General features: G+C 41.6%; 6 protein-coding genes and 1 long non-coding RNA gene across 18 annotated transcripts in view; 4 read left to right on the top strand and 3 right to left on the bottom strand.

Moving 5' to 3' along the window:
* lrig2 (leucine-rich repeats and immunoglobulin-like domains 2) overlaps window positions 1-12,917 on the bottom strand; it is a 59,340-nt gene extending 46,423 nt beyond the window's left edge. For both annotated transcript variants that reach the window (XM_034165833.1, XM_034165834.1), the window contains exons 1-2: window positions 12,315-12,917; window positions 688-762 (exon numbers count right to left, since the gene is read on the bottom strand). In XM_034165833.1, the coding sequence (XP_034021724.1) occupies window positions 688-762; window positions 12,315-12,502 (263 nt within the window). In that variant the 5' untranslated portion in view covers window positions 12,503-12,917. The remainder of the gene's footprint in view (window positions 1-687; window positions 763-12,314) is intronic.
* Window positions 12,918-30,805: 17,888 nt separating this feature from the next.
* On the top strand, window positions 30,806-99,403 carry padi2 (peptidyl arginine deiminase, type II). 2 transcript variants are annotated; one of them, XM_034165827.1, is made up of 16 exons: window positions 30,806-31,010; window positions 55,766-55,937; window positions 62,499-62,568; window positions 62,943-63,004; window positions 63,350-63,467; window positions 69,750-69,896; window positions 70,047-70,240; window positions 77,877-77,980; window positions 78,683-78,794; window positions 88,495-88,602; window positions 88,747-88,898; window positions 95,498-95,645; window positions 95,730-95,823; window positions 95,904-95,983; window positions 98,902-99,027; window positions 99,169-99,403. In XM_034165827.1, the coding sequence occupies exons 1-16, from the start codon at window positions 30,862-30,864 to the stop codon at window positions 99,400-99,402; spliced, it is 2,070 nt and encodes a 689-aa protein (XP_034021718.1). In that variant the 5' UTR covers window positions 30,806-30,861; the 3' UTR covers window position 99,403. The 2 variants fall into 2 exon arrangements, with proteins under 2 accessions (XP_034021718.1, XP_034021719.1); XM_034165828.1 differs by lacking the exon at window positions 30,806-31,010 and adding an exon at window positions 52,542-52,755.
* Window positions 99,404-113,363: 13,960 nt separating this feature from the next.
* On the top strand, window positions 113,364-141,971 carry LOC117507707 (protein-arginine deiminase type-2-like). The gene is given in 16 exon segments (XM_034167525.1): window positions 113,364-113,548; window positions 115,926-116,094; window positions 118,708-118,777; window positions 119,016-119,077; window positions 119,308-119,425; window positions 129,177-129,329; window positions 132,150-132,343; window positions 134,269-134,335; window positions 134,338-134,371; window positions 134,727-134,838; window positions 135,142-135,246; window positions 135,382-135,533; window positions 139,650-139,797; window positions 139,997-140,090; window positions 140,321-140,415; window positions 141,717-141,971. Coding segments are annotated over 16 exon segments (1,920 nt in total). The 5' UTR covers window positions 113,364-113,456.
* A 7,682-nt stretch (window positions 141,972-149,653) lies between these two features.
* Window positions 149,654-170,313, top strand: LOC117507706 (protein-arginine deiminase type-2-like). The gene is given in 16 exon segments (XM_034167524.1): window positions 149,654-149,669; window positions 151,145-151,185; window positions 151,187-151,299; window positions 154,105-154,297; window positions 156,222-156,325; window positions 156,679-156,712; window positions 156,714-156,791; window positions 157,089-157,193; window positions 157,327-157,359; window positions 157,361-157,442; window positions 157,445-157,478; window positions 161,594-161,741; window positions 161,942-162,035; window positions 162,267-162,361; window positions 163,665-163,796; window positions 170,000-170,313. Coding segments are annotated over 16 exon segments (1,536 nt in total). The 3' UTR covers window positions 170,234-170,313.
* Window positions 170,314-188,694: 18,381 nt separating this feature from the next.
* LOC117506334 (protein-arginine deiminase type-2-like) lies at window positions 188,695-244,326 on the top strand. The gene is made up of 16 exons (XM_034165826.1): window positions 188,695-188,864; window positions 191,469-191,637; window positions 196,220-196,289; window positions 198,005-198,066; window positions 200,389-200,506; window positions 206,342-206,494; window positions 228,324-228,517; window positions 236,424-236,527; window positions 236,891-237,002; window positions 239,302-239,406; window positions 239,520-239,671; window positions 240,447-240,594; window positions 241,131-241,224; window positions 241,308-241,387; window positions 243,727-243,855; window positions 244,013-244,326. The coding sequence occupies exons 1-16, from the start codon at window positions 188,773-188,775 to the stop codon at window positions 244,244-244,246; spliced, it is 2,016 nt and encodes a 671-aa protein (XP_034021717.1). The 5' UTR covers window positions 188,695-188,772; the 3' UTR covers window positions 244,247-244,326.
* Window positions 242,909-244,709, bottom strand: LOC117506335. Its single transcript, XR_004559431.1, has 3 exons — window positions 244,632-244,709; window positions 243,844-243,847; window positions 242,909-242,923 (listed from the first exon to the last, which is right to left on the bottom strand). It is a non-coding gene; the product is annotated as an uncharacterized LOC117506335 (long non-coding RNA).
* A 4,700-nt stretch (window positions 244,710-249,409) lies between these two features.
* Window positions 249,410-566,670, bottom strand: si:dkey-166d12.2 (rap1 GTPase-activating protein 1). Of its 10 annotated transcripts, none has more exons than XM_034165796.1 (25): window positions 566,508-566,670; window positions 525,549-525,584; window positions 392,315-392,408; window positions 342,104-342,139; window positions 337,895-337,942; window positions 332,911-332,949; window positions 332,584-332,769; window positions 329,229-329,332; window positions 325,659-325,737; window positions 325,512-325,565; window positions 325,349-325,432; window positions 325,163-325,263; window positions 324,625-324,754; window positions 311,754-311,909; window positions 302,594-302,665; window positions 302,425-302,511; window positions 299,769-299,912; window positions 283,147-283,278; window positions 277,567-277,644; window positions 275,501-275,610; window positions 272,768-272,878; window positions 272,313-272,424; window positions 271,155-271,246; window positions 256,735-256,849; window positions 249,410-251,263 (listed from the first exon to the last, which is right to left on the bottom strand). In XM_034165796.1, the coding sequence occupies exons 1-25, from the start codon at window positions 566,549-566,551 to the stop codon at window positions 251,237-251,239; spliced, it is 2,271 nt and encodes a 756-aa protein (XP_034021687.1). In that variant the 5' UTR covers window positions 566,552-566,670; the 3' UTR covers window positions 249,410-251,236. The 10 variants fall into 10 exon arrangements, with proteins under 10 accessions (XP_034021687.1, XP_034021680.1, XP_034021674.1 ...); XM_034165789.1 differs by having other exon boundaries at window positions 256,735-256,841; window positions 271,147-271,246; window positions 272,313-272,442; window positions 566,508-566,669; XM_034165783.1 differs by having other exon boundaries at window positions 272,313-272,442; window positions 566,508-566,668.
* Window positions 566,671-575,000: the final 8,330 nt, after the last annotated feature.

The raw sequence follows: 575,000 nt of genomic DNA, 5'->3' as shown, positions 1-575,000 counted from the left end.
ACTAAAGTCGCTGACTGGCCATCTCTTTTTTAAAAAAATGTATGCATGAAGGTGGAACTTAGTGACCACTGAGCCGCTATATCCAGTGCTATAAAAATAAACCGTCATATCAGCTGCTATAAATGGCCGATACAGATATGCGGAAAATGCTGAATATTAGCCAGGACGTTAATCAGTTGACCCCTACTCTGTACTATGTGAAACATGTTCTGTTAATGCAGTTAAGTGTATATAGCAAATTCCAGTGGTTCACCTTTTTACATGCATTTAAATTGAAATTTTCAGAAACCTAAATACAATGTGATATATACGGTTATTGTTTCTTCTACAGTGCTAACATTGTTAGGTCATACACCAAGCCGCGGTGGAAAACATACATATTTTACTATTAATAAGGGACTAAACACAAACAATGTTCCACATCTGTCAAGACGATTTCTCTATTTAAAGCTGGTATGATCGGCGAGTGGGCTCAGCATACTGCAAGTTGCACTTGGGAAATTTCATAACCATTATTTCTCAAAAAAAAAAAAAAAAAAAAAAAAAAAAAAAAAAAAAAAAAAAAAAAAAAAAAAAAAAAAAAAAAAAAGAGAGAGAGAGATCAATCATTGGATAAAGTAAAACCTGAAGTGAAATCTTGACTTACAATGACAGCAAAGTAAAACCTGAAGTGAAATCTTGACTTACAATGACAGCGAAGTGATGTTGGCGGAAACATCTCCAAGAAAGGGAAGACTAGTCAGCTCATTGTGATTCATGGTCCTGAAATCAAATTCAACAGTGTGATCACATTAGATTACGCACATATTTTTTATATATATGTATATGTACACACATACATACAATACCATACCACGTTATTTATATAGCACATTTCACAAACATAGCTTCCAAAGCACTGTACAAAAAAAAACAAAAAAAAAAACAAACACACACACACACACACACACACAGGACCACACACTTGTGCGGTCATCCCTCAATATTGTCAAACAATTAAAAATAGAAAAACAAAAAAATCCCGCTTTCCTCCCCGAGTCAATGGGTGCATTTCTGGAAAACGTCTTATTACTCTGCATTTGTCGGCATTTCTCAGAGTGTGATATAGACTTAAGGAAAAGCAGAAACATCTGATGACTGAGACAGTGAAACGAACACTGCTTCATCTGATAACAAAGCTTCCGAGTCTTCATTCGAAAGTGAATTTTCGGTTTTACAGAGAAGCTGTACAGACAGAAGACGACACACTTCACCCCAAAACTACTTATTTTTCAGAGTCTGTCGGATTTTGGATTCTACGTGTGGTGACGCCGTTTGTCGCTCGACACTATTTTAGTTCCACCATGAGCTTGCACGCGGAATGTCTCCATGACGCTGTTTTTTGGTGGAGCGTACTTTAGAAATCACAAATGGATGACTACTCAGGTTTTTTTTTCCCTCTTCTTCTCAGTGGAGCTGGTAGAGTTTATTTTTATTTTACTTTGAGAATCTGTCTCGACGTGACAGTTCTGTAACGGAGCAGCACGCACTGCACTCGCACAGTGTGCACACGCACTAAGTTTTTGCACAGTGGAAAGCGGCTGGTGTTTTTTCCGTGATTGCATCAAAATTAGCAGTTATCACTTAAAAAAAAAAAAAGAGTCATCATAACACGAGATCACACTGATGTAAACTGTAATTAATCTGTGGTTCCGTTTTTAACGTTAGCAGCGTTTTCCTCTAAGAAACGCTGTTGGAAAAACTCGGAAATGTTATGATTTCAGTGCGACATGTCCTTTAAAACATAGAAAAATGGAAATAATGCACATTGCTATCCAGCCCCAAAATCTCAAAGTGTATCTCGGTACCTGCGTAATTTCGAATTCCGTTCTGTTCTCTTCATAAAAGCCTCCCTGTTCACTGTCACAGAGGCAGCATTGCTCTTAGAGCTGGGGTGTGATCACTGTGCCCTGTACAGGCTGTGATCCCGCCAAGACAAAACAAAAAAAATGCAAAGATCGTCCTATGATCATCTGGCTTCGTGCAACGCTTGTATTTTGTCATGATTTGTGTCATCTGGATGTAAACAGGATAAAATAAAGAGCTGTTCTGTTTTTATGTGAAATTTCCCACAAAAGTGAGTTTGCGTGCTGTTAGAGTCCCACCAAATCTCCCGCTAAAACATCATGAGATGATTACACTATAGCGGCGCTAGATGGCAGTATAATGGTGTGGCACCATTGTTCCATTGTGTGGTGAAAACCCTGCATACGTGTCAGAGAAAAAAAGAGGGGAGAAAAAAAAAAAAAAAACTCATGCAGCAGAACGATTATAAATAACAGTAAGTAATCAAACCTATCACTGATTATAACAGTCTGACTGTTGACTGGATTCAAAATGGTGGTTTAACCAGTAGGACTTATGATTGTTTAACACAAAGCTATGTCGAATTGTGATTCGTCTTCACACTTCACTTTTTTTTTTTGTCGCTTTTATTTGAACAGTTTCACAATAGAGGAGGTACAGTGTTTTATAGGGGGCAAAATATGACAGAAATGCCTGAAAGATACACTTCTATGGTTGGGAGCTCCAACTTTTAACCACTAAATTCAGCCTATTCATAAACAGCAACCATGTGTCTCCTAAATGCAAAACTATGTGGAAGTCATGAGAACCATACTTTATGATGCATCACTCACGCACACTACATAATGAGTGTGCACATGATATATGATACGCTGCGTAACAAGATACATGGGCTACAATGAGATATGATGAAGGAACAATACTTTTTATTGTAGGACAATTCGATGTGATATGATGCAATCCGACATAATTTTGTGTTTAACGTAGACATTTATTTTTCTTGATAAATGAGAACAAAATTGACATTGCTTACCTTCAAATACATATTTCATCAAAAACAGGGAACTTTGAGGTTTTTCCGAGTGTGTTCAGCATACTGTTGCTGCCTCTGCTCACCTTTTGTTCGTTACTGAGAGCAGCAGCACATACAGTAGCAGAAAGCAAAGTAGTTTCAGTCTTTTGTTCATGGTAATGAGTCATTCACGTCATCAGGTGACTCGTCAGGAGAGGCATCAGTCACATCGTTAGGAGGGGCAGCTGCCCTGTCATTAGGAAGATGCTAACTAGAACACAATAGGTGCCAATTAAAGCAATTGTTTAGTCACTAGCCAATAGCAGTCTGCCTCTCGGCAGGAGGGGTCTGGTTAGGTTTAAAACTCCAGCTGTTGTGGCTTCTGTTATTCTTCTCTACAAGAGTCAAGACAGAAGTCAGACTACCACAGCAAGAATTTTAGCTGAGGAACCTTCTGTGATTTGACGCGAAACGTCCTCACGTCAAGCAATCCAGTCCAGTTGAAGATTCAAGCTTCTCTACAGTAGCAGAAAGTGCAGCATAAGACAAGCCCATAAGAAGCAGTCAGCCGTTGTTAGCATAGCATAAAAAGCATGGCATAACCTTCTTATTCTGGGTTGGAATGGCAGTATTAAACTATTAAGTGAATAAGTGAATGTAAACTTGAAATGGGTACATTTACCTGTCATACTGTCCATCACTATCAGAAGTTATGATTTTATTTCTCCTCACAAAGCTAAACATTTCAATGGCTAGTGTTCTGCCCTCCCTGAATGTAAGTGTTTAAACAGTTCTCCAAATGAGAGACGAAGTCTTCCAGGTTCAGCCTGTTTAATTCTTGCCTCACACTTGAAGGTACTGTAAAACTAAAATACACAAAAAGAAATGTATTAAAATAAAATATTTTTAGTTGCACAGCTGTGTTCAGTCATGTATACAGATATAACAGTGCTTAAAATGCTCCTAAATGTGGCTAGCATTATTGCTGCAAACACTTAAATATTAATAGCACATCTTCTTAGCTTGATGCTAACACATAGTGGGAAATGCCATAGACGGGTTAACAGAAATTAGAATTGCGACCAAAATAATTTTATCTTTACAAAATGACCTTTAACTAAACATATTTGGCATAATACAACACATGTAGTCATACTCACAGACATATTTCCAAAACTCAGTGGAAACAAGGTAAAGCTGCTGTGCTACTTTAGTCTGCTGCTTTTATACTACTCACCATCCTTATGAAAGAGTAAAATGACCTCTGAAACAGGTCGCGAATACACTTTAGAAGTGCCCTGCTTGATTACCTTAACTTCCACTTTACGCACCCTGGTATCTTGACCAGGTATCGTCTAGACTACAAGCCCAGTAGGCCACTCAGTCCGTTTAACCTGTGAGTCCTTTAGAAGTACGACATCTCCCACCTGCAGGTTACGTCTCTCTGAATGCCACTTTTTCCTCGGTTGAAGTGTCATCAAGTATTCCTGCCTCCACTTCTTCCTAAATTCGTCGGCAAGGCCTTGAACCCTTTTCCAGTGCTTGTTGGAGAGGTCATTAACATCAAAATCCCCTACAGGTGCAGACAGTGTATCAGTTTTTTGTATCAACAACATTGACAGAGTGAGAACTGCAGGAGCTTCCAGGTCGGAAGATACTGGAACCAATGGTCTGGAGTTCATGATGGCGGTGACCTCTGCCATCAGAGTGGTAAGTATCTCGTGTGTCAGATGAGATCTGTTAGGTCTTGAGAAGAAGGGCATCCAGAATGTGTTGTGCAATGCCAATCATCCTCTCCCACACTCCACCCAAGTGGGAAGAGTGGGGAGGGTTGAAAATCCAGGAGCATTTGTTGTCCTGAAGGTATGCCCCTAGCTCAGTATCCTCTGAGTTGAGGTTGAGCTCTTTACAGGCTCCAATAAAAATTTGTACCTTGATCTGATCGGAGCGTTTTTATAGGTCCTCTAATGGCCATGAAACGTCTGAGGCCATTAATAAAGCTTGCAGTGGTCAATGTCTCAATAACCTCAATGTGGACCGCTCTGGTGCTCAAGTAAGTGAATATGGCTGCCCACCGTTTGTTTTCTGCATATCCTCCTCTTGTTCTCCGGGAGGTCACCATCCATGGGCCAAAGATGTCTACCCCAACATGTGAGAAAGGTGGTTCCAATGACAATCTGTCTGTTGCTAAGTCTGCCATCCTTTGTTCTTCCAGCTTCCCTCTCAATTTTTTACAAATGACACACTTATGTATCACACTACAAACACGTTTCTTTCCCCCAATTAGCCATAGTCCAGCTGATCTTATAGCGCCCTCTGTAAAGTGGCGCCTCTGATGTGCAACTTGTTCGTGATAATGTTTCACTAACAGTATAGCAATGTGGGACTTGGGAATGATGAGTGGGTGCTTATCATCGAAAGACATGTCTGTCGAGGTTATGCGACCACCAACTCTTAACAATCCATCATTATCTAGAAATGGGGCCAACTTCAAAAGAGGGCTGTGTCTTGGGATCTGTTGTCGTTTGGAAAGACACTGGACTTCCTTAGTGAAAACGTCTTGCTGTATAGCCCTGATAATCACAATCATTGCCTGGGCTCTTTCATTTCCTCTAGTGCTATCACTGTTGGGATGCTTTTCACTTCTGGCTTTCAAGACTAGTGTGGAGAGTGATCGCATTAATGACTTCCATGTGGAGAATCTCTCAAACCTATGGGATCCAAGCAGGCCTTTGGTCACCTTAGTACTGGTGACTGTTACCTCAGGATGGATTTCTTGATCCATGTCAGGATGTACTAGCTCAAAGTTGTCAGTCTGTGTAGTGTGCTCTTGCTGAGGTTTTGACAGGAATGATGGCCCAGAAAACCAGTTAATGCTTTTGAGCGCTGCTGCAGCTACTGGTCGTGTTCCATAGTCTGCAGGATTTTCTTCAGTGTTGATATAATGCCACTGGCATGGATGTCTTCCTGATCTGTGTGATTCGGTTAGACACACAGACGTAAAATCTGCATGAGGCGTTATTAATGTAGCCCAACACGATTTTGCTGTCTGTGTAGAATTTCACAGAGTGTATGTCGATGTCTATTTCACCTTTAATGAAGCCTGCCAACTCAACTGCCAAGACGGCGGCACAAAGTTCAAGGCGAGGAACTGTGTGAGTGGGACGTGAAGCTAGCTTGGACTTTGCCATGACAAATCCTACATGGCATTCCCCTGTTGTGGAGATGGTTTTCAAATAGGCTACAGCAGCTATAGCAATGGTGGATGCATCTGAAAATACACAAAGTTCCCTGTACTGTGTCTGTGTGGCCAGTGAAACAGCAACATAAGATCTCGGGATCTCAAGTTGTTCCAGTTCTTTCATGGCATCTCTCCAGAGTTTCCATTGTTCCTGTTTTATTGTTGAGAGTGGAGCGTCCCAGTCATACTGTTCGACCGAAAGCTCCCTCCTCCCACAGTGACTGGTGCCACAAATCCTAAAGGGTCAAAAAGACTGTTCACCATAGAGAGAATACCTCTCTTGGTTTGAGGTTTCTCCTGGCGGGACACACGGAAAGTAAAGCAGTCTGTCTCAAGGTTCCAGCTGAGGCCTAGACTCCTCATACTCACAGACATATATTTCCAAAACTCTGTCAAAACAAGGTAAAGCTGCTACTTTAGTCTGCTGCTCTGCTGCTTCAGCTCTCAAGTCTAACCAACTACGGAAGCCCAATGGTGGCAAACTTCAAAACTCAAACAGAATAACTTTAACAATACTGCCACCTTTTGTCAAAAACATGCATGACAGCCATAAGAAAGGCTGCACAGCTAGTCTTGCGAGAAACTCTTGCGACTTTCAAACTTTTATGAGTTTGAAGCTGTAGAAGCAGGAGCAGAATAGGGATGGGTATTGATAAGATTTTATCGATACCATTATCAAGTCCGCTTATCGATTCCCTTATCAATACCTCCTGTGAGTTTTATTTGTACTACAAGTAGGATTTACAGGTTTTCTGTCAACAATAGAGCCCGACCGATATGGATTTTTTGAGGCCGATGCCGATAACGATATTTGGATGAAAAAAAAATGCTGATAATTGATAAATCGGATGATTTGCAGATAGCTGATAAATCAGCCGATTTTTTTTTTTTTTTATGAATAAAATGTTCTTTTTTGGACCCTTAACAAAAAAGGTATGAGCTAAAAGCTGAAGCTTTGTCCTCATATTGATTAACTTTTTCAAGTTCAAAAAATGCAATCAAGAATTAAACCTTTGTGAAATATGCAAATACATATCCTTAAAAAGAGTTGTGAAATACATCTGATCTTGTACTTCTTGTTGCTGCAACTTAGATATAGGTTATACGTGGTCTGTCCAAAAAGTAACAGACCTTTTTATTTTTTCAAAAACTATATGGATTTAAATCACGTGTGATTGCATCAGCCAAGCTTGAACCTTTGTGCGCATGCGTGAGTTTTTTCACGCCTGTCGGTTGCGTCATTCGCCTGTGGGCAGGCTTTGAGTGAGCACTGGTTCGCGCGTCGGCACGGAACTGCTCATGCCGCGCAAAAAAAAAAAACAAAAAAAAAAAACACCTCCGTGTTGGAAACCATTCAGAAGATTCAGACGGCTTTCGATGGCTTTTCAGTCAAGTGAGTATCCGAGAAATTGTGTAACAGCTGGACATGCCACAACATGTCCTGTGAGACTTCCAACACGGAGGTGTTTTTTTTGTTGCGTGCAATGAGCGGCTCCATGCCGACGCGCGAAATCTTCTCGCAACAAGACAAGACAGGAGTCCCAGTTAGTCACTTTAATCCATGCAAAAGTGACTCACGATTGACATATTTTAATGGCTTTGAGAGGGGATAAAAAGCAGAGTTGCCGCTTCTGAAGAGGAGCGAAGCAATAAGAACCAACAAAGCAGCCGATCGGACCACTGCATCATTGGTTCAAGGTTCAAAGCAGGGCCACGCTACATAAACAGTTGATTGCAGACCCACTGCAAGGGCTGTAATCAACAGAGAAATGATCATTTTCCCAACAAACGCCCTCAAAAACAACGGCCGCTCTGAAGGGAATCGTTAAGCAAAAAGACTATTGATGTTGTTGGATCAATCATTTCTTAACTATACCTGAAAAGAACCAGTTCTCGATACCCAACTCTAGAGGAGAACAATATCAATTCAACCCATTTACAATGTTAAAATAAATAAATCGATCTGTGACTGCTTCCATGTATTCATATCTATTACTTGTTACACTCCTAATATAGTCAGGGCCATAAGTATTTAGGCAGTTAATTTTTATTTTGCAACACCACACTGTCGTGGTAAACAACATCAAACAGGCCTTCAAATGATGCTCGTGATATTACGCACAAAAGATGTAATGGAAGGTGGACCAGCTCTGAAGTTTTGTGCTTCCAAGATGTTGCGTGGATCTGGAATAGACATTTTACACATTTTAGTGTATGTCACTAGCGCTTCCTAAGACTTCTATGTCATGGGACAAAGCTGTAGACTGTATATATCCTGGGCAAAACCTGTGTGACATCACACGCAAGTTTTCTACAGAGACTCACGACAGCCGATATGAAGCTGTGGCTGGGCTATGTTCTGGGCATCGCCATGTTTGCAGCAGCTGAATGATGAACTCATTAATGCATAAAGGGATGAAGCATGGTTCAAGTGTTTATTAAATCATATGTTTGGAGATTGCGCAGTGGCTCTCCTAATGCTTTCTTTTGTTGATATGAGCTGTGTATTTTCTCAGAAATCATGCATTAAGTGAATCTAACAGGTGAAGCTACCGACAACTGTTCAAAATGCTAACAGCATTAACATACAACTTTAAATCAGACGAAATTGTCACTCGGTGCATCTACTGCAACAGAGATGTCTTAAATGAGCCATTAGGACGTTTTACCATACAACAAGCCATATTATTCTGTGTGTTTGTAATACCCCACTCCCAGCTGCGTCAAGAGGACAATGAGCTAAAGATGAGAGGTGGAGTCACTGGACTCAGCCGCCTTCACTCAAAGCGAACACAACCCCCAAATAGACAGAGGTTTATGACTTAAAATGTCTTAAAGTTAGAAAACATTTATGCTCCCCCCCGTACAGCTGTCATGGAAGAGAAAACTACCTATAGAAACCAATATCGTTTTCTTGGGGGGGGGGGGGGTATTAGGCTGTAAACCTGTTTATTTCTGCTCTAAAGTTGGACATTTTACCACAGAGTCCGATGGGAAAGTGCTCTGTTTTGCAGCCAGCCTCAAGCTACCAGTTTAAAGAGGAACTAAGTAATATTCTTACCTTAATGTTACAGTTTCAGGGTTCTCACCAGCATTATAACAGTGTAACGGTCCATTACGCTGTTATAGTTAAAAAAAAAAAAATTTACACTGCAGTTGGGCCATTATGTTGTTTTTGGGGGGGGTGTAACAGGAAAATAATCATTTCTGTATGTTGACTGTGGAGACACTGGTTCTGATGTAGAAATGGCACGTCCACAATTTATTCATCAACCTCTAACAAAACCATTTCTGTTTTGCTGATTAAAGTCTCTAAACATGACTCTCTTTCTGCGAGAATTGTCCACCGCTTCACATGGACAGTTTTTATTTGTTCGTCATTAACGTGCCTTTTTGTGAGGCAGCCAACGACACGGATCTCTGGCATGGACTGGAACCTTAATATCTCCCTCTTCTCTGGTTCCTAAACTAAAGTTAGTGTCCCTCATGAAAATAATAATAATATCCTCCTCTCTGTGTCTGTGTGTGTTGTGGGATTTGCTGCAGCTCTGGTGGAAAGACGGATCATTCCGCAATCACTAACTGCAAAGCGAATCGCCGCCATTTTAAATCAAATGACACCTCTTTCCAAACATTGTAAAACAGAAACTACAACTGACCAAAACCGTTTTTCCCCAAAATGAGACATCCTCAGTTCCATTGGGGAGAACTTATCCCAGTGTCACAGTCTCAGCACTCCAGGCTGACCACAGCCATGCAGCAGCGCTCCAGGTGTGAGTATTGTAGGGGAGACCAGGGCCAAAGTAACATTTTACATTTATGTCCCTCTGAAGCACTATTGGTTGCATGTTGAGGCACAATTTTTGTTAAGTAAAGTCATAGTTTTTTTTTTTTTTATCTTTGTTACATGCAGGGATCGAACCTCTGATGTGGTCAGACGCTTCCTCTCTGGGGAGAGTTTGAGGGGAGAGCAGCAGCAGCGGCAGATGTTTTTTTTTTTGCACGTGTGCAAATGAATCATCTGTGAAGATTAATTTATTTATTAACTACACAGATGTATAATAAAACAAATGGTGACTGGTTTATAACAAAATTATGACAGAGTTTGAGGGGAGAGAGAGTGAGGAACCGCAGCGGCAGCCAGTTTTTGTTTTTGTTTTTTTTTACGTGCGCGCGAACTAATCGTCCGTGAAGATAATTTTATTAACTCTACAGACATATAATAAAACAGATGGTGAATGGTTTATAACACAATGATGACAGAGTTTGAGGGGAGAGAGCGCGAGGAACTGCAGCGATAGCCAGTTTTTATTTTTTATTTTCTTTGATCACATGGAGCTGCTGCAGCTCCTGCAGCAAATAATGAAACTCCCCGAATTGGGAATGTCTCATGAGGATGTTGTGAACCCAGGGACGGCGCCGCTGGCGACGTTTGTTAGCTTTCCACAAAAAATAGAGCACAGCAACTTGCTCCGTGTGTGAGAGTCATAAAACGCAGGGAAGACGAAGACAACACACTGGAAATTGTTTTTTTCCTTATTTATTCCTTTACTGGTTCATTCTACTGGTGCTTATAGTTGATAAAACTTGGATAAAGTTACTTGCACCAGTGCTAGTGCAATATAAAATTACGTGCAGTGCTCGAATAATACGTGCACAAACTAGCACATACATGTACTAATTCGACCCCTGTTACAGCCTTACTTTAAAGCCAAAAGAAACGAGGCATCAGACCAAAACATGGAAGAGTGTAGAAATGTGTGTCACTGCACAGGAGCTCATTTATACACAGCACTTTACTACAGAAAATCCTTACAAATGTTTTTTTAACTTCTAGATTAATTTCTGATTACATTTTTAAATAAAAAAAACAAACAAACAAACAAACAAACAAACACCAAAGGCGGCCCTTTATAAGCCCATAAAGCAAACCCTTCAGCAGGGTCGAAGCCTAAGCAGTCCCCGAGCCCCCGGCTTCTTGAGGTGATTTTTCCATTCCATTAGCGGCTGTAAGAACAAGCCAAAAACTTCATTTTGTATATGTTCAATTATGACAGAGTACGCAAAACAAAAAATAAAACCCGATGAAACAGCAGAAAACCGACCAAACTTGCATAGTTCTCCTTTACTAAGGAAGTGCACCGCATAGGCCTCATATTACACCATTTCAGGCTGCGCTTGGTCAAAGCACATAAACCAGTTTTAATGCTGTGAAGGGCTCCAAGTTTTAATTTTTACACATGATAAACTACTCTCCAAGTATTCATTTCAACTGCCAATATGTTAGGAAACACCTCTAGTTACTTCATGACAGCTTAAGAAGGATTTCACAAATTTCATATAGACAAAAACAGTAAACCAGCACTCTTGAGGTGCTAGTTCTGTATGAATGCGGTACCCAAATAACAATATTTCTATAATCATCTATACAAATAGTCAGCCCAAATCTCCCAGTAAATCACAACAAACATTACCATATCAAAATCCATTGTTAGACATGCACTTGGCTGTTAAAAGACAGGGTTCATGATCACGGCATACCCTTTCAATGCTTTGTAATCAATGTCAGAGAAATAAGTTGTAATGCATTTCCGTCAGCAAGTTTTGGCATTGTGATCTAGCCTGGGCCTCCTCCTTAGCAGTTATTTCTAGTGGTAAATTGAAAACCTGTGCTCCATAACACAGGCTCTCAGTTGAAACAGGTAAACCCTGAAACAGATGAACTACTGAGGTCTCTCTCATTTCCACTTACGAACTGTTTTGCATGTTGCTGCCATGCTTCTTTCCAAGTCTGTTTACGGTCCTTCTTCCTTGACCAGACATTACTCTGCAGCCACCACAATCCCACACACAAAAGGTGTTCTCTCGGAATGAGATGCCTAGTGACCTTGAAAATCCGTTTTTCCTTTTAAGTTGTAGAAGGCTACAGACTAATTTCTCTGAAACGCAGCAACATCTTGAAATTCACATCTGGAACTCTTACAAAGTGTAGGAATTTGGATTTGGTCCAGGTGTGGAAGTAGATCAAATCGGACAGTGCACCTATAATTCCACATCTTAAACTTTGCTATGGAATAAAACACGATACCTTCTGATATTATGATCACACCTACAGTAAAAAGAAATCCTACTAAATCCTAAAGTGAGACAGGCGAGTTGAGGGATGTTATGGTCCAGCAGTGGCTTAAACAACAAATCAACGGGTTCTGCACTTACACTTGCGTTATCCCATCTGGTGGATCCGATGGAGCTGCGGACAGCCTTTTCCTGTTACAGTCCAGAATGTGGACCTCGTCTGGTCTTCCTGAACATGAACACGGAGTCGGACAAGACTCAAGGGCCCAGGCACTGAAAGTTAAAAGCACGAAGACGAGGGCCGCAGGAACGGACCAGTCTTCCGCCATTTTAAATGATGTATCCCTACTGGAGGGAAAGAAGCTCGATGGAACGTTAAGTTAAAAAAAAAAAAAACACCACCAAACTGTTCCTGCTATTTTAACATCAGTCAGACATCCTTAACTGCAGCAACACGATTCCAGGAAGAACCTGTAGATACAGCTTTTTTTTTTTCCAGTTTTCGTCAGGCATTCCTGCGACTCCAATCTGGACAGCGGCTAACGCTAGCTTAGCGAGGAGCTGATGTGCCTCCACAAACAAGACACTTTTCAGACACACGACGCTCATTAAAGTCCACGACACACTATATTCTGTGCCTCACCACACAAAGTTTAATATCCCCTCAGTCGTTGTAGTTCAGCAAAAATTAAAAAAAATATTTTCAGCATCTCCTATACCCAAAAAATTAACAAAAGCCCCTGGAGTTGATGACATGAAACATGTTAGGTCCCTCCCCTTTACAGCATGCTTACAGTGTCTCGATTGGTCAAAATTCAAGTCTGTCAAACATTTCCACAAATCTGATTGGGTTTCTATCCAGCGTGATTTCCATCAAAAAAGTTTTCAGAACTGATCTTTTCAAAATTAAGTAATTAATTAATTAAAAATAAATCAAAGCCTGGTATGAGATAGCAACATCTTTGTCGGTATGTATGATATTTTCCTTTTATCTCATTCATACAGAGTCCAGCCGTAGATCTAAATTGGTCTTATAGTGTTCAGTCAAGTTTTATATATATATATATATATATATATATATATATATATATATATATATATATATATATATATATATATATATATATAGTGTCTCAAAAGATTTACCCAAAATATGGCCAAAGCATGTAATTTTTCTCCCCCATGCACAGTTTTTAGTTCAGTCTTTCCTTTTTGATGTTTTAACCCTTTATCTTTTACATCATGTGATGTGTGTGTATATATATATATATATATATATATATATATATATATATATATATATATATATGTGTGTGTGTGTGCGTGTGTGTGTGTGTGTGTGTATGCTTGTTACTTGGTAATAACATTAATATAATAATAAAATAGCAACACCAATAATAAGGTCAGGGAGTATGCACAGATGTGGTCTGGGCGGCTTTGCTTGAGCTGCTGCCCCCGCGACCCGACTCCGGATAAAGAGGAAGAAAATGGATGGATGGATGGATGGAGTATGCACAGATGTGCACTTTGCTGCATCCAGGCAGTCTTTGATCCTGGGTGGCAGCCACCTAGGCAGACGACCAGGCCATCCCCACTTCTATCTGCTGCAGACAGGTGAAGCATAATAGTAGCAGTAATAATAATAATATCAATTCATTAAATAAGAGACACGGGTAGTAATAGAGGGACAGGTTTAAAAAAATTAATATGAATGAATGAATTTATTTATCCGGCACACAGATGAGCAACAACAAAGACAATTATATATATATATATATATATATATATATATATATATATATATATATATATCGACGTGCATGTTTTGAACAAGATTGTTAACCCTACTGATTCAACTGGTGCTGTTCCCTCTGTTTCTTTGTGTGAAAAATTTTGTCAATTTTTCAGTGACAAAATTTCACTCATTCGATCTTCTTTGCCAACTGTCATCGCTGACCCCTGCATCATTCCTGAGTGCACAGCTGTTTTTGTCAATTCGAGCCTATTTCTCTGTGTGACCTATCTAAATCTGTTCAAAGTTTAAGGCTTTCAGACTGTGCACTGGATTTCCTTCCTGCTAAGCTTTTGAAAGAAGTCCTTGATTCAGTTGGCCCTTGTATTTTACAGCTGATTAATGCTTCTTTGTCTTCAGGTGTCATTCCTTGTTCTTTTAAACAGGCCATGATACGGCCCCTTTTAAAAAAACATAATTTGGACCCTGCTATTTTTTCTAATTATAGACCCATTTCTAAGATGTCATTTTTATCTAAAATACTTGAAAAGGTGGTCTATACTCAACTACAGTCGCACCTTACTGCATTTGACATAACTGAAAAGTTCCATTCTGGTTTTAAACCTTTGCACAGCAGTGAAACTGCTCTTTTAAATGTTTTTAATGATCTTCTTTCAATCATGGACTCTGGCAGCTCAGCTGTGCTTGTGCTTTTGGATTGAACTGCAGCCTTTGACACTGTTGACCACCAGGTCTTATTATCTCGCCTTGAATCGTGTGTTGGATTAAATGGCACAGTGCTCAAATGGTTTAAGTCCTATTTGACTGGTCGGTGCTTTTCTGTAAACCTTGGTCCCTTTGTGTCACAGAAAGCCCCTTTGACTTGTGGAGTACCTCAGGGTTCAGTTTTAGGGCCAATTCTATTTTTGTTCTATTTGCTTCCTTTAGGATCAATTTTTAAGAAATATAACATTTAGTTTCACTGCTTTGCTGATGATGTGCAGATTTATCTACCTCTGAACCTTAAAACAAACTCATCTGCCATCCTACAGACTTGCTTTCAAGAAGTCAAAGACTGGATGTCTTTAAACTTTTTGAATCTAAATGAAAGCAAAACAGAGATTGTGGTCTTTGGTGACCTTGACCTTTCTGCCCTTGGTTCACTCACCTCCTACTGTCGTTCATCTGCTAAGACCCTTGGTGTTTTTATAGACAGCTCTTTTAAATTCAAGAAGCAGATCAACACAGTGGTCAAAACAAGCTTCTTCCAGCTTAGACTTTTAAGTAAAATCAAGCGTTACCTGCCCCCAAAACAGCTGGAACAGGTTGTGCACGCCTTGATCACGTCTCGTTTAGACTACTGCAATTCTTCGTATGTTGGTCTTAATCAGTCGTCTCTGCATCGTCTCCAGATGGTGCAAAATGCAGCTGCACGTCTGCTCACTGGAGCCAAATGGCACCAACACATTTCTCCTGTTTTAGCTTCACTGCACTGGTTGCCTGTTGCTTTTAGAATTGATTTTAAGATTTTGTTGCTTGTTTTTAAATCAATTCACGGTCAAGACCCCATTTTATTTATCTGATATGCTGTCATTGCACACTCCAGGAAGATCTCTGCACTCTGCAGACCAGAGTTTACTGGTCTGTCCCAGATCTAAGCTAAGGACCAGGGGAAACAGAGCCTTTGCTGTTGCGGGGCCTAAGCTCTGGACCTCTCTGCCATTGAATGTCCGACTGGCTCCTTCAGTTGACTCTTTTAAGACTCTTTTAAAGACATATCTTTTTGCACTGGCTTTTATTACAAGATGAGCTGAACACTGCCACATTTTTTTTTTTACTGTTTTGTTGATTTATTTTGTTCTTGTATTTAACTTGATATAATTTAAATTCCTTTTATTGTACAGCACTTTGGGGCAGTGTTGACTGTTTGCAAATGTGCTTTATAAATAAACCTGACCTTGACCTTGACCTTGACACACACACACACACACACACACACACACACACACACACACACACACACATATATATATATATATATATATATATATATATATATATATATATATATATATATATATATATACGAGGGCTGTCCGTAAAGTATAGGTCCTTTTTATTTTTTTCAAAAACTATATGGATTTCATTCATATGTTTTTACGTCAGACATGCTTGAACCCTCGTGCGCATGCGTGAGTTTTTCCATGCCTGTTGGCGACGTCATTCGCCTGTGAGCACTCCTTGTGGGAGGAGTCGTCCAGCCCCTCGTCGGAATTCCTTTGTCTGAGAAGTTGCTGAGAGACTGGCGCTTTGTTTGATCAAAATTTTTTCTAAACCTGTGAGACACATCGAAGTGGACACGGTTCGAAAAATTAAGCTGGTTTTCAGTGAAAATTTTAACAGCTGATGAGAGATTTTGAGGTGATTCTGTCGCTTTAAGGACTTTTCACGGTGCGAGACGTCGTGCAGCGCTCTCAGGCAGCGTCATCAGCCTGTTTCAAGCTTAAAACCTCCACATTTCAGGCTCTATTGATCCAGGACGTCGTGAGAGAACAGAGAAGTTTCAGAAGAAGTCGGTTTCAGCATTTTATCCAGATATTCCACTGTTAAAGGAGATTTTTTTAATGAAAGACGTGCGGGTGGATTGCAGCGTCGGCTCGCAGCCGCCGCGACGCTCCGTCACAGGAAAACACCTCTGCTGGAAGCCTTAAGGACAAGTTGGAACATCTCCAGCTGATAAACAATTTCTCATATACTCACTCCACTGAAAGCCATCAAAAGCCAACTGGATTTTAACAAATGGTTATCAACACGGAGGTGTTTTTCCTGTGCCGCGCGGACCCGTCCGCACGTCTTTCATTAAAAAAATCTCCTTTAACAGTGGAATATCCGGATAAAATGCTGAAACCGACTTCTTCTGAAACGTCTCTGTTCTCTCACGACGTCCTGGATCAATAGAGCCTGAAATGTGGAGGTTTTAAGCTTGAAACAGGCTGACGACGGCGCCTGGGAGCGCTGCACGACGTCTCGCACCGTGAAAAGTCCTTAAAGCGACAGAATCACCTCAAAATCTCTCATCAGCTGTTAAAATTTTCACTGAAAACCAGCTTAATTTTTCGAACCGTGTCCACTTCGATGTGTCTCACAGGTTTAGAAAAAATTTTGATCAGACAAAGCGCCAGTCTCTCAGCAACTTCTCAGACAAAGGAATTCCGACAAGGGGCTGGACGACTCCTCCCACAAGGAGTGCTCACAGGCGAATGACGTCACCGACAGGCGTGGAAAAACTCACGCATGCGCACGAGGGTTCATGCATGTCTGACGTAAAAACATATGAATGAAATCCATATAGTTTTTGAAAAAAATAAAAAGGACCTATACTTTACGGACAGCCCTCGTATATATATATATATATATATATATATATATATACACACACACACACACACACACACACACACATATATATATATATATACATACACACGTATGTGTGTCCGTGTGTATATATATGTACATATATATTCTCTTTCTACCTAATTTCTTATGTCTTGTACTGTTACAAGTATTATTATTATTGCTTATCTGGCATACACTGTTTGATGAACATTTTCCTCTACTTGCACCCACCCTGTGTGTTTTTTTAAGAGCTGACGTAACATGTACATTTCTCCTCTGTGAGATCAATAAAGTTTATCTTATCTTGTCTTATCTTATCTTATTTTATCTTAATTTTAAAATTTGCAGACAAGCAAATAATGGATTTGTTGGCTCTCAATATGGTTTATTACTGATAATTCTTATAGCTTTCTTTTGCAACAGGAAAACTTATGTATTTTAATATCAAATATTCTACATCTTGCACTGCCAAATGGAACCCCAGTGGCAGGAAAAGGCCTCACTTTAATGCCTCCAGCCCTTTTCTTTTGTTACTACTATCCATCAGCAGAGGGCGCTCGTTACTACTGCTGAATTTTAAGACAACTTCTGTCATGTAACTTGGTTAGATGAAAAAGTTGTGTTGTTCAGTAGAAATATTGTAGTTTCTTTGTGGTTTTATCAGCCTCTAGTTATTGCATTCATAGAACTTTAAAAAAAATCTATTTGGTTCAGGCAGGAGGCATTTAACAGTGAGCAGTGAGATGTAATTTTGCAGAATGCATCATAATCAAAGTTATAATATTTCACCTGAATTATTTTCTTTTTTCGTTTAAAACTTCAGTGTTCAATTGTGATATTCACATTTGCAGAAAACAACATTGCTGAGGTTGAGCAATCAAAGAAGAAACAGAAATGCTCAAATGTAAATGGGTGCTTCCAGGAGAACAAGGCTGTGAACTCAGTGGATACCAAACTTGACCTACTTCTTCTGGTTCGAATTGGGGTCAACATGTAAAAATGGGCCATCCATATGTGTGTGCATGAGTGTACGAGGTCTGTTAGAAAAGTATCCGACCTTTTTATTTTTTTCAAAAACCATATGGATTTGAATCACGTGTGATTGCATCAGCCATGCTTGAACCTTCGTGTGCATGCGTGAGTTTTTTCACGCCTGTCGGTTGCATCATTCGCCTGTGAGCAGGCTTTGTGTGAGCACTGGTCCACCCCTCTCGTCGTTTTTTTTATTGCGAATAAATGTCTGAACGATTTGGAGCTTTGCTGCATCAATTTTTTTCCAGAAACTGTGAGAGACCTCCAGGTGGACACCATTCAGAAAATTAATATGGCTTTCAGGGACGATTTTATGAGGATTACACAGATTAAGGAGTGATCCAGATGGTTTAAAGACCGCCCACAACTGCTGAGAGCGCGCTGCGCTCCCAGCACTGATCGACAGGCTCAAACCCCGCTGAAACAACCAGATCATTTCCAGCGTGAAGGCTTTGTTGATCCGGGACGTCATCTGACTTTCACAAAAAGGCAGAAGGCGTGGACATCAGCACTTTTTCGGCACATTCCACTGTTACAGGAGTTTTTTTCATGGAAAGAAAAGTGGAGGGACGCGCCACGGAGCCGTTCATTATGCGGCACAAAACCACCTCCGTGTTTGTCTCACAGAACAGCTTTCAGGTGGATTTCAGACGGCTGTCGGTTGCTTTTCAGTCATGTGATTATCCGAGAAATTGAGCATGAGCTGGACATGCCCCAACATGTCCTGTGAGGCTTCGTCATGGCGTTGCTTTGTGCCATGCGGCTCCACCGCGACGCGCGGAATTTCGCTCCTCTTTCCATGACAAAAATTCCTGTAACAGTGGAATGTGCCATTCATTTCTAAACTGGACGCTGTCTTGATCCGGTATGTCGTCTGACTAGCACAGGAATTGTGAAAAGACGTGGACATCAACACTTTTTCGGCACATTGAGACAGACGTGCGGAGGAGTTCCGCGCGTCGCGGTGGAGCCGCATGGCGCAAAGCAACACCGTGATGAAGCCTCACAGGACATGTTGGGGCATGTCCAGCTCATGCTCAATTTCTCGGATAATCACACGACTAAAAAGCAACCGACAGCCGTCTGAAATCCACCTGAAAGCTGTCCTGTGAGACCAACATGGAGGTGGTTTTGTGCCGCGTAATGAACGGCTCCGTGGCGTGTCCCTCCACTTTTTTTTCCATGAAAAAAACTCCTGTAACAGTGGAATGTGCCGAAAAAGTACTGATATCCACGCCTTCTGCCTTTTTGTGAAAGTCAGACGACGTCCCGGATTAACAAAGCCTTCACGTTGGAAATGATCTGGTTGTTTCAGCGGGGTTTGAGCCTGTCGATCGGCGCTCGGAGCGCAGCGCGCTCTCAGCAGTTGTGGGCGGTCTTTAAACCGTCTGGAGCACTCCTTAATCTGTGTAATCCCCATAAAATCATCCCTGAAAGCCATATTAATTTTCTGAACGGTGTCCACCTGGAGGTTTCTCACAGTTTCTGGAAAAAAATTGATGCAGTAAAGCTCCAAATCGTTCAGACATTTATTCGCAATAAAAAAACGACGAGAAGGGTGGACCAGTGCTCACACAAAGCCTGCTCACAGGCGAATGACCCAACCGACAGGCGTGAAAAAACTCACGCATGCGCACGAAGGTTCAATCTTGGCTGATGCAATCACACGTGATTCAAATCCATATGGTTTTTGAAAAAATAAAAAGGTCGGATACTTTTCTAACAGACCTCGTATGTCTGTGGGTCTGACACCAATCGTCTACACAATATACGAGGTCTATTAGATAATAAACCGACCCGTTTTTAAAAATTTTTTTAACTATATGGATTTGAATGACGTGCGATTACACCAATCATGCTTGAACCCTCATGCGCATGCGTGAGTTTTTTCACGCGTGTCGGTGACTTCATTTCCCTGTGGGCAGGTCTTGAGTGAGATGTGGTCCCGCCCTCTCGGCTGAATTCCTTTGTTTCACACGCTGCTCGAGATGGCGCGCGTTGCTTTATCAAAATTTTTTCTGGACCTGTGAGGAATATCCGAGTGGACACTATTTGAGAAATTAAGCTGGTTTTTGGTGAAACGTTTAACGGCTGATGAGAAATTATGGGGTGTTTCTGTCGCTGTAAGGACTTCCCACGGAGCGGGACGTCGTGCAACGCTTCCAGGCGCCGTCGTCGGCCTGTTTCGACCTGAAAACATCCTAATTTAATGCTTAATTCACCCAGAATGTCATGAGAGAACAGACAAGATTCAGAAGAAGCCGGCATGAGGACTTTATCTGGACATTCCACTGTTTAAGGACATTTTGTAATGAAAGACGTGCGCGCAAATTCGCCGAGTCGTTTCCGTGATGACTCGGCAAATCTGTGTGCGCCGCGACAGGAACAACACCTCCGTGTTGAAAACCATTTGTAAAATTCAGGCGGCTTTTGATGGCTTTCAACAAGTGAGTAACTGAGAAATCGTTTAAAAGCTTGGGCATGTTCCATCTTGCCCGTTAAGGTTTCCAACGGAGGTGTTTTTCCTGTTGCGACCCCCCGCGGTCCGGCCCGACATGCGACTCTGCCCGCACGTTCTTTCATTACAAAATGTCCGTTAACAATGGAATGTCCGAATAAACTCCTCATGCCGACTTCTTCTGAAAGTTCTCTGTTCTCTGACAACTTACTGGGTCAACAGAGCCTGAAATGTGGAAGTTTTCAACTTGAAACGGCGAGACGCTGCCGCCTCAAAGCGCAGATCGCCGTCAGGCGCCGTGGGCCGTCCTTACGGCGACACTACCAGACCAAAATCTCTCATCAGCCGTTAAAATTTTTACCGAAAACCAGCTGAATTTATCAAATGTGTCCACTCAGTTGTGCCTTACAGTTTTGAAAAAATTTTGATCAAACAAAGCAGCAGTCTCTGAGCCATTCCTAAACAATGAAAAAATCGACGAGAGGGTGGGCGACTCCTCACTCAAAGACTGCCCACAGGCGAATGACGTAACCAACAGGCGTGAAAAAACTCTCGCATGCCCACGAGGGTTCAAGCATGTCTGATGTAATCACACGTGATTTAAATCCATATGGTTTTTGAAAAAAATAATAAGGTCGGATATTTTTCTAATAGACCTTGTATTGGTGACATGTTGATATCAGAATGCTCTCCTGTGAGTTGAGAGGGTGCTGGTTGACCTTGAGCTTCTGGGACCAAGGCTGTGATCTTTGAGGAATCATTGTTTGAGAAATCAGAGTTTCTGGGTTTGCAATTGTACTGGATCTGGATTAAGAATAAGATCCTGGCTTTGAATGGCTTCCTGAATGCAAGCCATCAGAAGAGATGGGGATGGGGATTCAGTATTCCAGGCATATACTGATAATTGTACAGAATAATCAAAGTATACTTGGCCTATACTGACAAAAATATTTGGAGCTATGCCCAAACACTTGATGCTGACCATGAAGACAAGGAAACCTACCCCAAGATGGACACATTTCTATCCATGATCCCAGCATCTGAAAAGATCATCCTCCTCAGTGACTTCAGTGCCTGGATTGGAAAGGACCACCAGCTCTAGAACAGAACCATCAGAAGAAACACAGTGGGAAAGTGCAATGTCAGCTGTACCCCGATTCTCAAGAAGTGCACCAAATGCAATCTTGTCATCATCAACACCATCTTTATGTTGTGAAAGTGTAGTCACACGGACCCACAACAGGGGGCGCAAATGAACAGTCAATAGATGAGCCAAAAAGTAACAATTTAATGTTGTGAAGGTGCACAACGAATATACAGACAATCTCAGAATATGATTACAGTCAATCCACAAAGGTGACGTGTGGGCAGGCTCGAGGATAGAAGACGTCTGTCCTGAGAAGAGCCGGAACCACACGATTTCCGCCGCCACCGAACCTGGTGAATACTGGAGCCGCCAAGTCCCGAATTCCCAGGTGATCACCGTCCCCGACTGTCGGATCTGGTACTGCCGGCAAAGAACAAAGACAGTCAAGTGTGGGTGTGTGTACACCCAGTAACAACAACGGTGGGAATGCCACCTCCACCTCTCACTCAATATGCTGCAGAGTATGCAGTGATTCCTCAGGGGAAAAGAGTGCCGTCCTGCACTCACTCAGCTTCCACCAACAGAGGGACCGGTACTCCTGCAAACACTCACAATATACAGATTATACACAAACGGCTGAGGATATTACCTCCAGTGAAGTACTATATCTCGGCGATGAGGTGGAGATGACGTCTGGGTTTTATGGAGTGGGATGATGAAGAATGAGTGACAGCTGTCAGGACATAATGAGTAACAGCTGTCACTCCCGGCTGTGTCCGTGGCAGCAGCGCCCTCTCGTGCCTGAAGCCCGCACTTCAGGCAGGGCGCCCTCTGGTGGTGGGCCAGCAGTACCTCCTCTTCTGGCGGCCCACACAACACTTTACACAAAAGAAACAGTTCAGTGTCTCCTGGGAACACCATTGGTCGAAGCATTAGCACCTGCTGGACTGCATCATCGTCCAAAAGGGAGACCAGAAAGATGTCCTGTCCACCAAGGCAATAACTGGCACAGATGACTGTTGGATGAATCATTGTCTGATCTGCTCCAGGATACAACATTCACCCCAAGAGAAGGCCTGCACACTGCAAAATTGACAAAAGGTTCAACATTGCAAAGTCGAAGACCCAGAAACAAAAGCAGAGTTTTAAAAGCAACTGAAGAAAGGACTCCCCACAAAATACTCTGTCCCAGCTCCTAAACACTGGGAGAAGCCCAAGACAGCCATAACAATGAACTGCCAGAAACACTCAGACAGCAGAAGAGGAAGAATCAGGACTGGTTTGAAGAGAACAACGAGGTTCTCCAATGACTCATTGGCCAAAAGCTTTCCTTGATATCCAGAAAGATCCGGCCTTGCGAGAGAAAAAAATCTGGACTCCAGCAATGCAAAACAACTCTTCAAAGTGAAACTCTCAAACTGAAAAATCAGTGGTGGATCAACAAGACTGCTGAAATCCAAGGGCTCACTGACAGAAGTGACAGCAGAGGTTCTTTCAATCCCACCAAAGTATCAAATGCCAAGGGGGTGGTAACAAAGTGGTTAAGTGTGGAACCTTCCACACTGGAACACTTGGTTCCAGTGTGGAAGGTTCCACACTGGAACACTTGGTTCCAGTGTGGAAGGTTCCTGGTTCAAACCCACCCCTGCCCATTCTTGATATGGAGTTGAATCAGGAAGGGTATCCTGTGTAAAACTTGTGCCAAATCAACATGCAGATCCACATTGGCTCTGCTATGGTGACCCCAAGGGACAAGTTGAAGGGACTTACTTTTATACCGAAGCAATCAACAGTCCTTCCACCCAAGGACAGGCACCTCTTCAAAGCAAGGATAGCCTGAGCCTGTTGAAAACCAAACATGGCATCAGTGTCTAATGGAAAGAACACTTCGAAGACCTCTTTAACACCAAACCAATCACTAAAAAGGAGGAAGTGTTCAGCCATCTACCAAGACAAGACATATTTGAAAAACTCAGCCGAACTACAACCAGCTCATCATCAAAATCTGGACTCAAAAAGAAATACCCACAAACCTGGGAGATTCAATGTTTGTCAGTCTACAAGCAGAAAGAAGACATGTCTGATTGTGGAAACATCATGGAATATCCTTGCTGTCTAGCACAGTAAAGGTTCTTGCATGGATTGCCAACAGCCACCACTAGCAGAAAACATCCTTCCTGAAACCCAGAGTGGCTTCTGACCATCAAGAGGGATAACTGACATGACCTTCACTGTCCGCCAATTGCAAGAAAGTGTTGTGAGAAACATCAACCATTGTAGCTCGCCTTTATTGACTTGGCAAAGTCATTCAACAGCATGTCACACCCACTTCTGTGAAAGATCCAGAGCAAGCTGTCCGGAGAGCTCTTAATGTATAATTATCAGTAGTATTTGTTCTAAATGTCCATATGCATCATCATATCTTGAAAACTGAGTGAAACAATAACTTGGAGGTTATTTTTGAAGCAATGTCAAATTTTCACTAGTACTTGGGACCCTCTCAGCCAGTGGACTAGAAGAACATGAAACTGAGACCATGGCACTTTCTTGTCTTTTCTTCTTTTGTTTTATGCAACAATACTGTATTGCTTCAGTGTTTCCAGTATTTCATAATCATGTCACCTATACAATGTGAATTTTCTTTGTGCCGTCAGGTGCTGCAGCTACTGATTTATCAGTGTGGTGTTTTACAATAATTATGTAAAACCCCAACAGGGTTTTACATAATTATTGTATGGCCTTGCCTTACAATATAAAGCGCCTTGGGGCAACTGTTTGTTGTGATTTGGCGCTATATAAAAAAATTGATTGATTGATTGATTGATTGATGGTGAATTTAATGGATTTATTACAATGACTAACTGGAGATTTGCTTGATGTTAACCAGGTAACATCATTTGAAAAATATTGTTTGCTCACAAACAAGCATAAGAGCCTCATTTCCAAACCCGCTATATGCTAACTGGCTAATTGTGGTTATTCAACAGTAGCACTTGGCCCTATTGAGATATCCCATAATCCCTTGCACGCCAGCGAGTCACTTGCAGTCAAAACAGCATAGAGAAACCACATGACGACAATTGCAAATGAACATTATACTATCAAAATTTAATTTTTTATGCTTTTTCATCACATTAATAAGCATGAGACCTTGAAAACTTAAACAAATATTCCAAATAATCCATGTCTGCTACGTTTAAACTGCATGGAATTTAATAAACGCAAACCGAATTTCAGACATTTTATATATATTACTCTGGAACAAATCGTGTTGTAAAGGACAATAATCAGGATGTTAAAGAGCAAAGTTCACTTTCCTCCAGAACGACATGAACAAGAAGTGATCACAGCTCAAAGCAACTCCCATTGAAAATAACGGAGAAACAACCTGAGCTGTCGCATGTTTACATAAAACAAACACAATAACAATGTCTAAAAACCTAGAATGAATCAATTTATTTGGCACACAGACTCAACAATAACAAAAAACTGATACACAAGACAATTCCACAGTGACATGTGTGACCAAAAGGGGGTGAGCTGTAGAGGTGGGCGGATCGATCCTAATATCGATAATATCGATACCAACGCTGGTGTTGATATTGAACGATTGTCATGTAAAAAGATCAATACTAAAGCTTTTTTTCTCTCCCGCACGCACTGACTGCTGCGCATGCAGATTCATCAAAGTCTACTCTCTGTAAGAGCAGCGTACCCTTGTATTGTGGTTTGTCAGCCCTCTACCTCAGGAGATTTTGTTTTAAGTTGTGTTGAGTGATATTTTTTAAACAAAAATGTTGATTATGATAATAAAGTATTTTGTTGTCATGTACAATGTTTGGCGAAATTCTGTGCTCGGCCTTTTGGAGCTTTGAAGCTTAAATATGATAAAGTATCGGTATCGGTATCGGCGATACTGGGCTTGTATTTACTTGGTATCGGATCAATACCAAAATTCCCAGTATCGCCCACCTCTAGTGAGCAGAAGCAAAGCTTATAAACGCCCACCCCTTATACATATATACTCATTACCAATGAGTATATATAATATTCACAAGAGTTTTGGGCACAAAATATATCTTCCCAGAGCTACAAGCTGGATGGACAGGCCATTTTGTAATATTAACAATCAAAGTTCACTGCAAGCAGTCAACAAGCTAATTCATAAGCAGGAATTACCAATAAGCAAAAGAGAAAAGCCACTGAAAATGTAGACATACCAAAATGGCAGTATTCAAGTGCACCACATCGTGCACCACAAGTGCAATATTTACTTCAACAACAACAACAACAATAACAACATTTACTTCAAAATATCAACATAAATACTGTAAAACTGGGGTGTAAAAACATGAAATTGAAAACCCATAATATTTTACATGCACCAAACCATGGGCTGTGTATTGTAAAGCTCTGGCATCTGTAACATTGACTACGAGTTTGACTTTTCAGGTCAGATATTTGTTTTTAATGTGATTATGCAAAATGCGATGTTAAAACTTCAAGTAGAATGTTAAGGATGTGGAAACTAGTTCCTCAAGCCAACTGTTCAGTCTATTTCATTTTGTGAAAGACTTTTGTGCTGCAACCTCACAGGAAAGTTCTGTGATTTGTACCATACTGTGACGGTGAAATCCTGATTTGTACTAAACCATCTCTCTCTCTCTCTCTCTCTCTCTCTCTCTCTCTCTCTCTCTCTCTCTCTCATCTCTCTCTCCTCTCCTCATCCTCTCTCTCTCTCTCTCTCTCTATATATATATATACAGTGAGGAAAATAAGTATTTGAACACCCTGCGATTTCTGCGAAGTTCTCCCACTTAGAAATCATGGAGGGGTCTGAAATTTTCATCTTAGGTGCATGTCCACTGTGAGAGACATAATCTAAAACAAACAAACAAAAAAAGAAATCCAGAAATCACAATGTATGATTTCTTTTTTTAATAATTTATTTGTATGTTGCTGCTGCAAATAAGTATTTGAACACCTGTGAAAATCAATCAATCAATCAATCAATTTTTTTATATAGCGCCAAATCACAACAAACAGTTGCCCCAAGGCGCTTTATATTGTAAGGCAAGGCCATACAATAATTATGTAAAACCCCAACGGTCAAAACGACCCCCTGTGAGCAAGCACTTGGCTACAGTGGGAAGGAAAAACTCCCTTTTAACAGGAAGAAACCTCCAGCAGAACCAGGCTCAGGGAGGGGCAGTCTTCTGCTGGGACTGGTTGGGGCTGAGGGAGAGAACCAGGAAAAAGACATGCTGTGGAGGGGAGCAGAGATCGATCACTAATGATTAAATGCAGAGTGGTGCATACAGAGCAAAAAGAGAAAGAAACAGTGCATCATGGGAACCCCCCAGCAGTCTACGTCTATAGCAGCATAACTAAGGGATGGTTCAGGGTCACCTGATCCAGCCCTAACTATAAGCTTTAGCAAAAAGGAAAGTTTTAAGCCTAATCTTAAAAGTAGAGAGGGTGTCTGTCTCCCTGATCTGAATTGGGAGCTGGTTCCACAGGAGAGGAGCGTGAAAGCTGAAGGCTCTGCCTCCCATTCTACTCTTACAAACCCCAGGAACTACAAATAAGCCTGCAGTCTGAGAGCGAAGCGAGATATGCTCTCTCCTTCGAGTCCCCGTCAGTACTCTAGCTGCAGCATTTTGAATTAACTGAAGGCTTTTTAGGGAACTTTTAGGACAACCTGATAATAATGAATTACAATAGTCCAGCCTAGAGGAAATAAATGCATGAATTAGTTTTTCAGCATCACTCTGAGACAAGACCTTTCTGATTTTAGAGATATTGCATAAATGCAAAAAAGCAGTCCTACATATTTGTTTAATATGCGCTTTGAATGACATATCCTGATCAAAAATGACTCCAAGATTTCTCACAGTATTACTAGAGGTCAGGGTAATGCCATCCAGAGTAAGGATCTGGTTAGACACCATGTTTCTAAGATTTGTGGGGCCAAGTACAATAACTTCAGTAACTACAATAATATTAATCAATGTTAATATTTGGTACAGTAGCCTTTGTTTGCAGTTACAGAGGTCAAACGTTTCCTGTAGTTTTTCACCAGGTTTGCACACACTGCAGCAGCGATTTTGGTCCACTCCTCCATACAGATCTTCTCCAAATCTTTCAGGTTTGGAGTCTTAGCTCCCTTCAAAGATTTTCTATTAAGTTCAGGTCTGGGGACTGGCCAGGCCACTCCAGGACCTTGAAATGCTTCTTATGGAGCCCCTCCTTAGTTGCCCTGGCTGTGTGTTTGGGGTCACTGTCATGCTGGAAGACCCAGACATGACCCATCTTCAATGCTCTTACTGAGGGAAGGATGTTGTTTGCCAAAATCTTGCAATACATGACCCCATCCATCCTCCCTTCAATACGGTGCAGTCGTCCTGTCCCCTTTGCAGAAGAGCACCCCCAGAGTATGATGTTTCCACCCCCATGCTTCATGGTTGGGATGGTTTTTGGGTTGTTCTCATCCCCTAAACATGGTAAGTGGAGTTGATTCCAAAAAGCTCTATTCTGGTCTCATCTGACCACATGACTTTCTCCAATGCCTCCTCTGGATCATCCAGATGGTCACTGGTGAACTTCAAACGGGTGTGGACATGTGCTGGCTTGAGCAGGGGGACCTTGCTGCCCTGCGGGATTTTAAACCATGACAGCATCATGTGTTACTAATATAATCTTTGTGACTGTGGTCCCAGCTCTCTTCAGGTCATTGACCAGGTCCTCCTGTGTAGTTCTGAGCTTTCTCAGAATCATCCTTACCCCACAAAGTGAGCTCTTGCATGGAATCCCAGACCGAGGGAGACTGACATTCATCTAGTGTTTCTTCCATTTTCTAATAATTACACCAACAGGTGTTATCTTCTCACCAAGCTGCTTGCCTGTTGTCCTGTAGTCCATCCCAGCCTTGTGCAGGTCTACAGTTTGCATATATATTTGCATTCTGGACTTACACGCCATTCCAGCAGGGGGCAGTAAATTATCTATATATTAAAAGCGTGGGTGAGTGTGTGAATTTATTTAGTAAGTTCAATGTAAGTACATAATGTAATTGTAAATACATTAAAAATACATGGATGATACAAGAAAATGAAAACACTTATTTCCATTGTGGTCCATTCAAAAATCAAACGACAAAATAGAAGTAAAAATACAATAATAAATAATACTGATAATAAAAATTCTAATAATAATAATAATAATAGTGTGTATATTGTTATTTTCTGTTTTGTAAAACTTTGCAAAATTTTGTAATTTTTAGAATGGCCGAAGCAGTGGGTCACCCTTTTGAGTCTGGTCTGCTTGAGGTTTCTTCCTTAATATCACCAGAGGATGTTTTTCCTTACCACTGTCGCCTGTGTGCTTGCTGTAGGGGTTGGTAAAGTTTGACCTTACTTGTGTGAAGTGCCTTGAGGCAGCTTTTGTTGTGATTTGGTGCTATATAAACTAAATAAATTGAACTGAACTCACACACCTTTCCAACTCTTTAAAGAAACTTTGGACAATTTATTACCATCCTTGAAAAATGTCAGCTACCTATTTTACAAACACTACCAAATCTAGACACGCTAGTATACATGCTAGTATATATGCAGTTGTGCTCAAAAGTTTACAAACCCTAGCAGAATGTTTGTTTTTTGTTTTTGTTTTTTTTGGGGTGGGGGGAGGCATTTTTTAGAGAATATGAATGATAACACAAAACCTTTTTGTCACTCATGGCAAGTGGATGGTTGAAGCCATTTGTTGTCAAACAAGTGAATTTACTCTTTTTAAAGCATAATGACAACAGAAACTACAGAAATGACACTGATCAAAACTTTAAATACCCCTGTTCTTAATATCATGTATTGCCCGCTTTAACATCAATGACAGCTTGGAGGTAGTTGTAGACGAGGCTCTCTGATGGTGAAGCTGCCACTGAATATGTCTTGGACTTAATTTACATCAATTATGAAGAAATACAAACAGTATTTAAAAATCATTCAATGTGATTTTCTGGACATTTTTTTAATTCTACCTCTCACTGCTGAAGTGTACCAATGATAAAAGTTGCAGACCTCTCCATTCTTTGTAGATGGGAAAACTTGCAAAATCGCCAGTGTATCAAATACTTATTTTCCTCACTGTACATGACTTAAAATTGCATTATGAAGCATTAAACAACCACAAGACAAATGATTCCACCATGTGACTGAACACACAGAAGTGAAAAGTTCCAACTTTGTCCAAATACAATGGGATTGTGTGAACATCTGGATTTTCTTAGACACAATGTCGTCTCATAGTCTTTGTGGATAGTCATGGCAATGCTGAACTAATGATAGATTTGGATCAGATGGGGTTTTCAGTGAGAGAAACAGACAACACAACCGTGCACAAAGTATTTTGTATGAATTTAGCTGCGTAAGAACAAGAGAGCAAGGGAGGTGGTCAACCAAGGTACATATTGAAGGTGGTCTATCAGAGAGAGCATTTCTGAAGAGAAGTTCATTCAATCAGACAAATAAAACATTATTTTCTGATTGTTTAACTCAAATAGCACAGTTGCAAGTCCACACAGCCCTGTGGACAGGATTTATCTTCTCTCTCTGCATATGTGCTTTTGAAGTTACATGCAGCTTGAAATTAATTTGTCAGCTTCTTTATTTTCCAAAGTGTAGGTTTGATGTAAACCAAATGCAATACTGCTTGTGTTATCATGCAAAGCTAGATCAGCCTCGGGCAGGTGTGCCTGTTTTCCCTTGTCATGTGCAGGTAAGGCTGTTTTCATGAATCTTCCCTGCAAACCTAAACTCACAAACTCGTAAACCCACACAAGCCAAACAAGGCAAACAAACTGTAACCTTACACCTCAAAGGCAGGCGTTGTCCCTGGTCTCTAATTACACAGTACAGGCATTACCACCTGGGAACAACAGACTACATCTCCAGTTCAGATACTACTCAAGGAAATTGCAATCATGAGCCTGATGTCAGATATTTCTGATGGAGCTGCTGTCCTAAATACGAAGAAAAATGTTGAATATCAACGAACGTTACGTCTGGACACTGAAAAGGTTGTGAGTGCTGTTCATGTTGTTGGCACCGTTTTGAAGGCAGATCTGAACAGGTAACATAACGGCATCCAAAAGATTTACCCACTCCATTTTTCCTTAATGAAGATAAGGCTTTAAAAAAATTCACATATTTTGGTGTATAGTTAAGAAATTGTATGAAATACAGTTAAAGTATATGTCACTATGACAGCAATGACGAGGCTTAGCCACCATTGTTATAGAATGTCTACAACCCACGCAGCTTCAAATTTACAGTTAAATGACAACTTTAGTTTAAAATTTTTGCCCATGCATGAAATGCAACTCGATTAGTGCAGGAGATAACAGAATATTGACAGAGGAATCCTGCAAATGGTGATAAAGCAAAAGTTAAAGTAACTCCAATTTTGGTAAAAAGTGGTGCAAATTATTGGTTGATAGGATTAATAAATAGAATAGTTCTGACTGTGCTAATTGTTTGGTCTTGAAAGTAAAGGTCAAACAATGTCAGCGTCCACTGGATTCTATGACATGTGACAAGTTACCCTGTAATGTGATAACTAACGTAATAACATGGTGCAAAGTATTCCTTTTTAAAATCCTATTAACTCAACCAATAATTTACACCACTTTTTATCAAATTGAAGCAGTATTAACTTTTGACCTCTGTACAAACTGAAACTGATCTTTGTTACCATTCTTGCTGTTTTTACCCCACAACTCCATAACGTCCAATCATGGATAGTCCAAATTATACCTTTTTGGAATCTTTATGATCAGACACATAATGTGGTATAGTTTTCAATATGATTGGAGCAATTAAAAATTTTGACCCCTGTGTAATTCTTTAATTAACCTCTACCTGGCTGCGTAATGAAAATTCAAGTGGCCTGTTGTTTTTTTTTTTTTTTCAAAAGAGTTATGTCTAAGGAGTATTTGGTATTTGCTTCTATCACCAGTTGAAGGTGTCAGGTTCGGCCCCGGCTCAGGGTTTATGTCTTAGTTCATTGCTTAATTTCCTCTGTGGACTTTGTCTTTTAAGTCTCAGTTTGGTTCTGTTTATTGCTTTGCTTTGTGTATGTTTTAGTCACAGGTTTCATTCTTTGGTTATCACTTAGTTTTGCAGTCATTCATTTATTCATGGTCTTCTGCAGTGATTATGTATTCTCTGGTTTTGCTTTTATTTATCTTCAGTTTCTTTTTGTTAGGTTGTGTTTTGTTAGTTTTGGGTTTTATTTTCTGTTATTGTTATTGTGTGTCAGCCATTCATTGCATTATTCTGTAGTCTCCGGTTTTGTTTTCTGTTTATCATTTATTCTCTGTTTAACCTATAGTTCATTTTGCCATTTTTATTGTATTCATTTTTCTGTATCAGTTCCATTGTAGTTGTAGTTATAATCATTAGTTTTCTTGTTTTCCACTTATTGACTCATCACATTATTTCTTAGTTTTGCCCCTTTTGTTTTGCTCATGTTAATTATTATGTGTCTTGTACACATCACGTTTTTCACTGTTAGTTTTTCCTCTCACTTAGTTCTCTTGGTCCTGTCTGCTTTGCTTTCATTTCCCTTCACTATCTTGAACCTGCTTTAGTGTTTGTCAGCCACACCCCTTCCAGAACCTTCTGCACAGGGTCGGCCCAAGCCTTTATGGGGCCTTAAGCAGAATTTCATTTGGGGGCCCCCCTACCATCACCTCAGCACCAGATGCCTCATTATTCCATAGGCTACACTGTTATGTGTGTAACGTACCCACAATCATTAGCATTATTTGTAATTATCTTACATCATACAGGTGTCATTCTTGTTTTTAACCTTAAAGGGGTAGCAAACTCATAAATATGTTTTAATTAACTTCTACATACAGAGTGATGTATAAGTATGGCTCATTAATTTAACTATTTGAAAGTAACATCAGCAGGCAGGAGACTGCATTTATAGTAAACACGTTAAATAGTTTAATTTCTTTCAGATGTGCAATGGTGTGCAAAATGTTCAATATCCAAATACAAAATAGAATCAAGTGACATTCACATTATCTTACAGAAAAATAAAGTTGTAATCAAAATTAAATACAATACTTAAATAATCTCCAAAATGAACATAGAAATCCACAACATAACAGCAATGTTTGTGCATAGCAATGCACAAACATTGTACTGGGGGCTATTGCTTTAACTTTGGCCTGCAAACCATTGAGAGCTGAGCTACTTTTCCCCACCTTTTTCACCAAATTAATCTGAGGAGTTGATCTGCCCTGCTGTTTAAGTTTTTCTTCATAAGGAAGACTATCAAATGGCTTCACCAAAATCCGGTCCACAACATTCAAATTGTCTGTAATTATGTGCAGCTTGCTACCTAGCTAGCTCGCTAGCTGGGACTGGCGTGAGGCTAGTGTGACGTGTGTCCGCCTGTGAGTGCTTTGTGACGGTGGAGGAGCTCAGCAGCACCCGCTGCTCGGTAGGGACAGAAACTGCGATAGAAGTCAGAAAGAGTGATAGAAGTCAGTCTCCAAACACAAGCAGCTACAAAAAAAAAAAACAAAACACCAGAAATACGAGGTCTATTAGAAAAGTATCCTACCTTTTTATTTTTTAAAAAAACTATATGGATTTGATTCATATGTTTTTACGTCAACCAAGCTTGAACCTTCGTGTGCATGCGTGAGTTTTTCCACGCCTGTCGGTGACATCATTCGCCTGTGAGCACACCTTGTGGGAGGAGTGGTCCAGCCCCCTCATTGGATTTTCATTGTCTGAGAAGTTGCTGAGAGACTGGCGCTGTGCTTCATCAAAATTTTTTCCAAAACTGTGAGGCACATCCGAGTGGACACCATTGGACAAATTAAGCTGGTTTTCGGTAAAAAAATGTTAACAGCGGATGAGAGATTCTGGATTGTTTCTATTGCTGTAAGGACTTCCCACGGAGCGGGACGTCGCGCAGCGCTCCAAGGCGACGTCGTCATCCTGTTTCAAGCTGAAAACCTCCAAATTTAAGCCTCTGTTGACCCAGGACGTCGTGAGAGAACAGAGAACTTTCAGAAGAGGTCGGAATCAGCAGTTTATCTGGACATTCCTTGGTGTACTGCGCGACGTACCGCTCCGTGGGAAGTCCTTACAGCGATATAAACAATCCAAAATCTCTCATCAGCTGTTAAAATTTTCACCGAAAACCAGCTTAATTTGTCGAATGGTGTCCACTCGGATGTGCCTCACAGATTTGGAAAAAATTTTGATGAAGCACAGCGCCAGTCTCTCAGCAACTTCTCAGACAATGAAAATCCGATGAGGGGGCTGGACCACTCCTCCCACAAGGCCTGCTCACAGGCGAATGACGTCACCGACAGGCGTGAAAAAACTTTCGCGTGCCCACGAGGGTTCAAGCTTGGCTGATGTAATCACACGTGATTCAAATCCATATGGTTTTTTAAAAAAATAATAAGGTCGGATACTTTTCTAATAGACCTCGTAGAAGCTCGATTCGTCGCTAGTCATTTTTAACAAAAAAAAATGCCGCTACCAGGATTAGGAAAGTCTCCGGTTCAACTCAGAACAGAATGAAAATGCTCCCACGGATGTTTACACCAAAAGATCGCTGATTCGCTCATTTCACTGTCAATCAAAAAGGGATTCAGCCTCAGACAGATCATCCAATCATGATGCAGAAGCTGAGTGTCTGGGCCAGCCGAGGCCAGCCCACTGCCCCATAGACCCCCAGACACGCTGAGCGTCCGATGGGCGGGACAAAGCCCAGCATTTATCCAATGACTCGTCTCGTTTCGCTGCATGCTTTGTGTCGCTATTGAAGTCTGTGGACGCTCAGCGTCCACACTGTTTAAAGCACTGTGAAGCTGCGGGTTTGAGTGAGAGGAAAGCCGTGTTGTTACCAGTGATAAGAAGCTGATTCTGAACAAAAGCTGAGCGCGTTGTAGCGCATATTTAGTCAATGACATGTACACACGACAGTATATATTTGATCACTTATTTTTTGACATTTTAGGGGAACCTGAGCTTCTCTTGCAGTCTTAAAGCAATTGCCTCTGACTAAGACACCTAAAGCACTTTACACTAAACGAACGGAGCATTTCGCAAATAATGACAACAAAAATTGTAATATTAGACATGCAAACCTACCTTTGTCTTGTTGTTTTTTCTCATCTTCCAACTTCTTCTTCTTTTTTCTTTTCTCCGCTCCAGAGGGATAATTTCTTTTCTGAGACATGACTTGCACTCACTTCATTCCTTTTTGTTTGTTCATGTGTGTGCCTCTGGTGGTTGGCTCTCACTGCGGTATTGTATCACTTTCTGTTCCGGAGCACAGTGGTGTTTTGCTGTATCTGGTAGCTGTTTAATCTGCGCAGTTAGATTGATCTAGTTAACTAGATAACGATTTGTTTCACAGTGTAATCTTCATGTGCCTTAACTAAAGCACTCCCTCTGCTGAATCTCGTCAATAGTTTTATATCCTCATTGAGGACAACTTTGGATGCTGTAGCTCCTCTGAAAAAGAGAGCCTTAAATCAGAAGTGCCTGACTCCGTGGTATAACTCACAAACTCGCAGCAGATAACCCGTAAGTTGGAGAGGAAATGGCGTCTCACTAATTTAGAAGATCTTCACTTAGCCTGGAAAAAGAGTCTGTTGCTCTATAAAAAAGCCCTCCGTAAAGCTAGGACATCTTGCTACTCATCACTAATTGAAGAAAATAAGAACAACCCCAGGTTTCTTTTCAGCACTGTAGCCAGGCTGACAAAGAGTCAGAGCTCTATTGAGCCGAGTATTCCTTTAACTTTAACTAGTAATGACTTCATGACTTTCTTTGCTAATAAAATTTTAACTATTAGAGAAAAAATTACTCATAACCATCCCAAAGACATATCGTTCTCTTTGGCTGCTTTCAGTGATGCCGGTATTTGGTTAGACTCTTTCTCTCCGATTGTTCCGTCTGAGTTATTTTCATTAGTTACTTCCTCCAAACCATCAACATGTCTATTAGACCCCATTCCTACCAGGCTGCTCAAGGAAGCCCTACCATTAATTAATGCTTCGATCTTAAATATGATCAATCTGTCTTTATTAGTTGGCTATGTACCACAGGCTTTTAAGGTGGTAGTAATTAAACCATTACTTAAAAAGCCATCACTTGACCCAGCTATTTTAGCTAATTATAGGCCAATCTCCAACCTTCCTTATCTCTCAAAAATTCTTGAAAGGGTAGCTGTAAAACAGCTAACTGATCATCTGCAGAGGAATGGTCTAGTTGAAGAGTTTCAGTCAGGGTTTAGAATTCATCATAGTACAGAAACAGCATTAGTGAAGGTTACAAATGATCTTCTTATGGCCTCAGACAGTGGACTCATCTCTGTGCTTGTTCTGTTAGACCTCAGTGCTGCTTTTGATACTGTTGACCATAAAATTTTATTACAGAGATTAGAGCATGCCATAGGTATTAAAGGCACTGCGCTGCGGTGGTTTGAATCATATTTATCTAATAGATTACAATTTGTTCATGTAAATGGGGAATCTTCTTCACAGACTAAGGTTAATTATGGAGTTCCACAAGGTTCTGTGCTAGGACCAATTTTATTCACTTTATACATGCTTCCCTTAGGCAGTATTATTAGACAGCATTGCTTAAATTTTCATTGTTACGCAGATGATACTCAGCTTTATCTATCCATGAAGCCAGAGGACACACACCAATTAGCTAAACTGCAGGATTGTCTTACAGACATAAAGACATGGATGACCTCTAATTTCCTGCTTTTAAACTCAGATAAAACTGAAGTTATTGTACTTGGCCCCACAAATCTTAGAAACATGGTGTCTAACCAGATCCTTACTCTGGATGGCATTACCCTGATCTCTAGTAATACTGTGAGAAATCTTGGAGTCATTTTTGATCAGGATATGTCATTCAATGCGCATATTAAACAAATATATAGGACTGCTTTTTTGCATTTGCGCAATATCTCTAAAATTAGAAAGGCCTTGTCTCAGAGTGATGCTGAAAAACTAATTCATGCATTTATTTCCTCTACGCTGGACTATTGTAATTCATTATTATCAGGTTGTCCTAAAAGTTCCCTGAAAAGCCTTGAGTTAATTCATAATGCTGCAGCTAGAGTACTGACGGGGACTAGAAGGAGAGAACATATCTCACCCATATTGGCCTCTCTTCATTGGCTTCCTGTTAATTCTAGAATAGAATTTAAAATTATTCTTCTTACTTATAAGGTTTTGAATAATCAGGTCCCATCTTATCTTAGGGACCTCATAGTACCATATCACTCCAATAGAGCCCTTCGCTCTCAGACTGCAGGCTTACTTGTAGTTCCTAGGGTTTGTAAGAGTAGAATGGGAGGCAGAGCCTTCAGCTTTCAGGCTCCTCTCCTCTGGAACCAGCTCCCAATTCGGATCAGGGAGACAGACACCATCTCTACTTTTAAGATTAGGCTTAAAACTTTCCTTTTTGCTAAAGCTTATAGTTAGGGCTGGATCAGGTGACTTTGAACCATCCCTTAGTTATGCTGCTATAGACTTAGACTGCTGGGGGGTTCCCATGATGCACTGAGTGTTTCTTTCTCTTTTTGCTCTGTATGCACCACTCTGCATTTAGTCATTAGTGATTGATCTCTGCTCCCCTCCACAGCATGTCTTTTTCCTGGTTCTCTCCCTCAGCCCCAACCAGTCCCAGCAGAAGACTGCCCCTCCCTGAGCCTGGTTCTGCTGGAGGTTTCTTCCTGTTAAAAGGGAGTTTTTCCTTCCCACTGTCGCCAAGTGCTTGCTCACAGGGGGTCGTTTTGACATTTGGGGTTTTTCTGTAATTATTGTATGGCTTTGCCTTGCAATATGAAGCGGGCAACTGTTTGTTGTGATTTGGCGCTATATAAATGAAATTGATTTGATTTGATTTGATTAGTCATTGACCACTTGACCCAAGCGGTGCATCTAAATTTGCCCAACGGTGGCAGCAGGAGGCATCAATTAACCTAGTATTGGTATTTTGTCAAAATGAATTGATTTTTTTCGGGTGTAATACAATTTTGTTTAAATTATTCAATATTATTTTAATTTCATGTATATATTTACTTTTTTATCACAATGTCTCGGTGCTCTCGGTGCTCTCGGGGCCCCCTGGTGGCGTGGAGGCCCTAAGCGACCGCACACCTGTTCTTCATTTCACGTCCACCAGTATTTAAGCCTTCACAGTCTCTCACCAGATTGTTTGGTTGGCGTAAATGGCGTAGTCTGGAGGACTGAGGTATAATCCGGGAGGACTTGAGACGGAAGGAGGAAGTGAGTTTGAGGTAGACGAGGTGGAAGCCGATAGTGAGGAAAGTGCACTATGGACGATAGTAAAGCGGAGAAGCAATAAAAGATCTAGAGAGGAGAGAGGAACATCCGATGGTGAAGAGAGAGGGGAAAAAAACCACTGTCTAAGATTAAAGGGATTTTGTTATTTCAATCTCCTTGCACAGTTAATCCATTGAAGGTTAGCGATGCTATCTACAAGCTTGTAGGTGATGTACAGTATGTTAAAACTTTTCGAGATGGGAATTTACTGGTTATATGTAGAGATAGGAATCAGCAGTAGGGATTGATGAAATGTAAATCATTGCTTGGGAAGGAGGTTAAGCCACAGACGTGGGAAGACAGAGGGAAGGTTATGCGTGTAATATCTGGAGTGGCAACTGATATAACTGAAGAGCAAATTAGGGTCAATGTCAGAAGAGTGCGAGTAACTAAAGTCAAACGTTTACCCTTCACAAGGGATAGCGTTAAGGGGCCTAGTGTGTCTGTTCTGGTGACTCTAGAGGAAGATACATTACCTGACTAAATCAGAATTGGATATGTCAGCTATGTGGTGAGGCCATATATCCCCCCACCAGTGAGATGCTTTAGATGCCAGCGGTTTGGGCATATAACAACGGCCTGCAGGGGCAAACTCCATTGTGCTAAGTGTGGAGGAGAACATGACTATGGGAAATGTGAGAGAGGAGCAAAAATTAAATGTTGTAACTGTGGAGGAGAGCATAGTGCTGCCTACAGAGGCTATGAGGTTCATAAAAGAGCGGTTCAAGTCCAGAATGTAAAGGTGAAAGAAAAGTTGACATATACTGAAGCACTTAGAAAGGTGAAATCTGATAATAGCAGTGGGACTGCACTTGTGACTCAACCCCCAGTTCAGAGCGCACGTGATTGCAGCAGTATTACCAAAGATACACTTGTAGTGGAAAAGAGGAAGTTTGTAGCTGTAGCGCCATGGCCTCAATTTGCCCTAATTAAATAAATACCTTAATGTTGTCTCAACAAAAAACAGAGTTTTCAACTGGAGACAGACTGTGCTTCCACTCTCAGTTGAGAAATTCCTGAGTCACCTGGAGATCTTCAGATAAACAGTGGAGACATCTCTTTGGGCCTCAACACTGCTTCACAGAGGAAAAATAAAACTGTAATTCAAAGTTCTTCAAAGGGGAGCCCTTGCCTTTCTATCAGTGAATTTTCGATCATTATGAATTACATGCCATTATAATGGCTTCACGTCAGAATCTTTTTCCAGGCCAGGAGAACCCAAATTTTATGACCTCATGCTAAGGCCAGACCCTCTCAAGACTGCAAGACGATATCCCTTCCACAACACAGGGCCATAAAACTTTGTCTTGACAATCAGATTTTATCTTGAGGTCTAAAGCAAAGGAAAGACCTTTTGTTTAAAATAAAAATAATTATTCATATATATATCTAAAGACTTCTAATGTTGGTTTGTGTTGATTATTCAAACCAAATGCTTTGCATATAATCATTCCATTTTATTGATATGTGCTCCTTGCAATCGATGTAAGTGAATCTTTTACATTACCAAAATGTTGATGTTGAAATATTCTGTTTTAACCAAATGGAGTGTTTAAGTGTCTATTAATGCTGTGTGTCCGTTTGAGTGTCTGAGAACAAATAACATACCACAATAGTTAATGTGTTTAAATAGTATGTGTTTAAATAGTCGAATCAGTGGGTCTGCCCTGTGAACATTTGAAGTTTCTGTAAAGTTACACACTCTAAATGGGTAGAGTTTGGTGACATCAGTCCCCTTTAAAAGTTAGAACAGAGTCCTTTCTCTTCTCCCCCTTCCACCGGCAGCTCCTCTCTTGGAGCGCTCTGCAACTCTCTTTGCTTCTCTTAAAATTTAATTTTTATTTTTGGGCAAAGGCCCCATTGCTAAGCTAAGCTAAGCTACCACGTGGCAGTCATTCATCCTTTACTTTTGACAAACTTAAAGTTTAACCTGACGCTTTAAGATGCATCAAGTCTTTTGAAATTGGAGAACTTCCGAGCTTATGGAGCTAAATCCAGACCAAAAGTTTTGTAATCTGAAAATAAAAAAAGATTGAAAAAATACATTTTGAAACTGAAAATTCAATGTTTGTTCTTGAATTTTATAATCATTTAAAAAGTATTATCAAAATAAAAATAAGTGTAACATATTTTTCAGTTTAAATATATTTTTGATTCAGCTCTGTAATTATTTTGATCAAATAATTTATTTTCATTCATATTTCTTTTTTCACCTTCAGATCTTTTTTCACTTTCAGATCTTATTTTTTCAGTTTCAACCTTTTGGCCCCGTTCTGGCATGGGAGGGCGTGGCTTCGATTGAGAGGGGCATGGAATTGTGACAGCAGAGCAATCAGTCCTCACATGGTGTTTCAGGAAACGTGGGTACTTTGATAGATAATGACTCTGCTTCCGTCTCCATCGTGGATTACTACACGGCTGGCGCGTGAAAGAAAATAAAGAGAATGAAAGCTTATTACGAGGCTTTAAACCCTTTTATTGTGATCGATGTGTAGCAGTTGGTTCAATGGATTCGTATGTTGCACCGGATAGTGAATTTAATGATGATGTAACAAAGTGGCCGGCAGTTTCACAGCATAAACTTAAGATGACCAAAACCAAGCAGACCACCCGTAAAGCCAAAGCTGGAAGAGCGCTCTGGCTACCGGTGGTGTGAAGAAGCCTCACCGTTACAGGCCCGGCACTGAAGCGCTGAGAGAGATCCACCGCTACCGCTACGAGCTGCTGATCCACAAGTTGCCGACCAGGTCAGCCTCGCCGGCCTCCTGCAGAGCATCACGGCGGAGCTGTGAAAGCAGAGGTCGATCTTGAAATCCTGAGCGATTTCTCTCACCAGGTGCTGGAAGGGCAGCTTGTGGATCAGCAGCTCGGTGGATTTCTGGTAGCGGCGGAGTGCCACAATGCCGGGCCTATAACAGTGAGGCTTCTTCACACCGCTGGTAGCCGGAGCGCTCTTTCGGGTGGCTTTGGATTTGGAATTACCGGTAGTCTGCTTGGTTCTGTCCATATTAAAGCTTCCTTCAGATCTGCTGAGGCAGGTCTCTCTGTGTGTCACTTAGAAAGCTTGTAACACTTCACTGCAGCCTGTAAAATCAGCGACCTGCCTCATTTCCATGTGGCGATGCTGCATTCATGGTCTTGTGTGGATTTGCGACACATCGGTTTTTAGGTATAGGTGTTACACTTTACAATCTTGCATATTTTCCAGTTTTTAAACATCAAAAATGACCAAGAGTGGTCTAGAATTATTTGTAATAGACATCTTTGTCCTGAGCATCACTTTATTTACAGGTATCAAGACAATACAGTGGAGAGAAAGTGTTAAGTCATTATCTATCAAAGTACCCACGTTTCCTGAAAGCAACATCATGTGAGGACTGATTGCTCTCCTGTCACTCACAATTCCACGCCCCTCTCAATCGAAACCACGCCCTCCCACACCAGAACGGGGCCAAAAGTTTGAAACTGAAAAAATAAGAAAAAAAGGTGAAAGTGAAAAAAAGATCTGAAGGTGAAAAAAAGAAATATGAATGAAAATAAATTATTTGATCAAAATAAAGAAAACAATGAGTTAACCACTGACCCAAGTGAGCATGCTGCAGAACCTACATTAACAACGGACGGATGGGCCATCGAACGACGTTTTCAACAGACCAGCTAAGTGACCCAGTTCAAGGTTCCAGGAAAAAGGTTTGTTGTCAATGGAAACAGGTGGCTCCTTTTTAAACCTATTCATGTTTGTTTAATATTTTTCTTAATAATTGGCTTCAAAATACATCACTAAATTCTAATCAGATTTATTTACTTAAAGTTTTAAGCTTTATCTCTCTTTCTTCCATGTCTCATGAGTGAGTAAGAAAATTGTTTCCATGAATGAACTTATTTTATTCACTGTCCACAAAAATGCCAGTAAACTGTTCATTTCTATATAATTGCAAATAAATTATAAATATTTCTGCTGTGGTTCATTTCGTGTTCAGAAGGAAACCCTTGGTCAACTGCATTGTGTGAATTCAGACTTCAGATCAGAGCCTGATTTAATTAAATTGAGACTGATTAATTCATTTGAGACTGATAAATTAATGAATGTTTAAATTAAAGTACCTATGCTATAAATAGGTGGTGCCCCAAGTAATAATTAAATAATAAGTATTAAACCTTGAATTGTTAATTATTTTGGTGACTCATCAGATGGGCCTAACCCAATCTAATCCTATTTGGGAGTTTAACTACTTATTCACTATAAATGGCTACCTTCCTCTGGTTTCCTGTGTGTGGGTGATTCAGTAATAAATGATTATTATCATTAAAAATATACTACATTCTTTTGGTGCTTTCGTGTGAGGCAATAAATAAATAAATTATGATACATAGCGTTTATGGTGGAAGTCATCAACTGTTCTGCCCAAACAAGTAGAGAGAGAACTAAGATCATAGCAAAAGCAACAGAAAAATACTTGGATGTGGAAGAGCTGTCAGTAGAGCTCATCAATGCAATGCTTTTAACAGGGATATCAGACTCACATGTCAACATGTGCTGGAGATACAGGATGTTAAAAATTTTTACAGTGTAATGCCAGGAGCCTACCTGCCAATGGGCAAGAACTTAAACAACACATTCAGGAGCAACAGGATAAACCTAATATTTTCTGCATTCAGGAGTCTTGGTTAAAACCCTCTCTAGATTATAACATATATGGATTCACAGCAGTGCGTAAAGACAGAAACCGGTGTGGGTAAATAAAACAAAAGTCAGAATAATTCATTTTTACAATCCTTGTCAAAGACTAACTAGAGAAATGTTGGATAATGTATGTGGTGTGGAGAATTTTCAAGTTATACTATGTGGAGATTTTAATGCACATAGTACCCTGTGGGGAAGTGCTAGAATGGACGGAAATGGGTATATCATTGAGGAGTTTTTGGAGGATAATGTGTTAGTGTGTCTGAATGATGGAAGAGGCACTAGGTACGGTGCAGCTCATGGTGCAGAGTCAGTATTGGAGCTTACTTTTGTTTCACAACAACTAGCAGGTACTTCCACATGGGATGTGAGTAGCGTTGATGCGATGGGTAGTGATCACTACCCTGTCTGGATAAAGGTGAGGAACCAAAGTGTCAATGTAGAAGACAATTGGGTTCCAAGATGGAAGATGAGGGAGGCCAACTGTGGCTGTATAATTTTAAAGCTAGTAGCAAGCTCATTGAAGTCATGTCTAACCCGAGTGAGGATATTGAGGAACTGAATAATTTCATTGTCAGAATAATACATGAAACATCAGAAGAGACAATAGGTAAGACATCTGGGCCCAGGAAGAGGAAAATGGTGCCATGGTGGTCTGATGAGTGCAGAGAGGCTGTAAGACACAGGAATAAAGCCCTTAAATGTGTTAAAGCTAACCATTCATTTGATAATTTAATGGGATATAAAAGAGCACAAGCTAAAGCCGAAAGAATTATAAGAGAGGCTAAAAGGAAATACTGGAGAGATTTCTGGAGTAACACTGGGTCAGGAATAAAACTTAAGGACATATGGGGAACGATCAGGAAGATGGGCGGTATAAGACGGGAATTTTTGTTGCCAATTCTATTAGATAATGGTACAGAGGCAGTAACCAATAGGGAAAGAGCTGAGTTGCTTGCAAGATCTTTTGTTAAGATACATAGCTCCCAAAATCTCTCCAATGAGTAGTTAGCCAACAGAGTTAAGACCACTGATGAAAATAAGGAATTTCTGGGTTTGAAGGTTATGGGTGAGAGCTCACTTGATGCAGATTTTACATTGTTTGAATTAAAAAGGGTGCTAATAGGTGTTAAGAATACTTATCCAAGGGGATGGGATTTGTTATAAAATGACTGAAGAATTATCTGATGAGGCAAAAAATGTGATTCTGATTTTCTATAACAAAATTTGGGAGCAAGGAAAGCTGCCCTCTGGGTGGAAACATTCTGTAATAGTTCCTGTAGGGAAACCAGGCCAAGATAAGACAAATGTCAAACGCTACAGACCCATAGCCTTGACGTCTAACCTATGTAAACTGATGGAGAGGATGTTTACAAAGAGATTAGTGTATGAGCTGGAAATCAGAAGGTTGCTCACGCCTTACCAGAGTGGGTTCTGTAAAGGACAAACTGCTATGGATCCTGTAGTTTGCCTACAGAACGAGGTACGTAAAGCACAAGTCAACAAAGAATCTGTTTTGGCAACCTTTTCTGATATAGACAAAGCTTATGACATGGTATGGAAAGAAGGACTTTTAATGAAGTTGAATAAAATGGAAATAGGTGGCAAAATGTTTAATTGGATTAAAGATTTTTTAATGGGTAGAACCATAGAGGTCAGGGTGGGGTCAGAGACTTCAAACACTTATGCAACAGAGAATAGCACCCCACAGGGAAGTGTATGTAGTGCAATTTTGTTCAATATTATGATTAATGATGTTTTTGAAGGAGTGAATCTGAGGATTAACAGAGCTGATGATGGGGCACTGTGGGCTAAGGGCCGTAATATTGATAACCAGCAGAAAAGGATGCAAATGGCAATAAACCAGGTTGAAAAATGGTCTTTTGACTGGGGATTTCACCTCTGTGGTGAAAACTCAGCTTATCTGTTTTACTAAGAAAAGGGTGAACCCTGCAATAGACCTCAAGCTGTATGGACAGTCTCTTAAACAGGTTAAGGAACTAAGATATCTTGGTGTGTGGTTGGATAGCAAGCTCACTTTTAAAACTCATGTCTAGAAAATGTCAGACAAGTGCAAAAAAGCAATCAATCTGTTGAGGTATCTGTCAGGGTACAGCTGGGGGGCGTCTGGTTCTTCATTAAAACAAATTTACACTGCTATAATCTGGTCGATTCTTGATTATGGATGTATACTTTATAAGTCAGCAGCAAAAAACATGTTAGCTGGACTGGACATCGTGCAGGCCAAAGCTCTCCAGCTGTGTTGTGGAGCCTTCAGAACGTCGTCAGTTCCAGCACTGCAAGTAGAGGTAGGGGAGATGTCTTTAAGTCTTTGAAGGTTGAAACTCTCACTAGCGTACTTGGGTCAATTTACAAGGGCACGAGGCTACACATCCTACAAAGCAGGTGTTAGAGGATTGCTGGGAATATGGGCGCACTGTAACTTATAGCTTTGGATGGAACAGCAATAAAGAGGCGGATGATATGGGAATCAGTACGATACCTTGCAACAAGACTGTCAACTTCAGCGCAATTCCACCTTGGTTCTTCTGCTCACCTTTAATCAACCTCAAGACTAAAAACATAGGCACGACAACCTTTTCTGTTCAACAGTATTTTTTCTATTCAACAGTATTTAGATATCTTGTATGATGATACGGTACAGTTGTACACATATGCATCCAAAGACCCATCAGGTAAATTAGGGGTGGCTGTTTACATTCCAAATTATGATATTTTGACTCAGAAAAGGACCTCAGATCACCTCTCAATATTCTCTGCAGAAATTATGGCCATTATTATGGCGCTACAGTGGGTGGGGGAAGTTAAGCCATATAAAACTGTGATTTGTACTATGTCCTTTGATGAGCATCCAGACTGGGAATTCTGCATGTAGACAGGATCTTCTAGATGAAGTTCTTCAGTTGATTTATAGATTGACTCATTTTATATTTCACTTGGGTTCCGGCACATACCGGTATTGAGGGCAATGAGAAGGCAGACAAGTTGGCAAAACGGGCACTTAAGGCAGAGAGAGTAGAGGTACCGGTCCCACTTAGTAAGTCAGAATTCAAAGCAATAATCACAGACGGTACTCAGAAACTTTGGCAAGACAAATGGGATAAGGGGGAGAAGGGCAGACGTCTATACAATATTCAACAACAAACGGTAGCAGTTAAAAGAGTCAGTTCATTCACACGCCAGGAGGACACCTGGTTCACCAGGTTAAGAACAGGCCACACAATAGGGAAGCGCGAGACGTGTACTCCTGACATGTAGTCGGTACTCTGAAGAGAGAGAGGAACTTAAGAGGGTAACGAAGAATTCTATTTCATTCCACCACTTACTTAGTTTACCTGGTGCTCATTTCACAGCCAAAGCAGTTATAGATTTTCTGAAACGAACTCAACTTGCAAGCTTGTTTGTTTTGTTTTGTTTGCTTGTTTTGTTGTTGTTGTTGTTGTTGTTTTTTTTTAGTTTAGTTCTTCATTGCCATCCCAAAGTGATCACAGCTCAGTCCAGTAGTTGGCGGTAGTTGACTGAGATTGTAAGCCGTCAATAAAAGTCACAGAAGAAGAAGAAGAAGAAGCCAGATTGTTGACTTAGTTTACTCTCTTTTTGCCTCTTGTTCTGTTTGCACTGTAGTGTTTGACCTTGCTTGTTTTTTGACTTTGCCTCTGTTTTTTGCCTGCTGTACTCCTCGACACCATGTGTATGACCTCAGCTCCTTTTTTGGACCACGTCCCTGCTTGTACCCTGCCTGATACCTCTGCCTCTTTATCTGAATTCCTGTGTACTGAATCCACTGCCTGATTAGCAGATAAAGCCTTTTATTCATCACAACCAAACATGTCTGAGTCTGCATGTGCCTCCTACTGCTTTCTGTGCCAAGCTACCACGAGCCCTGACCGAAGGACTGTTTCAGTTATCTGCTGGAGTACATATGTCAAGCATATGTTTAAAATGATTTGTGTGTGTGTGGCTTTTCTTGTCTCTCTCTTGGCTCTTGGTGGTGAGCGTTTCTCTCTGTCTGGCCACACCATGGTTCTGGGAGCTTCTCCACACACCTGTTCTTGATTTGCATTTAATCACCTGGCTGATTTATAAGCCTCACAGTTTGCCTTTGACTTACCTTACCTTGACCATGCCTAAGCCTGATGATTTTGTTACTGGTGCTTCTTTTGGACTGCCTATCTGTGTACTGACCCCAGCTAATGAACTAAGTAAACACTTTAACTCAACTGGACTGTGTACCTGCATCATGTATTTGTGTCCTGCATTACCGGCCAACCCTGATAATAATGAGTTGGAATGGTATGTGAGTCGAGAATGTTTTTAGAACCTTAGACCTCAACAGTTTTTAGAATGAGAACTCATCCCTTTTATTTCCTGTTAATTATAGAATTTTAAATGTTAATTTACTGTCTTAATGTATTTCTAAATTGTTTAGGTTGTTGTTATCATATATCAATCAATCAATCAATTTTTTTATATAGCGCCAAATCACAACAAACAGTTGCCCCAAGGCGCTTTATATTGTAAGGCAAGGCCATACAATAATTATGTAAAACCCCAACGGTCAAAACGACCCCCTGTGAGCAAGCACTTGGTGACAGTGGGAAGGAAAAACTCCCTTTTGACAGGAAGAAACCTACTTCTATTTTTTAATTTGATTTTTAAATGGATCACAGCGAAAATAAGTGTTTTCACTTTCTTGTGTCATACATGTGTTTTTAATGTATTTAAAATTATATGCACTTACATTCACCCTTTTAATATAAAGATGATTTACTGCCCCCTGCTGGAAAGGCGTGTGAATCTAAAATGTAATTAGCAATGTTAGCTAATATTCGTAGCTTCTACAAAACTATTAGTCCTATCAGAGTTCTGTTTTGGTGCCGTTCATCTTTGACCCAAAATACATAAGCACGCCAAACAGCAAATGGCAGCTGTGCTCTGTTTGTCTCCAATCGAAGCTAATATCAAATACATGTAAAATTATCAGCATGGAGAGTAAACCTAACAATAAGCCAATCAATATAATAATCGGTATGTGAATGAGGTACATTCAAACATTTTGAAACTGTAACAGTTAAATTAATTTTGCTGATTTTCATCATAATGACATGAAATTATTTTCACAATTACACATTTCTTAATATAGTTCAGGTTATATGATTGTTTGAGTTTACGGTCCATAACGAGGAATGAGGAGTGCATTTTTTTCCTCTTTCCTTTTTTGTGATAACCAATCACAGCTGGTAGAGGACTGTGTCATAACTAGCAATGGGCTCAACCCCGCCTCATCACAAAGATAGGAATTTCTGTCCACTCCTTGCTCGGAGTTGCGCTCAGACATGTCCTGGATCACAATTCCTTGCCAGGAATTTTTAGGCTGAGTTAGGATCTCTCTGAGAGGACTCTGAGATGCTTCGTGGATACAGACCCAGGTTTTTCTAATTATGGCATTAGTGAAGTGCATGTAAACACGAGAGATCAGATTATTTCAGTTATGTGATTACTAACAGTTATCTGATATGGTTATGTAAATGTGGTCAACCTTTATTATTTGTCCCAGTGTCTGTGTCACACCGACACCAGTCTGTGATCTGGCTGTGAAAAAAAAATCAAGAGATCTTTGGTCCTACACTGTCCTTTAACGTACATGTAAGAGAAATTTCGAAGAATACTTTCATTCATCTTTGTAATATCATGAAGGTTAAAGCTGTCAATGGCAGAAGCAGAAACAGTGATTCATGCATTTGTTTAAAGTGTACCTGTAGTGCATTTTTATAAATAACTATATAAATATTTACGTATGATATTAGTGATCCTGTCAGGTTAAGCTGATAATGAGTCCTCGTCAAGTACGCTTGAGTTCTAAGTTGCTGTTCTGTCTGCCAGGCATGGTCAAGTTGCCTCCTACATGGGCTGTTCCAGCCCTGCTAGTGACACACGGTCGTCGATTTTTTTCAGTTGGCTGGGCTGCAGTGGACTGGTCGGCCCTGTGGGTCGACCAGCATTGGAACAATGGCGGAGAGCAAAGTTTACAGCTGCGCAGAAAAACCCAGGCAAACATTTCTTTTGCATGCCGAAATCAATGAACCACACGAAGTCAGAGTTAATCAAACGCTGGCTACACAATCTTACAGATCATACATGGAAAACCTTCCCGTTTGGACGGAATTCAGTGGTATGTGAAGACCACTTCATGGCAAGCTGCTACCTGCGGGATTTGCAGGCAGAACTGTTGGGCATGAAGCCCAAGCAGTTACACTTAAAACCTGACGAAATTCGTGCACAGAAGTGTCAGGAATGGCGACAGACGGGAAAAGCGTCTGATCAAACGGAATACATCAAAGGTAAGATACTAAACTTGTGGTTTTATATAATAAGTACACCAGTTGTTTTAATATTTTAATATATACGTAGGTTTTAATATAAACACAGTCAATTAACCCTCTGGAGTTGTTTGATGCAGATCCGCTTCAAAATTCACATGATTGATTTTTGCTGCATTATTATTATTATTAATTTCTCTCTCTTTTCTCTGCTTACAGCAGTTTCAAGGGGAAAGAAATGCATGCTCAAACAGTTTGTGTATCAAACTAATTTTATATGATTGTTGTTTGGGAATAATATAATTGTATGTACTATGTCAGTTATTACAACTTTCAAAGGCCCATCATGAAATTAATGTCCTTTTTTGGGGGGGTGGGGGGTTATATACTGAAGATATAAGCTAATGTTGGTAAAAAGGGAACACTTGTCTCATTGTAATGGCAACATTATATATGTTTTGTTTTTTGTTGCACCATTGCCTCTGTTTATTCAAGCATGAAACACTGATCTTATCGTCAACAGAATATTGAAGTATATATTCTCAGAGGGAATTACCATTTGTTCATTATTGCTGAAAAATGTTTATTTCCAGTTTATCGTTTTTGACTTCAGTTCTACATGATAATATATGGACATATTTGTTACACTGGTTGACTTTGAAAGACAGCATTAAAATATTTTTTGCAAGGCGGGGAGTTACACTGTCTCAAAATAAATATTTATTGCATTTCCATTCAAGTTCAGTTTCTGGTGGTTCTGTTTGCATGTAATAGCAGCCAACATTTTAACAGAATTTTTATCTTGATGTACTTTCTTTCAACCATGTACACTATTTAATTTAAAAAAAATCTAGTATATCAAGATTTATTCAAAGTGTTCTGACGTTAACTGACTCGGAACACATCTGCTCTCCTTCAGGTGCTGGTACCTACGGATCATGCTGTCAATAAAGGCCATTTCCAGGGACGGTTTGTGCAGTATATATTCGTGAGGATTAGGAGCTGTTATGCAGTTATGCAGCCGTCTAATAAGCGGTCTGCAATGAGTTCACGCTCTTTGCAACACTATGACTCCATGTCTGTTCACATGACACAGCAATGCCTGCATTGGCACCATGGAGGGCTAGCCATTTTGGACCTGTCATCACGCACATCTCTGGCTGCATTTTCCTCCTCGGAATCACTGGAATGCGAGGACTCGTCCCCCAAAGCCTCCTCCTCCCTCTCCGGTTCGTACAGGTTGCCATTTACATCGACTTCACCAAAGTGATAAACCATGATTTAAAGTGGATATGACACCTCAAAAATTAGGGAAAACTGAAATAAATAGCAAAATATACATACAGTATAGTAAGTTGAAAGTGATTTTACTCATTATCACTGAAAAATAAAGTTTGTACAACTTCTCAAAAGTGTGTTTCTTGGAAAGCGCGCTTGCAGCGCTCCTTCAGCGGTCATGTGATGCCCTGACGTCACAGCGTGTAGAGTCCTGTCTTTGTCTGTTCGATCGACAACAGGAACACCGTGGATCTTGACTAAATGAGACGCGGACACGCTGACCTTTAATCGACGACTGTACATCACTTCCGGCCTGCGCGGGTTATTCCCGTGATAAAATTATTCAGCATGCTACTTTTATGGTGTAATTTTTACTGAATATGCACATATTTTGTTTATGGGTAATAGTTAGCACAACTAACGTTATATTTATGACTAATACTGGTACCCGTTTAATTTAGAATTGGTTACTGTAAAGTCTAATTCACTGGTTTACAACAAGCATCAAAGGTCTTCAAATGGTTCAAAAAGTTCAAACCAGAGGACGTAAATGTGACCATATTTCCTCGGTTTTGGCTTCCCTGCATTGGCTTTATGTTCATGTGAGATCAGATTTCATGGTTTTGTTGTAAAATCAGCTAGTGCTTCACTATCTCAAACCGAATCAACCAGCTCCTGCTCTGCATTCCTGGGATGCAGGATTCCTCTGTGTTACAAAAGTAAAGTCAAAGCAGGGCTGGTGGCCAAGTGGTTAGTGCACTTGGTTTGACATCCCAAATAAACAGATATACTATATATGCATATAAAGTATATTACATGTACAAATACAAGATATTGCATGTACATGTTACCATCACGCTGATGAACAATTTAACCTGCCAAAAAACTCACTAAATCATCAACCTCAATTTGTTGACTGTTTCACACGTTTTTTTTCTCTTATTTTATTTTACTTGCACATTTCATTTGCACATTTCATTTGCACATTTCATTACTGTGAATTATTCAGTGTTTAATGTATATTTATACATGCCATACAGAGAGAGTGCAGCTCAAACCAAAGTCAAATTCCTTATATTCTGTGGATACCTGGCGAACAAAAGCTATTCTAAAGAAAATAAATCTATTCTATTCTTTGGAGTTATTTAAATTCAAATTAAAGACTAATCCGTTTTCTCTACCTTATAATTAATATAGACTTGGTTACATTGATTCTTTCTTTCACCTTAAGGGGAGGTGATGGTCTAGTGGTTAAGTGTTGGGGTTGAGACCAGAGGATCCTCGGCTCAAATCCCAGCCTGATTGTAAAATCGCTAAGGGCCCTTGGGCAAGGTCCTTAATCCCCTAGTTGCTCCCATTGTGTAGTGAGCACCTTGTATGGCAGCACCCTCACACTGGGGTGAATGTGAGGCATTATTGTAAAGCGCTTTGAGCGTCTGATGCAGAAGGAAAAGTGCTATATAAATGCAGTCCCATTTCCCATTTCCCTCCAATCTCAATTAGTGCCTGAAGTATTGCCATTATTGGTGGAGAAAAACTCATATCTCCTCATATCCAAATTGTGGGGAAGTGTGGGACTATGCTGCCGATGAACACATTGGAACATGACACAGATCTAGCTTTGCTCATCCAATTTCTCATAATCAGATAAGGGTTGTTACTGGATAAAGCTTATCGCATTTTGCTGTTTACATGACCACTTGAACAGATAACTCCAGTCATGAGATAATGTTGAGGTTTTTAGTGTGCAAGTAAACAGGCCCAGTGTCTATTTTTATGGTATCATCAGGTGTCATTTGAAGGAGTTCTGACAGAGTGAAATAGTCAGCGGTGTGTGTTCATGTCACACCTGTTGGACTGAGGCACCCGTCAGAAAAATCTGCATGCGCCAGTGGACATGTAATTATAGCAAACACCTACACAGGGATAGAGGGGGTCAGTTGTTCTGCCAATCACAGCTCTGAACCATGTGCAGTCTTTGTGCTACTCTCAGTCCAGACTGAGTGCATTTCTATGACGCCTTAATCCTGTTTAGAAAAGGAGCAGCTGCGGGATATTTACTTTCAGCATAATGATTCATCGTCGGACACTTAGAGTGGATTCTGGCACAAGGAGCAAAGTCCTTTGTGTGGTCGGCACAGAACTTAATGTGAATTTGAACAGGTAGGTTCATTCTTTGATATTCAGAATACTGCTTGGCCTTCATCCACAAACTGCCTTTTAGTCACTTCAGGGGGCATTGTGTTGATCTACATTTCTTCCACGGAGGGTTCACCAAAGCTAAACATATAGAAACACTTATACCAACCAAAAAAACAAGCATTAAGGCAGAGTCTTAATGGATTGTGTATGTTGATGACCAAAACAGAGTTCTTTTTCCAAAACATGGGCATTTTATGACGTGTAAGAACAGTTGAAACTGGTGAATATGTATTGCCAAATGTTGGGATTTTATTATTGGGATAGTATTGTTGTGGTTGAACCTGGAAACATATGCAAGCTTAGAACCGTCTGAACATCTCATTTATAATTATTCTTAACTCACTCGAAATGTGATCTGTGGAAAAATGACCCACGTGAGCACCAGCAGCTTCTTTTAAAGTTTGCCATTGTTATGAACGATATGAGACACCATCAACCCACATGAGGAGAGCTGCGGGAGGCTGATATCTGCAGTCAGATCCTGGTGGTGGAAGCAGACAGTGCACTCCTTTTGTACAATGGAATGAATCAGCAGATTTCTGTTGTTACTGTACAACAAGAGAGACTTTGTTGGTTCAAACAACCGAGCACTATGGCTTAACAGAGACCGTCCAGACTGGCATGCGGATAAAGGCCTTTGTGCGAGAGGCGAGGGTACACCCTGGACAGGCAACCAGTCGATCGTAGGCGCGACACACATATCGACAGACCGTGGCCTAAAACCAATGCACGTGCAAAATGCAAAGAATGCAAATTAACATTCACACCTACAGTCAGTTCACCGAACCTGCACGTCTTTGGAAGTGGGAGGAAACTGGTGTCAGATAGTAACCCCCCATGGAAAAGTGTTCCTCCTCCATTAGGTCATTAAAAATGCATTCAAACTTTATGCAAACACATACAAATGAAAAACAATGCAAATAAATGTATTTACACTGCCACTGGACAAAATTATTCTGGTCATACCAACAGGCTTTGCCATGCCAAATCCATCTCGAGTTTCCCTTGTATGCGCTCAAATAATTTCGGATCCTGTTTTGCTGCCATTGAAATATGTAAATTGTGGTCAGATGGTCCTCAGATTGCACATGGACCACCGTCAGATAGGTGTCCAGTCTCGTTGGCACCAGGAGGGTTTTGAACATGAGCAGTACACTCAGGGCCGGCAGCCAATTTTGACCAACTGTATGGACTTCCGCAGATGGCTGTCAGACCATTTTGGAACTGAAATCCGACACTTTTTCGGATTCTTCATCCTTTTCATAGCTGCCCTCACTTTATCCTTATTAATCTCTTGCACTTTCTGATTTACTCTCTCCACATCATCCAGCCTTTCCTCTCTCTTATTTTTTTCATTCGTCAGCTCCTCAGAATATTCCCTCCACCTTCTCAACACACTAACCTCACTTGTCAGCACTTTGCCATCTGTATCATTTGTTACCCTAACCTCTGGGGTCATCCCTGTAGTATGCGATGGTGGAATACACGTTTTATTTAATGACACAGAACTTTTTAATGATATTAGATAGAAACTTACTTTTTTGCAGAAAAGTACACTCCACGGACTTTCGAACAAGCCCTTCACCATGCTTGTAGTCCTCATAGAAGCTGTGTGATGATGTGCGCAATGTGAGTGTCCAATCAGGAATTAGTTCACTGTTACATGGTTTTCCAATATCTACTTGTAGGGCAGAGCAATCTCATGTGGTGCAACAAAGAGTGTCAATAGAAGAGATACTTTACTACTTGGTCCGTGAATGTTGTTTGAATAAGGCTCTCTCGCTCCAATATGTAAAGCGCCATTTCGCATATTAATGTATGTGATCAGAGTAAGAGGGCCTCATAAAAGCTCACGTGGTGCACCAAAGAGTGTCAGTAGAAGCGATGCTTTACTACTTGGTCCGTGAATGTTGTTGAATCCTCTCTCGCTCCAACAATTGACATGTAAAGTACCGTTTACGCATATGAATGGAAGGAGGGGGAGGGGCCTCAAAGTGTGAAGATAGGTTGTTTTCAGTGCAGGAACACATTCCAACAAGAACAGTCAACTCCATGGACGTGCAAAGTTTGTGATGTGGCTCTTTGTGTAATAGCAGACAGAAACTGCTTTGAGATGTGGCATGAAGACCAAGAAATGCATAGACCATTTTGTATATTTTGTTCAAAATATGTATTTGTGTTTATTGTTAGAACCTTTATTTTGTACATTCTTTTGTACAAGATCCCAAACTACTTTTATAAAGCATCAAAATAGTTGTTTATTATAGTTTGCTGTGTGTTTTGAATAAATGTGTGAACATTATTTTCCGCTTTATTTTTTCCTTTCTTATTTCTGATTGTAAACCTTTATTACACTTATTAAACACCACTATAGCATATACATATATTCTGAAAGTACAGGTTGTCCTAAAAAAAGGAGACATACTACTTGATTCTGGGATGCAGGGTGAGCTTTTAACAGCAATAATAAAACATTTATGCCAGGCGAGTGAATGCCCAAAAAATACCCTCAGACCCCAGGGGCTGCACATCCTTTCCAGCTCGGTCCCTTTGTTTGGACAATGGGTACAAGTCCTTTTCTCCTTTCTGCATACTTCATATGATGCAATACATCATGCATATACATAGTTGAATATTCAGGTGATATATATATATATATATATATATATATATATATATATATATATATATGTTATTAGTTAAGATATATACATAAATTGACAGACATATTGGGAATGTATACTTCTCGGCTTCTCTGAATGATGTGGCAGTTCATATTTCTGCTTCATTACTTTTTCTGGATATATTGTAGTTTCATCACAACTGGGTCTTCTCTTTTGGTTTACATCCTTTTAAAACATGAGCTTGTGTCTTGTCTGCATTTGTCACTTCTTGTGTTAATTTGTTAACAAACATCTGTTTGAAACAGTCTTTAATGAAGTCTCACAGCATGCTGTTGTCTGGTTCCCAGAACAGCCCCACCCGGATCCAGATGGTTCTCTGTGAAATGCAGTCCCAGTGTTCAGTTCACCATCTGCCCTCACCATCCGGAAGTGGCTCCGCTCTCTCATGTTCCTCTGAATGGAAACTCTGTGCTACTTCTCCGCATGGAACAAGCCAGCCAATCTGAAAATGATAGCAAGGTAAAGTAGGCCGATTACACACAACCTGAGGCCATGAAGTTCCAGTGAAAATCAGGAAGCCAGTTAGAATGCTTTGAGTAAGGATGTTCACCCTTTAAGGGACAAATCTTGAGAAATTCTGCACCATGTTTAGGTTCACATCGTGAAGTTAGACTTTACTTAACGGCATTTTTGGATTGTGGATTACATTTCTTAGGGATGGCAACTGAATTTTCAAAATTTACTGTTGCACAGGAGCTCAATTTTAAATTTTTTGACAACGCCGAAGACAGATTTCATAACACTGAAGATAATATTGATCCGAACTGTTTCTTCCTTAAAATAGAAATCATCACTGTAATTGTTCTACTGAGGAACAATTTAATTTTGAATTGAATTGAATTGAATGCCTTTTATTGTCACTTATACAAATGTACAGTGAGATTGAAGCTCAGTCAGTGCCAACATAATATAAAAAGTATTTAAAAACACATAAAATTTGGCAATAATAAATAAAATCAGATAATGCATAAAATTAAATAATGCACATCACTGTGATATTACACTAAGTCCAATAAGGCAGAAAAGATCAGTCAGTGGCTGTCAGAGTTCAAAGTGATTACTGCACTAGGGCAAAAGCTGTTTTTAAATCTATTTGTCCTTGTCTTCAGGAACCTGTAGCACCTCCCTGAGGGTAACAACTCAAAAAGTTTATGGCAGGGGTGAGAACTGTCCTTTATGATGTTTTTGGCTCTGCTGAGGCAGCCAGAGGTGTAGATGTCCCTCAGAGAGGGGAGAGGTCAGCCAATGATCTTCTGTGCTGCCCTTACAACTCTCTGGAGCCGCTCCTTATCTGCCACGGTGCAGCTGCCACACCACACCGTGATGCAATATGTCAACAGGCTCTCGATGGATAAGTGTTAGAAAGTCAGCAGCAGGGTGGAATTTAGACTGTGCTTCCTGAGGACTCTCAGGAAGTGTAGCTGCTGCTGAGCCTTTTTGGCTATGTTTTCTGACCAAGAAAGGTCAGCAGATAAGAGGACGCCAAGAAACCATAAGGTGTGGGTCCTTTCCAGTAGAGAGGGGCTGGGTCGCATCTGTGCTTCCTGAAGTCCACGATGATCTCCTTGGTTTTCTTGATGTTCAGAGCCAGGTTATTGTCTGAACACCAGGTTGCCAACTTTGGTGCCTCCTCTCTGTAAGCTGCCTCATCATCCTTGGAAATCAGTCCGACCACGGTGGTATCATCTGCAAACTTAACAATAAGGTTGCTGCTGTGGGCCGGACTGCAGTCATGAGTGTAGAAACAGTACAAGAGATTGCTCAGCACACAGCCCTGTGGGGAGCCGGTACTCAGCGTACGAGTAGAGGAGAAGTGGGGACCAAGTCTCACGGTCTGGGGCCGGTTGGTAAGGAAATCCTTAATCCATGCACATGTGAGAGATGGAAGGCCAAGGGTGACCAGCTTTGAAATGAGTACATCTGGAATAATGGTGTTGAAAGCTGAGCTATAGTCTACAAAGAGCATCCGGACATAGCTCTGCTGCTGCTCCAGATGGCTCAGTACAGAGTGGAGAGCTACAGCGATGGCGTCCTCAGTGGATCTGTTCTCCCGGTAAGCGAACTGGTGGGAGTCACATTCTGGAGGGATGTAATCCTTGATGTGTTGGAGGACCAGTCTCTCAAAACCCTTGGTGATTACCGGGGTAAGAGCCACTGGACGGTAGTCGTTCAAACTTACGATGGGAGCTTTCTTTGCGCCCTGGAATTATTATGGCAGATTTGAGGCAGGGTGGGATAACTGCCTGGGCCAGGGAGAGGTTGAAAATCCTGGTGAAGGTGTATGTGAGCTGATTGGCGCACGCTCTAAGCGCCTTCCCTGGTACTCCATCTGGACCAGCAGCTTTCCTGGGATTCACTCACAACAGCACCCTTCTGACATCAGGCTCCTGAACAGTGAATGGTGAGGTGCAGGAGCCTGGTGGGGGTGTGTGTAGAGATGGAGAAGATGAGTGCTGCTGGGGTCTTTCAAAGCGAGCAAAAAAGCAGTTTAGCTCTTCTGCTAGCAGCGCACTCAGGTCTCCTGATGACGCACCACAGCTCCTGAAGTTTGTAATGTCTTTTATGCCCCGCCACACCTCCCAAGTATTATTGCTGGACAAGTAGGACTCAATGTGCATCTTATGGTCTGCCTTGGCTCTTTTTATTCCTCTTTTTAGGTCAGCTCGAGCAGCACTGTAGAGGTTTACGTTTGCATTGTGTTTACATTGCGTTTACATTAATCAATATTCCCTCACAAATGGTACATTCTTTATTCAGCATTTTAACAGCAGAAGCCTTCCTATGAATTTTTCTAAAATCCAGGACTGTTTAAAATTTGCTAATAAACATTTTTCAGTTATTGCAATTACTGAGATGTGGTTAAAAGAAGAATATGTTGATTCTGTCCAGTTTGAGTGCTATGATTTTTTTTTTTTTTTTTTTTTTTTGCCAGAAATAGGGCAAACAAATGAGGTGGTGATGTGGCTCTTTATGTCAGATCTAATCATTACTGTGAAATTGTTCAGAATATGTCATTTTCTTTGGATGGTGTTATGGAATGTGTTACTGTGGAGATTATTTGTGAAAAATAAAAAAACATAATTATAAGTTGTATTTACAGAGTTCCCGGCTTGAATATAAACATTTTTGTGGAAAAAATTGACTAAGATGTACAATTCAGTTAAAAACAATAAGCTTTTATTTGTTTGTGGAGACTTTAACATAGATTTTCTAAATCCTCATGGCCATATACATATAGCGGAATTCCTATAGTGTGTTCTGTATGGGATTATATCCAGCAATAACACACCCAACCATGATTACTACGAACACATCTACTCTCATTGAGAATACATTGACAAATGTTATTGTTGGGAATTTAACGGGTGGATTACTTATTAGTGACATCAGTGATCTGCTGATTTTTTTATTGTTTAGAATTCTTTAGTTGATAAAGTTGACACTCCAAATTTCAAAAGAAAAATAACTAAGGAATCTATGGGTAATCTTAGAGCAGATTTAGTGCACCAAGATTGGTGTGGCATCTATATTGAAGACATTGAAAGATATGATATGAATCATTTATCTCATTATCTCCAAGTCGTATGATAAACTTGTTCACTGCTATCAAATGTTGCACACAAGCGAAATACTGAGATTCAATGATAAGGGTCTATTGGTGGCCATGTTGGATGCCATTTTGAATCTTAAACCCATGAATGAATTTAGTTTAGGCACAAATGAGTTTGCTGTGACTTGCAATGGTCTTCCCATTGAATCTCTGTGATATTTAAATTGTTTATATGTTGTTTCAATTTCAATTTATTTTTCAATGTATTTTCATTTATATAGCGCCAAATCACAACAGAGTTGCCTCAAAGCGCTTCACACAGAGCAAGAGTGGTAAGGAAAAACTCCCTAGATAGGGAGGTGCCAGTCCATGAGTAATTTTATAGGTTAGTAGCAGAACCTTAAAATTTGATCTGATGTTTAAAGCTGTTTTAGTGAAAAACCCTATTTTGGCGGCCATATTGGACGCCATCTTGGATAACTGGCTTGAGGCCAGTTTTATTTTTGGGAACATCCTGTTTTGGGGTTATCTAAGGAACCTAAAATAGTTGGTTTGGGGGGGGGGGGGGGGGTGTGCAAAGGTAGTGGTCGTAGCTCCCCTAGTAGTTCAGGTGAGGATTTACAACAATTGGTGATTGAGATTACAAATGAAATGAGTAAACTTAAAGAATGGTTTGCTGAGAGCAAACTGTCCCTAAATACTATGAAAACTAAAGTAATGTTCTTTGGAAAATGCAAGATATACCCGAATATACAAATTAAAATTGATAATGTAATTATAGAAAGAGTTTGCTAACACATGTTTCTTGGTGTAACACTCAACCACAAAATTTGTTGGAACCTCATATTTCAAAAATTAGAGCTAAAGTAGCAAAGAATGTATCTTTAATGAACAAATCAAAATATAATAATAAGAGAGTGCGGTATATTGTATATTCTTCACTCATATTACCATATTTAACGTATTGTGTGGAGGTATGGGGGAACTCATAACAAAAGCAATCTTGATCAACTATGTAAAGTTCAGAAAAGGGCAATCAGAATAATCCATTTAGTAGGATACAGGGAGCACACAAATGCCCTGTTCCTCCAATACAAAATATTGAAATTTAGTGACCTGGTTCAATTCAAAATTACTCAAATCCTATTCAAAGTTGCAGAAAAGTCACTTCCTCAAAGGATTCTAAACATGTTTTCAAAAAGAAGTGACCAGTATGACTTGAGAGACCAGACAAATTATAAAAAAACAATTCTTCTGAACTGCCTTGAAAAGTACGTGTATTTCTAGACAGGGAGTGGAAACATGGAATAGTTTAGAAGCAAATGCCAAACTTTGAAAGAATCTGCCACACTTTAAAAAGGTTTATAAAGAATCCTTATTACTGAAATATGAAAAAGAAATAACTAGCACTTAACAGGAGCTGTCAGAGAAATGTTTGTCTTTTCTAAATCTGTACAATCCTAAATGATTGTAGATATGGAGTTATTATCTACTCACTAAGGATCTCGGTAATGACTTAAAAGTTTTTTGTCATTTTCCTCTTGTCTATTATTTGTACGACTATAAAAAATTTCCACACACCCAGAGATAGCCCTGCCACCCGAGTCTGGTCCGCCGAGGCCCTCGACTTTCCCTGCCAGCCATGGGACAGCACATCCAACACCAGCGGTTCCCCCTGCGGGTGGTGAGCCCACAGGGTGGACATAGAAGTTCCATGTTGCCTTTTCAGGCTATGCCCGACTGGGCTTTGTGTGAAGCCCAGCCACCAGGCGCTTGCTGATGGGCCCTACATCCAGGCCTGGCTCCAGATGGGGGCACCGGGCTTCCTCCTTGCCGGGTCACATTTCCTCTGCCTCGTTCTGTCATGGTGTCTTGTGAATCATTCTTAGTCTGGCCTCTCACCTCAGACTAATTTTCCATGGGAGACCCTATCAGGAGCACAAAGGCTCCAGACAACACAACTCTCAGGGTCATTGCGGCACACAAACCTCTCCACCACGATACGGTGATGGTTCCTCTCCGGGAACCATCACCATTTGCTCCATACTGTACTGTTGTGACGAAAAGGGAGCTGAGCCAAAAGGTGAAGCTCTCGATCTCCTGGTCAGTCTTCATTCCTACTCTCACCTTTGGTCATGAGGGTTGGGTCATGGCTGAAAGAACTAGATCACGGGTACAAGCGGCCAAAATGGGCTTCCTTAGGAAGGTGGCTGGTGTCTCCCTTAGAGATAAGGTGAGAAGTTCGGTCATCCGTGGGGAGCTCGGAGTAGAGCCACTGCTCCTTTGCATTGAAAGGAGCCAGCTGAGGTGGTTCAGGCATCTGGTAAGGATGCCTCCTGGGCGCTTCCCAAGTGAGGTGTTCCAGCCACATCCATCTGGGAGGAGACCCCAGGGAAGACCCAGGACTAGGTGGAGAGATTATATCTCCACACTGGCCTGGGAACACCTCGGGATCCCCCAGTCAGAGGTGGTCAATGTGGTACGGGAAGGGAAGTCTGGGGTACCCTGTTGGAGCTGTTGCCCCGCGACCCGAACCCGGAAAAGCGGTTGAAAATGAGTGATGAGTGATGAGTAAAAAATGAATTGGCAAATTTTTCACCCAATTGTAAAGATAAATTTATTAACTACACAGATATATAATAAAACAAATGGTGACTGGTTTAGCGGGCAGCATAATGGTGTCACCCCTTGGGATCCCGAGGGGTAACAGTCCATAATGCTGCCTTCCAAACCAGTCACTATTTGTATATTGATGGCCTTGAAATGGTGTTTACTGAAAGGTTATGGATTGTAATGTAGAAGGTACAACATCATGTCATGCACTTATCCATTGCCTAATTTGTCTTTACGGAGGGGTGTAGGTGTTTATAAGCTTTGCTTCAGCCTACTCCTTTTGGGCATCATGTATATGTTTAACCTTACAGCCATGTAAATCTGTTGCTCAAATAAAAAATGATGAACTCCAACTGAACTTGTTTGACTCAACGATTGAGAAACAACATGATGTCCCAGCCCCACTGCCCAAAGTCATGACACCATAAGCTACTTTGTAATTGGACAGGACAGGTCTTAACGTAGCAAAATCAGCAAGTGGGCCACAATGAGTAATTTCCAAGAAGCCTTCTGAGAAACATGACACATCATCATCTGAGATACAAAATGTTAGTTCCCAAAAAAGAAAATGACTGATATCAAAACTTCTGACTTTTCCATATTTCTGAACTCATCTTTTTCCAGCAATGGGAGGAGCTTTTAATCATTTTATTTCTTGAAAAACTGGTAAATTCTACTCATCAATTCTGTAGAACTGATACAGTATATTTTACAACAACATTACACCGTGCATTGTGTAATGTGGGCGTAATGTTGCTTTCCTTTTTAATCCATGCATGTGTTGGACAGTTCAGTAACTGTGCTAAGAGTCACTGCAGTATTGAACATGAACCTGATGTATGCCTCTGCTTTGGTAGCTGTCTGTCCAGTACTATGGGGAGAAGAAAGAGGTGCTGGGGAAAGCAGTGCTGCACCTGACAGCTGTGGGTACGTTACACCAAAATAAAAATCTCGGACGTAACAGCAGCTTCGAAAGTGGGATCTTGTGACTGGTGACACAACAGACAAAGGTTTCACTGTATCCAGTCTCTCCAATCACAGCTACAGATGCACATAACTCCTTGATGGCTTCCCTCACTACCTCACTTCATGCATGGTGTTCATATACAGTCTATGATGGTGTGTTATATGGTATTTTTGTTCCTTGACTTAAAGCTGAAAGTGTAAGCACATTCTCAAGATCTAAACATGACTCAGATATTAAATTGATTAAGGTATAGTACAAAGTTCACATAAAGACATGAAACATCCATTTTGAAATTAGATATGAGCTTCATGATGACATTGTGTTGGTCACACAGAGATCTCTCTAGATGTGGATGCTGACCGAGACGGTGTTGTAGAGAACAACAACCCCAATAAGGTGAGTTCTAAAGTTGGAATCGAACACTGATCAATACCAATATTTTCTCTCTGTCAGCCTGAACTGGTTTTAGGGGGAGACGATACAAATGTTCCCACCTTTTTGTCTCATTTCCACTTCACCTCAATTTATGATTGAAAATTTTCAACTTTAAATGTGTTGGCTCAATGCAAAAACCCATTTTTTTTTTTTCATTTAATTTCTGTGTCCCTTTAATTTTTAATCTGACATGTGCAAGTACCAACTGAAAATGTTTTGAAAACTTTTTTTTATTACTATAATTTTTATTCACCTGTCAGTAAACTATGTCATTTTGAGGAAATCTGGTTTGTTGATCACTCACAGGGGTCCTGGAAATGGGGTCCAGATGGACATGGAGCCATCCTGTTAGTCAACTGTGACTCTGAAAGTTCCTATTATAAGAAAGTGGACAGCATGCAGAACTATGTGTCCAGAGTCTCAGGTAAACAAGTTTTAGTTTAGGTTGTCTGAGTCAACAATCACTTCAATAACTTCAATGACAGGCAACATTTTATTTGGAACACACTATATTGTTTCAGCTTGTGAATTAAATATCAGATTGCAACATCTTGATCAGTCGGACCATTCTGGATCAGTATGCAGTTACTAGATTGTGTTGTGGAATCCAGATCCGGGTCCCGATGTGAATCACATATCTGTTATTTTGAGTCCTCGTCAACTCTTGGAGGACGTCAAAACTCTCAGATTGCTTTTGTTCATGTAATTGTGGACTGAATAGATTCAGCCTGTCACAAAACAAAGAAAATGACAGTGTCCATTCCCACCACAATTATGTTAACATAAAAGCCTTACTTGACGTACTGTGCTGAGGTCTGGGACAATAACTATAAAACTACAATGCAACCATTATTCATCCTTCAAAAAAGAGCATTAAGAATGATTCACAATGCAGGGTATTGGAATCATACCAATCCGTTGTTCATTAAATCGAAGATATTAAAACTTGATATGATTTCATTCAAGACTGTTCAATTGATGTATAAAGCCAAAACTAAGCAACTACCATTTAGAATTCAAGAATATTTTACGTAAAGAGAAGGAATGTATAATTTAAGGGGTTTGTATCATTTTAAAATTGCTGGCGCCAGGACGACTAGGAAATGCTTCTGTGTCTCCATTTGTGGTCCTAAAAAATGGAATAATGTACCTGAGAAACTCAAGTGATATCCAGATATCAACCGGTTCAAATATTTATACTACAAAGAAATGGTGTTCTCCAGATATGTATTAGATGAAAGTGGTTGAGTTGTGTTTTATGAAGGTGTTATACTTGAATCCTTTTCTACTGAAATATGTAGATGGGAACCAGCTTGTATTGGGAGCTGTTTGTGAAATATTTGTTTTCTTTTAATTGTACAACCCCAATTCCAGTGAAGTTGGGACGTTGTGTAAAATGTAAATAAAAACACAATACAATGATTTGCAAATCCTCTTCAACCTATATTCAATTGAATACACCACAAAGACAAGATATTTAATGTTCAAAGTGATAAACTTTATTGTTTTTGTGCAAATATTTGCTAATTTTTGACTGCTGTTGGTTGGCTCTCACTGCGGTATTGTATCACTTCCTGTTCCGGAGCACAGTGGTGTTTTGCTGTATCTGTTAGCTGTTTAATCTGAGCAGTTAGATTGATCTAGTTAACTAGATAACGATTTGTTTCACAGTGTAATCTTCACGTGCCTTAACTAAAGCACTCCCTCTGCTGAATCACCTCTAAATTATTTAAACATTATTCACTTTGCGTGTTTTTAGGAATCCGCTAGCTTAGCGCAGCTACTACCTCTTAGCCGGTTTAGCATGGCGGCTTCGCACTTTTCTGCTCTGGGTGTGAAATGTTTAGTTATTCCTCGGTCTCCTTTAGCAGTAACAGTACTTGTAATAAGTGTAGTTTATTCGTAGCTTTGGAGGCCAGGCTGGGCGAATTGGAGACTCGGCTCCGCACCTTGGAAAATCCTACAGCTAGCCAGGCTCCTGTAGTCGGTGTGGACCAAGGTAGCTTAGTTGCCGTTAGTTCTCTCCCGGCAGATCCCGAGCAGCCGGGAAAGCAGGCCGACTGGGTGACTGTGAGGAGGAAGCATAGTCCTAAACAGAAGCCCCGTGTACACTGCCAACCCGTTCACATCTCTAACCGTTTTTCCCCACTCGGCGACACACCCGCTGAGGATCAAACTCTGTTTATTAGCGACTCTGTTTTGAGAAATGTGAAGTTAGCGACACCAGCAACCATAGTCAGTTGTCTTCCGGGGGCCAGAGCAGGTGACATTGAAGGAAATTTGAAACTGCTGGCTAAGGCTAAGCGTAAATTTGGTAAGATTGTAATTCATGTCGGCAGTAATGACACCCGGTTACGCCAATCGGAGGTCACTAAAATTAATATTGAATCGGTGTGTAAATTTGCAAAAACAATGTCGGACTCTGTAGTTTTCTCTGGGCCCCTCCCCAATCGGACCGGGAGTGACATGTTTAGCCGCATGTTCTCCTTGAATTGCTGGCTGTCTGAGTGTTGTCCAAAAAATGAGGTGGGCTTCATAGTTAATTGGCAAAGCTTCTGGGGAAAACCTGGTCTTGTTAGGAGAGACGGCATCCATCCCACTTTGGATGGAGCAGCTCTCATTTCTAGAAATCTGGCCAATTTTCTTAAATCCTCCAAACCGTGACTATCCAGGGTTGGGACCAGGAAGCAGAGTTGTAGTCTTACACACCTCTCTGCAGCTTCTCTCCCCCTGCCATCTCATTACCCCATCCCCGTAGAGACGGTGCCTGCTCCCAGACCACCAACAACCAGTAAAAATCTATTTAAGCATAAAATTCAAAAAGAAAAAATAATATAGCACCTTCAACTGCACCACAGACTAAAACAGTTAAATGTGGTCTATTAAACATTAGATCTCTCTCTTCTAAGTCCCTGTTAGTAAATGATATAATAATGGATCAACATATTGATTTATTCTGCCTTACAGAAACCTGGTTACAGCAGGATGAATATGTTAGTTTAAATGAGTCAACACCCCCGAGTAACACTAACTGCCAGAATGCTCATAGCACGGAACTGCCAGAATGCTCGTAGCACTCCAGCTTATTAATTAATCAAAAACCCAGACAGAGCTTTAATTCATTTGAAAGCTTGTCTCTTAGTCTTGTCCATCCAAATTGGAAGTCCCAAAAACCAGTTTTATTTGTTGTTATCTATCGTCCTCCTGGTCGTTACTGTGAGTTTCTCTGTGAATTTTCGGACCTTTTGTCTGACTTAGTGCTTAGCTCAGATAAGATAATTATAGTGGGCGATTTTAACATCCACACAGATGCTGAGAATGACAGCCTCAACACTGCATTTAATCTATTGTTAGACTCTATTGGCTTTGCTCAAAATGTAAATGAGTCCACCCACCACTTTAATCATACCTTAGATCTTGTTCTGACGTATGGTATGGAAATTGAAGACTTAACAGTATTCCCTGAAAACCCCCTTCTGTCTGATCATTTCTTAATAACATTTACATTTACTCTGATGGACTACCCAGCAGTGGGGAATAAGTTTCATTACAGTAGAAGTCTTTCAGAAAGCGCTGTAACTAGGTTTAAGGATATGATTCCTTCTTTATGTTCTCCAGTGCCATATACCAACACAGGGCAGAGTAGCTACCTAAACTCTGTGAGTGAGATAGATTATCAATCAATCAATCAATCAATTTTTTTTTATATAGCGCCAAATCACAACAAACAGTTGCCCCAAGGCGCTTTATATTGTAAGGCAAGGCCATACAATAATTATGTAAAACCCCAACGGTCAAAACGACCCCCTGTGAGCAAGCACTTGGCTACAGTGGGAAGGAAAAACTCCCTTTTAACAGGAAGAAACCTCCAAACTGATTATCTCGTCAGTAGTTTTATATCCTCATTGAGGACAACTTTGGATGCTGTAGCTCCTCTGAAAAAGAGAGCCTTAAATCAGAAGTGCCTGACTCCGTGGCATAACTCACAAACTCGCAGCTTAAAGCAGATAACCCGTAAGTTGGAGAGGAAATGGCATCTCACTAATTTAGAAGATCTTCACTTAGCCTGGAAAAAGAGTCTGTTGCTCTATAAAAAAAAGCCCTCCGTAAAGCTAGGACATCTTACTACTCATCACTAATTGAAGAAAATAAGAACAACCCCAGGTTTCTTTTCAGCACTGTAGCCAGGCTGACAAAGAGTCAGAGCTCTATTGAGCCGAGTATTCCTTTAACTTTAACTAGTAATGACTTCATGACTTTCTTTGCTAATAAAATTTTAACTATTAGAGAAAAAATTACTCATAACCATCCCAAAGACATATCGTTCTCTTTGGCTGATTTCAGTGATGCTGGTATTTGGTTAGACTCTTTCTCTCCGATTGTTCTGTCTGAGTTATTTTCATTAGTTACTTCCTCCAAACCATCAACATGTCTATTAAACCCCATTCCTACCAGGCTGCTCAAGGAAGCCCTACCATTAATTAATGCTTCGATTTTAAATATGATCAATCTGTCTTTATTAGTTGGCTATGTACCACAGGCTTTTAAGGTGGCAGTAATTAAACCATTACTTAAAAAGCCATCACTTGACCCAGCTATCTTAGCTAATTATAGGCCAATCTCCAACCTTCCTTTTCTCTCAAAAATTATTGAAAGGGTAGTTGTAAAACAGCTAACTGATCATCTGCAGAGGAATGGTCTATTTGAAGAGTTTCAGTCAGGTTTTAAAATTCATCATAGTACAGAAACAGCATTAGTGAAGGTTACAAATGATTTTCTTATGGCCTCAGACAGTGGACTCATCTCTGTGCTTGTTCTGTTAGACCTCAGTGCTGCTTTTGATACTGTTGACCATAAAATTTTATTACAGAGATTAGAGCATGCCATAGGTATTAAAGGCACTGCGCTGCAGTGGTTTGAATCATATTTATCTAATAGATTACAATTTGTTCATGTAAATGGGGAATCTTCTTCACAGACTAAAGTTAATTATGGAGTTCCACAAGGTTCTGTGCTAGGACCAATTTTATTCACTTTATACATGCTTCCCTTAGGCAGTATTATTAGACAGCATTGCTTAAATTTTCATTGTTACGCAGATGATACTCAGCTTTATCTATCCATGAAGCCAGAGCACACACACCAATTAGCTAAACTGCAGGATTGTCTTACAGACATAAAGACATGGATGACCTCTAATTTCCTGCTTTTAAACTCAGATAAAAGTTGAAGTTATTGTACTTGGCCCCACAAATCTTAGAAACATGGTGTCTAACCAGATCCTTACTCTGGATGGCATTACCCTGACCTCTAGTAATACTGTGAGAAATCTTGGAGTCATTTTTGATCAGGATATGTCATTCAATGCGCATATTAAACAAATATGTAGGACTGCTTTTTTGCATTTGCGCAATATCTCTAAAATTAGAAAGGTCTTGTCTCAGAGTGATGCTGAAAAACTAATTCATGCATTTATTTCCTCTAGGCTGGACTATTGTAATTCATTATTATCAGGTTGTCCTAAAAGTTCCCTGAAAAGCCTTCAGTTAATTCAAAATGCTGCAGCTAGAGTACTGACAGGGACTAGAAGGAGAGAGCATATCTCACCCATATTGGCCTCTCTTCATTGGCTTCCTGTTAATTCTAGAATAGAATTTAAAATTCTTCTTCTTACTTCTAAGGTTTTGAATAATCAGGTCCCATCTTATCTTAGGGACCTCGTAGTACCATATCACCCCAATAGAGCGCTTCGCTCTCAGACTGCAGGCTTACTTGTAGTTCCTAGGGTTTGTAAGCGTAGAATGGGAGGCAGAGCCTTCAGCTTTCAAAATTCTAAATTGTTTCCAGACAAACAGAATTTTCATCATCTTGGCAACATGAGATTGTGAGTCTAATTTGAATAAAAAGGGGAAAATGAAGAAAACCTTTTTCTCTAACTTAAATAAAAAAAATCAAAAGGGACTATACCTTTATGACCTCACATGCAGCAAGGACAAATACTTACATTTGACCTTTGAGGTTGTATCACTGTGAATACACACTAAAAACACCCATTGCATGTTTATAATCTGATACAGGAAGACAGCTAGATGTCATTTGACTTCAATTCCAGAGCTGGCATATACTCACAGGCCATTTTATTCGGTACGCCTCGCTAATATCAGGTTGGACTCCCTTTTGCCTTCACAACTACCTTAGTTTTTGTGGAATAGATTCCACAAGGTGTCAGAAACAGTCCTCAGAGATGTTGGTCCATACTGACATGGTAGAACCACACAGTCACCCATTCAACCAGTCTGTCCATTCTCCTCTGACCTCTGACACCAACAAGGCATTTTCATCCACACAGCTGCTGCTCACTGGATATCCTCTCTTTTTCGGACTGTTCTCTATAAACACTAGAAATGGTTGTGTGTGAAAATCCCAGTAGATCAGCGGTTTTTGAAATTCTCAGACCAGCCCGTCTGGCACCAACAACCAAGTCACTTAAATCCTCTTTCTTCTCCATTCTGATGCCCAGTTTCAGCAAGTCGTCTTCACCATATCTAGATGCTTAAATGCATTGAGTTGCTGCCATGTGGTTGGCTGTTTAAATATTTGCAGTTGAACAAGTGTACCTAATAAAGTGGCCGGTCAGTGTCTGTGCACATACAACGTATGAGGTGAGATGGTTTTCTGAACGACAGGCCTCTGTGTTGATTTGTAGATCTGAAGGACATGTCTCTGATGGTGCTGCGGACCAAAGGGCCTGCCTCGCTCCCTCCAGGCTACAAGCTCACAATGCACATATCTCAGAGTGATGCAGAAACCATCAGAGTCTTCTCATCTCAATCCTCAAAGCCTGGGCCCATGTGTGAGTAATGCGGCTGGGCTCTGCAGAGCAAAACAAACTGCAGAGCAGATGATGTAACATGTATGCAAGTTAGCTGGTTAGAGAAGGCTTTACACAGTTCTCATCTGTTCATCAGTTTTTCCAAATGTGTATGCTGTCTAACCTCTGCAGCTGCAAGCCACTTCTACAGTTACTTTGTGAAGGACTACCCCCTGGTGATCAGCAGTGAAGTTCTGGCCCAGGAGGTGCCGTACCTCGGAGGAACTGCAGAGATGAAATTCTACGTGGAGGGATGCAGGTTTCCAGACAAAGACTTTGATGGGCTTGTCCGGATCCATCTCAGTGTCTTAGAGCCCATCGCTCGGGTAAACCCTGCAGCACGCAATGCATCAGTTCCTTGTCAACTTTATTTTTGGGCCTTGTTAACCCCCAAAACATGAATCAGCTGCAAATTGTGAATTAACTGCAAACCCTTAATTGCAAAATATGAATACTGAAAAAAAAAATCTCCTAAAACGTGAACTTGTCTTGCAAAACGTGAATATCATTCATAATATACACACACACACACACACTATATATTAAGTTTAAGTTGTTTATGGATTTCAGTTTACAGATGAATTACTGCAGGAAATCTTGATTGCAAACCCTTTTTTGGAGGGGGTAACTCCAGCCAGTGAGGTGGGGAGGTGAACCGAGCAGCTCTCGCTTCTGGTGTCAAACGCCTGACCCCACTGAGTGTGTCCCTCTCTGGGGGCAGTGTCAGGTGAGGAGTTTGACTGGGGCGGTCCACCTGTCAAACTCAGAGGACAGAAACCTCCCCCTCCGGTAAACGGCTCAATCTTAAGAGAAACATTGTAGAAAAACAAGTTTCTAACCTCAGGAAGGTGTTGTGAAAGTGTAGTGACACGGACCCACAACAGGGGGCGCAAATGAACAGTCAATAGATGAGCCAAAAAGTAACAATTTCATGTTGTGAAGGTGCACAACGAATATACAGACAATCTCAGTATCTGATAACAGGCAATCCACAAAGGTGACGTGTGGGCAGGCTCGAGGATAGAAGACGTCTGTCCTGAGAAGAGCCGGAACCACACGATTTCCGCCGCCACCGAACCTGGTGAATACTGGAGCTGCCAAGTCCCGAATTCCCAGGTGATCACCATCCCCGACTGTCGGATCTGGTACTGCTGGCGAAGAGCAAAGACAGTCAAGTGTGGGTGTGTGTACACCCCGTAACAACAACGGTGGGAATGCCACCTCCACCTCTAACACACACTTGTGCAGCGTCTGTGTAACCACTTATCTGACGGGAAGTAGGACGAAACAGTCGCGACCCACGCCGGTCCTCTGGTTAGACAGCTGCAACAAAATAGCTCTTGGAATCAATCAATATAGGCAGAGAAAGTTACCTCCATAGAAGTACGATATCTCGGCGATGAGGTGGAGATGATGTCTGGGTTTTATGGAGTGAGATGATGAAGAATGAGTGACAGCTGTCAGGAAATAATGAGTGACAGCTGTCACTCCCGGCTGTGTCCGTGGCGGCAGCACCCTCTCGTGCCTGAAGCCCGCACTTCAGGCAGGGTGCCCTCTGGTGGTGGGCCAGCAGTACCTCCTCTTCTGGCGGCCCACACAACAGGACCCCCCCCCCTCAACGGGCGCCTCCTGGCGCCCGACCAGGCTTATCGGGGTGTCGACGGTAGAAATCGGCCAGGAGGGCCGGATCCAGGATGAAGCCCCTCTTCACCCAGGAGCGTTCTTCGGGTCCATACCCCTCCCAGTCCACCAGATATTGGAACCCCCGGCCCATTCGACGGACGTCCAGGAGCCGGCGCACTGTCCAAGCCGGCTCCCCGTCAATGATCCGGGCAGGAGGCGGCGCCGGACCGGGAGCACAGAGGGGTGAGGTGTGGTACGGCTTGATCCTTGACACATGAAAGACTGGGTGGATCCGCAGTGAAGCCGGGAGTTGGAGCTTCACTGCGGCAGGACTGAGGATTTTGAGGATTCTGTATGGTCCAATATACCTGTCCTTGAGTTTCGGGGAGTCCACCTGGAGGGGGATGTCCTTCGTGGATAGCCACACCTCCTGCCCGGGCCGGTAAGCAGGGGCCGGGGATCGCCGGCGGTCCGCATGGGTCTTCGCCCTCGTCCGGGCCTTCAACAAGGCAGAACGGGCGGAGCGCCACACCCGACGGCACTTCCGCAGGTGGGCCTGGACGGAGGGCACACCGACCTCTCCCTCCACCACGGGAAACAATGGGGGCTGATACCCCAAACACACCTCAAACGGGGAGAGGCCGGTGGCAGAGGACACCTGGCTGTTATGCGCATACTCGATCCAGGCCAGATGTTCACTCCAGGCCGTCGGGTGTGCGGACGTCACACAGCGCAGGGCTTGCTCCAATTCCTGATTGGCCCGTTCTGCCTCTCCATTGGTCTGCGGGTGATACCCGGATGAGAGGCTCACAGTGGCCCCCAGTTCCCGGCAGAAGCTCCTCCAGACGTGTGAGGAGAACTGGGGACCACGATCAGAGACGATATCGGTAGGTATCCCATGCAGACGGACAACGTGGTGGACCAGCAGGTCTGCTGTCTCCTGGGCTGTTGGGAGCTTCGGGAGGGCCATGAAGTGGGCCGCCTTGGAGAATCGGTCCACTATCGTGAAGATGGTGGTGTTGCCCTGGGACGGCGGGAGGCCCGTGACGAAATCCAGGCCGATATGGGACCAGGGGCGATGAGGCACAGGAAGCGGCTGGAGAGGTCCTTGGGACCTCTTGTGGTCTGCCTTGCCCCTGGCACAGGTGGTGCAGGCCTGGATGTACTCCCGGACGTCGGCCTCCATAGACGCCCACCAGAAGCGCTGTCGGACAACTGCCACGGTCCTTCGCACCCCTGGATGACAGGAGAGCTTGGAACCGTGACAGAAGTCCAAGACTGCAGCTCTGGCCTCTGGTGAGACGTACAGACGGTTCTTCGGACCAGTTCCGGGGTCCGGGCTCCGTGCCAGGGCCTCCTGGACGATCTTCTCCACGTCCCAGGTGAGGGTGGCCACGATAGTGGACTCAGGCAGGATGGGCTCCGGTGGATCCGACAGTGCAGTTTTGACCTCCTCTTCATGTACCTGGGACAAGGCATCCGACCTCTGGTTCTTGGTCCCGGGGCGATAGGTGATCCGGAAGTCAAAATGCCCGAAGAACAGTGACCAGCGGGCTTGCCTGGGGTTCAGCCGCTTGGCGGTCCTGATATACTCCAGGTTCCGATGGTCAGTGAAAACCGTGAACGGCACAGACGCTCCCTCCAACAGGTGTCTCCACTCCTCAAGAGCCTCTTTCACCGCAAGGAGTTCTCGATTGCCGACGTCATAGTTCCGTTCAGCCGGGGTCAACCTGCGAGAAAAGTAGGCACACGGGTGAAGAACCTTATCGGTCTCTCCGCTCTGGGATAGCACGGCTCCTATCCCTGAGTCAGAGGCATCCACTTCAACCACGAACTGGCGGCTAGGGTCGGGCTGCACCAAAACTGGCGCAGTAGAGAACCGTCGTTTCAACTCCTTGAACGCGGCTTCGCACCGATCCGACCAGGTGAAGGGGACTTTTGGAGAGGTCAGGGCTGTCAGGGGGCTAACTACCTGACTGTAGCCCTTAATGAACCTCCTATAGAAATTAGCAAAGCCGAGGAACTGTTGCAGCTTCCTACGGCTTGTTGGTTGGGGCCAATCTCTCACCGCCGCAACCTTGGCTGGATCAGGGGCGACGGAGTTAGAGGAGATGATAAACCCCAGGAAGGACAAAGACGTGCGGTGAAACTCGCACTTCTCGCCCTTCACAAACAGTCGGTTCTCTAACAACCACTGCAGGACCTGACGTACATGCTGGACATGGGTCTCAGGATCCGGAGAAAAGATGAGAATATCGTCCAGATATACGAAGACGAATCGGTGCAGGAAGTCCCGCAAGACATCGTTAACCAAGGCTTGGAACGTCACGGGGTGTTGGTGAGGCCGAACGGCATGACCAGGTACTCAAAGTGACCTAACGGGGTGTTAAATGCCGTCTTCCATTCGTCTCCCTTCCGGATCCGAACCAGGTGATACGCATTTCTAAGATCCAGCTTAGTAAAGATTTTGGCTCTATGCAGGGGGGTGAACACGGAATCCAACAATGGCAACGGGTATCGGTTGCGAACCGTAATCTCATTCAGCCCCCTGTAATCAATGCATGGACGGAGTCCGCCATCTTTCTTGCCCACAAAAAAGAAACCTGCACCCATCGGGGAGGTGGATTTCCGGATCAGCCCGGCAGCTAATGAGTCCCGGATGTAGGTCTCCATTGATTCGCGCTCAGGTCGTGAGAGGTTGTACAGCCTGCTGGACGGGAACTCAGCGCCTGGAACCAAATCAATGGCACAATCGTACGGACGGTGCGGGGGAAGGGTGAGTGCCAGATCCTTGCTGAAGACATCAGCAAGATCGTGGTACTCAACCGGCACTGCCGTCAGATTGGGAGGGACTTTGACCTCCTCCTTAGCATGTAAACCGGGAGGAACCGAGGATCCTAAACACACTCGATGGCAGGTTTCGCTCCACTGAACCACCACCCCAGACGGCCAATCAATCCGGGGATTGTGCTTCAACATCCATGGGAAGCCCAAAATCATGCGGGAGGTAGAAGGAGTTACAAAAAACTCAATCTCCTCCCGATGGTTTCCAGACACCACCAGAGTTACTGGTTGTGTCTTGTGTGTGATTAAAGGGAGGAGGGTGCCATCTAGTGCCCGCACCTGCAATGGCGAAGGAAGCGCCACCAGAGGGAGCCCTACCTCCCTTGCCCATCTGCTGTCTAGCAAATTCCCTTCTGACCCCGTGTCCACCAGTGCTGGGGCTTGAAGGGTTAAATCCCCGCTCAGGATTGTAACTGGGAGTCGTGTGGCAATCTGTGTGTGTCCCATGTGAATGTTATGACCCCCCCTTAGCCCAGTCTCTAAGGGCGGTTGTTGTCGTTGTGGCCGTTTGGGGCAGTTTTTCTGTATGTGCTCCTTTGAGCTGCAGAGAAAACACTCCCCGCGGACCAGCCTCCTCATTTTGGCCCTGTGCGTTTCCCTAACAACGTCAGCAGGGGGAGCTGTTGCCCTACGGAGCGCTGCGGCTGTGGAGCGTGGGGAGGGCGGCCCCTTTTCGAACCCGGAAGGGAGAGGGGCGGCGCGTATCCAGCCACGTCCTTCGCCTCGCTCCCGACGGCGTTCCTCCAACCGATTGTCTAACCGTATAACGAGATCGATAAGCCCATCTAAATCCCGCGGTTCTTCCTTAGCTACCAGATGCTCCTTCAGCACCGATGACAGTCCGTTATTCCAGCCGAACCTTCTCAGCCGCGATGCAGAAGTCGACTGCATATTCGGCTGCGCACCGGCGCCCCTGTCGCATTGACAGCAGCACTGTTGAAGCGGTCTCTCCTCTGTTAGGGTGATCAAAAACTGTTCTGAACTCCCCCATGAACCCAGTGTATGCTGATAACAACCGTGAGTTCTGTTCCCAGAGTGCCGTAGCCCAGGCGCGTGCCTTACCCCGAAGCAAGTTAATAACATAAGCCACCTTGCTGGCGTCAGACTCGTACATCACGGGTTGTTGTGCAAAGACGAGCGAACACTGCATCAGAAAGTCCGCGCACGTCTCCACACAACCCCCGTACGGCTCTGGGGGACTTATGTATGCTTCAGGGGATGGTGGGGGGGTTCGTTGAACGACCAGTGGAATGTTAATATCCAGCACCGGGTCGGCAGGAGGAGGAGCCGCAGCAGCGCTCTGATCGCGCGCTTCCACCTGTGCAGTGAGAGCCTCCATCCTGCGATTAAGGATGACGTTTTGCTCGGACATCAAATCCAGCCGAGCGGTAAAGGCGGTGAGGATTTGCTGCAACTCACCGAGCACACCTCCTGCAGACGCCTGTGCACCCTGCTCTTCCATTGGCTGTCCAACAGATGGGTGACGCCCCTCGGGATCCATGACGCTGGCCGAGATATCCTGTTGTGAAAGTGTAGTGACACGGACCCACAACAGGGGGCGCAAATGAACGGTCAATAGATGAGCCAAAAAGTAACAATTTAATGTTGTGAAGGTGCACAACGAATATACAGACAATCTCAGTATCTGATAACAGTCAATCCACAAAGGTGACGTGTGGGCAGTCGTCTGTCCTGAGAAGAGCCGGAACCACACGATTTCTGCCGCCACCGAACCTGGTGAATACTGGAGCCACCAAGTCCCGAATTCCCAGGTGATCACCGTCCCCGACTCTCGGATCTGGTACTGCTGGCGAAGAGCAAAGACAGTCAAGTGTGGGTGTGTGTACACCCCGTAACAACAACGGTGGGAATGCCACCTCCACCTCTAACACACACTCGTACAGCATCTGTGTAACCACTTATCTGACGGGAAGTAGGACGAAACGGTTGCGACCCACGCCGGTCCTCTGGTTAGACAGCTGCAACAAAATAGCTCTTGGAATCAATCAATATAGGCAGAGAAAGTTACCTCCATAGAAGTACGATATCTCGGCGATGAGGTGGAGATGACGTCTGGGTTTTATGGAGTGAGATGATGAAGAATGAGTGACAGCTGTCAGGAAATAATGAGTGACAGCTGTCACTCCCGGCTGTGTCCGTGGCGGCAGCGCCCTCTCGTGCCTGAAGCCCGCACTTCAGGCAGGGCGCCCTCTGGTGGTGGGCCAGCAGTACCTCCTCTTCTGGCGGCCCACACAACAGAAGGTAGACAATGAGCTGCAACCTTACTTTTACCCATATGAGCCATCCTCTGAGCTGGAAAAATAACATTGATATGAACAGCAGAGAAACGGAAGCATAGGGACCGTCTACAAAGTGCAAAAACAAGACACCAGAAAAATATTAAATAAATTCAGGTGTGGTGTCACCAAATTCACTGCTGGTTATACTATGGCACTTGTTTAGAAAAAAATGTGCAAAAATGGAATTTTAATGATTTTTTTTAATCATTAAAATAAGTCATAAAATGAGCAATAAAATTCACTAATTCACTAAACTTGAACTGTTGCACATTTTCTCAGAGGGAAAAACTCCCTCTGAGGAAGAAACCTCAAGCAGACCAGACTCAAAGGGATGACCCTCTGCTTGGGCCATGATAGGGTTTGCAATCAAGATTTTACAGAGTTTAAAAGTAGGCAGTTGCTAGACATCCAGCTTCTCACTTATTCAAGGCAATCTTCTAAGGATTTTATGTGGTTGAGATTACCAGCAGTTATCGACATGCATTACTGAGTATCATCAGCATAGCAGTGAAAGGTAATCCCTAAACACCACAATAAGTGCCCAAGGGGTGCTATATAAAGGGAGAAAAGCAGGGGGCCTAAGACGGACCCCTGTGGAACCCCAAATTTCATGTCACTAAGGTTAGACAAAGTGAGAACAGCTGGTCAGGTATATATATCACTTTGAGCAGATGGGATCAGTTAATCAGGGAAATCACCTGGTAGAGTCAGTGGCTGCAAAGAAAATCTGCACCCTCTTGGCAGTTTCTGGAACAAGTTGCCCACCCCTGGTTTAGGTCATGCAATTTTCCACCAATTATAACGGGGAAGTTGCGTCCCCCCCCCCCCACACACACACAACTGCTGCAGAGAGAGAAGACAAAGATGAAAAATAACCAAAGTACTCAGGAAAAGCATGGTGTAAATTATTAATCATAATTCAGATTATACTAGGCCTATCAACACAATTTAAAAATTGGTATATAGTTCGAAGTCTGCACTTTCAACATGCATTCAAACAGAAACTCAGAATGTGGTGTATTGGATGGTACATCCTCTTAATTCAGTCATGTGACTTTGATGCCTCTTCATGTCAGACGACTTCAGAGGGTTAAAAATCTGGTGATGTATGCATAAGAATAGTCAGTATGACCAGAAAAAAACAGTCAGTGGTGTTTCCAATCCTCTTTTTGGTATCTCTTTGATGTTCTGACAGGGTTTTCCTGAGACGCCCATTTTCACAGACACGGTTATGTTCAGAGTAGCACCCTGGATCATGACGCCAAACACTCTGCAGCCTTTAGAGGTGTTTGTCTGCAGGTAAGCAAACACTATTAAATATTTACCATCAGGCAATAAGATACGACACTGTCAACAAGCTCCTACACTACTGCTGGTAATGGCAAAAAACTGACAGAGGTTTTATTTTATATATCTCAATTTGTACAGCACACAGTGTAGTTCACTGTGATGAGATTGAGAATTTTAACTTTTCAAGGTGGTTCATGGTTTTTGTTTCCTCTGTGTGATGTAAAACACCTTATGTGGAGGTGATGGTCAAGCGGTGGGGTTAAGTGTAGACAATCCTTGGTTCAAATCCTTTTCAGAGTGGAAAATCAAGTTGTTCCTGGTGTGCAGTTGAGCACCATGTATTGCAACATGCTGACATGGGTGAATGTGAGGCATCACTGTAGAATGCTTTGACCATGAAAGTGCTGTATAAATTCAGTCCATATTTATTGACCTGAAACCAGTGATGGCAACCGTTGTTTATAAATACAGTTTGCTAATACCTCCTTTTTCAGATGCTCTGAAGGGTCCAAAAACAGTTTTTCGATATTAACAAGAAAAATGTGTCTTCAATATGAAAAATCCAAAATGGCAGCCAACATATGCATCAAAAATATGTTGAAATACTGGTTAAACTGTGTACTGAAATTAGTATTTTAACCCCTTTTTGTTGGAAGGGAATTTTCAATATTGCTCAACGGACTTTACTTCTCTCTGTCTTTGCTTTCACAGCACATCTGACAACTACAGTTTCCTAAAAGGCATGAAGAACCTAGTTGACAAGACTGGGCAGAAGTTGAGGGTGTGTCATGAGTACATGAACAGACAAGACCGTTGGATGCAGGTATTAAAAAAAATCACATTGTGAACCTTGGATGCAAATTTTCAAAATAACACGTCATAAGTAACACCTGCTATGTGTCTGTTGCTCATCCTCATACTTCTATAATCTGTTCACTAATCTTCCTCAGCATTCCTTTCACTTTTTAAAAATTCTTTTCCATCCATCCATCCCCACCTCTTGAAAGTCATCTATTTGTTGCAGTCAGGTGGGCGTCTGCTTGTCCTTCTCCAGCTGCAGCACCTGCATGCTGGATCTTGCCCAGAATATTTTTACAACTGATGCTCCCTCACAGTGCAAGTTATACTCCTCCTCATAGTCTCCCTAATGCTATGGTCACTTGGGCTTTCATGTTATATACTGAAAATATAAAAGTTGTGAGATACTTTTTTATAGGGTTTTATAGGTGCAGACCGAATTTGAACTCAATCAGATAAGATTTAGAGGTCCGCCAGAGTGAGACATTTTCCTCTCCCTCTGCTGGCAAGGCAACGTCACCCTAAGGGGAGAAGACTCTCATGCCACTATTTGTCTTTTACAGGTACATGTGATGGCTTTTTGTTAGGAAAATTACCGAAAAACTCTGACAGAGACAACAAATGAGACACCAGACGAAACAGGTTTCAGTTTCTAAGGGCCCTGTCCCACTGGCATTTAGGAAGATTTGCGCATGAAATGAGGAGACAAAAGCTGAGCGTCCGCAACAAAGGTGGGCGGAAATGACAAATGTCCCGGGGTGGATCAGCGAATACATGAGGAAGAAAAGCGGATATAACAGGGAACAGAAGCGAAGGCACCCCCATGAGGGGCACAGCGGCCGTGATGCACTCGCACCATCCGTGCCCACTCTGTCTGCATGCACGACATACCATTTGCGACCGTGATGTGGCCATGCTGGGCACATGTCATATCTGTTTTGCACGCTGTCCCGGTCCGCCGCCAAGCCGCGCCAACCCGTCGGTTGCGGATATCAGCGGATGACAGGGGATATGCGGCGCGTTGGTTGTGTATGTGTTGGGTATTTTCTCCTCCAAACATTTTTAAAACCTTTAACAAGACAAACAGAGTCAAGAAACACCAGTGAGACAGAAAGTCAAAGTTTACGCGCGGAGTGCAGTCAGGCTGTACACCAAGGCTACACTAAAGTCTGGCCTGCTTTTCCACTCTCTTTATTAAGAGACGCCCTCATCACATAAACAAAAAACTTGTCCTAAGGGTGGGGGTGATGACGCAAGACAAGTTTCTTCCCGTAACATAAACGCATACGTCAATAAGTGCAGCTGTAAGGAAGAACACTTTCTTTTACACAGGTCAGCACATCTCGTTCGTCTGTTGCAGTTATCAGCTGTTCTGCATCTGCCTGAAGTGTCCTGTCCTTCACACTCCTTCACACTAAGCACCACATCACAACAGTCAAAACGTTCTCTTACTCCCAGTCGTTAGAGGCTGCGAAAACAAAGTTATATTATAATAATAAGTACATCCAGCCCTTCATTCCCAGCTCAGATTGACCCCAGAGTGCTAAAACAAAATTGAATTCTCAGGCTTGGTTAAGACAGGTGCAAAACAGCACAACACCGTTCTCATGAGAAAGAAGACAAAGCTAAAACAAGGTTGAATAACACGTACATTCTCAGGGTGAAGTGCAAAACAGCACAACACCGTTCTCATGAGAAAGAAGACAAAGCTAAAACAAGGTTGAATAACACGTACATTCTCAGGGTGAAGTGCAAAACAGCACAACACCGTTCTCATGAGAAAGAAGACAAATGTACAAATGTTTAACAGTGATAACATATATACAAAATCTTTAACATTCCCCTCCTGTTTATCGCCTGTTAAACATACAGTAGGCATCACTCAGCTTAGCACTTCTTTTTGAGATTTTCACTAAGAGGTTCATCATGGTATGTTTTCTCTATAGGCTTACACCCCAGAGGTGATGTCATCATTGTCACCATCATCGGTGTCTGGGTCATCATACTTCCATTGGTCTGGGTACAGGTCAGGAGAGCCATCGTCCTCCTCGTCGTCGTCTGTCCCCAGAAGTGGATATGATGCCGGACCCCCTCCTGGTCCTGGACTTATTGCTGTGGTTATCATTCTATTTACAAGGCCTCAGAGACATGGAATACAACAACATCCACACAATGTTAGAATTGCAGCAAATACTGCTATAGACACTAATAGTGAAGAAATCAAAGACCTCCATTTTCCCATCCCTTCCAGCCACCAATCCCAGCCTTCGGTGTTTACTCCACTGTGCTCTTTCATCTTCCTGTTCAACGTCCTCAGCCCGTCAATGGCTTGAGTGAGACTGCCGTCTGCAGCCGTGTTGTTGGGAATGAATGTGCAGCATTGTTCTCCGAACATGGCACAAACACCTCCTTTCTCTGCCAACAACATATCCAGAGCAATACGATTCTGGAAGGCCATAAGGGACGTGGCTTCTAACTGTGAATGGACAGCCTTAAATCCTTCCTCAGTCCAATTTCCTAATTTCTGTACATTGTAGTGGATGTAGTTTATTCTGTCCACGTTTTTATTAATTGAACACCACCAACAGATGGAAGATTCGAATCCAGCTGCTATTTGATCAACCAGTTTATACTCGTCAGGCACTCCCCTGGGGACTCCTATTGCGTCAATATATGTTGGATTTCCCACTCCTTTCCAATCTCTTTTCACTCTATGTCTGGCTATGCCTTTCTGCCAATCTTCAGGAATAAGAGAGGCTGCATATGTCGTAACGTCTTCAGGGGTCATGGGTATGGCTTCAACTGGTAACAATAATGATATTAATGCACAATAACCTGACACATTCCGTGGCAGTCTGTCAAAGATTCTGTTATCCCCAACCACCACCATACGTCACTCCTCCCAACAGGTTTGAATGTGGGAGTACTATGGACCACATTCTTACACCAGGCGGTGTGGTTTAAGCTACCCAAAGTCTTACTTGTCCCTGTCAAGTGTACACATGTATGGTTAGCATGCCCAACTTTGCTTGAGAATAAAGGTTTAATCCTTCTGTTGTCTGTGTCATAGCAGTCAGTAGACAGTCTTTGGGTAATGCTGCCGGTATTACCTGTAATATAGGTCTGGGTCCCATACACACAACACAGTCCTTCTTTGCTGCTAGTCCTGCTTGTTCTGCCATTAAAAGCCAATTGTTATTTTGTCCACTAATTCCTGTAGTTACTAGGAACCAGTCATCTGCCTTCATGTCTTTTGTGCCTTGTACAGACACCCCCTTTGCTTGTATGGGCACCCCCTTTGCTTGTATGGACACCCCCTTTGACGTACTTAATTCGGTCAATATTGGTTGCTGTACTCTATCTGTTTCACAGAGGAAGAAATGGAAATACGGATCTTTTCCTTGTTTGTATACCCAAAGGAGGAACAACCAACAGTCTCCCTCTATATCAGGTGGGAATATGGTTCCTTTTTCTGTGGTATTCACCACTATAGACAGCTTATCATCTGTTTGATACATTTTGAGAATTTGACTCTGGTACTTAGCCCACTCGGTTTGTGCCCATCTTGGTGTCCATCTACTCCATTCATCGGCTACCAACGTTTCCCATCTCCTATCTTGTTGATCGTTGGTCATATACCAGGAGAAACTATTTCCGTAATTAGTCCCTCTGTCACCATCCGGCATTCCATGGGTAAGACCACTATATGGTACAGAGATGATCACAGAAGTATTTCTAGGAATGCAGGCTTGTACACCAAATCGGTACGCATTATTCCCATTACAGCTATGTACTGTGGCATTTATTATCGGACTGGGGTCTTCGTTACTTCTTTTTGGTCTCTGCAATCTGCGGATGTGATCCTTATTATCATGTCCCGTGCTCATGGCTTTTAATAATAATCCCAATTCAAAAAAGAAAAGTAGCATAACAAGGACTGTCCGTGGGGTCCAGAAACCCTCGTTCTTTTTATTTTTTCCTTTTGCCATTTCTGCACACTACAGCACACCTATGTTCAGAACAGTGGCTTCTTAATGTCTTCTGCTAGCTTTCGTGTCTAACCTGGATCTTAACACCAAGCTCACACACTATTACTAGTCTTGTCCTACTGTTCTTACTGTTTGTCTGTGTCTGCAGAAATGACTTTCTTACAGTGAGTTAAATGAATCCATGTACTTCTTTCCCCAATTTTCAAAGCTGTGGGTGTTGTGAGTAGTACTTGATAGGGCCCTTCCCATTTAGGTGAATGCCAGTGTTTTCTCTTGATGCTTCTTATCAACACCCAGTCTCCAGGTACCACTTTAGGGTCCTCCTGTGGAGAAATGGGATCATCAGTGTTTGGAACTCTCCCTCGTTGTCCTTCTAACATTTTTCTCATGTAATCCGCCAAATTGGCTTCCTCAGGTACATCCCAAATTTGTCCATAATATGGCAATCGATATTTTCTGCCAAACAATGTTTCATACGGTGTCAACCCCATGGTACTAGTTATGTTTATATACATTTTTACCAAATCTACACAATGCGTCCATGGTCTGCCTGTTTCCTCCATTGTCTTTCTAAGTCTGTTTTTTACTGTTCCATTCATCCTTTCCACTAATCCGGCGCTTTGTGGATGATAAGCACAATGATTTTTGAGATTAACCTGTAGTGCTTCTCCTACGTATTGCACTATTGTATTAACAAAATGCGCTCCATTATCTGAATAGACTGTTTCTGGTATTCCAAATCGTGGGATGATGTCTTTGCATAATGCTTTAGCCACTGTAAGTGAATCTGCATGTTTTGTAGGGAACAGTTCTACCCATTTTGAGAAGGCATCAATTATGACTAAACAAAATTCCTTCCCTTCATGTTTACTCAGCTGTATATAATCCATATGAATCACTTGAAAGGGATATTGTGGTGTTGGAAATTTACCTCTTTGGGGTCTCAAATTGCCTTGTGAGTTGTGTTTTGCACATATCATGCACGCTCTACAATGCTGTTTTGCATATGCATCGAACCCATAAAGACAAAAAATAGATTGCAATTGCGATATCATACCCCCTGATGAGACATGCATCACGCCATGGCTCATAATAGCTGCCCATTTAAACATATTTTTTGGCAATATGGGTTTCTTTTGTGGTCATACGTACAAGTCATTTGCATACGTAGCTCCTTTAGCTATCCACATTTGTTTTTCTCTGTCTGTTGCCTGCTGTTGCATGTCAGCAAGCAGTGTATGACCTAAATGCAAATCTGGAGTAGTTTCCTGTACAACAAAAATAGAAGAAGCTGCTGCTGCCTCTTTTGCTGCTCTGTCAGCAAAATCATTTCCTTTTGAAACACTGTCAGAGCCATTGGTGTGAGCCGCACATTTGCATATAGCAATTTGTTGAGGCAACTTCACAGCTTGCAGTAGGGCAGTTAGGAGAGTGGCATGAGTCACTGGCTTTCCAGATGATGTCACCATTCCACGCTCCTCCCACAGTTTTGCAAACACATGCACTGTGCTGAAAGCGTACTGGCTGTCTGTATAAATTGATATGGCCGTACCTTGAAACAGATAGCAAGCTGCAGTTAAAGCAACTAATTCAGCTGCTTGTGCTGAAAATGACGATGGCAATGAAGCAGAATCTAATACTTCTGAATTTGTGACGACAGCATATCCAGATTGCGTTTGTCCATAAGCGTTTTTAGTGGAAGAACCATCCACATACACGATTGTACTGTTTGGGATGGGTGTGTCCCGGAGGTCTGGGCGTGCTTTCGTACAGACTGTTGCTACATCAAGACAATTGTGCGGCTCACCATCCTCAGGTAAAGGTATCAATGTGGAGGGATTCAATGTTGTACATCGCTCTATCGTAAGGTGTGGCTGTGATAATAGCAAGGACATGCACGAAAGATGTCTTGCTGGGGACAAAAGGCTCATGTTTGTCTGCAACAGAAGTGCAGAGACTGCATGTGGAACTTTCAATGTCAGCTGATGGAATAGAACATTACTGCTACTTTGAACAGCCATAGAGGCTGCAACAACAGCCTGTACGCATGGTGGTAAAGCACTTGCTACTGCATCCAATTTAGATGAGTAGTAGGCAACTGGCCTCAATTTTGAGCCATACACTTGAACCAAAACACTAGTCATGAACTTATTCTTACAATCAACTGTTTGAATGAATGGTTTACTATAATCTGGTAGTGCCAAAACTGTGGATGACACTAATGTTTGTTTTACTTTTACAAAGGCTTCCTCAGCATCTTTGTTCCATTAAAACACGGTTGACATTGAAATCTTTAACAGTATGTCCTGCGTATGTCTTCAGTATGTGTTCAGGCAGTGATGCGGATCTCATCCGCAGCAGGATTTTTGAGCCGCTCAAAAATCCTGGCTGCGGACATGCGTGCCTCTGCGGATGATCACGGACGTGTTCGGATGGCGGCCAACTCATACAGGAATGTTACATGGTTATTGCGGTTGTTTGGCGGATGTGAGCCACTTTTGTGCGCATTCCATCCGCAAATCCTCCTAAACGCCAGTGGGACAGGGCCCTAAGATCTTTTGTTATTTGAAGCTTTAAAGGTAGATGTCATACAGAATGTAGGTCTGGAGACAAATACAAGTACATTCAGTTTTCATGCCACTTATATACAGTCCCAAGGTGTTCCAAAGTCCATTCAATTAACTCATTTGATAGTATATAAGACAGTCAGTCTCAAAGTCTATTGCTGGTCGTTCATTATACACTGATGAAATAATGTCTCCTCTCATCACATAGTATAAGACAATCAGTCTCATATTTCTCACCTCTTCAATCTTATCTGTGCTCTTTCCTCTTCCATGGCATTGTTCAATCAATTACTAAGACAATTATAATGATAAATATATATTCACAAAGCTTTAACAACTTTAACTTTTATAACACTTCTAACCGCAAAAAGTGGTGGTTGATTGGTCACCCAGAGGAGAACATTACTGGAAGTCATCTCCCCTTTTTGCTTGTTTGGGGAAAATTTTTTTTTTTGCTGGGGACCGCTAAACAAGGTCCGATTACAATAAAATTTGGCACAGATCTTTTATTTTATTAATGGAACAAGAACAACATGTGGCCCAAAAGATTTTGTAGCATTTGACATTCTGAACAGGTCTAATGATCACGTTAGCTACAAATGACGGCAACAAGCAGTTGGCTTTGTAACTTGATGGGAGTTCCCCCTGGCGTGCCCACTACATCGCCGAAAGATGTCTTGTAAATCAATTCAGAGGTTTTATCTGGTTACAAAAACAGTATTTTTAGATTCAGAAATGTTTATTTTTTGGCATCATTTACAAAGTATCTGAGAAACATAGTAGATTTATTCAGAAGCACAGCTGTTTCTGTGTGCATTCCACCATCTTAGATTATGTTTTCACGCGAACAATCAGCTGACGTCACATTTTCTTTTCGCTCCGATTGGCAGTCGCTGTGTTGCGTTTCTCAGTATTTGCATAAAACAGACTTCAGGTATATTTGGCCCCGCCAAACTGCAAAACACCCACTCTCATTGAAAATGAATGGCATGCCATTGCTTTGCCTCTCCCACATGCTGTCACTTGTAGCTAATGTGACTGTACCTTAAGCCATATGATTATTTAATCTAACGGAAAGTCATTTCAGCAGTACCAGAGGGAAACACCCAGTACCAAAGACATCAGTCGTCGCCTTTGGTTACTGGTTGGCATCTAAGTGTTATATCCATAGAGGAAGACAGGAAGCACCGTAAGGAATTGGACCATTATTCTCCTGCAGATGCATTATCACTGATTCACGAAAGTACGAGGTCTGTTAGAAAAGTATCTGACCTTATTATTTTTTTCAAAAACCATATGGATTTGAATCACGTGTGATTGCGTCAGCCAAGCTGGAACCCTCATGCGCATGCGTGAGTTTTTTCATGCCTGTCGGTTGCTTCATTCACCTGTGAGCAGGCTTTGAATGAGGTGTGGTCCACCCCTCTCGTCTATTTTTTATTGCGAATAAATGTCTGAACGATTTGGATCTTTGCTGCATCAATTTTTTTCCAGAAACTGTAAGAGACCTCCAGGTGGACACCGTTCGAAAAATTAATATGGCTTTCAGGGACGATTTTATGTGGATTAAACAGATTACGGGGTGTTACTGCCGCAGTGCGCTCCCAGCGCCGATGGGCAGGCTGACACCCCGCACAAACAACCAGATCATTTCCAATGTGAAGGCTTTGTTGATCCGGGACCTCGTCTGACTTTCACAAAAAGGCAGAAGATGTGGACATCAGCACTTTTTTGGGCACATTCCACCATTACAGGAGTTTTATTTTCATGGAAAAAGAAGCGGAGGGACGCGGGACAAAACCACCTCGGTGTTGGTCTCACAGGACGGCTTAAAGGTGGATTTCAGACGGATTCCGGTTGCTTTCCAGTCGTGTGAATATCCGATTGTGATTGTGCATGAGCTGAACATGCCAGAACATGTCCCGTGAGGCTTCATCACGGCGTTTCTTTTCGCCATGCAGCTCCGCCGCGACGCGCGGAATTCCTCTGCCTTTGTTAATCTTTCCATGACAAAAACTCCTGTAACAGTGAAATGTGCAGGTCATTTCTAAACTGGATGCTGTCTTGATCCGGTATGTCCTCTGACTAGCACAGGAATTGTGAAAAGACGTGGACATCAGCACTTTTTCCGGCACATTCCACCGTTACAGGAGTTTTTTTTTTCATGGAAAAAGAAGCCGAGGTACGCGCCACCGTGCCGCTCTTGACGCGGCACAAAACCACCTCGGTGTTGGTCTCTCAGGACGGCTTTCAGACGGATTCCGGTTGCTTTTCTGTTGTGTGAATATCCGAGAAATTGAGCTTGAGCTGGACAAGCCCCAACATGTCCTGAGGCTTCATCACGGCATTTCTTTGCGCGGAGCGGCTGCACCACGACACGCTGAACTCCTTCGCACGTCTGTCTTAATGTGACTGTAATGGTGGAATGTGCCGGAAAAAGTGCTGATGTCCACATCTTCTGCCTTTTTGTGAAAGTCAGACGAGGTCCCGGATCAACAAAGCTTTCACGTTGGAAATGATCTGGTTGTTTATGCGGGGTGTCAGCCTGTCCATCGGCACTGGGAGCGCGCTGCGCTCTCAGCAGTTGTGGGCCGTCCTTAAAGGGGCAGTAATACCCCGTAATCTGTTTAATCCCCATAAAATCGTCCCTGAAAGCCATATTAATTTTTCGAACGGCATCCACCTGGAGGTCTCTTACAGTTTCTGGAAAAAAATTGATGCAGCAAAGATCCAAATCATTCCGACATTTATTCGCAGTAAAAAATAGACGAGAGTGGTGGACCACACCTCACTCAAAGCCTGCTCACAGGCAAATGAAGCAACCGACAGGCATGAAAAAACTCACGCATGCGCACGAGGGTTCAAGCTTGTCTGACGCAATCACACGTGATTCAAATCCATATGTTTTTTTTTTTAAATAATAAGGTCGGATACTTTTCTAACAGACCTCGTACATACTAATACAAAGTTTTAGTGAAAAGCTTTAAAAGGTAAAATACACTAAATATAGAAATGTCTACCAAAGTAATCAAAGATGCAACATCATTTTATGGATTCCTTGTGGCTGCTTTTCTGCCCTTTGTGCTTTCACAAGCAGTGTAGTGTAGACATGAATGTGAAACTGTAAGACACCATAAATAAACTTATGTCTGACTGCGATTCCTATCAGGATGAGCTGGAGTTTGGCTATATTGAGTCACCTCACCATTGGTTTCCTGTCGTTCTGGATTCCCCTCGAGATAGAGGACTGAAGGAGTTTCCCTATGATGAGCTCCTGGTGAGACACCTTCTTAACGTTTTCTGCAAGTCAATGTTTCTGCAAGTCATATAAAATGTTTGGAAATGTCTGAGAGGAGCATACTACAGTGAGGTGTCATTAGGTTATGTCTTAGAGTGTTAACCAGACAAATAACATCCTCAGGGCCCTGACTTTGGCTACGTGACAAGGATCCCTAAAGATGAGAAAGTGACTGGCCTGGACTCATTTGGTAATCTGGAGGTCAGCCCTCCCGTCACTGTGAATGGAAAACACTATCCACTAGGCAGAATCATCATTGGAGTGGCCTTCCCTACGTGAGTTTATAATTGGAAATGGAGATTCAGTGGTCATTCATGGCTGTGTTTACACATAATTTTAATATGCAACTTGGCCAAGGGTGGACAGATAAGTGTAAGTACATCGTGGGTATAAAAATAACGACTGTGCCAGTTGGAGACTCGCACTGACACTTTGTTCTGCATGCTGCTTTAAAAATAGAGCCTCAGTCAGAACACAGGAGAATTTACCAAACCAATCTCACAGTAAGGTCGTGATGGTGTCACGAAAACTGATTTAATGTATTCGTTTGTGACGCCATCATGAAATTGAGTACATCTTGGTGATGGTGCGATGAAAATATTTGGAGTGGTGCCAGGGTTATAATTATGGTGACAGTTAGGATTAAAATTACTGATCAGCAGTTGAACACATCACAGCAATGTAATACAGTTTATGACAGTATCACAAAAAACAAGAAACTTTATGGTCCAGTCACACGGCACTTAACAAAGGGCAACGAAGCTTAAACGAAACAAGAAATCTGGACTTTTGTTGACTTTCACTGGCATCGTTTAACCTTCGCGCAGCTTCGTTCCTGCAGTTGGCACTTCTACAGGATTTTTAAACTGTTGAAAAATTTGAACGAAGGACAACGAAAACCTCAATTCATCCGTGTTTCTTTTTGCTGTCATTCTTGATGTTTTTTAATCGTTTGTTTAGTTTTTGTAATGTTATTGTTTTGTTTGACTTCGTTTGACCAGCTGAATGTTTTCACACAGTGGAGAAGCCAGTTTGTGAGCACTGCTGCCGCCGTTGCTGCTGCCGCCGTTGCTGCTGCCGCTGCGTTCATGTAATGTCAGAAATTACAGGGCAAACTCATTCTGTTTGCTTGGATTTTTTTTTTTTTTTTCTGGGTGAGGCATCAGCTTCACTGGGCTCAGGCACCTTATATAGGGAAGAATTAATCTTTTGTGTGGATACAATTAATTATTTTGCCACAAGCAACTGCTGAATTTGAAACAACAAAAAAGTTGTGTAATTTTCAACGGTACTTGAATGCAGTGGCAGCGAGAGCAGCAGCTGCTGCGTGTGCTTATTATTTTTTATTAAATATAATAATATGAGTGTAGGAATGACAATCCAGCCCTTCTGTACATCTGGCAACAGGTAGATGATTCAAATGATTATATAAAGAGCTGTTCTGGAAGACAGAATTCACATTGTGGATCAGCTGCAGCTGGTGGAAATAACCGCACATGTGAGTCAATGCACGTTCACGTGGACTGATCAATTTACTGCTCTGATATATTCAGTCATTGTTATACTTATATTTCTTCCATGTTTTGACAGTTTTCTGTTATAAAAAAAAATATATATATATATATATATATATATATATATATATATATATATATATATATATATATATATATATATATATATATATATATATATATATGTGTGTGTGTGTGTGTGTGTTCTCCAGGGCAGCACGGTGGCTTAGTGGTTAGCACTGTTGCCTCACAGCGAGGAGGTCGTGGGTTCAATTCCCGTGGCCTTTCTGTGTGGAGTTTGCATGTTCTCCCCGTGTTTGCGTGAGTTTCCTCCGGGTGCTCCGGTTTCTTCCCACATCCAAAGACATGCGGGTTAGGTGGATTGGAATCTTTAAATTGTCCATAGGTGTGTGTGTGTGTGTCTGTGTTTGTTTGTCTGTTTGTGGCCCTGCGACAGACTGGCGTCCTGTCCTAGGTGTACCCCGCCTTGCGCTCTATGACTGCTGGGATAGGCTCCAGCCCCCTGCGACCCATAACTGGACTAAGCGGTAGAAGATGAATGAATGAATGAATGTTCTCCACTCAGATTGCAATAGCCAATCACAGATTAGCCTTTCTGTCCATCATTTACCTGTATTTTGGCATGCTTGGTGCCAGAAAGTTATGTTGGATCCAAAAGGATCCAAAAAGGCTAGCACCAAAAGTTATATTGGATCGGTTCCCACTGACCAATAGCATTAGAGCTTACTGCCAACAGCTAGCCAATCAGAGCGCGGCATACAAAGGTCAGGAACTAGCTGACAGACGCTGGTTGAAAAAATGTCAACAAACATGGCAACAACAGCAGAAAATCGTCTGCCAGCGAGGTTTGCTGAGTTCACAGAGAAGGAACTGGTGGAAATATTGAACTCCAAGGATGCCAAAAACACTAAGAAGGTAGACAAGCACGCTACTGACGTTTTAGAAGCATTCATCGCATCAAAATTGTCGATCATAGCAATTGGAGCTGAATCAACAAACTGTCACTGGACAGAACCTGACAGGCAAGTGCTTGCAAAGTTGTTACGAAAATTTTACGCTGAGGTGCTGTTGAGAAAGTGAATGCACAGACCCACGCCAGGGGGTGTAAATGAACGATCAATAGGAATTCCAAATAAGTCACAATTTATTCTGCAAATGTGCACAACACTCAAATATGCTTTTAGACAGTCAATTCAAAAGGGTGACGCGTGGGCAGGCCCGAGGGTAGGAGACGCCTATCCAGAGAAGAGCCAGGACCCACGAAGTTCCACCGCCAATGGAGACCTGCAACACACCAGAGCCGCCAAGTCCTGAATCCCCAGGTGGCCACCGCTCCAGCTGTCAGACCCGGTACTGCTGGCAGGAACAAAACAGGTTAAGGTGGGTGTGTGTACACCCAGCAAACAGTAAGTCACAGAAATCCTCCTGAAAGAATAAATCCAGATACTCCCAGAGTGCAAAGGAAAACTGGAGAACGTGCAGTGTCAATGGTTATACTTAGTAAGTAAGAAGTTAGGAGTGGAGACACCAATTCCTCCATCTTCCACAAACTTGGCTACAAGCTGCAAGTATAAGTAAAAACTGCAAAGACTTCAGTAACAATGAATGTGCGTACGGCACAAAACGGCTGAGTTGGTTTACCTGTAGGGTAAGCAGATAACTTGGCAGAGTTATGGTGTCTCTCCCAGGCTTTTATGGATGATGTGATGAGTAGATGTGAGACAGGTGATGACAGCTGCATAGTGCACCTGGTGGATTCCTTATGGCCACTGCGCCCTCTGGTGCCTGCAACATGCCAGCAGGCAGGGCGCCCTCTGGTGGTGGGCCAGCAGTACCTCCTCTTCGGCGGCCCACACAGGTGCGGCTTAATTTGGGAGGGGGTGGAGAACATAACAATTGATTATATTATATAACTTTTCTTCATCCAATATTTCTCTATGTTGGACTCCTTACCATTCATTATTTGTATTATATATATATATATATATATATATATATATATATATATATATATATATATATATATATATATATATATATATATATATATATATATATATAGATAGATAGATAGATAGATAGATAGATAGATAGATAGCTTAGTAACATAATACAGTGATACAGCAGTGACCATGGCACACCAGAGGGTTTTTTTTTTATATTGGAGCCAGACGGAGCGCGCAGCATGTCATCAGACAGTGAGGATTCTGATGATGAAAGAGATGATCCCTCTTTTGTTCTGGATGAGGAATCAGAGCAGGTGGGTCCACAGACGTGCACACAAATCTCCACAGCTTCTGTTTGCACTTTCTCCAGGACTCAGGCGCTATGAGCTCCGTCCCAGCACCGAGTCCTGGAACTCAAAGATGTAGACACACACTGCTCCAGCTGTGGCTGCAGGCGCTTTTCATTTAAAGCGTCGAGAGAATTAGCTTCAGTTTCGTTTACTTCCTCTTTCGTCCCTTTTGCACTCTTGCTTCGCAGGCTGTTCGGTGATAAAAGCTCTTTCGTCCACCTTTTCTCAACGAATTGTGACTTTTTTTTTAACGTTTTCCCTTCGTTCAGGAATCGTCATGTGCCATGTGACTGGGACATAAGACTGGGCTGGAATTTACACTACAAGAGTTATATTGTGAAATGGCTTCCAGACCATCAGCAAGTGATCAGATTACAATGTGTCTTATTTCACGATGTCCATTTGTGAGCTGATCACCTAAGAAGCATTTTACACCAAAGTGTAAACAAAGCCTCTGTGTGTCAAACCTCACAAGAGGAGAATTAGCTACAGTTTCATTCTTCTCCATGTTTTCTAGGATTATTTCTGGCACGGTTTCTCTCAGCATTCAGAGCAGGGGTAGGCAACCTGTTCCAGAAAGAGCCATGAGGGTGCAGGTTTTCTTTGCAGCCACTGACTCCACCAGGTGATTTCACTGATTAACTGATTCCATCTGCTCAAAGTGATATTAATCAGTAAAATCACCTGGTGGAGTCAGTGGCTGCAAAGAAAACCTGCACCCTCATGACTCTTTCTGGAACAGGTTGCCTACCCCTGATTTAGAGTGTCCGATTTAAAACAGGAACCACTTTTTTTTTATCTGTTTTCTTTTGGGGTGGGGGTGCTGGCCCCAGGAACAGTAGCATAGCCAAGGAAACCTTTAAGTATAAATCAATGACTAAAACACAGTGGATTAATATTAACACACAAGTGGGTTAATGTTTGAAAAGAAGTTAAGTGAAGTATGTGCAGAAAGCACATTGTTCAGACATTTATTCAAAGTTGTGCCAAAGTGAGTGCAAGAGAGAAAGAGTAACACACCACATGAATGATTGGCCACTCTTAATTTGTTGCACAAATTCCAGTTCCAGGCTCAGATTGCATCAGGAAATAATGTAAATCAAAGCCTTTAAAAGGAAACCTGATAACTCATACAACAACCGTGACTTTTTCTTTGTTTTTGTCATTGTGCCTGACAGGCCACTTCAATTTACATCAAATCAGAAAAATCTGGGACAGTATTGAAAAAAAAGTACACTCCACCACCTCCCACGGTGATTCTTACATTTACTTTGACTTGTGTTTCATTGGAGACAGTATAAGATAAGATAAGTATAAGATTTTTTGTGTGGTCAATTTCATGTAATTTGTTAATATACATTCAATTCCACATTTCAGGCCTGCAACACATTCCAAAAAGTTTTTCGTTGAGTAATGATGTTATTTCAAACAGGTGATGTCAACAGGTGACTGTAATCTCGATTTGGCACAAAAACAATATCCATGAAAACTTGAGTCTTTGAAGAGCAAAGTTAGGCAGAGGATGTCCAGTTTGTCAGTACATATGTGAGGAACTAATTGAAATGTTTAACAATCAGAGCAGCTCAGTCAGGTGTATTCAGCTAATTAACAGCTGACTGACCAATGGAACACACCTGACTGAGGTAATGTGCTCTGATTAGTTCAGGGACAATGGAAAATGTTAACTGCTTTGGGTCTAGAGGGCAAGGAATTAGAATCATTGCTTTACAGTACATAATATCATTAAACAATTCAAGGAATCAGGAAGAAATTCAGTGAATAAAGGACAAGAGTACTAACCTAAGCTGAAAACCCGTGATCTCTGATCCCTATGATGGCACTGCATCAAGAACCCACATTCATCAATAGCCGATATAACCACATAGGCAAGGGATTACTTTGGGAAAACTTTATCAAGAACTACAATATGGAATTACATTTACAAATGTGGCTTAAAATTTTACTGTGCAAAAAAGAAGCATTATGTTAGCTTTTACCAGATGTGGCATGGACCTCTTCAAAGTCGGAAGCATCTGGGAGGGATTATATTTCCTCAGAGGGAGTTTTTCCTTGCCACTGTTGCTCTGGGGGTTGGTAAGGTTAGACCTTACCTGTGCGAAGCACTTTGAGGCAAGTCTGTTGTGATTTGGCTCTATATAAATGGAAATAAATTGAAAATTGAAAAAATCTGGGTTAAGCCATCGCACAGTGGAAACATGTACTTTGGTCAGATGAATTAGTATTCCAGATCTTTTTTAAAAGGAATGGATGCTGTGTGCTCTGAACTAAGTACAAATAGGTCCATCCAGACTGTTGTCAGTAACATGTCCAGAGGCCAGGGTCTCTTATGGTATGGGGTTGTGTCAGTACCCTTGGCATACAGCCATGCAGTTTTCAACATAACAATGTAAACCCACATTATGCACACATTACAAAGGCATGGCTGCAGAAGAGGAGGGTACGGATACTGGACTGGCCTGCCTGCATTTCTGATCTGTCTCCAGTAGAGAATGTGTGGGGAATTTAAAATTGAAAATGGAAGAATGACAAACCCGTGCTGTTGCACACCAGAAGACGTGTTAGCAGGAAGAATGGGACAAAATAACACCTGGAACGTTGTATTGCTTGGTATCTTTAATGCCAAAACATATTTTATGTGTTGTGAGATGGAATGGCAGCAATACAAAATGGTAAATGTATGTGTCTCAACTTTTTTGGGATGTGTTGTAAGCCATGAATGTAGGAATGGATGTATAATAACAAATGAAATCAAGTTCATCACACAAAAAATGAAATATAGTCTGAAACTCAGCAAAAGTCAATGTGAGAATCCCTGTGGGGTTTGTTTTGTTTTTTGCATTTTCCATACTGTCCAAGCCTTTTCTGACTTGGGGTTGTACTTTTGGGTTACCCTTCTTACACACAGAGATCAGTCACAGACCGGTGAATATAAATTACTGAGTTAAAAGCTTTTCATGTCATGGATAAATCCACTCAGTTGTAAAGCAAGGCTGTGAATCAAATGTATACTTTTTTCTTCAAGGGCATCTAAAGGACGGAACATGACCAAAGTAATTCAAGACTTCTTATGGGCACAGAAGGTTCAGGAGCCCATTGCTTTGTTTTCTGACTGGCTTGCTGTTGGCCATGTGGACGAGTTCATGACTTTTGTTCCTGCACCTGACAGAAAGGTAACTATTCCTTGTCATTTGAATGCAAATGCTAAATGACACTAAATGGCTTTTTCCTTATAAATATTTTACATATCTTCAAAGGGTTTCCGGCTGTTGCTGGCCAGCCCAGATGCGGGCTACAAAATATTCAAAAACTTACAGAACAACGGCCATGGAAAAGCTAAACTCTTTGAGGGTAGGCCTGCCTGAGAGAGAGATTATATGTAAATGTTAGTAGTTCACATAATTATTTGTCTTTGTTCCTCTGCCTCACAGGTCTGAAGGGAGAAGAACAGATTACAGTGGATGAGATACTTAGTGATGAATATCTCCAAGCCGAAAATAACTATGCACAGGTGGGTGGGTTACTATGAGTGCTGGTCTCATGGCCTGATCAGTGAGGATGGTTGTGTCAGTTAGGGCATTCACTTTCCAGGAAACTGGGGTAAACTTTGCCAAAACATCATGCTGATAATAAGTTGAATTTTTGGGATGCATCAAAGATCAGATGGATTGGACCACATCTGATTTCCTGCATACACTGTACCAGACTGTCATGGTAAAGAAAGAGCTGAGATTTGCCACTCAATTTACAGTCCTATCCTCAGCTGTGGTTATGAGCTTTAGGTAATAACCAAAAAAAGAAGGCTGCAGGTACAAGTGTCGGAAATGAGGTTCCTCCATAGAATATCTGGGCTTAAATATCTGGGAGGGGCTCAGAGTAGAACCATTGCTTTTTCGCATCAAAAGGAGCCAGCTGAGGTGGTTCAGGGATCTGGTGAAGATGCTCCCTGGTCATCTCTCTAGGGAGGTCTCCAGGCATGTCCAGCTAGGAGGAGGCCAGAGGAAGACCCAGGTCACAGTGGAGGGATTATATTTCCCAGCTGACCTGGGGATGCCATAGCATCTCCCTGAAAGACGAGACTGGGGAAAGGGAAGTGTGGGATGAGCTGGTTGATCTACTGCCACTGTGACCCCGGACCTGGATAAGTGGCTAACAGTGAAAGCAAGGATCAGCTCTAAGATTTCTTTCTTGGAAAAAAAAGCCTTAATATTTCTAAAACCTATCCTTTCACCTTGATCTACCTCAAGAATTCAAAGTATTTGAACCCACCTGCCTAATACATATGTGTTTAGGAGTTAGGAACATATCAGCTCTATATGAGCAGTTTTATGGATACAAACGCATGTGTCAAATCTGACAGCTGATTTTAAAAAATCCAGGTGGTCTGTTCTTTAACATCTTCTCAATATAATTATTTTGACCCTCTTGAGTCCAGGGTATAATTTGCCATTTTGGACTACTTTTGGTTTTACCTTCATAATTTACCTTAAAAAAGTATTTGCTTTGTTTGGTGTCTTTTTTTCAGCACAACCTCAGCTGTGTGACTTTACAGTTTTTCTTTCAGTCTGACATACTGCATTAACACAGTGAACCTCAATTCACACAAAAATATAAAATCCAAATAGAAAAAAAGTTTTTTTTTTACAGTGAAAACCACAAACATCTTTAACAAACCATTTTTATAATTTAGAATGCAAATATGAATTGTAAATATCAAAAACATATGTACAAATGTAGTAAACAGCAAAGTTATATACAACTATTTACATTAAAATGCAGGAAACGCTTTGGGGCATTTTTTTTCCCTTTTTTTTTGTATAACTATTTATAAACAATAACATGCCACAAAAATGATTTGTGCAACTCAGAAAAAACAATTCCAGTCAATACTAGACTTCTGTCCTGTGTTGGACATCACAGGGCAGACATTTTGTCATTCCTCCTGTTAACCACCTGGAGGCAGCGTATTCGGAGGCTTTTTTTTTCCTTCTCAATCTGATTGACATCCCCACCACCATGTGGGTGGGAATGACACCGAAGTGTGTGGGAATGTTGATCAGTCCATGTCGGGTCTCTGGATTTCATTGGTTGACATCATGCATTTTCCACCAATGATAAACGGGAAGACATCCCCCCAGCCAGAGGTGCTAAAAGAGGAAGATGTTCACACGTCCGTTGAAGGCAGTGCCTCCACCATCAAATACATGGGTCTGTCTTCATTTTTTATGTTGGCTTAAATCATGCATTTTCCTGCACATGATAAAGGGAAAGTCCTGTTTTTTCCCCCTTGTAATTGCTTTAACCAAAAAGGAGGAAATAAGGGGAAAAGTCCCATTCACGTGCATGCTGGACGAAGCATTTGCACGAAGTGTTGCTCCACACAATAACAAAATATTCACGAAAGCCTGGTGAAAATTATTAATCATTATCCAGGTTTTACTGGGTCTAGCAACAAAATTTAAAAACTGGTATATAGGTTGAAGTCCACACTTTCAAACATTCAAAACAAAAACTGAGTGTGGGGGAATTTGATGGGAGGATCGCTTAATTTGGTCATGTGACTATGATGTATATCCGTGTCAAACAACTCCAGAGCGTTAAATAGAAAGTGTGAGCATCACGAGGGAGACTCACAAATCCGTCAGCTTGGAGTACAACAGTAAACATTGGGGGGATTATTTCTCTATTTATTACTACTACTACTATTACTACTATTTATTTCTCTTTCCTATTTAGTCTGAGAATAACTAAATAAAGAAGAAAATACTGTTGCTCATCTGTAGAAAAGGTGATTGTGTGCATTCCAGTAGCTGCAGGACTCCTCCAGGGGTATTACACTGCTCTTCATGCTGGTTAATGTATTTGCAAAGGGCATTCTCAGCCAAATGGAATTCCAGCTGCTTCCTCCTCAGGGACCATTACAGTCTCATGAGGAAGAAGTCAACCATTGATGATTTAACTATCTATGGTGTCACTGGACAGAGGTGTGTGGTGGTGCCCAGATCCTTGCATGAGAATGAAGGTCCAAATCTTTACAGAGGCCTAGTGCTGAAATGGTACTGTGACTGTGAGACATGTGAGGAAAGTTCAGTTGTCAACCTACATTCAGGTGCCTTTTTGGTGAGGATCCCAGTAAGGCAAGAAGGCCAAGGGATTCCCAGGTGTCATATGGCTGTGGCAAATAGATGGCTACTCTCAGGAAATAGGAACTGATGACCATTTTCCTTGGTTGGTTGTCAAGACACAGGGTGGTCCTGTGGCGTGGCAGTAGCTGTGGAAGCATGGAGTATTAGTGTATGTTCCAAGACCTGGTCTTGAAAACTATAAACCAGGAAGAGCTCAAGGGCATTGTAAATTATATCTCCACCAAATGCAAAACATTTTAACTCACAAACTTAAGTTATTCTAAAGTTGTCTTCTCTTCTCCAGAGCTGCATTGATTGGAACAGGGATGTACTGAAAAGGGAGTTGGATCTGGAGGATGAGGACATCATTGATTTGCCGATCCTCTTCAAGCTGGAGAATACCAGAGCACTGGCCTACTACCCTGACATGGTAGCCCTAACAGACCACACAGAACAGTCTGCCATATCTAGCTCATAGATTTGCAAGTGTCAGCCTCAGTTATTTACTGATAAGGAGGAGTCATTTTTCTTATATAAAACATGTAAAATTTGATGTTTTTGTTATGTTCAGGTGAACATGATAGTACTGGGAAAACACCTCGGCATCCCGAAGCCTTTTGGACCCAGGGTGAACGGACGCTGTGCCCTGGAGTCTGAGGTGTCCTTTCTGATGGGGAAACTGGGCCTCAGCTGCACTTTCATTGATGACTTTGCGTCTTACCATAAAAATCTAGGAGAGGTGCACTGTGGCTCCAACGTCCACAGGAAGCACTTTGACTTCAAGTGGTGGGAGATGGAGTTGTGAAGAAAAAACTTGGGGGAAAATATTGAGATTATAGGTACAACGTAGACAAGTAGTTTCATCAAATAATACTGCATAGGTAAACTTTTTTGAACAATGAGTGGTGAAAAGTTTGGCTTGAACAGAACAGTTCCTACATTTTCCAGTGACTCTCTGTGCTCTTATGGTGCTCCCGTGGCGACACTCACACCCGGTGGTGATTACTGGCACTGCTGCTGACTGTAGCCGTAAAATATGACAACAATTTGATAGGAGTGCATCCATCCATCTATTCATCCAGTGTCACATTTTTGTTTCGTCCTCCCGCCACGAAATTATTCACATTTTCGTGATTTTTTTTTTTTTAACTCACTATTACTAACCCTACTGCTTCCCCTAACCCTAATCAGGACCACCCCAACACCCCCCGCTGCACTTTTAAGTTCGTGCAGCCATCACGGAATGAATTAGAATAAATTTGTGCTCCCATGATGAAAATTTTGCACTTTTCATGATAATATGACGAATCAATAGATTAATGTATATTTTGTGCTGCTGAATCACAACATGCCGTGAGACCAGGTTGGAATTTTACAGGGTGCATAAGCTTTTCCCAGTGATTAACACCAGCCCTTAAAGCCTCAGGGACTTTTTCCTTCCCACTGTTGCCAGTGTGCTTGCTCATGGAATGGGTAAGGTTAGACCTTTCTTGTGTGAAGGGGTGATTGATATGTTTGCGGCCGAAGGTACAAAGATTTATTTTCAGAAAATTGATACAATTAATTTTCAACACAGACCCATAGCATACAGATTCCTTCTTTATAGAAAATACAGCCTTCGAAATCGAGATCATCATCGTCATCAGTGGCAAAATGGTGACCGCTGAGGTCCTTTATCATCTTAGGAAAAGTTCACCAAATCGGGTGAACTGGACAGATGCTTTACAAGTTGGCAGCCACCTTCTTGAAGAGCAGTAAGGCCCACCGTTGATTTGTTAGTCATAGCATCATCTTGGTGGAAGAGCTGCCCTGATGCCAGCTTCCCATGTCATTTTTTCTTAACTTTCTCCTGTAGCTGCCTCAAGAGATCAGGATGGAAGGTCCTGGTGATGGTGACAGAGACGATGCCAGGAATTCAATCACCAGCAGCACCTCCTCTGCATCACCCCACCCCACCCATGGTGTTTTGACTATGTATCAGTATTTTTTGAACATCTGGCCAAATGAGTCCAAGATCTACTCACCTATTTATATTGAACATAACATTCCCACCAGTTTTGAAGGAAACCTTTATAGCCGTTTTTCAGTTGTGTTATCCACAAGCACACACATACACAGCGGTGAAAACAACAGCCTACTCCACTGATGCACCTGGTAACAAACCATTAGGGACTTCAAATTTAAAATGTAAGGATTCAAAAAGCTGAATTGTATTTGAAATAAGATGGAAGAGTTGAACTCATGTCTTTCACATGTTCTGATTTGATGGTGTAAAAATAAACTGAAGAGTTTATGAGGTGACCAAATGTCCATATATTTAATTAGTGCTTAAAAAATGCTGTCTTTTGCCTTTGAATTCAACTTCATATTTTGCATTTGTTACAAACAGCTCTAGGCAACAGTAAACACTGATGTAGGTTGTGTTTTGTCTTTGGTCGTATTTTTAACATAGTCCTTTCAGGATAGCCACACTGCAGTTTCACTTCAGAAAATGGATGTCATTTGTCATCATATGTGTTTGCTGTCTTTATTTACCGAACACTGGGGGAAAATAAATCTTTCTCCACATATTTGAAATTCATACAAAGAAGATTAGATGAGGTTAAAAAAAACTTTATTAATCCTCATGAGGAAAGTTTAACCGCCACCATCCGGCAATGAAATAAATAAATACATTAAAAAACACGTCCTTCAGCAATGGATCAGAGCAACAACTAAAAGTGTGATAATCCAATCTGAAAATGTCAGTCATAAAAACTTTTGCTATTTTATGCATTGTTTGATTAAAGTGTTTGCAGGCACGTTTTCAGCATTTTGAAGCCTCATTGATTGTGAGATATGTACGTTTCGCACCTAGCTCGGCTATCTATAAGTCAAAAATGAATAATTTTACATGACACAGCTTTACCACAATCCTGCTCTGCAGCATTACTGTGGTCGTGTAGGTTGTTGTGAGGGAGGATTACATCCTGCAGTAAAACCCCTTTTTCACAGGATGGCGTCCTTTGAGCATCCCTTGTGCATCCTAAAAATGGCCCAGATACAGAAGGGGTAAAAAACATGTTTTTGTGTAAATGCTGCAGCATCCGTTGAGGGTTATTTCTGCGTTCTAAGATGCAATTTTTGGTGTTCAATCTCTAAGTCCACTGAGCTTCCTCTGTGCTTGCATCCATCGGCATTCATAGGCAACCAAACTATGCATGAAATTGCAGCAAACAGCCCAGATCGTTGTGCATCTGCTGAGCATCCATGAACGATCCCTGAAGGACCTAATTTCAAATTCAAATTTATTAATTTATATAGCGCCAATTCACGATGAGATCGTCTCAAGGCGCCTCACACAACATAATAAAAACAACAACAAAAATTTTAAAACACAATAAAAAGACAAAACCATAAAAGAATACAAGAATAAAAACACATAACACTAACGATAAAACAAGGAAAACAAATGAGTCTTTAAACGTGATTTAAAAGTCTCCACAGTATTCGACTGCGGTATGCGTGCCAGGACATCGTTCCACAGAGGTGGGGAACGATGCTCTGTGACCGGCAGACTTTTTATTCACCTTGAGAACACATAAAAGTCCTGCACCCTGAGAACGCAGGGCCTGAGCTGGTACATAGGGGCTTACCAGGTCAGCCAGATAGGGAGGTGCAAGTCCATGAACAATCTTATAAACTAATAACAGTACCTTAAAATCCGATGTTGCAGTGACTGGGAGCCAGTGCAGGGACGCTAAAATGGGCGTAATGTGGTCGAATTCTCTGCTTTGTTTCAAAAGTCTGCCAACAGAGTTTTGAACCAGTTGAAGACCCCTAATCCTGGACTGTGGTAAACCAGGAAATAGAGCATTACAATAGTCCAATCTAGAAGAGACAAATGCATGAATCAAAGTCTCAGCATCAGCCATAGACAGGATGGGACAAATCTTCACTATATTTCGCAAATGGAAGAAAGCAGTCCTCGTAATGTCTCTAATGTGGAGGTCAAAAGACAACAAATTACCCCAAGATTCCTCACTTTATCCGTATGATGTATAACACATGAACCTAAGCTAAGCGCTAGCTGACCAAATTGATGCCGATACCTCGCTGGACCAAGAACCATCACCTCAGTCTTATCAGAATTTAAAAGTAGGAAGTTACTAGACATCCAACTTGTCACCGATGCAAGGCAATCTTCCAAAGATTTTATGTGAGTGAGATTACCAGCAGTTATCTGCATGTACAATTGGGTGTCATCAGCATAGCAATGAAAGGCAATCCCAAAATCAAATCAGTTTTATTTATATAGCACCAAATCACAACAAACAGTTGCCCCAAGGCGCCTTATATTGTAAGGCAAGGTCATACAATAATTACGGAAAAACCCCAACGGTCAAAACGACCCCCTGTGAGCAAGCACTTGGCGACAGTGGGAAGGAAAAACTCCCTTTTAACAGGAAGAAACCTCCAGCAGAACCAGGCTCAGGGAGGGGCAGTCTTCTGCTGGGACTGGTTGGGGCTGAGGGAGAGAACCAGGAAAAAGACATGCTGTGGAAGAGAGCAGAGATCAATCACTAATGATTAAATGCAGAGTGGTGCATACAGAGCAAAAAGAGAAAGAAACACTCAGTGCATCATGGGAACCCCCCAGCAGTCTAAGTCTATAGCAGCATAACTAAGGGATGGTTCAGGGTCACCTGATCCAGCCCTAACTATAAGCTTTAGCAAAAAGGAAAGTTTTAAGCCTAATCTTAAAAGTAGAGAGGGTGTCTGTCTCCCTGATCTGAATTGGGAGCTGGTTCCACAGGAGAGGAGCCTAAAAGCTGAAGGCTCTGCCTCCCATTCTACTCTTACAAACCCTAGGAACTACAAGTAAGCCTGCAGTCTGAGAGCGAAGCGCTCTATTGGGGTGATATGGTACTACGAGGTCCCTAAGATAAGATGGGACCTGAATTATTCAAAACCTTATAAGTAAGAAGAAGAATTTTAAATTCTATTCTAGAATTAACAGGAAGCCAATGAAGAGAGGCCAGTATGGGTGAGATATGCTCTCTCCTTCTAGTCCCTGTTAGCGCTCTAGCTGCAGCATTTTGAATTAACTGAAGGCTTTTTAGGGAACTTTTAGGACAACCTGATAATAATGAATTACAATAGTCCAGCCTAGAGGAAATAAATGCATGAATTAGTTTTTCAGCATTACTCTGAGACAAGACCTTTCTAATTTTAGAGATATTGCGCAAATGCAAAAAAGCAGTCCTACATATTTGTTTAATATGCGCATTGAATGACATATCCTGATCAAAAATGACTCCAAGATTTCTCACAGTATTACTAGAGGTCAGGGTAATGCCATCCAGAGTAAGGATCTGGTTAGACACCATGTTTCTAAGATTTGTGGGGCCAAGTGCAATAACTTCAGTTTTATCTGAGTTTAAAAGCAGGAAATTAGAAGTCATCCATGTCTTTATGTCTGTAAGACAATCCTGCAGTTTAGCTAATTGGTGTGTGTCCTCTGGCTTCATGGATAGATAAAGCTGGGTATCATCTGCGTAACAATGAAAATTTAAGCAATGCCATCTAATAATACTGCCTAAGGGAAACATGTATAAAGTGAATAAAATTGGTCCTAGCACAGAACCTTGTGGAACTCCATAATTAACCTTAGTCTGTGAAGTAGATTCCCCATTTACATGAACAAATTATAATCTATTAGATAAATATGATTCAAACCACCGCAGCGCAGTGCCTTTAATACCTATGGCATGCTCTAATCTCTGTAATAAAATTTTATGGTCAACAGTATCAAAAGCAGCACTGAGGTCTAACAGAACAAGCACAGAGATGAGTCCACTGTCTGAGGCCATAAGAAGATCATTTGTAACCTTCACTAATGCTGTTTCTGTACTATGATGAATTCTAAAACCTGACTGAAACTCTTCAAATAGACCATTCCTCTGCAGATGATCAGTTAGCTGTTTTACAACTACCCTTTCAAGAATTTTTGAGAGAAAAGGAAGGTTGGAGATTGGCCTATAAGCTAAGATAGCTGGGTCAAGTGATGGCTTTTTAAGTAATGGTTTAATTACTGCCACCTTAAAAGCCTGTGGTACATAGCCAACTAACAAAGATAGATTGATCATATTTAAGATCGAAGCATTAATTAATGGTGGGGCTTCCTTGAGCAGCCTGGTAAGAATGGGGTCTAATAGACATGTTGATGGTTTGGAGGAAGTAACTAATGAAAATAACTCAGACAGAACAATCAGAGAGAAAGAGTCTAACCAAATACTGGCATCACTGAAAGTAGCCAAAGAGAACGATATGTCTTTGGGATGGTTATGAGTAATTTTTTCTCTAATAGTTAAAATTTTATTAGCAAAGAAAGTCATGAAGTCATTACTAGTTAAAGTTAAAGGAATACTCGGCTCAATAGAGCTCTGACTCTTTGTCAGCCTGGCTACAGTGCTCAAAAGAAACCTGGGGTTGTTCTTATTTTCTTCAATTAGTGATGAGTAGTAAGATGTCCTAGCTTTACGGAGGGCTTTTTTATAGAGCAACAGACTCTTTTTCCAGGCTAAGTGAAGATCTTCTAAATTAGTGAGACGCCATTTCCTCTCCAACTTACGGGTTATCTGCTTTAAGCTGCGAGTTTGTGAGTTATACGCCTTTTCTCTCAAAAATTCTTGAAAGGGTAGTTGTAAAACAGCTAACTGATCATCTGCAGAGGAATGGCCTATTTGAAGAGTTTCAGTCAGGTTTCAGAATTCATCATAGTACAGAAACAGCATTAGTGAAGGTTACAAATGATCTTCCAACCAGTCCACATGTGCTTTGTGGATCTGGAGAAGGCGTTCGACCATGTCCCTCAGGGCACCCTGTGGGGGCTTCTCCGGGAGTACGGGGTCCGGGGTCCTTTGCTAAGGGCTATCCAGTCCCTGTACGACCGCAGCAGGAGCTTGGTTTGCATTGCAGGTAGTAAGTCACACCTGTTTCCAGTGCACGTTGGCCTCCGCCAGGGCTGCCCTTTGTCACCAGTTCTGTTCATTATCTTTATGGACAGAATTTCTAGGCACAGCCAGGGTGTAGAGGGGGTCTGGTTTGGGAACCACAGAATCTCATCCCTGCTGTTTGCAGATGATGTGGTTCTGTTGGCTTCATCAAATCAGGAACTTCAGTTTGCACTGGGGTGGTTTGCAGCCGAGTGTGAAGCATCCAGAATGAAAATCAGCACCTCCAAATCTGAGGCCATGGTTCTGGACCGGAAAAAGGTGCCTTGCCCTCTTCAGGTCGGTGGAGTGTCCTTGCCTCAAGTGGAGAAGTTTAAATATCTCGGGTCTTGTTCACAAGTGAGGGATGGATGGAGCGTGAGATCGACAGACGGATCGGTGCAGCGTCTGCAGTGATGTGGTCGCTGTATCAGACCGTCATGGTGAAGAGAGAGCTGAGTAGGAGGCAAAGCTCTCGATTTACCGATCGATCTACGTTCCAACTCTTACCTATGGTCATGAGATTTGGCTCATGACTGAAAGAACAAGATCGCGAGTACAAGCGGCCGAGATGAGTTTCCTCCGCAGGGTGGCTGGGCAATCCCTTAGAGATAGGGTGAGGAGCTCAGTCACTTGGGAGGAGCTCGGAGTCGAGCTGCTGCTACTCCACGTTGAAAGGAGCCAGCTGAGGTGGCTCAGGCATCTTTTCCAGATGCCCCCTGGATGCCTCGCTGGAGAGGTGTTCCAGGCACGTCCCATTGGGAGAAGGCCCCGGGGAAGACCCAGGACATGCTGGAGGGACAACGTCTCTCAGCTGGCTTGGGAATGCCTCTGGGTTCCCCCGGAGGAGCTGGGGGAAGCGTGTGTGGATCGGGAGGTCTGGGCGGCTTTGCTTGACCTGCTGCCCCCGCGACCCAACTCTGGATAAAGCGGAAGAAAATGGATGGATGGATGGATGGATGGATAGTTTGCACCATGTGTCATGCTTAGTTATCATGTTATGGGGTAACATATGTCACATGTCATAGAATCCAATAGACATCGACATTGTTTGACCTTTACTTTGGAGACCAAACATTCAACACAGTCAGAACTTTTCCATTTGTTAATCCCAAACTGGAGCAACTTTAACTTTTGACCCCTGTACAAACTGAAACTTACATTTGTCACCATTCTTGCTGTTTTTACCCCATAACTCCAGAACATTCAGCTATAGATAGTCCAAACTATACCTTTTTGGAATCTTTGTGATCAGATACATAATGTGGTATCACTTTCATTATGATTGGAACATTTTTTTAATTCTGACCCAGTGCAATTCTTCAATTGACCTCTACTTGGCCCCCTATTGAAAATTCAAATGGCTAAAGTTATTTTTCAGCAATATGTACCAAAAGGTATACACAGTGAAATTTTGGTGCTTGTAACCGGATCTGAACAATTCTTACAGTTATCTGCTGTACTAGTAGTTCAACGTGTCATTGTAAGCTGCAATGGTCAGAGGTGGTGTTACGGGGCAAAAAAAGGACCTCGCTCGGCGTCGGTCTCTCACCCCACCTCAGTGTTTGAGAGCTCAAGGATGATACAGCGTGTCCCACGTCTCCCCAGCCTGGAAGTCGTCCTCTGCCGGCAGCTCCCCTCCTGGCAGCTTCCCTCACAGCTAATAGTGTCCCCCCATGCACGCATCAAGGAAACAGAGCAGTAGAGTGGTTTAACTCACAAAGGTCAGATGATGAAACTGAGCAATATTAAAGATAACGGGTCACAAGCCAGTGTCAGCCCAAGAGCAAGAGATTATTCTGCTAAAAACAAATCTAAGAGGATAGATACTATTCTGATTGGGGATTTTATAACAAGGCAGGTGAAAATGGCCAGGACTGAAAATCTAACTGTGAATAACACATCAGTCAGAGAGATGGCAGCTTTGCTACCAGACATTATGTCTGCACACCCACATATTAAAAAGATTGTTATTCATGTGGGCTCATTTGGTATCCTCACAAATAAATCTGGGTCAGACACCCCAAAGAAATACTTTTTGTTTTTATGGGAAACACTTAGAAAAATTCACCCAGGACTGCCTTTTATCTCTGGATCTATCTCATTCCCAACACATCAACACACAACTCCTCAACTGCAACTGAGCTTGAAGCAAGACTGCCTGATATCTTAGCTTCATGTTTGGAAAATGCCCAGTCAGTAGACAGTCGTGTGGATAGTTTAAACTCAGCGCTCAAAACTACACTCAACATGATTGTGCCACATTTATTAAGCCCCCCCCCCCCCCCCCCTCCCCAAGACACAGTCACCGTGGTTCAGTGATTACTTGTATCACCTCAACCACAAGACTAGAGGTCTAGAGCGGAAATGACATTGTTCAAAATTAGAAGTATTCCTTGCGTGGCGTGATGCTATCTTACAACCCCAATTCCAATGAAGCTGGGACATTAAAAACAGAATACAATGATTTGCAAATCCTCTTCAACCTACAGTATATTCAAATGAATACACCACAAGACAAGATATTTAATGTTCAAACTGATAAACTTTATTGTTTTGTGCAAATATTTTCTCATTTTGAAATGGATGCCTGCAACACATTTCAAAAAAGCTGGGACAGTGGTATGTTTACCACTGTGTTACATCACATTTCCTTCTAACAACACTCAATAAGCGTTTGGGAACTGAGGACACTAATTGTTGAAGCTTTGTAGGTGGAATTCTTTCCCATTCTTGCTTGATGTACGACTTCAGTTGTTCAACAGTCCGGGGTCTCCGTTGCCATATTTTGCGCTTTATAATGTGCCACACATTTTTAATAGGTGACAGGTCTGGACTGCAGGCAGGCCAGTCTAGTACCTGCACTCTTTTACTACGAAGCCACACTGTTGTAACACGAGCAGAATGTGGCTTGGCATTGTCTTGCTGAAATAAGCAGGGACGTCCCTGAAAAAGACGTTGCTTGGATGGCAGCATGTGTTGCTCCAAAGCCTGGATGTACCTTTCAGCATTGATGGTGCCATCACAGATGTGTAAGTTGCCCATGTCATGGGCACTAACACACCCCCATACCATCACAGATGCTGGCTTTTGAACTTTGCACTGGTAACAATCTGGATGGTCTTTTTCCTCTTTTGTCCAGAGGACACAATGTCCATGATTTCCAAAAACAATTTGAAATGTGGACTTATCAGACCACAGCACACTTTTCCACTTTGTGTCTGTCCATTTCAAATGAGCTCAGGCCCAGAGAAGGTAGCGGCATTTCTGGATGTTGTTGATGTGTGGCTTTCTTTCTTTATTTGGAACCCCATTAGCTTCCAACAAGTGGTTGTTCGTCTTCCTGGGGTCCAATAACTTAAAATCAACTACATTTCAGCAATAAATAATCCAACACTTAACTTCAATTCATGATCCTTCACATTAAACTCAGTCCAAAGTCTATGCTTTTTTTAATTCATTCATGCAATTTTGTTTTAAAATCTTTTAAAAATAATATCTACAGTTTATTTGCTGTATGACCCAAGACAAATGGTTCCATGCTGTACAAACATGTATAGCTTTCGCTTTGCATGGTAGAGTTTTTAACTTGCACTTGTAGATGTAGTGACAAACTGTTATCTGACTGTGTTCCTGAGTCCACGCGGTAAGATCCTTTACACAGTGATGTCGGTTTTTAATGCAGTGCCGCCTGAGGGATCGAAGGTCACTGGCATTCAATGTTGGTTTTCTGCCTTGTTTCTTATATGTAGAAAGTTCTCCAGATTCTCTGAATCTTCTGATTATATTATGGACTGTATATGATGGAATCTCTACATTCCTTGTAACTGAACATTGAGAAACATTGTTCTTAAGCTGTTGGACTATTTTTTCACCCAGCTGTTCACAAAGTGATGATCCTCGCCCCATGAGCCTTTTGGGGATGCTCCTTTTATACCCAATCATGTCACCTGTTTCCAATTAATCTGTTCACCTGTGGAATGTTCCAAACAGTGTTCTTTGAGCATTCATCAACTTTCCCAGTCTTTTGTTGCCCCTGTCCCAGCTTTTTTGAAATGTGTTGCAGGCATCCATTTCAAAATGAGCAAATATTTGCACAAAAACAATAAAGTTTATCAGTTTGAACATTAAATATCTTGTCTTTGTGGTGTATTCAATTGACTATAAATTGAAGAGGATTTGCAAATCGTATTCTGTTTTTTATTTACATTTCACACAACGTCCCAACGTCATTGGAATTGGGGTTGTACTCATACATCACACTGACAAAGTGAGGAACCTTGGGGTAATTTTTGATCCTACATTATCCTTTGACCTCCACATTAGAAATATTAGGACTGCTTTCTTCCACCTGCAAAATATTGCGAAGATCCCATCCTGTCTATGGCTGATGCTGAGACCTTGATTCATGCGTTTATCTCTGCTAGATTGGACTACTGCAATGTTCTATTTTCTGGTTTATTGCAGTCCAGTATTTGGGCTCTCAAATTGCTTCAAAATGCTGCTGCCAGACGTTTGACATGAAGCAGAAGGTTTGACCACATTACACCCATTTTAGCATCTCTTCACTGGCTTCCTGTCCCTGTGAGATCAGATTTTAAGGTTCTGCTACTAGTCTATAAAATTGTTCATTGACTGGCACCTCCCTACTTAGCTGATCTAATTAAACCCTACGTACCGGCCCTGGCTTTGCATTCTCAGGGTGCAGGACTACTTTGTGTCTCTAGGGTGAATAAAAAGTCTGTGGGTCACAGAGCTTTCTCTTATTGTGCACCTGTTCTGTGGAATGATCTCCATGCATCAATAAAACAGTCAGATTCTGTAGAGACTTTCGAGTCCAGATTTAAGATGCATTTATTTTCCCTTTTGGTATGGCAAGCATACTGGCATAGTGTGTTACTATGCTTTTACTCTTTTAATACTTTTTAATCTTTTAATTAATTTTATTCTGAAATGCCCGTGTGCCGTGGCCTCAACTTTATCTAGATTCTGGGTTTTTTGTTGAAGTTTGGGGCTGGTGTCCGGCGATTACCTTGGTAGTTCTTTTGTTTTTCTTGCTGCTTAATGCTGACAAATTGTAGTGTATATTATATTGTAATTGTACTGTATTTGTTGTCTTTCTGATGCCTGATTTTTTTGTTTGTGTGAAGTTCCTTGAGGCGACTTTGTTGTGATTTCGTGCCAATAAAAAAGTGGAGGGGAAAAAAAAAGAAGATTTTTGCTTATGTGCCATGTGATGTATGTGTGGAGTTACAAATATCAACAGAATAAGAAATAAAAGATTCAGATAAAGTACATGAAAATAGGCTGAGGTTTGCACATAACAGAGGACCATCTGTTTGATTCACTTATTACTATTTAGGCACATCTCTAAAAGCAATACGATTTAATCAATTTTAAATTGACATGAGATTATAAAAACGTGTAACAAAACATTTTTGTTGTAAATTTCATTCATGGTCTGCTGTTTCAAACGAGTAATTTTTCAAGACTCCTATGTCTCTTGGTAAGAGCACATGAGGACACAGCATTGACTAGGTCTACATGGTATTGTAGTAATCACAAGATTCTGTCTTACCTCACAACCACAATTTCTTCATTTCATTACAGTTGTTTCCCAGTCAACTGTATCAGCAGGTTTTGTTAATTTCAACATCATGTCTGTGTTGCATGTTTTTGCTCTGGCTCATTATACAGTCTACATAAATCATGCATAAGCACTTTTGATGATTTATAAACAGAAGACATTGTGCTAAATAAAAGTATTCAAACTTTTGGAACTGAAATCTTCTAAAATAGTTAATAACTGTTTGGTGCATTTGGTCCAATTCATTTTGACAATGAGATTCCTTGACCTTTGACAAAATTAATGTTTAAGGGCACTTTTGGAATTTACCTTCATTGATACATTACGTTTGTAAAAAAAAAAATAGCAAAAGAACATGGGAGAAGTAGGCCACCTAACAAACGTTCAAAGATGACCTTGACCTCAATGATTGACCTTTGGAAAACTTGATTTTGTTGTACAATTCCAGAACCCACATCCCTATGGGCAGCCAAATTTGGTCTAACTTGTACTGAAAAACTTAAATTTTGCCATTTCACCAAATGACTTTCATGCCAGTGATGGTCTTTTGGTAAGTTTGATCTCTTCTGTGCAATTCCAAAACCCACATCCCTATGGGCACCACATCTGGTCTAAAACACAGTAAACAACAGAAATTTTGCCATTTTATCCAATGACCTTGATGCCCTTTGGTAGGTTTGATCACATTTGGGTAATTCCAGAAAATATGTATGCCTGGTTTGCTGGACATATTAATGGAAATAAAAATTCTGACCTCAATAACCTTGGTCAAAACAAACCCTTTCAGGGCAGGTCTGGGATTGATCATCAGCCACATCTCAAGTTTGCTGCAAATCATCCAAAGGACCAGAAATTATAGTTCAAGGTTTTTCACAAACATGGTCTCAGTCACATACTTTAACTTGCTCTCAAAGAGCAAAATGACTTGAACATTTAATTGACATTTTCACTTTGCAACACATGCAAAGATTTTTTTTTTCATCCTCATGAAAGTCCAACTGCATTTTATAATATTGCTAGTTCATACAAAAATGAGAGTTGTGCTTAACATCTGCCTTACAGGAAAGCATGTTTTGACAGCGTTTCATCATGCACTTGCACAAGTCAAATTAACGGGAAAGAGGAAGTTAAACAACAACAACAACAAAACCTACAAAAAAATCCTCTGTCTTAGACAAGCAGTTGGTCAACAATGGGGTCATGGACCTGTCAAAATGAGTTAGTTTTACTGAGAACCCGCAAGTGGTGAGAAAAGAAGAGGAAAACAAAACCTGACCACTGTACATTTGAATACAAAACAGCACCTGTGAAATTTACCAAATGACATCTTTTATTATAGCTGACACCCCCCCCCCCCAACCCACAAACAAAGGTAAATCAGGTGAGCAAAATATTAAATAAAATCCAAATATATAATCCTGCACCTACACAAAGTGCAAGATCAAATAAAATAAATTTAAAAAGTTTTTTTTTTTTTTTTGTTTCCTAACTGTTACGGCATAATATTTCAAAGCAGAAGAGAATTTCTCCTGGACCACAGCGAAATGTTTAGACTGGCATGAAAATACAGAAATACTATAAAATATTATCAATAAATATAAAAACAAGAGCAATTGGAGATTTTTGCTGTCCCCCAATCCTGATCCAGATCATCTCCAAAATTCAATGGAGTCCTCCATGGCCTAATACGTATCTATCTGTGGTGCAACTTTGGTGAGAATCCGTGAAGTAGTTTTGATGTAATCTTTCAAAGCCTATATAAAGCAGAATCTGGATCCAGTTCACCTCCAAAATTCAGTGGAGTCTTCTATGGCCTAATATCTATCTGTGGTGAAAATTTCATTATTATTAGTTTTATTAGTTTCACATTATTAGTTTTTAATTTGTATAAAAAAGTTTACACCATAACCAATATTGTGTGAATTCTGTCATCAAGATCAGAAATAAATGGCACAAATATTGTACATCACTGTATTGTATAGGCATGTGAATATTTCTGACAGTCGTCACCTTTTCAGAGGACAAATTATAGTAAAATGATCATCATGTAAAGACATGAAAACCACAATGAAGCACATATACTGGAGTTAAGTGTTAAAGCATCAGTGCATGTCATTATGCTTTATATGGGCGGGTACGAGGGTGGATGAGGTGGTGCTGGATGGAATGAGGGAGGTCTGGCCGGCTGCAGACTTTATAAACACTCACTACTTCCAGCTCAGATTGTGTGTTTGCTTGTGTCTTGTCCTCCAGCTTGTTAACAGAACAATTGCAGAATAAACAGATCTCTGCTTCACCATGGCTCATCCTCGAACAATCAGAGTAGATGTTGGCATACCTGCAAAAGTCGTGTATGTGGTCGGCACCGAACTTAACGTGAACGTATACAGGTGAGCATGCACTCAACCTAAACTTTACTTTCTTAGAAACATTCTATTAATGATGTCAGTCTAAAAAAAGTTTATATTCTAGTTTGATATTGAGAGCACTGAGAGTGTCTCCACATTTGTCTTTTTGGAAAATAGACACCAGACTGTGTCACGATCAGAGTGCTGCCCACAGATCAGTGGGACTGTATTCTGTAACTGGATTTCTTACTATTTATAGATGTAAAAGTCCAGAGCAGGGGGTCTCAAAGGGACTACCAAAAAACGAGAAACTATATGAGCTACTCATTCAAAATAGTTTTTTTTAATTAAATAAAAGTCTTAACATCTGTTTAAAATAAGACTAGGATTATTTGCTTTTCATTAACAAAGAATGGAGTCTGATATGTAAACACAGAAATTTTAGTCATGAATACTCAATGTCATTAATCTCAACATATCATATAGGCAGGGTTGGGTAGGATTACTTTGAAATGTAATCCAAAAGTAATCAGATTACAAGTAATCCAAATGTATGTACATACATACATACATGTAATCCACATGTATTCTTTCAAAGTAATCCTACCCAACCTTGCATATAGGTATGTTAAGCATTACCCATTTATGTTTTTGTTTTTTTTTTGTTTTTTTTGCTAACCAATTTATTATTGTTTTTGCTAATTCCAATGTTTAAATTTAATTTATGGTAACCTAAGGTTTTTTGTTTTTTTTTAAGTACAGGGTGGGCAAATAAAATGTTACCACTTTTGTAATCCAAAGAAGAGGAGCATGGATTGAACATCAATCAATTCAATCAATTTTTTTTTTTATATAGCGCCAAATCACAACAAACAGTTGCCCCAAGGCGCTTTATATTGTAAGGCAGGGCCATACAATAATTATGTAAAACCCCAACGGTCAACATGTCATCAATTATTGAACTGTACAGAAAACAAGAGACAAAGTGGGAAACCTTTGGTATCAAATGTTAATTTGATGCTTCTGTTACAAGTCTGTAAATAAAATTTTCAAATAAGTTCTCATTTCAAAAACTTGTGTACGATCAAAAAGTGGTAACATTTGCTGGCCCACCCTGTATTGTTCCATGTTCCATGAAAGACGTGCGGACGGGTCCGCGCGTCGGGAGGCAGCCGGCGCGGTGCGGCGGCACAGGAAAAACACCTCCGTGTTGATAACCATTTGTAAAATCCAGGCGGCTTTTTATGGCTTTCAGTGGAGTGAGTATATGAGAAATTGTTTAACAGCTGGACATGTTCCAACTTGTCCTTAAGGCTTCCAACGGAGGTGTTTTTCCTGTGGCGGAGCCTCGCGGCGGCTGCAATCCGACGCTGCAATCCGTCCGCACGTCTTTCATTAAAAAAATCTCCTTTAACAGTGGAATATCCAGATAAAATGCTGAAACCGACTTCTTCTGAAACTTCTCTGTTCTCTCACGACGTCCTGGATCAATAGAGCCTGAAATGTGGAGGTTTTCAGCTTGAAACAGGCTGACGATGGCGCCTGAGAGCGCTGTGCGATGTCTCGCACCGTGGGAAGTCCTTAAAGCAACAGAATCACCTCAAAATCTCTCATCAGCCGTTAAAATTTTCACTGAAAACAAGCTTAATTTTTTCGAACCGTGTCCACTTCGATGTGTCTCACAGGTTTAGAAAACATTTTGATCAAACAAAGCGCCAGTCTCTCAGCAACTTCTCAGACAAAGGAATTCCGACGAGGGGCTGGACGACTCCTCCCACAAGGAGTGCTCACAGGCGAATGACGTCACAGACAGGTGTGGAAAAACTCACGCATGCGCACGAGGGTTCAAGCATGTCTGACGTAAAAACATATGAATGAAATCCATATAATTTTTGAAAAAAATAAAAAGGACCTATACTTTATTGACACCTCCTAAAACATCAAATTCATAATAAGTAATGTAATGTAATAAGCTGGTGCCGTTGTCTACTTAAACTTGCATGCAGCGCTCAATGATGTCATATGAGGACAGTGATTCAACACAAATGTTGATCGGTACGCTTTGGTCGTTTAGGTTCCTAGTTTGGAAGAAAAAAGTAAGTTAACCAATTCCATTTATTCTTCCAAACTTTCTGGAACCCTGAAATTCTACACTTTTCTTATTACGAACTATATTTTCCCTTTGGAATCATCTCAGGTAAATCTGAGCAGGTAAGCTGGGAGACGGTTGATGAACTGACATGAAATGACCCCCCCCCCCCCGCCCCCCAACACACACAACATGTTGCTTTTTCAACCTTCTGCCACCATTTATTTTTAATGCATTATTTATTAGCCCATTTCTGTGCTCTTCGCTGTTGAAATATGATTGTTATATGCAGGTGTACTCTCACAGTGTGCCGTTTGCTCTTATTCTCAGGAGTGCACCTCCCAGCTCCAAGTACTACTCTGTGAGATGTTCTCCTGGTGTTCAGCACATCACCTTCCCTGCCCTTGAGAAGGGTGATGATGGTCTCATCCCTATAGTGGAAGACTCATATGTGGTTTTGACCATGGACAAAGCCAGTGAATTTGAAAATGACAGCAAGGTACAGTAGGTCAGAAGTGCATAACTTGGTGGCTGAGGGGTTATGGAGCTGAACATGAACTAGAACTGCTGGTTTGCAGCCTCACCGAATTTGATTGCCCAATTGGGTGAACTTTGCTGTATACAACGGCCGGCTGTCAAACAGGGAAATGACAAAAAAGAAGAAGTGTAAAGTTTAGATAGTGAAACTGTCACAGGCAAGACGTGTATGGACCATATCACCAAAAAAACATAATTTCCTGTGCAGCCTTAAGTGCACAGTGCAGGAAGTAATGTGGTCAGATGTTTAGTGGGACACACACACACACAGAAAACATTTTATGAACACCACATGTGAGTCACAGCTATTGCACATTTACTCCAAGTTTTCCATTGAAAGGTGTTAAGACTTCAATATTTTTTATTGTAAAATTCTTATTAACAATATTTGCAACCATTTCTGAGCTCAACCCACTTGCAGGCACACAAAGGGGCAGTCATACAGGGATGTAAGATTAATCAAATGACTTATTTACCAGATAATGTGAGTCCAGATGAGTTCAAAAGTACACAAAATTGAGTTCAGGGAAACACAGCAGATCACATACACAGGAAAGTCTCCAGTAAACATATACTGATATGAGCTGAGAAACTGCACAGCATAAACAGAGGAACAAATCCAGGATAAATTAGCAACCAAACAGAGCACAGGCAGGCACTAAATACCATGAGAGTGTCTACAAATTCCAAACAGCTGCAGCACAAATAACAAAACAGAACACATACCAGTCCAACAAGAGAACACCAGAGGGAGCCAGAGACAAAGGAGAGAGAGAGAGAACACAGAGCCAGACAGAGAATGACAAGAGATACCTGAAACAAAACAGAGAATGGTCAACACATTAGAAATAATCTGAAACTAAGAGGACATTTAGAAATACATCCAGAACCAAACAGACAAACCACAAGATCTTTAAAAACAGAACCAATACAGTAATACACCACAGGCCACTAGACAGAGGCAAAGGACACAGACAGCATGCCTCTGAATGAAGGTGAGAGAGACAGGATGTAAAGCACCAGGAATAAACACTCAGGGATGAAAATACATAATGACACACAATAAAACACAGAAACAGGCCAGAATATCAAAATAACAAGAATATCCCAGAATCTAAAATGTGAACCATGACAGTTATTAGGAGCATTAGTAATAATAATAGTAATAATAGCTTTTATTACTATTATTCAGTAATGATTCTTTAGGTTATTGTATGAACTGTAATATGGATCATAGTCGTGTTTTAAACATAAATGATAACATTAAATACACATTATTTCCACAGTGATTCATTCCACAATTGTGGCAGTAACTTCAGTCAAGTCAGGGAACATACAATGATGTCAGATTTTATTGCCTCCATGACACGACTTAGGTTCTGGATGGCAACCACCCAGACAGACAACCAGTTCATCCCCACCTCTCACAAGTAACCATGGCCTTTTCCATCCAATGGGGTCCTCAAAATGCAGGCACCTATGTGCTGATAATATATAGAGAAATGTACATGCAATATGCCTCATCTTAATCTTGATAAGTAAACACTTTCAAAAAGACCGGTACCAAAGACATCAAGTCATTGCATTTGGTCAATGGTTAGCATTCAAGTCTCACAACCATACAACAAGATAGGAAGCACGAGCATCCTAAAGGCTTGGTCCTTTGTTCTCCTGCAAAGATATCAGCATTGCCAAACACCTCTGTCACATGATCTCATGACTCCATAAAAAAATCATTAAAAACCTTAGTCAGGACAACCGCAGATCCAGACATTCTGATTTCTTGCTCAGCTTCTCAAATCCTGCAATCAAGGCATTCACTGATTCCACAAACATCACATCATAGTCACTGAATTCACAGTCAGTTAACCTTTCCTCACCAACAAAAGCAGTTAATTCACTGGATTCCACAAACCTACCCAACATTCAGTCCATGGAAGCATTGAACAGTGTATGAGCCAGAACACATCCCTGATGTACACCCATTTTCACTGGGAAATCTTTATGCCCCTGCCTCCAAGCCATACAGTACTCACTGTGTATCGGCTGACTATGATGTCCAATAACTTCTTGGGCATCTCAAATTCTCAGGATGTCCCAGAGACCAACCCAGTCAACTGAATTTAACACTTTGCAAAGATCAGCATAGGCAGTAAAGAAGCACTGCCGACAGTAGTGTTTGTATTCTATGACTACTTACAGGGTTAGAATGCTGTTGATGGATGACTTCTTGGTACTGACTAGTATGAAGAGTAATCCATCCAGGCACCTTCCCCAGCACAGATAGCAGTGTGATACCCAGATAGTTTGGTACGTATAGGAACAGCAAGTCCTTTCTTGCAGTCTGTAGAGATGATACCATCTCTCAATAAATATTCCTGCAGTGCCAGGAGAACAGGATCTCCAGAAGATTAGAGGAACTTGGCACCAATGCTGCAGACCTCTGCTACAAGAGCTTTTTTGCCCTCAGTTTGTCACTTTAAGGAATTAAAATTAATAATAATAAAATAAATGTAATTCATTTAATTTTATTTAATTAAAAAACTTGTTCATATTATTACTTATTTCTTTTTAGGCGTCCATCCAGTACTATGAGGACAAGGAAAAGGAGTTGGGGCTAGCACTGCTGCATCTGACTGCTATTGGTTTGTTACAGAATAACAAAAAGACACTTGTTTGCCTTTTAAAAATGCAATTATTTTACCTTTTTCCTCACTGGTTTCCACCATTATTTCAGTTCTACTTTATGATGAAGAGGTTACCAGGAACAACATTGTAGAATCTATGTATATACAAATGTACACAGTTAATTACTAAAATTCTAAACGAAGATACCCGGAATACAAAGTGTCCTCTGATAAACACATTTTTTACTTTGCACAGAGGTCTCTCTGGATGTGGATGCTGATCGAGATGGGAAAGTGGAGAAGAACAACCCCAACAAGGTGACTTCAAACATCTGTTACACATGACAGTGGGATCTGACATTTACTAACGGACATATTTACTGTCGTTAAACTAGCGGCAGCACAAAGGATCTTTTTTCTTAGTGGGGCAAAGTTGAACCATGATCATTTTGTGGTGTGTGACAGAACATGTTGCAAATGCAAATATGTATTTTAAGATACACTTCAAGTATAGAATTTTTGTGTGTGTTTATGTTGAACATTTGTAGGGCTCCTGGAAATGGGGTCTCAATGGGCACGGTGCAGTCCTTCTGGTTAACTGTGACTACGACAACTCCCACAAAAGCAAACCCGACAGCGAGCAAGACTTTATCTCCACTGTCGCCGGTAAACAAGTAACAATTTTCAGTGACTGAAGACTACTTTGGGTCCTGCTTTTTTGGTTTGGTAATGACTGATTGGTGCTCGATTTTTTTCAGCAGGAGTATTTAGCCGTTTCATTCCTCAGAAACTCACCATGGTTATTAAAATGAGCATTAATGTCATTACTTTCCACAATCACATTAATTACCCAAATATCACACAATTAGAAGGAATGCAAGAGAAAACATGAAATTATTAATTTATTTATTCACAATGATGCCCCAGTGGGCTTCACAATGACAACAATGAAATGAAAGAAAAGGAACACAGAAACTTTTAAAAAAGTTACTACATAATTTTTTTTGAACATGACAAAACGTTTGGTGTAAAAGTACATATTGCAATGTTTTACAGATACTAATATCAGAAAGTTTCATAAATATCATCATCATTTTTTTCAGTTTAACATTGGCCAAAGACAATTTACAATCTCCAGTCTTACTGTCATTATTATTGCATTATCATCATTATTAATATTATAATACTAGCGTGTTGGCCGTGGGGATCCACAGGCTCTATTGGGTAGTGTTTATAAAATAGGTAGCTGACATTTTTCAAAGGTGTTTTAAATTATACAACGTTTCTATAATGAGTTGGAATGGTGTGAGTCTAGAATATTTTTAGAACCTTAGACCTCAACAAATTTCTTAGAGTAAGAACTCAATCCTTTTATTTCCTGTTACTTATGTAATTTTTTTAAATGTTAATTTCCTGTCATGTATTTATAAATTGTTTAGGGTCTTGTTATCATATACACAGTATTATTATCGTCATCCTTATCAGCAGTATTATTATTACTTCTATTTTGTCATTAGATCTTTCAATGGACCACAGTAGAAACAGGTGTTTCACTTTCCTGTGTCATCTGTATATTTTGAATGTATTTACAATTATATTAACAGAACAGAATAAAGCCATTATTGTCATTATTGTCACACACACACACACACACACACACACACATATATATATATATATATATATATATATATATATATATATATATATATATATACACACACACATATATATATATATATATATATATATATATATATATATATATATATACACACACACATATATATATATATATATATATATATATATATATATATATATATATATATATATATATATATATATATATATATATATATATATATACACTATATCTGCATTCAACCCATCCTAATTACAATTAGACACAATCCAACCACTATGAACAGTTGGCTGCCATAGTCTGGCACCTGGGGACCTGCTTCCTTGGTCAGGGGCAGAGAAAGGAGCAGACCCTAAATAAGCAACTTTTTGATTGTGGGAGAAAACCGGAGGAACCTCACACAGACATGGGGTGAACATGCAAACTACAGGTGAGGAAGTGATCCCACGATCTTCTTCTGTGATTCTAACCACTAAGCCACTGTGCCACCCATTATGCACTTACATTGAACTTCCTAAAACAAAAACACACACACACATGCACACTTTTTATAGATAATTTACTGCCCCCTGCTGGATTGGTGTGCGAGTCCAGAATGTTAGTTATCAACATCCATTGCTCGGTGTTGTTAGCTAATATCCATAGTTTCTCCAAAAATATTACATCTATCAATGTTCTCTTTTCGCGGTGTTCATTCTTGACCCAAAATACATAAGCACACCACATAACAAATATCAGCTCTCCACAGTTTGTCTGTGGTTGAAACTGCACGAGCGCTTTTATTTTTACACACCCAGAAACAGAGACTGTGGCAGAAGACATCAAACGCAGTACAGTTTTCACTCATGGTCATGTTAATGTGACACCTCACTCATGGTAACGGTAACATAACGTAGCTTTGGAGGCCAGGCTGGGCGAATTGGATACTCAACTCCGCACCGTGGAAAATTCTACAGCTAGCCAGGCCCCTGTAGTCGGTGCGAACCAAGGTAGCTTAGCCGCCGTTAGTTCCCTTCCAGCAGATCCCGAGCAGCCGGGAAAGCAGGCCGACTGGGTGACTGTGAGGAGGAAGCGTAGCCCTAAACAGAAGCCCCCGTGTACACCGCCAACCCGTTCACATTTCCCCACTTGGCGACACACCCACTGAGGATCAAACTCTGGTTATTGGCGACTCTGTTTTGAGAAATGTGAAGTTAGCGACACCAGCAACCATAGTCAATTGTTTTCCGGGGGCCAGAGCAGGCGACATTGAAGGAAATTTGAAACTGCTAGCTAAGGCTAAGCGTAAATTTGGTAAGATTGTAATTCACGTCGGCAGTAATGACACCCGGTTACGCCAATCGGAGGTCACTAAAATTAACATTGAATCAGTGTGTAACTTTGCAAAAACAATGTCGGACTCTGTAGTTTTCTCTGGGCCCCTCCCCAATCGGACCGGGAGTGACATGTTTAGCCGCATGTTCTCCTTGAATTGCTGGCTGTCTGAGTGGTGTCCAAAAAATGAGGTGGGCTTCATAGATAATTGGCAAAGCTTCTGGGGAAAACCTGGTCTTGTTAGGAGAGACGGCATCCATCCCACTTTGGATGGAGCAGCTCTCATTTCTAGATATCTGGCTAATTTTCTTAAATCCTCCAAACTGTGACTATCCAGGGTTGGGACCAGGAAGCAGAGTTGTAGTCTTACACACCTCTCTGCAGCTTCTCTCCCCCTGCCATCCCCTCATTACCCCATCCCCGTAGAGATGGTGCCTGCTCCCAGACCACCAATAACCAGCAAAAATCTATTTAAGCATAAAAATTCAAAAAGAAAAAATAATATAGCACCTTCAACTGCACCACAGACTAAAACAGTTAAATGTGGTCTATTAAACATTAGGTCTCTCTCTTCTAAGTCCCTGTTAGTAAATGATATAATAATTGATCAACATATTGATTTATTCTGCCTTACAGAAACCTGGTTACAGCAGGATGAATATGTTAGTTTAAATGAGTCAACACCCCCGAGTCACACTAACTGCCAGAATGCTCGTAGCACAGGCCAAGTGGGAGGATTAGCCAATCTTCCATTCCAGCTTATTAATTAATCAAAAACCCAGACAGAGCTTTAATTCATTTGAAAGCTTGACTCTTAGTCTTGTCCATCCAAATTGGAAGTCCCAAAAACCAGTTTTATTTGTTATTATCTATCGTCCACCTGGTCGTTACTGTGAGTTTCTCTGTGAATTTTCAGACCTTTTGTCTGACTTAGTGCTTAGCTCAGATAAGATAATTATAGTGGGCGATTTTAACATCCACACAGATGCTGAGAATGACAGCCTCAACACTGCATTTAATCTATTATTAGACTCAGTTGGCTTTGCTCAAAATGTAAATGAGTCCACCCACCACTTTAATCATATGTTAGATCTTGTTCTGACTTATGGTATGGAAATTGAAGACTTAACAGTATTCCCTGAAAACTCCCTTCTGTCTGATCATTTCTTAATAACATTTACATTTACTCTGATGGACTACCCAGCAGTGGGGAATAAGTTTCATTACACTAGAAGTCTTTCAGAAAGCGCTGTAACTAGGTTTAAGGATATGATTCCTTCTTTATGTTCTCTAATGCCATATACCAACACAGTGCAGAGTAGCTACCTAAACTCTGTAAGTGAGATAGAGTATCTCGTCAATAGTTTTACATCCTCATTGAAGACAACTTTGGATGCTGTAGCTCCTCTGAAAAAGAGAGCTTTAAATTAGAAGTGCCTGACTCCGTGGTATAACTCACAAACTCGCAGCTTAAAGCAGATAACCCGTAAGTTGGAGAGGAAATGGCGTCTCACTAATTTAGAAGATCTTCACTTAGCCTGGAAAAAGAGTCTGTTGCTCTATAAAAAAAACCTCCGTAAAGCTAGGACATCTTACTACTCATCACTAATTGAAGAAAATAAGAACAACCCCAGGTTTGTTTTCAGCACTGTAGCCAGGCTGACAAAGAGTCAGAGCTCTATTGAGCCGAGTATTCCTTTAACTTTAACTAGTAATGACTTCATGACTTTCTTTGCTAATAAAATTTTAACTATTAGAGAAAAAATTACTCATAACCATCCCAAAGACGTATCGTTATCTTTGGCTGCTTTCAGTGATGCCGGTATTTGGTTAGACTCTTTCTCTCCGATTGTTCTGTCTGAGTTATTTTCCTTAGTTCACTAGAAGGAGAGAGCATATCTCACCCATATTGGCCTCTCTTCACTGGCTTCCTGTTAATTCTAGAATAGAATTTAAAATTCTTATTCTTACTTATAAGGTTTTGAATAATCAGGTCCCATCTTATCTTAGGGACCTCGTAGTACCATATCACCCCAATAGAGCGCTTCGCTCTCAGACTGCAGGCTTACTTGTAGTTCCTAGGGTTTGTAAGAGTAGAATGGGAGGCAGAGCCTTTAGCTTTCAGGCTCCTCTCCTCTGGAACCAGCTCCCAATTTGCAGAGGTGTCAAGTAACGAAGTACAAATACTTCGTTACTGTACTTAAGTACACTTTTTAGGTATCTATACTTTACTCCATTACTTATTTTTCTGCCTACTTCTGACTTCTACTCATTACATTTTCACACAAGTATCTGTACTTTCTATTCCTTACATTTTTAAAACAAACAGCCTCGTTACTCTTGGCTTTAGTTTAATGTTTATATATATATATATATATATATATATATATATATATATTTCACGTCATGTGCGCCTGTAATCAACTTTTCTGCAGCGCGGCTTTGCTTTGAACCGTGAACCAAGCAGTGGTTCGCAGATTGAAGCAATGCTTCGACCATTGCTTCGTTTATTCTTTCTTTCTTTCGCTTAATTTCTCCCCGCTAAAACCGTAAAGAGCATACTTCTTTGAGTATTATTTACCTTTTCTATGTTAAATCGACCTGTTATGGTCTTCTGAAACAGTTGATAGATGTATTTTATAACTTAAAAACGGGAGCGACGCTAACGCGTTAGCATGTCTATGGCATTTTCAATGTTAAAAGTTAGCATTTAGCAATTGCAGCTCTCATCACGTTCGGGTGCATTTGTTTTCAAATTGTAATATTTCTTAAATTTATTTTTGTTTATATATTAATAATCTAATTATTATTATATACAATTCTAGAGAAAGACTCAAAAAGAGCCTGAATAGAAACACAACAGAAAATATAAAAGCAACTAACAATGAACATACATAAATTGTTGTGAAAGTGTAGTAACACGGACCCACAACAGGGGGCGCAAATGAACGGTCAATAGATGAGCCAAAAAGTAACAATTTAATGTTGTGAAGGTGCACAACGAATACACAGACAATCTCAGAATATGATTACAGTCAATCCACAAAGGTGACGTGTGGGCAGGCTCGAGGATAGAAGACGTCTGTCCTGAGAAGAGCCGGAACCACACAATTTCCCTCGCCACGGAACCTGGTGAATACTGGAGCCGCCAAGTCCCGAATTCCCAGGTGATCACCATCCCCGACTCTCGGATCTGGTACTGCTGGCGAAGAGCAAAGACAGTCAAGTGTGGGTGTGTGTACACCCCGTAACAACAACGGTGGGAATGCCACCTCCACCTCTAACACACACTCGTGCAGCGTCTGTTTAACCACTTATCTGACAGACGTAGGACGAAACAGTCGCGACCCACGCCGGTCCTCTGGTTGACAGCTGCAAAACAATACCTCCTGAAATCACAGAATACTGGCAGAGAAGATTACCTCCAAAGAAGTACGATATCTCGGCGATGAGGTGGAGATGACGTCTGGGTTTTATGGAGTGAGATGATGAAGAATGAGTGACAGCTGTCAGGAATTAATGAGTGACAGCTGTCACTCCCGGCTGTGTCCGTGGCGGCAGCGCCCTCTCGTGCCTGAAGCCCGCACTTCAGGCAGGGCGCCCTCTGGTGGTGGGCCAGCAGTACCTACTCTTCTGGCGGCCCACCCAACATAAATAAATACATATGTACATAAATGTTTCCTGTGAACACCTAGTGACTCTTACTCCTCCATTTCATCCCTGTCTTATTTAAGTTTAATGACCGTTTGTTTCACTCAAACCATATTTTCAGTTTAATTTCTTCAGTGATTTCCTCCAGAACTATCTGCCAAACTAGAAAACCGCTGCATCCTAGTAAGAGCAGAATACTACTGGAATTAATTTGAATAAGGAAAGTTGTGTTTTTTTGTTTTTTTTTTCCTTCACTAAATGGATGCTGCACTCACTGCAGTTTATTGTCTGGAATAGTCCCAGATTGCATTTCAGAGCTTCTAGAATTGAAACATTTTCGTGCAGGTGGTGTTGGGGGGTAATTTGGGGTTTTGGGTCTTGGGCCACATGTAGAAGAATCAGTTTTTAAATTAAGCTTTCAATTCATATAGTGGCATCTACCTTTTTTTTTTTTTTTTAAAGGTTACTTTATACTTTTATACTTTAAGTAGGTTTTGGAGCACATACTTTTTCACTTTTACTTGAGTAAAGAGATCAAGTTGATACTTCAACTTTTACCAGAGTGTTTTTAAACTGCAGTATCTATACTTCTACTTAAGTAACAAATGTGTGTACTTTTGACACCACTGCCAATTTGGATCAGGGAGACAGACACCCTCTCTACTTTTAAGATTAGGCTTAAAACTTTCCTTTTTGCTAAAGCTTATAGTTAGGGCTGGATCAGGTGACCCTGAACCATCCCTTAGTTATGCTGCTATAGACTTAGACTGCTGCGGGGTTCCCATGATGCACTGAGTGTTTCTTTCTCTTTTTGCTCTGTATGCACCACTCTGCATTTAATCATTAGTGATTGATCTCTGCTCCCCTCCACAGCATGTCTTTTTCCTGGTTCTCTCCCTCAGCCCCAACCAGTCCCAGCAGAAGACTGCCTCTCCCTGAGCCTGGTTCTGCTGGAGGTTTCTTCCTGTTAAAAGGGAGTTTTTCCTTCCCACTGTCGCCAAGTGCTTGCTCACAGGGGTCGCTTTGACAGTTGGGGTTTTTCTGTAATTATTGTATGGCTTTGCCTTGCAATATGAAGCGCCTTGGGGCAACTGTTTGTTGTGATTTGGCGCTATATAAATGAAATTGATTTGATTTGATTTGATTAGTTACTTCCTCCAAACCATCAACATGTCTATTAGACCCCATTCCTACCAGGCTGCTCAAGGAAGCCCTACCATTAATTAATGCTTCGATCTTAAATGTGATCAATCTATCTTTATTAGTTGGCTATGTACCGCAGGCATTTAAGGTGGCAGTAATTAAACCATTACATAAAAAGCCGTCACTTGACCCAGCTATCTTAGCTAATTATAGGCCAATCTCCAACCTTCCTTTTCTCTCAAAATTCTTGAAAGGGTAGTTGTAAAACAGCTAACATGATCATCTGCAGAGAAATGGTCTATTTGAAGAGTTTCAGTCAGGTTTTAGAATTCATCATAGTACAGAAACAGCATTAGTGAAGGTTACAAATGATCTTCTTATGGCCTCAGACAGTGGACTCATCTCTGTGCTTGTTCTGTTAGACCTCAGTGCTGCTTTTGATACTGTTGACCATAAAATTTTATTACAGAGATTAGAGCATGCCATAGGTATTAAAGGCACTGCGCTGCAGTGGTTTGAATCATATTTATCTAATAGATTACAATTTGTTCATGTAAATGGGGAATCTTCTTCACAGACTAAGGTTAATTATGGAGTTCCACAAGGTTCTGTGCTAGGACCAATTTTATTCACTTTATACACGTTTCCCTTAGGCAGTATTATTAGACAGCATTGCTTAAATTTTCATTGTTACGCAGATGATACTCAGCTTTATCTATCCATGATGCTAAACTGCAGTATTGTCTTACAGACATAAAGACATGGATGACCTCTAATTTCCTGCTTTTAAACTCAGATAAAACTGAAGTTATTGTACTTGGCCCCACAAATCTTAGAAACATGGTGTCTAACCAGATCCTTACTCTGGATGGCATTACCCTGACCTCTAGTAATACTCAGACAGCCAGCAGTTCAATGAGAACATGCGGCTAAACATGTCACTCCCGGTCCGATTGGGGAGGGGCCCAGAGAAAACTACAGAGTCCGACATTGTTTTTGCAAAGTTACACACCGATTCAATGTTAATTTTAGTGACATCCGATTGGCGTAACCGGGTGTCATTACTGCCAACGTGAATACAATCTTACCAAATTTATGCTTAGCCTTAGCCAGCAGTTTCAAATTTCCTTCAATGTCGCCTGCTCTGGCCCCCGGAAGACAACTGACTATGGTTGCTGGTGTCGGTAACTTCAGATTTCTCAAAACAGAGTCGCCAATAACCAGAGTTTGATCCTCTGTGGGTGTGTCGCCGAGTGGGGAAAAACGGTTAGAAATGTGAACGGGTTGGCGGTGTACACGGGGCTTCTGTTTAGGGCTACGCTTCCTCCTCACAGTCACCCAGTCGGCCTGCTTTCCTGGCTGCTCGGATCTGCTGGAAGGGAACTAACGGCGGCTAAGCTACCTTGGTCCGCACCGACTACAGGAGCCTGGCTAGCTGTAGAATTTTCCACGGTGCGGAGCCGAGTCTCCAATTCGCCCAGCCTGGCCTCCAAAGCTATGAATAAGCTACACTTATTACAAGTACCATTATTGCTAAAGGAGGCCGAGGAATAACTAAACATTTCACACCCAGAGCAGAAACGTGCAGGAGAGACAGGAGAAGCCGCCATGCTAAATCGGCTAAGCTAGCGGATTCCTAAAAACACACAAAGTGAATAATGTTTAAATAATTTAGAGGTGATTCAGCAGAGGGAGTGCTTTAGTTAAGGCACGTGAAGATTACACTGTGAAACAAATCGTTATCTAGTTAACTAGATCAGTCTAACTGCGCAGATTAAACAGCTAACAGATACAGCAAAACACCGCTGTGCTCCGGAACAGGAAGTGATACAATACCGCAGTGAGAGCCAACCACCAATATTGGCAAAACAAGACAACAACAACGTCCAACCAACCAGAAGACTGCCCCTCCATGAGCCTGGTTCTGCTGGAGGTTTCTTCCTGTTAAAAGGGAGTTTTTCCTTCCCACTGTTGCCAAGTGCTTGCTCACAGGGGGTCGTTTTGACCATTGGGGTTTTTCCGTAATTATTGTATGGCCTTGCCTTACAATATAAAGCGCCTTGGGGCAACTGTTTGTTGTGATTTGGCGCTATATAAATAACATTGATTTGATTTGATAACACTTAACTAAACTGAACTACAAAAACATTAAAACAATAACAATAATACTGTTAAACTAACATGAACCACAGTAACATTTAAAACCCAAAACCTGAACTCCCACAGTGCATTGCAGCACATTGTCCATTGTTCACTGTTGTTAGCTAATATTGCTAATGTCTCCAAAAATATTAGTCCTTTCAACTTTCCATTTTTACAGCGTTCATCCTTGACCCAAAATACATAAGCATACCAAACAGCAAATGTCAGCTCTCCCCAGTTTCTCCATCATTGAAGACATACACATGCACGTATACATGCACACTGATGCCACTTGGCTATTATAATATAGATTATTATTATTATTAGTAGTAGTATTTGTTCTTGATTACTTGTTCATATTAATCTTTTTTTTTCAGTTCAATATTCACCATATCTTGTCTCATGTTTGCATTTTGTGTCTGGGCTTTTTTGGAATTGAAATTCTTGTAATAATGTATGGATAAGATGTACTGCTGACATTGAATAACAGACTGTAGTGTCAATGACTGTGCTGATCCTCAGATCTGAAGGACATGTCTGAGATGGTGCTGCGGACGAAGGGCCCTGACAACCTTCCAGCGGGTTATAAGCTCAACATGCATATCAGTCAAAGCGATGGAGAGAACATCAGAGTCTACGCAAACCATTCCTCTAAACTGCAACAACTCACTCCAGGTGAGTAATGTTATCTTTACAAGAGAAAAGGAAAGGAGGCCCAACAGAAGTTATTTGATGCAGCTGTAGGCCAACTGGTTAAAGAAACATTTTACTGGAACATCATTTAAAATATATGGGCCCTGACCCCTGTTCTGAGACAGTTACATAGTTAAACAATTAAGGAATCAATTCAGTTAATTAGTTCAAAAAACTTTGGCAGTGCACTAAATTTAATCCTATCAATATTAGATGCAAGATACATACATTGACTGATTGATACATTAGTGTTAATTTTGTCACTTGTTTTTAATTAAGCTAGGGTAGGTAACTCTGTTCAGCAACACTTTTTGTTATATTGGGTGAAATGGTCCATTTGTCCTAACAGTCATCAATACATTATGTATTCAGAAAAAGGAAAGAAAAAAAATCAGACGTCTGTAGCAGCTGTAGGATCGATAAAATGCCGACCAATATAAGCCCCACGGCCCGCCCTCAAAAAACCAATCAGATGCCTTCGTGTCTAGTTCTTCCTGATTGCGTCACTAGGTTCAACGCCCCCCTCTGTCCCTCCCTCCTTCGCGTGTGCACACTCATCTCGTTTCACCGAAGAAGCTCACTTTGGTACAATGGCAGAGGGAATACAGCCAAAACTACCACTTCCACCGGATTGTGCCATGTCAGATTAATCATTTTCTCTGCAAATTGGCCGTTGAAAACGGCTGTAAACACTTCCTGAATCAGAGGAACGCTCCAGCTTCAGCCATTTGTGCTCGTGCACGCCTAACAAGCTGCAGAAAGCATTTTGAACTGTCTAAAAGGTAATTATTTGTCATGTTTACATTGCCATGGCTTGATAAAACAGTTGTGTGTTCTTTCCTTCTTGTGTTCAGCTGTTAAATATGTTTAGAACAGATTTAACTTCTTGTTATAATGTTCAGACGAGCTGCGCTCTGATGCGATCCGCTGACGTCACCACTCGCTCTGTTCACTTCTTTACTCCACTTGACGAGCTGAAATGTTCAAAAAAATCTTTCACACATAAATGTCATGCTATGTGGCGCGATCTAATCGCCAACACGATGTGCATGCAAAACATTTTAGTCTCGTCTTTTTCGCCAACAATGAATGCTAATATCGTCTTTGTCAGTGTTTTAGAATATTGACACCATCACGTTATTGTCTTTTCTTCGTCATGAAATAATGGTCATTGATGAATACGAGGGCTGTCAATAAAGTTACGGTCCTTTTTATTTTTTTCAAAAACTATATGAATTTCATTCATATGTTTTTACGTCAGACATGCTTGAACCCTCGTGCGCATGCGTGAGTTTTTCCACGCCTGTCGGTGACGTCATTCACCTGTGAGCACTCCTTGTGGGAGGAGTCGTCCAGCCCCTCGTCGGAATTCCTTTGTCTGAGAAGTTGCTGAGAGACTGGCGCGTTGTTTGATCAAAATTTTAACAGCTGATGAGAGATTTTGAAGTGATTCTGTCGCTTTAAGGACTTCCCACGGTGCGAGACGTCGCTCAGCGCTCTCAGGCGGCGTCATCAGCCTGTTCAAGGTGAAAACCTCCACATTTCAGGCTCTATTGATCCAGGACGTCGTGAAAGAACAGAGAAGTTTCAGAAGAAGTCGGTTTCAGCATTTTATCCGGATATTCCACTGTTAAAGGAGATTTTTTTAATGAAAGACGTGCGGACGGGTCCGCGCGTCGGCTCGCAGCCGCCGCGACGCTCCGCCACAGGAAAAACACCTCTGCTGGAAGCCTTAAGGACAAGTTGGGACATGTCCTGCTGTTAAACAATTTCTCATATACTCACTCCACTGAAAGCCATCAAAAGCCTCCTGGATTTTACAAATGGTTATCAACACGGAGGTGTTTTTCCTGTGCCGCCGCACCGCGTCGGCTGCGTCCCGACGCGCGGACCCGTCCGCACGTCTTTCATTAAAACAATCTCCTTTAACAGTGGAATATCCGGATAAAATGCTGAAACCGACTTCTTCTGAAACTTCTCTGTTCTCTCACGACGTCCTGGATCAATAGAGCCTGAAATGTGGAGGTTTTCAGCTTGAAACAGGCTGACGACGGCGGCTGAGAACGCTGAGCGACGTCTCGCACCGTGGGAAGTCCTTAAAGCGACAGAATCACCTCAAAATCTCTCATCAGCCGTTAAAATTTTCACTGAAAACCAGCTTAATTTTTCGAACCGTGTCCACTTCGATGTGTCTCACAGGTTTAGAAAAAATTTTGATCAAACAACGCGCCAGTCTCTCAGCAACTTCTCAGACAAAGGAATTCCGACGAGGGGCTGGACGACTCCTCCCACAAGGAGTGCTCACAGGCGAATGACGTCACCGACAGGCGTGGAAAAACTCACGCATGCGCACGAGGGTTCAAGCATGTCTGACGTAAAAACAAATGAATGAAATCCATATAGTTTTTGAAAAAAATAAAAAGGACCGTTACTTTATTGACAGCCCTCGTATATTTCGTCTTGTTTCGTCTGATAAAATTAACACTATGATACATACATACACATGAGGGGAGGATGACGGCAAAATTACTGATGTTGTAACACTTAATACTCAGGAACCATATTACATATAGCCTTTTGCAACTCCACATCTGAAATTTGTACTGTGTGTAGTGGGTTGGAAACTTTGCAGGGCACTATATATTGCCTGATTAATGTTAGATGCAAGATACATACACTGATTTCATTCCCAAAACATTGTGTAAAACCAAAACCAAAAGCGGGTCTGCTGTACATCCCTTGAGGTTTTGTAAATGCTTTTTAAATAAACTCCTTGCACTTTGTATGTCATTCTTACTTCAGCGCAGAAACTCTACTTCAAATACTTTGTGAAGGAATACCCGCTGGTGCTGAGCAGTGACATTCTGTCCCATGAGGTGCCGTACCCTGGAGGAGATTCAGAGATTAAATTCTTCGTGGAGGGGATCAAGTTTTCCGACAAAGACTTCGATGGACTCATCAGCATCAATTTCAGTCTTCTGGAGCCCATCTGTGTGGTAAACCATCTGTGGAGATTTTTAAATCTAAATCGAAGACATCTTTTTTCCCTGTTTTATCACTAGTGTTTTATGTTATTGCGTGTCTTCTTTTATTCTTTTTAAATCATTTTTTTTTAATATTTTAATTTATTTTGTGTTGCTTTTTTAAGTTGTGTTGTGTGAAGCGCCTTGAGGCGACCCCGTCATAAATTGGCACTATATAATTATTAAATTTGAATTTAAACCATGCAATATGACATCTGCAAATTTATATTTTGTGTACATCTTTGAATCAGTCTGTTTAGCTTTGTGTTTTTAAGCACATTTATATGTACAGGAAGTTTACAACAAAATGGTGATTAGGTAGAAATTTTAAGGGATCATGTAGCATAAAATCATGTTTTTAATGTAAAGTAAGTCTCTTCGGCTGCTCCCTTGTTTGCACTCGGGGTCGCCACAGCAAATCCAAGGTGGATCTGCACGTTGAATTGGCACAGGTTTTACGCCGGATGCCCTTCCTGACGCAACTCCACATTACATGGAGAAATGTGGCAGGGGTGGGATTTGAACCCGGAACCTTCTGCACTGAAACCAAGTGCATTAACCATACTGTGTCTTTAACACATATAGCAGGTAAAATAAGTATTTGACACATCACCATTTTTCTCAGTGAATATATTTCTAAAGGTGCTATTGACATGAAACTTTCACCAGATGTTAGTAACAACCCAATTAATACACATATACAAAGAAATCAAACCATAGATGTTCATAAATTAAGTTATGTGTAATAATGTGAAATGACACAGGAAAAAGTATTGTACTGAATTCAGTGCCATTTGACCTCCAAACATCGTGTTCAGTTTTTGTTTCATCTGACCAAACTATATTCTTCCAGTATTTTCACAGGCTTGTATAAATGTTGTGCAGCAAACTTTACACAAGCTTCAATATGCTCTTTCCTCAGCAATGGAGTGTTGCGTTGTGAGCGTGCATACAGGTCATGGTGGCTGAGTGCATCACATATTGTTTTCTCTGAAACAATTGTTCAGTTACTCTCCAGTACTTGGCTCTTGGACAACTCTTCTGATAATTCTTTTCACTCTTATGTCAATAATTTTGCACAGAGCACCTGGTTGTGGCTGGTTAATGGTGAAATTATATTCTTTCCATTTCTGGATTATTACCCCAGCAGTGCTCACTGGAGCATTCAAAAGTTTAGAAATCCTTCTATTACCAATGCCATCAGCATGTTTTGCAACAAGAAGACTGTGAAGATCTTGAGAGACCGCTTTGCTTTTACCCATCATGTGATGTTTCTTGAGTGACACTGTGGTAATGAGACACATTTTATAGGCCATCAGTTAGGACTGAGCTAGCTGATATTAATTTGCCCTGACAAGGGGCAGGACTGATGTATAATTACTCAGATTACAGCTGGTGTCATGGCTTCCAAGCCTTTTTTCACTTCCCTTTCTTCAGATGTTTAATACTTTTTTCCTGTGTCACTCCATATATTAAGTAATAATGTGGAGTGACACAAGAGTGACACATTAAGTTAGGAGTTCCTAACTTAATTTATGGACATCTAATGTTTTGATTTCTTTGTGTAGATTACATGGGTTGTTACTGACATCTGGTGAAAATGTTATGTCAATAGTGCCTGTGGAAATATGTATCTTTACTGATAAAAATGGTAATGTGTTCAATACTTATTTTACCTGCTATATATACACATCACACTTTGTGCTAGAATTCTACATTTTCTCACATTGACAGAGCAGTTTCATAGTGTAGTAGTGATGACAAGGGACTCTGGGCCAGACAGTCAGGCTTGGGTGTTTGTGACCACTTTTTTTTAAATGTAGTTTTCCATTAAAACATCTGGCTAGTAACCGGCAGTTACACCCATTCATTGAGCAATATTTGTAATATTTTCACAGGGTTTCCCGGACACACCCATTTTCACGGACAAAGTTGCTTTTAAAGTGGCACCCTGGATCATGACCCCCACACCCTTAACCCCGAAGAAGTGTTTGTCTGCAGGTAAGACAAAAATTTAGTGGTGCTAAATTGCAACTTAAACAACACTAATTTCATTCAGCTGTAACACTGAAGCACAGATTTCTTAGATGCTCCATTAGGATAATTAATGGCACACAAAGACATTTTATCTCAGGTATTTGTAATACAATGCTCAGACATACACGGTTGTGTCCACAAAAGCTAATGGTCACTGCTAGCAGGACCTAGTGTGCCTTTATTGAAAGAATGGTGCAAACTCAGAACATGACACCATGTTACAAGTTATACCGATGCACAAGTCCAACGTGTGCAGTTTGTACTCGGTCAAAGGTTTAATGAATTTCAAATATTTTTCTGCCTTTGGCTAATTTTGCAGTGTAAGTGATAACCCAGGCTTTGTGGAAGCACTGACTGCCCTCGCGGAGCGCAGTAAGTGCAAGCTGAAGGTCTGTCCAGAGATCATCAACAGAGGAGATCGCTGGATACAGGTAAGATCCTGTCTACTTAGTGTTTTTTATCAAAGCATGAAACCTAGTTTGTAAAGAATGGAGTCATTGTCTGTAAAGCTTAACAACATCCCCTATTTCCATTATTAATATGTTCCCTGTGGTTAGTGTGGCAAGCATAAGATTAATTCAGTTTACAAATTAGCAAATCAGTTAATTATGCCACAAAAATTCTGGAAGTATCTCTAAAAAGCCAATACATATACTCTGAAAGCAAGAAGAAAAATTTAAGCATCAGGGATAATATAAATATTGAGCATATGATTGACTGTTATTCAAATTTAGGATGAGATGGAGCTCGGATACATTGATTCACCTCATCAACAATTTCCTGTTGTACTGGATTCGCCTCGAGACCGAGGACTTAAGGACTTCCCATTTTTGCTACTGGTGAGAGAGACTCGTTTATTTTTACTTTAAACATTTGGAGATTTAAAAGGCTTGTAACATTTTTAAAGTAACACATCTTTATTACGCATATCATGATTTTGTGTCCTAAAGTCTGAACCTATTTAATGTCTTCAGGGCCCTGACTTTGGCTATGTGACAAGAGTTCCAAAAAAAGAGGGAGTAAACAGTCTGGACTCATTTGGTAATCTGGAGGTCAGTCCTCCTGTCACTGTGGGAGGAAAACACTACCCACTGGGCAGAATCATCATTGGAGTGGCCTTTCCAACGTGAGTATATCCAGAGAATTGTCACTAAATGATCAGTTGTGCAAATGTCCCTAAATGGACCATCCGTTGTTCTGCTGCAATAATTTCCAAAAATGTCAGCTCCAAAAATGGGATACTTCAGTATAATACTTGTATGTGAGTTATCATTCATCAGTATTGCTTCTAACGTCAATCATGAACCAGGTGTAGTTGAATGCAGATTCTGTCAAATAGTGCCAACAGCATTATCAAAGGGACAGAAAGAATACCTACCTCATGGTTGCAATCTATGTCATAATAATGACTGGCAGAAGTACTCGGTAACCTGGAAGTACTAAACTCTATATAGAAGCTTCATTTGTGCCCATCTGAGCCCAGCTGTCTTCACTTTCTATAGTGGAACAATAGACAGTGTACTAACAAGTAGTATCTCTCTGTGGCATGAAAGTAGCAGCCTTGGAAACAGGAAGGCACTGGGGAGGGTCATGAGGGCAGCAGAGAAGATAATTAGGGCCAGACTGCCAACCATTGGTGAACTGGCTGAACAGCGCTGCTTGTCCAGGGCAAGAAGGATAATCAGGGACACTTCACATCCCTTTAACAATCTGTTTTCCCTCCTGCCCTCAGGTAGATGGTAGCGTAGCCTGAGCTGTAAAACACGCAGATTCAGGGACACCTTTTTACCCAACCGCCAAAAGACAGTTAAATACAAATCAAGAGAAAGTACTGTGCAATATACAATGTAGGGATATAGATACACCGTAGCACCTGGTAGCAACTTACCCTTGTAGCATCTTTGTATGTGCAATATCCCGTGTCCTTTATTGATTTTTTTTTTAAGTTGTGTATACACAGATACAGCGACAGCTGTCGATAGTTTGTTTTAAACCTACAGTAGTGTTCAGAATAATAGTAGTGCTATGTGACTAAAAAGATTAATCCAGGTTTTGAGTATATTTCTTATTGTTACATGCGAAACAGGGTACCAGTAGATTCAGTAGATTCTCACAAATCCAACAAGACCAAGCATTCATGATATGCACACTCTTAAGGCTATGAAATTGTGCTATTAGTAAAAAAAAAAAGTAGAAAAGGGGGTGTTCACAAAATTAGTAGTGTGGCATTCAGTCAGTGAGTTCGTAAATTTTGTGGAACAAACAGGTGTGAATCAGGTGTCCTCTATTTAAGGATGAAGCCAGCACCTATTGAACATGCTTTTCTCTTTGAAAGCCTGAGGAAAATGGGACGTTCAAGACATTGTTCAGAAGAACAGCGTAGTTTGATTAAAAAGTTGATTGGCGAGGGGAAAACTTATAAAAATTGCAAAAAATTATAGGCTGTTCATCTACAATGATCTCCAAAATGGACCAAAAAAAAACCTGAGATGCGTGGAAGAAAACGGAAAACAACCATCAAAATGGATAGAAGAATAACCAGAATGGCAAAGGCTCACCCATTGATCAGCTCCAGGATGATCAAAGACAGTCTGGAGTTACCTGTAAGTCCTGTGACAGTTAGAAGACGCCTGTGTGAAGCTAATTTATTTGCAAGAATCCCCCCAAAGTCCCTCTGTTAAATAAAAGACGTGTGCAGAAGAGGTTACAATTTGCCAAAGAACATATCAACTGGCCTAAAGAGAAATGGAGGAATATTTTGTGGACTGATGATAGTAAAATTGTTCTTTTTGGATCCAAGGACTGCAGACAGTTTGTGAGACGACCCCCAAACTCTGAATTCAAGCCACAGTTCACAGTGAAGACAGTGAAGCATGGTGTTGCAAGCATCATGATATGGGCATGTTTCTCCTACTATGGTGTTGGGCCTATATATCCCACACCAGGTATCATGGATCAGTTTGGATATGTCAAAATGTTGCCTTATGCTGAAGAGGACATGCCCTTGAAATTGGGGGTTTCAACAAGACAATGACCCCAAGCACACCAGTAAACGAGCAAAATCTTGGTCCAAACCAACAAAATTAATGTTTTGGAGTGGCCTGCCCAATCCCCGGACATAAATCCAATTGAGAACTTGTGGGGTGACATCAAAAAGCTGTTTCTGAAGCAAAACCAAGAAATGTGAATGAATTGTGGAATGTTGTTAAAGAATCTTGGAGTGGAATAACAGCTGAAAGGTGCCACAAGTTGATTGACTCCATGCCTCGCAGATGTGAAGAAATCATGAAAAACTGTGGTTATACAACTAAATACTAGTTTAGTGATTCACAGGATTGCTAAAAAAGCAGTTTGAACATAATAGTTTTGAGTTTGTAGCATCAACAGCAGATGCTACTATTATTGTGAACACGCCCTTTTCTACTTTTTTTTTCTAATAGCCCAATTTCATAGCCTTAAGAGTGTGCATATCATGAATGCTTGGTCTTGTTGGATTTGTGAGACTCTATTGAATCTACTGGTACCTTGTTTCCCATGTAACAATAAGAAATACGAGGTCTGTGAGAAAGAATCCGCCCTTTTTATTTTATTGCAAAAAATATATGGATTTGATTCATATGTTTTTACGTCAGCCAAGCTTGAACCTTCGTGCGCATGCGTGAGTTTTTTCCAAGCCTGTCGGTTGCATCATTCGCCTGTGGGCAGGCTTTGAGTGAGCACTGGTCCACCCCTCTCGTCGTTGTTTCATTGCGAGGAAATGGCGGAATGATTGGGCTTTTTTCCATCAGAATTTTTTCAGAAACTCCGTTTCGGAGTGTTAAAGGACAAGTTGGGACATGTCCAGCTCTCCATAATTTCGCTTATACTCACTCGACTGGTAAGCACTGAAAGCCAAGATAGACATGTCCCAACTTGTCATCTGGCACTCCGAAACGGAGGCATTCCTTTATCTCGCTTCATCAGCGAATCGGGTCGTGACGCGCGAAGCCTCGCGCGGCTTTCCTGACAAAATCTCTTGTTAAAAGTGAAATCTTCCGGAAAATGGCTGATGTCCAGCTCTCTTGATAACCAGAGAAATTGCACACAACGGTCCCGGCTCCACACAGCCATCCGTTTGAAATGATGTGGTGGTTTCTGTCTCTCGATGGCGGCTCGGAGCGCGGCGCGCCGTGCGCCATTGTGGGCAGTCCTTAAAGCTGTTAGCAACACTCCTTATTCTCTGTGAAGCCTGTAAAATTTTCACCGAAAGCCAGATACATTTTTCGAATGGTTTCCAGCTGCCTGTCTCTAACAGTTTCTGAAAAATTTCTGATGGAAAAAAAAGCCCAAATCATTCCGCCATTTCCTCGAAATGAAACAACGACGAGAGGGGTGGAGCAGTGCTCACTCAAAGCCTGCCCACAGGCAAATGACGCAACCGACAGGCGTGGAAAAACTCACGCATGCGCACGAAGGTTCAGCTTGACTGACGTAAAAACATATGAATCAAATCCATATATTTTTTGCATAAATAAAAAGGTCAGATTCTTTTCTGACAGACCTCGTATACTCAAAACCTGGATTAATCTTTTTAGTCACATAGCACTACTATTATTCTGAACACTACTGTATTTATTACCATCACAAACCCTGGACTGTTATTCTGTGCTTTAGTATGTATTTTATCTATTCAAGAAGTGCATCGATATTTCAGCATCTGTGATGTTTTTTACTAAATGACAATAAAAACGAGTCTATTTCTAAACCGAGCAGAAATACCACAGTACTGTGGAATTATGTCCCCCAAACTTTCATAGACTCTTGTCATTCCCTGCATTTAGCCTCATTATCTCATGTCAGTGATGGTACAATTGCATTTAATGACACCAGCTAGTATCTCATGTCATTTCTGTTTGACAACTGATGGTATTATTTGTACATGGAACATCTGCTCTAACATATAAACAATGAATAGTGAAACCCTGTGCAACTAGTAATAAACTGTGTTTTTTTGGGGGGGGGGGGGGTCTGCACCCAGAAAACAGCACATTTGTCTGGGACATATTCCCAGTATTTTAGTAGGTGGTGGTGGTTTATATCTAACAATAAATAACATTTATAAAATAATAAATCAAAAAAATATTATCGAGCAAGAAAACAATTTATGCATTTTCCATTTTATTTCCATGTGGTGAAAAACAGTCACCATTATTTATTTCTTGTTGCAATACAAAATTTAATGGTACTTGTGTTTTTTTTCAAGGGCCAGTAAAGGACGGCACATGGCCCAAGTGGTTCAAGACTTCCTGTGGGCACAGAAAGTTCAGGCTCCAATTGCCTTATTTTCCGACTGGCTCACTGTTGGCCATGTGGACGAGTTCATGACCTTCGTTCCTGCGCCTGACAGAAAGGTCAATATCTTCTCAAAAACCAAAACCAGTCAATGCACTAATCTGAATTGGAAACTGTGATAATACAGAAAACCTTGGCTGTTGCTAAATGCTATTGAAATACTGTATTTAATGAAATTTTTTTTAATGGTATATGGTGGGATTAAACAAACTCTCAAGATCTGAGAGTGTTGTGTTGATTTCATCTCTTGTATTTCAGGGATTCCGGCTGCTGCTGGCAAGCCCGGATGAAGGGTACAAACTATTTAGAAAACTACAAAAAGAAGGTCACGGAAAAGCCAAACTGTTTGAGGGTAAGTCTGGCTTTAATTTGTAAAAACTTCAAATGATGCAAATTTGACATCAACAAGACTTAACAGTTGAAGCTGCAACAGTTGCTAAAAGTGCTAATTTAACCTTTATTTAACCCGGTTAGTCCCATTGAGATAGAGATCTCTTTAACAAGGGAGACCTGGACAATTGTAAAGTTTCCAATTCACCTAACCTGCATGTCTTTAAACATAAAACAATGTTTCCCCAAAAGGTCTGGGAAAAGATGAAGACGGAAATCCACGAGAGATTTCAGTGGATGAGTTATTGGGTGATGTAAATCTCCAAGCTGAAAATATGTATGCACAGGTAAGTGGGACTAAATTAAAGGCACTAGTTTCTCAATAAAACCATTTTATTGCTTGGTCTTGTTATTGGTGTTAGGAGAGGTTCAATATGAAGGTACTGTAAATGGATAAAATCTCTCACATTTTGACATATTTGCATTGGCGTTGAACTGAACTGATTTTAAAAGAATTGCTTGATTACTCCTCCAAGAGACAGAACAGTGAACAGAACCTTGAAAATTGAACCAGTTCTTGCCTATCAGGATACGAATCCTCTGTAAAAATTAAATAACTACATATGAAAAATTGTGGGCTCCAGGCTGTTCACAAACAAGCCAAACAGGGGCGATAACACAACCTCCTCCAACTTCACTGGTGGAGGTAAATATAATACAAAATATCGATCAAAAGGGCTTTTCAATGTTAAAAAGAATCAAATATCTCTTAAATCCTCAATACGGTCAGATGTGGATCTAACTTTGTCAGTCGATAAAGGATAGCATCCTGCTTAACACTCTCAAATATGAAAGAAATTTGATCTTTGTTGATAGAGTTATGAATTTTTGAAAATTCATAAAATGTTAAAGATATGGATTCTTCCAATTTTCCAAGATTTTCCTACCTTTGCCCTACTGAAAAAAAAAAAAAAACAGTTCTTGGATATCAGGATATGAATCCTCAAGTAAAAAAAATCATAATGATATGAAAAACTGTGGGCTCCAGGATGTTCATAAACAAACAGACAGGGGTGAAAACATAACCTCCTCAAACTTCGTAATAAGTGCTCTTTGGATTTGTGTTAGCTGAAGATGGAGGACTGGGTGTAAAAATAACCCAGATTACAGTTTGCATGGAACAAATGGAAGAAGGAGTGTTGCGTGACTAACAAATAAAGATGAGGATAAAATTTAAGGATTATAAGAGTGGTAAGACAAATGTGATACATGCAGTGAAGGGAGTGCAGGTGAAGAAGTAGGTGTCTAATTTTCCCCCAAACACCCCAGAGTTGAGTGCAAGTTCACCAGAATGTACACCGAGTTCAGTCAGAGTGTACGCAAAGTTAGGCCGAGTTACCCTGAACTATCCAAAAGTGAGTGTGTGTTATATCGTTAATTGGGAGTTTGACCAAGGTCTTGAAAGTTCTGAACAAGTTCAAAACTGACCTTTCCCGACTGACATGTACTTTGCAGTATGCAGCGTTCTCGACAAGATACGAGAAGTTACGAGAGTTACGTTAAATGTGGCTCCAGACTCAGCCATATGTGAGGGGCGATTAAAGAAGTAGATATCATGATGCTGACATCACTGTTTGCTCATCACCAGAGCTGCATCGACTGGAACAGGGATGTTCTGAAGTGTGAGCTGGGCCTGGATGAATATGACATCATCGACTTGCCAATTCTCTTCAAACTGTATGAGAAGAGCAGCAAAGCAGTGGCCTACTACCCAGACATGGTGAGTTTACGATACGATAGACTTTACTGTCCTCAAGGGGAAATTTATCTTGGACTTCAAGTGCTCTGCAGACATTTATGTCTCAATAGATTCACAATGCCTACGGAAAATTCAACATCATAGTACACGTTACCCATAATCTAATATACAATTAAGTCAGCATATAGAAAATTTTTTTTAAATAAAATTAAAATACACACCTTACTTGTACATATCTACACATACACACAAATGTATATATGTATATATATCCATGCACATACCAAACATACACCCAGATACATTTTGCCAATACACACCTACATATACTTATTCAGTCACATGTCCATGCTAACCCATACATCATACACATAATGTACACTCACAAAAATATAAATGCAACACTTTTGGTTTTGCTCCCATTTTGTATGAGATGAACTCAAAGATCTAAAACTTTTTCCACATACACAATATCACCATTTCCCTCAAATATTTTCACAAACCAGTCTAAATCTGTGATAGTGAGCACTTCTCCTTTGCTGAGATAATCCATCCCACCTCACAGGTGTGCCATATCAAGATGCTGATTAGACACCATGATTAGTGCACAGGTGTGCCTTAGACTGCCCACAATAAAAGGCCACTCTGAAAGGTGCAGTTTTATCACACAGCACAATGCCACAGATGTCGCAAGATTTGAGGGAGCGTGCAATTGGCATGCTGACAGCAGGAATGTCAACCAGAGCTGTTGCTCGTGTATTGAATGTTCATTTCTCTACCATAAGCCGTCTCCAAAGGCGTTTCAGAGAATTTGGCAGTACATCCAACCAGCCTCACAACCGCAGACCACGTGTAACCACACCAGCCCAGGACCTCCACATCCAGCATGTTCACCTCCAAGATCGTCTGAGACCAGCCACTCGGACAGCTGCTGAAACAATCGGTTTGCATAACCAAAGAATTTCTGCACAAACTGGGCAAATGCTCACATTCGCTGGCGTTTGGCACGTTGGAGAGGTGTTCTCTTCACGATGAATCCGGTTCACACTGTTCAGGGCAGATGGCAGACAGCGTGTGTGGCGTCGTGTGGGTGAGCGGTTTTCTGATGTCAATGTTGTGGATCGAGTGGCCCATGGTGGCGGTGGGGTTATGGTATGGGCAGGCGTCTGTTATGGACGAAGAACACAGGTGCATTTTATTGATGGCATTTTGAATGCACAGAGATACCGTGACGAGATCCTGAGGCCCATTGTTGTGCCATACATCCAAGAACATCACCTCATGTTGCAGCAGGATAATGCACGCCCCATGTTGCAAGGATCTGTACACAATTCTTGGAAGCTGAAAATGTCCCAGTTCTTGCATGGCCGGCATACTCACCGGACATGTCACCCATTGAGCATGTTTGGGATGCTCTGGACCGGCGTATACGACAGCGTGTACCAGTTCCTGCCAATATCCAGCAGCACTTCGCACAGCCATTGAAGAGGAGTGGACCAACATTCCACAGGCCACAATTGACAACCTGATCAACTCTATGCGAAGGAGATGTGTTGCACTGCATGAGGCAAATGGTGGTCACACCAGATACTGACTGGTATCCCCCCCAATAAAACAAAACTGCACCTTTCAGAGTGGCCTTTTATTGTGGGCAGTCTAAGGCACACCTCTGCACTAATCATGGTGTCTAATCAGCATCTTGATATGGCACACCTGTGAGGTGGGATGGATTATCTAAAACTCTGGTTATTGGCGACTCTGTTTTGAGAAATGTGAAGTTAGCGACACCAGCAACCATAGTCAATTGTTTTCCGGGGGCCAGAGCAGGCGACATTGAAGGAAATTTGAAACTGCTAGCTAAGGCTAAGCGTAAATTTGGTAAGATTGTAATTCACGTCGGCAGTAATGACACCCGGTTACGCCAATCGGAGGTCACTAAAATTAACATTGAATCAGTGTGTAACTTTGCAAAACAATGTCGGACTCTGTAGTTTTCTCTGGGCCCCTCCCCAATCGGACCGGGAGTGACATGTTTAGCCGCATGTTCTCCTTGAATTGCTGGCTGTCTGAGTGGTGTCCAAAAAATGAGGTGGGCTTCATAGATAATTGGCAAAGCTTCTGGGGAAAACCTGGTCTTGTTAGGAGAGACGGCATCCATCCCACTTTGGATGGAGCAGCTCTCATTTCTAGATATCTGGCTAATTTTCTTAAATCCTCCAAACCGTGACTATCCAGGGTTGGGACCAGGAAGCAGAGTTGTAGTCTTACACACCTCTCGCAGCTTCTCTCCCCCTGCCATCCCCTCATTACCCCATCCCCGTAGAGACGGTGCCTGCTCCCAGACCACCAATAACCAGCAAAATCTATTTAAGCATAAAATTCAAAAGAAAAAATAATATAGCACCTTCAACTGCACCACAGACTAAAACAGTTAAATGTGGTCTATTAACATTAGGTCTCTCTCTTCTAAGTCCCTGTTAGTAATATAATATTGATCAACATATTGATTTATTCTGCCTTACAGAAACCTGGTTACAGCAGGATGAATATGTTAGTTTAAATGAGTCAACACCCCCGAGTCACACTAACTGCCAGAATGCTCGTAGCACAGGCCAAGTGGGAGGATTAGCCAATCTTCCATTCCAGCTTATTAATTAATCAAAAACCCAGACAGAGCTTTAATTCATTTGAAAGCTTGACTCTTAGTCTTGTCCATCCAAATTGGAAGTCCCAAAAACCAGTTTTATTTGTTATTATCTATCGTCCACCTGGTCGTTACTGTGAGTTTCTCTGTGAATTTTCAGACCTTTTGTCTGACTTAGTGCTTAGCTCAGATAAGATAATTATAGTGGGCGATTTTAACATCCACACAGATGCTGAGAATGAAGCCTCAACACTGCATTTAATCTATTATTAGACTCAGTTGGCTTTGCTCAAAATGTAATGAGTCCACCCACCACTTTAATCATATGTTAGATCTTGTTCTGACTTATGGTATGGAAATTGAAGACTTAACAGTATTCCCTGAAAACTCCCTTCTGTCTGATCATTTCTTAATAACATTTACATTTACTCTGATGGACTACCCCAGTGGGGAATAAGTTTCATTACACTAGAAGTCTTTCAGAAAGCGCTGTAACTAGGTTTAGGATATGATTCCTTCTTTAGTTCTCTAATGCCATATACCAACACAGTGCAGAGTAGCTACCTAAACTCTGTAAGTGAGATAGAGTATCTCGTCAATAGTTTTACATCCTCATTGAAGACAACTTTGGATGCTGTAGCTCCTCTGAAAAAGAGAGCTTTAAATTAGAAGTGCCTGACTCCGTGGTATAACTCACAAACTCGCAGCTTAAAGCAGATAACCCGTAAGTTGGAGAGGAAATGGCGTCTCACTAATTTAGAAGATCTTCACTTAGCCTGGAAAAAGAGTCTGTTGCTCTATAAAAAAAACCTCCGTAAAGCTAGGACATCTTACTACTCATCACTAATTGAAGAAATAAGAACAACCCCAGGTTTGTTTTCAGCACTGTAGCCAGGCTGACAAAGAGTCAGAGCTCTATTGAGCCGAGTATTCCTTTAACTTTAACTAGTAATGACTTCATGACTTTCTTTGCTAATAAAATTTTAACTATTAGAGAAAAAATTACTCATAACCATCCCAAAGACGTATCGTTATCTTTGGCTGCTTTCAGTGATGCCGGTATTTGGTTAGACTCTTTCTCTCCGATTGTTCTGTCTGAGTTATTTTCCTTAGTTCACTAGAAGGAGAGAGCATATCTCACCCATATTGGCCTCTCTTCACTGGCTTCCTGTTAATTCTAGAATAGAATTTAAAATTCTTATTCTTACTTATAAGGTTTTGAATAATCAGGTCCCATCTTATCTTAGGGACCTCGTAGTACCATATCACCCCAATAGAGCGCTTCGCTCTCAGACTGCAGGCTTACTTGTAGTTCCTAGGGTTTGTAAGAGTAGAATGGGAGGCAGAGCCTTTAGCTTTCAGGCTCCTCTCCTCTGGAACCAGCTCCCAATTTGCAGAGGTGTCAAGTAACGAAGTACAAATACTTCGTTACTGTACTTAAGTACACTTTTTAGGTATCTATACTTTACTCCATTACTTATTTTTCTGCCTACTTCTGACTTCTACTCATTACATTTTCACACAAGTATCTGTACTTTCTATTCCTTACATTTTTAAAACAAACAGCCTCGTTACTCTTGGCTTCAGTTTAATGTTTATATATATATATATATATATATATATATATATATATATATATATATATATATATATATATATATATATACACGTCATGTGCGCCTGTAATCAACTTTTCTGCAGCGCGGCTTTGCTTTGAACCGTGAACCAAGCAGTGGTTCGCAGATTGAAGCAATGCTTCGACCATTGCTTCGTTTATTCTTTCTTTCTTTCGCTTAATTTCCCCCGCTAAAACCCTAAAGAGCATACTTCTGTGAGTATTATTTACCTTTTCTATGTTAAATCGACCTGTTATGGTCTTCTGAAACAGTTGATAGATGTATTTTATAACTTAAAAACGGGAGCGACGCTAACGCGTTAGCATGTCTATGGCATTTTCAATGTTAAAAGTTAGCATTTAGCAATTGCAGCTCTCATCACGTTCGGGTGCATTTGTTTTCAAATTGTAATATTTCTTAAATTTATTTTTGTTTATATATTAATACTAATTATTATTATATACAATTCTAGAGAAAGAGGCAAAAAGAACCTGAATAGAAACACAACAGAAAATATAAAAGCAACTAACAATGAACATACATAAATTGTTGTGAAAGTGTAGTGACACGGACCCACAACAGGGGGCGCAAATGAACGGTCAATAGATGAGCCAAAAAGTAACAATTTAATGTTGTGAAGGTGCACAACGAATACACAGACAATCTCAGAATATGATTACAGTCAATCCACAAAGGTGACGTGTGGGCAGGCTCGAGGATAGAAGACGTCTGTCCTGAGAAGAGCCGGAACCACACGATTTCCGCCGCCACCGAACCTGGTGAATACTGGAGCCGCCAAGTCCCGAATTCCCAGGTGATCACCGTCCCCGACTGTCGGATCTGGTACTGCTGGCGAAGAGCAAAGACAGTCAAGTGTGGGTGTGTGTACACCCCGTAACAACAACGGTGGGAATGCCACCTCCACACACACACTCGTGCAGCGTCTGTTTAACCACTTATCTGACAGACGTAGGACGAAACAGTCGCGACCCACGCCGGTCCTCTGGTTGACAGCTGCAAAACAATACCTCCTGAAATCACAGAATACTGGCAGAGAAGATTACCTCCAAAGAAGTACGATATCTCGGCGATGAGGTGGAGATGACGTCTGGGTTTTATGGAGTGAGATGATGAAGAATGAGTGACAGCTGTCAGGAATTAATGAGTGACAGCTGTCACTCCCGGCTGTGTCCGTGGCGGCAGCGCCCTCTCGTGCCTGAAGCCCGCACTTCAGGCAGGGCGCCCTCTGGTGGTGGGCCAGCAGTACCTCCTCTTCTGGCGGCCCACCCAACATAAATAAATACATATACATAAATGTTTCCTGTGAACACCTAGTGACTCTTACTCCTCCATTTCATCCCTGTCTTATTTAAGTTTAATGACCGTTTGTTTCAGTCAAACCATATTTTCAGTTTAATTTCTTCAGTGATTTCCTCCAGAACTATCTGCCAAACTAGAAAACTGCTGCATCCTAGTAAGAGCAGAATACTACTGGAATTAATTTGAATAAGGAAAGTTGTGTTTTTTTTTTTTTTTTTTCCTTCACTAAATGGATGCTGCACTCACTGCAGTTTATTGTCTGGAATAGTCCCAGATTGCATTTCAGAGCTTCTAGAATTGAAACATTTTCGTGCAGGTGGTGTTGGGGGGTAATTTGGGGTTTTGGGTCTTGGGCCACATGTAGAACGAATCAGTTTTTAAATTAAGCTTTCAATTCATATAGTGGCATCTACCTTTTTTTTTTTTTTTTAAAGGTTACTTTATACTTTTATACTTTAAGTAGGTTTTGGAGCACATACTTTTTCACTTTTACTTGAGTAAAGAGGTCAAGTTGATACTTCAACTTTTACCAGAGTGTTTTTAAACTGCAGTATCTATACTTCTACTTAAGTAACAAATGTGTACTTTTGACACCACTGCCAATTTGGATCAGGGAGACCGACACCCTCTACTTTTAAGATTAGGCTTAAAACTTTCCTTTTTGCTAAAGCTTATAGTTAGGGCTGGATCAGGTGACCCTGAACCATCCCTTAGTTATACTGCTATAGACTTAGACTGCTGGGGGTTACCATGATGCACTGAGTGTTTCTTTCTCTTTTGCTCTGTATGCACCACTCTGCATTTAATCATTAGTGATTGATCTCTGCTCCCCTCCACAGCATGTCTTTTTCCTGGTTCTCTCCCTCAGCCCCAACCAGTCCCAGCAGAAGACTGCCTCTCCCTGAGCCTGGTTCTGCTGGAGGTTTCTTCCTGTTAAAAGGGAGTTTTTCCTTCCCACTGTCGCCAAGTGCTTGCTCACAGGGGTCGCTTGACAGTTGGGGTTTTTCTGTAATTATTGTATGGCTTTGCCTTGCAATATGTTGTGATTTGGCGCTATATAAATGAAATTGATTTGATTTGATTTGATTAGTTACTTCCTCCAAACCATCAACATGTCTATTAGACCCCATTCCTACCAGGCTGCTCAAGGAAGCCCTACCATTAATTAATGCTTCGATCTTAAATGTGATCAATCTATCTTTATTAGTTGGCTATGTACCGCAGGCATTTAAGGTGGCAGTAATTAAACCATTACATAAAAAGCCGTCACTTGACCCAGCTATCTTAGCTAATTATAGGCCAATCTCCAACCTTCCTTTTCTCTCAAAAATTCTTGAAAGGGTAGTTGTAAAACAGCTAACAGATCATCTGCAGAGAAATGGTCTATTTGAAGAGTTTCAGTCAGGTTTTAGAATTCATCATAGTACAGAAACAGCATTAGTGAAGGTTACAAATGATCTTCTTATGGCCTCAGACAGTGGACTCATCTCTGTGCTTGTTCTGTTAGACCTCAGTGCTGCTTTTGATACTGTTGACCATAAAATTTTATTACAGAGATTAGAGCATGCCATAGGTATTAAAGGCACTGCGCTGCAGTGGTTTGAATCATATTTATCTAATAGATTACAATTTGTTCATGTAAATGGGGAATCTTCTTCACAGACTAAGGTTAATTATGGAGTTCCACAAGGTTCTGTGCTAGGACCAATTTTATTCACTTTATACACGTTTCCCTTAGGCAGTATTATTAGACAGCATTGCTTAAATTTTCATTGTTACGCAGATGATACTCAGCTTTATCTATGCTAAACTGCAGTATTGTCTTACAGACATAAAGACATGGATGACCTCTAATTTCCTGCTTTTAAACTCAGATAAAACTGAAGTTATTGTACTTGGCCCCACAAATCTTAGAAACATGGTGTCTAACCAGATCCTTACTCTGGATGGCATTACCCTGACCTCTAGTAATACTCAGACAGCCAGCAGTTCAATGAGAACATGCGGCTAAACATGTCACTCCCGGTCCGATTGGGGAGGGGCCCAGAGAAAACTACAGAGTCCGACATTGTTTTTGCAAAGTTACACACCGATTCAATGTTAATTTTAGTGACATCCGATTGGCGTAACCGGGTGTCATTACTGCCAACGTGAATACAATCTTACCAAATTTATGCTTAGCCTTAGCCAGCAGTTTCAAATTTCCTTCAATGTCGCCTGCTCTGGCCCCCGGAAGACAACTGACTATGGTTGCTGGTGTCGGTAACTTCAGATTTCTCAAAACAGAGTCGCCAATAACCAGAGTTTGATCCTCTGTGGGTGTGTCGCCGAGTGGGGAAAAACGGTTAGAAATGTGAACGGGTTGGCGGTGTACACGGGGCTTCTGTTTAGGGCTACGCTTCCTCCTCACAGTCACCCAGTCGGCCTGCTTTCCTGGCTGCTCGGATCTGCTGGAAGGGAACTAACGGCGGCTAAGCTACCTTGGTCCGCACCGACTACAGGAGCCTGGCTAGCTGTAGAATTTTCCACGGTGCGGAGCCGAGTCTCCAATTCGCCCAGCCTGGCCTCCAAAGCTATGAATAAGCTACACTTATTACAAGTACCATTATTGCTAAAGGAGGCCGAGGAATAACTAAACATTTCACACCCAGAGCAGAAACGTGCAGGAGAGACAGGAGAAGCCGCCATGCTAAATCGGCTAAGCTAGCGGATTCCTAAAAACACACAAAGTGAATAATGTTTAAATAATTTAGAGGTGATTCAGCAGAGGGAGTGCTTTAGTTAAGGCACGTGAAGATTACCCTGTGAAAACAAATCGTTATCTAGTTAACTAGATCATCTAACTGCGCAGATTAAACAGCTAACAGATACAGCAAAACACCGCTGTGCTCCGGAACAGGAAGTGATACAATACCGCAGTGAGAGCCAACCACCAATATTGGCAAAACAAGACAACAACAACGTCCAACCAACCAGAAGACTGCCCCTCCATGAGCCTGGTTCTGCTGGAGGTTTTCTTCCTGTTAAAAGGGAGTTTTCCTTCCCACTGTTGCCAAGTGCTTGCTCACAGGGGGTCGTTTTGACCATTGGGGTTTTTCCGTAATTATTGTATGGCCTTGCCTTACAATATAAGCGCCTTGGGGCAACTGTTTGTTGTGATTTGGCGCTATATAAATAACATTGATTTGATTTGATAACACTTAACTAAACTGAACTACAAAAACATTAAAACAATAACAATAATACTGTTAAACTAACATGAACCACAGTAACATTAAAACCCAAACCTGAACTCCCACAGTGCATTGCAGCACATTGTCCATTGTTCACTGTTGTTAGCTAATATTGCTAATGTCTCCAAAAATAATATTCGTCTTTCAACTTTCCATTTTACAGCGTCATCCTTGACCCCAAAATACATAGCATACCAAACAGCAAATGTCAGCTCTCCCCAGTTTCTCCATCATTGAAGACATACACATGCACGTATACATGCCACTGATGCCACTTGGCTATTATAATATAGATTATTATATTATTAGTAGTAGTATTTGTTTCTTGATTACTGTTCATATTAATCTTTTTTTTCAGTTCAATATTCCACCATATCTTGTCTCATGTTTGCATTTGTGTCTGGGCTTTTTTGGAATTGAAAATTCTTGTAATAATGTATGGATAAGATGTACTGCTGACATTGAATAACAGACTGTAGTGTCAATGACTGTGCTGATCCTCAGATCTGAAGGACATGTCTGAGATGGTGCTGCGGACGAAGGGCCCCTGACAACCTTCCAGCGGGTTATAAGCTCAACATGCATATCAGTCAAAGCGATGGAGAGAACATCAGAGTCCTACGCAAACCATTCCTCTAAACTGCAACAACTCACTCCAGGTGAGTAATGTTATCTTTACCAAGAGAAAGGAAAGGAGGCCCAACAGAAGTTATTTGATGCAGCTGTAGGCCAACTGGTTAAAGAAACATTTTACTGGAACATCATTAAAATATGGGCCCTGACCCCTGTTCTGAGACAGTTACATAGTTAAACAATTAAGGAATCAATTCAGTTAATTAGTTCAAAAACTTTGGCAGTGCACTAAATTTAATCCTATCAATATTAGATGCAAGATACATACATTGACTGATTGATACATTAGTGTTAATTTTGTCACTTGTTTTTAATTAAGCTAGGGTAGGTAACTCTGTTCAGCAACACTTTTTGTTATATTGGGTGAAATGGTCCATTTGTCCTAACAGTCATCAATACATTATGTATTCAGAAAAAGGAAAGAAAAAAAATCAGACGTCTGTAGCAGCTGTAGGATCGATAAAATGCCGACCAATATAAGCCCCACGGCCCGCCCTCAAAAAACCAATCAGATGCCTTCGTGTCTAGTTCTTCTGATTGCGTCACTAGGTTCAACGCCCCCCTCTGTCCCTCCCTCCTTCGCGTGTGCACACTCATCTCGTTTCACCGAAGAAGCTCACTTTGGTACAATGGCAGAGGGAATACAGCCAAAACTAACCACTTCCACCGGATTGTGCCATGTCAGATTAATCATTTTCTCTGCAAATTGGCCGTTGAAAACGGCTGTAAACACTTCCTGAATCAGAGGAACGCTCCAGCTTCAGCCATTTGTGCTCGTGCACAGCCTAACAAGCTGCAGAAAGCATTTTGAACTGTCTAAAAGGTAATTATTGTCATGTTACATTGCCATGGCTTGATAAACAGTTGTGTGTTCTTTCCTTCTTGTGTTCAGCTGTTAAATATGTTTAGAACAGATTTAACTTCTTGTTATAATGTTCAGACGAGCTGCGCTCTGATGCGATCCGCTGACGTCACCACTAGCTCTGTTCACTTCTTTACTCCACTTGACGAGCTGAATGTTCAAAAAAATCTTTCACACATAAATGTCATGCTATGTGGCGCGATCTAATCGCCAACACGATGTGCATGCAAAACATTTTAGGTCTCGTCTTTTCGCCAACAATGAATGCTAATATCGTCTTTGTCAGTGTTTAGAATATTGACACCATCACGTTATTGTCTTTTCTTCGTCATGAATAATGGTCATTGATGAATACGAGGGCTGTCAATAAAGTTACGGTCCTTTTTATTTTTTTCAAAAACTATATGAATTTCATTCATATGTTTTTACGTCAGACATGCTTGAACCCTCGTGCGCATGCGTGAGTTTTTCCACGCCTGTCGGTGACGTCATTCACCTGTGAGCACTCCTTGTGGGAGGAGTCGTCCAGCCCCTCGTCGGAATTCCTTTGTCTGAGAAGTTGCTGAGAGACTGGCGCGTTGTTTGATCAAAATTTTAACGGCTGATGAGAGATTTTGAGGTGATTCTGTCGCTTTAAGGACTTCCCACGGTGCGAGACGTCGCTCAGCGCTCTCAGGCGGCGTCATCAGCCTGTTCAGGTGAAAACCTCCACATTTCAGGCTCTATTGATCCAGGACGTCGTGAAAGAACAGAGAAGTTTCAGAAGAAGTCGGTTTCAGCATTTTATCCGGATATTCCACTGTTAAAGGAGGATTTTTTAATGAAAGACGTGCGGACGGGTCCGCGCGTCGGCTCGCAGCCGCCGCGACGCTCCGCCACAGGAAAAACACCTCTGCTGGAAGCCTTAAGGACAAGTTGGGACATGTCCTGCTGTTAAACAATTTCTCATATACTCACTCCACTGAAAGCCATCAAAGCCTCCTGGATTTTACAAATGGTTATCAACACGGAGGTGTTTTTCCTGTGCCGCCGCACCGCGTCGGCTGCGTCCCGACGCGCGGACCCGTCCGCACGTCTTTCATTAAAACATCTCCTTTAACAGTGGAATATCCGGATAAAATGCTGAAACCGACTTCTTCTGAAACTTCTCTGTTCTCTCACGACGTCCTGGATCAATAGAGCCTGAAATGTGGAGGTTTTCAGCTTGAACAGGCTGACGACGGCGGCTGAGAACGCTGAGCGACGTCTCGCACCGTGGGAAGTCCTTAAAGCGACAGAATCACCTCAAAATCTCTCATCAGCCGTTAAAATTTCACTGAAAACCAGCTTAATTTTCGAACCGTGTCCACTTCGATGTGTCTCACAGGTTTAGAAAAAATTTTGATCAAACAACGCGCCAGTCTCTCAGCAACTTCTCAGACAAAGGAATTCCGACGAGGGGCTGGACGACTCCTCCCACAAGGAGTGCTCACAGGCGAATGACGTCACCGACAGGCGTGGAAAAACTCACGCATGCGCACGAGGGTTCAAGCATGTCTGACGTAAAAACAAATGAATGAAATCCATATAGTTTTTGAAAAAAATAAAAAGGACCGTTACTTATTGACAGCCCTCGTATATTTCGTCTTGTTTCGTCTGATAAAATTAACACTATGATACATACATACACATGAGGGGAGGATGACGGCAAAATTACTGATGTTGTAACACTTAATACTCAGGAACCATATTACATATAGCCTTTTGCAACTCCACATCTGAAATTTGTACTGTGTGTAGTGGGTTGGAAACTTTGCAGGGCACTATATATTGCCTGATTAATGTTAGATGCAAGATACATACACTGATTTCATTCCCAAAACATTGTGTAAAACCAAAACCAAAAGCGGGTCTGCTGTACATCCCTTGAGGTTTTGTAAATGCTTTTTTAAATAAACTCCTTGCACTTTGTATGTCATTCTTACTTCAGCGCAGAAACTCTACTTCAAATACTTGTGAAGGAATACCCGCTGGTGCTGAGCAGTGACATTCTGTCCCATGAGGTGCCGTACCCTGGAGGAGATTCAGAGATTAAATTCTTCGTGGAGGGGATCAAGTTTTCCGACAAAGACTTCGATGGACTCATCAGCATCAATTTCAGTCTTCTGGAGCCCATCTGTGTGGTAAACCATCTGTGGAGATTTTTAAATCTAAATCGAAGACATCTTTTTTCCCTGTTTTATCACTAGTGTTTTATGTTATTGCGTGTCTTCTTTTATTCTTTTTAAATCATTTTTTAAAATATTTTAATTTATTTTGTGTTGCTTTTTTAAGTTGTGTTGTGTGAAGCGCCTTGAGGCGATCCCGTCATAAATTGGCACTATATAATTATTAAATTTGAATTTAAACCATGCAATATGACATCTGCAAATTTATATTTTGTGTACATCTTTGAATCAGTCTGTTTAGCTTTGTGTTTTTAAGCACATTTATATGTACAGGAAGTTTACAACAAAATGGTGATTAGGTAGAAATTTTAAGGGATCATGTAGCATAAAATCATGTTTTTAATGTAAAGTAAGTCTCTTCGGCTGCTCCCTTGTTTGCACTCGGGGTCGCCACAGCAAATCCAAGGTGGATCTGCACGTTGAATTGGCACAGGTTTTACGCCGGATGCCCTTCCTGACGCAACTCCACATTACATGGAGAAATGTTGGCAGGGGTGGGATTTGAACCCGGAACCTTCTGCACTGAAACCAAGTGCATTAACCATACTGTGTCTTTAACACATATAGCAGGTAAAATAAGTATTTGACACATCACCATTTTTCTCAGTGAATATATTTCTAAAGGTGCTATTGACATGAAACTTTCACCAGATGTTAGTAACAACCCAATTAATACACATATACAAAGAAATCAAACCATAGATGTTCATAAATTAAGTTATGTGTAATAATGTGAAATGACACAGGAAAAAGTATTGTACTGAATTCAGTGCCATTTGACCTCCAAACATCGTGTTCAGTTTTTGTTCATCTGACCAAACTATATTCTTCCAGTATTTTCACAGGCTTGTATAAATGTTGTGCAGCAAACTTTACACAAGCTTCAATATGCTCTTTCCTCAGCAATGGAGTGTTGCGTTGTGAGCGTGCATACAGGCCATGGTGGCTGAGTGCATCACATATTGTTTTCTCTGAAACAATTGTTCAGTTACTCTCCAGTACTTGGCTCTTGGACAACTCTTCTGATAATTCTTTTCACTCTTATGTCAATAATTTTGCACAGAGCACCTGGTTGTGGCTGGTTAATGGTGAAATTATATTCTTTCCATTTCTGGATTATTACCCCAGCAGTGCTCACTGGAGCATTCAAAAGTTTAGAAATCCTTCTATTACCAATGCCATCAGCATGTTTTGCAACAAGAAGACTGTGAAGATCTTGAGAGACCGCTTTGCTTTTACCCATCATGTGATGTTTCTTGAGTGACACTGTGGTAATGAGACACATTTTATAGGCCATCAGTTAGGACTGAGCTAGCTGATATTAATTTGCCCTGACAAGGGGCAGGACTGATGTATAATTACTCAGATTACAGCTGGTGTCATGGCTTCCAAGCCTTTTTTCACTTCCCTTTCTTCAGATGTTTAATACTTTTTTCCTGTGTCACTCCATATATTAAGTAATAATGTGGAGTGACACAAGAGTGACACATTAAGTTAGGAGTTCCTAACTTAATTTATGGACATCTAATGTTTTGATTTCTTTGTGTAGATTACATGGGTTGTTACTGACATCTGGTGAAAATGTTATGTCAATAGTGCCTGTGGAAATATGTATCTTTACTGATAAAAATGGTAATGTGTTCAATACTTATTTTACCTGCTATATATACACATCACACTTTGTGCTAGAATTCTACATTTTCTCACATTGACAGAGCAGTTTCATAGTGTAGTAGTGATGACAAGGGACTCTGGGCCAGACAGTCAGGCTTGGGTGTTTGTGACCACTTTTTTTTAAATGTAGTTTTCCATTAAAACATCTGGCTAGTAACCGGCAGTTACACCCATTCATTGAGCAATATTTGTAATATTTTCACAGGGTTTCCCGGACACACCCATTTTCACGGACAAAGTTGCTTTTAAAGTGGCACCCTGGATCATGACCCCCAACACCCTTAACCCCGAAGAAGTGTTTGTCTGCAGGTAAGACAAAAATTTAGTGGTGCTAAATTGCAACTTAAACAACACTAATTTCATTCAGCTGTAACACTGAAGCACAGATTTCTTAGATGCTCCATTAGGATAATTAATGGCACACAAAGACATTTATCTCAGGTATTTGTAATACAATGCTCAGACATACACGGTTGTGTCCACAAAAGCTAATGGTCACTGCTAGCAGGACCTAGTGTGCCTTTATTGAAAGAATGGTGCAAACTCAGAACATGACACCATGTTACAAGTTATACCGATGCACAAGTCCAACGTGTGCAGTTTGTACTCGGTCAAAGGTTTAATGAATTTCAAATATTTTTCTGCCTTTGGCTAATTTGCAGTGTAAGTGATAACCCAGGCTTTGTGGAAGCACTGGACTGCCCTCGCGGAGCGCAGTAAGTGCAAGCTGAAGGTCTGTCCAGAGATCATCAACAGAGGAGATCGCTGGATACAGGTAAGATCCTGTCTACTTAGTGTTTTTATCAAAGCATGAAACCTAGTTGTAAAGAATGGAGTCATTGTCTGTAAAGCTTAACAACATCCCTATTTCCATTATTAATATGTTCCCTGTGTTAGTGTGGCAAGCATAAGATTAATTCAGTTTACAATTAGCAAATCAGTTAATATGCCACAAAAATTCTGGAAGTATCTCTAAAAAGCCAATACATATACTCTGAAAGCAAGAAGAAAAATTTAAGCATCAGGGATAATATAAATATTGAGCATATGATTGACTGTTATTCAAATTTAGGATGAGATGGAGCTCGGATACATTGATTCACCTCATCAACAATTTCCTGTTGTACTGGATTCGCCTCGAGACCGAGGACTTAAGGACTTCCCATTTTTGCTACTGGTGAGAGAGACTCGTTTATTTTACTTTAACATTTGGAGATTTAAAAGGCTTGTAACATTTTTAAAGTAACACATCTTTATTACGCATATCATGATTTTGTGTCCTAAAGTCTGAACCTATTTAATGTCTTCAGGGCCCTGACTTTGGCTATGTGACAAGAGTTTCCAAAAAAAGAGGGAGTAAACAGTCTGGACTCATTTGGTAATCTGGAGGTCAGTCCTCCTGTCACTGTGGGAGGAAAACACTACCCACTGGCAGAATCATACTTGGAGTGGCCTTTCCAACGTGAGTATATCCAGAGAATTGTCACTAATGATCAGTTGTGCAAATGTCCCTAAATGGACCATCCGTTGTTCTGCTGCAATAATTTCCAAAAATGTCAGCTCCAAAAATGGGTACTTCAGTATAATACTTGTATGTGAGTTATCATTCATCAGTATTGCTTCTAACGTCAATCATGAACCAGGTGTAGTGAATGCAGATTCTGTCAAATAGTGCCAACAGCATTATCAAAGGGACAGAAAGAATACCTACCTCATGGTTGCAATCTATGTCATAATAATGACTGGCAGAAGTACTCGGTAACCTGGAAGTACTAAACTCTATATAGAAGCTTCATTTGTGCCCATCTGAGCCCAGCTGTCTTCACTTTCTATAGTGGAACAATAGACAGTGTACTAACAGTAGTATCTCTCTGTGCATGAAAGTAGCAGCCTTGGAAACAGGAAGGCACTGGGGAGGGTCATGAGGGCAGCAGAGAAGATAATTAGGGCCAGACTGCCAACCATTGGTGAACTGGCTGAACAGCGCTGCTTGTCCAGGGCAAGAAGGATAATCAGGGACACTTCACATCCCTTTAACAATCTGTTTTCCCTCCTGCCCTCAGGTAGATGGTAGCGTAGCCTGAGCTGTAAAACACGCAGATTCAGGGACACCTTTTACCCAACCGCCAAAAGACAGTTAAATACAAATCAAGAGAAAGTACTGTGCAATATACAATGTAGGGATATAGAATACACCGTAGCACCTGGTAGCAACTTTACCCTTGTAGCATCTTTGTATGTGCAATATCCCGTGTCCTTTATTGATTTTTTTTTTTAAGTTGTGTATACACAGATACAGCGACAGCTGTCGATAGTTTTTTTTTAAACCTACAGTAGTGTTCAGAATAATAGTAGTGCTATGTGACTAAAAAGATTAATCCAGGTTTTGAGTATATTTCTTATTGTTACATGCGAAACAGGGTACCAGTAGATTCAGTAGATTCTCACAAATCCAACAAGACCAAGCATTCATGATATGCACACTCTTAAGGCTATAAAATTGTGCTATTAGTAAAAAAAAAAAGTAGAAAAGGGGGTGTTCACAAAATTAGTAGTGTGGCATTCAGTCAGTGAGTTCGTAAATTTTGTGGAACAAACAGGTGTGAATCAGGTGTCCTCTATTTAAGGATGAAGCCAGCACCTATTGAACATGCTTTTCTCTTTGAAAGCCTGAGGAAAATGGGACGTTCAAGACATTGTTCAGAAGAACAGCGTTAGTTTGATTAAAAAAGTTGATTGGCGAGGGGAAAACTTATAAAAATTGCAAAAAATTATAGGCTGTTCATCTACAATGATCTCCAAAATGGACCAAAAAAAAACCTGAGATGCGTGGAAGAAAACGGAAAACAACCATCAAAATGGATAGAAGAATAACCAGAATGGCAAAGGCTCACCCATTGATCAGCTCCAGGATGATCAAAGACAGTCTGGAGTTACCTGTAAGTCCTGTGACAGTTAGAAGACGCCTGTGTGAAGCTAATTTATTTGCAAGAATCCCCCCAAAGTCCCTCTGTTAAATAAAAGACGTGTGCAGAAGAGGTTACAATTTGCCAAAGAACATATCAACTGGCCTAAAGAGAAATGGAGGAATATTTTGTGGACTGATGATAGTAAAATTGTTCTTTTGGATCCAAGGACTGCAGACAGTTTGTGAGACGACCCCCAAACTCTGAATTCAAGCCACAGTTCACAGTGAAGACAGTGAAGCATGGTGTTGCAAGCATCATGATATGGGCATGTTTCTCCTACTATGGTGTTGGGCCTATATATCCCACACCAGGTATCATGGATCAGTTTGGATATGTCAAAATGTTGCCTTATGCTGAAGAGGACATGCCCTTGAAATTGGGGGTTTCAACAAGACAATGACCCCAAGCACACCAGTAAACGAGCAAAATCTTGGTTCCAAACCAACAAAATTAATGTTTTGGAGTGGCCTGCCCAATCCCCGGACATAAATCCAATTGAGAACTTGTGGGGTGACATCAAAAAAGCTGTTTCTGAAGCAAAACCAAGAAATGTGAATGAATTGTGGAATGTTGTTAAAGAATCTTGGAGTGGAATAACAGCTGAAAGGTGCCACAAGTTGGTTGACTCCATGCCTCGCAGATGTGAAGAAATCATGAAAAACTGTGGTTATACAACTAAATACTAGTTTAGTGATTCACAGGATTGCTAAAAAAGCAGTTTGAACATAATAGTTTTGAGTTTGTAGCATCAACAGCAGATGCTACTATTATTGTGAACACGCCCTTTTCTACTTTTTTTTTCTAATAGCCCAATTTCATAGCCTTAAGAGTGTGCATATCATGAATGCTTGGTCTTGTTGGATTTGTGAGAATCTATTGAATCTACTGGTACCTTGTTTCCCATGTAACAATAAGAAATACGAGGTCTGTGAGAAAGAATCCGACCTTTTTATTTTATGCAAAAATATATGGATTTGATTCATATGTTTTTACGTCAGCCAAGCTTGAACCTTCGTGCGCATGCGTGAGTTTTTCCAAGCCTGTCGGTTGCATCATTCGCCTGTGGGCAGGCTTTGAGTGAGCACTGGTCCACCCCTCTCGTCGTTGTTTCATTGCGAGGAAATGGCGGAATGATTTGGGCTTTTTTCCATCAGAATTTTTTCAGAAACTCCGTTTCGGAGTGTTAAAGGACAAGTTGGGACATGTCCAGCTCTCCATAATTTCGCTTATACTCACTCGACTGGTAAGCACTGAAAGCCAAGATAGACATGTCCCAACTTGTCATCTGGCACTCCGAAACGGAGGCATTCCTTTATCTCGCTTCATCAGCGAATCGGTCGTGACGCGCGAAGCCTCCGCGCGGCTTTCCATGACAAAATCTCTTGTTAAAAGTGAAATCTTCCGGAAAATGGCTGATGTCCAGCTCTCTTGATAACCAGAGAAATTGCACACAACGGTCCCGGCTCCACACAGCCATCCGTTTTGAAATGATGTGGTGGTTTCTGTCTCTCGATGGCGGCTCGGAGCGCGGCGCGCCGTGCGCCATTGTGGGCAGTCCTTAAAGCTGTAGCAACACTCCTTATTCTCTGTGAAGCCTGTAAAATTTTCACCGAAAGCCAGATACATTTTTCGAATGGTTTCCAGCTGCCTGTCTCTAACAGTTTCTGAAAAATTTCTGATGGAAAAAAAGCCCAAATCATTCCGCCATTTCCTCGAAATGAAACAACGACGAGAGGGGTGGAGCAGTGCTCACTCAAAGCCTGCCCACAGGCAAATGACGCAACCGACAGGCGTGGAAAAACTCACGCATGCGCACGAAGGTTCAAGCTTGACTGACGTAAAAACATATGAATCAAATCCATATATTTTTTGCATAAATAAAAAGGTCAGATTCTTTTCTGACAGACCTCGTATACTCAAAACCTGGATTAATCTTTTAGTCACATAGCACTACTATTATTCTGAACACTACTGTATTTATTACCATCACAAACCCTGGACTGTTATTCTGTGCTTTAGTATGTATTTTATCTATTCAAGAAGTGCATCGATATTTCAGCATCTGTGATGTTTTTTACTAAATGACAATAAAAACGAGTCTATTTCTAAACCGAGCAGAAATACCACAGTACTGTGGAATTATGTCCCCCAAACTTTCATAGACTCTTGTCATTCCCTGCATTTAGCCTCATTATCTCATGTCAGTGATGGTACAATTGCATTTAATGACACCAGCTAGTATCTCATGTCATTTCTGTTTGACAAACTGATGGTATTATTTTGTACATGGAACATCTGCTCTAACATATAAACAATGAATAGTGAAACCCTGTGCAACTAGTAATAAACTGTGTTTTTTGGGGGGTGGGGGGGTCTGCACCCAGAAAACAGCACATTTGTCTGGGACATATTCCCAGTATTTTAGTAGGTGGTGGTGGTTTTATCTAACAATAAAATAACATTTATAAAATAATAAATCAAAAAATATTATCGAGCACAGAAAACAATTTATGCATTTTCCATTTTAGTTCCATGTGGTGAAAACAGTCACCATTATTTATTTCTTGTTGCAATACAAAATTTAATGGTACTTGTGTTTTTTTTCAAGGGCCAGTAAAGGACGGCACATGGCCCAAGTGGTTCAAGACTTCCTGTGGGCACAGAAAGTTCAGGCTCCAATTGCCTTATTTTCCGACTGGCTCACTGTTGGCCATGTGGACGAGTTCATGACCTTCGTTCCTGCGCCTGACAGAAAGGTCAATATCTTCTCAAAAACCAAAACCAGTCAATGCACTAATCTGAATTTGGAAACTGTGATAATACAGAAAACCTTGGCTGTTGCTAAATGCTATTGAAATACTGTATTTAATGAAATTTTTTTTAATGGTATATGGTGGGATTAAACAAACTCTCAAGATCTGAGAGTGTTGTGTTGATTTCATCTCTTGTATTTCAGGGATTCCGGCTGCTGCTGGCAAGCCCGGATGAAGGGTACAAACTATTTAGAAAACTACAAAAAGAAGGTCACGGAAAAGCCAAACTGTTTGAGGGTAAGTCTGGCTTTAATTTGTAAAAACTTCAAATGATGCAAATTTGACATCAACAAGACTTAACAGATGAAGCTGCCAACAGTTGCTAAAAGTGCTAATTTAACCTTTATTTAACCCGGTTAGTCCCATTGAGATAGAGATCTCTTTAACAAGGGAGACCTGGACAATTGTAAAGTTTCCAATTCACCTAACCTGCATGTCTTTAAACATAAAACAATGTTTCCCCAAAAGGTCTGGGAAAAGATGAAGACGGAAATCCACGAGAGATTTCAGTGGATGAGTTATTGGGTGATGTAAATCTCCAAGCTGAAAATATGTATGCACAGGTAAGTGGGACTAAATTAAAGGCACTAGTTTCTCAATAAAACCATTTTATTGCTTGGTCTTGTTATTGGTGTTATGAGAGGTTCAATATGAAGGTACTGTAAATGGATAAAATCTCTCACATTTTGACATATTTGCATTGCGTTGAACTGAACTGATTTTAAAAGAATTGCTTGATTATCCTCCAAGAGACAGAACAGTGAACAGAACCTTGAAAATTGAACCAGTTCTTGCCTATCAGGATACGAATCCTCTGTAAAAATTAAATAACTACATATGAAAAATTGTGGGCTCCAGGCTGTTCACAAACAAGCAAACAGGGGCGATAACAAAACCTCCTCCAACTTCACTGGTGGAGGTAAATATAATACAAAATATCGATCAAAAGGGCTTTTCAATGTTAAAAAGAATCAAATATCTCTTAAATCCTCAATACGGTCAGATGTGGATCTAACTTTGTCAGTCGATAAAGGATAGCATCCTGCTTAACACTCTCAAATATGAAAGAAATTTGATCTTTGTTGATAGAGTTATGAATTTTTGAAAATTCATAAAATGTTAAAGATATGGATTCTTCCAATTTTCCAAGATTTTTCCTACCTTTGCCCTACTGAAAAAAAAAAAAAAAAATCAGTTCTTGGATATCAGGATATGAATCCTCAAGTAAAAAAAATCATAATGATATATGAAAAACTGTGGGCTCCAGGATGTTCATAAACAAACAGACAGGGGTGAAAACATAACCTCCTCAAACTTCGTAATAAGTGCTCTTTGGATTTGTGTTAGCTGAAGATGGAGGACTGGGTGTAAAAATAACCCAGATTACAGTTTGCATGGAACAAATGGAAGAAGGAGTGTTGCGTGACTAACAAATAAAGATGAGGATAAAATTTAAGGATTATAAGAGTGGTAAGACAATGTGATACATGCAGTGAAGGGAGTGCAGGTGAAGAAGTAGGTGTCTAATTTTCCCCCAAACACCCCAGAGTTGAGTGCAAGTTCACCAGAATGTACACCGAGTTCAGTCAGAGTGTACGCAAAGTTAGGCCGAGTTACCCTGAACTATCCAAAAGTGAGTGTGTGTTATATCGTTAATTGGGAGTTTGACCAAGGTCTTGAAAGTTCTGAACAAGTTCAAAACTGACCTTTCCCGACTGACATGTACTTTGCAGTATGCAGCGTTCTCGACAAGATACGAGAAGTTACGAGAGTTACGTTAAATGTGGCTCCAGACTCAGCCATATGTGAGGGGCGATTAAAGAAGTAGATATCATGATGCTGACATCACTGTTTGCTCATCACCAGAGCTGCATCGACTGGAACAGGGATGTTCTGAAGTGTGAGCTGGGCCTGGATGAATATGACATCATCGACTTGCCAATTCTCTTCAAACTGTATGAGAAGAGCAGCAAAGCAGTGGCCTACTACCCAGACATGGTGAGTTTACGATACGATAGACTTTACTGTCCTCAAGGGGAAATTTATCTTGGACTTCAAGTGCTCTGCAGACATTTATGTCTCAATAGATTCACAATGCCTACGGAAAATTCAACATCATAGTACACGTTACCCATAATCTAATATACAATTAAGTCAGCATATAGAAAATTTTTTTTTAAATAAAATTAAAATACACACCTTACTTGTACATATCTACACATACACACAAATGTATATATATGTATATATATATCCATGCACATACCAAACATACACCCAGATACATTTTGCCAATACACACCTACATATACTTATTCAGTCACATGTCCATGCTAACCCATACATCATACACATAATGTACACTCAACAAAAATATAAATGCAACAGTTTTGGTTTTGCTCCCATTTTGTATGAGATGAACTCAAAGATCTAAAACTTTTTCCACATACACAATATCACCATTTCCCTCAAATATTTTTCACAAACCAGTCTAAATCTGTGATAGTGAGCACTTCTCCTTTGCTGAGATAATCCATCCCACCTCACAGGTGTGCCATATCAAGATGCTGATTAGACACCATGATTAGTGCACAGGTGTGCCTTAGACTGCCCACAATAAAAGGCCACTCTGAAAGGTGCAGTTTTATCACAGAGCACAATGCCACAGATGTCGCAAGATTTGAGGGAGCGTGCAATTGGCATGCTGACAGCAGGAATGTCAACCAGAGCTGTTGCTCGTGTATTGAATGTTCATTTCTCTACCATAAGCCGTCTCCAAAGGCATTTCAGAGAATTTGGCAGTACATCCAACCAGCCTCACAACCGCAGACCACGTGTAACCACACCAGCCCAGGACCTCCACATCCAGCATGTTCACCTCCAAGATCGTCTGAGACCAGCCACTCGGACAGCTGCTGAAACAATCGGTTTGCATAACCAAAGAATTTCTGCACAAACTGGGCAAATGCTCACATTCGCTGGCGTTTGGCACGTTGGAGAGGTGTTCTCTTCACAGATGAATCCTGGTTCACACTGTTCAGGGCAGATGGCAGACAGCGTGTGTGGCGTCGTGTGGGTGAGCGGTTTTCTGATGTCAATGTTGTGGATCGAGTGGCCCATGGTGGCGGTGGGGTTATGGTATGGCCAGGCGTCTGTTATGGACGAAGAACACAGGTGCATTTTATTGATGGCATTTTGAATGCACAGAGATACCGTGACGAGATCCTGAGGCCCATTGTTGTGCCATACATCCAAGAACATCACCTCATGTTGCAGCAGGATAATGCACAGCCCCATGTTGCAAGGATCTGTACACAATTCTTGGAAGCTGAAAATGTCCCAGTTCTTGCATGGCCGGCATACTCACCGGACATGTCACCCATTGAGCATGTTTGGGATGCTCTGGACCGGCGTATACGACAGCGTGTACCAGTTCCTGCCAATATCCAGCACCTTCGCACAGCTATTGAAGAGGAGTGGACCAACATTCCACAGGCCAGAATTGACAACCTGATCAACTCTATGCGAAGGAGATGTGTTGCACTGCATGAGGCAAATGGTGGTCACACCAGATACTCACTGGTATCCCCCCCCAATAAAACAAAACTGCACCTTTCAGAGTGGCCTTTATTGTGGGCAGTCTAAGGCACACCTCTGCACTAATCATGGTGTCTAATCAGCATCTTGATATGGCACACCTGTGAGGTGGGATGGATTATCTCAGCAAAGGAGAAGTGCTCACTATCACAGATTTAGACTGGTTTGTGAACAATATTTGAGAGAAATGGTGATATTGTGTATGTGGAAAAAGTTTTAGATCTTTGAGTTCATCTCATACAAAATGGGAGCAAAACCAAAAGTGTTGCGTTTATATTTTTGTTGAGTGTATGTACATACATGTGTAAAGCCCCTGACGCTGCTCCTGGACAACCTCTGCAGCTTCAGAACCATTCAGGAGTCTAACTGAGGTAGGAACAAAAGAGGTCTTGTGTCTGTTCAGTTTGAACTTGGGGACTTTGTATTGTCTACCAGATGGTAAATGTTCAGACTCCTGATGGCCAATGTGGGATGGATCACAGAGTACTTTCTGTGCTTGGCTATAGACAGAATGCTTATAGATGGACTGAAGGGTTCTCGTCCTCCCCATAACCTTCACGGCAGTCTGTACCAGACGAGAAAGCTTTGATTTTAGCTGAACCTGTTACGATTATGACCTGAAAACCAGGCTTGGACCCCAAAGCAGGGAGACTGAATGAAAAAACAATAGGATTTAATGAACCAGGAAGGTGTCACAGAACTAATCCTGCATAAATAGTGAATCCAGTTTTGGAGGTAGGCAGAGTGGAAACCTGGCCCGCGTTGTGGTGGACTCAGGTGGTTGTAGCCCTCGTAGCACTGGAGTACAGGTGGCAGTCCAAGATGGGGAGCTGAGTGGTCCGTGGTCCAGGTGGCCCCCTGGGGAGCTGATGGAGGATGAGGTCACTGTGAAGGAAGAGAAGGCAATGAGAGGGCTGCTACAATCACTCAGACCAAAACTACAGATGGTTAAAGATGTGTGGAATGCAGAAAACAGCGAGTCAAAGAACACTGCGGTGGAACGCAGACTGACAGGCTCAAAACGGAAATTGAGAGGCCAGGTACCAGGTTGTGAACACTGAGTCTCTGGCACCAATGAGCTGAAGAACCAGGGCTTATATGGAGGCATGTAGATTGCAAGCAGGTGTGCTCATCAACTCTACAAGGGATGCCACCTGGGAGACAGAGAGAGAGAGAGAGAGAGAGAGAAAACCAGGACGACACACAACAGAACCGACAAGTTCCCACCATGTTGCCATCCCGTACCTAATGATACTCTCCAACACCGCCCAATAAAATAAAAACATGACTTTCTGGTCAACACCAAACACCCTGAGTCAGCATAAAAAATACAGTCTTTGCTGTATATGTGCACACAAATTATCACTATGGGTTTCCCATCTGAACAGATTATCTAAGTGAACACCTGGATATCTGTAAGAGCTTACCTCACAGATTTTTTATTTTTTTTTTATCATGAATTAGAGCTGGTGTCTGGTCCCCAATAGACCGAGGATCTAGCACCATCTCCTGCATTACATTTACAGCCAGGTGGTTGGCATCACACCACTGAACAAAAGTCTCAACCTCAGAGAAATAAGATGAGGGATCTGTGTCCTTGTGCAAAAGGCTGAGGATGGCGGTGTCATCAGAAAACTTAAAAATGAGGTTACCCAGGAGGTGACTCCTGCATTCATTTCTATATAAATTAAACAGGACAGGGAACTCACACAACCCTGAGGTACTTCTGTACTGATAAATCTGGAGTCTGGGACTGTATTGTTTGCTTTGACGTTCTCAGTTCTATTAGTTAAAAAAGAATAAAACCATTTCACAATGAGCAGGTCTACAGACAGTTTGCTTAGGGCAGATAGTGCGAAGTTTGGGCGATGTCTGGTCGATTATGGCAAAACAGTTCAAAATTAGCGCACCACGACACATTGCACCGACGGGCAGGCGTGCACAAATCTTTCGAGCAGGAACAGTGCGAGGTGCAGCACATGGCGACACTTATCAAATCAAATCAACTTTATTTATATAGCGCCAAATCACAGCAAACAGTTGCCCCAAGGCGCTTTATATTGTAGGGCAAGGCCATACAATAATTACGTAAAAACCCCAACGGTCAAAACGACCCCCTGTGAGCAAGCACTTGGCGACAGTGGGAAGGAAAAACTCTCTTTTAATAGGAAGAAACCTCCAGCAGAACCAGGCTCAGGGAGGGGCAGTCTTCTGCTGGGACTGGTTGGGGCTGAGGGAGAGAACCAGGAAAAAGACATGCTGTGGAGGGGAGCAGAGATCAATCACTAATGATTAAATGCAGAGTGGTGCATACAGAGCAAAAGAGAAAGAAACACTCAGTGCATCATGGGAACCCCCCAGCAGTCTAAGTCTATAGCAGTATAACTAAGGGATGGTTCAGGGTCACCTGATCCAGCCCTAACTATAAGCTTTAGCAAAAAGGAAAGTTTTAAGCCTAATCTTAAAAGTAGAGAGGGTGTCTGTCTTCCTGATCTGAATTGGGAGCTGGTTCCACAGGAGAGGAGCCTGAAAGCTGAAGGCTCTGCCTCCCATTCTACTCTTACAAACCCTAGGAACTACAAGTAAGCCTGCAGTCTGAGAGCGAAGCGCTCTATTGGGGTGATATGGTACTATGAGGTCCCTAAGATAAGATGGGACCTGATTATTCAAAACCTTATAAGTAAGAAGAAGAATTTTAAATTCTATTCTAGAATTAATAGGAAGCCAATGAAGAGAGGCCAATATGGGTGAGATATGCTCTCCTTCTAGTCCCTGTCAGTACTCTAGCTGCAGCATTTTGAATTAACTGAAGGCTTTTCAGGGAACTTTTAGGACAACCTGATAATAATGAATTACAATAGTCCAGCCTAGAGGAAATAAATGCATGAATTAGTTTTTCAGCATCACTCTGAGACAAGACCTTTCTAATTTTAGAGATACTGCGCAAATGCAAAAAAGCAGTCCTACATATTTGCTTAATATGCACATTGAATGACATATCCTGATCAAAAATGACTCCAAGATTTCTCACAGTATTACTAGAGGTCAGGGAGATTGATAGATTTATTGAATAATCAATGTAATATATGACAACAGTAAGTAATGTCGCTGACATTAATGAGCAAAGCTCCTCACCATCTCACTTCAGATTCTAACAGGACTTAGACCTTCATACACGCAAGTAATTTTGAATTATGATGTGTATCATTACTCTCGGTTGGACAGGATTTCTTTGGAACAGGAATACTATACTTTTTCCAGAGGTTAGGAACTGTGTGTGTGTGTGTCCACGGCCTGCTGAAAAACAGACCACCAAGCTGGAGTGAGCTCTTCTGCACGGGTCTTTAAAAGAAGAGCAGAAATGTCATCAGGGTCTGTGGATTTACCCTTACAAACCCAACTAAACAGTAATTTAATTTGGTGGGGGTCAACTACCAACCTGAACTCAGTGACAAGAAGTGACTCTAACACAATATTACATTCCAAAGAAAAGTCCTGTGTTTCAAACCTGAGGAAAAAAAAATCATTGAATTGATTTGCTTTCTCCAGTTCATCATAAGTTAAAAAGTCTTTCCAATCTGTAGTCATATTAGCTGCAGTTTACATAAAATCCCAAAGCCTTCTTGAGTCCATAGACATAAAATTTTGTTCTATAGTTTTCCTGTGTTTCCTCCTCATCTCCCGCAGCAATTGGTTGAGTTCTTTTTATATTGTTTTTAAACCAGCTCTCTCATGTTTTTTTAAAGACAATCTTTTTACAATTAATACCGTCTTTTACTTCTCTAGTGATGTACGGCTTATTATAAGGGTTTCGTTATAACTGACCATTTATCTGTGTGAACATTGATATTAACAACGGTATTACATCTGACCATTATCTGGTTATATTCTCCACTCAGATTGCAATAGCCAATCACAGATTAGCCTTTCTGTCCATCATTTACCTGTATTTTGGCATGCTTGGTGCCAGAAAGTTATGTTGGATCCAAAAGGATCCAAAAAGGCTAGGACCAAAAGTTATATTGGATCGGTTGCCACTGACCAATAGTGTTAGAGCTTACTGCCAACAGCTAGCCAATCAGAGCGCAGCATACGAAGGTCAGGAGCTAGCTGACAGCGCTGGTTGAAAAAAATGGCAACAAACATGTCAACAACAGCAGAAAGTCGTCTGCCAGCGAGGTTTGCTGAGTTCACAGAGGAGGAACTGGTGGAAATATTGAACTCCAAGGATGCCAAAAACACTAAGAAGGTAGAGAAGCACGCTACTGATGTTTTAGAAGCATTCATATGCTGTTCACAACAAAATAAATTGATCTAATTTACTTGACTCTTTGTTGTTTGCTTAATTTGGGAGGGGGGTGGAGAACATAACAATTGATGGATGGTAAGGAGTCCAACATAGAGGATATTTATAATCCAATATTCCTCTATATATTTATAATAGAGGAATATTGGATGAAGAAAAGTTATATGGACGAGGGCGTCGTCCAATATAACTTTTTAACTCTATGTTGGACTCCTTACCATCCATTATTTATATAGTATACAGGGCTGGTCTGTAGTGGAAGTGTTGGAAGTCTTACTGTGTCCCCACTGATGTACAGGTGAACATGATTGTACTGGGGAAAAACCTCGGCATCCCGAAGCCGTTTGGCCCCAAGGTGAACGGAGAGTGTGCGCTGGAAACTGAGATGTCATCTCTGATGGGGAAACTGGGTCTCAGCTGCACTTTCATCGATGACTTTACCACCTACCACGAAAGGCTGGGAGATGTTCACTGTGGCTCCAATGTCCGCAGGACACCCTTTGAATTCAAGTGGTGGAACCTGGAAATGTAAAGTGAATAATAGATGAAATGATTGAGAAAATTCAAGGTTTTTGTTTTAAAAATTCTACATCTGCCAAGTATATAACCAAGCATCTATTGGTCTGTTAGCAGAACTATAGTATTTTCTGAAGTATAAGTTGTGTTTTTTTTTTTTTTTTTTACTAGTTTGGGCTGACCTGGAACAGATACTCCAGTGCAACTTGACTGAAAAATCATGTTTTTTGTCGTCTTTCAAATGCAGTGGACAAGCAACAAGTGGTCCATGTCCATCTGGCAATCTCTTTTGTTCAAACTGTGTCAAACATACAATATGTTGTCCATTGCATTTCTTTGACCATCTTATTTTTGGAATTTAACAATCCTAATGTTACACACCACAACATGCATAAATTCTTTCTGCATAAATCCACTGCTACGTTCTCCATGTTCATCTGATAATTTATTATTTGTTTTGTACATAGTCCATCAGTAACATCCAATATGTTTTCAAACATTTATTTGTCCTCCTCGCTAATTTTTGGAATTTAAAAGTCCTTGTGTTAATACCCCCGTTACGCTAGAGGCCGAATGGCATTCACATTATCAAAGTGTCAAGGTGCATTCGTGGATGTGAGACAGCATCCTGAGCAACCTGGTCTCACGGCAAGTCCTGATTCAGCAGCACGAAATATACATTAATCTATTGGTTCATGATATTGTGACGAAAAGCGCCTCATTTTCGTCACGGCAGCACAAATTCGTTCTAATACATTCCGTGATGGCTGCACAAAATTAAAAGTCAAGCGGGGAGTCGGGTGGTTATGGTTAGGGTTGGAGGCCATTCTACCAAAAAGGTTTACAAGACAGAAGAACAACTGACGAGAGTCCATGCAGGACTGGACAGGTCTGTCGCAGGGCCACATATTGACAGCCAAACTCAGTCACACTTACACTCACGGCCAATTTAAATTTACCAATTTAGCTAACCTGCATGTGTTTGGAAGTGGGATGAAGCTGGAGCACCCAGAGGGAACCTATGCAAACTGTTACGCCCTGGACTAGGGGTGAACTATGGCATAACACAAAGGTGACTCCCCCTCTAACCTTACTCCCAAGGATGATCAAATGCTGGTCTGCAGTCCAAAATATAACAAATTTATTGTTCTTAACCCTATAACGCCAAGTGTATCATATTTGATACAGGATTTTCTGAGATGTCTGCTTCATCAGTGTGATATTTTCTCCCCAAAAAACCCATCGTATACAATGAGATACTTGTAGTGCACAGACAAACCACCAGATGTCAGTATCTTATGCATCAGAGGGCCTTCAGATGAGACATTCATAATGGCTGCCTGAAACAAGTGATCCACAGTAATTTCCCTAAGAAAATGCAGCATTTTATAGGTTTGAAATGTTATGTTTGCTCTGGATTTAAAATGGATGTTTTTATGCTAGAACGCCCAATGTAGCAAATATGATACAAATAAAAACTCATATACGTAAAAAAGTTTTTGTTTGTTTTGGGGTTTTTTTTGTTTGTTTTGTTTTTGGTGGGTTTGTTGAAAGGTCCAATAAAGACTCTTGTTTCAAAAAATTTGAATTTTCTGACAATTATTTCACAGGGTGGGCTTTATAGGGTTAAAGACTTCAGGGTGAGAAAAAGGCCAAAATAACAAACAAAATCTTTCAAACACCTGCTCTAGTTACAATAAAAGAACCAAAAGAAAAACAGGTGTCTTACCTAAAGTCCGAGGGATGAAACAGGAGAAAACATTATCAAAATAAAATGGCTTCTCACGCCTACTAAACATGGACTGCTGTCCAAAGCAAGTAGCAATATTTACAAAAGTAAAAAAAAAAAAGAAAAAGACAAGTATCTTCAGACACACACACACACCACCTGTTTGGAGTACAAAGAAAGTGAAACTTTGGATGTTGTTTTCAGCCTTCCTTATAAAGCTGGAACCTCAGTTTTTGGACCAATTAGCCGGTGGCACCTGTACAAACTCACCTGAAAGAAGAAACTCACCTGCGCACCACAAAAATACTAAATATGATCCGGTCATAACGCCGCCCAGCTATGAAATATACACTTTGACATGTTTTATTAATCCCCAAATGACAAATTGTGGTCATGTGAAGGAGTCTCTTCAGCCACAGACTGCTCCTTCCCAAGTGAAGGACCAACAAACCGAAAAACTCCTCACTCAGGGGAGGAGGAGTAACAGGAAGACAGAGGTCGAGAAGGAGAAGAATAGTAGTAGCCAGTAAACCAGTATGTCTGGTATTTATATTACAAACTGTTTTCTTTTTTACTTTCACTTTTGATGCTCTGTGTGCTTCTTACCCTGTGTGCTGCTACACAATGCTGCTGGAACCTGAATTTTCCTGAGGGAGTCTTCTCAAGGGATCAATGAAGTTCTACCTAATCTAATGTAAGCTAAGGTTTTGCACCTGGAATCCGAACTCTTTTGGGACTAGAACCTGGTTTACCACATCACATTCTCTGCCTGTTGGCAGGTACTATTTGTGCACTAAAACACCGTCATCAAACATGTAAGTCACAGGTTGTAGAGCACTTTTGTTTTGCTGGACTACAGACAGTTAAACAATGTGCTATACTCTTGCAGGGCTTTAATGAGCTGATCTTTATTTATTTAAAAACATAATTCATTTTCAGGTGGCAACACTTCTGCAGCAAGGGACGCACATTTTACCTGAGCAGGAAGCCTGTCCAGATCACCAGATGTGGTCAAAAAGGAATCGAAAGATCCACACAATTGCCAAGCTGGCGGGCTTGGGTTACACGTGGCACACCGAGCGCAGCCGGGACAACACCACACACATCAGCTGTGGACTTATCAGTTACCTCAGGAACTGTGGGGTACAGTTTTTTCCTACCACATTGTTCCTACATGAACATTATTTAAATACGAAGCTGTCACCATGATGGACAAAACGAGCTAAATATTGCATGAATCCTTTTCCATGCTCACTATACAGTGCAGATTGAGGTTGGATTTATCTTGTGTGCGCATGCTTGCACATGTACGTTTTCTGACATTGTGCTGTCGGTACAGGCAGCGCGCAGTTAAATCAGCAGAGAAACATCATCACTGGATAAGTGACACTTTTCACTGGACATTCTAAGAAGGCATGCAGGTTTGTTGGAGTGGACACTTTAAATTGTCCGTAGGTGTGTGTTTGGGTGTGTATATGTTTGTTTGTCTATATGTGGCCCTCAGACAGACTGGTGCCCTGTCCAGGGTGTAACACGCCTCACGCCCTATGACTGCTGGGATAGGCTCCAGGCCCCCATGACCTGATCTTGGATAAGCTGTTAAAGAAATGTGTGTGTTCTAAGGCTGGAAAACAATGGATACCAATGAAAAATAACACAGATGTTTTTTTAAACTATTGCAGAGCTCCACAACATGGCGCACTGTGAGTCAATTATGCAAATGATGAAAAACGACAAAGCCGATGGTGATTACCTTAATGCAGCTATTTATATATTAAACCGTTTCAGGCGAGGTGCTTTCAGGTAGGCGATCTTGGGAAATCATAAAATAGAACCAGATGCGTAATTTGACACTATATAATCTAGATAAGCAGAGCTGAGTCAGGTCTTACTGGGAAACCTGCTCTGAGTCTAGAATTAACTGGCCTGTCCACATAACGCCCAACACACAGTGTACACAGAGGTAATATATTAACATCAAACCAAATTTTCAGGTCATTTATCAACTTTCAAAGCAACCACAAGGTTCTATAATGACACATTCACAACCAGTTACCAGATAAACAGACATGCCTGTTTTTAGTATCATTCATCACAGTATTCCTGTAAGAAATTCTATCCTTATTGAATGAATAAATACCTGCACGCAAGGCCACAGAGGGGACGTGATAACCGTTCAAGGTTTGCATGTTGAAACCAAGACCATAATGTAGCTTAGATTCATTTTACTTTCAAGATGACTGAAAATCAGAAACTTGACACTTGTTTTGGACGTCTTCCTTTTTAGGCATGGCTTTTTTTTTTTTATAATGGCCTAACCAAACTCTACAATAGTTAATTTTGTTTGTTCATCTTCTCCCATGATGTCCTCCAAATACAGTGAGGAAAATAAGTATTTGAACACCCTCCGATTGTACAAGTTCTCCCACTTAGAAATCATGGAGGGGTCTGAAATTTTCATCTTAGGTGCATGTCCACTGTGAGAGACATAATCTAAAAAAAAAAAAAATCCGGAAATCACAATGTATGATTTTTTAAAATAATTTATTTGTATGTTACTGCTGCAAATAAGTATTTGAACACCTACCAACCAGCAAGAATTCTGGCTCACACAGAACGGTTAATTTTTCTTTAAGAAGCCCTCTTATTCTGCACTCTTTACCTGTATTAATTGCACCTGTTTGAACTTGTTACCTGTATAATATAATATGCATATAATATGCATTGCTTGCCTCTACTGGTGGTTGGCTCTCACTGCGGTATTGTATCACTTCCTGTTCCGGAGCACAGCGGTGTTTTTCTGTATCTGTTAGCTGTTTAATCTGCGCAGTTAGATTGATCTAGTTATCTAGATTACGATTTGTTTCACAGTGTAATCTTTACGTGCCTTAACTAAAGCACTCCCTCTGCTGAATCACCTCTAAATTATTTACACATTATTCACTTTGCGTGTTTTTAGGAATCCGCTAGCTTAGCGTAGCTACTAGCTCTTAGCCGGTTTAGCATGGCGGCTTCTCCTGTCTCTCCCGCACTTTTCTGCTCTGGGTGTGAAATGTTTAGTTATTCCTCGGCCTCCTTTAGCAGTAACGGTACTTGTAATAAGTGTAGCTTATTCGTAGCTTTGGAGGCCAGGCTGGGCGAATTGGAGACTCGGCTCCGCACCGTGGAAAATTCTACAGCTAGCCAGGCCCCTGTAGTCGGTGCGGACCAAGGTAGCTTAGCCGCCGTTAGTTACCCCCCTGGCAGATCCCGAGCAGCCAGGAAAGCAGGCTGACTGGGTGACTGTGAGGAGGAAGCGTAGCCCTAAACAGAAGCCCCGCGTACACCGCCAACCCGTTCACATCTCTAACCGTTTTTCCCCACTCGACGACACACCCGCCGAGGATCAAACTCTGGTTATTGGCGACTCTGTTTTGCGAAATGTGAAGTTAGCGACACCAGCAACCATAGTCAATTGTCTTCCGGGGGCCAGAGCAGGCGACATTGAAGGAAATTTGAAACTGCTGGCTAAGGCTAAGCGTAAATTTGGTAAGATTGTAATTCACGTCGGCAGTAATGACACCCGGTTACGCCAATCGGAGGTCACTAAAATTAACATTAAATCGGTGTGTAACTTTGCAAAAACATGTCGGACTCTGTAGTTTTCTCTGGGCCCCTCCCCAATCAGACTGGGAGTGACATGTTTAGCCGCATGTTCTCCTTGAATTGCTGGCTGTCTGAGTGGTGTCCAAAAAATGAGGTGGGCTTCATAGATAATTGGCAAAGCTTCTGGGGAAAACCTGGTCTTGTTAGGAGAGACGGCATCCATCCCACTTTGGATGGAGCAGCTCTCATTTCTAGAAATCTGGCCAATTTTCTTAAATCCTCCAAACCGTGACTATCCAGGGTTGGGACCAGGAAGCAGAGTTGTAGTCTTACACACCTCTCTGCAGCTTCTCTCCCCCTGCCATCCCCTCATTACCCCATCCCCGTAGAGACGGTGCCTGCTCCCAGACCACCAATAACCAGCAAAAATCTATTTAAGCATAAAAATTCAAAAAGAAAAAATAATATAGCAACTTCAACTGCACCACAGACTAAAACAGTTAAATTAAATGTGGTCTATTAAACATTAGGTCTCTCTCTTCTAAGTCCCTGTTGGTAAATGATATAATAATTGATCAACATATTGATTTATTCTGCCTTACAGAAACCTGGTTACAGCAGGATGAATATGTTAGTTTAAATGAGTCAACACCCCTGAGTCACACTAACTGTCAGAATGCTCGTAGCACGGGCCGGGGCGGAGGATTAGCAGCAATCTTCCATTCCAGCTTATTAATTAATCAAAAACCCAGACAGAGCTTTAATTCATTTGAAAGCTTGACTCTTAGTCTTGTCCATCCAAATTGGAAGTCCCAAAAAACAGTTTTATTTGTTATTATCTATCGTCCACCTGGTCGTTACTGTGAGTTTCTCTGTGAATTTTCAGAGCTTTTGTCTGACTTAGTGCTTAGCTCAGATAAGATAATTATAGTGGGCGATTTTAACATCCACACAGATGCTGAGAATGACAGCCTTAACACTGCATTTAATCTATTATTAGACTCTATTGGCTTTGCTCAAAAAGTAAATGAGTCCACCCACCACTTTAATCATATCTTAGATCTTGTTCTGACTTATGGTATGGAAATAGAAGACTTAACAGTATTCCCTGAAAACTCCCTTCTGTCTGATCATTTCTTAATAACATTTACATTTACTCTGATGGACTACCCAGCAGTGGGGAATAAGTTTCATTACACTAGAAGTCTTTCAGAAAGCACTGTAACTAGGTTTAAGGATATGATTCCTTCTTTATGTTCTCTAATGCCATATACCACACAGTGCAGAGTAGCTACCAAAACTCTGTAAGTGAGATAGAGTATCTCGTCAATAGTTTACATCCTCATTGAAGACAACTTTGGATGCTGTAGCTCCTCTAAAAAGAGAGCTTTAAATCAGAAGTGCCTGACTCCGTGGTATAACTCACAAACTCGTAGCTTAAAGCAGATAACCCGTAAGTTGGAGAGGAAATGGCATCTCACTAATTTAGAAGATCTTCACTTAGCCTGGAAAAAGAGTCTGTTGCTCTATAAAAAAAACCTCCGTAAAGCTAGGACATCTTTCTACTCATCACTAATTGAAGAAAATAAGAACAACCCCAGGTTTCTTTTCAGCACTGTAGCCAGGCTGACAAAGAGTCAGAGCTCTATTGAGCTGAGTATTCCATTAACTTTAACTAGTAATGACTTCATGACTTTCTTTGCTAACAAAATTTTAACTATTAGAGAAAAAATTACTCATAACCATCCCAAAGACGTATCGTTATCTTTGGCTGCTTTCAGTGATGCCGGTATTTGGTTAGACTCTTTCTCTCCGATTGTTCTGTCTGAGTTATTTTCATTAGTTACTTCATCCAAACCATCAACATGTTTATTAGACCCCATTCCTACCAGGCTGCTCAAGGAAGCCCTACCATTATTTAATGCTTCGATCTTAAATATGATCAATCTATCTTTGTTAGTTGGCTATGTACCACAGGCTTTTAAGGTGGCAGTAATTAAACCATTACTTAAAAAGCCATCACTTGACCCAGCTATCTTAGCTAATTATAGGCCAATCTCCAACCTTCCTTTTCTCTCAAAAATTCTTGAAAGGGTAGTTGTAAAACAGCTAACTGATCATCTGCAGAGGAATGGTCTATTTGAAGAGTTTCAGTCAGGTTTTAGAATTCATCATAGGACAGAAACAGCATTAGTGAAGGTTACAAATGATCTTCTTATGGCCTCGGACAGTGGACTCGTCTCTGTGCTTGTTCTGTTGGACCTCAGTGCTGCTTTTGATACTGTTGACCATAAAATTTTATTACAGAGATTAGAGCATGCCATAGGTATTAAAGGCACTGCGCTGCGGTGGTTTGAATCATATTTGTCTAATAGATTACAATTTGTTCATGTAAATGGGGAATCTTCTTCACAGACTAAAGTTAATTATGGAGTTCCACAAGGTTCTGTGCTAGGACCAATTTTATTCACTTTATACATGCTTCCCTTAGGCAGTATTATTAGACGGTATTGCTTAAATTTTCATTGTTACGCAGATGATACCCAGCTTTATCTATCCATGAAGCCAGAGGACACACACCAATTAGCTAAACTGCAGGATTGTCTTACAGACATAAAGACATGGATGACCTCTAATTTCCTGCTTTTAAACTCAGATAAAACTGAAGTTATTGTACTTGGCCCCACAAATCTTAGAAACATGGTGTCTAACCAGATCCTTACTCTGGATGGCATTACCCTGACCTCTAGTAATACTGTGAGAAATCTTGGAGTCATTTTTGATCAGGATATGTCCATTCAAAGCGCATATTAAACAAATATGTAGGACTGCTTTTTTGCATTTACGCAATATCTCTAAAATCAGAAAGGTCTTGTCTCAGAGTGATGCTGAAAAACTAATTCATGCATTTATTTCCTCTAGGCTGGACTATTGTAATTCATTATTATCAGGTTGTCCTAAAAGTTCCCTAAAAAGCCTTCAGTTAATTCAAAATGCTGCAGCTAGAGTACTGACGGGGACTAGAAGGAGAGAGCATATCTCACCCATATTGGCCTCTCTTCATTGGCTTCCTGTTAATTCTAGAATAGAATTTAAAATTCTTCTTCGTACTTATAAGGTTTTGAATAATCAGGTCCCATCTTATCTTAGGGACCTCGTAGTACCATATCACCCCAATAGAGCGCTTCGCTCTCAGACTGCAGGCTTACTTGTAGTTCCTAGGATTTGTAAGAGTAGAATGGGAGGCAGAGCCTTCAGCTTTCAGGCTCCTCTCCTGTGGAACCAGCTCCCAATTCAGATCAGGGAGACAGACACCCTCTCTACTTTTAAGATTAGTCTTAAAACTTTCCTTTTTGCTAAAGCTTATAGTTAGGGCTGGATCAGGTGACCCTGAACCATCCCTTAGTTATGCTGCTATAGACGTAGACTGCTGGGGGGTTCCCATGATGCACTGAGTGTTTCTTTCTCTTTTTGCTCTGTATGCACCACTCTGCATTTAATCATTAGTGATCGATCTCTGCTCCCCTCCACAGCATGTCTTTTTCCTGGTTCTCTCCCTCAGCCCCAACCAGTCCCAGCAGAAGACTGCCCCTCCCTGAGCCTGGTTCTGCTGGAGGTTTCTTCCTGTTAAAAGGGAGTTTTTCCTTCCCACTGTAGCCAAGTGCTTGCTCACAGGGGGTCGTTTTGACCGTTGGGGTTTTACATAATTATTGTATGGCCTTGCCTTACAATATAAAGCGCCTTGGGGCAACTGTTTGTTGTGATTTGGCGCTATATAAAAAAAAAATTGATTGAATTGATTGATAATAGACACCTGTTCACACACTCAGTCAATCACACTCCAACCTGTCCACCATAGCCAAGACCAAAGAGCTGTCTAAGGACACCAGGGACAAAACTGTAGACCTGCACAAGGCTGGGATGGACTACAGGACAACAGGCAAGCAGCTTGGTGGAAGACAACAACTGCTATGATTATTTATTAGAAAGTAAAAGAAACACAAGATGACTGTCAATCTCCCTCGGTCTGGGATTCCATGCAAGATCTCACTTTGTGAGTTTTGCCATTATTTCTTTAAGTGAGTAATTATTAAAAGGCCTTTATCACGCAACATCAACGTTTGACCTTGTAACAAAGTTATGATGTTATATTCTCGTCAAAAACGTACCTGGAGTAGTGTTTTGTTTTATTTTGCACATACATACATCACCGACACACCACAAAGAGATTTCCATCAGGTTTCACCCGATTATGAGCATTTTTAGATGCCTACAGAAACTATCTCAACCACTGACAATATATTATAGCAAAAGTCCACAAAAGTATTTTAAAGGCCTGACGAAAGTGTAATATGTGACCTTTAATAAGATATCTTCATGAAAAAAGACACAAATGTGCAATTTACTGCATTTTATTTTTTCTTGTGTAAAAACACAGCTTAGATGTGGTTTGACTGAAACAAAATGTCATTAAACTTAAATAAAACAGGGATGAAGTGGAGGTTTAAGAGTCACTAGGTGTTCACAGGAAACAGTTATTTCTATATTTATTTATTCATGTTCATTGTTAGTTGGTTTAATCTTTTCTGTTTTGTTTTATCAGATTCTTTTCGTCTGTTTCTCTAAAACTGTATTGTGGCATTATTAGTTATTATTACTATTACTGTTGTTGTTGCTATTATTATTGATATATAAATAAAAATAAATGACTAAAATATTACAATTTGTAATACATTTGATGTTGTGTGGGCCGCTGAAGAGGAGGTACTGCTGGCCCACCAGCACCAGATGGCGCCCTGCTTGGAGTGCGGGCTCCAAGCAGGGGATGGCGTCAGAGCCGCTGGGAGTGACAGCTGTCACTTATCAGCACCAGCTGTCACTCATCACCATCACTATAAAAGCCGGACTGCAACGCCACCTCCTCGCCGAGAAATCAGCTACCACTCAAGGTAACCTTCTCTGCGATTGATATTGAGACTAAAAACATTGTTCTGTGTGCAGCCGTGTTCCTGCGGGCTCTGTCGGAGGCTGGATTGGCGGACAGTGAGAGGGCGACGTTCTTTGCCTCTCACTCCATCCAGGAAAGAGACCAACAGGAGCTACATGGGTGAAATTGTTTCTGGAGGTGGAGGTTCTCCCTCCCGGAGGAACTGAGCAAGGAAGGATTACTGGGTGTGTCTTCACACACCCACCATTAACTGTTTCTGTTTCTGCCAGCAGTACCAGGTCCGACAGCTGGAGACGGTGGCCACCTGGGACTCAGGACTTGGTGACTCCGGTGTTCTTCAGATCCGCTGGCGGTGGAAGCCGTGTGGGATCCGGCTCTTCTCTGGACAGACGTCTTCTATCCTCGAGCCTGCCCACACGTCACCTTGTGTATGATTGACTGTACTCCTCAATTGTTATTGTCTGTATTCCGTTGTGCAATTCACAACATTAAATTGTTACTTTTTGGCTTATCCATTGTCCGTTCATTAACGCCCCCTGTTGTGGGTCCGTGTCACTACACTTTCACAACATTTGACTCTTTTACGACAACAAACGCTGAGCCATGAATTATTATACAGAAAACAAAAGTGCTGACAGCTGCAACAGCTTAATGCTAACTTTAACATTGAAAAATCCATAGACATGCTAACGCGTTAGCATCGGTCCGTTTTTAAGTTATAAAATACATCAACTGTTTCAGAAGACCATAACAGGTCAGATTAACATAAAAAGGTAAATGTTACTCACAGACATATGCTCTTTGGGGTTTTAGTGGAGAAGAATTAAGATTAAGCGAAATAAAACACTGAATCAACAAAGCACCAGATTGAAGCACTGCTTCGATCTGCGAATCACGGCTTGAGCTACTAGCTCTTAGCCGATTTAGCATGGCGGCTTCTCCTGTCTCTCCCGCACTTTTCTGCTCTGGGTGTGAAATGTTTAGTTATTCCTCGGCCTCCTTTAGCAGTAACGGTACTTGTAATAAGTGTAGCTTATTCGTAGCTTTGGAGGCCAGGCTGGGCGAATTGGAGACTCGGCTCCGCACCGTGGAAAATTCTACAGCTAGCCAGGCCCCTGTAGTCGGTGCGGACCAAGGTAGCTTAGCCGCCGTTAGTTACCCCCTGGCAGATCCCGAGCAGCCGGGAAAGCAGGCTGACTGGGTGACTGTGAGGAGGAGGCGTAGCCCTAAACAGAAGCCCCGTGTACACCGCCAACCCGTTCACATCTCTAACAGTTTTTCCCCACTCGACGACACACCCGCCGAGGATCAAACTCTGGTTATTGGCGACTCTGTTTTGAGAAATGTGAAGTTAGCGACACCATCAACCATAGTCAATTGTCTTCCGGGGGCCAGAGCAGGCGACATTGAAGGAAATTTGAAACTGCTGGCTAAGGCTAAGCGTAAATTTGGTAAGATTGTAATTCACGTCGGCAGTAATGACACCCGGTTACGCCAATCGGAGGTCACTAAAATTAACATTAAATCGGTGTGTAACTTTGCAAAAACAATGTCGGACTCTGTAGTTTCTCTGGGCCCTCCCCAATCAGACCGGGAGTGACATGTTTAGCGCAGTTCTCCTTGAATTGCTGGCTGTCTGAGTGGTGTCCAAAAATGAGGTGGCTCATAGATAATTGGCAAAGCTTCTGGGGAAAACCTGGTGTTGTTAGGAGAGACGGCATCCATCCCACTTTGGATGGAGCAGCTCTCATTCTAGAAATCTGGCCAATTTTCTTAAATCCTCCAAACTGTGACTATCCAGGGTTGGGACCAGGAGCAGAGTTGTAGTCTTACACACCTCTCTGCAGCTTCTCTCCCCCCTGCCATCCCCTCATTACCCCCATCCCCCGTAGAGACGGTGTCTGCTCCCAGACCACCAATAACCAGCAAAAATCTATTTAAGCATAAAATTCAAAAAGAAAAAAATAATATAGCACCTTCAACTGCACCACAGACTAAAACAGTTAAATGTGGTCTATTAAACATTAGGTCTCTCTCTTCTAAGTCCCTGTGGTAAATGATATAATAAGTGATCAACATATGATTTATTCTGCCTTACAGAAACCTGGTTACAGCAGGATGAATATGTTAGTTTAAATGAGTCAACACCCCCGAGTCACACTAACTGTCAGAATGCTCGTAGCACGGGCCGGGGCGGAGAATTAGCAGCAATCTTCCATTCCAGCTTATTAATTAATCAAAAACCCAGACAGAGCTTTAATTCATTTGAAAGCTTGACTCTTAGTCTTGTTCATCCAAATTGGAAGTCCCAAAAACCAGTTTTATTTGTTATTATCTATCGTCCACCTGGTCGTTACTGTCAGTTTCTCTGTGAATTTTCAGACCTTTTGTCTGACTTAGTGCTTAGCTCAGATAAGATAATTATAGTGGGCGATTTTAACATCCACACAGATGCTGAGAATGACAGCCTCAACACTACACTGCATTTAATCTATTATTAGACTCTATTGGCTTTGCTCAAAAAGTAAATGAGTCCACCCACCACTTTAATCATATCTTAGATCTTGTTCTGACTTATGGTATGGAAATAGAAGACTTAACAGTATTCCCTGAAAACTCCCTTCTGTCTGATCATTTCTTAATAACATTTACATTTACTCTGATGGACTACCCAGCAGTGGGGAATAAGTTTCATTACACTAGAAGTCTTTCAGAAAGCGCTGTAACTAGGTTTAAGGATATGATTCCTTCTTTATGTTCTCTAATGCCATATACCAACACAGTGCAGAGTAGCTACCTAAACTCTGTAAGTGAGATAGAGTATCTCGTCAATAGTTTTACATCCTCATTGAACACAACTTTGGATGCTGTAGCTCCTCTCAAAAGCTTTCTCTCAAAATTCTTGAAAGGGTAGTTGTAAAACAGCTAACTGATCATCTGCAGAGGAATGGTCTATTTGAAGAGTTTCAGTCAGGTTTTAGAATTCATCATAGTACAGAAACAGCATTAGTGAAGGTTACAAATGATCTTCTTATGGCCTCGGACAGTGGACTCATCTCTGTGCTTGTTCTGTTAGACCTCAGTGCTGCTTTTGATACTGTTGACCATAAAATTTTATTACAGAGATTAGAGCATGCCATAGGTATTAAAGGCACTGCGCTGCGGTGGTTTGAATCATATTTGTCTAATAGATTACAATTTGTTCATGTAAATGGGGAATCTTCTTCACAGACTAAAGTTAATTATGGAGTTCCACAAGGTTCTGTGCTAGGACCAATTTTAATCACTTTATATATGCTTCCTTTAGGCAGTATTATTAGACGGTATTGCTTAAATTTTCATTGTTACGCAGATGATACCCAGCTTTATCTATCCATGAAGCCAGAGGACACACACCAATTAGCTAAACTGCAGGATTGTCTTACAGACATAAAGACATGGATGACCTCTAATTTCCTGCTTTTAAACTCAGATAAAACAAAGTTATTGTACTTGGCCCCACAAATCTTAGAAACATGGTGTCTAACCAGATCCTTACTCTGGATGGCATTACCCTGACCTCTAGTAATACTGTGAGAAATCTTGGAGTCATTCAAAGCGCATATTAAACAAATATGTAGGACTGCTTTTTTGCATTTACGCAATATCTCTAAAATCAGAAAGGTCTTGTCTCAGAGTGATGCTGAAAAACTAATTCATGCATTATTTCCTCTAGGCTGGACTATTGTAATTCATTATTATCAGGTTGTCCTAAAAGTTCCCTAAAAAGCCTTCAGTTAATTCAAAATGCTGCAGCTAGAGTACTGACGGGGACTAGAAGGAGAGAGCATATCTCACCCATATTGGCCTCTCTTCATTAGCTTCCTGTTAATTCTAGAATAGAATTTAAAATTCTTCTTCTTACTTATAAGGTTTTGAATCATCAGGTCCCATCTTATCTTAGGGGCCTCGTAGTACCATATCACCCCAATAGAGCACTTCGCTCTCAGACTGCAGTAGTTCCTAGGGTTTGTAAGAGTAGAATGGGAGGCAGAGCCTTCAGCTTTCAGGCTCCTCTCCTGTGGAACCAGCTCCCAATTCAGATCAGAGAGACAGACACCCTCTCTACTTTTAAGATTAGGCTTAAAACTTTCCTTTTTGCTAAAGCTTATAGTTAGGGCTGGATCAGGTGACCCTGAACCATCCCTTAGTTATGCTGCTATAGATGTAGACTGCTGGGGGGTTCCCATGATGCACTGTTTCTTTCTCTTTTTGCTCTGTATGCACCACTCTGCATTAATCATTAGTGATCGATCTCTGCTCCCCTCCACAGCATGTCTTTTTCCTGGTTCTCTCCCTCAGCCGCAACCAGTCCCAGCAGAAGACTGCCCCTCCCTTAGCCTGGTTCTGCTGGAGGTTTCTTCCTGTTAAAAGGGAGTTTTTCCTTCCCACTGTAGCCAAGTGCTTGCTCACAGGGGGTCGTTTTGACCGTTGGGGTTTTACATAATTATTGTATGGCCTTGCCTTACAATATAAAGCGCCTTGGGGCAACTGTTTGTTGTGATTTGGCGCTATATAAAAAAATTGATTGATTGATTGATTGATTGAATGGTTCAAGGTTCAAGGCAAAGCCGCGCTGCAGCCACGATTGATTTATATGGAAGAAACGAAACATTTGCAGTAAAACAAATTTATTTAACAACTACTTGATGACTAAATTAGTTAACAACTATTTTAATAATCGATTAAATTAGACAAATTAGTTGTTTCAGCTCTACTAAACACCTCCTGTTTCTGTCAGATCCCGTTTGGGATGTGTGTGTGTGTGGGGGGGGGGCTGTGCACCTGGACTAAATCATTGTACAACTGTGCAGGGGTGGAAGGGCCCTCAGAGATCTTTCAATATTATTGTTAGAGCAGAATTATGTTTTGCAACATTTATACATTCATTCTAATTATATTCTTTTACAACATGAATTGTATGGACATTAATAACATGCAACACAAAAATGTATTTAATGCCAGTTTTTTGTGCCCCCCCCCATGCTCTGGGCCGTGGCTACATAGTACCCTTTACCCCCCCAGTCCGACGCCCCTGCACACAGCCTGTAGCCTGAAGCCTGTAACCTCTTCAGAGGTGTTTGGGTCTCTTGGTGGCAGCCAGGTGAAACGTGTAGATCACTTTGGCTGCTGGAGTCCTCAACACTGAGGCACCGGAAAGTGGCCACCAAAATGCACAGTTGACGTTCCCTCAGAATGCAAGTGATGCAACTCACTGTGCCCTGCACCTGAATACTTTGTATGAATTAGCAATGGTTAGGAACCTACTACCCAACCATTACTGCAGTCTGTACTAGAAATAAGTGGTACTCCAGGTACTCCAGTTTCCTCCCACAATCAAAAACATGCTTATTTGGGGTCTGCTCCTTTCTCTGTCCTGTCAAGGCAGCGTCTCTGCAGCTGGAGCCCACTGCTCCTAGTGGTTGGATTGTGTCTAACTGTAATTACGATGCATTAAATACAAAGTACAAATTTCATTGTATGTCTGTGCAATGACAATAAAGGCTCTTGTCCTTCATTATTGTTAAAGTATTTTTACGCAACACCACTTGCCATCAAAAGTTCAGTATTTCCAACTTTTCCATTTTAATGTAATTTAACCAGGTTAGTCCCATTGAGATCTCTTTTACAAGAGAGACCTGGACAATTATAAACTTTCCAATTCACCTAACCTGCATGGCTTTAAATGTCTGAGGAAGCCGGAGCGCCCAGAGGAAACCCATGCAAACACGGGGAAAACATGCAAACTCCACACAGAAAAGCCAAAGGCTGGAATCAACCACTAAGCCTCCATGCTGCCACAGCGACACACAAAATGGTTTTTATCTTTAACGAAGAGAAAAGACAGACAGCAGTGTTGTCACTTGGGTTTAATCAGGTAAATTCATTTAATTATTGTTAGGTCTTTTCTTCTTCTATTGTTTAGTGGAAGACAACCTTCCTCAACTTTGTGTAAATTATCCGAAAGTCCGAACTATCCAATACACATTTTTACACTGACAACAAACCACCATCTGCTTCGTGCACATTTGTGGCTGGTCCAGCTCCACTTTGCTGTTCACACAGCACATAATCTGAGGGCAAATTAAGGAGCAGCTTGCAAAAGGGGCTGCAGAGGCGTAATTACGTCCACCAACAAAGTCAGAGGAGGTTATGTTTTTGCCCCTGGTTGTCTGTTTGTTCATGAACAGCCAGGAGCCCACAATTTTTCATATATCATTATGAAATTGTTACTGAAGATTCATATTCTGATAGGCAAGAACTGATTCAATTTCCAAGCACAAATGTTCAAAAATTCATAATTCTGTCAAAAAAGATTATTACCTCCGTCAAGGAGGTTATGTTTTCGGTCGCGTCCATTTGTTTGTTGGTTGGTTTGTTAGCAGGATTACTCAAAAAAATCCTCAATGGATTTCAATGAAATTTTTACCAGGGGTGTATCTTGACCTAACTTAGAAGTCATTAAATTTTAGTAATGATCCGGAACACGATCCGGATCCAGTAATTTTTTTTAAGGATTCTTTATCATTGCAGGATAGGGCCAATTTCATCTAACTTCATGAAGACGAGTCACAAAGGCTGAACAAGAATTAAGTTACGACACAACAATAATTTAGCATTTGTTTCTCCTCATTGAATAAACTTGTTATTAGAAAATAAAAAATAAAAAACTTGTGTAGTTCATGCAGTTTCTCTTTATAAATACATTTGCTGAAGATCTAAGGGTTTAACCCTCTGGTGCCGACGTCGTTGTATACAACAGCTGAGACCAAGCTTTACTAAATTATAAATAACTTTTTAATGATATGAGATACAAACTTACTTTTTTTTTTTTTGCTGAAAAGTTAACTCCGCAGACTTTCAAGCCACCGTCCACCATCTTTGTACTCCTCATAGAAGCTGTGTGATGATGTGAGCAATGTGAGTGTCCAATCGGTTCACCATCACATGGTTTTCCAAAATCCATTCGCAGGGCAGATTCACCTCACGTGACACACCAAAGATTGTTTTTAGGAGTGATGTATTACTAGTTTCTTATAGTTTGCTGTGTGTTTTGAATAAATGTGTGTGGAAAGTTATTGGCTGCTTTACTTTTTCCTTTCTTATTTCTGATTGTAAACCTTTATTACACTTATAAAACACAACTATAGCATATATATTTTGAAAGTACAGGTTGTCCTGAAAAAAAGAGACATAAAACTTGATTGTGAGATGCAGGGAGAGCTGTTAACAGCAATAATAACACATTCATGCCAGGTGAGTGAACTGTACAAAAAATGCCCTCGGACCCCAGAGGGTTAACCACTGAATCTGAAACATGACGGTAGATGCGTGAAATGATGTGGAATAAGTCTCTTTGCCAAAGGGTATTCCATGCAACGTTAGTGACCCTATGGCCTTGGCGGAGGTTTGCGCTCTCTGAGTGCTTCTAGTTTCACTCTTGTTTTCAATTTAGTTTTGTTGTGTCTGCAAGTGTAGTGGCTGCACTTTGTGTTGTGTTGGTATGACTCCGCCCATTCGCTCCCCTCTGGATGCGAACTCACGATCTCCGGCATGGGAGTCGGACTCACTAACCAGAAGGCTAAAACACAGGGTTCTGGCCTTGTGACCAGAGAATCCTTTTGAGTTGTTGGGAGTGAGGTTTACTAACTACATCTGCACAGCGACACCTGCTGGACTCCGTTACACAAGCACAGACCAACCTTTGTAAGGCCTATCTGAATACTGCACTGCATGAATACCAGAAAACGTCTGCATTCGTCTTGACCAGGATTTTGGTGGTCTATGGCGAGATCACTTTCTGCCTCCTTGTGACAGCAGCCCACCAGTGCTGTGCCTGACGACACCTCATTTTTTAAACTAATGTGCCCAGACTGGGCACTTGGTATTTAAGGAACATCGGTAAAAAGGACAACTGCATCCGTCGTATACTAGCAGTGACACAGTGGATATTGACACATTGTACAGCCCTACCCAGTTTTCTGGTTACTGATTGAATACGTCTTGTGATATTATGTGGGAACAATAAATTATTTCACAGCCTACTGATAAGACTAAAGTTTGTGCTGATCTCATGATGCTCAGTGGGAGGATGTGAGGGATGTAGACCAATCGCTGCGGTGATCCCTCACCCCCTGGAGCCTTTATACCAAGCCTCCTTCACGGCTTAGACCGCACGTGTGGTCGGCGTCTTCAGGTCCAGCTTGTCAACAAGTGCAAAATACTTTGTACAGCTACGACTCTGCTTCATGAGATGGACCACTCTCGCACACTCAGACTGGATGTCGACAAACCCACCAACGTTGTATATGTGGTCGGAACCCAAGTCACTGTGGACTTGGACCGGTGAGTTCATATTAACTGAATATTCAATAAAAGCCAATCATCGATATGTTGAATTCGCTTTCTTCTCTTGGTCTTTCCATTTGTACTTGCCTGTGTATTTGTTAAAGTCTCATCCACATAAAGAAAAGGAAAAGGAAAAGAATGAAAAAAGTAGAAAATGCAGATTAGAGCAAGTAAAGCGTCATCTAATCTATATTTACAAAATAAGGTTTCACTTCTAGTTATTGCCAATTATGAACTTAAACGGCCTATTTTAATTTACAAAAGAGTTTTAGCCTGCAGATTTCCAAGTTCCAACTGCAATCTCCAATTTGTAATTTATAAGAGGTGAAACAGAGGAACAGATGGAGATTAAAGAAAGACATTTTAGTTATTCTTTTCTTCTTTTTCTTCTTTGGTTTGGCCACAACAGTGATACATGACAATAAGCTCATTTTCCAACTGGGACAAGGCCCAAGTTTACGTCTAGACCTGCATCTGTGGGACTGTTAAATCAAACACAACATCTATACTTAGACCAGCAAATTACCCAAGTTTCATTAAACTTAGTGAAATGGTTTGGCTTGGAAGAGAAACTAATCAACCCTGGGATTGATCTGTCAGCTTCATTAAATTCTGGAACACCTGTTAAAGCGATATATTTTTTTTCTTTTTTCACATAGTCTATTTACTGTATTTTTAAAAAAGTGTGCATACAGTAATTAAGAAAATTCTACCAACAGGTGCGCTTTAACTACAAATATAAAATAGAGTTACATCAAAATTAAGTCATGGTATGCACTCTAGTGCCTGCTCTTCTACTTGAATTATAATTATGTCAGAATCAGAATCGAATTTATTACCAAGTAAGTTCTGACATACATGGAATTTGATCTGGTGTCACTGGTGCATAAACAACAATAAAAAGAAAAGGGAAAAATACTTCTGAAAGAAGTAAAAGAGTCAAGTTTTGCCCTTTTCACCCAATCTGACCCTAATTTTGCAGAACGGCTAATAACGGTCTATAAAAGATAAAGTCTTGTAAACTGCAGGATTGTCTTACAGACATAAAGACATGGATGACCTCTAATTTCCTGCTTTTAAACTCAGATAAAACTGAAGTTATTGTACTTGGCCCCACAAATCTTAGAAACATGGTGTCTAACCAGATCCTTACTCTGGATGGCATTACCCTGACCTCTAGTAATACTGTGAGAAATCTTGGAGTCATTTTTGATCAGGATATGTCACTGTCTGCATATGTCACAGCAGAAATCAAGTCAAATCAAATCAGTTTTATTTATATAGCGCCAAATCACAACAAACAGTTGCCCCAAGGCGCCTTATATTGTAAGGCAAGGCATACTGTGAGAAATCTTGGAGTCATTTTTGATCAGGATATGTCATTCAAAGCGCATATTAAAGAAATATGTAGGACTGCTTTTTTGCATTTACGCAATATCTCTAAAATTAGAAAGGTCTTGTCTCAGAGTGATGCTGAAAAACTAATTCATGCATTTATTTCCTCTAGGCTGGACTATTGTAATTCATTATTATCAGGTTGTCCTAAAAGTTCCCTGAAAAGCCTTCAGTTAATTCAAAATGCTGCAGCTAGAGTACTAACGGGGACTAGAAGGAGAGAGCATATCTCACCCATATTGGCCTCTCTTCATTGGCTTCCTGTTAATTCTAGAATAGAATTTAAAATTCTTCTTCTTACTTATAAGGTTTTGAATAATCAGGTCCCATCTTATCTTAGGGACCTCATAGTACCATATCACCCCAATAGAGCGCTTCGCTCTCAGACTGCAGGCTTACTTGTAGTTCCTAGGGTTTGTAAGAGTAGAATGGGAGGCAGAGCCTTCAGCTTTCAGGCTCCTCTCCTGTGGAACCAGCTCCCAATTCAGATCAGGGAGACAGACACCCTCTCTACTTTTAAGATTAGGCTTAAAACTTTCCTTTTTGCTAAAGCTTATAGTTAGGGCTGGATCAGGTGACCCTGAACCATCCCTTAGTTATGCTGCTATAGACGTAGACTGCTGGGGGGTTCCCATGATGCACTGAGTGTTTCTTTCTCTTTTTGCTCTGTATGCACCACTCTGCATTTAATCATTAGTGATTGATCTCTGCTCCCCTCCACAGCATGTCTTTTTCCTGGTTCTCTCCCTCAGCCCCAACCAGTCACAGCAGAAGACTGCCCCTCGCTGAGCCTGGTTTTTGGTTTTTCCTTCCCACTGTCGCCAAGTGCTTGCTCACAGGGGGTCGTTTTGACCGTTGGGGTTTTTACGTAATTATTGTATGGCTTTGCCTTACAATATAAAGCGCCTTGGGGCAACTGTTTGTTGTGATTTGGCGCTATATAAATAAAATTGATTGAATTGATTGATTGATTAATTGTCTCCAGCAGTATGTGCACATCTGATTTCAGCTCTGGATTCTTTGAAATACTGAATTTTATAAATTTATTAATGTTTTCTGTTCATGTTTTCCACAAATTGATCTAAGGCCTATAAGGATAAGGCACTCCAGTGAACGTCTACGTTAACATGTTTTGAATGCTGTGTGCTGTTGTATTAATGGAGAGTCGGTGTAGAAATTGTAACGTGTTGCTTGGCTTGTTTTCAGTACTGCTCCAAATGGCTCTAAATGCTTCACTGTGACGTGCACGCCCAACATTAATTTCAGCATCCACCCTGCTTTTAACATGGACACCAGCGCTCACATCCCTCTCCAGGAACATTCATTTCTGCTTGTTAGCATGACCCAAGCCAGCGAAACTGAAAACGACAGCAAGGTACAGTAAGTCAAAAGTTCACAGACAGCCTGAGACTGTGATGTCATACTGCAATAAATCACAGGCATTGATAAAGAAGTATACATACAGTTTACCCACAAGTCACACCGCCAGATAATTTCTTTTGGATTCTCACTTTTTGCTTGTGGTTTGCCACAGGAGATCTGATGTGGATTTGCATGTTGATTTGGCATAATGTGGAGGTGCCCTTTCTGATGCACCTCCACATTACATGGAGAATGGGCATGTGTGGGCTTGAAGCATGCACATTCTCTGAGTCACATCATTAGATGATTTTATGATTCCTCTGAATTTAGTTTTAAGTGGAGATTAAACAAAGCGAATGGGGCACCAAACAGTTCTTGATGAATAGTGAATCCTGGCTTGAAGTCAAGTTAGGATTTTTTGTAATTAAAATTTAATTAAGTAGTTGGAAAACTCAGCCTTTCTACTCATTGGGCTTAATCTTTAAATTACAACCCCAATTCCAATGAAGTTGGGACGCTGAGTAAAATGTAAACCCCCATACCATCACAGATGCTGGCTTTTGAACTTTGCGCTGTTAACAATCTGGATGGTCTTTTTCCTCTTTTGTCCAGAGGACACAACGTCCATGATTTCCAAAAACAATTTGAAATGTGGACTCATCAGACCACAGCACACTTTTGCACATTGCGTCTTTCATTCATTTCAAATGAGCTCAGGCCCAGAGAAGGTGGTGGCATTTCTGGATGTTATTGATGTATGACTTTCTCTTTCCATGGTAGAGTTTTAACTTGCACTTGTAGCTGTAGCGACAAACTGTGTTAACTGACAATGGTTTTCTGAAGTGTTCCTGAGCCCACGTGGTAAGATCCTTTACACAATGATGTCGGTTTTTAATGCAGTGCCGCCTGAGGGATTGAAGGTCACGGGCATTCAATGTTGGTTTTCGGCCTTGCTGCTTTCATATAGAAAAGTTCTACAGTTTCTCTGAATCTTCTGATTATAATATGGACTGTAGATGATGGAATCCCTAAATTCCTTGCAATTGAATGTTGAGAAACATTGTTCTTAAACTGTTGGACTATTTTTTCATGCAGTTGTTCACAAAGTGGTGATCCTGCTTGTGAACGGCTGAGGCGTAAACATACCACTGTCCCAGCTTTTTTGAAAAATGTTGCAGGCATCCATTTAAAAATGAGCAAATATTTGCACAAAAGCAATGAAGTTTATCAGTTTGAACATTAAATATCTTGTCTTTGTGGTGTATTCAATTGAATATAGGTTGAAGAGGATTTGCAAATCATTGTATTCTGTTTTTATTTACATTTTACACAACATCCCAACTTCATTGGAATTGTGGTTGTATCTTAAATTTCTGCCATCTTCTTTGAAAGTCAGAATGTGCCTGCTATTTTGAAAGCAGACAGTTATTCTGGCAAGTTAAAGGATCTGCAGTAACGTGTTGGAGCATATTAGCAGACAACAGCCACCAAAGCTCCCTGGGGTGAAGCAGTAAAATGAAATTTTGCATTTTTTCCATAAGTATTTATTTATATTTCATTTAATGTTTGATTTCATTTCATTTTTGTCGTATGTATAAGCAACCCAATTTCATGCTAGTTTGTGATGGCGTTGTGATAAATAGTTTAATCTATTAGTTCGTGATACGAAATGTGTTTTCGTGACGGCATCATGAAATGCTGCTTTTGATACTGTTGACCATAAAATTTTATTACAGAGATTAGAGCATGCCATAGGTATTAAAGGCACTGCGCTGCGGTGGTTTGAATCATATTTGTCTAATAGATTACAATTTGTTCATGTAAATGGGGAATCTTCTTCACAGACTAAAGTTAATTATGGAGTTCCACAAGGTTCTGTGCTAGGACCAATTTTATTCACTTTATACATGCTTCCCTTAGGCAGTATTATTAGACGGTATTGCTTAAATTTTCATTGTTACGCAGATGATACCCAGCTTTATCTATCCATGAAGCCAGAGGACACACACCAATTAGCTAAACTGCAGGATTGTCTTACAGACATAAAGACATGGATGACCTCTAATTTCCTGCTTTTAAACTCAGATAAAACTGAAGTTATTGTACTTGGCCCCACAAATCTTAGAAACATGGTGTCTAACCAGATCCTTACTCTGGATGGCATTACCCTGACCTCTAGTAATACTGTGAGAAATCTTGGAGTCATTTTTGATCAGGATATGTAATTCAAAGCGCATATTAAACAAATATGTAGGACTGCTTTTTTGCATTGCATTTATTTCCTCTAGGCTGGACTATTGTAATTCATTATTATCAGGTTGTCCTAAAAGTTCCCTAAAAAGCCTTCAGTTAATTCAAAATGCTGCAGCTAGAGTACTGACGGGGACTAGAAGGAGAGAGCATATCTCACCCATATTGGCCTCTCTTCATTGGCTTCCTGTTAATTCTAGAATAGAATTTAAAATTCTTCTTCTTACTTATAAGGTTTTGAATAATCAGGTCCCATCTTATCTTAGGGACCTCGTAGTACCATATCACCCCAATAGAGCGCTTCGCTCTCAGACTGCAGGCTTACTTGTAGTTCCTAGGGTTTGTAAGAGTAGAATGGGAGGCAGAGCCTTCAGCTTTCAGGCTCCTCTCCTGTGGAACCAGCTCCCAATTCAGATCAGGGAGACAGACACCCTCTCTACTTTTAAGATTAGGCTTAAAACTTTCCTTTTTGCTAAAGCTTATAGTTAGGGCTGGATCAGGTGACCCTGAACCATCCCTTAGTTATGCTGCTATAGACGTAGACTGCTGGGGGGTTCCCATGATGCACTGTTTCTTTCTCTTTTTGCTCTGTATGCACCACTCTGCATTTAATCATTAGTGATTGATCTCTGCTCCCCTCCACAGCATGTCTTTTTCCTGGTTCTCTCCCTCAGCCCCAACCAGTCCCAGCAGAAGACTGCCCCTCCCTGAGCCTGGTTCTGCTGGAGGTTTCTTCCTGTTAAAAGGGAGTTTTTCCTTCCCACTGTAGCCAAGTGCTTGCTCACAGGGGGTCGTTTTGACCGTTGGGGTTTTACATAATTATTGTATGGCCTTGCCTTACAATATAAGGCGCCTTGGGGCAACTGTTTGTTGTGATTTGGCGCTATATAAAAAAAAAAAAAATGAGTTCATGATGGTATTGTCGCAGAGACTCAGGACAGAGTCCTCGATCACCAGATGAGTGTCAAAGTGTTTTCCTGTGCTCAATTGTTTAAAAATATCTTCTTAAAGGTGTCCAGAAAAGTCAGAGAAAAATCAAAGACCGAAAAGCAACACATTTATTTTGGCTGCAAAAGGACGCCAAAATTCACAGTCATCAAAAACACTGGAATAGCTTCAATTTACACTGGTTTGCAGTCGTTTTAAATACTAAGACATGGACCATTTCTCCACCCCAAGTGGGCATTCTAACTATATATAGTGAATCTTACACCAATAAAAACAGCTGTTCATGATTAATTTGTTGAAGAAATACTCAGTTGTAATAAGATTACTTCAAGAAAAACCCAGATGTGATGAGATCACTTCTTGGAAAATCCCCAGGGCTGGAGAGTTCATCTCTGGGTCATGGAAGTTTACCCTTTCTTTAAAAACCTAAATTATCATTATTTTTCACCAGTATGTATGATTTTAATTCAATTTTCCGTTTCTTTAAAACGTAAGTGCTTTACTGAAATTACACACTTAATTCCAAATCCTGACCTCATAGTTTCTTTTAAAGAAAACATACATTTTGCACACAACATATGTTTTGGCATACAACGTTTGAATATACTCGGTGTGTTTTTCTAAATGCTATTACCCAATCGGTGCAAAAGGAATACATACTTTGTCCTTCAAACATCTGTTAAATGTTTGCAGTAATACACAACATAACCATCTTCTGGCATTTGCATATCATCATAACAAGTTTCTTTGGTAAAAATTACACTACAGTATCATGAAATTTGGAGTGATGTTGGGGGGGGGGGCATGGGGGTTATGATTAGGGTTGGGTAAGGTTAAAATTAGTGAACTAAACTTGTGAAACCATCATGAAAATGTAGTGATGGTTTCACAAATGTAGTTCACTAATTTTAATCTTACCCAACCCTAACCCTGATGGTTTCACAAAAAAAAAAAACACCTCAGACAGGGGTGGTATAAGCAGAGAACACACTCATAAAGCTTATTTGAATATCGTGGCACGTAAATAACAGGGAAACTGTGCACTGCAGTTTACACCAGGTTTTTGGTAGTCCTCCTCACAATGACATTCCACGGGCACTGATTGTGACTAGAACTCATTTTAAGAGCACATTTCTAATCTGTATTTATCCAACGTCGGAGGTGGAAGGCTCTGTGGCCTGCAGGCTTTTTATTCACCCTAGGGACAAAAAGTAGTCCTGCACCCTTAGAATGTAGAGCCCGGGCCGGTACGTAGGGTTTGATTAGATCAGCTAAGTCGGGAGGTGGAAGTCCATGATTAATTTTAGAAGTTAACAGCAGAACCTTAAATCATTCATCCTGGTACTGAGCACTGTGTGTTGTGCACACTAATGATTTCTGCCTTTTTTTTTTATTAGCTGTCTGTAACTTTCTACAGGGAGAACAAAAAGGAGCTGGGGAAAGCACTGATGCATTTGACAGCTTTTGGTATGATACAGCAGAATACAATGACACACTTTGACCTGCTGTCACGATTGCACACTATTTTCCCTCCATTTTGATTCAATACAAGTTTGATGCAAATTCCATAATGAAAAGAACTGCACTTTACACTGCTGCTACTATTGCCAATGTTTAATGTTCAATTTGTACATATTGTTTATATATATATATATATATATATATAGTATTTTAAGAATTTGAGCCTTTGAGACCTTCCAAAATCATTTTCTGTATGTGTATGCATAATGACAATAAAGAACTCTATCTATCTATCTATCTATCTATCTATCTATATCTATCTATCTATCTATCTATCTATCTATCTATCTATCTATCTATCTATCTATCTATCTATCTATCTATCTATCTATCTATCTATCTATCTATCTATCTATCTATCTATCTATCTATCTATCTATCTATCTATCTATCTATCTATCTATCTATCTATCTATCTATCTATCTATCTATCTTGAGGTTCTTGGGATATTCCAGGGGTCTCCAGTGACCTCGCCTTACCCCTGTCACTCTTATCCCGCACGTCCATTGATTTGAAAGAAGGATTTGACCAGTTATTTAAATTTTAACACAATTACCCCGGTTGGCTAGGCCACCACACGGAGATTTATTAAACAGAATTTAAATGTAACAGAATTTAACAGAATTTGAGTATAACATAATGAGTAGGATGAATCTTATCATACCCAGAAGTTCTGAGGGTCCCAGGAGCTGAAAGCTTCCAAACAGCAGTCTGGTGTTCCAGCAAGCTGACAGCAAAGAGGAACCCGAACAGTGGGCTGGACTCTGTTTTTGTACTAATACAATGTTTTATGCTAAACGTGGGCATCGTCCTTCATCTGAATGATCTTCATCCCTCTCCTTTGTGGCATGGTCCTGTCCACGTGCAGTCTTCTTGCTTCCTCTTTCTCCTGAAGTGGCACTTGCACCTAAACTGATAAGAAATTCTTTTGGGCAAAAACTGCTAACTGAAGGAGTGTCAGCAAGTCTCATCACCGCGGTTATACCACAGAAATATTTGCAAATCTCAAGGTTGCACAACATTCTGGCAAACAAGTCTAATCATACCCATGTATCAAGTTCAGTCTCCTTATCTTGCTGACTGTGGTCAGTACTGGCATGCTGTTCCATATGCAGTTTTCAGCATATGGAATCATACATACATGATATAGTCAAAGCAAAATATAATCATAAACATGATTATAAATAAAAATATCATAAAAATATAATCATAAACTTTAATTTGGCGTACACAATACACAGTTCAAAAGCATACAAACATATGTTTCAAAAGTATTTGAACATATAGATATCACGGCATTAACCTTAGCTATTGATTACATGTTTAATAAGCATTGATAAATATTAATCACTATGCGTATATGAGTAATATATCCTTCAACGACAACAGGCTCTATTAATATATAAATGATCACTTCCAAACATTAGAACACACTCATAAATGTAACAATATATTCTTGGCTCAATAAAAGATAAAGCATAATAGGATGATTCTGAATGGGGGAAAAAGGTTAATGCATATGCTGCGAGACCATTGTGGCATATGCATTACAATAATAATAATAATAATAATAATAACGTGTAAAGCATCTTTTTGTTTTAATACTTGTGACACTTTGGTTCTAAACTTTGTCATAACCCAAAATGTGTGTGTCACTCAGAGATCTCTCTAGATGTGGATGCTGACAGAGATGGTGTTATAGAGAAGAACAACCCGAACAAGGTGAGTTCCACCACATTTCACCCAAGAAACACTGATAAATGCTATATAAACTATTTCAGCAGCACTTTTCCATCTGATGCAGATGTTCAAATCACACTCTGGAGTGTGCTTGTCACTTTTGGACTCTCCCAGCCCTCACCTACAATCTTTTTTCTCTCTGAGCTTGCCTGCACCTGCGTGACCCACAGGTGGACCCGAGGATGCCTGTGGGTCACGGGTAGACCCGAACATCACTAATGCAGATATAATGTATTTTGATATTTCTTTTAATGTGTACTTTGATGACCATCATTTTAACATTTAGGAGTAAACACTGAAAAGACAAGTTTCGCATTTATGCGAAATCCGAGCAACTAGCTTGACAGTAATTTTTTCAGGATAAACAGGCATTTTTACTCAATGAGAATCTACCGTGGAGAGCTGTTTCTAGTGTGATTTATATATATATATATATATATATATATATATATATATACACACACGAGGTCTGTTAGAAAAGTATCCGACCTTTTTATTTTTTTCAAAAACCTGATGGATTTGACTCACGTGTGCTTGCATGAGCAAACCTTGAACCTTCGTGCGCATGCGTGAGTTTTTTCACGCCTGTCGATTGCGTCATTTGCTTGTAAGCAGCCTTTGTGTGAGGATGGGTGGAGTCTCTCGTCGTTTTTTTCTTTGCAAGGAAATTGCGGAACGACTGGAGCAGCACGACTGCATCAAATTTTGCCAGAAACTGGGCGACAGCCAGGTGGAAACCATTCAGATTATTCAGGCAGATTTCGGTGACGATCCTATGGGCATCACACAGATTAAGGAGCGGTACAACCAGTTTAAAGACGGCCGCACAACAGTGGAGAGCGAGCCGCGCTCCGGGCAGGCATCAACATGCTGAAATGACCAGATCATTTCCAAAGTGAACGCTGTGATGATGTGGGACCGTTGTGTGACTATCCAAGAAATTTTGGAAGAGGTGGACATCAGCACTTTTTCAGCACATTCCACTGTGACAGAAGATTTTGCCATGAAAAGAGTTGCAGCGAAATTCATCGGCACGAAGCTGATGGCGCAGCAAAAGCGCCTTCGTGTTGAAGCCTCACAGGACATGTTGTAACATGCTCACCTCTTCCACCATTTGGAAGATTCAGATTCGGCTTTCGGTGGCTTTTCAGTCGTGTGACTATCCGAGAAATTGTTGAACAGTGGAATGTACCAAAAAACTGCTGATGTCCACCTCTTCCACAATTTCTCGGATAATCACATGACGGTCCCGCATGCGCACGAAGGTTCAAGGTTGGCTCATGCAAGCACACGTGATTCAAATCCATCAGGTTTTTGAAAAAATAAAAAGTCGGATACTTTTCTAACAGACCTTGTGTATGTATATATATATATATATATATATATATATATATATATATATATATATATATATATATATATATATACACACACACCTGTATATATCAGACATATTTCATCATTGTACTTGTTTTACTTTAGGCAGTATAATAATTATAATAATAATAATACTAAAACTGGTGTGAGATTGGCCAGAGAATCGGCACAGCAGGGGGCGGTGTTGCATTCGCTCTACTGCTGAGAAAAAAGGGAGCTGAAGGGAGCTGAGCCAAAAGGCGAAGCTCTCTGATCTACTGGTCAATCTTTGTTCCTACTCTCACCTATGGTCATGAGGGTTGGGTCATGACCGAAAGAACAAGATCGCAGGTACAAGCGGCCGAAATGGTCTTCCTCAGGAAGGTGGCTGGTGTCCCCCTTAGAAATGAGAAGTTCAGTCATCTGTGAGGAGCTTGGAGTAGAGCCGCTGCTCCTTCACATTGAAAGGAGCCAGCTGAGGTGGTTCAGGCATCTGGTAAGGTGTTCCAGACACGTCCAGCTGGGAGGAGACCCTGGGGAAGACCCAGGACTAGGTAGAGAGATTATATCTCCATACTGGCAGGAAGATGTTGCCCTGTGACCTGATGCCAGATAAGCAGTTGAAGATGAGATGAGTTGAGTGTAATACTAATAGTAATCTTAAAGTCAACAGCCAGTCACTATTCATGTTTGTGTGGGTTTGGCGTGTTTCTGTACCACAACATGAGTAATTTCTCTCCACTGTCAGAAATGTCACTTATTTAAAACAAACAAACAAACAATAAAATTGCCTGTTGCACAAACAGTGAGTCAGGAAACACAGTTACTCGTTATTTTAAACATGATATTGTCATGTGCACCATAAGGTTTGGTAAGTAGAAACGAAGTCAAGCAATCCACTAAACAGCTATTTTCTATATGACTAAATGCATTGTGGGAAACTCCCAGGGGTCTTGGAAATGGGGTCCCAGAGGACACGGCGCCGTCCTGCTGGTCAACTGTGACAGCGACAGTTCCCATAAGAAGAAGCCCGACAGTGAGCAGGACTTTATCTCCACAGTCAAAGGTAAACACATCTCTCAGGGACACGTGAGGATGTTTTTCTCCTTCTCTCCTGCACTAATTCATTCCTCATAACTTTTCAAAGAATGAAGGGGGAAAAAGAAATTATGGGCTTGTGATAAGTTATTACAATAAATTAAGATAAATCACTTTGATAATATGGTAAAACTGGAATCTTTCTTGCCCATCCATGTAATAGCTGCAGTGATTAATCAATTAATTGATAAATCTATTATTAATTGACTATTAAAGTAATCTGCAACTCGTTCACCAATCAGTTAATCATTTGAGTCTTTTTCACCTCCTTAAATCTGAACACTTTCTGGTTTGTTTTAATAGTTTCTGTGGTAGTAAACTGAATATTTCTGGGTTGTGAGGAAAAACAAACCTTTTGAAGTCATCATCTTGGACACTGGAAAACATTGCTCAACGGTTTTAAATATTTTATGACAATTAAAAAAGAAAATTCAGAAAATGATTATTAGTTTCAGTCCAAATCTGCAGACATTCTGATCAAACTGGCCTCAGCCATTTCTGGATCATTGATCTGTTTATTAATCAGTGACCTGCTTATCTGGACTCAGGAACACCTGGACAAACCACTGTCAGTAACGGTTCGTCATACCAACTTCCCAGAGAAGATAAAGACATTTCTGTAAAGACATAAAGATAAAGACATTTCAAATATCACTCGCTAAGCAACTGACACTCGTGAGAGTGTCAGTCACTGGCTCCACTCCGGTTGGGTTATTTATTTATTTTAACCGTTTGCTTGCTCTTCGATTGGCTGGTGATATAAAGTCAGTTGGAAAACTTTGCTCATACTGAACGCAGTGCTTTTGAGAAGAATACAGTGAACAAGGCTGAGATATTATATCTGGATGTTTGCATGAATCACCAAGTTCACACAGATCATTAAAAAATAAACAGTCTGACAGACCACTTACACACATACACACATGTAGCTGAACACACAAAGTAACCTCTATTAATATTTTTATTATATATGGCTGCCTGCAGTATCTGACACTTTCTCACTGCAGTTCATAAAAATAAATTGGTCAGTAGAAAAACCTCTGTCTCTCTCTCTCTCTCTCTCACACACACACACACACACACATTGCTCAAACAATTTTTATTATTGATTTTGCAGTAACAAATGGAGGGCTGTCAGTGAAACCAGCCCAGACAGTTTCAGTTCTGACTGAAGGACGTTCCAGGAAGAGGGCGAAGCAAAACTGAAGGCATTCTTTCCACTTTCAATTCAGACACGAGGAACAGAAAAATTCAAAAAGTCATTTGAACATAAAGACATCGCAGCTTACACTCATTCATCTTCAACCACTTACTCTGTCTGTCACAGGGCCACATATGCTGCTGACCAGGGGCGTCGACTGGGGGAGTAGGGCCCAGAGCATGTGGGGGGGGGGGGGGGGGGGGGGGCACAAAAAACTACATTTTTGTGTTGCATGTTTTAATGTCCATACAATTCATGTTGTAAAAGAATATAATTAGAATGAATGTATAAATGTTGCAAAACATAATTCTGCTCTAACAATAATATTGAAAGATCTCTGAGGGCCCTTCCACCCCTGCACAGTTGTACAATGATTTAGTCCAGGCGCACAGACGACCCCCCCCCCCCCCCCCCCCACACACACACACATCCTAAACGGGATCTGACAGAAATAGGAGGTGTTTAGTAGAGCTGAAACAACTAATCGATTTAATCGATTATTAAAATAGTTGTCAGCTAATTTAGTCATCAATTAATTGTTAAATAACTTTGTTTTACTGCAAATGTTTTGTTTCTTCCATATAAATCAACCATTTCTGCAGCACGGCTTTGGTTTGAACCTTGAACCAATCGAAGGAGTGATTCACAGATCGAAGCAGTGCTTCGATCTGGTGTTTTGTTGACTCAGTGTTTTATTTCGCTTAATCTTAATTTTTCCCCACTAAAACCCCAAAGAGCATATGTCTGTGAGTAACATTTACCTTTTTATGTTAATCTAACCTGTTATGGTCTTCTGAAATAGTTGATAGATGTACACTCAACAAAAATATAAACGCAACACTTTTGGTTTTGCTCCCATTTTGTATGAGATGAACTCAAAGATCTAAAACTTTTTCCACATATACAATATTACCATTTCTCTCAAATATTGTTCACAAACCAGTCTAAATCTGTGACAGTGAGCACTTCTCCTTTGCTGAGATAATGCATCCCACCTCACAGGTGTGCCATATCAAGATGCTGATTAGACACCATGATTAGTGCACAGGTGTGCCTTAGACTGCCCACAATAAAAGGCCACTCTGAAAGGTGCAGTTTTATCACACAGCACAATGCCACAGATGTCACAAGATTTGAGGGAGCGTGCAATTGGCATGCTGACAGCAACCAGCCTCACAATCGCAGACCACGTGTAACCACACCAGCCCAGGACCTCCACATCCAGCATGTTCACCTCCAAGATCGTCTGAGACCAGCCACTCAGCTGCTGGAACAATCGGTTTGCATAACCAAAGAATTTCTGCACAAACTGTCAGAAACTGTCTCAGGGAAGCTCATCTGCATGCTCATCGTCCTCATCGGGGTCTCGACCTGACTCCAGTTCATCGTCGTAACCGACTTGAGTGGGCAAATGCTCACATTCGCTGGCGTTTGGCACGTTGGAGAGGTGTTCTCTTCACGGATGATGCGAAGGAGATGTGTTGCACTGCATGAGGCAAATGGTGGTCACACCAGATACTGACTGGTATCCCCCCCAATAAAACAAAACTGCACCTTTCAGAGTGGCCTTTTATTGTGGGCAGTCTAAGGCACACCTGTGCACTAATCATGGTGTCTAATCAGCATCTTGATATGGCACACCTGTGAGGTGGGATGGATTATCTCAGCAAAGGAGAAGTGCTCACTATCACAGATTTAGACTGGTTTGTGAACAATATTTGAGGGAAATGGAGATATTGTGTATGTGGAAAAAGTTTTAGATCTTTGAGTTCATCTCATACAAAATGGGAGCAAAACCAAAAGTGTTGCGTTTATATTTTTGTTGAGTATATTTTATAACTTAAAAACGGGACCAGTGCTAACACATTAGCATGTCTATGGCGTTTTCAATGTTGAAGTTAGCATTAAGCTGTTGCAGCTGTCAGCACATTTGTTTTCTGTATAATAATTCATGGCTCAGCGTTTGTTGTAAAAGTGTCAAATGTATTACAAATTGTAATATTTTATTCATTTATTTTTATTTATATATCAATAATAATAATAATAGAAACAACCAGGCTTGGGGAGTAACAGAATACATGTAACGGCGTTACATAATTAGAATACCCCCAAAAAAGTAACTGTATTCAGCTACAGTTACAGAAAAAAGACGTATTCAGATTACAGGTATATTTAGTAAAATGGAGATTAGTTCGCAGGATTACAATTTTAATGCATTTTATGATATTATCTGCATATAATATTTTTTTTTCTTTGAAATGAAAACGTCCCTTCATGGACAGCGACATGACGTCTCCTAACCGGGCAAAATATTGATGAAGTACCCAGATGTTAATGTATTTTCAATGTAGATCCGCGACTGGACACACTCAGAAAAATGCTCGCAAAATACATGTTAAAATGCCATTTTGACCTGGATATTGAGCCAGTAAAATTAAATGACATTAAATTATGTCAGGAAAGTATTAAACTTACTCTGACACACACACATTCCCAAATATTAGTGTTGAAAGTTACACGGATCTGCGCTGTTCCAGCTGCTGAGCTGAGGCGTCCTGCTGCAGCTGCTGTTCAACACGGCTCGTAAAACCATTACAATACATTTATATATATATATTATATTTTTACACAAGTATCCTTTATTGACCGAGTTTCATTCATGAAGTCAGTGGTGTGGGTACACATCTCTATGTGTGAGTGTGACCGTGAGCGGCACAGCGCGGGTCATTATAATCTCATTATTTTAAGGTGCAAATTAAAAAAAATCCCCAGTCTTATCAAACAATTTTAATCACTAACGACAAGTATTTTAACTAGACATTGGTCTAGCAGGAAAATATCAACTAGACATAAGTGAACAGTTAATGATCCGTGTCATCGGGCGACACGGGTACGGCAGGAGACATACAGCTGTTTATCATCCAGTTATCACGGACAAAGTAACAAGAAGAACCAAAACCACTTACTTATGGAAGGAAATATTGTCTCCCTTGTTTCTCCGTTTGTGGCTTTGCCAACATGCGCAGCTTTCCGGCATATTCCACCTGTTTCTTGAACTTCTATGCACACAAATCACTAACTTGCCCAGAATTAAAATGCCGATCACGCCTCCTTACTGACAGGATTTACTTAATGGTTTTCATTATGCTTTTGTTCTTATTTTGAAAGTTCAATAAGTGGACTGATATGTTAAACATGGTGCGAATTTACTGAACAAGTAGTAGACTTATTTTTTGTTTTGTATATTGTTCTGCCACTTTTAATTACAAATTCATCCGCACACCGCCTGAGTTTTCATTATCCTTCATTTGTTTGGCATTTTTTTTGTTGAAAATTTAGCAGGTGAACACTGGGTGTGTTTAAAACAATAAAATAAGAGTATGCCATGTAAAAGAAACAGTTTTATTTTTGCTTAATAAACTGTACTATGTGGTCAAGACTATTTATATTTAGTTTCTTTTGTCTGTATTAGCATATTTGATATTGGAGTAATCCAGAAGTAATTGAAAGTAATCAAATTACATTACTTTAATATTATGGTACTTGGATTACGTTACTGGCTACATTTTTCAACAGGTAACTAGTAACTGTATCAGAATACATTTTTAAAGTAACACTCCCAACCCTGGAAACAACAACTATAATAGTAATAATAACTAATAATCAGTGATGCCGGTAACGCATTACTTAGTAACGCATTACTCTAATCTAACCACTTTTTTTTAGTAACGAGTAATCTAACGCATTAATCTTTCCAAATCAGTAATCAGATTAAAGTTACTTCTCCATGTCACTGTGCATTACTATTATTTTTGCATTGTGGGTCGATAGCAGCATTAAACTTGGTCCGTGGGCAGGAGGTCAGGGTTCAACTGAACTGCCCACTTTAAGCGAGCTGTGAGCTTTTCATCCGCGGTTTTCTGCAGCAGCTATGACTTGTCCTCACCTCTTAAAGCGCGGTGACAACAGCACACTTGCACTAAGCTTTACAAAGACATTTTTATGCTTTTTTCTCCTTTATTTAGAATCCTGAGCTGAGCCGCTCCGTATCTGCTCGCTAAAAACAGCTGATCCTCCGGTACGCGTCAACAACTAACACTATTTTCCACTCAAATGCACCTAAACACTCTTTCTGAGGACCACATGACGTGAAAACCCAATAAAACTTTCTTACCTGTAAATCTGGTCATGTTTTTTGCATAAATAAATGTTATCCATTCTTTGTGCTCAAACGCCAAAGCAGGGGCGAATCCAGATGGATTCTCTGTTCTTCACCTCCATGTAACAGCTGATTCAACAAAGTTATACTTTCTATAGTCTGAAGGAATTTATAGTCTTCTGTGGCTGTGAATGCACACTTGTCATGGGTGACTTGGTGGCTTCCCTCACTTATCTATTCCTTACATAGCCACAAGTCAATGCACAACATGTATGTCTTAAAGGGTACTTATTACTTATACAGAACATTATTTTGGATTTTCTGTGTGTGTGTGTGTGTGTGTGTGTGTGTGTGTGTGTGTGTGTGTGTGTGTGTGTGTGTGTGTGTATACACTGAACTGCACGTTTCTCCATCAGTGACTGTCTTTGCATTTTGATCTCCAGACCTGAAGGACATGTCTCCGATGATCCTGCGGACAAAAGGTCCTGCCAAGCTGCCAGCGGGCTACAAACTCAACATGCACATCACTCAGAGTGAAGCAGAGCATGTCAGAGTCTTCAGATCCAGATCTGCTCAACTTGAGAACTACCCTTTGCGTGAGTATGGCTGCTGTCAACCGTCCCAATACAGCTGGTGCAACATGTGTGTACATTATCTGGTCTGAAAACATTTTACCGTCTGGTGTCCTGATTTGCAATCTTAAATGTTACCACACAAATAATTTCATTATTATTATTATTATTATTATTATTATTATTATTATTATTATTATTATTAATATGTATATGTCCTTCAGATTTTTTTTGAGTAAATGCTTCAGGGGAGCATTAGCATGGCTAAAACCCTTCAGCTTCTGGGGGGGGGGGGGGGCTCCCCCTCCCCAGACCCCTCACCTTTTTAAGCATTTTTCTTTGTTTCCCCCTCATATGCCTGGAAGCTCCTCACCATCTAACCATGTCCTTTAGGTCCTTCAGACTTTTTTCAGTAAAATGGTTCTTGGGAGCATGAGCATGACTACAGCCTTTTAGCTTCTGGGGGGTGGTGATGCCTTAATTTATTTGGCTTCATGCTGTCCGCTGCCAACATTTTAAGACACAGCGGTCTTTCCTCGTCTCCCACCGTAGTGTGAAAAAAGCTCTACATAGAGCTGTGTTCCATTATGCAAGAGTCCTCAATACTCCCTGAGCACACTCTTGACACTGAGAGCGCCACTGCCACCTACTGCAGTGGATGCACAATTACACTTTTTTCTTGTACGGAAAAAAAAGCATGTTCCCTGCGGGGAGCGCGCCCCACTATTTGAGAAGGACTGACCTTGTTTGACCTTTACTTTGGAGACCAAGCATTCAGTACTGTCAAAACTATTCCATTTAGTAATCCTGTTAACTCACCAATAATTTGCATCACTATTTACCAAAATTAGAGCAACTCTTTACCTTTTGACCCCTGTACAAACTGAAATTGATCTTTGTCACCATTCTTGCCGTTTTTACCCCAAAGCTTCATAACATTCAGTCATAGATAGTCCAAACTATACCTTTTTGTAATCTTTATAATCAGACAAGTAACATGATATAGTTTTCAATTTGATTAGAGCATTTTAAAAATTTGACCCCTGTGTAATTCTTCAATTGACCCCTACCTGGCCATCTATTGAAAATTCAAGTGGCCAGTCGTTTTTTTTAAAAAAGTCTAGTGTCTAAGCTGTGCTGAATTTGATGCTTGTATCACCATTTGAAGGATTGTTTCAATTATCTGCTGCACTAACAAGTCAACAGAGCATGAACCAGCTGCTGTCTGTTAGCTTAAACATGTATATATATATATATATATATATATATATATATATATATATATATATATATATATATATATATATATATATATATAAGGTAACCCAAATTAAAGGAGAAATGCTGCTTTTAACAACCTAATTTCTGGCATAAAATACGGTTGTTTACTCATCAGTATAAGTTTGGTGTCATTAGAAGTCCATAGTTCAAACTACGTGTTCAGTTCAAATCTGAAGCAAACATTTTTCTTCTTCTTCTTCTTCTGCGGCTTTTACTGGCAGCTTGCAATGTCAGTGCACTACCGCCACCTACTGGACTGAGGTGTGATCACTTTGGGATGTCAATGGACAACTAAACTTACAAAGAAAAAAAAGCACAAAACAAACAAAGCAAAGCAAAACAAACAAACAAAACTAAAGTCTCCTTGCAAGTTGAGTTATTTTCAGAAAATCTATAACTGCTTTGGCTGTGAAATGAGCACCAGGTAAACTAAGTAAGTGGTGGAATGAAACAGAGTTCTTCGTTACCCTCTTAAGTTCCTCTCTCTCTTCAGAGTACCGGCTACATGTCAGGAGTACGTGCTGTAGTGTTTCTGCCTCTCTGCAGTACGGACTCATCCCCGTCTCGTGCTTCCCTATTGTGTGGCCAGTTCTTAACCTGGTGAACCAGGTGTCCTCCTGGCGTGTGAATGAACTGACTCTTTTAAGTGCTACCGTTTGTTGGATACTGTATAGATGTCTGCCCTTCTCCCCCTTATCCCATTTGCCTTGCCAGAGTTTCTGAGTACCGTCTTTGATTATTGCTTTGAATTCTGACTTACTAAGTGGGACCGGTACCTCTACTCTCTCTGCCTTAAGTGCCCGTTTTGCCAACTTGTCTGCCTTCTCATTGCCCTCAATACCGGTATGTGCTGGAACCCAAGTGAAATGTAAAATGAGCTTTAATGGAGTCAATCTAAAAATCAACTGAAGAACTTCATCTAGAAGATCCTGTCTACATGCAGAATTCCCAGTCTGGATGCTCATCAAAGGACATAGTACAAATCACAGTTTTATATCAATCAATCAATCAACTTTTTTCTTGTATAGCGCCAAATCACAACAAACAGTTGCCCCAAGGCGCTCCACATTGCAAGGCAAGGCCATACAATAATTATGAAACACAGTCTACGTCTAAAGCAACATAACCAAGGGATGGTCCAGGGTCACCCGATCCAGCCCTAACTATAAGCCTTAGCGAAAAGGAAAGTTTTAAGCCTAATCTTAAAAGTAGAGAGGGTATCTGTCTCCCTGATCTGAATTGGGAGCTGGTTCCACAGGAGAGGAGCCTGAAAGCTGAAGGCTCTGCCTCCCATTCTACTCTTACAAACCCTAGGAACTACAAGTAAGCCCGCAGTCTGAGAGCGAAGCGCTCTAATGGGGTAATATGGTACTACGAGGTCCCTAAGATAAGATGGGACCTGATTATTCAAAACCTTATAAGTAAGAAGAAGAATTTTAAATTCTATTCTAGCATTAACAGGAAGCCAATGAAGGGAGGCCAACACGGGTGAGATATGCTCTCTCCTGCTAGTCCCCGTCAGTACTCTAGCTGCAGCATTCTGAACCAACTGAAGGCTTTTTAGGGAACTTTTAGGACAACCTGATAATAATGAATTACAATAGTCCAGCCTAGAGGAAATAAATGCATGAATTAGTTTTTCAGCATCACTCTGAGACAAGACCTTTCTGATTTTAGAGATATTGCGTAAATGCAAAAAGGCAGTCCTACATATTTGTTTAATATGCGCTTTGAATGACATATCCTGATCAAAAATAACTCCAAGATTTCTCACAGTATTACCAGAGATCAGGGAAATGCCATCCAGAGTAACGATCTGGTTAGACACCATGCTTCTAAGATTTGTGGGGCCAAGTACAATAACTTCAGTTTTATCTGAGTTTAAAAGCAGGAAATTAGAGGTCATCCATGTCTTTATGTCTGTAAGACAATCCTGCAGTTTAGCTAATTGGTGCGTATCCTCTGGCTTCATGGATAGATAAAGCTGGGTATCATCTGCGTAACAATGAAAATTTAAGCAATACCGTCTAATAATACTGCCCAAGGGAAGCATGTATAAAGTGAATAAAATTGGTCCTAGCACAGAACCTTGTGGAACTCCATAATTAACTTTAGTCTGTGAAGAAGATTCCCCATTTACATGAACAAACTGTAATCTATTAGATAAATATGATTCAAACCACCGCAGCGCAATGCCTTTAATACCTATGACATGCTCTAATCTCTGTAATAAAATTTTATGGTCAACAGTATCAAAAGCAGCACTGAGGTCCAACAGAACAAGCACAGAGATAAGTCCACTGTCCGAAGCCATAAGAAGATCATTTGTAACCTTCACTAATGCTGTTTCTGTACTATGATGAATTCTAAAACCTGACTGAAACTCTTCAAATAGACCATTCCTCTGCAGGTGATCAGTTAGCTGTTTTACAACTACCCTCTCAAGAATCTTTGAGAGAAAAGGAAGGTTGGAGATTGGCCTATAATTAGCTAAGATAGCTGGGTCAAGTGATGGCTTTTTAAGTAATGGTTTAATTACTGCCACCTTAAAGGCCTGTGGTACATAACCAACTAACAAAGATAGATTGATCATATTTAAGATTGAAGCATTAAATAATGGTAGGACTTCCTTGAGCAGCCTGGCAGGAATGGGGTCTAATAAGCATGTTGATGGTTTGGATGAAGTAACTAATGAAAATAACTCAGACAGAACAATCGGAGAGAAAGAGTCTAACCAAATACCGGCATCACTGAAAGCAGCCAAAGATAACGATACATCTTTGGGATGGTTATGAGTAATTTTTTCTCTAATAGTCAAAATTTTGTTAGCAAAGAAAGTCATGAAGTCATTACTAGTTAAAGTTAATGGAATACTCAGCTCAATAGAGCTCTGACTCTTTGTCAGCCTGGCTACAGTGCTGAAAAGAAACCTGGGGTTGTTCTTATTTTCTTCAATTAGTGATGAGTAGAAAGATGTCCTAGCTTCACGAAGGGCTTTCTTATAGAGCAACAAACTCTTTTTCCAGGCTAAGTGAAGATCTTCTAAATTAGTGAGACGCCATTTCCTCTCCAACTTACGGGTTATCTGCTTTAAGCTACGAGTTTGTGAGTTATACCACGGAGTCAGACACTTCTGATTTAAAGCTCTCTTTTTCAGAGGAGCTACAGCATCCAAAGTTGTCTTCAATGAGGATGTAAAACTATTGACAAGATACTCTAACTCCCTTACAGAGTTTAGGTAGCTACTCTGCTCTGTGTTGGTATATGACATTAGAGAACATAAAGAAGGAATCATATCCTTAAACCTAGTTACAGCGCTTTCTGAAAGACTTCTAGTGTAATGAAACTTATTCCCCACTGCAGGGTAGTCCATCAGAGTAAATGTAAATGTTATTAAAAAATGATCAGACAAAAGGGAGTTTTCAGGGAATACTGTTAAGTCTTCTATTTCCATACCATAAGTCAGAACAAGATCTAAAATATGATTAAAGTGGTGGGTGGACTCATTTACTTTTTGAGCAAAGCCGATAGAGTCTAATAATAGATTAAATGCAGTGTTGAGGCTGTCATTCTCAGCATCTGTGTGGATGTTAAAATCGCCCACTATAATTATCTTATCTGAGCTAAGCACTAAGTCAGACAAAAGGTCTGAAAATTCACAGAGAAACTCACAGTAACGACCAGGTGGACGATAGATAATAACAAATAAAACTGGTTTTTGGGACTTCCAATTTGGATGGACAAGACTAAGAGACAAGCTTTCAAATGAATTAAAGCTCTGTCTAGGTTTTTGATTAATTAATAAGCTGGAATGGAAGATTGCTGCTAATCCTCCGCCCCGGCCCGTGCTACGAGCATTCTGACAGTTAGTGTGACTCGGGGGTGTTGACTCATTTAAACTAACATATTCATCCTGCTGTAACCAAGTTTCTGTTAGGCAGAATAAATCAATACGTTGATCAATTATTATATCATTTACCAACAGGGACTTAGAAGAAAGAGACCTAATGTTTAATAGACCACATTTAACTGTTTTAGTCTGTGGTGCAATTGAAGGTGCTATATTATTTTTTCTTTTTGAATTTTTATGCTTAAATAGATTTATGCTAGTTATTGGTGGTCTGGGAGCAGGCACCGTCTCTACGGGGATGGGGTAATAGGGGGATGGCAGGGGGAGAGAAGCTGCAGAGAGGTGTATAAGACCACAGCTCTGCCTCCTGGTCCCAACGCTAGACAGTCACAGTTTGGAGGATCCCAAAAAATTGGCCAGATTTCTAGAAATGAGAGCTGCTCCCTCTAAAGTGGGATGGATGCCGTCTCTCATAACAAGACCAGGTTTTCCCCAGAAGCTTTGCCAATTATCAATGAAGCCCACCTCATTTTTTGGACACCACTCAGACAGCCAGCAATTCAAGGAGAACATGCGGCTAAACATGTCACTCCCGGTCTGATTGGGGAGGGGCCCAGAGAAAACAACAGAGTCCGACATTGTTTTTGCAAAGTTACACACCGATTCAATGTTAATTTTAGTGACCTCCGATTGACGTAACCGAGTGTCATTACTGCCGACGTGAATTACAATCTTACCAAATTTACGCTTAGCCTTAGCCAGCAATTTCAAATGTCCTTCGATGTCGCCTGCTCTGGCCCCCGGAAGACAATTGACAATGGTTGCTGGTGTCGCTAACTTCACATTTCTCAAAACAGAGTCGCCAATAACCAGAGTTTGATCCTCGGCGAGTGTATCGTCGAGTGGGGAAAAACGGTTAGAGATGTGAACGGGTTGACGGTGTACACGGGGCTTCTGTTTAGGGCTACGCTTCCTCCTCACAGTCACCCAGTCAGCCTGCCTTCCCGACTGCACGGGGTCTGCCAGGGGGGAACTAACGGCGGCTAAGCTACCTTGGTCCGCACCGACTACAGGGGCCTGGCTAGCTGTAGAATTTTCCACGGTGCGGAGCCGAGCCTCCAATTCGCCCAGCCTGGCCTCCAAAGTTACGAATAAGCTGCACTTATTACAAGTACCGTTACTGCTAAAAGAGGCCGAGGAATAACTAAACATTTCACACCCAGAGCAGAAAAGTACGGGAGAGACAGGAGAAGCCGCCATGCTAAAACGGCTAAGAGCTAGTAGCTACGCTAAGCTAGCGGATTCCCAAACAGGGAATCCGACACTAGACAGGCTGTGGAGCAGCACAGGTAACGCACGACAACAGTGCTAAAATAAAATAAAAATCCACTAGACAGGCTGTGGAGCAGCACAGGTAACGCACAACAACAGTGCTAAAAAATAAAATAAACTAAAAATAAAAATCCACTGGACAGGCTGTGGAGCAGCACAGGCAACGCACGACAACAGTGCTAAAACAAAATAAAAATCCACTAGACAGGCTGTGGAGCAGCACAGGTAACGCACGACAACAGTGCTAAAACAAAATAAAAATCCACTGGACAGGCTGTGGAGCAGCACAGGCAACGCACGACAACAGTGCTAAAAAATAAAATAAAAATAAAAATCCACTGGACAGGCTGTGGAGCAGCACAGGCAACGCACGACAACAGTGCTAAAACAAAATAAAAATCCACTGGACAGGCTGTGGAGCAGCACAGGTAACGCACGACAACAGTGCTAAAACAAAATCCACTGGACAGGCTGTGGAGCAGCACAGGTAACGCACGACAACAGTGCTAAAACAAAATAAAAATCCACTAGACAGGCTGTGGAGCAGCACAGGTAACGCACGACAACAGTGCTAAAAAATAAAATAAAAATAAAAATCCACTGGACAGGCTGTGGAGCAGCACAGGTAACGCACAACAACAGTGCTAAAAAATAAAATAAAATAAAAATAAAAATCCACAGGACAGGCTGTGGAGCAGCACAGGCAACGCACGACAACAGTGCTAAAACAAAATAAAAATCCACTAGACAGGCTGTGGAGCAGCACAGGCAACGCACGACAACAGCGCCAAAAAAAATAAAAATCAAAATCCACTGGACAGGCTGTGGAGCAGCACAGGTAACGCACGACAACAGTGCTAAAAAATAAAATCAAAATCCACTGGACAGGCTGTGGAGCAGCACAGGTAACGCACGACAACAGTGCTAAAAAATAAAATAAAAATAAAAATCCACTGGACAGGCTGTGGAGCAGCACAGGTAACGCACAACAACAGTGCTAAAAAATAAAATAAAATAAAAATAAAAATCCACAGGACAGGCTGTGGAGCAGCACAGGCAACGCACGACAACAGTGCTAAAACAAAATAAAAATCCACTAGACAGGCTGTGGAGCAGCACAGGCAACGCACGACAACAGCGCCAAAAAAAATAAAAATCAAAATCCACTGGACAGGCTGTGGAGCAGCACAGGTAACGCACGACAACAGTGCTAAAAAAAAAAAAAAAAAAAAAAAAAAAAATGGCTATATGGTTATATGGTTATATGGCTTAACTTCCCCCACCCACTGTAGCACCATAATAATGGCCATAATTTCAATCAATCAATCAATCAATTTTATTTATATAGCGCCAAATCACAACAAACAGTTGCCCCAAGGCGCTTTATATTGTAAGGCAAGGCCATACAATAATTACGTAAAAACCCCAACGGTCAAAACGACCCCCTGTGAGCAAGCACTTGGTGACAGTGGGAAGGAAAAACTCCCTTTTAACAGGAAGAAACCTCCAGCAGAACCAGGCTCAGGGAGGGGCAGTCTTCTGCTGGGACTGGTTGGGGCTGAGGGAGAGAACCAAGAAAAAGACATGTTGTGGAGGGGAGCAGAGATCAATCACTAATGATTAAATGCAGAGTGGTGCATACGGAGCAAAAAGAGAAAGAAACACTCAGTGCATCATGGGAACCCCCCAGCAGTCTACATCTATAGCAGCATAACTAAGGGATGGTTCAGGGTCACCTGATCCAGCCCTAACTATAAGCTTTAGCAAAAAGGAAAGTTTTAAGCCTAATCTTAAAAGTAGAGAGGGTGTCTGTCTCCCTGATCTGAATTGGGAGCTGGTTCCACAGGAGAGGAGCCTGAAAGCTGAAGGCTCTGCCTCCCATTCTACTCTTACAAACCGTAGGAACTACAAGTAAGCCTGCAGTCTGAGAGCGAAGCGCTCTATTGGGGTGATATGGTACTATGAGGTCCCTAAGATAAGATGGGACCTGATTATTCAGAACCTTATAAGTACGAAGAAGAATTTTAAATTCTATTCTAGAATTAACAGGAAGCCAATGAAGAGAGGCCAATATGGGTGAGATATGCTCTCTCCTTCTAGTCCGTGTTAACACTCTAGCTGCAGCATTTTGAATTAACTGAAGGCTTTTCAGGGAACTTTTAGGACAACCTGATAATAATGAATTACAATAGTCCAGCCTAGAGGAAATAAATGCATGAATTAGTTTTTCAGCATCACTCTGAGACAAGACCTTTCTAATTTTAGAGATATTGCGTAAATGCAAAAAAGCAGTCCTACATATTTGTTTAATATGCGCTTTGAATGACATATCCTGATCAAAAATGACTCCAAGATTTCTCACAGTATTACTAGAGGTCAGGGTAATGCCATCCAGAGTAAGGATCTGGTTAGACACCATGTTTCTAAGATTTGTGGGGCCAAGTACAATAACTTCAGTTTTATCTGAGTTTAAAAGCAGGAAATTAGAGGTCATCCATGTCTTTATCCATGTCTTTATCCATGTCTTTATCCTGCAGTTTAGCTAATTGGTGTGTGTCCTCTGGCTTCATGGATAGATAAAGCTGGGTATCATCTGCGTAACAATGAAAATTTAAGCAATACTGTCTAATAATACTGCCTAAGGGAAGCATGTATAAAGTGAATAAAATTGGTCCTAGCACAGAACCTTGTTGGAACTCCATAATTAACCTTAGTCTGTGAAGAAGATTCCCCATTTACATGAACAAATTGTAATCTATTAGATAAATATGATTCAAACCACCGCAGCGCAGTGCCTTTAATACCTATGGCATGCTCTAATCTCTGTAATAAAATTTTATGGTCAACAGTATCAAAAGCAGCACTGAGGTCTAACAGAACAAGCACAGAGATGAGTCCACTGTCTGAGGCCATAAGAAGATCATTTGTAACCTTCACTAATGCTGTTTCTGTACTATGATGAATTCTAAAACCTGACTGAAACTCTTCAAATAGACCATTCCTCTGCAGATGATCTGTTAGCTGTTTTACAACTACCCTTTCAAGAATTTTTGAGAGAAAAGGAAGGTTGGAGATTGGCCTATAATTAGCTAAGATAGCTGGGTCAAGTGATGGCTTTTTAAGTAATAGTTTAATTACTGCCACCTTAAAAGCCTGTGGTACATAGCCAACTAATAAAGATAGATTGATCATATTTAAGATCGAAGCATTAAATAATGGTAGGGCTTCCTTGAGCAGCCTGGTAGGAATGGGGTCTAATAGACATGTTGATGGTTTGGATGAAGTAACTAATGAAAATAACTCAGACAGAACAATCTGAGAGAAAGAGTCTAACCAAATACCGGCATCACTGAAAGCAGCCAAAGATAACGATACGTCTTTGGGATGGTTATGAGTAATTTTTTCTCTAATAGTTAAAATTTTATTAGCAAAGAAAGTCATGAAGTCATTACTAGTTAAAGTTAAAGGAATACTCGGCTCAATAGAGCTCTGACTCTTTGTCAGCCTGGCTACAGTGCTGAAAAGAAACCTGGGGTTGTTCTTATTTTCTTCAATTAGTGATGAGTAGTAAGATGTCCTAGCTTTACGGAGGGCTTTTTTTATAGAGCAACAGACTCTTTTTCCAGGCTAAGTGAAGATCTTCTAAATTAGTGAGACGCCATTTCCTCTCCAACTTACGGGTTATCTGCTTTAAGCTGCGAGTTTGTGAGTTATACCACGGAGTCAGGCACTTCTGATTTAAAGCTCTCTTTTTCAGAGGAGCTACAGCATCCAAAGTTGTCTTCAATGAGGATGTAAAACTATTGACGAGATACTCTATCTCACTTACAGAGTTTAGGTAGCTACTCTGCACTGTGTTGGTATATGGCATTAGAGAACATAAAGAAGGAATCATATCCTTAAACCTAGTTACAGCGCTTTCTGAAAGACTTCTAGTGTAATGAAATTTATTCCCCACTGCTGGGTAGTCCATCAGAGTAAATGTAAATGTTATTAAGAAATGATCAGACAGAAGGGAGTTTTCAGGGAATACTGTTAAGTCTTCAATTTCCATACCATAAGTCAGAACAAGATCTAAGATATGATTAAAGTGGTGGGTGGACTCATTTACATTTTGAGCAAAGCCAATTGAATCTAATAATAGATTAAATGCAGTGTTGAGGCTGTCATTCTCAGCATCTGTGTGGATGTTAAAATCGCCCACTATAATTATCTTATCTGAGCTAAGCACTAAGTCAGACAAAAGGTCTGAAAATTCACAGAGAAACTCACAGTAACGACCAGGTGGACGATAGATAATAACAAATAAAACTGTTTTTTGGGACTTCCAATTTGGATGGACAAGACTAAGAGTCAAGCTTTCAAATGAATTAAAGCTCTGTCTGGGTTTTTGATTAATTAATAAGCTGGAATGGAAGATTGCTGCTAATCCTCCGCCTCGGCCCGTGCTACGAGCATTCTGGCAGTTAGCGTGACTCGGGGGTGTTGACTCATTTATACTAACATATTCATCCTGCTGTAACCAGGTTTCTGTAAGGCAGAATAAATCAATATGTTGATCAATTATTATATCATTTACTAACAGGGACTTAGAAGAGAGAGACCTAATGTTTAATAGACCACATTTAACTGTTTTAGTCTGTGGTGCAGTTGAAGGTGCTATATTATTTTTTCTTTTTGAATTTTTATGCTTAAATAGATTTTTGCTGGTTATTGGTGGTCTGGGTCCAGGGACCGTCTCTACGGGGATGGGGTAATGAGGGGATGGCAGGGGGAGAGAAGCTGCAGAGAGGTGTGTAAGACTACAACTCTGCTTCCTGGTCCCAACCCTGGATAGTCACGGTTTGGAGGATTTAAGAAAATTGGCCAGATTTCTAGAAATGAGAGCTGCTCCATCCAAAGTGGGATGGATGCCGTCTCTCCTAACAAGACCAGGTTTTCCCCCAGAAGCTTTGCCAATTATCTATGAAGCCCACCTCATTTTTTGGACACCACTCAGACAGCCAGCAATTCAAGGAGAACATGCGGCTGAACATGTCACTCCCGGTCCGATTGGGGAGGGGCCCAGAGAAAACTACAGAGTCCGACATTGTTTTTGCAAAGTTACACACCGATTCAATGTTAATTTTAGTGACCTCCAGTTGGCGTAACCGGGTGTCATTACTGCCGACGTGAATTACAATCTTACCAAATTTACGCTTAGCCTTAGCCAGCAGTTTCAAATTTCCTTCAATGTCCCCTGCTCTGGCCCCCGGAAGACAATTGACTATGGTTGCTGGTGTCGCTAACTTCACATTTCTCAAAACAGAGTCGCCAATAACCAGAGTTTGATCCTCGGCGGGTGTGTCGCCGAGTGGGGAAAAACGGTTAGAAATGTGAACGGGTTGGCGGTGTACACGGGGCTTCTGACCAGACTTGGGACTCCATCGTTTCTTTTTGTTGATACTCCCATCGGTAGAGAAGCTTGAATCTTCGACTGGACTGGGTTGCTTGAGGATGTTTCGCTTCAAATCGCAGAAGCTTCCTCAGCTAATATTCTTGCTCTGGTAGTCTGACTTCTGTCTGACCCTTGTAGAGAAGAACAAACAGAAAAGCTGGAGTTTTAAACCTAACCAGAACCCTCCTACCGAGAGGCAGACTGCTATTGGCTAGTGACTAAACAATTGCTTTAATTAGCACCTATTGTGCTCTTGTTAGCACCCTCTTAATGACAGGGTAGCTGTCCCTCCTAACGATGGGACTGACGCCTCTCCTGATGATGTGAATGACTCATTACCATGAACAAAAGACTGAAACTGCTTTGACCTGAGTACCCCATTGTAAACAGGGGACAAAGCGTGTCTCAGACCCCCTCCCCAGTTAAAGCTGGGTTTCAACTGTTTCACATAGAATGCTTCCTTCACCCCCTCTCAAACCATTTCTATTCTCTGGCTAAGATTTTAACTTCCTTGTCCTCAAACATGTGGTTAGTGTCTTTAAGGTGGAGATGAACTGCAGACTGAGGTTGACCGGTGCCCTCTCTGCGGTGCTGGTATAGCCTTTTGTGTAACGGCTGCTTAGTCTCACCTATATATTGTTCATTACAGTTTTCCTGACATCTGATAGAATACACTACATTGCTCTGTTTGTAACTAGGGATCCTGTCCTTAGGGTGAACTAATTTCTGTCTCAAGGTGTTAACAGGTTTAAAGTAAACTGGGATTTTGTGCTGTCTGAAGATCCTCTGTAGTTTTTTTCCCCTACTCCTGCAAAATAAGGGAGAGACACTCCTCTTCTTCTTGTCTCCGTCTCCTGTCTGTCTGGTCTCTTTGTTCTCTGGGACTTCTGCACTTTATCCAGAGACCATCAGTGTTTACAGTGGCCCTGTTGATTGCAGTCCATACTGTCTGAAAAATGGTTCAAACCAGTTTTTCATTTTAATCTTTCTCCTCGGATGCACGTCGACAAGAGACCAGAAACAGGTAGTGTCATAGGACATCTTCCTCGCCATTTTAATTTGTTGAACAATTGTGTGAACTGCTGCCATCTGTTGGCGATATAGTATCATTTGCACTTGGTGTTGCAGCCATTATTTCGGCAAGGTAAATAAAATCACATCTTATTTGGTTTGAAAAACAATAGGTTTCTATTTGTTGTAGCTGGGGTGCCTGGCGTGCCTGGCTGGCTTTTGTTTGTCTTCTGTTTTCTGTCTTCTGTTTTTCCTTCCAGGTGGCATGCGTTCAGAACTGAGTGGCTGTGTGGCTGAGTTATTAGGACCTCACCCTGATCACCTGAGGATGGTCATGTGCATCTCGTCAGGACTCACAGCTGTGGTGCATCTATATGGATTGGGGCATGGTTGCATTTAAGTCTGGAGTACACAGTGTGTATTTGCAGTCAGTAAATGTGGTGTCCCTCACACCTTATTATATTGAGCTGTTATGTCAGTCGTTTAATCAGCTTCCACTGCAGTGGAGAATTGAACTGGGTGTTCCATGCCTGCAGGGTGGGAAGCTGATTGGTGATTAAGCCAGGAAGTGTTTGCTGTTTATGTACACCTTTGAGTGGTCTCTCTGTGTGTGGAGTGGTGGACTCACATGATGGTTTCTTCCTTCAAAGACTCGGTTGGTCGCGGCCACCTGGGGGGTGTCGGCGGGGTCCTTGGGTCTGAACTGTTCTGGCTCCGGACCGTTTGTGCTGCTGGGAGCGCACCGTTCTTCCACCTCGCCAGACCGCGCACTTATTTGTTATTTAGCACTCACTGTTATGTCGTTAAATTCTGTTATCCTTTGAACCGTGCTCTGCTTATTCTATACTGGGTCAATCAATCAATCAATCAATTTTTTTATATAGCGCCAAATCACAACAAACAGTTGCCCCAAGGCTGGTCGGTTCTCCACCCGCGTCCGACACATAACAATATTCCTAGAAACAATTGGGTGCTTTGAAATTAAGAAATTTAATTAACAAAACATAAAATAAATAAACGATTGGGTGCTAAAAACTAAAAATAAGCAATTGAATAAAATAAAATATAAATAAGGACTAATTGTTGTGTGTGGGCCACCAGAAGAGGAGGTACTGCTGGCCCACCACCAGTGGGCGCTCTGCCTGAAGTGCGGGCTTCAGGCACGAGAGGGCGCTGCCGCCATGGACACAGCCGGGGGTGACAGCTGTCGCTCATTACCTCTTGACAGCTGTCACCCATCTACTCAACATCATCTCACTCCATAAAGACCAGACGTCATCTCCACCTCGTTGCCGAGATATCATACTTCATTGGAGGTAATATCCTCAGCCTTTTGTAAGTCTGTTTATTGTGAGTGTTTGCAGGAGAACCGGTCGTTTTTGAGGAGGCTGTGCAAGACGGCGCTCCTTTTCAGCTGAGACCGCTGCAACGCGCTGAGTGTGAGGTGGAGGTGGCATTCCCACCGTTATTGTTACTGGATGTACACACACCCACACTTGACTGTCTTTGTTCTTCGCCAGCAGTACCAGATCCGACAGTCGGGGACGGTGATCACCTGGGAATTCGGGACTTGGCGGCTCCAGTATTCACCAGGTTCTGGGGCGGCGGAAATCGTGTGGTTCCGGCTCTCCTCAGGACAGACGTCTTCTATCCTCGAGCCTGCCCACACGTCACCTTTGTGTATTGACTGTTGTGATATTCTGAGATTGTCTGCATGTTCGTTGTGCACATTCACAACATTAAATTGTTATATTTTGACTCATCTATTGACCGTTCATTTGCGCCCCCTGTTGTGGGTCCGTGTCACTACACTTTCCCAACAGGATATCTCGGCCAGCGTCATGGACTCCGAGGGGCGTCACCCGGCTGTTGAACGACCAATGGGAGAGCAGGGAGCGCAGGCGTCTGCAGGAGACGTGATTGGTGAGCTGCAGCACATTCTCACCGCCTTTACGGCTCGGTTGGATCAAATGACTGAGCAAAACATCCTCCTGAACCGCAGGGTGGAGGCTCTCTCCGCACAGATGGCGGCGAGCGCTCAGGGCGCTGCTGCAGCTCGTCCTCCTGCCGACCCTGTGCAGGATATAAATGTTCCAGTGGTGGTTCAACAACCCCTCCCACCATCCCCTGAAGCATACATAAGCCCTCCTGAGCCGTACGGAGGTTGTGTGGAGACGTGCGCGGACTTTCTTATGCAGTGTTCGCTCGTCTTCGCACAACGTCCCGTCATGTACGCGTCAGATGCTAGTAAAATAGCTTATGTGATTGCTCTGCTTCGGGGTAAAGCACGCGCCTGGGCTACGGCGCTCTGGGAACAGAACTCACGGTTGTTATCAGCATACACTGGGTTTGTGGGGGAGTTCAGAACAGTGTTTGATCACCCTAACAGAGGAGAGACCGCTTCAACAGTGCTGCTGTCAATGAGACAGGGACGCGAGAGTGCAGCCGCTTATGCAGTCAACTTCCGCATCGCGGCTGCGAGGTCCGGCTGGAATAACGTTGCGCTCCGCGCCGCCTTCATAAACGGACTGTCGTTGGTTCTGAAGGAGCAGCTGGTAGCTAAGGAGGAACCGCGGGATTTAGATGGGCTTATCGATCTCGTTATACGGTTAGACAATCGGTTGGAGGAACGCCGTCGGGAGCGAGGCGAAGGACGTGACCGGATACGCGCCGCCCCTCTCCCTTCCAGGTTCGAAAAGGGGCCGCCCTCCCCACGCTCCACAGCCGCAGCGCTTTGTGGGGCAACAGCTCCCCCTGCTGACGTTGTTAGGGAAATGCACAGGGCCAAAATGGGGAGGCTGATCCGTGGAGAGTGTTTTCTCTGCAGCTCAACTGAGCACACACAGAGAAACTGCCCCAAACGGCCAAAACGACAAAACTCGCCCTTAGAGACTGGGCTAAGGGGGGGTCAAAACATTCAAGTAAGACACACACAAATTGCCACACGACTCCCAGTCACAATCCTGAGCGGGGATTTAACCCTTCAAGCCCGAGCACTGGTGGACACGGGGTCAGAAGGGAATCTGCTAGACAGCAGATGGGCAAGGGAGGTAGGGCTCCCTCTGGTGGCGCTTCCTTCGCCATCACACACAAGACACAACCAGTAACTCTGGTGGTGTCTGGAAACCATCGGGAGGAGATTGAGTTTTTTGTAACTCCTTCTACCTCCCGCGTGATTTTGGGCATCCCATGGATGTTGAAGCACAATCCCCGGATTGATTGGCCGTCTGGGGTGGTGGTTCAGTGGAGCGAAACCTGCCATCGGGGGTGTTTAGGATCCTCGGTTCCTCCCGGTTCACAGGCTAAGGAGGAGGTCAAAGTCCCTCCCAATCTGACGGCAGTGCCGGTTGAGTACCACGATCTTGCTGACGTCTTCAGCAAGGATCTGGCACTCACCCTTCCCCCGCACCGTCCGTACGATTGTGCCATTGATTTGGTTCCAGGTGCTGAGTTCCCGTCCAGCAGGCTGTACAACCTCTCACGACCTGAGCGCGAATCAATGGAGACCTACATCCGGGACTCATTAGCTGCCGGGCTGATCCGGAACTCCACCTCCCCGATGGGGGCAGGTTTCTTTTTTGTGGGCAAGAAAGATGGCGGACTCCGTCCATGCATTGATTACAGGGGGCTGAATGAGATTACGGTTTGCAACCGATACCCGTTGCCATTGTTAGATGCCGTGTTCACCACCCTGCATGGAGCCAAAATCTTTACTAAGCTGGATCTTAGAAATGCATATCACCTGGTTCGGATCCGGAAGGGAGACGAATGGAAGACGGCATTTAACACCCCGTTAGGTCACTTTCAGTACCTGGTCATGCCGTTCGGCCTCACCAACGCCCCCGCGGCGTTCCAAGCCTTGGTTAACGACGTCTTGCGGGACTTCCTGCACCGATTCGTCTTCGTATATCTGGACGATATTCTCATCTTTTCTCCGGATCCTGAGACCCATGTCCAGCATGTACGTCAGGTCCTGAAGCGGTTGTTAGAGAACCGACTGTTTGTGAAGGGCGAGAAGTGCGAGTTTCACCGCACGTCTTTGTCCTTCCTGGGGTTTATAATCTCCTCCAACTCTGTCGCCCCTGATCCGGCCAAGGTTGCGGCGGTGAGAGATTGGCCCCAACCAACAAGCCGTAGGAAGCTGCAACAGTTCCTCGGTTTCGCTAATTTCTATAGGAGGTTCATTAAGGGCTACAGTCAGGTAGTTAGCCCCCTGACAGCCCTGACCTCTCCAAAAGTCCCCTTCACCTGGTCGGATCGGTGCGAAGCCACGTTCAAGGAGTTGAAACGACGGTTCTCTACTGCGCCAGTTTTAGTGCAGCCCGACCCTAGCCGCCAGTTCATGGTTGAAGTGGACGCCTCTGACTCAGGGATAGGAGCCGTGCTGTCCCAGAGCGGAGAGACCGATAAGGTTCTTCACCCGTGTGCCTACTTTTCACGCAGGTTGACCCCGGCTGAACGGAACTATGACGTCGGCAATCGAGAACTCCTTGCGGTGAAAGAGGCTCTTGAGGAGTGGAGACACCTGTTGGAGGGAGCGTCTGTGCCGTTCACGGTTTTCACTGACCATCGGAACCTGGAGTATATCAGGACCGCCAAGCGGCTGAACCCCAGGCAAGCCCGCTGGTCACTGTTCTTCGGGCGTTTTGACTTCCGGATCACCTATCGCCCCGGGACCAAGAACCAGAGGTCGGATGCCTTGTCCTGGGTACACAAAGAGGAGGTCAAAATGGAACCGTCGGATCCACCGGAGCCCATCCTGCCTGAGTCCACTATCGTGGCCACCCTCACCTGGGACGTGGAGAAGACCGTCCGGGAGGCCCTGGCACGGAGCCCGGACCCAAGAACAGGTCCGAAGAACCATCTGTACGTCCCACCAGAGGCCAGAGCTGCAGTCTTGGACTTCTCTCACGGTTCCAAGCTCTCCTGTCATCCAGGGGTGCGAAGGACCGTGGCAGTTGTCCGGCAGCGCTTCTGGTGGGCGTCTATGGAGGCAGACGTCCGGGAATATATCCAGGCCTGCACCACCTGTGCCAGGGGCAAGGCAGTACACACGAAGGCCCAAGGACTCCTCCAGCCGCTGCCGGTACCTCATCGCCCCTGGTCCCACATCGGCCTGGATTTCGTCACGGGCCTCCCGCCGTCCCAGGGCAACACCACCATCTTCACGATAGTGGACCGTTTCTCCATGGCGGCCCACTTCGTGGCCCTCCCGAAGCTCCCAACAGCCCAGGAGACAGCAGACCTCCTGGTCCACCACGTTGTCCGTCTGCATGGGATACCCTCCGACATCGTCTCAGATCGTGGTCCCCAGTTCTCCTCACATGTCTGGAGGAGCTTCTGCAGGGAACTGGGGGCCACCGTGAGCCTCTCATCCGGGTACCATCCACAGACGAACAGACAGGCAGAGCGGGTCAACCAGGAACTGGAACAGACCCTCCGCTGCGTCACATCCGCGCACCCGACGGCCTGGAGTAACCATCTGGCCTGGATTGAGTATGCGCATAACAGCCAGGTGTCTTCGGCCACCGGCCTCTCCCCATTTGAGGTGTGTTTGGGGTATCAGCCCCCGTTGTTTCCCGTGGTGGAGGGAGAGGTCGGTGTGCCCTCGGTCCAGGCCCACCTGCGGAAGTGCCGTCGGGTGTGGCGCTCCGCCCGCTCTGCCTTGTTGAAGGCCCGGATGAGGGCGAAGACCCATGCAGACCGCCGGCGATCCCCGGCCCCTGCTTACCAGCCCGGGCAGGAGGTGTGGCTTTCCACGAAGGACATCCCCCTCCAGGTGGACTCCCCGAAACTTCAGGACAGGTACATTGGCCCCTTCAAGATCCTCAAAGTCCTCAGTCCTGCCGCAGTGAAGCTCCAACTCCCGGCTTCACTGCGGATCAATCCGGTTTTCCACGTGTCACGTATCAAACCTCATCACACCTCACCCCTCTGTGCTCCCGGACCGGCGCCCCCTCCTGCTCGGATCATCAACGGGGAGCCGGCTTGGACGGTGCACCGGCTCCTGGACGTCCGTCGGATGGGTCGGGGGTTCCAGTACTTGGTGGACTGGGAGGGGTATGGACCCGAAGAATGCTCCTGGGTGAAGAGGAGCTTCATCCTGGATCCGGCCCTCCTGGCCGACTTCTACCGTTGACACCCCAACAAGCCGGGTCGGGCGCCAGGAGGCACCCGTTGAGGGGGGGGTCCTGTTGTGTGTGGGCCGCCAGAAGAGGAGGTACTGCTGGCCCACCACCAGTGGGCGCTCTGCCTGAAGTGCGGGCTTCAGGCACGAGAGGGCGCTGCCGCCATGGACACAGCCGGGGGTGACAGCTGTCGCTCATTACCTCTTGACAGCTGTCACCCATCTACTCAACATCATCTCACTCCATAAAGACCAGACGTCATCTCCACCTCGTTGCCGAGATATCATACTTCATTGGAGGGAATATCCTCAGTCTTTTGTAAATCTGTTTATTGTGAGTGTTTGCAGGAGAACCGGTCGTTTTTGAGGAGGCTGTGCAAGACGGCGCTCCTTTTCAGCTGAGACCGCTGCAACGCGCTGAGTGTGAGGTGGAGGTGGCATTCTCATCGTTATTGTTACTGGGTGTACACACACCCACACTTGACTGTCTTTGTTCTTCACCAGCAGTACCAGATCCGACAGTCGGGGACGGTGATCACCTGGGAATTCGGGACTTGGCGGCTCCAGTATTCACCAGGTTCTGGGGCGGTGGAAATCGTGTGGTTCCGGCTCTCCTCAGGACAGACGTCTTCTATCCTCGAGCCTGCCCACACGTCACCTTTGTGTATTGACTGTTGTGATATTCTGAGATTGTCTGTATGTTCGTTGCGCACATTCACAACATTAAATTGTTATATTTTGGCTCATCTATTGACCATTCATTTGTGCCCCCTGTTGTGGGTCCGTGTCACTACACTTTCCCAACACTAATAATAAATAAATAAATAATAAAAATTAAAAAAGATGGTGCTAGGATAAAGCTCAATATGAGGACCTCCTTAACCGCAGGTTCAGTATTTGAGAGAGCTAAAAAGGAAAAGAGGAAACACAGAGAGCAGGTAGCAGCTAAAAGAACAGAAGAACGAGATGAACAAATAACAGAGATAAGTCGTTATTGTGGGATTCTTAAATGGTTTATAGAGAATTAAAAAAATCATTTATAAATGTTTTATAGACATTACATATTTTGTTATTAATAATTATTAAGCCATCTATTTATGTTCTTACCAATGAGGAGCTAATAAAAAAAGAATGCTTAATAATTTGTGAGGAAAAAATGGAAAGACAATAAAACTATGATTTGTAAAGTATTTTTTTCACTAAGGTATAGTGTCTGATTTTAGGTTTGTAAATGGTAAACTATTAATGATCAACTTTTCTTGAATGGTTTATAGAGAATTTAAAAAATTATAAATGTTTTATAAAGACATTACATATTTTTTATTCATAATTATTAAGCCATCTATTTATGTTTTTACTAATGAGTAGCTAATAAAAAAGAAAGCTTTGTAAATGTTTTACAAGTAGTTACTTAAGCATTTACTTATACTCTATAAATGCTTTACTAATGCTTTATAGCATGCAGTTAATATAAAGTGTTACATTATTATTATGTTGGTAGGTATTAAAGGCACTGCGCTGCAGTGGTTTGAATCATATTTTTCTAATAGATTACAATTCGTTCATGTAAATGGGGAGTCTTCTTCACGGACTAAGGTTAATTATGGAGTTTCACAAGGTTCTGTGCTAGGACCGATTTTATTCACTTTATACATGCTTCCCTTAGGCAGCATTATTAGAAAGCATTGCTTAAATTTTCATTGTTATGCAGATGATACCCAGCTTTATCTATCCATGAAGCCAGAGGACACACACCAATGAGTTAAACTGCAGGAATGTCTTTCAGACATAAAGACATGGATGACCTCTAATTTCCTGCTTTTAAATTCAGATAAAACTGAAGTTATTGTACTTGGCCCCACAAATCTTAGAAACATGGTGTCTAACCAGATCCTTACTCTGGATGGCATTACCCTGACCTCTAGTAATACTGTGAGAAATCTTGGAGTCATTTTTGATCAGGATATGTCCTTCAATGTGCATATTAAGTCCCAAGGTACCACCTTGGGGTACCTGAATGTTATGGACTTATGAGTTAAAAGCAGCAATAATGGTGACAAAAGTCAGTTTCAGTTTGTACAGGGCTCAAAAGTTAAAGTTGTGCCAGTTTTGGTAAAAAATGATGAAATTATTGGTTGAGTTAATCGGGTTTTAAAAAGTAAGAGTTTAATTAGTTCATGTTAACCAGACGTGTGGTGCTGTGACTTGTCAATCATTTGTGTCCAATCAGGTTTCAGGGGAGTCCAGCGCAATCCCAGCCTCCGCTCTAGCTCCACCCATGCCAGGAACATTTGACATTTTCTGTTTCACTGTTGACTTAAAATTTGGCACTTCCTGTTTCAGTGTGAGCATGACACTGAGTCCCCGCGAGATTCCATGAGATCTCGTCTGTCAATCCAGGAAGTGTTTGACATTTCCTGTTTCACTGTGGAGTCAAAATTTAGCACTTCCTGTTTGGGGCACAGTGTACCATGAGTGAGCTTTGCTGCTTGTATTATTATTATTATTATTATTATTATTATTATTATTATTATTATTGTTATTATTATTATTATTAATTAATTAATTTTTAATTCTCTGCTCTAAATGTTACAACCTTTGGGATTTTAAAATTTGCTGGAAGTACAACTTTAATTTTTGGAATGGATTGAGAACATTTCAAAATGACATGAAATGCTTTATTTTTCAGTTTAATGTGCAGAATAAAAATAAATAAATAATAAATTTCTGGGTGTTGTAAGATGTGGGGTTGTGACTGCACCTAACCCTTTTCCTTAATCATTTCTGTAAACCTTATACATTGGTGTCATTTTAGCTCCAAAACTGCTCTACAAATACTTTGTGATGGAGTACCCGCTGGTGCTGAGCAGTGAGGTTCTGTGCCAGGAGGTGCCGTACCTCGGCGGAGAGGCAGAGATGAAATACTACGTGGAGGGACTCAGCTTCCTCGACAAAGACTTTGACGGCTTCGTCAGCATCCAGCTCAGCCTGTTAGAACCCATGTACTCGGTAAACACTGCAACATGGGACACATGATTTTTAAAATCTTTGTTTTCATCCAGGGCAGCACAGTGGATTAGTGGTTAACACTGCTGCCTCACAGTGAAAAGTTCGTGGGATAGATTCCCACCTGTGGCTTTTCTGTATGGAGTTTCTATGTTCTCCCCGTGTGTCCCACATCTAAAGACATGATGCAGGTTAGGTGGCGTCCCGTACAGTGTGTACCCTACCTCACACCCTATGACTGCTGGGACAGCCCCCGCCCCATCACCCTTAATTGGAATAAGTTGAGGATGAATGAGTGAGTGAGTGAGTGATGTACTGGGGAGCTTGGCCCTGTCAGACCCAAAACAGTTGAAACTAAAATTTTTAAATGAATTCCAAATTTGCCTGGCAGCCAATGAAGATAGGCCAAAACTATTAGTTTTGTGAGCTGATTTGTTGAGACAAGTAAAAAAATAAAATAAAATAAACATGACAAGTAAATAGACAATAATCCAAATAAGAAGGAAAAGCATGAATAATCATCTCCAGTGTTTGACACCAGCAGTCTGAGTTATTTTAATTTTCAATTTAATTTCAAATCACAACAAAGTTGCCTCAAGGTGTTTCACACAAGTAAGGTCTAACCGTACCAACCCCCAGAGCAAGAACACAGGCGACAGTGGTAGAGAAAAACTCCCTCTGATGTTTTGAGGAAGAAACCTCAAGCAGACCAGACTACAGACACAAGAGACAAAACAAGAAATTATACAGGAAATTTTGGGAGATTTTGGGAGTCCATGCTGGTGTCCATATACAAGGTCTGTCAATAAAGTAACGGTCCTTTTTATTTTTTTCAAAAACTATATGGATTTCATTCATATGTTTTTACATCAGACATGCTTTAACCCTCGTGTGCATGCGTGAGTTTTTCCATGCCTGTTGGTGATGGCATTCGCCTGTGAACACGCCTTGGGAAGGAGTGGTCCCGCCCCCTCGTCGGATTTTCATTGTCTGGAAATGGCGGAATGAAAAGGACTTTTTTTCCATCAGAATTTTTTCAGAAGCTGTTAGAGACTGGCACCTGGAAACCACCTGGACATCAGCCATTTTCCGGCAGATTTCACTTTTAACAAGAGATTTTGTCATGGAAAGCCGCGCCGAGGCTTCATGCGTCACGACGGATTCGCTTTGGAAGTGAGACAAAGGAACACCTCCGTTTCGGCGTGTCAGAGGACAAGTTTGGACATGTCCAGCTCTCCACAATTTCACTGATACTTACTGGACTGGTAAGCATTGAAAGCCGAGATAGACATGTCCAAACTTGTCCTCTGACACACCGAAGCGGAGGTGTTCCTTTGTCTCGCTTCCAAAGCGAAATGGCTGATGTCCAGCTCTTGTGATAACCAGAGAAAGAGCACACGGCGGTCTCGTATCCACAGAGCCATCCGTTTAGAAATGGTCCGGTGGCTTGCAGCTCGGAGCGCGGCTCGCCGAGCGTCCTTAAAGGGGTCCTTAAAGCTGTACTAACAGACCTTATTCTCTGTGAAGCCCGTAAAATTTTCACCGAAAGCCAGATAAATTTTTCGAATGGTTTCCAGGTGCCAGTCTCTAACAGCTTCTGAAAAAATTCTGATGGGAAAAAAGTCCTTTTCATTCCGCCATTTCCAGACAATGAAAATCCGACGAGGGGGCGGGACCACTCCTTCCCAAGGCGTGCTCACAGGCGAATGATGTCACCAACAGGCGTGGAAAAACTCATGCATGCGCACGAGGGTTCAAGCATGTCTGACGTAAAAACATATGACTCAAATCCATATAGTTTTTGAAAAAAATAAAAAGGACCGTTACTTTATTGACAGACCTCGTATCTACTGTATATACGCATACATACATGCATACACATATACACATACAACAGCAAACGGCAAGCACAAACAGTATTAATTAATCAATAAACAAAAAAATTCCAAACACAACCAGACAAATAATAGTGCACAATCCCCCAAAACAATAACAAGATCAGTAAACCTAGTTCATCAGATCACAACAAGTAATTATATTGTTCTTACAGAGCCTTTTAAAGCCGAATAAGGTACCAGATAATTTGATATTATCAGGACAATTATTCCAAACACCTTTAACAGAAATGCAATGGCTTTTTACAGGACTTTGAATCTTTGATTTCTCAAATACTAATATTCCTCTCAAATTCTAACTGGACTCCCTCATGTTAAACAGATCCTGGACATGTCGAGGAAAAAAGTTTGTTTTTAATGTTATAGATGATTTGAACTGGGACATAATCAACCAAGTCTTGGTATAGTCTTGGTAGTCAGATATTGGAACCCCCGGCCCTTACGACGGACGTCCAGGAGCCTGCGTATTGTCCAAGCAGGCTCCCCGTCGATGAGCCGCGCAGGAGGCGGCGCGGGTCCAGGTGTACAGAGGGGCGAGGTGTGGCGAGGCTTGATACGGGACACGTGGAAGACAGGGTGGATCCGCAGTGAAGCCGGGAGTCGGAGCTTCACTGCGGCCGGGTTGATGATCTTGAGGATGGGGAATGGTCCGATGTATCTGTCCTTTAACTTGGGTGAGTCCACATAGTGGGGGATGTCCTTTGTTGACAGCCACACCTCCTGCCCGGGCTGGTACGTGGGGGCCGGGGAACGTCGGCGGTCCGCATGGGACTTGGCCCTCGTCCGGGCCTTCAACAGGGCAGAGCGGGCGGTCCGCCACACCCGGCGGCATCTCCTGAGGTGGGCCTGGACCGAGGGCACACTGACCTCTCCCTCCACCAGCGGGAACAATGGGGGCTGGTACCCCAAACACACCTCAAAAGGGGAGAGGCCGGTAGCAGACGAAACTTGGCTGTTGTGGGCATACTCGATCCAGGCCAGATGGTGACTCCAGGCTGCCGGATGTGCGGAGGTGACACACCGCAGGGCCTGCTCCAACTCCTGGTTGGCCCGCTCTGCCTGGCCGTTGGTCTGGGGGTGGTACCCGGACGAGAGACTCACGGTGGCCCCCAGCTCCTTGCAGAAACTCTTCCACACCTGTGAAGAGAACTGGGGACCACGATCTGATACAATGTCCGATGGTATCCCATGCAGCCGCATGACGTGGTGGACCAGGAGGTCTGCCGTCTCCTGGGCCGTCGGGAGCTTCGGGAGGGCCACGAAGTGGGCCGCCTTGGAGAACCGGTCCACTATCGTGAGAACGATGGTGTTGCCCTGGGACGGCGGGAGGCCCGTGATGAAATCTAGGCCGATGTGAGACCAGGGGCGATGAGGCACTGGCAGGGGTTGGAGGAGGCCCGTCGTCCTCCGATGGTCTGCCTTGCCCCTGGCGCAGATGGTACAAGTCTGGATGTAGTCCCGGACGTCGGTTTCCAGGGACGCCCACCAGAAGCGCTGCTGGACTACTGCCACGGTCCTACGCACTCCGGGATGACAGGAGAGCTTGGACCCGTGACAGAAGTCCAATACGGCAGCTCTAGCTTCTGGTGGGACGTACAGTCTGTTCTTGGGGCCAGTCCCCGGGTCCAGGCTCCTGGTCAGGGCCTCCCGGACGGTCTTTTCCACGTCCCAGGTAAGGGTGGCCACGACAGTGGACTCGGGGATGATGGTCTCGGTGGGGTTCGACAGCCCCGCTTTGGCTTCTTCTTCATGCACCCGGGACAATGCATCTGATTTTTGGTTCCTGGTCCCGGGGCGATACGTGATCCGGAAGTCAAAGCGCCCGAAGAACAGAGACCAGCGGGCTTGCCTGGGGTTCAGCCACTTGGCAGTCCGGATGTACTCCAGGTTCCGATGGTCTGTGAAAACCGTGAAGGGCAATGACGCCCCCTCCAGCAGGTGTCTCCACTCTTCAAGAGCCTCCTTCACCGCAAGAAGTTCCCGATTGCCGACGTCATAGTTCCGTTCAGCTGGGGTCAACCTGCGGGAATAAAAGGCACAAGGATGGAGAACTTTATCAGCCTCCACGCTCTGGGACAGCACGGCTCCTATCCCTGAGTCAGAGGCGTCCACTTCTACTATGTACTGGCGATCAGGATCAGGCTGCACCAGAACTGGTGCAGTCGAGAACCGGCGTTTCAACTCCTGGAACGCAGCTTCGCACCGATCCAACCAGGCGAAGGGGACCTTGGTGGAGGTCAGGGCAGTCAGGGGGCTAACTACCTGACTGTAACCTTTTATGAACCTCCTGTAAAAATTTACAAAGCCGAGGAACTGCTGTAGTTTCCTGCGGCTTGTTGGTTGGGGCCAGTCTCTCACCGCCGCAACCTTAGCTGGATCAGGGGCGACGGAGTTGGAGGAGATGATGAACCCCAGGAAGGACAAAGAAGTGCGGTGGAACTCACACTTCTCGCCCTTCACAAACAGCCGGTTCTCCAATAACCGCTGTAGGACCTGACGTACATGTTGGACATGGGTCTCAGGGTCCGGGGAAAAGATGAGTATATCGTCCAGATATACGAAGACGAACCGATGCAGGAAGTCCCGCAAGACGTAATTTACCAAGGCTTGGAACGTCGCGGGGGCATTGGTGAGGCCGAACGGCATGACCAGGTACTCAAAATGACCTAACGGGGTGTTGAATGCCGTCTTCCATTCGTCTCCCTTCCGGATCCGAACCAGGTGGTACGCATTTCTAAGATCCAATTTCGTAAAGATTTGGGCTCCATGCAGGGGCGTGAACACTGAATCCAACAGAGGTAACGGGTATCGGTTGCGAACCGTGATCTCGTTCAGCCCTCTGTAATCAATGCATGGACGGAGTCCGCCGTCTTTTTTACCCACAAAAAAGAAACCAGCACCCATCGGGGAGGTGGAGTTCCGGATCAGCCCGGCAGCTAAGGAGTCCCGGATGTAGGTCTCCATTGATTCGCGGTCCGGACGTGAGAGGTTGTACAACCTACTGGACGGGTACTCAGCGCCCGGGACCAAATCGATGGCGCAATCATACGGTCGGTGCGGAGGAAGAGTGAGCGCCAGATTTTTGCTGAAAACGTCAGCAAGATCATGGTACTCCTCTGGCACCGCCGATAGATTGGGGGGGACTTTGACCTCCTCATTAGCTGTAGTGCCGGGGGGAACCGAGGATCCTAAACACTCCTGGTGGCAGGTTTCACTCCACTGCGTCACAACCCCGGACGGCCAATCTATCCGGGGATTGTGCTTCACCATCCATGGAAAGCCCAAAATCACTCGGGAGGTAGATGGTGTTACATGGAACACTATCTCCTCCCTGTGATTCCCAGACACAACCAAAGTCACTGGTTGTGTCTGATGTGTAATTAATGGAAGCAGGGTGCCGTCTAGTGCTCGCACCTGCAATGGTGCCGGCAGAGCCACCAGGGGGAGCCCTACTTCCTTTGCCCATCTGCTGTCCAGCAGATTTCCTTCTGACCCCGTGTCTACCAGTGCTGGGGCGTGAAGGGTTAAATCCCCACAAAGGATGGTTACTGGGATTCGTGCCGATCTGCGGGGTCTTTCCGCGTGTGTGTTATGACCCACCCTTAGCCCAGTTTCTAAGGACGGGCGTTTGTAGTTTGACCGTTCAGGGCAGTCCCTCTGCATGTGCTCACAAGAGCCGCAGACAAAACATTCCCCGCGGGCCAGCCTCCTTTGTCTGACGTTTGTTTTTGTTTTGGCCCTGCTCGCGTCCATAGCCTCCTCAGCAGGGGGAGCTGTAGCCACACGGGGCTCCCTGGCAGTGAAGCGTGGGGACGACGTCACCTTGTCGGAACCGGAAGGGGGAGGGACGGCACGTGCCCGGTCACGCCCCCCGGCCTGCTCCCGACGATGCTCGTTTAAACGGTTGTCTAAGCGTATAACCAAATCGACAAGCCCGTCAAAATCCCGCGGTTCCTCCTTAGCCAGTAGGTGCTCCTTGAGGACCGGGGACAGTCCATTTACAAAGGCGGCGCGGAGCGCAACGTTATTCCAGCCGGACCTCGCTGCCGCGATGCGGAAGTCGACTGCATACTCGGCTGCGCTACGGCGCCCCTGTCTCATCGACAGCAACACGTTCGAAGCGGTCTCGCCTCTGTTGGGATGATCAAACACTTGTTTGAACTCCCGTACAAACCCAGTATAAGACGCTAGGAGCCGTGAATTCTGCTCCCAAAGCGCCGTAGCCCATGCGCGTGCCTCTCCTCGAAGCAGATTAATAACATAAGCTACCCGGCTAGCATCTGATGCGTACATGACAGGGCGCTGTGAAAAAACGAGCGAACACTGCATGAGGAAGTCTGCGCACGTCTCCACACAGCCCCCGTACGGTTCCGGAGGGCTTATGTATGCTTCAGGGGACGGTGGGGGGGGTTCGTTGAACGACCAGTGGTACGTCTGATTCAGGCCCAGGATCAGCCAGAGGAGGAGCTGCAGCAGCGCCCTGATCGCGCGCTTCCACCCTGGCGGCGAGAGCCTCCACTCTCCGATTAAGGAGGACATTCTGCTCGGTCACTAAATCCAACCGAGCCGTGAAGGCGGTTAAGATCTGCTGCAGCTCACCCAACACGCCTCCTGCTGATGCCTGCGCTCCTGGCTCTTCCATTGGCCGTTCACGCTCGAGCTGAATCCATGACGATTGGCCGAGAAATCCTGTTGGGAAGGTGTCGTAGTACGGACCCACAACAGGGGGCACAAATGAACGGACAATGAGTAAGCCAAAAGGTAACAATTTAATGTTGTGACAATACACAACTAAATATACAGAAATTGCAAAGTCAATTAACACCAGGTGACGTGTGGGCAGGCTCGAAGATAGAAGACCCCGACGAGAGAGAGGCCGCGTCCCACACGGCCTCCACCACCAACGGTCTGAAGAACACCGGAGCCGCCAAGTCCCGAGTCCCCAGGTGACCTCTGTCTTCGGCTGTCGAACCTGGTACTGCTGGCAAAAAGCAGAGACAAGATGAATGAGTGTAAGTCCTTACACTCAGTGGTCTACAGTCTGTACACAGTCAGGAGGAGGACCTCCACCTCCGAATCACACACTCGTGCAGCTCCTTGTTTAACCACTTATCTGTGGCGCAGTCGTCGTCGTCACGCCACACGCCAATTCCCCAGATAAGGGCGAACACCACAGGATACCGGCTGCAACAGAAGTTCAGAAATTACTCAACGATATGAGTCAGCAGAGAAATTACCTCTCGGTAGTCGATTTCTCGGCGGGGAGGTGGAGTTGCAGTCCGGCTTAAGTAGTGGCGTAGATGAGTGACAGCTCGTGTGATGAGTGACAGCTGTCACTTCCTCTGGATCTGGCGCCCTCTCGTGCTTGGAGCCCGCACTCCAAGCAGGGCGCCCTCTGGTGGTAGTGGGCCAACAGTACCTCCTCTTCAGCGGCCCACACAACACAAATAGTTTCATTGGCTCACGGTAGGGTTTGTTACTGATAATAATTCTTATTGCTTTCTTTTGTAGTAAAAATATTGGTTTTGTATGTGTTTCTTTAGATCCATAACCTTGATATGACCTATGGTGCGAGAGGATGGTCCACTGATTTTATCCGTCAACTCTGACTGAATCTGCTCTATCTGGATGCCCACATTTCACCTGGCTGCAACAGATAGATGGTTACTTTGAAGTGGTGTGGAGTGACTAATTGTCTGCCTGGGTGGTTGCCATCCAGGCCCCAGGCAGTTCCACAGTGTGGTCTTTCACCCTATCCCTTTGTTTATATGGGATCCTCTCCACTCTGACCTAAGGGGTGATGTTATTGAAGGCTTGATCCATGTACTGATGGCTGCCTCTCCTTCACCAGTAGATGTCGCTATTGCACCATTTGAGAAGGAATAGTACCAGTGTTGCTTCCCAAAACTGTCAGAGCTGAACAAGTTTTTTTTTTTTTTTTTTTTTTTAACAAATTGTAATATAGTGTTAAATGTTTGTATTAATTCAGCATTATTAATCATCCTTTTGGACAGAATCTTCCTGCAACTCCCATTTTTGAAGACAAAGTTATGTTCAAAGTGGCACCTTGGATCATGACACCCAACACCCTGAAGCCTGTACAGGTGTTTTGCTGCAGGTAAGAGCAGACAGATCAAAAATAAATCTAAATATACAACCTAGAAATGTCTGCATCAAATGACGTCATTAGCAATTTTGATGCTTTGCACATCCACGTTCTTGATTTTCTCATTGTTTAGTGAAATATTTTCATTGGTGACACTCATGTGCCCAAATGTAACAGATGAAAAGTGTAATGAAAGACACAAAACCAAATGGCACCTTTAATCTCAAAGGTTCACCCACCTTTAGAGTGAAATCTTTTCTGGCTTTGTGGTTCACAGGATTGGATAGTATTTTCAGATAATCCAAACCTCAAGACTCTGTAGCGTGAAACAGACGAGAGTTCACACTATAATTTTTTGCATTATAATTTTTTCAGCACATCTGACAATCAAGGATTTGTAAAAGCACTGAAAGCCCTGGTTGAAAAAAGTGGACAAGAGTTGATTGTGTGTCCAGAGTACATCAACAGAGGAGATCGATGGATGCAAGTAAGGAAACTAATTACAATTATTCACATTTGTGACACTTTCATACGTAGTATTTGTTAAGACATTTTATACACAAACACACAAACAATATCTTGCATTTTTGGCAAATGTATTCACAAACTTCAACAGTATATTAATAACTGCTTATTATTATTATTATTGTTGTTGTCATTGCTGTTGTTGAATTACCATAATTCAGATTAAATAGTAAGACCCTTCAGCTGCTCCCTTCTTTGCACTTGGTCGCCACAGCAAATCCAAGGCTCTGCATGTTAAACTGGCACAGGTTTGACACCGGATGACCTTCCTGATGCAACTCCACATTACAAGGAGATTGTGCTTTGCAAAAAATTATAACTTCATGTAATTAAATCAAATAAAGCGCGCACTAGCACACTAGCAGTTTACAATTTGCAAGACAGAGTTATAACAAACTAGTGCACTTACAGACACTGTACTGATTGTAGCCTTTAAATTCAAAATTCATCATTTGATATGGATGAACCATGCAGCAGGTACCAGTGTTCAACATGTGGCAAACAGGACAATGTGATTTTACATTAACAACACAGATGTCACCTTTCTGATTTGGTCGTGTGGGATCAATGTTAACCACCATCTCATCATTTCAGTATCATCATTTACTCTTCTAATCTTTTTATTTTTTCATTAGGTGTTTTTTTACAAACCAAAATGCTGGAATCTATAACAGGGAGGGTCCAGTAGTCCTCTGGTCCACTAGGCAGGGGCTCACTGGTCCTAGGGGCCCACAGCTCCAAACCTCTTTATATGTATTATTTGATGGTGTATATTACAAGCCCAAACTGATTTTAAAGTTAAAAAAAATAAATGTAATACTTTCAAATACATCCAGTTTTGTTCAATTTACAAAAATAAAACATACAATCCTTTGAAATCCTTTGAAAATCAACAAATAATGACAGAACACCATAATTAAATGGGATTTTTAAATTGTCACACTTTTGTAAGCCTACCATAAATATAAAAACAACTTCAACATGCTCTCCTTAATACTAGAACGAGGACAAGTGGACCCTAGGACTACTGGGAAGTTCCTGTTTCAAAGCAACATTTTGGCAATAACATTTCAAATTGTTCTGGAACAGTGTTTTGAGTCTGCCATCAAGTTTGCCGTCACTAATTTGCAGTACCAACAAAAAGGATCGGTATCATCTCCAGCCACAAATTCTGTCATTCTTTAATGGTAGTTTTACTTTCCTGTTTTGTTGTATATTTTGGGCACCATAACTGGACTAGGTTGTTAGCTGACTGAAGGTGGGCAGACATTACAAATTACATGAAAACTCAACTATTCAAACACTTTCCAAAATTCATTCAGCAGGATCCAGACACATGAGCAATACCACGATGACTAAACTAGTAAACACACTGAGTTAATTATATAGAATTATCAAACATAAGACATAAGTATGTAACAAATTAGCTTCATGAAAATGACTGTGTAATCAGTCGTCTAAGTATATTCCGAAGTTTAGAATATTTTCTAAGTGTTAGCATTTTGTGTAATTTGCACTTCTTTAACAATTTTTATAGTTGAATGATATTTAAGAGGCTAGATATACACACACACACACACACACACACACACACACACACACACACACACACACACACACACACACACACACACACACACACACACACACACACACACACCAAATTCTAAATTTCATCATTGGGGTTCATTTTTGAAACATGCTCCACTTTGTTTTGTGTTTTTCAAGTTAATTTGAAAATGTCTGTCAAAGTTTTGGTATATTTTGATAGAAAACACAATTTTTGTACACATTAATATAATGCCTTATTTCAAATGTGCATGATTTTAAATAATATATACATGAAGAAATATTAACCCAAAGAATAAACCTGTATATAAACAAAGCAGATGCTACAACTGATATAAAAAGTACAATTTTAAACTAACATGTAACGTAACAGCAACATGTTAATGAATGGATTAAAGTTTGTTTATGTAAGAACATTTTGTTTCACCTTTTAAAACTGACCATTTCCTCTTTCCTGTTCTGTGGGGGCATCAAGGATTCCTTCCCTCTAAATGACCACTAGGTGTCAACCAAGTTAACTAGTTACCAACCAAGGGCAGAATACTGTTTTGAGGGGAAAAAATAAAAACAAAGTTATGCACAAAACATTAAACACAAGATGAAAATTAGAAGCATCAATAAAGGCCAATTTTAAACTTTTAAACAAAATACAACTTGAGTTAAATATGTATGTAATTGTCATTCAAATCTAGGATGAAATGGAGTTTGGCTACATTGAGTCACCTCATCAACAGTTTCCTGTTGTTCTGGATTCCCCTCGAGACCGAGGACTCAAGGGCTTCCCGTACATGCTACTGGTAAGCACTGGAAAATGTTCAGATTTCTCAGGTTTCAGATTTTCTGAAACCATTCTGGATTTGTGAACTGTATCATTAATTTGTATTTTAAAAACTCAACTTAATCTCATTAGGGCCCTGACTTTGGCTATGTGACAAGGATTCCAAAAACAGAGGCAGTGAACAGTCTGGATTCCTTTGGTAATTTAGAGGTCAGTCCTCCTGTCACTGTGAAAGGGAAACACTACCCTCTGGGCAGAATCATCATTGGAGTGTCCTTCCCTACGTGAGTATATCCAGAGCATAGTCATTAAGTGACCAGTTCTCCATATGACTGTTGGAGACCCGGCAGCAAGTCTGCACAAAAACCCCTCCAAAAATGTGACTTTTAGGTATTGCAGATACTGTACATCTATTAGCCATTATGCTTCAGTACATGGATTATATGGATTTACCACCAGATGGCGGAACCACCAATGTAACACTCAAATGTGCCTTACATAAACACTTACATAAACTGAAGCCATCCATTATACAAAATAAAACTAAGCAGTCATAGAAGAATGCAAAATTTCACTTTAATATTTGGTTGCTTCACCTCAGGAAACGTTGGTAGCCACTAATACGTTGGTGCAGATCTGTTAATTGTAAAATGGTAAATGGTAAATGGACTGCATTTATATAGCGCTTTTCCATCTGCATCAGATGCTCAAAGCACTTTACAATTATTTCTCACATTCACCCCGATGTCAGATCTATTAATTCCCCCCAAAACCTCTTATTTGCATGTACTGTCTCAGTACCACAGCACTCTGCCTGCTGCTCTCATTCCTAAATGTAATAACAGGAGACACTCAAATTGATATGTTTCATGTTATGCCCACAACATACTCATGACTAATAAAGACGGTGTATCCAACCCCTTTGTGGCCAGTGCCTCATTTTGCGCTCAGATCAGGCTGAGCCACCCGCTAAACAGCACAAATGATTCAGATCGATATGCACTTCCTAGTTCGTGTTGTAACCATGATTTTGAAGGTACTTCAATTTCTTTTTAAAAGGGAATCTCACGGACGCAACATGGCCAAAGTGGTTCAAAACTTCTTGTGGGCGCAGAAGGTTCAAGATCCCATTGCCTTGTTTTCTGACTGGCTTCTTGTTGGACATGTGGATGAGTTCATGACCTTTGTTCCTGCACCTGACAGAAAGGTAGATATTCCCTTATAAAGTGAAAAATGTCAGTGTATTGATCTGAAATGAGAAAGTGATAAGACATGAAGTTAGTCAAACATGTACCTGTACTCCAGAAAAAAAAATGTGATCTTTGAATATTTCTGTCCTCCATCGAAGTTGGACAGACCATGTTATCATGAAAAACCAGGAGTATCTTTGAAGAAATAGTCTTTTTATAATGTGATTGAACAATGTTGCTTTTTTTTTTTATCAAAAGCACCTTAATGTTTAGTAATACCTTTGAGATTTGACCTTTGAGGTTGATTGATGACTTTGAGGTTGAACTCAGTGACCCACATTTACTTCAGTATAATTATCCAGCAACATGCAAGAAAAAACAGACAGTAAAACCCCTTGACCTTCAATCTGAGATGAGGTAAGGTCATGACCTGGGAGCATGCCCATAATCACATACAAAGGTCAATAACAGCAATACTTTATATGAAATTTGATTCATGTAATCTGATACAAACTGTCAGATACAGTATTAGACATTATGTTTTGTATTTCAGGGCTTCCGACTGGTGCTCGCCAGTCCAGATGCAGCCTACAAGCTGTTCACAAAACTACAAAAGGAAGGACATGGACAAGTCAAGCTATTTGAGGGTAAGTCTGCCTGGACCATTATTGCAATCAAATGAAAATTCAAACAGAATACATGATCTTTAACGCAACAATCTGCCACAAAGGTCTGGGAGAAAGTGAAGAGATTACAGTGGATGATTTACTGAGCAACCAAACCCTGGAGGCTGAAAACATCTACGCCCAGGTGAGTGGGATTGTTAAGTTTGGAAACATTACGTAAATGGAATAATTTAAAACAGTGATGATGTGTAATGAAATGACCTTACACAACAATACCTTGAATACACAAGCTTGTAGAGAATAAGCTATAAATACACATGTGCTCTCTTTGCAGTTGCTTTTAAAGCAGTGAAATGTGTTCTTGGTTATCTTAATACTATAACATTCAAAGATAACATCCACAGTCTTTGAAGATGTCGAGTTGCTCACCATTTTTCAGAAATACCAACTGTCTGAGAAGAATTAATGCTATGATTTTTCACCAGAGGACAGCAGCAGAGGTTTTTATCACCAGCATAACAATGATGAGCTACATCATTTCCTTATAATATCACAATTGGCTCAAATAAAAACACAGTGGTCTGAGGATTGACCCTTGTGGTATCCCAGACAGAATTCAAATATTTTCAAGCATATCTTCATTGATGTTGAAGATAAATTGCCCGAGCTTGATGATTTATTATGCCCAGTTTAAGTTCACACCACAAGTACATTTTGTTTCATTTCCTACGCTACTTCGCGATTTAGAGGACATGAGTGTAAAGTAAGGCGCAGGACGCAAAGAAGTTGTGTTTAGTGTCATAATTATGTGTGTTTGTTTCGGGTGCGACATGAATCATTGTCACATCATTCCCTTGAAGACACTAGTGGTTGTTAACAAAGTGGATCATTTACAGGAGCAGCCACCCAAGCAGTGAGGTGGCATTTTAGAATTTCTCTTTTTTATTCTTGTTGTCACTTTAGTTTTCTTGTAGTTGTCCATGGGCCAAGTATGATTTCTGCACCACTTAAGGTGAAGAAACAACACTTAGAATCCAGCCTCAGTGTGCCATGACCAACACAAAAATGTATTACAGCCATCCCAGGGTGGCAGCTGTAGCCAGGTAGGGGTCAATGAAGAATTACACAAAGGTCAAAATGTAAAAATGCTCCATTCATATTGAAAACTATATCATATTATTTATCTGAGCATAACTATTCCAAAAAGGTATAATTTGGACTATCTATGACTGAATGTTCTGGAGTTATGGGGTAAAAACAGCAAAAACGGTGACAAAGGTCACTTTCAGTTTGTACAGGGGTCAAAAGTTAAAATTGCTCCAATTTTGGTAAAAAAAAAAAAAAAAGATGCAAATTATTGGTTGAAATTAATAAATGGAATAGTTCTGACTGTGTTGAATGTTTGGTCTCCAAAGTAAAGGTCAAACAAGGTCGACGTCCATTGGATTCTGTGACGTGACATACGTTACCCTGTAAGATAACTAAACATGACAGATGGTGTAAACTATTCCTTTTTAGAATCCTATTAACCCAAACAATAATTTTCATCCTTTTTTTTTACTGAAATTAGAGCATCTTTAACTTTTGACCCCTGTACAAACTGAAACTGACCTTTGTCACCATTTTTGCTGTTTTTACCCCATAACTCCAGAACATTCAGTCACAGATAGTCCAAACTAGAACTTTATTGGAATTATTCATCATTCATTCATCACTGACACTCAACATGAGCATGGCGGTCCAGAAGAAATTCATCCATGCATCTAACGAGGAGGCTGCCAACTGTTTAAGGGCTTCAGCAGCTTTCCGTCTATTGGTCTCAAAGGTCTTGATGCCATCACAAACCGTTCTCCTCCAGACCAATCTATCTGCTGGGGCTGTAGCCCAGTCATCAATCTTGCAATCTTCAAAGCTTCTTTTAAGGACATCCTTGTACCTCTTCTTAGGAGCACCAACACAACGTGATCCAGTAGAAAGTTGACTGAGGAGAAGTTGTTTAGGGAGATGTTGCGAGTCCATTCTCATCACATGTCCGTACCATCTCAGTCTGTTTTGGTGTAACATAGCCTCGATACTCCTCAGGCAAGCTCGGTCAAGAGCTGCAGCATTGGTGACACCATCATACATCAGACATCACATTCATGATTGTCTGAAGATATCTTTGGTGGAATTTCTTGAGTTGTTTCACTTGGTAATGATAGGTTATCAAGTATAGTTTATGATCAGACAAATTATATGGTCTAGTTTTCAACATGAACGGAGCATTGTGTAATTCTTTACTGGCTACAGCTGCCACCCTGGGATGGCTGTAATATACTTTTGTGTAGGCCATGGTACACTGAGGCTGGATTCTAAGTGTTGTGACAGCAGCTGTATGACGGTGTGCATCTCTTCAGTGTATCTAATGGTGCGCAAAACCAAAGCAGTGTGTTTTGTGAAAGGCACAATGATGTCACCGTTTATGCAGCTTAATTAGCAGAAATGTCTTTTTGTCTCATAATTTGACTTTCTGCTCTTTGTCAGAAATGTATTGACTGGAACAGGGATGTCCTGAAGCATGAGCTGGGTCTGGAAGAAGAGGACATCGTCGACCTGCCAATCCTCTTCAGGCTGGAGGACAAGGTCAGGGCGGTGGCCTACTACCCTGACATGGTGAGTTTCAAAGTTTACATTCATAATTCTGCAGCAGCATATGTTCAAAAGAAGAATGTGATGTCACAAGCACATTGGGGTTAATATAGTCAGGACACAACCGCCCTCAAAACCAAATCTGCTTTGTTACCCCATGATGTGTCCCATCGGTGTCCAGGTGAACATGATCGTGCTGGGTCAAAACCTTGGAGTGCCAAAGCCCTTCGGCCCCAAGGTGAACGGGCAGTGTGCGCTGGAGGCCGAGGTGTCGTCTCTGATGGGGAAACTGGGTCTCAGCTGTACTTTCATCGACGACTTCGCCACCTATCACAAACTGCGAGGAGACGTGCACTGTGGCTCCAACGTCCTCAGAACACCGTTTGAGTTCAAATGGTGGAACCTGGAGATGTAAACTAAATAAGAGCTGGAAATGATTTAGAATGGTTCAGGCTGTTGTTTTAAAATCATCAGGGATTTACCTCTGCTAAGTAGACTGTTTGTACTGTATGTCTGGTGGATTTCTCTTTAAAAACATCATCAAATTATGGCCTTCACCTGAAATACCTTTGCTGTGCGGTTTAAGCACTTTGGGAATGCTACCTGGGGGCATGAAGACCTTTGGCTCTAATGACCTTGACCTTCACACAAATGATCGATCTCTGGCTGACCTGTTCAAGGCTATTCTGGAATCCAACTGTGTGCCACACGTGGCCCAAATCAGGTTGAAAAGCTCATTCCTTGAGCTTGACCTTTGCCAAAATTAATTCTTTTAGTGAAGTTTCAGGCTCAACCATCACACCTTTGGTATAAATCAACAAAAGGATGTGAGAGAATCAGGCCAACAAACAGACAGACAGCCACAGCCTTAACCCCAACAGTGTTACTGCAGTAACTCTGAAAAGTTACATTTTACAGTTACTTTATACAGTTACTTCATTAGCAACTGACAACAACATGTCAGCAGCTGCTGAATGTAACTAATAAAGTAACTAGTAATCTAATTTGGTTATTTTTAAGATTAAGTACTCAGAAAAGTAATGATTAGTTCTCAATCTTAAGAGTAACCAAGTTAGATTACTTTACATTACTTATTAGTTACAAATTGTCGGCAGCTGCAAATACAATAACTGCATATGAAGTAACCAAAAAAGTAACGGTGGCAACACTGGACCCCAACGACAGACCTTTTCCAAAATTTGACCTTGATGGGCAACTTTGGAATCCATTTTCATGTGTTTGCCACATTTGGTGAAAACTGAAGTGAAAAACTTAAATTGTCTGTGACTCTTAATTAGATTAAGTAGGTATGGAACATGAATGAATGAATGAACTTTAATTTGACCTGAATGACCTTGACCACAATAACTGACCAATAAATAAATACATTTAATTTCACCTGGACAATTCCAGAGCCTACCTACATAGGTATGTTTGCCACGCTGGAATGAAAACTCGACCCCCAGTGACCTTGACCTTTATCAAAATCAACCCTTTAAGGAAAGTACTGGGGTTAACTGTCATTCACGTCATGTTTGGTGGAAACCAAAGGGCCTAGGAGGAGGAGTCAGGGAACAACAGACACACAGAGAAACTTTGCTCAAACGATAGTATGATTTTTGGCTGATCAGGACAAGGAACAGTAAAAAAAAAAAAAAATACAAACATTGTGAGATTAGGATCCTTGGCAGAGGTGTGCACTCTCCTTCTAGTGTTTTAAAAGCAGTTGCACCTTGAATTTTTCTGTCTTCATATCCGTCCATGCTTTGTTTTACATTCATCCATTTCAAATCATACAGCTTTTCTTCCATCAGTCATTTCATAATTTTCATTTATTCTCTTCACCTTCATCTTTAAACAGATTTTTGGCTTTATTTACAAAAGGATGTAACTCTACATTTACAGACAAACCTTTGAAGAAGCAGACTGTCGAACAGAAATACAATCATGTCACTGAAGCACAGAGATTTGCACTCCGTCTGTCGGCTGTGTTTTGGGTTGATGGTGTACCACGTAAAGCATACAAGTGGAACAACATAGTGCAGTAACAACACAAAATCCACAAGAGGGTGTTATACACCTGCTCAGCCATTTCAAAAATCCACAGGGAAATTATTGTGAAAACACTGAACCTTCAATTCAAAAGGGTGCCATATGCAAATATGTGACTGATGGATATTTATTCACATCTTTCTCTTGTAGCAACGAATGAAAAAATATTTTCTTTGTTTTCAATGACACCTCTCACCCCCCCCACTACATGGTGACAGCATGGTTTGTATTATTTCTTCTACAAAATAAATCAATTACTGAAATTAAAAAGTCTCAACAGCCGATCTTTTCTGTATCACAAACTGAACACATGAAAAATATTTCCCGCTCTGGAAATTTGAGCTATTTCCCACTTAAATTTCCTGCGACTGGGAGTCATTGCAGCGGCAGTCATTAGCAGACAATATGTGACAAATAATTACACATCTGCCTTGATTTACATTCAAGCCAGCTGGCAAAACGCCGCCTCTAAACAAGACCGTCCTTTAATAAGGAACTCCTGTCAGACAGTCGTTATAAAGGCAACTTCAATACGTGTCACAGTGTAAATATTCAGCAACAAATACAGTTTATTCGTCCCCCATTGGCGAATAAGTGGGAAAATGTAGTGCTTACGTCAAACATATATTATAATTACAAAAATAAATCAAGACATTGTGGCATTTGGGCTCAATCATCAATGTGCATGGTGTAACCGTCGCTGGTTTGAAAAAGAGAAACGACAAAAAGAGACAACAGAGGTTTGTGGCAAGCACATTTACACCATGCACAGTACATTTGAATACACACATCAAATCAACAAGAGGTGACATTTGAAGCCTCCACATGCACTGTTTCTGGTGAAGGATCGTGAAAGTTTTGAGTCCACAGGTATTTTTGGCATTCCTGTGATAAAGAGGAACTCTGGGATTTTTCAACCTGGACTGTATTTTTAGATGTTTTTGGGTTTAACATTCCCTCAGGATATTAATGACTAACGTGTTGCCCGTGGGGATCCATGGGATCTAGATTGGGTAGTGTTTATTAAATAGTTAGCTGACATGTTTCAAGGGTGGTAATAAATTAAGCAAAGCTTGTTTAATGAGAGTGAGTCCAGAATACTTTTAGAACATTAGAGCTCAACAATTCTCAGAACTCAAGCCTTTTATTTCCTGATAATTATGTAATTTTTTTTATGTTAATTTACTGTATTACTTCAGGATAAATAAAGTTGATCTTTATCTTTATAAATTGTTCAGGATCTTGTTATCATATACAGACTATTATTATTACTTCTATTTTGCCATTTAATTTTTAAATGGACCACAGTGGAAATAAGTGTTTTCACTTTCTTGTGTCATCCATGTATTTTTAATTCATTTATAATTATATTATGTACTTACATTGAACTCACTAAACAGAATCATGCACGCACTCATGCTTTTAATACAAAGATGATTTACCACCCCTGCTGGAATGTGAGTCCAGAATGTAGTTAGCAAGATCCATTATTCAGTGTTTTTAGCTAATATTTGTAGCTTTCCCAAAAACGGTTAGCCCTATCAACTTTCCATTTTGGCGGCGTTCATCCTTGACCCAAAATACATGAGCATACCAAACAGCAAATGTCAGCTCTCCTCAGTTTCTCCGTGATCAAAGTTACACGCACACACGTAGAACTTCTTGAAGCAGGTGCTTCTAATTTTAGACATGCAGAAACACAGATGGTGGCAGAAGACATCAAACACACCACAGTTGTCACTTATGGTGGTGGCAACATGAAACTGAACTGATTCATGCCAACGGCAACATGAGACTTAATTAAACAAACTAAAACAATTGAACTACAAATAAACAATAAATCAATAACACTAACAAGACTGTTAAACAAGCCAACTGAGTCTAATAATAGATTAAATGCAGTGTTGAGGCTGTCATTCTCAGCATCTGTGTGGATGTTAAAAATCGCCCACTATAATTATCTTATCTGAGCTAAGCACTAAGTCAGACAAAAGGTCTGAAAATTCACAGAGAAACTCACAGTAACGACCAGGTGGACGATAGATAATAACAAATAAAACTGGTTTTTGGGACTTCCAATTTGGATGGACAAGACTAAGAGTCAAGCTTTCAAATGAATTAAAGCTCTGTCTGGGTTTTGGATTAATTAATAAGATGGAATGGAAGATTGCTGCTAATCCTCCGCCTCGGCCCATGCTATGAGCGTTCTGGCAGTTAGTGTGACTCAGGGGTGTTGACTCATTTAAACTAACATATTCATCCTGCTGTAACCAGGTTTCTGTAAGGCAGAATAAATCAATATGTTGATCAATTATTATATCATTTACTAACAGGGACTTAGAAGAGAGATACCTAATTTTTAATAGACCACATTTAATTGTTTTAGTCTGTGGTGCAGTTGAAGGTGCTATATTATTTTTTCTTTTTGAATTTTTATGCTTAAATAGATTTTTGCTGGTTATTGGTGGTCTGGGAGCAGGCACCGTCTCTACGGGGATGGGGTAATGAGGGGATGGCAGGGGGAGAGAAGCTGCAGAGAGGTGTGTAAGACTACAACTCTGCTTCCTGGTCCCAACCCTGGATAGTCACGGTTTGGAGGATTTAAGAAAATTGGCCAGATTTCTAGAAATGAGAGCTGCTCCATCCAAAGTGGGATGGATGCCGTCTCTCCTAAGAAGACCAGGTTTTCCCCAGAAGCTTTGCCAATTATCTATGAAGCCCACCTCATTTTTTGGACACCACTCAGACAGCCAGCAATTCAAGGAGAACATGCGGCTAAACATGTCACTCCCGGTCCGATTGGGGAGGGGCCCAGAGAAAACTACAGAGTGTGACATTGTTTTTGCAAAGTTACACACCGATTCAATGTTAATTTTAGTGACCTCTGACTGGCGTAACCGGGTGTCATTACTGCCGACGTGAATTACAATCTTACCAAATTTACGCTTAGCCTTAGCCAGCAGTTTCAAATTTCCTTCAATGTCGCCTGCTCTGGCCCCCGGAAGACATTTGACTATGGTTGCTGGTGTCGCTAACTTCACATTTCTCAAAACAGAGTCGCCAATAATCAGAGTTTGATCCTCGGCGGGTGTGTCGCCGAGTGGGGAAAAACGGTTAGAAATGTGAACGGGTTGGCGGTGTACACGGGGCTTCTGTTTAGGGCTTTTACAGTGACAGGTTATGCAGGCCTTTTTGGGCTAAGTAAGTCCATGTGAGTCAATGAGGGGCTTGTTCTTCTACCTCACTGACATTCAACTTGTATGGACTTAATGGAGAGTGCAGATGGCAAACCCACCCACCCCTTCCCAAATTAATGATTTTTAACCATAACATCACCATGATCATCAAATTGTGGCAGGTCGTCCAAATAGTCTTGGCGAGTCTTGGACACTTGATAAGTTACGATGGTACAAGTTGGCAATACAAGAGTTGTAAACAGTTTAAAAATGCACATGAACTGTTGTTGATCTTTAAAAATCCTCTTCCTTTCATCCTGCAGCCTTAGCTTGTGTTTATTGCCCATCTTGAAGACATTTTTGGGCATTCATGTCAAGATGGGATTACATTTTTTTTTTTTTTTTTACAAATGCATCAGTTCTATGCAGTACTATACCACGATAGTCTTGATGGTATTGTGTGCGTTGTTGATTGAATTATGATAAATTGTCCTCTACTATGTGATAAGATCATGGTATTGTCACAGGGAAGTCTTGTGAGTGGACCAGATACAAAGATTAACATCTGATGGATAAGATTAACCACAATGATTCTGATGTAGTGTATTTGTGGACCGTTTTGGCCAAACTAATGCACTGTTTGTGGGCTTAAGGTAAGTCACTGCCTGTATAATTAGTTATTTTAAATAGTTTCTTTACATTTACTGAGGTAAACATGCACATGTCTGCCTCTGTAGGGATCCTCTCAATGTTACCAGACACTTTAAATTACATTTTGCCAACTCTGTGATAAGAAGTGGTTTCTGTGTTGCTTCTAGGATTTGTATTAGGAATGGTGCCAGGCCAGTCTCCACCCTTCAACGTCAACATAATAGCAGCGATAAACAATGTTGGAGATAATTATTCTGACTGAACTACTAATATGATTTTGAGTTCACAAACCTTAACATTAAAGGAGAATTCTGGAACTGTGGGTGGCTTTTTTGACCCCTCACTTCTCTGGCTACGCACCTGCGCTGTCTCTACAAGCAGGAGAATAATACTTATTTTTTTGTGGAAATCACTACTTGTTTGGTCTGTAGGAAGGGTATATCATGCACCATCTGTCAAAAACAGACTGTGCATATTTTAAGTGAAAGAGTGTGAAATGTTTTTAAAACCAACACCATGGTAGAACATTACGCTGCTTGCTCTCCGTGCTTATGAAACAGAATGAGACTGATGCTCTGTCAGATACAAAAGATGTGCTATTACGCAGAGAACTTAATGGGTGAACCTCCGAATGTATTTCAGTAGAAAATTTTATAACTTGGTTTGTTCTGACATCAGCATATATGCAATCAAATAAATGTGCGCGCCCATGGCAACATGTTTATGACTGATAGCGATATAATTTAATACTGAATCAGTTATTATAGATTTCCGTGACTGAAAAGTCGAACCAAAAGAAACAAACAAAACTGTCCAAAAATAGGTTCCAGGTTGAAATGTTCTGGAGTGTCTCTTCAAGACATTTTCTATAGAAACATGTTTAATTTTTCACTCACCTCTCAGAAAGGTGACTGAAGGCTGTTACATCTGACAAACTATCAAAAACACAACAATTTCACTGTAGCAGTAACAAAAGCTGACAAACATCTACCAAAACTACTCAGAAGAAGAGAATGGACCGATAAAACACAAACTGTGGCCCAGCAGGCACCACACATTAGACTTAAGCCCAAGTACAATATCACAGTGGGCCGTGAGACAACAAAAATAATTTCTCTCTCTAGTGTGATTCCTGTCGGAACGGACACACTGAACCACGATCTGAGAGTTCCCATTTTCTCTCACTGTAATTTCAGGACCAAGATGAAACTTTTCTTTAAAAGAAGACAGAAGATTTGAGTGTTTACAATTAAAAAACCCACATCTTCAGAGTCGGGTGAGAAGAATAAGCAGGCAGTGATGCTGCCTGATAAGATGGCAAGTGACGCTGTGAAGGACGCTTCTCTTTGCCTTTTGTGGTCCACATGAAGTTAGGATAAGAGTGACAGGTATAAAATACATCCATGGAGCTGACTGACTGCCAATCCAGACATCCAGGACAAACATACAAACGCAGGCCAATCAACTCTGCTCCTCTTCTGCATCAGCGCTGGAGTCAAGTGGAGATCAAAGCCTCGGTTCTTTTCTCATAAGGGATGCCTCTTGTGGGAATGCTGAACCAAAGAAAAGGAAATTGGTTAATATATATTTAGATATATAGTTTAAAATAAAAACAATCAGGTAAACAGAGGTTTTAATAAGCCAATTCAGTAACTTTACAACCATCCAAAACACACGATTATGGCCAACAGTAACTAAATATTGAAAATTTTGAGCGCTGGAAAGTCAATGAATGAATTAAAAAAACAAAACAGGGCTACAAAATAGTAATACACGTACATACGTATTCACATCCTTTACTCAATACTTTGTTGATGCACCTTTGTCAACAATTACAGCCTCAAGTCTTCTTGAATATGATGACACAAGTTTGGCGCACCTGGGCAAAACTGTCCAAAGGGCCCAGTCTGAGGTTAGAGCGCTCTGGAGCAGGTTTTCATGCAGGATGTCTCTGTATGTTGCTGCATTCATCTTCCCCTCAATCCTGACTAGTCACCCAGTTCCTGCTGCTGAAAAACATCCCCACAACATGGTGCTGCCACCACCATGCTTCACTGTCGGGATGGTGCCTGGTTTCCTCCAAAAATGACGCCTGGCATTCATGACAAAGAGTTCAAGCTTTGTCTCATCGGACCAGAGAATTTAGTTTCTCATGGTCTGAGAGTGCGAATACTTTCCGGATGCACCGTAGTCCACTAAGCACGTCTTACTGGATCTTAAAATTACATTGGAATAATTGGAATGAAAATCCAATACCTTGTTTCCACGCCTGTGCTGAGCAAATCTGGCATTTCCACATTCGCATCCCACGTGTATCATCCATGGAGTAATGTGGATAGTTCGTCCCAAGTATTTCAACTTATCTAACTTCACCACCTTTCCTTGCAACTACACTATTCCATTGTACTCCGTCTCATTCACAGACATGCACTCTGTCATGCCCCTACTGACTTTCATTCCCCTTCTCTCCAGAGTATCTCTCCACCTCTCTAGACTAGTCATTCTGTCAATAGATCACAATGTCATCTGTGTAAAAATTAATTTCATGGAAAAAAAACCCAACAAGTCCAGCACGAAATAGATCTAAGGATGATCTGAATTGTGCCTGACCATAAAAAACCTAAACATGGAGAGAATTTTGACAGCAATATGTTTGACCATTTAAAAAGTTAGTTTCCATAACTGCTAATCCTCTGACTGAAAATTTAACTGATGAAGTTAAACCAATAAACTGCTAAAACATTTAGCTGACGCTATCAATAACCAACTTGCTAACTTTATCATGGGAATTTAGCTTTGAGTTTGGGTCCAATAAAGAGAATCATAAATCGCAGTGCAAAAGTGGCGAATTAGCTACAGGCAGGAAACCAGTCAGGGATTTCTGATACCTAAACCTTTTCTGGCAGGTAGGGACACGGTTGTCCTGAAATGTTTTCTTGCAGCTTGAGACAGGTTTCACTCCAGCTCACTGGAAGACAGAACTTGTTGTAACTGCCTCAAAAGGATAGCGTATGTGTATGAGCAACAGATACAAAACATTAATATCCATTCATGTCTCTTTTTGTCATTCTTTGAATGCATTTCTTGTCATCTGATGTCCAGTGAGTCTGCTGGATTTTTTTTTTTGCATACTCAGAACTTTGAGCAGATATCAAATAGCGAGCTTCCCCGGTGGTTTGTTTACAGTTTTGCCCTGTACTTGTTCATTAGCTTGCCAGTGGAAGGCCAATGAACGTTAGATTTTTCAGTGTATCTATTTTAATTTCAATTTCTTTTCATTTATATAACGTCAAATCACAACAGAGTTGCCTCAAAGCGCTTCACACAAGTAATGTCTAACCTTACCAACCCCCAGAGAAACAGTGGTAAGGAAAAACTCCCTCTGAGGAAGAAACCTCAAGCAGACCAGACTCAAAGGGGTGACCCACTGCTTGGGCTATGCTACAGATATAAATTACAGAACAATTCACAGAACAATTCACAAAACGAATATACAGGAAATGCTGTTGGTGCACAGGACAGGAGGGTTGCCAACACAAATACAACTCCCATCTCTGGATGGAGCTGCACCTTAAACAGAGAAAAAAACAGAATCAGTCATCAGAAAAAAAAAAACAAGAAATACAGCATAATTTGTCAGCATTAATCAACAACAAAAGAAATACTAAGCTGAACGTCGGCCACTAGCCCTAAGCTTCATTAAAAGACCCAGAATTTTGGTAAAGCTGAGGCCCTGGCACGCTCCGTTTACTAATAAAATGAATTAAAAGAGTAAAAAGCGTAAAACAAAACTATACCAGTATGCTAGCCATACGAAAAGGAAAATAAGTGTGTCTTAAATCTGGACTTAAAAGTCTTGACTAGGGATGGGTATCGAGAACCAGTTCCTTTCGGGTATCGTTAAGAAATGATTCGATCAATAAGCGACATCAATAAGGGTTTTGCTTAACGATTCTGTTATCGGTCCTTCAGAGTGGCCGTTGTTTTGGGGGGTGTTTCTCAGGAAAATGATCATTTCTCTACATTGATTACAGACCCTGCAGCGGGTCTGTAATCAACTTTTCTGCAGTGCGACTTTGCTTTGAACCTTGAACCAATCGAAGCAGTGGTTCGCAGATTGAAGCAGTGCTTCGATCTATTGCTTCATTTATTCTTTCTTTCTTTCGCTTAATTTTCCCCCGCTAAAACCCTAAAGAGCATACGTCTGAGTATTATTTACCTTTTTATGTTAAACCGACCTATTATGGTCTTCTGAAACAGTTGATAGATGTATTTTATAACTTAAAAATGGGAGCGATGCTAACGCGTTAGCATGTCTATGGCACGTACAGGTGCATTTGTTTTCAAACTGTAATATTTTTTACATTTGTTTTTGTTTATATATTAATAATCTAATGATTATTATATACAATTTTAGAGAAAGAGACAAAACGAACCTGAATAGAAACACAACAGAAAATATAAAAGCAACTAACAATGAACATACATAAATAAATACATACAGAAATAAATAAGTGTTTCCTGTGAACACCTAGTGACTCTTACACCTCCATTTCATCCCTGTCTTATTTAAGTTTAATGACAGTTTGTTTCGGTCAAACCATATTTTCAATGTGTTAATTTCTTCAGTGATTTCCTCCAGAACTATCTGCCAAACTAGAAAACTGCTGCATCCTAGTAAGAGCAGAATACTACTGGAATGAATTTGAATAAGGAAAGTTGTATTTTTTTTTTTTCTCACCTAAATGGATGCTGCGCTCACTCCAATTTATTGTCTGGAATAGTCCCAGATTGCATTTCAGAGCTTCTAGAATTCAAACATTTTCATGCACGTAGTGTTGGGGGGTAATTTTGGGTTTCAGCTTTTTTTGTTTTTCACCACTTTCATCCCTGAATATGTCAATCGTGAGTCACTTTTGTGCGGATTAAAGTTACTAACTGGGACTCCTGTCTTGTTGCGAGAAAGAAACGAGAATCGTCCTCCGTTCTGTTCACACAGCTCCAAATGCTGCGCGACTCTCTGACGAGTCAAGTTAAAACGATAGAGTCCAGTCGGAATTAATAACTTCAAAGCGAAACACCGTTTTGTTTATTTTTATTTATCTCCAGAGATCAAGGATACAGTAACCAATTATTATTATTTACTTTAAGACTCAATGAAATACATAGAAAACCTGTAAAGCCTACCTTTAGTACAAAATTCACGAGGTATCGATAAGGGAATCGATAAGGAATCGGATTGATAAGCAGAATCGATAATGGCATCGATATCAATAAAATCTTATCAATACCCATCCCTAGTCTTGACAGAATCTGACTGTTTTATTGATGCAAGGAGATCATTCCACAGAACAAGGGCACAATAAGAGAAAGCTCTATGACCTGCAGACTTCTTATTCACCCTAGGGACACAAAGTAGTCCTGCACCCTGAGAACGCAAAGCCTGGGCCGGTATGTAAGGTTTAATTAGGTCAGCTAAGTAGGGAGGATCTATCTGTCTTCTGTCCATCCAGAACTTACATTTGGTGGTTTTCCACTCATTCCATATGAGGCCCAAATCCACTGGACAAATTACTTCAATCCGTTACAAATCAGTTTACTCAATCCGTCCCACCTTTAGCAGGACAAAGTACTTGTAAGAGCCATTCTCAAGAGGCACCGGTGCTAACTGCTTACTTCTCAGTAGGAAGATCAGTCTGATTTCACACCTAGAGAGTCACCTGTATCCTACAACCTGCTGCACCCAGCACCTGTTTTTTCCCGATGCTAGATATAATGATTTGGGTGCTCTGCATGGGGCATTTTAGTCTGACAGCTTTGCACGCATCTCCACCACAGGTTGCGGTCTGTGTTTGTTACAAAACCTCAGAATTAGTGCCTTATTCAACATTAAAAGATATATGTTATATTTTAACTTTGTACAAATGACAGAATTGACATTAATGGAGTTATTCTATTAGTATTTTCAAAAAACCATAAGCTAGTATGACTTTATTTTTGAAGACCTCCGCCTGACCGGAGTGTTGAAATTGATAGGGAGCTGGTCTTATGGCTGTTCTTGGTGTACCTCTGTGGTGGGAGTGCTGTTGTAAACAAGAGCTTCCAGCAGGGGCAGAATGTTGAAAGAAAAATAATTATGATTAGTAAAGAGTTGATTTTGTGGGTGCTCTCAGGATCTGTCTGTGCTGCTTCCTGCAGGGAGTAGTATGGTCAAATATTCTTGCTTATTCTTTAGGTCTTTTACCGCTTTTGATGCTTTCAAAAGTGATTGTGTTAAAAATCAATTTCAGCTCTTTAGTAACTGCAAATGTCCCATAGACAACACCAGAATTATCGGTTATCGATTATCTGTAACGTCTGATACATTTTTGGGTTGTTTATCGGTTTATCTTTATCAAAGATAACTTTTCAGTTATCTTATTATCTGTTATCGAAGTTAATTTTTTGGTTATCTGTGCCCACCACTGCTGAGAAGCAGCTTTGAAAAACTGTTCGGCAGGGCTCCATGCTGAATGGTTGTTAACTCCTGCGATAGAAGATGACAACAAATGCAAAGCTAGATTCACAAAACGAATGTACCAGAGGAACTGAAACAGAATAGATAGCAGAGGACCAACATGGCATTTACTTTCTTCTCGGTGGACTTGGTTCAGCAAGGATTCGAGTCCTTGAAGAGGAAAGAGAAAAGCTATGTCACAGCCAAAACTGCTGCAGAATTACGGCATCTCTGCATGAGTCCATTAGGGCCTCACCACAATGAAGACCCAGTGGCTGAGAAGACTAATTACAGCGCCATTCCTGTAAATATTTACGGTAACTAGGAAGTAAGTTGACTTTCAGCAGCGGAAACAGACTTATGATGTCCGACTTTAAAATGGACATCAGAAGTAGTAATCAGATTACTTGTGGTCCATGTAACCGTAGCTAGTGATGCGGGGCTAACAGTTCTGCATAACGACGCAGAGACAGAACAGTTAACGTCAACAACAATTAACAGTACAAGGTGTGAAGCAGTTTGTCTCACCGATGACAACCTGTGCTCCTGTGGGGGGCGCTCTACACTGCTCCGCCTGTCTGTAACTTTTGGCTCAGATTCTTTCACCCCGTCAAATTGCTGCTGAAGACGAGAAGCTGCAAGAAGACACATCAGATGTGCAGCTGTCAAAACTAAGAAAGCCAAGCATATAATGCTGCCAGTTGTTGTCTCGCAGCGTGCAAAAAGAAGTTCTTATCAAGTGAATCATCAGTAATCAAAATGAGGAGCAGAACCCAAACTGTGATGCACTATTTATATGTCACACACTCAAAAGAAGTCCAATCATAGTTTGCTAATCCTTACCCCTTCTGGATCAGATCTCTGATGGAAAAAACTCAAGTTTTGTCCATAAACATTTATACACTAACAAAGTTATTTGAGCTGCTTATCACAAATTACAACAGTTAATGAACACGATCTCAACATGTAGACTGTAAGCTGTAATTTTGAGTGACACCATACACGTCATGTGAAGTGGGAGCATGCTCTGGCGCAGCAAGTTGCTGCATCCACCAGATATTGAAATTATCCCACGCGGCAACCACCCAGGGAGACAACCAGTCCATCCCCACTATGCATTTTCTGCAGCCATGTAAAATGTGGCTGTCACCTTGGCCTTCACTAGCTGTTGGATCCTCAACAGAGGCAGCTGCACACTGGATCAGCCCAAAGAAATGCACCATATGGCTAAAATGTCATGCCTTACATTCCCTCACAATGCAAGTGACACTTCTCATTTGTCTCACTAAGTTACCGCTCATTTGACACAAAGCCATTCCAGTAAAACTCACAGATCCACCGAAGAGACTGAGAAAAGCAGTTGTCACCTTATATCACTGGTTAGTATCTATGTCTCACATCCACACAGTACAGGCAGTCTCCAATTTGAAGAATTCTTTCAGAAACAAGTAAAAAAAAAACCTAAATGCCCAATTAGGACCTGAAATTGAGTGTAATCGGGAGTAAAAGTAGTGTTGTATAGAATACTATGAAGAATCAGGAAGGTTTTAAACAATTCATAAAAATTTGTGACACAATAATGCAAATAATCAGATTTAGTCTGTGCAAATCAGGGGTCATCTTTTGTAAAAGTAGGTGAAAATGGGTACAATATGTGATCACTAAGACACACGGGTTCTTTGAGCAGAATCATTCTTCTGATCCTCTGCCAAAACATGAAATCCATGAAAAGAATGTCGTGCTCTTTAATGGAAGACAGTTTTGAGATTTTAACAGAGAAGTTTTAGAAAATGGGAAAAATGATTTTGAATGCACATGTGCAGAAACAATTGTGTAATCAGAATTGTATGTAATAAAGTAAACTTGGCAATACTTTTTATTTATCTACCAATATACGCAAGACAGCCGTCGTTTCTGTGTTCTACAGCAACCTATACTCAGGGATCTTGAAATGGAGCAATATTTTCACCTGGTGAACATTTACCATTAATGCAGGTCCAATAGGGTTTTGCCAAGAGCTCTAGTATGTAATCAGACATAAAATAGCAGATAATAGTAAGAACTGTGATTACTATGAATTCTGGTTACTATTTAAAAAAAAAACAAACTGGGCCAGATTTCCTCTGTTTTCAAATGGGTATGGAACTCAGGGCCAAAATTTGGTCATGGGAGACAGACATAAGACAGGAAGCAGCAGTACACTAAAGACTTGGATCTGTTATGGTCAGGGGTGATAATGGACAAAGGAACCCTAATATGCAGGTCAGCTCAGACATGAGGATGGAGAAAAGAACAGTTTATTTAACACAGGGGAGTTTCACAAACCCACAGTTAAAGTGCAGATGAGAGTCAACTGAGGAATCTTCTTCATAACAGGTGAGGACAAACACAGAAATGTTCTTCAAAGGTGAATTCAAACATGGGGTCTTCTTCAAAACAGGTGAAGACAAACTGAAAAATCTTCTTCATCAAAGGTGAATACTTTCAAATACAAGCTCAGCCACTTGATTAAAAGAAGGCCATTTCAAAAAACAGTCTGGCTTCTTTCTCAACTGGGGGTGAGTTCCAAACATAAGCTCCCTCCTCAGAGCAGGTTTTAAAAAACAAGAGTCTGTTGTGAGGCAGGGATGAGCTGAAAAAACTACAGTAGTGTTCAGAATAATAGTAGAGCTATGTGACTAAAAAGATTAATCCAGGTTTTGAGTATATTTCTTCTTGTTACATGGGAAACAAGGTACCAGTAGATTCAGTAGATTCTCACAAATCCAACAAGACCAAGCATTCATGATATGCACACTCTTAAGGCTATGAAATTGGGCTATTAGTAAAAAAAAAAGTAGAAAAGGAGGTGTTCACAATAATAGTAGCATCTGCTGTTGTTCAAACTGCTTTTTTAGCAATCCTATGAATCAAAAAACTAGTATTTAGTTGTATAACCACAGTTTTTCATGATTTCTTCACATCTGCGAGGCATTAATTTTGTTGGTCTGGAACCAAGATTTTGCCCATTTACTAGTGTGCTTGGGGTCATTGTCTTGTTGAAACACCCATTTCAAGGACATATCCTCTTCAGCATAAGGCAACATGACCTCTTCAAGTATTTTGACATATCCAAACTGATCCATGATACCTGGTGTGGGATATATAAGCCCAACACCATAGTAGGAGAAACATGCTCATATCATGATGCTTGCACCACCATGCTTCAGTGTCTTCACTGTGAACTGTGGCTTGAATTCAGAGTTTGAGGGTCGTCTCACAAACTGTCTGCGGCCCTTGGACCCAAAAAGAACAATTTTACTCTCATCAGTCCACAGAATATTCCTCCATTTCTCTTCAGGCCAGTTGATGTGTTCTTTGGCAAATTGTAACCTCTTCTGCACATGTCTTTTATTTAACAGAGTGACTTTGCGGGGGATTCTTGCAAATAAATGAGCTTCACACAGGCGTCTTCTAACTGTCACAGCACTTACAGGTAACTCCAGACTGTCTTTGATTATCCTGGGGCTGATCAATGGGTGAGCCTTTGCCATTCTGGTTATTCTTCTATCCATTTTGATGATTGTTTTCCGTTTTCTTCCACGCGTCTCTGGTTTTTTTTTGTCCATTTTAAAGCATTGGAGATCATTGCAGATGAACAGCCTATAATTCTTTGCACCTGTGTATAAGTTTTCTCCTCTCCAATCAACTTTTTAATCAAACTACGCTGTTCTTCTGAACAATGTCTTGAACGTCCTATTTTCCTCAGGCTTTCAAAGAGAAAAGCATGTTCAACAGGAGCTGGCTTCATCCTTAAATAGGGGACACCTGATTCACACCTGTTTGTTACACAACATTGACGAACTCACTGACTGAATGCCACACTACTATTATTGTGAACCTCCCCTTTTTCTACTTTATTTTTTTACTAACAGCCCAATTTCATAGCCTTAAGAGTGTGCATATCATGAATGCTTGGTCTTGTTGGATTTGTGAGAATCTACTGGTACCTTGTTTCCCATGTAACAATAAGAAATATACTCAAAACCTGGATTAATCTTTTTAGTCACATAGCACTACTATTATTCTGAACACTACTGTATATTCAAAGGGATGAGCGCACTGAAATATAATGCAACCAAATCTGGGTTGAAGGGTCTCCAAAATGGGCAGAAAAAAACCTCAGAAGAACCAGAGTGCAAAAACCAACACAGTACTTATCATCATCATCATCAATTTTATTTCTATAGCGCCAAATCACAACAAACAGTTGCCCCAAGGTGCTTTATATTGTAAGGCAAGGCCATACAATAATTACAGAAAAACCCCAACAGTCAAAACGACCCCCTGTGAGCAAGCACTAGGCGACAGTGGGAAGGAAAAACTCCCTTTTAACAGGAAGAAACCTCCAGCAGAACCAGGCTCAGGGAGGGGCAGTCTTCATCTGGGACTGGTTGGGGCTGAGGGAGAGAACCAGGAAAAAGACATGCTGTGGAGGGGAGCAGAGATCAATCACTAATGATTAAATGCAGAGTGGTGCATACAGAGCAAAAAGAGAAAGAAACAGTGCATCATGGGAACCCCCCAGCAGTCTAAGTCTATAGCAGCATAACTAAGGGATGGTTCAGGGTCACCTGATCCAGCCCTAACTATAAGCTTTAGAAAAAAGGAAAGTTTTAAGCCTAATCTTAAAAGTAGAGAGGGTGTCTGTCTCCCTGATCTGAATTGGGAGCTGGTTCCACAGGAGAGGAGCCTGAAAGCTGAAGGCTCTGCCTCCCATTCTACTCTTACAAACCCTAGGAACTACAAGTAAGCCTGCAGTCTGAGAGCGAAGCGCCCTATTGGGGTGATATGGTACTATGAGGTCCCTAAGATAAGATGGGACCTGATTATTCAAAACCTTATAAGAAGAAGAATTTTAAATTCTATTCTAGAATTAACAGGAAGCCAATGAAGAGAGGCCAATATGGGTGAGATATGCTCTCTCCTTCTAGTCCCCGTTAGTACTCTAGCTGCAGCATTTTGAATTAACTGAAGGCTTTTCAGGGAACTTTTAGGACAACCTGATAATAATGAATTACAATAGTCCAGCCTAGAGGAAATAAATGCATGAATTAGTTTTTTCAGCATCACTCTGAGACAAGACCTTTCTAATTTTAGAGATATTGCGTAAATGCAAAAAAGCAGTCCTACATATTTGTTTAATATGGGCTTTGAATGACATATCCTGATCAAAAATGACTCCAAGATTTCTCACAGTATTACTAGAGGTCACGGTAATGCCATCCAGAGTAAGGATCTGGTTAGACACCATGTTTCTAAGATTTGTGGGGCCAAGTACAATAACTTCAGTTTTATCTGAGTTTAAAAGCAGGAAATTAGAGGTCATCCATGTCTTTATGTCTGTAAGACAATCCTGCAGTTTAGCTAATTGGTGTGTGTCCTCTGGCTTCATGGATAGATAAAGCTGGGTATCAGCTGCGTAACAATGAAAATTTAAGCAATGCCATCTAATAATACTGCCTAAGGGAAGCATGTATAAAGTGAATAAAATTGGTCCTAGCACAGAACCTTGTGGAACTCCATAATTAACCTTAGTCTGTGAAGAAGATTCCCCATTTACATGAACAAATTGTAATCTATTAGATAAATATGATTCAAACCACCGCAGCGCAGTGCCTTTAATACCTATGGCATGCTCTAATCTCTGTAATAAAATTTTATGGTCAACAGTATCAAAAGCAGCACTGAGGTCTAACAGAACAAGCACAGAGATGAGTCCACTGTCTGAGGCCATAAGAAGATCATTTGTAACCTTCACTAATGCTGTTTCTGTACTATGATGAATTCTAAAACATGACTGAAACTCTTCAAATAGACCAATCCTCTGCAGATGATCAGTTAGCTGTTTTACAACTACCCTTTCAAGAATTTTTGAGAGAAAAGGAAGGTTGGAGATTGGCCTATAATTAGCTAAGATAGCTGGGTCAAGTGATGGCTTTTTAAGTAATGGTTTAATTACTGCCACCTTAAAAGCCTGTGGTACATAGCCAACTAATAAAGATAGATTGATCATATTTAAGATTGAAGCATTAAATAATGGTAGGGCTTCCTTGAGCAGCCTGGTAGGAATGGGGTCTAATAGACATGTTGATGGTTTGGAGGAAGAAACTAATGAAAATAACTCAGACAGAACAATCGGAGAGAAAGAGTCTAACCAAATACCGGCATCACTGAAAGCAGCCAAAGATAACGATATGTCTTTGGGATGGTTATGAGTAATTTTTTTCTCTAATAGTTAAAATTTTATTAGCAAAGAAAGTCATGAAGTCATTACTAGTTAAAGTTAAAGGAATACTCGGCTCAACTGGTGGTTGGCTCTCACTGCGGTATTGTATCACTTCCTGTTCCGGAGCACAGCAGTGTTTTTCTGTATCTGTTAGCTGTTTAATCTGCGCAGTTAGATTGATCTAGTTATCTAGATTACGATTTGTTTCCCAGTGTAATCTTCACGTGCCTTAACTAAAGCACTCCTTCTGCTGAATCACCTCTAAATTATTTACACATTATTCACTTTGCGTGTTTTTAGGAATCCGCTAGCTTAGCGTAGCTACTAGCTCTTAGCCGATTTAGCATGGCGGCTTCTCCTGTCTCTCCCGCACTTTTCTGCTCTGGGTGTGAAATGTTTAGTTATTCCTCAGCCTCCTTTAGCAGTAACGGTACTTGTAATAAGTGTAGCTTATTCGTAGCTTTGGAGGCCAGGCTGGGCGAATTGGAGACTCGGCTCCGCACTGTGGAAAATTCTACAGCTAGCCAGGCCCCTGTAGTCGGTGCGGACCAAGGTAGCTTAGCCGCCGTTAGTTCCCCCCTGGCAGATCCCGAGCAGCCGGGAAAGCAGGCTGACTGGGTGACTGTGAGGAGGAAGCGTAGCCCTAAACAGAAGCCCCGTGTACACCGCCAACCCGTTCACATCTCTAACTGTTTTTCCCCACTCGACGACACACCCGCCGAGGATCAAACTCTGGTTATTGGCGACTCTGTTTTGAGAAATGTGAAGTTAGCGACACCAGCAACCATAGTCAATTGTCTTCCGGGGGCCAGAGCAGGCGACATTGAAGGAAATTTGAAACTGCTGGCTAAGGCTAAGCGTAAATTTGGTAAGATTGTAATTCACGTCGGCGGTAATGACACCCGGTTACGCCAATCGGAGGTCACTAAAATTAACATTAAATCGGTGTGTAACTTTGCAAAAACAATGTCGGACTCTGTAGTTTTCTCTGGGCCCCTCCCCAATCGGACCGGGAGTGACATGTTTAGCCGCATGTTCTCCTTGAATTGCTGGCTGTCTGAGTGGTGTCCAAAAAATGAGGTGGGCTTCATAGATAATTGGCAAAGCTTCTGGGGAAAACCTGGTCTTGTTAGGAGAGACGGCATCCATCCCACTTTGGATGGAGCAGCTCTCATTTCTAGAAATCTGGCCAATTTTCTTAAATCCTCCAAACCGTGACTATCCAGGGTTGGGACCAGGAAGCAGAGTTGTAGTCTTACACACCTCTCTGCAGCTTCTCTCCCCCTGCCATCCCCTCATTACCCCATCCCCGTAGAGACGGTGCCTGCTCCCAGACTACCAATAACCAGCAAAAATCTATTTAAGCATAAAAATTAAAAAAGAAAAAATAATATAGCACCTTCAACTGCACCACAGACTAAAACAGTTAAATGTGGTCTATTAAACATTAGGTCTCTCTCTTCTAAGTCCCTGTTGGTAAATGATATAATAATTGATCAACATATTGATTTATTCTGCCTAACAGAAACCTGGTTACAGCAGGATGAATATGTTAGTTTAAATGAGTCAACACCCCCGAGTCACACTAACTGCCAGAACGCTCATAGCCTGGGCCGAGGCGGAGGATTAGCAGCAATCTTCCATTCCAGCTTATTAATTAATCAAAAACCCAGACAGAGCTTTAATTCATTTGAAAGCTTGTCTCTTAGTCTTGTCCATCCAAATTGGAAGTCCCAAAAACCAGTTTTATTTGTTATTATCTATCGTCCACCTGGTCGTTACTGTGAGTTTCTCTGTGAATTTTCAGACCTTTTGTCTGACTTAGTACTTAGCTCAGATAAGATAATTATAGTGGGCGATTTTAACATCCACACAGATGCTGAGAATGACAGCCTCAACACTGCATTTAATCTATTATTAGACTCTATTGGCTTTGCTCAAAAAGTAAATGAGTCCACCCACCACTTTAATCATATCTTAGATCTTGTTCTGACTTATGGTATGGAAATAGAAGACTTAACAGTATTCCCTGAAAACTCCCTTCTGTCTGATCATTTCTTAATAACATTTACATTTACTCTGATGGACTACCCAGCAGTGGGGAATAAGTTTCATTACACTAGAAGTCTTTCAGAAAGCGCTGTAACTAGGTTTAAGGATATGATTCCTTCTTTATGTTCTCTAATGCCATATACCAACACAGTGCAGAGTAGCTACCTAAACTCTGTAAGGGAGATAGAGTATCTCGTCAATAGTTTTACATCCTCATTGAAGACAACTTTGGATGCTGTAGCTCCTCTGAAAAAGAGAGCTTTAAATCAGAAGTGTCTGACTCCGTGGTATAACTCACAAACTCGTAGCTTAAAGCAGATAACCCGTAAGTTGGAGAGGAAATGGCGTCTCACTAATTTAGATGATCTTCACTTAGCCTGGAAAAAGAGTCTGTTGCTCTATAAAAAAGCCCTCCGTAAAGCTAGGACATCTTTCTACTCATCACTAATTGAAGAAAATAAGAACAACCCCAGGTTTCTTTTCAGCACTGTAGCCAGGCTGACAAAGAGTCAGAGCTCTATTGAGCTGAGTATTCCATTAACTTTAACTAGTAATGACTTCATGACTTTCTTTGCTAACAAAATTTTAACTATTAGAGAAAAAATTACTCATAACCATCCAAAGACGTATCGTTATCTTTGGCTGCTTTCAGTGATGCCGGTATTTGGTTAGACTCTTTCTCTCCGATTGTTCTGTCTGAGTTATTTTCATTAGTTACTTCATCAAACCATCAACATGTTTATTAGACCCCATTCCTACCAGGCTGCTCAAGGAAGCCCTACCATTATTTAATGCTTCGATCTTAAATATGATCAATCTATCTTTGTTAGTTGGCTATGTACCACAGGCTTTTAAGGTGGCAGTAATTAAACCATTACTTAAAAAGCCATCACTTGACCCAGCTATCTTAGCTAATTATAGGCCAATCTCCAACCTTCCTTTTCTCTCAAAAATTCTTGAAAGGGTAGTTGTAAAACAGCTAACTGATCATCTGCAGAGGAATGGTCTATTTGAAGAGTTTCAGTCAGGTTTTAGAATTCATCATAGTACAGAAACAGCATTAGTGAAGGTTACAAATGATCTTCTTATGGCCTCGGACAGTGGACTCATCTCTGTGCTTGTTCTGTTAGACCTCAGTGCTGCTTTTGATACTGTTGACCATAAAATTTTATTACAGAGATTAGAGCATGCCATAGGTATTAAAGGCACTGCGCTGCGGTGGTTTGAATCATATTTGTCTAATAGATTACAATTTGTTCATGTAAATGGGGAATCTTCTTCACAGGCTAAAGTTAATTATGGAGTTCCACAAGGTTCTGTGCTAGGACCAATTTTATTCACTTTATACATGCTTCCCTTAGGCAGTATTATTAGATGGTATTGCTTAAATTTTCATTGTTACGCAGATGATACCCAGCTTTATCTATCCATGAAGCCAGAGGACACACACCAATTAGCTAAACTGCAGGATTGTCTTACAGACATAAAGACATGGATGACCTCTAATTTCCTGCTTTTAAACTCAGATAAAACTGAAGTTATTGTACTTGGCCCCACAAATCTTAGAAGCATGGTGTCTAACCAGATCGTTACTCTGGATGGCATTTCCCTGATCTCTAGTAATACTGTGAGAAATCTTGGAGTCATTTTTGATCAGGATATGTCATTCAAAGCGCATATTAAACAAATATGTAGGACTGCTTTTTTGCATTTACGCAATATCTCTAAAATCAGAAAGGTCTTGTCTCAGAGTGAGCTGAAAAACTAATTCATGCATTTATTTCCTCTAGGCTGGACTATTGTAATTCATTATTATCAGGTTGTCCTAAAAGTTCCCTGAAAAGCCTTCAGTTAATTCAAAATGCTGCAGCTAGAGTACTAACAGGGACTAGAAGGAGAGAGCATATCTCACCCGTGTTGGCCTCTCTTCATTGGCTTCCTGTTAATTCTAGAATAGAATTTAAAATTCTTCTTCTTACTTATAAGGTTTTGAATAATCAGGTCCCATCTTATCTTAGGGACCTCGTAGTACCATATTACCCCATTAGAGCGCTTCGCTCTCAGACTGCGTGCTTACTTGTAGTTCCTAGGGTTTGTAAGAGTAGAATGGGAGGCAGAGCCTTCAGCTTTCAGGCTCCTCTCCTGTGGAACCAGCTCCCAATTCAGATCAGGGAGACAGATACCCTCTCTACTTTTAAGATTAGGCTTAAAACTTTCCTTTTCGCTAAGGCTTATAGTTAGGGCTGGATCGGGTGACCCTGGACCATCCCTTGGTTATGTTGCTTTAGACGTAGACTGTGGGGGGGTTCCCATGATGCACTGTTTCTTTTTGCTCCGTATGCATCACTCTGCATTTAATCATTAGTGATCGATCTCTGCCCCCCTTCTCGGCATGTCTTTTTTCTGGTTCTTTCCCTCAGCCCCAACCAGTCTCAGCAGAAGACTGCCCCTCCCTGAGCCTGGTTCTGCTGGAGGTTTCTTCCTGTTAAAAGGGAGTTTTTCCTTCCCACTGTGGCCAAGTGCTTGCTCATAGGGGGTCGTTTTGACCGTTGGGGTTTTTCATAATTATTGTATGGCCTTGCCTTACAATATGGAGCGCCTTGGGGCAACTGTTTGTTGTGATTTGGCGCTATATAAGAAAAAAGTTGATTGATTGATTGATTGATTGATTATCTGAGCTAAGCACTAAGTCAGACAAAAGGTCTGAAAATTCACAAAGAAACTCACAGTAACGACCAGGTGGACGATAGATAATAACAAATAAAACTGGTTTTTGGGACTTCCAATTTGGATGGACAAGACTAAGAGTCAAGCTTTCAAATTAATTAAAGCTCTGTCTGGGTTTTTGATTAATTAATAAGCTGGAATGGAAGATTGCTGCTAATCCTCCGCCTCGGCCCGTGCTACGAGCATTCTGGCAGTTAGTGTGACTCGGGGGTGTTGACTAATTTAAACTAACATATTCATCCTGCTGTAACCAGGTTTCTGTAAGGCAGAATAAATCAATATGTTGATCAATTATTATATCATTTACTAACAGGGACTTAGAAGAGAGAGACCTAATGTTTAATAGACCACATTTAACTGTTTTAGTCTGTGGTGCAGTTGAAGGTGCTATATTATTTTTTCTTTTTGATTTTTATGCTTAAATAGATTTTTGCTGGTTATTGGTGGTCTGGGAGCAGGCACCGTCTCTACGGGGATGGGGTAATGAGGGGATGGCAGGGGGAGAGAAGCTGCAGAGAGGTGTGTAAGACTACAACTCTGCTTCCTGGTCCCAACCCTGGATAGTCACGGTTTGGAGGATTTCAGAAAATTGGCCAGATTTCTAGAAATGAGAGCTGCTCCATCCAAAGTGGGATGGATGCCGTCTCTCCTAACAAGACCAGGTTTTCCCCAGAAGCTTTGCCAATTATCTATGAAGCCCACCTCATTTTTTGGACACCACTCAGACAGCCAGCAATTCAAGGAGAACATGCGGCTAAACATGTCACTCCCGGTTCGATTGGGGAGGGGCACAGAGAAAACTACAGAGTCCGACATTGTTTTTGCAAAGTTACACACCGATTCAATGTTAATTTTAGTGACCTCCGTTTGGCGTAACCGGGTGTCATTACTGCTGACGTGAATTACAATCTTACCAAATTTACACTTAGTCTTAGCCAGCAGTTTCAAATTTCCTTCAATATCGCCTGCTCTGGCCCCCGGAAGACAATTGACTATGGTTGCTGGTGTTGCTAACTTCACATTTCTCAAAACAGAGTCGCCAATAACCAGAGTTTGAGCCTCGGCGGGTGTGTCGCCGAGTGGGGAAAAACGGTTAGAAATGTGAACGGGTTGGCGGTGTACACGGGGCTTCTGTTTAGGGCTACGCTTCCTCCTCACAGTCACCCAGTCGGCCTGCTTTCCCGGCTGCTCGGGATTTGCCAGAGGGAAACTAACGGCGGCTAAGCTACCTTGGTCCGCACCGACTACAGGGGCCTGGCTAGCTGTAGAATTTTCCACAGTGCGGAGCCGAGTCTCCAATTCGCCCAGCCTGGCCTCCAAAGCTACGAATAAGCTACACTTATTACAAGTACCATTACTGCTAAAGGAGGCCGAGGAATAACTAAACATTTCACACCCAGCGCAGAAAAGTGCGGGAGAGACAGGAGAAGCCGCCATGCTAAACCGGCTAAGAGCTAGTAGCTGTGCTAAGCTAGCGGATTCCTAAAGACACACAAAATGAATAATGTGTAAATAATTTAGAGGTGATTCAGCAGAGGGAGTGCTTTAGTTAAGGCATGTGAAGATTACACTGTGAAGCAAATCGTTTTCTAGGTAACTAGATCAATCTAACTGCGCAGATTAAACAGCTAACAGATACAGCAAAACACCGCTGTGCTCCGGAACAGGAAGTGATACAATACCGCAGTGAGAGCCAACCACCAGTAGAGGCAAGCAAGAGCAAGTCTGGACCCACAACTAGAGACAAACCAGTCATAATAAATAACCACCCCAATCAGTCGCAGGTGCAGATCCAGGCAGGTGCAGACAATTACATAAAACCATGCAAGGACATAAAAGAACACCAGAGGGGGATAGAGAGCCCAGACAGAAACTACAACATAAATGAGCACCAGAGGGGGATAGAGAGCCCAGACAGAAACTACAACATAAATGAGCACCAGAGGGGGATAGAGAGCCAAACCATACAACATAAACAGGGGAACATAAGATGAGAAAATAGAAAAATAAGCATGATATGAAAAAGGCTGTGATAAGTACAGAGACTGTGGTGAGAACAGACATGATACCCAGGAAAGATGACAGGGTGTGGTGCAACAAAAAGGAAACTGGGATAGACTGTGAAGAAAACAAAACACATGAAAGAGACATGAGAGAGAGAAACCGAGCAGAGTGGAGTGAGAGAGAGAGGGACACTCACTCACACACCAGACAGAACAGGACAAGTGAATAGTGGACCTAAAAGGACGAGGGGACCGGGAAAGCATGAACCCCATCCCAAAAACTATCCAACCAGAACCAGACCCTAACAGGATCTTCATCCTGAAAGAATCTTGGCATCACCAAACACCTCCATTCAGCAACTTCAGGAACAACTGCAGTGTGATTTATACTCAACAAAAATATAAACGCAACACTTTTGATTTTGCTCCCATTTTGTATGAGATTAACTCAAAGATCTAAAACTTTTTCCACATACACAATATCACCATTTCCCTCAAATATTGTTCACAAACCATTCTAAATCTGTGATAGTGAGCACTTCTCCTTTGCTGAGATAATCCATCCCACCTCACAGGTGTGCCATATCAAGATGCTGATTAGACACCATGATTAGTGCACAGGTGTGCCTTAGACTGTCCACAATAAAAGGCCACTCTGAAAGGTGCAGTTTTGTTTTATTGGTGGGGGGGGGGGATACCAGTCAGTATCTGGTGTGACCACCATTTGCCTCATGCAGTGCAACACATCTCCTTCGCATCATCCGTGAAGAGAACACCTCTCCAACGTGCCAAACGGCAGCGAATGTGAGCATTTGCCCACTCAAATCGGTTACGACGACGAACTGGAGTCAGGTCGAGACCCCGATGTGGACGACGAGCATGCAGATGAGCTTCCCTGAGACAGTTTCTGACAGTTTGTGCAGAAATTCTTTGGTTATGCAAACCGATTGTTCCAGCAGCTGTCCGAGTGGCTGGTCTCAGACGATCTTGGAGGTGAACATGCTGGATGTGGAGGTCCTGGGCTGGTGTGGTTACACGTGGTCTGCGGTTGTGAGGCTGGTTGGATGTACTGCCAAATTCTCTGAAACGCCTTTGGAGACGGCTTATGGTAGAGAAATGAACATTCAATACACGAGCAACAGCTCTGGTTGACATTCTTGCTGTCAGCATGCCAATTGCACGCTCCCTCAAATCTTGCGACATCTGTGGCATTGTGCTGTGTGATAAAACTGCACCTTTCAGAGTGGCCTTTTATTGTGGGCAGTCTAAGGCACACCTGTGCACTAATCATGGTGTCTAATCAGCATCTTGGTATGGCACACCTGTGAGGTGGGATGGATTATCTCAGCAAAGGAGAAGTGCTCACTATCACAGATTTAGACTGGTTTGTGAACAATACTTGAGAGAAATGGTGATATTGTGTATGTGGAAAAAGTTTTAGATCTTTGAGTTCATCTCATACAAAATGGGAGCAAAACCAAAAGTGTTGCGTTTATATTTTTGTTGAGTGTAAGTCCCCATTTATATTTACAGTGCAAATCACAACATAAGTTTGCGCAAGGCACTGGACACAAGCAAGATTTAAATCTTACCTAATCAATGAGGAAGCACACTGGTAACAGTGAACTCCCAAAAAATCTCAATAAGCCCCCTAAGATGTTTTCTTCTTCTTCTTCTTCTTATTATTATTATTATTGTTATAGGAAGAAACCTCGTGCAGAACAGACTCAATGAGGGGACCATCTGCTTTGGCCTATCTCGGTACCCTTGTTCTCATGGTTTTTAGAGTTGCAATTTTGTAGATTTCAGTTAGTCATTCAAGAATTTGCTCCTTTCACACAGTTCAGCATACTAGACCCAGAAATAAGATCCATCTTCTCCTAAACTCACCCAGAAAACTTCCCTGGCTTCCACTGCATGCACTGTCCTCTGTCCAGGAGCTGAACACCAAAGAGTCTCTCTTGGGTGTTGCAGCAGAAGATACACTTTCCTGTAAAAAGGGCAAAGGAATTCAACAAATGGACATACATTACTACAGCACAGCTGTAAAAGTTAACTTCACAATTCTTTTTATTAACTCCATGATGAAGATTTTAACTATTGAAAAAAAAAATAAATCAACACAATTCAGTGATCTGTGTTCTGATCAAAATTTTTATTTATTTATTTATTTTTGCTTGTTTGTTGTCTACATCAAAATTCTACAACATATGGCTTTGGTGGCCCTGCCTGCCTGTAGTGACTCACTGCATTTTAGAGGGTACACACCCAGGGTTCTCCAAAGCTGAGGAATTTGAAAATAATTCTATAATTTTTGAAAACTGAATTGTAGAATTAGAACCAACACCTTGCAGTCTTGCAGTAGCTGGAGCATGTGCAAGAGTGCACGAGTACCTTGACCATCAATTGAACCTTCAATAATTGCACATTTACATTCAATGTGGTCATAACCCAGACCCTAAGTGTACCCAGCACAAATTTTTAGATTTGAGTTGTTTCAAACTCAAAGGTCAAGGTCAAATTTGAGAAAACATGTCTGACCAGTATGGTAAATACAAATCAGCACCATCAATCAAAATCATACAGTAGCATCTGCCACAAGAAATGGATCTGACCTTTAACCTTGACCTACAAAACTGGCAGTGACCATGACTATAGCCTTATAGGCTGAAACTGTGGAGTTCATGGTCTCCAAAGGGGGCAAAAAAACAAACAAAAACAAAACAAAAAACAAACCCTTGCTCTAAATTACTGCGTTTCCAAGTAAATCCTCTTTCAAACCAGGATATTGATTTTCAGTGACTGCTCTGTGGCCTTGAGCTTTCAACTGAAAAAGGTCTAAAGTTGAACATAAAATGTGTTGTAATACAGGTCATGGTCTGCACCGCCAAGACTGCAATAGCTTTAGTCAAAGCTGCCAATAAATAATAGCCGGTTGTTTATCCCAAAAGTCTGATTGACATTTCACCAGCTGTGATGAATCCAAGTTCAGGATGTGTTGGGAATTTTTTACTCTGCGCTGTAATTCTTTTTAATAACTGCCCATCTTCACCCACCAGTCCGGTGTCGTACTCCTCTTCATTCTCCTGTTCCTCCACCACGCTGGCAAAGCTGCTGGCATTGGAGGAGGAGCGGGAAAGGTCCTGAGCCTCGGGGATGGATGGTGCTCTGCAACACATAGTCAAACTACAGACCTCGGTCAGTCTGATCATAAAACACCATGGTTCACTGTAAATTTACTATCAGCAAGCAAAACTGATTCCCAGTATGACTATTAATGTGTTTATTTTATTTTATATTTTTTGGTGGGGGGTGGGTGGTAACCAAATAAATGTTTACTTATTAATCTGAGGTTTTGCAATATCAAGTATATTGAATTCAATAAAATGTAAAATAAAAATGTGTTTAAGATGCAGGAATCAGGCAGTGATGACTGTGATGATGAATCATTTCTTAAAATAGTGACTGATTAATTTTTTCTCAGCACAGTAATGCAGTTTTTTTAAGTCACCTGTTCTTTGTGGTAGCAAACTCTGGAGAGCTGTGACTGGACGAGTTGTCTGATTTGTTTTCCTGTGACATGAGGTCCGATGCCCTCTGGGTGCTTGGAGACACTTCCCGACTGCAGAACACGGGTAGAAGTTTTACTGATTTTACTTTCACAATAAATCGTGATAACAATCAGCAAGAAAAAAATGAAGAGTATAATGTTGTTAAAGAATGAGGAGATAATTCACCCAAAGGAATTCAGTTCAAGATACATATTTTGATTTATACTTTAATGTTTCTAACTAATATAGTTTTTTATTTCGATACATTTTATTATTTTGCATTATCTTTGTTTTATACGATATGTTATACTATTATACTGCTAAGATTATTGCAAGCTGCAGTACTGCAGTTCATTATGGGCAAAAGTTAGAAGCCAAGATTCAAAGGTTTTTGAGATTCACACACAAGCGTATAATTATGGTGGCTTAAATATTTGCCTTAAATAATTTTTTTCCCCCTGTAAAATGTTGTAAGAGTTCTTCAATCTTCAAATTTATTCAACCTGTGACAAATGGATTCATTATATTACTCTTTAACCTCTGCAGAGCTGTATAAAGGGCATTGTTTACTGCAGAAGGTGAATTTTGGAATAATTCCACAAAACCTCATGGAGAACATGGTGTGACGGTCTGGAAGAAGATGGAAAGTCACTCTTTAGTTAACCAGGTGTAATATTTCAGCTGATGGTCAATGAGTACCAGGGAGTCCTGCCATGACTGGGAAGACAGTAGAATCCAAATATGGCACAATTTAAAGTACAGCAAAAATCAAAAACCAGATTAAATGGTAAATGGACTGCATTTATATAGCGCTTTTCCATCTGCATCAGACGCTCAAAGCGCTTTACAATAATGCCTCACATGTGATGTGAAGGTGCTGCCATACAAGGTACTCACTACACAACGGGTGCAACTAGGGGATTAAGGACCTTGCCCAAGGGCCCTTAGTGATTTTCCGGTCAGGCTGGGATTTGAACAGAGGATCGTCTCAAGCCCAACACTTAACCACTAGACAATCACCTCCCCTAGATTAGATTAGACAGAACTTTATTAATCCCTTGGGAAGACTCCCTCAGGGAAACTGAGGTTCCAGCAACACTGTATAGCAGCACACAGGGTAAGAAGCACACAGAGTATCAAAAGTAAAAAAAAAACAATTTGCAAATATAAATATAAATACACAAACATAAATACCAGAAATACTGCTCCCTACTGGCTACTACTGTTCCTCTCCTTCCTGTCCTCTGTCTTCTTGTTACTCCTCTTCCCCCTGAGTGACCCCACCAGAGAAACAGACTTGAAAAGATCCAACTGCATATTTGTTAGAATGGCTCTGTTCAGAGGAAGCAGCGGTGAAATAAAGCGTCCGGATTGAAAGTATCCACTTGACAGTGAAGGCAGCAGAGCAGCTGTTGTTGATCAGATCATGGCACTAACCAGTAAAATACTAACAACTGATGGAGGTTTTGACTATGTGGCCTGCCAGAACTAATGCTGAATGCTCAATTCACCATCTAAACAAATTTTTCAAAAAAGGTTTTCTCACAGAGAAACCTTCAAAGGTGAGTCTTGGTTTCTCAGACTGTTGTAAAGCAATACGGCCCTTCAAATTTCAAAAAGGTGGCAAGCATTACAATGTTGGTTTCTTTTTGTTTGGTCTCTTCCTTAGTTGTCATCGTGCAGACGAACTGCAGGAGGACGTGCGTGTGCGCGAGGTTTTGAGATTGCCTGTGACCTGACCCACTTCTGGTCATTTTGCCAACAAAGATCAGATGATCAACACAACTCACACAATCGCAGTCATTTTCAAGTCAAACTAGCATTGTACGGTCAACAAAACCAATGGGTGTAGATGTAAGATTGACGTAAACTACAAATCTGAGCGACAATATGTGAATTTAACACACTGCACTAATCATCGAAAATGAGCCAACTCTTAATTCAACGGAAATTATTTCTTGTACGTTTACTTGCTATTGCAGTAAAAGACAAAGGTTATGATAGTAAAGTTTGAAGCCAGAATGTGCAGAAATAAATCACGTGAAACTCTCTGCAGCTTACCTGTCCAGCAGATATCTCGTCAAACATTTCTGCGACGGATGTCCAGATTTAACTCTCAGCTCTACCCAGTGCGTCCTCTGATGGCCTGTTTGTTAGTTGCCTCCTTAGTTTTCTCTCTTCCTCAACTTTGCATCTTTTTCTTGCACTTTCAGTCACTTAAGCAGGTCGACCTTGTTTAAGTCGCCTCTCCTCCATGTCTATGTTGTTTGTGTGATCGGTTTAAATGTCTTTCCCGGCATCCTTGTGCAGCTATAGCCCCGCAACTAAATGTATGCCATGGCGTTTGATCGGCTGAATTTCAACCAACGTGGGCTAAAATTCAAAGTTTCCAGACAGCATTAATTTTGATAATACTGGCAATATCATATTATGAATCCCTTTTTTTAATGCTAAGGAATAAAATAATTTTTTGAGTTAAATGTTAGAAAATCCGAAAGCTGTATTCCTGTAAAGTGACAGGGTTGTAAAACATTTAACCTACCCTGTAAAAACTAAAACCCATAAAACGGGGCATTATAGAGCGTATCGAGCAGCTGAATCCTTTGTTTTGATGTCCTTGCTTCCATCTGTTGTAGCACAATTCTCTTTGCACTACCCACTCCCTGCTGACCAGCACTGCTCTGTCCTCTCACCTCCTCTCTTGGACCTCCTGGATGTTCTCGATGCCAATGGCACTGCTGCGACGGGAGCTGAAGGGTCCAGACTTCTTCCTGGTGGGGCTTTTCCCAGGAATGATCAGTGACTGACAGTATGCAAAGAAAGGAACGTCAGATACGAAATCGTTATCCAACACCAACAGAAATTCTACAGAGTACTACCACACATGAAGTGAATGATGTACAAATGTACTACAAACAAATTATGAAGAAACAACTCAGCAAAGCCTGAGATGATGTGACACATTCAGCAGCATGTTTTACATTTCCAAAAGACACTGGGTTTCAGGCAAGAATAGTTTTTCAGAAAAACACAGAACATGAAAATCATTTTGAAGTTAGTTATTTTTATACTTTCTCTATGTTTTCTCTAATTGATTTTGTTCTAAACTGTAAACTTTTTGGCCCACTCATATCTACCAGGGTGTCAATCGGCTTATTCTGAGCACAACTGCCATTTTAATGTTGCCACTGTTCCATCTTCAAATTATCATTCCCAAACTGCTTAGAAGAAAATAAAATTTTCAATAATAATGCCCCATTCAAGTCTGTGTGACAAAACAATATGTATCTTTTGGAAATTACAAACACTGATTTATATAAACTGTATCTGACTCTATAGTCTATTGGTAACACCACAGTTCACAAACTAGGCTATGCTGGGCACAGTGACTAGACTAAGTGGAGCTAGCTAACTATTTCCAACATTATTTATTTTTATATGTTTGCCTGGGTGACAGAACAAAATCCCAATGGACACAATCCCAACGGACATAATCTCAGTGGACAGAATCCCAATGGACATAATCCCAGCGGACAGAATTCCAACAGACATAATCCCAGTGGACAAAATCCCAATGGACAGAATCCCAATGGACATAATCCCAGTGGACAGAATCCCAATGGACATAATCCCAACAGACATAATCCCAGTGGACATAATCCCAATGGACATAATCCCAACAGACATAATCCAAGCGGCCATAACCCCATCAGACAGAATCTCAAATCCTTATGACAAATGTGGACAAAATCCCAGTCTCATGAATAATTCTAAATGTCAAATATGACAGGGTAAGTACTACATTAATGTAGGGTTAGGGTTCAAGTGAGATGGGACTTTGGAATGAGACTGGGATTTTGCCCATTTTTGTAATAAGGGGTTGGAATTCTGTCCACTGGGATACTGTCTGTCAGGATTTTGTCATTGATCCGTTGACCTGCCCATCATGTTTGATGGGCAGGATGTCTAAGACCAACATTTATCAGTTACATAGTACAAAATGTACCTCCTCTGATTGAAAACAGGCCCTGCAATAGACTGGCATCCTGTCTGGGGTGTGCAGACGCCCTATGACTGCTGGGATAGGCTCCAGGGCCACATGACCCTTCGCTGGAGTAAGCAGGTAGAGAAAATGGATGGATGGATGAATGAAAACAGCTGGGGAACGCACACCCACACTTTACATTAATCGCATACTGCTGGTAAATTTCTCTGCACCATTCAGATGTTCATGACATTTAGAGGATGACCGGAAGTTTATTTATTTCAATAAATGTTTCTGTTCGTGAACATTAAAAGGTTTAAGTGATTCTGGGCTTTGTTTTTTGTCCCTTGTACCAAAACTTTTTGTTTCCCCATTTTCTGTTTGACTATTTTACAACAAATTAAAAAGAAAAAAAATAAATAAACTTGCTCCTCTAATGATGCTGTACTGGAATGCAAAACATGAAAGAAGAAAACGACACATCGTGTTCTGCCCTCGATAAACAATTTGTGCGACATCATCCCTCACTCCGTGATGGATCCTTCCATCTTTGAAAGAGTTCATGAATCTAAAATGGGTTTGAGACTGCATGAGTGAATAAAACCATAACTGAATGCCATGATGATGTGTTACACCTACAATACACTGTGCATCAAAACGCATTTGGATCTAAACATGTACCACAACTGGACACTCACAGGACAAAAACAGACGACTGAAAAATAAAACTCTGAGACAATAATGGTCAATAAGTAGGGAGAATTATACATCAACCTCTTCTATTGTTCCTATCCCTATGGCACTGCCACGCCGTCCAAATTTACTGGGACTTTTCCCTGAGACAAGCAACGACTGTGCCACACAAGACGGCAGGAAAAGAAGAAAAGGGTAGATTGAAGAAGGGAAGGAAAAGAAAAGAACATATCATAAGATCTCATGCAAACATCACACTGAATTTAAACAACAAGGTGCAAAATAGCTTGAGAATGAGCTCACAGCAGGACTTAATAGGGATGGCAAGATATTTAGGGCATAGCACAAGCTTGTTTCAAGCAAAACCAGGCAGGGATCTGGCAGAGGAGAGCACAGCAGGAGATGGAGTGCTTAGCAGGCATGTCAGAGGTTTCCGCCCTCAGGGATACAGGTTTGTTAGTGATGCATTCAGAAGGAGAAAGAGAGGTAACAGGGACTGACACAACCCGAGTGTAGCTTTTAGAAAACATCCATTCAGACTCGGGCGTTATTTATTTCCAATTCAGAGTACTGTGAAGCAAATTCTGCAATGAAATAAAAAGAAAATGCTAAAAGACGAGGGGCCATTCAAGTCATTATTCATTTGTAGTGTCATATTTTCACTCATGCAGTACTTGCGCTGTCACTACCTGACAGTCACTCATTCATATGTTCGACAATACCTTATTGTTCCAAATACAAGAAAGTGTTATTTTTTTGGAACTGTATCAGTGGTATTCTTATAGTCAGGGACTAGACTTTTACATGTTAAATCTGTAATAATAGGTGGTGACAAATACCTGTGAAACGAGTGTACCTCCTAGGACTGAAGTGACCCACCCAGCTAATTAAGTCAAAGGCTAATCGCCTGACCGTTGGGCAGATAAACATAATGTCTAACCTTATTCGCCCAACCGTGATCATGTATTTGACACATTTTGTGCATTTAAATTACGTTTTTTACACTTTTTAAAGACTATTGCGGTGTGACAAGCAGCATATGTTTGATGCATTTAATGGCGCCGTCTTTAATTACTGCGAAAACATACACCGCAATGGATGAAAGCAAACAAACTTCATAAACATTTTGAATGGAAGCCTGTTAATGACGACGAAACAGTTTTTATGAACAAAATGCTGCTTGTTGCCTGTAAGATGGTGTTAGTTTGATACAGGTCCATGGGTGTGATGAGCCAAACAGAACCGCTTTAGATCACAGCCCCGCCGCGGACTGTGAACCCTCTGGCAGCCGGAGAGAAAATATCCGCCTTTTTTCCCCCGTGTTGAAACCGGAAGTGAACTTACAAGTGCACCCATTGGTTGGTTGTGGTTGGGCGTATATGCTCGCGTATTTACTTTATTGAACCAACGGTTGGGCGTATAGCCACTCCGGCTAATTAACTTATAGTGATGCATGACATAGGGAATTGGTGATCACCCAGAGCACCTCAAAAGTCAGGTATATTCACCAGGCACTGAGAAGTTATGATGCAAACTTTAAGTTGATTATGATAAATGCACCAGAGTTATCAATCAAATCTTAAGCAGCCAAGAAATACTTTGTGAGAGTGTAACGTCAGAAGCTGGCGAGTACAAAAATACTGTGATAAAAAGTTAACAGTCAGAAAAATTTACCATGGTCCTAAAAATGGCAGTGCACCAGTTCGAGGTTGAAAAAGGAAATGAGGAGCCGCCCGTAAAATGTGCTTTTATTAACCTTACTTTAAAATAAAAGCATTTTCCTTTTACCGAAGAAGATTTGGCCTGGTGAGGTATCTTATCAATAGGGTCATCACGTATTTAGAACAATAAGATGATGTGTATGTGAGATAATATGTGGGTAAGTGAGACAAACTATGTGTTTGAATGACAGAACATGAATGGGAGCGTGTACTTGTGCTGCATGCTGTCGCACCCACCCTACCCCAGAACAGGCCCTGGTCCTAGTTGGCAACCTTTCCATCCCCATCCCCCAAAAGTAACATCTACCTGCTGCAGTCAGATGAAAACTAGATGTCTCTTTGGCCTTTTTCCAGCTGCTGGGTTCCTCAACACTGAGGCACCTCCGTGTTGGATCATGCACAGAGAAGCACATCACATGGCCAATGTTGTAGCTGGTGTATTATCACCACATATGTAAGTACACCTCATCTGAGTCACCCTAAGTCACTTGTTACATGGCATGGCACTTGTTACTTGACATATGTTACAAGGTCATTCCAGTGGCATCTAACATTTGGCATCAAATGTTAATTTGATGCTTCTGTTACAAATCTGTAAATAAAATTTTCAAATAAGTTCTCATTTCAAAAACTTGTGTACGATCAAAAAGTGGTAACATTTTATTGGCCCACTCTGTACATAGTTTGATGGCTCAGTTCTGGACGTCATTAAAAACCTGGCTCTTAGTATGGATCCATTACAACTGCACACCCAGCCACCCTGACTCCTCCCTCAGCACCTCAAGCAGCGCAATGAGGGCACCCACTGATTTCATAATGAGTACAGCATCGTCAGCAAAGTCAAAGTTGGTATGTTTCATAACTCTACTCAATACCAAGTTCATGCAAGCATGAAATAGAGTAGGAGCCAGAACACATCCTTGAGGAACACCAGAATTCACTTGGGAAGAAGTTAAAGACTGCCTCTACTCCACACAGCACTCACAGTACGTGTCTATATATAATACGTGTACCACTTCACTGGGGATCCTGCAAATTCTCTACATCTATGTAGGACATATGAAGATATATGTATATGAAAGTGAGAATATATGTTCTATATATGTGTGAAGGAGAATGTATGTGAGAGTCAAAGAATGAATTTTGGCTTTCACAGCCCCTCGTACTGAAACAGAATTAACAGTAATTCTGAAACAGACACAAATTGGAAAAAGGGCTCTTTTACAATGCGTGTGAGGAATATTTCCATCAGCCAAACATGCACATATACAAAACGAGGTTAAACCATAACATTTACAAGAGGCAACAGTCATGACAAAAACGCAGTACGGAGCAAGGGAGTCTGGGTAGTCAAACAGCAGCTGCACAGAGCTCAGGATGGAAACTGGACTGGGGCTCACAAACAGATTCCTTTTCTAATTGCATGTAAGTATCACCCTACATTCTGAAAAGCCTCATGATGTGCCGATGAAGGTTTTCTCTCAACAGATAAGAATAAATGAAATGTTAATTTATAGGTCTTTACCAAGAGCATGTTGAGCCACGATAAAAGGATAATATAAAACGTGAAAGCCGTTTTTGTACAAAACACAAGTGAATTCAAAATATCTGAAATGAAAGTGAGTGCTTACACACAGAAACACAGATGGAAGTAAATTGGTACAATGTGCCACTGTATCTGTGAGACAGAAGAGCAGCATCCATAAAGATGCTCGGTCACCCAGCTGAACCTGGACTTCCTGTTTGCCCTTCAAGATGCTTCACCACTCAACCAAGTGGATTCCTTGTTGTTTTGTGAACAGATTTTTGCAAAACTCTGATAAAATGTTGGTTCTAGCGTAGAATAGTTACTCTGACATTTTGAAGCAGACTGTATAAAAAGGAGTGAAGTGGGACAATGAAACCACAGAGAAGAGCAGACACTGAACTCTTTTCTGCAACATTTTTGTCAGCCATCTTGTATAAGGAATTGTGAGAATTTTCAATGTATGTGCTTCTGGGTGAAAATTGATTACTGTAAATGGAAACTAGTAGCCTTGTCTTTAAAAATCTCCACTTTAGGAAAGTGATTTTGATAACTTTTCTTGTGCATTGAGACTGAGTATTTATCGCTATGATTGTTTTGAGTAGCCTCTGTTATCCCTCAGGCCATAGCTGTGGCATCATTATGATTGTGAATCTGAAGCATTGAGTAGTTAGTCATTGGACCGGATGATCGGTTGTCCTCCTTCCCAGCGTCTTGTGGTGAAAGCAGAAAGCACATTGTTTTGTTTACATTAAGTAGCAATTCCTTAAACAAGATGACAGCCCAAGATACTTGTTACTGGCTGGTTCATCCAATGTTGATGACCACTCTACTCGTTTTTTTTTCCCATCGCTATGACTGAAACATCTTGAAGCCTAAACAGTAAGCCCACGGTACTTTTGACTAAGCATACAGTGGTAAGGGTCCTATCTCACTGGGCTGTGACAGCCTGTGAATGCCAGTTGAGAGGGAAATCGTTTGATTCTGCGTTACATTCACTGGGTGATGCTCTTCGCTTGCTTCACTTGCAGGGTGTCGCCAGCGTTGCACCTGAATTTTGAAATTTTCAAAGTTAGTGAGGTGACAAGGCTCTTCCCAGTTTGCTCCCAGAGCCATCGCTGGTGTCGTGTGACCCCTCAGAATGTATTCGCGGCAACTCCTAACATGAGAGATTCTTGAGGGAACTGTGGGGGGGTGGGGGGGGGGGGGTGTGTGGCTGTGGCAGAGCATGCAAGAACAGCGGAGATGATCGAAGAGAAACAGCCGCTGTTGCCAGCCTGGCCACAGTTGCAGGACAGAAGGACTTCGGGACTTACTGTATGCATTTGTTTTTTTTTTTTCTGTTTTGTTTTTCTTTTTTTTTTTAGGTGCACAATTGTGGACGAGTGGAGAGCACAGCACTTTTTATCTGGAGCACCCCCTCTGTCTCCCCCCTCTCTCTTGTCTCTTTCTTCCTCCCTCTTCTCTCTCCCTCCCTCCTTTCTCTCTCTCTCCCCCACCTCCTCCCTCCCCCCCCCCCCCCAGGATGTGCGGTGGGACTTCTTTGATGTGCTTGTTGTGAGGGATGCACAATCACTGAGGATATATGAGAAGATGCTTTCATTAATGGACACACTCTGCTTAGTTCCAGCTCCAACAGCGCACATCTGTGAAACCGGGAAAATCATTCTGCTAAATGCTGTGCTGTGGAAATGTGACATCATATGTCCATCAGAGACAAAATGCAGGAGGATGAAGGAGGCCGCATATGTGCCAAATCAATGTGCAGATCCATCTCAGATTGGCTGTGGAGACCCCGAATGAAAAAAAAAACAACTATAAGGGAACAGCAAAAAGGACTTACAATGTTATTGCAGAATAAATCAAATTAAATAAAAGACCCCACACCCCTGAAGCACTGCTGGGCATCACTGCATCAGGGAGAAAGTGCCATTTAACCACATGAATGATTGCTGTACTCGGATGTCGGTGCCGAGGACAAATGGATCATATAAGCGTGGATTATATCCTGGACATGGAAGATAGGACATTAGATCCAGCAGGGACATCATACTGCAAATTAGTGAGCGCACTGTACGCTTTATTATTGTTATTATTTTTTATTTATTTATTTTGCCATTATTGGAATTAGTGGGGGAATTTCCACAGTCTATTCACATGGATAATAGCAGGATAATAAGAGCTGAACACTTAATGTGCAAACGTGTCATTCTGTGAGTGGCCACTTCAGTGAGATACCAACTGTGACACTGTCGCTCGTTCGCGCTTTTGGTTGCTAAGTCGCGTCACCAACTGCTCTCCAACAGTCGCGCCCAGTGAGATAGGACCCTAAGAGATGTGTGTCCAGTGAGCTGGGAATAAGGACGAATGGTGGCCAATAAATGGGCATCATGTGCACCAAAATGAGCTACTTACAATCCCTGGGGTTTTGGGGCTCTCTGCGGGATTGTGGGTAAAGCTGCCACTGTGACTAGTGGAGACTGTGTGTGACTTCTTGTTACTTAGGCCCATGGCGTCCATAGACTGGCTTCTGCTGCGGATGACCCGCTAAACAAAGAAACGAGGAGATATTGTCAGCGCATCCACTTTGGTATTATGTGGAAATGCAATGAATATTTCATACAACAAAGATATTTTAATATATTGTCAAATAAAGTCCAAATTAGGCTCATTTCATTAGCTGCTATTTAATCTACCGATGATTACTATAAATATGTTTATGAAAGGTAAAAACAAAAACAAAAACAGTGTTTCACATCACTTGTCATATGGCTACATTTGATATTTATTACTAAATTGTGCATATATATATATATATATATATATATATATATATATATATATATATATATATATATATATATATGTGTGTGTAAATCAATACTATTTTCAACATTTTGTACAACAGCCAATCTGATAACAAAACTATACTTATAGCTGCTGATGAGGCTTGATTTTATTTTCTTCTTTTTTTTTTACCCAAGTGTTTGCTGGTTAGTTGGCTGGAAAAGTCATTTTCACCAAACCTCGTGAAGACAGATTTTGGGATTTAAATTGTCAGATTTTGGAACATAGCTTCAAAAAGGGGGTGGAGCCAGGTTGAGGCAGAGTGAGAGAGGTGCCGCTAGACAGTGTAGCATCATCTCCAACTGAACTGCAATTGGTTACTAAACTATTGGTGGAAACTTTTAGCACACTGTTCAAAGTGAATCGTGCAAGTACATTTATGGTGTGTTTAGTTTTGTCTTTGGTTTTTACTTCATGCCTAATTTGAACACAAAATAAGGTGCAGGGTGCAAAATGGTTGCATTTTATTAATCATTGCGAGTTTGGACCTACCGTGAATTAAACCAATCAGAATGTCATCTGGCATTGCTTTTCAGAGTGGATTATGCAGATGGTTTGCTTTTAACAGTGGATGCTGGACTCAAGTGAGAGGTTTTCCATTACAGAAATGGATCTGGACACAAGCAGACGATTTACAGGAGTCACCACCAAAGCTCCCTGAGGTGAAGCACGTCAGTAAGGTGAAGTTTAACATATGATTGTGTTCTATTTGAAAACTGCATTCATAAAGAAAAGTGGTATTCAATTCTTTGAAATACAAGCGGCCGAGATGAGTTTCCTCCGCAGGGTGGCTGGGCGCTCCCTTATAGATAGGGTGAGGAGCTCGGTCACTCAGGAGGAGCTCTGAGTCGAGCCGCTGCTCCTCCACGTCGAAAGGAGTCAGTTGAGGTGGCTCGGGCATCTTTTCTGGATGCCCCCTAGACGCCTCGCTGGAGAGGTGTTCCGGGCACGTCCCACTGGGAGGTGGCCCCGGGGAAGACCCAGGACACGCTGGAGGGACTACATCTCTCGGCTGGCTTGGGAACGCCTTGGGGTTCCCCCGGAGGAGCTGGAGGAGGTGTGTGTGGATCGGGAGGTCTGGGCGGCTTTGCTTGAGCTGCTGCCCCCGCGACCCGACTCCGGATAAAGCGGAAGAAAATGGATGGATGGATGGATAGTAATAATATCGGCAGCATGGTGGGTTAGTGGTTAGCACTGCTGCCTCACACTGAGAATGTCCTGGGTTTGAATCCAACCTGGTTTGAATCCAGCCTTTCTGAGTGCAGTTTACATGTCCTCTCATGTTTATCCCACTGGATACTTTATCTTTCTCCCACCTCCAAAGACATACAGGTTAGATGAATTAAAATCTCTAAGAGCCTGTTCAGACTAGGGTTAGTATTCCTGCTTAAGATGGATTCAATCCAAATTACTTTCTAGCTGGATAGTGTTCAGACCTGTTTTTCAAATTCAGCTCATCGTACACACGTCCAAACTCAATCCAGCTCAAGCTGAAAGAGATGTGACTGGATGTGTAAGTGTGCAGGTGTGTGTGGATCTGAACATGAGAACGCACTCACGGATTCTCTTGGCGAGAAGGCGCTGCAGAGAAAGAAGGTTGTTTTCTATCGCCGAGCGTTGCAGCCGCAATGGAGTGTGTGCACAGACGTAGTGAGGAAGTACGATGTCATGATCCCAAAGTGAGCCGGATTCTAGCCACAATTGGGTTCAGACCTCGGCGGATTTGGGCCGAATCTGGTTCAAGCTGCATTGCATTGTGAAAGAGTTTGACTGTCTATATGTGTGTCAGTCCTGTGATAGACTGAACTCTGCCTCGTGCTCAGTGACTGCTGGGATAGGCTCCTCCCCCCATGACTCTTAATTGGAATAAGGAGGTTTAGAAAATGAATGAGCAATAATAATGTAGTTTGAAGGGGCAGTAAAGTCAAGTGGCCAAATGGTCAGTGGACGTTGTTTAAAAACGGAAGGTTCTCGGATCAAGACCGCCTGTGCCCATTCATCATGTAAAGTGGAACTGCAACAGGAAGAGCATCTGACATAAAAATTGTGCCAAATCAACATGCAGATCCACAGTAGATCCAGTGTGGCGACCCCAAGGCAAAACAAAGAAGCCGATAGAGCTTCTTCACTATAAAGAAACAGCTATTCGTACAATTTCATGGAATTAATGTTCACCCAGGTGATCATAGCAACTTCCCTCATGAAAACATTCTGACTACATTTTTTTCAATTCTGACACTTAACTTGGAGCAAAATCTAGTAACAACAATGATCATGATGAGGAATAAATTTTGGGATGATTTTGACTAATGTGAAGAATTAAGACACTCCATTTTAATCAATCAATCAATCAATTTTTTTATATAGCGCCAAATCACAACAAACAGTTGCCCCAAGGCGCTTTATATTGTAAGGCAAGGCCATACAATAATTATGTAAAACCCCAACGGTCAAAACGACCCCCTGTGAGCAAGCACTTGGCTACAGTGGGAAGGAAAAACTCCCTTTTAACAGGAAGAAACCTCCAGCAGAACCAGGCTCAGGGAGGGGCAGTCTTCTGCTGGGACTGGTTGGGGCTGAGGGAGAGAACCAGGAAAAAGACATGCTGTGGAGGGGAGCAGAGATCGATCACTAATGATTAAATGCAGAGTGGTGCATACAGAGCAAAAAGAGAAAGAAACAGTGCATCATGGGAACCCCCCAGCAGTCTACGTCTATAGCAGCATAACTAAGGGATGGTTCAGGGTCACCTGATCCAGCCCTAACTATAAGCTTTAGCAAAAAGGAAAGTTTTAAGCCTAATCTTAAAAGTAGAGAGGGTGTCTGTCTCCCTGATCTGAATTGGGAGCTGGTTCCACAGGAGAGGAGCCTGAAAGCTGAAGGCTCTGCCTCCCATTCTACTCTTACAAACCCAAGGAACTACAAGTAAGCCTGCAGTCTGAGAGCGAAGCGCTCTATTGGGGTGATATGGTACTATGAGGTCCCTAAGATAAGATGGGACCTGATTATTCAAAACCTTATAAGTAAGAAGAAGAATTTTAAATTCTATTCTAGAATTAACAGGAAGCCAATGAAGAGAGGCCAATATGGGTGAGATATGCTCTCTCCTTCTAGTCCCCGTCAGTACTCTAGCTGCAGCATTTTTAATTAACTGAAGGCTTTTTAGGGAACTTTTAGGACAACCTGATAATAATGAATTACAATAGTCCAGCCTAGAGGAAATAAATGCATGAATTAGTTTTTCAGCATCACTCTGAGACAAGACCTTTCTGATTTTAGAGATATTGCGTAAATGCAAAAAAGCAGTCCTACATATTTGTTTAATATGCGCTTTGAATGACATATCCTGATCAAAAATGACTCCAAGATTTCTCACAGTATTACTAGAGGTCAGGGTAATGCCATCCAGAGTAAGGATCTGGTTAGACACCATGTTTCTAAGATTTGTGGGGCCAAGTACAATAACTTCAGTTTTATCTGAGTTTAAAAGCAGGAAATTAGAGGTCATCCATGTCTTTATGTCTGTAAGACAATCCTGCAGTTTAGCTAATTGGTGTGTGTCCTCTGGCTTCATGGATAGATAAAGCTGGGTATCATCTGCGTAACAATGAAAATTTAAGCAATACCGTCTAATAATACTGCCTAAGGGAAGCATGTATAAAGTGAATAAAATTGGTCCTAGCACAGAACCTTGTGGAACTCCATAATTAACTTTAGTCTGTGAAGAAGATTCCCCATTTACATGAACAAATTGTAATCTATTAGACAAATATGATTCAAACCACCGCAGTGCAGTGCCTTTAATACCTATGGCATGCTCTAATCTCTGTAATAAAATTTTATGGTCAACAGTATCAAAAGCAGCACTGAGGTCTAACAGAACAAGCACAGAGATGAGTCCACTGTCCAAGGCCATAAGAAGATCATTTGTAACCTTCACTAATGCTGTTTCTGTACTATGATGAATTCTAAAACCTGACTGAAACTCTTCAAATAGACCATTCCTCTGCAGATGATCAGTTAGCTGTTTTACAACTACCCTTTCAAGAATTTTTGAGAGAAAAGGAAGGTTGGAGATTGGCCTATAATTAGCTAAGATAGCTGGGTCAAGTGATGGCTTTTTAAGTAATGGTTTAATTACTGCCACCTTAAAAGCCTGTGGTACATAGCCAACTAACAAAGATAGATTGATCATATTTAAGATCGAAGCATTAAATAATGGTAGGGCTTCCTTGAGCAGCCTGGTAGGAATGGGGTCTAATAAACATGTTGATGGTTTGGATGAAGTAACTAATGAAAATAACTCAGACAGAACAATCGGAGAGAAAGAGTCTAACCAAATACCGGCATCACTGAAAGCAGCCAAAGATAACGATACGTCTTTGGGATGGTTATGAGTAATTTTTTTTCTAATAGTTAAAATTTTGTTAGCAAAGAAAGTCATGAAGTCATTACTAGTTAAAGTTAATGAAATACTAAGCTCAATACAGCTCTGACTCTTTGTCAGCCTGGCTACAGTGCTGAAAAGAAACCTGGGGTTGTTCTTATTTTCTTCAATTAGTGATGAGTAGAAAGATGTCCTAGCTTTACGGAGGGCTTTTTTATAGAGCAACAGACTCTTTTTCCAGGCTAAGTGGAGATCTTCTAAATTAGTGAGACGCCATTTCCTCTCCAACTTACGGGTTATCTGCTTTAAGCTACGAGTTTGTGAGTTATACCACGGAGTCAGGCACTTCTGATTTAAAGCTCTCTTTTTTAGAGGAGCTACAGCATCCAAAGTTATCTTCAATGAGGATGTAAAACTATTGACGAGATACTCTATCTCACTTACAGAGTTTAGGTAGCTACTCTGCACTGTGTTGGTATATGGCATTAGAGAACATAAAGAAGGAATCATATCCTTAAACCTAGTTACAGCGCTTTCTGAAAGACTTCTAGTGTAATGAAACTTATTCCCCACTGCTGGGTAGTCCATCAGAGTAAATGTAAATGTTATTAAGAAATGATCAGACAGAAGGGAGTTTTCAGGGAATACTGTTAAGTCTTCTATTTCCATACCATAAGTCAGAACAAGATCTAAGATATAGTGGTGGGTGGACTCATTTACTTTTTGAGCAAAGCCAATAGAGTCTAATAATAGATTAAATGCAGTGTTGAGGCTGTCATTCTCAGCATCTGTGTGGATGTTAAAATCGCCCACTATAATTATCTTATCTGAGCTAAGCACTAAGTCAGACAAAAGGTCTGAAAATTCACAGAGAAACTCACAGTAACGACCAGGTGGACGATAGATAATAACAAATAAAACTGGTTTTTGGGACTTCCAATTTGGATGGACAAGACTAAGAGTCAAGCTTTCAAATGAATTAAAGCTCTGTCTGGGTTTTTGATTAATTAATAAGCTGGAATGGAAGATTGCTGCTAATCCTCCGCTCCGGCCCGTGCTACGAGCATTCTGACAGTTAGTGTGACTCGGGGGTGTTGACTCATTTAAACTAACATATTCATCCTGCTGTAACCAGGTTTCTGTAAGGCAGAATAAATCAATATGTTGATCAATTATTATATCATTTACCAACAGGGACTTAGAAGAGAGAGACCTAATGTTTAATAGACCACATTTAACTGTTTTAGTCTGTGGTGTAGTTGAAGGTGCTATATTATTTTTTCTTTTTGAATTTTTATGCTTAAATAGATTTTTGCTGGTTATTGGTAGTCTGGGAGCAGGCACCGTCTCTATGGGGATGGGGTAATGAGGGGATGGCAGGGGGAGAGAAGCTGCAGAGAGGTGTGTAAGACTACAACTCTGCTTCCTGGTCCCAACCCTGGATAGTCACGGTTTGGAGGATTTCAGAAAATTGGCCAGATTTCTAGAAATGAGAGCTGCTCCATCCAAAGTGGGATGGATGCCGTCTCTCCTAACAAGACCAGGTTTTCCCCAGAAGCTTTGCCAATTATCTATGAAGCCCACCTCATTTTTTGGACACCATTCAGACAGCCAGCAATTCAAGGAGAACATGCGGCTAAACATGTCACTCCCGGTCTGATTGGGGAGGGGCCCAGAGAAAACTACAGAGTCCGACATTGTTTTTGCAAAGTTACACACCGATTTAATGTTAATTTTAGTGACCTCCGATTGGCGTAACCGGGTGTAATTACTGCCGATGTGAATTACAATCTTACCAAATTTACGCTTAGCCTTAGCCAGCAGTTTCAAATTTCCTTCAATGTCGCCTGCTCTGGCCCCCGGAAGACAATTGACTATGGTTGCTGGTGTCGCTAACTTCACATTTCGCAAAACAGAGTCGCCAATAACCAGAGTTTGATCCTCGGCGGGTGTGTCGTCGAGTGGGGAAAAACGGTTAGAAATGTGAACGGGTTGGCGGTGTACACGGGGCTTCTGTTTAGGGCTACGCTTCCTCCTCACAGTCACCCAGTCAGCCTGCTTTCCCGGCTGCTCGGGATCTGCCAGGGGGTAACTAACGGCGGCTAAGCTACCTTGGTCCGCACCGACTACAGGGGCCTGGCTAGCTGTAGAATTTTCCACGGTGCGGAGCCAAGTCTCCAATTCGCCCAGCCTGGCCTCCAAAGCTACGAATAAGCTACACTTATTACAAGTACCATTACTGCTAAAGGAGGCCGAGGAATAACTAAACATTTCACACCCAGAGCAGAAAAGTGCGGGAGAGACAGGAGAAGCCGCCATGCTAAATCGGCTAAGAGCTAGTAGCTACGCTAAGCTAGCGGATTCCTAAAAACACGCAAAGTGAATAATGTGTAAATAATTTAGAGGTGATTCAGCAGAAGGAGTGCTTTAGTTAAGGCACGTAAAGATTACACTGTGAAACAAATCGTAATCTAGATAACTAGATCAATCTAACTGCGCAGATTAAACAGCTAACAGATACAGAAAAACACCGCTGTGCTCCGGAACAGGAAGTGATACAATACCGCAGTGAGAGCCAACCACCAGTAGAGATTTTAATAATGACATTTTTTTTAAATGAATCTTTGGAATCCTTAGGAGCAGATGGCATAAAAATAATATTTTTCAGGAAACATAAGCAATTGTCATCAAATCTACGATAAATGCTGGGTGTTTCATTAAAAAGAACAATTCAAGCCATGTTAGTTAATACACTTTTCAAGCAGACCAATTTGAACTTGAACTTGTAAAAAGGTTGCATTTGGAATACAAACCAACAAAGAGGGTGGCACGTTGGCTTAGTGGTCAGCACTGTTGCCTCACAGCGAGAAGGTTTCAGGTTTGGACTTTAGGTGTGAGTGAAAGTGTGAACGTGTTTAAGCCCCTTGACACTTGCACGACTTTGATCTGTGCGCTTGCATGCACTCTGCCATCCACACGAGTAAACTCGCCTTAAAATCATAAACTGGTGTAAACGTGCGCGGCTCATACAAGTGCGAAAAGAAAATTGTGAAATGTTCAAAATCTCCATCAGGCATTAATGATGTGAACTTCACGTGAACATTATGCAAACAATTCAAAAACTGCGTGTGAGTGCGAGTGACTGCGTCAGTGCACCGCATCAGAGCGCAGCTCGTCTGAACTTTTATAACGAGATGTTAAATCTATCATAAACATACTTTTACAGCTGCACACAAGAAGGAAAGAACATGCAGCTGTTTTACCAAGCCATGACAATATAAACATGACAAATAATTACCTTTTTAGACGGCTCCAAATGCATTCTCCACCTCATTCAGCGCATGCGCGCACGAGTAAAGTTCCTGCTGGAACAGTCCACTGTGATTCTGGAAGCGATTAGAGAAGTTTTCAACAGCCAACTCGGAGAGAAAATGATTAATCTGCTACAAAATAAGTATTTTATATACGCAGCGTCCAACGCACAGCATGTGGCAGCCAGTGGAACAAAGCACAGTGTCTAGCTGGGAACACAGAGGGTGGGATCGTCACAACGATGTGCGTGCAAGTGCGCGGATCAAAGTCATGCAAGTGTCAGGGCATCTTTTGTCTGTCTATATGTGGGTCTTCGATAGACTGTAGGCCTGTCCAGGGTGTACCCTGCCTCTTTTTCTGTGACTGTTGGGATAGGGTCTAGCCCCCCCACAACCGCCCCCTGTGACCCTTAACCCCTTAAGCCCTAGAGCCTATATTACCAAAATCACATACCCATACATTATGATTTATTTCTCAGCTTGTACAAGGTCAAAAATGCAGAAGTTTGGATCAGCTAAAAGACAGGTCCTAGGGGATGTTGTGGATGCAAAAAAAATTGAAAGTAAGTAATACTTGGTAGGAGTAAATGAGGTTTTTTTTTCCCCAAAAAATGAATTCCGATTTATGTCTTTATTTGCTTGGCGTTTCAGCTGTGGTTAGTTGATATGTGATTGAAGTGGATACTTTTGTAGAGGAGACTTCGCTTGACATTTTGATGTATAATAAGTGTATGTTGGTGCCAGCATTGGTTAGTAATGAGTGTTCATATGTTCCAAAACAGGTTAGGTCCACAAATGTGGGGACTCTAGGGTTTAAGAGGTTAATTGGAAAATGAATGAATGAGTAAAGAGAAACCAATTTGTTTTTGAATAGTTAAATCATTTAAATTTTTTTTTTTTTCAACCAACATTTATGAGCATCCTTTGGAGGAATGCACTCCTAATCCTCAGAGTTCAACTATAATTATTATTATTTTTTAATTTTGTTAACATGTTCTCTGTATTGTTAATATGTTAAGGTAGATCCTGATGTGAAACACGAATGTCACTGCAATATGATCTATTACACATGTAGGACACATAGATTATTATATTCTATTCAAACAATCTTTGCAATAAAGATAAATCAATGGGAACAAAAATGTGTGCATTAATGTGTGCATTTGGACTCGTACATGGGTTCAAAATAGTGTGCTTAAAAAAGTGAGTAAACCTCAAAATCCATCTATCAGCTTTTATTTTCACAAAGGAAAATGCACATTCTATTCCAAATCAAAACATGATGAAAAAATATGAAGAAAAATTTATCAAATTTGTTATTACTTTATAGCAAGTGAAGAAAAAAGAGCTTTACTCACTTTTTAAAACACACTGCTATTACTTTAAACACAACGGTATGTACGAGGTCTGTCCGTAAAGTATAGGTCCTTTTTATTTTTTCAAAAACTATATGGATTTCATTCATATGTTTTTACGTCAGACATGCGTGAACCCTCGTGCGCATGCGTGAGTTTTTCCACGCCTGTCGGTGACGTCATTCGCCTGTGAGCACTCCTTGTGGGAGGAGTTGTCCAGCCCCTCGTCGGAATTCCTTTGTCTGAGAAGTTGCTGAGAGACTGGCGCTTTGTTTGATCAAAATTTTTTCTAAACCTGTGAGACACATCGAAGTGGACCTGGTTCGAAAAATTAAGCTGGTTTTCAGTGAAAATTTTAACAGCTGATGAGAGATTTTGAGGTGATTCTGTCGCTTTAAGGACTTTTCACGGTGCGAGACGTCGCACAGCGCTCTCAGGCAGCGTCATCAGCCTGTTTCAAGCTTAAAGCCTCCACATTTCAGGCTCTATTGATCCAGGACGTCGTGAGAGAACAGAGAAGTTTCAGAAGAAGTCGGTTTCAGTATTTTATCCGGATATTCCACTGTTAAAGGAGATTTTTTTAATGAAAGACGTGCAGGCGGATTGCAGCGTCGGCTCGCAGCCGCCGCGACGCTCCGTCACAGGAAAAACACCTCTGTTGGAAGCCTTAAGGACAAGTTGGAACATCTCCAGCTGATAAACAATTTCTCATATACTCACTCCACTGAAAGCCATCAAAAGCCAACTGGGTTTTAACAAATGGTTATCAACACGGAGGTGTTTTTCCTGTGCCGCCGCGGCGCGTCGGCTGCGTCCCGACGCGCGGACCCGTCCGCACGTCTTTCATTAAAAAAATCTCCTTTAACAGTGGAATATCCGGATAAAATGCTGAAACCGACTTCTTCTGAAACGTCTCTGTTCTCTCACGATGTCCTGGATGAATAGAGCCTGAAATGTGGAGGTTTTAAGCTTGAAACAGGCTGATGACGCTGCCTGAGAGCGCTGCGCAACGTCTCGCACCGTGAAAAGTCCTTAAAGCGACAGAATCACCTCAAAATCTCTCATCAGCTGTTAAAATTTTCACTGAAAACCAGCTTAATTTTTCGAACTGTGTCCACTTCGATGTGTCTCACAGGTTTAGAAAAAATTTTGATCAAACAAAGCGCCAGTCTCTCAGCAACTTCTCAGACAAAGGAATTCCGACGAGGGGCTGGACGACTCCTCCCACAAGGAGTGCTCACAGGCGAATGACGTCACCGACAGGCGTGGAAAAACTCACGCATGCGCACGAGGGTTCAAGCATGTCTGACGTAAAAACATATGAATGAAATCCATATAGTTTTTGAAAAAAATAAAAAGGACCTATACTTTACGGACAGACCTCATATGCAGGACTATATCTGAACACAGAGAGACAGTGCAGATCAGGCAGGAGGATGCAAAAAAAGAAAATTATTTCACATGCTCTGCAGATCTCAGGAGGAAGCTCGTGAGAGCCAGTTAGTAAGGGACGAAACTGCGTATCTTATCTGCTTAGTCATCACTTAGCATGAGCATGAGAAGGAGGAGGAAAAAAGTCAAAGAAGACAAAAAGAAGTAGAAGAGCCAGACAAAGAAGAACCAGAAGAATTTTTTTTCCTCTCTGTTTGAGGTGCGGCTCCATCCAGAAGTGGGAGTCTTCTGGATGGAGCCAGAAGTGTTTTCTTCTACAAGCCTCCCTTCTACAAGTCCTGTACACCACCATGGACTCCCAAAATTTCCTGTATATTTGTATTGTCAAGTGTGTCTGTAGCATGGCATAAGTAGAGGGTCGCTGCTTTGAGTCTGGTCTGCTTGAGGTTTCTTCCTCAAATCATCAGAGTGAGTTTTTCCTTACCACTGTCACCTGCGTGCTTGCTCTGGGGGTTGGTAAGGTTAGACCTACTTGTGTGAAGCGCCTTGAGGCAGCTTTGTTGTGATTTGGTGTTTTATACATATATATATATATATATATATATATATATATATATATATATATATATATATATATATATATATATATATATATATATATATAAATGAAATAAATTGAAATGGAATTGAATTGAAGAAGATTATGATGATTACGTAAAGCTAAATTGGTCCTCTGTATGTAAATCTTACAGTTAGTCTCGTTCAAACAAGGGATCAACTTGCCCAGAGATCTGCTGTGGTCAGTGGCTGTCAAAGGCGCATTTCAACCAATGCCTGTGTTTTGACCATGTTGTGAATTTTTGTAAGATGGGAGATGAGACACAGACGGAGCTGTGAAACCAAAATCTACACCTATACACAAAGAAAGAACGAGAGAGAGAGAGAGAGAGAGAGAGAGAGAGAGAGAGAGAGAGAGAGAGAGAGAGAGAGAGAGAGAGAGAGAGAGAGAGAGAGGTTGCACCGTGGCGTTTGACAGAAAGAAAACCACAAGTCAGATGAAATTCTGAAACAATGTTTGGGAAAAATATTGAAGTCCGCGAAAAAGAAAATCCACCACATTACTTTGCCATCATTATGAACTAGTCTTTCTTCAGAGTATGAGTATTAGATGAGGTAGCAGTCATAGTTATAAGTCCTAATCATGAAATACTAAATGATAATTATAGGATAATAAGTCTTAAGCAAGACTTTTAAGTCACAATTAGTAAGCTAGTAAGTCCTAATAAAAACATATTAAGTCATAATTACGAGATTTTAAGCCATAATACAGGAGATGGTCAAAGCTGTGTGATAGGACAGTCCTAATTGAGACATTTAAGTCATATTTCTAAGCTAGTGATTCCAAACCATAACATACTTTGTCAAAACAGGAGTAATCAGAGATTTCTGACGCCTGTCAATCCGGATCCGGCTCACCTCCATAATTCAGTGGAGTCTTCTAGGATTAGTATCTTGTAATTATAAGTTAGTATGTCATAATTATGATTTTCTTTGTCATGATTATGACTTAGCATCTCCTAATTATGATTAAATACTATGTAATAATAAGAGCTCCAAAATGAATTGATTTATTGATTAGTAATTCATGATTAAATTGATCAACAACTGTTTTCACAGTCAATCAAGTAATCCTTTTGGGTCATCTTAAAAATATACAAATTCTCAGATTTAAGCCTTTTAAATGTGAATATTTTCAGGTTTATTTTACTAGTTTCTTTGCTGCTCTCTGCCAGTAGACTGAATGTTGTTCAGCTATAAACAAAACAGCGCATTTCAAGACATTATCTTTGGCTCTGGAAAACACTGATTGCCATTTTTCACCATTTTCTGACATTTTATGGCTCTGGCATCCAACTGATTAAAGGAGAAAATAATCAGCTGATTAATCAATTATGAAAGCATTTGCTAGTTGCAGCTCTATTGATAATATTGTTTAAAAAAAGTAAGGCAGTGGCATTTTTTTTCTTTTAGGCTGCCACAAATGGGTTTCCACGGTATGACTGAGAGATGTTGTACATACTGAAGGCGAGATGGTTGGAGACAGCAGCTGGGCTCCGATTACAAATCTGAGCAAAACATATGCAACATTTGAAGAATGTGGAGAAAATAATATAGCAAAATGACATTCCGTTGAATGATGGATTTGGTCACCTCACTAATCATCACAGTGATAGAAGTTTGAGTCCATTAAATATTGCCATTTCGTTGTTTGTTTTTACTGAAGACCAAAATATGGCAATCGGGTATTGCAAAAACTTTGCATCCTTCCGTCCATCTGTCTGTGCTCAGCATAACTCCAGTCCTGTTACTGCCAGGGTCTTCAAAGTCACAGGGAACACTCTTGGGACATAGACCTTGGACAAATTCAAAGATGGCTAACCTTGACCTATTCTAAGGGGTCAAAAGGTCACATTATTTCTCCTCACACAGCATGACTCCACTCTAATTTTGAATTTGCAAATTCTCTTAACTGTTTTCATACACGTTTTGATGCTTTTGATTTTAGCCAGGAAATACAGGAAGTGAGTCATAAAGTGTGTGACAATCAGCACTTTTTTATTTCCCAGAAATATGTTGAAAAATCCTTCTGTTCCCTCAAACCAAGCAAAAGCTGTGGTTCTGATAATATTTGTGGCCGTTTGCTGAAATCATGTGGGAAAGAGCTGAGCTCTATTTTTCAGTACATTTTAATCAGTCTTTAAAGATGCAGCATGTACAGACTGATTAAAATGTACTGAAAAATAGAGCTCAGACAAGAGTCTGGAAGGATGCTGTTGTTATCCCTGTGCCAAAAATCAGTTCTCCCAAGACCCTCAATGATTTCAGACCAATCGCACTAACACTGATTGTCATGAAATGTTTTGAGAAACTTGTAAGATCTGAAATTTTGAAGACAACGGAGCATTACCTTGATCCCATCCAGTTTGCTTATAGGCCCAACAGAGGAGTAGAAGATGCTACAGTCACTTTATTAAATTTGCTTTTTAAACATCTGGAGGGAAAGGAACATGTGCAAGGCTTTTATTTATTGATTTTTCATCTGCTTTTAACATAATCCAGCCCCATGTGTTTGCCTTGAGGCTTTTAGAAAATTTTAAAGTAAGTAATCTTCTGGGCTGGATTTTGAATTTTTTAACTGACAGGGCACAGAGTGAGAGTGAACGGATCAGGATACATCCTCCACCGGTTCCCCACAAGGATGTCACTTTTGTTCGTCCTCTATACAGCCATGGGCCGTAGCAGCAGAGAGGACAGAACCATTTTAAAGTATGCAGATGACACAGTTATTGTCAGCCTGCTGAAAGACAATGATAGGATTCACGGCCCAGTTGTCACTGATTTTCTTGACTGGTGCAGTAAGTCTTTTCTTGAGATGAACATTTCTAAAAAAAAAGACATGATTATTGACTCGTAAAAACAGTTCTCCAAGTCAAGAGGCAACAGTTTTAAAAGGTCAGACAGTGGAGTGTGTCAGCACATAGAAATATCTTGGAACTGTCATTGATGACAAACTGAACTTTGAGGCAAACTGTGACGCTGTGTACAAAAAGTCTGAGAAAACTGTTCACTTTTAACATTGACAGAACCATGCTGACCTTGTTTTATCGTGCCTTTATAGAATCAGTTTTATCCTTCTGTCTTGTTTCATGGTTTGGAAGCGTGTCCCTCAAAAACTAAAATTGTTTAAACCAAATTGTGAAATGGTTGAGTAAGCTGATTGGAGAGTCTTAGCTTCAGCCAGAATTCCTGTAAACTAAACAGGTACAGAGGATCGCTGGTTCGATTGTGAGAGACGACTCCCACCCTCTTCATGGTGAATTCCAGTTGCTCCCTTCAGGTCGGAGCTTCAGGGTACCAGCTTCTAAAACCAAATGTTATAAAAGCAGTATGGTACCAGCAGCCATCAGTGCTGTTAACAGGTAACAGAAACTTAAATATAACTTATGTATTTATTTTTGTATAGTTTCTTTTACCTTGTTTTTATGAACAGCACATTTTTATTTTTATTTATTTAGTTTTTATCCTTTTGGCTTGGTATGACATGTTTTTAGATTTTTTATCTATTGATGTTTTAACAAGATGACTCACTCACTGTAAACCAATTTTACCCAAGGGTATAATAATAAATTGAATCTGAATTACTGCCAGGGTCTTCAAATTCACAGGGAACATTCTTGGGACACAGACCTTGGACAAGGTCAAACATGGCTAACCTTGACCTATTCTAAGGCGTCAAAAGGTCACATTATTTCTCCTCACTCAGCATAACTCCAGTCCTATTACTGCCAGGGTCTTCAAATTCACAGGGAATATTTTTGGGACACAGACACTGGACAGGTTCAAAGATGGTTAACCTTGACCTATTCTAAGGGGTCAAAAGGTCACATTATTTCTCCACACTCAACATAACTCCAGTCCTATTACTGCCAGGGTCTTCAAATTCACAGGGAATATTTTTGGGACACAGACACTGGACAGGTTCAAAGATGGTTAACGTTGACCTATTCTAAGGGGTCAAAAGGTCACATTATTTCTCCTTATGCAGCATAACTCCAGTGCTATTACTGCCAGGGTCTTCAAATTCACAGAGAATATTTTTGGGACACAGACATTGGACAAGTTCAAAGATGGCTAACCTTGACCTATTCTAAGGGGTCAAAAGGTCACATTATTTCTCCTTATGCAGCATAACTCCAGTCCTATTACTGCCAGGGTCTTCAAATTCACAGAGAATATTTTTGGGACACAGACATTGGACAAGTTTAAAGATGGCTAACCTTGACCTATTGTAATTGGTCAATAGGTCAAATTCTTTCTCCACTCTCTTTTATTGATTACATGCTCATATAGCCGGGGGTATTTTAGCACTGTGTTACATTTTCAAATTAAATATTGCTGCACTGTTATCTCTGATGTTTTCCAAGCTGTCTTTTTGTCCATCCACACCTGCCACACTGTCTATTTTAAAAAGTCATGTGACTCTTTCTGTATGTCATGTCACCTGTCATAATGGGAAAAAAGTGTCTCTATCATAGTTTTGCAACCACCCTAAGTGATTTTTTTTCCGTAACACACGTGTTCCCATTAAGTATATTTTCAGTTCACAACTTCAGATTGAGTAATTTAGAGTGTAATGGAAACCAGGCAAGTGATGGTGGATATTCACTGTTTCTGACATTGCTACCAAATAAAGCAAAGATTGCCAAAAGCCAGTCTGCAGCACTGAAAAAGGAGACAAAGAGCAAGGGAACAGTGCCCACGGAGAAACATGCAAACAGCATCATCAGCTCCCTAATGAGGGGTCATTAAACCGTTCATCAGGCACACACAATCACAGCTCCTTCTGCCATGCCTCCCCAGCTGGGCCGTGCACCACCACCACCACCACCACAAGCCTGAGCGAAGTACTTCTCATACACAACCGGACAGTCTGACTCTCAAAACCGCATCATTGTGTTAAACCACACCACCAAGTTCAGCAGTCACAGCCAAGTGTGGAAATATGAATGCAGAAACGCTTTGTTTCTCATGTATGAATACCCAGAATCCCAGCTAAGAGGCAGGCAAAAAAAGAAGAAAGAAAGACAAAGCATCCCAGAGTTTCCACACTCATCACCACTTCCTGGCATGCACATGGAGCCACAGATTAAAGGTGCCCCTCGTTAAACGAGGGATGAGCTGTACCTTAAAGGATTCAAAGAAGCCTCCACCTCCTCCTCCGCCCCCGTTCTCCAGCTTATCATCGTCTCCTCCCAGTCCCATCATAGACTGACTGTTGATGTGCAACTCCTCATACAGAGTCTCCAACAGCGCCGAACGTGTGCGCTCCTGCCAACAACACACAGGCAGTATTTACTGAGACACTCATTGGTTATGACATCTTTGCCTTCTGGCAAATTTCCCTTCTTCTTATTATTAAGAAAATCTTTCTTTATTCCACTCCACAGTGAAGCTCTGAGTGGTGGTGCCATAAAATAACTTGTACCACCATCGTTTCTTCAGCAACACCTACATCAGTTCTCATGGGTCTCTTGGGAGCTTCCCTCACTAGAAACATAAGGAGGCCCCACTTAGCATCATTTAGATGATTTTATTTTAATATAGATGTGGGAAGAATGTTTGAAAATGTGGATGTTTCATAGGTTTGAAACATTCTGGAACAGAGTTTGACGTCTGCCATCAGTAATTTGCAGCGCAACTGAAGAGTTTTTGTATCATCCCCAGCCACGCATTCTATCAATTCTGGTTTTACTTTCTGTTGTGTATTTCTTTCTGTTTTTGGCCATGTATGGACATCATGTTTCTCTTTGTGGCTACTAGTTTAACTTGTTAACTGGCACTCACATGAAGGTGAGCACTGTGTCAGTATTTTATTGTTTTAATCAGCAATACTGTACTTTTTATGTCCTGTAAACCAAATAAATTGAATTTAGAAGTGCCTGGATGGCTACCTCGTTAAATTCTTTTGGCAGCAGGCTAAGATTAACAGTGAAACTAACTTGACATAAGCTATGTACAAAAAGACAGTGTTTATGCTTGCGTGGGCTTGGTGTAGTTCTGTGCCACGTGTGGTACATAGAAGCGATTTCTTTGTTATTAAAATATATAGCTGCCTGTTAAAGGCCGATCAAAAATCCTTTGCATTGCACACAAACTGTGAGTTGGGAAATCTGTCTCATTATTCTTCCAAACTTCATTATATTTTCACGTGCGACATAGGGTGTAAAAAGAACCACTGATCCACTAAAACAGCTGTAAATGTGCGGATGTTTTTATTTATCCTGATTGTACCCACGATGCTTTACATGGCTGATTTTGACAACTTAAGTCGAATTCATCGATTCTAAATCTAAATAGTCATGTGTACCTCTACTGCTTGCAACCATTAGCACGACTGTTTTGACAGTTGCTGTTCTTTTCAGAAGTTAGATTTCTGCATTAACATCAGCAATGTTCACCATCAATTAAGAAATATGGGGAATGTCTGGAGTTTGCTTGTGGCGTGGATGACGACAGAGCAGTAACCTTGGACGGTCTCAGGGGAAACCCACCCGGAAGAAGAAAAGGTTGCAGTTCTTTGACTGGCCTCTTGGGGCTGGCTCCAAAAGTGGGCAGGTTCCCAATCAAGTCCATGTCAAAATGTCCAAATTTAGAGCAGAAATAAACATGTTTACAGCCTGGAACAAAAAACGGTTTTGGTCTTTATAGGTAATTTTCCCCTTCATGAAAATTGTGAATTTTTTCTTCTTCGAAATTCTTAGTTTAAGATGTTTTAAGCGATAAAGTTATCACTGAATAGGGGCTGCATCACTTTGAGTGACAGTGTCTCCGCCTCTCATAACATTCATAACTCAATATTCACTGACAGCGACTGTTAGCTGTTGTGAGGGCTGTGTCTGTCATTTTCAGCATTTTATTACAAACATACGGAATAATATGGCTTGCCTTGTGGTGAAACATCCTAAAGGATCATAAAAAATGTCATTGCTGCAATATTTGTGCTGAGTGAAATTCTCATCTTATTTAATGTTGTATGTATGCTAATGGCATTACACTTTTAGCAGCTATTGGTAGCCTGAGCTATTAGGTTCATTTAATGCATGATTACTGAGAAAATAAGCGGCTCACAAGTTTTTCTGCCCATGCTAAAACAAATCAATGAGAACCACTGCACAGTCCCCAAAGAGTATGATTTCATAAACACCTGAAGTGAGGTTAGCCTGTTAGCTTAGCTGGGGCTGTCTTGAATATGCATCTTTTGTCAAACAACAGAGCCATTCATGCTCCACCTCTTTATCCATTTATGGATCATCATGATGTAACAAAGTTAGTGCTGTCAACATGGCGACGCGGCACCCAGACATGGGCATTACACCAGCTGTTCCAGCTCTCTATAGTAAACCTAAGGGAGACATCACGCAGGCTTTGTCCAGTATATATACATCTATGATGACGACACACTTTTGACAGTTTCATGGGAGGGTACTGACACAGGGCACTGGAAAAGCATACAACAATAGAACGGCTTCTTTTGACTTGGTGAATATGTGCTAGAGAAAGCCAGCGGAAAAGTCTAACAACCGCTTGTTATCGTCATAATTTAAATTTAATGACTGAAGGAGGCACTAAAGAAATGACATGACATGACTGCGGTGCTTCAGGATGTTAGCCAGCAGGATGAAGGATCCATGAGGTGGATTGTTGTTTGAGAAGGGTGGAGGGAGCCAACCATAAATTTAAAGTAAGTCACTGGAAATCAATTTATGTGAGGAAGAGAAGCGGCACGACACACACCTACGGTGTTTAAACAGCACTGAAGTGCACACATGCACATGCTCACCTCCAGCTTGGCAAACTTCTCAGCCTTGTAGCAGGCATACTCTGCGTTGATGAGCTTCGTGAAAAGGAACTCATGGAACTCTTGGCCCTGGTGGAGACAAACAGGCAGAAGAGGCATGAGAAGGAACACTGAGTGATGGTTTGTGAGGTTAGCTTGCTTGACCACTGACCTTTTTAAAGATGGCGGGGTCCGGCAGAGCAGGTCCAAAGAAAGGTACATCATCTCGTGCCGTCACAGATACCTGAAGGAGAAAGCGGCTCTAAGATAACCAAAGCCTACAAAAGATGTGCAGTGATATCTGATCAGTTTATCAAGGAGATGTTTTGTGTTGAATTGGTTTGTTTGTTATCATGCGCATTGGGCACCATAAAATTTTATTACAGAGATTAGAGCATGCCATAGGTATTAAAGGCACTGCGCTGCGGTGGTTTGAATCATATTTATCTAATAGATTACAATTTGTTCATGTAAATGGGGAATCTTCTTCACAAACTAAGGTTAATTAAGGAGTTCCACAAGGTTCTGTGCTAGGACCAATTTTATTCACTTTATACATGTTTCCCTTAGGCAGTATTATTAGACGGCATTGCTTAAATTTTCATTGTTACGCAGATGATACCCAGCTTTATCTATCCATGAAGCCAGAGGACACACACCAATTAGCTAAACTGCAGGATTGTCTTACAGACATAAAGACATGGATGACCTCTAATTTCCTGCTTTTAAACTCAGATAAAACTGAAGTTATTGTACTTGGCCCCACAAATCTTAGAAACATGGTGTCTAACCAGATCCTTACTCTGGATGGCATTACCCTGACCTCTAGTAATACTGTGAGAAATCTTGGAGTCATTTTTGATCAGGATATGTCATTCAAAGCGCATATTAAACAAATATGTAGGACTGCTTTTTTGCATTTGCGCAATATCTCTAAAATTAGAAAGGTCTTGTCTCAGAGTGATGCTGAAAAACTAATTCATGCATTTATTTCCTCTAGGCTGGACTATTGTAATTCATTATTATCAGGTTGTCCTAAAAGTTGGGTGCCTGCTCCCAGACCACCAATAACCAGCAAAAATCTATTTAAGCATAAAAATTCAAAAAGAAAAAATAATATAGCATCTTCAACTGCACCACAGACTAAAACAGTTAAATGTGGTCTATTAAACATTAGGTATCTCTCTTCTAAGTCCCTGTTAGTAAATGATATAATAATTGATCAACATATTGATTTATTCTGCCTTACAAAAACCTGGTTACAGCAGGATGAATATGTTAGTTTAAATGAGTCAACACCCCCGAGTCACACTAACTGCCAGAACGCTCATAGCACGGGCCGAGGCGGAGGATTAGCAGCAATCTTCCATTCCAGCTTATTAATTAATCAAAAACCCAGACAGAGCTTTAATTCATTTAAAAGCTTGACTCTTAGTCTTGTCCATCCAAATTGGAAGTCCCAAAAACCAGTTTTATTTGTTATTATCTATCGTCCACCTGGTCGTTACTGTGAGTTTCTCTGTGAATGTTCAGACCTTTTGTCTGACTTAGTGCTTAGCTCAGATAAGATAATTATAGTGGGCAATTTTAACATCCACACAGATGCTGAGAATGACAGCCTCAACACTGGATTTAATCTATTATTAGACTCAATTGGCTTTGCTCAAAATGTAAATGAGTCCACCCACCACTTTAATCATATCTTAGATCTTGTTCTTACTTATGGTATGGAAATTGAAGACTTAACAGTATTCCCTGAAAACTCCCTTCTGTCTGATCATTTCTTAATAACATTTACATTTACTCTGATGTACTACCCAGCAGTGGGGAATAAGTTTCATTACACTAGAAGTCTTTCAGAAAGCACTGTAACTAGGTTTAAGGATATGATTCCTTCTTTATGTTCTCTAATGCCATATACCAACACAGTGCAGAGTAGCTACCTAAACTCTGTAAGTGAGATAGAGTATCTCGTCAATAGTTTTATATCCTCACTGAAGACAACTTTGGATGCTGTAGCTCCTCTGAAAAAGAGAGCTTTAAATCAGAAGTGTCTGACTCCGTGGTATAACTCACAAACTCGTAGCTTAAAGCAGATAACCCGTAAGTTGGAGAGGAAATGGCGTCTCACTAATTTAGATGATCTTCACTTAGCCTGGAAAAAGAGTCTGTTGCTCTAAAAAAAGCCCTCCATAAAGCTAGGACATCTTACTACTCATCACTAATTGAAGAAAATAAGAACAACCCCAGGTTTCTTTTCAGCACTGTAGCCAGGCTGACAAAGAGTCAGAGCTCTATTGAGCCGAGTATTCCTTTAACTTTAACTAGTAATGACTTCATGACTTTCTTTGCTAATAAAATTTTAACTATTAGAGAAAAAATTACTCATAACCATCCCAAAGACGTATTGTTATCTTTGGCTGCTTTCAGTGATGCCAGTATTTGGTTAGACTCTTTCTCTCAGATTGTTCTGTCTGAGTTATTTTCATTAGTTACTTCATCCAAACCATCAACATGTCTATTAGACCCCATTCCTACCAGGCTGCTCAAGGAAGCCCTACCATTATTTAATGCTTCAATCTTAAATATGATCAATCTATCTTTATTAGTTGGCTATGTACCACAGGCTTTTAAGGTGGCAGTAATTAAACCATTACTTAAAAAGCCATCACTTGACCCAGCTATCTTAGCTAATTATAGGCCAATCTCCAACCTTCCTTTTCTCTCCAAAATTCTTGAAAGGGTAGTTGTAAAACAGCTAACTGATCATCTGCAGAGGAATGGTCTATTTGAAGAGTTTCAGTCAGGTTTTAGAATTCATCATAGTACAGAAACAGCATTAGTGAAGGTTACAAATGATCTTCTTATGGCCTCAGACAGTGGACTCATCTCTGTGCTTGTTCTGTTAGACCTCAGTGCTGCTTTTGATACTGTTGACCATAAAATTTTATTACAGAGATTAGAGCATGCCATAGGTATTAAAGGCACTGCGCTGCGGTGGTTTGAATCATATTTATCTAATAGATTATAATTTGTTCATGTAAATGGGGAATCTTCTTCACAGACTAAGGTTAATTATGGAGTTCCACAAGGTTCTGTGCTAGGACCAATTGTATTCACTTTATACATGCTTCCCTTAGGCAGTATTATTAGACGGCATTGCTTAAATTTTCATTGTTACGTAGATGATACCCAGCTTTATCTATCCATAAAGCCAGAGGACACACACCAATTAGCTAAACTGCAGGATTGTCTTACAGACATAAAGACATGGATGACCTCTAATTTCCTGCTTTTAAACTCAGATAAAACTGAAGTTATTGTACTTGGCCCCACATATCTTAGAAACATGGTGTCTAACCAGATCCTTACTCTGGACAGCATTACCCTGACCTCTAGTAATACTGTCAGAAATCTTGGAGTCATTTTTGATCAGGATATGTCATTCAATGTGCATATTAAACAAATATGTAGGACTGCTTTTTTGCATTTACGCAATATCTCTAAAATCAGAAAGGTCTTGTCTCAGAGTGATGCTTAAAAACTAATTCATGCATTTATTTCCTCTAGGCTGGACTATTGTAATTCATTATTATCAGGTTGTCCTAAAAGTTCCCTAAAAAGCCTTTAGTTAATTCAAAATGCTGCAGTTAGAGTACTAACGGCGACTAGAAGGAGAAAGCATATCTCACCCATATTGGCCTCTCTTCATTGGCTTCCTGTTAATTCTAGAATAGAATTTAAAATTCTTCTTCTTACTTATAAGGTTTTGAATAATCAGGTCCCATCTTATCTTAGGGACCTCATAGTACCATATCACCCCAATAGAGCGCTTCGCTCTCAGACTGCAGGCTTACTTGTAGTTCCTAGGGTTTGTAAGCGTAGAATGGGAGGCAGAGCCTTCAGCTTTCAGGCTCCTCTCCTGTGGAACCAGCTCCCAATTCAGATCAGGGAGACAGACACCCTCTCTACTTTTAAGATTAGGCTTAAAACTTTCCTTTTGCTAAAGCTTATAGTTAGGGCTGGATCAGGTGACCCTGAACCATCCCTTAGTTATGCTGCTATAGACTTAGACTGCTGGGGGGTTCCCATGATGCACTGAGTGTTTCTTTCTCTTTTTGCTCTGTATGCACCACTCTGCATTTAATCATTAGTGATTGATCTCTGCTCCCCTCCACAGCATGTCTTTTTCCTGGTTCTCTCCCTCAGCCCCAACCAGTCCCAGCAGAAGACTGCCCCTCCCTGAGCCTGGTTCTGCTGGAGGTTTCTTCCTGTTAAAAGGGAGTTTTTCCTTCCCACTGTTGCCAAGTGCTTGCTCACAGGGGGTCGTTTTGACCATTGGGGTTTTTTCGTAATTATTGTATGGCCTTGCCTTACAATATAAGGCACCTTGGGGCAACTGTTTGTTGTGATTTGGTGCTATATAAATAAAATTGATTTGATTCGATTTGATTGTTGAAGCAGCGCTAGCAGGGTATTGCGTGTGTGCATCTGTGGACAAGATAACTCAACCATAGCTGGACAGATTTCCTTCAAACTTGTGACTATTACTTTGACAGGTATCTACAGGAGACTAGAGTCTGGAGTAAAAAGTCAAGGAAAGCATTAGGTTCTTTGCATTTAAAGCAACAGGATGGAATAAAGAGCTTGATACTGTGGATCATCATATTTTATTGGAGAATCATTTGGGATTACTGGAAGTGCCCCTGCATGGTTCACATCATACCTGTCCAGTCGTTCTCACTGTGTTTTATACAGTAACACTACCTCTAACCTTAGTGGCATGAAATTTGGGGTTCCACAGGGATCTGTCTTAGGCCCCCTGCTTTTCTCCCTTTATATAGCACCCCTTGGGCATATACTGCAGCATTTTGGGATTGCCTTTCACTGCTATGCTGATGATACTCAATTGTACATGCCGATAACTGCTGGTAATTTCATTCACATACAATTCTTAGAAGATTGACTTGCATCAGTGAGAAGCTGGCTGTCTAGTAACTTCCTACTTTTAAACTCTGATAAGGCTGAAATGATGGTTCTTGGTCCATTGAGACATCGGCATCAATTTGACCAGCTAATGCTCGTGTGTCATACATCACACTGACAAAGTGAGGAACCTTAGGGTAATTTTTGATCCTACGTTGTCCTTTGACCTCCATATTAGAGATATTATGAGGACTGCTTTCTTCCATATGCGAAATATAGTAAAGATATGTTCCATCCTGTCTATGGCTGATGCTGAAACTGTCAGGACTGGACGAGGGCAGGACACAAATGCAGGCTCGACAAAAGGAAATATACTTAAAGGGTGGTTTATTCAGGCCAGGGATCGTTAACAGCAAGGCAGTCCACGGAGCAAAAGTACTTGACAAGGATTAAGCTAAAGACGTGGTCCAAAGAACAAGCAAGGTCAAAACACGAGCAAACAGGTATGTCAGAGCAGAGGCAAAAAACAGGATCCAGAACACAAAACAGAGTCCAAAAACAAGGCTAGGCAAAACAAGAACGACACAAGAGGCTGGTAAGTGAGTGAATCAATGAACGAGCGGGGAAGAAGTGAACAGACGCAGGTTAAATAGGGACAGGTGTTAATCAGGAAATGAGGTGCACGTGGAGGAGGAAAGGCCTGGAAAGGGGGGCGTGGTCAGGTGACAGCTAAGAGGCCAATGATGCAGAAGGGCGGTGACAAATGGGCAAGAGAATGACAGATGAAGGGGCGTGGCTGACAGAGGACAAAGTGCAGGTGCGGAACAGAGAGTGCAGTGATCCGGAAAAGACTGTGGAAACAATGAGAGACTGACAAGCAGGAGCAAGAGAAAGGTGATTAGATACAAACATGACAATAAGAGATAGTACAAAGAAAACCATGAACACCACCCTAACTAGATCAAAACTGAAAAGCATACAAGAACGTGATAAGTGAATCATGGGAAATAATACAATAAACCTACTTAGAACAGACAGAAGAACTACAAGAAAACAAAACTGAAAACCAAAACCAGAAATACCCAAATACTTAACAGAAGAGAGAACAGTAACATAAGCAAACAACCACTAAATGCTGAAACATAAAAACAGACTGTGAATAAACTAGAATGGAACTAAAACATAGCTGTAAAGTAACAAAGAAAGAAAGTGACAAAGCAATATGAGAACATTGAATAAACGTGAAGAAAGAGGCAATAACAAAACAAGACTAAAACATAACTGAGGTGAAAAGTAACAAAGGAAGAAAGTGACAAAGCAAAAATCAGAACATGGAAAAAAAAACCCACATGAAGAAAAAGGTAATTAACAAAACGAGGCTGATGCCAAAGGAACAGAACTAAATGAAGAAGGGACATATGGGTTGAAGCCTGGAAACGGCCGGGACATGACAGAAACTCTGATCCATGTGTTTGTCTCTTCTAGTTTGGACTACTGCAATGTTCTATTTTCTGGTTTACCACAGTCCAGCATTAGGGCTCTCCAAATGGTTCAAAATGCTGCTGCCAGACTTTTGACATGAAGCAGAAAGTTTGACCACATTACAACCATTTTGGCATCTCTTCACTGGCTTCCTGTCTCTGTGAGATCGAATTTTAAGGTTCTGCTACTAGCCTATAAAATTGTTCATGGACTGGCACCTCCCTACCTAGCTGATCTAATTAAACCCTACGTACCAGCCCGGGCTTTGTGTTCGCAGGACTTTTTTGTGTCCCCTAAGGTGAATAAAAAGTCTGCGGGTCACAGAGCTTTCACTTATCGTGCCCCTGTTCTGTGGAATCATCCCCCTGCATCAATAAAATAGTCAGATTCTGTAGAGACTTTCAAGTCCAGACTTAAGACTCACTTATTTTCCCTTTCCTATGGCTAGCATATTGGCGTAGTATGTTACTATGCTTTTTACTTTTTTACTATTTTACTGTGCTTTTTAAAGTCTTTTACTGTGCCTTTTTTAAAATCTTTTAATTCATTTTATTTTGTTTTGTGAATTGTTTTGTGTGAAGCACCTTGAGGTGACCCTGTTGTGATTTGGCGCTATATAAAATGAATAAATTGAAATTGTATCATAACATGCCTCTTATTCTTCTTTATTCTTTGTGGTCTCAGTGATAGTGCAGCAGCTAAGAGAATATTTAGAGCAAAATCATGCAAATGGTGATACAAGCACCAAGGTTGGCACAAATACTCCTTAGACATTACTCATTTGAAAAAACCGACTGGCCACTTGAATTTTCAATAGGCAGCCAAGTAGGGGTCAATTGAAGAATTACACAGGGGTCAAAATTAAAAAATGCTCAAATCATTTTGAAAACTACACCACATTATTTGTATGACTGTAAAGATTCCAAAAAGGTATAGTTTGGACTATCTATGACTGAATGATCAGGAGTTATGGGGTAAAAACAGCAAAAATGGTGACAAAGGTCAGTTTCACTTTGTACAGGGGTCAAAAGTTAAAGTTGCTCCAATTTTGGTAAAAAATTATGCAAATTATTAGTTGAGTTAACAGAGTTTTAAAAAGGAATAGTTTGGACCATGTATCATGCTTAGTTATTATGTTACAGGGTAACATATGTCACATGTCATAGAATCCAATAGACGTTGACCTTGTTTGACCTTTACTTTGGAGACCAAACATTCAACACAATCAAAACTATTCCATTTATTAATCCTATTAGCTCAACCAATAATTTGCATCACTTTTTACTAAAGCGGAAGGAACTTTAACTTTTGACCCCTGTACAAACTGAAACTGACCTTTGTCACCATTTTTGTTGTTTTTACCCCATAGCTCCTGATCATTCAGTCATATATAGTCCAAACTATATCTTTTTGGAATCTTTAAAATAAGACAAATAATGTGGTGCAGTTTTCTAAATGATTTGAGCATTTTTAATTTTGACCTCTGTGTAATTCTTCAATTGACCCCTAACTGGCCGCCTATTGAAAATTGAAGTGGCCACTCGGTTTTTTGAAAAGAGTAATGTCTAAGGAGTATTTGTGCCAACTTTGGTGCTTGTATCACCATTTGCACGATTGTTTCAGTTATCTGCTGCACTATGACTGGTGGTTATGTACTTCAACTCTGAGACATTTTGGGGTTCAGTATCTTGAACTAGAACCAACTGGGGATCAAATCCTCCAACCCTAATCTTGACTGACAGTGAATTTTATATTTATTTATTATTGCTATTTATATATATATATATATACTCAACAAAAATATAAACGCAACACTTTTGGTTTTGCTCCCATTTTGTATGAGATGAACTCAAAGACCTAAAACTTTTTCCACATATACAATATCACCATTTCTCTCAAATATTGTTCACAAACCACTCTAAATCTGTGATAGTGAGCAATTCTCCTTTGTTGAGATAATCCATCCCACCTCACAGGTGTGCCATATCAAGATGCTGATTAGACACCATGATTAGTGCACAGGTGTGCCTTAGACTGCCCACAATAAAAGGCCACTCTGAAAGGTGCAGTTTTATCACACAGCACAATGCCACAGATGTCGCAAGCTTTGAAGGAGCGTGCAATTGGCATGCTGACAGCAGAATGTCAACCAGAACTGTTGCTCGTGTATTGAATGTTCATTTCTCTACCATAAGCCGTCTCCAAAGGCGTTTCAGAGAATTTGGCAGTACATCCAACCAGCCTCACAACCGCAGACCACGTGTAACCACACCAGCCCAGGACCTCCACATCCAGCATGTTCACCTCCAAGATCGTCTGAGACCAGCCACTCGCACAGCTGCTGAAACAATAGGTTTGCATAACCAAAGAATTTCTGCACAAACTGTCAGAAACTGTCTCAGGGAAGCTCATCTGCATGCTCGTTGTCCTCATCGGGGTCTCGACCCGACTGCAGTTCGTCGTCGTAACCGATTTGAGTGGGCAAATGCTCACATTTGCTGCCGTTTGGCACGTTGGAGAGGTGTTCTCTTCACGGATGATGCGAAGGAGATGTGTTGCACTGCATGAGGCAAATGGTGGTCACAGCAGATACTGACTGGTATCCCCCCCAATAAAACAAAACTGCACCTTTCAGAGTGGCCTTTTATTGTGGGCAGTCTAAGGCACACCTGTGCACTAATCATGGTGTCTAATCAGCATCTTGATATGGCACACCTGTGAGGTGGGATGGATTATCTCAGCAAAGGAGAAGTGCTCACTATCACAGATTTAGACTGGTCTGTGCACAGTATTTGAGGGAAATGGTGATAGTGTATGTGGAAAAAGTTTTAGATCGTTGAGTTCATCTCATACAAAATGGGAGCAAAACCAAAAGTGTTGCGTTTATATTTTTGTTGATTTTTTTTTTTGTCCTTGGACCCTACCTTGTAGGTGACATTGACCGTACATGCGTTCTCTACTTGCACCACCACGTAAGCATGCAGGAAGTTTGACTGGATCATGTCAGGTACAAACGGTGTGTTCTCCTCCTGGAACACAATGGCGACGATGTCGTTTCCTATGTGTCTCTTCCTCTGCAGCTGGATGGCACACAGGAAACATGGACAACAGCAGAATCATATGAAATATCCCTTTACTATCACAAACAGAAGACTAATGAAGAAGTGGGTATCAATCAGCAGATGTACGATGCAAATATAAGAACCAAAATGTTTTTATTCTATCTTGTATTTGTTCTGGATTGTGGATTTAATACACAGCACAACATACATTAACTCATGTGACAGTTATATGTAAAAACACATAAATAGCACATACTCGCTAAAGAGTGATTGTGCAGCATCGTGGTCCAAGCAATTAGCACAGTTACATCATAAATGAAATGTCTCTAGTTCAATGCCTTGCGTGCTCCCTTCTAACGAAATGTCTCTAGTTCAATGCCTTGCGTGCTCCCTTCTGATTTATGCATCTGGCATAAAAGTTGGACCAAGTCACCAAGCAGAACCATATCAAATTTGCTGTTGCAACCCCAAGTAAAAGGAATGTATGTACTCGAGCAGTGTGTCATACATTTCACCTCAAGGAATTCCCTGTCCTGCTACTGGTTTGCGCGGCCAGTTTTTAAGGTCTAGTCATGGTCTTGTAGTTGATGTGCATTTCACTCTGGATTCATCATTGGGTTTAGCTTTTTTGCTTGTATTTTTTTGTTTTTTTTTTGTCATCCCCAACATCTTCAGAACAGTGCAGTCACATTCTGGATTCCTGTCTTGTGGTTTTAAAATTGGTAATGGTCTAAAACTGCAATTGCAGTGCATTGTGCTTTCTGGGGGCAGCACAGTGGTTAGCACTGTTGCCTCACAACAAGAAGGTCATGGGATCAATTCCCACCTCTGGGCTTTTGCGGGTGTGAATGTGTTTGTTTGTCTGTATGTGGCCCTGCGACAGACTGACATCCTGTCCAGCGTGTAACACGGCTCACACCCTATGACTACTGGGATAGGATCCAGCCCCCCGTGACCCTTAATTGGAGTAAGCGGTTGAAGAGTTGAGTGAGTGAGTGAGTGAATGAGTGAGCTTTCGGGTTCAACACAGTATTCCTGATATAAGAATGAAAAAAAATAAAATAAAACTAAGGGAATAACTAACTTATATTCCTCTGAAAATCAATCTATTTGTTCTTATTCTTAAGTGCATTGTGGCCTTTCTGGCATTTTGACATGCTACTATATGTAAGTGTAATGCAGCAGCAGTAATTTACTTTTGAGTAGTGTAAAGATTGAATATTTATATAAATAAAATTATTGCAATGCTCACATTTTGGATGTCTTTTTAGAACAAATACAAATGTAAAACCACAACTGCTGTGCACGTCATGCATCTGGGTCCAACTCAGTATTCATGTCAGTATCTACTAGAAGAAGAGGAAGCACATCTTAGGGCCCCTTCACACATAGTGCGAATTTGGATGATTTGCCCATAAAGTGCGCATGAAACAGGAATCATATGCAAAACGTGGAATCGTAGCTGCCTCTAACGCCTTGTGCACCTGTTGCTACAACTACTCGTATTTGCGCACACCAGTGGCTGAAAGACAAAGTGTGCACTGTGAGAACCCATGAAACCCTCTCAAGCAGTTGTAGGCTGTACGTTGTACGTTTATCTCCTTGTTAATTTTAGCCATTTCATGCTCCTGGTACAAGACAGTGGTAAAGTTTCCGTCTGGTAATCAGAGTGTGTGGGTTTGAATCCCATGGCATTTGTTTCTTTTTATTTAGCCAGGGTTATTTAACCGTGGGGTTCTGTATCGCGTACCCTTGTATGTATTATTTATATCAACCCAGTGATATTCACTAATTATACAGCTGGTTTTTATTTTATTTTCCTGCACATCAGAGGCGCGATGTGGTGCACCTCGTCCCATGGAACACAGTGCAAGCAGATGCACCTTCTCCCACTGTGTTCCTGCTTGAAAGACACCGTTGCATACGTGAACCATCGCACCGGCATCGTGCACCCCTGCTCATCGGCGCGATGTGTCGTGGTGTGCTCATACGAGCTCTACTGCTGTGAGTCACCTTGAGTTGTACATATTCGCACTATGTGTGAAGGGGCCCTTATATATGCCCTAAGACCAAAGACGCCAGTGATAATCCACAGATTCGGTGCTGTCAGACAGCCGATGGGCAATAGCTCTTGCTGGATGGGATACTGTCCGTTACACAGTATTTCCCCAGTCAATGCTGGTAGACATTTTCAGCTCGCTGGATGGAGGCAGAAAATGTCAAATACAAAGACAGGTAACTGATTGGAAATCAGGTCCCACACTCTAGACTTTACAAATAATTTAAAGATAAATAGAAATCTCAAAAATGTTGATAATGCAAACGTAACATGTGCAGTAAATGTAAAAATAAAACACCAGACCCCGGATCTGATGCAAACCAATACAATCTGCAAGTCATCTGGCAATTACAACCATTCAACAAGACATTTGACACCTGCTGATATTATCTATGGTGTTAACTGGTGCTCATAAAAAGTGACCCAAAGGGTGACAAATTGCATGCACAGTATATGAGCGTAAATATTTACTGTGGGATTGAGGGCTAATTATTCACCAGTTACTTTATAGCTTCTGTCTTTAAGACATTCTGTTTGTTCAGACATCAATCCTCCATCTGTTTCAGGTCCTGGCAACATGTCAGCTTCTGCTGAAATCATGGCAGGCATTACTGTGCCAGAAATATTAAGTAGTTGTATGAGTACATGGGAAAACTTTGGAAAGTCAGTTAAGGTTGTCAGTGGAGCTGTGTATTATGTTTTAGGTTTGGTCTGAGAAGCCTTGTTTGTTTTTTTGCTCACCACAGCTCACCTTCAAAATGAGCCCAAATACTGTCAATTTAGTTAAATCGTTTTTCAGCAAATTACAGATACAAATCTGATCAGAAAAATAGTCAGTGGAACACTCATACTCGTTAAACCTCTGCATGTTCAGAAGAATGGAAGTATGAGGGGCAATTGAGAGGTTTTGAGCCTGACAAAGCCAGAAAAAGTAGTATCTTTTGCATTCTGAGAACCCAACATTTCTTGAGAATGTGTGCAATTTTGATTCACTGGGTGCAATGCAGAGGAATGTTGGTTTCTCAGAATGCAAAAGATGGAGAACCACATCCTACTTTTTCTGGGTCAGGCTCAAAACTTCTCAATCACCCCTCATACGTCTATATAGGTTATGAGGCCTGTTATTCCCAGTGTTCGTTCCCAGATTCCATAGTGTGAAGTGGATGGAATGCCAGTCTATTGTATAGTATATACAATAGACTAGTGTATAGTGTATTCCCACTGTTGCCGAGTGCTTGCTCACAGGGGGTCGTTTTGACCGTTGGGGTTTTTACGTAATTATTGTATGGCCTTGCCTTACAATATAAAGTGCCTTGGGGCAACTGTTTGTTGTGATTTGGCGCTATATAAATAAAATTGATTGATTGATTGATATAGTACTTCCCAGGCTGAGGAGACCGGGACAATGCAGATGAAGCATCTTGCCCATGGACACACACACACATGGTCGGAACAGGACTCAAACCCAGATGTCCATATTGGTATGGACAGGTATAGTGCCTATACTTGTTAGCTTAGTAACAATTCCAAGAACATACATCAACCTGCACTACTAATCTATGATGCCCTAGTTTACTGAAGACACGGGTTCTCAAGTGTTGGTGTTTGGGTATAAATATTTAAATTTAAAACCCTACCCTACATTTCATGATTGTTTAATAAATTACAAATATATTGAAACAGTTACAGCACCTCTTTAGGAGCAACCTTCATTAGATTTTCTAGCCTACTATTTCACAAGTTTGTTTTAATACAAATTACAGATATTATGAATAATACCCCGCCCATTCTCCACATAATATGCATGGAGTTGCGTCAGAAAGGACATCCAATGCAAAACCTTTGCTAACTCAACATGCAAATCCATCTTGGATCTGCTGTGGCAACCCCGAGTGAAAACAAGGGAGCAGCCAAAGGGACTTACATGAATTAATATATGGGTTCATCAAATATGTCTGTAGAGGCTATATAATAATTACATAGTAATTCTGATCATTGTTCACAAATTTTGGCATTTACTAAAATGTTGGCTAAAATGAAAAAGGGCCCTAATTTTAACAATTGTCTTACTGCCTTGTTACACAACTACATAATTTAACATCTGTGGTCATCTGTCATTTTATTCAGTCAATATTTCAAGATTCCAACATATGCAGAAGCGATTTGTGCTTTTATTTAATCCAGAGCTGATTATTGCATTGTTTTCATCCGTTAGCTGTCACATAGTGGTTTTAAAAGTATTGAAACACTTCAAAGTGCTGTCACAAATTCTCACTATCATCAATAAATCTGAACATTGCACTGCCTTCTCAAAATGCAACTGTCAGAACAAGAGAACGCCTGTATTTTCCAGGGTAAACGTCATAGCTTAGTATAAGTTGCACCTCTCCAAAAAATGCCTCTTGAAAAGGAAAAACACATATGTCACGTCGTTTTTGTGCATTGTTGTAATGTAGTTTTATTATTGCTTGGGACTCTGGCAAGGACGGTCACATTCCTCCCCTCTCCTCTCCTCCTTGCTGTTCTTTATCTCTGATCCAACTTTCAAACTCCCAGCTTCACCAGACTGTGAGTTCTTCAAATTAAGATTTGGATGAACCATGGGTCTCTCAATGCTATTGACACCATTCTTTTGACAAGGAAATCAGGGCTCGGGGACCCTGCGTGCCCTGATGGAACCTACCCAGCGGGCTATGCTCTTGACGCCTGAGAGAAATGGAGAGTGGCATGCTTGGCTCCACTCTCTGTGGAAGACGTTGAGGATTTATTTCTATTTGCTTTTAAGTTGGGAGGTTTGGCGCTGATTGGTTTGTGCACTGCCCTGACCCACAGGACTATTAGCAAGACAGCTGCTGCCAGAATGTCATCCCCTCATCTGTCCGTCATGATTAATGAGTTAGGCAATGCCGTATAATCTCAGACTGCGTGAATTCTTGAACTCAAACGCAAAATGGATACCATCTTGGAGCATATTGCTGCATTGCAAAGGAATTGTTATGTGCAGACGCGGGTTGAGGAGCGGACCAGCGTCTGACTGAACCCAGCGCTAAAATAACCAGAAAGCGGTTCCAAAAACAAAACATTTATTTCCGTTCTGTGCAATAATTGTGTACAACATAAATGTGCGGTTTGTCTGGCGAGGTGAAGGACGGCGCGCTCTCCAGCGCCCAAATGGATCAAAGCCCGATGCTTCTGGACCCAGACTCACCGCCGAACACCCCCCAGGTGGATACGACAAACTGACTCTGTGAAGGATGGAAAAGGTGAGGTAAGTCAACAGCTACAACAAATATCTTTCAGAGGCACACACTATCAGCAACACATTCAGGTCTGAATTTAAGCTCTATGTAAATGAGCAGCTTCTCACAACAGGTGGAGGATTATCAGTCCGTACGCCACGGCAGTGAGAAGCGAGCTGCACAATTCTCATCAATGTTCAAATATACTGCGTAACAAAATGCCAAATTACTATTAACGATCATTCAGACAATAATCACCTCTGATGTGTGCTGACAGCATGTGTCCCTCACCCGTCCTCCTTCACAGGCACGATGTGTCAAACCCTGGCGCGGTCCTCAGCGTCTCACAAACGAACGTCACAAGGTCGAGTTCCCGGCAATTCTGCTCGAATCACTCATGGCTTAAATGCAGAACACCATCTCATTATCTGCTTCAGCTGAAAGTCTTTAAGTTTGCACGTGAGCATCATCCACAGGTGCTGCAAGTCATTAGGCCTGCACGTGAACATCCTCCACAAGTGCAGCCAATAATGATGAGGGTGAAGGACTCTTCTGCCAGCACCTTCTCCACAGACAAAAAACAGTTTGCATACCACCTGGAGAGCAAAGAAAAGAAAACAACACCAAAATGTCCAGCCAAACCCCCCAACACACAACAGGAATGTGCTGCTGAGGACCGGAGAATATTCTTCATAAATTTGTACTCTAGAGGGTCAGAGGTGCAGTAAATGTAATTCTGTATCTCTCCACCTAACATCAACATGGCGGCCTTATTGGCTCCTGAAGGTCAAATGCCCTTCCCCCAGAAGGATCTCCGGCCTCATCTCATCTCATTGCCATTTTTTGTTTCATTTTTGGAGTTAAATTTTTTAGTGCTTTTATTCCTGGAAAAACACAGTATAAATACTTTTCCCTATATAAATAGTTATTATTGATAAAACTGTTATTAATATTATATTATAATAACAATAATAACAAACATGATTTTTGGTATGTATGTTACACAGGAGTATAAGTCTCAGGACCTCCCAAACTAGTAGCAAAAACCCTTGTGACCTGCATACAACTTATGGCGGGGTGGGGGGGGGGGGTGGTTAGTGGGGTCTCATTTCAGCCCCACTTAAAGAGACATGAGCTCCCCTGAAAACATAATTTGTAAAGTTTTTTGTGGGCGGGGGGGGGGGGGGGGGGGGGGCTCTAAAATATTAACAAAATGCTGTTTTTTCACATGCATTTCCGTTTTGTTTTGTTTTATTGTATTGTCACAATCATGGATCATGTGTAGAATTAGGCTATTTTTAATGCAGGATTTGTGCATGAGTATGATTTATTACACTATGTAACACAATTTTTGTTCCTGGCTTCTAAGTGTTATATTTCAACTGCTTATGTCTAAAGTCTATGGAAAAATGACTACATTCAGCACAAACTTTGATTTTATTTTTTTTTACGTTCTAGAAAGTTCTAAAAGTTTCTTGAAATTTCTAGATAATTCTGGAAACTTCTAGAAAATTCTGGACAGTTCTAGCAGTTAAAGAATATTCTAGAAGACTACTCAGTAGTAGTGAAGGTGAATCGAGAATATTCTTGAAAACCATGCAGGACGAGCCGACAGAGGGTGGAAATCAGGTTGATGAGAGCTCAGAGGCCACTGATGATGGAGACTCCATCTGCCTTTCTCTTCTGGCTAACTGGACCAGCCAGCATTGGAGAGAATGGAAGTCCCGCAACACCTGGCTGTTTGTACAGAATGGACAGTCGGGATGCACAATTTGCAGAGATAAAAAAAAACAAACTCTTCTGCTTTCTGAAAAGGTAACTGGCATGCACTTGTCAGAAGAGTGGATTAATGGAGATGTAAGCAGCAACGTCATCAAAGTGTGAGAAGGGGTTTTCTGCTGTCAATGACACTGACGGTGAAACCCGCAATAGACTGCATGAAATCCGCCTCTCATTGCTCCTTCTTGTGGATCTTAATGGACCTCCTTTAGAGAGATTCGACACAGCACCAATCATCACATCCTGGATTAAAAATCAGGTCATCACCTGTCCACATCATGGGTTTGTGGACCAACAGCAAAGGAAGCTAACTCTTCTAACTCTGTAGGTGATATAACATGGAACGTGTGCCAGGCCGTGACATCATTAATAAACATGCATCTTACCTCCAACAGCGGTCCAGGAGTGTTTCACAGCGTGCACATGGACATGAAGCCGGGACCGCAGCCTGCGGTTAGAATCTTCTCACCCAAAAGAACAAAAATTAATTCCATGTGATAATCCAACCACTGCAGTGTCCAGAGTTGCATTGTGCTGCTTAAGTGTGCAAACAAGAAAAAAAAAAGTTCCCTGGAAAGGCTCCATCTGAGGGACTGCATGGCCCAAGTGCCAGCAAATTTTGGAGTGAAGCTGTCCACTTGTCCAGTGGCAGGCGCGTGCATATGCACTCCATGCAGGCGCTTAGTGGCCCATGCAGTGTTATGCACACACACACACAGCTGAGTGATAATTACAGCCCCACAAGTGTGCCACGCACACACGTGCGGATGTGCGTGTGACGAAAACAGTGCTCCAGTCTGCCATGCAGACATTTGGAGATCGGACAGTCTGCAGCGCCTTTTATGGCTGTCTGACAGCAATCTGTGTCATCCACCTGCTGTCTACATGCGCTTTGAATGCCATCGTGCAGGTGTGGATGAGGCACTCCAGATGCGTTCGGACCACGGCTAGCCACGTCTCTTTTCCTCCCGACTGCGTCGGATAATGGCAATATTTGCCGTGTTGGAATGGCTCCTCCACATTCTTGCTATGTGTGACGGGTGCTTCAGGTTTGATTCCGATTTGATGCATGTGTGGAGGTTGTATGTGATATGTGCTTATATATGCAAAACCCAGTATCTCCCAAACCATAAATTTTTAGTTGAGGCCAACATGTACTTGGCTGTCAAGGAGACCATCAGTGTGCAAAATATGAAAGAATTTGAACAAACTATTTTCATTTTATTGATGAAAGTCTGTGCATTTCCGAATATGGTGTCCTTTAAATCTCCATTTTCAACTGCATTTTTCTCCATTAAAAAAAAAACTTACTAAGTTTTGCATCTGAACTCTTCATATGTTGTGCTGACATGAGGCAAGTAGGTGCACATGCTTGTAATAATGGATGTTTTGAGTAAGTCCTCGATCTGAACTGCGTGCAAGCACCCCTACCCCCCAGCATAAGTGAGCGTCCCTGAAAGCGGCAGTATAGTTCGCATGCTCCTTGTGACCTACGCTGAAATACATAATACATAACATTCCACATTGACATGTCTGTGCAGATGCACCATCATACTCAGAATTCACTTGAGACACTTTAAAAAATGAACTCAGCAATTGTTGTGTTGCGCTGCAATTCTTGACATTTGTGAATGTTGTGTATCTGCTAAAATCAGATCACATTCAATCAGGCTACAATAATTCAGAATAATTAATGTGGGAATAATGCCATGTTATTATCGTTGCACTGTACTGTCCTTTTATGAATTCTCTCATGAATCATCATCCCATGTGGGCGTTGTTTCTGTGCTGTTTTCAAGCCTTGGCACTATGGACCATCTGTGCAGGGTGACTGTGGTAACAAAGTTCAAACCCCTCTCAAAGGTAGTTAAGAGCAGCTGAGGATTAATGCATTTAAAGTCTGAGTTTTAATCCACAAACTTTGCTTTCCTCGTGGAAATGGTTAAAAAAAAAAGTAAAAGTCTCTCATGGAGACAGCCCTATTTCTGACTGAAAATATATTTCACAGATTTTCCGCTGTGAAATGTGGTTCCTGAGACATGATATATCACGTGACGCCTGTGTCGCCTCAGGTTGGGATTTGAGCACCGCTGCACTGCAGATGACACAGCAGCACTGCACTGGTCAGCACCCTGAAGCCACGTGACCTCTGCGTGCTCTCTGAGAGTTTTCACTACTCTGTTGACAGGGTTGCAGATGGCTTTCCCCCCTTCACCATGGGTGCTGTCCTCCGGCAGAAAGCAGCAGCAGTGTTACTCCCACAGAAAGAAAAACAAGCATTCATTTTTGGTTTGAAGTTGTTTGAATGTATTTCACAATAGCTGAAGTGCATCAACCCCCTAGAGCACTTTTCAGCAGGCTGAAGGACCACCTGAGGTCCTGGGTGTAGGTTAATGTGAAGCACATGACCCGTGGGGTGTTCCTGCAGTTGACCCAGGACAAAGGTACACCCACACCACTCCTGGCTACAAAAGTTAGAGGGATACTTTTCAGTGCAGCTCTGCTTTGGTGGTCAGAGGGTGCAACCCAAAGCTCTTTCATCACACGACAGATGCAGAAATATGTAGCATAAGCCTGGGCTCCAAACCTTAACCTAATTTAATATGGAGTACCCCAGGGCTCTGTTCTTAATCCTCTTTGTCTGTTGGTCGATAGATCATGTTTGCACCAAATTATAAGCAGTTATGGAATACAGGCCGATGCTCTTCACTCCACATGTATAAGGACGTTGTGGAATAGGAAGGCTTTGAACCCTGACCTTCTAGCTGTGAGGCAAGAGTATGAAAACTGTTCTAATCTTCCCACGTCTTTTCACCAATTTCTACCAAACCTGATATGTGGATGAGGGGTCAACCTCAGAATTGCCCTTAAAAGGTTTATTTTAGTAAAGTTTGGGACAAAAGGTCAAAAATATTGATTCTCTCTCCCATGTGAACTTTGAATGTGTGTGGAGGTGAGTTCTGGAATTGCTCAGGTGATATCAAATTTCCCAGACATCAATCACCGGGGTCAACATCAAATTTCAGTTTTTAACTCCAAATTGAACCAACCATGGCTTGGGTTCTAGAATTGCTCAGCAAGGTCAAATTTGCCAAAGCTCAATCTTTGGACCAAGGTCATATCTGCCTGTCTGGTTGTTGGCTTCCTCCTCACAGGTCCTTTTGTTGAGTTCTACCAAACTTGGGAAGTCAGTGAAGGCTGAACCCTTAAAAAATTAATCTGAGTAAAGTTCAATGTCAAGGAATTTGGTTTTTAACCTAATTTGGACAAAATGTGGGACACAGATGTATTTCACAACTGCCCTGGCAGGAACAGCCAGAGGTCAATCATCAAGCTGGGGTCAAATGTCAGATTGTTGTAGTCCTTTCTGTCTTCAAGCCCTCAGGTACAATCACCAAATTCTATTTCATTGCAGAGTATGAACTGAAGACAGTTCATGTTTGGTGTGGTCAACTTAATTTCATTTGTTCATATACATCCAGTCTATTCCTGCATTTAAGGCCTGCAACACACTCAAAATAAATAAATAATGAAAATAATAATGGGAGGCTACATAATTTTAAATTTTACTACTCCTCACAACACTTAACAGACATTTTGGCATGGAGTATACAATCAGTGAAACATCTGAGGTGTTACTTTGTCCCATTCTCCCTGCAAACACATCTTCAGGTGCACTACAGTATTGGGTCATTGCTGTTGCATTTTTCCTTTCAAAATTCTCCACACATTCTCTGCTGGGGACAGGTCAGGACTGCTGGCATACCAATCCAATAACTGTACCCTCTTCTTCAGCACTTCAGCAGCCATTGCCTTTATAATGAGTGCAGAAAGTGGTTTTGCTTGAAAAATGTATCACTGCCTTCCTTGAAGGCAGCCTGTGTTGCTCAAAGTCCCAACGTACGTTTCTGCATGAATGCTGACCTTTGAAGTTGACAACACATGAACTATCTCGGCTGATAGTGTCTGCAGTGAAACAGAAGTCAAAGCAAATGTAAGAAAACCTTTGTTTTACCCCTCAAGCGACTAAACTATTTTAGCAACTAATATGACCGAGTGGGGTTATTTATGACCCCATTGACATTATATTGGAATACTTGTATATACATGATTGTTTTAGGGTTCTTCATATTAACTTCACTCTCTAATATATTTGTCCGTCATCCTTTTCATCCTCACTCTGGGCATCAAGAATTAGTCTCAGTGCTTGTGCAGCTGCAAATCTTGCTATTCTTGGTCTTAGTGCAGCAGATAAGAGAATATTTAGAGCAGAATCCTGCAAATGGTGATAAAAGCATCAAATTCAGGAGGAATAATCATCAGACAATCCACTTTTGAAAAAAACGATTGGCCACTTGAATTTTCAATCGGTGGTCAGGTAGAGGTCAATTAAAGAATTACACAGGAGTCAAAATTAAAAGATGCTCCAATCATATTGAAACCTATGCCACATTATTTGTGCGATCATAAAGATTCCAAAAAGGTATAGTTTGGCTGGTCTGTAACTGAATTCTATGGAGTTATGGGATAAAAACAGCAAAAATGGTGACAAAGGTCAGTGTTGGTTTGTACAGGGGTCAAAAGTTAAAGCTGCTCCAATTTTGGTAAAAAGTGATGCAAATTACTAGTTGAGTTAACACGGTTTTAAAAAGGAATAGTTTGGACCATGTATCATCCTTACTTATCACGTTATGGGGTAACATATGTCACATGTCATAGAATCCAGTAGACGCAGACCTTGTTTGACCTTTACTTTGGAGACCAAGCATTCAACACTGTCAAAACTATTCCATTTATTAATCCTATTAGCTCAACCAATAATTTGCATCACTTTTTATGAAAACTGGAGCAACTTTAACTTTTGACCCCTGTACAAACTAAAACTGAGCTTTGTCACCATTCTTGCTGTTTTTATCCCGTAACTCCAGAGAATTCAGTCACAGATAAACCAAACTATACCTTTCTGGAATCTTTATGATCAGACAAAAAACGTGGAATATGTTTCAATATGATTGGAGCATCTTTTAATTTTGACCTTTGTGTAATTCTTCAATTGACCCCTACCTGACCACCAATTGAAAAGTCAAGTGGCCAATCGTTTTTTTTTTCAAAAGAGGAGTGTCTAAGGAGTATTTCTACCGAATTTGATGCTTTTATCACCATTTGCATGATTGTTTCAGTTATCTGCTGCACTATCTGTTGGCCATGCTTCCTTGCAAAACAGCAAAATATAATGATTAGAGTTGGCAAATTACAATGCCATCTGAAGCTATAATGTCGAAAATCTCATAGATCTTCCCGGGGTCATAAGTGACCCACCACAAGTTTGGATTATACTTGCAAAAGTATAAACTATGGTCAAAAGTCGGCCGATCCTTGCAAAATTCTATGAACAAATGCAAGACAAATTCATGGTAGGAAACCTTTTTCCGGTCGCTTGAGGGTTAATTTGGATATTCCATATCATCCTGGCTTATTCTGATTTGGAGTTGTACTACTCATAATACCCTCGATGCTCCCCGGGTACCATTAGCTGCTCATGTCACAGCCACACGTGGAGTCAATGAGACGTTTCAGTAACTAAATTAGTGAAGGCACCTAAAAGCTGAACAAAAGCAAATTTTCATGATGGTGATCGCCTCTGAATGCTCCGTACCTGCTGTGAGTCTCCCTCTGTGTAAGGCAGCTTGGTGGACACGTGGAACATAATCTCCTTATTGTGAAAATTTGTGTAGATGGATTCGGTCCCCGTCTGCCCGTGAGTGACATCCAGCCCGCCTCGAAACCTGGACCAGAACAGGTGAGGTGTAATGTGGAGAAGGTGAGCGGTAAGGAAGAAGTGCCAAGAAGCAGGAAAGACAAAAAGAAAGATTGAGTGTGAGGAAGACAAGCAGGAGAATGAAGTGAGCAGAGGAACACAGAAAGGAACATCAGTGCACGTTCTTGGGTATTTGATCCATTCATCATTGAGAGAATGCCAATGCTGGCATGAAATCTGGCTCAGTCACAGAGTCCGCACAACTATAAATATCAGGCCACGCTAAATCGCTTTTTCAGGAATATGTTTAAAGTCAAATCAATAGCGAAGCGAGTGATGACGCATTTCTGGCACACATGAAGGAGAGGTGCTGCACTTTGAATGAATAAACAGTTCTGGAGCTGAAGGAGAACTGAAGGAAAAACAGCGTCCTAACCCTTTAAAGTCATGCAACACAATTTTGTGACCCAAAAACTCCAAGAACTCCACAAACGCTGGACTTTCTTCCATGTTCCCAAAGAGCTCTTCCTCTGAAGTCTGCAAAAAGGGACACAAAGAGGCGTTAATGCAGGGCTTCAAAACGTACCGCTCAGGCGGCGCAATCTCTCAAAACGACACTCACCTGGCCAAACTTTTGATAAATGACCCCAAATTTGAAGTTGTTGCTGATCACATGTTCATCAAAAGTGACGATGAGTCTGGATGCCTGAGAATACGTGGATATGAAGCATTCATATCGCATTTATGGACACAGTCACAAGAAATTCATAACGATGAGCACCTACCTTTGGGTACAGGACGGGGTAAAACCTGTCCACGTTTACTTCTTCACAGACAAGCTGTCATTTAAAAACAACATTCAGCTTTTTTTGTTGTTCATTTTATTGACATTCTGTAGAACTGGTGTTTGTAATTTGACAATAAGTGCTGACCTTGGCCATCTGCACCACGTTGGGGAACTCGGTGAGGCAAGAAATGGGAATCACATCATGGTGAGTTTTTAGTTTTGTCCTGAAAGACAAATCATCAATACAAAGGCTGTAAACAAACCTCAAACGATTCCGTTTCATGATGATTCATGCAAGTTGGCACTACCATGCTTTTCATCTCACTGAGATTTTTGTTTTGTGATCAGTTTTGCAAATGATGATTGATTGTGCATAAATTCACAACTTCAACACTTTCTTCTATTATTTTTGCAAAAGAGGAAAATAGGAACTAAGTTAGAAAATATAAATACCAATGCATTAATTTCCTAAGAGTTAAGTTAGCTATATTATAATAGTCAAGTAGCCTCTGTGTGCACGTGTGCGTGCATGCATGTGGCTTTGATCATACAAAAACCAGGGAGAGCTGACATTTGCCATTTGGTATACTTATGTATTTTGGGTCAAGGATGAACGCTGTGAAAATGGAAAGTTGACAGGACAAATATTTTTAGAGAAGCTACGAATATTAGCTAACAACACTGAACAATGGATGTTGCTAACTACTGTCTGGACTCACACCCTATACCAGGAGAGGGCGATAAGTCATCTTTATATTACAAGTGTGAGTGCAGTGAGTGATTTTATTTTGTAAGTTCTATTTAGCACATGGGCAGCATGGTGGCTTAGTGGTTAGCACTGTTGCCTCACAGCGAGAAGGTCATGGGTTCAATTCCCGCCTGTGGCCTTTCTGTGTGGAGTTTGCATGTTCTCCCCGTGTTTGCATGGGTTTAATCCGGGTGCTCCAGTTTCCGTCCACATCCAAAGACATGTAGGTTAGGTGGATTGGAATCTTTAAATTGTCTGTAGGTGTGTGTGGGTGTGAATGTGTTTGTTTGTCTGTTTGTGGCCCTGCGACAGACTGGCGCCCTGGCCTGGGTGTACCCCGCCTCCCGCTCCATGACTGCTGGGATAGGAGGGGATTGGACTAAGCGGTTGAAGATGAATGAGTGAGTATTTAGTACATAATATAATTGTAAATATGTTAAAAAAATAAATGGGTGATGCAAGAACCTGAAAAAACTTATTTCCATTGTGGTCTATTTAAAAATCAAATGACAAAAGAGAAGGAATAAATAATAGCTAAAATAATAATGATAATAGTAATAATGGTAAATGGACTGCATTTATACAGCGCTTTTCCATCTGCATCAGATGCTCAAAGCGCTTTACAATAATGCCTCACATTCACCCCGATGTGAGGGTGCTGCCATACAAGGTACTCACTACACACCGGGAGCAACTAGGGGATTAAGGACCTTGCCCAAGGGCCCTTAGTGATTTTCAATTCAGGCTGGAATTTGAACCAAGGATCCTCTGGTCTCAAACCCAACAGCTAACCACTAGACCATCACCTCCCCAATAATAATAATAATAATAATAATAATAATAATAATAATAATAATAATAATAATAATAATAATAATAATTGTATATTATATCAAGAACCTAAACAGTTTATAAATACATTAAGACAGTAAATTAATATTTTAAAAAATCATGTAATTAACAGGAAATAAAAGGCCTGAGTTCCTCTTCTAAAAACTGTTGAGGTCTAAGGTTCTAAAAACATTCTGGATTCACACAACTTTCCAACTCATTCAACTCATCTAGAGCCCGTGGATCCCTGCGGGCAATGCAGTAGCGTTTGTTAATCCTTTTATCATAATGCTCCAGGGTGCGGGATAACGTGCCATCTAGTGGTTTTGTTTCCCTTCCCATTTTCGTTCAGTTGGTGAGGGGGATTTGTGCTGTCTGTGTTTTTATTCCATAAATGTGTGTTTAGTGCAGCCGATAACTGAAACAATCCTTCAAATGGTGACAGAAGCACCAAACTCAGCACAAATTCTCCTTAGACATTAAGACATGAATCTGAATCAGACTCCCTTTTGATCGGGCGACGTAGGCCATCGCCCCGAGACCACTGATACTGCAACATCAGATATAACTACAAAGCTGAGCCCAAACCCCACTTCGACAAATCTGATTATCTGGCAATTCTGCTCAAATTCACTTACATGAAACGACTGAAAGCTGACCCGGAATCACCAACACCTGGTCTGACAACGCACTGGCAAATCTGGAGAGCTGTTTAGAACTAACAGATAGGACAATATTCAAAGAAGCCACAACCAGTATACATGAATACATAGAGACAGAGATTACATCAGTTGGTGCACATCCATCTGTGTCCCCTCCAGAACTGTCCCTGTTCTCCCAAATCAAATACCAGTGTTTAACGCAGATGTCTGCAAGAAAATCAGGAATAGACATGTGGCTTACAGGTCAGGAGACAGTGAAAAATACAAGTGGGCCCCGTTACAAGCTACGTAAAACCATCAGAGCAGCTAAAAGGGCTTATTCCCAAATACTTGAAGGCTTCTAAGGAGACAACAACACACACAGTATGTGCCAGGGAATCCTATCAGTCACAGGAGAAACTCGGACATGGAGGTCAGAGACAGCACGCCCCCAGATCATCTCAACAGCTTTTGTGCCAGATTTGACAGACTTGCCCACAAAACTCAGATGACTCTATAATTCAGGTGTTACACACTCAGGTCCTGAGGGCTTTGAAACAGGTGAAGCTGGGAAAGCAGCAGGTCCAGATGGTGTCTCACCCAGAGTCCTAAAGGCCTGTGCAGAACAACTGGCAAGTGTGTACACAGACATCTTCAAGGCCTCTCTTGCACAGTCAAAAATCCTCCATCATCATCCCAGTACCTAAGAAACCAGATGCATCCACTCCAATGCTCCAGTCATATTGTAAAGTATTCCATGTTTTTAGAAAAATTCCATAAGTTACTCTATAAAAACTGAAATTTTGGGTGCCAATCAACAGAGGTTATCAGTGAACCTCCTATTTTGAGCAAGTGTGCAATTTTTACCATACAAACTGACTGTAAAAACAAACAAACAAAACAACAGCAAAAAACTAATTCCTTCTGAAGTCCTTTTGCTGAAAATAATGTCCTGCAGGCCACCATGTTTTTTCACTGACATTTAGACATTTTTATCACTTGGCCTTTTACCCACACACTATTAAAGTACCTCATCATCACATTTATACAGAAACCACAGTGTAAACAAAACATTTACACTACGATACAAAAAAAAAAGTCCTTTCTGTCATTTTTTTAGGGTTTATGTTTAGCATTTCCAGCTCATTTTCATCCTGTATTTTTTGTAGAATTCTTTCACTTCTAATTACTGTCACTGTGCTGAAGGGAGACTCCTCCTGTTTATCGTGTTTGGCCCCCTGGTGTTGTGTGTGTGTTTATAATGGCAGACACAAAAATGCACTGTTTCCAATCGAAAATGCCACAGAGCTTAAAAACGGGGGGCGGAGGGGTGTGTGTGTGTGTGTGTGTGTGTGTGTGTGTGTGTGTGTGTGTGTGTGTGTGTGTGTGGGGGGTACTATGGTGGGGTAAAACTAGTGATGCGTAATTAGTGACGTGTGGTGAGAAAAATGGGCACAAATGCTACGAAATCCAGATCAAATCAAGGAAATCATACCGAAGCATCAAGCGCAGGTGCTCCTGGTCCCCGATGACATCATATTTCACCGACAAAACCAAGTGTCCCAATGCGGCATCGATGGTGTAATAATTAAAGTGTTCCTGTTGGAAGACAAGCAGAAAAAAAAAAGCTTAATTCACGAGCTGTCAGAAAGTCTCTCTCTCTCACACACACACACACACACACACACAGGTTGTTTGTGTTGCAGATTTTTTAATGCGCCCCTTTCGCTTCCCCTTTCAAGCATCAATTTTTTTATATATTAAAAATAAGCTGCATGAGCTTGCATACATTCAGCAAAACCTGCATATACTTTCTGCTGTTTGCACATACAAATATTGCTAAAACAGTGGTCTGTGTATCATTAAAAAAAATGAGTTCTGCAACTTTGACTATGAATTATATTTTCATGTTCAGAGATTTGTTGTTAATGTGGTTACACAAAACCTAATGTAAAACCTTCAAGCAAAATAATCACAATGTGTAAATTGTAGCTCCTGGAGCCAATTCTTGGACATTTCAAGTGATATTGTTGTATACCTTTTGTAATTCTTTTAGTCTGTACCTACATGAGGTAACCTTGGAGGAATGCATCATAGTTTAAAAGATATCGTGACCTTCAAACCACAATTCTCACCAAACCGCGACACAAGTGTTTGCAGCCTGAGCAGCTATGATAGCGTACCATACGTGCTGGCCCAGGGTCTGCGTTCTCAGGGTGCAGGACTATTTTGTGCCACGAGGGTGAAGAAGAAGTCTGCAGGTCACAGAGCTTTCTCTTATCGTGCCCCTGTTCTGTGGAATGATCTTCCTGAGTCAATAAAACAGTGAGATTCTGTGGAGACTTTCAAGTCCAGACTTAAGACGCACTTATTTTCCCCTTTTGTATGGCTAGCATACTGGTATAGTATGTTAATATGCTTTTCACTTTTTTAATTCATTTTATTAGTAAACGGAGCGTGCCGCAGCCTCAACTTTACCTAAAGTCTGAGTCTTTTCGTGAAGCTTAGGGCTAGTGGCCGGTGATCACCTTAGTATTTCTCCTGTTTTTCTTGTTGCTTAATGCTGACAAATTATACTGTAGTTGTTGTCTTTCTGATGCCTGATTCTGTTTTTTCTCTCTGTCTGAGGTGCAGCTCCATCCAGAGATGTGAGTGGTGTCTACTTCTGCAACCCTCCTGTGATGTGCACCGGCAAAATTTCCTGTATATTCATTTTGTAAATTGTTTTGTAAATTGTGTCCCTTTGAGTCTGGTCTGCTTGAGGTTTCTTCCTCAAATCATCAGAGGGAGTTTTTCCTTACCACTGCCGCCTGTGTGCTTGCTCTGGTGGTTAGAAAAGTTCGACCTTACTTGTGTGAAGCACCTTGAGGCAACTTTGTTGTGATCTGGCACTATACATATGAAAATAAATTGAAATTGACACCTATCTGACTGATGCAATTAAATTAAAATAAATACGTATTTTCCGAAGTATAAGTTGCGCCAAAGTATAAATTGCATCTTTTTCCTGTATTATCAGGTCATTAATTTGGGATTTTTGTGCAATGTTGTATTGTACCTTTATTACTGGCATTTATTCATTTATTATTGGAATTAATTTTGTTTAGTGCTTTGATTCCTGTGAAAGTCCTGTATACAGTAAATAGTTACTATATTTATTATTATGAATAACAAACACAATTTTTTTTTTGGTATACAAGTCGCACCTGAGTATAAGTCGGAGGGGTCTCCCATACAAGTTAAAAAAAAACACTCCAGGAAATACGATAAATAAAAAATAACTGGTCCACCACCGACCGTACTTTCCACATCTGAAGACGTCATAGTGCAACTGAGTGATTGACCTGGTGGCTGATGTTTGTTTCTCTGAGCTTCTGGACAATGTTCTTAAAATTACAGGACCGTCTTCTCTCATTTCAGTGGAGAAGCTTTAATTAGTGACTCACATGAAAGTTCCCCAAAGCTTCAAAAGCATTTAGCTGCATGAAGCTCAGCTGGTTGGCTTGAAATCAAAGTACAGTCCAGATTAAACATGGCTGATGGTACATTATACACTCTGATCGGCTGGAATGTGACTAAGTATGGTGGGTGGATAAGTTCCACACTCTATTTCCAGCATCAGAGTTTGTGCCAGGTCGAGGAGCATGATGAGGTCAGGTGGCCCGTTCCCCTCGTCGCCACATTGTACCCCACAAGTGGAACCATCAGATATCATTTACTGTTGAATGAGGAGGGAGGCATCAGGTGCCAAGTCCAGCTGGGGCATGAACCAAACACAGTCAGCACAGAAGGACTGGGATCTGACCACCGAAGCCCCACACCCTAAAGTGACATTATATACTAAAAGGCGTCGTCCCGTATAATTCACTATTTAATGTCAGGGTTTTTTTTTTTATTTCTTTGTTTTTATTTTATAGGGGAAAAAGTCAACAAACAGCTGGACATGAGCCACAAAAGGTTGGGAAAAGTCCATTTTTACTTCATCATTGGTGCACAAATGTGCTGCCTCTTTCTTGACTGGCCACTTGAGGCTGGCTTCAAAACAGGGCACATTTCCATAGGACTCCATGTTAAAATGTCAGACTTTAGCGTGGAAATAAACATGTTTAGAGCCTAGTACAAAAAATGGGTTTGGTCTTTATACATAATTTCCTCCTCTATGACAACTGACATTTTTTTTCCTCTAATTTATTAGTTTGAGATGTTTTAAGCCAGAAAGTTTGGGGGTGTGGTCACTGAGTGACAGCGGCTGAGGCCAGCTCATTGACCACTCCACTGGGCTTGTTGTAGAGACTGCGTCTGTCATTGTTGGAGCATTTTATTGCAAACACTTGGAATAACACAGCTTGTTGTGCAGAGAAGCATCCTAACAGATCATCTAAGACATATCTGTTGCAATATTTGTGCTGAATGAAATTCTTGTCAGCTTTAATGTTGTATGCCAACAGTGGTAACACTTTAGCAGCTGTTGGTAGCTTCATCCGCTAGGCCCAGTTAATGCATGTGTAGCGGCTTCCTCTGCATTGTGTTTGAGTCCTCCTACTCGCTCCCCTCCGGATGCGAATTCACGATCTCTGACCAGGAGGCTAAAGCTCAGGGCCCTGGCCTTGTGGCCAGAAAATCCTTTTAGCTGTTAGGGAGTGAGGTTTACCGACTACTGTTGCACAGCGACTCCTGCTGGCCTCCGTCACACATGATTACTTAGAAACATCTCAGCAGTCATAAGGTGTGAGGCCGAGTACACCCTGGACAGGACGGATCTTAATCCAGCCTACTAGTATATTTCTGGGTGCTACAGTAAACTCTCCCTCTCTCATTTTTTCCAGTGCTTCAAGCAGTTTTTCTTGTACCTTGCCCATAAAATTCTTCCTGTAGATCTTAGCTGTGCTGTTGGTCTCCAGTTTGATGTGCGACGGCGGACAGGAGGGTTGATCAGCCTCAAGTGTCTCTTTAGGCTCATGATTGGTCCCCTCGATCCAATACCCTCCAAACTGGGGCAGCAGGATGAGTGGAAAAGGACTTCTGCGACCCAGAACCTAACAGTGATACACATAATATTTAATTAGTAAATACATGTTGCATCAGGAACTACGCCTCCGCCAACGTGCAGCAAATTTAGGTTTTAATATCCCTAAAATATGTGGTGTGTCACTGTGCCGTGGAGACAATGCTTGTACCTCATGAACACTGGGATAAGGGATGTAGTCCTCCTCTGTCTGCAGGGGAAAAAAACAAATATAACTCAAACTGACAAACAGCCGCTTGTAGTCATACTTTCAGTGTATTTCCTTTGAGAGAGAGAGAAAAAAGAGCACAAACTGTGATAGAACATCATGCGATTCTACACTTTTAGTCCTGCTCCTTTATGTTATTGTCGTGCAAAAGACAGCAGCAACAGTAGCAGTCTGCTCTAATGATTCCTGCTGTCGAGAACTTAGATTCTGTACAAGAACACAGTGCTCAACTTTAAAAGAAAAAAAAAAAAATCAGGTAACAACTTGCACAGATCATTTCTGAGTAATTTCAACTCAGCCACTGCTGAGTGCACACCATGTTCCAGTCCCACAAACTCAACTTGAGAAAAGCATTTCGTTACGTGGTTTTGTAAAATTGATTTCCGTTGTCTCCACAAGGTAGAGTTGATCCAACTCAATTACAAAGTTTTGACGCCATTAGGTATAAAATGCTCAAATAAATATTATTTATTTTAAGTTATTCTAACGTATTTATTTTTCCTCCAGTCAACTCAGAAATGTTAATGCACATTGTTACCTCCATTTTGTGATTTTTTTTTTTTAGATTTTTGAATTTATTTCATATAAATTAGAATAATTTACATTGTAATTGCAGTCACGGTTTTATGATCAAACTGTTTATTTTATACCAAATCAAACTATGACCAACAGTTTAAAAAAAAAAAATGTGAACAATTTTGTACTAATGTCTTAACTATCAAACTACGAATATGCAAAAATCTCATTTTTTAAATGTTGAAAATACATGTCAATTTCAGTTTTACAAATTAAACCTATGGAACTTTTTTAGTGACAATAATTTGGAAAAGTTAAATTGTTTAATAATGATAAGACTGTGAGGGCAGAAACATTTTAGTGCCTTATCTAAAATGGTCAAGATAATTTCTGTTCAATCTAATAATATATCACAAAGAGTAGCACATTTTTTCCATCTCTCTGTTAATGAAACACCTTTATTTTAATCTGTAAGTCTTTGTTTGTTGCTTACTTGTAAGCAACAAGCTGAAGCTACTTCGTGATGACAGCAGTGGGTGGCACGACCAAAAATCCATATCGACATTTAGTTAAACCATCTGGTGCTATACTGAAATATTCAATTTATTTAAACATTCAATCTGAACTTTCTTCTGGTTTTTGTCTTGTAGCACTATTGTGTTACAAGACACTGACATTGCCCAGCCCAGTCTCATGTTTTTTTTTTTTTTCCTGATACTTCACAAAATGTATCACATTTTCGTGGCACAGTCAAGTTTAGTCCACTATTTTTAACCCTAACCCTATCCCCCTCCCACTCCCGCCCACGTCACCCCAAATTTCATGATACCATCATGAAATCATTTCATGATACATCACAAAATGTTACATTTTTTGTGATGGTACCACGACCTAATAGATTAAATCACTTTTTGTGACACCATCAAAAACTTGGGGTGAGATGGTGTCGCAGTGTCAGTTAGGGCGCATCAGACCCCCATTAATTTTTTTGAAATGCAACTTGTCTTAGTCATAAATCTCTTCTACCATGCAGAAAACTTAGTCTCTTCAAATTTTGTGTTAATTGAGCTATGTTTACCTATGCCACCGCCACTTTGAAATTTCGTGTTTTGATTTCATATGAAAAATCCATATCTTAAGAACCAATCATCCTAGAGACTTGCAAGTAGGCTCAAATTGTACAGAAACCCCACATTTATATTCAACTTTAATAGTAACTATCAGCCTATTGGCCTTAGTGTTCGAGATATTTAGGATATTAGGATATATTTATAGGATATATTTTCATATAAAACAAAATGCAAAATTTCAAAGTGGCGGTGGCATAGGTAAACATAGCTCAATTTAAAAAAAAGGATTAACAGAGTAGGTTTTCTGCATGGTAGAACAGATTTATGACTAAGACAGGCAGATTTCCAGAGGTTGGGGGATTAGATGCACCCTAATGTTAGCGCTTACCTCTTTGAACCACTGGGGGTAGCACAACATAGAATACCCAAAACAACGTAGAGTACCAAAAATATGCAGCATGTACTTGAGGCCCAGAAGACGAATTCAGGCATTTATAGCCTGTTAGCATAGCCTACGTTTTGATTTATCCATCCGCCATGTTGATGTTCTTCTTCATTTTGTCACAATTCAATCCCGTCGTGCAGCAGAGGCGACACACTGTTCGGATGTAGTGGTGCACGTCAGTGCATCATAAAGCCTGTGAGCACTGGATTACCCATAGTTGTTTGCCTTGGCCAGAAGAGATGCAGACGTGCAGCATCACAATAGTAAAAACAGGCCATAGTGTTTCAGCAGACTTTCCTGCTCTGATCCAGTAAAACTGCATTAACAAATTATGAACCAAACCATAACCATTGATCTTAAATATGATCAATCTATCTTTGTTAGTTGGCCATGTACCACAGGCTTTTAAGGTGGCAGTAATTAAACCATTACTTAAAAAGCCATCACTTGACCCAGCTATCTTAGCTAATTATAGGCCAATCTCCAACCTTCCTTTTCTCTCAAAAATTCTTGAAAGGGTAGTTGTAAAACAGCTAACTGATCATCTGCAGAGGAATGGTCTATTTGAAGAGTTTCAGTCAGGTTTTAGAATTCATCATAGTACAGAAACAGCATTAGTGAAGGTTACAAATGATCTTCTTATGGCCTCAGACAGTGGACTCATCTCTGTGCTTGTTCTGTTAGACCTCAGTGCTGCTTTTGATACTGTTGACCATAAAATTTTATTACAGAGATTAGAGCATGCCATAGGTATTAAAGGCACTGCGCTGCGGTGGTTTGAATCATATTTGTCTAATAGATTACAATTTGTTCATGTAAATGGGGAATCGTCTTCACAGACTAAAGTTAATTATGGAGTTCCACAAGGTTCTGTGCTAGGACCAATTTTATTCACTTTATACATGCTTCCCTTAGGCAGTATTATTAGACGGTATTGCTTAAATTTTCATTGTTACGCAGATGATACCCAGCTTTATCTATCCATGAAGCCAGAGGACACACACCAATTAGCTAAACTGCAGGATTGTCTTACAGACATAAAGACATGGATGACCTCTAATTTCCTGCTTTTAAACTCAGATAAAACTGAAGTTATTGTACTTGGCCCCACAAATCTTAGAAACATGGTGTCTAACCAGATCCTTACTCTGGATGGCATTACCCTGACCTCTAGTAATACTGTGAGAAATCTTGGAGTCATTTTTGATCAGGATATGTCATTCAAAGCGCATATTAAACAAATATGTAGGACTGCTTTTTTGCATTTACGCAATATCTCTAAAATCAGAAAGGTCTTGTCTCAGAGTGATGCTGAAAAACTAATTCATGCATTTATTTCCTCTAGGCTGGACTATTGTAATTCATTATTATCAGGTTGTCCTGAAAGTTCCCTAAAAAGCCTTCAGTTAATTAAAAATGCTGCAGCTAGAGTACTGACGGGGACTAGAAGGAGAGAGCATATCTCACCCATATTGGCCTCTCTTCATTGGCTTCCTGTTAATTCTAGAATAGAATTTAAAATTCTTCTTCTTACTTATAAGGTTTTGAATAATCAGGTCCCATCTTATCTTAGGGACCTCATAGTACCATATCACCCCAATAGAGCGCTTCGCTCTCAGACTGCAGGCTTACTTGTAGTTCCTAGGGTTTGTAAGAGTAGAATGGGAGGCAGAGCCTTCAGCTTTCAGGCTCCTCTCCTGTGGAACCAGCTCCCAATTCAGATCAGGGAGACAGACACCCTCTCTACTTTTAAGATTAGGCTTAAAACTTTCCTTTTTGCTAAAGCTTATAGTTAGGGCTGGATCAGGTGACCCTGAACCATCCCTTAGTTATGCTGCTATAGACGTAGACTGCTGGGGGGTTCCCATGATGCACTGTTTCTTTCTCTTTTTGCTCTGTATGCACCACTCTGCATTTAATCATTAGTGATCGATCTCTGCTCCCCTCCACAGCATGTCTTTTTCCTGGTTCTCTCCCTCAGCCCCAACCAGTCCCAGCAGAAGACTGCCCCTCCCTGAGCCTGGTTCTGCTGGAGGTTTCTTCCTGTTAAAAGGGAGTTTTTCCTTCCCACTGTAGCCAAGTGCTTGCTCACAGGGGGTCGTTTTGACCGTTGGGGTTTTACATAATTATTGTATGGCCTTGCTTTACAATATAAAGCGCCTTGGGGCAACTGTTTGTTGTGATTTGGCGCTATATAAAAAAAAAATTGATTGATTGATTGATTGATAAATCTGGAACTGGTATACATTAAAAAACCCAATCTCTCTTAGATCTGGAACCATTTGAAAAATTTACTGACAAAAACTAGCGAATCTTGTTAAATATACTTGGACTTTCTGTGTGGGAAAGCTCCCCCCCTCATCCTCTGCCACCATTGTGGTCATGACACTCTTGCAAAATCTTTGTAGCATCCTGCTTATGTTATTGTTCAAACTTGACTCTCATTTCAGATGAGAGTCAAGTTGTTTCTCTGCTTGTCACGCTGAATTTCAACAGCTCCAGCTGAGCATGTCGAGGCCTTTTCCATCAGAAATGACAGGCTTTGCACCGACAGAGACAGCGAGAGCAAAAGGATCGTTCAAGAAAGCGAGAGATAATTTTAACTTCAAACATCAAAACAATTTACAGATTTCCTTTTAGTCTTGTCCTTTGCGGCCGTGATGAGAAAACTATTGCCTGCACTTTTTGACGTGAGAGTCCGGACCTCCTGCTGAGATTATCTCAGTCTCCATGTCAACGGCATTAGTCTGTCTGTCGAGGTAATAAATAAGACAGCGGAGGATCGTGCCGTCCTCCTTCCCGCTGCTAACGCGACTGAGGAGCATCCTAAAGCCTCTGTGACGCCTGATAAGGAGACAGTCTCAAACTCTGCCATTACGGATACTTTCAGACTCACTTTGAGGGGGGGCGGGAGGGAACATCTTTGTTCATCCATTCTGCAACCCTGTGGGAGGAGGGACGGAGAGAGAGAGAGAGAGCTATACAACACCAACAGACCAGGTGAAACACACAAACATACACATGAAGGCCCAAAAAAGCAGTTGTGATTGCCAAGTTCTATGTAAATTGCTGTGAAGCATGATGTGTGACACGAATTCATGATTAGATGCTCATCGGCAGACGGATCACACACAAGGAGGAAGTAAAAGAAGAGGCTTATCTACAGAGTTAGCAGAAGTGCACAACCACAGGAAAACTACACTGGCTCACACCTAAGATACTATCAGCTACAATTTCACATCAAGTCTAAATCACATGATTTTTTTTTTTTTAAAAGAAGCCCTTCTAATGTCAAAAATATAAATGGTCTTTTTTAAACAGCCCAAAAACTAGGAATGCTATAATGCTGTAAGTGGGCGGAGCTTTCTGTTTAATAAACATATTGTATTAATGTTTGTGGCTGGGATGGAGGCCAAGTGGTTAGTGCGCTTGGTTTCAGTGCGTAAGGTTCCCAGTTCAAATCCCACCCTTGCCTCATCTCTCCATGTAATGTGAAGTTGCATCAGGAAGGGCATCCGGTGTAAAACTTGTGCCAATTTAACATGCAGATCCATGCAGGGCAGCTTTTTGCACATAATTGCTTTAACACTTTGTCTATTTTTATTCTATTTTGGATGCTCTTATTGTGTTTTATTGTGTTTTTCATACTTTTCTTTTTATTTTATCTCTAGCTGGTGCTATTGGAAAGCACTTTGGTTCAGTGAAAACTGTTGTAAAGTGCTATAGAAATAAAACTTGATTGATTGATTGATTGATTTGTCGGATTTGCTGTGGCGACCCCGAGTACAAACAAGGGAACAGCCGAAGGGTCTTACTTTACTACATGTTAAATGTCTGAGTAGCACAATGGACCCTATAGTCCACCAGCGCATAACGCAGCATACATGTTGTCGTGAAGTGCACTGTACCATATTATGATCGGAAAAGTTAAACACGATATTTTGTGTATAATACTCTGAATTCCATACACAGCACACATTTCCTATTCATCATTCAGTAATAACAGGATTAGAATAATAATAATAATAACACTAAGAGAAATATAGATGTTTTGTCTGACACAAAATCTGCCTTTATTGATTTATTTTTGGTAATATCCCATTTCAACTACTCCCACTTCATCGACTTAACAATTTGCTTAACTTTTACAGCATGAACTCATTTACATTCCTATGACACAAACAGACAAACTACCAAGTTGCCATTTTAGCTTAAACAAAACGTCTGTGCATGTAACAGAAAAAGAACATCTCATTTTCTGCCAGGACATTATCTCTTTTTCCAGGGATTTTATTTAATAATTTGATAATGTGCAAAGACGTTTGTCATCTAGACTGGTAGATGCAAAGGCGGGGTGGGACGGTGGGGGGGATGTACTATCATGAAACCTAAGATTATAATAAAAATTTAAATTTCCTCCTTACCCCTCCATTTACACATGCAATATGTGTGCTGGGATGGAAAAACCTAATTGCCAACCCTGCAGCAATGTTTGAAATGTATTAAAGTTGATGTACATTTCTGGATTTCAGAAGAGGAATCAAATAGAAATTAGAAAGGGTTTCATTAAATCTGCTGACAGTCGCTTCTCTATCTACTTGCTTTTCTGACATATACTGTGTGTAATAATAATAATAATAATAACAATAATGCTTTTCACATCTGTGATTGTTATTGGTTGTAGCTCAAAACATTTTATAAATGCTGTTTTTTCCTCCCCCTAAAATCTTGTCCTTATAAAAGCTAAAGTACATCTTGGGGTCTCTGACAGTGATTCAGCCATCATCATTATGGTATCATCACCTCATTTACATATGAATGATGTTTCCACAATCAGGGCATCTTGATTCTGATATAGCAGGCTAAACACCAAAATCAATTTCACACAAGGAAATACACAAGGAAACATTTCTTTTTCATAAAGTGAATATTTAAATTAAAGTTACAGTGTGTAGGATTTTGTGCTATCTTCTGGTACATTATGCTGTTGCCGGTGCATTATACTGTGGATTTTTTTTTTCACTTTCCATTTTTGCTTCTTTGACAAAGGGGCTGAAGCAGGGGTGCCCAATAATTAGGTTACAGCCAAGACCTCTTTGATGGTGAGGACCGCTGGACATTACATATTTAGTTCTGCAGGAAATCATTCTACAAGTGGTTGAGTGTGCTGTTCACACTTTTCTTCCTGTTGTATTTTTTCTCCTCTGTGAAGAAAAGGGCTTTGTTATTATTATTATTATTTTATAATTATTGTAATTTTATCATATTTTATTATTATTTTCAGGGCTGTTTCTTGCTAGATACAACTCGGGGAATTTCCACAGTGTCTGGATCACATTATCATTTGTACCACTTCAGTATGATACCAAATGCGAATTTGTCACTCATTTGGGTGTTTTGTTGCTAATTCACATTTCTAAGTACTCTCCAAGAGTCATGCCCAGTGAGATATTAGCCTAAGTAAACTTTCTGAAACTTTTGCAGGGGTTTTCAATTTCCTCACGCAAGTCACAAGGCCTTGTGTTAATGTCGCTGGAATTTTGAACATGTTCAAAATATTTGTGTGACAAATTTTATCTCAAAATAGTCTTAGAGTCATTACGGGGTTCATTCCAAGCTTATGAAAACACATTTCTGCATTGTTGCAAGTTATTATAGACTAATGAAAAGATAGTTACGAATGCAATATTCCAGTTCTGCTTAGAAACACCCCTAAATCCGACCAATGGTGGGCACAGCTAACCAAAACGTTAGCTTCAATAACCACTAATCTGTTAACTGAAATGATAACTTTTATAACATGTGGAAGTTACAGCTAACCGCTAACAGCTAACTTTAAATATTGGCTTGGTATGCAGCTGGCTAAGACAGTTTCAAGTTTAAGCACTGCAAGTGCTGCTGGATAAATTGAAAGGCAATCACAAACCGAAAACAAACACCGAGCCAGAGCTTCTATCTTTATGCACCCAGCCTGCTGATACCAAAAGAGGAAGTGATGAGAGGCGGTCATTTGAATTTTGTTAATGCTCAAACCTTAAAAATTAGTGCATTACTTTAAAAGATATGCGCGATATCATATTTTCACTTTGTAAAAATGACAGCATTACCGTTAATGTCAAACTGTCCGGGATTAGTTGGTTTTAAATGAAACCATGAGTGAAAGGTGCTTTGCGTTTCATGTCTTCTGTCCACTGTCTGAGTTGATGTATGTTGAAAGTAAATGACATTTTTTTTCTTCTTTGCAATAGCAGCTTCTGTTGAGGGAAGACTGAGCTTCTTACAGTGGTCTGATTATTTCAAAACACACGACAGGAACTAACATGTAGGATTTTAGGTTTTACAGATGTTTGTGACTGTTAAGCTTTCCTCACTATGCCAGCAAAAAAATTGCTAGTGGACTGAAAGTTAACAGAACTAAGTTTAAGTTTATTGGTCTGCTGATGGTTTTCAAAGTTAGCTGAAAAGCTAATCTGCTAATGAAAAAGTTAGCTTCAGTAATTAGCGGTTAGTGAATTAGCAGAACTGTCCCCACCACTGAATTCGACACACTGTAGCTTTAAAGTAGAAGAAAAACACTGTTAAAGTCACTCTTCGATTAAATCAGTCTTGATATTTTTTACCTTTTCAGAATCACTATTCTTAACTCTGGAATATAATCTGGAATAACCACCTATACAAACTATATTCTGAAATATCCACTTTAGCAGACTGAATAATATAACATTTAACACATCTGATGATACAAACAAAAACACCCAGCAGTAAAGAAGACACAAAAGCTCACTTCAGCACATTCAGAAGCATCACATTTCTCAAGAGAGCCTGCAAATACCCACAAATACATTCAGAGTAAATCAAGTACCACATGGACAGACACACAAACGTGTTGTGGAAGCAAGGCTGTAATCTGCAGGGGGGAAAAAACCAGCAGCAAAAAGCATTTTTTTAAAAAAGAGAAAGAAAACAGAAACAGAAATAAAAGACTGTTTAATGTCCAAAGTGAGGGAATTTCTGAGGAAGGTGATTAATTAAAGTCTTGAAAGGTTGACAGAGAAGTTCAGGCAGTCAGGAGAAAGAAGCAGAGCCAGGAGACCACTTACAATACCTGCATCCTCTCGATCATGGCAAACAAGTCTGAGGTCTGGGGAAGGAGACAGATCCGAGAAGGAACATGGGTTTGATGGCTTATGCTGTGCTGATATGCTTTTTCTGCAGTCTTACACTTCCTCTCTACTCTTCAGTAAAATGTTTTTCTCCAGATGCCTGACCTCCTTTTGGAATCCAATAATTTCATATCTGACATACATAATGCCCCCCCCCCCCTGCAAAGCACTTGACACAGGTCTCGGTGAGGCTCCGTGCATTTAATGGCAGGAAAATCATTCCTCCACACTTCAAGACAAACACAGTGTAAACAAGTAACTCTTGAGGGAAAAACAAGCCTCAAAGCTCCATGGCTCCTCTTTGTGTTGCTCCAGTCAACAGCTCATCTGACTGCACGCTGTGCTCAAATTAGATCCAACACATTCTAGTTTTGGTCATGCATGACTCAGGCACTTCCAATGTACAGAAGAGGCATGTGTAATTAGAAAACAGGACAACTACTCACACATATTAGGTAAACTAAAACATGTGACAACTAATCTTCAGTTGTCTGACCTCAAAGAAGTAGTACCAAATCCGGTACAAGTCCTGAAGCCAATCAGGCTGGTGTTTTTCCCTAGATCCTGCAGCATGAAGCAAGAGTCAATGACTCCCCCTGGACAGGATGCCAGTCCATCACAGGTTACTTCCCCAGCCAAGGCCTCTACCCATTTACAGCTGGGTGGACTGTGATGATGCAGAGGAAGTTCCCTGTCTAAAAATACTGGCAGATATCCTGGAGCACACACCTGGAATCAAATCCCGGTCAACATATTGGTTGTCTAACTGCTCTGCATTAGCAAACCAACCCTGCTGCTAGACTACAGCAAGGGCCACTGACCCTGCTTCTGCAGCTCAGCCGTCCTGAAGGCTTTCTAACGCTCCATCCTCCACCCACTGCTAATTAACTAAGCCAGGTGTGCTCAGCCAGTCAAGAGCTAGGAAAAAAACACACACATGACTAATCATCTGTGGATGCAACAGGTAAATATGCAAAACAGGCTGTACAGGTAACCTCTAGGAACAGGGCTGGTGACCCCTGCTGGAGACAGTTATGTCAAAGAATAGTGGTTTGTGCAAGTTCATTCAGCTGAAGAAAAAACCAAGACCAACGTCAGAAAACAAATTTGGACGGACACAAAAACTGCAGGTAATAACTTGTAATCTTTTGAGCCATCCAAGCTATCATACAAGCTATTGTGCGCCATTGAACATAACAATAAACTTGGAAAATCCATGTTGGAAACTTCTCATTTCCAAAAAGTGTGTGTTCACTTGACCAACTTGGAAAACGGTGTGGATGCCTGCAGTAACATATTCACACTTTGTTAGTGTCTCTACAAGAAACACATACAAGAAATAAATTATTACTCTGTGGCCCATCCACTCACAACATGGGGTTCTGCCAAGGTCATATGTCAAAAGTCAAGGTCAACTCACTGGTCATCACCATCACAGTCTGTGGCAATATCTTCAAGATGCCAAGACCATGTTCACTCAAACTTGGTGGATAAACTCTGCTGATTGTCACGGGTCATGTCAAGGTCATATGTTGAAGTTCAAGGTCAAATCAGAAGCCCTCATCTAAAATACATTAATGACCAGACCCCATAAACAGGTGACATGTTGACAGGAGATTTTCTATATAAACCATTGCTCTTCTGAGGCTAATAAATGTACCATTCATCTGCCATTAGTAACATCAAGCAAAGTTGAAAAATTATCAGGTGACGGTGAGGGCCCCTTCACACATAGTACGAATAAGTACAAATCAGGGCAAATCACATCAAAATAGCTCATATGAGTGACAATGTTATTCCCAAATGCATGAAGCAAAAGGCACTAGAAGCAGGCCACACAGCAGAAAAGATTCAGCACAGTTACCTTAGGAGGATTTTGGGTCTTAGAATTAGAAGGCTTCATTTTAAAATATTAGACCTCCAAACTAATCTTGATAGTCTTTACAAAAGGTTAGAAACCTTACTGGGGGAAGAGGCCCATAATAAGATCACAAAGTTCATAGTTAAAATTTAAATGGCTGAGCATTTAAAAAGTAAGGAGAGGCAAATCAGGAAGTTTCACAACCTTTTAGTGCAGAAAAGGCATACTTTCAGTGGGAGTAGTTTTAAAGATACACCCAGACAAATTAGTGACAACAGGGAAAATTGGGTAAAGAATCTGTCCGACAGGGTTCTTACACAGACAGAAAAGGATGTGCTCACCAAAGGACTAAATTTCTCAGTGACCCCTAAACATATACCGACAGTAGATTACATCACTGCAGTAGAGTCAGCCATTAAACACAACAGTTTGTCAGAGTCAGAAGCTGGGGACCTCCGACTAAGAGTCACAGCAGCGCTTAAAAGTGCGAAGCCTCCTCCGTCCAACATCACAGGAGAAGAACAGAAAGCTTTGGCAGCACTGCAGAAGGACCAAAGCATCCTTATCCTGCCAGCAGATAAAGGCAGATGCACGGTGGTCCTGAACACATCGGACTACGAGGCCAAGATCAACAACTTGCTCAATGACTCCAGTACATACGAACGTCTGAAGAGAGACACCACGAGTGGCTATAAGAAGAAAATCATTAGCTACCTCCAAAACCTGGAGAAAGAGGGACTCATCGACAGGCAGACATACTACAGACTGTACCCGGGGGACACCACTCCATGCATCTATGGACTGCCCAAAATCCACAAACAGGACGTGCCACTCAGGCCTATTGTATGTAGCACAGATTCCATCACATACAATTTGGCCAAGCACCTCAAGTGGATTTTGGCTCCTCTAGTGGGTAACTCAGACCACCATGTGGAGAACACACAAGATTTTGTGAACAAAATCAAGGACCTGCAGCTGGAGGCAGATGAAAATATGGTGTCATTTGATGTGACTTCGTTGTTCACCTGCATCCCCACCACTGAGGCCATCTCAGCTGTGAGGCAGAGACTGCTAGAAGATGTGTCTCTACCTGAAAGGACCAAACTCACACCAGACCACATCTGCCAACTCTTGGAGATCTGTCTTAACACCACGTATTTCCTGTTTAGGGGGAATTACTACAGGCAGATCCATGGTTGTGCAATGGGGTCTCCGGTATCCCCCATTGTGGCCAATCTGTACATGGAGCGAGTAGAGAAGACAGCCTTGACGTCGTTCACGGGCATCTCTCCCAGTCACTGGTTCAGATATGTCGATGACACATGGGTTAAAATCAAGCAACAGGAGGTCGAGGACTTTACAGAACACATCAATTCGGTGGACTCCAATATCAAGTTCACACGTGAGGATGCCAGAAACAACCATTTAGCCTTCTTGGACTGTGATGTTACGATGGGAGAGAACAGGCAGCTCCAGACAGAGGTTTACAGAAAACCCACTCACACTGACCAATATCTGCTCTTTGGCTCAAACCACCCCCTTGAACACAAGCTTGGGGTGATCAGGACTCTTCAACACAGAGCCCTACAGGTGCCCACAACTGCAGAGGGAAGGGCTAAAGAGCAACAACTTGTACGGAAAGCCCTCACAGTATGTGGGTACCCACGTTGGTCCCTGGACAAAGTGCAGAAGTCCCAGAAAACAAAGAGACCAGATAGACAGGAGACGGAGACAAGAAGAAGAGGAGTGTCTCTCCCTTATTTAGCAGGAGTAGGGGAAAAACTACAGAGGATCTTCAGACAGCACAAAATCCCAGTTTACTTTAAACCAGTCAACACCTTGAGACAGAAATTAGTTCACCCTAAGGACAGGATCCCTAGTTACAAACAGAGCAATGTAGTGTATCATATCAGATGTCAGGAAAACTGTAATGAACACTACATAGGTAAGACGAAGAACTTTTACACAAGAGGCTATACCAGCACCGCAGAGAGGTCGCCAGTGGACCTCAGTCTGCAGTTCATCTCCACCTGAAAGACACTAACCACACGTTTGAGGACAAGGAAGTTAAAATCTTAGCCAGAGAGAAGAAATGGTTTGAGAGAGGTGTCAAGGAAGCATTCTTTGTAAAACAGTTGAAACCCAGCCTTAACCGCGGAGCGGGTCTCAGACACGCTTTGTCCCCTGTTTACAATGTGGTACTCCAGCTTTTGTTGGCTTCTGGTTTATTCTTCTCTACAAGAGTCAAGACAGAAGTCAGACTACCAGAGCAAGAATTTTAGCTGAGGAAGCTTCTGTGATTTGAAGCGAAACATCCTCACGTCAAGCAACCCAGTCCAGTCGAAGATTCAAGCTTCTCTACTATGGAAACCACCTGGACAACTGAGAGCCTACACAGAATCATATGAGTGAACCACAAAAACGAGTTAACGTCAGGAGGGACACGTGGTCGGGCAGCTGAAGCATGTTTAACCACATTGCGCAGCTGCTGTGGAAAAAAAAAAACCATACATGTCACCCATGGGATTCAAACCTGCAATTTACAAAAGCTCTGATTGTCAGCCAGAAACTTTATAACTGCGCTACCATCACTGTCCTGTAAAAGGTGTGAAAAATGCCTAAAATCAACAAGGAGGTGTCCAGCCAGCCCCGTGTGCATGTCCGGCTAAACACGCATGTCCTCCTGACGGTGCGCCGCAGGACAGACACCACGTCATGGGGAACAGAGTTCACATGGCTGACGTGACATTCAGATCGCCTGCTGCGTGTTATGATCTGACCATCTGTTTCACTTGGGGCAACTTGTCAATGTTGCAACAGCGATATATGTTTTTATGTATGTCGACGTGAGGACAGCAAGCACACACATGTGCATCACAGTTGAGATCTGTGGTTCCACCGTGACACACATGTGCATCATGGTGGAACCACAGATCTCAATAGCTGTCAGCTCAGTGCACACACAAACGTGTCACCCTTTGTTATGTGATCATTATTTTTTAGTTATTTGTTATGTAATTGTGTATCTAGGTAGTGTAGTACTTATTAATATACCTGTCCTGGCTGTGGTCTCTGTGTTTGTACTCTGACACGTCCTGTGCACTGAGCTGTCATTTGTGTCTCTGGTCAGCAGCTGGGAGGCGCCTCCCCGTGCTGTGTGCATTCAGACGTGGCTGTCCGGCCCCACATGTGATCATGTCTGTACATACATATAAGCATTTTATGCAAGTGTGCTCCCCCCCACATCACATATGTAGGGAGGAGCGGGAGGGGTGTGAAACACACATAAGCCACATGTGTTTTGGGGGGGGGGGGTGCGTGACACGCGCACACGTGCGAGACACATGCACCACATGTATGTTGCTTTTTCGAACGCCACACTCGTGAGGAGCACTTAGCCAAATTTCACATCCAGCTAGAAAGTGATTGACTGCTGACTGTTTCGTGTTAACGGCGTGAACGGCCATACATTTTCTATGTCTCAGGCAATGTTTGTGTGTGTCACCTGGAATTTGGCTGACACCTGCCACGAGAGGGATCGAATAGGCTCTCACAGGGCACACGCTGTCTTTCAGCCGCTGGTGTGTGTGTGTGAATAGATTTAGCGACATGTGTATGAGGCATTGGAGGCAGCTCCAGTTTTACACGAATGGCATGCAATTACTCCTTTGTGAGCGAGTTGGCTTAAATTGTCTAATGTGTGAAGGGGCCCTGAGGCACTGCAATCGTCTGAATGTCTATTTAGGGTTTAATCAAATAACGCATTTCTCCAGTTAGACAGCTACATTCAGTCAGCTTTCTTGGCAGTAATATATAATATAGTAATAATATAGTAATATACAGCATTGCCAAACTGGCATATTCACTGCACATTGTTTCTAATGCTTCGGTTTGACTGGGTCCAGTTATGCACTCAGGTCTAACTCAGGGTGGGTCAAGTTACATATGTGCATTTGGAAGTGGTCATGAAAAAACAATTTGTGCACACTGGGTTTTAGCAGGTCCAATCTATTTTGGTTTGTGGCCTCTCCTAGTAAAAATACAGTAATGTCGTGTTTGTCCAATTAGAGGGAACGCTGGTGCTGGTTAAAATGGAACAACATCCTCAGGAAAACACCTCAGAGTTATGGATTTTAAGCAGCTCCATCCTGAGACGAAGCAGAGAGCACCACTGTGACCCTGCTTGTTGTGGCGTTACCCTCTGCTCACCATATAACACAAGTGGACTGAGGTGTCAAGCTGATGTTTCCACATGACACTTGAATTTACTGAAGGGCACTCCAGTGTGTGCAAAATTCACAGACTGGTTGGAGGTTTACATGCAGTCATCATGGGCATGAATGTGATGATAATTTTGGGCTGTTAATGATGTCCTTGAAATGTCCTTTTGTCAGGGTGGAATGATTGTGCAGCATACATCATTTCTGACTTTAAATGCATAAGTTTGAATCCATTTTGGATCTTCTGTAATCCGCACATGATCAAAATTATACATACAGGTTCAAATATATACATACACCCACATTAATATTTGGTTAAATGTCCCCAGGCAAGTTGCACCTCAACCAGACGCTTTCTGTAGCTACCAACAAGCTTCTGGCATACTTCTGGAGGGATGTTTGAACACTCTTCTTAGCAGAAGTTTTAGAGTTCATTTAAATTGGTTGGTTTCCTGGCACGGACCTGCCTTTTAAGCGTAGTCCAGAAAGTTTCAACAGGGTTGAGGTTGGGACTTTGGGAAGGGCATTCCAGAAGCTTAATGTTAGCCTGCTTTGTCCAACCCACAACCAGTTTGGGATCACTGTGTTGGAACAGTCAGTTGTGACCAGGTTTCAACCCTCTAGCTGTAAATTTGAAGTAGCATTGAAGAATTTGGAGGTAGTCCTCCTTCATTATTCCATCCACTTTGTTCAATACAGCAGTACCACTGACAGCAAAACAGGCCCAGAACATGATGCTACCACCACCACACTTGACAGTTGGTATGGAATTGGATGCACAAGTTTGAATCCATTTTGGATCTTCTCTAACCCGCACAGGGTCAAAATATATACATACATTCACTTACATCTTTTAATATGTTGTGCTGAAGGCCGTTCAATGTCTTAACATGACAAGGCCAAGGTTCCACTAACTCCTCATTAGTGATCATGATTGACAACAACTTGTAGTTCCTCTTTGGTGGCATAAAGAGGATGTGTTTGATCGCACTCATTGACTGGCCAATACTCAGTTTTCAGTTTTTTTTAAATTTCTCTTCATTTCATTCAGAACATTGGGAAAGTCCAAGGACCTCAGTGAGAAGAACGACAATTGCAGATTTACACAAGTTGGGAAGGTCTCTTGGAGCCATTTCTAAACAACTGTAGATTCCAAGATCATCAGTTCAAATAATTGTACATAAGTACAAGTTAGTCAGGCAGCCAGGAGGTCACCACTTTGCCAAGGTATGGAAGAAGACCCAAACATTCACCATTAGATGAGAGGAAATTGGTTAGGATGTTCAGGAATAACCCAGCAGCCACCAAGACTCAGGACTGCCATGAATCAGAAGCTGCTAGTATACCAGTGTCACTGTCCACAGTGACACTGGTATACTAGTATGCTACTAGTATACTACTCCCACAGTCCATTGCCATGGCCTGAGGGAGTGCCGACCAAGAAAGAAGCCCCTGCTCCACAACTGACACGTTCAAACGAGACTGAAACTTGCAGCTGCCCACATGGACACGCCAAATGCCATCTGGAGAAAGCTACTGTGGTCAGACAAGACAAAGATTGAGCTATTTGGCCACAATGACAAGAGTTTTTTTTTTGTTTGTTTTTTTTTTTTTTTTGAGGAGTAAAACAGAGGTTTTCAAAGTTAGGAGCACTGTACCAACTGTCAAGCATGGTGGCGGTAGCATCGTGTTCTGGACCTGTTTTGCTGTCAGTGGTACTGGCGCATTAAACAAAGGGGATGGAATAATGAAGAAGGATGACTACCTCCAAATGGTTCAATGTCACCTCAAGTCAACAGCTCCCGTGTAGTTCTGGGCTGTTTCCTAACTTTTCTCATAATAATTCTAACCCCACGAGGCAAGATCTTGCATGGAGTCCCAGACCAAGGAAGATTGACAGTCATCTTGTGTGTCTTACATTTTCTAATAATTGCACCAAGAGTTGTTGTCTTCTCACCATTCTGCTTCCTGTAGTCCTTCCCAGCCTTGTGCAGTTCTACAATTTTGTCAATGGTGTCCTTAGACAACTCGTTGGTCTTGGATAGTTTGGAGTGTGATTGATTGTGTGAACAGGTGTCTTTTATACAGGTAACCAGTTCAAACAGGTGCATTTAATACAGGTAAAGAGTGCAGAATAAGAGGGCTTCTTAAAGAAAAATTAACAGGTCTGCGTGAGCCAGAATTCTTGCTGATTGGTACGTGATCAAATACTTATTTCATGCAATAAAATGCAAATTAATATTATTCAAAAATCATACAATGTGACTTTCTAAAACTTTTTTAGATTCTGTCTCTCACAGCTGAAGTGTACCTACGATAAAAATGACAGACCTCTCCATTCTTTGTAGGTGGGAAAACCTGCAAAATCGAAAGAGCATCAATTACTTATTTACCTCACTGTATATATTTGAGCCTGCATGTATAATTTTGACACTGAGTGGATTAGAGAAGATCCAAAATAAATTCAAACTTGTCCACCCAATTCTTGTTTTTTTTTTTTTTTTAAAGTGATTAATGATATATGCTGTACAATCATTCCACCCTGAAAATTACCACGACACTGATGCCCACGATGAGTGTATGTAAACTTCCAACCACAACTGTACAACCAACAGTGGCCCATTCAAGCCTACAGCTGTGTGTGAAAATAAACAGAGCCATACGACGTTTGGGAAGCTACTGCTACTGTTTGTAATACAAACATCAGCAAACTCAGTGAACCACACCCCTTCCAATCTAACTGTGTCAATACAGTGTTTTCTACAGAAAAGCAGAAGTTAAAGGAGCATACGTATGATCAGGAAACTGTTTTCACTATGTACAGTCATGTTCAGAAGTAATTCAAGATTCAACTTGAAAAAGACTTCATTTGTACTGTACATTTTTAGCTTTAATTCAAAGCGTTTAACTAAAATATGGAATTAACCAAATGAAGAACTGTGCAAGGAGGGGACAAGTGAGGGAAGCCACCAAGACACATAGATAACTCTAAAATCTTCTGCATACATAGCACACAGAAAGGAGAACACCAATTTTGGCTGTTGCATCACCAGCCCCAGCTTCATGTTGGAGAGGCAGAGAGAAGGAAAAGACATCACAAATAGACTCAAGTCTCCCATGTGCCTTCTGACAAACTGCTGCTGAAATTTCTGATGTTCTATCTGAGAAAACTCTTCTCTGTGCTTCTCCAGCATGGAGCTGTGACTCAGTAGAAAAGTTGTATGAGACACTTTCTCCAATCACTGCCACAGAAGCCTGTAACTCCTTAAGAGCTGTCTGGGTATTTGGGTGGCTTCCCTCACTAGTCTACTTCTTGCACCGTCTTATCAGTTTTTAAGAACTGCCCACTCCAAACACATTTACCATATGGTATTTCTTCATGACTGATGACCTTTATAGTGAAAACTGGCCATAACAGTGATGATTTGTATTAAAAGTAACCTTAATATTAATTTTGTCCGGTTATTTATGGGCTCTGAAAGGGCAGCTCGGTGGCCAAGCAGGTACTGTGCTTGTTTCCAGAACAGAAGGGTTCTGGTCCAAGATCACACCTGCCCAGTCTCCATGTAATGTGGAGTTGCGTCAGAAAGGGCATCCGGTGTAAAAAATGTGCCAAATCAACATGCAGATCCATCTTGGATCTGGAAAAAAAAGGGAGAAGCTGGAGGGATTTAACGTGGATACACAGTTTATACAGATGGCTAGAATTCATTAAATGGTTTGAGTCATGTCAAGTCTGGTAGCAAGTGCTGGTGCCCTGAGTCACTGCATCCATCACACCACAGAACTGCCCTGGGTCCTGGATGGAAACCACTGAGCAGACAACTGGCCCATCCCCACCTTTTGAAAGTAACCGTCAATCTTTCTGCAGCCGGGTGAAACACGGGCATTCTGGCAACATTTTCATCAACCCCCTTGAATTAAAGCTGACTGTCACTACAGCACACAGATTGTTGCATTTCAACTCCATCATTGAGAGGAAAAATGACAAATATAGTGTCACTGTCGAATTACTTCTGATAAAAGTGTGTAACTGCAGACTTTCTGTTCTATCTAAACAGATTCTCTCAGTGTAGCACTTGGGATTAAGGTATCCCTCAACGCCCAGACGTCTAACAGCTACACTTCCACAAAGCCGATCCCTACCTCAAAGTCCCCTATGGTGTTTAAAAAAAAACAAACAAACAATAATCTCATTTCAACAATACTCACATCACTGAAGCATCGCCTTAAGAGAAAAGGCCTGCTGGGGGGACTAGTAAACACCCCGTCCAGCGAGATGTTTTTCGCCATCCTGAGCGCCGTCATCTTTCCACAAGTACGGACGCGGACGAGCAGACAGGAGCGAGTGCACTGATCTTATGGTCAGCCAGGAGGGGTAAAGCGAGACTGACAACAACACTTGTTGCTCTGCACTAAACCGGGTGAGAAAACGTTGACGGCTGTCTGTCAGAATCCAGACGTGCGCATGTGTGTGTGTGAGGTAAAACCATGTGCTGTAACGTGAGAATATTTTATCTTCCTTCCTCTTTTCACTGCTCGGGTTAGTGCTCCCCTCCGTTTATTCTGAACACCTAGTACCTCTTTACAACACAATAAAACCACACACACACACACACACACTGGTTCTCTTTTTTCTTATATCATGGTGAGAATGTTTGGTCACTTCCTGTTTCTTTCCATTTCTCAACCATTCGATTAGAACGACTTCTCCTTTGCTCCACACAACAGCTGTCGACGCTTCACGGCTCATCCAGCTGTTTGCAGTCACATCATCTGTAAATTCTGCATACATGCCCACAACGTGACACTTCTTCCGCAGCTCCACAGAGATCAGGTCGCACCCTCCCGAATCGGTTCCGCACACATCTCTGGTTCAAGAAGCTTTTCGTCTCATCTGTCCAAATGATGTTCCAGTCATGTGGAGACTTTTATTCCCTTCTTGGCAAACGTTCATCTCACCGTCCTGATTTTAAAGTAGACCAGTGGTCATCATCCAGTTCATTATAATACACACAGGTGTGACACACAGGCATGAGTTAAACCTGACCCACCTGCTGAGCAGTGCTAGTTTCATGTAACAGAGTTACGTAGTTCATTCATTCATTTTCTATTTCCACTTATTCTAATTAAGGGTCACAGGGTGCTGGAGCATTGGTTGAAGGCAGGGGACAAACTCATTCACATTTGTATGCACAGTGAGTCATTCATTCATTTTCTGCTGCTTATCTGGATCTGGGTCATGATGGCAGCAGACTAAGCAGCTCACCCCACACTTCCCTATGCTCAGCCAAGTCTCGTAACTCTTCCTAGGGATCCAAGCCAGCTGGGAAATATGATCCCGTCAGTGTGTCCTGGGTCTTCCATGGGGCCTCCTCCCAGTTGGACGTGCTGGAAGACCTCCCAAGGGAAATGACCAGGGGCATCCTGACCAGGTGCCTGAACCATTTCAACTGGGTCCTTTCAATGCAAAGAAGCAGCAGCTCTACTCTGAGTCCCTCCCGGAAAGCCCAGCTTCCTACCCTGTCCAGGAGTGTAAGCCAAGATACACGATGGAGAAAACTCATTTCCACCACTTGTATGTGCAACCTTATTCTTTTTGGTATTACCCAAAGTTCATGACCATGAATGAGTATAGGAGCATAAACCAGGGGAGGTGATGGTCTAGTGGTTAAGGCACTGGGCTTGAGAACAGAAGATCCTCGGCTCAAATCCCAGCCTGACTGGAAAAATCACTAAGGACCCTATTGCTCCCAGTATGGCAGCCAGCGCCGCCGTTCGGCATAAGCAGACTATGCGGCCTGCGTGGGGCACCAACAATGTTGCACTAGTTTGCAGGGCCTCCAATTGACTGAAATATGTGTTGAAATTATTACATTATTACATTTCAAAATCAATATGAATTATTTATGAATAGGCCCATCGTTTTTGTCTTTAAACATTGTGTAGGCCTCTACCCCATTACTTAATTGGGGCAAATTAACAGGTTTTTTTGCCTAATATAAAGCCCCCATCCACCCACGCCCCGATTCCCTGAAATGATACAGCCCTGTTTGCGTCTTTCTCTGTTCGTTGTGTCGCCTAACCAGGGTTGACAGAATTGACGATTTCCAGTCCAATAAATGCTCAAAAATGCATGGAGGCACTAAATCCTGCGCAATTTGAACTGATTTTTAAAATGTGTGTGGCAATTCTATACAAAAAACTCGTCCAGTGCCATATTTTTACCCTAAACAAACCAATTGGATGGGAAAACACCCAATCTGGCAACCCTGCGCCTAACTGAAGTAGCACTGCTAGCTGACACGAGACGACAAGTTGCCACTATGCCACAATTAAACAATGAAGCGACAGCAGGAGTCTGGAGCTGAAAAACGGAGGAAAAAGAAACAAAAAGATGATGCCCGTACATCCCTTGCTGGTAAGTAGGTGTTAAAGGTTTAAATTGTTTTGATTACTTAATGTTCAGTGGTGCTGCTTAAGCTAGGTTGCGTTGGCTTTGCTGATTTGATGTAGCTTTAAATGCTAAACTTAAACGCTTTAATAAATAGTAACGGTTTGAGTAGAACTTTCGTGTGTGTGGGGGGGGGGGGGGATTGGATTTACATAAATAAATTACAAAATAAATATACTTGTAATCTGTTAGTTACTGTGAAAAAAATATGTAAATAACAACTACTAGTTAAAATATTTGTGATTACAAAGGGATTGCATTTGGACACAATAAAAATAATCTAATGTGTAAAATATTCATTCAGAGTACGATACTTCTGTGTAGGAATGCTGTGTTTCTGAACAATGTGGGTCACCAAAAGCTGCTGAGACTAATTTAATTCTAAGGCAGTTTGTGAAGCTAAATGCCGACTCCCTTGTCATTGTTTTTAAGACACAATTTTTATTTTGAAACATGGGAATCCAACAATGCATGCAGCAGCATTCATCAATCAGTTTATGCAGAACCCATCACACCTTTGTCAGTGGTCTGTGTAGTGAGACTGTGACACTGCGCGCTGCTTGGAGCTTGGTGGAAGAAGATCTCCCATGTTTTTGAAGTCTTCCTGATTGGTTCACTTGACAACATGACACTGCTGTTTAGAAACGGCACAGAAACCGTTCTTACACTGGAACAAAAAAGTCAGTTGTTTTTACGGAAAAATTCCGCCAGCTGTGGTTATCAGGGGAATTCTGTAAAAATTACAGTGAATATGTAAATGGTTTTACATAAAATGTCAATTTTAAAGTTTAAACCTGTAATTTACAAAAACAACACAACATTTTAAAACTATAATTTTAATGGTCCTTTGCTGTTGAATTAGCATGGCCATGCTGTTATTAAAAAAAGTTTTTTTTTCTGGAAATTTACACTGATACTAAGTGCCTTTGGCTGCAGCTTGGAACTCCGATGAGGGCGGTCGCATCTCCTCCACTTTCCCTTATCTCTGCTCTCTACTTTAACCTTCAAGTCCCTACTTCACCAGACTGTGAATTCCTCAAATTATATTGGATACTGGATCTACTGGACTACTATTGGATTAACCATGGAATTGATCAGCTGGTCTCTGAACGCTATTGACACCATTTTTTTCTACAAGAAGATCAGGACCGGGGGATCCTACCTACCCAGATGGAACGTATCCTGTGGGCTATGTTCTCGACTCCGGGGGGTCTTGGCGTATTGCATGCTTGGCGCCTTTCTCCGTTGAGGACGCCGAGGATTTATTCATATTTGGTCTTATCGTAGCAGGGCTGGTACTTTCTGGCTTATGTGCTGCCCTGATCTACTGGAAAATTGGCAAGACGGCGGCATCAAGAACCACGGCCTTTCGCTTCTCCGTCATGATTAACAAGGTTGGCAAGGCAGTGCATTCTCAGACTGCAATGACTCTTGAACTCAGACGCAAATTGGATGACATCTTGGAGCAGATGCGTGCCTTGCAGTTGAAGTTGAAGATTTTGGAGGCCGGTGAATATTCTTAATTCATAATTGGGAATATTCTTAATTCATAATTAGGATTTGGTTGTTCTAGTGGAACTGTAAAAAGTGTTTTTCACTGCTCAAACCACAACACTGCAGGCTTATCAAGCCTGAAGGACAAACTGCCTGACTGTTTTCCCTCCAGAGGAATGTCTCTGGCCTGGTGAACATTTGGCTGTTTCTTATCTCAACTCACAAAGACAATAAACTGTTTCACAAGACTGAAGCATGCTCCATTCCCTCCCCCCACCCCCCATCAAACACCCCCCACTCTGGCTTTTGCTCACGTCACTCCTTCCCCCTTCTGCGGGGGCGGTGCAGTTTCAGCTGCAGCTGGCCTCCGTTCCTCCCCCCAAGCTGACGGTGGTGCATCTCAGGGTTGCTGCGTGACCTTCACCCACTTGCCTCAATTCGGATAACGGACTTCTTCAAACTTACTGCACATAAACAATGTCAAATGTGTATGTGCTGGGCGAGTCTATGGTAACGGAATTACAATCGGAGCACATTTTGAATGGGGAGCTAAAATATGGCCAGATTTTCCCATCGTCGTAATTACGTTACCATAGAATCACCCTGCTGTCTTTAATTCTGATGTGTGCCAATATTACGGTAAACAAGTAATAATTGTGGACTAATTGCTGTCTAAGGTAACTGGAGTGTAAACATAATTTCTCCACTGTGAGATCAATAAAATATATCTCATCCTTGTTTTCACTCAGGGTCGCCACAGCAGATCCAAGGTGGGTCTGCATGTTGAATTGGCGCAAGTTTTACTCTGGATGCTCTTCCTGACCCAACATCGGGGTTTGAACCAAGAACTTTCTGCACTGAAACCAAGTGCATGAACCACTTGGCCACCACCCCTGCTATCCATCTCTATCTTATTGATTAATAATTATTTCAATGCAAAATGAATCCATTCTTTATTTTTGCAGGTTAACAATTACAATGCAAATATATGGAACAGATAAGCTATTAATTGTCTATTTAGAAGATAAAATCTCCGCAAAATGTTGACCTTAAGTTTAAAATCCTCAAAATGTAGTTTAAACAGACATATCACCTCTTTTTTCAAACCCTTAATTTACAGTATTTTAATGTATTTGCAAAAATTCTTCTCTTTAAAGTCCAAAACAACAGTAAAATTAAAATTAATGGAAAAACACCCCATTATTTTAACAGTGTCATGTTGTAATTTTTTTTCTCCTCTGTCTGCATATATAGCAATGGTAACTGTCACACTGGCAGAACCATTGATATACATACACATGTATGCAATTTGTTCTTGCAAGACAGTGTATGAGTGATCGTGGTGTGTGTGTGTGTCTGTGTGTGTGTGTGTGTGTGTGTGTGTGAACCCCATCCACCCTTCCCGATCAGCCTACAACATCCTACTCACAGCCAAGAGACAACTTCTATCAGGAAGGGCCGACCACCAAACCAACATGAAGACAGACAAAAACGAAAGACAAGTGGCGATAGCAGCAACTGTGAAGCAATGAAAAGTGAGACATCAAGGAGACGGGACCCCAACCATACAACATACCAGAACAACCAACCACACATGAACAGTGACAGCAACAGTCTGTTGTCTAGTTAGTGAACATCCATACCCTAATCTAGGACACCAGAGTCTTGATCCCCTCGAGAAGACCCAAAACTGATATTGTGGTGACGGCCACAAACACCTAACCATCCACACACAGAGACCCAGATCACAGCTAAATAACCAATCACTACTGTCGCTGGTGTGTTGGGCCAAGACACAAGTATAGAACATATGACGTGGACCACTCTGGGACCTCAGGAGCCATACGGTTGACTGCATGCAACAGAGGGAAATGGGTCTAGGATGCACAGCCCCAGGAGAAGCAAGGAGAAAAAGGACAGTAGAAGGGCATAAGGGCCAGGAAGGGCACCCACCAGGGCCAACGGGGCAGCCCGACGAACCACCAGGGGAACAACCCAGGTGGAGCCAAAAGACACCCCCACACCGCACCCCCCACGGAGGCACGGGAAGCAACCTCATGCACCAGGGGAAGCACACAGGGCACCAGCGTAGGCCCACAAAAGGGGGCACCCCAGAACCACACCACCTGGCCACAGCCCCCCAAGGGAGGAGCAAGCGGCGGTGGGGACGAGGGGCCGAGGAGCCAGCACAACTGAACCCAAAGCCGGGGCAGTGACCACCGAGCCCAATGAGGGGGGGATCCGGCCCCTAGACAAGGAGCGGTACCAAAACCCCAGAGCCGGGAAGCATACGAGACTCCCCCAACACAGCCAGCAGGTCTCCCAGAATTCCACCAGCCCCGCACCCCCCGTCCAGACCCCATCCCAAACACCAAAGCCCAAGATCAAGAGACCACCCAAGCGAGAGCAGGACAACACCGTCCCCCGTGGAGATCATGGTTCCCATCCCCCCAGCAGCCGTCCACCCACCCCCCCAGTGTCATCACACGTGCCCCACCACAACACCTACCCACTCAACGCGCCGCAGCACCCTGGGCCCTAAATGCCCCAGAGTAGGGCCCCAAGACCACGGTAGAACAGGACAGATTGCCCACCCCCACCCCATTGTCCCAGACATCCCCAGCCATCCGGGGCCAACCCCATATGCCACACTTACCCTACCTAACAAACCCACCCTTGTTATTATTGTTATTCTCCCACACATGCTCCAAGCTCTGGGAAGAGGCATCCACCCCCCGCTCAGGCACCGGACCCCAGCCGTCCCATGGCAGAGTGGACAAAACCCCCATACGAAAAGGAACGACAGCTGCCCAAGCAAACCCAGGACCCCACTACTCAGACAGCCAAACCATCCCCGAATGCATCAGGCCACATAGCACCATCATACCCGAGGTACCACCCACGTTAAACGATACAAGCTCTCACCTCCACTAATGCAAACATTTTCAAGAAAAAACACATAATGTCATTGTCTGACAACAAGAGCACCACAATGAGCTGCAACCTGGAACTGCAGCACAAGAGAGAAGAGTCAGCAGGTCAACAATGAAAGAAACAAGTCATAATCTAATATTAATACGGTACATTAACAGGTGCAAGAGTGACATTCCCTAACAGGCAAAAATCAGACCTCCAAATTCCAATTCAAATTTAATTAGTTCATAAATAAGGACCATGTTTCATTAAATTGTGGTAATTGCTTTCTTAATGAAGTGTATATTTTTTTCCATTGTTATATATTCAAAAAGGAGGTTTGATATTGAATGAATGTTTATCTTTCCAGTTCAGCAAAATTGTTTTTTTGGCAATAGTTAGTGCTACAAGTATAGTTTTAGATTGTTTAGTTGGCAGTTCAATGACTATTGTGTCTCCAAGTAAACATAAATTAGGAGATAAGGGGATTCTGTATCCTGGGATGGGGGCCAATTTTTCAGTGACTTTTGTCCAAAGACACTGGACAGGTGAGCAGAGCCAAAGGGCATGAAAACAGGTATCAGTGGTGTTTAGTTCACACTGTGAACAAACATGAAAAAAAAAAAGCCCATTTTATACATCCTATACTGTGTGAAGTGTGTTCTATGAAGAATTTTGTATTGGATGAGTTGTAAGTTGGTATTTTGTGTCACTGAAAATGTGTTTTTACAGATCTGTGTCCAGTGGTCAGGGTCAGAAGTGAGGAGGAGGTCCACCCCCAATTTTAAACTGGGTAAATGTAAGAGTGTCCACGCATGATATTAACTTATATACCTTAGACAAGGTTTTCTTTATTGGGATGAGTTTCTTGATGTCTGTCACTAATGTGGGTGGCTGTGGTGGGCACTGACATGGGCACTGATGTGTCTGAAATTTTGACATCACTGCATACTTTACTTGATGGCAATGAATAAAATTTCCTCCTATAATTCCAAACCTCTGCATCAAGTTATTAAATGACATGAACATGTTATTTTGAAAAAGGTGATGAAGGTGTGTGATTCCTTTCTGTTCCCATGTGCTGACATGAAGTGTCCTTTATTGATCTTGAAGTCTGGGATGTGTGAAATAGGAGCATCTATACAGATTTCCATTAATGAGTTTGTAATTTCTAAAGTTATCCACAAGGCAGTCAGACAGGAAGAAATCAAAGGATTTTTAAAACCTTTATGGCATTTAATTGAAGTATTAATAAAGGGTAAATCTGAGAGTTTGATGTTGTTACATTCTAACTTTTCTAATTCAATCCAGGAGGACTGAATTCTCTGTGGACTGGATTGGGATGAATCCATTTAATCAAGTATTGTATCTGGTTAGCCAGATAGTAATGTAGAAAACTTGGTGCTTCCAGACCACCTTAACATTTGTTTTTCTTAAGAGTAGCTAGACTAATTTTAGTTTTTTATTTTTCCCGTAAAACTTTGAAATGGCAGAATCTAAAGACTGAAACCATTTAACTATGGGTTTGGATGGAATCAGTGAAAAAAGGTAATTAATTTGTGGTAATATTTTCATTTTGATAGTTGTTATTCATCCTAATAGGGAGATAAGGAGGTTGTTCCATTGTTTCAAATCGTTACAGATTTTGTCAAAGAGTGGGAAATCTAATTTAGAAGAGATCTTTATGCGTAGGTACACTCAACAAAAATATAAACACAACACTTTTGGTTCTGCTCCCATTTTGTATGAGATGAACTCAAAGATCTAAAACTTTTTCCACATACACAATATCACCATTTCCCTCAAATATTGTTCACAAACCAGTCTAAATCTGTGATAGTGAGCACTTCTCCTTTGCTGAGATAATCCATCCCACCTCACAGGTGTGCCATATCAAGATGCTGATTAGACACCATGATTAGTGCACAGGTGTGCCTTAGACTGCCCACAATAAAAGGCCACTCTGAAAGGTGCAGTTTTATCACACAGCACAATGCCAGAGATGTCGCAAGATTTGAGGGAGCGTGCAATTGGCAGATGGCAGACAGCGTGTGTGGCGTCGTGTGAGTGAGCGGTTTTCTGATGTCAATGTTGTGGATCGAGTGGCCCATGGTGGCGGTGGGGTTATGGTATGGGCAGGCGTCTGTTGGACGAAGAACACAGGTGCATTTTATTGATGGCATTTTGAATGCACAGAGATACCGTGACGAGATCCTGAGGCCCATTGTTGTGCCATACATCCAAGAACATCACCTCATGTTGCAGCAGGATAATGCATGGCCCCATGTTGCAAGGATCTGTACACAATTCTTGGAAGCTGAAAATGTCCCAGTTCTTGCATGGCCGGCATACTCACCGGACATGTCACCCATTGAACATGTTTGGGGTGCTCTGGACCGGCGTATACGACAGCGTGTACCAGTTCCTGCCAATATCCAGCAACTTCGCACAGCCATTGAAGAGGAGTGGACCAACATTCCACAGGATACAATTGACAACCTGATCAACTCTATGCGAAGGAGATGTGTTGCACTGCATGAGGCAAATGGTAGTCACACCAGATACTGACTGGTATCCCCCCCCCCCCCCCCAATAAAACAAAACTGCACCTTTCAGAGTGGCCTTTTATTGTGGACAGTCTAAGGCACACCTGTGCACTAATCATGGTGTCTAATCAGCATCTTGATATGGCACACCTGTGAGGTGGGATGGATTATCTCAGCAAAGGAGAAGTGCTCACTATCACAGATTTAGACTGGTTTGTGAACAATATTTGAGGGAAATGGTGATATTGTGTATGTGGAAAAAGTTTTAGATCTTTGAGTTCATCTCATACAAAATGGGAGCAAAACCAAAAGTGTTGCGTTTATATTTTTGTTGCGTGTACTTAATACTGCCAGTGGGAAAGGTATAGTGTGCCTGTTGGGGTGCAGGATTCCATGAATCCTCGGTTAAAGGAAGTATCTTTGATTTTGTCCAATTTATAGAGTAATCTGATAATTGTGAAAAAGTAGTGATCAGTTTAAATACTTCTTGTAGTTATTGTGAGGGTTCTTGGAGATACAGTATGATATCATCAGCATATAAATTGATTTTGAGGTCAGATATTGAGGAGTTGATACCCTTGATGTTGACGTTCTGATGTATTGCAGCCGCAAGAGGTTTGATAAATATTGTGAATAATAGTGGTGAGAATGGGCAGCCTTGTCTAGTTCCTCTTTGCAACGTGAAACTTTGAGATGTCACCTCGTTAGTTGTGACTGTGGCCTTTGGTGAGTTATACAGAGTTGCGATCCAATGAATAAGTGATTCTCCAAAACCAAATTTATGAAGGACTGTAATAAGACAACACCAGCTGACTCTGTCAAAGGCTTTTTTCTGCATCCAATGACACCACTTTGTATTGCTATGCTGTGATTTGCTAATGAGATTGAGAAGTCTTCTGACATTATTGTTAGAATGTCGACCATTAATAAACCCAGTTTGATAATTATGTATTATTGATGGCAATATTCTAAGGATTCTAAGCGGGATGTCAGTGCCTTAGCGATGATTTTTACATCAGTATTTATTAATGATAGCGGGAAGTAATTACAGATCACAGTAGGGTCTTTTTCTAGTTTTATTGCTGCAGTATTCATATGAGTGGGAATCTGACCTTTGGTCCAAATTTCTGAAACAGTCCTAAAGAATAGTGGAGCCAGTATCTGCCAAAAATGCTTCAGGAATTCTGGAGGAAAGCCATCTGGACCTGGAGCCTTGCCATTAGGCATTTTATTCAAAGCTGCATGTAGTTCTATGATAGTTACAGGTGTGTCTAATATATCTGTGTGCTCTTTAGATACCTGAGGTAGGTTTAGATTGTTGAGGAATGACTGGATATCTACTGGATTAGGTGTATTCTCTGATGAGTATAGATTACTGTAGTAGTTCTTAAATATCTGATTAATTTCCTGTGGCGACTGTGTATAGTTTCCAGCTTGATCCCAGAAAGATGTTATTCTTGATTTTTCCTTATTGCATTGTAATTGATTTGCCAGAAATTTACCTGATTTATTATTATGTTCAAAATTATTATATACTGTATAAGTAGTTGAATGAGGAACTCTGTTTTTTTTATATAATATCGTCACGTTGGAATTTTGCATTATTTAATTCAAAGTTTGATCACTTGCGTCCGCAGCATATTTATTAGTTAAATGTGCAATTTTTTTCTTCAAGGTCATTTTCTAATTTATGTTGCATTTTATTTTTATGAGAAGAACATGAAATAATTTTACCTTTAATTACTGCTTTTTCTGTTTCCCAAAGCAAAGAAGGAAAAACACTTGGAAAGTAATTTCATTATACAAAGGTCTGCCAACTTTCTCCTTATGATATTATAAAATTCACAGTCCTTTAAAAGTGAGGTGTTAAAGCACCATGAGTGAGATGGTTAAAGAGTGGCTTCTATTTGTACGGAGAGTGACACAAGAGCATGATCGCTGATAGTGATGGAATGAAATTTAGAATTAATTTTGGAAGTTATAGACTTACTAGTGAGTAGCAAGTCTATTCTAGAATGAGACTGATATACAGGAGAGAAAAAAAATGTGTATTCCTTTGTTAATGTATTTTTGATTCTCCAACTATCAACCAAATCAAAGTCATCAATATACTCCATTATAGTTTTAGCAGAATGAGAAATTCTTACAGTTGTTGGAGAACTTGTGATGTGTTTAAAGCAACGTTAAAGTCCCCTCCAATGATAACTGCCAAACTGGCCATTAAATTAGAAATCTGTGAAAACAATGTATGAAAAAAGGTTGGGTCATCATTGTTGGGAGCATATAAATTAACAATTGTAAATATTTCACTAGCAATAGTTGCCTGGGTTATTATATTCAATTTCAATTAATTTAAAAAGGACCATGTGCAATTAAAACATAAATGCTGCCATTTCATGCATTGCACCAGAGTTAGCCTTAGGATCATTTGCATCTGCAGTCCCGGAACAGATAAATATGACACACATAAAAACATCAAACATCACGAATAAATACAACACAACCAAGACGTTAAACATCACTCAACAGATAAAAACATATAGCAACAGTATGTATTGTAAATAAAATGCCCCTCATAAGCACACACACATACATAAACATAGGGTGTAGCACCATGCACAGCACACAACACTACACCCAATCACGCACACTCCTTGTCACAAAAAATAATAAAAACACTAACATATTAGTGGATGCATTGTTGTGAGAGTTTTAAATATTTTTGATATTAACTTTAAAATCATCAAATGAATCACAATTTTACTGACCTTCAGGATCTGTCACAGAGTTATTGAGTTATTAGAACTCTTAGATAGAATAGAACTCTTCTATGAACTAATGTACTTACTCCTCATTGTCTGCTGTTATAACAAGCTGAAAAAGACTGACTAAATATTGGGCCGGTCAGTGAATTTTCCTCTGCTTTAGATAGATGTGCTTCTTGTAGAAGACAAATATCAGCATTTACTTTTATGATGTGATTCATGATTTTTACTTTCTTTCCCTGTGAGTGAATGCCACGTACATTCCATGATACCAATTTTCTAGAGGATGCATATTAAAGAAAAAAAATTCTGATAATACATATTGAAAAGGCTCTCTGAAAACACAAACAGACACAAGTACAACATACATAAAACATAAATTACACCTGTGTATATTGAGTGAGAGTAAACGATTGAAAGTGTGAGTGTAGTTTAAAGGGAAACTATGCGTGCGGTGTGAGCGTGTTGAAATTATCCATCTTCTTAACACTGCAGAAAAGGGGTTGTGGATGGATTCTGATGCAGCTGACAATCTATATAAAGTTTATCTACTACCAAGTATGCACGCTCATTATTCTGCCGATGCTGTTTCATGATTGGGTAAAGAATCTTTCTGAGGTCATTGATTTCTTTTGGAAACTGATTGTTTATTCCAAAGTGGTCCCTCTGAGCTCTCTAGCTTTTCTAGTTTTTCTAGTTTGGCGATGATGGGCCGAGGTCTTCTGCTCTTGGGTCCACTGAGTCTGTGCACAGGATGAAAAGTGATGTTGTCAACAGTAGTGGAAGGAAGTTTGAGCTTAGAGACCATGAAGTCTTTTAAGAGAGTTTCTGGATCATCTGAGGTGGGGTTTTCTGGTATCCCTGAGAAAATTAAGTTACTGGTATCACACATGCTCCTAAACTGAATATCCAGTATTATTTCATTTGTCTTCTTGTTTTCTTTGGTTATCATGTCTGATTTTTTTTGGGCTCCAGCCGTTCTATTTTTTCATATGCAAAACTGAGGCTTACCTGCACGTCTTTAATTTCTGTGTGCAGTGCCATGAGTGAAACCAGCTTCGTGTTGATGGAATTGTTGTTGTTGTAATTTTAACTGGATTGTGCAGTTTTTGGTATTACAGTTTTTCTGTGTTTAAACTACAGTCATTTGTAAATTCTACAATTGTATATGAATTTTTTAAAATATTTGAACTGTTAGATTCACAGCTCAGTTTTGTTCTACATTTTACAAATTATTGCTGTCAGTTAAAACACTACTACACTGTTTTTCTTTACACAGTTTTTTTATGTCGTGATTTTACAGGATTTCCCTGTTAATTTCACAGACTTTTTTTTTACAGTCTACAGCAGAATAACTGTCAGCTGCAGCAGCAGCAGTAGGCGTAAATGATGAAGAGATTCGTAGAAATATTGCAGCGTTAATTAGACAAGCGATAATGTACCTACTCGTGAGATACAAAATCATTTTAATATCTGGCACATTGTCATAAAAATGATTACTGTATAAAGAACCGACTATTAGTTATGTTACAACTGACTGTCATGTCACATCTGTTGTCTACACAAAAAGATTAATTGCTCAGTTGTCTACCTTTGACAACTGTTGACGATAAATTAATATCCAGTTTGCTGCGGCAATGTTTGACTTTCACCGCAAGCAAGACTTTTGTCACCTTCTTATTGAAACTAATGTAACATTGAGTTTTTGCCATCTGCTGCACACCGCCAACACGCCAATGCACCTTAATGATGTCACACTTCATTGGCTGCAGCAGCTCTTTGGGTTTCGTTTTGGCAGAATCAAAATGCAGCTGTATTTGAACACTTGGAATTGACTGTAAATCTTTTATTGGTTTTGCTGTAAATAACATACTGAGGGAATAACACATGAAACAGCGAGGAAGAAAAGAGTCAATTCCTATATTTACCATTTTATGTGATAATATCTGGAAGTCAAACTTTTTAAAACAATGGCATTGTTTGAGTGAATCCCATGCACTTCCACACATGAATAATTATTGAATTAATTCATGTGGATCTCTGCAGCGCTCATACAGGTGCACGCAACAAAAGGCTGATATGAATGGGTTTTTTACCTCTGTCAACAAAGATGGAAGAGGTCGTGTTTTCTCTGTTTGTCTGTGAACAGCCCGGAGCCCACACTTTTTCATATATCTTTATATTTCATAACGATTCAATTTTCAAAGTCTTGGGTCAAAGGGAAAAGTCAGGAAAATTCTTGGAAAAATGGAAAAAAAATCCTTATCTTTAACATTGAATGAATTTTAAAACATTTATAACTGTCAAAAATGATCATGTTTCTTTCATATTTTGAGAGCATTATGTAGGATGGTATCCTTTATCGACTGACAAAGTTTGATCCAGATTACAGATTTTGTAGCCATTTAAATTTAACATTGAAAACCCCATTTAATGTATATTTTACATTATATTTTAAACAAACGTGCCCCAATCACACTCATATTTGAAAGTGAAGTGCAGACTGACACTCTTCATCACCTGACAAAGGTTGATCCAGATTACAGATTTTGTGACCATTTAAATTTCACGTTGAAAACCCCATTTAATGTATATTTTACATTATATCTTAAACAAACGTGCCCCAATCACTCTCATATTTGAAAGTGAAGTGCAGACTGACACTCTTCATCACCTGACAAAGTTTGATCCAGATCTGATGTGGATTTTGTGTACATTTAAATTCAATATTGAAAAGCCCATTTGATGTACATTTTGCATTATATCACAATCAAAAGTGCCTCAATCACTCTCATTTGTGACAATAAGGTGCAAACTGGCACTCTCAATGAATAGACTAAGTTTGATCCGCATCTGATCTGTATTGTGGATTTAGCAGATAATTGATTTTAACACTGAAAAGCACTTTTCAATGGGGAGGTTTGCGCTCTACGAGCGCAATGCTCTAGTAATGTGCCGTTTCCGTACATGAGATCCTGCACGATATTACCTTTCCTTTCAAGGTGTATCCAAATATTCACTAAACATCACAGCTCTCACAGATCTGCAGTTAAATTTCCTAAAAGAAACAACTGCGGTGCATAAATTCTGCAGAAAGACATCGTTTTTACTGCATTGTGTCCTCAGTGAGAAAACGATGGGCAGGGAGATGTTTGAGGAAGGCAAACAGAGATGCCAAAGCCTGAAAGGGAATTTAGCCAACAAGTGTATTTGGAATCATCTCTGTATCATTAATCAATGAGAGAAAAAAAAATGAGGGAAGCACTGAAGGATGAAGTAGAGGAGAGAAGAGAGCAGGGCGCTCTCCTGCAGGCATACAGTACTCACACCATCAGATATTAACACTGACCTACTAATGCTTTCTGGAGATTCCACTCCTACACATTAAGAATTCTCATTTCCAACAGATGATAACCGCAGTGAGGCAATCATCTGCTGAACATTCTCTATTCAGAATCATCAAGGAAGAAAATTGTGGGAGAATCGTCTGGAGTCTGGATCCATGCATTTATCTCTTCTAGATTGGACTACTGCAATGTTCTATTTTCTGGTTTACCGCAGTCCAGCATTAGGGGTCTCCAATTGGTTCAAAATGCTGCAGCCAGACTTTTGACACGAAGCAGAAAGTACAACCACATTACACCCATTTTGGTAGGTCACAGAGCTTTCTCTTATCGTGCCCCTGTTCTGTGGAATGATCTCCCTGCGTCAATAAAACAGTCAGATTCTGTGGAGATTTTCAAGTCCAGACTTAAGACGCACTTATTTTTCCTTTCATATGGCTAGCATACTGATACAGTTTTGTTTTACGCTTGTTACTCTTTTAATTCATTTATTAGTAATTGGAGCGGGCCGCGGCCTCAACTTTACCTAAATTCTGGGTCTTTTAGTGAAGTTTAGGGCTAGTGGCCGGCGATCATCTTAGTATTTCTCTGTTTTCTTGTTGTTTAATGCTGACAAATTATACTGTTGGTTATCCCAAGGTCAAAGTGGAAGCGTAGAGGTGACCGAGCTTTTTCAGTCGTTGCCCCGAGACTGTGGAATGATCTTCCTTTGCACATTAGGCAGGCTGATTCTCTCTCTGCTTTTAAATCGTCTCTTAAAGCACATTTTTTCTCTTTGGCTTTTAACATAGCTTGACATTGTTTTTTTTTTTGGTTTTTTTTTTTTTTTTGTGTTTTTGCTTTTAACTGTAACTTTTTATTTATTAAATTATTTTAACTTGCCTGTTTTTGTTGTGTACAGCGCTTTGGTTGTTGGTGCATTTTAAAGTGCTTTATAAATAAATTGAGATTGAGATATAGTATTTATTGTCTTTCTGATGCCTGATTCTGTTTTTTCTCTCTGTTTAAGGTGCAGCTCCATCTAGAGATGGGAGTTGTGTTTGTGTTGGCGACCCTCCTGTCCTGTGCGCCAATAGCATTTCTTGTATATTCGTCTGGGAATTGTTCTTTGAATTGTTCTGTAATTTATGTTTGTATCATGGCCCAAGCAGAGGGTCGCCCCTTTGAGTCTGGTCTGCTTGAGGTTTCTTCCTCAGAGGGAGTTTTTCCTTACCACTGTTGCTTTGGGGGTTGGTAAGGTTAGACCTTACCTGTGTGAAGCGCTCTGAGGCAACTCTGTTGTGATTTGGCGCTATATAAATGAAAATAAATTGAAATTGGATGATGAGCACGCCCGCCATCGTTATAGTTTTCCATATGGACAGAAACACTTTGTCACTACTCCAGCTCTAACATTAACCCATAACCCAGTGGATCAACACCTATGATTAGATAGACCGATTCAGTTAAATTAGGCAGAGAGATGATAAACAAACCCCTCATCATTACAGTGGTGTCATATTGTGTAAAATTATTTTACATATTTTCCACAATATTGCTGAAATTTCATCTTAAACATCAAAGTCCCACATTTCTACATCTGTGCATGTAGGAACTACTGTGCTATGAGCAAACATAAAACAACTTGTTACAGACATCTGTGTCATATGTCTCAGAAGTCCACATTTGGTGTCCTGCTTACTTTGAGAGACATAGAAACAAATTTGTTATGTGTGACATTCTCACGTGGCCAAGCGGTTAAATGTGCTTGTTTGCAGTGTGGAAGTTTCATGGTTCAAGGTCACTCCTGCCCATTCTCCATGCAAAAAGTGGAGTTGCATCAGGAAGGGCATCCGGAAGTAAAATATTCGGCAGTTCAAAATGCAAACCCACCTCTGATCTCCTGTGGCGACCCCAAGTGAAACAAGGGAGAAGCTGAAGGGACAGTGTTACTGGTGACAGCGATACTGTACGCTCCCCCCGATCCAGAATCCAGATCTGGATCAGGATCACTTCCAAAATTTATTGGGGTCTTCCATGGCCTAATATCTAACTGTGGTGAAAATTTCATCAAAATCTGTGCAGAGGTTTTGACGTAATCCTGCTAACAGGCAGACAGACAGAGACAAATAAATATAAACGTAGATGAATTTATTACATAATTGGCGGATGTAATAATCTGAAGACCAAAAGTGACCTATGACAACTACGTGTGGCTGAGGATGATACCAGAAACCTTTGTCAACACTATAAATTAGTGAGGGCAAACTTCAAACACTGTTCCAGAATGTTTTGAACCTTGCAACGTCTGTCTTTCGAAAACTTGTTTCAGAGTACACATCAAAAGGAATTCATGACATATTGGGTTCAATGGGGCCTCATTAAGTCACCAAATATTTCAAAATAAATACTTCAAATTATTTCACTCGAACTGCCTTCCTCTGATGTTGAAACATAAGAAAACCCAAGTGAATGAATAGCTACAGTCAACACAAAGTCATTATGTGGCCAGAGGTCACAAAAATGGACATCAGAGGTCACAAAAATGGACATAGAGAGGACTTGTGACCTTGCCAGAAAGATGCGCCGGCATCGATTAACAGTCTCTGGTCCCCTCCACTCCAGGGGTACTGATGAGGCATTTAGCAGGCTGACATTGTTAAATAGGTAGCTGGTAGACAGCAAGGCTTTAGCTTTATTGATAACTGGCCTTCATTCTGGGGCCGCCGTGGCTTGCTGATGCCGGACGGTCTCCACCCTACTGGGGAAGGCCCGCCATCTTGTCTGTGAACATAGATAGAGCTCTACAGGAAAGGTAACATTAGGAATTTACAGAAGGCCACGGAGCAGGTGATTAGAGACCCTGCAAGGTTTATGACAAAATGTGGCTGTGGAATCCATGAGCTTAGTGCAGTGAAATTAGTGCAGAAAATCCACTATGGTGATAGTGCAGTTTATCTGCCAGGGAGGGAAATTCAACAAGTTGAGACTGTGGCCTGCTTCCATAGACCTGTTCATAAAAATCATAGAGGTATATGCTTTGCAAACTTAATACCCATTACTACACTGGATGATGTTGAAACTGAGGATGGCCCAATGGCTGTTCCAGCAATAGCAAAGATTTCATGTCTGCTACATACAACATGCGTGGAATGTCTCAAACCTAAACCTACTTCTAGGCATCTTATATATGCTACTCTGGAATGACCGCTAAACCCAAACAGTTCAACTGTGAACCCCACTGAGGTCCTTAGACTGGGTCTCATTAACATAAGATCACTGTCCTCAAAATCATTGTTGATTAATGATCTAATTACTGATCATCACTTAGATATGATTGGGTTATGTGAAACCTGGCTTACACCTACAGCTGTCCTCCCCTTAAATGAGGCCTGCCCGCCAGCATATACATTTAGTCATGTCCCTCGTGATGCGAAGCAAGGTGGGGGTGTTGCTCTTATTTATAAATCTAGGTTTAACTTATTAGCTGTTGGGGGTCACAAATATAACTCATTTCAGCATCTGATTCTCTGCTCTACTCAGGATATTACGCATTGCCAAGGTCAGAAGAAAAAAAAAAACGCGGTGGTATTACTTTGTCACTGTATATAGGCCTCCTGGCCCATATTCTGAAATCTTAGATGAATTTGGTGCGTTCATCTCTAACTTACCAACTATTGTGGATAACATTCTGATCATTGGTGACTTTAACGTTCATATAAATAAGCCTTCTGATCCCCTCTGCAAATCATTTATGGAAATTTTGGCTGCATTAGGATTTTGGCAATGCATTCAGGACTTGACGCACATTATGGAAATATCCTGGATTTGTTTCTTGCATGTGGTATTGCTGTCACAAATATTGACATAATGCTTCTTACATCAGTGGTCTTTGATCACTCACTTATTAGGTTTACAGTTACACTGCCGTGTTTAGTGGAACAACAACCTTATTTATCACTACGGCGATGCATCAACTCCTCAACTAAGACTGAACTCGAAGCTAGACTGCCTGATGTGTTAGCTTCACATCTGGCAAACACCATATCAGTAGACAGTCTTGTGGATAGTTTAAACTCGGAGCTCAAAACTACAGTTGACATGATTGCGCTACCTGTGTTAAAACCACGCTCCCCCAAAACATAGTCACCTTGGTTCAATGATTACCTGCATGACCTCAAGCATAAGGCAAGAGGTCTAGAATGGAAATGGCGTAGATCAAAATTAAAAGTATTCCACCTTGCATAGCGTGATGCTATCTTAGACTATAAGCATGCATTACTGACTACAAAGCGGACCTACAACCCCTGGCAAAAATTATGGAATCACCAGCCTCGGAGGATGTTCATTCAGTTGTTTAATTTTGTAGAAAAAAAGCAGATCACAGACATGACACAAAACTAAAGTCATTTCAAATGGCAACTTTCTGGCTTTAAGAAACACTATAAGAAATCAGGAAAAAAATTGTGGCAGTCAGTAATGGTTACTTTTTTTTAGACCAAAATATTGACTCACTCAATTCTGAGGAAAAAATTATGGAATCATGAAAAACAAAAGAACGCTCCAACACATCACTAGTATTTTGTTGCACCACCTCTGGCTTTTATAACAGCTTGCAGTCTCTGAGGCATGGACTAATGAGTGACAAACAGTACTCTTCATCAATCTGGCTCCAACTTTCTCTGATTGCTGTTGCCAGATCAGCTTTGCAGGTTGGAGCATTGTCATGGACCATTTTTTCAACTTCCACCAAAGATTTTCAATTGGATTAAGATCCGGAATATTTGCAGGCCATGACACTGACCCTATGTGTCTTTTTGCAAGGAATGTTTTCACAGTTTTTGCTCTATGGCAAGATGCATTATCATCTTGAGAAATGATTTCATCATCCCCAAACATCCTTTCAACTGATGGGATAAGAAAAGTGTCCAAAATATCAACGTAAACTTGTGCATTTATTGATGATGTAATGACAGCCATCTCCCCAGTGCCTTTACCTGACATGCAGCCCCATATCATCAATGACTGTGGAAATTTACATGTTCTCTTCAGGCAGTCATCTTTATAAATCTCATTGGAATGCCACCAAACAAAAGTTCCAGCATCATCACCTTGCCCAATGCAGATTCGAGATTCATCGCTGAATATGACTTTCATCCAGTCATCCACAGTCCACGATTGCTTTTCCTTAGCCCATTGTAACCTTGTTTTTTTTTCTGTTTAGGTGTTGATGCTTTTCGTTTAGCTTTTCTGTATGTAAATCCCATTTCCTTTAGGCGGTTTCTTACAGTTCGGTCACAGACGTTGACTCCAGTTTCCTCCCATTCGTTCCTCATTTGTTTTGTTGTGCATTTTCGATTTTTGAGACATATTGCTTTAAGTTTTCTGTCTTGACGCTTTGATGTCTTCCTTGGTCTACCAGTATGTTTGCCTTTAACAACATTACCATGTTGTTTGTATTTGGTCCAGAGTTTAGACACAGCTGACTGTGAACAACCAACATCTTTTGCAACATTGCGTGATGATTTACCCTCTTTTAAGAGTTTGATAATCCTCTCCTTTGTTTCAATTGACATCTCTCGTGTTGGAGCCATGATTCATGTCAGTCCACTTGGTGCAACAGCTGTCCAAGGTGTGATCACTCCTTTTTAGATGCAGACTAATGAGCAGATCTGATTTGATGCAGGTGTTAGTTTTAGGGATGAAAATTTACAGGGTGATTCCATAATTTATTTCTCAGAATTGAGTGAGTCCATATTTTTTTCCCTCTGCTTGGTCTAAAAGAGTAACCGTTACTGACTGCCACAATTTTTTTTCCTGATTTCTTATAGTGTTTCTTAAAGCCAGAAAGTTGCCATTTGAAATGACTTTAGTTTTGTGTCATGTCTGTGATCTGCTTTTTTTCTACAAAATTAAACAACTGAATGAACATCCTCCGAGGCCGGTGATTCCATAATTATTGCCAGGGGTTGTATTACTCTGATTTGATCAACAAAAACAAATATACCTCAAAGTTGGTGGCAACACTTATTCATGGACAACCACCTGTAAGTTGCTCTCATTTTACAGCACAAGATTTCCTTCTTTGACTTGATCTCTGCATCAGGATAGAAGGGGAACCTTGACAAACTCTCTCTGTTTGATGCCTCCAAATGTGTTGGCAGTTTTGCAAGGTGACTTTACACTGTGTGGGAGGTAAACACAATAGTGATATAAATGTGCACTGTGGTGTAGTCCAGTTCAACACAATCAACAGTGTACTGAAGCTGAAAAATGCAGCCTAAAGTGCCGCACCGAACATTTTGATGCAGCAGACACACACACACACACACACACACACATATATATATATATATATATATATATATATATATATATATATATATATATATATATATATATATAATCGTGTTATGTTACATTATATAACTGGGAAGATGACATGAAAGTGTATTTTTTCTGCATCTCCTGAGTAATACTGAATTTGGTTCAATGCAACATGGTGGTAAAATCGGTTTGTTGTTCCATGAAATGATGTTGGATAGGTAACACATCACAGATTTGTTTTTCATACAATGTCATACAATTCTGGAGTTTTATTGCAATTACAGTTGCGGCGTGAGATGTCTGAATGCATCCCCTGATGGTGAATTCACATGTAGTACTGATGAACCGACAAAAGACTCTCAGACATTCAGCTGTACTGCAGTCACATTCGGGAGAATTATCCAATATGGATTCAGGAAGTCGATTTTAACAAGATGAGAGTACACAAAGGAAGCAAAACATGTCTGGATGTATCTATTCTGGCTGCATAGTTTGGAACACAGTTCTTCTTTCTGTTTCATCTTTTCCCTAAAGCCTCAAGAGCTTTAAAGCTACCCAGTGTGTACAATTTAGTGCCATCTAGTGGTGAGGCAGCAGACTGCATTATGCCTGTTGCCAGTCGGGACTTTGTTTTCTTTCACGTTTTCGCTTCTTTGGCGATGGCGAGTCATGCTGCCTTGCCTTCTCTTGTGATAAGCAGTATTGCCACAATTGCTCTGAAAAGTTCATTTATTATTTACTTTTTCAGTTACTTTATACAGTTACTTCAGTGGCAGCTTTGTGAAGTCACTTTAATTAGCATCTGTAACTGGTAAGTAATGTAACTAATAAGGTAACTAGTACTTACTTACTTGGTTACTCTTAAGGTTGAGTAACCAAGTAACTAATAGTTACTTTTCTAAGTACTCAATCTTAAATATAACCAAGTTATGGCCCAGTCACACGGCACTTAACAAAGGGCAACGAAGCCCTAACGAAACAAGAAATCTGGACTTTCGTTGGCATCATTTATCCTTTGTCCAGCTTCGTTCCTGCAGCGGTCGCTTTGTCAGGATTTTTAACATCCACTAGACAGTGTGCAACCACTAACTTTGTATCTTTTTTCTTCAGCCTTCCAGCTGCAAAATGCAAAAGGTGGAATAAATATGTTCTTTTTGGCTGACTGCATCAACATGGTGGTGCAATATGGCACCTCTATGAGGGGGCCCACTACCATGTACATATGAAGGTCTCATGCAAAGCTTATGAAAACACACTGATAAGCTGTTGCTGGGATTATTCACTAAATGGATACTCACTCTCATCACTGATCTTCAACCACTTATCTAGGATCGGGTCGTGGGGGCAACAGCTCCAGCAGAGGACCCCAAGACATCCCTTACCCGGGCCATACTGACCACATCTGTCTGGGGGATCCTGAGGCGTTCCCAGGCCAGTGTGGAGATATAATCTCTCCACCTACTCCTGGGTCTTCCCCGGGGTCCCCTCCCAAATGGACATGCCTGAAACACCTCCCTAGGGAGGTGTTCCAGGCACAACCACTTCAGCTGGCTCCTTTAAACGCAAAGGAGCAGTGTTTAAACTTCTCACCCTATCTCTAAGGGAGACACCTGTCACCCTCCTGAGGAAGCCCATTTTGGTCGCTTGTACCCGCAATCTAGTTCTTTCGGACATGACCCAACCCTCATGACCATAGGTGAGAGTAGGAAAGAAGATTGACCAGTGGATTGAGAGCTTCACCTTTTGGCTCAGCTCCCTTTTCGTCACAACAGTACAGTAGAGCGAATGCAACACTAACCCTGCTGTGCTGATTCTCCGGCCAATCTCATGCTCCATCATCGCCTCACTCATGAATAAGACCCTGAGGTACTTGCACTCCTTCACTTGGGGCAAGACTGTATTCCCTACCCGGAGTAGGCAATCCATCGGTTTCCTGCTCAGAACCATGGCCTCAGATTTAGAGGTGCTGATCCTCATCCCAGCCACTTCACACTTGGCTGTGAACAGATCCAGTGAGTGTTGGAGGTCACAGGCTGATGAAGCCAACAGGACCACGTCATCTGCAAAAAGCAGTGATGAGACCCTGAGCCCACCAAACTGGAAACCCTCCTCCCCCGACTATGCCTCGATATCCTGTCCTTGAATATCACAAACAGGATTGGTGACAAAGCACAACCCTGGTGGAGGCCAACCCCCACCGGAAACAAGTCCGACTTACTGACGAGCACCTGAACACAGCTCTCGTCTTGCAAGTACAGATATTGGATGGCCCTGAGAAGGGACTCCCTCACTCCATACTCCCACAGCACCTCCCACAGTATCTCCTGGGGTACCCGATCATATGCCTTCTCCAAGTCCACAAAACACATGTAGACTGGATGGGCATAGTCCCAGGCACCCTCCAGGATCCTTGTGAGAGTGAAGAGCTGGTCAGTTGTTCCACGATCAATCAGAGGTTTGTCTATTGGCTGAGCCCTCCTTTCCAGCACCCTGGAGTAGACTTTACCAGGGAGGCTGAGCAGTGTGATGCCCCTGCATTTGGCACACTCTCTGGTCCCCCTTTTTAAATATGGGACCACCACCCCAGTTTGCCACTCCTTAGGCACTGTCCTAGACCTCAATGCAATGTTGAAGAGACGACTCATCTAAGATGATCTCTCCACACCCAGAGCCTTCAGCATTTCTGGAGGATCTTATCAAACCCTGGGGCCTTGCCACTGCAGAGTTATTTGACTACCTCAGTTACTTCCACCAGGGAAATTGATGAAAATCCTCCATCAGCTTCCAGCTCTGCCCCTACTATAGAGGGCGCTTCGGTCTGATGTGGGAGTTCTTCAAAGTGTTCCTTCCAGTGCCGGATTACATTCTCAGTTGAGGTCAACAGGGTCTCATTCTTACTGTAGACAGCTTGGATGGTTCCCCATTTTCCCCTCCTGAGGTGCCTCACGGTCCGCCAGGAGCACCTTGGTGCCAACCAAAAGTCCTTCTCCATGGTTGCTCTGAACCCCTCCCACACCTGCTGCTTTGCCTCCCCCACATCAGAGGCTGCTGCCCTTTGGGCCTGTCGGTACCTTGCGAATGCCTCCGGAGTCCTCCAAGATAACATATCCCGGAAGGACTCCTTCAGTCAGGTGGCTTCCCTGACCACTGGTGTCCACCACGGTGTTTGAGGGTTGCCGCACCTTGAGGCACCTAAGACCTTCAGGCCGCAGCTCCCTGCTGCAGCTTCAGCAATGGAAGCTTTGAACATTGCCCATTCTGGTTCAATGCCCCCAACCTCCACAAGGATGCTAGAAAAGCTCCACCGGAGGTGTGAGTTGAAAATCTGTCGGATAGTGGGCTCCTTCAGACATTCCCAGTTCACCCGAACTATCCATTAGGGCTCACCAGGTCTGTCCAAAGTCCTCCCCCACTCTCTGATACAACTCACCATCAGATGGTGATCTGTTGACGGCGCTGCTGCTCTCTTCACCCGAGTGTCCAGAACATGAGGCCTCAGATCAGATGATACGATCACTAAATCAATCATTGATCTTTGATCTAGGGTGCTCTGGTACCATGTACACTTATGAGCATCCTTATGTTCGAACGTGGTGTTCATTATGGACAGTCCGTGACTAGCATAGAAGTCCAATTACAAATGACCATTCAGGTTTGGATCGGGGAGGCCGTTCCTCCCAATCATGCCTCTCCAGGTGTCTCTGTCATACTCTAAGTTATGAATGCTTTATTCTATTTCTAATAATAAACACTCCTAAATCCTAAACATTGTAGCTTTAAACTGTTCAAAAAAAATCATTGAACTTCTACAAATCCTCTTGCTATTGTCCAACAGTTATGCTGCCATCTTGAAGGTAATCATGGACATTGTTGAAAATTCAAATCCAGTTATGGAGCAACACTGTACAATGACAGTCTTTCTCGGGTATTGATCGAATCTCCATCTTGTCTTACGCCGTCTTAATAGAGTCTTGTTACAACTCTTATCATACTCATCCCTGTTTACATCCACAAAAAACTGGGATGATGCATTAAGAACTTGTATAACTTATTACACATGCAATAGAAACTATTAAGGGTGTGGCATATACTCCATGGACTTGTAGGATATGGTCAAAGTTTGGACAGTTCCAAAAATACACAGCAAGGACGTGGATAAATGAGGATGCAGTAAGAATTACAGTACATAAGGATGTGTTTACTACTACACTCAACAAAAATATAAACGCAACACTTTTGGTTTTGCTCCCATTTTGTATGAGATGAACTCAAAGATCTAAAACTTTTCCCACATACACAATATCACCATTTCCCTCAAATATTGTTCACAAACCAGTCTAAATCTGTGATAGTGAGCACTTCTCCTTTGTTGAGATAATCCATCCCACCTCACAGGTGTGCCATATCAAGATGCTGATTAGACACCATGATTAGTGCACAGGTGTGCCTTAGACTGCCCACAATAAAAGGCCACTCTGAAAGGTGCAGTTTTATCACACAGCACAATGCCACAGATGTCGCAAGATTTGAGGGAGCGTGCAATTGGCATGCTGACAGCAGGAATGTCAACCAGAGCTGTTGCTCGTGTATTGAATGTTCATTTCTCTACCATAAGCCGTCTCCAAAGGCGTTTCAGAGAATTTAGCAGTACATCCAACCAGCCTCACACCGCACACCAGCCCAGGACCTCCACATCCAGCATGTTCACCTCCAAGATCATCTGAGACCAGCCACTCGGACAGCTGCTGAAACAATCGGTTTGCATAACCAAAGAATTTCTGCACAAACTGTCAGAAACCGTCTCAGGGAAGCTCATCTACATGCTTGTCATCCTCATCGGGGTCTCGACCTGACTCCAGTTCGTTGTCGCAACTTCGCGCAGCCATTGAAGAGGAGTGGACCAACATTCCACAGTTCCACAATTGACAACCTGATCAACTCTATGCGAAGGAGATGTGTTGCACTGCATGAGGCACATGGTGGTCACACCAGATACTGACTGGTATCCCCCCCCCCCCCCCAATAAAACAAAACTGCACCTTTCAGAGTGGCCTTTTATTGTGGGCAGGCTAAGGCACACCTGTGCACTAATCATGGTGTCTAATCAGCATCTTGGTATGGCACACCTGTGAGGTGGGATGGATTATCTCAGCAAAGGAGAAGTGCTCACTATCACAGATTTAGACTGATTTGTGAACAATATTTGAGGGAAATGGTGATATTGTGTATGTGGAAAAAGTTTTAGATCTTTGAGTTCATCTCATACAAAATGGGAGCAAAACCAAAAGTGTTGCGTTCATATTTTTGTTGAGTATACATTGATACATTAATGACTTAACTAACTCTAGTACATACTGCACTGAGGTAGTATAAGTGGGGCATGGACAGCGTCTCCCAGCAATTGTGGACTGAATGAAATGTGCCGGTGTGATGGAGGCCAGGAGGAGTCGCTGTGCAATAGTAATCAATGGGCCTTACCCCCCCCCCCCCCCCCGACAGCCAAAGGACACTCTGATCACTCAGGCCAGAGCCCAGGTTTTGCCTGACTGGATAGAGTGTTGGCCTCCCATACCGGAGATCGTGAGTTTGCGTCCCGAGGGGGAGGTTTGCTTCAAAGCATGCACATGCACATGTGTGCACAGAGCATACTGGAGTGTGTGCTTATGAAAGAGATGGGCACATTGCCAGGAGAGTTGTTTTTCAATATGTGGACACAAGAAAACTTGCAGAATGAATGAAAAAGTGCAGTACCTGGTGGAGTATTGATAAGGACAGGACGGACACGGTAAGAATGCAGTACACACAGAGTGCAAGGCAATAATACTGTTTGCAGTAAGAATGTTGTAAGAAGAAATTGCACATAGTATGCTTGTGATCATGCCCGTGATAATAAATTAGTGGGAATTTGTTAGACACTGTAGGAACACAGCAGGGATGTAATCAGGATAAATTATGGACTAGAAAACTGCACTTTTTCTCATTTTGACCACGTCCCTGTTGTGTCCATCAACCATTTCAGGATACAGTGCATTTTTTTCATATTCTTCGTCTGAGTGTGGTAGTGTCGTGCTAAACCATGGTGATTCTTGGGTCGATTATGATGCGTGAACTTCTTCGTTGCAATGAGGTCATGGTCTTCTAGGTCACTGTCAAAATTGTGTATGTAGAAACAGCGCTTAAGGCTTGGTGTCACCACAAAGGATTTTTTTCTCCTCCAGTCTTGCTACTCACTGCTAGCCTATGCATTTTCTGGACATGATCCAGCACAGGGTTGCACGGTGGCTTAGTTGTTAGCACTGTTGACTCACAGGAAGAAGGTTGTGGGATCCCTTCTCACTTGGTCCTTTCTGTGTGGAGTTTGCATGTTCTCTCTGTGTTCATGTGAGTTCCTTCCAGGTGTTTCCTCCCACTTCCAGGGGCATAGTGGTAGGTTACACTAAATTGACCATAAAGTGTGGTACACACGTGGTGGTGTACCACCTCATTACATACAAGTACTTCATCTTTGGCTATAGTCCTAAAAGACAGAGGTGTCTTTCAGTAATACTGCACTGCACTGGGTCTACCTCCTGCTGTTTGAGTTCATTACGGGCTCTCTGTTTACACACGTCTACACTGACTTAAAGTGAATGCCAAACTACGAAGTGAGAACATTTTCTGACTGCTAATTACAGGCTGACAACTGATAATCACACTTGATTGTTGCATGATGACAGAACTTTTCAGGGATAGTAATTACTGCTCACTTTGACAGTTTGTTCACATCCAGTTTCAGGTGGGAATATGAGTGATTGTGACGCTGTGTCCCATAGGTTTTTTTGGAAAAAGTGCACCTGCCACTGTGAAGCAGGAGAACACCAGGTGATGTCAGGGAACAATGAAACAGACTGCTAGAAGAAATGCAGTCACAGACCGTTGCTGGACTTTCGGGCGACGTGCCCAGCCAGCTTTAAACTGCTCACATTTAGGCTTGGTGCCCTCAGAAAGACAATGTGGAGCCGCAGCAGTGAAAGAACTATAAATTTTTTAATGCCTGAGTGCTTAAGAGCTGCACATTCTCTTTTACTCTGAGTTGATTAGTGCTGGTGTGTGTGTGTGTGTGTGTGTGTGTGTGTAGACATATCAAATAATTCCTTGATCAGCCAGACTGAATGAGCGAGCGAGTGAGTCAAAACAGAACTCCTCACAACCAGAACTCCATTTGCATTTGGACAGACAAATTGCCAAAGATTTGCATCTAATGCATAGTCCTCACACCAACCGTCTCCCAGCACTCATATTTGTGGTCTCTGTGTAAGATGCGTCCTCAAAGGCAACACAGTAAAATGGAACAGTTCACTTCAAAGAGCCAATCAGCAGAGCAGAAGCCTATCATTTCAGCCAGAGACAATCTGTCAGGGTGGGTCCTGGCTCTGGGTGAAGTTATGGGTTTGTACCCTATTGTCGTCTGCCTCCCCTTATTTGATCCTCTTGGTTGCCCTTTTATGATCATTTTGTATTATGTTTTCTCTGGTTCTGTTTATTATTATTATTATTATGTATCTTTGACATTTTATTATCTTGTTGTATTCTTTTTGTTTTTGGTATTGTTTCCTGTGATCATTTGTTCATCATTCCATTACACTATGTAACACAATTTTTGTTCCTGGCTTCTAAGTGTTATATTTCAACTGCTTATGTCTAAAGTCTATGGAAAAATGACTACATTCAGCACAAACTTTGATTTGATTTTTTTTAACGTTCTAGAAAGTTCTAAAAGTTTCTTGAAATTTCTAGATAATTCTGGAAACTTATAGAAAATTCTGGACAGTTCTAGCAGTTAAAGAATATTCTAGAAGACTACTCAGTAGTAGTGAAGGCGAATCGAGAATATTCTTGAAAAGAGACAAATTTCAAAATATCATTGTCCTGATCAGAGAAACAAAGTTTCTGTGGAATAACAGCTATTTTCTATTTATTTAAGGCATAACAGGTTAGGAAAACACACTGTGTACCCAGGAACAAAACAAAAATAAAAATTTGTCTGTTTTGCTGTAGGTTCTGGTTTTGTTTCTGTTCTTTCTTTATTTTTTGGTCATTCCATAGTTTTGTTTCTTATTTTCTGTGATGGTTATTAGTTATACTTCGGCCACATTCTGTTCTACTTTGGGTTATAATCGGTTCTACGTATCTTATTTCTCATGTTTGTGATGTCATATTCAGATTTGGTTCAAGTTGTGTTTATAGTCTTATTATTCTTGTGCTATTTTCAGGTCTGTCACTCTGTTTCCTAGTTTGCCCTTTATTTTGCTCATGTTTCCTTTTGTTGGTCTGTGGGCATGTTATACTTTCACCATTGTTTTTCATTCACTGACTCCTCTTGCTTTTGATCTGCTTCATTTTCACTCACTCTCGCTTCTCATCCCGTCTTTTTGCTTCACCAGACCACACCTACATCCAGATCCCTTGATTACACTCGCACCTTGTTACATCACCTGTTATTTAAGCTCTCATTTCGCTCACTGTGGTGCCAGCTCGTTGATCTTTGTATCTTCGTTCCAGCCCTGATCTTGTCTCGTTTGCCTCAGTGTTTTTTGACCTTGTTCTTTTTATCCGGATTTTGCCTTTTTCTGCTGCCTCTGACATTGTGTCTCTCCGTGCCTTTGACCTCAGCCTTTTCCTGACCACGTATTTTTGCCTTGCCCTCATCTGTACCTTTTCTACGCTGCCTGTCATTCTGTATACCAGACCCTGGACTGTTCTTGAGATAAAGCTTATTATTACATTTTATCTATTATCTGAGAGTTTGCATTTGTGTCCACCCACCTTCTGTGCCACACGACCACATATCCTGACAAAATCCTTAGGGTTCCTTCAGTGGGTCTGGCCTCGGAGACTAGTCTGACCTTACTGTGGTTGCGTGGCCTGCAGGACACAAATGGAACTCATGCAGACGGCCTTCTCTGCTTCAGAAATTCCTCCACTGACTTGGGTGATTGCTGTCGTGGTTAGACTCTAAGGATTTCCTACTGTGAAGTTTTCTCATAAGTACATGCTGAAAGCAGGTTTCCAGCAGTCAAGCTTAAATAAGTCAGAAATCATTCCAATAAAGAGCCATCAAAGACTTCACCCCGGTAAAATATACTCCGCAAGTGTTTTCCCATTTCTGTATGTGGCGCGCTATGGGATGAAAGTGCAGGGGCCAATTACTCCATATCACTTCTGTGCACAGAGAGCAACACTACAACAACCTCAGTATCAACACATTTTGAGGCTGTGGAGACTGAATTGCAGCCTGCAATGGAGTTCATAGCAAAGTCCATTTCTGTTCATTAAAGTAACGTTAGGTCAGGTCTGAGACCATGTGCTGGTGGTGCACCTCACCACATCCACGGCACTGCAGAACTGCTGTGGGTTCTGAGTGGCAACCAACCATGCAGACAAGGTCATTAAAAGCATCATTTTAAAGGGCAACACAGTAGCCCTTAAAGTGGTTAGAGTGCCTGATTTCCAATTAGAAGGTCCCTAGTTCAATTCCACCTCTGCCCCCATTCTCCACATCTGGAGTTGTGCCAACTTAAGCTCCCTCTTGACAGAAAGACTGAACAACTTGTGAAATTGTATTTAGCGGACAATCTTTGCAGTGAAAATAACACTCAGCACTGACTTCTGTGTTGCTACACTGTTGCTAAATGTCTTATCAGTGACTTAAGGTGGTGTGTAGCCTTGAGGACCAGGCTGCTGAATTATTCACTTTCCTTCTATTACTGCTCAAAGTGACAATGTGAGCAGGTTAATGAAGAATATTCGGATCTTAAGTCAAAAATGTCTGCCTGTGCAAGACTCCAATGAAATGACTGGCAGGTCTGTATGGTGTGAAGAGAAATTATCTTTTTTCTCTTTCTCTCTCCTTTCTCTCTGATCACCAGGTCTGTTTTGCTGAGAAAAGGCCAACCTGAGACAGAAGTGCTGACTCGTTGTTGTGTCAGTAGCTGCCGTGTACTGAAGTCAATGTTGAAAGTTATCAGTTTAACTTTTATCTGTAACTTACGCTAAACTTTATAGGGATTTATCATTTGAGCTTTCTAAAAGTTAACTTTTCAGTTAGTGGATTAACGGTTAGTGAAGCTAACTTTTTGGTTAGCTGTGTCCACCACTGATTAATACTAAATGCAATAAACTTCTAATTTGGCACATAAGCAAAATAAAACATAACAAATACCATAAATAGCAAATAAAATAAAATACAACAAAATGCAATTTGACATCAGTATCATTTTAAATCATTATCATTTGTAAAAATTTGGAACATCTGTCCTGACCATATTAAATTATGCGGTACTCTAGTCGGATTTAAAAGACTTTCTAAAAATAATATAATCTCTCAATACAGTATGGAAAATTAAGTTTATTGATTTAATATTATTTATTTTGTGCTGTGCATTGTGCACTTTTATTTTGTTGTGATGAGAAATTTCAGTTAATTGATTAATCTCAAATGTCTGTGCTTTGTTCCTTTTGTATTTGTTGTTATCCACTGTGGCGACCCCAAATAAAACTGGGAGCAGCCAAATGAACAACAATATTTTTAATATATATATATCTATATATATATATCTATATATATCTATATATATATATATATATATATAGATAGATATATATATAGATATATATATACTCATACCACCAAATGCACAATTTTTCCATGAGCTTTGCCAGTAGTATCGGGTTTGAACATGTTCACAATAGTGGTGAGCTCACCGCAATTCCAAGCACTGCTCAGATAAACACCGTGGCAAACTTGCCAGGTACAACAGCTGCACTGGGAAATCTGCGATAAATCTACAATAGACTGATACAGCCTTCATGAAGCATCTTGTAGCTTTTGTACAGTGCTGCTATAATGTCCATATTGTCAAGATTCGAGGTGACGTGGCACAGAAAGTGGTAGGATGCAAATGCAGACTCAGGGACAAAAACAGAGTTATTAAAAAGGCTTTATCCAGTAATCAGGCACAAGGTTCGGTACATGGTGCAACAGTCAGCGAGGCGGAGCTACAGGCATACGTGATGCTGAGGCGAGGTCCAAAAAAAAAGCAGAGTTGAGGTGCAGAAAACAAAGCAGGGTCAAACACTGGCAGGTAATCGAACAAGGACCAGACAAGGCTGTGATATAATGCTGGGAGAATGACATAAAGTGCAACCAACTGGCGGAGAGGTGATGAACTCAAAGGGCTTAAATAGGGCTTAATACTTCATGGATTTCGCCTATCGCGGGTTATTTTTAGAACGTAACTCCCGCGATAAACAAGGGACCACTGTATATGATAAAATCGTTAAGTTGTTCACCAATGAATATGGCTTTTTACACCCTTCAGAAAACCATACAACATTTATCATTTATAGGTATATGATAAAATCTTTATCAAGTTATTTTACCAATGAATATGGCTTTTTACACCCTTCAGAAAACCATACAACATTTATCATTTATAGGTATATGATAAAATTGTTATCAAGTTATTTTACCAATGAATATGGCTTTTTACACCCTTCAGAAAACCGTACACCCTGAGGCCTCAGGGTGTACAGTTTTCTGAAGGGTGTATAAAACCATATTCATTGGTCAACAACTTGATAACTGATAATACAAAAGATCAGCAATAGATAAATAAATAAATTAAATTGTATGATAAAATTTAACAAGACATACAAACAATAATAGCAAAGTTAATTTAAATATTACAAATTTAATGTTTGAAAAGGTGCAGAATTTGATCCAACCCCCTTTTCATCATAACACTTATACAATTCCACATCCAACCAATGTAAATGCTGTCCCAATATACAACCCATACAGCAACACTAAACACATGCCCCACGTCCAACACAATGTGAAGATACATACACTCAACAAAAATATAAACGCAACACTTTTGGTTTTGCTCCCATTTTGTGAGATGAACTCAAAGATCTAAAACTTTTTCCACATACACAATATCACCATTTCCCTCAAATATTCTTCACAAACCAGTCTAAATCTGTGATAGTGAGCACTTCTCCTTTGCTGAGATAATCCATCCCACCTCACAGGTGTGCCATATCAAGATGCTGATTAGACACCATGATTAGTGCACAGGTGTGCCTTAGACTGCCCACAATAAAAGGCCACTCTGAAAGGTGCAGTTTTATCACACAGCACAATGCCACAGATGTCTTAAGATTTGAGGGAGCGTGCAGTTGGCATGCTGACAGCAGGAATGTCAACCAGAGCTGTTGCTCGTGTATTGAATGTTCATTTCTCTACCATAAGCTGTCTCCAAAGGCGTTTCAGAGAATTGGCAGTACATCCAACCAGCCTCACAACCGCAGACCACGTGTAACCACACCAGCCCAGGACCTCCACATCCAGCATGTTCACCTCCAAAATCATCTGAGACCAGCCACTTGGACAGCTGCTGAAACAATCGGTTTGCATAACCAAAGAATTTCTGCACAAACTGTCAGAAACCGTCTCAGGGAAGCTCATCTGCATGCTCGTCATCCTCATCGGGGTCTCGACCTGACTCCAGTTCGTCGTCGTAACCGACTTGAGTGGGCAAATGCTCACATTCGCTGGCGTTTGGAACGTTGGAGAGGTGTTCTCTTCACGGATGAATCCCGGTTCACACTGTCCAGGGCAGATGGCAGACAGCGTGTGTGGCGTCGTGTGGATGAGCGGTTTTCTGATGTCAGTGTTGTGGATCGAGTGGCCCATGGTGGCGGTGGGGTTATGGTATGGGCAGGCGTCTGTTATAGATGAAGAACACAGGTGCATTTTATTAATGGCATTTTGAATGCACAGAGATACCGTGACGAGATCCTGAGGTCCACTGTTGTGCCATACATCCAAGAACATCACCTCATGTTGCAGCAGGATAATGCACGGCCCCATGTTGCAAGGATCTGTACACAATTCTTGGAAGCTGAAAATGTCCCATTTCTTGCATGGCCGGCATACTCACCGGACATGTCACCCATTGAGCATGTTTGGGATGCTCTGGACCGGCGTATACAACAGCGTGTACCAGTTCCTGCCAATATCCAGCAACTTCGCACAGCCATTGAAGAGGAGTGGACCAACATTCCACAGGCCACAATTGACAACCTGATCAACTCTATGCAAAGGAGATGTGTTGCACTGCATGAGGCAAATGGTGGTCACACCAGATACTGACTGGTACCCCCCCCCCCCCCAATAAAACAAAACTGCACCTTTCAGAGTGGCCTTTTATTGTGGACAGTCTAAGGCACACCTGTGCACTAATCATGGTGTCTAATCAGCATCTTGATATGACACACCTGTGAGGTGGGATGGATTATCTCAGCAAAGGAGAAGTGCTCACTATCACAGATTTAGACTAGTTTGTGAAGAATATTTGAGGGAAATGGTGATATTGTGTATGTGGAAAAAGTTTTAGATCTTTGAGTTCATCTCATACAAAATGGGAGCAAAACCAAAAGTGTTGTGTTTATATTTTTGTTGAGTGTACTTCTTCTCCTTATTCTACCAGACACTTCTAATTATATTGTGTTGTCAGTGGGAAAGAAGCGGTTTACTGTGAAGTTTTCAGATTGCTCCATAGGCTTACATAGTATAGCTTGTTAGCCTATGATACTGTTATCATTTTAAGCCAATACTGAGTGGAGAAAATTGAATGAAACAAAGAACCAAAACATCTAAAAATAGAGCCTTGATTGAAACAGCTCAGAGTTTCCATTTAACTCAGTCAAGATCCCTAGTTTAAGTTAGGGCCCCTTCACATGACACGATTGAAGCCGAGTGGCACACGAAGGAGGAATCGTATGCCATTCGTGAAAAACTGGAGCCGCCTCAAAAGCCTCATACAGCTGTCGCCACAACCATTCGCATGCTGCTTGCGCCTGTAATCCACAGTGGTGGGCACAGCTAACCAAAAAGTTAGCTTCAATAGCCGCTAATCAGCTAACTGAAAAGTTATCTTTTATAACTTTTAACCAATAAACCACCAAAAAAAAAATTATCAGAAGCTACAGCTAACCGATAACTTTCAATACTGTCTCCGGTACACTCTCAACTACTGACAAGCAGATTTTGAATTTAAACACCGCCAACGCTTCTGATAGAATCAAAGACGTTCACAAACCCAAACACAGCCAATGAGTCAGCGCTTCTGTCTTTGTGCACCTGCCCCCTGCTGTAGGGAAGTGTCATTTACCTGGAAAGCATACAGTGATCCAGCCATGAGGCAGACATCTTGCAAAGGAAAGCAGGTTAGACTTGTGTTTTTGATTTATAAACCAAATTAATCCGGATAGTTTAACTACATTAATGTCAAGTCTGTCATTTGTAAATAGTGAAAATATAACACATATCTTTTAATTTTAAAATAATACACTAATTCTGAAGTTTTAAACATATTAACACACACAGATGCCAAACTGCATTATGGGTAAACTGAGCATCAATTTCAATTTAATTTATTCACTTTATATAGCGCCCAATCACAACAGAGTCGCCTCAAGGTGCGTCACACGAAACAATTCAGAAAACAAAATAAAATGAATTAAACGATTACAAAGCATAGTAAAAGAGTAAAAAAGTGAAAGGCATAGTAACATAATATGCCAGTATGTAATATGCCATCCAGTAGATGGGTCAAAATGCATAGAACACTGCCATCTACTGGATGGCAGTGTAAATGTTGCCTGGTTATATTATATGGTTGTTGCTGCCTGGTTGAATCACAACTTAAACAGAATTTTCAGTTTTGCAAATGCCTTTTTAACAAATGAAAAAATGGCATATTTTACAAATATGCATTTATTTGTAAAAAACCAACACACACGTTAAGTTTTGTGTTGGTTAAATGAATCAACCAATCAGTGATCCCAGGCTCAGTTTACCTATAATGCAGTTTGGCATCTGTGTGTGTGTGTTAATATGTTCAAAACTTTGGAATTAGTGCATTATTTTAAAATTAAAAGTTATGTGTTATATTTTCACTTTGTACAAATGACAGAGTTGACATTAATGCCGTTAAACTATCCTGATTAATTTGGTTCATAAATCAAAACCATAAGTCAAACCTGCTTTCCTTTTGAGGACTTTGGCCTCATGGCTGGACTGCTGTATGCTGTAAAGGGTAATGACTTTGTTTTTTTATACAACTGTAGCAGCCAGTGGCCAGGCCCCTTCTGCTGTGGTCTCCTCTTAGCTGCCTCACTGCTGCATAATTAGCAGATTAGCAGAACTGTGCCCACCGCTGGTAACCCATTCCAGTAGCATGCAAGATGAGTTTGCATTGTCATCTGCTTGTCTTCACAGCATTTGCATGGCATGTCACACGCACAATATGCTGCAGGAAATCATTGCCCATGTTGCACTGTGGCCAAATGATACAATCGAGGCAGCCTATACACCAACGGCCGAAAGATAGCGAGTGCCCTGCAAGTGCCCACTCGACCCCCTCTCGGCAGGTGTCAGCCGGAATCCAGGTGCCACCCACGAACATCCAACACCATTTCTGGGGCACTTAGAAAAGGCAGGGCTATTCGCGCAGCCAGCACGAGAGTAGAGAGCAGCTGACCACTTTCAAGCTGGCTGTGCGAACACACACAGTTTGTAAGTGTTCCACAAGTGTGTTACCAAGAAACACAATTGTGTGAGTGTTAGCTGGCGATCTGAATGTCACATCACCGACGTGAGCTATGGTCCACATGACGCGGTGTCCTTTCGGTGTGCTGCTCGCTGTACACGCGGGGCCAGCAGATGTGGAAATGATAAGCACGCACTCCTTCATTCATGTCATTTCATTACTGTATGTGTATGACCATGGGTCATATACAGAGGAACAGAAGGTTCATACTTGTATTGCCTGCTCGATAGGGATTAAATATTAGAAATTGCTGTGGGGTGTTTTTTAGTGTGTGGTCCCCCCCACAGTAGTGGCACGAACGTGTGATGTCACACTTTCCAGGTACTCGCAATGGGCCTCATGTATCAAAGTTGCGTACGGCGATATTTGAGCCTATATGGGGTGTACGCCAAAACGGCTGCGCTACTTGGCATTTATCAATGTGGTCGTTGGCGTACGCTGCGCTGAAAATATACACCAGGTCGAGAGGTGGCGTAAATATACACCAAAATGAACCAGCGCTGGAATCCACATAAAAATGAAGATGATCAACATGATAAACAGTGCCATTATACAAATCAATGCATATGTTACATAAATAACACTTTCCTGATTATACTACATAATAATCAATACAAATCCCGCTTTTGCGGGATTGTTATGGAGCACGATCCGTGGCCACAGCGCTGACTGCAAAGACAGCACTGCTCGCCCGTTTCTCCAGACTTCAAGCCTGGAGCCAGAGCAGCGCTGAGCTTAACTTTATGTGGTGTTATCGTTTTAGACTATGAAATTGATAATAACAACTGTAGTTTCGTCATTCCCTTAATTCGCCTGTGCTGCAATCAGGTTTTGTCGTCTCCATTCGGTTGTCACAATAAAATACAGAAATACATTTAAAAAAATAATGAAATCTGACAGATTAGGCGTGTCTTATTAATTGAGCGAGCAAATATCCACGTCAAGAATTATTGACATGTGAAAAGAGAATACAGTGGTCCCTCGCTATAACGCGGTTCACCTGTCGTGGCCTCGGAGTCTCGCGGAGTATTTAGTCCAATTTTGCATGCCTTTTTGTTTTTTACAGTGTTCTGTGTTCTTCGTATCTGTTTATAAGAATCTTGTCACCCAGAAGAAAAAAGAGCGCCAACAACTACCCATAACTGTGTTTGTCACTCGGAAACAAACACCTGCAGCCAGGTGTGAGTGGAAAAATGCGCGGCGTCAGGACGCAGAGGCGCGATCTGTGACATACTGGTCAGTCACTATTAATAATTTCTTATGTGTCCGACCTCGTTCGTTGATCGTTAAAATTAATTCGTTAGTTCTAAATGCCATCATAATTATTTATAGGAAAACTTTCTATTTTTATTTCTGAAACAAATGTTTGGGCCTGAAAACAGTCTGGTATTATTTTCCTACTAAGGTTTGAACTTTGAGAGTGTTTACACACGAGAGAAAAGTGAGAAAATGTTCATGCCTGATTGAGAAAGTGTATAAACTGTGTAGTGAGGGGTTTTACAGCTTTGAAACGTCTATAATAATTGTAAAAAATAACACTGCCTAACGTTGCGGTTTCGCGTAGTTCGGGCTATTTTTTAGAACGTAACTCCAGCGATTAATGAGGGACCACTGTAACACTTTATTGATTATATACTACAAAACAATTGATACGACGGCCGCTTTTGACGCTCTATTGGCACGCGTCGTGATTGGTGAAGTTCTTTTTCATTGCCGTCTTCCTGGCTTCCATGTCATAAAATGAGGGTGTGTCTGAAGCGGAGTCTGAATATTTATGGGCGTGTTTATTATAATTACGATCGTTTCCACCCGCCGCATTTATCAAGATCACGTCAGGCGTACGCCAGAAATGGGCAGGTGCGCACTGCTTGATACATGTCACGGCGACTTTGGTGTATTTCAAGTTTATGCCGTAAATTTACGCCACAAGTGCGCAACATTGATACATGAGGCCCAATGTGTTTGTGTGCATCCATGAGCGTGCACAAAACTGTCACTGTGGTATCGTGCATGACTGTCTGGCTGTGTGTCCCTCTTGACAACAGGTGGAATGTTTCACGGTTCCCCGTTTCGTTTTTTGTTCACGATTTTTCGGCCGGTTTCTGCTTCTTTCACCCAATTTCGTGTTATGTGTGAAGGAGCCCTTAAGGATTAGATCCCAGTATTTTTGAGAATGTTGGCATTATGCTAACTTCAGTGTATGAAGCACCTGCAAATGAAATGTTCCAGGTGGGAACTTTGGAGGGGGGGTAGGGATGGGGGTGTTTGGCTTGCATTTACATTGTAATCAGAGGATTTTGTTCAATATTTATGTCTCTGTAAGGCTACACAGATACATCTTGGACTGATAAGTCACTGAGTGCCGTTCTAGTTTATTGTTCTTGAGCAGTCACTAACCATATGGCTGAGCTGCAAAAAGCTGAAGGGTTTTGCTGCTTTCACAGAGGCTATTTCCTGCACATTTACCCACTCACAGATCAGATAGTTTCATTCAAAAGACCTAATTTTGACACTGCCTTGATATCTGAAAATAGAAACAATGAAAACCAGAATAGGAAAGAGACAAGAAGCAATGTGAAGGCTTATGTTACCTTTAAAAGTGAGGGAAGAGGAAGTGGTGATTGGGGGTGTGGCAGTGACTGGTTTACTTCATCAGCAAAACGAGAAATCCTTCCATCTTGTTTCCTGTGAGTCAGACAGGACAGAGAATAGGGATGCAGACAGAGAAGTTATTGCTCGACTTCAGCCAACATTCTCACTGAAGCAATCGCAGTACGCACAATGTAACACAACTGACTCATCCCATCAAACAGTGCTGGTCAAAACTCACAACAATAAGAACGGTGGAACCATTGCACCAATATCCTGGGAGAGTTTTCAGGGTATTTCCTATCTTAGTTGAAATAAGATAAGATTTGTCTGCAGTTCTTGCCCTCATACCATAGGTCTTGAAGAAGATGAGAAAGTAAAGATGAAGCAGCAGGAGGTGGAGAGAAGTGAATGTGGAGAAAGAACATAGCAGAAAAGATTGAGAACAAATAGAAAACTGAAGAAGGAGGACCCTCTTTGTTCACTTCATCACGAGCTGCTGTGTCCTCGCTCACATTCTTCACTGTGCACCTTCTCTGCAGCAAATTACCAGTCTGACCAGGATTCTGATCACAGTTTTTTCAGTCGCAGTTTGGGCTCTGTCATGATGGCAGATGCCAAAACAACTGGGAGCAAATCCCTTTGGAAGCATGTCCAAATGCACATTATTATTATATTTGGAATAAAGGGGTTGGAATTATCATGTTCATTGTGATGGTGGTGGGTGAACTGAGATGGTTCACTCTAGGTCCCATTTGAAGATTATTATGCAAGAGCAACATGATATGAATCAATTAGAGTGCCACTTGTTCATCATTTTAAACTGCAGTGTTCAAGGTGCACAGTGCCGTCGTACTGAGCAAGGCTCTGAACCGGTCTGTGGAACAAAAACAAAACCACAAACTTTTGTTATTTTTATGTTCTGGAAGAGAATCATTATTTTAAAATAATGGTAAGAGGTTATTTTTAACCCTATTTCTAACCCTTTTACAATGACCTGGTGAAGTTCACTTCCTGTTGTTTACTTATTTTGGTTGTTGTTGGCGGGACAAAGTGCCCCACCCTGTGTTTCATGCTGAGAAATGCACTCGTAGCAGACAAACATTGAGGGACTTCATTAGAAACACTGAATTTATTACCATTATTGTGCATTTTTTTTATTTTTATGGAATTTATTTTTGAGAAATGGATGCCTAGATGGAGTACTGTGAAGAGAAACCTCTTTAAAAACGCTGCGTTTCTTCAGCATTGTCCACAAGAAGGAATTAAAGTATTTCTCAGACATCTTCAAAAACAAGGACGTCTTATCATCACACTGTGATGATGAGTCTGAATGAAATGACATAACAGGTCAGATTTAAGACTTCATATTTACTCTATTATATTATTTTATATAATATTTTAAACAGTTGGAACTGTATTTTTCAGTTTCCCACAGCTAACATGGAACGTTATTAATTGGTTCAAAAAGTATATAATTTTTGTTCTGACTGGTTCAGGAATATCAATTTTGGGGTGGATCCCAAAACCGGAAATGTTAAAATATTGTTTCTGTTTGGAACGGACCAGCAGGGAAAATGTTGTGGTTCAAAGCAGAAGCATAAAGTTTGACCACATTACGCGATTTTTGTGTTTCTTTACTAGTTTCCTGTTCCTGTGAGATCAGATTTTAAAATTCTGTTACTAACTTATAAAATTGTTCATGGAGTGGCACCTCCCTACTTAGCTGACCTAATTAAACCCAATGTACCAGCCTGGGCTCTGTATTCTCAGGGTGCAGGACTACTTTGTGTACCTAGGGTGAATAAAAAGTCTGTGGGTCACAGAGCTTTCTCTTATCGCGCCCCTGTTCTGTGGAATGATCTCCCTATATCAATAAAACAGTCAGATTCTGTAGAGACTTTCAAATGCAGACTTAAGATGCACTTATTTTCCCTTTTGTATGGCTAACATACTGGCATAGTATGTTTCTATGCTTTTTATACTTTTAAATTAATTTTATTAGGAAATGGAGCGAGCCGCGGCCTCAAATTCTAAATTCTGGGTCTTTTAGTGAAGCTTAGGGCTAGTGGCCGGTGATCACCTTATAATTTCTTGTTTTTCTTGTTGCTAAATGCTGATAAATTATACTATATTTGTTGTCTTTCTGATGCCTGATTCTGTTTTTTCTCTCTGTTTAAGGTGCGGCTCCATCCAGAGATGGGGGGTGGTGTCCATTTCTGCAGGCCTTCCATCCTGTGCACTGGCATGGACTCCCAAAATCTCCCAAAATTTCCTGTATTGTCTTTTGTGTCAGTAGCATGGCCCAAGCAGAGGGTCACCCCTTTGAGCCTGATCTGCTTGAGGTTTCATCCTCAAATCATCAAAGGGAGTTTTTCCTTACCATTGTCGCCTGTGTGCTTGCTCTTGGGGTTGGTAACGTTAGACCTTACTTGTATGAAGCGCCTTGAGGCAACTTTGTTGTGGTTTGGAGCTATATAAATGAAGATAAATTAAAAAATAAATCAAAAATTCAAAGCCCTGGTACTGAGAAGGGAAATACAAATGAAAGGATAGTTCATTAATGGATTAGCGGCAACCTTATAGAATGTGTAGCAGCCACCCAAGATCCTAGAGGTGAAGCAGGGAAGCAGCAAGGTGAAGTTTTGTTTAATAGTTATTTTCTATTCACTTTCATTCACATGTCATGACAGTTGTGTCTGGGGTTTTCCCAGTAAAAAGTGATGTTCATCAGGGGTGTGTACTGCCTCCAAGACTGTTCAATGCCTGCATGGACAGATTGTTCAGTAGGGTTGTGGAAACCAGTAACTCAGGTGCTATTGCTGGCAAGGAAAGGTTTACTGACCTTGACTTTGCAGATGATGTTGTGATCTCTGTGGATTCAAGGGATACCCTGATTAGCTCATTTGAGAAACTGAATGAGGAATTGGAGCGTCTGGTTTCGCAATTGTCCTGGATCAAAACTAAGATCCAGCCTTTTAATGACGTCCTGGACTCAGTCATCAGAAGTGTATCTGTATGTAGTGAAACTTGAACTTGTAGAGACTTATTTCAGCAGTGACATTCATATCTCTGGGTCCTCAGCCTTTGAGATCCAGTGATGCCTGGGAAGAGCTTATGAGGTCACTACACAGAGGTGTTTGGTGATGCCAGTATGTTTGCATGATTCTTTGCATAATATGCAATCAAACTAATACACCACTGCAAGAGGTTGGCCAAGAGTGTCAGCAGAAAAGAGGTACATGCACCTCTTTTCTGGAGCAGATAACTGTAACAACTGTTCATTTCTGGAAACAAGCACCAAAATTGGCACACATACTCCTTAGACATTACTCTTTTGTAAAAGCATATTAGCCACCTCATTTTCAATAGGCAGCCAGGTAGGAGTCATAGAATCCAATGGACGCTGATCTTGTTTGACCTTTACTTTGGAGACCAAGTATTCAACACAGTCAGAACTATTCCATTTATTAATCCTATTAGCTCAATCAATCAAGGGGTATTTGTGCCAAATTTGGTGCTTGTTTCACCATTTGAAAGATTCCTCTGTAGATATTCTGTTATCTGCTTCACTAGTGAACCTGCTTATGTAAATCATGTCCGAGTCTTTCACTCTTCATTTAGTGCTCGATGATAGACCTGGCTTTTGGTGGCCAAAGGCACAACACTTTCTGGTGAAAGTTAACAACACACCACCTCTGCACCCAATATTACCTCATTTTTAGATGGACACACCCACTTGAGCTCAAATTGTGATTAAGTATATGCAGGCATTGGATGTAAAAATAACAACTACACTGGGTTGAAACTTGCAATGACACCTGCACTGGGCTGGTTACAGGATTTCACCGGGTAGAAGATTGTGCTCTCTGGAACTGACACCTGAAGCAGAAGGCATTTCTGAGCACTGAGAAACTTCAGTGCTATCTGTGATGTTGGCGAAATTGTGTCCTCCACACCTCAGTCTTGGCACACAATTGTGTTTTACAGGTGGAGAAGTTGAAATTGGATCATTTACTATATGGTGCTTCATCTGAAACAGGCCATTATTAGATACTGCAGCTATCCCCATCTGAAGATGCCTGGCCTATTACTGCTCGGGAGAATCGATGTGTCTGACCAAACTGAGATGCACTTTTATCATGACAATTGCTGATCTGGAGTTGTGGTTTGGAAATCTTGTTGGAACATAGCATGGAGGGCTGCTTATGTTGCCTCTGATCTTTGCTGAATTCATAGAAATAACAAGCTAATGCTGGCAGATATTTCCTGCAGTCTGTGGTGGAAGAAGTACTCAGATATTTGACTTAATAAAAATGGTAATACCACACTGTACAAACACTCTGTTCCATTAATAAAAGCACAGAAACATTAGCAACAAGATAATATCAACATTTCAAAAGGTAAATTGGCTCAAAATGCAGAATGGAGAATTTTAGAATAATAATAATATATATAAGATCAGATTATAATTACTGAGGCATTAATGTGCTCATCATGTTAATGTAGCAGGTGGTCAATTTTAATGCGTGTGTAAAGGAGTCGTGATTGAGAGGTTTTGAGCCTGACCCAGAAAAAAGCAAGGCATGGGTCTCCAACTTTTGCATGCTGAGAAACCTGTCAGAGTTCATGGTGTGGAACAAACAGAATGCTGGACACAGATTGCAGACTCGCAGACTTGGGAGGTGGAGTAATTAAAAGGCGTTATCTTCAAAAAACAGGCACAGGTACGGTACACAAGTAATCAGTCAGTGTGGCAAATGTAATCGGCAGAAGAGAGGCTGAGGTGTGGTCAAAAACAAGCTGGGTTCAGATGCACAGAGTAACCCGGCACCACGAGGAGGCGTTTGGGGGCGATGCCCCCTCACGTCATCAACCTCGCCCCCTCGGATGTTAGAGTTATCAAAAAATAAAAATAAAAAAGAAAGAAAAAAGAAATACTGGAAAATATAGCAAAATATTAGTTATTCAATAATATCACGTATTTAACAAATAAACCAAATTAATTAACTAAAGTAATTAATTTTAAAACAAATGGATATGGCGTGTGTCTGTGTTCAAGTAATTTGATAGGTTGAGGGTTGCGCTTGTCAGTGTGGCAGAGGGCAAGCTCGATTTATTCAAGCAGTGTCAAGGGCCTTTCACACTGCAAACTTCAGCGCGATGCTTTAACGCTTCCCAACGCGTCGTAACGCCAGGCTGGTGCGTTTCCAACGCGTCGTGACGACAGGCGTGTCGCTTCGGAAGCGGCAAGGGGGCAGAGATTTTTCTTGTATCTCTTTGCCCTTGTGTTTTGTTCGTTTGTTATTGTATTTGTTGAAATAAAGTTTTGAAAAAAAAAAAGGGGGCAGAGATTGCGGCCACGTCACACTCTGGCTGTTTCCACAACCTGAAAAAAGTTCAGCGATCGCCATCTTGAATTTGCGTCGACTGAACCACAAAAAAGCTTTAAAAAACAGCAGTAGAACGATTCTCCCATCACCCTGCTGGGAGAAGCTTTTTTCAGCTACTTTTCGGAGTGACGCCGACCGAGGGAGGACTGATGACTTGGTGGGATATCGATCGAACCGCGACAGCGGGCCGACCTGCACGGAGAAGCCGGCCTTCAGGCATCATTCCTGGGCAGAGCGAGGCAGGCAGCCGGGGTGATGGAGCAAACCCACTCAGTCCGAAATCTCCCACTTTTTGGATATATGCGAAGTCCCAGTTTACCCACCGGAGTTTAGTTCTGCAGCTTTATCAAGGTGAGAATAATGTAAAAATAAAACGTGACGTTTACTGAACTGCTCTGAAGGTTTAATGATCGGCTAACATTAGCTTAGCCTTTTAGCACAGTTGATCTGAGTGAACGCTTTAATTTGTAAATGGTTCAGTCTTTTTTATTTTTACCAAATAAAGCTACAGCTTTTTTCAGACACCACAAAAGGTCAACTTTAAATAACTTACTTTTTCTGGCGTTTTTTTCCATCGTTTTTTTCCTTTTTTATATATATAAACTGTTTAGTGTTTCTTTATATTTAAAGAAATATTTTTATTTGTCCTAATCAGGAACATTTGCTGTGCAGACAACCAAACTTACATTGATGAGCTGAACACCACGAAGTCCAGTCGAAAGAAAACATCTCTGCTCTTCAAAATAGGACAAAAGTGTCTTCAGCAACACCACCAGAGGTCAAAGCTGCAGAAGAGACCTTCATCTGGTCCCGAGAATCCAGCAGAACATCACCTGCTTCTAAATAAAAAGCTCTTTCAACAGCAACTATTTTATTATTTTTTAAAAAGCTGTTTCATTTTATATTTTAACAATAAATGAACGGATCATTAAAAATGTCCACGAAATCAAAGTCAAAAGACATTTACACAGGTAGAAGCTCTCCACTTATTGTGCTCAAATTCATATTTTAGAAATGACTCTGTCCTGATAACATTAAAGGCAATTACATATTTTGAAGAAATTACAAGTTGAAATGACTATATAAAAAAAACATGTCACAGAAATCCTACTTTACAATCACACTGCAGTCATTGTTAAATTACTGCCTGTTGCATTTATAATAAACATTTGTATTTATTTAGTGTTTGTTTTTCTGGTTGAATTGAGATATAAATAATCTACCAGACTTAAAAAAATGTACAAGTTTCCATGTTATTTTATTTGTTTAAAAATAAATGTCCAAGGTTCCTTATGTTAAACAAGAAATCATCTAACCCGAAATAACAGGTGGTTCTCGACATAACACCGACTCTGTGTGGTATGCAGGAGATCACTTGACCGAGGGTCTATACGTTCAAATAATAATTAAAGAAATACTGTCATCACTCTTTACTCTTACTCAGTCAGTCTCTTACAACGGTGTAGCCTAAATACACAAGCTTTCCAGGAGCGCACCCAATTCATTACGCACACTCAGAGACATGTCCCCTCCGGGGCGCACTTTTTTTGGGGGGGGGGCAACCCGCCCCCTGTGATAAACTCGCCCCCTTAATATTTTTTTTTTAGCGCCGGGTCTGACCAGATTGTCAGAACCGAGGCAAAATCAGAGTCAAAAAACAAGTAAGGTCAATAATGGCTGCACAGATAAACAACGGCAAACAAGAGCAAGAAAAAAAAAAAAGGCTGCAATGAGGGCTGCGACACAATGCGTAAGCTCAGTGAACTAGCAAAGAACAGAGAAAAATGCAAGGCTTAAATAACAGGATGTGATTAAGAAAAGTGAATACAGGTGTGTGAGAACGGTCAGGAAGGAGACAAAGATGAGGCAAGCAGGAGCAAGAGAGTGTAGGAAAATTAACACTAAGCAGACAGAAATGGAGGTGAGGAAGAAAGAGACAAATATGAAGCAAACAAGTGCAAGAGAGTGCAGTAAAGTGAACACTAAGCAGATAGAAATAAACTGGAAGGTCAATCCCAAATATAATGCAAAAAAAAAAAAAAAAATCTACACATGGAAAGAGCAAAGAAACAAGACCTGGAAAACAAAGGTGAAGAGTGATCAACAAGAGAATTAAAGGCTGATGCTGAAACTAGAACAGAAGTAACGTAGCAAAAGTATAACAAACAGAAATTACAAGCAATGACTAGAGTGTTTAAAACGCAAAATAAAACCAGACATGGGGCAGATCATGACAAAACCAACATTTCATTTATATACTGCTAGGTAATTTCCCCCTGTGGACCAATAAAGCCCTACTGAACAAAAAAACAGCACAATTTCAGTACAGTTTATATTTTGTATGGGCAATCTAATTCTACAAAGAAATAAAGAAGCATGTCAGATTAACATAATCAAGTAAAAAAATATGTTTTCCTTTGCAATGTAGTGAAGAATTAATAGTATTTTGATTAAAAATAAAACTTAAATTCAATTAAAAATAGTTTAAATTAAAAATAGCAGTAATCAAAGTGCTTAAAATTTGTATTTGGGTGATTCTTTAACTACGGGCACTATTGGCCTTGTAAATGTAATTTCCACCACACCATTGCCTTACAATATAAAGCGCCTTGGGGCAACTGTTTGTTGTGATTTGGCGCTATATACATGTGCTCTGATGTCACTGTTTATCTCCATAGAAACTACCCACACAATCTTTCATACAAACTGTTTAAAAGGACATTACAGTGTTGTGGTAGAAATTACAGCAATAGTGTGGGACAACTACATTTTGTTTAAAAAAACCACAACAGTTGTATGACATTGAATACCCCAATTATGTTTTGATTGTTTTACTGATATTTTATTCAGAGATGTTTTAAAACATTAGAAAAAACATTTCTTTACCATTTATTTTTATCATTGAAGATCAAAAGTCTGGGTGTGGGACAAGCACAAAACGGCAATATTTGCATATAATGATGCTGAGAAAAGGTGAAAAAGTCATCATAGACTACTAGAACAAAGTTCTTAACACACTTTCATTGTAAAGATAACTATAAAAGTGTGAAATTTCCCCTTTTTTCTGTTTTTCATACAATATGATCAAAGGACATAATAAGTGCCCGTAGTCTAAGAATCACCCATTTAGTGACAGTGCTTGAGTAAATGTATTTGCAGCCGTTCTGCTTTGTGTACACCTGATCCCATCAGAGCTCAGGAGCCCAGGAGGACAGGTCCTCATTAGTGCTTGAATGGGAGACCTCCTGTGTGCGTATCAGGAAGGTATAAAACTGGTGCCTAATACCAAAGTGGATGTGTACTGGCTGCACTCTGGTGACCCTGAAGAGAAATGGGTGCAGCTGAAGGACAAAACTCCCACTTGAGTAAATGTAATTAGCTCAGCCAATCTGCTTGATGTACACCTGCTCCTTATTAAACTGCTCCCCACTCTGCTCAACTTAAAAAAATTAACCTAAAAATGGACGCTTTCTTAAGAAATTCCAATTCAGCCATTGCAGACTTTTATAGTCAAACTAACTCAAGTTTCGTTCAGCATTTAGTGAAGTGGTTTAGTACAAGTGACTTGCTTTGTCCTCTACAAGGTAAATTAAGTCGACCCAACCTATTTTAACTCATTCGATGCCATTGACTCTAAAACGCGTCTTTTCCGATAGTAACACCCCGCGCCAAAGACGCGTCATCGAGCCAATTTCTTTTCTTCTCTTTTCTTGTGGTATGTTTATTGTTGACATGGACATAGAACTCAATTTTCTATGGGTCTTGAAAAAAACACTCAAATGCTGAAGAAATCCTGTCACTGGGATGTTCTGAACTTTGAAAATGGCTGGCACTCAATGAGTTAATGGGTTTGGTGTTATTAAGTAATCAACTTATTTAAATTAAGCTATTCTAATGTATTTATTTTACCTTTGTTCTATTCAGAAATGCCAGTTTGCTTAATTTTGTAAAGTATTTTGAGTTTTTGTACCATCGCCTTGTAAGTAATCAACATACTATTAGCAGATAGTTCAGGGAAGATAGCTTAAGGGTATGTATTGTGAAATTTGCACAAAGATGTTAATAATGTTGTGTATTTATATTTTATCCTTTGACTTACTGTGTTGTTTTTAATGTATGGGTGCTATGTACTGGATGTATTGTTGTGTAGCAGACTCTGTCCAAGGCAAATTTCTCCTTAGGGAGACAAATAAAGACACTTTGACTTTGACTTTGATACTAAAATGCAGACATGGAAAACATTTTTTATGCTGAAAATACTCAACAAATAAAGTTTCACAAATTAACCCCCATGAAGCATTTATGAATGTGTAAACAGAGTAGGTTCTGATCTGTACTTGGTTGTCAGACGGCCGGGGCTCTGTGCATTTCTCCTTTGCACAACTGCACAATTTTAAAACATTCACAATCACTAGTCAAATTCATATTTTAGAAATGACTCTGTCCTGATCACAACATTAAAGGCAATCACATATTTTGATGTAATTACATGTTGAAATGACTCAAAAAATATTTCATCATGAGGTTTATGTCACAGAAATCCTACTTTAAAATCACACTGCAGTCATTGTTAAATTATCTCCTATTGCATTTATAATAAACATTTGTATTTATTTACAGTGTCTGTTTTTCTGGTTGAAATGAGATATGAATAATCTAACGTTACCTATTTTATTTGTCTAAAAATAAATGTCCAAGGTTCCTTATGTTAAACAAGAAATTATCTAATCTGACATAACAGGTGGGTTTAAATTACAGATGAAGAAAGGTTTCTAAAGAACCATTTATTTATTTATTTGCTATTTTAATTACAAGTGTTCTAAACTTTTTTTTACAGTTATCAAATTTTGAGGTTAAAAAACATCTGCAAGGATTTTTATTCAGGAAACTGCTCTATAAATGAGCAGTCCTGTGACACGTTTCTGTTTTGTAGAGATCAGTGGTTTCTGCCACTAGTCTTCCGTGTTTTGGCCCAACGCATCGTTCCTATTGGACAGCGCGAAGCTATGTCACAGTTCAGAGCGGCGAAAGTTGGACTGGGTTCAACTTTGACCGCGTCAGCCTGTGAAGCGGCAATGCGCACTCCCATCAGAAGTGTTGGTTTAGCTCGGCTTTTGACGCGACGCTTCTGACGCCTTTATAAAAAGCGATGCGTCTCATTGAAAATAATGCTTTTTCAGATCAATTCGTGACTGTTTCGTGACTGTGACATTTCCAAAGCATCCGGTGTGAAAGGCCCTTTCTGCTCCTGGTTGGCACACACTCGATGTGCTTGCACTCTGGGCTAGGTACATGAGCTGCACGAACCGGATTCATTGTATTTATTTATTTTTCTGAGGACAGAAGTGAAATTAAGATTAATGCTCCTGGTTGACACACACTTGATGTGCACCCAGCCCAGTGTATGTGCACGTCCAGGGTGCACCAACCGGAGTGAGCTGCATGAGCTGGATTCATTGTGTTTATTTGTTTTTCTGAGGACAGAAGTGGAAGTTAAGTTTAACGTTGCTGGTCGGCAGACGGCGGACTTCACCTGTGTGGGGACGTGAACAAGGTGATCCGGATTGATTTTGGTTTACTGTCTGTGAGGACGTCAATGAAAGTTGAGAGACGCAGCTCAGTGGAAATCATTCTGTAAATCTCTGAGTGGTTGTTCACACTTTTCTTCTTCTTTTTAAAATGTATTTATTTATTTATTATGTACAGTGCTTTTTCTGCCTAAAGTCAGGGGAATTTTTACAGCCTCTTTCACAAAATACTGTAACACTCCACATCCACCCTGAGCACTGTGTGTGCAAAGGTGTGGTCATTTCAGCCACAGCAGAGGCGTTGAACATCCGTGAGAGTGCTGTGTGCATGGTCAATTTTGCAGAGTAAAATATACTCTGTCAGGATAACATATGGTCCCAGTCCAAATAGAGTTAAATATACTCTATCACAGTGCTAAACTGATTCTATCACAGTGTGAAAATCCACTCTATCATGTTGTGAATGACTCTTATTAGAGTAGACAAACTTGATTTGACAAGACGGTAGAGCTGATTTCATTCGAAAATAGAGTATATTTAACTATATTTGGACTGGGGCCGAGTATATTTTACTCTGCAAAATTTATTGTGTGGTATTCATGCGCAACTCCTTGCACTTGCAAAGACCACACCAGTGCCACTTGACTTTCACGTGTGTCCTGTGCGCCACATCAGTAGCTTTCACACAATATGTGTGCAGACTGCTCAAGATTTATGGCCGTGATTTTCGTTGCCGCTCCGGATGGCATTCAGTGGACAGTCGGCCATCACTGTCATGAGGGCCAATTCAGTGACATCCCACATGAGAAAGTTAGCGCTTTTGTGTGCGATTTTGTGTCTCCGCCTCCTCTCCACCAGTCGTGTGTTAGTGAGGTACTACCCTGACTTATGGTCAAACCAGATGAGGAGTATCACTTGTGAGGGACCATCGGCTACAACATTTTGGCCATGTGGTGTGTTTCTCTGTACATGATCCAAGCCTCAGTGTTGAGGACACCAGTGGGGGGAAAAGATACAGGGGACGTCCAGGTTTAACCTAACCGTGGCACATAGATGGTGACTGTCAAAAGGTGGGGATGGAGCAGTTTTTCTGATTGTCATCCAAGACTCAAGGCGGTTCTGTAGAGTGAGGGATTTGGTGACGCATGGCACACGTCATGCTCCCACATCTGACCTGATATACATACACTACAAACTGATTCACAAAATTAGATCACAACTCCATGAAATGTCTTTGATCCAAAATGTTCTTCCATGTTCCAAACTTTGGAAAGCTGGCCCCTTCACACACGTAACTGCCCCCAATGGCCTGAGTTAGAGTTACCAGTACAGCTCATACAGGGAATTAAATTCCCTGCTTATCACCCACCATCCTCAGCTGGAACCCATACCTCCTTTGGGTTATATTAAATATATCAAATATTAATATTGCACATTAGCTGCAATAATTAAGTTTGATATGACTTTGTTCCTTTTTTAATCTTTAGCTTTTTATTTTGGGGGTTACAAAGGACACATTTTCCTTCATGCCTTACTTGCAGTGAACTGGTGTTATATACACTCAACAAAAATATAAACGCAACACTTTTGGTTTTGCTCCCATTTTGTATGAGATGAACTCAAAGATCTAAAACTTTTTCCACATACACAATATCACCATTTCCCTCAAATATTGTTCACAAACCAGTCTAAATCTGTGATAGTGAGCACTTCTCCTTTGCTGAGATAATCCATCCCACCTCACAGGTGTGCCATATCAAGATGCTGATTAGACACCATGATTAGTGCACAGGTGTGCCTTAGACTGCCCACAATAAAAGGCCACTCTGAAAGGTGCAGTTTTATCACACTGCACACTGATGTCGCAAGATTTGAGGGAGCGTGCAGTTGGTATGCTGACAGCAGGAATGTCAACCAGAGCTGTTGCTTGTGTATTGAATGTTCATTTCTCTACCTTAAGCTGTCTCCAAAGGCGTTTCAGAGAATTTGGCAGTACATCCAACCAGCCTCACAACCGCAGACCACGTGTAACCACACCAGCCCAGGACCTCCACATCCAGCATGTTCACCTCCAAGATCGTCTGAGACCAGCCACTCGGACAGCTGCTGAAACAATTGGTTTGCATAACCAAAGAATTTCTGCACAAACTGTCAGAAACTGTCTCAGGGAAGCTCATCTGCATGCTCGTCGTCCTCATCGGGGTCTCGACCTGACTCCAGTTCGTCGTCGTAACCGACTTGAGTGGGCAAATGCTCACATTCGCTGGCATTTGGCACGTTGGAGAGGTGTGCTCTTCACGGATGAATCCCGGTTCACACTGTCCAGGGCAGATGGCAGACAGCGTGTGTGGCGTCGTGTGGGTGAGCGGTTTTCTGATGTCAGTGTTGTGGATCGAGTGGCCCATGGTGGCGGTGGGGTTATGGTATGGGCAGGCATCTGTTATGGATGAAGAACACAGGTGCATTTTATTGATGGCATTTTGAATGCACAGAGATACAGTGACGAGATCCTGAGGCCCATTGTTGTGCCATACATCCAAGAACATCACCTCATGTTGCAGCAGGATAATGCACGGCCCCATGTTGCAAGGATCTGTACACAATTCTTGGAAGCTGAAAATGTCCCAGTTCTTGCATGGCCGGCATACTCACTGGACATGTCACCCATTGAGCATGTTTGGGATGCTCTGGACCGGCGTATACGACAGCGTGTACCAGTTCCTGCCAATATCCAGCAACTTCGCACAGCCATTGAAGAGGAGTGGACCAACATTCCACAGGCCACAATTGACAACCTGATCAACTCTATGTGAAGGAGATGTGTTGCACTGCATGAGGCAAATGGTGGTCACTCCAGATACTGACTGGTATCCCCCCGCAATAAAACAAAACTGCACCTTTCAGAGTGGCCTTTTATTGTGGGCAGTCTAAGGCACACCTGTGCACTAATCATGGTGTCTAATCAGCATCTTGATATGGCACACCTGTGAGGTGGGATGGATTATCTCAGCAAAGGAGAAGTGCTCACTATCACAGATTTAGACTGGTTTGTGAACAATATTTGAGGGAAATGGTGATATTGTGTATGTGGAAAAAGTTTTAGATCTTTGAGTTCATCTCATACAAAATGGGAGCAAAACCAAAAGTGTTGCGTTTATATTTTTGTTGAGTGTAAATAACCTCCTGTCAGTCCTAATGAGCACTGAACCTGGTGAGTGGCATAAGTCAAGCCCGGGCCCAACAGAAGCCAGGTGGCAGGGTCACCGTGTCACATCAGTGTGATGACTGGCACACTGGAGGCACGTCCATAAACAAACCTTCAACCACAAGCGTGAAGCTGACTGTTGCCAAGTGTTTTGTGTCACAGAAGAAAGGTTCATTCTTCAGCCACATCTGATTAATTATCACCTGATCAGTGTGCACAGGCAAATCTCATGCTCACAAAGCAAAACACTAACAGAAAGTGGGGTTCAAAATGAAATTGAATTGATTTACTCATTGCAAGGAATTTCAGGTCTAATAAAAACTAGATTTTACAGAGTTGTGTTGAACCCCCCCAGTGAGTACATATGGTTCCAGATCAAATACGTAATATTAAATCAACTCTGTTCAGCACAGCAGTGAGGGACCAGATAAAGTATGGCCCACATTCTTGTCCCTGATTGAAAGAAACACTCAATATTTTTGTGATATTTGAGAGTTTTTCAAAAAATGTGTTTGTATTAAGAGTACTTTTAATTCGGTACTTCAAACTGGGCAAGTTAGAGTGAAATGCAAACCTACCTACAGAGATGCACATGAACTAAACTAACCTTTGCCCGTCTCCTTTGGCATTCTCTCTTATGAATTTCACCAGTTGAATCGTGATGCCTTTAAAGATATTATATTTTAATGTTCCCCGATTAATTCCTCACACCAAAACATTTCCAAAATGAACACACTGCACAGCCAAAGCAAAAATCTGCCAGTTTTTGCTGTGCCTTGCCAGCAGCTGCCTTCAGTGAGCGCAGGGTCGTGAGCTGTGTAAACGGCTTCGGTGTTCTGCTGTCAAATCATGGCTCATGCTGTGCAGCTCCTGCAAATACAAATGAGCTGTGCAATGCCCAGGATTCCATAAACTGAATTTAAAATATAAATGAGAGTAGGATGGGTTCAATAATGAGTTGCACACAGTAATAGCAGAACTGAGAGGTTCAAGGTCACTCACATACAGTGTTAAGCTGAACCGATACAACAGCATTTCAACATTTCAAATTGTTGCACTGCACATTAACACTTTAGTGTTAGGTTCAATCACTGTCACGTGAAGCAAGAAAATAATTTATTTAATATAATTATATAATATTAAATAAATGAACTCATTCATTCATTTCATATAATATATAATATATATAAAATTTATTTTATTCTATCAATAGACCCATTTACTGTGTACAAACATTTACGGCTGCACGTGCATCCTGACAACGGAAGCATGGCGGCAAGCAGAGGCTTGTCAAGCTATGCCGGTGCATTATCAGCAAAAGATTGCGAAGCTTACTTTAAAAAGCTCACTTTAACAAATGGCAAGCAGCTCCCAGATCCCTACACAGTTACTGAATGGGACCATGACATCAGTAAGTGGCCTGATATTCAGTGGCCTGATATTTACCTGTATTTGATTGAGAAACCTAGCATGTACACAAGAGATAAGATGTGAGCATACAAATCTCTTGATGCGTATGACTACGTAATTTGCGGACATGTACAGGTGGTGAGATACCACGACATCGATGAAGAGTTCTGTGTCTTAAAGTCTGAAATCCTACCCAGTCAAAGGCAAGGGCAGAAGACTAAGATGTATGAGGCATAGATAATAATCAACAAGGTGGAGAACTACATAGACACAGCAAACTGCACCTGTATGACTGGGTAAGTATTATTTTTGTGCTGATTTCACTTTGTTTGCTGTAAAAAAAATGATCATGTATCATTGTTCAGATAACTTGGTGATAATCAGGGTTTGAAACTATTTTCATACACTTTATACCAGCCAACAGCTGTCAAAATTTCAGAAGGCATACAAAAAACAAGTGTATAAATTCCAATGTGACCCTGATTGAACGTGGTTAGGATACATTCAAGAACTTCTATTAATTATTAATTAAAATATAAATAAATAGCTGGGAACATGAAAATCAGCACCTCCAAATCCGAGGCCATGGTTCTCGAACGGAAAAAGGTGCTTTGCCCTCTTCAGGTTGGTGGAGTGTCCTTGCCTCAAGTGGAGGAGTTTAAGTATCTTGGGGTCTTGTTCACGAGTGAGGGACGGATGCAGCATGAGATCGACAGACGGATCGGTGCAGCATCTGCAGTGATGCGGTCGCTGTATCAGACCGTCGTGGTGAAGAGAGAGCTGAGTAGGGGGGCAAAGCTCTTGATTTACCGATCGATCTACGTTCCGATCCTCACCTATGGTCATGAGATTTGGCTCATGACCGAAAGAACGAGATTGCGAGTACAAGCGGCTGAGTTTCCTCCGCAGGGTGGCTGGGCAATCCCTTAGAGATAGGGTGAGGAGCTCAGTCACTCGGGAGGAGCTCGGAGTCGAGCCGCTGCTCCTCCACGTCGAAAGGAGTCAGTTGAGGTGGCTCGGGCATCTTTTCCGGATGCCCCCTGGACGCCTCGCTGGAGAGGTGTTCCGGGCACGTCCCACTGGGAGGAGGCCCCAGGGAAGACCCAGGACACGCTGGAGGGACTACATCTCTCGGCTGGCTTGAGAACGCCTTGTGGTTCCCCCGGAGGAGCTGAGGGAGGTGTGTGTGAATCGGATCGCTGCCCCTGCGACCCGACTCCGGATAAAGCGGAAGAAAATGGATGGATGGATGGATGGAGAATACTCTGTTGTTTATGTCTTTTTACATTACAGTCTTGCATCATGCTGCAGCCATGCAGCTGCAATACTATTCAAAATAGAGCTTTGTGTTAGAATGGGAAAGATGGAGAAAGCAGCAGTTACTACTGGTGTGTTTCATCATTTTTCATGCGCAGTCACAAAATTTAGGGACAGAACATATTCTATGTAGGGGCTGTCTGGAAACCTACTTTTACATTTTCTTCTCACACTTGTAAATGTGGATATTATGCAGCATAATAACAGTCTATTTGTTGCTCTTCTATCAGTGCTGACAGATGAGGACATACAGGAACTGCAGGTTGTGGCTCCAGATGCTGCAGTGTTGACAAGTCTGGAGAACAGTGACATGGACACTGCCTCATCCGGCAATGATGAAGAGGAGCATCCAGGCTTACCTGAGCCCTTGACTGCTTTATTTAATGCATCATACAGGGACCTCTCACCTCAGGAATTACAGGACAAAAGCAAGGAAACATTTCACAGATTAAAAGTAAACTAAAGCCGCATCAGTGTAAAAGACTGGAATCTGTTACCCGGCAACAGTCAAAGTCCAGGGAGTGGCACATCCATAGGGCAGGTCGGATCACAAGCACCAAATTTCATCATCCAGCCACATCTGACAAGCTTAGCAAAATGGATCTGATGGATATAATGCTAAATGTCTCCTACACTCATGTCCTGGCGTTAAGTTTGGCTTATTCTACCCTGCGGAGCCAAGGATCACACTACCGGATGGAGGGGTACACAAGTTTTCTGACCCCAAGGCTGCTACAGATTTCATTAGTAAGACACTGGGGACCACAGCTTCTTCAGATTTGTAGCTTTAACTTGATTGGAGGCTGATGGGACTCTTATTCATTATTTTTTAACCCATATTGGTAAAAATTTATTTTATTGAAAATCCTGTGTTAAGTTCCCTATCAATGTAGGGTGTGCTTTAGCTACTACATTTTGTTTTACTCAATTTTTTTTTATTATCTTTATTTTAAATTTTATATTATTATTATTATTATTATTATTATTATTATTATTATTATTTTATAGTTCTACCTAGCTATTTTAATACTATATATACTTGAAAAAAATCTTTTAGTTAGGTAAGAGGAGACAAATTTGCATATTTGTTTTTTGTTTTTTTGTTATTTCTCCGTTTTAAATTATCGTTTTTTTTATTTATTTATCCATTTATTTATCTTTAAAATAATTTTATTTTGTTATTTATTATTACTATTTTATTTACTAATTTTATTTAATTAATTGATTTTATTTATTTATTTTTTCCCTCTCCCTCTCTGTCTTCAAATTCCTTTTTCTGCCTTGTTGTTTTATTTGTACTTGGTTATTATTATTCTTTGGTAAATTTCCATATGCTTAACTGTGGAAAAAATGTATATATATTTTGTTCCTGCTTGACAGAAGCCTGAGTTCTGCTGGGTCACTGAATGAGTGGAAGGAGGTACCTAGCGGGTAGCAAAAGGGGGTGTGCGCTTCAGCAGTTAGTGGTAAGTTTGATTGTTCTTCGTTTTTTTTTGTGTGTGTTTGTTGCACTGTTTTGGCACAGGTTATTTGGTCTTCAAGTGCTTGCAATGGGTCATCCTTTTTTTTATTTACTTTATTTTATTTATTTATTTATTTTGGTGTTTGTTAAATAATGTCAGAATCCAATAAGGGTAATGTACTGAAGGGTCAAATTCTCAGGTTTTGTAGCTGGAATGGTAAAGGATTAAATCAACCTATTAAAAGGAGTAAAGTGCTCCATCATTTACAGCATTTAGGCATTCAAATAGCTTTCTTAGGGCCCTGTCCCACTGGCGTTTATGGATTGCGCACAAAATTGGCCCATATTTGCCAAACATCTGCAATATCCGTGTAACGTGCCTGTATGAGTCAGCCGTCCTCCGAACACGCCCGTGATCATACACAGTACGTACTCACTCTATGCGCTGTATATCTGCCGTTAACCGCTGATATCTGCAACTGACAGGGATTTGCGCCTTGGCAGCGGACTGGGACAGTGTGTAAAACAGATATATTGCGTGCCCATCATGTCCATATCACAAATTAGAATATGTTGTAGAAAATGCATACAAATTGGCCACAAATAAAGCGTTGTTATTACATCTGCTTTGCAGCTGATTTGCGGACAATCTGTGAATGCAAACAAACACGTCACGTAAACCCAAAATGTGGCAGAAAGCGACATACCTGCCAGTCAGTGCCGGTCTGGCTGTGTAGATCCACAAAGACGTAATAGCTGCTGCAATCCAGGACTTTTATTTAACACTAACAAAAGGAAGAGTTGCTCTTTACCCACAACTCACTCAAAAAAAAACAAAACACCGTCTCACACCCCGAGCGGCTTCCCCCTCCTGCTCCCCAAACTCATGAACAGTTAACCCTCGCATGACAACACTCTGTGATCAACTTGTCCAAGTCCAGCAAATGCTCCAGAGGCTGTATTGTTGGTGTGAATAGTGATGCAGATGGTCCGAGTGCACTTCTTTTATGACCGCAATGCAGATGCCGTGCACTCGCAACATGTGTGCAATGCATTCATAATACACCCGTAATACTGCCGTGATAATCTCAATGTGTCGGATCAGTTTCCTCACTACATGCGTTATATAACCGTGATTGTTCATCATATATTCGCTATATATTATTAATATATCCGTAATTCATACTGGGACATTTGTCATTTTTGGCCATTTTTGTTGCAAACAACAACGAACGCCCGCAATTTGTATACTCAATTCATGCGCAATCAATTAATTAATTTGGAAGGGCTGGGTGGGTCAGTTGTATCATTCAACTTTTCAAAGTAAGGCCGGGGTGCTGCCATTTTGAATCACAAATGCATGCCATTTGTTTGTTCTAATGTCATTGCTGATCCTAATGGTAGATACATTATTGTTAGTGGAAGTATCTTTGATACAAAATTAATTTTGGCTAATGTGTATGCGCCCAATTGGGACGATTCTAATTTTTTTAGTTCTTTTTTCGCAAAAAAATTCCAGATTTATCCTCACATTTTTTGGTTTTGGGTGGTGATCTCAACTGTTGGTTGAGTCAGCTGGGTCGATCATCAAATAATTCTATCAGACAATCACATTCTTCCAAAGTTGTAAATAATTTTCTGAAGGAATTCTTAGTTGATGCCTGGCATTCTCTTAATCCTACTCGGAGAGAATACACTTTTTTCTCCCCAGTTCATCATACATACACACATATTGATTACTTTCTCCTGGACAGTCGGCTCATACCTCATATCCGTGCTTGTTCTCATAATGCTATTGTCATTTCAGATCATGCCCCAGTGACATTGGACTTGGTAGTGGGCGGTGGCACTTTCTCTTTTGTCCCGTGGCGCATGAATACGTGCCTGTTGTCTGATGATAAGTTTGCTGACTTTGTGGTGTCAAAAATTGATCTATTTGTTGCCACAAACGATACACCCGGTACATCGCCTTCCCTTCTGTGGGAGGCATTTAAGGCTTTTATACGGGGACATATTATTTCCTACAGTAGTTTTGATGTGAAGCAAAGAAAGGCAAAGTTATCAGAACTTACAACTCAAATTTGTCAGTTAGATGAATTGTATGCCGCCTCTCCTTTACCCGAAGTATATAATGATAGATTGTCTTTGCAGGCAGAATTTGATTGCTTATCGTCAGTCCAGGATGAGGAGATGTTGAAGGCACAACACGCCCAATATGAGTACGGTGACAAGGAAAGTAAACTACTCTCTCATCAGCTCCGTAGCATGTCGACAGCACATCTTATTCCACAGATCCAAACCCCTGGTGGTGTTTCATCTGACCCTCAAATAATTAATGATCAGTTTCAAAGCTTCTATTCATCACTTTATATCTCTGAATGTCCTTTTAGTATTCCATCTTTGGAGTCATTCTTTGACAATCTTGTCTTTCCTGTATTGTTCTAAATGTCCTGGGCAGGATGGATTCCCTGTTGAATTTTATAGAAAGTTTATTCTTAAATTGGCCCCACTCCTTTTGAAGATGTTTAATCACTCATTTGAATCTGGATCTCTTCCTGTCTCTTTATTACAGGCCTCCATATCCCTAATCCTGAAGAAGGATAAGGACCCTTTGTCCTGTGGCTCCTATCGCCCAATTTCACTTCTAAACGTAGACTATAAAATTATTGCAAAAAATTTGTCCCTTCGTCTAGAAACCGTATTGCCATCAGTAATCAGTCCTGACCAGACTGGATGTATTAAGGGCAGATATGCCTTCTCTAACCTTAGATGCTTGTTTAATATACTTTACAACCCTACAGACTCTGCTGAAGCCGAATTTGCACTTAGTTTGGACGCTGAGAAGGCATTTGACAGGGTCAAGTAGGGTTACCTTTTCTATGTGCTTGAACGATTCGGATTTGGTCATAAGTTTGTCTCATGGATAAAACTTTTATACACTACCCCACTTGCCTCTGTCAAAACAAATTCTATTTCCTCAAAATTTTTTCCTCTTTTTAGAGGCACTAGACAGGGCTGACCTATGTCTCCATTACTTTTGGCGATTGCCATAGAACCATTGGCCATCTCACTTAGATCTAATGCACATATTATTGGAGTCACGAGACTTGGCCTTGAACAAAAGGCTTCCCTGTATGATGACGATTTGCTTCTCTACATTTCAAAACCAGCTTCTTCAATTCCTACTGTTCTCTCAATTCTTGACCAGTTTAGCTGTATTTCTGGCTATAAATTAAACTTAGGCAAAAGCGAAATCTTTCCCTTGAATTCTGCGGCTCGATATTATTCATTGGCTTCCCTTCCGTTTCGGGTTGCACTTGAAGGTTTTACATATTTAGGGGTGAAAGTTAAAAGTAAATTTTGTGACCTTTTCAAGTTTAATTTTGAGCCTCTTGTGGATAGGGTTAGGCAGGATTTAGACAGATGGTCCTTACTTCATCTATCTGTTGCTGGAAGAATTAATACAGTTAAAATGAACGTGCTTCTGAAGTTTTCTTTTCTCTTTCAATGTGTCCCTGTCTCTTTCTTTAGTAAACTGGACCAAATTATTACCAACTTTATTTGGAATCATAAACTATCTAGGATTCGTAAATCATATCTACAGAGACCAAAAAATGTTGGTGGAGTGGCATTACCAAATTTTATGTTTTACTATTGGGCCTCTAATATCCGTATTCTTACATACTGGCTTAAGTCTGATGACTTGGACAATACCCCAGCTTGGCTTAGCTTGGAAACCTCATCGTGTGTGCGATCATCCTTATCAGCTCTGGTTTACGCTCCAAAATTGTTACCAGCCACTGAACTCTCTAAGAATAAAATCGTAGGAACAACTTTGAAGGTTTGGTTTCAGTTTCGGCGCTACTTTAAATTTAACTTCTTTTCTTTGCAATCCCCTATTTTTAAAAACCCTTTATTTTGGCCCTCCTTAATTGATTCTGCATTTTCCCTGTGGTTTTCTCTTGGTATTAAATCATTCAATGATCTCTATTTTGAGGGTACCTGTTGTGTGTGGGCCGCCAGAAGAGGAGGTACTGCTGGCCCACCACCAGTGGGCGCCCTGCCTGAAGTGCGGGCTTCAGGCACGAGAGGGCGCTGCCGCCACGGACACAGCCGGGGGTGACAGCTGTCACTCATTATCTCTTGACAGCTGTCACCCATCTACTCAACATCATCTCACTCCATAAAGACCAGACGTCATCTCCACCTCGTTGCCGAGATATCGTACTTCATTGGAGGTAATATCCTCAGCCATTTGTGTTACTAATAAGCTGTATATTGTGAGTGTTTGCAGGAGTACCGGTCCCTCTTCCTGTGGAGGCTGAGTGAGTGCAGGACGGCACTCTTTTCCTCTGAGGGATCACTGCGGTACTCTGCTACATATTGAGTGAGAGGTGGAGGTGACATTCCCACCGTTATTGTTACTGGGTGTGCACACACCTACACCTGACTGTCTTTGTTCTCGCCAGCAGTACCAGATCTGACAGTCGGGGACGGTGATCACCTGGGAATTCGGGACTTGGCGGCTCCAGTATTCACCAGGTTCGGAGGCGGCGGAAATCGTGTGGTTCCGGCTCTTCTCAGGACAGACGCCTTCTATCCTCGAGCCTGCCCACATGTCACCTTTGTGATTTGACTGTAATTATATTCTGAGATTGTCTGTATTTCGTTGTGCACATTTCACAACATTAAATTGTTACTTTTTGGCTCATCTATTGACCGTTCATTTACGCCCCCTGTTGTGGGTCCGTGTCACTACACTTTCACAACAGTACCCTCACATCTTTTGATCGGCTTTCTTTTAAATTTGATCTTCCAAAAAGCCACTTTTTTCCCTATTTACAAGTTCAAAGCTATGTTAAAGAGAAAACTACTTTGTTTCCAACCTCCTGCCCAGGATTTTGAGAATCTTCTGCTGCCTCCCCCACCAAGAAGGGGTCTTATATCATGCCTATATGAGAGATCGTGTTCTTTACGTGAATCTCATATTTTAACTATCAAAGCGGCATGAGATGAAGACTTGGGCTTTGCTATCCGGGATGATTTATGGGAAAAAAAATTCTCCATTAGGTACATGGTTCTTCACTGTATGCCAGGCATGGATTAATTCAATGTAAGATAGTGCATCGCACTCACTGAACTAATGCTAGACTCTCTAGGTTATATCCTAATGTTAATCCAGATTGTGACCGTTGCCACCAAACGCCTGCATCACTAATCCATATGTTCTGGTCATGCCCATCACTTCAACAATATTGAACCAAAATTTTTGCAACATTGTCAGAAGTTGTCCAGCTGACCATCCAACCTGATCCTTTAATAACACTGTTTGGGGTTTTCCCTGACAGAGTCGCCATACCAAAACTTAAAGCTGATCTTGTCGCATTCCTCACTTTGTTGGCAAGACGTAGGACATTGTTGTGTTGGAAATCAGCCTCTCCTCCATCATTTGAAATTTGGATCAATGACTCTTTATATTTCAGCAAACTCGAAAAAATTAAATTTACCTTACGTGGATCCACCTCAAAATTTATTAAGATCTGGCAACCTTTTTTTGATCACACTTGGACACTGCAGACCCGGAAGGTACCCACATAACCGTAAAAGAATTTCAACTATAATCACATATTTTATGCTTGACCCTTGTATTATTGCCCTTTATATTATCTGGATTAACTGAACTTTAATTATTTGGTCATATTTAGCTTAGTACTTACTGGCCCTTTTATCTCAGGACTTTTTCTTTTTGTCTTTGCACAATGAAGACCCCCCTCTTTTTATTTTAATTTCTTTTGTATATAGCAATAATAATAATAATAATAATAATAATTATATATATATATATATAATAATTATTATTATTATTATTATTGCTATTATTTTTTTAAGCTGCCTACATTGCACATCTTAATACTTTTGTTAAGATGGGACCTCTTTCTTCAGATTGTACCTTTTGCAGCTGTTTTTTTATTTCTATATTTTATTACTGAGGTTTGATTGTGCTGTGCACTGTGGAAGGTTGGTTTTGTTCTGTTCTTTTAAAAAATATATATATATTTTGTATACCTGTATTCTGTATTATTGGCATAAAAATCCAATAAAAATATTTATGAAAAAAAGTAAAAAAAAAAAAAGAACATTTTTACAATATGTACAAACTTTACTTAATTAGACTGGCCGTTACCACAGCCAAGGTAACCAGCCAGTGATACTAAAATTGAGTTGAATTTGGGTGTAGGCCACCACCGTAACCTAAGTAAGATACAGGAGTATCGAGGCCGGTACCACAACTGGATCAATCACACATGGTAATACAGTAATATAATAACTAAATGGTGATTACCCAGGGGGTGGGATCAACACGCGGCATTAGGCTTATGGAGAAAGAGTAAAATTCGAACATATAACATTTGACAAACTGACCAGGGCCACTGCCGCTACCTCAGTTAAAACTGAAATATATCAAGAATTGGCTAGACCAACTACGGTTATACTATTTGAGAAGCCGACATCTTCCCCCAAATCAGGCATCATAATTGAAAATAATGCCAAGATTCTCCCAATGTTTGTCCAATTGATTTTTGAAAGTATTGAGCGTCAAGGCTGTAACCACCTCGGATGGAAGGCTGTTCCGTATCCACTATCCTACAAGAAAAGCTAAACTTCCGGATGTCTAATCTGACTTGTGGTTTGAATAGCATCATATCATGATTTCTACCAGGTCTTCCTGTCGTAGTTAAAATGGGCCCACAGTTTACATCATATACAAGGTCTATTAGAAAATTATCCGACCTTATTATTTTTTTCAAAAACCATATGGATTTGAATCACGTGTGATTACATCAGACATGCTTGAACCCTCGTGGGCATGCGAGAGTTTTTTCACGCCTGTCGGTTACGTCATTCGCCTGTGGGCAGTCTTTGAGTGAGGAGTCGTCCACCCGCTCGTCGATTTTTTTCATTGTTTAGGAATGGCTCAGAGACTGTTGCTTTGTTTGATAAAAAAATTTTCAAAACTGTAAGGCACAACTGAGTGGACACCATTCAATAAATTTTAACAGCTGATGAGAGATTTTGGTCTGGTAGTGTCGCTTTAAGGATGGTCCACGGCGCCTGACGGCGATCTGCGCTTCGAGGCGGCAGCGTCTCGCCGTTTCAAGTTGAAAACGTCCACATTTCAGGCTCTGTTGACGTAGTAACTCGTCAGAGAACAGAGAACTTTCAGAAGAAGTCGGCATGAGGAGTTTATTCGGACATTCCATTGTCAACGGTCATTTTGTAATGAAAGAACGTGCGGGCAGAGTCGCATGTCGGGCTGGACCCGACCGCGGGGGGTCGCGGCAGGAAAACACCTCCGTTGGAAATCTTAACGGGCAAGTTGGAACATGCCCAAGCTGTTAAACAATTTCTCAGTTACTCACTTGTTGAAAGCCATTAAAAGCCACCTGAATTCTACAAATGGTTTTCAACACGGAGGTGTTTTTCCTGTCGCGGCGCACACAGATTTGCCGAGTCGTCACGGAAACAACTCGGCGAATTTGCGCGTACGTCTTTCATTAAAAAAATGTCCTTAAACAGTGGAATGTCCGCATAAATTCCTCATGCCGGCCTCTTCTGAATCTTCTCTGTTCTCTCACGATGTCCTGGGTGAATTAAGCCTTAAATTAGGATGTTTTCAGCTCGAAACAGGCCGACGACAGCGCCTGGAAGCGCTGCAGGACGTCCCGCTCCGTGGGAAGTCCTTACACCGACAGAAACACCCCATAATCTCTCATCAGCCGTTAAACTTTTCACAGAAAACCAGCTTAATTTCTCGAATAGTGTCCACTCGGATATTCCTCACAGGTCCAGAAAAAATTTTGATAAAGCAACACGCGCCGTCTCGAGCAGCGTGTGAAACAAAGGAATTCAGCCGAGAGGGCGGGACCACATCTCACTCAAGGCCTGCCCACAGGGAAATGACGTCACCGACACGCGTGAAAAAACTCACGCATGCGCACGAGGGTTCAAGCATGATTGGTGTAATCGCATGTCATTCAAATCCATATAGTTAAAAAAATAAAGGGTCGGTTTATTATCTAAGAGACCTCGTATATATATACGAGGGCTGTCAATAAAGTAAGGGTCCTTTTTATTTTTTTCAAAAACTATATGGATTTCATTCATATGTTTTTACGTCAGATATGCTTGAACCCTCGTGCGCATGCGTGAGTTTTTCCACGCCTGTCGGTGACGTCATTCGCCTGTGAGCACTCCTTGTGGGAGGAGTCGTCCAGCCCCTCGTCGGAATTCCTTTGTCTGAGAAGTTGCTGAGAGACTGGCGCGTTGTTTGATCAAAATTTTTTCTAAACCTGTGAGACACATCGAAGTGGACACGGTTCGAAAAATTAAGCTGGTTTTCAGTGAAAATTTTAACGGCTGATGAGAGATTTTGAGGTGATACTGTCGCTTTAAGGACTTCCCACGGTGCGAGACGTCGCGCAGCGCTCTCAGCCGCCGTCGTCAGCCTGTTCAAGCTGAAAACCTCCACATTTCAGGCTCTATTGATCCAGGACGTCGTGAGAGAACAGAGAAGTTTCAGAAGAAGTCGGTTTCAGCATTTTATCCGGATATTCCACTGTTAAAGGAGATTTTTTTAATGAAAGACGTGCGGACGGATCCGCGTGTCGGGACGCAGCCGACACAGTGCGGTGGCACAGGAAAAACACCTCCGTGTTGATAACCATTTGTAAAATCCAGGCGGCTTTTGATGGCTTTCAGTGGAGTGAGTATATGAGAAATTGTTTAACAGGCAGGACATGTTCCAACGTGTCCTTAAGGCTTTCAACAGAGGTGTTTTTCCTGTGGCGTATTTCCCCTGCCAGAATGGCAAATATGTGTAAGTCTGTAAAACTGACTAATGGGGAGACCCTTTTTGAGCGATGTAGGGTGAAAACTAGTATTAAGTAATAAAGTAATAAATAGTAATAAAACTAGTAAACAAGTATTTCTATCAGTCTCCTTCCTATATAAAGAAGTGATGATAGTACCATTAGCTTTCATAACCAGCATATCCAAAAAACTGACTCTTTCAGTACTGTATTGCGATGTAAAAAATAAACTTGATTCAAAGCTGTTCAACAAGTTAACAAATTCATTAACCTCTTGTGGGCTACCATTAAAAACACAAAAAATATCATCAATATATCTGAACCATTTAAGAATATTATGCATAAACAGATTTTTTTCCTAATTAAACACAAATTGCTTTTCAAAAAATCCAACATACAAATTTGCATAATTGGGTGCACAAATGGTACCCATACTTGTACCAGATATTTGTAGATAAAACTCATTTTCAAAGCAAAAATAGTTGTGTTTCATGATAAATTCAGTGAAATCCAAAATCAGTTCATTTGGAGGACTAGATGAACTATCTCTCTGTTGGAGGTAATGCCTTAATGCCTCTATACCTCCTTCATGGGGAATATTAGTATAAAGGTTAGTGATGTCTAATGTTAACATGAGGACATTCTCAGGTAAATCTTTAAGATCAGAACATTTTTCTATAAAGTCACTTGAGTCTCTTATATATGATGGAAGGGTGTGAACAAATGGCTTGATATAATAATCCACATACGTGGAAAGAGGGGACCACAAAGAGTCATTTTGAGCCACTATAGGGCGCCCTGGAGGATTACTCAAAGATTTATGTATTTTCAGAAGAGTATATATAACAGGGCATATGGGATATTTGCAAAACAGGAATTCAAAATCATGCTCCGTAATCCACTTTTTAGACTTAGCTTCTTCAAGATAAAATAAAAGTTTTTTTCTGAAAGAGCATAGTGGGATTATGGTCCAACTTCTTATAAAAACGAGCATCTGACAGTTGGAGTAGAATTTCCTGCCTGTATTTTTCATAGTCTTGAATACAGATAGCACCCCCTTTATCAGCCGGTTTGATCACAATATCTTTATCCTTCATTAATTCCTTCAGGGCAATCTTTTCTTCTTTGGATAGATTATGATTATATTTATAAGGTTTATCCACACATTTTTTAATGTCCTGTTCAACCAGCCTACAAAATGTATTAACTGAAGCATTGGATGTATTAGGACAGAAAGTACTTTTACCTTTAAACAATGACTGCACTGGAGTCGATAAACTGATTTTAGAAAAATTTTATTTCAATTTTATTTGTCTAAAGCATTTAAAAAGATCCACCTTTAAACCAAATGCGTTGATAGGGGTGTATGGAGCAAATGATAAACCCTTATGAAGTACAGACCTCTGACTATCCGACAATAGTTTGGAAGACATATTGATTACGTGTCTGTAGTTGGTACCCGCGCGTCCACAGTCGCCGCGCGGCTGGCGGTTGAGCGCCTCCCCCTCCGGGTTTTCCTTTTCCTTGTTGTAGCCGCTTCTTGCGTTGCAATAAAAAAGAAGAAGAAGCAGAGGAGTTGACAGTAGGATTGTCAGAGTCACTATCAAAAGTGAAATCACTATCCAAACTGGAATCATAATTCCCACAGTGCACCACATGTCGGTGCATGCTGATGCTCCCTGTGCGTAAAGGCCGCTGGGTCAGAATCTGCTGGGCCGTTTCCTCTTGTACCCATTGGTAAACTTTATTACACACATAGTCCTCAGTGTCTCGTTTATATTTTTTTAATTTTATACTCAAAAGTTTTTCTTTGTATTTCGTGACAGTGTCTTTAATAGAGCTATCAATGGCTGGATATGAGGAGTGAAACTTCTCTCTCAGAGTTTTTTCCAGAGACTCAATCTCGATTTTCACTGTTTTTGCTTCAGTGGACACTTGATTGATAATCAGTAACATCAGATCGAGAGAGCAGTTATTCAAAATTTCACTCCATCTTTTTAAAAAGTTCTCATCAAATTTGCCAATGGTAGGTGCCTTCTGAATATGTAAGCCTCGAGGAATCTTTTTGTTGCGCCAATATTCACTTAATGTCGAGCCATGCATAACAAGGCGAGTTTCTTTTAGATAAAGTCTTTCCAGTTTTATTTTTAAATCATCATATGATTCTAACGCGTCAAGATCCACTGCAGGAAAAAGAATCTTCTGCGCGTCTTCATTAGTAAATTCAAAAATCTCTGCGCAATTGTGCGTCATGGAGTTGATTTCCTGGAAAGAAGTCATCATCTGCCTAGATGACTTCTTTCCAGGAAGATTAGATAATTAAAATAAATGAGACTAACCTGCAGCTCTGCTCCTTCCGGTATCCCCACAGCGTTTCACCATTCATTCTACCCGCGAGTAAATAAGCACACTTTTGGGACTTTTTAATGCCAGACATGGTGCAAAGTTCTTTGATCAGGTGGGACTCGAAGTCAGGCCCTTGATCTGTATGCAGGCGCTCAGGGAACCCATAATGTACAATAAAATTCTCCCACAGACATTTCGCGAGTCTTTGCCTTTTGATTGACAGTTGGAAAAGCCATGACATATTTAGTGAAGTGGTCTGTGAGGACCAGAATATCTTTGGTATTGCTCTTATTGGCTTCCAGCGATAGATAATCCATGCACAACAGTTCCAGTGGTCGACTCATCTGGATGTTCACCAATGGTGCAGCTCGCTCTGGTAGGGCTTTTCTCTGTATGCAGCGGTTACAGGTTTTGATCTTTGTTTCGACATCAGCAGACATGTGGGGCCAGCAAAAGCGAGATCGGACAAGGTCAAGCATTCGCTCCCATATGGCCCATGTTGTCATGCAAGCTGTAAAGAACCACTGGTCGTAGCGCTTCAGGCAGCACAAGCTGGAACGTCTGCTGTTCGCCATCCTGCCTCCTTCTGTACAAAATATCATCTTGGAGCTCAAGGCGGTTGTATTCACGCAACAGAAGAGGGAGGTCTGGAAGTGCAGTTCTGACTGTGGGAGGAACTTTCTCACCAGTTTCGAGTTGGTGGATAACATCTCTCAAAACCAGGTCAGATCTTTGTTTCTCCTTGATGTCAGACAAGGACAGTGATAGAACAACTGGCAACCCTTGTGACTCATTGGCATAGGAGTATGGTATGGCTGTAGCAGACATACTCATTGTTTCCACCAAAGTAATTTAGTCTATGGGTGAGCTATCAGGACTTTGAGATCTCAGCATACTACTGTGGCAAATAGCCGCTACCACATCTGGAGCGAGTTCAATGGGGGCATTGCCATCTCATCCACATGCTTTTTGGTAAACTGTTGGACCGTATCCCACCCCTTCTGGGAGTGATCGGGTGACTCAGGATGTGGGCGTCTGGAAAGAGCATCAGCATCTCTATTCTGACTACCAGCCCTGTACTGCAGTTTTAAATCGTAAGTGGACAGTGCAGCAAGCCACCTGTGACTAGAAGCATCAAGCTTGGCAGAAGTCAATATGTAGGTCAAAGGGTTATTGTCCGTGACCACAATGAAACTGGAGCCATACAAATAATCATGGAACTTTTCAGTTACGCTCCATTTCAAAGCCAAAAACTTGAGCTTATGGGCTGGATATCTTGCTTCACTACTGGACAACCCTCTGCTTGCATAAGCTATGACACAGAGTTTCCCCTCCTGTTCCTGATAGAGAGCAGCGCCGAGGCCGATAGTACTCGCGCCAGTATGCAAGATGTAAGTTTGGCTAGGATTAGCAAAGCCAAGCACCAGCGCTGTTGTTAGTTTGGCAATCAAGGTGTCAAAAGCAGATTGACACTGCTCCGTCCATCTCCCCTTAAAGGGCTGTTTCACCTCCGGTCTTTTTACAGCGATTTGATTCTTACGGCCACTACGATGAGTAGTGGGGTAACCTTTTGTCAAATCGTTTAAAGGCTTAGCAATAGCAGAATAAACATTAATGAACCTGCAATAGTAACCCGCAAAGCCAAGAAATGACTATAAAGCTGAAATCTCTGGATCAGTTTCAACTCCATGTTCGGAGACAACATGGCCGAGGTAGCGCACGGAGGATTGGAAAAACTTGCATTTCTCCGGCAACAACTTCAGGCCATAGTCTCTGAGTCGATGGAGCACCCTCAACAAGTGACTTTTGTGTTCTTCTAGAGTGTTGGAGAAGATGATCAAGTCATCCAGAAATACCAGGACCCCCTTTAGATGTAAATCACCCATGCACTTCTCCATGAGGCGCTGGAAAGTACTAGGGGCATTTGTCACACCTTGGGGCATCCTGTTGAATTCCCAAAAGCCAAGTGGGGTCACAAATGCAGTTTTGGGTTTGTCTGACTCTTCCATTTCAATCTGATAGTATCCAGACTTCAGATCAAGGACGGTGAACCATCATGACCCAGTGAGTGCTGAAAATGACTCCTCTAGGTTTGGTAGAGCGTAGGCATCCTTGACTGTTTGAATGTTCAGATTTCTATAATCAGTACAAAGACAGACCTCACCATTCTTCTTCTGAACTACAACAATCGGAGATGAGAGAGGTGATTCTGATTCCGTTATTACTCCTGCCTCCAGAAGATCTCGCAAATGTTTGCGGACAGCTTCGATATCATGTCGATGGATGGGACGTGCATGATGTTTAAATGGTGTCTCATCATGAAGACGGATATGATGTTTAACTCTATCGGTGCAGCCAAAGTCTAGATCATGATAAGAAAATACTTCTGATATTTCTGTGAGTTTGGTGATGACTCGATCCTTTCACTCTGGAGGAATGGGAGAATTCCCAAATTCAAAGTGGAGTGTGGCTTTGTCTATGGTTTTGAGATCTGTAGGATTGGAAGACATATTGTGGGAGAGTATCTGTGGTGTGGCAGTGATAACAGAAATAACACTGAGTGGAGGGAGTGTTACGTGTTGCTGTAACTCAGATACGATGACTGGAAGCTTGTGGGGTGCATGATTTGACAGACACAAGACAACTTTGCACGCATAGGCCTCCGGGCAGTGGGTTGGATGGCTATTCCACTGAAGCCCAGTCACCAAAGAGTGGCATGCTGGTACAGACAGGCCCCTCAAGGACCAAGGTATGGCCAGCTGGAATGACAACAGGTGACTTAGAGGCCAATCTCACAATTGCATCACTGGATCTTTGGGTCTGTTGGTGCCTCATTTGGAGCAAATGAAGAACTGCTCGGTAGCCATGCTTGGTGGGGTTAAAACTGGCACAGTCACTTTTTAAATGTTCATCATACAGCGGCTCAAGAGTGTTCATTCCTATAAGGACTTGAGAATGGAATCCACTCTGAACATCTGGAACAACGAGTGCCAGAGTACATACATCAATGTCAGTGCCAAGGAACTCTTCAGGAAAGGTGACTGTCATTTCAATGTAACCCAAATACGGGACAGCTTGACCGGCAGCTTAACAGGTGACTTAACAGGTTGATAAGAAAAATGTTGATTGTAAAGGGAAATTGGTAATGTTGTAACTTGTGATCCTGTGTCTAGAAGACAGGGCATGTCTTGACCAGCTATTTTAACTTGACACGTACATCTCGAACCAATCAACCCGTGTGGCCATCGGGTACATTTAGGATGCATGTGACAAGTCAATACATTTCTCTATTGACTGTGTAGCGGTACTGTGTTGGTCCTCTGCAGTTCCCATTCATTCCTCAACGAGAACCCGATCTAGTTTAACGACTGAGAACCATGAGGGGTTATTCTCTGGCATTTCTTCTGCTTCTCATTGAACTGCTTCTTCTTTGCAGCAACAAGTGATGGATTAGGATTATTACAGTTCAATTTTACAGTATATGCCCATCTTCGCCACAGTTGTAACAATATCCCGGCCTGGGTCCTGAACACGGGTTTCGCTGAGAGGGTCATGATGCAGATTGACTGGGGTCAGAGTGCTGACTGGATTTGCTGGCTTTGACTGGAACAGACTGGGTTTGCCTGGACTGGGCAGCGATGAGGGCATTTAACTGTTTCTGCATGTAGGCCAGTTGACGTATGAGCTGTTGAGTAATTGTAGTCAATTTAAATGGTAAATGATAAATGGACTGCATTTATATAGCGCTTTTCCATCTGCATCATACGCCCAAAGCGCTTTTTTTTTTTTTTTTTTTAATTTAATTTATCACAGGTGCTTTTCTCTTCTGCGGATTCATATGCATACTGAGCATGTGTGCCGGCTTGAGTTTTGCTAGAGCCAAGATGTTGCTTCATTCACTGGATTTTAGTGGCCTCTCAATCTTCCTCTAAGTAACAGCAGTAGCTCTTCAAAGGATGGTGTTTGGGACTTGCGCTGTTTAAGTTGGAGATCAGATATTCGGGCGTTATCCCAACAGCCACCGCAGAATTGATTTAACATGTGGTTTTCAACGTCTTTGGTCAAAACGTCACCGCTCTTCACAGCCATATTCAGGGCCACTTGCAGAGGCTGTAGATAAGCGGACGGCTTTTCCCCAGCATCTTGGAACATTTCAACATGAAGTTCATTGCCGTCTTGGACTGTTCCATAGGCAGAGTCGAGAATTTGGAGGTACTCCGAAGGGAGTGCATCTGGTCAGAGATGTTTCACCATGTCAGCAGCTGGGGGCAACAGGCTGTCAAATATTCTCCTGGAGCACTGGGGCTCTGATACAGCAGGATCTTTCATCAGGAGATTGACACCAGAGCACCAGGTTTCATAATCTGTCTCATGTTGGGGTCTAGGGATTCGGCCAGAAAATGTTCTGAGTCTTTGGGAAGATGTATGCATTACAGCATCGTCACTTTTCATAATATGCTCGACCACGTACCGTTGCACTTGAGGTGGGTTGATGTCGGGTATGGATATGACTGGCAGTGAACGTCGTGGTATATCGTGGACAGCAGGATCAGGATGGGCCTCTGGCAGCTCCTCCCCTTTGTCTTACAGGTCAGTGGTTACTCTATGTTCAATAGGAACGGTAGCGGCAGGTGATGTCACAGCTGCGGTTTTCTCACCAACTTCAATGGAAGGAGTCTTCATTTGTAAGGGTCCCGGCTCGGGCTCACCAACACACTGGCCCAACAGAGACATCAAACTTTTAAGAATGTCCGAAAAATTCTAACCCGTAAGTTTAGCCATGGTTTTTAAATCACTGAGATAACTTTGCGTTTTAGATTCAGTTTCCAAATTCGAACAAACAGTTGACAATTCTTCAATCTCATATGTTACCTTTCCTGTTTGACAAAAATATTCGTATGGTAAAATTTTACGCAATTCAACCAATGCACTTCCGGACTGAAATTCAACAATACAATTGTGGAAAACACTATCAGAGTCCTTAACAACTTCAAATTTCATCATTGCACCATACTGCGTCAAAAAAAATCAATGACTTCTTTGTCCGTATCTGTATTCATTGAGTATTTAACCAAAATACCATTAGGTATTTTAATCCCATACTTTGCCAAAATTTCCATTTTTAAAATGATAAAATGAAAATCACAATCAAACTACTTCAGCTCTGTTCAAAAGTTGCTCCTGGCTGGCTCACCAAGATTTATGTGGTACATATGTATGATATATGCAAGCTGTATATATATATATATATATATATATATATATATATGGGCTAGTGGACCAGATCTATGAACGACTCTGGGAGAGAGTTGACAGAGACTGGAAGTTTAGCTTGGTTGGTACCATATATTTTTCTTTTAAATGCAAAGACAACAAACAAGAAGACAACAGAACAAATAACAAACACTTAAATTCGAATGGCCATTCACAAGCGCGCACGACAGAAATAATAAAATTTTCGATGGATCTGTAACTGTAATTCAGAAATGGTGGATAACAACAACAACAAAATCCATATAAAGAGATAAAGTCCCAACAGAATAAATTTTCCCACCCACTCCAAGTTCATCAAACCCACTCTGGGGTTGTAGTGAGCAGGGAAAAAAATATCCAGAGGAGTTCAGTGCAAAAGTCTGTAGGGCAAATGATGTGAGGTGGAGCAGTGGGCTCGATGCTCATAGAGTGTGTGGAACAAATTTGTGGGCTGCAAGGAGCCCCCTACCGGACTGGCAGGAGTGGCTCTAAATTCACACTTGAAAAGTGTAGTCTTTAGGCTTGTGGCCTGCTCCTTCTTTGGCTCCCCATCAAAAATCGTGGCCTGCTTAAAACAGGACCCATGTCTTAGTCAAACGTTCTCCAAATTATTCAAAATCAAATAATACTAGTATTTCTAATGTTCAAGTCTATCCGGTGTACACACAATCAGCAAAATAGCATTATAAACATACTCAAATACAATGCAAATATGACTCATAATTTATTAAATACATTTTATGATCCAATAAATATTAGTTACATAAATTAGCTTAAATGCAGTGAAACTTATCCTAATAATCAAAAGTCAATTTAATTCAATGACAAAAATCACATTCAAAGTCAAATATAAAGTGCTTAGTGCCTAAAATAATTTAAACAAGACGCACAAGTAAATACATTTTGGCAGCTCTGCTCCCAGCGGTATCCCTACAGCGTTTCCCCATTCACTCTACCCGCGAGTAAATAAGCACTCTCAATTGGCTACAGCTGCATACATGGCCCTGTGACGTCACTGGAACAGTGATCCCTGATTGGTCAGAGAGACGTATCTCCAAACCCCATGAGACTGACTACAATTATTATTATTATTATTATTATTATTACTATATTATTATTATACTATATTATTATTTATATAGCACCAAATCACAACAAACAGTTGCCCCAAGGCGCTTTATATTGTAAGGCAAAGCCATACAATAATTACGGAAAAACCCCAACGGTCAAAACGACCCCCTGTGAGCAAGCACTTGGCGACAGTGGGAAGGAAAAACTCCCTTTTAACAGGAAGAACCCTCCAGCAGAACCAGGCTCAGGGAGGGGCAGTCTTCTGCTGGGACTGGTTGGGGCTGAGGGAAGAGAATCAGGAAAAAGACATGTTGTGGAGGGGAGTAGAGATCAATCACTAATGATTAAATGCAGAGTGGTGCATACAGAGCAAAAAGAGAAAGAAACACTCAGTGCATCATGGGAACCCCCCAGCAGTCTAAGTCTGTAGCAGCATAACTAAGGGATGGTTCAGGGTCACCTGATCCAGCCCTAACTATAAGCTTTAGCAAAAAGGAAAGTTTTAAGCCTAATCTTAAAAGTAGAGATGATGTCTGTCTCCCTGATCCGAATTGGGAGCTGGTTCTAGAGGAGAGGAGCCTGAAAGCTGAAGGCTCTGCCTCCCATTCTACTCTTACAAACCCTAGGAACTACAAGTAAGCCTGCAGTCTGAGAGTGAAGCGCTCTATTGGGGTGATATGGTACTAATATTCAAAACCTTATAAGTAAGAAGAAGAAGTTTAGATTCTATTCTAGAATTAACAGGAAGCCAATGAAGAGAGGCTAATATGGGTGAAATATGCTCTCTCCTTCTAGTCCCTGTCAGTACTCTAGCTGCAGCATTTTGAATTAACTGAAGGCTTTTCAGGGAACTTTTAGGACAACCTGATAATAATGAATTACAATAGCCACCCTAGAGGAAATAAATGCATAAATTAGTTTTTCAGCATCACTCTGAGACAAGACCTTTTCTAATTTTAGAGATATTGCGCAAATGCAAAAAAGCAGTCCTACAAATTTGTTTAATATGCGCATTGAATGACATACCCTGATCAAAAATGACTCCAAGATTTCTCACAGTATTACTAGAGGTCAGGGTAATGCCATCCAGAGTAAGGATCTGGTTAGACACCATGTTTCTAAGATTTGTGGGGCCAAGTACAATAACTTCAACTTTTATCCTAGTTTAAAAGCAGGAAATTAGAGGTCATCCATGTCTTTATGTCTGTAAGACAATCCTGCAGTTTAGCTAATTGGTGTGTGTCCTCTGGCTTCATGGATAGATAAAGCTGGGTATCATCTGCGTAACAATGAAAATTTAAGCAATGCTGTCTAATAATACTGCCTAAGGGAAGCATGTATAAAGTGAATAAAATTGGTCCTAGCACAGAACCTTGTGGAACTCCATAATTAACCTTAGTCTGTGAAGATTCCCCATTTACATGAACAAATTGTAATCTATTAGATAAATATGATTCAAACCACTGCAGTGCAGTGCCTTTAATACCTATGGCATGCTCTAATCTCTGTAATAAAAGTTTATGGTCAACAGTATCAAAAGCAGCACTGAGGTCTAACAGAACAAGCACAGAGATGAGTCCACTGTCTGAGGCCATAAGAAGATCATTTGTAACCTTCACTAATGCTGTTTCTGTACTATGATGAATTCTAAACCCTGACTGAAACTCTTCAAATAGGCCATTCCTCTGCAGATGATCAGTTAGCTGTTTTACAACTACCCTTTCAAGAATTTTTGAGAGAAAAGGAAGGTTGGAGATTGGCCTATAATTAGCTAAGATAGCTGGGTCAAGTGATGGCTTTTTAAGTAATGGTTTAATTACTGCCACCTTAAAAGCCTGTGGTACATAGCCAACTAATAAAGACAGATTGATCATATTTAAGATCGACGCATTAATTAATGGTAGGGCTTCCTTGAGCAGCCTGGTAGGAATGGGGTCTAATAGACATGTTGATGGTTTGGAGGAAGTAACTAATGAAAATAACTCAGACAGAATCACTGAAAGCAGCCAAAGAGAACGATATGTCTTTGGGATGGTTATGAGTAATTTTTTCTCTAATAGTTAAAATTTTATTAGCAAAGAAAGTCATGAAGTCATTACTAGTTAAAGTTAAAGGAATACTCGGCTCAATAGAGCTCTGACTCTTTGTCAGCCTGGCTACAGTGCTGAAAAGAAACATGGGGTTGTTCTTATTTTCTTCAATTAGTGATGAGTAGTAAGATGTCCTAGCTTTACGGAGGGCTTTTTTATAGAGCAACAGACTCTTTTTCCAGGCTAAATGAAGATCTTCTAAATTAGTGAGACGCCATTTCCTCTCCAACTTACGGGTTATCTGCTTTAAGTTGCGAGTTTGTGAGTTATACCACGGAGTCAGGCACTTCTGATTTATCCGTTGTTAAGTTGTCAAAGCTTCTGATTGGGCCCATAAACTTTCTAGCTTTGCTACAGATAGTATCTATATGATGCTTGAATGATAGTTTGCTATCAATGAATATTTCTAAGTCCTTTTCACAGTCCGTTCCTTTCAGTTCAACTTGTTCTGGCGGTAGCTTTGAGTGGACAACCAGCTTCCTGCTATTAGCTGCAGTAGGGTTACGCTGTCTATTAATATTCAGTTGATGACACTTGTCGGGACGGACTCTCAAGAGCCATTTATCTGACCATTTATCCAGATTATCCAGGTCTTCTTGTATACAATCAGGAGCCTTGCCAGTGTTCTTGTATTGTTTTGTATTGTCAGCGAATAAAAAAAAAATGGTCTCAAGGTCATTCGGCAGATCATTAATATACAACACAAATAACACTGGTCCAAGGACTGATCCTTGGGGTATTCTGCTAATGACCTGCCAGTCTGATCACTGTTCACCCGTACTGCTTGAGTTCTATCTTGCAGGAAGGCCCTGATCCAGCCCTCTATACCAAATGCAGATATCTTGTGTAGTAATCGTTGGTGAGGTACCGAATCAAAGGCTTTTTTAAGGCCATATATATTATCTCCAATGCAAGGCCATTGTCCAAAGTTGTTATAACCCAAAAGACAAAAAACTGATTGGGACGTACCACAAATAACAAACTGCACAAAAACACAAAACATGCATCATAAAATACAAAATGTTAACAGATCCTAAAATATATAATAAATAAGCAAATAAATGAAACCAGGATCTATGATTTGAGGTAAACAAGTTAAAATGGGCCTGGAATCAAGTCAGGATGACACAGAAGTTTTGAGTCTATTGTTGTATAATGTGATTGCTGTAGGCACGAAGGACTTCTTATACCTCTCTGTTCTAATCTGTCTTTGCAGAATTCTGCCAGTTAACTTGTGGCTACTCACAAATTTTGGAAATGGAGGATGTGTTGCATCACTGAGGATCTGGTCTGTCTTCTTGAGGTTGAGCTCATTGTACACTGAGCTACAGATGCTTGGTTGATGCCTATGATTTTACTGGCTACATTGATAATGCACTGCAGTTTTTTATGATCCTTCACATGCATATTACCAAAAGTACAGATGAGACCAAAAGACAGAATGCTCTGCAAAAGAGCTTTATAAAACATTTGTAAAATGTTTTGAAAGGGACTTGCTCTACTAGTTCACCACTGATCCTAGATTGAGATACTATTGTACCTTTCTTTCTGAAATCAATCACCATCTCTTTAGTTTTCATAACACTGACAATGAGATAATTATCAGAGCACCATTGAATAAAACCTTGTACCTCCCTTTCAAAACCTTCCACAGATGGAAGGTCAGACTGTAAAAAAAACCCACCAGGGCTGTATCATCCATATACTTAAAGAATGTGTGGGCTGGAGATGTAGACTGACAGTCATTTGTGTATAAGGTATAAAGTATTGGTGACAAAACACACCCCTGTGGTGCTCCTGTGTTAGTGATTTGTACAGATGAAATTCATGAGTTAAAACAGACTTGCTGATTATGATTGGTCAAACAGTCAAGTATCCATAAAATAAGTCTAGGATTAACTCCAAAATTTAACAGTTTCTTACTCATTAAATGGGGCTGAATTGTATTGAAGGCACTGCTAAAATCAATAAACAAAATTTTCACCAGGCTTTTTGACTGTTCAAGGTGTTCATAGACGTTGTATGTCAAGGTCAGCAATGCATCTTCCACCCCCCTCCCAGCACAGTAGGCAAATTGATGTGGGTCTAAAAGAGGTGAGACTTCAGAAAGAAGCTTTTTTAAAACAATCTTCTCAAAACATTTCATAACTACAGATGTGAGGGCGACTGGGTGTAAATCATTAAGCACTTTAGGTTTATTAATTTTTGGACAAGCCAGCCTCATTTTGGAATAAGGTGCTGTGGACTGATGAAACCAAAACTGAGTTATTTGGACGTAACAAGGGGAGGTATGCGTGGATGAAAAAGAACACAGCATTCCAAGAAAAACACTTGCTACCTACAGTAAAATTTGGAGGTGGTTCCATCATGCTGTGGGGCTGTGAGGCCAGTGCAGGTACTGGGAATCTTGTTAAAGTTGAGGGTCACATGGATTCCAGACAATATCAGAGAACAATGTTCATGAATCAGTGACGAAGTTGAAGTTGCGCCGGGGCTGAATCTTTCAACAAGACAAAGACCATAAACACTGCTCAAAATCTACTACGACATTCATGCAGAGGAACAAGTACAACGTTCTGGAATGGCCATCTCAGTCCCCAGACCTGAAAATTATTGATAGTCTGTGGTGATTTAAAGCGGGCTGTCCATTCTCAGAAAGCAACAAAGCCGAGATGTTTTGTAAAGAAGAATGGCCCAAAATACTTTCAACCAGAATACAGACTTTCATTGGAAGCTATAGGAAGCATTTTGAGGCTGTTATTTCTGCAAAAGGAGGATCTACTAAATATTGATGTATTTTTTTCTGTTGGGGTGCCCAAATTTATGCACCTGCTTAATTTTGTTTAAAGAATTATTGCACACTTTCTGTCAATCCTATAAACTTAATTTGACTTCTCAAATATCACTGTGTTTGTCTGCTGTATGAAATATTTAACTGAAATTGCAAACAACCAATTATTTATAAAGGAAAATCATGGAAATCGTCAGGGGTGCCCAAACATTTTCATACAACTGTACATTGAAGATTGATGGTTAGTCATTATCTTTATTATGCTGATAGTTTTTGGTGAGGTGGTAAGGGCGATTCAGGCCCCAATTCTGTCTCAGAGGACAGTGTGTGCTGTCATTTTTATCTAACACACGTTAAAATACAGATCATTTATCATTTCAAGGGGTATGGCTAGATCCTGGCACGAGGCCACATTCAAGGCTTCAACATATTCATCGTTATATAATCTAAGACTCAACTCCACAGCATCCCAGCACTGTGAAATAACTGCAGTTATTTTCAATTCAGGCCTCCAAGGATGTGCCGGCAAATTTATCATTGCAAGAAAATGATATATTATTAAACTATATGAATACATAAAAGTATGAAAATAAGAAAATTTGCACACAAAAGATGGTTCATGCGGTTAATCATACAAAAGGACAATCTGTAAAAAGCAAAGTTTTGCAGAAAATTACAATCCTATTGAAAAACAATGATTACTTCATGTGTACTATCTGTCCCGCGTAGTTCACAAAATGGTTTTTAACAGAGAAGTATCTCCTATTGAGGTAATTTTTTTGCATTATTATGAAATCAAGTTCCATCCAGGATTTTCAGCTTTCATCATGTGTCAGGTGTCACGGGCACATGCGTGTGCATGGCTGCTACGTGCTATCGCTTTATTCGATAATTACTCATTTCATTCTCCTTACATACTTTCCAGAGTATAAGTCATGGTTTTTTCTTTTTTTTTCCTAGTTCATGAGGTCCTGCAACTTTTACTCCAATGCACGTTATAGTCAGGAGAATACAATAAGTTATATTCCTCTCTTTCACTGGTTTGTTTTTTCCCCACAGAGCATTCATGTGGTTTCTCTGTGTTTATTTTCCCACTGTATGTACAGCAATGTATGTGTCGCTGCAGTTTACTTTCACTTTGAGGCACTCTTCTGTCTGTCATTGTAGTTTTTAGCTCTGTGCCATTTGTGATTTTGCTCATGTTCTCTTTGTGATCACAGTGTAATATTACTTTTCTTTGCTGTAATTTATTGTTATTCTATTTCCCCATGTACTGGTCGTTCCAGGATTTAATTCTCTGAGCTCTCCTTCTTGCTCCCTCCCGCCGTTAACAGACAAGTGTCCTTTAAAAGGTATTTCTTTGCACGTGTCCCTTGTCAGATCACTGTGGTTCTATCCCACTTTCTTATATTATCCTCGTGTTTCCAGTGCGTATTCTTAGTGTTCCAGTTAATTATTGTTACTGACCTCTGCTATGGACTTTGACCTAATGTCTCAGGGACAATGCTGCTAATACTGATCAGCCATTGTGTTACTGATCTTTTGTCTTGTCTACTAAATCACTGCCTGGACTCCATTCTGGCCAACACCTGCCAGATCTGGACTCCACTGTCTCATCTGTGTATATGGACTAAGACTGCAATAAACACTGTTTAACATCACTCATTGTCATTCATTTTGAGGGGACTCACAGCCTGGTCTGTGACAATCTCAACTTACCAATGATTTACTTAACGGTACATATGCAACAGGATGTGAAACAAAGCAGAAGACATATCTGAAAGCAAAGTGTCACATTTGTCACAGGTATTTCTGCTGTTACCTGTAGACCACTAAGGACAGCATCCAACACCAACTGGTCAAACATGAACATTAGCTTCTTGTAAAGGAGAGTGTACTCACAAAGCACAAACAGACAGAAGAAGTGCTACACAAGAGCTGGCGCCCAGTGGTGCTGCTGCTTATCCCTGAATACAGTATCACAAAGTGGATGGCAGTAGCCAACGACACCAGGGTGGGACTTCAACCCAACACAGGTTACTTCCCCAGCCAAGCCTGGCACCCATTTACAGCCAGGAGGACTGGGATGATACCGATGAAGTGTCTTGACCAAAGAGGCAGGTACTGTGAATGGGACTCAAACCCAGGTCTACGTATTAGTTATCCAGGTGCTATGCAACACATACCCCCATCTAGAGACTGCTCGTGTTCCACAGATTTCACTGTTACCAGTTGTCAGCAGAGTTAAACACCTGTAGGAGACCTTGGACAACCATGTTAGCACTCTCCACCACCATCATCAAAACAATAAATGATGAAATATGCTCTTTTGTTCCATATTATTCCATCACTCAAGCAATCCATTTGATTTTTTTTCCCGCATCAAGCCCAGACACATCCAGCAGATGGCAGTATTCAGTCAGTGATGGCAGATCTATACAGCATAATACATAATCAAAACAGTCACTTTTAAATACTTATCTCTTGTATCTGCACTAACCAACATCTTATCTTATTCTGATATTACCTTTTAATTTGGTAAGTTAAAAAATAATAGCAGTTTTGAATTATCATGATAGACAAATTATTTCAATCACTGCATTTTAGTTCCGCTAAATTAATTTGCTAGCATAGTAAGTAAGATGAATAGTCAAAAATATTTGTAAACCCTAAAAGCAAACAATCCCTGTCTATTGGGTGTTTTACAACAGCCAGACTACTGTAAGGAACTCAGCCCTCCACCAAAAGGAGACAGACCAGCTGCCAGTGTTGCTGGGGTTAAAAAAAAAAAAAAACATCATTTACTTTCAACATACACTAGCTCAGACAGTGGCATAAGAGGTAAATCGCAATGTCATTTTCACTCATGGTCACAACGTAACTCTTCACCAAACTAACTACATTCCTTGAACTATAAAAACACAAGAAATCTATAACACTAACAACACTCCTAAACTAACATGTACTACAATAATAATAATAAAAAACAAACAAACTCCAAACTCTCATAATGCATTGCTGCAATGCATTATGATCAATAGTGTGTCTGCTTTAAAAGACAGTGTGTACATGCAAACCTTTACTTTTTTAAGTGAAAAGACACTTATTTATGCAGTTAAATTTGTCTCATTAATACTTGCAAATGCACAGAGGGTGATCTACAAATAGTCCTTGATTTGTACATGTGTTTTGTGATCCACAAACACAAATTTCCAATTTGTAACGTGTGTTGGTTTTTACAAACAGACGCGTATTTCCTAAATACGTAAAAAAACAAAAAAAAGGATTTGCAAAACTGAAAATTCTGTTTGTGAAGTGTGACTCAGCATGTGGGCCACTTTTCACACTCCCATCCAGTAGATGGCAGTGTTCTATGCATTTTGACGGGGGGATGGGGGTTGATAAGATGAGTCTGAATTCTCATAATGCCTTTTGGCGCTTGTGTCAGTTTAACGCTCAGACATTCTTTATTCTTTCTTCTTCATTACTTTAAAAGTGCGATATTGTCGCTTTGTAAAAATGACAGAGTTGCTGTTAATGTGTTGATAAACTGTCTGGAATTAGTCTGTTTATAAATGAAACCATGAGTGAAAGTGCTTTGTATTTGATCTACACTGCCACCGTGAAACGTAAGTGAGATGTCTTTGCAACAGCTGATAGTGTCTAAAGACACAAGTGCTGCATTGAGTTTACTCAGAAGCGGTGCTAAAAGTCAATTTTAAGGGTTAGCAGTGGAGCTGTAGTTTCTGCTACCTTTTTTTTTAGGAGTTTATCGGTTTAGCTTTAACTATTCGGCCAGTAGATTAGTGGTTATTGAAGCTAACTTTTTGGTTAGCTGTGCCCACCGCTGTCTCTATGTAATGTGGAGTTGTCAGGAAGGGCATTCGGTGTAAAACTTGTGTCAGCTCAGCATGCAGATCCACCTTAGCAAGGTAGTTAGTTAGCAAGGTAGAGCAACTCTAACATACAAACATAAGTTCAAACAACTTAATTTATTCAGGTTTTACCCACTGTAACGCTTTTCTTTTTAAGTTGGTTCAACTATTCTCTTTTTTCAGTGTAGTGTGGTGCATGCTCCCTGACATGACCTGCACAGCTGGTCAATAAAATAGCTTCAAAATCCATCACTAATTTTTTATGAGCTATTTTGTACAGACAGACAAATAGTGATGTCATCAAATGACCTCCACCTTCCTCCTTCGGTTGGTTAGGATCACATATCAACTGATGACCGTTAACAGTTACTTCACAATAAAACAATTAATATTCATGTTAATCTTAAAGAGACTGGTGTTCGTGGATCTAAATGCGATTAGAAATTGCACAGGAAACAACCATGTGCAAACACAGTTTTATAAATCTGGCTCAAAATTCTGCATGAATGTTCCCGCCAGCGTCCATGCGTGCTTTATGTGCATAACTCTTCTGACTTACATTATGAACATTTTCCTTTTGTGAAGCACGTTTGTTCCTTGCTGTTAATGCAGTACGAACTGTTACTAAACACAAATACTGGCACGTGTTTTTCCTTGAGTGTCATTCCGTCCCTTGTACCGAGTGCACTATGAGTCCAGAACAGTGTATTCACAATAACCGACTTTGGAGCCGCTCCAGTTTTTGCCTTTCAATGGCATCATGGATTAATGTCTGGTTCAGGTTTCTTGCTTTTGGCCAAGTTTCTCAGAGGTTCTCACTCACTCACGCGCACACACATGCACACTGTTTCATTTGAACTGCACACATGCACACACCCTCACAAACACAGACAAAGACAAACACACAAGACCCCTTTAGCTTTGAGCTCCACTTAGACAGCAACTAATCTAATCAAATACAGAAGCTAATGCACAATGAAAGCAGAGTCGTTTACTCAAGAAGCCAGTTGTGCACTTTCTGGGTATATGAGAGAGAAAAAGAGTTCAGGCAGTAGAGCGGGAAAGGATGGAAAGATCAGGATGGATTAGCTTCAGTACTACAGCTGGACAACAGCCTTACATCTACAGCTGCTTGTATCTTTGGTCTAATTCTGTCTCCTGCTCATTTTTAATGCTTTTTTATCTGCTCATCAATCTTTTAACAGTTCATCCCGGCGCACTCTGTCATCCCGCTCCCTGCTTACCCGTCTATAGTTCTGCCTCACTTGCAGCTTAGCATCTTCTCCTCAAAAAACCCAGAGCTCCTGTAAGCATCGCTCCCTCTGTGCGTCTGACTCAGTCTTCTCTATCATCCAGCACCTGCTGTCGGAGATCAGCCTCTCTCCTGTCAGATGATGCTGCGAGCAGCCCTCCCTCCCTCTCTCCTCCTGTTCCGTCCTGTGCTGCCTGGCGTCCCTGTTCTCACATTCAGGTGTGCGTTTCGCTGACTGTTGTCGAGCAGAAACGCTCATCTCCCCTCTCTCCCTCCTGATGTCTGTTCTTTGTTCTCTTTCCATCTCCCTCCCCGTGTTCCTCTTGATGTGTTCCTGACAGAACGCTGCCCGTCCAAGCGACGGGTGCAGTTCTGCTGTGCAAGTGCCTTACTGAGCCTGTTTGTTAATAGTGTTTCTGTGCATTCAACTGGACAAAACGCGGTGGCTGGGTGGAAGCCTGAAAGCACAAATTCAAAAAAAAAAAAAAGACATTATTTCATTTGAAAGGAGACATCAAATCAGTTTGTCCTATTTTTTGCTTTGCTCTGACAGCTTGCTCCAACGTCATAACACCCTTTCTGTTGAAATAAGCTCATCCATCCGATTGTCCGTTTGAGACATTATAGCTGCTAAGCTCTCAAATAGTGCACATAATGAAAACCAAGTAGGGTGCAGTGTGATCGGACAGGTAAATGGAGACACTTGTGTAAGTGTTAGTACATGCACAAGATTCACAAAAGATAAATGCAACAACAAACTTCCAATGGCTGGACTCTTTACCCTCGTAAGGATATTAGAAGGGGCTTAGTAGTACAACTCCTGGCAAAAATTATGGAATCACCGGCCTCAGAGGATGTTCATTCAGTTGTTTAATTTTGTAGAAAAAAAGCAGATCACAGACATGACACGAAACTAAAGTCATTTCAAATGGCAACTTTCTGGCTTTAAGAAACACTATAAGAAATCAGGAAAAATAATTGTGGCAGTCAGTAACGGTTACTTTTTTAGACCAAGCAGAGGGAAAAAAATATGGACTCACTCAATTCTGAGGAATAAATTATGGAATCACCCTGTAAATTTTCATCCCCAAAACTAACACCTGCATCAAATCAGATCTGCTCGTTAGTCTGCATCTAAAAAGGAATGAACACACCTTGGAGAGCTGTTGCACCAAGTGGACTGACATGAATCATGGCTCCAACACGAGAGATGTCAATTGAAACAAAGGAGAGGATTATTAAACTCTTAAAAGCAATATGTCTCAAAAATCAAAAATGCACAACAAAACAAATGAGGATGAATGGGAGGAAACTGGAGTCAACGTCTGTGACCGAACTGTAAGAAACCGCCTAAAGGAAATGAGATTTACATACAGAAAAGCTAAACGAAAGCCATCATTAACACGTAAACAGAAAAAAACAAGGTTACAGTGGGCTAAGGAAAAGCAATCGTGGACTGTGGATGACTGGATGAAAGTCATATTCAGTGATGAATTTCAAATCTGCATTGGGCAAGGTGATGATGCTGGAACTTTTGTTTGGTGCCGTTCCAATGAGATTTATAAAGATGACTGCCTGAAGAGAACATGTAAATTTCCACAGTCATTGATGATATGGGGCTGCATGTCAGGTAAAGGCACTGGGGAGATGGCTGTCATTACATCATCAATAAATGCACAAGTTTACGTTGATATTTTGGACACTTTTCTTATCCCATCAATTGAAAGGATGTTTGGGGATGATGAAATCATTTTTCAAGATGATAATGCATCTTGCCATAGAGCAAAAACTGTGAAAACATTCCTTGCAAAAAGACACATAGGGTCAATGTCATGGCCTGCAAATAGTCCGGATCTTAATCCAATTGAAAATCTTTGGTGGAAGTTGAAGAAAATGGTCCATGACAAGGCTCCAACCTGCAAAGCTGATCTGGCAACAGCAATCAGAGAAAGTTGGAGCCAGATTGATGAAGAGTACTGTTTGTCACTGATTAAGTCCATGCCTCAGAGACTGCAAGCTGTTATAAAAGCCAGAGATGGTGCAACAAAATACTAGTGATGTGTTGGAGCATTCTTTTGTTTTTCATGATTCCATAATTTTTTCCTCAGAATTGAGTGATTCCATATTTTTTTTTTCCCTCTGCTTGGTCTAAAAAAGTAACCGTTAATGACTGCCACAATTATTTTTCCTGATTTCTTATAGTGTTTCTTAAAACCAGAAAGTTGCCATTTGAAATTACTTTAGTTTTGTGTCATACCTGTGATCTGCTTTTTTTCTACAAAATTAAACAACTGAATGAACATCCGCCGAGGCTGGTTATTCCATAATTTTTGCCAGGGGTTGTATGACCAACCAGTCTACGTGTGTCTTGCGGACTTGGAAAAGATGTGCGGTCGGGGCCATCGAGGTGTCCTGTGGGGGGTGGTGTGGGAGTACGGGTTAAAGGAACCGCACATACCAGGTATCTTTCTGGCACTGAATTACTGAGGTACATACAAGGAGAAAATTGCTTGTACACAGCAGCTGACAGGGCTGGGTGTGTGGCATGACGCAGGTCGTACTAGGACACACTATGCAGACTCGCAGGCAGAGCTAAGGAGGTAAAAAAGGCTTTATCAAAAATCACAAGCAATGGTACTGTACACAGAAAGCAGTCAGCGGGGCGGTGGTACAGATAGTCGAGAGAAATAGTTGAACAAACAAGCATGGGTCAGGTACACAGTGTGGTGGAGATCGAGAAAATGAAGCAAACTGGACAGAAAACAAGGATGCAAGGATGTGAAACAAGTTCAACAAACTGGTAGGGAAGTGAGGGAGTGTGAGGGCTTAAGTGCTGGCAGGCAAATTAGGGAAACAAGGTGCACGTGTGAAGGAATGTTCAAGAAGGGGGCATGGTCAGTGAACAAAGATTATGCATGGCGCAATATAGTGAGGGAGGACAACACGAGGTGGAGTGATGAAAAGACAGACTCGTGAACAGGTGCCAAGAGTGTGAGTGAATGAAAACACTAAGCAGACAGAATCAAAGTAACAGACAAAGACACAATGGCAGGTGCCGGAGCGTGGAGTGAACACAAACAAATGGGATCAACACAGATCAAACAAAAACCTAGGACAGAATAAAATACAACTATGAACCGGACCAGAGCCGAGCATGAACAAAAAAATAAGTACAGAAGAAAAACTCCATAAGAACTGATCAGAGAATAATCGAAAATAAACATTAAGACAAAACTGAACTATAGTATAACAGAGACTAAGCGATACACTAATGATACAATAAATGATAAAGTGGTAAACAGGCAAATGACTAACTAGAAAATAAGTGATGATAAACAAACAAAACCAGAGGTTACAGAATAATGCAATAAATAACAAACGGAACTTAATCTGATAAGAAACACTAGAAGATAAATAACAACCAAAACCTGTGACTAAAGCTTAAAACAATAAATGTGATAAACTCACAATATTTTCATTCAGTCGAAATTTTTAAAATTTCATGACCTGGTAAAATATTATACAGTAATTATGTTATTCAAAGTGTTTATTAATCAACTACCTAAAAACGTGCAAAAAATTTTTACTCGTAAAGAGAACATTTATGATTTGAGAGGGTATGGCAATTTTATATTACCTAATGTTCGAACTATTTGTAAAAGTTTGTGTGTAACAGTATGTGGGGTTAAAATGTGGAATGCTCTGGATTTACAGCAGAAGCTATGCCAAAATATTCACAAATTTAAGTTCTTATATAAAGATGCTGTTTGGTTAGAATATAGAGAGAGTAGAGTTTAGATGTATTGTTGTATTGCCCATTTCGGTATTAGTTTTGTGTTTGGTACTTGATGATTCCTTCCCATTTTTGGTATGTGTTACGTTTCACCATTGTGTGGTAATCTATGTGTTAGTGATTTATATTTTGAATGAGAATGGAATTGTTCCTTGTTTTTGCTTTTTGTTTTGCCTTTCAGTTGTACTGATAAGGAAGTTGAAATAAGAAATTCAGTTATGTTATAATGGAAGATGGGTGAGATTTAATAAGTTTTCTTCTTCCCACTCCTTTTCGAACTAAAAGAGTGTATTGACTATACATATGTATTGGATACATGTATTTATTTTCCTCTTGTGATGATCTGCTCGGAATGAATAAATGAATGAATGAATGAATGAATAAGTCTGTGGTCCTGGGTTAAATCAAGTCTGAGAGCACATGTCTTTGTGCTGCACTTTGCTGCATCCATAACATCATAGAACGGCCTTGTAGAGCTGGGAATCTTGTCTCGGTCACATTGTGATGCATCCATAGAGGTCAATATAAGAACTAGATTCCGCAGTCGCACTGAGACGTGTCTGAGCAAGGAGGCGTGGTTGCCATTTTGGATCTGGGCAACTCAGTAGGCAGCACGCATGGACGCTCAATTACTCTCATCAAGAAACAGGTGGAATATGCCGGAAAGCTGCACATGTTGGCAATGCCACAAACGGAGGAAGACGGGAGACAACATTTCATTTCATTTCATAAGTGGTTTGCTTATTCTTGTCATTTTGTCTGTGATATTTGGTCGATAAACAGGTGTATGTTGCCTGCCATGCCTGTGTCATCCGAGGACACGGACCATTAACTCTTATGTCTAGTTGATATTTTAGACTGATGTCTCGTTAAAATGCTTGTCGTTAGTGATTAAAATTGTTCGACAAGACAAACATTTATTTTTTTATTTTGTGCCTTAAATAACCGAGCCACTGCTCACAGGTTATAATGACCTGCGCTGTGCTGCTCAGTCACAGCCTCACACAGTGACGTGCACCCACACCACTGACTTCATGAATGAAACTCGGTCAATAAAGGATAATTGTGTAAAAAAAAAAATAAAAAAATACACACACACACACATATATATATATATATATATATATATATATATATACACACACACACACACATAGTAATCATACACAGCAGCAGGACGCTGCTGATTTATCAGATCTGTGTAATTTTCAACACTATTATTTGGGAATGTGATGTGTGGGTGTCAGAGTAACTTTGATACTTACCTCACATAATTTAATGTAAATTAATTTTAGTGGCTCAATATTCAGGTCAAATGGCATTTTAACACGTATTTTGCGAGCATTTTTCCAAGTGTGTTCAGTCCCATATCCGCATTGAAAATGCATTAACATCCGGCACTTCATCAATATTTTGCCCGGTTAGGAGGTGTCATGTCACTGTCCATGAAGGGACATTCACCTTTAGTAGGCAGCATTGGGACTGCAGACTCTAGTACTCATTATTAACCTCTGTGGATGCATCTAAGCACCGGTTTTTCCCTCACCACTATCGCCTTGGGTCCTTGGTGGCATCCACTCAGGCAGACAACCACTCCACTGCACATCTCTAAAATAACCATCTACGATCTACTGCTGCCAGGTGAAGTATGGGGTTCCTATTGGCCTTCTCCAGTTATTGGGGTCCTCAACACTCAGGCAACCTTGTGCTGGACCATGCACAGAGAAATGTGCCACATGGCCAAAATATCAAAGCTGTTACTGCCTCACAATGCAAGTGACACTCTGCATCTTAGTCTCTGTAAGTATCCGCTCGTTTGGCACAAAGTCATTCACGCGGAACCCAAGGATCCTCCGAGGAAACCTAGTACCAAAGACATCTAGTTTCCAGTGATCCTGTGGGTCTGGAAAGAGGTTTTGCCCCAAGTGGAAGGGTTAAGTAGCTTGTGATCTTGTTCACAATTGGGGGTAAGAAATAATGTGAGATCAATAGGGGCAGGGTGAGAAGCTCGACTGCCCTTGGGGCACTCGGAGTAAAGCCACTGCTTCTTCGCATTGAAAGGAGATAGCTAAGGTAGCTCGGGTAACTGATGAGGATATCCCCTGGTTGCCTACATTGGGAGGTCTTCCAGGGGCACCCAAATGGATGGAGGCCCCAGGGAAGACCCAGGACATGCTGGAGGGAATATATTTCCCAGTTGGCTTGGAAATCTCTCAGGATCCCTAGGAAGAGTTAGAGAACTTGGCCAAGGATAGGGAAGTGTGAGATGAACCACTTGGTCTTCTCCCAACCCGACCCAGATAAGCAGCAGAAAATGAATGAATGAATAAACTTTCAAAAGATTATCACCTTCTTTAATGAAGAACTAAAGCCTCCAAGATCATTCATAAAAACGAGGCCTTCAGGGGCGAAAAAAAATCTATTTCTATGCTCCAGTCACACTGAGTTACTCAACATTATTCATGAAAATTCCCCAACAGGCTCTGTTTTTTGTTTTCACTTCTACTACTTACAGTTTTCTGAGTTGCTAAAAGACTAAACTCCATTCCCTGAACCAAATTCACAGTGGCCTGAACTCATTTCCTAAATCCAGCAAAACCTTTGGGCAAAACCTTAAGCAGTTTTCACCCAGTTAGACTCAATTTGCAGATCTAATGTAAGTCCCTTCGGCTGCTCCCTTGTTTGCACTTGGGGTCGCCACAGCAAATCCAAGGTGGATCTGCATGTTGAATTGGCACAAGTTTTTTTTTTTTGGCAAAACTCTAAACACATTCCCATTCAATAAATACAGTTTTCACTGTGTTATGATCCTGAGGCCATATGTAGTTTTCTGTGGCATATAGGTGTGTTTACCCTCCCCACCTAGGTGAGGCACTGCTTATTTTGTGTGCTGTGTGAGTCTCTCTTGTTTTAGCTGAGCTTGTAAAGATGGCACTGGCTGACTGGCCCAGCAATGAAGGCCCCGGCTTTATTCACCTTATTTAGCCTCGCCCACTTTTACAACGGAGGCATTTCTGTTTTGTCTTAGAACGTCCGCTGAGTGGTGTTTTCAATATAGAAAAATGGAAGATACTACATGGGTAGAAACAAAAACCTTTTTGAAAAGCTCATAAGGAATGACTCTGGCTCACCCACGGGTCAGAACAGAGTGGGAAGATGACATGAAAAAGTAGCCCTCAACTATGTATGCCGATCTTGTTAACTACTTTGTGTGGATGGTTTGGCTATGAGGAACTATAAAAGCACCGAAGCCTATCAATGTCTCCTTGAATCAAGTTAAAATACTATGCGACAAGTAGTACCACCGTAATGCCAAGATTACGTAGCATTAATATATGTATGGCGTTACCTTATGCAGTGCTTGGCTGTATCAAATGCCAGAAAATGAGTAAATATAGCAGCTGACGCTACAAACACAGCTTACCCGTTTATCTCACTAGCATCCGCTGTGGCTTCTTCAACGGAGCGTTGTAGTCCAACCATTTCTCTGGGTAAGGCTCCAGTGGTGTGGGTTTTTTCTCCACAAAATAAAAATAAACAGACATAGGGACGTTTCGGTGGATTTTTCAAATTCAGCGCCTTTCGCCAGCACCGGAGATCCTCGTCTTTCAATGGAGGAGGGAACAAGTTAAATACTCGTCCAAAGCACTCAGATCTCCACTTTCTATGTTCAAAACATTGTTCTGAAAGCGATAGTTTACTCTTCTTCCATGTTTGGACACTTCTAGCGTACTGTGTTCCCATGTAGCTAATCATCAGACACAGTGGCAAACTGGACGTTGTTTGACAAAATGGAGCCGCCCACCCTGACTTCCTGAATAAGGTGAATAAAGAAGGCTGAAACCAACCTGCAGTGCTCCATCCTCTTCCTGCCCCCAACTGATGTGTGTGTCTGAGGACACGTGTCTTTTTCTGTTAATCTTTTTTTTTTTGTGTGTGTGTAAATTTTGCAACTACTTGTCTTTGTAAAGCAGTCCAGTATCTTTGTTAGTAGGGGTGAAAAGCCATGTTATGTGTCAGTAGCCATGTCAGTGGCTCTGAGAGGCTCTTAGAGGCAGAATATTTGGCTAACGCGGCTCATCTCTGAGCGTGGCGCTAATTTCAAGGAGTTCAAAATTTAGCAACAACAGCATGGGGCAGTTTGTGTATGAGTTACTACAATGACAAACAAGGATTTTAGAGGCATGTTTGTAGTGAGGATGAGCCTGTTAAAAGCCCATTATTCAAGCACCTGGCAGCTACGAGGACTGGACTGGACTGGATTTTAGACAGGCTCAGCCCTCTTGCATACTACAATTCCACCTACGTTTTTGACCGGATGCTGAATGTAACACAATTATTTTGTAGCACATCATATTCTGTCAGAGCTTGGCAGTTGAAAACACCTCTAATCGCTTCAGGAATCACAGAGGACTGTTTCAGCTGGACCCTTTTTTCCCCTCTCTCATGCTCCATGAGGAACGCATTTGGAACAGCTTAAAAGGTAAGGTAAAAGGATTATTTGTAGAGTTTACATTGTAATAGCTTGGTAAAACAGTTGCATTTTCATTCCTTCTTTATAAACAGCTGTAAAAGTATATTTATGATAGACTTAACATCTTGTTATAATGGATGTGTGTGCACGCATGAATGCAATGACTGGCACTCAAAACACCAGCTCGCAAAAGACCGATTTTACAGACATTAACAGATGAACACAAAGTTAAAAGTTGGATTACGGTGTCAAAATGACCGTAAGCCGCAGAACAAATAAAGCCAGTGAGAAGTGCAGAGCTGACTGGGGGGTGGGTTGATTCACACAGTTGCGGCAGCGGGTGTACAGTAGTATTCAGAATAATAGTAGTGCTATGTGACTAAAAAGATTAATCCAGGTTTTGAGTATATTTCTTATTGTTACATGGGAAACAAGGTACCAGTAGATTCAGTAGATTCTCACAAATCCAACAAGACAAAGCATTCATGATATGCACACTCTTAAGGCTATGAAATTGGGCTATTAGTAAAAAAAAAGTAGAAAAGGGGGTGTTCACAATAATAGCAGCATCTGCTGTTGACGCTACAAATGCAAAACTATTATGTTCAAACTGCTTTTTTAGCAATCCTGTGAATCACTAAACTAGTATTTAGATGTATAACCACAGTTTTTCATGATTTCTTCACATCTGTGAGGCATTAATTTTATTGGTTTGGAACCAAGATTTTGCTCGTTTACTAATGTGCTTGGGGTCATTGTCTTGTTGAAACACCCATCAGCATAAGGCAACATGACTTCTTCAAGTATTTTGACATATCCAAACTGATCCATGATACCTGGTATGCGATATATAGGCCCAACACCATAGTAGGAGAAACATGGGTCATCTCACAAACTGTCTGCGGCCCTTGGACCCAAAAATAACAATTTTACTCTCATCAGTCCACAAAATATTCCTCCATTTCTCTTTAGGCCAGTTGATGTGTTCTTTGGCAAATTGTAACCTCTTCTGCACATGTCTTTTATTTAACAGAGGGACTTTGCGGGGGATTCTTGCATATAAATTAGCTTCACACAGGCATCTTCTAACTGTCACAGCACTTACAGACAAAGGCTCACCCATTGATCATCCTGGAGCTGATCAATGGGTGAGCCTTTGCCATTCTGGTTATTCTTCTATCCATTTTGATGGTTGTTTTCCATTTTCTTCCGCGCATTTGTTTTTTTTTTTTTTTTTGTCCATTTTAAAGCATTGGAGGTCATTGTAGATGAACAGCCTATAATTTTTTGCACCTGCGTATAAGTTTTCCCCTCTCCAATCAACGTTTTAATCAAACTACGCTGTTCTTTTGAACAATGTCTTGAACGTCCCATTTTTCTCAGGATTTCAAAGAGAAAAGCATGTTCAACAGGTGCTGGCTTCATCCTTACATAGGGGACACCTGATTCACACCTGTTTGTTCCACAAAATTGACGAACTCACTGACTGAATGCCACACTACTTTTTTTTTTACTAATAGCCCAATTTCATAGCCTTAAGAGTGTGCATATCATGAATGCTTGGTCTTGTTGGATTTGTGAGAATCTAATGAATCTACTGGTACCTTGTTTCCCATGTAACAGTAAGAAATATACTCAAAACCTGGATTAATCTTTTTAGCCACATAGCACTACTGTTATTCTGAACACTACTGTATATAATTACAATGGCCACTTCATTGTGGTGTCTTTTTTGTGGTCACAGAGAGCTGAGTGAACACGCAGAACTGCTGCATTTAATGACTCTGGAACACAGGTGAACAGCAGCCTGGCGCATGGATGCGCCCACCTGCCGGTGTCGTGCCAAAGTAGTTATCCCCATAAGAAACTGTATACCCTGGCACGGGAGCGCGCACTCACTCAGTGCAGCATCTTTTTTACTGTGTTTAAAAATGTGACACCTTGAATGAATGTTGTGAATTGAAAACCCAAGGGACCAAGTGTGGGAGGGGTGGAGGTTTGGACCAAACCCATTCCTAAACGTGCACCAACGCCGCCATGCATGGCACTACATGGATCGTATGTGGCTTGACGTGGATCATATGCAGCGACACGAGCCATTCGACGCTGGACGGGGGTCAAATAACAGGTCGGTCGTAGCTCACTGGAGGGTGATACCTGACACATGAAAGGTACAGAGAGGCACATAGAGGCTCCTTAGTAGTGAATATGTGATGGCTTAAAACATGGATCAGTCTTCAAATGATCGCTGACACACCCATGCGTGGCTCATTATTCATGGCCTATTATTCAGTGGGACCGAGGCTTGATGCACTGTAGGTCTACCATCTCCCTCACTAAAAGTAAACCCTTTTGGCTTCTCTTTGTTTTCACTCAGGGTCACCACAGCAGAGCCGAGATTAATCTACATGTTGATTTGACAAGTTTTACAACGGATGTCCCTCCTAACGCAACTCCAAATTACATGGAGAATAGGCAGGGGTGGCACCGAACCTTCACCAATGGAATCGAGCATAGTTAACTGCTAGTCCACCACCAGTGATGGCTGTTTTCCTCACTATGTTTTTGGGCAGTTCCATGTTGTAGAAGCTCACCGGCCAAAACCTTCTTTTAAAAATTGGGTAGAATAGTGTTTGAAATTGTAAGATTTTGTAAGATAAGAAATTTCATGTTTTTCTCCCATCAAAATGTGAGTGATTTGGGCTCATTTTTTTATCTGTTGCATGAACTGATTTTTCTTCCTCTCCATGAGCTTTGTAATACCACTATCCACATTGAAAAGGAAACATAAGTAGAAATTGGCTTATTCAAACCATAATGTACAAAATTCTTTTCATTTAAACTACTTTCGTGGGTGTGTAATGTCAGTCAAGAAAGTCACAACAAAGTGCAGTTGAAAATTCTGTGGCTGTTCCAAGCTACAAATAGTTTTTTTTTGTAACTTTAAATACAGAATGACCTATGGTAATATCAGTCACATAACATCGGTCCACATAATTATGCAATCATTCTGTTTATGCCTTTGATTTGTAACATGGCAAGGAGCAGCAGAATGACAGTTGCTTGCTACCTTATATCCTCGACTAAAAAGTGTTGTTAACCCTGTATAGTTTGAAGACAAAGCTGAAATAAAGTTTATGAATTTTCCTAACGGCTGTTTTTTTGTAACACCAGTCACGCCTACATTACTGAATACAACCAACTTGTACTATGCACCAACAAAGTTTCTTTCCCTACCAAGTAGACCTTGACCCTGTTGTGCCTTCCACAAGATAGGAACACTCAGCGGCTGTATGTTTTAAGGTCTTGTCACTTCAAAAGGTCTGCTTCCTCGCTGAATGTAACGTCGGTCACCATGGAATTGCCCTTCTCTTTTTTTAAATTCAAACATATTCCTTTCTGGAGGCTTGTGTGCAGGCGGAACTATGATATTTGATAAAGGTTTACTTCAGAATTTAATTCATTCATTTTCTATACCCTCTTATTCCATTCAAGGGCTGGAGCCCATTCCAGCAGCCACTGGGCAAGAGGCAGGGCACACCCTGGAGAGGCTGCCAGTCCATCACAAGACCATGCATGGACAGAGAACACGTTCACACTCTCACTCACACTTCACTCTCAGAATTTAAGGTTTTTAAGTTATCAAGTTAACAAAGTGACTGGGTGGAACTAATTTATTTATCTATTCACTCACAGCTTTTTCAAAGCCATACAAAAAAGTAAGTCCTATAGATGTCTTGAGGCCCACGCGTGCTGGTCCTTATCTCCCCACTCCATAGTTTTAAGTGGATGAGAATTTCTGACTCCTCTTGGATGAAACAGTGTCTTACCCAGCCAAGGCTCGTGCCCAATTGCAGCTGGGTGGACTGAGACAACACAGACAGCCAGCATGACATGGAATAGAACCCAGCAGTCTACAGAATAGTCACCGAACTCCTTATCCACTGAGCTACCTGTTCTACCAAGTGTGAACATATCAACAAATCACCCCAACACACATACATAGACTGACTAGCCAAATAAAAACAAGTGAGAATCCTTGGAGGATCAAATGTGTATCAACATTTGCTGGATTTCTAACACTACTATGCTACTTTCCAAAACAAAATTCCTGTGACATGGTAATTCAACACAATCAAAAGGAAAGAGACTTATTTTAAAACCGTATTTGACCTGTGTGATCACCTTACCGGCGGTGTTCCACCTTATGGAGAACAGTGTCAGAATAACACCTCGCCCTCCGCAGTCATCCGCCCATCCTTCCTTCTCCCGCTTCTTTGCTCTGAAGCATATTTTTAACAACAGATTGCCGGATTTACTGTTGAACATCTACTTGGGCCGTCGCAGCGCAGAAAATAAGACGGCACCAATCGATAACACTGGCTGCAGGGCTGGAGAAAAATTGTGTCAGCCAAGCCTTCAACCGGCCCCTTGGCTCGTCCACACCCTCATGTTAGTATAAAGTTACAAGTAGCCCAAAGCTAGTGTGCAACACACACACGATAGTCATACTGTTTACTGCAGTGAAAATGACACAAAAGACTGGTTTGCAGTTACTCCGTAGGTTCTGGGTTCCAGAGGCTAATGTTTTCTAGCAGAGGGGGGAAACTGCACAACCCTCAAGAATTTTGTACGTGAATCACCTGAGACATCTTAACCAGGGAGCATGAAGAGTGCAGATTAAGTATAATCAACACCGTTCCACCCGCTCAAAGCTTCCAAACCGACAGCCGGGTGGAGCTGAAGATGAAACCGAATCGTTGGGTGAAACAAAAACGAGTTGAACCAGCTCTTGAGAAGGGTGACAAAATTAAGATTTATTACTTTTATTTAAGTGTGTGCATGGGAAAGGACATTTTTCAAGTTAATCAAATGATGCACAACAATAAGCAAGTCACGTTGGGACTTTTTTCCCCTCGTTTCTTGTTCCATTAGTTTCATCCTCCTCAGTGCCGATGCATGTTACAGTCCTCTCCCGAGGCAGCCTGACTAAATTTGGCATTTACGCCCCACCCAAGTGCTGAGAATAATGTTAGAAATAGAGTCACTTTTATTTACAAGTTGTCCTTGTGCCTCCCTGTGATATAAAAGGACAAAACTAACATGCCTGGCAGCAAAGCCAGTCTCCTCTCGAGCGGGATGGCAAGCGTGCAGCGTCAAGGCCTGGACCAAATCTAGAGCTTTCATCTCTCCAATACCATTCTGCAGGTTTTAACTGACTTTCTCTAACAGAATCAGAAAAGAGCAACGCTTAAAAGGCTCATTTGTATCTGGGCGTGCCGCCAGAGACAGCAATGAGAAGACAAAATATGATCCAGATAGTCCCATTTTAGTAATGCATTCCTGGGGTTGAACGCTTCCTGAGTTGCCAAAAGCCAGCAGAACTGTTTATAAAACCATGACCAGAGGATTTTAACACTTTGGAAGGTTATTTGAAGTCGGCAACTTTCGTAAGATCCTCTATGACAACCACAAGAGCATGGAGTGGTACGCTATGAAAACAAAATACTAAATTACAAACATATTCTACTTTCTGCATTAAAAGTGACCTTGAAATATTATTGAGAAGACTGTATCAAATACAACACTTTATAATTTCAGCACTTCTCATGTGTTCACGGATATTGGTTCATGTCATGTGTTGTTGATTAGATGTACTGTGCACCCAGAAAGTATTTGCTGTTTGCAGTGCTTCACTATAAAGTTGCAATACCTGATTTAAGTGTATTAGTGCATGTTTTAATTCAATTTCAATTCAGTTAATTTCATTTATATAGCACCAATTCACAACAAAGCTGCCTCAAGGCGCTTCACACAAGTAAGGTTTAACCTTACCAACCCCCAGAGCAAGCACACAGGCAACAGTGGTAAGGAAAAACTGCCTCTGAGGAAGAAACCTCAAGCAGACCAGACAGAATCAGGTGGCAGAAAGACAACAAATAAGGTATAATTTGTCAGCATTAAGCAACAAGAAAAACAGAAGAAATACGAAGGTGACGGGCATTGACATTAAGCTTTTTAGTGTACTTGTCCATAGGACAAGTAACCCTGGCAGTTTACTTGTCCTATAGGAAAAGCTGGTTGTCCGGACAAGCGAGCGCCACAGGCGCGAGCTGTGTGAAGCGTGTCAAAGGTGTCTAGGGGTGTCCAGGGGCATGCTACTGTAGAAGTACTGAAATTACACTTTTTCATAAATTGCTTCTCTCCTGTGTGGGTGGTACAATTCAAATTTCAATGGTTTTAGATGCATTGAAAGCCAGAATAATAGACAAAAAAAATTACACTTGTGTTGTAATATCAAAGTTCTTTTTTGTATTTTTCTGTCCATTTTAAGAAAAGAAATAACATTGAAAAGTTTAAAAACACATTAATATTTTATGGACATAACATTTGCTCTCTTCTTTAAAAATGACACACTGTACCTTTAATCCAGTAAGAGTCCAGGCAGAGGTTTTTCTGTCATGTTGAAAGTTTTAGCTTTTTTTTTTTCTTCAACTTTTTGAGTGGAATTGCATACTATTAAAAAACAAAACAAAACAATATAACCCTTATGTTGTGTTTGGGGGGGTGTGGCTGGATGTTTTGGTGTTCTTTTCTTTTCTTTGCTCTCCAGGTGCATGGAAACTGATTTGTCTGTGAGAAGGTGCTGGCTGAAGAATCCTTCACCCTCATCAACATCATGTGAAGCACCTGTGACTGGTGCTCACATGCAACCTTAAAGACTTTCAGCTGAAGCAGATAATTGGATGGCGTTCTGCTTTTAAAGCATGTGTGATTCAAGCAGAACTGCCGGGAACTCGACCTTGTGATGTTCGTTTGTGAGACGCTGAGGACCGCACCTGGGTTTGACACATCGAGCCCGTGAAGCAAGCAAGGAAGGGTGAGGACACTTGCTGTCAGCACACATTAAAGGTAATTAAGTATTTGACTAATTGTTGATAGTAACTTGGTGTTTTGTTACATAGTATACTTGAATTGTGATGAGAATTGTGCAGCTTGCTTCTCACTGCTGTGGCGTGCAGGATAAGTGATCCTCCACTTGTTGTGAGAAGCTGCTCATTTGCATAAAGATAAAAAGTACAGACCTGAATGTGTTGCTGATAGCGTGTGTCTTTTGAAAGATATTGTTGTAACTGCTGACTTACCTCACATCTTCTTTGCTTCACAGAGAGTCAGTTTGTCGTGTCCACCTGGGGGGTGTTTGTCTGGTGGTTGTGGGTCCAGGAGCGCCGGGCTTCTCTCCTTGCGGGCGCTGGAGAGTGTGCCAGCAGTCACTCCTCCAGAAGGACGTTGGTTTTGGTTTTGTACATTTTATTTAGGCACAGGTGAAAAATAAATTATTTTTGTTGTTGGAACCGGTTTCTGGTTATTTTTAGCGCTGGGTTCTGTCTGACGCAGGTTCGCTCCTCAATCCGCGTCGACACATAACACCTTAATTGTGTTGTTTGAACAAGAGCTAAATCTGGACTGATTTGATTGTCAAATCAGAATCAAATTTATTGCAAAGTAAGTTCTCACATACAAGTAATTTGATCTGGTGTCATTAGTGCATAAACAACAATAATAAAAAGAAAATGAAAAAAAATAATTCTGGAAGAAGTAAAGAAGTAAATTTGCTCTTTAAATGATGAAATCATGGATGAAACACTTTCACACTTTACTGTTTCACTGAGGCTGTGTGGTGATGATGTTCGTTTATTAAAATTGCTTTGCTGCTTTTTACAGCGTGTAGCGTCTGGTCACACTTTTTCCTCCTCCCTCCCTACCTCCCTCTCTCTCCCTCCCTCTCTCTGTGAGGGAACGAGAGTCTCTTCACTCTCACACCGTATTTGAGTAATCTTTGGAAACATGAAGGCTTTCAACTGTAAAATAAAGCCTATAAATGAATTTCTGGAGCTGTGCAAGCAGAAGGAGCTCTTTTTATCTGAAGACTTTTTTTTTTTCCACTGTGCTCTCTGAGCTGCAGCCTGCCAGCACAAACAGCCTGGCTGGATTTTAGAAAACTACCTGATAGCACGGCAGAGTGTGACGGTGCTGTTAGAACACTGTGACGCGGCACCGTTGTGCCATTGTCTGGGGAGAACCCTGTGATATCATGTTTTCCGACTGTCCGCTGCGTGGAGAGTAGCGGGAAAAACCGAAGACGCTTTCTCGCGAGGTGCGAGACAAGACGTGATGTAAATAAGAAAACAACAAGGCGGCGGTCAGGTATTTTGGTTCCAAGCGATGAAAATAAAGAATTTGAATGTTTTAAACCAAAAAAATGGCACTTGTTCGGTTGGACAACGATTTAGAGCTACTGCTTGTCCGATCACATTTTACACTTGTCCTGGAAAATCAGACAAGTGTTAATGTCGATGGTAGGGTGATCACCGGTCACTAGCCCTAAGCTTCACTAAAAGACCCAGAATTTAGATAAAATTGAGGCCGTGGCCTGCTCTGTTTGCAAATAAAATGAATTTAAAAGGGTAGGATACTAGACATAAGTGTGTCTTAAGTCTGGACTTGAAAGTCTCTCCAGAATCTGTTTTATTGATGCAGGGCGATTTAAGGCTTGAGAAACTCTTTGTAGTCATTAGGTGGGGGTTTTGATATTTGGAAGTGTCAAAAACTCCAAAACATGATCTCCATATTTCAATAGAAATGGCCACAGTTTTTTAATGAACTATTTTTTTTTATGCCTATTGATGTACGAGGGTAGGCTGAAACGTTCTAAGGCTCCCCATGAAGGAGCAATGCATTAACTGCATTATAGTGCGCCTTAGAACTTTTCAGCCTACCCTCGTATGTCAAAAACATGGTCATTGAGCAACCTGGTCTCACGGCAAGTCGTGATTCAGCAGCACGAAATATACATTAATCTATTGGTTTATGATATTGTGACGAAAAGCGCCTCATTTTTGTTATGGCAGCACAAATTCATTCTAATTCATTCTGTGATGGCTGCATGAAATTAAAAGTGAAGCGGGGGGTCGGGGGTGTGGTTAGGGTGGGGGGAAGGAGTAGGATTAGGTTATGGTTAAGGTTAGGGTTGGGGGTAGGAGTAGGGTTAGGAATAGTGAGTTAAAAAAAAGCTCTGTCACGTAAATTTGACTCATTTCGTGACGGGAGCACGGAAAATAAAACAAAAAAAAAGTGAAACTGGGCTGCATTGGGTATATATTTCAATGACACACTTCACACACTAAGTTTCCTTCACTCTTCACTTTGAAGTTATGCAAATAAATGCAATGCATCATCTTGAGATTGTGCCATTAGTCTCGTACTTCATTGTCCACTGTCATTTCAGAAACACATTTAGACACTTTTATCAGCGTTCCAGAAGCCACTGTTAATTTGGACAGCATATTTTGGTTTTAGTCAGTCGACTAAAATGTCATTCAGTTTTAGTCATAATTTGGTCAGAATTGCTTTAGTTTTAGTCAACTAAAGTGTTATTTAGTTGACTAAAAATTGAGATAAAACAATTCAGATGACTAAATTGACTCAAACTAAACAACATTTTAGTCCACTATAACTAAACCTTTTCCAAAATGTGTTGTCAAAATCACCACTGCCAGAAGCAAAGTAAAGAAAATAAATAAATAAATAAATCAAAACGGTGGCCATGTTGAACACGACCTTTGACTTTGAAAAAGCCACAACGGGAATTTTCTTTGACTTTTAATATGTGACTCTGGACTTGTATGCCAAATATCCATTATTTGGCCATTGTTGAGTTAATGCTCTTCGACTAATCACTGTTATGGCCCCACACCTGAAGTGCGGAGGTCCTGCTTCCAGCAGATAAGCTTCTGCTTTGCGCTTCAGTGTGAAAGGCCCAGACTTGATATTGTCCACATCTTCAAAACAGAAGCAAAAACTATTTCATATAATTGGTCCACACGGTCCAAACCAGCAGCAGTCGTAAAATACATTAGAATAGAATAGTATACAAATAATGAATGTTTATGAGTTCAATGGAACAAATATTTAATTTGGTGATGGTGATGTTAATTTTGGTATGTTCCAGCTTTCACCAAATTAAATACTCATTCCACTGAAAGAATGTAAAAACATTATTTGTTTGACATACAAAGCACCAATCAAATGACAAGGATCCACTCAGCCGTTATATAAAACAGAATAGAATAGTCTTTATTCATTGTACAGGGGGGCTACAATGAAATTGGTTGTTTTCTAGTTTCTTTTTTGGCACTCATCAGTGAGTCATTGCATAAAACATACCCCACTACCCCATATGAGGCAAATGGTTGTGATTGGCCTGTATTCTCCACAAATACAGGATGGATAATTCCACAAACGTATTTCTGATTTCTGCATTCACATGTTGGTAGCATGTGGTACATGGCAAACCAGCCAAGGCATCGTTTTCAATGACAGGATGATGGAAAATTCTACCACAGCCGGCTGTAAAATGTTTCATCTTATTCCACTTGCTGCAGTGACATGAGTAAACCAGATTACAGAGTAAGCCAGATTCCAAAGCATATGTTGAAAAATTCCCTTTCATGCAGGAGGTTAGTTAGCTTCGTTCCATTTCCAGCATGCATTCACAGAGAAACGCTTGTTCCCCATTACGGTAAAAAATGAGTCATTCCTTCATTACAGAAATTAGGATCTCAAAAGAGCCTAATTACTTTAGTGTTATCATCCATTTCAATCATGCCCCATTTATGTGAGCTCAAAGACACCAAGCAATTGGAATGATGTTCTGTAGGAAGACTGCCAAAGGAGAATGCATGCCATTTTAATGAACACAAATAAAAAAAATTTCTAAAATTACTAAATAGACCACAACGCAGCCAATCTGCTCTGTGTCAGCCTGATCCCATCAGATCTCAGAAGCTAAGCAGTGCGGGACTTGGTTAGTAATTGAATGGGAGACCTCTTGGGAACACCAGCGGCTGTGTGTGTTTCTCCAGGTTACACTGGAGTTGCGTCAGGAAGGGCATCCGGCGTAAAACGTGCCAAATACCAATGCATTTCTGGCCGTATCCGCTGTGGTGACCCCGAACAAACGGGAGCAGCCGAATGGACAACAACAACAACTAAATAGACCACAACCAAACGTGACAACTCCAAGCCTGAAGTGTCATATTGCCTCGTGCCATGTCTATAATCTATCCCAAACCACTGAAGCAACTGTCCACAGGAATATCAAGATCGAGGTGAAGACAGTTTGCAGGCAGAGCAGTAACATATCTTTGCAACGGTTGGTAAGTGTGCAAGAAGACCATATGAGATGCAGATTTTAACAAACCAGCAGAGACATGTAACCAGTGGTGGGCACAGCTAACCAAAATGTTAGCTTCGGTAACCACTAATCCGCTTACTGAAAAGTTAACTTTTATAACACTAAACTGATAAACCGCAAAAAATTTTAGTGGGAGTTACAGCTAACTGCTAACTTTTAGTACTGTCAGCTACTGATAAGCCAGTTTCAAGTTTAAGCACTGCCGAGGCTTCTGAGTAAAATCAAAAGCGATGACAAACCCAAAAACAAACGAGCCAGAGCTTCTGGCCTAGTTCAAAAATAATGAAGCCAAAATGTGACATAACTATCAAAATTTAAAAGTGGTCTTTTTTGTGAAATGTTATCATATTAGGTGTGGTAAAATATCAGAATTTCAGTATTTCTATTGGTCTCGGTTCAGTCATTGCTAGAAATTATCAGTGCATATATACTATAATGTGCTAGAGCGTAATGCTTGAGAAAACAGTTGGAGGTATCTTCTTTAGTCTGCAGAAGCCTGAAACAAAGACATTCTGTCCATTAGTTCCTGGTATTATTGAACAAGTAATATAATTATTCTATTGAAGCAGAGTAGGAGATATAGCTAAGGTTTTGACACAAATAAATCAAGGACTTATTCTCCGCTTGTGACAGTTTTACCTTGCTTTAGAAACATGATGTTTTTTCTAGGAAATGACATTTCTACCTTTACAAAAATGTATTACTGTGTGTTAGTATGAAGCACAAACAAACAAACTGACAAAATACAAGGTTATTTCTTTAACAATCAACTTTAAATGATAATGCGAAATATTAGTGTCACACAAAATTGATGAAAAAAGTGCTATTTTTGGGGTAAATTTCGTGCATATCTCTGGAACCGTGCGGAATTTTCAGTACCTATCAAAGAGACTATAGGCAACTCACAGATAAATCTGGATGATGCTAAATAAAATAATGGCTTGTTCATGACAAATGCAATTCAAATCAGCAGTTACGCTTCATTATTTTTGAACTAGGCCTTCTGTATTACGTAGTCAGACGGCTGTGAGCTCAGTCCTCCTTCAGCAGAAGTGTGCGGAGCAGAGCGGGCCGGCTGCTGTTGACCAAAAGGGAAGAGTGTGTGTGTGTGGGGGGGGGGGGGGGGGGGGGGGGGGGGGGGGGGGATCATTTACTTTCAACATGCAAAAAGACAGACAGTATGGAGGAGACGTTAAGCGCAATACACTTTTCACTTATGGTTTTACTCAAACAACTGATTCCAGACAGTTTGTCGATATTAACAGTAACTGTCATTTTTAGAGAGAGAAAATATCACACATATGACATATTTTTTAAAGGAATGCACTAAATTCTGAAGGTTTGAGTTTTAACAGACACACTTGCTGAAAGGCATTATGGGAAAAAGTCTCCTACACTGGTTGGTTTATTTATTTGTAAAAACCAACACAACAAACCAGTAACCGAGTTACTGATTTTACAAATAAATGTGTGTTTGTAAATATGTAATTTTTTCCATTTGTGAAAAAGAGGCATTTGCAAAACTGAAAATTCTGTTTGTGAACTGTAATTCACGACCAACACGGGCTGCTATTCGCACTCCTATCCAGTAGATGGCAGTGTTCGATGCATTTTGATGGGGGGAGGGGGAGGACGGGGTCAAAAGAGACATTTGAATTTCCCGTAATGCCTTTCAGCACATGTGTCTGTTAAAGTCGAGTCAGTCCGTGGTTCACTCCTGAGCTGAAAACCCTTTTATATAAAAGGGACCAGCTATGGGCAAAAGCAAAAAAGTCTGGATTAGATGTTGAATGGCTACATTTTCGTCAATTATGAAATAAATGTACTGCCTTGATTAAAAAAGCAAAGAGTACCTATTATCTATCTGAAACAACAAATAATTTAAATGACCCTCGTAAGTTTTGGAATACGATTAAATCTATTTCTGCTAATTCCCACTAGGAGATCTTCCCTCTCAGTTAGTGGTTGACTTAAATCCAGTGTCAGACAAGGTGGAGATGCTTAATTGTTTTAACAAACACTTTGTGACCTCAAACTCCTTGTCCTGCGACACTTCTATAACATCAGTGTCTACCAGCTATACATCCAGTAATCCAGTTTCTGGTAAGAGCTTTGCTCTGTCCATGAGGTTTGTAAAGAACTCAAATCTTTAGATATAAACAAATCAGCTGGCCCTGATAAGCTTCCCCCCTACTTTCTACGCTTAGCTGCTGACATTATAGCTGAACCTGTGACACATATTTTTAATCTATCCATTCAACAAAATTCTATTCCTGACATTTGGAAAACTGCATTTGTTTTACCGCTATTAAAAGGTGGAGATCCCACAATGTTAAATAATTACAGACCCATTTCAAAACTGTGTGTCTTAGTAAAAATTTTTAGAAAAGATAATAAATGAACAGATTAAACATTATTTGTATTCCAAGAACATTTTATCACCTCATCAGTCTGGTTTTAGAAAGCAACATGGAACAGTTATGGCCTTCCTGAAAGTTCTTAATGATGTAGTTCAAGCTCTTGACACCAAGGACTATTGTGCCGCCCTCTTTATAGATCTGTCCAAAGCCTTTGACACGGTTAATCATAGCATTTTATGTCAAAGGCTTTTGGACATAGGGTTCACTGACCAGGCTATGGGTTGGTTTTTAAATTATCTAACTGGTCGTAAGCAGTGTGTACAGTATAGGGATCAGACGTCAGACTACTTAGATATTATTCGGGGGGTCCCACAAGGGTCAATTTTAGGGCCTATTCTTTTTACTATATACATTAACAATTTGGCCCATGGTCTCAGAGATGCGGCTGTGCATTTTTACGCTGATGATTCCATAATTTATTGTCAGGCAAAATCAGTTGCCCTTGTTTTTGAGCACCTGCAGTCCACTTTTAATATCATTCAGTCTCAGTTTTCACAACTTCAGTTAATGTTAAATGCAAGTAAGACAAAAGTAATGTTATTTTCGAACAAAAAGAAAGTGCCCTCACCTCTCCCTACTATCACCACAGCACAGGGATTACAGATTGACTTTGTATCATCATATAAATACCTTGGCATTATTTTAGATGAAAATTTAACCTTTAAGCCACACATTGAAAATCTACTAAAAAAGCTTAAGTTAAAACTAGGCTTCTTTTTTCAAAATAAACATTGTTTCTCTTATAATGCCAGGAAACAGCTGGTTTCTGCCACCTTTATGAGTCTGTTAGATTATGGAGATATTGTGTATATGAACGCCTCTGCCAGCTTATTACGTATGTTGGACGCTGTGTATCATTTAACTATTTGAAAGTAACATCAGCAGGCAGGAGACTGCATTTATAGTAAACATGTTAAATAGTTTAATTTCTTTCAGATGTGCAATGGTGTGCAAAATGTTCAATATCCAAATACAAAATAGAATCAAATGACATTCACATTATCTTACAGAAAAATAAAGTTGTAATCAAAATGAAATACTTAAATAATCTCCAAAATGAACACAGAAATCCACAACATAGCAGCAATGTTTGTGCATAGCAATGCACAAACATTGTACTGGGGGCTATTGCTTTAACTTTGGCCTGCAAACCATTGAGAGCTGAGCTACTTTTCCCCACCTTTTGCACCAAATTAATCTGAGGAGTTGATCTGCCCTGCTGTTTAAGTTTTTCTTCATAAGGAAGACTATCAAATGGCTTCACCAAAATCCGTCCACAACATTCAAATTGTCTGCCATTATGTGCAGCTTGCTACCTAGCTAGCTCACTAGCTGGGACTGGCGCGAGGCTAGTGTGACGTGTGTCCGCCTGTGAGTGCTTTGTGACGGTGGAGGAGCTCAGCAGCACCCGCTGCTCGGTAGGGACAGAAACTGCGATAGAAGTCAGAAAGAGTGATAGAAGTCAGTCTCCAAACACAAGCAGCTACAAAAAAACAAAACAAAAAAAAACACCAGAAATAGAAGCTCGATTTGTCGCTAGTTGTTTTTAACAAAGAAAATGCAGCTAAGAGGATTAGGAAAGTCTCCGGTTCAACTCAGTACAGAATGAAAATGCTCCAACGGATGTTTACACCAAAAGATCGCCGATTGGCTCATTTCGCTGTCAATCAAAAAAGGGATTCAGCCTCAGACAGATCATCCAATCATCATGCAGAATCTGAGCGTCCGGGCCGGCTGAGGCCGGCCCACTGCCCCATAGACCCCCAGAGACGCTGAGCGTCCGATGGGCGGAACAAAGCCCAGCATTTATCCAATGACTCGTCTCGTTTCGCTGCAGTCTTTGTGTCGCTATTGAAGTCTGTGGACGCTCAGCGTCCACACTGTTTAAAGCACTGTGAAGCTGCGGGTTTGAGTGAGAGGAAAGCCGCGTCGTTACCAGTGATAAGATGATCCTGAACAAACGTTGATTGCGTTGTAGCGCATATTTAGTCAATGACATGTACACACGACAGTATATATTTGATCACTTATTTTTTGACATTTTAGGGGAAGCTGAGTTTCTCTTGCAGTCTCAGAGCAATCGCCTCTGACTTTAAGACACCTAAAGCACTTTACATGAACAGAGCATTTCGCAAATAATGACAACAAAAATTGTAATATTGGACATGCAAACCTACCTTTGTCTTGTTTTTTTTCTCGTGTTCTAACTTCTTTTTTCTTTTCTCCGCTCCAGAGGGATAATTTCTTTTCTGAGACATGACTTGCACTCACTTCATTCCTCACCATTACTCATCGACCATCTGACCCAAGCGGTGCATCTAAATTTGCCCAACGGTGGCAGCAGCCAACAGGAGGCATCAATTAACCCCTTAATGCCTGAATTTATATAGCTGTATATAAAAAAATGTTTTGTGTGTTTTTGCCTTTAAGTAGATGGTTGATAATGTTGAGATTATTAATTTCACTTTTGCACAAAAACTAGATAGTAATATTGGGTATTCTGGTAATGACTTTGTGTTATAATGTTATAATAATAATGATGGTATGTTGCAAATTTGCAACAACGGGCATACAGGTCAGTCTGGTAAGTTGCATATTTGAGTCAGAGATTGTAGCATATATGCAACGATGGGCGTTAAGGGGTTAACCTAGTATTGGTATTTTGTCAAAATGAATTTATTTTTTTCGAGTGTAATACAATTTTTGTTTAAATTATTCAATATTATTTTAATTTCATGTATATATTTACTTTTTTATCACAACGCCTCGGTGCTCTCAGGGCCCCTGGTGGCGTGGAGGCCCTAAGCGACCGCGTAGTTGGCGTATGCCTTGGGCCGGCTCTGCATGGAGCTCTCAGGTTCATCACAGATAGCAAAGCTCTCACTCATCACTGCACCCTCTACTCCTTAGTTAAGCGGCCCTCTTTACGCACACGCAGACTCCTACATTGGTACACATTCATTTACAAATCCATCCTTCACTTAGTACCACCATATTTGTCATGTTACTTTTCATGCAAACAGCAACATTACAGTCTTTGCTCCAATGATTTGATCATTTTCAGTGCTCCTTCTATACGTACTGAGTTCAGCAAAAAAGCATTCTGCTACTCTGGTCCATCCACCTGGAACATGCTTCAGCAGGGTTTGAGGTTATCTAGTCTGGTCACACTTGGAGAGTTCAAAGTTTTACTGAAAAGTTTGGAAAATACATTTATAGGCACTTGCACTTGTTTTTAATTATTTTACTAATGTATGTATTCTGAATTTTTTATTGTGTGTACTGTAACATTTTTATATTGTTAACTGTTATTGTTTTGCAAAACAGGTCTCTTGCAAATGAGACATTGAGTCTCAAGAGATTTTCCTATCTAAATAAAGGATTAAATAAATAAAAAAATTAAAAAAAGCTCAAACCTTCAGAATTTAGGGCATTCCTTTAAAAGATATGTCATATGTGTGATATTTTCTGTCTGTAAAAATGACAGAGGTACCGTTAATATTGATAAACTGTCCAGAATTAGTTGTTTATGAGTAAAACAATGAGTGAAAAGTGTGTTGCGCTTCATGTCTCCTCCACACTGTCTGACTTTTGTTGAAAGTAAATCTCCCCCCCCCCTTTGGCGCAACAGCAGCAGGCTCACTCCACTCTCTTCTGCTGACTGAAAGTTAGCAGAGCTAAATTTAGCAGAAGCCACATGGTCTGCTGATGCTTTTCAAAATGAGCTGACAAGCTAATCTGCTAACAAAAATGTTAGCTTCGCTAATTAGCGGTTAGCAGATTAGCGGAACTGTGTCCACCACTGCACGTAGTGAAAGACAGCAGCTCAGGTCCAGCGCCAGAAAAAAAATATTAAGGGGGCAATGAGTTTATCACAGGGGGCAGGGTCGCCCCCCCCCCCCCCAAAAAAAGTGTGCACCGGAGGGTACCTGCCTCTGGGCGTGCGTAATGAATTGGGTGCACTCCTAGAAAGCTCGTGTATTTAGGCTACACCGTTGTAAGAGACTGACTAAGAGTAAAGAGTGATGACAGTATTTTTTAAATTATTATTTGAACGTATAGACCCTCGGTCAAGTGATCTCCTGCATACCACAAAACCAAACCAACAACTGATCTGAGAAACGACAGGAGACAGTAGATTAACCCCACATAAACCTTTCATGTAGATACACAGTGGTCCCTCGTTTATCACGGGAGTTACATTCCAAAAATAGCCCGCAATAGGCGAAATCGGTGAAGTAGTCAGCGTTATTTTTTTTCCAATTATTATAGACGTTTTAAGGCTGTAAAACCCCTCACTTCACGCTATACACTTTTCTCAAACAGACATTAACATTTTCTCACTTTTCTCTTGTGTGTAAACACTCTCAAAGTTCAAACCTTAGTAGAAAATAAGACCAACCTGTTTTCAGGCCCAAACATTGGATTGAGAAATAACAATAGAACGTTTTCCTATAAATAATTATGATGGCTTTTAGAACTAACAAATTTAATTTTAATGATCAACCTACAAGGGTTAGGGACACATAAGAAATTATTAATAGTGACTGACCAGTATTTCACAGTTCCTCTGATCGCGCCTCTTTGTCCTGGCACCGCGCCACTGTCGCGCCTTTTTCCACTCACACCTCGCTGCAAGTGTCTTTTTCCGAGTGAAGAACACAGTTATGGTTATGCTCTTTTTTCTTCTGGGCGAGAAGATTCGTAGAAACAGACACACAGAACACAATGCGCGTGCTCTGCCTTCGCCGCAACAGGTGTCCCATCATCTCGACAGAACACCGGCCTGCTTGATGAGGACGCAGAGCACAATGCGCTGTTAAAACAAACAAAACAAAAAAAAAAAACATGCAAAATTGGACTAAAAAAATCCGCGAAACTGTGAGGCGCTATATTTTCCAGTATTTCTTTTTCTTTCTTTCCTTTTTTTTATTTTTGATAACTCTCATATCTGAGGGGGAGAGGATGATGACGTGAGGGGGCGTTGCCCCCAAACGCCCCCTCGTGGCGCCGGGTCCGCAGCAGCTGGAGGTCACCTGGTCAACAGATAATAGACAAGCATTACTTTCTGCAGTAACTCAAGGTGCAGTGTCACATATCCAGATGTGACACAGAGTGGAAGCATCACGCCGAACACTTTGTCTTGGAGAGCGATTGCTTTAAATGCAGCAGAGTTAATACACTTGAGCTCCTTCTAGTCTCATTTCATCTTAACTGTTTTTGTGCATGATATTCTGACAGTGCAGTGCGTCACGGACCAGGCTAAAGGCTCCTTTATAGTGACTGATGTTAAACGCCGTTTAATCAGAAACTCAGAAAATGGGCACTTGGCACTGGATATCAGTTCTCAAAAAATAAGAGTCTCAGCTCCAGCAGGCATCACTCAAAATGAAGTCCAGACAACAGTTTGGCACACAGTGGAGCAGTTAACAGACAGCAGTCTTTCAGAAGGGCACAGTACAGGGATTAACAATAGTCTCACGAGAAGTTCGTTACACAGCAAGTAGATTCCAGCATCAGTCTTTCAGTGGACTTAAAGTAGGTGGGTTATCAGTATTCTTACCAAAGGTCAGTAGTAAAAAGTATCAGCAAAGTATCCTTAGGTAAAACTCAGAGGTCAGATAGGAACAGGCTGTACAAAAATATCAGCTCAGTGTCCTTAGATATTCAGCAAAAACTCAGAAGACACGAAATACTTAGCAAAGGTCAATATAGTAGGGAAAATTAGAAACAAAAAAGGGCCAAATCATTATGTGGTGGATAGAAGCACCAAAATTCGTATAGATACTCTTGAGGATCAATCTCATCATTTCAGAAGGGGTGCCCAAAAATTTAAGGCCATTTAGGTCATTTTAAAAGGCAAAATCCAAGATGGCTGCCAAAAACAACCCAAGAACAACAAAATGTTTCATAGCTTGGACATTATGGCTTATTCTGCCATTTAGTTTTTGTTTTATGTGATGTATATAGATTGCCATCAAATAATATGTGCAATATCTACCATAAAATAATTTCTTAGCTTTTATACAGCTTTAAGAGGAAAAAAAAAACACACACACAAAAAAAGTGGTCAGAACGAGATGACGTTTCAAATGGGGCTTCATTTAAGTGGGGAAATATTTGTAAAATGCACACATAAATAGCTTAAAAACTTTCACAGGAACTTATCAAAGAGTAGTTTATTGATAAAATGTCCATGTAAGAGATAATGTTTCTGTGAAGGCTCTCAGTTGTCCACGTGGTTTCCATAGTAGAGAAGCTTGAATCTTTGACTGGACTGGGTTGCTTGACCCAAGGACATTTCGCTTGCGAAACGCTGCGAACAGGCAAGAGTACTTCTTGATTTTAAATCACAGTTAGATTCAGATGTAGATTCTTCATATTTACATCATGAGCAGAATGCTGCATACCAACCCTTACCAAAAAGTAATACATGCAAGTATGTTTCAAGTATACTTCCAGTTTACTTTTTATATACTTATCAGTACTATTTTTTGGTAAGGGAAGGAAGATACAAGAAACATGTTTCAGCATTGTGTCACACTATCTCTGATATGAGCAATCCTTTCCAGAATACATGCTCAGAGCTGCTTGTATTAGACACCCGCAACTGTGCAAGGAATGAGTTAGTCAATACTATGTGCACAATTGAGAAGTTGGGCAATAGCTAATATCAGAGTTACATGAAGGAAGTCCTTGTTCAGGGAAAAAGATCCATTCATCACAGCATTAAGTGAAACAACGTTCCTCTATTCAAGAATGCTAAAGGAAAACCAGTATCAAAACATCAATATCAAAAGTGAAAGCAGCTTTGAAAAATTATCACAGTCTCCTCAGTCAGCTTTACATTGCAAGTACATACAGAGATGGAGGCTTGGATGAGTTCTTTTCCTATGAGAACACAATTTATCCTCCATCTCTCTCCAAAGAGGGTAAGCTCAGTTTGCCATCACAGAAATCAGATCTGCTTGGATTAATAGCTCCTGATACGCCTGCGCTTTCCATCATTGATGTTAATTAACATCACAGATGGAGCTGCCATTGTGCATTCTTTACCTGTTGATAAGATGTCCACCTTTGTTGAGTGTGCCAGTGAAGTCATTCTGCCATGGATAAAGTATCAGCTGAAGACATGCAACAGGCTTGACATGGTTTGGGATGTGTATAAAGACAACAGTCTAGAAGAAGCGACATGCCAAAAGAGGGGGCACGGCGTCCGTCAGAAAGTTGGCGCAATGACTAAGCTGCCCCACAAGTTCTCTGATTTTCTGAAGGACTCAAATAACAAGGAGGAACTCTTTGAAATGCTAGCTGAGACCATCAAGTCAACAACATTTGAACAAGGAAAGCAAGTATATACCACCAAAGGTGGACATGTCTCATCTGGTCATTCCACTTCAGTACCAGAGCCAGAGTGTGACCATAAGGAGGCAGACACAGAGTATACCTCCATATGACTGATGCGCTACACAATGGTGTGCAGAGAATTGTAGTTAGGACAGTGGATACAGACATTGTACTGATTCTTCATGGGCTTTTTGGACAGCTTCTTGATAACTACCCAAACATCAATATGTGGGCTGTTTTTGGTATGGGGCAAAACTGTCAAGAATTACACATCAATAGTATTTTTGAGACTCTTGGGAAGGACACAGGTTTGGCTCTCCCAGGTTTCCATCCATTCACAGGTTGCGATACAACCTCTCAATTTCACAGCAAAGGCAAAAGACAGCATGGGCTGCATGGAAATCATTTCCAGAGGTAACAGATGCCTTCATTACCATGACTGCATGTCTTTTTCAACAACTTAGCCTGAAATCAAACATTTTTGCAATGCAAGAGAAGTACACGTGTTCCTTACGATAAGACAACTGACCTTGAAAAAGTCAATGATCTCAGGAAAAACCTGTTTTCTCAAAAATACCTGTCAATGGAAAATATCCCTCCCGCACAGGGTGCACTGCTACAGCATTCTAACTGAGCAGTGTACCAAGCCAGCATTTGGTCCAAAGCTATGCAGGCTACTCAGTCAGTGCCTTCTCCAGAGAAATATGGATGGACCATAATAGAAGATTCTTGGACACCTTTATTGACACTTTCACTAGGAGCAGCCAAAGTATGTAGACAGCTACTTCAAATGTAGCTGCAAAATGGAACATCTCTGCTCTCAAAAGTGAACACAGGATTAGCATGTACACCATGTACAGCATTATGCCAACGTTCTGGAACATGTGAATAGATGCATGTTATAGTTTATGGTTTGTTTATAGTTATAGGTATAGTTATAGTTAGTCTGTTTGAGGATCTCACATTCCCTTCTGTTTATAAGGTATTTTTTGGTAGTTGTTCAATCAGCTGCCAATTGTATAGACGGTCACATAGAATTTCTTCAAAAATTCACTTCCAGTTTGAGATGTCTTAGTCTTATTTACCAGGATGTCTTAGGGTCACCAAAAGAGTATATACTCCAAATTTGATGCTTTTATGGAGGTTGGTTTTGGTGTGTTTTGAATCAGCTGCCAATTATATGGCCGGCCATATTGAATTTCTTCAAAAACTCACTTCCTGGTTGAGATTTTTTAGACACTGGGCAAAAACCCAGAAGACATAAAATATTTAGCAAAGGTCAAACACATGGGTAAACTCTACCAGCTGTAAGCTCAGTTAGTAGAGTGGGTCGTCCTATGACCAAAGGGTCAGCGGTTCAAATCTGGTTCCGAACCAATCATAAAATCTGCATACTGCCTTTGGGCAAGACACTTAACCCACCTTGCCTGTATATGAATGAGGTGGTGGTCAGAGGGGCCATAGGAGCAGAATGGCAGCCACGCCTCCATCAGTTTGCATCAGGGCAGCTGTGGCTACATTAGTAGCTTGCCAGTGTGAATGTGTGAGTGAATGAATGAATAACGCAACTTGTAAAGCGCTTTGGGTATCTTGAAAATTGCTCTTTTAATCCAAGTCATTATTAGTTATTATTATAATAAACGATAGCACTGGGAATACTTATGAGAATCACTAAAAACACCGGCAGAACACAAGGATGTGGGAAGAAGCTATGATGATGTGCCAGAGGCCATGCATAAAAGAACACCTTTTTAGAGATGGCAGAATCAATAGCACGGGGGGAGAGCAAAGGACCAAATCCAGAAGAAGTGACACACATTGAAACCATAACAATGGATTACAAGAATGAGACAAAATAACCAGGATCTTTTTTAAGCAGTGGGAACATGAGAAGAAGCACTAGAGATTCAAAGGGAAAGGACACTAATGCAACAGAAGAAAACCAAACGGGCACATGAAACTAAAGAATAAAAGGAGAAACCAGTACTCCGCTCCAAATGCTGAGGGGAACAATTACTGAACAAAGAGGCACCACAGGAGATAATGAAAGAAATAAATTCAAAGACCAAAAGTAAGGGAGAAACGAACTACACACGCACATGTTGGGGGGGGCGGGGGAGTGTGCGAAACACACACACGTTGTGGGGGGACCTGACGGCACGCCACATCTTGGCAACTCCACAGTCGTGGGATCTTAGATGAATTTCACAGCGAGTAGTCTGCAGTCTCTTGTCGTGCCAAAAGTGCAACTGGCCACACATTTTCTAAGTGCCATGTGAGTGGTGTTAGATGTTCGTGCGTGTCACCTGGAATTTGGCCGGCACCTGCCACAAGAGGGTGCAATGGGTTCGTATAGCGCACACTCTGTCAGTCAGCCGCTGGTGTGCACAAACTGTTGTAGCAATAGGTGTATGAGGTGTTTGAGGCAGGGATGATTTCACATGGTTTACACACAATTCCTGTGTCACTAAGTGCGCACTTCGTCCAAACTTTGCACTGTGTGTAAAGGCGCCCTTAGGAAAGTCTGTCAATTCTTTTTCACACATGCTGGATATGGAAGTATTCTCACGCTAATCTGTACAAACCATAATCTTGAGATCTCTACAGCTCCAAACAAAAACTTACAGCCCATACGGGTGACTTACTGGGTTATTCCATGTCAATTCAACGAGGGCCTCACACACTTTGTCTCAGATTTTCTTCAAATTTTAATCAAATATTCCCAGACTATTCTGAAGAACAAATCTGATGTTTGAGGCCTGTAGGCCAAGTAGTTTCTGAGATATGGCCAATTCAGTGTGCATGGGGTCTAGGGTGGTCCATAAAAATGGTCAAAAAATTTTTTTCAAAAAACTTCAAGTCTCACCCTCTAAATTTGTTGTACCTAACATAAAAACACATCATGTACAATTTCATAAAACTCTAATAATTTTTACTGGTAGCACACAGCCCTTAAAGATTTTGCTCACAATAACTTTTTCATATAGTATGGTCATTTCCAGATATTTCCAAATTATTTCTGTCAGCTTAATATTGATATGTCAGGACAGAAATGATGGCAATACATTGGAAAATCAAATCTTTTCATATCCCATAAAATAGTTAACACTAAAACATGAATTGTGAGATGCAGTTCTTCTCGTACATGTATCATGCTCCTACAATACCTACATACTGGGGTAGCGAAGATTTTGTAACAATCAAACATTGCATTTTCATTTTATTGATGAAATACTGTTTCATTATTGATAAATTTAAATAAGTCTATGCTTTATATATTTCCACATATATTTTGATCTAGCTCCAAACAATAATATTCTTTATGCCTTGCAGTACTTAATATTAAAAAATGTATGAATCGGCACAAGAACCAATTATACAGCTGTGTAACATAAGAGAACATCCTTTACATGATAATGATATTTAAGTTGCTTGCATCATGACCAAGACTTGCTGCCGTTTCAGTCAGAATATAGGTGGCACTTCTGTCTGTTTTGGTCCTATCCAATGCTGCTGCAAGTCCTGGTGTTACAACAGCTTTAATTTTACTGGCTTTTTGTGGCACTGGCATAACAAATTCTTCATCTGGACTTTCTGTGTTCTCTTCACTCTGGCTGGAGACAGTGTCCGGTAGTGAGACATTAGATGGTCCAGGCTCCTCCAGTTTCTCTTTGTATTTTGCTTCTGCAGCTTTCCTTTTTTCTGCTCTTTGTTCTTTGGCAGTTTGTATTTTATCTATGCCTGTCATGCATCCTCTACCTTTCTCTCGCTGAGCAAGTAGGAACTGTCTGTCATCTTCAAACTTTATCATTGTTAGGACATCCTGATGTGCCATGTCAAACAAGTCCTCCAAAGATTCACAAAACACTGTTTCATCTTTCTTCTGCTTGTCTGTATTGCGATTCTTGGTCTTTTTCAATGTTTTCCATTTTCCGAACACCTTTTCTAACTTTGTGATCAGATGCTGCTTTGCCCTCAGTGGGATTCTAGCTCTCTCCCAAAAAGGAATTGCCATGTCTATAGAGGTCACAGCAGCATCATGGACAGTTTTCTTCAAATCAGTGTGTTTGAAGAAAAATACCTTGAGTATTTGCCCATTTGAGGGCAATTTGTTTCCCTTTATTTCAGTCGGTGGAACCAATAAGGTATACAAATGTTCGACTTCTAGTAGCTGACATGTTTTACTGAAGTTTCCAGTTAATGGTTAAGCATGTTAAGTCAGCAAGTGTCTCTTTTTACATTTATCTCATGTTAGATTCACCATCACCAAAGATCTGAAAGAAAAGAAGCTGTGAATTGAAGCAAAATTTTCAGCTTGTAGCCTAAAATAACATTTTTGAAAGTATGTTGTTTGTGAGAAATATTTAAACCCAGGTATAGTTTTAAATTGAATATAAATTATACTTTAGTTACACTCAGGTGGTTAACTTCTATCCTCTTTATAAGTGATGTGATTAGATACTGGATTATGGATAACCTATTGCACAGGCACTCGGGCAGCGATAATTGATATATTTACAACCTTCAGCTATGATGTGCTACCTCTAAATATTAATGTATGACAAAAATATTTGGCAGGCTTTCTTTTTTCCCAAAGCATCATAAAATGAAGTGGTGAGAGTAATGAATTTCCAACTTTTATTTTTTTGAACCACCCTAATGGGGTCTGCCGTTTTTTTTAGGAAAAAAATTATGGCTGTCATTTCTGGAGCCATGTTCAAGGTAGAATATCTGTTGGGAAAGTATAATGACACGGACCCACAACAGGGGGCATAAATGAACGGACAATAGATGAGTCAAAAATACAACACTTTACTGTTGTGAAATGTGCACAACGAAATACAGACAAATGCAGAATTTGGTTCACAATCAAAATATACAAAGTGACGTGTGGGTAGACTCGAGGATAGGAGACGTCCGTCCCGAGTAGATTTCCACTGCCACCGAACCCGAAGGATACTGGAGCCGCCAAGTCCTGAGTCCCCAGGTGGTCACCGTCTCCGACTGTCGGATCTGGTACTGCTGGCAGGAAGCAGAAGACAGAAGTAATGAGTGTGTGAAAAACACACCCAGTAAACAGTCAGCAAGTTCTTTTTGTGTTAGTCGGGTGGGAAAGACACCTCCACCTCAAGTACAGTTTATGCAGAGTCTGTAATCCTACTTATTGAAGTTCGGAGTGAGGAGTGAAGTGCGTCACTCCTCCACCATCCGCGAACCCAGCCTCCAGCTGAAAGTAGCGATCCAGACACCTGCAAATAGTTCAACACAAACGAAAACACGTAACGTGCGACAACACAACAACGGCTGAGAATTTACCGTGAAGGTAGAGGATATCTCGGCGACGAGGTGGAGATGTCGTCCAGCTTTTGTGTGTGTGGGTGATGACCAGGTGATTGGTGACAGCTGTCATAGTTGATGAGTGACAGCTGTCACCCCGGCTGTTCCTGTGAGGCGGCAGCGCCCTCTCGTGCCTGAAGCCCACACTCCAGGCAGGGCGCCCTCTGGTGGTGGTGGGCCAGCAGTACCTCCTCTTCAGCGGCCCACACAACAGGACCCCCCCTCAACAGGCGCCTCCTGGCGCCCGACCAGGCTTGTCCGGGTGTCGCCGGTAGAAATCGGCCAGGAGAGCCGGATCCAGGATGAAGCTCCTCTTCACCCAGGAGCATTCTTCGGGTCCATAACCTTCCCAGTCCACCAAGTACTGGAAACCCCGGCTCTTCCGGCGGACATCCAGGAGCCGACGCACAGTCCAAGCCGGCTCCCCGTCGATGATCCGGGCAGGAGGCGGCGCCGGTCCGGGAGCACAGAGGGGTGAGGTGTGGTGTGGCTTGATACTGGAAACATGAAAAACCGGGTGGACCCGCAGTGAAGCTGGGAGCTGGAGCTTCACTGCGGCCGGACTGAGGACTTTGAGGATCTTGAATGGACCGATGTACCTGTCCTTTAGTTTGGGTGAGTCCACTTGGAGGGGGATGTCCTTCGTAGAAAGCCTCACCTCCTGCCCAGGCTGGTATGCAGGGGCCGGGGAACGCCGGCGGTCTGCATGGGCCTTAGCCCTCGTCCGGGCCTTCAACAAGGCAGAACAGGCGGTGCGCCACACCGGATGGCACCTCCGCAGGTGTGCCTGGACCGAGGGCACACCGACCTCTCCCTCCACCACAGGAAACAATGGGGGCTGGTACCCCAGACATACCTCAAACGGGGAGAGGCCAGTGGCAGAGGACACCTGGCTGTTATGCGCATACTCGATCCAGGCCAGATGTTCACACCAGGCCGTCGGGTGCACGGACGTCACACAGCGCAGGGCTTGCTCCAATTCCTGGATGGCCCATTCTGCCTGTCCGTTGGTCTGCGGGTGATACCCGGACGAGAGGCTCATGGTGGCCCCCAGTTCTCGGCAGAAACTCCTCCAGACTTGAGAGGAGAACTGGGGACCTCGATCCGAGACGATGTCCACGGGTATCCCATGCAGATGCACGACGTGGTGGACCAGGAGGTCTGCTGTCTCCTGGGCCATAGGGAGCTTCGGGAGGGCCATGAAGTGGGCCGCCTTGGAGAATCGGTCCACTATCGTGAGGATGGTAGTCATGTCCCGGGACGGCGGGAGGCCCATGACGAAGTCCAGGCCGATGTGGGACCAGGGGTGATGGGGCACAAGTAAGGGTTGGAGGAGTCCCTGTGCCCGTTGGTGATCAGCTTTTCCCCTGGCACAGGTAGTGCAGGCCTGGACATAGTCCCGGACGTCGGCTTCCATGGACGCCCACCAGAAGAACTGCCAGACCACTGCCACGGTCCTTCGCACCCCCTGATGGCAGGAGAGTTTGGAACCGTGACAGAAGTCCAGGACGGCAGCTCTGGCCTCTGGTGGGACGTAGAGGCGGTTCTTCGGTCCTTTACCTGGGTCCGGGTTCCGTGCCAGGGTCTCCCGGATGGTCTTCTCCACGTCCCAGGTGAGGGTGGCCACGATAGTGGACTCAGGTAGTATGGATTCCGGCGGATCCGACAGCTTGGTTTTGACTTCGACTTCGTGAACCCAGAACAGAGCATCCGATCTTTGGTTCTTGGTCCCGGGGCGGCAGGTGATCCGGAAGTCAAATCGCCCGAAGAACAATGACCAGCGGGCTTGCCTGGGGTTCAGCCGCTTGGTGGTCCTGATATACTCCAGGTTCCGGTGGTCCGTGAAAACCGTAAATGGTACCGCGGCTCCCTCTAACAGATGTCTCCACTCCTCAAGAGCCTCCTTCACCGCGAGGAGTTCCCGATTGCCCACGTCATAGTTCCGCTCAGCTGGGGTCAACCTGCGTGAGAAATAGGCACAAGGATGGAGAATCTGATCGGACTCCCTGCTCTGGGACAGCACGGCTCCTATCCCTGAGTCCGAGGCGTCCACTTCTACCACAAACTGGCGGCTAGGATCAGGCTGCACCAGAACTGGTGCAGTCGAAAACCGGCATTTCAACTCCCTAAACGCGGCCTCGCACCGATCCAACCAAGTAAATGGTACTTTGGAGGAGGTCAGAGCTGTCAGGGGGCTAACTACCTGACTGTAGCCCTTTATGAACCTCCTGTAGAAATTTGTAAAGCCGAGGAACTGTTGCAGCTTCCTACGGCTTGTCGGTTGGGGCCAGTCTCTCACCGCCGCGACCTTAGCCGGATCAGGGGCGACGGAGTTGGAGGAGATTATGAACCCCAGGAAGGACAAAGAAGTGCGGTGGAACTCACACTTTTCGCCCTTCACAAACAGCCGGTTCTCCAACAACCGCTGCAGGACCTGACGTACATGCTGGACATGGGTCTCAGGATCCGGGGAAAAAATGAGAATATATTCTAGGTATACGAAGACGAATCGGTGCAGGAAGTCCCGCAAGACGTCATTTACCAAAGCCTGAAACGTCGCGGGGGCATTAGTGAGGCCGAACGGCATGACCAGGTACTCAAAGTGACCTAATGGGGTGTTGAATGCCGTCTTCCACTCGTCTCCCTTCCGGATCCGAACCAGGTGGTATGCGTTCCTAAGATCAAGTTTTGTGAATACTTGGGCTCCATGCAGGGGCGTGAACACCGAATCTAACAGGGTTAGAGGGTACTGGTGTTATGTGTCGACGCAGATTGAGGAGCGAACCTGCGTCAGACAGGACCCAGCACTAAAAATAACCAGAAAGCGGTTCCTTCAACAAAAAACAATTTATTTTTCACCTGTGCCTAAATAAATTATACAAAAAACCCCAACCCAATGTCCTTCAAGAGGAGTGACTGCTGGCACGCTCTCCAGTGTTCATGGGGAGAGAAATCCGGTGCTCCTGGACTCACTACCATCAAACAGACACCCCCCAGGTGGACACGACAAACTGACTCTCTGTTGAAGCACAGAAGATGTGAGGTACGTTAGCAGTTATGGCAATTTCTTTCACAAAACACATGCTATCAGCAACACATCAAGGTCTGTACTTTTTATCTTTATGCACATGAGCAGTTTCTCACAATAAGTGGAGGATCACTTATCCTGCATGCCACAGCAGTGAGAAGCAAGCCACACCATTCTCATCACAATTTCACGTATACTATGTAGCAAAACATCAAGTTACTATCTACAATTAGTCCAACAGTTAATTACCTTTACTGTGTGCTGACAGCATGTGTCCTCACCCTTCCTTGCTTCACGGGCTTAATGTGTCAAACCCAGGTGCGGTCCTCAGCGTCTCACAAACGAACATCACAAGGTCGAGTTCCCGGCAGTTCTGCTTGATTCACACATGCCTTAAAAGCAGAACGCCATCCAATTATCCGCTACAGCTGAAAGTCTTTAGGGCTGCACGTGAGCACCAGTCCCAGGTGCCTCACATGATATTGACGAGGGTGAGGATTCTTCAGCCAGCACCTTTTTTCCACAGACAAATCAGCTTCCATGCCACCTGAGGAGCAAAGAAAAGAAAACAACACCAAAACCTCCAGCCACACCCCCCAACACACAACAGTACCCCCCCATCAACGGGAAGCCCCCCGGCAACCGACCAGACCAGGACCGAGAACAGCACCTCTCTCCGGGGTCCATACCAGGAAGCAGACAGCACCACGCTCCCGAGGTCCACCACAGACAACAGGACAGGCACCGCAGCTGGAAGGCCGGCTGGAGTCAACAAAAGCCCCAAAACAAACCCCAACAATCCAACACACAAAAAAAACACAAAACCCACCCAACAACCTCCCCAGGGGACCGTCCCATCAAACCCCGGGAAGAAAAAAAAATCATCCCAAACACCAAAACCCAACATAGTCCCACAAACACAATATAAACAGAAATACACGAAAGAAAAATAACAAACAACCCTCCCAGAATGACCTGCAAAGACCAACCCCCCCCCAGAAGGCCTTCATCGCCTGTTCCAGGAGGAACAGCCAGAACCAAGATCCCACACAGGTCCCCAGGTGTACATAGAGTAAAACGGCGCCCCCCAGGGGACCGTACCATCAACCCCAGGAGGCGCTCCCCCCACAACCCCGGAACCCCAGACCCAGGCACACTCGGCCAGTTAGCCCCAAGCCAATTCCCCCCCAGAGGACCGTCCCATCAACCCTGGAGGCGGAACCCAGAAGGAAACAAAACAAAAGCAAAAATCAACCCCCGGAGGACTACCAAAAACAACCCCGGGGGATGGTAAAACGACTCTAAACCCCGTTACCCTCCCCGGCACCCCGAAAGACCCTAGGTCCCACCCAGAGCCCTTCGGCGGTTCAATAGCAGCGAACCGCTCGCACTACTAAGCCGGAGAAGGGAACAGGAAAAAACTAGCCCGGCTCCAACCCCAAGGCGCAGCGGAGAACCGGAAAAACGTCCGGTGCCTCAACTCGACCATACCCCAGCCCCTCGGGAGGGGTGGAACCACCGAAATGGCAAACAGCAACAGATCGGGCCACCCCTCCGACTGAGGCAAGTCCCCGCAGCACCATACCCCGGCAACACCAATGACAAACGGTACAAAGGCACGCCGAGGCTGGAGTGGAACCGGGCCCTAACCAAAACAAAAAAAACGCCTCTAACACCCCCCCCCCCCTAGGTGCAGAGGTCTTCTGAGAATACTCAGTGACCAACCTGCACCACCCCACCACCCACAAGACAAACAGTCTTGGGGCAAGTGAGGCCGGGGTTAGGAATGTAGAGAAATAAAAAACAACAAAAGAAAACGACGCAACAAGCCCAAACAGAAAATACCTAAAAACACATAAAAAAGCAATAAGGACAAGAGTCCAGGCGGACATCCAACCGCCGAACAGCCACTCCTCCCCCTCCAGACAAACCTACAAATCACCAACCAAAAATAGAAAAAAAAGAGAGAAGAAGAAAAAAAAAAACAATTACCCGTGCTGGGTTTTTTTTTTTTTTGTATATATGTGTATTATATTGCCGGTCCCAGAACACTTGGAGTCACGTCACCATTATTCTTTTTGACGTCTAATAGTCGGGGCAATACAGAAATCTCTGCTCGACCGAGCTGCATGGGCTCGTCGACAGGAGGAGCCAGAGGTCCCGTCGGGGGAGCCTCAGTGGGGCGAAGAAGAGGCGGCCCAGACCTGTGTCGGGGAAAGCCCCGAGACGAAAAACCCCGCTCTGATGGGCGTCCTCTCTCGTGTCCACGCTCCCTCATCCGATCATCCAGACAAATTACCAACGATATTAGCTCATCTAAATCGTGTGGTTCGTCACGGACCGCCAGCTCGTCCTTTAATGACTCATTTAACCCGTCCACAAACACGCCCCGCAAAGCTGCGGCATTCCAACCTGACCGAGCAGAAAAAATCTGAAAGTCCACGGAATACTCCGCCGCACTCCGCCTCCCCTGCCTAAGATTCAGTAACCGTTGAGCAACGGTATTCGTTTTCACCGGATGATCAAAAACCAGTCGGAACTCCCGGGAGAAATCCTTAAAGGACCCTAACAATGGCGAGTCGTTACTCCACAACGCTGTGACCCAAGCTAAGGCGTCACCTCGGAGCAAATTTGTCACGTATGAAACACGGCTCCCTCCCATCAGAAGAGAAGGAAGCCGGTCGCTGAGCAAAAACCAGAGAACATTGCATCAAAAACGAAGCACAAGCCTCGACATCTCCCGCATAAGGCTCCGGATGACAGATAATCGGTTCGAACACCGAATCCCTGGGTGACGGAGTTATCTGCCCCGGTATCGCTGATGCCACAGCTGACGCAGCAGGAAGCGGAACGACTTGCGCTGCAAGCTCCGTAACACGGCGTCTGTTTGTTTAATTTGATTTGCGAGATGCTATAATTGCTCCCATATTTTCTCCAAGTGTTCTTGGACTTTCTCGGCAAAAGGAACCGCCTCTGCCGCTGGGTCCATTATGGAATGGCCGGGAACTACTGTTATGTGTCGACGCAGATTGAGGAGCGAACCTGCGTCAGACAGGACCCAGCACTAAAAATAACCAGAAAGCGGTTCCTTCAACAAAAAACAATTTATTTTTCACCTGTGCCTAAATAAATTATACAAAAAACCCCAACCCAATGTCCTTCAAGAGGAGTGACTGCTGGCACGCTCTCCAGTGTTCATGGGGAGAGAAGTCCGGTGCTCCTAGACTCACTACCATCAAACAGACACCCCCCAGGTGGACACGACAAACTGACTCTCTGTTGAAGCACAGAAGATGTGAGGTACGTTAGCAGTTATGGCAATTTCTTTCACAAAACACATGCTATCAGCAACACATCAAGGTCTGTACTTTTTATCTTTATGCACATGAGCAGCTTCTCACAATAAGTGGAGGATCACTTATCCTGCACGCCACAGCAGTGAGAAGCAAGCCACACCATTCTCATCACAATTTCACGTATACTATGTAGCAAAACATCAAGTTACTATCTACAATTAGTCCAACAGTTAATTACCTTTACTGTGTGCTGACAGCATGTGTCCTCACCCTTCCTTGCTTCACAGGCTTAATGTGTCAAACCCAGGTGCGGTCCTCAGCGTCTCACAAACGAACATCACAAGGTCGAGTTCCCGGCAGTTCTGCTTGATTCACACATGCCTTAAAAGCAGAACGCCATCCAATTATCCGCTACAGCTGAAAGTCTTTAGGGCTGCACGCGAGCACCAGTCCCAGGTGCCTCACATGATATTGACGAGGGTGAGGATTCTTCAGCCAGCACCTTTTTTCCACAGACAAATCAGCTTCCATGCCACCTGAGGAGCAAAGAAAAGAAAACAACACCAAAACCTCCAGCCACACCCCCCAACACACAACAACCGGTTGCGGACCGTGATCTCGTTCAGTCCCCTGTAGTCACTGCATGGACGGAGGCCGCCGTCTTTCTTGCCCACAAAAAAGAAACCTGCACCCATCGGGGAGGTGGAGTTGCGGATCAACCCGGCAGCTAACGAGTCCCGGATGTAGGTCTCCATTGATTCGCGCTTCAGGACGTGAGAGGTTGTACAGCCTGCTGGACGGATACTCAGTGCCTGGGATCAAATCAATGGCGCAATCGTACGGACGGTGTGGGGGAAGAGTGAGTGCCAGATCTTTGCTGAAGACATCAGCGAGATCGTGGTACTCCGCCGCAAGATTGGGGGGGACTTTAACCTCCTCGTTAGCGGTCAAACTGGACGGAACCGAGGATCCTAGACATTCCCAGTGACAGGTTTCGCTCCACTGAGCCCATCTAAATCCCGCGGCTCATCCTTAGCCACCAGATGCTCCTTCAGGACTGACGACAGTCCGTTTACGAAGGCGGCGTGGAGTGCATCGGGATTCCAGCCGGACCTCGCAGCCGCGATGCGGAAGTCGACCGCATACTCAGCTGCACTCTGACGCCCCTGTCTCATTGACAGCAGCGCCGTAGAAGCAGTCTCGCCTCTGTTTGGGTGATCAAATACTGTTTTTAACTCCCTCACAAACCCAGTATAAGAGGTAAGGAACCGTGAATTCTGCTCCCAGAGCGCCGTAGCCCAGGCGCGTGCCTCGCCTCGAAGCAAATTAATTACATAAGCCACCCTGCTGGCGTCCGACGCATACATCAAGGGACGCCGTGAAAAGACGAGCGAACACTGCATTAAAAGTCCGCGCACGTCTCCACACAACCCCCGTACGGCTCTGGGAGACTTATGTATGCTTCAGGGGATGGTGGGGGGGTCATTGAATGACCAGTGGAATGTCTATATTCGGCACCGGGTCAGCAGGAGGAGGAGCTGCAGCAGCGCCCTGAGCGCGCACTTCCATCTGCGCGGTGAGAGCCTCCATCCTGCGATTGAGGATGACGTTCTGCTCGGTCATTAGATCCAACCGAGCAGTAAAGGCGGTGAGGATTTGCTGCAACTCACCAATCGCGCCTCCTGCAGATGCCTGTGCACCCTGCTCTTCCATTGGCTGTTCAACAGATGGTTGACGCCCCTCGGGATCCATGACGATGGCCAAGATATCCTGTTGGGAAAGTGTAATGACACGGACCCACAACAGGGGGCGTAAATGAACGGACAATAGATGAGTCAAAAATACAACACTTTACTGTTGTGAAATGTGCACAACGAAATGCAGACAAATGCAGAATTTGGTTCACAATCAAAATATACAAAGTGACGTGTGGGTAGACTCGAGGATAGGAGACGTCCGTCCCGAGTAGAACCGGATCCCACACGATTTCCACTGCCACCGAACCCAAAGGATACTGGAGCCGCCAAGTCCTGAGTCCCCAGGTGGTCACCGTCTCCGACTGTCGGATCTGGTACTGCTGGCAGGAAGCAGAAGACAGAAGTAATGAGTGTGTGAAAAACACACCCAGTAAACAGTCAGCAAGTTCTTTTTGTGTTAGTCGGGTGGGAAAGACACCTCCACCTCAAGTACACAGTTTATGCAGAGTCTGTAATCCTACTTATTGAAGTTCGGAGTGAGGAGTGAAGTGCGTCACTCCTCCACCATCCGCGAACCCAGCCTCCAGCTGAAAGTAGCGATCCAGACACCTGCAAATAGTTCAACACACACGAAAACACGTAACGTGCGACAACACAACGGCTGAGAATTTACCGTGAAGGTAGATGATATCTCGGCGACGAGGTGGAGATGTCGTCCGGCTTTTGTGTGTGTGGGTGATGACCAGGTGATTGGTGACAGCTGTCATAGTTGATGAGTGACAGCTGTCACCCCGGCTGTTCCTGTGAGGCGGCAGCGCCCTCTTGTGCCTGAAGCCCGCACTCCAGGCAGGGCGCCCTCTGGTGGTGGTGGGCCAGCAGTACCTCCTCTTCAGTGGACCACACAACAATATCTCAGCAAATAATGGACTTAGAGGCCTGAAATTTTCTGTGGCAGTTGTCATGGACACCCAGACTTGGACTATATTCAAACAACAGACATTGACACTAAACTGTGAAGTTTGTGTATGCTCAAACTATGGAAAATATTACATTGACTATTGCGAGCATCCATGTTTGAGACACTGAAGCATATGATTACACTCAAAGAAGCCTTTACATTTCTTGGTTGCAATGATGCATGCACAGATGCTAAAGGTGGACTGATATTTAGTGGCGGACTGTTTGGTCTGCAACACCAACATAAATTCTCAAAAATTAAAGAAGTCGATGATAAAGTGTCCAGTGGTCTCTGTTGTGCAGTTTTAAACCCACTGAACCGAGCATCAAGCTCGAAGCACGTGCATAACCAATAGCAGAAAGTCCACAGCTCCAAAAAATAACAAATATTGACGATTTTTCCCGAGCATCTACTCAACTTTATTTACAACCCTTTCAGGATAAATAGGAGTACTGCCATTGGATCCAAATCTGATCAGATCAGTGTTCCTGTTATTATTTGTCCCCTCTCACCAGACAATGCAGACATCGTCATGTCTGTGAAAAATAATTTGAAGTTATGAACTCGGATTCCATTTCTCTCATTTTTTAACTTTCATTATTATATCATTAGTATTATCTAAAACATGGGACACCTTGTTTTCATCAAAATTTCCTTATTATCTTTTGCTCCTTAAATTGTTTTGATAAACTGGAAAGCAAAGTAGAATTTGCCTTTATTTCTCTTCTTATCTGAAAATGATCTGATTTTCAGTGGTTGTGGCTTAAAAACCATATCCGATCCAATCTGTGGATCTTGTGACACCTCTAGTACTGAATGGATAATAAGATTTACTAAAAATATCATACAAATTTGACATTAGGAAGCTTAAAGGATTAGAGAACATCATTGTCGATACACTTGTGCACAGTTTCAGTTGACTCTTACCTCTGTTGTGTATTTTAATGTCTGAGTTTGCCTCTGATCTTGCCTATTTATTATTTTTTCTTTCTTAATGATAACACTGCCCAACAATTTAAAATGTGAATAAGAGCCATAATATCGTTTATAGCGCTGAAGAGGTGTTTGAAACTGCAGCTTTTGCCTCAATGCTTGATGTGAGAAATGTGTCTTCATAGCTCAAAACTGCGATGTGACGGGCAAAAACTAACATCAGGTTCGGATTCAGCGCCCCGAATTACCCAAAATCTATTAAAAAACTCCATGCAAGAAAAATCATGTTGGCCAGTGTAATGCTACGAAAGACAAGTCTTAATAGATAAATTCATGGTAAACATTATTGCTATAATTTATTAAAGCTACAATTTTTCTGCTATCATGGGTACCATGGAGAAAACTATTTTTATATTGGTACAGTTCCTCTTTTTCACTGCTTCGTCTTCTTCTGTCATCCGAGCAGCACATCAAAAGCCAACACACCCACGCTGTCTCATTCACCAATTCCAATTCCAATTTTTTAAAAATGTGCCAGGGAAACAATTTTTCTCTGCTTCCATCACTTTATTTAACAACAGAACATTATTTGAAAACTTAAAATACTTGAAAATCAACAAATCGTGAAATGTCGCTTGGATGTTGAAATATAAAATAATAAAGAATAAACCAGTTTATAATAAAGAACAAAAATAATTATTTCAAATCAATCAATCAATCAATTTTTTTTTTATATAGCGCCAAATCACAACAAACAATTGCCCCAAGGCGCTTTATATTGTAAGGCAAGGCGCTACAATAATTATGTAAAACCCCAACGGTCAAAACGACCCCCTGTGAGCAAGCACTTGGCTACAGTGGGAAGGAAAAACTCCCTTTTAACAGGAAGAAACCTCCAGCAGAACCAGGCTCAGGGAGGGGCAGTCTTCTGCTGGGACTGGTTGGGGCTGAGGGAGAGAAGCAGGAAAAAGACATGCTGTGGAGGGGAGCAGAGATCGATCACTAATGATTAAATGCAGAGTGGTGCATACAGAGCAAAAAGAGAAAGAAACAGTGCATCATGGGAACCCCCCAGCAGTCTACGTCTATAGCAGCATAACTAAGGGATGGTTCAGGGTCACCTGATCCAGCCCTAACTATAAGCTTTAGCAAAAAGGAAAGTTTTAAGCCTAATCTTAAATGGCATTGCTTTATCAAAGTGCTGAGATGCCATAAAACAGCATTGAAACATATAAATGTTATAAAATATATGGTGAAAAAGAGGCATTTTTGTTGCTGCAAATGAGCAATTAGAATAACCAATTAACCATAAAACCTAAATCAAAAACTGTAGCCTGACTAATTATATGTGCAACATTCTGACAGGGCTGAGCGGAGGCGAGGCACAGACAGAGGCTGGCTCACAACAGGATGTATGAGTAAAGGATGGTTTAATTCAGGCCTGGGTTCGGTAACAGGAAGGCAGTCCACGGAGCAAAAGTACCAGGCAGGGACAAGACAGAGGACGTGGTCAAAAACAAGCAGGGTCAGTACACGAGCGAACAGAGTTATCAGGGCTGAGGCAAAAAGCAGGATCCGGTACACAGAGCAGAATAAAAAAAACACGGCTTGGCAAAAACAGGATGAGAACAAAGTGCTGGTATGTGAATGAATCAACAAACAAGCAGGGAGGAAGTGAACTGAAGCAGTTTATATAACAACAGGTGGTAATAGGATAATGACGTGCACGTGGTGGAGGAAGGGCCTGGAAGGGGGCGTGGTCAGGTGAAAACTAAGGCAAAAGAGATGCAGAAAGGCGGTGACAAATGGGCAAGTAAACGACAGACGAATGGGGCGTGATGAGAAAGTGCAGGTGCAGAAAGAGAGTGCAGTGAACAGAAGAATACTGTGATAAAAATGAAACTGGACATGACTACCTAGAAACCTGAGAGAAATGCAGACGAAGAGAGAATGACAGGCAGGTGCAAGTGAGCAGTGAAGAGATTACTGACATGACAACTAAAGATCATACAAAGAAAACGAACACGAATCTAAACTTGAACAGGAAGATGATAAACAGAATAATGGGAAATAAAACACTATGACAAAAGTAAACTGGAACAGACAGACAAAAACAGAAAATAAGAAAAACAGAAACTAAGTAATAACAAAACCTGACATCATAGTACTACATATAACAGAAATGAGAACAGCAAAAATAGCAAACAGTAACTAAATGATAAACCATGAAAACACAGACTGATAGAACAAACAAGAACAGAACTGAAACATGGCCAAAGTCTAAGAGTACAAAGAAAGAAAGTAACAGAGCAAAAACAGAACATAGAATAAACACATGATGAAAGGAACAAGTAATAAAACAAGGCTGGGGCAGAAGGAGCAGAACCAAATAAAGAGGGACAATAAGGACTGAAGCCTGGAACTGGGCCGGGCGTGACACATTCTCTGTATAACTTGTAAACTATGTGGTCATTTCACAATGACACGTGACCCATGTCTCTTTCTCTAAAATTGTATTGTAGCATTATTAGTTATTATTACTATTATTATTGTTGCTATTATTATTTATAAATAAAGTAAATAAAATAATAATAAAATAAAATAATACTAATAAATAAAAAATAAAAAAAAAAAAGTCCACAGTTGATTTATTCACACCAACCTGCTGACTATTGTAGATTCACTCTTCCCAGCTGTCATGATCCACCCTGTTGGCCCAGCTGTTACTATTTTGACCTCTTTTTCCACATTTGTGTTCTGAGCCTTTTGTATTTTTTTAATCATGCCAGTATCTTAGTCATGCTTCAGCTGGTCTTCTTTCTTGTTCTTGTCAGGTTTCATGTTATCTTGGTTTTTGTGTTTGTCAATTAACCTTGTATTTGTTCTCTCTTGGTCACTTAGTTCTTCCAGTCTCAGTTTGATTCTGTTTACTTCATTTCTCGTATTATGCTTTGGTCACTGGTTCAGTTTTCTTTTGAGCATCTTGTATCATAGCTTAGTTCTGTTTAATCACCTTTTTGTATTATGCTTAATTACAGGTTTTGGTTCTTATTTATCTCAAGTGTTTCTTTGATTATGTTCTGTTTGTCACTTATTGCTCATCAGTTAGTTCTTTTTATTTATTGCACTATTCTGTAGTCACCAGTTTTGTTTATCTGCTGTTCTCATTTCTGTTGTACTTTTTATATCTGGGTTTGCTTCTCTGTAATTAGTCCGTTCCTGTTTGAGCTTGCTTCAGTATGATTTTTCTGATCAGGTCTCCGTAGTTTTCTTTTGACTATTATATCTTGGTTTGCTTTTTAGTTCCCATGATTCTTGCTCTGTCCTGGTCCCCTAGTATCGTATTCGTTTTTGCTGGTTTCACGTCATCCTCATTTGTTTGTGTTCATTCCCATCCTGCACCCGCCTGGTGCCTTTGTCTCCCACACTTGACTGTCTGTTTTGCATTTTCTTCACTCCCGCTCTTGCACCTGCTCACACATCTGGATCTGACATCACTCAATTTGTGCACCTCCCTTCCCCATTATCTTGCCCATGCTTACACCTTTGTCTTCCCTGGTCACGCCCGTTCCAGAACCTCACCGCACCTGTGTCTTGTGCCAATACTTGACATCACACAGTTATATAAGCCCTCACAGTCCCTCGCTCCATTGTTGAATGTATTCACTTTCCAGCTTTCACGTTCTGCCTTGTTTTGCTTGTTGATCTGCCTGCCGATATTTGACCTTGTTTTTCCTTTGACCACGTTTTTTTTTGTCTCTGCCTCTGATTGCCAACACTCCGTATATTTTGACCGCAGCCTGTTTATTCGACCAAGCCTCAGCCTTACGTCCTGTCTGTACCTTTGCTTCATGCTGGACCATCTGTGTACTGAATCTCTACCTGTTACTATCATTAAACCTTATTCTAACTGCATCTGCTGTGAGAGTTTGCACTTGTGTCCACTCGATTTGTGCCACACCCTGACAGAACAATCGAACCAATCATGGACACAGCGAACTCTCTTCCTGCCGTCTCAGCTGCAGATTTTGCCACCATTTGCGACATTTTTCTGAAATTGACATTTTTTTTTACTGTTTCTGCTCCTGCTTCCCACCCAAGAAAAGTTTGATTATCTCAATCAAGCCTGGACCTGGTAGTGGCCAACCCTGGCTGTGTAACTATTTCCCAGACCTGGATAGGCAGGATGAATTTTTTGCTGCAGGTAAACTCCCAGCCTGGATTGCTACAGCCCGAACTCCACTGTCATCCAGCTCTCACTCGCAGACAGCGACTGAGTGGGAGGACATGAGGATGAGACGACATCTGAGACTGAAGGTCAGAGGCTTCAAGATATCGCCACGTTATTTTTAAAATTCAGGACTTGTTTTTTTGAGTTTTTGGGCAGTCAGATCATTGGCGCAGACACATATTTTTTCCGCTTTAGATGAATACTGCAGGCTGAAACCTGAGATGTGTCTGCGTACCCAGACTTAACTGACATAAAAAAGCAGTTTTATACAAGGTCAAATCCCCTATGTATTGAGGATCCCTATGTATTTTTTTGTTTGAGTCAGAAACTTTGAGTCCCTGTATAAGCCCACTCCTTCTCACTCTCTCAGACGCCGCTGTTTCACTTCCGCATTAATCCACATCCGATTCTCCGCTGTCATATGCAGCGAAGCCAACCACGCCCAGCCCACGCCCTACCCCAGCTCCACGCCATTTGTTTACACAGATGCCACCCAGACTGCAGCAGCCAGGAGGATCAGCGCTTTGGCCGGCAGCCACAGCGGCTCCACAAACTCCTTGCCAAACTCCGTTGCCGGCACCAAGGAAGAAGCGTTCACCTCAGCTCCAGCTCTCAGCTCCCGCTAACTCCTCTGTTGCTAACGCTGCAGTGCAAACTTTGCCCGACTCCTTTGGGGCGATAACGTCACTGGAATCACCCCCAGAGTCATCGGGAACTTCCACATCACCTCAGCACTCAGCAGCACCTGACTGGGCTTCCTCAGTGGGCCTGCATCCTAAACAGGCGGAGCCGTTCACTGTATTAGAAGCACCTGCAGAGAACATAATGCCATTACAGCATTCAGAAGTGGAGCTCATGCCACCTGAACCCTTCATCACGAATCTCGCTGCACGTGCACCACCAAGCATGGACCGAATCATCATGCCGGAGCTTTTCTGCTAGCTCTTCAAAAGGATCCACGTCGATCAAACCACCAGCAGGAACTTGAAGGCGCACATGTTTCCACAGCTCTCGATGTTCTCACTCCCCAGAATCACCGTCAGCGGCGCCCACGTCCTCAGAATGCCACAAAGCACTTCTGGAAAATGTCACCACTTCAAGTGCTGAATCATCCCAACGCGACTCTCCTCTGAGTTTGTCGCAAGTGTACAGGGAGAGAACCTGCGCCCAACCCATCTCCAGGAGATTCCAGCTATGTCTTGCTACACCAGCATTTCCACCCTTCCACCGAAGTGACAGTACCGTTCCAGAAGAGGAATAAAGACAACTCTTTGGGTAGGACTGATTCTTTGCCTTTTGGCTTAATGCTGGTTCTTGAAATTATCATCTACTTGTTGTGCTCACCAGAAAGATGTTATCTCTCTTGTCAGTATATTTTTGGCTTGTCACTGAACTTATTCTATAGGGACTTGTCAATGTTTTCTTTCATTTTGTTTTTCTGTGCACCTTTATGTTTATGGATCTTGCGCCATTTACATTTTTGTTTCAAACGGATCCACCTCCCATTTTGTAGTTTCATTACTTTCTCACCCAGGTTCTTTTTAAGATCACCAGTTTTTGGTTATGCACAGGTGTTTTCTCACTGTATGCAAGTTTTGATTGATCAGTTTCTTCCCTTCGGTTGTTGTTTTTTTGGTTCGTCCCCTTTTAGACAGCATCCTCAGTTCTCTTCGTAAAGTTTTTTATGTCTTCCAGTCCCTTGTCACATGGTTCTGCTCCCCTAGTGGTCATATTGTTAAGTTACTGTTTTTTCTTGCCTCTTATAGCCTCCCATTATGTTGGTTTCCTTCCTATTGCCGTTCATTACTGAAACTCATTTTTTCCTCGGCTCACTTCATCATTTGTTTTTCTTTCTGTTCATTGGTTGGTTGTTTTTGGAGTTCATTATTTCAGGTTTTCTGCCTTGTACGTTCAGAAGTGAAGTGGCTCATGTTCATTATCAGTTTGTTCGTCCCCCAGCTGCTTTTAGTGGTCAGTGGGGTTTCATTGGTTACCTCGTGGTTACACCTAGCCCTACACTGCACATATTCTGCTCTCGAGAAGGTTTTTCACTCCCTCTGCAATATCACTGTTTATCAATTCCTGGTTCCTACTGCCATTCCGTAAGTCCGTTTTCCACAGGAGTACTAGTCAGGCTGCTATTTTGTGCCCTGCGGTGGACCCAGGTTCACCACCTTATCCTACCGCCTGTCCTGGCCAGTTCCCTGACTGCCCCTCTGCTACAGCTTTGGGCCAGGTTCCTCATCAGGTCCGACCCCCCGACTCACCAGTGGTGGTCAGGAGACCTTCCCGTTCTGCTGTTTTTTCTACTGGGGTCCATAGCCAGCCTCTGGCCTTGCCTAATCATTTCAGTCTGCCTCATGGTCGTCCTCTGGATTCCTCAGTGGTCTGTTTGCCTGCCTGCTTGTTTGTTCACCATATGGGTTTTGGTTGCCCTCCTCTATACAGATCCCCTGGATGCTGGCCCATGTTCCCTTTCAGTAGTGCCCTCCAGCCATTCCTCCATCCTCCCGCCCATTGTCAGCTTGGGTCTGTGGTTCTCTGGGGATCGCCGGTGTCGGTCCGTTGGGGGGAGGTGCTGTCATGATCCAGCCCTGTTGGGCCCGGCTGTTACTATTTTGACCTGTTTTTCCACATTTGTGTTCTGAGCCTTTTGTATTTTTTAATCATGCCATGTATCTTAGTCATGCTTCAGCTGGTCTTGTTTCTTGTTCTTGTCAGGTTTTCATGTTATCTTTGGTTTTGTTTTTGTCAATTAACCTTGTATTTGTTCTCTCTTGGTCACTTAGTTCTTCCAGTCTTAGTTTGATTCTGTTTACTTCATTTCTTGTATTATGCTTTGGTCACTGGTTCAGTTTTCTTTTGAGCATCTTGTATTCATAGCTTAGTTCTGTTTATCACATTTTTGTATTATGCTTTAGTCACAGGTTTTGGTTATTATTTATCTTCAAGTGTTTCTTCTGATTATGTTCTGTTTGTCACTTATTGCTTATCAGTTAGTTCTTTTTATTTATTGCACTATTCTGTAGTCACCAGCTTTCACATTCTGCCTTGTTTTGCTTGTTGATCTGCCTGCCGGTATTTGACCTTGTTTTGCCTTTGACCACGTTTTTTGTCTCTGCCTCTGATTGCCAACACTCCGTATATTTTGACCGCAGCCTGTTTATTCGACCAAGCCTCAGCCTTACGTCTGTCTGTACCTTTGCTTCACTGCTGGACCATCTGTGTACTGAATCTCTACCTGTTACTATCATTAAACCTTATTCTAACTGCATCTGCTGTGAGAGTTCACATTTGTGTCCACTCGATTTGTGCCACACCCTGACACCAGCCTGGTGCACATCTACAATTTTCTTCCTGGTATGCTTCAACAGGTCTTTGGTCTTGGCCATGGTTGAGTTTGGAGTCTGACTGTTTGAGGCTGTGGACAGGTGTCTTTTATACAGGTAAGAGGTGGAGGACAGAAGAGCTTCTTAAAGAAGTTACAGGTCTGTGAGAGCCAGAATTCTTGCTTGTTTGTGGGTGAACAAATACTTATTTTCCACCATAATTTACAATTAAATTATGTAAAAATCCTACAATGTGATTTTCTGGATTTTTTTCTCATTTTGTCTCTCATAGCTGAAGTGTACCTATAATGAAAATTACAGACCTCTCTCATCTTTCTAAGTAGGAGAACTTGCACAATCAGGGACTGACTAAATACTTTTTGGCCCCATTGTACTTTAGTATACACTAGTAGAGTTCTACCTTAGAATTGGAATGTATTATAGAAGACATACCTTACTGAATTTTCATGAGAAACAAAATTCTCTGGTCTGATGAACTTGTTGGCGTGAATGACAGACAACATATTTGGAGGAAACCAGGCACTGCTCATCACCTAGCTAATACCATTCCTGCAGTGAAGTGTGTGTTCGTGTGAATGCATGATGTCAATGTTAATTGCTTTGAGCTTCTAATTCAAATGAAAAAGCACTATATAAATGCAGCCCATTTACCATCTGCCTTAAGTTAAACTAAATCTAGCTTGCTAAAACTTAACATGAGCTAAGATTAGATAAGACTTCCTACCCCCATCATGCCATAGCTTAAAATTGCAAGGTTTTATTGGTTTTAGCTCTGCCTTTTGAGCAGAAGGAATGCTGGTGCATGTGTATGAGGTGCAAAAATCAATACACACTCTTGCCACTGTGCTTGAAATGGACTGAGGAATAAGAATTCAACCATGACGACTGAAGTTATTACAGTCAAAATTTGAATAATGCCTCGATGGTTTATAATCATGGCAACACAGTGGCTTAGTGGTTAGCACTGTTGCCTCACAGCAAGAAGGTCATGGGATTGACTCCCACCTGTGGCCTTTCAATGTAGAGTTTGCATCTTCTCCCCCTGTTTGCATGGGTTCCCTCCAGGTGCTCCAGCTTCATTCTCACATCCAAAGACATGCAGGTTAGGTGGGCTGGAAACTTTAAATTGTCCATAGGTGTGCGTGCAGGTCTGAATGTGTTTGTTATACAACCCCTGGCAAAAATTATGGAATCACCGGCCTCGGAGGATGTTCATTCAGTTGTTTAATTTTGTAGAAAAAAAGCAGATCACAGACATGACACAAAACTAAAGTCATTTCAAATGGCAACTTTCTGGCTTTAAGAAACACTAAGAAATCAGGAAAAAAAATTATGGCAGTCAGTAACGGTTACTTTTTTAGACCAAGCAGAGGGAAAAAAATATGGAATCACTCAATTCTGAGGAAAAAATTATGGAATCATGAAAAACAAAAGAACGCTCCAACACATCACTAGTATTTTGTTGCACCACCTCTGGCTTTTATAACAGCTTGCAGTCTCTGAGGCATGGACTTAATGAGTGACAAACAGTACTCTTCATCAATCTGGCTCCAACTTTCTCTGATTGCTGTTGCCAGATCAGCTTTGCAGGTTGGAGCCTTGTCATGGACTATTTTCTTCAACTTCCACCAAAGATTTTCAATTGGATTAAGATCCGGACTATTTGCAGGCCATGACATTGACCCTATGTGTCTTTTTGCAAGGAATGTTTTCACAGTTTTTGCTCTATGGCAAGATGCATTATCATCTTGAGAAATTATTTCATCATCCCCAAACATCCTTTCAATTGATGGGATAAGAAAAGTGTCCAAAATATCAACGTAAACTTGTGCATTTATTGATGATGTAATGACAGCCATCTCCCCAGTGCCTTTACCTGACATGCAGCCCCATATCATCAATGACTGTGGAACTTTACATGTTCTCTTCAGGCAGTCATCTTTATAAATCTCATTGGAACGGCACCAAACAAAAGTTCCAGCATCATCACCTTGCCCAATGCAGATTCGAGATTCATCACTGAATATGACTTTCATCCAGTCATCCACAGTCCACGATTGGTTTTCCTTAGCCCATTGTAACCTTGTTTTTTTCTGTTTAGGTGTTAATGATGGCTTTCGTTTAGCTTTTCTGTATGTAAATCCCATTTCCTTTAGGCGGTTTCTTACAGTTCGGTCACAGATGTTGACTCCAGTTTCCTCCCATTCGTTCCTCATTTGTTTTGTTGTGCAGTTTCGATTTTGAGACTTTGTTTTACGTTTTCTGTCTTGACGCTTTGATGTCTTCCTTGGTCTACCAGTATGTTTGCCTTTAACAACCTTCCCATGTTGTTTGTATTTGGTCCAGAGTTTAGACACAGCTGACTGTGAACAACCAACATCTTTTGCAACATTGCATGATGATTTGCCCTCTTTTAAGAGTTTGATAATCCTCTCCTTTGCTTCAATTGACATCTCTCATGTTGGAGCCATGATTCATGTCAGTCCACTTGGTGCAACAGCTCTCCAAGGTGTGATCACTCCTTTTTAGATGCAGACTAACGAGCAGATCTGATTTGATGCAGGTGTTAGTTTTGGGGATGAAAATTTAAAGGGTGATTCCATAATTTATTCCTCAGAATTGAGTGAGTCTATATTTTTTCCCTCTGCTTGGTCTAAAAAAGTAACCGTTACTGACTGCCACAATTTTTTTTTCTTGATTTCTTATAGTGTTTCTTAAAGCCAGAAAATTGCCATTTGAAATGACTTTAGTTTTGTGTCATGTCTGTGATCTGCTTTTTTCCTACAAAATAAAACAACTGAATGAACATCCTCCGAGGCCGGTGATTCCATAATTTTTGCCAGGGGTACCCCGCCTCACGCCCTGTGACTGCTGGAATAGGCTCCAGCCCCCAGTGACCCTTAATTGCAAAAAGCATTTGAAAATGAGTGAGTGAGTCGTTTGCAATCATTAACCCTATTGTCCTGTGATGCAGTAAACGCATATCCTCCATCCATCAAACTCACTTTGTCTGCTGTGTTCCTACTCAGTGAGGTGTGCACAACGCTTAATTGAAGTGTCTCCTGACCTAAGATGTAATAGAGGTTCATTAAATGGCGTTAAACTCCTGATGGTGTTAAATGAGTACACATGCAAGGAACATTACCTCCCTCAATAAGTCCAAGCATCTCAATTCATTAACTGAAATGTCTATGCCAAGCAAGGAGACTAGTGAAGCACATCCAGGAGGAGCATGGTTTTTATATTTTTACTAATTTGTCTCCTTGTCTTGGAAAAAATTAAGTGGGGCAAAAAAAAAAAAAAAAAAAAACATGCAAAAAGTTGACAATTGTCAAAAATATGTTGACAATAATGTCATTCTCAAAATTGACTGCAAAGACCATTTGCTGGTAAAAATGATATAGTTTGTCCATTTGTGTTTTGTCTGTTTGGAGAACTACAAAACAGATTTCTAAAAAAAAAATCAGCCCTGTAAATACTAATTCCATTAACGCTATATGAGGCATAGTCACAGCTACATTCAGTTAGCATTGTTCACATATACATATACAGCCCCAACCAGTCCCAGCAGAAGACTGCCCCTCCCTGAGCCTGGTTCTGCTGGAGGTTTCTTCCTGTTAAAAGGGAGTTTTTCCTTCCCACTGTCGCCAAGTGCTTGCTCACAGGGGGTCATTTTGACCGTTGGGGTTTTTACGTAATTATTGTATGGCCTTGCCTTACAATATAAAGCGCCTTGGGGCAACTGTTTGTTGTGATTTGGCGCTATATAAATAAAATTGATTGATTGATATACTATGCTTCTAAAATGTTTTCCCACAAACATTTGTATGCACAAATTTGGGCACCCTTGATAATTTTCATGATTTTCCTTTATAAATCATTGGTTGTCTGGATCAGAAATGTCAGTTAAATATATCACATAGCAGATGAACACAGTGATAATTGAGAAGTGAAATGAAGTTTACAGGATTTACAGAAAGTGTGCAATAATTATTTAAACAAATTAGGTAGGTGCATAAATTTGGGCACCCTTGTCATTTTATTAATTATATTCCAATAATTATTGGAACAGAAAATTGGTTTGGTAAGCTCATTGACCCTTGACCTCCTTACACAGATGAATCCAATCATGAGAAAGGGTGTTTAAGGTGGCCATTTTCAAATGTTTCCCCTCTTTGCATCTCTTCTAATGAGTGGCAACATGGAAGCCTCTAAACAACTCTCAAATGACCTGAAAACAAAGATTGTTCAACATCATGGTTTAGGGGAAGGATACAAAAAGCTATCTCAGAGAAAACAGCTGTCAGTTTCCACTCTGAGGAACATGATGAGGAAATGGAAGACAGCAGGCCAAGAAAAATCTCATAAGCTGAAGCGAAGGATGGTGAGAACAGTCATAGTCAATCCACAGACCTGCTCCAAAGACCTAAAACATGATCTTGCTGCAGATAGTGTCTCTGTGCATTGTTCAACTATACAGCGCACTTTGCACAAGGAGATGCTGTAATGCAGAGGAAGCCTTTTTTGCATACACGCCACAAACAGAGTCGCTTGAGGTATGCTAAAGCACATTTGGACAAGCCAGCTTCATTTTGGAACAAGGTGCTGTGGACTGATGAAACTAAAATTGAGTTATTTGGACATAACAAGGGGTGGTATGCATGGCTAAAAAAAGAACACAGCATTCCAAGAAAAACACTTGCTACCTACAGTAAAATTTGGAGGTGGGGCTGTGTGGCCAATGCAGGTACTGGGAATCTTGTTAAAGTTGAGGGTCACATGGATTCCAGTCATTATCAGAAGATTCTTGAGAACAATGTTCATGAATCAGTGACAAAGTTGAAGGTGCACCGGGGCTGGATCTTTCAATAAGACGACGACGCTAAACACTGTTCAAAATGTACAAAGGCATTCATGCAGAGGAACAAGTACAACATTCTGGAATGGCCATTTCAGTCCCCAGACCTGAATATTATTGAAAATCTTTGGTGTGATTTTAAGCGGGCTGTCCATGCTCAGAAACCAACAATGCTGAGATGTTTTGTAAAGAAGAATGATCCAAAATACCTTCAACCAGAATCGAGACTCTCACTGGAAGTTAAAGAAAGCGTTTAGAGGCTGTTATTTCTGCAAACAGAGGATCTACTAAATACTCATGTATTTTTTTTCTGTTTGGGTGCCCAAATTTATGCACCTGCCTAATTTATTTAAAGAATTATTACACACTTTCTGTAAATCCTATACGCATCATTTCACTTCTCAAATAGTAGTGTGTTGGTCTGCTATATGATGTATTTAACTGAAATTGCTGATCCAAACAACCAATGATTTCTAAAGGAAAATCATGGAAATCATCAGGGGTGCCCAAACTTTTCCATACAACTGTATCCATACTTCAAAAAAATCTGAGATATCATTTGTTAAAGGGGTAGAAATTATTTCAAAGTCAATATTTGAATGCAACAATTAATCCATATACTTATTGTTATTTAAATAAGGTGATATTTTTTTTCATTGGAAATACATCTGGAAAAAAGTAGTATTTTCTATTCAGGGTCTGGATTTTACATCAATGCTTCTGCAAAAGTGTGTGGTACCAAACAGAAATGGGGAAAGCCCCGGTTTCAGTGAGTAAAAGTCTTACCATACAAGGTCCATTAGAAAAGTATCCGACCTTTTATTTTTTGCAAAAACCATATGGATTTGAAGCACGTGTGATTGCATCAGCCAAGGTTGAACCTTCGTGCGCATGCGTGAGTTTTTTCACGCCTGTTGGTTGCGTCATTCGCCTGTGAGCAGGCTTTGTATGAGCAGTGGTCCACCCCTCATCGGATTTTTATTGCGAATGAAATGTCTGAACGATTTGGGGCTTTGCTGCATCAAATTTTTCCAGAAACTGTGAGAGACCTCCAGGTGGACACCATGCGGAAAATTCAGATGGCTTTCAGGGACGATTTTATGGGGATTACACAGATTAAGGAGTGCTCCAGCCGGTTTAAAGACCGCCCACAGCGTCTGAGAGCGCGGCGCACTCCGAGCGTGCCTTAGACTGCCCACAATAAAAGGGGCCCACTCTGCCCTCTCTGAAAGGTGCAGTTTTATCACACAGCACAATGCCACAGATGTCGCAAGATTTGAGGGAGCGTGAAATTGGCATGCTGACAGCAGGAATGTCAACCAGAGCTGTTGCTCATGTATTGAATGTTCATTTCTCTACCATAAGCCATCTCCAAAGGCGTTTCAGAGAATTTGGCAGTACATCCAACCAGCCTCACAACCGCAGACCACACCAGCCCAGGACCTCCACATCCAGCATGTTCACCTCCAAGATCGTCTGAGACCAGCCACTTGGACAGCTGCTGAAACAATCGGTTTGCATAACCAAAGAAGTTCTGCACAAACTGTCAGAAACCGTCTCAGGGAAGCTCATCTGCATGCTCGTCGTCCTCATCGCTGTCTCCACCTGACTCCAGTTCGTCGTCGTAACCGACTTGAGTGGGCAAATGCTCACATTCGCTGGCGTTTGGCACGTTGGAGAGGTGTTCTCTTCACGGATGAATCCCGGTTCACACTGTTCAGGGCAGATGGCAGACAGCGTGTGTGGCATCGTGTGGGTGAGCGGTTTTCTGATGTCAATGTTGTGGATCGAGTGGCCCATGGTGGCGGTGGGGTTATGGTATGGGCAGGCATCTGTTATGGACGAAGAACACAGGTGCATTTTATTGATGGCATTTTGAATGCACAGAGATACCGTGATGAGATCCTGAGGCCCATTGTTGTGCCATACATCCAAGAACATCACCTCATGTTGCAGCAGGATAATACACGGCCCCATGTTGCAAGGATCTGTACACAATTCTTGGAAGCTGAAAATGTCCCAGTTCTTGCATGGCCGGCATACTCACCGGACATGTCACCCATTGAGCATGTTTGGGATGCTCTGGACCGGCGTATACGACAGCGTGTACCAGTTCCTGCCAATATCCAGCAACTTTGCACAGCCAATGAAGAGGAGTGGACCAACATTCCACAGGCCACAATTGACAACCTGATCAACTCTATGCGAAGGAGATGTGTTGCACTGCATGAGGCAAATGGTGGTCACACCAGATACTGACTGGTATCCCGCCCCAATAAAACAAAACTGCACCTTTCAGAGTGGCCTTTTATTGTGGACAGTCTAAGGCACACCTGTGCACTAATCATGGTGTCTAATCAGCTTCTTGATATGGCACACCTGTGAGGTGGGATGGATTATCTCAGCAAAGGAGAAGTGCTCACTATCACAGATTTAGACTGGTTTGTGAACAATATTTGAGGGAAATGGTGATATTGTGTATGTGGAAAAAGTTTTAGATCTTTGAGTTCATCTCGTACAAAATGGGAGCAAAACCAAAAGTGTTCCGTTTATATTTTTGTTGAGTGCATTGCTGTTGGTGGGGGTTGAGGGGCCCACTGGTTTTGATTCAATTTATTTGTTCATTGCTGATGAATCTGACTACAGGGCCCTCTGAATTCTTCACACCACACTACGTGGGCTGTGTTTAATCATGTCCATATCCTTATAACTACATTTCTTACATTACTGCATTCCTTTTCAAATGTTGCAAACTGAAGGACAAGAAAAAAGGCATGGAATAGGCGGAAGTGGTAAAGATGTCCAAAATAATGATAGTTAAGACATTAGCTTACATCAGAGTTGATAAGCTTCTGCTTCACAAAACAATAATTTATTGTAACAACAGATCAACATAAATTTCGGTAGGTTATAAGGCAATGGTGGATTGTACAAATACACTATTGTCACATTATTGTTAACATAATATAGCCTAATTAATGTCTTAGCAAGATAGTCATTATGACTAGCATGCTCTCCATGCTAGTAACAGTGCCAAAATTCTTCAATATTAAAGAATAAACTGCTCTTAAACCAGATATAATTAATAACCAGTTGTAGGACAACATCCATCCTTTTACACACAGTTTATTTTCTTGGTAGTGATCACACTACGTAGCTCAGCATATAGCTTTCAAGCACATAATCTATTCTGCTACTGTGTGTTTATTGGATTGTGTCAAACTGTCACCCAGTTAATGATTTTATTAAATCATTTTAACCTTGCAATAATTACAGGACATTAATTATCTTATAAAGAGCTCCACAATGTAAGAACAATAACTGTCATTGTTTCCAGGTCAAACTTAGCACCTATGAAATCATCGCATCCTGTGATAATTTGAGAAATGTTTGTCTGTCTGTCGGTCAGGTTGTTCCTCTCGTCCTCCCAGGTCCTTTAGCTGAAAGTAATCTACCTTATCCTTAAGGGGTTTGTTGTGCCAAAGGTCAACATCATTGACTTCAAAGGGTAAAAATTTTAGTTTTTTAGCACACTTGGCACTTGGCATACAGATGAAGGTGAGTTAATCTCAACAAGATGGCACCGCAGATGGCTGCCACTAATGGGCACTCTGATTCTGATTCTGACTTCTAGAATTGCTCAGGCCAGACTCACACTTCCCAAAGATCAATCACTGGAAACAAGATCATTAGGGCCAAAGGTTCAAAATATAGGATTTATGTAACCCTCTATTTTCACCAGAGTTAGCAGAGATATGGAGGTCAGTTCTGGAATTGCTCAGCATGGTTAAATTTGCTAAAGGTTCATTACTGGGCCAAAGTTACATCTGCCTGGATGTTTATTGGTTGACTTCTCCCAGATAGTTTTGCTGATTTCTCCCAGACTTTGCATATCATTGAAGGTTGACATCAGCATTTCCATTAAAGAAATACTTTCAGCTAAGGTCAAGGAATTTTCAACCTGATTTGGTCAAAACATGACACACACCTATGTGGTATCAGGCTTGGTAACACAAAATGGCTGGACACAAGTGCAAGGCCCAGACACTGAGTGGAATTGCTTAAAAAGGTTTACTGGTAAAAAAGAAGCAAGGGTCCGGTACACAAAAGGCAGTCCAGAATAAGCAACAGTAACAAGTTCATCAGGCAGAGGCGTGGTCCAAAAACCAGCAGGTGGTCATGAAAACACTGAGAGGCACGCAGAATGAGAAAACACGAGGAGCAAGGCTGGAAGCGAAGGCATGGAGCACAACGATCTGGCGGGGAACAGGTGGACAAGGTGAGGTTTAAATACAGAAAGGTGATGAGCAGACAATGAGGAACATGTGTGAGGGAAAGATCCAGGGCGTAGGTGGGTGATTCTTTAACTACGGGCACTATTGGCCTTGTAAATGTAATTTCCACCACACCATTGCCTTACAATATAAAGCACCTTGGGGCAACTGTTTGTTGTGATTTGGCGCTATATACATGTGCATACATGTGTTGTATGACATTGAATACCCCAATTATGTTTTGATTATTTTACTGATATTTTATTCAGAGATATTTTAAAACATTAGAAAAATGTTTCTTTACCATTCATTTTTATCATTGAAGATCAAAAGTCTGGGTGTGGGACAAGCACAAAACGGCAATATTTGCATATAATGATGCTGAAAAAAGGTGAACAAGTCATCATAGACTACTAGAACAAATTTCTTAACACACTTTCATTGTAAAGATAACTATAAAAGTGTGAAATTTCCCCTTTTTTCTGTTTTTCATACAATATGATCAAAGGACATAATAAGTGCCCGTAGTCTAAGAATCACCCAGGTGTGGAAAGACAGAGGGACACGCCCACCCACTGAGCACCAGTGACAGACAAGAGAAATAGAGACAGAAAACCCCAAGCAGAAAACGACAGGCCAGAAAATCACCACACAGAACATGTTCAGAAAACACTCTAATACATAAAACAAAAACAACAACCCAAATCCTGACATGTGGGTGCCAGATTTTCCTTGGCAAGGTGAGCCAGGGGTCAATCTTGTGGGTGAAGGTCAAGGATATTGGAGGTCAACTATGAGATTGCCACAGCCTTTACTGTCTACTGTCTTTACTGACCTAGCTACTAATGAATGAATGAAAACTGTTTATTTCGAACATTTGATACAACAACAATTACAAGATAGATCAGTAAAGACAACAACAAAAAAGTTCCTACTGTGTACCCAACATGTCCGAAAAGGGTAGGGTGAAGCATCAGCTTATTTATCCCTACCCCTTCTTCCCCACAAACCAGTAATACCCTTTGCCACATATACACATAGATTCCTACACACCTAAATCGATATCAATATATGTATATATATACATATACATACACATATATATACATACAACATCAACATACATACACATATACATACACATATATATACATATATACACATATATATACACAAACATAAATATACACCTTCACATACCTACTTACATACAAAATACTATATATTTACAAGCCGAAGCAAAAACAAAAACACCCTAACCCTCATTACTCTTCCTCCTCCCTATACCCAGAAAAAAACATATTTTGTACCGCTGTTTGAACTGGTTCATGCTTGGACAATGCTTGAGCCCCACTCCCAATCTGTTCCACAATCCTCACCCCACAGACAGAAATACAGAACCTTTTTAATGTTGTTCGTGCCCACTGATGCTTTAATTAAATTTCCCCCTCAGACTGGTAATCCCCTGATCTGTTAAAAAACCTATTTTTAATATTTTGCTGGAAGTAAATTGTTTATTGCTTTATACACAATTGTACTGTTGAAAATGAACCAAGTCTGTGCATTTTAAGATTTGGATTGTAAAAATAAGTGGATTTGTATGATCTCTATAGCCAGTATTATGAATAATTCTTATAGCTCTTTTCTGCATTACTGATAGTGATTGTGTTGTACTTCTATAAGTATTACCCATACCTCTGCACCGTACTGTAAATATGGTAAAACCAGTGAGCGTAAAGAATGCGGAAGTGAGTTGTGGTCCAGAATATGTTTTGCTTTGTTTAGAACTGAAATGCTTCTTGAAGTTTACTTTGTATATGTTTTATATGAGTCTTCCAGTTTATCTTATCATCTATTATCACCCCCAGAAACTTATTTTCATGTACCCTTTCAATATCTACCCCCTCGACTTGTAACTGAACCTGTATGTCTGTATTACAATAGCGAAATAACATGTATTTGTTTACTTAAGTTTTAATGATAATTTGTTTCTGTCAAACCATATTTCATTTTCCCATTTCTATACTGATCCTCCTCAGTAACTCCTGCAAATCCCCCCTGAACAAAAATGCTTGTGTCATCTGCAAATAATACTAATTTTAATATTTTGGAAACATTGACAATATCATTTATATAAATTAGAAACAGTTTTGGACCCAATACTGACCCCTGTAGGACGCCACAAGCATTGTCCAAGCATGATGATGTATATTCCCCCAACTTCACAAACTGTTTTCTGTTACTTAAGTAGCTTCTCACCCAGTGCAACACCAACCCCCCTAATCCCATACTGTTCAAGTTTATTGATTAATATGTCATGATTAATTGTATCAAAAGCCTTTTTAAGGTCTATAAATATTCCAACTGAATGTAATTTGTGGTCTATGGCGTTTGTAATCTCCTCAACTGATTCTATTAATGCAAGTGATGTTGAACTATGTGCTCTGAATCCCTATTGACTATCAGTAAGTAATTTATGTTTATTTATGAATTTGTCTAATCTATTATTGAATAACTTTTCTAATAATTTGGAAAATTGTGGAAGCAAAGAAACAGGTCTATAATTTGTGAAGTTGGTGTCTATCCCCAGTCTTATACAGCGGCACAACCTTAGCTATTTTCATTTGATTGGGAAATTTACCGGTTTGAAATGATAAGTTACAGATGTATGTTAATGGTTCTACAATCCATTCAATGACCTGTTTTACCACCACCATATCAATTTCATTTAAATCGGTAGATGTTTTATATTTACAATTATTCACATGTCTATAATTTCATTTCCATCCACTGCTGTGAGGAACATTGAACAGGGATTTCTTTCTATAAGATTATTATCCCAATCCTCAGATTGGGAATCGGAATTTTTTCTGCCAAGCTTGGTCCAATATTTACCAAAAATTATTAAAACCGTTGACTACCTCATCCTTATTTTCCTTCTTGACATATTATCAATGAAATACTGAGGGTAACTCTGTTTTTATTACCATTTTGATAATGCTATTTAATATATCCCATATTCCTTTAATATTGTTTTTGTTATTATATAATATGTTACTATAATATTCCTTCCTACATACCCGTATAATATTAGTTAATCTATTTTTGTATTTCTTATATCTATTTTCTGCCTCTTTAGTCTTTAGTTTTATGAATTCTCTATACAGTGTATTTTTCTTATTACATGCATTTCGTAACCCTTTCGTCATCCATGGTCGAGCTTGGATTTTTTGTTTTCTGTAGTCTTGTTTAATTGGACAATTGTTATCATATAATGATGTAAATATTTGTAAAAAGTTTCATATGCACTATCAACATCACTTTCAACTGTATACCTTTTCCCAGTTTTGCTCCTGTAAATCCTTCTTTAGTGTGTTCATGTTTTCCTCTGTCCGCACTCGCCTGTATTTATTTTCTCCTCTGGCTGATTCCGCCGATGGTTTCTATTATAAACGATGAAAACTGGTAGATGATCACTAATGTCATTGATTAATAATCCACTCACAGTGTTATTCTCAATATCATTGCTGAATATATTATCAATTAAGGTGGCACTATGGGATGTAATTCTGCTTGGCCTGGTGATTTTTGGATATAAACTCATACTGTACATTATACTGATAAATTCATCTGTTATTTTATGCTTATTTGGATTGAGCAGATCAATATTTAAGTCACCACAAATAAACACAGTTTTTTTGATTAGTTTTTGAGAACCTTTTTCCCATACAGTCAGTGAATGTTTCAATACTAGATCCTGGTGCTCTATATATACAGCTGACTAATACATTTTTGCTTTTTTCTTCACATATTTCAATAGTTATACATTCTAATAAGTTATCAATCACAGTTGTCATATTGTCTACTATTTTATAATCCATGTTCTTATCCACATACACAGCCACTCCTCCTCCACTCTTATTTTTTCTGTTTACACAATTAAATTCATATCCATCCAGTTCAAAATCCATTCCTTTATCTTCATTGATTCATGTTTCTGATATAGCAATTATGTTAAATATTTTTTTAAACTGACTTAAATATTCTTTAATGTTGTTAAAGTTTGCATATAGACTTCTGCTGTTGAAATGGATTATTGATAATTTGTTATCCGTTCTAATGATCCGATTAAACTGTTCATCTGTATAATAGCAACAACTGTCATTGATATTTGAGAAGAAATTATTGTCCGGGTCTATATCGTGCTCCAAGTCCAGTACATTGTGGTCTGTGTATTTAAATGTTCTCAGTTCTACTTTTCCATGATCAGCAATCCTTTGAGTTATATCCTTCTTGTCTCCAGATGTAGATGAATAGGTAGCAGATGAATAGGTTCCTCTGGTCTGTGTCATGGTGTTGTGATGTGTTTGTGTCCTCATACCTTATTGGTCATATTTGTCCAGATCCTCGCTTTAAGAAACACTATTGTTCATATTTGTCCAGCTCCTCGATGTTCCTTATTGCCATGACTTTTGCTTGTTCTGGTGATCCGTTCAGTTTGATGAATATTTTACAGTTTGAAGTCCATGTGTGCTGGATTTTTCCCTGTTTCTTCAAGAAGCGTGCTTTCCTGGCGATGTCGGCATTCTGTTTGGTGAGATGTTCATTGATGAATACGTTTGTCCCTTTCACGTTTCTTCCTTGTTTAACAGTGCTGTTTTGTGTTTTCTGTTGATGAATCTCATGATGACGGTTCGTTTATCACCGTCATTTCTCCGGGGCAGAGGGTGGCACGCTTCAATGTTATTTAAATCCATTTCTATACCTTTAGATAGGAGGAAATCAGCAACCTGTTTTTCCACAGAGCTGACCTCCTGTTCACTGGGCTCCCCTCCGCTCTCATCTGTTACCGCCCGTGCGTAGGACCGTGGTTTGATATGAAGACCTGTGATGATGACGTCGTTAATTCTGGTGTACTGCTCCAATTCAGCCACTCTATTTTCCAGCTGCACCAGATGCCGGTCTTTCTCGGCATTCTGGAGCCGTAATGCCTTCACCTCCTCCACCAGATCCATGATTGATTTCTGTTGCTGCTTCACAACAGAAATCTCCTCTGATAGAAAGTCCAGAGATTTTTTAATATCGTCACCTTCCTCCGCTGTCAGAACCTTCTTAGGCCCCATGCTCGGCTTATGAGCAGCTTGTCGATCGCCGATGTTAACAGCCTGCGTTGTTTGTCACCGGGATGGATCTGCACTGCGCTGGTGCCGCGCGGCCTCGGTGTTTCCGCGCTGATGGATCCACGGTGGCTGCACGAGGCCTCGGGGAAGCGGCACTCGTGACGCGCGGCTCTAATGACGCAGCGCGCGGCCTCAGTGAATTCACCATGTTGGGCCTCGGACGTTGTTGCTGTCCAGTCGCGGGGCTAAGTTGCCGGTTGAGGTGGTATTCCCACTGTCCGGGTTGGCAAACACCGGCGTGGCAGATGGCAACTACAAACACCACCTCTGAAAACTCAGGTAGAAACTTTTTGCAGCTCGCTCTGACGACACGCAGCTCTGACTGACTGTGACTGACGCAGCTCTGAACCTGAGGTCAGAGCTGCGTATTGACTAGGTATTAGTACCTCAGGTACTAATACCTAGTCAATGAAATATTGAAACCACCAAAGGAATATTGTTGAGAATGAGTGCCATAAGGTTTGTGTTCTGTTCTACAAGTCAACAAATAATTACACAAGAATCATTTCTGAAATGTCTACTGAAGTCTTTAGAGTACCAGGAGATGCAACTACTCATGAAATGATCTCAACAAGACTTTTATCTGGTTAATTGTTTTTAAAATATGAGTAATATCAGTTAAATAGCCCCTTTTCTCAACCTTTTATTAAACAATCACCACTTCTATGACTGATCAGTGTGTTCTGTTACTTTTAATATTAAATTACTCATCACTGCACTGAGTTTACAGCTGCTTCCTAACTAAGAGGTGGGTAATAAACATGAACCTGGCCTCTTAATTTCATCACTGCTCCATGTTTTGCACAGCCTGAAAGAATAGGCCACATTGCCATGGGTCTGGGTCATGACATTTTTGCCTGTGAACTCATTAAAATCTGTGCAAATGCATGTGGGCCACAGCAGCAGTCTCCTTCTTACCTGGTTTTGATGCACCCAAAACACAAATATTATCCAAAAGACTTTTAAAAATATGCAGCTGTGTTTGTGGAAAATGTACCCAAAGAGAGAAACTGAGCTGAAACAGGTCTGGTGACTGCTGTCTGAATGTCAATGCAATTAACATAAGCCATTCATTTTATAATACAACTCAGTGATAAATATGGAAAACACATAATTTTAGCAATGTGTCTGTCTGTGTGTCTGTTTACTTGTTCCCTTACTACTCCCAGCTTTTTTGATTGATTTCAACCTAAGTTAGTAGACGGACAATTGTCAGCCCCACAACTGGCCCTAAAGGGTTCTTTTTGGCATGGGGCAAGGTCATTGGAATCACAGGTCAAAAATTGGGTTTTCACTTCAATTTCACATCCAACTTGGCAGACATAGGTGGATTCTGGAATTGTTCAAGCAAGGTCAAATTTATCAAAGGTCAATCATTGAGGTCAAGGTCACTGTGGTCGATTGTCAAAAATGTTCCTCTAAAATAGTTCATTTGTAGGTGGCTCATGGAATCATATAGATGGGGTCAAATTAGTTAAAGGTCAATAATTGGGGTAAAGGTCAAGCTGGGTGAGATAAAAGATCAAAATTTCTTACCCCAAAGGTCAAACCAAAGGTCAATCATTCAAGGGAAGGTCAGTGATTAAACCAGTCAATTGTGTTGTTTTCCAGAAATTTCTGCCCCAATAAGGTGACTACATCCTTATTGGTACTGTACTTTCCCTACCGATCTGCTGTAACCTTCAGCATCTTCACAGAAACTACAATATGAAGACGTTTGAACAGTAACCACAGAAAACGACATATTGTAAGAATTTTTTTTTTTTTATTAAAAGAATTAACTCATTTTACAGATTTTACCATCATGGTAAGAATTTGTTGTTAGATAATCTTGAATGACCCAGAGAGGCAAATTTATTACTTTGGCGGTGTGACTTGAATGTGAACGATTAGGTGGGATTTTGTGTGTTGTTTCATGTCTCACAACTCCAGGCAAACACATTTCACTGTTTTCATTCAGCGTCGTCTCCTGACAGCCCACTAAAAATAAGCCTGGAGGACAGACACAGCTGGGACAGGGTGAGTGCAGACACAAGGAGACTGCAATTCATACGCGTTTTATTTTTTGGTTCAAAGTGAGCATACACTGGAGAGGGTTTGTGGGAGGAGAGGTGCATTCTCACCAGTATCAGATACAGGTCACTTATTAAACCAACTGTTCTAAATTAGGTGATGTTTTTAATTCCACTCCAGTCGCTGCGGATGAGGTGGTGGAGGAGGAAAAACTCAACAGCATGAAGCACCAGATGGTCGACAGTTAGTCAACTGTTAATGGAGTCAACAGAGGAGCCAAGATACTCACACAAGAAGGAGAACTTGTTGAACCTTGATATCAATGGGATATGCAGTCAATGACATTGTACAGCTTCATTAACTGCACTGGAAACTGCAAGATCTAAACAATCTGTTCCTGAAAGAAGGTTCATCATGGTACCAAAATATCCTCAAGCTTGAAACATTTCCAGCCCGCAGGTTGAGGATAATTGATAATTGATAGCTTTGGTCATCCGTGCATTTTTGTCTATAATGAAATCTTCATTGTTTTAATTACGCATAGATGCATTTACTTGATTTAATTTTGGACTTTCATCATGCCGAAAATTGTAGATGTGCTTTTCTACATTTCACAAAAAACTTCAAAAAGAATGAAAGATTATTAACCTGAATTCAATAATAGGTTTACAGTGCAGGGCAGCCCGGTGGATTAGTGGTTAGCATTGTTGCCTCACAGCTCGAAGGTCACAGGTTCAATTCCTGCCTGTGGCCTTTCTGTGTGGAGTTTTGCATGTTCTCCCCGTGTTTGCGTGGGTTTCCTCCGGGTGTTCCGGTTTCCTCCCACATCCAAAGACATGCGGGTTAAGTGGATTGGAATCTTTAAATTGTCCGTAGGTGTGTCTGTGGGTGTGTATGTGTTTGTCTGTTTGTGACCCTGTGACAGACTGGTGTCCTGTCCTGGGTGTACCCTGCCTCGCGCTCTATGACTGGTGGGGTAGGCTCCAGCCCCCCACGACCCTTAACTGGACTAAGCGGTTGAAGATGTGTGTGTGTGTGTGTGTGTGTGTGTGTGTGTGTGTGTGTGTGTGTGTGTGTGTGTGTGTGTGTGTGTGTGTGTGTATTTACAGTGCATCTGGAAAATATTGACAGCGCTGTACTAACCCTAACCCCCTTCTGAGGTCTGAGTTTGTCACATTTTTCACTTCTTAAAGCCCCCCGATATTGTTATTACTGTATCTGTGTTTGAATGTCCCCTGCCCAAGCCTCACCTCAGCCCCCTTTATTAATGAAATAATTTTCTTTTAAGATTTTTAATTTCTTTAATTCATTTTTGTTGAAATTGATTAAACACCCAACCCAAAATGAATGAATTCTGTCACCCCAACACATTGTAAAAAAGCAAAAACAATGAATTTTCACAATGTTTTTCATCGCTTCTACATCTTACCTGTGATGATGTCATCAGTGTGACATGGTAGTAGTCGCATGGCCATGAAGTCAGTTTGAAAGTTTGCATTACGATGGTTGCTTACAAGGAACAGATCTGCCACCATCTGACAAACAGGTGAGTTATTTGTGATATATTTTGTATTTGTGATGAAATCATGAAATCAGACATTTTATACAAATATACGGAGGGGTGAGCATTCCGAGGAATGTAATATTGGCTGTGCTTGTACATCCACCCGCCCCCTCTTCAGGCAGAATTTTGCTCTGAATGCCCAGGGCGATCTGAAGCGTGAATATGATAATTGTGTTTTTGTAAAGTAATGTTACTGTTTTCATCACCAATCAGCATTTACCCATTTTTGCTAGCTACTCTATCATCAGACACCACCTACTCTTCCTACCTACCTACCTACCTACCTACCTAGGTGAAAGGACTATGCTTCTTTTAAGCTGAATGAAGAAAAGCACTTGAATATACCAAAAGAGTCCCAAATGCCTCAACAGGTACCTATTTAGCAAAAAGGCTAAGTATGTAATGGTGAAGGAGTGTTAATGTATTGGGCCTTGGGTGCTCCCTAATTTTAATTTAACCTTTATTTAACCAGGTTAGTCCTGGTTAAATAATAATAATTATTGGTTATAATTATAATTATATTGGTTAATTATAATAATAATAAAAAAAATGAGGTGGGCTTCATAGATAATTGGCAAAGCTTCTGGGGAAAACCTGGTCTTGTTAGGAGAGACGGCATCCATCCCACTTTGGATGGAGCAGCTCTCATTTCTAGAAATCTGGCCAATTTTCTTAAATCCTCCAAACCATGACAATCCAGGGTTGGGACCAGGAAGCAGAGTTGTAGTCTTACACACCTCTCTGCAGCTTCTCTCCCCCTGCCATCCCCTCATTACCCCATCCCCGTAGAGACGGTGCCTTAAATATGATCTATCTTTATTAGTTGGCTATGTACCACAGGCTTTTAAGGTGGCAGTAATTAAACCATTACTTAAAAAGCCATCACTTGATCTAGTTATCTAGATAACGATTTGTTTCCCAGTGTAATCTTCACATGCCTTAACTAAAGCACTCCTTCTGCTGAATCACCTCTAAATTATTTACACATTATTCACTTTGCGTGTTTTTAGGAATCCGCTAGCTTAGCGCAGCTACTAGCTCTTAGCCGATTTAGCATGGCGGCTTCTCCTGTCTCTCCCGCACTTTTCTGCTCTGGGTGTGAAATGTTTAGTTATTCCTCGGCCTCCTTTAGAGGTAACGGTACTTGTAATAAGTGTAGCTTATTCATAGCTTTGGAGGCCAGGCTGGGCGAATTGGAGACTCGGCTCCTCACCGTGGAAAATTCTACAGCTAGCCAGGCCCCTGTAGTCGGTGCGGACCAAGGTAGCTTAGCTGCCGTTAGTTCCCCTCTGGCAGATCCCGAGCAGCCGGGAAAGCAGGCCGACTGGGTGACTGTGAGGAGGAAGCGTAGTTCTAAACAGAAGCCCCGTGTACACCGCCAACCCGTTCACATTTCTAACCGTTTTTCCCCACTCGATGACACACCTGCCGAGGATCAAACTCTGGTTATTGGCGACTCTGTTTTGAGAAATGTGAAGTTAGCGACACCATCAACCATAGTCAATTGTTTTCCGGGGGCCAGAGCAGGCGACATTGAAGGAAATTTGAAACTGCTGGCTAAGGCTAAGCGTAAATTTGGTAAGATTGTAATTCACGTCGGCAGTAATGACACCCGGTTACGCCAATCGGAGGTCACTAAAATTAACATTGAATCGGTGTGTAACTTTGCAAAAACAATGTCGGACTCTGTAGTTTTCTCTGGGCCCCTCCCCAGTCAGACCGGGAGTGACATGTTTAGCCGCATGTTCTCCTTGAATTGCTGGCTGTCTGAGTGGTGTCCAAAAAATGAGGTGGGCTTCATAGATAATTGGCAAAGCTTCTGGAGAAAACCTGGTCTTGTTAGGAGAGACGGCATCCATCCCACTTTGGATGGAGCAGCTCTCATTTCTAGAAATCTGGCCAATTTTCTTAAATCCTCCAAACCGTGACTATCCAGGGTTGGGACCAGGAAGCAGAGTTGTAGTCTTACACACCTCTCTGACGCTTCTCTCCCCCTGCCATCCCCTCATTACCCATCCCCGTAGAGACGGGTGCCTGCTCCCCAGACCACCAATAACCAGCAAAAATCTATTTAAGCATAAAAATTAAAAAAGAAAAATATATAGCACCTTCAACTGCACCACAGACTAAAACAGTTAAATGTGGTCTATTAACATTAGGTCTCTCTCTTCTAAGTCCCTGTTGGTAAATGATATAATAATTGATCAAACATATTGATTTATTCTGCCTTACAGAAACCTGGTTACAGCAGGATGAATATGTAGTTTAAATGAGTCAACACCCCCGAGTCACACTAACTGTCAGAATGCTCGTAGCACAGGCCGAAGCGGAGGATTAGCAGCAATCTTCCATTCCAGCTTATTAATTAATCAAAAACCCAGACAGAGCTTTAATTCATTTGAAAGCTTGACTCTTAGTCTTGTCCATCCAAATTGGAAGTCCCAAAACTCAGTTTTATTTGTTATTATCTATCATCCACCTGGTCGTTACTGTGAGTTTCTCTGTGAATTTTCAGACCTTTTGTCTGACTTAGTGCTTAGCTCAGATAAGATAATTATAGTGGGCGATTTTAACATCCACACAGATGCTGAGAATGACAGCCTCAACACTGCATTTAATCTATTATTAGACTCTATTGGCTTTGCTCAAAATGTAAATGAGTCCACCCACCACTTTAATCATATCTTAGATCTTGTTCTGACTTATGGTATGGAAATAGAAGACTTAACAGTATTCCCTGAAACTCCCTTCTGTCTGATCATTTCTTAATAACATTTACATTTACTCTGATGGACTACCCAGCAGTGGGGAATAAGTTTCATTACACTAGAAGTCTTTCAGAAAGCGCTGTAACTAGGTTTAAGGATATGATTCCTTCTTTATGTTCTCTAATGCCATATACCAACACAGTGCAGAGTAGCTACCTAAACTCTGTAAGTGAGATAGAGTATCTCGTCAATAGTTTTACATCCTCATTGAAGACAACTTTGGATGCTGTAGCTCCTCTGAAAAAGAGAGCTTTAAATCAGAAGTGCCTGACTCCGTGGTATAACTCACAAACTCGTAGCTTAAAGCAGATAACCCGTAAGTTGGAGAGGAAATGGCGTCTCACTAATTTAGAAGATCTTCACTTAGCCTGGAAAAAGAGTCTGTTGCTCTATAAAAAAGCCCTCCGTAAAGCTAGGACATCTTTCTACTCATCACTAATTGAAGGAAATAAGAACAACCCCAGGTTTCTTTTCAGCACTGTAGCCAGGCTGACAAAGAGTCAGAGCTCTATTGAGCTGAGTATTCCATTAACTTTAACTAGTAATGACTTCATGATTTTCTTTGCTAACAAAATTTTAACTATTAGAGAAAAAATTACTCATAACCATCCCAAAGACGTATCGTTATCTTTGGCTGCTTTCAGTGATGCCGGTATTTGGTTAGACTCTTTCTCTCCGATTGTCCTGTCTGAGTTATTTTCATTAGTTACTTCATCCAAACCATCAACATGTTTATTAGACCCCATTCCTACCAGGCTGCTCAAGGAAGCCCTACCATTATTTAATGCTTCGATCTTAAATATGATCAATCTATCTTTGTTAGTTGGCTATGTACCACAGGCTTTTAAGGTGGCAGTAATTAAACCATTACTTAAAAAGCCATCACTTGACCCAGCTATCTAGCTAATTATAGGCCAATCTCCAACCTTCCTTTTCTCTCAAAAATTCTTGAAAGGGTAGTTGTAAAACAGCTAACTGATCATCTGCAGAGGAATGGTCTATTTGAAGAGTTTCAGTCAGGTTTTAGAATTCATCATAGTACAGAAACAGCATTAGTGAAGGTTACAAATGATCTTCTTATGGCCTCAGACAGTGGACTCATCTCTGTGCTTGTTCTGTTAGACCTCAGTGCTGCTTTTGATACTGTTGACCATAAAATTTTATTACAGAGATTAGAGCATGCCATAGGTATTAAAGGCACTGCGCTGCGGTGGTTTGAATCATATTTATCTAATAGATTACAATTTGTTCATGTAAATGGGGAATCTTCTTCACAGATTAAGGTTAATTATGGAGTTCCACAAGGTTCTGTGCTAGGACCAATTTTATTCACTTTATACATGCTTCCCTTAGGCAGTATTATTAGACAGCATTGCTTAAATTTTCATTGTTACGCAGATGATACCCAGCTTTATCTATCCATGAAGCCAGAGGACACACACCAATTAGCTAAACTGCAGGATTGTCTTACAGACATAAGGACATGGATGACCTCTAATTTCCTGCTTTTAAACTCAGATAAAACTGAAGTTATTGTACTTGGCCCCACAAATCTTAGAAACATGGTGTCTAACCAGATCCTTACTCTGGATGGCATTACCCTGACCTCTAGTAATACTGTGAGAAATCGTGGAGTCATTTTTGATCAGGATATGTCATTCAAAGCGCATATTAAACAAATATGTAAGACTGCTTTTTTGCATTTACGCAATATCTCTAAAATTAGAAAGGTCTTGTCTCAGAGTGATGCTGAAAAACTAATTCATGCATTTATTTCCTCTAGGCTGGACTATTGTAATTCATTATTATCAGGTTGTCCTAAAAGTTCCCTGAAAAGCCTTCAGTTAATTCAAAATGCTGCAGCTAGATTACTGACGGGGACTAGAAGGAGAGAGCATATCTCATCCATATTGGCCTCTCTTCATTGGCTTCCTGTTAATTCTAGAATAAAATTTAAAATTCTTCTTCTTACTTATAAGGTTTTGAATAATCAGGTCCCATCTTATCTTAGGGACCTCATAGTACCATATCACCCCAATAGAGCGCTTCGCTCTCAGACTGCAGGCTTACTTGTAGTTCCTAGGGTTTGTAAGAGTAGAATGGGAGGCAGAGCCTTCAGCTTTCAGGCTCCTCTCCTGTGGAACCAGCTCCCAATTCGGATCAGGGAGACAGACACCCTCTCTACTTTTAAGATTAGGCTTAAAACTTTCCTTTTTGCTAAAGCTTATAGTTAGGGCTGGATCGGGTGACCCTGTACCATCCCTTAGTTATGCTGCTATAGACTTAGACTGCTGGGGGGTTCCCATGATGCACTGAGTGTTTCTTTCTCTTTTTGCTCTGTATGCACCACTCTGCATTTAATCATTAGTGATTGATCTCTGCTCCCCTCCACAGCATGTCTTTTTCCTGGTTCTCTCCCTCAGCCCCAACCAGTCCCAGCAGAAGACTGCCCTCCCTGAGCCTGGTTCTGCTGGAGGTTTCTTCCTGTTAAAAGGGAGTTTTTCCTTCCCACTGTCGCCAAGTGCTTGCTCACAGGGGGTCGTTTTGACCATTGGGGTTTTTACGTAATTATTGTATGGCCTTGCCTTACAATATAAAGTGCCTTGGGGCAACTGTTTGTTGTGATTTGGCGCTATATAAATAAAATTGATTGATTGATTGACTGTTGAGATCGGGCCTCTTTTGCAAGGAAGACCTGGACAATTATGAAGTTTTCGATTCACCTAACCTGTATGTCTTTAAATGTAGGAGGAAACCGGAGCACCCAGAGGAAACCCATGCAAACACGGGGAAAACATGCAAACTCCACACAGAAAGGCCACAAGTGGGAAACAATCCCATGACTTTTTTGCTGTGAGGCAACAGTGCTAACCACTAAGCCACTGTGCTGCCCAGGTTAAGTAAACCTGAGCCCGATATATCATGTGCCACATGAGTAAAGCTGTTCAGAAATAGTGCCAGTGTCACTTTTCCCTGAATTCAGTTAGATGTGTAATTCTGCTGAGCCAACACATTTCAAACAATTGAATATCTGTGTAGATATCTGTAGGTGGAGAAAGCCACTGAAAAAAATATAGGCTTCTAACAACACATGCCAAGGTCTGGTGCCACAAATATTTGTAAGGCACACCCACAATATTTTGTACATGTGCTGAAAAGTCAATTTTATTGCTTGCCTCCATTAACAATGTTGAATATGGAAAACAGGTTTGTTTGTCTCCAGGATGAGCTGCGTCCTGACTCCATCTGCACATTGGCTACTTGCCTGTTCTTGTTTGCTTTCTCCTCACGGTACTGACTCCCCTATTTGGGCAGAGGAGGGTCATTAATGGGAATTTGAAGAGGCACAGATATGTGGTTTGAGACCTCTGCAAGTCTCTCATCGTCATTGTTAAAATTTGATGAGCACTTCATTAACACTGAGCTCCTTGTGTCACTCAAAGGCCTTGGCTCATGCTCACAGTTCCAGCACAGCTTAAAGGAGATGGCTGCAAGGCAACAGATACACTTCCAGCTGTGCACATGCATAAAACAATCACATTATCTCAAAAAGGGGCCCTCAAAGGGTATTCCGTACCATTTTTTGCACTCTGCTCTTCTTTTTTACAGGTTTTCACTATACAAATGTTTTGGTTGGAGGAACAATAGATACTGGTGGGGAGGAGCGAGCAGGCATGCTCATGAAACTGAGGCAGCGAGGGCTATGCACTGCGCTCCCCGTCCTTTCACCTCGCCAACGTACGCTCTCTATTGAACAAGGTGGAAGAATTGCTGCTCCTCCACAGGAAAAACTCAGACTTTGGCAGATGTTCACTGACACCTGGTTCGGTGAACATATCCCTGACAGCGCTCTACACCTGCCCGGCTTCCAGCTCCTGCACGTGGACCATGTAATGGAGCTCTCTGGGAAGATCAGAGGAGGCAGAACATGCTTTTATACAAATAAAGTTTGGTGTACAGATGTCAGTGTTAAAGAGGACATGCAGCCCTCAGCTGGAAACGTTTTCATAAACTGTTGCCCGTTCTATTCACCGCAGTAGTTCTCCTCATTTGTGGTGGTCGGTGTTAACAGCCCACCTCAGGCATGCATGACGGAGTCGCAGCAGCAGCGCACCAACCAGATCACAAACATGGAGGGGAAGTATCCAGACTCCCTGGTCATCATTCTGGGTGATTTTAACAGAGCATATTTCAGGCAAGAACTCCATAAATACAGACTGCACATCACGTGTGCCACCAGGGATGCAAGCATTCTTGACCACTGCTACACAGCTATAAAGGACATAGTAGAGAAGCTTGAATCTTCGACTGGACTGGGTTGCTTGACGCAAGGACGTGGAGCGAGTGGAGAAGACAGCCTTGACGTCTTTCACAGGCATCTCTCCCAGTCACTGGTTCAGATATGTTGATGACACATGGGTCAAAATCAAGCAACAGCAAGTTAAGGACTTTACAGAACACATCAACTCGGTGGACGCCAATATCAAGTTCACACGTGAGGATACCAGAAACAACCATTTAGCCTTCCTGGACTGTGATGTTACGATTGGAGAGAACAGGCAGCTCCAGACAGGGGTTTACAGAAAACCAACTCACACTGACCAATATCTGCTCTTCGGCTCAAACCACCCCCTTGAACACAAGCTCGGGGTGATCAGGACGCTTCAACACAGAGCCCTACAGGTGCCCACAACTGCAGAGGGAAGGGCTAACGAACAACAACGTGTCCGGAAAGCCCTCACAGTATGTGGGTACCCACGATAGTCCCTGGACAAAGTGCAGAAGTCCCAGAGAACAAAGAGACCAGATAGACAGGAGACGGAAACAAGAAGAAGAGGAGTGTCTCTCCCTTATTTAGCAGGAGTAGGGGAAAAACTACAGAGGATCTTCAGACAGCACAAAATCCCAGTTTACTTTAAACCGGTTAACACACTGAGACAGAAATTAGTTCACCCTAAGGACATGATCCCTAGTTACAAACAGAGCAATGTAGTGTATTCTATCAGATGTCAGGAAAACTGTAACAAACACTACATAGGTGAAACGAAGCAACCTTTACACAAAAGGCTATACCAGCACCGCAGAGAGGGCGCCAGTGAACCTCAGTCTGCGGTTCACCTCCACCTTAAAGACACTAACCACACGTTTGAGGACACGGAAGTTAAAATATTAGCCAGAGAGAAGAAATGGTTTGAGAGAGGGGTCAAGGAGGCATTCTTTGTGAAACGTATGAAACCCAGCCTTAACTGGGGAGGGGGTCTGAGACACACTTTATCCCCTGTTTATAATGGGGTACTCAGGTCAAAGGGGTTTCAGTCTTTTGTTCATGGTAATGAGTCATTCACGTCATCAAGGGAGCCATTAGAAAGGCATCCATCCCATCATTAGAGGGACAGCTGTCCTGCCATTAGGTGTGCTAACTACAGCACAATAGTTGCTAATTAGAGCTATTGTTTAGTCACTAGCCTATAGCAGTCTGCCTCTCAGTAGGAGGGGTCTGGTTAGGTTTAAAATGCCAGCTTTTGTTGGCTTCTGTTTTATTCTTCTCTACAAGAGTCAGACAGAAGTCAGACTTCCAGAGCAAGAATTTTAGCTGAGGAAGCTTCTGCGATTTGAAGCGAAACGTCCTCGCGTCAAGCAACCCAGTCCAGTCGAAGATTCAAGCTTCTCTACTACGGAAACCACCTGGACAACTGAGAGCCTACACAGAAGCTATAACTCTGTTCCCCATGCAGCTTTGAGACTCTGATCACTGTTTGATCCACCTCATTCCTACCTACAAGGAGAAATTAAAATCTGCAAAGCCTGTAGTGAAGACAGTAAAGAAGTGGATGGATGAGTTAATGGAGGAGCTATAGGCCTGTTTTGACTGCACATCCTGGAGTGTCTTTGAAGCTACATCCACAGACATTCATGGACTTTGTGACACTGTGACATCTTACATCATTATTTGTGATGATCTGTGTGTGCTGACAAAAACCTTCTGCACATACAGCAGCAACAAACCTTGGTTTACTGTGAAACTGAGGCAGCCCTGCCAGGCCAAGGAGGAGTCCTACAGAAGTGGGAACAGGCTCCTGCACAAGAAGGCCAGAAACACGATGAGAAAGAAGATCAAAGTTATAAAGAGGAGCTACTCTGATAGGATGAAATAACAATTCTCAGCCAACAATCCAGCGTCAGTGTGTAGAGGTCTTCAGCATGCCACCAAGTACAGGAGACAATCTCCCACCTTGTGGAGAACCCCTGACTGGTTGAGGAGCCAAACCTGTTTTTCCTCAGGTTTGAAAGAGACACTCTCACACCCCTCACTCACACCAACAACAATGGACCACCTTCTCCCATGGACACCTCTTTCTCCCTCCCCTCTGCAACACCACCTACACAAATGGTCTGCAAAGAGGAAGTATACCAGTAGTTAATGTGAGAGGAAGTATGCCGGACAAAACACCAAGAAAGCCCTAGGACCCCATGGTGTCTCTACGTCATGGCTGAGAGCATGTACTGATCAGATGGCTCCTATTTTCACCCAGATTTTCAACAGATCTCTGGAGTTGTGCAAGGTCCCCTCCTGCTTCAAATGTCTCAAGTCATATCCCTCTGGATAGGACACTAGTCTGACACAGCTTACTTCTCCAGCCAACTGTAGTACCCATATATAACTGGATTGACTGGGATGATGCAGATGAAGTGTGTTGTCCAAATACATGAACTGAGAATCAAACCCAGGTAGTCCAAGCCCTTATACCACTGAGCTACCAGCTCTGTGTAGTTGTATTACTTCAGTACACTGTTAATATCACTGGATTCTGTTGGAGCCTGTCAGTGTCAGAGCAGCACACATTGAGGGCCACCACTGGGCATGTGCAGCAGTGTCTCAGACCTGGAACCACAACTACTCAGAATATGAGTCTGTCGCTACCTTGTAGCAGGTTTACTGTTAAACTGATCAACAGATTTTCACGAAACCTCCAGAAAGGGCCTAAATAGAAACCATTACACTGGTTTCTCTTCTTCAGCTTTTACGATGACATTTGATTACAGACCTCTGACAGAACAGGATGGAACTGTGAGACACAAAATACTGTTCTACATGGAGAAATGCCACAGCATCTATTCATGCCTCCTTATTGCAGCACAACACATGCTTTAGACTGACAAAGATAAGCACCGCAATTATTGAGCGCAATCAAGTTAACAACAGTTTAATTGGGAACGCTGTGCTGTGAGCACTTGAGTGCAGTAATATAAGCGTGTTCTCACTCTTCATTCAGCACAGCGTCTTCCTCCGAATGGTTCAAAGTTACACAGTCACATCAACACAAGCACACAGGATGAAACAAAAATATCTACGATCTACAAATCCTTATAATACTGATAGTCTGAAGATTTTTAAGAAATTTAAAATATACGCAAAAAATTGCAGACTGACTTGCTGTGGTGGGGATGGCTGTTAACATGAATGTTACTGAAAAACAATAAAAAATGAAGACTTTATTACTTATAATCAATCATTTGTGATAAGTAGAAGTTTCGAGAATTCTGTGCAACTTTATTATCTCAAAATACACAAGACCTTGGCGAAGGATAACACCGATTTTGCTAGCAATGTATTAATACACAGAAAATTGATGAAGAAATCTTGCATGAACTCCTGAAACATTTTATTCATATGATTAGAGGAAGGCTGGGAGCATTACATCCACCAAGGAAGTAATAAAATCATCAGCTTTTATTTACTTGCCTGTCTTTTAGCAGGATTATGTTAAAATTACTCAGAATCAGAATCAGAATGCCTTTTATTGTCATTATACACTCAACAAAAATATAAACCCAACACTTTTGGTTTTGCTCCCATTTTGTATGAGATGAACTCAAAGATCTACACCTTTTTCCACATACACAATATCACCATTTCCCTCAAATATTGTTCACAAACCAGTCCAAATCTGTGATAGTGAGCACTTCTCCTTTGCTGAGATAATCCATCCCACCTCACAGGTGTGCCATACCAAGATGCTGATTAGACACCATGATTAGTGCACAGGTGTACCTTAGACTGTCCACAATAAAAGGCCACTCTGAAAGGTGCTGTTTTGTTTTATTGCGGGGGGATACCAGTCAGTATCTGGTGTGACCACCATTTGCCTCATGCAGTGCAACACATCTCCTTCGCATAGAGTTGATCAGGTCGTATACGCCGGTCCAGAGCATCCCAAACATGCTCAAAGGGTGACATGTCCGGTGAGTATGCCGGCCATGCAAGAACTGGGACATTTTCAGCTTCCAAGAATTGTGTACAGATCCTTGCAACATGGAGCCGTGCATTATCCTGCTGCAACATGAGGTGATGTTCTTGGATGTATGGCACAACAATGGGCCTCAGGATCTCGTCACGGTATCTCTGTGCATTCAAAATGCCATCAATAAAATGCACCTGTGTTCTTTGTCCATAACAGACGCCTGCCCATACCATAACCCCACCGCCACCATGGGCCACTCGATCCACAACACTGACATCAGAAAACCGCTCACCCACACAACGCCACACACGCTGTCTGCCATCTGCCCTGAACAGTGTGAACCGGGATTCATCCGTGAAGAGAACACCTCTCCAGCATGCCAAACGCCAGCGAATGTGAGCATTTGCCCACTCAAGTCGGTTATGACGACGAACTGGAGTCAGGTCAAGACCCCGATGAGGACGACGAGCATGCAGATGAGCTTCCCTTAGACGGTGTCTGACAATTTGTGCAGAAATTCTTTGGTTATGCAAACCGATTGTTTCAGCAGCTGTCCGAGTGGCTGGTCTCAGACGATCTTGGAGGTGAACATGCTGGATGTGGAGGTCCCGGGCTGGTGTGGTTACACGTGGTCTGTGGTTGTGAGGCTGGTTGGATGTACTGCCAAATTCTGTGAAACGCCTTTGGAGACGGCTTATGGTAGAGAAATGAACATTCAATACACGAGCAACAGCTCTGGTTGACATTCCTACTGTCAGCATGCCAACTGCACACTCCCTCAAATCTTGCGACATCTGTGGCATTGTGCTGTGTGATAAAACTGCACCTTTCAGAGTGGCCATTTATTGTGGGCAGTCTAAGGCACACCTGTGCACTAATCATGGTGTCTAATCAGCATCTTGATATGGCACACCTGTGAGGTGGGATGGATTATCTCAGCAAAGGAGAAGTGCTCACTATCACAGATTTAGACTGGTTTGTGAACAATATTTGAGGGAAATGGTGATATTGTGTATGTGGAAAAAGTTTTAGATCTTTGAGTTTATCTCATACAAAATGGGAGCAAAACCAAAAGTGTTGTGTTTATATTTTTGTTGAGTGTATATTGCACAGAAATGTATATTGTCCATGGGTGATTGGGTTGTTGCACATGGTTAGGATTCCACGAGGAGGATCAGTGCATGCTAGAGTTCAATGTGGTTATGGCTTTGGGGAAGAAACTGTTTTTCAGTCTGTTTGTTTTTGTCCTTGTAAGCCTGTAGCGCCTCCCTGAGGGCATCAGGTCAAACAGGGCAGAGCCAGGGTGAAAGCAGTCTTTGGAGATCGCTTTGGCTCTACTGAGGCAGCGGGAGGTGTAAATGTCCAACAGGGAAGGAAGAGGGCGGCCGATGATCTTCTGTGCTGCCTTAACAACCCTCTGCATTCTCTCCCTGTCAGCAGCGGTGGAGCTGCCAAACCATACTGTGATGCAGTATGTCAGCAGGCTCTCGATGGATGAGCAGTAGAAGGCCAGCAGCAGGTCGGTGTTGAGGTTGTACTTCCTGAGGACTCTCAGGAAGTGTAGCCAGTGCTGAGCCTTCTTGAGGATAGAGGAGCTGTTGTTGGACCAGGAGATGCAGTCTGAGATGAGAACGCCGAGATACCTGAAGGTGTGGACCCTTTCCACACGCTCGCCATTGATGAGAAGGAGGGCAGGGTTGGTGCAGTGTTTCGTGAAGTCAATGATGATCTCTCTGGTCTTCCTAGTGTTCAGAGCGAGGTTGTTCTCTGAGTACCAGGCTACCAGCTGCCGGATCTCCTTTCTGTAGGCAGCCTCATCACCTCCGGAGATGAGACCGACCACTGTGGTATCATCTGCAAACTTGACGATAAGGTTGTTCTTGTGGGCCGGTCTGCAGTCGTAGGTTTAGAGGCAGTAGAGGAAGGGGCTCAGCACGCAGTCCTGTGGAGAGCCGATGCTCAGCGTGCGGGTGGAGGAGAGGTGGGGGCCGAGTCTCACAGTCTGGGGACAGTTGGAAAGAAAGTCTTTAATCCAGGCGCATGTGAGAGGGTGGAAGCCGAGAGTGTCCAGTTTTGTGGCGAGTCTGTCCAGGATTATTGTGTTGAAGGCAGAACTATAATCCACAAAGAGCATTCGGACGTAGCTCTGCAGCTGCTCCAGGTGGTTTAGAGCAGAGTGGAGAGCTACGGCGATGGCGTCCTCTGTGGATCAGTTTGCCCTGTATGCAAACTGGTGGGGGTCGAGGTCTTGTGGGAGGTGGTCCTTGATGTGCTGAACCAGTCTCTCAAAGCACTTCATGATTACCGGAGTGAGGGCCACCGGGCGGTAATCATTCAGGCTGGTGATGGGAGACTTCTCCGGCACCGGGATTATGGTGGAGATTTTCAGGCAGGATGGGATGACTGCTTGGTCCAGGGAGAGGCTGAAGATCCTGATGAAGGTGGGGGCGAGCTGGTTGGCACACATTCTGAGCACCTTGCCAGGTACTCCGTCTGGGCCAGCAGCTTTCCTCGGGTTCACTGCGAGGAGCACTCTTCTGACATCATGCTCTTTTCCCGTGAGTGGAGTGGTGCGGGGACCAGGTGGAGGCGGGGGAGGGCAGGAGCAGGTGAGTGCAGCTGGGAAGATCCGAACCGAGCAAAGAAGCTGTTTAGCTCCTCTGCCACTGGTGCACTCAGGTTCGCTGTTGGAGCATCACAACCCCGGAAGTTTGTGATGTCATGTATTCCCTGCCACACCCTCCATGCATTGTTGCTAGACAGATAGGACTCTATCTGCATCCTGTGGTCTACCTTTGCTCTTTTTACTCCTCTCTTCAGGTCAGCTCTGGCAGCACTATACAGAGCTCTGTCACCTGACCTGAAGGCAGCGTCGCGGGCCCTCAGGAGTGAGCTGACCTGGCTGGTCATCCAGGGTTTCTGATTTGGGAAAGCATGGATGGTTTTGACAAAATTTTCCCTTCAGATAGATATTATGGCATGGAAGACTCAATTAAATTTTGGAGGAGATCCAGTTCCATGTCTGGGTTCTGGATCAAGATTTCACTTTATATAGGCTTTGAAGGATTACGTCAAAACTACTTCACAGATTCTCACCAAATTTGCACCACAGATAGATATTAGGGCATAGAAAACTCCACTGAATTTTAGAGGTGATCCAAATTGGTAGACGTCAGAAATCTCAATTTGCGCTTGTTTCCCAGTAAGACATAAAAAAACATCATATCTACAGTATTAAGTTAAATTTATGACAAAGAGGTTAGCAAACTCATTTCACCCAATGTTCTTCTTCTTTTGACTTCTCCCATTAGGGGGTAACCACAGCAGATCATCAGTCTCAAACTCACCTTGTCCTCTGCATTTTCCTGTGTCACACCAACCACCTGCGTCTCCTCCCTTAGGACACCTATAAACCTCCTCTTATTCTTCCCTCTTCTCCTCCTGCCTGGTGGCTCCATCTTCAGCATCCTTCTCCCTATATACCCTGTGTCTCTCCTCTGCACATATCAAAACTATATCAATCTCTTCTCTTTGACTTTGTCCTCAAACTGTCCAACCTGTGGTGTCTCTCTGATATGTTTAATCCTAATCCTGTCCATTGTCATTGTTGTAGCATCTTCAAATCATCTCCCTTCTCTTTTTGCTAGCGCCACTGTCTCTAAGCCATATAACATAGCTGGCCTCACTAGAGTCTTGTAAACCTTCTCCTTCTCTCTTGCACATATCCTTTCTCCACCCACTCCACCCTGCCTGCACTCACTTCTTCACCTCTCTACCACACTCTCCATTACTTTAGATAGTTGACCCCAAATTTAAACTCATCTATCTTCATCACTTCTACCTCTGGATTCACACACACATGTACTCCTCTGACTTTCATCTCATTCTCTCCAGAGTGTATCTCCAGCTTACCAGGTCACCTCAACCTGTTCTCTAACAAAATATGTTTGTACTGTCCAATCCTGTAAACAACAAACTGGAGACTTCAGTACTATCTTTTTGGAACACTTTATACTTATCTAGGGCAATATATTATAAAATCGGGCAATGTGAAATGTCTAGCTTGATTTTGTTAGAATACTTTAACAATCAAAATCCAGTGAGTCACAGAGCTCAGTGTGGATAAGGAACACTCAGAAAGGGGAGAGCAAAAAAGTGACCACTTCTAACTGGACAACAAACGGTTGGCTTTTTTCAGTCACATAAATATCAGACCTTGTGGTATAAAAAGGCTGGACACAAATGCTAGGCTCAGACACAGGGTCACAGGGACACAGGAGGGTCAGTTTATACAAAAAGTTATATAGCCATAGCTGGCATATTTCTTTGATTCTGAACAAATCAAAAATACGAACAACATGTAAAATTTTGGGTTTTCTCCCATTTTGAGGCCTTTGTGGAAGGCAGATGTCGCAGATCACACGAGATACACCAAAACTGTCTATTTTATATATATATATATATATATATATATATATATACACACACACACACTCACACACAGATAATGAGTAAGTAAGTCCCTTCAGCTGCTCCCTTGTTTTGCACTCGGGGTCGCCACAGCAAATCCAAGGTGGATCTGCATGTTGAATTGGCATAGGTTTTAAGCCGGATGCCCTTCCTGACACAACTCCACATTACATGGAGAAATGTGCCAAGGGTGGGATCTGAACCCAGAACCTTCTGCACTGAAACCAAGTGCATTAACCGCTTGGAATTCAATGGTACGAACATTTCATGAGGTGAGAGCTGAAACATACCATTCAATGAGGTGAAGCCGAGTTGAATGCTATGTTCCAGATCTCACTAAATTAAAATTCGGTGAGAGCTTCAAATTCAGTTTTTTCTGTTTTTATTATGCTGTGTGAAGTGCCTTGAGGCAATCTCATCACGAATTGGCGCTATATAAATTTATAAATTTGAATTTTGAAATTTGTTCCATTAAAAGAATGCAAAAACATTATTTGTTTTATATAGCGGCTAAAATAGATCCTTGTCATTTGATATTTTATTAATTCATAAACAAGAGAAAAGGGACTTACATTTTGGTGTTCCACTGTTGCTGAAGTCCAACACAAACTTTAAGTAGGAGTCCAAATTGTGACATGTCTGGTGATGCTGTGCACTGACTTTGTACTTCAAAAAAAAAAAGGCTTTGTGTGGTTCATCAGTCCAGCAAAAAATTACATCAGTTTTCAGCTTTTCATCCTAACAGCTCTTCATGCCTCCAGATGCCTTACGGCAGAGTGGATTTGTTTGTTTTTGTGTGTGTGTGTGTGTGTTAGAAGAATTAGCACTGTCAATTAGCTCCTTCAAATCATTGTCAGTCAGCAAAACAAACTCTGCATGTTTCGCTAAATGCCGCCCCCACTAGTAGGAGGGGTTCACAGCATGCAGTGGTGTAAAACATATGGAACCAAATTGCATGCTAAATGGAATCAAATTGCATGCTAAATGCAACACAATACAAATGGAACAAATAATCCATGTCACGTGACATACAGCGTTATATAAATGTCAATGAAGACAGTTTTCATCTGTCTGCTGCATTTGTGCACCTAGCTTCTCATAAATGCCTCTTAAGGAGAATCGCAACCGTTATTTTCTCAGTTGTTATCATGTGTCAGTGCTGTGTTACAAACTCAGGATGGCAGCTCGGTTTTGTGTGTGAGAAAATAATTACAAGCCACTTGAGGGGAAAAAAGAAGCCATCCCAAACCACTACTCTAACAACATGTATTAACTTAGTGACCCTGCAACACTCCATCCAAATCCAATCACCACTGGCAACCATCCATTTGTTTTCTAGACCCACTTATTCCTCTTATGGTTGGGGGGTTTGGAACCTATTCCAGCAGTCATTAGCTGAGAAATAGGTTACACCCTGGCCAGGCAGCCAGTTTATCGCAGAGCTGATCCATATAGACAACAAAAAAACCTCAATTCATTTTTATCCACTCTTATGAAGTCAGGTAATCTTGTTGTCATGATTTCCCCAACACACTGGGACTAACAATGTTAAGAGGGATGTCTTCATTATAATTTTCCTCCAGCATATGACAAAGCATCATGATGATGGACAAATCAAAGCTGGGCTCTGTACTGCTGTGCTGCCTCAGTAAGGTAATAGTCTTATTTGTTACTGGAGCTTCATGCCTGAAGCCGTGCGGAGACGGAACACAGATGAACCAGAAGCAGCAGTTATCATCATCAGCAAGTGTGGAAAACAGTCTCACCTCCACCTCAAAGACAGTAGGTAGCATTTGGGAATGCAACATTTGGAAGAAAGCATTTGGAAAAGTTGTGCATGATGCATAATGTTGTTTTTTATGTAAAATACACAAAGACTCACCAAAAGGTTCTGGTCAAGGCGTAGCTTTTATCAGCTCTGGAAAGAAATAAATGGCCATTAATTGTGGCGTCAACTCTTAAATGTATTTTTTATTTCTGTACTAAACTTTTATATTTCTGCATATATATATATATATATATATATATATATAATATAAAACATGGAAAATAAATGTTTAAAATTCTTGTTTTTCCAACTCATCAAATATTTCTCATATTTACCAAATACTAAATCTCTGCAAAAAAATGCCTTCATCAAAACATGTTTAAAATACAGAGTCAAAGTAGTAGCAACTACAGATATGTGATCAGACTCACAAAATGATACCCTTAAAATACACTGAAAGCTAGCATTGGGGTCTATCATCAGACTTATGAAATTTTGTTGCTGTTTTTACAAATACATCATATTTGTCAATTACATTTACAGATGCAGGTTAATTCAGATCTTCCATCACATACGGTTTACAAATACCATCATATAATGTATGCAGTGAGTAACAACTGTTAAGGGTCTTAAACAGTTTTTTTTAGAAAGCTTCAACAGACTTAGGAGAGTACAATGGATAGCAGTCCTCTAAAACAGTGTCCAATACAGCAGACTTTTACTCAACAGAGTCAAGGCAAATGGTCAAAGCACAGGTGATCAGTAGTTCAGTCAATAGTCTTGCAGAAGAGACAGCAGAGAGGTTATCTAAACACAAGCATAGGTCAACCACATATTATCAGACCTACCAGGAATCAGTATTCAATAATGGAAAGCAATCTTGGTAGTCACAGAGGAAGCAAATGTCAAACACCGGTAAACTGGAAGACAGGCAAAATACCATCAAGGGAAAACACTGGGAAAACATGAGACCAATGCTGGAAGGTGAGACAGAACCACAATAATCTGGCAGAGAACATGAGAAAAGAGACACCTTGTAAGGATGCTCACCTAATTGACTAATGGAAACACCTAGAGACAGGAGAGTGAAGGGAACAAAGCCGGAAATAGTGACACACGAGGAAACTATGTCAATGGAATACAACAACGGGACAAAATAACAAGCAAGTAAATATTAAACTATGATCACTGAAGGAGGATGAACACACAAGGCACACAGAAAAAAAAAAGACAAAAACAAGAGAGAGAAAACTGACAGCAATGGGAAAACATCAAAAGGAAAGCAACCAAAACAGGCATCACACCATGGCTCAGCACACTGTGGAAAATACAGCCCAGTCTCACGTTTTGTTTTGTTTTTTTTTTTGGGGGGGGGGGGGGGGGGGGGTTGTGCTCCTGTGCCGAAATGAGTAAAATTTTTGTGACAGAGCTTTTTTAACTCACTATTCCTAACCCTACTCCCACCCCAACCCTAACCTTAACCGACTTGCCATGAGACCAGGTTGGGAAAATAATCCCTAGACCAGCCTGCATGGAGTACCGTGGGAAATGAAAGAACAGAGACACTGGCAAACTGCTCCAAAAAAAAATAAAATAAAATAACAACAAAAAAACAAAAACAACTAAAAACACTATAACTACCAATCAGGACACACAAGAGACACAGAAGAATAAGCACTGACGTGAGGAATGACACAGGAATGATGAGAGGAGAGCAAAACCATAGAGGGAAACCATGAGGATGTTCTGAGAAAAAAAGCAACAATCAGAAAATAGAGGGAGAATGAAAAAAAACAATAACACCAAAGAGAGTCAAAAACCACAACCTGGGTGTGAAAACATCCGTGCACTCCAAGTGAGCCCATGCATGTCCATTTTTAAATTCAGTTTCAATTTATTTTCATTTATATAGCGCCAAATCACAACAGAGTTGCGTCAAAGCACTTCACACAGGTAAGGTCTAACCTTACCAACCCCCAGAGCAACAGTGGTAAGGAAAACCTCCCTCTGAGGAAGAAACCTCAAGCAGACCAGACTCAAAGGGGTGACCATCTGCTTGGGCCATGCTACAAACATAAATTACAGAACAATTCACAGAACAATTCACGGAGGAATATACAAGAAATGCTGTTGGCGCACAGGACAGGAGAGTCGCCAATACAAATAGAACTCCCATCTCTGGATGGAGCTGCACCTTAAAGAGAGAGAAAACACAGAATCGGGCACCAGAAAGACAAGAAATACTGTATAATTTGCCAGCATTAATCAACAAGAAAAACAGAAGAAATACTAAGGTGATTGCCGGCCACTAGCCCTAAGCTTCACTGAAAGACTCAGAATTTAGGTAAAGTTGAGGCTACAGCACACTCCGTTTCCTAATAAAGTTAATCAAAAGAGTAAAAAGTGCAAAACAAAACTGTACCAGTATGCTAGCCATACGAAAGGGAAAAGAAGTGCATCTTAAGTCTGGACTTGAAAGTCTCCACAGAATCTGACTGTTTTACTGATGCAGGGAGATCATTCCACAGAAAAGGGGCACGATAAGAGAAAGCTCTGTGACCCGCAGACTTCTTATTCACCCTAGGGACACAAAGTAGTCCGGCAACCTGAGAACGCAAATCCCAGGCTGGTAGGTAAGGTTTAATTAGGTCAACTAGATAGGGAGGTGCCAGTCCGTGAACAATTTTATAGACTAGTAGCAGAACCTTAAAATCTGATCTCACTGGGACAGGAAGCTAGTGAAGGGATGCCAAAATGGGTGTAATGTGGTCAAACTTTCTGCTTTGTGTCAAAAGTCTGGCTGCAGCATTTTCAACCAATTGGAGAGCCCTAATGTTAGACTGCGGTAAACCAGAAAATAGAACATTGCAGTAGTCCAATCTAGAAGAGATAAATGCATGGATCAGGGTCTCAGCATCAGCCATAGACAGGATGGGACGAATCTTCGCTATATTTCGCAGGTGGAAGAAAGCAGTCCTTGTAATATTTCTAATGTGGAGGCCAAAGGACAACGTGGCATCAAAAATTACCCCAAGGTTCCTCACTTTGTCAGTGTGATGTATGACACATGAGCCTAGGCTGAGCGTTAACTAGTTACACACAGGGCAATGTATTGTATTCTATCAGATGTCAGGAAAACTGTAACGAACACTACATAGGTGAGACTAAGCAGCCGTTACACAAAAGGCAATACCAGCACTGCAGAGAGGGTGCCAGAGGACCTCAGTGTGCAGTTTATCTCCATCTTAAAGACACTAACCAAACATTTGAGGACAAGGAAGTTAAAATATTAGCCAGAGAGAAGAAATGGCTTGAAAGAGAAGCAAAGGAGGTATTGTATGTGAAACAATTGAAACCCAGCCTTAACCGGGGAGGGGGTCTGAGACACGCTTTGTCCCCTGTTTACAATGGGGTATTCAGGTCAAAGCAGTTTCAGTCTTTTGTTCATGGTAATGAGTCATTCACGTCATCAGGAGACACGTCAGGAGAGGCGTCAGTCCCATCGTTAGGAGGGACAGCTACCCTGTCATTAGGAGGGTGCTAACTAGAGCACAACAGGTGCTAATTAAAGCTATTGTTTAGTCACTAGCCTATAGCAGTCTGCCTCTCTGTAGGAGGGGCTGGTTAGGTTTAAAACTCCAGCTTTTGTGGCTTCTGTTTGTTCTTCTCTACAAGAGTCAAGACAGAAGTCAGACTACCAGAGCAAGAAATTTTAGCTGAGGAAGCTTCTGCGATTTGAAGCAAAATGTCCTCGCATCAAGCAACCCAGTCCAGTCAAAGATTCAAGCTTCTCTACTATGGAAACCACCTGGACAACTGAGAGCCTTCACAGAGAGATTACCAGCAGTTATCGGCATGTATAACTGAGTATCATCAGCATATCAGTGAAAGGTAATCCCAAAATGCCGCAATATGTGCCCATGGGGTGCTATATAAAGGGAGAAAAGCAGGGGGCCTAAGACAGCCCCCTGTGGAACCCCAAATTTCATGTCACTAAGGTTAGAGGTAGTGTTACTGTACATAACACAGTGAGAACGACTGGCAAAGTATGACGTCAGCCATGCAAGGGCACTCCCAGTAATCCCAAAATGATTTTCCAGCTTATCAAGTATAATATGATGATCCACTGTATCAAATGCAGCTCTGACATCTAACAGCAACAGAACCGTAGTGGTGTCCGAATCCATTGTAAGCAGAAGATCATTCACCACTTTAGTGAGAGCCGTCTCTGTGGAATGATATTTTCTAAAAGCAGACTGCAGTGGCTCAAAGAGATTATTCTCAGTAAGATAGTCTACGAGCTGTCCATGTCACAAAAGTACATTTTAATCAGTTTAAACAGCAATCTCAAAAACTATCTCCCCACCCCAATTTTTGATTTCTGAGTGGAGGTGGGTCATGAAAGTAAGTTACAATGTCCATTAGTGAAGCCACCAAAGATATTCTGACAGATTAATTTGTCAGTGTTTCCTAGGATCATGAAGTTGACGGGAGTCACTGTATTATCTCTTTCTGCTGATGACTCCAGTAAGTGCTGGGGCCGTGTGGTTGTGTAGCAGGTCCAAGTTGAAAGAACAGTTGTCTCACAGCGTGGTGGGGACATATTGTACAAGAGCAGCACGCCTGCAGTGAGTTTTACAAACATACACTCAACAAAAATATAAATGCAACACTTTTGGTTTTTCTCCCATTTTTTATGAGATGAACTCAAAGATCTAAAACTTTTTCCACATACACAATATTACCATTTCCCTCAAATATTGTTCACAAACCAGTCTAAATCTGTGATAGTGAGCACTTCTCCTTTGCTGAGATAATCCATCCCACCTCACAGGTGTGCCATATCAAGATGCTGATTAGACACCATGATTAGTGCACAGGTGTGCCTTAGACTGCCCACAATAAAAGGCCACTTTGAAAGGTGCAGTTTTATCACACAGCACAATGCCACAGATGTCGCAAGATTTGAGGGAGCTTGCAATTGGCATGCTGACAGCAGGAATGTCAACCAGAGCTGTTGCTCGTGTATTGAATGTTCATTTCTCTACCATAAGCCGTCTCCAAAGGCGTTTCAGAGAATTTGGCAGTACATCCAACCAGCTTCACAACCGCAGACCACGTGTAACCACACCAGCCCAGGACCTCCACATCCAGCATGCTCACCTCCAAGATCGTCTGAGACCAGCCACTCGGACAGCTGCTGAAACAATCGGTTTGCATAACCAAAGAATTTCTGCACAAACTGTCAGAAACCGTCTCAGGGAAGCTCATCTGCATGCTCGTCATCCTCATCGGGGTCTCGACCTGACTCCAGTTCGTCGTCGTAACCGACTTGAGTGGGCAAATGCTCACATTCGCTGGCGTTTGGCACGTTGGAGAGGTGTTCTCTTCATGGATTAATCCCGGTTCACACTGTTCAGGGCAGATGGCAGACAGCGTGTGTGGCGTTGTGTGGGTGAGCGGTTTTCTGATGTCAATGTTGTGGATCGAGTGGCCCATGGTGGCGGTGGGGTTATGGTATGGGCAGGCGTCTGTTATGGACGAAGAACACAGGTGCATTTTATTGATGGCATTTTGAATGCACAGAGATACCGTGACGAGATCCTGAGGCCCATTGTTGTGCCATCCAAGAACATCACCTCATGTTGCAGCAGGATAATGCACGGCCCCATGTTGCAAGGATCTGTACACAATTCTTGGAAGCTGAAAATGTCCCAGTTCTTGCATGGCCGGCATACTCACCGGACATGTCACCCACTGAGCATGTTTGGGATGCTCTGGACCGGCGTATACGACAGCGTGTACCAGTTCCTGCCAATATCCAGCAACTTCGCACAGCCATTGAAGAGGAGTGGACCAACATTCCACAGGCCACAATTGACAACCTCACTAACTCTATGCGAAGGAGATGTGTTGCACTGCATGAGGCAAATGGTGGTCACACCAGATACTGACTGGTATCCCCCCCAATAAAACAAAACTGCACCTTTCAGAGTGGCCTTTTATTGTGGACAGTTTAAGGCACACCTGTGCACTAATCATGGTGTCTAATCAGCATCTTGATATGGCACACCTGTGAGGTGGGATGGATTATCTCAGCAAAGGAGAAGTGCTCACTATCACAGATTTAGACTGGTTTGTGACCAATATTTGAGGGAAATGGTAATATTGTGTATGTGGAAAAAGTTTTAGATCTTTGAGTTCATCTCATACAAAATGGGAGCAAAACCAAAAGTGTTGCGTTTATATTTTTGTTGAGTGTATTTTATTATAACCTTTATTTAACCAGATAAAAAGCCCACTGAGACCGAAACCTCTTTTTCAAGGGTGACCTGGCCAAGAAAGGCAGCAGCACGTGTCTTAATAAAGGAGTTAACAACATCAAAAGAATGTTAAAACAAATCAAATACAAGCAATTTACAGATAAAATAACAATATAAGTTAAAACAGAATTCCATTTACAGTCTCTTAAAATAGAGTGGCAAGCAAAAATAAACCAAGACAGTTTCAATTCAGTTTGGAGGACATTCCAAGCAGAGGGAGCAGAAAAACTAAAAGCTTTCTTTCCCGTTTCAGTGTGAACATGAGGTACACAAAAGCACAACATGTCACGTGAGTGCAAAGCATAACGGCTTTCAGATCTCCAAAGTAAATTGGAAAATAAATCAGAACCAATCCAATAAGAGCCTTGTAAACCAGTCAAAATATGCAATAGCATGCCTGAACCACTCGGTGGCACACTTGAGCAGAGTGTCCTGTCAGGACTGTTTACGAAATATTGTTTTTCTGTAATCTGCAGTATGTATAACTGTTGTTTTGTTTGTTTGTTTGTTTGTTTGTTTTTTTTTGGGGGGGGGGTTGCATCTCAGATGTTTTTCTGAATCTGTCAGTGAGCCAGTGTCCCCCTCGTTCTCTGCCCCTCTTGTCGTGCACATCTCATGTTGTCAAAATATTAAAGGATTATTAACCGACTTCGCTCGGTCCATACTGACAACACGTCGGTCTGATATTCCCGTACAGACCGAGCAAGTGAGGTTAATAATTTGTTTATTATATGGCTATTATATATATAAACACGTAAACTTACAGTATCGCCCAAATATGAAAGCTGCTGACGGCTCGTAGTCCGACCTGTTCGTTCACCTCCATGAAGAAGTTGCTAACAGATGGTCCGTTCGTTAGCTGGTAAGCTTTCAATCTGTGTGTTTTTCAGATGCTGTTTAGATATTTATAGAGTACATTCGTTCATGTCTCACGTGCTTTTTCTAATCGTGTTTTTAGTTTCTGGCTTGTAAAGAAAATACGCATTTCGGACTGATTGTCATGGAAACCGGTCCGATATGGGAAAATATCCGACCAGTAATCAGCCAATCAGAGCACGCGGAGCATCAGAGCCGTATAATAATGGATGATATTATACGAGGATGGGCTGATGTAATAAAATGAAATTAACATTATGGCTGGCCTTAAATCAAACATCTCACATACTTTTGCAATGTGCACTCTTCACACCGAACACTTTATTTTATTATTTCGGGCTGACTTTGTTCCAGCCGGTAAGATGTATTTGACAAGCAAACACTGACATTATGTTTGCTGCTGGTACAGTCTGTGTGCTTTTTGTTTCTCAGTGTTAAAAATGGAAATATTAGATTGCCAGTGATATGGTTGGTGATTTTCCTCTTGCTGACATGGTGTTTTGATGATGACAGTCAAGTCTGGGCAGGAAACTGACACATAAACAACCACACCTCTCTGCTCGGTAGAGCACAAGACGCTCAAAAGACACAAAGGAGACAATGTCCTGCTGCACAATACGGGTGTCATACCCAATGCAAAAAAATGTGTGTTTGTACTGCTATCTTTGTGAGGATCATCACAGGTGGAGGACCTGTTTAGTGAGGACTATTTTGGAAAGTGAGGACATTTAGGTCAGTCCTCAAGATTTTTAATGAAAGGGCTTCCAGAGATGGAAATATGCTGCTCTCAAAGCAATTCTTCAAAATCTGAGGTGACAACATGACTTAGAGAGACATCTAGAGTTTAAATTCAGTATCAGTTTATTTCTAAGTATAGTGGTCCTCACTCCCAATGGGCATTTTCCCGGACCTCACTTTGGTGCCCGTATAGAAATGTGTGTGTGTGTGTGTGTGTGTGTGTGTGTGTGTGTGTGTGTGTGTGTGTGTGTGTGTGTGTGTGTGTGTGTGTGTGTGTGTGTGTGTGTGTGTGTGTGTTTGATATGGCAATTACCCCGATCACCTTATCTATTGATCTGTCCAGCAGTTTTCTCAGCACAACTCCTAATGGTGGATTTCAATGAAACATCCCACACTGGCAGCACATCATATGAAGATGTGTCTGACTCTCTCCATAGAGATACAATTGAACTATTGTACTTGTAACACTGTGTATGAAAGGTAAATGTGCTGCATTTATATAGCAGTTTTTCATCTTCATCAGAAGCTCAAAGTGCTTTACAATGATGCCTCGCATTCACCCATTCAAACAAACACACACTCACACCCCGATGTCAGGGTGCTGTCATGCAAGGCACTCAATAGCAATTTTGGGATTAAGGACCTTGCCCAAGGGCCCTTAGTGATTTTCCGGTCAGATTGGGGTTTGAACCAAGGATCCTCTGGTCTGAAGCCCAACGCTTAACCACCAGACCACCAGACCACCAGATGCACAGAGCCCTTAGTCTGCTGCTTGTGCAGCAGCTCCAACTTGAGAAAAAAAAGTTCACTTCATCTGGCTGTGTCTCACAGCATGGTGGTGATGTAACAAACAAGAGCAGCACATCTGCATTTACACTTTTTCTCTCAAAGGCTGCATGTCCTCTGGCCATGTTAGTGTGGATAAAACACAAACTAATAACAGAACAGTAGCACAAAAAATAAAAATTTTTTTTAATAAAAATAAATAAATTAATAAATAATAATAATTTTAACTACTAAAATATTTAATCAAGTTAGCACTGTTGTCTCACAGCAAGAAGGTCATGGGTTCATTTCCCGCCTGTAGTCTTTCTGTGTGGAGTTTGCATGTTCTCCCCGTCTTTGCATGGGTTTCCTCCAGGTGCTCCGGTTTCCTCCCTCATCCAAAGACATGCGGGTTAGGTGTATTGGAAACTTTAAATTGTCTGTAGGTGTGCAAGTGGGTGTGAATGTCGTTTTTTTGTCTGTTTGTGGCTCTGTGACAGACTGGCGTCCTGTCCTGGGTGTACCCCGCCTCGCAGTCTATGAGTCCTGGGATAGGCTCCAGCTTCCTGCGACCCTTAATTGGACTAAGAGGTTAAAGATGACTGTGTGAATGAGTGTGTGTGAATATTTAATCAGTATTACTGTGCCTAGGTTTTACTACAGTTCTGCACTGTGAGCCATATAAAAATACAGTTGTATATTAATTTCATCTTTCTGCATAACAAATCCTTTTTAAGCAATGTCTAAGACAGGGTATAACTGGGTCTGTTTGGGCTTCCAGCTTTTATTTTTTAATACATCATAGATGTTGATTACATGTACAGAGGTTTAACAGTTTGTTAATTCAGTGTTTCATTTCAACTACCACACATATAAGACATGCAAAGAAATGATAAATTTAAACTATTTGCATCACCTTAGTGTCTAAGTTATATTTTTTGGCTACAAATGGTAACCAAAACTGGTGAAGGGTTGTCATCTAGACATTTTTGATGTAATTCCTAGATCATCTCTGATTATCCCTGACACCGAGGGCGAATTCTGACAGTTTCCTGCTGTACTTTCATTCCGGACATTTTACAATTTTATCATGCATAAAATTTATGATGCTGTTTATGACACTTCACAAAAGCTGAGAAGATATTTTCTTCACTTTTCCACCCAATGGCAGGAACATTTCGCTTCAAACCTACAGAACTCTGCAATAAGCAAGCAGCTTGTATGTATTATTTTGGCAATTCACAAAGTGGGTGTGTGGGTGTGTGTCTGTGTTAGGTTTTAATTTGATCATTTACATAAAAAATTGTCTTTAAATCATTCACTGTTTGCATAAGCTCCGTTTATTTCACTCGCTGGAAAAAATAAGGATTCTTCAAGAGGAGACATATAAATACACCACAAACACAATGGTATGAATCTAATTACCAGGAATTGTAATAGGTTAGTAAGCAGGCAATTTTCATGTTACAAAATAACAATGAGCTCGCCATTAAATACAACTCCTGGCAATAATTATGGAATCACCGGCCTCAGAGGATGTTCATTCAGTTGTTTAATTTTGTAGAAAAAAAGCAGATCACAGACATGACACAAAACTAAAGTCATTTCAAATGGCAACTTTCTGGCTTTAAGAAACACTGTAAGAAATCAGGAAAAATAATTGTGGCAGTCAGTAAGGGTTACTTTTTTAGACCAAGCAGAGGGAAAAAAATATGGACTCACTCAATTCTGAGGAATAAATTATGGAATCACCCTGTAAATTTTCATCCCCAAAAATAACACCTGCATCAAATCAGATCTGCTCGTTAGTCTGCATCTAAAAAGGAGTGATCACACCTTGGAGAGCTGTTGCACCAAGTGGACTGACATGAATCATGGCTCCAACACGAGAGATGTCAATTGAAACAAAGGAGAAGATTATCAAACTCTTAAAAGAGGGTAAATCATCACGCAATGTTGCAAAAGATGTTGGTTGTTCACAGTCAGCTGTGTCTAAACTCTGGACCAAATACAAACAACATGGGAAGGTTGTTAAAGGCAAACATACTGGTAGACCAAGGAAGACATCAAAGCGTCAATACAGAAAACTTAAAGCAATATGTCTCAAAAATCGAAAATGCACAACAAAACAAATGAGGAACGAATGGGAGGAAACTGGAGTCAACGTCTGTGACCGAACTGTAAGAAACCGCCTAAAGGAAATGGGATTTACATACAGAAAAGCTAAACGAAAGCCATCATTAACAGCTAAACAGAAAAAAACAAGGTTACAATGGGCTAAGGAAAAGCAATCGTGGACTGTGGATGACTGGATGAAAGTCATATTCAGTGATGAATCTCGAATCTGCATTGGGCAAGGTGATGATGCTGGAACTTTTGTTTGGTGCCGTTCCAATGAGATTTATAAAGATGACTGCCTGAAGAGAACATGTAAATTTCCACAGTCATTGATGATATGGGGCTGCATGTCAGGTAAAGGCACTGGGGAGATGGCTGTCATTACATCATCAATAAATGCACAAGTTTACGTTGATATTTTGGACACTTTTCTTATCCCATCAATTGAAAGGATGTTTGGGGATGATGAAATAATTTTTCAAGATGATAATGCATCTTGCCATAGAGCAAAAACTGTGAAAACATTCCTTGCAAAAAGACACATAGGGTCAATGTCATGGCCTGCAAATAGTCCGGATCTTAATCCAATTGAAAATCTTTGGTGGAAGTTGAAGAAAATGGTCCATGACAAGGCTCCAACCTGCAAAGCTGATCTGGCAACAGCAATCAGAGAAAGTTGGAGCCAGATTGATGAAGAGTACTGTTTGTCACTCATTAAGTCCATGCCTCAGAGACTGCAAGCTGTTATAAAAGCCAGAGGTGGTGCAACAAAACACTAGTGATGTGTTGGAGCGTTCTTTTATTTTTCATGATTCCATAATTTTTTCCTCAGAATTGAGTGATTGCATATTTTTTTCCCTCTGATTGGTCTAAAAAAGTAACTGTTACTGACTGCCACAATTTTTTTTTCCTGATTTCTTATATAGTAGAGAAGCTTGAATCTTCGACTGGACTGGGTTGCTTGACGTGAGGACGTTTCGCTTCAAATCACAGAAGCTTCCTCAGCTAAAATTCTTGCTCTGGTAGTCTGACTTCTGTCTTGACTCTTGTAGAGAATAATAAACCAGAAGCCAACAAAAGCTGGAGTTTTTTAACCTAACCAGACCCCACCTACCGAGAGGCTGACTGCTATAGGCTAGTGACTAAACAATAGCTCTAATTAGCACCTATTGTGCTCTAGTTAGCACTCTTCTAATGACAGGACGGAAGCCTCCGCTGATGGCTCCCTTGACGACTCTCTCCTGATGACGTGAATGACTCATTACCATGAACAAAAGACTGAAACTGCTTTGACCTGAGTACCACATTGTAAACAGGGGACAAAGCGTGTCTCAGACCCGCTCCGCGGTTAAGGCTGGGTTTCAATTGTTTCACATACAATGTTTCCTTGACACCTCTCTCAAACCATTTCTTCTCTCTGGCTAAGATTTTAACTTCTTGTCCTCAAACGTGTGGTTAGTGTCTTTCAGGTGGAGATGAACTGCAGACTGAGGTCCACTGGCAACCTCTCTGCAGTGCTGGTATAATTTTTGCCATAATTTTTGCCAGGGGTTGTATTTGCTCTGATTGTAATTCCATTACTGTAGAATTACCCTGGGATTACATCTCACCATGTTGCACTTAGCAACCGCTTGTGCGATCATGATTCCAGCAGCCTCGAATATAGTATATATATATATATATATATATATATATATATATATATATATATATATATATATATATATATATATATATATATATATATATATATATATATATATATATATATATATATAATGAATACAGGCTGCAAATGCAAAAAAAAAAAAGGGTTGTTCAGGACATCCAAGTAACTGTGGCTCATCCTGTGACTTCTTGTTAATATTTGTCTAATTACCAAATATTCCTGTATGTAGTGTGGTCACAGAACAAGCCAACTATTCTGCAAAAAGGCATCCTTGTTCAACTTTCTAATGTGTAAGTCACAGGCCTGTATCGGATCAAAGGTCACCCCAAAATTTCTGGCTGGATGATGAATGACACGTGCAACCAATAACAGTGTCAAGTATAAAATGAAATGACATCCATTTTTTTTTCCAATATCTTTCACAGAACATTGGTTATCTTTATTGGTTATCAATTTGTCATTGCTTTTTGCACTTGTTTTCCGACTGAAAATTGGAAGATAGACAAACAGGCATAAAATTGGAATCTTCATCCAATTTTGGTGGTGTAGGTAAATCCATAACAGAAAAAGAGAGTGACTGAGGCACTTTTGATTGAGATATTAAATTGGACAAAACACCATCTCTGTGAAGGGCTGTACAAACAGGAACAGCCTTCCAACAACTATACAAGACAGTCCCACCCTGAGTGCTTTTAAAATTGATCTTAAAAAATGGCTCAAAAACAATCAAACCTGTCAACACAGGTGAGATGTATTGTACATAATCTCATATTTTGTTTTAATTTATTTTTTGTAATTATTGTTTGTTGTTGTGTGTCTGAGGACTGCAGATGGAAAGTAGCTTTTAGCTAAATCTGGCATATTTACACTAAGGCATGAAAATGTACAAAGTGTTCATTAATGCGCATTGTCCTCATCAAATAAACAATAAAGAAAAAAGAAAGAAAGAAAATTCAAATGTCCAATAAATCCACAATGCACAAACAGATCCAGTGTCGCTGACTGAACGGTCCCCCCTAAAAATCTGTCCGCCCTGCCTTCACTGCACATGCATTATTTGGAACCACAGCAGCACGTCTGAGATGAACTCTTTACACCCAAAGTGATCAAAGGGAATAATCTGATTATTAACCATCAGATGACAAAGTAAAACCTCTTAAATCATTCTAAAGTCAGTTTTAAGCAGAAACTAGGCCATTTTAAGCAGAAACAAGACTATAATTGGCGAGTCATTATTGACGCTCTGAAATAATGTAGGCGCTGCAGCAGCGGCTGTGCACTCTGATCGCTTCCTCTGACTTTTATTATGAAATAATGCTGAATTTATGTGGAAATGATTGTTGTATCAAAGGTTGAGATATCTGTTGCTGAGATAGATGATGACTGGCGTGCAGTTTTAAGCAGAAACGAGGTGATAATTGGTGAATTGCTGGTGATGCTCAGAAATGATGATGCTGAGCTCCGAAATGACGCATGCGCAGTGAAGGCAAAGTGGACCGATTTTTAGGGGGGACCGTTCGGTCAGCGACACCGGATCAAGCTGTATCATGCGATAGTGAGTGACAGTCTGCACCTCACTTTCAAATATCATCAGTGGTGGACACAGCTAACCAAAAAGTTAGCTCCAGTAACTGTTAGTCCACTAACTGAAAAGTTAAACCGATAAACCTCTAAAATATTTAGTGGAAGTTAGAAATAAAAGCTAAACCGCTAACTTTCAGTATTGATTTCAGTACACTAGCAGCTACTGACACAACAACGAGCCAGCGCTTCTGTCTCAGATCAGCCTTCTCTCAGCAAAAGAGACCTGGTGACCATAAAGAAAGGAAACAGAAGAACGAAAGGAAGAGTGGGGGGAGGCAGGGAGACAATTTCTCTTCACACCATACAGACTTGCCCACATATCACACAAGTCATGCACAGGCAGACAGTTTTGACTTATGGTTAAAATTTTTAACATGACATGAGTGGTTGGTTGGGCGGTATAACACACGTTACTGAAACGTGTGGTGGGTTTTACAAATAAATATGTATTTGTAAATGTGTCATTTTTTCATTTGTTAAAAAAAGGCAGTTTGAAAACTGAAAATTTGGTTTGTTAAGTGGATTCAGCATTTTTAGCGAATGTGTGGCGGCCTTGCCCCGTCAGTCCAGTGCACACACCAACATGTAACTCTGTGTCTGTGTTATGTGATCATTTCTTTTTAGTCATTTTTATTGCTATTTAGTTATCCCCCTCCCCATCCACAACACATGAGCCAGGTGTTGCCACACTTACAGTAGTGTTCAGAATAATAGTAGTGCTATGTGACTGAAAAGATTAATCCAGGTTTTGAGTATATTTCTTATTGTTACATGGGAAACAAGGTACCAGTAGATTCAGTAGATTCTCACAAATCCAACAAGACCAAGCATTCATGATATGCACACTCTTAAGGCTATGAAATTGGGCTATTAGTAAAAAAAAAAAAGTAGAAAAGGGGGTGTGCACAATAATAGTAGCATCTGCTGTTGACGCTACAAACTCAAAACTATTATGTTCAAACTGCTTTTTTAGCAATCCTGTGAATCACTAAACTAGTATTTAGTTGTATAACCACAGTTTTTCATGATTTCTTCACATCTGCGAGGCATTAATTTTGCTTGTTTGGAACCAAGATTTTGCTTGGTTACTAGTGTGCTTGGGGTCATTGTCTTGTTGAAACACCCATTTCAAGGGCATGTCCTCTTCAGCATAAGGCAACATGACCTCTTCAGGTATTTTGACATATCCAAACTGATCCATGATACCTGGTATGAGATATATAGGCCCAACACCATAGTAGGAGAAACATGCCCATATCATGATGCTTGCACCACCATGCTTCACTGTCTTCACTGTGAACTGTGGCTTGAATTCAGAGTTCGGGGGTTGTCTCACAAACCCAAAAAGTACAATTTTACTCTCATCAGTCCACAAAATATTCCTCCATTTCTCTTTAGGCCAGTTGATGTGTTCTTTGGCAAATTGTAACCTCTACTGCATGTCTTTTATTTAACAGAGGGACTTTGCGGGGGATTCTTGCAAATAAATTAGCTTCACACAGGCGTCTTCTAACTGTCATAGCACTTACAGGTAACTCCAGACTGTCTTTGATCATCCTGGAGCTGATCAATGGGTGAGCCTTTGCCATTCTGGTTATTCTTCTATCCATTTTGGTGGTTGTTTTCTGTTTTCTTCAACACATCTCTGTTTTTATTGTCCATTTTAAAGCATTGAAGATCATTGTAGATGAACAGCCTATAATTTTTTGCACCTGCGTATAAGTTTTCCCCTCTCCAATCAACTTTTTAATCAAACGATGCTGTTCTTCTGAACAATGTCTTGAACATCCCATTTTCCTTAGGCTTTCAAAGAGAAAAGCATGTTCAACAGGTGCTGGCTTTATCCTTGAATAGGGGACACCTGATTCACACCTGTTTGTTCCACAAAACTGATGAACTCACTGACTGAATGCCACACTACTATGATTGTGAACACCCCCTTTTCTACTTTTTTTTTTTTTTACTAATAGCCCAATTTCATAGCCTTAAGAGTGTGCATATCATGAATGCTTGGTCTTGGTGGATTTGTGAGAATCTACTGAATCTACTGGTACCTTGTTTCCCATGTAACAATAAGAAATATACTCAAAACCTGGATTAATCTTTTTAGTCACATAGCACTACTATTATTCTGAACACTGCTGTATGGGGGCACTTAGACAAACTTCACAGCCAGCTTGAAAGTGATCACCTGTTCACTATTTTTGTGCTAACAGCGTGAATGGCCACACATTTTCTAAGTGCCAAGCGAGTGGTGTTAGATGTTCATGTGTGTCACCTGGAATTTGGCCGACACCTGCCGCGAGAGGGATCGAATGAGCTCTCACAGGGCACATTCTGTCTTTCAGCCACTGGTGTGCACAAACAGTTGTAGCAACAGGTGTACGAGATGTTAGAGGCAGCTCCGATTTTACACATATTACATACGATTTCTGCTTCATGTGCAATTCAGCCACATTCGCACTATGTGTGAAAGGGCCTTAAATTGAAATGGCCACAAAATCTGTAATCTGGATCAGATCCGCATCAGACTTTGTCAGTCAATAAAGGATACGATCCTACAACCCCTGGCAAAAATTATGGAATCACCGGCCTCAGAAGATGTTCATTCAGTTGTTTGATTTTGTAGAAAAAAAGCAGATCACAGACATGACACAAAACTAAAGTAATTTCAAATGGCAACTTTCTGGCTTTAAGAAACACTATAAGAAATCAAGAAAAAAAAGATTGTGGCAGTCAGTAACAGTTACGTTTTTAGACCAAGCAGAGGAAAAAAATATGGAATCACTCAATTCTGAGGAAAAAATTATGGAATCACCCTGTAAATTTTCATCCCCCAAATTAACACCTGCATCAAATCAGATCTGCTCATTGACACTGACCCTATGCCATGACATTGACCCTATGTGTCTTTTTGCAAGGAATGTTTTTGCAGTTTTTGCTCTATGGCAAGATGCATTATCATCTTGAAAAATTATTTCATCATCCCCAAACATCCTTTCAATTGTCCAAAATATCAACGTAATCTTGTGCATTTATTGATGATGTAATGACAGCCATCTCCCCAGTGCCTTTACCTGACATGCAGCCCCATATCATCAATGATTGTGGAAATTTACATGTTCTCTTCAGGCAGTCATCTTTATAAATCTCATTGGAAAGGCACCAAACAAAAGTTCCAGCATCATCACCTTGCCCAATGCAGATTCGAGATTCATCACTGAATATGACTTTCATCCAGTCATCCACAGTCCACAATTGCTTTTCCTTAGCCCATTGTAACCTTGTTTTTTTCTGTTTAGGTGTTAATGATGCCTTTCGTTTAGCTTTTCTGTATGTAAATCCCATTTCCTTTAGGCGGTTTCTTACAGTTCGGTCACAGACGTTGACTCCAGTTTCCTCCCATTCGTTCCTCATTTGTTTTGTTGTACATTTTTAGATTTTTGAGACATATTGCTTTAAGTTTTCTGTCTTGACGCTTTGATGTCTTCCTTGGTCTACCAGTATGTTTGCCTTTAACAACCTTCCCATGTTGTTTGTATTTGGTCCAGAGTTTAGACACAGCTGACTGTGAACAACCAACATCTTTTGCAACATTGCGTGATGATTTACTCTCTTTTAAGAGTTTGATAATCCTCTCCTTTGTTTCAATTGACATCTCTCATGTTGGAGCCATGATTCATGTCAGTCCACTTGGTGCAACAGCCCTCCAAGGTGTGATCACTCCTTTTTAGGTGCAGACTAACGAGCAGATCTGATATGATGCAGGTGTTAGTTTTGGGGATGAAAATTTACAGGGTGATTCCATAATTTTTTCCTCAGAATTGAGTGATTCCATATTTTTTTCCTCTGCTTGGTCTAAAAAAGTAACCGTTACTGACTGCCACAATCTATTTTTCCTGATTTCTTATAGTGTTTCTTAAAGCCAGAAAGTTGCCATTTGAAATGACTTTAGTTTTGTCTCATGTCTGTGATCTGCTTTTTTTCTACAAAATTAAACAACTGAATGAACATCCTCAGAGGCTGGTGATTCCATAATTTTTGCCAGGGGTTGTACATAATGCTCTCAAACATGAAAGACACTTGATGTTATTTGACAGAATTATGAATTTTTGAACATTCATTGAATGTTAAAGATACAGATTTTTCCAATATTCTAAGGTTTTTCCTGACAATGACCTTTGAACTATGACATTGAAAATGGAATCAGTTCTTGCCTGTCAGGATATGAATCTTCAGTAAATAATAATATTTCCTAATGATACAGGAAAACCTGTGGGCTCCAGGCTGTTCACAATCAAACAGAGGTGAAAACATAACCTCCTCCAACTTTGTTGGCAGAGATCATAAAAGTAGCATTTGATCCCCTCCCCCCTCTGTTTTTTTTTTTGGTATGTTAACACAAAATCAGTTCCAACAAAAGTGAATATGTGAGCGATATATTTTTTATTCCATAACAATAATGATAACATAGTAATTTCTTTGTAAGTGTACTGACCAGTAGAATACCACACAGACACAGTAGCAAATGATCATGCAATATTAAAAACAGTATAAACCACAATTACCATACTTTAAGTCACATTTTTCTTAAAATAGTTTTTGAGGTCCTGTGACTTACCCTGGTACGACTTATATACCAAAAAATCACATGTAAATAGAACCTAATTTTCATATAATTTAACATCAAAGTAGAAATTCATTACAAATTTCATTTATTTATTAATATTTATCAGGTTTTCATAATGTTTAATGCTTTTATGATGCATTATATATACACAAAACATGCATAAAATGTGCCTAAAACATTTGCACAGTACGGTAAATCTGTGTTATCAGCATAATATTAAAAAACAATTATATGCCCAGAAGTGCTACATGAAATGAAAGTGACAAAGGACCCAGAACTGAACCCTGAGGTACCCCAAACTTCAATGCAGATAATTTGAAGTGTTATCATATAAGATTTGATTTGCCTCCATATCCTATTGTCCTTGTCAATCTCCAGCTGCATCAGGAAGAGCAACCGGCATCAAACCTGCACCAAATTAACATCTGCATCCACACCAGATCTGTTATGATGACCCTGAGCAAAACAGGTTAAGCCAAAAGAAACAAGTTTACTTGCATATGCTGTGCTAGACTGAGCACTAATCCTGTTACTTTACATTCAGACTGCATCATATCAATCCAACGATTCTCTGAGACTATTTTGCCCTTTTAATAGATGGCTCTTCCTTACTGAAAAGTGGTGGAAGAATAAGTAGCCTTCAGGTAGAAAACTGAATGCATTGTGTTAAATGCGAGGAATCAATACAAGATTTAGCTACTGCATTTATCAAGCTTTGAGTGGGAAAAGAAATGTTCCCATTCAGAATAAGATTGTCAAGACTGTTGCATTTAATTATCCACCAGTCCTTCCTCTGTTAGAATTGATGAATGTGGACCTGATAAATACTGTGCCGTAATAAAGATGCTGCACAAACTGGAATGAACTTGAATCCATTTTCATCCTGTCCTTATTTTTTAATCGACTCTCTCGCCAGCTGGCTTTCTAAGTGCATCTTCAAAGATGGCAGCAAACCAAATTTTTACAAGCTAATTTAATTTTACAAGTTGTCACCAAACTTTTCAGTGTAATTAAATAAAACTGGGAGCAGCTTCAGTAGTCGTGACAACCTAACCTTTGAGCATGAAAAGCAAAGCGTTTGGCAGGATGTGAACGGAGGAGATTTGGCCGTCACGCCATAATGCAAATATCCAACATTTTAATTTTCTCAGAATCATGTTAATAGCAGAACAGATCACAAGTAAATACTCAGTACTCAGTGGATAAACCTGGGAAATTTCCTCTAATTCACCTCAGGTTAGACTGTAAGGTCGCCCAAATAGATGGACAGACAGATGGAAGAGTGAAGGGAACCAATTCCAGTGTGACTGGTATCCAGTTCATATTCATCAGCATTGCATATGTATTCACATACATACTGCATCCACAGTCCACTCAAGTCCATTTGAGTCTGGGAGTGCGCACTTGCACCACATCCACCACATCGCAGAACAGCCTGAGTCCTGGATGGCAACCACTCAAGTAGATAATCAATCCATTCCCTCTTTAAACCTTCATCCTATCAAGCTATTTTACAACTTAATCCTACCAGGCTATTTTTCATGACTAAAGTACAACTAAGGCATATTTTTGTAAATTAAGCAATGCAAACCTTTTTATTTACCTTTTCTGGTCAAATTACAACTAAAACGTTTTAATACTTTTGTAAACTAAACAAGTTTTCATCCAGTATGGTAGAGGTACATCACAAACATAATGTTTCAGCTGTCTCTGTATATTCAAATGCAAAGGTTGTACCCAAGAATGTTTTATTGTGCAGCAGGATATAGTGGTTTAGAGTAAGCACACTAGGTCTGTCCCTCAACCCCCGGCTCGTCCTCTGGTTCAACCAGCTGCTCTACCCCTCCCTTGGATGGGTTCCTGCCCGTTATCTTGGTCTATTCTTGCTTGCTGGTGAGGTGCCTGTGCTTGATTATCATTCAGAGGTGGGGCAGCCTCTGTGGCACTATGTTCAGACTCTTCTGATAGGTGATCTACTTCCCCATCTGAGATACCGGAGTCCTCCAAATCTGACTCGTCACTGTCCTCCAAAATAATTCTGAGGGCTTCCCTTGCACCTGTACCTCTTCCAGCAACGTTATCTTCCTGCAAAATAAAGATCACTATTGTTGTTGGCAGTTTTTTTTTTTAGTTTATTGTCTACAAGCCCTCTGGTAGCTGATGTGGGATGCACAAGACTTGTTACACTTGGGGCAAATGAACACTTGAGTAGGCTGGGCTTGTGCTGCTGCCCGCTCTTTCTGTCTTTGATGCTTCTGGCGTGAGGCCTCACTTCTTTCTGCCTCAAACTTCAGGCTGGCAGATTTGATGCTGGAATGCCAGCTAAGTCTATCTGTAGTTAGATGCTGCCATGACTGATGCTGAATGCCTGCAAGGGAGAGCTGTTTCTTCAGCTGGTCCTTATAGCGCTTTTTGGGGGCCCCTTGGTTTCGTCTCCCTTCCTTGAGCTCGCCAAAGAGAATTAATTTCGGCATGCGTGTATCAACCATCCTGGCTACATGGCCTGCCCAACAAAGCTGTTGTTTGAGTATAATAGACTCCATGCTGGGCAATTTGGCTCTGGTAAGGATGTCCTCATTTGAGACGTAGTCCTGCCACTTGATTCCGAAGATGTTTCGGAGACAACGCTGATGAAAGCATTCCAGTAATCTGATCTGCTTGTTGTGGGCTGGGGTGTTTGGCTGGCTTTGTTTTTGTTTTCTGTTTCTCCCGTTCAGGACTGAGTGGCTGACGTGTGGCTGAGTATTAGGACCTCACCCTGAACACCTGAGGCTTGTTATCACGTGCAGGTCATCAGGACTCACAGCTGTGGTGTATCTGTCTTGATCAGAGCTTGCTGCACTTAAACCTTGAATGCACAGTGTGTGATTGCCAGAGACTCGACCTTCTGAGCAGACGTGTGAGATTGACGTCAGGAGAACAATCTCACCATTACGGACGCAGAGACCGCTCCAGATTTGACACCACAGTCTGTGAAGGAGGATTGGGTGAGGTCTCACGCTCTTCAGCACACTTCCTGAGGTAATTTGGTTTTGGTGACTTTCATGAAGTAATGACAGTCAATCAATCAATCAATCAATCAATTTTTTATATAGTGCCAAATCACAACAAACAGTTGCCCCAAGGCGCTTTATATTGTAAGGCAAGGCCATACAATAATTATGTAAAACCCCAACGGTCAAAACGACCCCCTGTGAGCAAGCACTTGGCTACAGTGGGAAGGAAAAACTCCCTTTTAACAGGAAGAAACCTCCAGCAGAACCAGGCTCAGGGAGGGGCAGTCTTCTGCTGGGACTGGTTGGGGCTGAGGGAGAGAACCAGGAAAAAGACATGCTGTGGAGGGGAGCAGAGATCGATCACTAATGATTAAATGCAGAGTGGTGCATACAGAGCAAAAAGAGAAAGAAACAGTGCATCATGGGAACCCCCCAGCAGTCTACGTCTATAGCAGCATAACTAAGGGATGGTTTAGGGTCACCTGATCCAGCCCTAACTATAAGCTTTAGCAAAAAGGAAAGTTTTAAGCCTAATCTTAAAAGTAGAGAGGGTGTCTGTCTCCCTGATCTGAATTGGGAGCTGGTTCCACAGGAGAGGAGCCTGAAAGCTGAAGGCTCTGCCTCCCATTCTACTCTTACAAACCCTAGGAACTACAAGTAAGCCTGCAGTCTGAGAGCGAAGCGCTCTATTGGGGTGATATGGTACTACGAGGTCCCTAAGATAAGATGGGACCTGATTATTCAAAACCTTATAAGTAAGAAGAAGAATTTTAAATTCTATTCTAGAATTAACAGGAAGCCAATGAAGAGAGGCCAATATGGGTGAGATATGCTCTCTCCTTCTAGTCCCCGTCAGTACTCTAGCTGCAGCATTTTTAATTAACTGAAGGCTTTTTAGGGAACTTTTAGGACAACCTGATAATAATGAATTACAATAGTCCAGCCTAGAGGAAATAAATGCATGAATTAGCTTTTCAGCATCACTCTGAGACAAGACCTTTCTGATTTTAGAGATATTGCGTAAATGCAAAAAAGCAGTCCTACATATTTGTTTAATATGCACTTTGAATGACATATCCTGATCAAAAATGACTCCAAGATTTCTCACAGTATTACTAGAGGTCAGGGAAATGCCATCCAGAGTAAGGATCTGGTTAGACACCATGTTTCTAAGATTTGTGGGGCCAAGTACAATAACTTCAGATTTATCTGAGTTTAAAAGCAGGAAATTAGAGGTCATCCATGTCTTTATGTCTGTAAGACAATCCTGCAGTTTAGCTAATTGGTGTGTGTCCTCTGGCTTCATGGATAGATAAAGCTGGGTATCATCTGCGTAACAATGAAAATTTAAGCAATACCGTCTAATAATACTGCCTAAGGGAAGCATGTATAAAGTGAATAAAATTGGTCCTAGCACAGAACCTTGTGGAACTCCATAATTAACTTTAGTCTGTGAAGAAGATTCCCCATTTACATGAACAAATTGTAATCTATTAGAGAAATATGATTCAAACCACCGCAGCGCAGTGCCTTTAATACCTATGGCATGCTCTAATCTCTGTAATAAAATTTTATGGTCAACAGTATCAAAAGCAGCACTGAGGTCTAACAGAACAAGCACAGAGATGAGTCCACTGTCCGAGGCCCTAAGAAGATCATTTGTAACCTTCACTAATGCTGTTTCTGTACTATGATGAATTCTAAAACCTGACTGAAACTCTTCAAATAGACCATTCCTCTGCAGATGATCAGTTAGCTGTTTTACAACTACCCTTTCAAGAATTTTTGAGAGAAAAGGAAGGTTGGAGATTGGCCTATAATTAGCTAAGATAGCTGGGTCAAGTGATGGCTTTTTAAGTAATGGTTTAATTACTGCCACCTTAAAAGCCTGTGGTACATAGCCAACTAACAAAGATAGATTGATCATATTTAAGATCGAAGCATTAAATAATGGTAGGGCTTCCTTGAGCAGCCTGGTAGGAATGGGGTCTAATAAACATGTTGATGGTTTGGATGAAGTAACTAATGAAAATAACTCAGACAGAACAATCGGAGAGAAAGAGTCTAACCAAATACCGGCATCACTGAAAGCAGCCAAAGATAACGATACGTCTTTGGGATGGTTATGAGTAATTTTTTCTCTAATAGTTAAAATTTTGTTAGCAAAGAAAGTCATGAAGTCATTACTAGTTAAAGTTAATGGAATACTCAGCTCAATAGAGCTCTGACTCTTTGTCAGCCTGGCTACAGTGCTGGCCCCCAGAAGACAATTGACTATGGTTGCTGGTGTCGCTAACTTCACATTTCTCAAAACAGAGTCGCCAATAACCAGAGTTTGATCCTCGGCGGGTGTGTCGCCGAGTGGGGAAAAACGGTTAGAAATGTGAACGGGTTGGCGGTGTACACGGGGCTTCTGTTTAGAACTACGCTTCCTCCTCACAGTCACCCAGTCGGCCTGCTTTCCCGGCTGCTTGGGATCTGCCAGAGGGGAACTAACGGCGGCTAAGCTACCTTGGTCCGCACCGACTACAGGGGCCTAGCTACCTGTAGAATTTTCCACGGTGCAGAGCCGAGTCTCCAATTCGCCCAGCCTGGCCTCCAAAGCTACGAATAAGCTACACTTATTACAAGTACCATTACTGCTAAAGGAGTCCGAGGAATAACTAAACATTTCACACCCAGAGCAGAAAAGTGCGGGAGAGACAGGAGAAGCCGCCATGCTAAATCGGCTAAGAGCTAGTAGCTGCGCTAAGCTAGCGGATTCATAAAAACACACAAAGTGAATAATGTGTAAATAATTTAAGGTGATTCAGCAGAGGGAGTGCTTTAGTTAAGGCACGTGAAGATTACACTGGGAAACAAATCGTTATCTAGATAACTAGATCAATCTAACTGCGCAGATTAAACAGCTAACAGATACAGCAAAACACCGCTGTGCTCTGGAACAGGAAGTGATACAATACCGCAGTGAGAGCCAACCACCAGTAGAGGCCATATATATATATATATATATATATATATATATATATATATACACATATGCATATGTGTGTGTGTGTGTGTGTGTGTGTATACATGCATATTCTATTTCTACCTCATTTTCTTATGTCTTGTACTATTACAAGTATTATTATTGCTTCAATTTTAATTTCAATTTATTTTCCATATATAGCACCAAATCACAACAGAGTTGCCTCAAAGCACTTCACACAGGTAAGGTCTAACCTTACCAACCCCCAGAGCAACAGTGGTAAGGAAAAACTCCATCTGAGGAAGAAACCTCAAGCAGACCAGACTCGAAGGGGTGACCCTCTGCTTGGGCCATGCCACAAACATAAATTACAGAAACAATTCACATAACAATTCACGGACGAATATACAAGAAATGCTATTGGTGCACAGGACAGGAGGGTCGCCAACACAAATACAACTCCCATCTCTGGACGGAGCTGCACCTTAAACAAAGAAAAAACAGAATCAGGCATCAGAAAGACAAAAAATACTGTATGTACGTAAGGTTTAATTAGGTCTGCTAGGTAGGGAGGTGCCAGTCCATGAATAATTTTATAGGTTAGTAGCAGAACCTTAAAATCTGATCTCACTGGGATAGGAAGCCAGTGAAGGGATGCCAAAATGGGTGTAATGTGGTCGAACTTTCTGCTTCATGTCAAAAGTCTGGGTGCATCATTTTGAACTAATTGGAGAGCCCTAATGCTAGACTGCGGTGTGCTTTTCCTTGCACACGCTGTTTGATGAACATTTTCCTCTACTTGCACCCATCTTGTGTGTTTTTAAGAGCTGACATAACGTGAATTTCTCCTCTGTGAGATTAATAAAGTTTATCTTTATTTTATTAAACAATTTGGTTAGAAACTCCACTGCCATCTCTCCATCCAGCCTTTTCTTTCGCTCATTTTCTTTATTCATCAGCTCTTCAAAATATTCCCTCCACCTTCTCAGGACACACTCCTCAACAAAGTCAGCACATTACCATGTGCATCTTTTACCACCCTAACCTGCTGCACATCCTTTCCAGCTCTGTCCTTTTGTCTAGCCAATCGGTACAAGTCCTTTTCTCCTTCCTTACTACAACCCCTGGCAAAAATTATGGCATCACCGGCCTTGGAGGATGTTTATTCAGTTGTTTAATTTTGTAGAAAAAAAGCAGATCACAGACATGACACAAAACTAAAGTCATTTCAAATGGCAACTTTCTGGCTTTAAGAAACACTATAAGAAATCAGGAAAAAAAATTGTGGCAGTCGGTAACGGTTACTTTTTTAGACGAAGCAGAGGAAAAAAAATATGGACTCACTCAATTCTGAGGAAAAAATTATGGAATCATGAAAAACAAAAGAACACTCCAACACATCACTAGTATTTTGTTGCACCACCTCTGGCTTTTATAACAGCTTGCAGTCTCTGAGGCATGGACTTAATGAGTGACAAACAGTACTCTTCATCAATCTGGCTCCAACTTTCTCTGATTGCTGTTGCCAGATCAGCTTTGCAGGTTGGAGCCTTGTCATGGACCATTTACTTCAACTTCCACCAAAGATTTTCAATTGGATTAAGATCTGGACTATTTGCAGGCCATGACATTGACCCTATGTGTCTTTTTGCAAGGAATGTTTTCACAGTTTTTGCTCTATGGCAAGATGTATTATCATCTTGAAAAATGATCCCCAAACATCCTTTCAATTGATGGTATAAGAAAAGTGTCCAAAATATCAACGTAAACTTGTGCATTTATTGATGATGTAATGACAGCCATCTCCCCAGTGCCTTTACCTGACATGCAGCCCCATATCATCAATGACTGTGGAAATTTACATGTTCTCTTCAGGCAGTCATCTTTATAAAACTCATTGGAATGGCACCAAACAAACGTTCCAGCATCATCACCTTGCCCAATGCAGATTTAAGATTCATCACTGAATATGACTTTCATCCAGTCATCCACAGTCCACGATTGCTTTTCCTTAGCCCATTGTAACCTTGTTTTTTTCTGTTTAGGTGTTAATGATGGCTTTCGTTTAGCTTTTCTGTATGTAAATCCCATTTCCTTTATGCGGTTTCTTACAGTTCGGTCACAGACATTGACTCCAGTTTCCTCCCATTTGTTCCTCATTTGTTTTGTTGTGCATTTTCGATTTTTGAGACATATTGCTTTAACACACACAAGGCCAAGGACTGGTCAAATGACCAATCTACCTCTAAGGCCCACAGGAGAGTCAAATGACCCCAAGATCCCCTGTGGAGAGCTACTTCTGTTATGTAAACAAGGAAGTCTCAGAACAGGTACAGGTTACAGTCACTCACAATGACTAATAGTCCCCACACTGCCATGGAAGGTCTTTTCTGCATTTGCCACAAGTATACCTGTCGCATTTCAATATAATTCAGAAAACAAAATTTCATCTGTCCCCCAGGGTAAAGTTATTTATCCAACAAAGCACAAATCAGCAGCCCTTTCAGCTAAGCGGGCACACAGACAGCAAATATGCAAACACAAGAATGTGGCTAGCCAAGTCTGGGCGTCTGAGTGAGGTGTTCTGAGATTTCCTTGTTTACAAAACAGAAGTACAGAACAGTACATAACAGAAGTAGCTCTCCACGGGGGATCTTGGGGTCATTTGACTCTCCGTGAGCTTTACAGGTAGAAGAGAAAAGCTTGGACCTCCCAGTGTTAAGTTTTCTGTCTTGACGCTTTGATGTCTTCCTTGGTCTACCAGTATGTTTGCCTTTAACAACCTTCCCATGTTGTTTGTATTTGGTCCAGAGTTTAGACACAGCTGACTGTGAACAACCAGCATCTTTTGCAACATTGCGTGATGATTTGCCCTCTTTTAAGAGTTTGATAATCCTCTCCTTTGTTTCAATTGACATCTCTCGTTTTGGAGCCATGAGTCATGTCAGTCCACTTGGCGCAACAGCTCTCCAAGGTGTGATCACTCCTTTTTAGATGCAGACTAACGAGCAGATCTGATTTGATGCAGGTGTTAGTTTTGGGGATGAAAATTTACAGGGTGATTCCATAATTTATTCCTCAGAATTGAGTGAGTCCATATTTTTTTCCCTCTGCTTGGTCTAAAAAAGTAACCGTTACTGACTGCCACAATTTTTTTTCTTGATTTCTTATAGTGTTTCTTAAAGCCAGAAAGTTTCCATTTGAAATAACTTTAGTTTTGTGTCATGTGTTGGGAAAGTGTAGTGACACGGATCCACAACAGGGGGAGTAAATGAACGGACAATGAAAGAGTCGAATATGAACACTTTACTGTTGTGAAAGGGCACAACCAAAACACAGAGGAATACAGAATTTATGAAAACAGTCAATCCACAAAGGTGACGTGTGGGCAGGCTCGAGGATAGAAGACGTCTGTCCTGAGAAGAACCGGAACCACACGATTTCCTCCGCCACCGAACCTGGAGAATACTGGAGCCGCCAAGTCCCGAGTCCCCAGGTGGCCACCATCTCCGAATGTCGGATCTGGTACTGCTAGTGAGGAGCAAAAACAGTAAGACGTGGGTGCGTGCACACCCAGAAACAACAATGGTGGAGATTCCACCTCCACCTCTAACACACACGTGCAGCTCCTGTCTAACCACTTATCTGGTTGGGGTGTGAAGCGAAGCCGTCGCTGAATACACCAAACGCCAATCTCACAGATAAGGCACACCACAGGAATGCGGCTGCAAAAATTGTTCAGACTAAGACACAGTTTAGATTACGACAGAGAATATTACCTTCACTGGTAGATGATATCTCGGCAACGAGGTGGAGATGACGTCTGGTTGTTATGGAGTGGAATGATGTAGTGAAGATGGATGACAGCTGGCATGAGATAATGAGTGACAGCTGTCACCCCCAGCTGTGTCCGTGGCGGCAGCGCCCTCTCGTGCCTGAAGCCCGCACTTCAGGCAGGGCGCCCTCTGGTGGTGGGCCAGCAGTACCTCCTCTTCTGGCGGCCCACACAATAGGACCCCCCCCTCAACGGGCGCTTCCTGGCGCCCGACCACGCTTGTCCGGGTGACGGCGGTAGAAATCGGCTAGGAGGGCCGGGTCCAGGATGAAGCTCCTCTTTACCCAGGAGCGTTCCTCGGGTCCATACCCCTCCCAGTCCACCAAATACTGGAACCCCCGGCCCATTCGACGGACGTCCAGGAGCCGGCGCACTGTCCAAGCTGGCTCCCGTCGATGATCCGGGCAGGAGGCGGCGCCGGACCGGGAGCACAGAGGGGTGAGGTGAGGTGCGGTTTAATCCGGGAGACATGAAAAACAGGGTGGATCCGCAGTGAAGCCGGGAGCTGGAGCTTCACTGCAGCAGGACTGAGGATTTTGACGATCTTGAACGGTCCAATGAACCTATCCATCAGTTTGGGGGAGTCCACCTGCAGGGGAATGTCCTTGGTTGATAACCACACCTCCTGCTCAGGCTGGTATGCAGGGGCCGGGGACCACCGGCGGTCTGCATGGGTCTTAGCCCTCGTCCGGGCCTTCAACAAGGCAGAACGGGTGGTGCGCCACACCCGATGGCACCTCCGCAGATGGGCCTGGACCGAGGGCACACCGACCTCTCCCTCCACCACGGGAAACAATGGGGGCTGGTACCCCAGACACACCTCAAACGGGGAGAGGCCGGTGGCGGAAGACACCTGGCTGTTATAAGCATACTCGATCCAGGCCAGATGGTCACTCCAGGCCGTCGGGTGCGCGGATGTCACACAGCGGAGGGTCTGTTCCAACTCTTGGTTGGCCCGTTCTGCCTGTCCGTTCGTCTGTGGGTGGTACCCGGACGAGAGGCTCACGGTGGCCCCCAGTTCTCTGCAGAAACTCCTCCAGACCTGAGAGGAAAACTGGGGACCACGATCTGAGACCACGTCAGTTGGTATCCCATGCAGATGGACGACGTGGCGGACCAGGAGGTCTGCAGTCTCCTGGGCCGTTGGGAGCTTCGGGAGGGCCACAAAGTGGGCCGCCTTGGAGAATCGGTCCACTATCGGGAGGATAGTCATCATGCCCTGGGACAGCGGGAGGCCCGTGATGAAATCCAGGCCGATATGGGACCAGGGGCGATGAGGTATCAGAAGCGGTTGGAGAAGTCCTTGGGTCCTCTTGTGGTCTGCCTTGCCCCTGGCACAGGTGGTGCAGGCCTGGATATACTCCCAGACGTTGGCTTCCATGGACGCCCACCAGAAGCGCTGCCGGACAACTGCCACGGTCCTTCGCACCCCTGGATGACAGGATATCTTGGAACCGTGACAGAAATCCAAGACTGCAGCTCTAGCTTCTGGTGGGACGTACAGACGATTCTTCGGCCCAGTTCCGGGGTCCGGGCTCCGTGCCAGGGCCTCCCGGACGGTCTTCTCCACGTCCTAGGTGAGGGTGGCCACGATAGTGGACTCAGGTAGTATGGATTCTGGCGGATCCGACAGCTCGGTTTTGACTTCGACTTCGTGAACCCGGGACAGAGCATCCGATCTTTGGTTCTTGGTCCCGGGGCGGTAGGTGATCCGGAAGTCAAAACGCCCGAAGAACAATGACCAGCGGGTTTGCCTGGGGTTCAGCCGCTTGGCGGTCATGATATACTCCAGGTTCCGATGGTCAGTGAAAACCGTGAACGGCACAGACGCTCCCTCCAACAGGTGTCTCCACTCCTCAAGAGCCTCTTTCACCGCAAGGAGTTCTCGGTTGCCGACGTCATAGTTCCGTTCGGCCCGGGCCAACCTGCGAGAAAAATAGGCACACAGGTGAAGAACCTTATCGGTCTCTCCGCTCTGGGATAGCATGGCTCCTATCCCTGAGTCAGAGGCGTCCACTTCAACCACAAACTGTCGGCCAGGGTTGGGCTGCACCAGAACTGGTGCAGTCTAGAACCGTCGTTTCAACTCCTTGAACGCGGCTTCGCACCGATCCGACCAGGTGAAGGGGACTTTTGGAGAGGTCAGGGCTGTCAGGGGGCTAACTACCTGACTGTAGCCCTTAATGAACCTCCTGTAGAAATTTGCAAAGCCGAGGAACTGTTGCAGCTTCCTACGGCTTGTTGGTTGGGGCCTTGGCCGGATCAGGGGCGACTGAGTTGGAGGAGATGATAAACCCCAGGAAGGACAAAGAGGTGCGGTGAAACTCACACTTCTCGCCCTTCACAAACAGCCGGTTCTCCAACAACCGCTGCAGGACCTGACGTACATGCTGGACATGAGTCTCAGGGTCCGGAGAAAAGATGAGTATATCGTCCAGATATACGAAGACGAATCTGTGCAGGAAGTCCCGCAAGACATCATTAACCAAAGGTTGGAACATCGCGGGGGCGTTAGTGAGGCCGAACGGCATGACCAGGTACTCAAAGTGACCTAACGGGGTGTTAAATGCCGTCTTCCACTCGTCTCCCTTCCGGACCCGAACCAGGTGGTACGCATTCCTAAGATCAACTTGGTGAAGATTTTGGCTCCATGCAGGTGCGTGAACGCTGAATCTAACAGGGGCAATGGGTATCGATTGCGAACCGTAATCTCATTCAGCCCGGACGGGGCGGGGGAAGGGTGAGTGCCAGATCCTTGCTGAAGACGTCAGCAAGATCGTGGTACTCAATCGGCACCGCCGTCAGATTGGGAGGGACTTGGACCTCCTCCTTAGCATGTAAACTGGGAGGAACCGAGGATCCTAAACACACCCGATGGCAGGTTTCGCTCCACTGAACCACCACCCCAGATGGCCAACCAATCTGGGGATTGTGTTTCAACATCCACGGGAAGCCCAAAATCACGCGGGATGTAGAAGGAGTCACAAAAAACTCAATCTCCTCCCGATGATTCCCAGACACTACCAAAGTTACTGGCAGTGTCTTGTGTGTGATTAAAGGGAGAAGGGTGCCATCTAGTGCCCGCACCTGCAATGGCGAAGGAAGCGCCACCAGAGGGAGCCCTACCTCCCTTGCCCATCTGCTGTCCAGCAGATTCCCTTCTGACCCCGTGTCCACCAGTGCTGGGGCTTGAAGGGTTAAATCCCCGCTCAGGATTGTAACTGGGAGTCGTGTGGAAATATGTGTATGTCCCACGTAAATGTCTTGGCCCACCCTAAGCCCAGTTTCTAAGGGCGGGCACTGGTGTTTAACCGATTGAGGCAGTCTCTTAACTGATGCTCACTCAAGCCGCAGACAAAGCACTCCCCGCAGGCCAGCCTCCTCTGTCTGTTAGGTGGTCTAAATGTAGCCCTGCTCGTGTCCATAGCTTCGTCAGCAGGGGGAGCTGTAGCCACACGGAGCGCTGAGGCTGTGGAGCATGGGGAGGGCGGAACCTTTTCGGACCCGGAAGGGAGAGGGACGGCACGTGCCCGGCCACGTCCTTCATCTCGGTCCCGACGGCGTTCCTCCAACCGATTGTCTAACCATATAACGAGATCAATAAGCCCATCTAAATCCCGCAGTTCTTCCTTGGCTACCAGGTGCTCCTTCAGGACCGACGACAGTCCGTTTATGAAGGCGGCGCGGAGCGCAACGATATTCCAGCCGGACCTCGCAGCCGCGATGCGGAAGTCGACTGCATATTCGGCTGCGCTCCGGCGCCCCTGTCTCATTGACAGCAGCACGGTTGAAGCGGCCTCTCCTCTGTTAGGGTGATCAAAAACCGTTTTGAACTCCCTCACAAACCCAGTATAAGTGGTAAGGAGCCGTGAATTTTGCTCCCAAAGCGCCATAGCCCAAGCGCGTGCCTCACCACGAAGCAAGTTAATTACATAAGCCACCTTACTGGCATCAGACGCGTACATTACGGGACGTTGTGCAAAGACGAGCGAACACTGCATAAGAAAGTCCATCACGCTGGCCGAGATATCCTGTTGGGAAAGTGTAGTGACACAGACCCACAACAGGGGGCGTAAATGAACGGAGAATGAAAGAGTCGAATATGAACAATTTACTGTTGTGAAAGGGCACAACCAAAACACAGAGGAATACAGAATTTATGAAAACAGTCAATCCACAAAGGTGACGTGTGGGCAGGCACGAGGATAGAAGACGTCTGTCCTGAGAAGAACCGGAACCACACGATTTCCTCCGCCACCGAACCTGGAGAATACTGGAGCCGCCAAGTCCCGAGTCCCCAGTCCCCAGGTGGCCACCGTCTCCGAATGTCGGATCTGGTACTGCTGGCGAGGAGCAAAAGCAGTAAGACGTGGGTGCGTGCACACCCAGAAACAACAATGGTGGAGATTCCACCTCCACCTCTAACACACACTCGTGCAGCTCCTGTCTAACCACTTATCTGGTTGGGGTGTGAAGCGAAGCCGTCGCTGAATACACCAAACGCCAATCTCACAGATAAGGCACACCACAGGAAAGCGGCTGCAAAAAAAGTTCAGACTAAGACACAGTTTAGATTACGGCAGAGAATATTACCTTCACTGGTAGATGATATCTCGGCAACGAGGTGGAGATGACGTCCGGTTTTTATGGAGTGGAATGATGTAGTGAAGATGGATGACAGCTGGCATGAGATAATGAGTGACAGCTGTCACCCCCGGCTGTGTCCGTGGCGGCAGCGCCCTCTTGTGCCTGAAGCCCGCACTTCAGGCAGGGCGCTCTCTGGTGGTGGGCCAGCAGTACCTCCTCTTCTGGCGGCCCACACAACATCATGTCTGTGATCTGCTTTTTTTCTACAAAATTAAACAACTGAATAAACATCCTCCGAGGCCGGTGATTCCATAATTATTGCCAGGGGTTGTATTCAACTTCTTGTACAGCTCGCAATATGCATTTTCCTTCACTTTTGCCACTTCTCTTTTCACCTTACGCCACATCTCCTTGTACTCCTGTCTACTTTCTTCATCTCTCCGACTATTCCAAACCTTTTTCGCCAACCTCTTTCTCCTTATGCTTTCCTGGACCTCTTCATTCCACCACCAAGTCTCCTTGTCTTCCTTCTACTGTCCAGATGTCATATCCAATACTGTCTTAGCTGTCTCCCTCACCACATCTGCAGTACTTTTCCAGTTGTCCAAAATTGCTTCCCCTCCAACCAGTGCTTCTCTCACCTGCTCACTAAATTTCACACAAGTCTTTCTCCTTCAGCTTCCACCATCTGATCCTTTGTTGAGCTCTCACTCTCTTCTTCTTCTTTACCTCTAAAGTCATCTACAAACTTGCATCTCCTATAAAGAATGTAGTCCACCTGTGTGCACGTTCCTCTACTCTTATATGTTACCCTGTGCTCCTCCCTTTTCTTAAAGTAGGTGTTCACCACAGCCATTTCCATCCTCTTTGCAAAATCAACTACCATCTGTCCTTCCCCATTCCTATCCTTGATACCATATCTACCCATTACTTCCTCATCACTTCTGTTCCCTTCACCAACATGCCCATTAAAGCCCACTCCTATCACCACTCTTTCATGCTTGGGCACACTCTCCACCACCTAATCTGAATTTTCTTTCTCCTTCATCTCACAACCTACCTGTGGGGCATATGCACTGATGATATTCATCATCACTCCTTCAATTTCCAACTTCACACTCATCAACCCGTCAGACACTCACGGGACCTCCAACACACTTTTAACGTACTCTTCCTTCAAAATGACCATAACATCATTTCTCTTCCTGTCCGCACCATGGTACAACAACTTGTACCCACCGTCGATGCTCCTGCTCTTACTTCCCTTCCATTTGGTCTCTTGCACACACAATATATCTACCTTTCTCCTCTCCATCATATCAGCCAGCTCTCTCCCTTTAGCAGTCATACAACCAACATTCAAAGTCCCCACTCTCATTTCCACCCTTCTAGTTTTCTTCTTCTCCCGCTGTTTGTGGAAATGTTCTCCTGCTCTTCTTCGTCATCCTGACCTAGCAGTAGCCCAATTTCCACCGGCACCCTGTTGGGCAAAAGCACCGGCAGCGGACGTTGTTAAGCCGGGCCTCGACTGATCCGGTATGGAAATTCAATTCTTAGTCTGCATAGTTGGGTTGGCTTCTTTTATGCCGGATGCCCTTCCTGACGCAACCCTCCTCATTTATCCGGGCTTGGGACCGGCACTCAGAATGTACTGGCTGCACACCCCATGTGGCTGAGTTGTCAAATCCCACAATATCACACAAGGGTTCAAGTCTCACAATGGTAACCGATTGTCCCAGACAGACATCTTTTCTACAACAAAGCTCTTTCAAACAATACAAATAAATATTGTTGTCAATCACATATGAATCCAGTCTGTTAAATGTTATACAAATAATGAGTTCAATGGTATTTTCCATCTTACACCAAATTAAATATTTGTTCCATTGAAAAATGAAAAAACATTATCTGGGATTTTTCTCTGTTCTCTTTCCCCATGCTATTGCCCCAAGTGGAGGAGTTTAAGTGTCTTGGGGTCTTATTCATGAGTGCAGGTAAGTTGGAGCATGAGATTGATAGACAGATTGAGGCAGTGTCTGACGTTTTACAATTGCTGTACCGAACCATCGTATTGAAGAAAGAGCTGAACCAGAAGACAAGACTCCTGATTTACCAGCCGTTTTACGCTCCTATCCTCACCTGTGGACATGAACCTTGGCTAATGACTAAAAGAACAACATCACAGATGCAAATGCTGGAAGTTAGATTCCTCCTTTGGGTATCTTGGTTTACACTTAGAGACATGGTGAGACACTCAACTATCTGAGAGGGACTCAGAGTAGAGCCGCTGCTTCTACGCATCGGAATGAGCCAGCTGAATCACCTCCTTTGAGAGGTCTACAGGCATGTCCAATTGAGAGGAGAATCCAGGAGAAACTCAGGACACACTGGAGGAATTACATCTCCTAGCTGGCTTGAGAACACCTTGGGATCCCCCAGAAAGTGTTAGAGGACTTGGCCAAGGATAGGGAAGTGTGGGGTGAGCTGCTTGGTCTGCTGCCACCGCAAACCAGACCCAGATACAGTAAGCAGCAAAGAATGAGTCAATGAATGAATGAAAGAATATTTCCCACACTATGCAAGTGAAGAAAATGACAAACTGCTCATAAAATTCTTTACCAACAGCTGTAAATTATTATCGAAGAATCATGTTAGTATTTACACTAGTGTGTAAACACACATTTGAATGAAACCTGAACTGTCACTTGAAATGTCTACAGCAGTATGTAAACTGTCACGTGGTATAGTATAGTATAGTATAGTATAAGATAGAATATTTTTGCTGGTAGTTGAGGTTCTCTTCCAAAATCTTTACAGCCCTGTGTAAATTTTCTAGAACAGTCCGTTATTTAGTGATATATATATATATATATATATATATATATATATATATATATTTGTCTCAGCAACCGTGTAATTAAGGTTGCGCCCTTTTGGGCGAATTCAAATGTTTTCACCACCAAAGAGAAGTATTTTCCCCAAAATTCTAAACAATGAAAGGCTGAATTGTGAAGAGGGCCTAGACGAATCACAGAAAACCACCTGATTCCAAATCCATCAAGACCTCAAACAGAATAAAACATATTTAAATGATATGTATGTTTGTTTTGTGAATTGTTTTGTAATTTGTGTCTGTAGTATGCCCAAGCAGAGGTTCACCCCTTTGAGTCTGGTCTGCTTGAGGTTTCTTCCTCAGAGGGAGTTTTTCCTTACCACTGTTGCTCTGGGCATTGGAAAGGTTAGACCTTACTTGTGTGAAGAACCTTGAGGCAACTTTGTTGTGATTTGGTGCTATATAAATGAAAAGAAATTGAAATTGAAATTAAATGGTCCACACACACACACACACACACACACACACACACACACACACACACACACACACACACACACACACACACACACAAAATGGATGGATGGATGGTACCCATGTTGAAAAATTTCAGAGTTCATCTTTAAGAACAATACATTTATAAAAGCAATGAATACCTGGTGTGTTGATGATATACTGGCTCAGGGTAATGACTTTTATATTCACATATTTCCTGTTTTGAATATATGTGTTGTACTTTTCAGAGGTTAGAAGGCAAGGTCCTTTCTGAACCTGCATTGTGATTTAAAACAAAACAAAACAAAAAAAGATTGAGGGCTTGTGCGGCAGTTGTTGTGGGTGGTGTGTTTGAACCAAAACATGAGCAACAACAATCCATCATCCAACCCCAGTGTGAGGGACAACAACAGTTCTACATAATGTTTGGACCGAGACTTTGTTGGAAAAAATGAAAATGAAGTCTAGTTGCAGTTAATCAGCCTGCAGCATTTTTATGTGAAATTACAAGCTCACGTACACACAGCAGTCATGTTCAGTCCGATGATGTGTGCATCAGCAAATAACTGAGGGTGGGATCAACATGAGAGACTAACACGACGTTCGGTGGGACAGCTTGTTTATTTCTTCCCTTTCAGAAGGCTTTGGTCCCAGACCAATAGACATTTTTACAAGTGAATCTACATCGGGCTCAGGGCTAGACCCCAAGGTACGAGTACGTTATGCACAAGACAGGCAATAATTAATTTACTCCAACACCTGCTCCATGCCATGTGTGCAGCATTGTACATTAGAAATCAAAAATACAACCAGCATAGCTTAAAAATTATGTCATTAAGGAATCAGTAAAAATTAAAGAAAAGTTCATTTTTAGGGTATGTTTTCGCCCGTTTGTTTGTTTGTGAACAGCCTGGATCCCACATTTTTTTCATATACCTTTATGGAATTTTTACTGAAATTTCATATCCTGATAGGCAAGAACTGATTCAATTTTCAAGGTCATAGGTCAAAGGGCAAAGTCAGGAAAAAATCTTGGAATATTGGAAAAAAATCCCTATCTTAACATTGAACTGTCAAAAAAGACTAAATTTCTTTCATATTTGAAAGCATGATGTAGGATGGTATCCTTTATCGACTGACAATGTTTGATCCAGATTACAGATTTTGTGCCCATTTAAATGTAACATTGAAAACCCCATTTAATGTATTTTTTACATTATATCTTAATCACACGTGCCCCAATCACTCTCATGTTTTAAAGTGAGGTGCAGACTGGCACGCACTATCACCTGACTAAGTTTTATCCAGATCTGATCCGGATTGTGGATTTTGTGGACATTTGAATTTAATATTGAAAAGCCCATTTGGTGTACATTTTACATTATATCTCAATCAAAAGTGAGAACGCACCGCCATTTGATCGTGCTCGCAACATTCATGTCAAACGTAGGTCGTGCCGCGGCCGAGGGGCTGCACAAAATCAGTGGCCAGGTCAAACCCTGGCTAAATGGCATGATCGAGGCAGCCTTCAGTCCAGCAGCCAAATGACGGTGAATGGCGTGCGAGTACCCATTCGACCCACTCTCGAACGGAGTCCAGGTGCCACCCATGAACATCCAACACCACTCGTGGGGCACTTAGAAAATGCAGGGCCATTCATGCTGCCAGCACGAGAGTAGAGAGCAGACAACCACTTTCGAGTGTGTTGTGTCCACCCCCAAACAACACAAATGGCATGCAAGTGTGGGGCCAGCCTGGCTGCATGGTCAGAGCCGTGTGCACTGACACATGGCTGGGGGTGAGAAGAATGTGTGTTAGAAGAATTAGCAATGTCAATCAGCTCGTTCAAATTGTCGGCCATCAGCAAAACAAACTCCGCCCCACTAGTGTGTGTGTGGGCGGGGTTCACAGCATGCAATGGCACAAAACATATGGAACTAAATTTGCACGGTAAATGGAATGAATAATCCATGTCACATGACATACAAAGCACCAATCAAATGACAAGGATCTGCTCAGTTGTTATATAATAGCTACTACTACTTGGTATATGACTCTTGTACATTTAGCTACTACCATTTGGGATACAACTGTCGTACTTGTAGCCACAACAAAGTGGGATATGACTCTCGTACCTGTAGCCCCTACCGCTTGGGATATGTCGCTTAGAACTTTACCCACTAGCACTTGGGATACCACTCTTGTACCTGTAGCCATGTCATTTAACAAATCCTTCATTATTTGGCTAACCAATCCCAACATCATCTTGCAGATGTATTTTTTTTTTAACAAAATCACTGTTGCTTTTATGTATGCACAGGTGTTATTACTTTACATCATTAATTGATGGTGTCTGCCTCAGTACACCATTGCATTTCAACCTGAGTGCAAGCCAAGAAAAGGTCAAACTGTGTCTCATGAGAGTTTTTCTTGCAGATGTTCCACTGCTACTGCAACAAAACACACTCATAACAGTAACTTAAATGCCTCATGAATTCTAATGCAACTTACTGAGAACGGCAGAGCAGTTATGTCAAATGTCTGCATCCTCCCAGTACAATGTACATCTTCTGGCTTTTCAAATATTTAACTTTATCTCACTGGCACACATGTTAAGGTGTTGTTAACCACTTTCTTCTTAGAAATGCACAATCAATCGCAAATATATTTGAAGAATGACAAATGTAAGAGGTGGAAATGACAACAGTAAAATGAGAAACACAGAGAATTACAAATAAATTGTCAAGATTTGATTATTTTAACGCTGATTTGATCAAAATGGTGGTGAAAACAGAGCTGTGTTTCATCCTTTTCCCTGTGCCTTGAATGATGAATGTATGAGTGGGGAAAAATGATGAAACACTACTGTTTTCATCATATCATCACATCACAACTGTTTCAATCACACCGGCATTAAATTAATCAAATCACTGACATTTTATCACCCCAATGTTATTTCACTTCCATTTTTTATTGCTCCACTTTTCAGTTGTATGCATTTTTTATCATGCAATTTTGGTTAATTTTGAAATATTTCTGTACCCTTCCCTAGATTTGTGCCTTGAAACAATCCTGTCTCAGAGGTCTAGATTTAATTTCTTTGACTTTATACTTGGTTTGTGCTCTGACTGTCAACTGTGGGACCTTATATGTAGACAGGTGTGTGTCTTTCCAAATCATGTGAATTTACCCCAGGTGGACTCCAATTAAGCTGTAGAAGTTATTCTTGCTTGCATTATCCTGGTCACTGTGTCCTCAGCTCCACTGTTTCATTTGTTTTTCTGAATCTTCATTCTGCTGACTGTCCTCTCATGTTCTCTCCTACCTGGTCTCCATCTTTGCCTTTTTGGATTTACATTTTGGATTGTTGTCCTTTCTAGGAGGAGTTGTAGACTATTATCGGCTTGACTTTACAGATTCTGCGGATAAACACCGTCACCAATGGGCCTCAGGGCCGGTATTGGACTTACTCATTTAACTGAAATACTATGTGCTGTATTTTCCGCAGGATAGGTCACACCTTTTTTCTGTATGTGGAACTCACTTTTTAACAGTGTTTCGCTGGGAGCAAGTGGAACAATGAACAGGAACTCAGTATAGCACGTGTGCACACCTTTACATAAGGACTTTTAAATTCTAAAAAAATAAGCAAAATAGACAGATGTGTGCTGTCAACAGACTGGATGTTAAATGATGCCATTTGTACAGAGGAGATCACGACATCCATATGGATTGGTGGCTCACATCGTTGGAAACACTTCAATGAAAATTATGAGTCCATTTCAATTTTTTTAGTGCATTGTTTAGTGTAGTTTTGTTATTGGCATTTACTCTTTTATTTTTATTATTGTGACATACCTCAGAAAATACAGTAGTTTTGCATTGGTTCCATCATAACAATACACCTCAAATCACATTAGTTTTTTTTTCTTTTTTGATGTGAGAAATTGTCTGTTGTATCACCATTTATACAACTTCATGGTGGAGTGACAGAAGGGATCCACAGACGCCTACAACTACTGCGGAAATGTCACAATATTCTTAGTGACTTCCGTCACCAGTCACTTAGATTTTTTTTTCTTTTTTGGGGGGGGTGGAGGGGGGGGGTGGAGTGTCTACTGTAGACAGACTTATGTTACAGTACCACTGGATGTAAAAGTGATTTTTGCATTAACATTGCATTAACATTGCATTACATTTAGTTTGTGCTATTATTTATTGCCTCTCTAAACAGGACTGTGTATATATAAACAGCTGTAATATGATATTTTTGCTAAACTCCTTGATGAAATTCTACAGTAGAAACACATCTTGATTGTTTCATTTCAGCTCTACTGTGGTGGCTTACAGAGGCAGAATTACAAAAACTGTCGCTGTCTAAAGTACTTCTGGTCCTGGCTGCATGCAGCTCTTCTCAGCAGACTTTTCAGGCTGTAAATGAGAACTTGGTGCTGGCGGCCTGCAAGCTTGACAGACTGTTGCTGTGGATTTACTGAGCAGGTGTTTGTCACTTGAAGAGTCTCCACTTTGTGTCAGACTCAAATAAGGTGCAACAGGTCAACACAACCCGCTGCACACCCCGGCTTCATTGCAGCGCTGGAAGACAGCAAAAGTAATGTCGACTTTAAGAGATTAATCCTGTATTATCCTTACCCTCCGTAAGCTCCAAACGTGTGGCTCCTGTTTGTCCGAGACATCGTGCTTCCCGGCTGGTCCCGGTGCAGTTCCAAACACGTCACTCACTTGTTAAGTCTGTGTCTGTGTGCTCTTTCTTTCTACATTTTGTCCTTCTTGCCCTCCCACCTTCCCTGATCTCCTGTGTTTTGTGTGCACACACACGCTCTCCCTCCCTCCCTCCGTGCGTCTCCTCTGTTTGGGTCTGAATCTCCTATCTCCACCAGATTAAGAGAATGGTGCATCCACCTGTCCTGTTGTCCTGGTAACAACCAGCATGGTCAATCTGGTTCTATTTGACAAATTAATTTTTTCTTCTTCTTCTAGCAGGAAGAGTACAAAACACTCAAAGCTACTGTTGATTCTGTGGTCTGTGAAGGCAACGTTGTGAATCCTGATGACTTCTGACATATGCTGGCTTCTTACGGGTTGGAAAAGACAGAGACAAAGATAGTTTTACTTCTCGGCAGTACACACCATAAACAGCATTCTCCAAACTGAAAATTGCAAAATAAAAATTGTCAGGTCCATAAGTATTTGGACAGCAATGCAATTTTTGTACATTTGGTTCCATTCATCATCACAATGAAGCTCAAATGAAACATTCTAGTGGTTAAGGTGTTGGGCTTGAGTCCAGAAGATCATGGGTTCAAATCCCCACCTGACTGGAAAATCATTAAGGGCCCTTGGGCAAGGCCTTTAATCCCCTATTGCTCCCGGTGTGTAGTGAGCGCCTTGTATGGCAGCACCCTGACATCGGGGTGAATGTGAGGCATAATTGTAAAGCGCTTTGAGCGTCTGATGCAGATGGAAAAGCGCTATATAAATGCAGTCCATTTACCATTTACCATGCTTGTCATGTAGACTTTGAAATGTGATTCAAACGGTCTCAAAATATTTAAGAATATGCTTCCCAGACACAAACAACAGTATTTTGTCCATATTCAAGAACAACTCTTAGATGCTATCTGAGACAAACAGGTAAAAAGCCTTTATTTGTTTGGTTTAGTCATTTTAACCATAAGAAACCGACATTTTTGGCTTTGAGCCTTCATGAAGGAGTTAGGAGGTTTAACTCTTCGATGAAGGCTTGTTGTTGGGCTGTCATGCCTGAGATGTCTGTATAATGTTGCATGGAACTCTAGGACAGTACCTCTGGTTTTGGCAAACTGGAGTGTCTAATGTAGCTGAACCATGGAAATGCTTGAAAACTCACCACTTGACAAAGTTGTCCAGCCACATCATCAGGTGTTGTCTGGTTAGCACCACACGTCTTCTAACAGAGTGGATTACCTATTGTTCCAATCCAGTGGCTTCACATCCTGAAATATCACAAACTCTCAAGGTGTGCGATTTCTTCTGAGTTCTACGAGGAACAATTTCCAGATTGCTGGGAGAAAGTGTAAGTAGATCGATTTATCACTTTACCTGTGTTTTTCTGTTTTTGGCATCCATTTTCTACAAAGTCGTAATGTTTGACTTCTTTGTGTGGGAATCTGTAATGTGATATCTTGATCTCTGGCACTTTATCCTTCCCAGATGAGTTGCTGCACAGTGTAGCACCACAAAAACTACATTCATGAACAACCTGATCTCATGTCAAGTTTGTGATGGTGTTACAAAAACTAATTTAATGTATTAGTTTGCGATACTGTCACCAAATATGCTACATTTTCGTGACTGTATCACAAAATGATATCACAATGGCATCGTGAAATTTGGGTTGGCACGGGTGGAGGTTGGGGGAGGGGCTGCTGGAGTTATGGTTTGGGTAAGAGTTAAAAATAGTGACCGAAACTTGATCGCATCACAAAAATGTGACGCATTTCACAAAAAAAAAGAAAAGGTGAGACTGGGCTGGTATGATCCACTTCCCTTCTTTTCAGAACAGTTAATTTGGGTGAATGTCTCAACAAACAGGCACCTTCTGTGCCCGCCATTGCTTTCATCATTACAAGAAATTAGCACTTGCCGATTTTCACAACAAAAATCAAAGTGCATTGTGGGAAATTTACAGTACATTTATGGAAATGTGAAGCCACTGGATGATACCTCACATTATCAATTAATAACTAGGTATCATAGCTTAGCATTACCCCAAAGAAGGCTTCCTTGTTTTAAATTCAGCCTACAAAACTCACTTTCAAATCAAACCTTCAAACACAATTTCCACTAGAAAAGCCACCAGTTAGGGCCCCTTCATACATAACATGAAAGATGCAGAAACCAGAAGAAAATCCACAAACCAAACACGAAATGGGGAACCACGAACCATTCCAACTGCTGTCGTGAGGGACGCACGGTCGCACAGGCATGAGCGACACACCGGCAATGGTTTTGTGCACGCACACACACAGTGCAAGCAGCTGAAGCGTGTGGAACCACATCATGCAGCTGCTGTGGAAAAAAAAAACCAGCTGGTATGTGTGGAACCACATCGCACACTGCTATGGAGAAACAAAAAAGAAAAAAATACATGCCACCCGTAGGATTCGAACCTGCAATTTAGAAAAGCTCTGATTAACAGATGCAAACTTTACCAATGCACTACCATCGCTGTCCTATAACATGAGCGTAAAATGCGTAAAATGCGTAAAAAAAGAGCGTAAAATCAACAAGGTAAACGTATTAAAAAAAAAGAGAAATTAGACAAAGTAGATGAAGAAGAAGTCTTTAATTACAGCGAACAAAGCCTGTATTAACTGACAACGCAGGAGCGTCCCGTGAGGTGATTTCTTGCATGGCACGATATTCACCAGCGTTGCGGTTCGCTGATGCAGCAGTCATCTGAAGCACAATGTGTTTTAATTTATTTCCATGTGAGTACAGCAAGCCGACGTCTGCGCTTCACGCTGTAGTTATTTGACTTATTATTGTTGTGTGTTGGGGGGGCGTGGCTGGATGTTTTGGTGTTCTTTTCTTTTCTTTGCTCTCCAGGTGGCATGAGGGCTGATTTGTCTGTGAAGAAGGTGCTGGCTGAAGAGTCTTCACCCTCATCAACATCATGGAAAGCACCTGTGATTGGTGCTCACGTGCAACCTGGACGACTTGCAGCTGAAGCAGATAATTGGTTGGCGTTCTGCATTTAAGTCATGTGTGATTTGAGCAGAACTGCCGGGAACTCGACCTTGTGACGTTCGTTTGTGAGACGCTGAGGACCGCGCCTGGGTTTTGACACATCGAGCCCGTGAAGCAGGGAGGGGTGAGGACACATGCTGTCAGCACACACTAAAGGTAATTAAGTGTTTAAGTAATTGTTGATAGTAACTTGGTGTTTTGTTACACAGTATACTGGAATTGTGAAGAGAATTGTGCAGTTTGCTTCTCACTGCTGTGGCGTGAAGGATAAGTGATCCTCCACTTGTTGTGAGAAGCTGCTCATTTGCATAAAGTAAAAAAAGGACACTGACCTGAGTGTGTTGCTGGTAGCGTGTGTTTATTGGAAGATATAGTTGTATCTGTTGACTTACCTCACCTTCTCTTTGCTTCACAGAGAATCAGTTTGTCGTGTCCACCTGGGGGGTGTTTGGCGGTGGTAGGAAGTCCAGGAGCGCCGGCTTTAATCCTTGCGGGCGCTGGAGAGCGAGCCACGAATCACTCCACCAGAGGGACGTTGTTTTTATGTTTTTACACTTTTAAGCACAGGTGAATAATAAATAGTTTCTGTTTGGAACCGCTTTCTGGTTATTTTAGCGCTGGGTCCTGTCTGACGCAGGTCCACTCCTCAACCCGCATCGACACATAACAGTAGTTCCCGGCCATTCCATAATGGACCCAGCGGCAGAGGCGGTTCCTTTTGCCGAAAAGATTCAAGAACACTTGGAGAAAATATGGGAGCAATTACAGCATCTCGCAAATCAAATTAAACAAACAGACGCCCGTGTTACGGAGCTTGCAGCTCAAGCCGTTCCGCTTCCTGCAGCGCCAGCTGCGGCATCATCGATACCAGGGCAGATAACTCCGTCACCCAGAGATTCGGTGTTTGAACTGATCATTTGTCATCCGGAGCCTTATGCGGGAGACGTCGAAGCTTGTGCTTCGTTTCTGATGCAATGTTCTCTGGTTTTTGCTCAGCGACCGGCTTCCTTCTCTTCTGATGGAAGCCGTGTTTTGTATGTGACAAATTTGCTCCGAGGTGACGCCTTAGCTTGGGTCACAGCGTTGTGGAGTAACAACTCGCCATTGTTAGGGTCCTTTAAGGATTTCTCCCGGGAGTTCCGACTGGTTTTTGACCATCCGGTGAAATCGAATACCGTTGCTCAACGGTTGCTGAATCTCAGGCAGGGGAGGCGGAGCGCGGCGGAGTATTCCGTGGACTTCCGGATTTTTTCTGCTCAATCAGGTTGGAATGCCGCAGCATTACGGGGCGTGTTTGTAGACGGGTTAAATGAGTCATTAAAAGACGAGCTGGCGGTCCGTGATGAGCCAAACGATTTAGATGAGCTAATATCGTTGGTGATTCGTCTAGATGATCGGATGAAGGAGCGTGGACGCGAGAGAGGACGCCCATCAGAGCGGGTTTTTTTGTCTCGGGGCTTTCCCCGACACAAAGCTGGGCCGCCTCTTCTTCACCCCACTGAGGCTCCTCCAACGGGACCTCCGGCTCCTCCTATTGACGAGCCCATGCAGCTCGGACGAGTCGAGATTCCTGTATTGCCCCGACACGTAAGCGTCAAGAGAAATAACGGTGACGTAACTCCAAGTGTTCTGGGACAGGCAAAAGAACCCACATAAAAAAAAAAAAAAAAATTCTAGCACAAGTAAATGTTTTGTTTTCTTTAATCAGGGGTTATACTTGTTTGGGGAGGTAGGGGCGTATCTGGTGGAGTGATAGGCGGTTAGAAGCCCGCCTGGGCTCACTTACTTGTCAATTTTGTATGTGTCTTTAGGTATTTTCTGTTTGGGTTGTTAGGTCGTTTTATTTTGTTGTTTTTATTTCTCTACATTCCTAACCCCAACCTCACTTGCCCTTAGACCGCTCGTCTTGTGGGTTGTGGGGTGGTGCAGGTTGGTCACGCTGAGCATTCTCAGAAGACCTCTGCACCTGGGGGGGGGGGGGGGGTGTTAGAGGCGTTCTTTTAGTTTGGTTAGGGCCCGGTTCCACTCCAGCCTCAGTGAGCCTTTGTACCGATTGTCATGGGTGTTGCCGGGGTGTGGTGCAGCGGAGACATGCCTCAGTCGGAGGGGTGGGCCGATCTGTTGCCGTTTGCCATTTCGGTAGTTCCACCCCTCCCGAGTGGCTGGGGTATGGTCGAGTTGGGGCACCGGACGTATTTCCGGTTCTCCGCTGTGCCTTGGGGTTGGAGCTGGGTTAGTTTTTACCTGTTCCCTTCTCCGGCTTAATATTTTGAGCCATTCGCCAAAATAGAGCCGCCGAAGGGCTCTGGGAGGGACCTGGGGTCTTTCGGGGTGCCGGGCAGGGTAACAGGGTTTATGGTCATTTTATATCCCCCCGGGGTTGTTTTTGGTTGTCCTCCGGGGGTTGGTTTTTGGTTTTATTTTGTTTCCTTCCGGGTTCCGCCTCCAGGGTTGATGGGACGGTCCTCTGGGGGGGAATTGGCTTGGGACCGACCGGCCAAGTGTGACCGGATCTGGGGTTCCGGGGTTGTGGGGAGGGTACCTCCTGGGGTTGATGATACGGTCCCCTGGGGAGCACCGTTTTACTCCATGTATACCTGGGGACTTTTGTGGGATTACGGTTTTGGCTGTTCCTCCTGGAACTGGCAATGAAGGCCTTCTGAGGGGGGGTTGGGCTCTGCAGGTCATTCTGGGGGGGTTGTTTGTTATTTTTCTTTTATGCATTTACGTTTGTACTGTGTTTGTGGGACTGTGTTGGGTTTTTGCGTTTGGGAGTTTTTCTTTTCCTCCCGGGGTTTGATGGGACGGTCCCCTGGGGAGGTTTTGGGTGGGTTTTATGTTTTTTTTGTGTGAGTGGACTTGTTCTGGGGAATGTTTTGGGGCTTTTGTTGATTCCAGCCGGCCTTCCAGCTGCGGTGCCTGTCTTGCCGTCTGCTTCCTGACGTGGACCCCGGAGGGAGGTGCTGTTCTCGGGCCTGGTCTGTTCGGTCGCCGGGAGGCTTCCCGTTGATGGGGGGGTACTGTTGTGTGTTGGGGGGGCGTGGCTGGATGTTTTGGTGTTCTTTTCTTTTCTTTGCTCTCCAGGTGGCATGAGGGCTGATTTGTCTGTGAAGAAGGTGCTGGCTGAAGAGTCTTCACCCTCATCAACATCATGGAAAGCACCTGTGATTGGTGCTCACGTGCAACCTGGACGACTTGCAGCTGAAGCAGATAATTGGTTGGCGTTCTGCATTTAAGTCATGTGTGATTTGAGCAGAACTGCCGGAACTCGACCTTGTGACGTTCGTTTGTGAGACGCTGAGGACCGCGCCTGGGTTTTGACACATCGAGCCCGTGAAGCAGGGAGGGGTGAGGACACATGCTGTCAGCACACACTAAAGGTAATTAAGTGTTTAAGTAATTGTTGATAGTAACTTTGTTGTGTGTGGGCCACTGAAGAGGAGGTACTGCTGGCCCATCACCACCAGAGGGCGCCCTGCCTGGAGTGCGGGCTCCAGGCACCAGAGGGCGCCGCCGCCTGATGAGAGCAGCCAGGGTGACAGCTGTCACCCATTACTGGACACAGCTGACTTCACTCAGTACGGAGGTATATCAGCAGGACAGCGTCTCCACCTCAGTGCCGAGATATCACCTTGAGTTTCAGGTAATCACCTCTGCAACATATATCTGTGTTCAGATAAGTACTCACCTTTCCTGCTTCAGTGTGACAAGAGGTGGAGGCGGCTTTGCCCCTCTCATCTACCGGGTGCGGTCGCATCCCACCCTGTGTGTTTGTGTTCTTTCCCGCCAGCAGTACCGGATCCGACGAGCGGAGGCAGTGGCCACCTGGGAATTCGGGACTTGGCGGTTCCAGTACTTCTGGGTTTCGGTGGCAGAGGAGATCTGGGTGGTTCCGGTTCAACTAGGACGGACGTCTCCTACCTTCGGGCCTGCCCACAAGACACCAGCAGATTTCGGCTTACATCTCCAAATTGCTAATTGTTGTATCAGTTGTGCTATTTTCACAACAGTAAAACTTGTTCTTACTTTTCTCCATTGTCCGTTCATTGCGCCCCCTGTTGTGGGTCCGTGTACCTACACTTTCACAACAAACTTGGTGTTTTGTTACACAGTATACTGGAATTGTGAAGAGAACTGTGCAGTTTGCTTCTCACTGCTGTGGCGTGAAGGATAAGTGATCCTCCACTTGTTGTGAGAAGCTGCTCATTTGCATAAAGTAAAAAAAGGACACTGACCTGAGTGTGTTGCTGGTAGCGTGTGTTTATTGGAAGATATAGTTGTATCTGTTGACTTACCTCACCTTCTCTTTGCTTCACAGAGAATCAGTTTGTCGTGTCCACCTGGGGGGTGTTTGGCGGTGGTAGGAAGTCCAGGAGCGCCGGCTTTAATCCTTGCGGGCGCTGGAGAGCGAGCCATGAATCACTCCACCAGAGGGACGTTGTTTTTATGTTTTTACACTTTTAAGCACAGGTGAATAATAAATAGTTTCTGTTTGGAACCGCTTTCTGGTTATTTTTAGCGCTGGGTCCGCTCCTCAACCCGCGTCGACACATAACAATTATCCTACAAGTCAGTACAGGTGTTCCCGAGCTGTGACATGCGAGCACAGATATCTGACCAGCTGCACATCACAGCAGGACATGCCCACCTCTGTCAGGGGACCTCGGCAGGTCACAGAACAAAAAGGTTCACTGTTACTTTGTTCTGTGAATTTAATTTAATGTATGTATTATTATGTTTGTCCTGCATCTGTCTGATGTCTGTGTTTTTAAGTTCAACTTGTGTGCACGGTCACATCCAGTTGACAGTCTGCGGTCAGCTGACAGGCGGCGTATGTCCACAGCAAAGTGTACGAGCAAAGTGACTGGACTCCGGGACATTCACCCACAGCTGACAATGATGGATTAATGGTGTGTGTGTGTTGGTGGGGAGGAATGACACACTCCACAAGCCATTTGTGTTGGGGGGGACACTTTTCACAGACAGCTTGAAAGTGATCGTCTGCTCACTATTTTCGTGCTGACAGCACAAATGGCTCCACATTTTTCACGAGTGGTGTGCAATTCCTCCTTTAATGTTTTGGTGAAAGAAAATCCTCCTCGTCTTTCATTGAAATGAACTGAGGAACGCCAACATCTGGTGATGTTTGTGGACTATGTGAGCATCACATGTTGTGGGTGACTGCATGAAAATGACTGAATTTGCTACACATTTTGCCGATTTAAAACAAAACCTGAAAATTAAGTTATCTATTTAGTAAATCAGAATCTGTCAAACTGATTCTTGCCAAACCAGCTGAATATCTTGCAGATATGAAATGCAGCGGTGCTAATTTTTAGGACTGCAGTTTGATCACCTCCCCCCTGTGATGAGTTCAATGTTCTGCCAGAAAGT

Source organism: Thalassophryne amazonica, chromosome 3, assembly GCF_902500255.1.
Source record: "Thalassophryne amazonica chromosome 3, fThaAma1.1, whole genome shotgun sequence".
Lineage (NCBI taxonomy): Eukaryota > Metazoa > Chordata > Actinopteri > Batrachoidiformes > Batrachoididae > Thalassophryne > Thalassophryne amazonica.
Note: the sequence above shows the minus strand (reverse complement) of the source record. Positions and strands in the feature narration are given on the sequence as shown.

What these genes read in the sequence shown, in the direction of transcription:
- si:dkey-166d12.2 (XM_034165789.1), bottom strand. Translation starts at nt 566,551, where the DNA reads ATGTCTCGGACAAACAGGAGCCACACGTTTGGAGCTTACGGAGG. An exon ending in GCCTTGACCAGAACCTTTTG is followed by an intron (nt 392,409 to 525,548) that starts GTGAGTCTTTGT and finishes TCTGACTCACAG; the next exon opens with GAAACAAGATGGAAGGATTT. An exon ending in GTGTTGCATGACTTTAAAGG is followed by an intron (nt 324,755 to 325,162) that starts GTTAGGACGCTG and finishes GTTCTGGTCCAG; the next exon opens with GTTTCGAGGCGGGCTGGATG.
- padi2 (XM_034165827.1), top strand. Translation starts at nt 30,862, where the DNA reads ATGAGCCTGATGTCAGATATTTCTGATGGAGCTGCTGTCCTAAATACG. An exon ending in CTATGTGTCCAGAGTCTCAG is followed by an intron (nt 63,468 to 69,749) that starts GTAAACAAGTTT and finishes GTTGATTTGTAG; the next exon opens with ATCTGAAGGACATGTCTCTG. An exon ending in TTAGAGGTGTTTGTCTGCAG is followed by an intron (nt 77,981 to 78,682) that starts GTAAGCAAACAC and finishes TTGCTTTCACAG; the next exon opens with CACATCTGACAACTACAGTT.
- LOC117506334 (XM_034165826.1), top strand. Translation starts at nt 188,773, where the DNA reads ATGGACCACTCTCGCACACTCAGACTGGATGTCGACAAACCCACCAAC. An exon ending in AAACTGAAAACGACAGCAAG is followed by an intron (nt 191,638 to 196,219) that starts GTACAGTAAGTC and finishes TTTTTTTATTAG; the next exon opens with CTGTCTGTAACTTTCTACAG. An exon ending in ACTTGAGAACTACCCTTTGC is followed by an intron (nt 206,495 to 228,323) that starts GTGAGTATGGCT and finishes GTGTCATTTTAG; the next exon opens with CTCCAAAACTGCTCTACAAA.